This window comes from Acomys russatus, chromosome 22 (assembly GCF_903995435.1).
Source record: "Acomys russatus chromosome 22, mAcoRus1.1, whole genome shotgun sequence".
Lineage (NCBI taxonomy): Eukaryota > Metazoa > Chordata > Mammalia > Rodentia > Muridae > Acomys > Acomys russatus.
In genome coordinates, this window is record NC_067158.1 from 773,177 (window position 1) to 1,252,500 (window position 479,324).

Below are 479,324 nucleotides of genomic sequence, written 5' to 3' on the forward strand. Positions count from 1 at the left end.
GCAGGCTCCAACAACCATTTTTTTACCCCTCTAGCTCTTTGTATACTCTCTAAGGCAAAGTTCCATACAGAAGAAGAATAATTACCTCAGCCATAAAAGCAGTTATCACAAAAACAGCTAAACTCGGCACACAAGAGGTAGTTAGAGCAGGATTATTGATAACATGCTTTTCTATTAAAGCTCGCGCCTAACTAAACATGCTTTATTTTTCAAAGTAATATTTTTATCTTCCATCTCACACGTTAATTATAAGTTCAAAGTGATGGTTTTTACATCATAGGTTGGCAAGTTTTTTCCTAGAAACAGATCATCTATCTTAGTCTTATCTTTGAAGTCTTACGTCGCTATAAAGTAGCTAATCATCCATTCTCTGTGCTTCTATCCATAATAGAATCGCCCGTTCCGTATTTATGGCTTTTCTTATCATGGTGCACACCAATATTTGTGACGTTGTCACTGGATCTGACTTAGAATGAATGTTTTCCTTGATCATTAACTTGTCCTAAGCCTATTTTTCTTCCTACGTGCTTACAACACACGGAAGTTCACTGAACTCCTTTTGCAGTCTCTGCTGTTCTATAGGGAAGAGGTACATTTTACTTTTGATTCTAACTTTTAAACTTTCTATCAACTATCTTAACTTTTTAACTTCTTAAAATTACTTGAATCGAATCAGGAATTGTATAAAAATCATTGTCAAGAATTAGAAAATCAATTCGTCTAAACAGCATTATTTTATAAAAGTGCATCTTCATGTTGATCTGCAGGAAATTTGCCCAACAGAGTGAGCTAACACACGGGAAGCAGTCAACCAGACTGTAGGCAGTGAGGGTCTCCCCACGTTCAGTCACACCACGCCAGATATGTGAGGACTACCCAATGACAGGCATGGGAGGGCAGGTCAGCAACAAGAAGAAATCTGAAGATGAAGTCCCTGGGCCGTGCCTCTGCAGAGTGCACCCATCACAGCCATGCAAAACGGTGGGCCGTCCCCAGGAAGTTCACTTGCTCACTGCAGCTTTTCCATGCATGGCATCTGCCACGTGACCCCTTTGGAGCAGGGGTGTCACATGAGATACCCTATATATCAGATACTTAAAACTCATAACAGCAAAATTGCAGTTATAAAGTGGCAAAAAAATGATTTCATGGTTGGGTGTCACCAGACCATGAGGGACTGTATTTAAGGAATTGTATTAGGAAGCAAGTCACTGCCCACCCCACTTGATGAAGATGGCGTAGAGTGTGGTTTGAAGCCGCTGCTTGGTGCACATATCAGGTGCTTTCTTGCTACCAGCTGCTAAACCTGCCCGTCAATCTTTTCTTGTGGGTTGCAGGGCCTTGCTCCTGTGCACCTGTGATCACTCTCTTAGCTTACACATTACCTTCTGCTCTTTGAGACCAGGATGGCTAAACTGTGAGAGTTTCCTACCAGCCCCATGACAACCCCCATTACCTCTGCCAAGCACCTACTGTGTGCCAGCTACTCCAGGAAGCAGTGCTCAGGGGCTTTAGTGCCACACTCCTCACTGTGTGCTTCAGCCTCTGCCTTTGGGAGGGGCTGGAATTCAGAGGTGAATAACATTGTACATACCTCAGTTCTGGCTACCTGGTGGTACTTTGCTCTTTAACACATTTGCCAACATACTCAAAGCTGCCCCTTGGCACAGCAATTTTTTTTTTTTTTTCCCTCCTCAAGACAGGGTTTCACTGTGTAACCTTGGCTGTTCTGGAACTCACCTGTACTCCAGGCTGGCCTCAAACCCAGAGATCTATCTGCCTTGGCCTTCCAAGTGGCATTGCAAATCCTAACAGGACCCCTTTATTTTCCAACCACACCTAGCTTGGGAGAGCAGACAGGAGATACCAAGTAGTAAAGGCCTTCAAGGGGCTCTGTTCCTGTCTCTCCTATCACTAACATCTGCAAAGCTCCCCGTTACAGCAGCTGAGGGAGGAATACTTGAGACACACTTACAGGTCGACAGGCAAAGAGCTAATGTGGGGTGCTACACAGTTACACATGAGGGTAGAGAGACACTGAGCAGTTAAGAGCACTTGCTGTGTTATTCAGAGGATATAGGTTGGGTTGCCAGTACCCATACCTGACAGTTCATAACCAACTGTAGCTATAATTCCAAGAGTTCCAACACCCTCTTCTGGCTCCCATGGGTACCTAGCATACATGTGGGGCACATACATGCTGGCATGCATGCATACACATACATTTTTAAATTTTACACATTAACAAAATCCCTGTGGTCTTGGTTAAGATTTTATTGTTGTAAAGAGACACCATGACCACAGCAACTCTTATAATGAAAAACATGTAATTGGGGCTGGCTTACAGTTTCAGAGATTTAGTCCATTATTGTCATAACAGGAAACATGGTAGCATGCAGGCACACAGGGTGATGGAGGAGCTGAGAGTTCTACATCTTGATCCACAGGAGCAGAAGGAGACTGTGTGCCACAATATGCATAGCTTAAGCATAGGAGACTTCAAAGCTTGCCCCCACAGCAACACACTTCTTCCAAAAAGGCCATAGCCTACTCCAGCAAGGCCATGTTGGACCCTGGGAGTCCAATTCGGTAAGGGGGTTGCCGCGAGAAACCACTCAAGTCACACCAGCTGAGAGGTATAGGTAAAATTTATTACTGACACACCAGAAGTCCCAATTGTTGATGTGTCAGGGTCTCTCAGCACACGGGAGGCAAAGGACCCGAGTAGCTGTTATAGATTGCTTATAAAGGCTAAAACCGCAAGCCAGGGGGAGGACCTGACCTTTAAACTGATTGGTTGGGCTTCTGTATCTGAGGTATGTGAGCAGGATGATTGGCTCGGGCCAGATTAACTGGGGGCAGAGAGCAGTCCATGTAGGGGCTTTCCTCACAGGGTGTTTTCCTAAAGCTGCAGGTGGTGTTTTGTTTTGCTGGTTTCTTGGAACTAGGACAGGGGTCAAATGGCCCCGAGCTTGGCCTTGTTTTTCAGGCTTTTCAGCCACACCTAATAGTATCACTCCCTATGGGCCAAGCATTCAAACACGGGAGTGTATTGGGGTGGGGGTGATTCCTATTCAAACCACCACACCTACAAGAAAAAGCACTAGACAGGAACACCCTCCAACTGAAAATAGACTTGCTTGCTTGCTTGCTTGCATGCTCGCTTGCTTGCTCTGTGACCACAAAGCCTGTGTCTGCTCCCTGGTGAGCTCTGCTTATTCTGTCCCATAGATGGACTGGAGGAGGGTGGCAATGTTGGAGCCACAAGAAGCAAGTTTTGAAATGGGGTCCTCCAAAAGGCGGCAATTTTAATCTATTCCTTCTGAGAAGGTCCTCATGGATTTGGGGGAAGCCATTGACTCATGTATGAGGCTTGCTGGAAGAAAGTATTTGGAGGAGAAGAGGCATAATGTCCAACATGCCTCAGAAGGGAAAGAATTTAAATGCTGTGATAGAACCTGTCCACTTAATTTGGGGCATTTAACATACCCGTTATTTATCATGGTCAGTGAGGAGAGGGAGGAAGAACCCTGATATGGGAGCACATTAGATGCCTACAGGTCTCTGGGCTGGTAGAGGCCCTGTATATTCCATTGCAAAGTTGTGTAGCACTTGGAGCACAACCAAGAGCACCACCATTGCCACGATGGCTGTGACCAGCATTGCAAGTTTTAGCAGCCAGTGCTCCCCTTAGCATTCATGTTACCCCATTGTGATGCTCCAGGCACTGGGGTATTGCTAGTACTAAGAGCAGCCATGTCACCCCAAGGAAGGGAAGACACCCACGGCAGAGCTGGTATGTCTGAAGCTTTGACAAGACCTTCCTGACCTCATGACCTTCACACTGCTGTGTTTATGTCTAGAGCGTGGGAGGAGGATGTTTCTCATTGGTCTCCTGCTTTTTTTTTTTTTTTTTTTTTTTTTTTTCTTTTTTTGCTTCCCAGTCCCACCCAAGTACCCATAACCTAACATTCCTGCCAGAATGCACTAAAACTGCTGAAACCATGAGCAAAATTAGATTTTCCTATCTTGTTGTGTTAGGTGCTTTGCTGTCACAGCTATATGGGAAGTGACTAAGTGTGGGGCACTGCTGGAGAGCTTGAAGTCTGGAGCATCCGGACGGATGGTCAACTGAGCTCAGTCTATTATGACCAACTGCCTTTCTCATCCAAGTTCTCTCTTCCTCTAATCTGGCCTCACCCCCTCCCCCCACCCCTCATCCCTATCATCTAAAGAACACCACAAAGCCCTCAGGGAAGATCACAGGCCTGACCCTTTCCTGAAAAGAAAACCAGTTTAGCAAATACCTAGGGATTCCTGGAGTACTCCACCCTATGCTAGGGAGATCCTAGCCTTAAGCAAATTACTCTCAAATGTACCTAGAAGTTCTCCCCGAACCCACAGGATAATTAAGTACTGTGTTTTCCATCTTGTGATAGGACCCCCATGCTACTGCATGTAAATGAGGTGCTGTACCACTGCATGTGATTAAGGATCCTGGCACCACTAGCCTGAAGGAATCAGACACATTCACCCACAACCCCCTCCCCACTGCTCAGGGTTTATAAATAAAGACTGACTCTTGCTCTCGGGTGCTTGATAGACCACCACCATGACCATCTAAGACTCCATTTATTCTGGGGAGGAACCACCGCTGGACACCCAGGGTCTGTCTGCCAGTCAAGGCAACGATGGCAGAGCTGCCTTGGCAGCTGATCCATTGCCGCTAACTTGGTGCTGACCGCTGGTGAAGCACCACCAGGCCCGCATCTCACTGGACCTGACTGCTGGCCAGTTTCAAACAACCACCTGCTTCCTCTGATGTGCTGCATCACACAGCAGCTAAACAAAGGGTTGTAATGCTTTGGTATCATTACTGGCTTGTGGAGCTCCCAAGCCTCCACTGCCACCTGATACGGGCAATTTCACTCTAAAAGAGCTAAACTTTAACACCTCCCCCGGTAAGATCAGGAGCCTGGCCTAGTGCCGGGCTTTGGGCCTCACCCTGGACTGACCCACGGGAAGAGTAACCCAGGCCTCAGCCAGATGCTGAACAGCAACTAAGGCAGACCAGAGGACCTCTACTGTGTTCACTCAATAGCTATGCAAGCCTAGATTGATTGACTGATTTTTTTTTTAAAGATTTAGTTATTTTTGTATTAAGTACACAGTGCTCTGCCTGCACATCTGCAGGCCAGAGGAGGGCGTCAGATCACATTATAGATGGTTGTGAGCCACCATATGGTTGCTGGGAATTGAACTCATGACCTCTGGAAGAGCTCTTAACTGCTGAGCCATCTCTCCCGCCCCCAATTGACTGATCTTTTTGTAGATAAAAACACCTAGATAATCTTTCTGCTTCAGCCTCCCAGGGCAAGCCGGGGTTCATCTGTGTGGTGTGGTATGTAGCTATGCATAGGGATGCATGTATGTTGTGGCCCAAAGACAACCTTATATGCTGTCACTCGGCATTGCCCACCGGCCAGCAAGTGCCCATTGTGATACCATTACATTTCCCGTTCCCTGAATTAACAGGATCACAGGCGAATTTTAAGTATCAAGATATCTGATATTGCCCAAAAATCTAAATAGGAAATTCTTTTCAAATGCAATAATAGAGGCGACCAAAGTGCAGGTAACTATGGAGTCAGGGACTCCTTTATTCAAAGAATACTTATAAAATTATGAGACTTCATTATAATTTGAAATGAAATACCATGGAGCTCTGTGGTTTTGGTTTTGCTTTTCTTCCAATACTGAGGATGTAAACCAGTACATGATAGATGAGGGTTGTACACTGAGTACCGGTGAATCCTACAGACACCTTTAATGTGAACTATATGTCACCTGTGAGAACAACTCCAACCCAACAAGAAAAAATGGTGCCGATAAATAAGAACAATGTTCCGTTTTAAGGAATTAACTTCTGCCAGGTGGAGGTGGAGTGCATCTGTAATCCCAGCACTAGGGCGGCACAGGTAAGCAAATTTATGTGAGTTCGAGGCCAGCCTGGTCTATGAAGGGAGATCCAGGACAGCCAAGGCTGTACAGAGAACCCCTGTCTCAAAAAACAAAACAAAACAAAAACAATAGAAGAAGAAGAAGAAGAAGAAGAAGAAGAAGAAGAAGAAGAAGAAGAAGAAGAAGAAGAAGAAGGAGAAGTATTAACTTCTACATAAGCTCAAAGACAGTCCTGATAAATTCCCAATTTAAAAGCCTGGGAATATTTTTTAAAGATACATTTTAGCTGATCTAGATGACTCCTGAGGTTGAGCTCGGGCCTACACACACACACACACACACACACACACACACACACACACACACACACAAATTTGGATGATCTTAAAACTTTAAGCCCTCAACTAACATTACCCAGTGAAATGAATTCAAAGTGAATTAAATCTTTAAAAAAAAAAAAAAAGTCAAATTAGCCAGGTGTGGTGGTGCACAACCTTTAATCCCAGCAGAAGCAGGCAGATCTCTGTGAATTCAAGGCCAGCTTGATCTTCAAAGTGAGTCCAGGACAGCCAGGCCTGTTACACAGAAAAACCCTGTCTTAAAAAACAAAAAAGTAAAATTAAAATACAGTGACATTTTTTTCTTAGACTTCAGATGGAGGAAAATAATGTTAAAATATATAGATGAGTATATAAAAAGATAACACTCTAAAATTCAATAAAGCAACTGGGTGTGGTGACACACAGCTGTAATCTCAACACTTGGGAGACTGAAACAAAAAGATTGCCACAAATTTTAGACCAGCCTGGGCCACAGAGCTCACTCTAAGCCACCTTGGACTATAGAGTAGCACCCTGCCTCAAAAATAAACAACAAAATGAAATGAAACAGCATACAAATGTCAGAGAAAAATATTTCCACTACAAAAGGAAGGCTCTTCTCTCCTCTCTCTCTCTCTCTCTCTCTCTCTCTCTCTCTCTCTCTCTCTCTCTCTCTCTCTCTCTCTCGTAGGCTCTGTTTCTTAACAATTAAACTTTATTATACAACCCAACTAGCTTACACAAGAGGGGAAAAAGGTTAAAGGGAAAAAAGAGTGAACCTTCCAGTATCCATTCCACAGGACGGGTCCTTAGGTGTCTCTGGACTGTTCGCTGATCCACGTGCACTCAAGCCCAGTCTCAACCTGCTGTTGTTCTCTCCTCTCCACCTGTCTGGGTCACATTGAGGGTCGATTAGAAAAACAATAGTCCAGGTGGAGTCCCCAGGTTTGCTTTCTGAATTTCAGGCCCAGGATGGCTCCACTCAGTCTATCACAAGGTATCCATGGGGTGCCCAAGGGTAAAGCCCGCCAAGACTGCTTTTAACTGTGACAAACCTTACAGTCTTTCTCTCCCCCCCGCCCGTGTGTGTGTGTGTGTGTGTGTGTGTGTGTGTGTGTGTCTGTGTGTGTATGTGTGTGTGTCTGTGTGTGTTTGCATGCATGCAATGAAGTATTTGGTGTGTGCATACCATGGCATACATATGGAGGTCAGAGGAAAACATTTGGGAATTGGTTTTCTTCCACTGTGGATTCTGGAGATAAAACTCACAAGGCTTGTGCAACAAATACTTCCACCTGCTGAGCCACTGTATCAGCCCTTAAAATTATTTTATAAAGAAAATAAGTAATTTATTTATGAAAAAAATTTAAATTTATAAAGAAAATAACTAATCTCAGTACAGGCAAAATCTTGAAGAAAATCTTAGGGAATAGCTGAACTGCTCAGCACACAGTGATCATGGTGTTGTTGAACCCTCTCACCCAACTCGGGAAGGGAGTTGCCGTGAGAGACCACATGAGGCACAACGCACTGATGCAAAAGCAATGGTTTATTGCTGATGCACCAGGGTCCCTCAGCACTTGAGAGGCCAAGGACCACCCCGTGACTGTTACAGGCTAGTTTTAAAGGCTAAAACCGCAAAGCAGGTGGCGTTGCTTATCAAGTTAGACCATATGGACATTAGGACATCTGGCGTTGGGAGACCTCTTGTGGGGACTTGGGTGTGGGTCCCTAGAGCAGTTACTGGAAACCGTATGGAACCTCTGATATTTGGGAGCTCGAATGTAGTAGCTATTCTGGGAACTAGGGTGGAACTCCTGAGGCTAGCAGTAACGAGAAGTGGGAGAAGCCTCTGGGTAGGCAGGGCAAACAAGCGTCTTACATTTTATAATTTTACTGTTTCTCATTCCCTCCTCTTGTATCTGGCCTCAATCTTGAGGCTCTTGTTTAAGGGCTTGGTACTGTTGGGTCAGGATTAAGGCCTGAGTGACATTAAGTCAATCTTTGATAAAGGCCATTAAGTGGTGTAAGAGGCAAGGGCCGAAGGTGAGTATGAGCAGGAGCAAGAGCAGGGGTCCAATGATAGACAAGATCAGGGTGGAATACCAAGGGGACTGACTGTACCATTTTTTAAACCATCCCTAGTGGGCCTCCTGTTCTCGTTGCCGCTTGTCAAGGCATTCTCGGGGCTTGGTCATGGAATCTCTAACTACCCCAGAATGATTCACATAAAAACAACACTATTCTTTTAAAGCTGCGCATAAACCTCCTTCTTTGAGAAACACCAGTTCTAGCCCTCTTCTATTTTGTAGGACCACCTCAGATAGTGATGTGAGGGACTCTTTTGACTTGGTGATAGACTGCTCTATGGCATAAGGTCCTTGTCTATAGCTGTTCTAAGCATGTCAAACTGTTGGGTCCCATGAATTAAGGCTGCTGTCCCTGTCCCCACTCCTGCTGCAACCCCTAGGCTTAACATGACAGCCAGAGTCAGAGTGACTGGCTCTCTCTGAAAGTGGGAGGGGCATGTGTCCTTTTAGTTGGCCTTGAAAGCCTTGGCAGTCTGGTAGTAAATTCTGGGGACAAGCTGGACTAGCACACAATAGTGGGTTGTAGCAAATATGGCGGTGGAGACACAAGGGGTGAGTCCAGTGCTGCAGGCCCACCATATGTTAGAGGAAGGAGTAAGGAATACAACTGTTGGGGCCTCAAGGGCACACGTTGTTGTCCCCTAGTGTCTGCAAGGACAGGGTTGGGGCCCAAAGGGGCCTTGAACGGAGGTTCTTTAATCTTGAGTCTAATTTTGATAAAGTCCCAGGTGGAGGAGGGTTTTTAATAAGTATTTTTTGTAGTCTTGAATCCCCAGGTTTTACAATGGTAGTCACAGGCCCCTCTACATTTGCCTTTATCTCTCTTTTTATGATAACCTGGACATATATAGAAGAATAGCCGTCGTAACAGGCTCCTTAGTCTAACAGTCCCGCACCCTCCCCAGGAAACTAAACCTATCTTTCCAGAGGGGGATTCGATGGTTGGGGCCTTGTTTGGGTCGGTATGTTCCTCTATATCCTAATTAGCAGGGGCCCCTATTGCCAGTTGACACAAGTCAGGATACAAGGGTGGCCACCAGGTCCAGAGGGTTGTCTTACTAGAGATTTTTTAGATGGAATCTCCATTTTGTGAGATGACCTGCCATGCTAATTTTATAGGGCGGTGTGGGTTGGGGTCTGCCTTTATGTAGAGAATCAGTAACAAGAGGGGGAGCACAGTTAAGGACCAGATCAGGTCAGTCTTATCTTTAGAGGATCCTCGGAACAGTGGAGCTGCCATTGGTTGCGGTGGTCAGAGTTGGAGGGAGCAGCCTTGGTGTGGGAGGCATGTATCCAGGCTATAATTCCATCTACCTTGAGAGCAGTGGGTGTGGTAAGGAGTACGGTGTAAGGTCCCTTTTACCTGGGTTCAAGTCCTTGAGAGCAGTGTCTCCTGATGTAGACTGAGTCACCGATATGGAAAGGGTGCCCCATCTGGTTGTGGCCAGGCTTATAGATCTCGGGGAGAGGGGCCCAAACTTGGGCCTGCACCACTTGTAGCCCTTTTAGGCAAGCCTGTAAATCAGTTTTGGAAGCAAAAGGCGGATAAGAATTAAGCATTGTAGACAGGGATAGTGGGCCTCCATAAAGGATCTTATAGGGGGTTAGAACAAAACAGAGGACAGAGTTAAAGGTAGGAGGTGTCTCTAGTCTTTTAAGCCAGTCTCAATGGTCAATTTAGTCAGTGTCTCTTTTAGATCTATTTATTTTTACCTGTCCTGAACTTTGGGGTCTATAAGCATAATGTAATTTTTAATTAGCCCCCAAGATCTTGGCCAATCCCTGACTTACCTGGGAGACGAAGGCCGGCCCGTTGTCTGACTCAATTACCTTGGGGAGTCCGAAGCAAGGGAAGGGTCTGGGATGCTGCTTTTACTATGTGGCCATGGCCACAGTTCTGTCAAAAGGCAATTTATGTGGATGTGCTGACTTAATGTGTGGGCCAACCGAAGTTGTTCGGCTCTGCGCGATCGGCAGCTGGGCTCTGGGCGGGACTTGGGCAGAGAGCTCGGGTCTGGTCTGGTCGCATTCTACAGTGACCATTCCCTCGGGTGGGGTCTGAGGCGGCGGTGACAGGACGACAGAGGACCGACGGACCGACTGCCTGGGCGATGCGGGGAATGCTTAAGGCAGCAAGAGTGTGTCAGCGAGGGTGCACGTGTGGGTGCCGGGGCGCTGACACCGGGGCAGAAGGAGCTGTCATGCCGCACTCAGAGCCGCCGCTTGGTCTCACCACTGTTTTTTTGTTTTGTTTGGTTTGGTTTACTGAAATTGCCCACTTTACAGTCTGGCAGAAGTCGATGGAGTGTTGTGACAGTTGGCTGAGTTGGCTGTCAGGAACTCTTGTTGGCCGCCTTCAGTCTCCACCCTCTTTATCCTGTCCTCTAGCCCCTAGGTTTATCTGCTACCACTGCGGCCAAGATCCTAGTCAATTTCTTACCTCTCTGCTTCTCTCAGCGGTCTTCCCGTTCTTCCTGCTCTCTAGCCATATTAGCTCCCCCCCTTGGGGGTCTCTTTCTTGTTATACTTTTTCTGTCTCTTTAACTAAGTCCTGAATGCTAAAAGTCTGGATGCCATCTAATCTCTGTAAGTTTTTCTTGATATCAGGAGCTGCTGGGCCTACAAAGGATAGTATAACTGTTGCCTTATGTTCAGCTGCCGTAGGGTAAAACGGGGTGTACATACGAAACCCTTCTAGCAATCTTTTTTAAAAGGCAGCAGGGCACTTGTCCTTTTCCTGAGTAATGGTTCTTACCTTGGCCAAATTAGTAGGGCGCCTTCCGGCTCCCTTGAGACCTGCCAACAGAGCCTGGCAATAGACAGGGAGACTCTCCTTACCTGTAGGGATTTCATAATCCCAGTCTGAGCATGTGAGGGGAATCCCACATCGATCTCGTTAGGGAGGAGGGGGTAAGGAGGAGGAGGAGGATCCAGGAGGAGAAGGTCCTGGGCAGAATCCAGCAGGAAGGGCTTCCGATTTTGTCAGGACTCGGGGTCCCCAGCAGTCAGAGTCTGGTCCTGGGCGGTTGATGAGATCACCAGGAGAAGTGTAGATTCAGGTTTTATTGGTGGTGTAGGTGGCAGGAAAGGGTGGACCCAAGGAGGAGGATCAGACCAGGTTTTTCCATGTCAGAACATAGGGCACCTGGACGGGATGGCTATGGGGGCCTGGGCTAAAAACAATAGAATGAGAGGGTTAAAGGTCCCCCCTGGTGCCATTCCACATTGAAGGTGGGCCACTCCGAGGAGCAGAAAGTCTGCCAGCGTCCTTTGCAGACATTTACAGAGAGATTGTGGGCACGTCCTGCATATGGTCAAGGGTTAAAGTTAAGGGGGTAGTTACAGTCCGTCTCACATTGATCCAGTCATAACAGTCATAACACAGGAGAATAAAAGAACAAATAACAAAAATAAAACCCAGAGTAAGACAAAACTAAGACAAATAAAGATACTGATTTGGATGGCAAAAGCTCTCTCTGCCACAGAGGCTTTTACCTACTAAAAATACAGATTACAAATTCAGATACCACCTGGAGCGTCCCTCAGGATGAAGGGGAGAAGGTGTCAGACACGTCTGTCCCCCTTCTCGTCTTGCTACTGACTTGCATGCTATGGAGAGACAAAAATACAGACAAATACAAAACGAAAGTAACTCACAGAGACGGTGGCCCGGGCCAAAAAGGGCCTTCAGCAAGGAGAATTGGTGGTCCCAGAATGACCCCCCAAATCCCGGACAAGCCCCCAAATGTTGGACCCTGGCCCAAAATGTTGGACCCTGGGGGTCCAATTCGGGAAGGGGGTCACCGCGAGAGACCACTCAAGTCACACCAGCTGAGAGGTATAGGTATAGGTAAAATTTATTGCTGACATGTCAAAGGTCCCAATTATTGATGTGTCAGGGTCCCTCAGCACTTGGGAGGTGAAGGACCCCGAGTCACTGTTATAGGCTAGTTTTAAAGGCAAAAATCACAAAGCAGGTGGGGTTGCTTATCACTGGAATCCATATGGACATTAGGACATCTGGCCTGGGAGACCTCTTGTGGGGACTTGGGTGTGGGTCCCTAGGGCAGTTACTGGAAACCGTATGGGGATGTTTGACACTTGGAAGCTTGCATGTAACTGTTCTGGGAACTAGGGTGGAGCTCTTGAACAGGGAGAAGCCTCTAAGGCTGAACAAGCAAACAAGTGTCTTACATTTTATAATTTTACAGTTTCTCAACTGTGAACCCCTAGATTGTGTTGTTTACTGGAAAACCCTGTTTCTAGTTGTGGTGTGACTTAGCCTTAGCACATACCTTTAATCCAAGACAGAATTAAATAAATACATAAATAAAGTTGATAGGGGGGTAACGTAGGAAAAAAAAAACAGTGAGAAAGAGTAAGTCAGGAAGAGGATGGGAGGAGAAACCCAGAGGAAGTAGAAGGGAGGGACACTGAGTTTGAGGGGTTTTTGAGACTGTGTGGAGAAGGAGAGCTTCTTTTTGGGACGTCAGCTAAGTACGAAGGTCAGCTGGTGCTTTCTCTGCCTCTCTGAGCTAGCAGGATTTCACCCCAGCATCTGGCTTCTGAGTCCTTATTGGTAAAATCAAACACTTAAGATTTTGTTTTAAAAAACAACACCCTGTCTCAATAAATAAGATAGATTAAGGAAGTGCATGAGGAAGACATGCAATGTCAGCCTCTGCTCTACATATGTATGAACTCATATGCCCATATATGCAATGTGTGCATATGCATGCATACCACACACAAGAAATAAATGTAAAAATTAGTAATCATTTGGGTTAAATGGTGGGATCAGAACTGGACTTTCAGGTTTTTTCCCCCGAGATTTTTTGTTGTTGTTGTTGTTTGGGTTTTGTTTGTTTGTTTGTTTGTTTTTGAGACAAGATTTCTCTGTGTAATAGCCCTGGCTGTCCTGGAACTCTCTTTGTAGATCAGGCTGGCCTTGAAATCACAGAGATCCCTCTGCCTCTGCCTCCTGAGTGCTTGGATTAAAGACATGTGATACCAGACATGTCCTTAGATAGAGTTTATTTAGCTATGATTAAACAGTATGACTAAAAACAACTAGAAAAGGAAAAGGTTTATTTCACCTTACAAATCTTAGGTCATGGTCCATCACTGTGGGAAGTCCAGGCAGGAACTCAGGGCAGGAACATAGAAGCAGGAACTGAGGCAGACATCGTGGAGAAGTGCTACTTCCTGGCTTGCTCCGTTTGGTTTCCTATGTACCTCAGGACTACCTGCCCAATGACAGCACTGCCCACATGAGCTGGACCTTTCCAAAGCAATCATCAATCAAGAAACTGCCCCCACAGGTTTGCCCAAAGCACAATTTGATTGGGTGACTTTCTCAACTGAGGTTTCTTTTACTCAGATTACACTAGCTTGGATCAAGCTGACAAAAAACTAATCAGGACACAGTACTTCAGTTAGTTAACCAGTCCACTATCAATCATGCTTTTTCCAAATCAGTGAATTTCTTCGTATAGCTATCCAAAATTTCAAAACTATCTTTTAATAATTATATTTTAATGAAAATTATTTACATTTCATTATAGATTTGACAATTTAAATGATTGATTCAAATATTAAAGCTCTCTAAATCTGGAGTCTTGGTGGTTTGGCTTTCTTGTTTTGTTTTAGTTTATTTTATTAGTTTTATGTGCATTGGTGTTTTACCTGTATTTATGTCTGTGTAAGGGTGCCAGGTCCCCTAGAAATGGAGTTACAGACAGTTGTGAGCTGTCATGTGGGTGCTAGGAATTGAACCCCGGTCCTATGGAAGAGTAGCCAGTGCTCTTAACCACTGAGTCCCCCAGCCCCTTTGAGACAGATTTTTACACTGTAGTTCAGGCTGGTCTTGAAGTCATGGTAATACCTCTGCCTCAGCCCCCTGAGTGCTGCTGATTCCTAAACTACTATACCCCGCTTATAGGTGTGAATTAAAATGTATAAAAATTACATTTCTAATTTTAGAGATTTAAAAAAATCATAGTGGCATAGAATGCTAAGCCATAAGGGTCTATAGCCACGTCACTCATCACCCTGAATGTGCCCAATCTTGTCTCAAACAAGAAAGCCAATATATGATAATTTGTCACTGTGGAGGCGTCAAGAGTGCTTGAAGCAACTGTCATCACAGTGGTCTGTGTTCAAAAATAGGACCCACTGCCCAAGTGCCAGCCAGCCAGGCTCCTGGTAGAGGAGGTGGCAAGGACAGGGCTGCGCTAGAGTGACATCTGTGCTTATATGGCTCAGAAGCACATTACAGCCTGGGCAGCATCCTCCTGACACTTCAGTTGGGCATAATGTTAGGGGTTAATCTTGAGAAAAATGAAATGTGTGTGCACAGCCACACTTCCCAAAGAGAAATCTATTCAGAACTTAATATTATGTGTCTCAGCTGTCTGCTTCTGGGTAATACACCAGTGTAGTGTAGAATAGTAGCTAAAGCATTTATTATTTCTCATGACTTTTCTACTCTAATGTAGGTGACTTAGGTCTTTCACAAGATGTTTTTGGAAGGTATCTGCAGTATTCAAATATCATCCACTTGACCTTCCACCCTTTAGTGGTACAGTCCCAGGATGAGGTCTTTCATGAGGACAAGAGATCATATGCAATTGCTTGTCAGGCCTCTGCCTTCACACTTGGTATTGTCACATTGGCCACAGTCAATAAGCCTCCTTGTCAGTTCCAGACTTAAGTGCTTGAAGACTCAAGAACAGGCATTCCAGAAAGACTGTTTCACCAGAGTACCAAAATACCACACTATCAAACACTTGTGGTTTTACTTATTAGGATGGATTTCCTTGCCTCAGATAAAGCCTCTACATAGAATTATCAAGATAATGAAATGAGAAACAAAGAAGATGATGTCAGACCAAATTTCTTTGACTAGAACAAAAATTTTTTGTCAAATCTTAGAGAACAGACTGTAAGGTGAGGGTGGAATCCAGGGCATTGTTTTCACTGTACTGAGGGTCAAGGCCAAGTCACTCAAGCCAACACTTGCATAATTCTAGCAAGGATCAGTTTAAGCAGCTGAGGAGAAACAGGCTGTCAGACCATTCTTTGCCAGAGTCAAGGGGAAATCTTTGCTTGTGGCCCTATTCTCTATCATTCAGCCTTCAGGATGAAGAGCAGATAGAGATGTGATCTGACCTTCACTCATCCCACAGGCCTTCAGTCTCATAGACAGCAGGTAGGCCACGAAGCCAGTGTTGGATAGAGGTTGAATAATGAATTGGCTGAGGGGTTATGGTGGGAAAACTGGCATTTTTCTAGCTAAATTAAATCCTTTATGTAAAAAACTGAAATTAACTGATCAAATCATCAAATTCATGTACCAAATGAATCCTGGCCACCTGGAAACAGGTATATTCCCCTAGTGATATTATTACAAAGAAAACAACGGTTTAGATCAAGTTTCAACCTTTTTATGGGGTCACCTAAGACCATCAGAAAATATAGATATTTTAAAAAAAGAAAAAAAGAAAAGAAAACAGATATTTACAATTCATAATAATAGCAAAATTAACAGTTATGAAGTAGCAATGAAAATAACTTTATAGTTGCGGGTGTGGGGGGGAGGTTGCAATAACATCAGGAACTGTATTAAAGGGCAGCAGGAAGGTTGAGAAACACCAGTCTAGATAACTCATCTTTTAAATTAACTGATCCAGAACTATTGCTTATTTATACTTTAAAAGAACATGTCATATTTAAGTAAAGGAAAGACTTTTATTTTCGGGCTGGGCTGGGCTCTTGGTACCTGAGCTGTCCTTGTGCTAAAGACATGGTCCTGTGCCGCCATCTTCAGGAAGAGACATACATAGCTGCTCTGTCTTGCAAGGTCTGTTAACAGATAAACAGAACTGAGAGCAAATGCCTTAGCGCACTTTGTAGCAGCCTAGCCTTGACAGAGGGAAAAAATAGCAGTTACAAACTAAACTGCTGATTGTGACAATTTAAAAGAAAATGTGGGTGCCTTCTCATCCATGTTCTGGGTTCTCTTTGCCGGCAGGGATCTTGCCCTGTCCTCAGCAGACTGAGAGGATTGCGGCAAACACTCAGAAATAAGTGCCTCCTTCCTTGTGTTCCAGGGCCAGTGGATGTTTAGTGGACTTTGCAGATGACTTGGAGTAAGCCAAACCCAGGCCAGGTCCAGCTTGGCGTTTCAGGGAGGGAAATTAGTTTTATCCATGGCCACCAGCCTTTGGGAGAAAAACTAACGACATTTGTTTTTCATAGGACCTAAGCGAAAAAGTGCTTTCTGAAAAAAAATTACTTTTTAGTGTTTTTTCCTTAATTACTGTTCGTATTTGGTAGGGAAATTAAGGTCTTTAAGGCTGCTGACTGGCAGTTTTGGCTAAGGGCTAGCTGTGAGGAGTAGCTGATCAGTGCTGGGATGTGCTTCAGCTCGTGCGCAATGGTCCTGGAGGGCAGCGCAGGCTATGGGAGAAGCTGGAGGCAGAGGATATGGTGAAAACATACTGTGTGCATGTATGACATTCTTGAAGAATAGATAAATTAAAATTTTTTAAAGATGATATTATGATGTCCATATATTATATCTTTAAAAGGTCTTTGTTTTGTATGAACTACATGGTTATTTAACGCATGTGCATATTAGAGGCCCCTATATATAATGTATTGTTATCTATACTAGGGGTTTGCTTAATTATGGTAATTCAGTCTGAAAAAAAATCACCACTGTCTAACTTTAGATGGTATGTCTTAGCATGGTTCCTTCACGCAATCAAGAGATGCGATAAATACCAGATACAGGGAGCTCCTGCCAGCAAAACATGGCACATGATTTCACATCAAATTATTGTTTTCTAAGTAGAGAGACAACAGACAACACACCATTAACACAGTTATTATCACCTATTGAATCAATATCATTATCAACTATTATACACTGCACATAATGGTAGATCAATGCAAATTTGCTTGCTTTTTCTGGCCTCACCACAAACATGAATGACAGGTTGTGCTATGACAGTACAGATAGTTGTGCTATGACAGGCCTATGATGTCACTAGGCACGAGGGTAGACGCGTGTGGTTCCTCATCGCTGGTGCGGGTTCCGCAGGTCTAGGTTCCTGCAGGTCAGCAGGTCTGCGTCCAAAGCCAGGCTTGGCTGGTGGATGTGGACAGATGCCTGAAACCTGTAGGCAATCAGGGTGAGACATATGTTCTGTGGGTGCTTCCCCACAGGCTTATCACTTAGGGACAGAGCCAGGTTCCCAGACTCCCCAGGGGAGGTAGGGGACCTGTGTTACAGCAGGCTCAGGAGTGCTTCCACAGGGGTCAGCACTGAGCTACCGGCAGTGACAGCCTGACACTGGGCATCCAAAGTGGGGTCCCCCTCTCCCCATCTCACAGTAAATGGAGTCTCAGATGGTCATGAAGAGTGAGAAGTCAAGCCAACTTTACTTGTGAATTAGGGATTTATAAACCCTGGGAAGTGAGGGTAACTGTGTCTGATTTGCTCAGTGTGCTAGGATGCCTCATCTACATACAGTGATACAGTGTCTCCATAACACTGGGGCCCTATTCACAGGAAGGAAGACAGTACTTAATCATGCTACATGTGAGGGGATGGCACCTGGGTACAGTAAGAGACCATTTGTTGGAGGGTAAACTCTCAGCATGGGGTGGGGAACTTCCTGGAATTCCCTGTGCTTGTTATGAGGAAAGGTTGGGCCTGTATTTGCTTTTGGGACTATATGACACCCCTTAGAAAACTTTGGCATTGCCAGATCAGGTCGGATGAGGGCCCCGCTGAGAAAGGGAGTCCATTCTTCATAGTCAGAGAACCGACTACCCAGAGAAGATGGACTTGGACCTTGACAAGCAGAGCCCTACAGGTGTGTAATTTTTAATCTGCTTTATTGGAGTTCATAGGCCGCTACCCCCCTCCTCCTCCCCAATCCCTTCCAATACCCCAATACCAAGTAGGAGAGAAACGTTAGTGAGGAAAGGGTGGCAGAGTTCTCTTTAGCTACTTACTGCTGGTTAGGGTCATGGGGTTCCATGGGGCAAGTCCAATCTTCAGGATGTTTCCAACTTCTTCTCATCAAATTGCATCAGCAACAACAACCAGGAGCAATAGCAGCTTTCTCTCCTAGAAGCCTCCCTTCCCTCTCAGGGCTCTGATACTTATTCCCTCCCCAGAGTCCTCAGAATTAAACCGTCTGCAGCTGACAAAGACCATGCCCCTGGTCTCAGAATCCTTGTAAGGTAGTCTGCTGCTGTGGACAATCTAAAGCAGCCTCATATCCCCCATCTGGGGTTAAAACAAAAACACGCTTACACAACATAACTAAGTTTCTAAAGAAACCAAAATTCCCACTACACACAAGGAGTTTTTCATCTGCCCTATAGTCTTATGGGACAACCATCATATTTGTGGTCCTTCATTGACAGAAATATCATTGTGTGGCACATGACTATTTATACATATCAGGGTATTTGCTCAAAAACATTTTCTAATGAGTTTGAACACTGTTGGTTAAAATATGTGTTATGTGTTGTTTGTAAGCAAAAATCCCAAACATTCTATTTTTACTAATAAAGACTCAAGAGCCAGATACTAGGATGAACACCTACTAGCACAGAGAGACAGAGAAAGCACCCAGTTGACCTTCCTACTCAGCTGAAATCCCAGAAGGAAAAAGGTCCTTCTTCCCTATGCTGTCTTAAAAAAAAAAACAAAAAAAACTTTCTAACTCAATGTCCCTTCTTTCTTCTTTCTGTGTGTCTTATCTGTCCTCTAGACTTTTTCTCACTCTCTATAGTTTTTCCCTATGTTCACTTCCTGTGGGGGTAGATCTAGAGCCATGTGATATAAATATAGGGTTATTTTATAAAAATAATAAGACAAAAGGTAGATTATTGAATCTAAGTTTCAACTTAGAGCTTTAACTGTTATTCTCCAATTAGGTTATTTTTGTTTACACTGGTATAGAATCTTAATATGGATACAAACTTAAGATTAATTTTGATACACATACATAGGCATGTTTCTATTTTTGTATAAAGTATTAGACCATTACAACTAATTTTAAAATGCAAGGTTTTCTTCCAGTCTAGAATAATTAAGAAATGCAAGTGAATGGTTAGTCAATCAGACCCATAGTCATGTCAGATACTATTTTAGCTTATCACAAAAATAGGCTTCCTAGGTTTAATAGATAGTATATAGTTAAAAAAAAAAAAAGACCCAAATGTGTGCCTTTTTAGATTTACTATAGATAGATATACAGGCAGATAAATAGATATGATTATTTGCTATGTAAATATAAATAGAGGCCTTCAAAAAACTTAGAAACCTACAGAATGTGGCATTTAAAGATGATTTTATTAATTTAAGGCTTTGTTGTCTAGACAAGTCAGCTCCTGGCAGCACCCCCCGGCCTACCTCAAGGAAGATATGAGCATTAGGAGACTTCCATAGGGAGTTGCTCCTAATGTGACAAACTAGCCATCAAGACAAAGAAAATGACCTCAATTCTACTACAGACAGAATTCTGCCTAAAATGGAGAAGCTTGGATGCAGGCTAAATCAACCAACTAGCTCTGCCAAGACAGTATAAGCAAGTCCTATAATAGTTCCTGCTTTGCAAATATGTCTGTGAGATATACTAGACTAGAAGGCTGAAGATGATGCTCCAATACTACAGAGAGATATTGAATGACTGTCCAGGCAAAGAACTGTCTCAGTCATTTTTATTTTGTTTTGGAAGCTGTTTGACTGTACTTCCTGCTTACTCAGGTAATAAATTTTATTCCTTCTCAAGTCTCTGATGGGGTTGAAGACCAGATAGTTACAGTCTTACAATTGAGCTTACATTGTTTAGGAGTTAAGAAGATCTTTTAAGGTTGATAAACATGAGATATGATAGAAAATAATTAAGGTACAAAACTTTACACTCACCAAGATAGGATAGATAGTATTTTCTTCAAGATTGCCAAATACATATAGACTAGACATTATGTATATTAGTCTTACTTAGTTTTAATGATTATTTCATATTTGTATATAGTTTTTAAAAAATAACAATTTTACAGCCAGGCCTGGTGGTGCACACTTTTAATGCCAGTACTCAGGAGGCAGAGACAGGTGGATCTCTGTGAGTTTGAGGCCAATCTAGTCTACAAAGTGAGTCCAGGACAGCCAAGGCTACATAGAGAAACCCTGTCTTTAAAAAACCAAAAAGCTCTTTTTAAAATTAGACAGAACCACCATGTATGTATTCAGATGTTAATGGATTACCTGCCCCCCCCCAAGATTCTAACTGTTTTATTAGCAGACTATTGTGTACCTCAAAAGCTACAGTATAACTTTGCCTCCAAATAATCCCTGTTTGACCAATAAAATGCCTGCCTACACCTGGGCAGGGCAGAAGAGAGGTGGGCATGGCCAAGGTTCAAGGGCTGGGAAGACAGAAAGATCATGGGAGAGACAAAGAAGTAGAGGAGAGGAAAGAAGGAAGCAAGACCACCACAGGTTAATGTGAAGAGATGCACATGGCTGGGAAGAGTCTGCTCTGAGAATGTGCTGTGGCTGGAGAGAAGCAGCCCAGATGGAAAGCATGCACAAGGAAGTACCCCAGATAGAAATGATTAGAGCAGATGGCATGGGATGTGGGACTGAGAGGTAACACAGTAGTTTAGGGAGTTAATACCTGCCCAGCCCCAGGCTTATTAAAAATCTGTCAGGTGTTTGTCTTTTATTGATATGGTAGCAGGTTAATAATAACCACCACAATAATTATATGGTTTATTAATAATACGTATTACTAACCCATTTTCCAGTACAACTTCTTGTCAACTGGTTGCTTGCTCTGCCTCTTGACCTATGGCTGACTTTACTTAATCCTGTTTACAGAAAGCTCTTGGATTAAATGTGTGTGCTAGGGTTGATCCATACCACAACTAGAAACAGGTTTTTGCAGTACACAATCTTGGGGCTCATAGTGTGATCAAATATCCTGCAACAGTGATGTGTGTGTATGCTTTGAGCCTAGCAACTGCCATTTTGGGGAGCTCACCTATGCCCCCCTTGAAAAATGACCATCCTGTCTTTGCTGACTGTTCCCTTCCCTCCTGTAGGGCCAGTGAGGCTCCTGTGGTTCCCTACCAATCTGTATACAACTCTGGCTTAACTGCATGAAGTCTTGGGGAGGAGCTGGAGCACATAGTCAGGGAAAACTAAGGGAGGGGCTCCCCATCTATGCAGCTATGGGAAACCATCATCAAGTCTGGGTAAAAACTTTCTGGCTTAGCCTTTCTGCATTCTTTCTGTTTAATTAATTGGGCCACTGGGTGTTGGATAAGTGGGCATTGTTCTCTCTGGCTGCTTCCTGCTGACATTGGTGCATCATTGTTAGGGACCCAAGGAAGCTGGAAGGTTGGCCAAGGCTGGGAAGAGCAGGCTGTGTCATTTGATATCCAGGATCTGCGGGTCCATCTGAGCTTGGGAAGTGCAGGGAGTATTGGAGCAATTTTTAAAACTGGACCATTTTTATTTGGGGTGTACATTTGAAGCTCTCAGGTTCATGGTTCTGGTAGTTGGGGAAGAAGAGTCTTAAGACCAGGGAAAGGGCAAGAGATTCCAGGGAAAGAGGGAGAGATTCCATGCTCAAGTGGGGAAACTTGGCTGCTGGTTGACAGGAGTACTTATTTGGAGTCTGTTTAACCTATGAGAGGTGGATTCAAGATATTGTTTGTAACCTGTGTTGAACTTTGTATTGTTGAAAGGGCAGTAGACTCATGTCTTTGAGTCATAGAAAAAATTTAGAGACCCACACAATAACATAGAAAGAAGGAGAGAAATCTAAAACAAGTTTTCATATTCCTTAAATTATTTTCTTAGGCCTTCACAGCTTATTTAAGCTTTCCTAGTCTCAGACCACACCTTTTTTGGTTGATTAATTGATTGGCTTTCTCTGTGTAGCCCTTGCTGCCCTAGAACTCACTCTGTAGACTAGGCTGGCCTTGAACTCAGAGATTCTCTTATCTCTGCCTCTTGAGTATTGAGATTAGAGGCATGTGCCACCACTGCCTGGCTTCTTTTTTCTTTCTTGCATTTTTTTTATAAGTTGAATTTACAGACTTTTATACTGTATTTATATCCTCAGACCTCTGTAACTTGTATTTATATACCTTGAAACAATTTTTGGACTGCCATAACTTCAGACCTATATAACTTGGTGAGTAGGAAAGGTAAGGAAGTAAGTGGTTGTGTAGTGAAGGCAGAGTTAGTTTGCTGACATATATTGTGAGGGTTTGGGTTTGTAAATTATCTGCTGGAGTGAGAGGTACATTTGGAGAGATGATAGGTGGAATTTAGTATTAGTGTGAAATATTTTATGTAAGTAGTGAATAATGCCCTGTGTTGAGAGAGGGTTAGGTACGATGTGTTCTGGGATATGTAGTGGGGTAACCAGGAGGGAAGTGGGATGAGTCATAAGGGATGAAAGCACAACTTAACAGGCTGTCATGTCACGTGATTATTGTCTTTACTGATAAGGAATGCAAGTGATGAGGTTTTGATAAGAGAAGTTTGGAGGGATAGAATCCAAGATGGTGGAAGGGGCTGGAGGCCTCTGTAAGTCAGGGGTTGAGGGAGAGAGGATTGTGGGAATAGATTCTGAGGGAGGACTTTATTGAGGAAGGTGAGATCTGGTAACTCCTGGAGCTAAGGACATTGAGGAGTGAGGCGGTGTCAGACTGCCTATTGGAGAGAAAGAACGGTAAAGGAGGAGGTTGTTGAACAATGAGTTTGAGGGTTGGAGAGATGGCTCAGAGGTTAAGAACATTGGCTGCTCTTCCAAAGGTCCTGTGTTCAATTCCCAGCAACCACATGGTGGCTCACAACCATCTATAAAGATATCTGGTGCCCTCTTCTGACATGCAAGTGTACATGTACTGTAGGCAAAACACTGTATACCTAAATAAATAAACCTTTAGAAGAAGAAGAAAAAAAAGAATAATGGGTTTAAGGCAGAGGCCCGCTAAAGGTAGGAGCATCGGGGTTTGTAAACACAGGCAGAAGGGTCTTTGACTCTAAAGAAAGGGGTTTAGGATGTATAGCAAAGGAAGGAGAGGTGGCACCCCACATAGGGGGGTTGACTAAAGGAGACAGAGAATAAGAGAGGGTTTGGAATTTTGTAGAGTGGGAGAGTGTACAAAAAGAGGCCATGGAAAGGAAGTGGGGGATATATAAAGGTGTCCTAGGAGCTGCTGTCAGGGTAGAAGGCAAACTTTCTGTTAACTTTGGAGAGAACATCCTTTCCTAGTAAGGAAATAGGACACAAGGGAATGAGGAGAGCAAAGTGGACAAAAGGAAAAACCTTGAGAGGATCGAGTTAAAGGTGGATTTGGAGGGGTCTCTGTGTCCTCTGGCTGTGTTCTCTGACTATGGGTGAAGGAGATGGGTGAGTGGTGTGTCAGTCGATATCATCAGCACCCTGAGAAGGATACTTCATAGTAAGAGGTATGGTCTAAATGACCTATGCATCGAAATGACAGAGACTTTTTCATTACCCAGGTAGTTGGCCCAGGCTCCCGTGGTCTTGACGGCTGGGCAGTGGTGGTAGGTCATTGGCTGGCATACAGGGCAGTGGGCCTTCGGCTGTCAGAGCCAGGTCTAGGAGAAGTTTTTGTTTGTTTGTTTGTTTGTTTGTTTGTTTTCTGTAGAGGAACTTGAGAAAATTTACCTTACTTTGACTAGGCAAAGTAGGATGATTAACCCAAAAGTGTTTACAGTTTCAGCAGGATCCTGGCAGCAGGTGAGTCACGGGGCAGTTTTGCCCAGTGGTTAGTGTTAACACAATCCAGGAGGAGTTGCTGTTGTGTGCTAAGTCTTCTATGGACACCACAGGCTTTGTGTTTGGCATGAATATGTCTTTATAAGTGAAAACTGAGACACTTGAAATGCCATATTCAGCGTTTATGAAGAGTTTGAGGACCATCTATTTTTTGGTGTTTTGTTTTGTTTTGTTGGTTTTTGGAGAGAAGGTTTCTCTGTGGCTGTTCTGGAACTCTCTTTGTAGACTAGGCTGGCCTCGAACTCACAGAGATGCCCCTGCCTCTGTCTCCCAAGTGCTGGGATTACAGGAGTGGGTCACCACACCCTGGTTAGGACCATCTATTTAGCATGTTTCATTTTAGGCTTAGCTTTGAATTAGCTGTATGTAGTTTAAAGGAGAGAGTGGGTGGAAAAATGAAAGTCTGCCGAAGGGAGGAAGGAGATAAGAGAGTTTTGGAAGTGCAGAAGAGAGCAAGATAGACAGACGATATGTTGAAGTCTTGGGTTTGTGTAAGCTGAAGGAGTTTTGTCGGAGCAGGCAGTTTTGTAGAGAGAGAATTTTTGGAGGAAACTGAGAGAATACTGCGCCCAGATCGATCCCAAAAGTAGACATCTGAAGTAGACGGAGGGAGGGAACTAGATAGGAGATGGGGTGGAGAGGATAATGGGGCTGGGGATCAGGTGTGGGGAGGGGAGGACTGGAAGAGAGGACAGAAATCAGTGAGGCACCATCTCTGGGAGTCTACGGGGGTCACCCTATCTGAGACTCTTGGCAGCAGGGGTTAAGGAGGCTGAGGTTACTACCTCTTCTCGCCTGGTGGGGTTCCCAATGGAGGGAGGGGGACAACAGCCAACCCATAAAACTTTCTACAAGACTTGTAGGGATAAAGATGGAGCAAAGATTGAGGGAATGGCAAACCAGTGATTAGTCCAACTTGGAACCTGCCCCTGTCACATTTGCTTGTTGTGCACATGGGATTGAGCTATTGCCAGAAAACTTTTTCCAAATTATTCTGTGCTTAAATGTACCTATAATAAACTATTTGAGGTTGTTTGAACCCCGCCCCCCCCAAAAAAAAGAACCAGAAAGACTCGAAACCATCGTAAATACAAGAGACGTCTTTAGTGTTTCAGCTCTAGAGCTGGATCGCCCTACACCAAGACTGAAGTGTCGGCAAGTGCCCCTGGGGCATTCATCTGAGGACCCTTTATTGTCCTGACATCCTTCAAGAAGAAACAGGCACCAAGACCACCTAAGGCTTAACTTCTTTTGTTCTCCCCGCGGGTCAGTTGTTAGGTAACACTCTCTGGTGTCTTTGTAGCTGTGAGTTTAAATCTCTTTATCGAGTTAAGTCTGTTTTTTTTTTTTTTTTTCCCCAAAGAATTTTGTAAACCTTAGGCCATTTGTGGCGGCGGTTGGTTTGTTAGGGAGGTATTAGTTAGCTCAGAAGGCTCCGCTCCGGTGTTAAAGCACTTTCCAGGTTCCTGCTCCCTCCGGTGTTAAAGCACTTCTCCAGTTCCGCTCTTTCTTTCATGCGCTTTTCTCATGAAGCATGAGGTTGGAGAGTCGGGGGCAATGTAGTCTATTTTAGGACAGGAAAGAGTTAAGCAGGGAACTGGTGATGGCCTTGGCGGCCACAGGCTTTAATAACAGAGGTAGGTGGCTGGCGACAGCAGCAAAAGCAAAGGGGGCAGGGCTCCTGGAGCAGTGATGGCGGCTGGGGGGGGGGGGGTGAATTTCTGAAGCTTGGGTGGGGGGGCTAAAGGGAGGGGAGCAGCACCTGCAGCTACCGGAATCGGGGGAGGAGGGCAGGCTGAAGATGGAAGGAATCTGGTGAGGTCAGCAGTCTCATTTCAGACCCGGAAGAAGAGGCCAGTAACCACCAGCAGGAAGTGGCCAGTGCAGGGGGCCAGTGCAGAGTGCAGAGCGGTCTGTCAGTCACAGTGTTCCTGCAAAACTGCAGCAGAGGTTTGGATGGCCTTTAGGAGAACAGAAATGGAGAAGCAAGGGAGGACAGGCAGAGGCACAGGACATTTTGGGGAGGGGAGAGGGACACAGGTGGAGATATGGGACGTCTCGGACAGGAGAGGGATATATCCCCGTTTTCTTTTGTGCCCACTGAATTGTAAAGATTGTCATTTTGTTTGGTTTTATAGGTAGTATGAGGTCTGGTTTTGAGTGTTAAGATGAGTGCAATGAGTAATATGGGTGTGAATGTTGAAGTTCTCGGTCAGGATGAAGGGATTCCCTTTGTTCGTAGTGGTGGGGAGCCCAAGATCAAGAGCCCAGGGTATCCCCTGGCTTCAAGAGGCTGATAAGGAGGCCTCTGCGAGGGAGGAGTTTTCACTCGAGCTCCATCACCAAGGGGAGTGGGGAGCAGTGAGTCAGAGGAGAAATCTGGAACCTGTAGATAGGATTTTCGGACAGTTAGGGACGGACATAGGATTCGGGCCAACCGGTTACTAAAAGTGAAAGGAAAACCACTAAGCAAGCCAAGCAGTTGGCAGTGCCATCCAAGGGAGTCAGTCTATTAGAATTCTGCTCCAATCTGCCTACCTGTGATGTTATTGCTTACCTGCCACGGGGGTGTGGCGCTACCCAAGGGATACATAAAAGGACAATCCTACGTTGCCTCTCCTTCTTATTCTCCCTCTCTCTTCTCTCTCACTCTAGCCTTACTCTCTCTACTCTCTCACTCTACTTCTTTTCATCTTCTCTGTCTCTCTTCTTCTGAGGTACTCCCCTTTTCTTCTCTCCCCATGCTCATTTAATAAACTCCTCTATAACATAATATCTGCTGCTTGGTACATTATTATCTTATTGGCTTATATCTTATCTCATTCTCATACATAAAATTGGTGCCGTGACTCAAAGTAATCTGTCACATTAGTTTATTGGTCAGCTCATTAACTAGTTAAAACTACTAGATACTAGATCTCTTATTTAAAAAGAACAAACAGGTTTTTCTTACTCACAGACCTTTCCAGTCCTCTTCATATGCAACAGACTAAACTTTAATATCTTATCATTCTTTTAGCCAAGGACAGTGGCTGCTGCTTATAGCAATTTCACCTGTCAAAAGTTTAAGTTAAAAAGAGAGCTTCTAAGAAAGTATTAGAGGGTCCAAGAAGGTGTTTTAAGATTGATACATGCAAGTTATGAACACTAGAAGATCTAAAAATGTGTTTTAAGTTGGCAAATGCAAGTTATAAAGGTCAACATGTCTATAAGGATGCTTTATCTCTTTCTGTTGCTATGATATTGTTGTAATTGTTCAAAGTATTGACAATCAGGGATGGGGGTGCAAAGGCAGCAGCATCAGCAAGCAAAAAAGTAGCAAGAAAAGCAAGAGAAGGTATTTTTTGCAGGAGTAGGGTTTTTTGTTTGTTTTTTTGAGACAGGGTTTCTCTGTGTAGCCTTGGCTGTCCTAGAGTTCGCTCTGTAGACCAGGCTGGCCTTGAACTCATAGAGATCTGCCTGTCTCTGCCTCCCTCTGTGTGCCACCACACTGGTTGCAATACTAGGTTTTTAAGGGGGAAAGGAGGAATCTTTGCTAAGGTGAGTTAGTAAATCCTGATTAGAAATATTAGCTAAATAATGAATTTTGATTGTTGGACCTTGGTGTTTATCTCAGGAATGAGTCAATGGTCAATACAGGAATGGACCTTGGGGGCCTTAGCTAGGGTTGTAAGGGTTCTTGGCACAGGAAAAGGGGTAAAGGGGAACAACCAATGCTGGTGGTTGTAGGGCCTGCTAGAGCCTTTCACATTTACAGCATACACTCCTGACCACTCCACCACGTCTCTATCTTCTATCCCGGTCTTTTAAAAAGCCCTGGTTTGTAAGTGTATGGCCCTGATCCCACCTATCCTCACTATGGAGGAGTAGGACTCTTTAATTGGTGAGCTGCTTATTTTTTACCAACTTGACACAGCCCAGGGTCACCTAGGAAGAGGGAACCCCAGTTGAAGAATTGCCTCCATCACCGGGATCTGTGTCTCATTTTCTTGGTTGATGATCTTTGTGGGAGGCCCACTACTGTGGGTGGTGCTCTTAGTGCGATGATGCTCACTGGACAGTATATAAGCAGGGACCAAAAGCAATACGCCTTCATCTTCAGAACTGCTGGAGAGCAGCCACCTTGACCTGCCCTGAGGCTGGAGAGTCTCCCCTGGGATTCTCACCCTCAAACTGGATATTACTGTGAGAGACTGGACCTGACTTTCAGCTAGGGTATGTTGTATAGGTCAGCAGTCTTGGGGAGATAAGCTTAGGATGGTAATTAGGAACTTAAAGTGTGTGAACTTTCTGTGATGGCCCTCAGCATAATACAATATAACTTCTGTCATACCAAGTCTGCCTACCCTTCCTTCTTAGTTGTGAGCAGGCTTCTGCCTTCTTCTTCTGCCTTGGGTCCTTGTAATGATGGACTGTGAGCTATGAGCTGAGCTAAGCTCCACCCTATAAGCTGGTTTTGGTTACTGTTTATCACAGCAAGAGAGTACAAGCTGGAAAATTTGGCTATATATTTGCTTATCCATTTTACAGTTAAATAAATTGCAATCTAAAGACATTGTCTTGTTAAAAACCATGGTGGAAGTGCTTAAGACCAGATCTCAAGTCTTGTTTTAGTATCACAAGCCCTTGACTTTATACTTCCCTTCCACTCTCTTCAGATTGTTTACTTTTTGTCAGTAGAAGCAAATATTTCACTTTTATGGAGATTTTAAAAATAGAAAACATTTCTAAATTAACAATTTTTAGGGGTAAAAAATATTTGGATAAGTACTTGTTAATTTTTCTTAGGCTAAACACAGCCACCTGCCTCTGATGTCTTTGTGTTACCATCAATTTGATGACAGTAGCCAGAGGTTGGTGGTACACACCTTTATTCTTAGCACTCAAGGCAGAGGCAGGCGATCAAGGCCAGCCTGGTCTACACAGTGAGCTTTAAGATGGTCAGGGTTTTGTAGGGAGACCCTGTTTCAAAACACACACACACACACACACACACACACACACACACACACACACACACACACACCAGGTGTGATGGTGCATGTTTTTAATCCCAGCACTTGGGAAGCAGAGGCAGGCGGCAGATCCCTGAGTTCAAGGTTGGCTTGGTCTACAAAGTGATTCCAAGAAAATAATTTCTACATAGAGAAGCCCTGTCTTCAAAAACCAATAAAATAAAATAAATAAAAAAGAAAGTGAGAAAGAAAAAAAATATGAGTATGTCTCCTGTGTATAATCTTGAAGTTTTCACTGTGTGTGTGTGTGTGTGTGTGTGTGTGTGTGTGTGTGTGTGTGTGTGTATGTCCATATGTGTGGGTACATGTATGATGAAGTCTGTGTAAATGTCCAACATCAGCCTCAGGTGTTACTTCTCAAGACTTGTCTATCTTGGATTTTGAGACAAGGCCTCTCACTGGGGCTTGGAACTTACTGATTGAGCTACTCTTCTGGCCAGTATTGCTCTAGGGATTTGTATTCACCTCCCTAACACTAAGATTATAGGTCGGCTACCACAGCATTAAAGACATTTTTATTAGCCAGGCAGTGGTGGTGCACGCCTTTAATCCCAGCACTTGGGAGGCATAGGCAGGCAGATCTCCATGAGTGTGAGGCCAGCCTGGTATACAAAGTGAGTCCAGGATAGCTAAGGCTACACAGAGAAACCTTGTCTTGAAAAAACCAAAAGAAAAACAAAAAACATTTTTATTATGTCAAAAGTCACTTAACTTGTATTTGTGTATGTGTATGTATGTGTGCATATACACAAGTGCATATGTCATGGCATTTTTATGGAGGGCAGAGGACAAAGTGTGGGAGTCTCTTTTCTCCTTCCACCCTAACAGACCCCCAGACTTTACCACAACTGACTCCCTGAAGGAAGTACCACTCAGGCTGTAAACCTCAGCATGTAGAAATCATCACCTACCAAAACAAAACCAAAGACGTAATCCATCAAAGTCCATAGTTCTGGGAAAGTTCTAAATGTAGCAACCTTGCTTTTTGGCTTCTGTAGTTTTGCTTATGGGTAATTGTTCTAGCTAACTGAAGTGTATTAACTCAAGTGTAGGCTTTGATTTTTTAAACCTACTTTATTTGGGGTTCTTTAATGCCTCTACCTCCCTTCCAACCCACTTACCCTAGCTAGGACAGAAAGAGGGTTAGTACAGACAGTGGAGGTAGACCTTCTTAGACTAAGTTCCTTGGGCGATTCCACTCTTTGTTGTCAGGATTTCAGCAGCAAACACATCAGCAGGAACAGGTAGCAGTGGGAGCCATAGCAGTGACCAAAAGCAGCCTCTAGGAGCATCTCAAAGTGAAGAGATGTGCATTGAAGCAATGCAAAGATGTCTTTCTGGTTTTTGGGCTCCTGTTTATATCCTCTCAGAGTCTGTACCAGGATGTTTTCCAACTGACAAAACCAACACCTGCACGAGGCAGTTCCCAGATGACAAAGACCACTCACCGCTGCTCACAAGTCTTTTTTCAGCAGACAAACACCATACACCCTCACACAAGGCAGTTTCACATCCCACACTTAGGATCAAAATAAAAACATGTTTACATCCACTACACCCAGGACATGGTTTTTGTGCTTAAACAGCTGACTGTGAGAGAGGCTCAGGGCTACACTAAGTATCCTAAACATCCAGTGTAGTCTCTAGTCATCTAATAAAGACTTTCTATTGGTTTAAATTTGTGTTGGAGTAGTCTTCTCTGGTGGATTCTCCACAATATTTCTGGAGGCCCCTGAGATCAGATCTCAAAACACCAGGGAGTGGATGAGTGGGTAGGGAGTTCCACTCTTTCCTCTTTCATGGTTTATGTCAGCTTTTCAACCGGTGATCTGTAGTCCTCTCTAGTGGATAGCCCACAGCACCACCATGCAGGTCTTGGAACTTGAACTAAGTCAAGAGGCTTAGCATTGAGTGCCTTTACCTACTGAACCATCCAGACAACCCCAACACACTTTTTACATGAATGCTAGAAGAACTCAGGTCCTCCTTGCCTCCCACTTTAGTTTCTTTACAGTAGTAATTTAATAAGCTTGTTACAATTTGTTTAGCTCACTAAAGACTTTGCACATAAAGCAAAGTATCATATCAGTGTTTGTGCTGGTATTCTTGATTACACCTGGAATTACCTAAAACCTAACTGCCTGGGAATACCTGTGAGGGATTTTTGTTTGTTTGTTTCTTGTTTGTTGCACATAAAGCAAAGTATCATATCAGTGTTTGTGCTGGTATTCTTGACTACACCTGGAATTACCTAAAACCTAACTGCCTGGGAATACCTGTGAGGGATTTTTGTTTGTTTGTGTTTTGTTTTTATGAGACAGGGTTTCTCTGTGTATTCTTGGCTGTCCTGGACTCCCTGTGTAGACCAGACTGGCCTCGAACTCATAGTGATCTGCCTATCTCTGTCTCCCGAGTGCTGGGATTAAAGGTGTGTGCCACCGCTCCTGGTGAGGGATTTTTTTTAATTAATTAAATCATTTGAAGTAGGAAGACCCACTTCTAGATCTTTGAGGCAGGAAGATCCACCTTTAATCTGGGCCACACCTTCTCCCGGCAGCCTATATAAAGGACATGGAAGAAGAAAGCTTGCTTTTTCGGCCTTCATGCTTTCACTGGCAAGTCCAGGCCTTCACCACTATTTGAACCCATGTCTTTGGAATCTGGCACATACTGAGGACTGGTTGAGACATCCAGCCTGATGGACTGAACAATTACTGGGGTCTTGGACCTTTGCATTGGTAGACGGACTATCTACACCACAACCTATAAGTCATTCTGTTTTGTTTTGGTTTTTCAAGAGAGGGTTTCTCTGTGTAGCCTTGGCTGTCGTGGACTCACTTTGTAGACCAGGCAGGACTCGAACTCACAGAAATCCATCTGCCTCTGCCTCCCGAGTGCTGGGATTAAAGGAGTGCACCACCACCACCCGGCTCCTATAAGTCATTCTAATATATATATAGGTATATTATATATATGTATAATATATGTATATTAATATGTATAATATATTCATTCTATAAGTTATGTTTCTCTAGAGAACCCTGACTAATATAGCGTGCTTTCCAAAATACTCTAGGATTTTGTTGACAGGCTTTGTTTTATTTTTTGAAACAGGGTTTCTCTCTGTAGCCTTAGCTGTCCTGGACTTGCTTTGTAGACCAGGCTGGCCTCGAACTTACAGTGATCCACCTGCCACTGCCTCTCAAGTGCTGAGATTAAAGGCGTGCACACCACCAGGCCCAGCTGTTGACAAGCTTAATACAGAAAAAAACACCATTTTACATCTAGGCAGCACATGAATACAGTGATGGGAATTCACGTTGCATGTGCAACACAGATGTAGGCATAACTCAGTAGCATGGTGCTTTACATCCTACAGGAATATTCCATAGGAAAGGATTCTAAAATGGTGCATATCTACAATGAACAATAAGAAGCAGGCTGAGTATTTACCATGTACTAGGCATTCTAAGCACTTCATCTATTTCACTCATTGAATATTTACAACATACTTATGACATGTACCTTGTTGCCTCAATTTTGTTGTTGTCTGTATTTTTAAGGATAAACTGAGATGTGGGAAGTGAATAATATGTCTAGGATTGTATATTCTCACGATAATTGTGTGTTATCTTTTTGGCATTCTGTTATATTACTATAACAAAATACCAAAGATAAAGAAACAAATCTTTTTTGCTCATAATTTTTTAAGTTCCTGTCCATGGCAGTCTCACCCTGCTGCTTCTGGGTCTATAGTATTTATTCTCTGAGTTAAAAAATTAAGCAGATGAAAACAGAGACATGGGGCTGGAGAGATGGATCAGAGGTTAAGAGCAGGTATCCAGAGGAATCCAGTGCCACTGGCCTTTGTAAGAACCTTGACCTATGTGCACCACACACAGACACACTGCGGTGATTTGAATAGAAATTGTCCTCTTAGTGAATGCTTGGTAAGTAGGGAGTGGTGTTATTTGACAGGGATCTGGAAGTGTGGCCTTGTTGGAGGAAGTATAACAGGCCCAGTGGCTCCCTTTCCCTGCTGCCTTTGGATATGGACATAGAACTCTCAGCTACCATGTCTGCCTGTATGCTTCCATGCTCCCTGCCATGAGGACAATGGACTCAACCTCTGAACTGTAAGCATGTCCCAAGTAAATATTTTTCTTTTATTTTATAAGAATTGCTGTGGTCGTGTGTCTCTTCACAGCAATAAAACACTGGCTATAACACACACATACATGTGATTTTTTAAAATCTAAAAATAATATAATAACACCATGATGAGACTATGTGGTAGAAGAGGCTTATTTACTGCAGAAGATGAATAATTGAAAAGAAAGTTAGGTATGTGTTGTGGGGTATTCACCAGAGAAGACTGCTTGGACATGGGTTTAAGTCAATAGAAAATCTTTATTTGTCAGGCAGAGTCATACACTGGGTATTTGGGATCCCAGGGTAGCCTTTCTGGAGGTGAGAGTTTCAACACGAAAGCCATGTTCTGGGTTGACATACTTCAGTTAATAAGAACACTTAGCCAGAAGTGGAACTACAGAAGCCAAAAAGCAAGGTTAGTACATTTAGATTTTCCCAGAAATATGGACTTTGATGGCTTAGGCCTTTGTTTTAGTTCTGGCAGGTTGTGTGGTCTACTTCCTGAGTTTTACAGCCTGAATAGTACTTTCATCATGGAGTCAGTTGTGGTAAGGTATCAGAGCCTACTAAGCCTAGAGCCTTGTTACAATATGGTGGCACTTGCCCATATCCTTGCATTTCAAAGGCAGAGACAGGAAGAGCTCTTTGAACTCTATAAGTTCAAAGCCAGCTAGGTCCATAAATCAAATTCTGAGTTGACTAGATCTCATGCTGAGACCCTGTCTTCAAACAAACAAACAAACAAACATCCAAAACAAACTAATTGAAGTGGAGAGATGAAAAGCCTTGCAGCCCGCTAATCCTATTTGAGAGGATTCCTTGATGACTAAAACCTGTCCCTAAGCTCACCTCTCTCTCCTTCTCTGCCTCCCCAACCCCATTAGTTGTTGTGGAAGTTTTGGTTTATGTGTAAACATGTGTTTGTTTTAATACTAGTTGTGGGATATGGCAGCTGCTCCAGTTTGTCCACCGCTGATAACTGTCTTGTGAGAAGGTGTGTGATCTTTGCCAGTTAGGAACTACCCATGTGGGTGCATTGTCTTTGCCAGTGGGAATAAAGCCAGACCCAGAAAGAGAGAGAGAGAGAGAGAGAGAGAGAGAGAGAGAGAGAGAGAGAGAGAGAGAGAGAGAGAGGGAGAGAGAGAGAGATGGGGGCTCCAAGAAAAAAGGCTACTGGTGCTCTCCCCTGCTGCTCCTGGTTGCTGTTGATGCAGTTGGATAAGAAGTTGGAGATCTCCTGAAGGGAGGATTGGACTTGCCCCAAGGAACCCAACAACCCTAAACAGCAGGAAGTAGCTAAGAAAAACTATGCCCCTTCTCACTACTAACCTTCTTTCTTTCCTACCTGGTGTTGGGGTATTGAAGAGATTGGGGAGGAGAAGGGAGAAGGAGATATAAGAAACCAAAATTAAAGTAGATTTAAAAAATACACCAACATTTAGTAGTGGTTGTACTGAAAGTTTTGGTTTCTTTAAAAACACAGTTATGTTATGTAAATATGTTTTTGTTCTAATCCCAAGTGTGGGATATGGGACTGCCTTAGCTTATCCATAGCTGATAATTGCCTGGTATGACTCAGAGAGGGGCATGATCTTTGCCAGCTGCAGTTAGCTTAACACTAAGTCCTCTGAGGGAGTATAAAATATGTGAGCCCAGAGAGAGGGCAAGGGCTTCAAGGAGACAGACAGAGGAGGAAGAAGGCTGCTGTTCATGCTGCTGCATTTGTCATTTGCTGTTGCTGGACTGCTAGAAATCCTGACAACTAAGACTGATATTTTCCCAAAGAACCCAATGGCCCTAACCAGCTGGAACTAAGTCTAAAGAGGTCTACATGTCCCCTGTCACTTCTAACCTTCTTTCTCTCCTACCTAGTGTTGGGGATTGGAAGTGAGATGGAGGTAGTAAGGAACTGCCAACAGGTGGTAATGCCGGGGATCAAACTCGGGGCCTTGTGCACACTAGACAAGTTCTCTACCACCGAGCTACAGTCCCATGCCTGGGCTTTACCTCTTAAAGACGGTCACTTCCCACACACCTTGAACTCATAAAGATATGCTTTCCTCTGTCTCCTGAGTGCTGGAATTAAAGCTATGATCCACCACATCCAGATTTTTAAAATAAAAAATTAAAAGTGTATGTGTGCTAATCTGGGGAACCAGCCTTCAGCACATGGGCCTTTGTTGTGCATTCAGGAGTCGAACTGTAGGGGCAGAGTTGGAGTTGATCGGATGTGTCTGACGCCAGAGCTTTACACTCTGATCAATGTCCTGTGCTTCCTCTCTAGTTTTGTTTAGTTTTTGGTTTTTGTTCCGAAGAGATAATAAAACATTATTTTACTTGACCTGTGGTAATTAAAACTATAAATAAATACAATTTTTCTAGGATACTAAATATTTTTAGATGAAAATAAAGCCGAGAGAGGGTCTACAGAGGATATTACTTTTCAGACTACATGAGTGAATGAACATCCTGGCTGTTTACAGATAAGGCTCAGCATCCTGAGCCTGGCTCAAAAACTACTTGGAACCATTTAAAAATATTTTACAAATCTTTAAAAAAAATTTTTTTTTTGATGTATTGAGACAGGGTTTCTTTGCTACACAGAACCCTGGTAGTCAGACTCTTTGGAGACCAGGCTGGCCTTGAACTCATAGAGATATGCTTTCCTCTGTCTCTTGAGTGCTGGGATTAAAGCTATGATCCACCACATCCAGATTTTTAAAATAAAAGCCGGAAGAGGGCATCAGGCCCCTTGGAGCTGGAGTTACAGGTGTTAAGCCAGCTGATGTGAGTGCTAGAAACTGAAAGCCACCGAGGGCTCTTACCTGCTGGCCAGTAGGGTTTTATCTATCATTTTACCCACTTCCCCTACCATAATTCAGATCTCAAGACTTTTCATAGGCAAATAGTTTTAGGATGAATTAACCAGGTGAGATGGTACATACCTAATAAGCCCCAGCTTGAGGATGAGGAGTGTTCTAGATCAAATTGTGCTATATAGCAAGGTAGAGGTTTGTGTCGATGAATGAATGAATGAATAGTTGATAGATAGATAGATAGATGTTCTTATGAGCACTTAAATCACTAATCATTTAAAATCATTAACATTTAAGCAATTATTTACATTTCCATTGTTATTACCTATTTTTTTTGTTAGCATTCCTATCAACTATTTATTCATCCATTCATTCAATTTGGATTTTTCTGATTAAACCACTGTGGTATGATTCAATCTGTTCCTATATGAGGGTTTAAAACATATTTATTTTTAAATTTAGGGTTTATGCTTAAGGAAACATCTTTCTTATTCTTCTGGTCCTTAGACATATCCTCAGAGAGCTACAGTTTTTCATATTTTAAAATCAGTATTTGGACTAGGGCTGTGGCTGAGTGTCTGGCTGGAAGAAATCCCTGGGTTTGAGTCTCACCATGACATAAGCCAGGTATCATGGTGAATGCCTGCAATCTCAGCACTCAGAAGCCCAGGGTCACCCTTGAGCGTAGCCTTGCCTAAATGAGGTCCTGTCTCAAAAAAAGTCAGTATGATTTTAATTTGTTCTCTCTCTCTCTCTCTCTCTCTCTCTCTCTCTCTCTCTCTCTCTCTTAATATTTCACTCCATTTTATATGAACTGCTATTTTAAAATACTGGTTTCATTTTTCTCAAAGGAAACTCATATTTTAGATATGTTTAACATATCTAAAGCTCCCAGGACAGCTTCAAAGAAAGCTTCTGATCCCAATTGCTCCAGCAATTCAGACTGTCCCACACAGGACTTTAATTAAGCCTGGAATTTCTCAACATTTAGAAACTGGACCACAACTGCTATTTCTAGCTTGTTCAACTATTTTCCACAACCCTATTTGGGCCCCTACAGAGGTATTATTTGCCCCAAACCAGCTGGAATAAACCTTAAGAGAATGACACCCTATTTCCTTTAAAGGGGGTTAGGTAGAGTTTTTGTTGCTTGTTTTGGGCTATAGAGGTTTATTTTCATTGGGAGTTGGCTATGAGTTAATTATTAATGGTCTTATTCAGAGACCATTCAGGTTAGACTCAAGGATGTCTCTCTTTTCCCCTTATTTTTCTTTCTTAGGTTTGGAGATAGGTATTAAAAAGAAAGAAAGGGTGTTCCTCTCTCCCCACATCCTCACCAGCATGTGGTGTCACTTGAATTTTTGATCTTAGCCATTCTGATGGGTGTAAGATGGAATCTCAGAGTTGTTTTGATTTGCATTTCCCTGATGACTAAAGATGTTGAGCATTTCTTTAAGTGTTTCTCAGCCATTTGATATTCCTCTGTTGAGAATTCTCTGTTTAGTTCCAAGCTCCATTTCTCAATTGGGTTATTTGGTTTGTTGGTGTTTAATTCAAACTAGTACAGCCACTTTGAAAATCTATCTGGTGCTATCTCAGAAAATTGGGAATAGGGCTTCCTCAAGACCCAGCTATTCCACTCCTTGGAATATACCCAGAAGATGCTCCAGCACACAACAAGAAAATTTGCTCAACCATGTTCATAGCAGCCTTATTCATAATAGCCTGATCATGGAAACAGCCTAAGTGTCCCTCAGTAGAAGAATGGATAAAGAAACTGTGGTACATTTACACTATGGAATACTACTCAGCTATTATAAACAAGGAATTCCCGAAATTTATGGACAAATGGATTGAACTAGAAATTATCATAATGAGTGAGTTAACCCAGAAGCAGAAAGAGTCAAATGGTATATACGCACTTGTATCTGCATACTAGCCAAAGGGGCATGTCCCATGAAAATCTTCACTTACCAGGAAACTGGGAAAGAAGGGAGGACATCCTACTGGGACTCTAGATGAGAGAAGCATGGGAGAATAGCAAAGTAGAAGGATCCAGAGGGTCCTAGAAACCTACTAGAAGAACATTATGATAGGCAGATTTGGGCCCAGGGGTCCCGCTCAAACTATGGCTCCAGCCAAGGACAATACTTCAAACCCCTACCCAGATCTAGCCAACGGACAGGACATTCTCCACAATTGAGTGGAGAGTGGGGTCTGACTTTCACACGTACTCTGGTGCCTCATATTTGACCACGTTCCCTGGATGGGGAGACCTGGTGGCACTCAGAGGAAGGATAGCAGGCTACCAAGAAGAGACTTGATACCCTATGAGCATATAAAGGGGGAGGAAATCCCCCTCAACCACAGTCATAGGTGAGGGGAGTAAGGGGAAAATGGGAGGGGGAGGAATGGGAGGATACAAGGGAGGGGATAACCATTGAGATGTAATAAGAATAAATTAATAAAATAAAATAAAATAAAAAGAAAAGAAAGAGGGGGGAATATAGAAATGTATAGAGATGATAGGACAAAAAGTAGATTATTGAATCTACTTCTCAAATTAATACCTTTGTTGTTACCCACAAGATTATTTTTAATTCATTGGCATATAACTTTGTATATTGATGCAAAATAAGTTTAATTTTGATACATTGGTATAGAATTCAATTTTAAGATTATTCTTCACACACGGCACATATATTTCTACTCTAATATGAAGTACTGTACCCATACAACTCAACTATAACACTAGGCTTACTCCTAATGCTTTCAAAGTGCTACTGCAGGCTGCTTAGGGTAATTAAGTAACACAAGTCAATTGTTAGTTGATCAAATCATGGTTATGTCATTACTAGTCTATTTCTATCACAAAAAATACATCCTAGGTTTAACAGATAAATGATTCTACAGATAGATAAGGTAAAACAGTTAGATAAGGTCTTCAAAAAACCTCAGAGGCCTACAGAATATGGCATTTAAAGATGTTTTTATTAGCTTAAAGATTCTCTGACAACAAGACAGGTTAATTCCTGGCAATACCCAGCCTACCTAAAAGAAGATGATGAGCATCAGTAAATCTCCTTATGGAGATGGCTTCAAATATGACAAACCAGCCACTTGGCAAAATGTTCTTATTTCTGCCACAGGCAGAATTCTGCCAAAAAAGGGGCAAGCTTGGATGCAGGCAGCGTCAACAGCCAAACTCTGCCAAGACAGGGTAAGTCCTCAATAGTTCCTCTCTCACAAATATGTCTATCAAATATATTGGGCCGGAAGACTGAAGATGATGCTCCAACATTACAGAGAGTTTTAGGTAACTATTCAGGCATCAAACTGTCCCTGTCATTTTCTCATTTTGGAAGCTGTTTACCTACACTTCATGTCTACTCAGATAATTAATTTTATTCCTTCTCAAGTCTCTGATGGTGCTGAAGACCAGATAGTTTAGTTTTACAACTAGGCCTAGTTGTTCGGGGCTAAGATGCTTTAGGTCTAAATAGATATCTTAAGTTGATAAAGATGAGACATGATATATATTGATTTACATTCAGAATTTTAGATGAACCAAGATAGGAAAGATATTTTCCTCAAGGCTGTCAAATATAAATAGCCAAAACACCATGAATGTAACATTTATATAATTCCTGGTTGTTTTGTGGTTCTTCTTGCTGTAGGTAGTTTATAGTATATATGTATAATAATATAAATGTATATGTAAAAAAAGAAAAAAAATTTAAAAAAATTTCACTCCATGGACTTAAGGGCCATGTTTGTTCCATTTTATATGAACTGCTATTTTTAAATACTGGTTTTATTTTTATCAAAGGAAACTCTTATATTTTAGATATGCTTAACATTTTCTATAATATTGGCTAACAATTTGCTCAGTTATTATTTTGCATTTCATTTTCTTTCATATTAAATTGTCTGCTATGCAAATAATATTTACATTTTGACAATCAGATGTTTTAGTTGTTGTCCATATTGCTTTCACATTTTTATTCATGGCTAAGCATGGTTTTCTCATATTCATTCTGTGGCTGAATTTAATCAAATTTCTTCTAATAATTAATGGTTTTATTTTTATATTATTTATCTTCATTTGAAATTTATCCAGATGTTCAAATGTAAGGAATATATCAAATATTATCCGCACAGCAGGCATCAAAATTCAGGTTTTATAAAGATAACATTGGATTGAGGCTGGAGAGATGGCTCACTGGAAAGAGTATTGGAGGCCCATCCGGAGCACCTGAGTTCGATTCCCACCACCCACCTGGCAGCTCACAGCTGTCTTTAGCTCTAATTCCAGGGACGTCAACACCCTCTTCTGGCCTCCATGAGCACCAGGTATATATGTGGTGTACAGACATACAAATAGGCAGAAACCCAAAAATCTAGATAGAATAACTGAAGCTACATGTTGTAAGCAAATACAGTAGGTCACCATGGCCACTCACAGCTCCTGGGGCACAGGAGTGGCCCCTGCTCTGCTTACTGGCGTCTGATTTCCTCTTTGCCCAGGCCTGCTTAGCACCCTCTTGCCCTGTGGTTTTCACCACTCCTCGACAGAACACACTTCACTTAAGCTCTAACTTGCCACCTTTGTCAATGCTGACCTCATGTTTACTTGGAATTTCTGTCAGTTGGTCTTGGCACACGTCTTTGCTTTCTTTGCAGTTGTGTATCTTCTACCCCTACAAACTGTCTAACTTTTTATAATAAAAATTAAAATAAGTAGATAATATCTAGATTCACCAATTGCTAATATTTATCGCTGCTGTATGTCTGCAAGTGTAGGTATCTATCTACTCACATTTCTTCTGAGCCGTTTGAAGATAAATTCTAGAAAATATTTTATTCCTCTTCCTAACTAGCATTTTCCCAAGAAGAATGTTCTCTGGTATCCACTCTGTGCTCAAATTTCTCCACTTGTTGCTTCTTTCTGCATTTTCTCCTGTGGCCTTTTACAGGCCACAAATTGATCTTATTTTTAGCTTTTATTTTTCATTAAAATTATACTTATTTAAAAAAAACTCATGGGCTGGAGAGTTTGCTCAGAGGTTAAAAGCACCGGCTGTTCTTCAAAAGAACCTGAGTTCAATTCCCACCACCCACACGGAAGCTCAGAACTGCCTGTAACTCCAGTTCAAGGGGGTCTCAAACCCTCATAGAGATACATATGCAGGCAAAACATCAATGCATATAAAATAAAAATAAATAAAACAATTAAAAATCATTTATAAATTCATTCTTTTGGTGTATAGTCCTCTGAGTTTTAACAAACACATATACCATGTAATTACAAACAACACACAGAAAGTCCCTGTTGTTAAAAACAAAAACTTGTGTCTATGTGCTTTCTCTTTCTTTCTTTCTTTCTTTCTTTCTTTCTTTCTTTCTTTCTTTCTTTCTTTCTTTCTTTCTTATTGCTTCACCCTTTCCAGAAAACACACAAATACAACTTAACAGTAAGGAGCCATTTGCGTCTACCTTCTACTTAGAGAGCATGTTTACTGTTTATTCACATTGCATATGTAGTTCCTTGTTTTTATTGCTGAGTAGGATTTCCTTGTCAGGGTATCTCTGCACCAGTTGAAAGGTGTCCTCTTTTTCATTTTTCTCCATTTTTAAGTGGTTTGTAGATCTGTAAGGAGAAGGGATGGTTTCCCACTGAGAGGAAGCAGTTCCATTTGGGAAACTTGGCTGGGAAGACTGTCCCAGGTCAAAAACCAGAGCATTGATCGTGTGAGCAGTATAGCAAATGAATAGATGTTTGTCCTGAGTAAAGTCAGAAATCCTCAGAATGGGTCTGGTAAATATTTTGGAAGCAATTATTTGTTTTGTTTTTTTCAAGACAAGGTTTCCCTGTGTAGCCTTGGCTGTCCTAGACTCACTTTGTGGACCAGGCTGGCCTCTAACTCACAGCAATCAGCCTGCCTCTGCCTCCCGAGTGCAGAAGCAATTATTTGTAAGAATACTTAAAATTTAATTTAATTTAAAAATACTGAAAAATGTGCCAGGCATGGTGGCACACATCTTTAATTTCAGCACTGGGAGGCAGAGGCAGGCAGATCGCTATGAGTTCGAGGCCAGCCTGGTCCACAAAGCTAGTCTAGGACAGCCAGGACTACTCAGAGAACCCTGTCTCAAAAAACCATAAAGAAGAATTGAAAAATGTAAAAACTGCTCTAAATACACTACCTAAAAATGTTCACAAGGTGAAGGCATCTTTTCAGCAAGTACACTTCTCCATCCAAACGTTTTCCAGCCTGCTATACACACCCCCTAGTTTCTTCTTACTTCTTTTGAAGTTGTCTCTAAAAACTATACAAATGAACTATTTTGCTTTAAAATGTATCCGTACTATACATACATCAGGTTATAACTTAATATAAAATCTTGGATATGAGTACAGGTTATATTTTCATAAATCTACTTTACTGCTTTAAAATTTTTTGTTATGATTATAATTTATTTACATTACATCCTGATTGTAATCCCCTCATTCTTATCTTCCTGTTCCTACCCTCCTCCCTTTTCCATTTTATTTCTCTCCTCTGACAGGTGGGGTCCTCCTCCCCACTGTCTGACCACAACCTATCTGGAGCCTACCATCCAGATAGCCTGCATCCTCTTCCTCTGTATTCCAACAGGACATCTCCCTTAAAGGGCAGTGATCAAATTGAGGCTACCAGAGCTCTTGTCAAAGGCAGTTCCCCACTCCCTCCCCCTCCCCATGTGGAGAATGAGCTGTTCATTGGCTACATCAGATAAGGGGTCTAGGTCCTCTGCTTGCCATGTCCTTGGTTGGTGCATCATTTTGCGCAACCCCTTTCCCCTGGGTCCAGACCCACCAGCCTTGATAGTCTCCTTGTGGGGCTTCTGACAATCGCCCCTTTTTTGATCCCTGAACTCTTGCATACAATTTGCAGCTCTTCGCCCAGAGTTCATCTGCATGTCCAAGTATCTGTCCCTATCCCCCACTAGATGGACTCTCTCAGAGGACATCTATGTTGGGCTAATATCCACTTATAAGTGAGTATATTCCATGCATGTCTTTCTGGGTCTGTGTTTCCTCACTCAGGATGATCATTTCTAGTTCCATCTATTTGCCTGCCAATTTCAAGATTTCCTTGTTTTTGATATCTGAACAATATTCCATTGTGTAAATGTACCAGAGTTTCCTTATCCATTCTTTGGTTGAGGAACATCTAGGTTTCTAGATTATAGCTATTATGAATAAAGCTGCTATGAACATAGTTCAGCAAATATCTTTATTGTATGGTGGAGCATCTTTCAGATGTACGCCTAGGAGTGCAATAGCTAGGTCTTGAGGTAGCCCTCATCCTAATTTTCTGAGAAAGCAACAGATTGATTTCCAAAGTGGTTGTACAAGTTTGCACTCACACCAGCAATGGAGGAGTGTTCCCCTTTCTCCACATCCTCACCAGCATGTGCTGTCACTTGAGTTTTTTTATCTTAGCCATTCTGAGTCGTTTTGATTCATATTTCCCTGATGATTACGGATGTTGAACATTGCTTTAAGTGTTTCTCAGCCATTTGATATTCCTCTGTTGAAAATTCTGTTTAGCTCTGTACTCAATTTTTAATTGGGTTATTTAGTTTGGTGGTGTTTAATTTCTTGAGTTCTTTATATATTTTGGGTATTAGCCCTTTGTCAGATGTAGGGTTGGTGAAGATCTTGCCCCAGTCTGTTTCCCAGGCTGTTGTTTTGTTCTGTTGACAGTGTCCTTTGCCTTACCAAAGCTTTTCAGCTACATGAAGTCTTATTTATTAATTGTTGATCTTATAGCCTGAGCTGTTGGTGTTCTGTTCAGGAGGTTGTCTCCTGTGCCAATGAGTTCAAGGATATTCCCCACTTTTTCTTCTAACAGATTTAGCATGTCTGGTTTTATGTTGAGATCTTTAATCCACTTGGACTTTAGTTTTGTGCAGGGTGATAAATATGGATCTATTTGCATTTTTCTACAGGTAGACATCCAGTTAGACCAGCACCATTTATTGAAGAAGCTATCTTTTTTCCATTGTATGGGTTTTGTCTTCTTTGTCAAAAATCAAGTGTCCATAGGTGCATGGGTTTATTTCTGGGTCTTCAGTTTGATTCCACTGATCAACCAGCCTATTTCTATGGCAGGACTATGCTGTTTTTATTACTGTTGCTCTATAGTACACCTTGAGATCAGGGATGGAGATTCATCCAGGATGGAGATTGCTCTGGAAAATCTGTTATTGTACAGGAATGTTTTAGCTATTCTGTTTTTTTTTCATATGAAGTTGAGAAGTGATCTTTCAAGGTCTGTAAATAATCGTGTAGGAATTTTGATGGGACTTGCACTGAATCCATAGATTACTTTGGTAAGATGGCCATTTCTACTATGTTGATCCTCCCGATCTATGAGCATGGGAGATCTTCCCATCTTCTGAAATCTTCTTCAATTTGTTTCTTTAGAGACTTGACTTTTTTTTTTCATCCAAGTCTTTCACTTGCTTGGTTAGAGTTACCCTAAGATACTTTATATTATTGTGGCTATTGTGAAGGGTGTACTTTCCCTAATTTCTTTCTCAGCCTGTTTGTCATTTTTATACAGAAGGATTACTGATTTTTTTTAGTTGATTGTATATCCAGTCACTTTGCTGTAGAAGTTCCTTGGTAGAATTTGGGGGGTCACTGATGTATACTATCATATCATCTGTGAAAAGTAATAATTTGCCTTCTTCCTTTCCAGTTTGTATCCCCTTGATCTCATTTAATTGTCTTATTGCTCTAGCTAGGATTTCAAGTGCTGTATTGAAGAGACAGGGAGAGAGGACAGCCTTGTCTTGTCCCTGAATTCAGTGGAATTGATTTAAGTTTCCATTTAGTTTGATGTTGGTTATTGGCTTGCTGTGTATTGCCTTTATTATGTTTAGGTATGTGCCTTGGATCCCTGTTTCTCCAAGACTTTAAACATGAATGGGTGTTGGATTCTGTCAAATGCTTTTTTGGCATCTAAGGAGATGATCATGTCTTTTTTTTTTCTTTCAGTTTGTTTATATAATGGATTTCATTGATGGATTTCCATATATTCAGTCACCTCTGCCTGGGATGAAGCCCACTTGTTCATGGATAATGATATTTTTGGTGTTCTTTTGGATTCGGTTTGCGAGTATTTTATTGAATATTTTTGCATCTATATTCATAAGAGAAATTGGTCTGAAATTCTTTTTATTTGTTGGATCTTTGTGTGACTTAGGTATCAAGGTGATTATGGCCTCATAGAATGAGTTTGGTAATGCTTCTTCTGATTCCATTTTGTCAAATAGTTTGGATAGAATTGGTATAGGTCTTCTTTGAAGGTCTGGTAGAATTCTGCGCTGAATCCATCTGATTCTAGGCTTATTTTGGTTGGAAGATGTTTGATGACTGCCTTTATTTCCTTAGAAGATATAGGACTATTTAATTTGTTTACTTGATCTAGATTCGATTTTGGTAATTGGAAGCTACCAAGATCATTGTCTGTTTCATTTAAATTTTCAAATCTTGTGGCATTACAGTTTTTGAAATAAGCATTAATGATTCTTTGGATTTCTTCAGTGTCTGTTGTTTATGTTTCCCTTTTCATCTCTGATTTTGTTGATTTGAATACTCTCCTTCTGCCTTTTAGTTAGTTTGGCTAAAGGTTTGTCTACCTTGTTGATTTTCTCAAGATAATCAGCTCTTGGTTTCATTGATTCTTTGAAATGTTCTGTTTGTTTCTAATTTCTCAATTTTTGGCCTATGTTTGATAATTTTGAGCCATCTACTCATCTTTGGTGTTTCTGCTTCTTTTCACTCTATAGCTTTCAGGTCTGTTGTTAAATTGCTAGTATAGGATCTCTCCAATTTCCACTTAGTGCTATGAACTTTCCTCTTAGCACTGCTTTCATTGTCTCCCACAAGTTTCATAACTTTGAATATGTTGTGCCTTCATTACCATTGAATCCTAGGAAGTTTTAAATTTTTTAAAAAATTCATCCCTTACCCAGAGGCCATTGAGTAGGGAGTTGTTCAGTTTCCATGAACTTGTAGACTTTCTGGTTTTTCTATTGTTGTTGAGTTCCAGCTTTAATCCATGGTGGTCTGATAAGATGCAAGGAGTTATTTCAATCTTGTATCTGTTGAGGCTTGCTTTGTGGCCAAGTATATGATCACTTTTGGAGATGTTTCCATGAGGTGCTGAAAATAATTTATATTCTTTTGTTGTGGGTGGAAAATTCTGTAGATATCAGCTAAGTTCATTTCATTCATGACCTCTATTAATTTCATTATTTCTCCATTTACTTTCTGTCTTGATGATCTGCCTATTGGGGAGAGTGGTATATTGAAATCTCTTACTATTAATGTGTGGGATTCAATGTGTGATTTAAGCTTTAGTAGTGTTTCTTTTACAAATGTAGGTGCTCCTGTATTTGGGGCATAGATGTTCAAAACTGAGAGGTCCTCTGGGTGTATTTTTTATTTGATGAGAATGGAGTGTCCTTCCTCATCTCTTTTGATTAGTTGTGGTTGAATGTCTGTTTTATTAGATACTAGAAAGACTACTCCAGCTTGTTTCTTTGATCTATTTCCTTGGAATACCATTTTCCAACCCTTTACTCTAAGGTAATGTTTATCTTTATTGCTGAAGTGTGTTTCTTGTATGAAGCAGAATGATTGGTCCTGGTTTTGCATCCATTCTGTTAGCCTGTGGCTCTTTATTGGGGAGTTGAGGCCATTGGTGTTGAAAGATATTAATAAGTAGTGATTACTGGTTCCTATTTTTAAATTTTTTTATGTTGATAGTTGTAGAGTATATGTGTTAGCTTTCTTTCTTTTGGTTTTGTGGATGATGGGTTATTGATCTCCTTTGTTTTCTTGGGTAAAGTTGCCTTCCTTGGGTTGGAGTTTTCCTTCTAGTATCTTCAGTAGAGCTGGATTTCTGGCTAGGTGCCATTTAAACTTGGTTTTGTCATGGAATATCTTGTTTTAGCCATCTATGGTGATTGAAAGTTTTGCTGGGTATAGTAGTCTGGGTTCGCATCTGTGGTCTCTTAGTGTCTGCATGACATCTGTTCAGACCCTTCTGGCTTTCATAGTCTCTGTTGAGAAGTCAAGTGTAATTCTGATAAGTTTGCCTTTATATGTGACTTAGCCTTTTTCTCTTTACTATTCTTTCTTTGGTCTGTGTGTTTAGTGTTCTGATTATTACGTTCTGGGAGGATTTTCTTTTCTGGACCAATCTATTTGGAGTTCTCTAAGCATCTTGTATATTTATGGACATTTCTTTCTTTAGGTTAGGGAAGTTTTCTTCTATGCTTTTGTTGAAAATATTTTCTGGGCTTTGGAGCTGGGAGTCTTCTTTTTCTTCTATTCTTATTATTCATAGGTTTGGTCTTTTCATAGTGTCCAAGATTTCTTGAATGTTCTGTGTCAGGAGCTTTTTAGATTTAACATTTTTTTGACTATTGTATCAATTTCTTTAGTCACATCTTTTATCCCTGAGATTCTTTCTTTCATCTCTTGTGTTCTGTTGGTGATGCTTATGTCTGTAGACCCTGTCCTTTTCCATAGGTTTTCTATTTCCAGGATTGTCTCAGACTGTGTTTCTTTCATTGCTTCTATCTCCATTTTTAGGTCTTTAATCCTTTTATTCATTTTCTTCTCCTGTTTGATTGTATTTTCTGTCTTTTACTAATGTCTTTAAGTGATTTGTTCAATTTTTCACCTCTTTCTTTGTGTATTCCCGTTCTAGTTTGAAGGATTAATTTTTGTCTTCTAACTTCAGACTTTAACATTCATCAGTTCAGATTTGAAGGCTTTCTCCTGCGCATTGGATTTGATATTATCTCCAGAGCTTGTTGTGGTGGTGGGACTGTTGGTTTCTGGTGGTATCAAATGGTAATCAGAGTTGTTGCTTGTGTTCTTACACTGACCTCTTCCCATTGTGGTGTCTCTGGTGTTAATTGGTTGGTGGTCTCTGATGGCTAAACAGTTTTGGGGGAGGCATAGACAATGGTGTTCAGCCCTGTACCTTACTCACTTCTACTGAGATCACTGTCTTTTTGGCTCCCTGTTTATGATTCCAGGGAGGCCAGGCACCTCTATTTAGTTCATTGTCTCTGTTGGCTCCCTGATTATGAGCCAGGTAAGCTGGGGAGCAGTCAGAAAGATATTGGAGTAGAGAGATGCTCCAGTCGGTCAGCTAGCATCTAGGGGTCAGAGAGCAGTGTGTGACCCCGGTGCTTTAGCAGCCCACAGTTCCCTCTGGGCTCAGGAGGTCAGAGAGTGCACTCCTGCCAGATGTGCTACTGCCAGTCCCTGGAGCATGCTCATGCCTGCTGGGACTGGAGAGATTTCTGTGGGTTGGCCTCGGGACCTGCGGTCAGATCAGCTTGTTTCTAGGTGGTGTGGTCTCCAGTGAGCCAGCAGTCACAGCTGCTGGAGTTTTAGCAGTGTTGGCCTGATGACCTAAGGTCAGATCAGCTTATTTCTAGGTGGTGTAGTCTCCAGTGAGCCAGGAGTCATAGACCCTGGAGTTTCAGCAGCCCGCAGCTCTCTCTGTGCCCCAGAGGTCAGAAATTGTTCTCCCACCAGGCACGTTGCAGCTAGACCTTGGAGTGGGTGACTGTGCCAGCAGGGACCCAGGGACTTTTCTTGGATTCACTGGATGGCCTGAGGCCAAATCCACCCTGCTCCACACAGTTTGCACCCCTCTCACCTAGGGATTTAAACAGCCCTGGTGTTTTATATTTTTCAGTTCGGTCCTTAAGTTGCTGTACAGTCAGTCCCTGCTGTCCTGCTGATCAAACAAGGTGTGTGTTCAGCTCCACTATCTTCCCAACACCTTCCACTTTACTGTTTTAATGGCTTCATAGTTTCCCACTAGGGGCGATGTCCAAGTTCCTATTTTTGTGAGTTTCATTGTAATTCACATACCACAAAAATTCACCCTCTTGGTATATTGATATAGGCATCATTATACAACTATTAATGCAATTTCCTAACTCTCTTTAGCTTTTTTTAATCCAAGAATATTCCTCCACTTCTTTGTTTTTGTTTTTGTTTTGTTTTGTTTGAGTCAGAGTTTCTCTGTGTAGCCTTGGCTGTCCTGGGACTCTCTCTGTAGACCAGGCTGGCCTCAAACTTACAGAGATCCTTCTGTCTCTGCCTCCTGAGTGCTGGGATTACAGGCGTATGCTACCATGTCTGGCTCCATGCTTGGGTTTTTACAAGGATGCTGGGGATTCTGATTCAGGCCTTCATGATTATTATAGAGCAAGCACCTTTTGAGCCACATACCCAGCCTCAAAGTGAGAGTGTACCCCTGCATCCCTAGTTCTGGGGTTACAAGCATATGCCACTATACTTTCTTTCTTTTAAACACAGGTTCTCAGGATGGAAATCAAGTTCTCATATTTGCACAGCAAGTAATTTACTGAGCTAGATACCTCTATGCAATATTTTCTTTAAATAGTATTTATTTGGTGGATGTGTGTGCATGCGTGCATGTAGGTACACTTAGGTAGAGGACAGAGGTGGATGCTGTGTGCTCTGCTTCTTCCTTTGAGACAGGTCTCTTACTGAACCTGGAGTTAGGCTGGTGTCCCAGAAAGTGGTCGTGATCTTTGTCTCCATGCTCCCACATCAACACAACACAATGCTAGCAGTTACAGGCACATGTGCAGGCAAGCAGGGATTTAAATTTATTTTTATTTTATGTGTGTAGATATTTTGCCTGCATGCGTATCTGTGCATATCATGTATGCAGAGTGTGCTGAGGCCAGAAGAGGATAGTCAACCCCCTGAATTGGAGTTACAGACAGTTGTTAGCTGCTATGTGGGTGTTGGGAATCAATCCCATGTCCTCTGAAATAGTATTCACTGCTCTTAACCACTGAGCCACCTTTCCAGCCCCTAAGCCTGAATTTTTATGTGAATGTTGTGGATTTGAACTCGGGTCCAAATGCTTGCCAATCACCCTTACCTACTGGAGTAGGTATTTTCTATTACTTTTCATCAGGAAATAGGGGGAATAAATTCTGTTCTTAGTTACGTTGACTTTTGTATGTACATTTATATGTATGCATGTTAACATATATATGTGACCATGTATGTGTCTTAAGCATATGTGGTGTTGTGTGGCACCAAAGGGACCCCTATTTGAGACCCCTGCAGAACCCTGAGGCCCCAAAAGTCTTGATCTAGGGGCCAAGGCTTCAGTTTCTTGTCAGCTTAGAACAGGCCTAAGTTCCCATACCTCAAAAATGAGTTCAGTGGTTACTGAGAATACAACAGAAAAGAGCAGCCAATCAGGGATGGCCTAGTCACCTGGCCAGAGGAAGATACGATTGCTTAAGGTTAGTTTACTGCAGGTCTGGAAATATCTTGTCTTAAGACTAACTCATGGATGCTGACTAAGTTTGCCTGCACTTTTTCAGTCTGCCTGCTCTTTTTCAGTTTGAATGCTCCAGTCATGTTAAAGGTCACCAGCCCCTCCTTTGGAATTCCCCTGAATGCCTTTAAAAAGAGCCTGCAATTTTACCCTGGAGTCACCATTTTGTCTAATGGTGATCCCTGAATGCTGAACTTCTACAGAAATAAACACTCTTTGCTGCTTGCATAATATTTGAGCCTGGGGTCTTTCTTTTAGCACATTTTGGATCCAACTGTGTGTGTGTGTGTGTGTGTAGGCTGTTGTGGGTTGGTCTGGTGCTATGTATTCTAATGCTAATTACTGGCCCCCAAGATCTGGTTGCTGTCCAGATGAGCACATTCTCACATACACCTATCTTTGTTGTGTAAACCTTGCTCTATCAAAGTTGAAGTCATGTGCCTTCTTGGAACACTGCTCATCTTGTTTTTAATGAACAAGCAATTGAGCCCACAGCTCATCTATGTCCATCTCCTCATTCTGCATACTGTAACCACAGACAAGGCCACTCTGCCCACTGTAAGATACTAATTAATAAGTCAAGAGTTTTCTTTAACCTTGCTAGCTTCCAAAATACTTGACAAGAGAGATTACGTTTTATTTTACAAGCTTAAAGCACGAGAGCTGGGCAGATATCGACCCTCTCAGCTATTTAGCTATCTCACAACTACATAACCTACGTTGCTTGCCAGTAAGTCATCCTTTCTGGGCTGGATCTCTCCCAGGCCATGTCCTCTTCCTCCATCTTCTGCTCTTTCTGCCACATCCTCCCTGTGCCTTGTGGTCTCCCGACCCCAAGCCCTGGATCCTAAACCCCACCTACCTCTCTTCTGCCAAGGCACAAGCTTCAGCATTTTTATTAACCAATCAATCAACTTTAAATTAGGTAGAGCAAGGTTTACACAACAAAGCTAGGTGTATGTGAGAATGTGCTCATCTGGACATGTCTTGGGGGCCAGTAATTAGCATTAGAATACATAGCACCAGACCAGCCCCCAACAGTCCCCTCAGCATTTAAGTGAGTTCTGGGTATCCAAACTGTAATCCCCACCTGTGGTAAGTGTGACAAGCTCTGTGCCATTTTCCTTAGCCTTTTGACATGCCAATTTTGGCTCGTTCTTTGAGATGGTGACTTCCAGATGTTCACACACTCTGTGAGAGTGACATTAGATTTATAGAAGAATTTTTATCTAATTATTTTAGTATATTTATTTATTTATTTATTTTGTTTTTTGAGACAGGGTTTTACTGTGTAGCCCTGACTGTCCTGGACTCGTTTTGTAGACCAGGCTGGCCTCTAACTCACAAAGATCCACCTCTGCCTCCTGAGTGCTGGCTATCTTAGTATATTTATAAAACTATCTTAGTATATTTATAAAACTGGCTAAATCAGTTACGGCACTGGATGGAATTTATATCTTTTTTTTTTCCTCCCTGCATTGGTTAGCAGTATTAGGTAAATAGCTTTCCTTAATTAACAAGTTTGACCTCAGTTTCTCCAGAAACACAAAGTAAATTCTTAAATTGTTCTTTCTGCAAGTATCCCCTGTAAAGATGCCAAATGATTCTTGAGATGTTTCTCCTAGAAGTTATATAATTTATGTAAATAAAATATGCCTTCATGGAGACTAATCCATGCTTTTTTCCTGATATATGCTTTACTTCTCAGCCCACAAATTCAGTGACACTGTTCCTTTGCTTTCTTAAATTTCTTTACTGTTCCCACTTGTTTGCTTCTTAATTTTCAGAAAAACCAGTGATCTGTTTACTGGATTAACTTTCTTCATAACCATCATCTTTTTAATTATCTTAATATACTTGACTTTCTTCCTGCATTTCTTCAGTTTCCAACATTCTGGTAATTTTCTTTGCAGTTCTTTGTTTCAAACTTACCTATTCAATGTGTAATTGGTTTGTACTCTTGGACCATCATTTTTATTATTATTAGAGACAGGGTCTCACCCTGTTGCCCAACCTGTAATCTTCTTGCCTCAAATGTATGAATGCCGGTTTAGACCATTTTAAAAAGCTTGGCTTTCCTTTTATTCCTAAACTCTTGATATTTTTAGACTCACATTGTAACTAAGTTCTTCTTTGATAGAGAATCTGCCTCCTTGACAGTTTTCACACTAGAATCCATTTTCTCCATATAAAGTACCTTTCGAGGATTTCATTTGGTGCCCGCTCTTTTCATCTTGCTCATGTTTGATCAAGGCAGTTCTTCCTAGAGAATCTCTCTTTCTTATGTCTTATGTACCAATTCCTCCTGCCATTCTTTCCACCTTATCTGAAAATGAGTTGACCTAAGTTGGTAAAATTAATGTGTGTGTGTTTATGTGTGTATGTGTATGTGTGTGTGTGTATGTGTGTGTGTATGTGTGTATGCATGCATGTGTGTGTGTGTGTGTGCACATGTGTTCGTACGTGTGTGTGTGTGTGTGTGTGTGTGTGTGTTTAGGTCAGAGAACAACTTTTTGGAGTTAGAGTTCTTTCACCATGTGTTCCCAGCAATGGAACTTAAGTCATTAGTTTTGGTGGCAAGCACCTTTAGTCACAGCCATCTTACTGGCCCAGTGAGCTAGTTTTTGAGGTAAAATTTAGTACGTGGGTATTTGATTTAAAAAATTTAAATGCACCACAGTTTCTTTATCCATTCTTCAACTGAGGGACATTTAGGCTGTTTCCAAGTTCTGGCTATTATGAATAAGGCTGCTATGAACATGAAAGTCTTCACTTACCAGGAGATTGGGGTAGATGTGAGGACATCCCACTGGGACTCTAGGTAAGACACATATAGGAGATGGGGAAATAGAAGGACCCAGAGGGTCCTAGAGACCTACAAGAAGAGCATTATGATGGGTGGATCGGGGCTCAGGGAGATCTGCTCAAACTATTGCACTATCCAAGGACAATACAAGTAGTAAACTTCGAACCCCTACTCTGATCTAGCCAATGAACAGGACATTCTCCACAGTTATGTGGCAAGCACGGACTGACTGTAACATGAACTCTGGTGCCCCGTATTTGGCTACCTCCTTTTGGTGGGGAGGCCAAAGAAAGAATAAGCAGGTTACCAAGATAAGACTTGATAGCCTATGACCATATAGTGGGAGAGCAGATTCCCCTCAGTCATAGTCCTAGGGAAGGGGAATAGGGTGAAAGTGGGAGGGAGGGAGGGAGGGAGGGAGGGAGGAACAGGAGGATACAAGTGATGGGATAACAATTGAGTTGTGATCTGAATAAATTAATAAAAATTTTTAAAATTTTGTTTTACTTTATATGTAGTGCTGTTTTGTCTACACGTATGTCTATCTTATGGTTTCTGTCACAGTGATATGAACCATCACCAAAAGCAACTTGAGGAAGGAGTTTATTTCCATTACAGTTCTTGGGTCACATTCCGTCACAGAGAAAAGTTAGAGCAGGAATTTGAGTCAGGAATTGAAGCAGAGGCCATAAAGGAATGCTGTTTATTGCCTTGATCCTCATGGCTTGCTTGCTTGCTTGATTCATTCATTCATTCATTCATTTGAAACAGAGACTCATTCTGTAGCTCTGGCTGTCCTGGAACTCACTATGTAGACCAAGATGGACTCAAACTCACAGAAATTTTCCTCCCTCAGCATTTGCTGAGATCAAAGGTATACAGCACCCAGAACTACCGATCGGGGCGGCACTGCCAGCAGTGGCACTCCTACCTCAATCACTTTAAAACGCCCCACAGGCTTGCCCACAGCCCAATCTGGTGGAGGCACGTTCTCAACTGAGCCATGTCTTCCCACATGGCTCTAGCTTATGTCAAGTTGACATGAAACACAAACACATCACTGTTAAACTGTAGTCTTTCTGTTGGAGGAAGGTCTAGCTGTTTTCAAATACTGACTTCAGTGGCTTGAGATCTGGTTACTGCCCTGCCATGGGCATTGTTATGAATGTTGAACTATCTCCTGCAACCATGTGATGATAAGAAATGTTCCCCCAATTATCCCTGATTGGCTAAATAAAGATGCTGAAGCCTATGACTGGGCAGAAGAGAGGGAGGTAGAGGTTGAGGTGTCTGGGCCTGGGTTTGAGAGAGGAAGGGAAAAGAAGATAGGGGATCGGCAGAGGATGTAATGAGAGGATAGGAAACCAGAGAGAGAGGAGTTGCCATGAGGCCAGATGGTAGTGAGCACAGGGCTGTAAGGAAAGACTGATGGAGCAGAAGCTGCCCCTGGAGTCATCAGATTGGTAAGCGATTGATTTTAATGTGGGTTTTTAAGGTACTAGGATTAGAGTAGCTCAGAATCTGCCAGCATAGTGCTTACAGCTTAAAAATAAATCATAGTTTCTCTCTGTGTCAGTCATTGGGAAACTAGCTGGTTAAAGAAAACTGCTATTTGGAATAATTTCATATATTACTTAATATAGAAAAAACAATTCTTCTTACATCTTTCCTTTTTTGTCCATCCTCAAGATCTATCTTAATATTAATTACTCATATAAAACTCTTTTTTTTTTTTTTTTTTTGCTTTTCAAGACAGGGTTTCTCTGTGCAGCTTTGGCTGTCCTGGAACTTGCTTTGTAGACCAGGCTGGCCTTGAACTTACAGAAAGCCACTTGCCTCCCAAGTGCTGGAATTTAAGGTGTGGCTCAGCTTCATTCCATCTTTTTGTTTTTTTTTGGTTTTTTTGGTTTTTCGAGACAGAGTTTCTTCTTCTTTTTCTTCTTCTTCTTCTTCTTCTTCTTCTTCTTCTTCTTCTTCTTCTTCTTCTTCATTATTATTATTATTCATTCATTCATTCATATTACATCTCAATTGTTATCCCATCCTTTCTATCCTCCCATTCCTCCCTCCCTCCCACTTTCACCCTATTCCCCTCCCCTATGGCTGCAAGTGAGGGGGACCTCCTCCCCCTATATATGATCATAGGGTATTAAGTCTCTTCTTGGTAGCCTGCTATCCTTCCCCTGAGTGCTACCGGGCTTCCCCATCTAGAGGACATGGTCAAATATGGGGCACCAGAGTTCGTGTGAAAGTCAGTCCCCACTGTCCACTCAGCTGTGGAGAGTGTCCTGAGACAGAGCTTCTTTATGTTATCTTCACCATCCTGGACTTGGCTTTGTAGACCAGGCTGGCCTTGAACTCACAGCAATCCATCCACCTCTGCCTCCTGAGTGCTGGGATTACAGGTGTGCTCCACCACAGCCTGGTTCATTCCATTTTTTAAAAGCCTTACAGTCTTTACAATTTTAAACACTTTAAAAGTTCAGTCTTTTAAAAACACCCAAAGTCTCTTTCAAAGTTCAAAGTTTCTCGCAAAATAACCAAGGATTCTCTAAGATATCCAGTCTCTAAAATTCCAAAATCTCTGTCAAAATCCAAAGACTTTAAAATGCCAAATTCTGTCAACTGTGGGCTACTGTAAAACAAAAAATAATCTAAGTATTTTCCTACTCCAAAGAGCAAAAGCCAGGGCACAGTCATAATCAAATCAGAGCAAAATCAAAAACAGTCATTCAGGCCCGGCATACACAGCTTGCCCCTGGGCTCAGGCTGGTTCCAGTTCATAGCTGCTCCTGCCCACACCCATGGTCCCAGCAACCTCTCCTGGGCTCTCTTCAGGTACTCTGACCCTTTCAATCCCAGACCTTCTACTTTAACTGAGGCTGTGTATTCACCAACAGCCTATCATAGCCTCTCAGTAGCCAAGCCCCAACTGCTCTCCACAGTCACGCATGCCTTCGACAGACACTCATATTACTTGGAAGAATTTTACACATTTCTAGGTCTGACTGGGGCATAAGGTCTAGGCCCCCTCTGGACCACAGCTTCTGTGTGCTCAACCTGAGGAAGCATTCCTAGTAGATTTTGCTTCCTGCTGGTCTCTTACAGGCAATTCTTTGGCTCCAGCTGACCAGCACTGAATACCCTAGCAAAGCAAAGGTCCTTTAATGGTTTTTAATTCAAAATATCACACTAACGGAATTGACAGGGTCTCGGTGGCCTCGATCATCTGCACTGCTTTCAGCACTAAGCTCTGAACATTCAATGGCTTTTCTAGCCCATCGTTCCAATGTCCTTCCATGATTCTCCCATAAATACATGGTGAGGTCTGTCACAGCAACACCCATGTCCTGGTACCAATTTCTGTCTCTGTTGTGGTGAGAAAACACCATGAATCTGGGCCTGGTAGCACATGCCTTTAATCTCAGTACTTGGGGAAGTGGAGTAATGTAGGTCTCTGTGAGTTCCAGGCCAGCCTGATCTATAATAGTGGCTGCTGCCACTCCCAGCTCTCCTATGGAATATGTCCATTCTTTTCAGGGCTGCAGGATCCCTCTATGTATTAATGCCTATCCTGGAATTCTCTGTGTAGACCAGATCGGCCTCTGCCTCCCAAGCATTGAGATTAAAAGCTTGCCAATTACTCTTTTTATTGTTATTCTTCTCTTCAAAAGTGAATGAAAGAGTCTTCATTATTTTAAGTGGTACAAACCTCTTTGTTCGGCTCCATTTTCAATCTACTCTGTAAAAAACTATTTATTACCTATACAGTGTTCTGCCTGCACACCAGAATAGGGTACCAGATCTTATTATAGATGGCTGTGAGCCACCATGTGGTTGCTGGGAATTGAACTCGGGACCTCTGGAACAGCAGCCAGTGCTCTTAACTGCTGAGTCATCTCACCAGCCCCTCAATCTATTCTTTAAATAGATCTCTAAGGTTTTTTTTAATCCCCTTTTTATTCCATAGAAATAGGTAGAATACTTTTTCACTTTACTTATCTCAGTTGTGTCTACATTTCATATTTCTTCCATGAACCTTTTCCTTATTATGTCTGGAAGATGTTTTTCTCTTCTTATATATAATTTCTCTGTGAAATTCATTCAATGGCAAGATGCTACTCACCATCTCAGTTTTTGTTGATGCCACTGGTATGGTTGGACCATATCCCACAAAGTTCATATATTAAAAATTCCTATGCCAATGGTATTTGGAGGTTAGGCTTCTGTGAGCTAGTCAGCATGAGAGGAATCCATGAGGTTGGTTCCACCATGACATTAGAGGCTTGATAAAAAGAGACAGGAGTTAGCATTCCTCTGCCAGCATAGGATGTGGTAAGGCTCACCAACACAGGTTGACTTTCATGTTTTGGGGACAAACAACAAACAACTATTCTTCATAAATGACCACAGAAATAGAAAACAGAGTAAGACAAAATTCAAACAGCTGTAAACCATGTTTTAATTTTTGGTAGTGCACTTACTGCCTTAAAAAAAAGACTTCTCATATCTATAGATTTTGTTTCTTTAAAAAATATGAAGTGAATTCAAATTCTCTTCATTGCCGCAGGCAACTGCTCTTGCAAACTTTGGCGCTTTTAATCTACTGCGTTGCCTTTCCTGCCAGGACCGAGGTTTGATTACAGCTCCTAGTAGATAAAGTTCTACATGAGCACAGAAAGAGTCAAAAAGTATCAACCTTTCGTAGCCTCTTAGTCAAGTAGGTTTAAAAATCTTTCCCCAACGTTGGCTGTGGCCATAACGTGAAAATCAGAACGAATGGATTAGTTTACCCCAGGTAGTTTTAGAATGGCCATTGGCTTCTGTTTTTGAAGGCTAAAATAAGTTGCTCATTGCATGGGCACAAAGCAGGTCATACAAACACTCAAGCGACATGTCCTGTATCTTTCATAGATTCCGTAACACTGCTCTTGGTTAAATCAGAATCCTCTGGAATAATAGGGGAAACAAGTAGGAAACAGCCTGAGTCAAGTGTCACAATACGGACAGACATGGGCTACAGCAATCCTTAAGAAGTGGCACAGAAGAAAGTCCTGAGGAAAGCCCGCGAATTTTCTTCACTGCATCTTTTCTGTTTTCAGCACAGACGCGTAGGCCGCTGGCCTGGGTAAGCTGAGGGCTTGTGTAGGAGAAACGCCGGCTCTGGCGGCCTCAGCACCGCGGCCCTGTGGTCGCATGGCATCCTGGGATTTGTGGTACACTCCGCAAACTCTCCGCACCAGCTGGGTTTCGGAGGACTACAATTCCTAGAATGCACACGGAACTGGCGGGCAGAGGGAGGGGAGGCTCCAGTCCTTTCGGGCGTCTGCGTTTCCTAGCGCCGCAATTTCGCCTAGTAACCCGTCCCCACGCTGGCCCCGCCCCCGGAGCCCCGGCTAGAGGAAGAGCTGGTCCCCGGTACCCCTGTGACGAAGCCTAACCCCGGGTGCACGGGCCGGGGAGGGAGGGCAGGCAGAGGATTTCGCTGGCAGGTGCGGGATCCCTGACGCACGGTGGGCAACAGAGGATACAGGCGGAGAGAGCAAGGATGCTAGGAGTGAGGCTGGCAGGGTGGGAGTGCAGGAACCCGCTGGGAAGGTAGGGCGCGAGCCAGGGCGTCCCTAGGGTGAGCATCCCTCAGACCCGCAACGGCAGGCGCCCAGCTGAGCGTGGAGTGTCGCTGTCCTCGGGGCTCCACGCAAGACCCCTCCCCCTCAAGCTAAAGGCAAGATCCGGGAGCCCTCAGGGTCTCATAGCTAGCTCAGATCTTCGTACGGAAAGGGTCACGATATATTTTTGACACTTGTTTTTATTATTAATAATATTATTATTATTACTATTACTATTACTATTATTATTTTTCCCGGATTGGGAGAGTTTGTAGATAGCGCCCTTCTCTACTTGCCCTGGTGGCCGGTTTCCTCCGATTCAGAAAATTATTTTATGACGGTTGCAATTGGAGTTGGTGATTAGGGAGATCGCCTAAGTTCTTTATGATTTCCTCTGTGAAGAAAAGGCTCGTGGAGGGTATGGATTTTAAACACTTTAATGACAGTTAATTGGATCATCTAAAAATGACCATTGCATAGTCTCTCTGGCTTTATGGAGCAAACAGCAAATGTTTTTTGTTTGTTTGTTTTTGTTGTTGTTTTCAAATTAGATCAGTAACTGCCAGCCAGTAGCGTTTAGGGTGTATTTCCTATAATTAGGAAATGGATATGGAAGGAGAAAGGTGGACAATTAAAAAATAACAAAAACAAAACCCACAACCAACAACTTGGGTTTTAGTTTTATGATCATTTTCTTGTACTATCTGACATGCAAAATATTTTCTTTTCCTCACTCTGGCATCCTAGATATAGACTGTCAGTTTCGGATCCAAGGACGGTGATGGCAAAACTAACCCCGGCTGCTTGTCAGATCAGACCTGTCACAGATTAAATCCCGCTGCCTGCTGCGAAGCCCCCACGCGCCTCAAACTTGGCGAACTGGGTAATCCGTGTCTGGATATGCAGATCTCTGATTTTAAAGGCGGGGTGACCCCGGGGAGAACCTCTCCCTCCGGCCGAAGCCCGAGGGTGTAGTGAGGTGTGCGCGTCGGTGCTGGGGCCCTCGAAGCCGCCTGACCCCGGGGGAAGGAGTCAAGGAGCCCAGCGGGGTCTCTCTGCTGCGCACCGGCGTCGGCGGCTCGTCTCCCGCAGCAGCGGATGATGGTGGCGGCGGGCGTGCTGGGCTGTGCCTGTGCGTCGCCGCGGAAATCGGCGCCCCGCGCTGTACCCTGAGCCCTTGCAGGTCCGCCGCAGCCCGAGCCTTGACGAGGACAGAGCCGGGGTAGCGGGGAGCCCCGGGGGTCGCGCGGGGTCGACTTATCATGGCGGATCGAACAGCTCCCAGTTGCCAGCTTCGGCTGGAGTGGGTGTACGGGTACCGGGGTCACCAGTGCCGCAACAACCTGTACTACACCGCCAGCAAGGAGGTGGTCTACTTTGTAGCTGGAGTAGGGGTGGTGTACAACACCCGAGAGCACAGCCAAAAATTCTTCCTGGGACACAACGACGACATTATCAGGTAAGGGGGTGCACTGAGGCGGTGGGAAGGAGTTGTTGGTTATGGAAGGTGGAATGGGGTGGGAATAACGGGGGTCATGTCCGAGAGAGCCCTATGGAATAAAGGATTCTCCTAGGAGCCGCTTAGAGAAGGACTGCAGATGCTAGGACTAAGGGCAGAAACAGGGAGGAAGGTGGAGGTGGGAGGAAGAGGTCTGTTCTTTCAGAAGGCTTTTCAATCTCTACTGAGTAAAGTGTTGTGCTTTTTTGTTCATCTCTGCTACAAGTGGAAGGGCTGGGTAACTACCAAACACTCCCCTCTCTTCCCTAACTAGGTAAAGAGTAGAAGCAATAGATGAACTGTAGGTTGCATTTTTTGGAGGACTCCTCAGTAGGTTCTTCAACAAGCAAGTGGATCTTCAAAAAAAAAAAAAAAAAAATTTTTTTTTATACAGTCAGTTTGGAATCTTCAACCCATTCGCGTTGGACCTAGGGCATTTCTGTAGTGGGTGGGGAGTGTTTTCTGATATTTCAGCAGTGTTTTAGTGCCAAAAGCATATTCACACACTACATGGATGCTTTCTACAACATTTTTTTAAGGGATTTAAAAGGCTGGCAGCAACAGCTGGACCACAAAAATCTTACCAGCTAGCTCGTAGAACGAGCAGTATTTGGTAGTGGGTGGTCCAGGAGAGCAGTGCACAAAATAGCCATTTTGGGGGCCCTACTTGTTTAAAGGGAGACTTAGTTGATTCTTTGTGTTATCTCCTTATCTGGACGAGGTGTATTTCTCCCAAGCCTTTGTCAGCATCTCCTATGGCCAGTAAGGTGTGGTCCAGATGCTGTTCAGGAGGAATCCCTTTCTGCCATGGCAGCTGAAGGTACCTGCACAGTATGGACACCTCCACTCACAGACACAATGATTGCTGAGGCAAGGCTGCTAGGAATGGAGATCTTGTTTGTACCTTACAAATGCGTGTGCTCACTGACGCAGAGCAGTGTCTTCTTTTTCCGGATATTGTTCCTACTGCTCTCAATTTGCCTTTCACATGGGATAAGCGATGAAGTAGTGTGATGTCAATAACCCTACCTTCTCAGTGGGGACAGTGACTTAAAGGATTAGCTTCCTAAACTAGTGTTATATTCCAGGGTGATTTTTCTTTTTGAGTTGAAAATGGTTACAGAAGGTAAATCTTAATACTTGGAAATGCAGGAGGACACACACACACACACACACACACACACACACACACACACACACACAGCGGAGATCTTGACTCTGCCTCCCTCCTCCACCTTGTTTTTTATGAGATTGTATCTTGCACTTGTAACCTCGGTTGGCCTGCAAGTCGATATGGAGCCCAGGCTGGCCACAAACTCATGCTAATCCATCTGCCTCAGAGTTCTGAGCATACAAGTGTGAGTGTGAACTACCACACCCAGCTTTTATCTCCACTGTTAGAAGAGGAAGATTTTCAGTATCAGGAGCTCTAACGCTCTCTGGATTCAGTGGAATGGACATGTAAAACTTTCTTTTTTGTCACAGGAGACAAAGCCCCCCCCCCCCATTTCCTTTCCTCTCCGATTGGGCACTGGTTGTGATTGGGGCATCCTTACTTAGGTGCAGCTGTAGACCCTGCAGATTTTGCTTCCCTAATTTATGGCGGATTATTAAAGGCACAGGTGCAAGTGATTAACAGTGACTCATGAAAAGGTTGGGTGTTTAAAAATTTAAACCCATTGTGTGTTTATTCTGTCTGTCTTCATTCAGTGTTTTCCATTGCAACATCCAAATAAGAAAGACACAGTCCTTCGGGGGAAGGGAAAGAGTAGCAATTAAACAGAAGATTCCCTGGGGTTACATGATATTAACAGGACAGTTCACTGAATTACTTGGTTGGGTGGGGGGATTCGTCATACACAGTCTTTCCTCTTAAAGGGGGAAAATTTTAAATGCACAGTTGAAACTGAAGGCGGGAAAAGGGTGGAGTTGCAGTAAGCCATTGTGATGATCAGCTGGGCTGGTGGGGCTGTGATGACGTCTGTGGCTAAAGAAGCATTAAGGTTTGAGGAAAAGGTGAACGAGGAAGTTACAGCTGCGTTACAGGTAGACTGAACTGACGAGAGGGCAAGATGAGTTTGTTTTCTGCTGCATTCCTTGAGAGGCTATCTCTTGAGGCTGAACACTGGTATATAGCAAGTGTGACTTCAGAGAAAGGGACCTCACATTCTCTATGGTTTGCCTGAGTCTGAGTATGTGCAGGTGAGCAGAGAGTGCTAGCACTGACGTATATCTTTGCATTTGGAATACAAAGAAGTCTAGTGGATGAAACGCCACAAACCAGGGATCTTTATGCAATTAGGGGTTGTAAATTGGAATGTGTGTGCTGCCATTTTGCTTTATCTTACACATGGAAACATCTTTTTTTCCTGGGGAAGGGAGTTCATAAACCACAATGCACAATCTTTTATCTTTATGCATTTCAATTCATATCTGAATACCCTAATATACTACTATTTTTTCCACTTGAAATATTGAAGTTTGTCATTGAATGGGATTGAATGTAGTATTCAAGGTTTTAATGTGAAAAATATTTTGTCATTTTGAATCATTGCATGAAATATTAACTTTCTTGATTTCAGCAACAGGGCACTGCAGTAACTGTCCACTAGCCCTTGGATTTTGAAGGAAATATACATAACTTAAAAATTTGGTGCTGTTTTATTTTATGCAGCTTTGCCTAGACTATTAGCTACAAGGCAGCCTAACACATATTGATAACATACTCCATGTTATAAAACTGCATGCTCTCAGGGATCACAATGAACCTTAATAATGATGTAGGATTTGGCAGAGCTCATTAGGGCTCAGCATGTGCCCTTGGCTTTGATAGGACATGTACTTAAGGCAGATTTTTAGAAATATTGGTATGTGAGGCGTAATGTGATTTATTGGATAAGGAGTTTTAGTTTTATTCTCTTGAATCGCCTTTCTATGCAAATAATAGATGGGAGAATGATGCTATGGTTCTGTCTTGGTAGCACTGTGACAAGTAAATACCTATACTGCTGTTTGCTATTGGGCTGACAAGACTCAAACTGGGGTTGAAGGCCAGGCCAGTAAGTAATGCTGACCAGGATAATTACTGCTTCATTCTCCTCATCTGGCAGAAGAACATGAGATGGAGGGCAAATAGATGAAGGAAAAGTCACTCTCACACTCACCCTCTATCACCTTTCGCTTCATGTTCAGGATGATGTTCTTCATGTTTACCTGAGGCATTTGTCTCCACACTCTGGATCTCGTCTATATTACTTCGAGATAATTCCTTTTCTCCATTAAATCTTAATACTATGCATCTGACTTCCTATTGCAGGGGAAGATTAGTTGCGGTGCTATCTTGGGGGGAAAGTACCCATCTTTTACATCAGAAGAATTAGAAGAACCCTACTAGAGGATATCCAATGAGGGGTGTACCTCTTTTGGCCTTATTTGTGAAACAGAGCTGTCAGCACCTAGGTTGCAGCATTGTTGGGACTATTAAAAAGAATGTATGCAAAGTATTTTGTTGGGGGTGGCTCATCCTTAGTAGGCACTCAGTTGATGTTTATTGTATTCAATTACATACATACACACACACACACACACACACACACACACACACACACACACACACCAGAACATCTCCTCATTGTACACAGACAAATCTTTCCATTCTCTTGTACCCCAATTTACCATTCTGCCCTTCTTTTCTTTCTTTTTGATTTTTTGAGACAGGGTTTCTCTGTGTAGCCTTGGCTGTCCTGGACTCACTTTGTAGACCAGGCTGGCCTCGAACTCACAGGGACCTGCCTGCCTCTGCCTCCCGAGTGCTGGGATTACAGGCATGTGCGCTACCAAGCTCGGCTTCATACTTTCCGCTTAAAGCCATAAGTTGCTTGCTTGTTGCTTGCTTTCTTGTGCAGGTACTCTGTTCTTCCCTGCTTCGTCTTCTCCTTCTGTGAGGCCTCAATCAGCTACAATTTGAGGATCAGTGTCATCAGTAAAACAGATTTTGACTTATAAATGGTTTGTAGATATTTGTAGATATTTGTTGAGGTTACATAGAAGGCACCCACAGTACACGGAAAAGAGCAAGTAAGTGCTCATCACAGGGACCATGTTTTATGCATACCCAAGGTAGCCCCATCTCCTTCAGTGTTACCTTTGCTATGAGATCTCCCACCAACTCAGACAGAGGATAGCACATACTCCTCAGATCTCGCCATTCTGTCGTTCTAAACATCTCCACCTGTAGAGGAAACAGCTCCTTAATGTCAAAAATAAGCCTTATCAGAGGAAGAGTTAATATTTCCTAGAGTTAAAGACCCAGAGTTAACTATGTATTCAGATTTATCTCATGCATCCTTTCTGTCTGCCTTTTGGGGAGGCAGGCTTGCTGACCCCGCAAGGCAGATGAAGCCACAGAGGCACTAGGGACTTGGTGCCTGGTTAGCAGTTAGCAGCAGGCTGACTCTAGAATGGGAATTGGAGTCCGGGTTGGTCTGATTCTATTGCCTCACTGTTCTCCAGGCTCTTGTTCTTAGTCACGGTGGTTCCTACCACAGTGCTAGCTGTTAATAGGAGCCCAGCAAACTTGTTCTCTCTCTGTAGCCCCACTTACCATCAGTTGACCTCTAAATCCTGGGCTTATTTTTAAGAGCCCTTGAAACAGATTGTTAGATCTCAGTCTAGACAGAGAATGATGTTCAAGTTCACTTTAGCAGTGCCACCAGCCTTGAAACAGTGATTAGAAATGATCATCCGCTGAAGATGTTTAATTTTAAAAAGTTCAGAAGTCTAAACTGTGACAGGCTAAAATAATCTAATGCTGAACTATAATTGAAGTTGTTGAGTTTGAAGTGAGTAGCTTCTTTCCTCTCTCTCTCTCTCTCTTTCTCTCTTTCTCTCTCTCCACTTGTCTCTGCCTCCCTGAGTGCTGGGATTACATGTGTGCACACACCACACCCAAGCATGGGGGCAGGAACCTCATATTCTTATGAGTCTGATTCTCCCAGAGAAATAGGTGTTTCCTGACTTGGAGCTGAAAGATGTGTTCTTCAGCCTCCCATTGGCAGAGGTGAGTCAACTCATCTTTGCTTTTAAATGGACAGACCCGGTGGGAGATTACAATGGGCAAGGTGCCTGGATCAGGTTGCCCCGGGATTTAAAGACACTAAATACAGACTTCTTGCCCTTCTTCAGTGAGAGGTTTCCAGGGAAAACAGATTGTATAAGGATCACTAAGAGATGCTGCAAGAGCTATAGAACTTGGGCTACAAAATGTTGGCTACAAAAGCCCAACTTTGTAGTAGGCTACCTATCTTGGCTGCTAGTTGAAGGAAGGCAAAGAGACCTGCCTCAGAGTAGGATTGCTGCCAACTCCAAAGACTAAGAAACAGGTTCAAGAGTTTGTAGGTACAGCTGGATATTACTGCCTCTGGATAACAGAGTTTGTGGAAATAACAAGGTCCCCATACACAGGCACCAAGGGGCGGGGCAAAACTTGCTAATCTAGACGGAGACTAAACAAAAGACACTTGAGGCCTTATAACTGCTCTGACTTCTGCCCCAGCTCTAGAATCTTCCAACAAAAGGGGTTTTAACTCAAACTTTGGGACCATGAACGTGTCCTGTGATGATTGGACCCTGTAACCACAGGATGGCCCATCTTGTCTACTAGCTATGGTGGCTACTGCTATTTTAACAAAAGAAAGCAAACAAGTTAACTTTTGGTCAAGATCTTACACTCACAGCATCCCTCAACACAATTGAGGCTCTCCTATGAGGAGCACCAGGATGCTGGCTGACTAATGATTGTGTGACCCAATACCAGGTCCTACTCCTGGTCCACCCTCCAATTGGGTTTGAGAAACCCACCGCCATCAATCCTGCTACCTGCTTGCCTGGTGAAACCAGGTACATGGGAACTGCAGTAGTTACTTTAACCAAAATAATTTGGGCTTAAGCCAGGTAACTCAGCCTAGAGAGCAGAACTGATCGATCTGTCCCAGGCTCTCAGCTTGGGAAAAGGAAAGTCCATCACCCTATATATGGATTTCCAGTCCATAGTTTTTACTACTGAACATGTCCATAGTACAATCTATAAAGAAAGAAGGTTTCTCACTGCTGGGAAAAGGACATTAAAAAATCCTGGCCCTCCTAGAGGTTATTTGGCTTCCTCTACAAATTGCTGTCCTCCACTGCTAGGCTGCTTAGCTGGCTACCTGGCAAACAGCCCTAAGACCAGTAGGGCCTGTTGATATTCTGATAACATGCCGTGACTGAGATTCCTTGGTAAAGAAGAGATAGACAGCTCAAACCTGCAGGTTGGTGGAGGACACCCAAGGGAAAGATCATTCTCCCAGATACACCTGGCAAGACTCTGGTAACAGACCCTCACCAGGCTATTCATCTGGGGTCCACAAAACTTTGAGTTGCTCAGACCAAGCTATGCTACACATAGACTGGACAGCCTAGCAGCCAGATGCTAGGTTTGTGCTCAAGTGAATCCAAAACAGACAGCCCTCCCCCAGGAAGGAGTTCAAATGGGAGAACAAAACCCCAGCAAACTGGGAAAATTGACTTCACCAAGATCCGGCCTGCTGGAGGAGGATCCAAGTATCTGCTAGTTTTTAAAGTAAACGTCATGATAGAATATGGGTTGCTGGCCTGTAGTCACACTAGCTAATACGTCCCTGTATCTGTCTGTCTTCCTCACTTTCTAGTCCAGGCCTGATGGTAGTGGGGGTTGGACCTTAATACTGAATTCATACCAAATTAGTCTCAGGATGAGACAGAGGGACCAAAAAACACTTGCTTTCAATGGGTCCATAGTCTGGAGACAGTCCATTTGGCATCAATGTCTGCGGCTTCATCCCTAACCCAGGATTTAATTTTTTATAGGCATCTCTATGTTCTCCTTACTCTAAATAGAAAGTTACATGTCCAGGCCCTCATTGGACTCCAGGAATCATAGATAAGTGCAGACAATTCAGGCTCAGCAATGGCCATTAAGCTATTCACTTCAGCAGGGCACGGTCAGTACACTCAGGGAGGCAGAGGCAGGCAGAATCTGTGAGCTCAAGGCCTGCCTGCTTTACCAAGTGAGTCCAAGACAGCCAAGGCTACACAGAGAAACCCTGTCTCAGAAAAAAAAAATGAGGTCCCGGGTTTCTTCATAGGCAGGAGAGGTGTGTTCTAGGGTAACTAGCAGGGCACCAGATGCCCGTCTCTTTAAGCCAGGCAATATGCAATTTCTTCATTTGTTTCCAGGGACATTGGGTAGTGTTTAATTTGGAAGGGGGGTAGCTGGTTAGTCAAACAGTTATAGGAGCTTGGTGTTGCATCAGTCCTGGTGGGTTGATTTTTTTTCTTACAGAGGGTGAAACACCAAATTTTGTTAGGTGTCTCTAAGTTTGTGTCTCATCATCAAAGAAAGTGAATGTGGCTTTCAGTTTATACAAAAGGTCTTGTCCTGTGGTGGGGTGACTAGGAATGGCCCCCGTAGACTTATGTGTTTGAATGCTTGACCCATCAGGCACTATTAGGAGGTGTGACTTTGCTAAAGTAGGTATGGCCTTGTTGGAGGAAGTGTGTCACTGTGGGGGTGGGCTTTGAGATCTCCTATGCTCAAGCTTTGCCCAGTGTGAACACTGTCTCCTTCTGCTGCCCATGGATCAAGATGTAGAACTCTCAGCTCCTTCTCTAGCACCATGTCTGCCTGTGTGCTGTCATGCTTCCTATGATGATAATGGACTACACCTCTGAAACTGTAAGCCAGCCCCAATTAAAGGGTTTCCTTTATAAGAGTTACTTGGCCATGGTGACTCTTAATGGCAATGAAACTCTAACTAAGATGTGTCTCAATCATTTCTCTGTTCTTAAATACCCTTTAAGCTACCTGCAGCAACTAGGACTTACTCATACCTTTAAAAATGTTTTTAAACTTTTATACCTTTTATCTAAATATCTGGGGCCAACTGGGTAACAAAGGAAATCTTTTCAGCTGCTGTCTTTAATCTTTGCAAAAAGTAAGTGGTGAACTTGTTTAAAGTCTCCTTGATCTGTGTTTGACAGAAGGAAAAATCTGTTCTGTCCAGGCTGCATAGTCTGGCATCATCCCCCCTGCACTCAGCAGAAGGAATGCTCGCCTGGGGGAGCTGGTTCCCCTCCCTGTGCATTATACTTAGATGGGAGGGGATGGGGCTGGATAAGAGGCCCAACTTTGACTGTGAACAGTATTCAAGCAATAAAACAAGCAAGTGCTCCTGCTCCTAGAGTGGGGCAGACAGAGGGTTGCCCCTCCCAACCCCAAATGTGATCTAGAGGATCACAGGTTAGTCCCCTGGTGGGATGTGGTACAGGTTTTTTAGTTCAGGGAATCCTCACACCAGAGAAAGCCACTGGTCAATACAGGGAAGATAGAAACACAAAGAAAGACACACACACACACACACACACACACACACACACACACACACAGAGAGAGAGAGAGAGAGAGAGAGAGAGAGAGAGAGGAAGAGGAGAGAGAAGAGAGCGAAAGAGACTGATTTCCAGAGCAATAGGGTTTCCTGAACTTGGAGCTGCAATGAAAGATGTGTCTCCGCCTCCATTGGCAGAGGTGAGTCAAACTCATCTTTGCTTTTAAATGGACAACCCTCGGTGGGAGATTTACAATGGGCAAGTGCCTGGATTCAGGTTGCCCCGGGATTAACGACACAAATACAGACTTCTTGCCTTCTTCAGTTGAAGGGTTTCCAGTGGGAAAAACAGATTGTATAAGGATCACTAAGCTGATGCTGCAAGAGCTATTAGCACTTGGGCTACAACATGTTGGCTCCAAACGCCCACCTGTAGTCGGTACCTATTTGGCTGCTTAGTTGAAGGAAGGCAACGAGGACTTGCCTCAGAGTAGGATTTGCTGCCAACCCAAAGGATAAGAAAACAGGTTCAAGAGTTTGTAGGTACCAGTGGATATTACTGCCTCTGGATAACAGCGTTTGTGAAATAACAAGTTCCATTACACGGCACAAGGGGTCGGGGCAAAACTTGCTAATCTAGACGGAACTTAAACAAAACATTGGAGCCTTATAACTGCTCTGACTTCTGCCCAGCTTAGAATTTCACCAAACGGGGTTTTAACTCCAAACTTTGGGACCATGACGTTTTGTTCCTGTGATTGATTGACCCTGTAACCACAGGCTGGCCCCATCTTGTCTACTAGCTTATGGTGGTACTGCTATTTTAACAAAAGAAAGCACACAAGTTAACTTTTGGTCAAGATCTTACACTCACAGCATCCCTCAAACACCAATGGGCTCTCCCCTGAGGAGCACCAGGATGCTGGCTGACTCATGCTGTGTGACCCCACTTACCCGGCTCCCTACTCCCTGGTCCACCTCCATCTGGGTTTGAGAAAACCCAACGCCCTCAATCCTGCCTACCTGCTTGCCTGGTGAACAACACAGGTAATGGACACTGCAAGTAGTTATTTAACCAAATAATTCGGGCTTAAGCCAGGTAACCCAGCCTTAGAGAGCGAGAACTGATCGATCTTTCCCAGGCTCTCAGTTGGGAAACGAAAGTCCATCACCCTATTATATGGATTTCAGTCCAAGTTCGGATTGAATGTAGTATTCAAGGTTTTAATGTGAAAAATATTTTGTCATTTTGAATCATTGCATGAAATATTAACTTTCTTGATTTCAGCAAACAGGGCACTGCAGTAACTGTCCACTAGCCCTTGGATTTTGAAGGAAATATACATAACTTAAAAATTTGGTGCTGTTTTATTTTATGCAGCTTTGCCTAGACTATTAGCTACAAGGCAGCCTAACACATATTGATAACATACTCCATGTTATAAAACTGCATGCTCTCAGGGATCACAATGAACCTTAATAATGATGTAGGATTTGGCAGAGCTCATTAGGGCTCAGCATGTGCCCTTGGCTTTGATAGGACATGTACTTAAGGCAGATTTTTAGAAATATTGGTATGTGAGGCGTAATGTGATTTATTGGATAAGGAGTTTTAGTTTTATTCTCTTGAATCGCCTTTCTATGCAAATAATAGATGGGAGAATGATGCTATGGTTCTGTCTTGGTAGCACTGTGACAAGTAAATACCTATACTGCTGTTTGCTATTGGGCTGACAAGACTCAAACTGGGGTTGAAGGCCAGGCCAGTAAGTAATGCTGACCAGGATAATTACTGCTTCATTCTCCTCATCTGGCAGAAGAACATGAGATGGAGGGCAAATAGATGAAGGAAAAGTCACTCTCACACTCACCCTCTATCACCTTTCGCTTCATGTTCAGGATGATGTTCTTCATGTTTACCTGAGGCATTTGTCTCCACACTCTGGATCTCGTCTATATTACTTCGAGATAATTCCTTTTCTCCATTAAATCTTAATACTATGCATCTGACTTCCTATTGCAGGGGAAGATTAGTTGCGGTGCTATCTTGGGGGGAAAGTACCCATCTTTTACATCAGAAGAATTAGAAGAACCCTACTAGAGGATATCCAATGAGGGTGTGACCTCTTTTGGCCTTATTTGTGAAACAGAGCTGTCAGCACCTAGGTTGCAGCATTGTTGGGACTATTAAAAAGAATGTATGCAAAGTATTTTGTTGGGGGTGGCTCATCCTTAGTAGGCACTCAGTTGATGTTTATTGTATTCAATTACATACATACACACACACACACACACACACACACACACACACACACACACACACCAGAACATCTCCTCATTGTACACAGACAAATCTTTCCATTCTCTTGTACCCAATTTACCATTCTGCCCTTCTTTTCTTTCTTTTTGATTTTTTGAGACAGGGTTTCTCTGTGTAGCCTTGGCTGTCCTGGACTCACTTTGTAGACCAGGCTGGCCTCGAACTCACAGGGACCTGCCTGCCTCTGCCTCCCGAGTGCTGGGATTACAGGCATGTGCGCTACCAAGCTCGGCTTCATATTTCCGCTTAAAGCCATAAGTTGCTTGCTTGTTGCTTGCTTTCTTGTGCAGGTACTCTGTTCTTCCTGCTTCGTCTTCTCCTTCTGTGAGGCCTCAATCAGCTACAATTTGAGGATCAGTGTCATCAGTAAAACAGATTTTGACTATATAAATGGTTTGTAGATATTGTAGATATTTGTTGAGGTTACATAGAAGGCACCCACAGTACACGGAAAAGAGCAAGTAAGTGCTCATCACAGGGACCATGTTTTATGCATACCCAAGGTAGCCCCATCTCCTTCAGTGTTACCTTTGCTATGAGATCTCCCACCAACTCAGACAGAGGATAGCACATACTCCTCAGATCTCGCCATTCTGTCGTTCTAAACATCTCCACCTGTAGAGGAAACAGCTCCTTAATGTCAAAAATAAGCCTTATCAGAGGAAGAGTTAATATTTCCTAGAGTTAAAGACCCAGAGTTAACTATGTATTCAGATTTATCTCATGCATCCTTTCTGTCTGCCTTTTGGGGAGGCAGGCTTGCTGACCCCGCAAGGCAGATGAAGCCACAGAGGCACTAGGGACTTGGTGCCTGGTTAGCAGTTAGCAGCAGGCTGACTCTAGAATGGGAATTGGAGTCCGGGTTGGTCTGATTCTATTGCCTCACTGTTCTCCAGGCTCTTGTTCTTAGTCACGGTGGTTCCTACCACAGTGCTAGCTGTTAATAGGAGCCCAGCAAACTTGTTCTCTCTCTGTAGCCCCACTTACCATCAGTTGACCTCTAAATCCTGGGCTTATTTTTAAGAGCCCTTGAAACAGATTGTTAGATCTCAGTCTAGACAGAGAATGATGTTCAAGTTCACTTTAGCAGTGCCACCAGCCTTGAAACAGTGATTAGAAATGATCATCCGCTGAAGATGTTTAATTTTAAAAAGTTCAGAAGTCTAAACTGTGACAGGCTAAAATAATCTAATGCTGAACTATAATTGAAGTTGTTGAGTTTGAAGTGAGTAGCTTCTTTCCTCTCTCTCTCTCTCTCTTTCTCTCTTTCTCTCTCTCCACTTGTCTCTGCCTCCCTGAGTGCTGGGATTACATGTGTGCACACACCACACCCAAGCATGGGGGCAGGAACCTCATATTCTTATGAGTCTGATTCTCCCAGAGAAATAGGTGTTTCCTGACTTGGAGCTGAAAGATGTGTTCTTCAGCCTCCCATTGGCAGAGGTGAGTCAACTCATCTTTGCTTTTAAATGGACAGACCCGGTGGGAGATTACAATGGGCAAGGTGCCTGGATCAGGTTGCCCCGGGATTTAAAGACACTAAATACAGACTTCTTGCCCTTCTTCAGTGAGAGGTTTCCAGGGAAAACAGATTGTATAAGGATCACTAAGAGATGCTGCAAGAGCTATAGAACTTGGGCTACAAAATGTTGGCTACAAAAGCCCAACTTTGTAGTAGGCTACCTATCTTGGCTGCTAGTTGAAGGAAGGCAAAGAGACCTGCCTCAGAGTAGGATTGCTGCCAACTCCAAAGACTAAGAAACAGGTTCAAGAGTTTGTAGGTACAGCTGGATATTACTGCCTCTGGATAACAGAGTTTGTGGAAATAACAAGGTCCCCATACACAGGCACCAAGGGGCGGGGCAAAACTTGCTAATCTAGACGGAGACTAAACAAAAGACACTTGAGGCCTTATAACTGCTCTGACTTCTGCCCCAGCTCTAGAATTTCCAACAAAGGGGTTTTAACTCAAACTTTGGGACCATGAACGTGTCCTGTGATGATTGGACCCTGTAACCACAGGATGGCCCATCTTGTCTACTAGCTATGGTGGCTACTGCTATTTTAACAAAAGAAAGCAACAAGTTAACTTTTGGTCAAGATCTTACACTCACAGCATCCCTCAACACAATTGAGGCTCTCCTATGAGGAGCACCAGGATGCTGGCTGACTAATGATTGTGTGACCCAATACCAGGTCCTACTCCTGGTCCACCCTCCAATTGGGTTTGAGAAACCCACCGCCATCAATCCTGCTACCTGCTTGCCTGGTGAAACCAGGTACATGGGAACTGCAGTAGTTACTTTAACCAAAATAATTTGGGCTTAAGCCAGGTAACTCAGCCTAGAGAGCAGAACTGATCGATCTGTCCCAGGCTCTCAGCTTGGGAAAAGGAAAGTCCATCACCCTATATATGGATTTCCAGTCCATAGTTTTTACTACTGAACATGTCCATAGTACAATCTATAAAGAAAGAAGGTTTCTCACTGCTGGGAAAGGACATTAAAAAATCCTGGCCCTCCTAGAGGTTATTTGGCTTCCTCTACAAATTGCTGTCCTCCACTGCTAGGCTGCTTAGCTGGCTACCTGGCAAACAGCCCTAAGACCAGTAGGGCCTGTTGATATTCTGATAACATGCCGTGACTGAGATTCCTTGGTAAAGAAGAGATAGACAGCTCAAACCTGCAGGTTGGTGGAGGACACCCAAGGGAAAGATCATTCTCCCAGATACACCTGGCAAGACTCTGGTAACAGACCCTCACCAGGCTATTCATCTGGGGTCCACAAAACTTTGAGTTGCTCAGACCAAGCTATGCTACACATAGACTGGACAGCCTAGCAGCCAGATGCTAGGTTTGTGCTCAAGTGAATCCAAAACAGACAGCCCTCCCCCAGGAAGGAGTTCAAATGGGAGAACAAAACCCCAGCAAACTGGGAAAATTGACTTCACCAAGATCCGGCCTGCTGGAGGAGGATCCAAGTATCTGCTAGTTTTTAAAGTAAACGTCATGATAGAATATGGGTTGCTGGCCTGTAGTCACACTAGCTAATACGTCCCTGTATCTGTCTGTCTTCCTCACTTTCTAGTCCAGGCCTGATGGTAGTGGGGGTTGGACCTTAATACTGAATTCATACCAAATTAGTCTCAGGATGAGACAGAGGGACCAAAAAACACTTGCTTTCAATGGGTCCATAGTCTGGAGACAGTCCATTTGGCATCAATGTCTGCGGCTTCATCCCTAACCCAGGATTTTTTATAGGCATCTCTATGTTCTCCTTACTCTAAATAGAAAGTTACATGTCCAGGCCCTCATTGGACTCCAGGAATCATAGATAAGTGCAGACAATTCAGGCTCAGCAATGGCCATTAAGCTATTCACTTCAGCAGGGCACGGTCAGTACACTCAGGGAGGCAGAGGCAGGCAGAATCTGTGAGCTCAAGGCCTGCCTGCTTTACCAAGTGAGTCCAAGACAGCCAAGGCTACACAGAGAAACCCTGTCTCAGAAAAAAAAATGAGGTCCCGGGTTTCTTCATAGGCAGGAGAGGTGTGTTCTAGGGTAACTAGCAGGGCACCAGATGCCCGTCTCTTTAAGCCAGGCAATATGCAATTTCTTCATTTGTTTCCAGGGACATTGGGTAGTGTTTAATTTGGAAGGGGGGTAGCTGGTTAGTCAAACAGTTATAGGAGCTTGGTGTTGCATCAGTCCTGGTGGGTTGATTTTTTTTCTTACAGAGGGTGAAACACCAAATTTTGTTAGGTGTCTCTAAGTTTGTGTCTCATCATCAAAGAAAGTGAATGTGGCTTTCAGTTTATACAAAAGGTCTTGTCCTGTGGTGGGGTGACTAGGAATGGCCCCCGTAGACTTATGTGTTTGAATGCTTGACCCATCAGGCACTATTAGGAGGTGTGACTTTGCTAAAGTAGGTATGGCCTTGTTGGAGGAAGTGTGTCACTGTGGGGGTGGGCTTTGAGATCTCCTATGCTCAAGCTTTGCCCAGTGTGAACACTGTCTCCTTCTGCTGCCCATGGATCAAGATGTAGAACTCTCAGCTCCTTCTCTAGCACCATGTCTGCCTGTGTGCTGTCATGCTTCCTATGATGATAATGGACTACACCTCTGAAACTGTAAGCCAGCCCCAATTAAAGGGTTTCCTTTATAAGAGTTACTTGGCCATGGTGACTCTTAATGGCAATGAAACTCTAACTAAGATGTGTCTCAATCATTTCTCTGTTCTTAAATACCCTTTAAGCTACCTGCAGCAACTAGGACTTACTCATACCTTTAAAAATGTTTTTAAACTTTTATACCTTTTATCTAAATATCTGGGGCCAACTGGGTAACAAAGGAAATCTTTTCAGCTGCTGTCTTTAATCTTTGCAAAAGTAAGTGGTGAACTTGTTTAAAGTCTCCTTGATCTGTGTTTGACAGAAGGAAAAATCTGTTCTGTCCAGGCTGCATAGTCTGGCATCATCCCCCCTGCACTCAGCAGAAGGAATGCTCGCCTGGGGGAGCTGGTTCCCCTCCCTGTGCATTATACTTAGATGGGAGGGGATGGGGCTGGATAAGAGGCCCAACTTTGACTGTGAACAGTATTCAAGCAATAAAACAAGCAAGTGCTCCTGCTCCTAGAGTGGGGCAGACAGAGGGTTGCCCCTCCCAACCCCAAATGTGATCTAGAGGATCACAGGTTAGTCCCCTGGTGGGATGTGGTACAGGTTTTTTAGTTCAGGGAATCCTCACACCAGAGAAAGCCACTGGTCAATACAGGGAAGATAGAAACACAAAGACACACAACAACACACACACACACACACACACACACAGAGAGAGAGAGAGAGAGAGAGAGGAGAGAGAGAGAGAGAGAGAGAGAGAGAGAGAGAGAGAAAGAGACAGAGACATAGAGAGAGACAGAGACAGAGAGAAAGAAGAAGAAGAAGAAGAAGAAGAAGAAGAAGAAGAAGAAGAAGAAGAAGAAGAAGAAGAAGGAGTGAGTGCCAGTCAACCAGGGGTGGCCACACATTCATATATCTGAATAGCACCATCTCACATGGCTCCTGGACACTGTATCAGCAGCTATGTCTGACCTCTCCTATGCACCCAAACAGAATGCACCTTAAACAGACTTACGTGCAGAGGTGACAGACTAGGCAACTTTTTAATTTGATTTTTTTTGGGGGGGAGGGTAGAGGGGTCAGACCCCTCTGAAGTGCTAGACAGTGATTGATAAAAGGGAGCCACACCCCGTAGGAGTCCCTTGACCACCATACTCTTCCTTATTCCAAGAGGTTCTGACACCCCCAGTATCCAGAGGTCTGGGATCTCACTGGAGCCTGCAGAAATGTTGTGAGGTTTTCACCAGAGAAGACTGCTCAGACTTGGGTTTAAGTCAATAGAAGTTTTTGTTGAGGTGGGTGTGGTGGTGCACACCTTTTGTCCCAGCATTCAGGGAGGCAGAAGCAGGCAGATCTCTGTGAGTTCGAGACCAGCCTGGTTTACAAAGCAAGTCCAGGATATACAGGGCTACATAGAGAAACCCTGTCTTACAAGACAACAAACAAACAAAAAGTCTAGCATTTAGCCTTCCTCAGGGTGAGCTCTTAAGCAGAAAACCGTATCCTGGATTGACACATATCAGTTAGCAAGAACAGTTAGGCAGATGCATAATTCAGAAGCCAAAAAGTAGCGTTTTTGAGAGACTTTCCCTTAACTATGGACTTTGATGGATTAGACTTCTGTTTTAATTTTGGCAGGTGGTGCTGCCTATGTGCTGAGTTTTACAGCCTGAATGGTACTTCTGTCATGGAGTCAGTTGTGCCAAGGTCTTAGGGCCTACTAAGGTCTGGGGCTCCGTGATAGTGCCCAGAATTCTGGTCTTAGATACCCAGAGAAAGACCAAGGACATGCCAGTTCTCAACCAGGTCACTGATGCCTCATGGGTTTTAGTACCATATGTCCCAAATTTCCCAGGACAGCCATTCAATTATTGTCATGAATACAGTTTTTCTTATTATGCTATCAATGACAATTTTTAACTTAGAAATATAAGCACATTGTTTTCTTTCTTTCTTTTCTTCTTCTTCTTCTTCTTCTTGTTCTTGTTCTTCTTGTTTTCTTGTTCTTATTCTTGTTCTCCTCCTCCTCCTTCTTCTTGTTTTTTGATACAGGGTTTCTCTCTGTAACACTGGCTGTCTTGGACTCACTTTGTAGACCAGGTTGGCCTTAAAGTTACAGAGATCAGCCTGCCTCTGCCTCCTGAGTGCTGGGATTAAAGGCGTGGGCCACTACGCCTGGCTGCACATTATTTTCTTGAAAAATGTGATTACAATCTAGAAACTCTTTGCAAGCATTGCACTGAACTTTCCTGTCATCTGCAGAGTGACATCAACCCACCAATGTCAATGCACATAGGCAGTCACTATAGCAGAGCAAAACTTGTTCATGACACATTCTGTAAGTGGCTGTGCTAGGGAGTTCTTCCTTCCCCAAGGATCTGAACGTCCCTGTTATGGAAGTAGCTTTGCCACAGGAAAGGGAAGCTGCAGGAAGACTGACGTACTGTCTCCTTCTCTGGGGCTGATTTGGCTTCCAGGAGAATGGCGCTGTTGAGAAGCCGTGCTTTAGTTCACACACCTTCAGAAGCAAGGCTTCATTTGTAGGTGTTTTTGAGTTTGCAGTGTGTGGATTGGTTTTAAGAATAATTAACATTTTGAGAGCAAACAGCTTTCAAATATTGTGCGTGGGGGTCACTTGGTGAAATCAAGATTGTGTCAGTAGGTTTGTGCAGTGCATGCTGAGTTTTCACCAGCTCCTAGCTGGTGCTGGCGCTGGTCACCCACAGACACACTTCAGAAGTAAGCTTTGAAGGAGTGCACTGGCGTGCCTTCAGAACGCAGGTATTTTTCAAGCTGAAAGGTATTGCAAGGGGCAGAATTTTAATCATATGTATGTACATATGAAATGTATATTTACTACAATTTTATATTAACAGTCACTTTTCCCAGTTCAGTGTTCTTCCACTTCCATAGAGAAACAAGTAGTGACTGATTAAAACAAGTTAAGGAGATGTCGGAAGATTCCTGCTGGTCAATGATATAAGACTCTGGGTCATATAGTAACTATGTTTAATTTACCTTCTCCTCCTTCTTGCTCTTCCTTCTCCTTCTTTCTCCTCCTCCTCTTTCTTCCTCCTCCTCATTCTTCCTCCTCCTCCTTCTTCCTCCTCCTTCTCCTTCTTCCTCCTCCTCCTCTTTCTTCCTCCTTCTCCTTCTTTCTTCTTCTTCTTTTTCCTCCTCCTTCTCTTTCTCCTTTCCCTACCCCTTCCTCTTCTCCTCCTTCTCCTTCTTCCTCCTTCTTTTTTTCTACTTCTGCTTTCCTCCTTCTCTTCCTCCTTCTGACAAGGTTTTACTATGTAGACCAGGTTGGTCTCAAACTCACTGGAATCTACCTGCCCCACTCTCTAGGAGTGCTGGGATTAAAGGAATGGCCACCACAACCAGTTCGTCTGTTTATAACTTTTTGAAGCACTGCCAAGCAGTTTTCCAAGCATTTTGCAGGTCTGTAGGAGTAGTGTATAAGAGTCCTAATTCCTTCATATGCTTTCTTGATTTTAGCCATCATACTCAGTATGAAATGTGTCTTATTTGTATTTCCCTAATGACTAATATCAATCATGTTGCCATATACTGATTATTACTTTTTTTTATATCTTCTTTGGGGAAAATGTCTATTCAATCTTTTCCCAGTCATGTGTATGTTTTTATTAATGAGTTTTAAGAGTTCTCTATATATTCTGAATGTAAGCCTTTAATATATTATTTATAAATGCTTACCTCTTTCATTGAGTTGTCTTTACTTTTTTGCTGGTGCCTTGTGATGTATGAAAGTTTGTTTGTTTGGCTTTTTGTTTTTTTGTTTTTTGTTTTGAGACAGGGTTTTTCTGTGTAGCTTTAGCTGTTCTGGACTCTCTTTATAGACCAGGCTGGCCCTGAATTCACAGAGATCCACCTGCCTCTGGCTCCCTTAGTGCTAGGATTATAGGTGTGTACCACTACTCCTACATGTGTGACGATGTATGAAAGTTTTAAAATTTGATGACATCAAGTTTACTTACTTATTTTTGTTTTCTTGTATTTTTGATACTATGTTCAAGAAAACATCGTCCAATTCAAGATCATGAAAATTTAATCCTGCTTTCTAGTAGTTCTATGGTTTTAGTATCTAACTCTTAGTCTGATGGCTCATGTTAGGTTACTGCACAATGTGAGGTAGGCTCTAGTCTCAGGCTTCTGCATGTAGGCACTCAGTTCTGTTCATTCTGTATGCTGAGATTAAGTTTTTCCTGTGAAATTGTACTGGATTCCTAACGTCATCAAATACCTCTAGGGCGCATTTCTTCCATAGAAGATACTGAAAGGGGTTTTTGGGAAGAATAACCATTAAAAAGCTTGCCCTCTGACTTGGAGAGATGGCTCCATAGCTAAGAGCACATACTGCTCCTCTAGAGATGTGAGTTCTAGTCCCAGCACCCACATCAGGTGGCTCGCAAGTGCTTGTAAGTCCAGCTCTGAGGGATCCTACACCTCTGGTCTCCAGGACACCTGTACGCCCATGTACGCACACCCCCTTCACACACCTACACCCACAATTAAAAATAAATAGCACTTAAAAAAAGATTAGCCTAGACATGATAGAAGTCAGGGGTTTTGGCTGCTGTGTCACATTGGTTAGTGAAGTCATATTCTAAATAATTTGAAGATCTTATCTATTTGCAGAACTGAACCATTTATATTTGGAGAAACTGGTTTAGAACAAGCTGCAGTCAAGACAGTAGATTTGTTAACTGCCAAAGTTATTGTTGTTGTGTTTTTTTTGTTTTTGTTTTCCAGACAGGGTTTCTTTTGTAGTCCTGGCTGTCCTGACCTCACTTTGTAGACCAGGAACTTACAGAGATCCGCTTGCCTCTGCCTCCTAAGTTCTGGGATCATGCCCTGGCTGTTGTTGTGTTCTTTAAAAATGAATTTGCAGACTTTGTTGCTGGAAGTTAGTCTGTTGAGTCACTATAAAATGGTATGTGTTATGCAAAGAGAGGGAGTTATAAAAGAAAGTGCCTTTTTTTTTATCTTACCTATTCACTACACTCTTTTCTTTCTTTCTTTCCTTCTTTCTTTCAGACAGGGTTTTATGTGGTCTAGACTAGCCTCCACCTCCCTATGTAGTTGAAGATGACCCTATACTCCTGATCCTCCTGCCTTTGTCTCCCAAGAGGTGGGATTGCAGCCGTGTACTAACACAGCTAGCTCCTCTATTTCTTTTTTAGTTCATTCCTTTCTTTCCTCAAAGGGAAGCTGGCTGATGATCTCAACCCAGAAACATGAGGATTCTGGGAATGTCCTCTGGTTCTCTACCACTGCCTCTCTCTTTCTTCATCATGGTGGAAGGAGCAGCAGATGTCCTACTTCCTGGAGACAGAAGGCACTCTCTCTCACAGTACACACATAGATTGAGGCTTGAGGCTTGTTTTGTTTTGTTTGTAGCCTGGGGATGGAGCCCTGGCTTCTCCCATGCTAGGCAAGTGCTCTAACATGAAGTTATGGTGCCAGCCTTTCCCTTTCATGGGATTATTTAAAGATAGAAGCTTTCTCTTTGGGATGGGGAGCCAAGTGCTATTGAATAATGTCATTAAAACATTATTCTATGCTCAATGTTAGTTAGTTTTATAGGTATGACTAAAACAAGACTTAAAAGTAATATGGGAACCATTAAGGAGGGGACTATAACATGACAAGGAAACTTTTTGGGCTTTATTTCAGAGTGTGCGGTTGCCTCTTAGGCCCTGGCAGACGCCAGGCAGCTAGGATTTTCCTATTCCTACACAGCAAGGATTCACATCTTTGCTTAGTTTTTAATTTTTTTGGGCTCTAAACTGACTGTTTAGCCTAATGGTTTGTTTGTACATGGCTGTCTCAGCCCATTGGTCCTGCAAAAGCAACTGAATCTTTTTTCTTCATTCTAAATTCCCAGGAAAGAGAATTTACTTGACTTAGCATGGGTTGAGATTGACTTAGTCCAGCAAGCTGTAGTCTAGAGAGTGAGACTATGATTCAAAGGGTCTTCGTTTTAAGGAAGATCATCTGGTAAGTAAAGCCTGCACTGAATAACAGTGGGCAGGAAGTCCACTAGAGAAGACAGACTACAAAAGAAGAAGGCGGGCAATTTCTTGATAGATAGAAAAGAAAAACTAAGCGGTGAGAAATATTGAGCCAAGGTCCAGAAAAGGTAGAGATAGGAACATAAACGGAATTTAAATTCAAGATATGAGCGATATTTTATGGACTTTAAAGTTCCCAAAAGAGGGCATGCCAGAGTGCCTCTTTGGAGTGCAGGCTCATCCCTAAACACACCACTTCAGCTGCTTGACATGACCTCTGTCTTCTCCGCTGATGCAGTCTTTCCCTTCAATCTTAAAGCAAGTGTCATCGCTCCTTGCAGCCTTAGCTGACAGCTCCAGACTATTTTAAGCCTTCCTTCTCCATGCGTCAGACCACGGTGTACATTTTTTTCATTACAGAACTATTGTATCATGTTGCATTTGTTGGCTTCTCTCTCTCCCTGACTAGAGTTCCATGTGTATCCTTGTGCCTAGCAGCTTTGCTGGGGCACAGTACATGCCTAATATATTTTATTTGCTCTTTGATTTCTTCTCCAATTAGTTGGTATTATTGACGGATGATGTAGGGTCAGATTTCTGTCAAAACTGGTTTTTATATACTTTGTGAGGAGAAAATTCTGAAAATATTCTCAGCTGGGATAGATAGGAAGAATTCAGAATCTTAAAAAAAATTTTTTTTTGAGGCTGCTGAATGTGGCAGTATACATCTGTAATTCCAATATTTTTAAGAGGCAGAGGCAGGAGGTTAGAGGTCAGCCTAGGCCATATAGGGAGACCCTGTCTTAAAAAATTTTTTTTTAATAATAACAATGATCAGTTATTATACTGCTTTAAAATATGACATTAAATTTTATTTGACTTCTTCCTTCTACTGCTCTGTTGGTCTGGATAGAAAATATAGCCACTAAGAACATGATGTTTTCAGTTGGGCACAGTGGTACACTCCTGTAGTCCCAGTACTCAGGGAGGCAGAGGCAGGGGGAATATCTGTGAGTTTTGAGGCTAGCCTTGTAGGCTCCAACTTTCCTAAACCTACTTTATTTGGGGTTCTTTAATGCTTATACCTCCCTTCCAACCCACCTACCCTAGATAGGAGAGAAAGGAGGTTTATGGGAACAGGAGAAGTAGACCTTGTTGGATTCAGTTCCTGGGAGCAATTCCTCTGCTGTAGTTGGCAGGATTTCAGCAGACCAGCAATTCCTCCAAAGTTGCTGCTGGAACCTGGAACAGCTGGAACCGGAGTTTCAGCCGGAGCCCAAAGCCTCTAAGCCTTCTCTGGAGCAGTTCTCTCTAGGCACGTCTCGAAGTGGAGCAATGAACAGCCAAACAATACCAAGACCCAAAAAGCTCAGCCTCCTGTTTTGGGCTCATATATATATATCTCCTCTCAGAGTCTGTACTAGGATGTTTCTCAGCTGGCAAAAACCAAGCCCCCCCCCCCCACGAAGTGGTTTGACTTCTGAGTGGATAAACATCACAAGTCTGTTCCTCATTCCATAACTGGGATCAAAACAAAAACATGTTTATATCCAATACCTATCCCACACTTGGGATCAAAAAAAAAAAAAAAAAAGCATGTTTATATCCACTACATAGCCTGGTCTACAGAGCAAGTCTGGGACAGCCAAGGCTACAGAGAAACCCTGTTTAGAAAAATACACACCAAAAAAAAAAAAAAAAAAAAAAAAGGAACAAAGAAAGAAACAAAGAAGCTGATGTTTTCTACTGAAATATATGCTTGGACCTTACAGTGTGCAATGATTAATTTTTAAGACTTGATTGAACTAAGTAACATGCAGGAAGTAGCTAGGGCTCTAGTGGAGCACACCTTGGCATGCCTGTGAGCATATTCCAAGAGAAGGTTAACTGAGGGGGACAGACTCGCTTGCAAGGTGGTGCCACACCATGGGCTGGGGTCCTGGGCTGAGTAAAAGGGAAAAGAATGCCAGCTGGATTCCAGCATCCTCCCTTGGCTTCCACAAAGCTGCCCACCTGGTGGTCAGGAGCTTGCCACACCATTCCTTCTCTGCCTTGAAGGTCTGTACCCCTTAGGCCACTGGCTGAAAGAAACCTTTCTTCTCTCTCTCTCTCTCTCTCTCTCTCTCTCTCTCTCTCTCTCTCTCTCTCTCTCTCTCCTCTCTCTCCTTTCTCTTTTTCCCCCCTTTGGTTTTTTTTGAGACCGGGTCTCTCTGTGTAGCCTTGGCCATCCTGGACTCGCTTTGTAGGCCAGACTGGCCTTAGACTCACAGTGATCGCCTGCCTCTGCCTCCTGAGTGCTGGGATTAAAGGCATGTGTCACCACGCCCAGCTCCTTTCTTCTCTTATGATACTCCTTGACAGGCGTTTAGTTGTAGCAATGAAAGGGTTACTAATACACAATGAGTGTGTATTCTCTTGGATGACTTGTGCTTAAGGCTTTTTGACCGAATTATATTGGTTTGCATCTTTCTGACTTAGGAAACATGGAGTCTTTGAAGTAATTTTTGAGAATGTGATCAAACATTTACAAAAGGGAAATGAAGTCCAGATGTGTGCATAGATGGTAAGACAGTACCTGCCAGTTCTAAATAAACTGAAGTTGCTTTTCTTGGCCCAGAAGAGTTTGACACAAAGATACAGAAGTAGCAGCTCAAAGGCAGAAGAAGCTCTGTTTAGGACAGTGGTTCTCAGTCTGAGGGTTGCAGCCCCTTTGCCAGTTGAAGGATCCTTTCATAGGGGACACCTAAGACCATTGGAAAACAGATATTTACCTTATGATTTGTAACAGTAGCCTAGTTACACTTATAAAACAGCAACAAAATAATTTTATGGTTGGGGTCACCGCCACCACAGCATTAGTAAGGTTGAGGACCATGGGGGTTGGCATATACTGCAATGACTTCTACATTAGCTCCGTCTATTGTCATGTGTGACTTTTCTGGCCTCATCTAAAGATGAGGAGACCGACACTATGACTCCTAAGGTCCTTCTGATGAAAATGCTGAGAGTCTTGGTTATCTCCACTTACCAACTCCATTTTCTTATCTCTCATTTATTCTTCAACATACTGAATGGGTTTCTAGTTCTACCAGTCACAGGAATCATTTTGAAGTTGCCTCAGTGCCATATTGAGGCATTGACCTATACTATCCCAGTCTGTACTCTGATGGCCACACACTGATGAAATTGTATGACAGTGTAGTTCTCAGAATGTGTCCCACCAGAGTGATGCATGACTACACTACATCCTACAGATGATTATACATCTGGATGAGGGAGAAAGCAGTTGCTGTGTGCAAAGAAATAGATAAGGTAACGCAGAGCGCAGGGAGAAAAGAGAGGAGACCAGAGCCAGGACTTGAAGAAAGGTCAAGTTTGAGAGACCAGCAAGCAAAGAAATGCCTGTGAAAGCTGGTCACAGAGTGTAAGTCAGGGGCATAGGCTGCCCTGGGAGCCAAGAGCGAGGGTTGGGGGGCAGGGGGGGGGGGGGGGGGTGGGATGGGATATCAAGAAGATGCTCTGCTGCTTCAGCAGAGTAGGCTTCTGTTAAGAAGCCTGGAAAACCAGGCAGGGGTTAGCAGTAGGGAGGTCAGTGAAGACTTGCTTTCACTACATTAACGAGGAATTTTCCCCTCTGGGTTGTACTTGCGTCTGGCTTTTTAAGGTTCCATTATAGCAGTTAGAATGTCCAGGGGCATTTCCTTTTAACTTTCCATTTCTTTTTGCATTTTCTTTACCTGCTGCCCATGCTCCAGTGGGTTTCATGCATCAGCAGCGATGAGCAGGACAGAGCAAACTCGCTCTTCTCCTGGAAAATAAGAGATGCGGTGACAGACACAGCTTCTTGGGGAAAAGCCTTGCAAGTCTGCTTTGCTGCATGGTAGAACACAGTCATTCTAGCTTGTAGTGGAAGTTTTGGTCTCTTTTAAAACTCAGTTATGTTATGTAAACATGTTTTTGTTTTAATCCCAAGTGTGGGATATGAAGCTGCCTTAGCTTGTCCACAGCTGATAATTGCCTCATGTGATCTTTGCCAGCTGCTGTTAATTGACTTCTGAGGAGAGAGAGAGAGAGAGAGAGAGAGAGAGAGAGAGAGAGAGAGAGAGAGAGAGAGAGAGAGAAGGAAAAACAGGGTCAGAGGAGGAGGAAGGCTGCTGGGTTTGTCTGTAGTCTGGACTGCTGGATATCCTGACAACTGAGATTGGTATTGCCCCAAAGAACCCTATGACCCTACCCAGCCTGGAGTAGCTAAAGAGAACTCAGCTCCCTCTCCCCACTAATCTTCTTTCCTACCTAGTGTTGGGAGGGCAGGAGTTGGAAAGGATTAGGAAAGCTAAAGCAAAGGTAGAGGCATAAGAAGCCAAAATAAAATAGAGTTTAAAAGTAGCACTAACACTAGCTGGACTATGTTTATGTGAGAACTTGGCCTATTCACAACAAATTCCCAAAGCCTTGCTTTGATTGAAAGTCTGTCTGTAGGCTACATATAATAAAAAATATCACAGAGGACCTTTAAATTCTAGAATGTCTTATAGGTACTTTAGTTTCCTATTTTTATTTATGTGTCTTTGTGTGTCTATGTGAGTATATGCTACATGTGTGTGGTACCTGTGGAAGACAGGAGAGAGTGCAAGGTCCCCTGGCCCTGGCTTAAAAGTATAGTTACAATGTGGGTCCTGGGAAATGAGCCTGGGTCCTCTGGAAGAGCAGCAAGTGCTCAAACTGATGAACCTTCTCTTCAGGCCTTATAATCACTCTCTACAGACTATGTAATCTATAGAAGGAGAGTGAGAAGATGACTCAGTGAAGTGTTTTGTGAGGCAGCTCCCGGTGGGAAGTGTCCAGTGCTTGCTCCCCCACCCCTCTTTTGCTCCTGCTGTCCAGCTCGTCTTCAGTGTAGACGATCTTGTCCTGTTCTACAGCCTGTGCCGCGGCTCTAAGACTGTTAGGTTTTGTCTGTGTCGTCACAGTGGACTCTTGACGCTGTCCTTCCAAATTCAAGACATACAGATCTATTACCTCTTCATAAAGATCTGTAAGACTTAGAAATGTGTACTTTAAAAGAAATTTCCATAGAAATATAAAGATATATGCAGATGTGTGCACTTTCATATTCACACACTGGTACTTAACTTATTCTGTCCATTGAGAGGACCAGGAAACAAAGACATGTTGGTAGCAGTGACACAGCTAACATGGCAGACTTTCTAGACACTGTTCTCACAAGAAGATTGGAGTACTAGAGAAAAAGCAGGTCTGAATTCAGAATGTCTTCATATGCTGGAAAGTATAATTCAAGGAACAGAAGGACATTAAAATGGCACAATAATCTGCTTGAAAGAACGGCCACTGGTCAGATCTGAGATAACTGAAGCATAGTTTACAATCCATTGATGAAAAGTCTGTCCAACCATCCGTAGTGATCTAAAGAACCCGGTAGAGGAGACACTTCCTTGAGTAGAAAGCCAGATACCATCTTAAACAAATTGAATGAAAATGTTCACAATAGTGGGGAGAAACTAGCACATTAAAAAAGTTTCTCCAAATGGCTTTGGGTTCTGGAATGTGCTAGCCCTAGAATTACTGTTCTGAACAGTAGGCCTAACCTGTCCTTGCCTTGTTGAAAGACTCCTGCTGGCTGCCTCTGGGGCTTCCAGATTGGGCCCCACCCTACCACTCATTTCCAACACCACAGCTCACTTTTTAAAAATCCTCCTTAGCATTTTAATCCCAGCATGCTTTACTCTTTCAGCTCAAATGAGCCCAATTCCATGTCATAGTGACATCTGCACGGCTTGAATGTTCTGCCAGGTCTCTCCATGGGACGGGCCCATGGACTCCAAGAGACAACTCCAGTGTCACCATCTCTGAGGTCCCATTAGATTTCTTTCTTTCTTTCTTTCTTTCTTTCTTTCTTTCTTTCTTTCTTTCTTTTTTCTTTTTTCTTCTTCTTCTTTCTTTTTGTTTTTTTGAGACAGGGTTTTCTCTGTGTAGCTTTGGCTGTCCTGGACTCGATTTGTAAACCAGGCTGGCCTGGAACACACAGAGATCCACTTACCTCTGCCTCCCAGAGTGCTGGGATTACAGGCGTCCGCCCCCATGCCATGCTGGGCCCATTAGATTTCTTGAGGTAGCATCACCGTTTCTTTCCTCTCTATGTCCACAGCTCTTTCTCCAGCTTTCTCTTAAGAGTGCTTCTCACATTATGTTACAGCTTCACTCTGTGCATCTCCTCACTCCACCCATCAGGCCACTGACCTTGTGTAGCCTAGAAGTATTTCATGTGGGGGCAAAAGCTAGGCTTTAGGGTCAGTCAGACGCAGAGTAGAATCTGATTCACCACTATGGATTGCTTATTGTTCCTGTCCAGTCTCAGCTTCTTCTCTAGGTGGTAGTGTTAATGCCACTCAAATATGAATGGAATGCCTGCCTGAAGACACTCTCTCCAGAGATACTCCTTCCTCTTAGTACCAGGTATGTCTGTTTAAAGGAGAGCACTTAAGGCAAAAAGAAATGAGTGTTTAGGCTAGAACTCTGGGAAATACCCTCATTTTATGCAACGTGGAGAGGAAAAGAAGCCCCAGGGGTCTTGAAGAATGGACAGAGGAGGAATTGGGGGGCTTGGAAGCTAAGGGAGGGGCGGATGTGTCTGCTGTGCTTTTGAGGGGCTGGTGGTAGAGGGTCAACTGTGGAGCTCTGCAGAAAGATGCACTGGGATCTGGACTGACTTCATCTCAGCAGTTTGGCCCAGAATGCACTGCTAGAACAGTGAAAGAGAAGTGTGGAGGCTAGAGGAATGTGACGCCTAGTTAGAGTGGTGCTCCCATGTACGGGGGCAAGGCATTTTCTTGTAACTATTCTGGGGAATTCAGCATCCCTGAGATGCCGCCTAGTGAGTCCAAGATGAAGTGCACACAGGTCAAGCATCAAGGGTCTGTCATCCTCCTTAAATGATCTTAACCAAGAGGACAAATATGTGTTAATGGATCAATGAAGCATAGACTTACATGTCTGCTTATTGTTTTCTTAGGGCACAGGCTTATGGTCTTATCTGGCTTTATACTGATATTTTAATATACACATAAACATTAAAAGACCATTTTGCTTTAGCGAAACAAAGGGAAGAAAACAATTTTTTAAAATTACTATAGTTTGTCACACTACAAAGGCTGAATTATTGGTTCAAATTTCACAAAATTCATTACTTCATATTTTCCCCCTGAGTAAGAGCAGCTGTTTGCTTTGTGATGCTTTTTTTGTTTTCTAAATGGAAAATGATTGATCTGTTTATAGGAATATCTAATTCCATCTGTGCCCTAATCTCATCTGCTGAGTTCCTTTGGGTTGTTTGTTTGTTTGTGTGTGGATGTTACAAAAAAGAGGAAACCAATTTTCTATAAAACAACAAAAATATTGGGTATTGTCATGGCACAAGTGGTCACCCAAAGGTGTCACATTAAGGAAGCAGTCACATGGTAACATCATGAAGTATTCCTGACTTTCTGTTGTGGGGCATCCAGGCTGCCCTCCCCAGTTGCACACAGTACACTCCAGAGAGGCAAGGTACTGTGATTTTCTGTGCCTAGATTCATTATAAGTGAGAAGGGAGCACAAATCTTCATTTGACCTTTTCTCATAAAAGTTCACAGGAAGGCTGGAGAGATGGCTCAGAGGTTAAGAGCACTGTCTGCTCTTCCAAAGGTCCCAAGTTCAATTCCTAGCAACCACATGGTGGCTCACAACCATCTACAATGAGATCTGGTGCCTTCTTGTGGTCGGCAGGCACACATGTGGGCAGAATACTGTGTAAGTAGTAAATAAATCTTTTTTTTTATAGTTCATAGGAATTTTAACTAAGGCTCAAAAAATGATTTTTATTAAATACCAAGGAGATGCACAGCATTTTGGCAAGTATCTATAAAGTATAGATGATAGCCAAACCAAGGGTTTCAATGTGCCCATTGGGCTGCTGGGTGGAATTCACTCGCTTTTGTAAGAACAGCCTTGACTCTGGGTTTACACCCAACATTTTTGTGGTTGCAGAGCAGCGCCTTGGCCTTTTCAACTGCAGAGAAAGCAAATCTTTCTCTTTCTGCCATCTGTGAATTTTGGATAGTAAGGTAACAAGTATGTTACACAGATGACAACAGGAGTGAGACGCACAGGACAGAACAAGATCTCAGAGATCCTGGATGGCAGAAGCCACTAGAGTGGTCATGTCTGAGGACCCCAAAGTCCCTGACCCAGGAGCTACATCAGTCAAAACCATCAGGTCTGTGAGGTCTGTGGCAGCCTTGCCCATGAGTAGGGGCAGAGAAAGTGGTGCTGGTGTCTGAGCCGTGCACACGCACGCACACACTTCATTCTTACCAAAGATACAGTGACAAGAGTAAGGGGAACAGAACATTAAATAAGTTAGTTCATTTTAGGGCTTTGTCTTACTTTGTTTGAACCCTAAGCAAAAATTACTATTAATTAACACAGTCAATTTTATGATATGTTATTTATCCTTTATGACATGGGAAGTTATGAGAAACAAAACCTTGAGATGGATATAAGCAAACAGTTTTATTTTTAAAATTTATTTATTTATTTATTTAAAGATTTATTTCTTTATTATGTATACAGCATTCTGCTTGCACGTCAGAAGAAAGCACCAGATCTTGTTATAGATGGTTATGAGCCACGATGTAGTTGCTGGAATTGAACTCATGACCTTTGGAAGAGCAGGCAGTGCTCTTAACCGCTGAGCCTTCTCTCCAGCCCCTAGTTTCATTTTTCATATAGAGAGTTAGCTAGGATTACTGGTTTATATTAATACCTAGATTATAGAGTTGACTTTCACTTAACTTGACCCTGTTTCTTGTTAATTTTTTTCCTTGTTAGGTTTTAAAAATAACTTACAGGTTTGTACACTCTCATTTTAACATGTACAAAGTGTTCAAAAAGGTGCATTTTGGAGAAAGTGGCTTCCTTTCAGTGAAACTTATTACAAAATTACAAAAGGTAAAGTTGTTCAGTGATTTTTTTTTTCACGCTGCCAAATACGAATTATAGCTATCTTGACAGAAAATTTGGGAGAAATAAGCATTAAGATAACATAGAGAATTATGAAAACTATGATTATATGGTGTCAGAAAGGTTCAATAAAGTCTTATTTCCTTTGCACATGCCCAGGGCTTGTGGTGAGCATGGTTTCTGTAAGAGTCACAAGCTGTAAATCATGGGGTTATTGAAGGAAATCTTGCAAGAACCTACCTGGATTGGGAGAATAGGAGAGCAGTTGTGGTTTTTCTTTGGGCTAAAAGCTTGAGTCTGTCTTAAGCACTGATGCTACTGGGAGTTTGGTATAGGGAAGGCACACGACACATTTTTGTTGTCTCAGATTAGGTCAGAGGTCAGTGTCTACCTGTATTGCAGCTTGGCAGGTCAATATCTGCCTTGTGTCTTACGTGTTCCTGACGATGGACATTTGAAGTATTGGCTGTTAAAGACAATACTGTGCTGCAGCTCCTTGCATGCTCTTTAGAATATCTGTGTGCTTCTGTAGCAGCTAGAACAGCCATGGTCAAGAATGTGTGTATTTTGAACACATTGCGTATAGGTACTGACAGCTAGCCTTCTGAAAGAGATGTGCATGTAGACGAGAGTGATGGTCCTACAGGTGGGATTTGGGATTTGAGAAGGTAAGGTATTTGTAAGGAAGATGAGTAGCCTTCCTTCTGTTTAATTCCTTATATGTGTGAAGATTCACAGAAATAGCTCTGTTCAGTTACTGAAGTGGAAGATTGTTGGTTTGATGGTTGCATTCATGATGGTGTAATTGCTGGCACAATGTAAACAAAGGCTTCTTTTATGAAATTTTCTGTGTATTGGTTCCACTAATGCATAATGGTGAAATACAGAGAAGATAAAAATCAACATTTGTAAGGATAATTTTTATTAATACTCATATGTACTAAGCAGTTGCTGAGCATTTTTTGTGTTATCTAGTTTAGTCTTCACAAATTGACTTTAGCACAGATCCCTTTTTACTAAAGTAGAAACCATAGCCTAGGGAATGTCTTTGACGAAGACAATTGGCTAAAAACTGCCAAGCTGTGATTTCAAACTGCCTCTCTCTTATCCTAGACACTACTTTTGTCTAGTTTACTTAATTGCTTAGTATACTTTTTAGGACATAGTTCTTGTCATCTGATGGTGAGAATCAAGGTATTTCACAAAGAAAATTATGCTAGTCTAACATGCCTACCCATCAAGACAGTGTATCCATTTGTGACTCTGCCAGTAGAAAGAAGAAACTAGTATGTTCTAAAATTCCTGCTTGGTGGGAAGTACTGACCGATGTTTTCCATGGTGGATTTGCTGAAAGCAAAAGTAACAGTCCCCATCACGTTTTCCCCCTTTCCGTTCTGAGGATCAACCCACTGCTTTGTCCATGCTGGCCCAGCACTCGGCCCCTGAGCTCAATCCTTAGCCTTACCATGTATCTACTATTTCTTCAGCAAGAAGATAGTTTACTTTACGTGGAAAAGACACTGGCTAGGGCAGAAACATTGTGTGCTTCAGTGCAGGACAGAATCTTCCCACTAATTCTGAGCATCAACATCTGCCTACCACATCTTCTAGCCGGTCCAGCCTCAGACCATGTCTGGCTTTTGGATGTGTCCTTTCAGACTGTGGTGGTGGTCAAGACAGCGGTGCCGTGCCATGGATGGCTTTTGGTTCCTGGCTTCTCAGCTGCAGGCCTCAGGAGAACTGGGGGTAGTTTTGATTTGTTTTTCTAAGCACTAGCTTATAGAAAGGAAGCTCTGCTTAGTTCTGTGTGACTATGTGACTGACCATCCTTCAGAGATCCATGGCAGATGGCTCTCTCAAGCCATGTGATAGGAAGTGTTTGTTCCTAAAAGAGAAAGAAGACATGTTGGGTTTACTAAAGCAACATATACTTATTTCAATGTGGTTGCTGTCAGAAAGCCTGGTAAATGAGAGTAGGAGCTTGAAGTACCGTTCAGAGAAGTCTAGAGAACAGTAGACACAGGGTTATTATTCCTATGAAAGGGATGATTACCTTCACTGATACTCTGTTGATCAATTAATTAGTGTGTGTGTGTGTGTGTGTGTGTGTGTGTGTGTGTGTGTGTATTGCTTTTGCTTATCTCTGCTACCTGTGAAGTTTGGTTGATGTTGGGTTGTCACCTTATTTTTTGAGATAGGGTGTCTCACTGAAGATAGAGTGTGCTGGACTAGATGGCCAAAGAGCCCCTGGCGTCTGCCTTCCTGTGCTCTGGGTATAGCTTCCACACCTAGGTTTTTACATGGGTGCTGGGGTTTGGGACTCAGTGTTTTGTTTTGTTTTTTCCTTTCAAGACAGGGTTTCTTTGTATAGCCCTGGCTGCCCTGGAACTCACTCTGTAGACCAAGCTGGCCTTGCACTCACAGAGAGCTGCCTGCCTCTGCCTCCTGAGTGCTGGGATTAAAGGTGTGTGCCACCACCACACTGGGAACTCAGGGTTTATGCCTGTGCAGCAAGCACTTTACTAACTGAGCCATCTCCCAGTCCCTTGCTGGCCCCTTCCTCATCTCCAGGGCAGTAGCATGGAGATGCCCTGTGGCAGGAGGGTAAGTGGACCCTAAGGGCATGAGAGCAGGAGAGCTGGCCCCACCCCTCACCTGGACAAAGTGAGAGAGCTGGCACTGATGTTGAGGGGGCAGAAGAATGGGTGGGCTGACCAACTCAGCTTCTACCCAGGCCCAGATCCAGGGCTCTGAGTTGGTCCACCCCATTTATGAATTGCTGGAGCACATGAAGGGGTCAGTCCTAAAGGTCCAAAGCTGCAGGATCTCCATGACACAGGGCAACAACAGGATAGCTAAGAGGAGTCCTAGTGAGGATCCGGTATTGATATTGTAGCAGAAGCCAGAGGCCCCAAACTAGACCAATGACTCATTGCAGTGAACATTTACAAGTAAAGCTGTTTGGGAAAATGGTAAACTGTGTGACACACTGGGACATGCCATAATACACTGCAGCTTTCATGGCAAGATAATTGTTTTTAATTTCTATTTTCTTTTCTTTTGGGGGTATTGTAAGGGCAGAGGGACAGGGAGGTGAGTGGGATTAGGGCTCATGATGTGAAGTTTACAAAGGATCAATAAAAAGGTTTTTGTTTTTGTTTTTTCAGAATACATTGTTCTGAGTTGGGATACAATTCCCAAGACTTTTCTTGATGATGCAAAATCTATTTTTCAAAATACATGGTACCCATTATTATCATTATGGTTACTGAGTACCTTTCATGAATGTACTGGCTAGTTTGTGTCTACTTGATACAGGCTAGAATCATTGGAGAGGAGGGAGCTTTAATTGAGAAAAATTCTTTATAAGATCAGACTGTAGGCAAGCCTGTGGGGCATTTTCTCAATTAGTGATTGATGGGAGAGGGCCCAGTGGCAGGGGCCGGCCTTGGCCAGTGCCAGGGTGGCCTAAGAAATGATAAAGAGTCAATGAGGGAGGAGGGAGTCAGGCTCAGTGGTCAGGGGAATCTTGCAGCTCTGACTGACTAGTGATAAGATTGCTTCTTTATTTATACAGGTTTCACAGAACAAAGACAGACTAATGGTTATCCAAGAAGTACAGGATATATCATTTGGTTTTGGGACATGTGTTTGAGTTTTCATTACATGTCTGGGGTTACAAGTTCAGTCACAATTAGAAAGTACAGATTTTATTTTTATTATCAGCTCTGTAACTCCAATTCAAAGAATCTAAAGAATGCCTCTGCCAAAGTAAACACATTTATTATATGACAGCCTGCTTTTAGGCTGGCAGTATTTGCAGTTTTAAAGCACTCCAGACAAACAGAAAACACCTGAGCCGGTCTTTTTATGACTAGCAAATGCTAATACCTAACTCCTTTTATTTATATTGTTTCATTATCTGTGCTATTTTAGTCAATCTGTCTTATTTAGTGAGTTCTGTTTCTCCAGGGGTGTACCCTGTATGATCCCCTATCTTTAAACTACACTTTCAGAGAGCTTTACGTGTATTGTAAAAGAGGCCTTAAATCTGTTACCAATTCTCCTGGCCAGTGGGAGTTTGTCAACTACTTCTAAGTTTACTCTCTTCCAATGATCCTGTTTGTGTTTGCCTGGGGGCAGATACCCAAGATTCCTGGAGTCACGGCCTCATATATAGTTCCTGGCCTTGTGCTTATTATTATGTCTAGGGCATTTGGAAATTTTCCAGATAGGGCCAGATACATTTATTTTCCTAAAAGCAGATTGGATAGTAAGGTTACAGTTTTCCTGAAAAGAGTCAGACATAACTTTCTGGGAAAAGGCATACAATGAATCATAAAGCAGAAAGTTCCCAATAGTGCAACATGCAGAGACCAAAACCTAAAAGTGAGAGGCAAAATGACAACAGTCACAGCCCTTGGCTCAGCTTTGCTGCAACTGTGTCTAACAGCGTGTCCAGTGGATATGGCTGTGCCAGAACAGCCCACTGTAGCCGTAGTTCCGGATTCTATAAGAAAGCAGGCCAGCAAACCAGGAAGCAGCGTCCTCCATGGCCTCTGCGTCAGCTCCTGCCGCCAGGTTCTTCCCTGCTGAGTTCTTGCTTTCAGTGCTTTTTGACGAGGACCTGTTATATGGAACTTGAGCCCTTTCCTCCCCCAAGTTGCTTTTGGTCATGGTGTTTTACCTCAGCAATAATAACCCTAACTAAGATTGTATCAGGCTCCAGACCTTAATATCGCAACTGACTGCATGACAGAAGTACCGTTCAGGCCATAAAACTCAGCACACAGGCAGCAGCATCTGCCAGAACTGAAACAGAGCTCTAATCCATCACAGTTCATAGCTGAAGGTGTGCTTTAGCATCTTCTATTTGCAACTTCCAAAATTGTCTTCTTTCTACTCAGCCTTAAAGATGAGTTAGTTCACTTCAGGTTATTGTTTTCAGTGCGTCTAGCAACCTGGTGTTTCTCGTTGCACTGGCCTTAAATTACACACTCTGCTTAGGTTTATTAGGAATCTCCCTTACTATTATCATACCTATATTTTTCTTATTAAAACAAAATTTGAAAATAAGACATAAAAGAAAAAAAATACATATAACAGATAACCAAATATCTGTTTAAATTTTTGTACACTTTTAAATTTAAACATAACACACACATAATTAGCACACAGATTGCCAGTGTTCAGCTTGATGAGATTTATCAGAGTCAGTATGTCCATTACTGCCATCCCAATGAAGAAATATAGCAGTGCTGTGTCCCAGAACCATGGCAGAGTGGGAGGGATTTGGAGAACAAGGAGGAGGCCCTAGGTGTGTCAAGGAAAACATGCTTAGAGATAGAAAGAATGAAAAGGAAAGAGCCAAGCTTGTTGAGTTAGGAAAGCAGGCAACCTTGGCAGCGCTGTGGTAAGAGAGGCTCTGTAGGGGCTGCTGGGACCTCATTGTGTCATTCCTCCCTTTTGCTATGTGTCTTCCTGTGAACCAGCTTTCCCGAGGGTTGGTCTCTGGCCAGGTGATTGACAGGCCCAGCTGGATGAAAGGCTCTAATCTTTGGAGCAGACCAGAATGTCATGTCTCCACCTAGGGCCAGCACTAGACCTCAGATTTTGCTTTTTTGACCAGGAGGAAGTAGCTTTTTTAAAAAATGGGCATCAGCGCAGCCTTGATAACAACACATTTTTTATATTAAATCCTAAGCAAAGGGCAATCATGATTTTCCCTTTCCCGTGTTACCAGGGAAATAGTACCTGGGGTCTAAAATAGATGAGGGAGGGGTTCATCCTAGATGGCCTCTGATCCCTGCAATATTATGTTGTTGTCCTTTTCTTATTGATATTAGAATTATTTGAGACATATAATCTTACACGATTCTTTCTTGCTACATAAACCTAGAGGCTAGTCTGTTACACACTGAAGCCATATGGCACGTACTGTTGGATATGCACTCTGCCTTTGACCCAGATGCTCATGCCAGGCGAATGCTTTCCCAGTGACTCATGTCTCCACTCTCAGTGATGCCTTTTGATTGTAAGGCACTTGTAACTTAATGAAGACTGATTTATAACTCTTTTGCTTTATGATTAGTATTTTTCATGTTATGTTGATGTTATTATGTAAAATAGTGATGTTTGATGGATCTGTCTTTGGCATGGAAATATCTTGTCTCTTTGCTCTCTAATGTGGTAGCCTGCTGGCCAGATTTCACTGCTGGTTACTTGAAATGTGCTTAGTACAAACTAAACTTTAAAATTTTCGCACGGTGGGGTCTGCCTAGAATTTACTAAGTAGCTGTGGTGGTTTGAATGAGAATAGGCTCATACATTTTATATATTTGACTGTTTGGTTCCTAGTTGGTGGATTGTTTAGGAAGACTTAGGACGTGTGGCCTTTTTGGAGAAGGTGTGTCATTGGGAGTGGTCTTAGAGGTTTAAAAGCCCATATCATTCCCAGTTAGTGTGCTCTCTGGGTCTCTTCTCTCTCTCTCTCTCTCTCTCTCTCTCTCTCTCTCTCTCTCTCTCTCTCTCTCTCTCTGCCTCCTGCTTGTGACTCATATGTAAGATCTCAGCCCTTGCACCAGTGTCACGCCATGTTTGCCTGCTGCCATGATGCTTATGGACTCCCCAACAGAAACTGGCAGCAAGCCCCTTCCTTTATTAAATGCTTTCTTTTATAAGTTGCCTTGGTCACAGGGTCTCTTCACAGCAAGAGAATAGTAACTAAGATAGAATCTGAAGATGACCCTGAACTTTTGGTCTTCTTGCCTCTAACTCTCAAGGTCTGGTACACCACCATGCTCTCTGTATGAAGTGCTGGGAATCAAACACAGGGATTTGTGAATGATAGGCAGGTATTCTACAAACTCACCTATATCCCTAGCTTATGCATACAACAGTAGGGGTCAGAGGTCAGAAGTGTCTTCCTCTACTGTTCTCAACCTTAACTTTTGAGGCACAATCTCTTCCTGAGTAGAGCTTGGCATTTGGGTTAGGCTAGCTGGCCAGCAAGCCTCCAGAAGCTGCCTATCTCTGACCTCTCTTTCCTCTGCTCTGCTGCAGTACAGGCAGCCAGGTTTGTATGTGTGTTCTGGGGATTTGAACTCAGCTCTTCATGCTTGCACAGCAAACATTTCATCCCCTGAACTATATCCCTAGTCCTCATAAAAATTTTTGAACAAAAGCCCTTTCTGGATTTGAGAGTATTAAAAAGCAGAATTTCTAATTTCTTTTCATTGTTGCTTTCTGTAAAGTTTTTAGGAATTTCTCTTTATTCTTTACATGGTGAAATTTTACAGCAATATGTGTCTTTTCCTATCCATTGTTTTAAACTTTTCAGTCTGTAAAGCCATGAGCCTCAGTTCTGGAAGGTTTTCCTGCGTTGCTGTGGTGGTGAGGTCCTCCTTCTACTCTATTTGTTTGAAAGTCTTTTTGAGACTTTCTGGACCAGTAATTAAAATCCTGTTTTAGTTTCATTATTAGCTATTTTCTATATTATTTTTTCAATCTTGTAATTCAAATTGACTGCTAATTTTGTGTTTTGAAAAGCTTTTTAAAATGCATAGAATCTTTCCTTTTTTTTTTTTGTAGCCATGCCTGTATATTACAATATTAGCTCTTATTCATCTGAATGTATTAATTACTTTCCCCCATCTGCTTCATTCCCAATTCCATTATCTTGGCAATCCTTTCTTCACAACTTTCATCCGATGTTGGTAGCCCTTAGCTGCTTCTTTCTTTCTTCTTTTTTTCTTTAGGAGCTAGACCCTCAAAAGAGGGGCTGGAGAGACGGCTCTGCAGTTGAGAACATTGGCTGCTCTTATAGAGACCCAGGTTTGATCTACAGCACCCATCTGGTAGCTCACAACTGTCTGTAACTCCAGTTCCAGGAGACCCAACATCCTTTTCTTGCCTCTGTGGGCACCAGGCATGCATATTGTACGCAGATATACGTGAAGGCAAAACAGTCATACACAGTAAATGAAATAGGATATAATAGTAAAAACTAAAAAGTTTTAAAAAGGTTACTAAAGATCTGTGTGAGTGGTCAGGGATTGAATATTAACTTTGCTGTAGGGGTTAAGATCAGTTCCAATGTTTTTAAAAATGATTTTATTTATTTTTATTTTATGTATATAAGTGTTTGTCTATATGTATGCCTTTGCACCACATGCATGCAGTGCCCATAGAGGTCAGAAGATGGTGTCATTTCTCATGGGCCAGTGGTTGCAGATGGCTGTGTGGGTCCTGTGAATTGAGCCAGATCTTCCTGAAGCAGCCAGTGCTCTTACCTACTGAGCCATCTCTCCAGCCCCTGTGCACAGCTTTTCGAAAGGCATCTTTTCCTCTGATGGTTACCTTCCCTGGCCTCTTCTTCCCATGACTTTAGTAGCCATGAAGTAGCCTGGCTGCCAGCTCTATTAGCCGTGGTTCAGAAGGCCGACTCCAGCTCCAGGGTGGTCCCCAGCAGGGCAGTGTTCCCAGAGAGGAAACCTTCTGCAAAGGTTTTGGAGGAGGGACCTCTGTGCTGAACTAACTAGTCCTCGTGCAAGCTTTCAGAGGTCTCTCATCTTTTCAGGATGTGAATCTCCTGCTTCTGCCATCCCCTTCCATCCTCATTCCAGTTGGCTTTAATTTCTTGGGGCTCTAAAACCAATTACTACTTATCATCTGCCTTCTGGACCCTTTTTCATCTTTTAAAGTTTCTCTTTCATAATTTCTCTTTTTTTGTTTCTTTGTCTCCATCGGTTTGTGTGCTTTAAAATGACTCATTTTGGTTTAGTGTTAGTAAGAAGCATAGATGAAAACTTTAAAAGTTTTGCATTGTGTTTCAATGTCACAGACTGCTTTTTTCATTTATAAAACTTCGACTTGATTCCAGTGTTCTTTGTTCTGTGTTCTATATTATTTTTGCCATAATAAGGTGATATGGAATCTTTTGTCTTTCCACTGATTTAAATATGCTTATAATCTTTCGAATTCCTGTATGATTTTTAAGTCTTGCAGTGGGTTGAAGGCCAGGGGCTACTAAATTCTCTTGTGTGTTGTGACTCCTGGCTGCATTCTAGTGTTTGACTTCCTTCTTCTTGAGCAGTGTTGTTGTTAGTAGGAGTGGACCTAGGTGCGTTGCAGGATATTTGATCCTACTGTGAACCCTGAAATTGTGGTCTGTAAAAACCTGTTTCTAATTGTGGTATGGCTGGGTCTTTGATCCTAGAGCTTTTGTTCGCTGTAAACCAGCACTTGTGGTGAGGCTGAGCCCTAGCACATACCTTTAATATAGGGGCTTTTGTAAACAGGATTAAGTAAAGTTAACCCTAGGTCAAGAGGTGGAGCAAGTGACCAGATTGACAGGAAGTGAACATGGGAAAAAAAAACAGAGAATGAGAGGAAGTCTGGAGGACAGATCAAGAGACACACAGGAAGTAGAAAGGAGGGACATTGCGTTGAAGGTTATTTAAGACAGCATGGAGCCAGAGAAGCCTCTTTTTCCTTCTGGGATGTGAGCTGAGTAGGAAGACCTTTTCCTTCTGGGACTTCGGCTGAGTATGAATGTCAGTTGGGTGCTTTCTCTGCCTCCCTGAGCCAGCAGGCTTTCACCCCAGCATCTGGCTCCTGACTCTTTATTGGTAAAATTGAACATTTGGGATTTTTATTCTTTATAACAACACAGCTACATCTCTATGAGTAGATTTTGTCTTTGCTTCTGCTTGATCAGAATATGCCTTTCTCTATAGTCTGTCCTGTTTCTCAACCTCTATGTATGGTTTCCGGAATGTGTTTTTTCTTATAGTTGCTTGGCTATCTTCTATACATCTTTCAGATGCCTGTTGGGAAGTGGCTTTCCCTTTCTGCTATCTCCTAATCTCTGTATACTTCCTGTGCCATGCTTCTTCCATTGTATTATCTATTATCCTTTAGCACAGTCATTTGCTTATTTGCCTTTCTTCTGTGTGAAGATTAAATCCTGGAAGGCAGGATCAGTGATGCCTTGTTCACTGTTAAACACCTACAAAGGAGGTGTCAGTAAATATTTTCTAAGTGGATGTCGTGCTTATGTCTTATTGTAAGTTTTGTACAAATGGATGGGACATCAGTTGGACTTCTGTTTTGTTTAGTTTAGCTACATTCCAGGGTCTCCTTCGTAGATCAGCAAGGCAGGGGTGCTTTGCAGACATAAGATATGAGAATACAGATGATTCACAGGCTCCCTTTAGAACTGTCAGAAGGATGAATCGTAAATTTTCAGATCTGTTAATAACTGGCTTTTATTTATGACTTTAGAGTGGGACAGCACCTTGTTCTGTAAAAGAGAACCGTGGCTGTCATGCGCTAACCAGCAACTTACCACAAAGGTGGATGGTATCAGAGAGTGAATTAGCTAACAAAAGGTGGATCTACCAGTAATTCCAAAGTGACTGCCTTGTGGCTAGGGTGTGCAGTGGTGAGGCTTCTCTCTCTCCATCATGTGCAAGGACCCATGTTCAATCCTTAGCATCACAAGAACAAGGACAAATAAGGAAATAAGGTTCTTTCTTTGTAGGCTCCCTGCTATGCTGACTCTGGTCAGCTGGCATTCCATGGATTTTTTTTTTTTTTAATTTTTCATCTGTATACAGATTGTATTTGATTATGTCAAACATGAGTGACTCCGTTCTGGTTTGGCTCTGTCTGTTGCATCCCTGAGCAGAAGCAATCCAAATCAGTCAGGAGCTACTGCTGTTAGTTTAAAGGTAGGGTCTAAAAAATGTTTATTATTAGCCTTATAATTAGTATGGTGGTATTTTCTAACCCACTATCAATCAATATAATCAATATATTTTAAAATAGCCTTGCTTCACCTGGGGCAGGGCAGATATTAATCTCCTAAACTACCTCCCATTATCTCTCTGCCTCTATCCCATGCCATCTGCTTCTAATAATTTCTATCGAGCTACCTTCCATCCATAATCCCATGCACTTCTTTCTCCACCTAACCCATAGTGGCAACCTCCTTCCTTTTCCTCTTCCTCTCTGTCTTCCCAAGATCCTCTCTTTCCTCAAAGACCGTGAACCTTAGCCATGCCTATCCCATTTGCCCTGCCCTGGTGTGTTGGCTTTATTGGTCAAACAGGAATAAGTTTTTAGGTAAGGTTACAAATATCATTTTGGGGTATGTAAGTCTGCTCATTTGGGCAGCAACCAGACCAACCCCCAGCAAGTGAGTGGCCTTCAGGGAACTGTGTCCATCAGAGCCTGTTTAGGGTTCCTCCCTTTTCCTTTTTTGTGATCACATGTGGGGCTTTTTGCTGGAGCTCACTCTTTAAGTGAGACAGCTTCCGTCAGGGGAATGCCTTGGTCGCATGTTTCACTGGTGAAGTGTTGTGACAATCTGCTGATGTGTTTGAAAGTGCTCTCCTTACAGGTGTCAAGAAATGGCAAGTTATATTGAGAGTGTAATGATTACATGCCAAATAATTAAGCTTACTATCTGCTATGACTTCGACCAATTTCTTTTTGTAGCTATCCTCAAATTGCCCTCGAGAAGATACTGTTTAGAAGGTTAAAAAAAAATAGCTAATAAGTAACTCCAATTTTCAGAAGCATTTTGTGATAAGACAGAACAAAGTATAGTAGTTTATAGACTACTATAAAATGGTGAGGAAATATTATGCTTCATTCATCGCATTCAACTCAGAAATAATATTTGCTGATTTTTTAATTGCTTACTACATACTAGCCGTTTTTATAGAAACATTGTACATGCTGGCACATTTAAATGGAAAGAAATGTTGTCTTAACATTAATAATTGTCACAAGTGAGCTGTTACATGAAGCTTAGGAGAGTTCAAAGTCTGTTCAAAATGGAATAAAGTTTAAATTCATCCAAAGTTGTAAAGCCAGCTGTTGCCACCAGTATTTGTTTTTGAGCAAATTTACTCTTCAGTTTCTGGCAATACTTATTAAAGGCAGATTACTTTTTAAATTCAAGGCAGTTCTCCCAATAAAGAAAAGACAGAAAGGCCAAATCAAATGTAAACAAACCAAAAAGCTTCAAAAATACTTCTGTTTATTTATGTATCAATATCTGAGTATACATCCACATTTCTATTATCTGTCTATCTAAGGGTTATTAGAAGGTATTGTTGACCCATATGGTTATGAGAGCCAGGAAACCATATCATCTGCAATCTGGAGAGCCAGGAAAGCCAGTGATGTACTTAGAACCTGTGAGAGCTGGAGGACTCAGGGTAGCAGTATATCTCAAGGCCAGAGAACGAGGAGAGGAACGCATAGTGGACAGAGTGGAGGATAGGCGATCAGAATCCAGCTCAACTTCCTCACCTTTCAGGCCCTCCAGCGATTGAATGATGTCCACACATACTCAGCCCACCAATTCCAATGCTATCCCTTCTGCACGCACCTAGGCCTAATGCTTAATCTTGTTGTGGGGTGTCTAATGGCCTAGTGAAGTCCCAGGAGACCATAGGTGTTGAACTTGGACAGGAGAACCAAACAAAATTTCTTTGTAGAGAATAATAATAGTATTCACATTTCAAGTATTTCTACAAGACCTTTCAAGTACAATGTTCAGCTACAACCAGAGAGGAGTAGGCATGTGACTAGACAAAAGGGGGGTGAAAAATCAACAGAGATGTGTAGCATGTATTCTTTCAGTGATCTGGAAGAAGAAAGATGAGAGAAATGGGGCTAAGCAATGTTTGAAGATACAATGTCTGAAAACTTCTCAGAATTGATGGAAAACATTGAGCCTCGTATAAGAAGCTCAAAGAATTCCAGTCAGGATAAGTAACAAGACGTTCACATCCAGCCTATCTGATAGTACACCTGCACATAATAATAATAAAAATAATTATCACTTATTATAATAAATAGATAAAGAGAAGTAAGGAAAAATATGCCAGAGGAAAAAGTGTTGCAGGATGCGTTCTGAGAGGCAGTTTCGTAACTGACTTCTCAGTGGCAACAGGGAAAAAGCAGAGGGAGAAACAAAGATGCTAACACATTGAAAAGACCTCAGAGGATTTCCTGCCAGTGTGCCTAGGGTCTTGACAAAAGTGTAGGCGTGTTGAGTGCTAAACATGTATGCCAATGAGCATCAACTGTGTTAATCGATAGTTACATCTTGTTAAGCTTAAAGAGGTGAACTTTAAGACATGTGATAATAATTAGCATTCTAGTTCAAAGGGCTGAAGTGACTAAATGAGTTAAAATGGTGTAAATTCTTTCTAAGAAGAGGGTAAAATGTGGATTAGCATGAAGCTTTTACAAGTGAACGATATGTGTTGAATGACCACCACAAGAATTTACACACTAATTTAAGGAATAAATGGACTAGTAACTCTCTGATTCTTCGTAGAAGATATGAACTTTGTCAACAGAGCTAGTTCTCCTGTGCATTTTTAGTGCTACTGTTGCATATAAGGAATTGATATATATTGGTGAGGGATCTTATGTTTTACTAGTTAGGCTCTGAGCAAGAGGCAAATTAGTATATCTGTGTTCTGTTTACAGACATTATTAAAAGGAAACGCATTCCTTTTTGCTAACTTTTTACACGTCCTAAGTGTATTCCACTAGATTTGATCATCGCCATACCACGTGAGAAAGACTTCAGTGTAGAGTCTGGTGTGCTCAGGGGAGTGTGTCTCTTTCTTCCTTCTTATTTTGTGCATTAGAAATCCAAGATTTTTCTACTGATGCTTTAGTCCCCATCTCTAAAAACTTGTACATAATCTAAGATCAAAGTTTGAAGTCAGACAAACAAAATTAAGGAAATTTTCTTTCTGATTTGTTATTATTATTAATCTATGAAGTCTGCTGTGGGCATGTGTGCCATTCTGTGCGTGTGGAGGTCAAAGGACAACTTTGTGGAGTCAGTTCTCTCCCTCCACTTTTATGTCTGGGGTGCACAGCAAACATTTTCCCTGCCAAGCTATTTTACTAACCCTTTTCTTATTTTTTTTTTTAAAAGTATTTATGAGGAAATCAGTGTTCTTTCTGTAGGTATAAGTAAGATTCTTTATAGACTCTGATTCTGAGCCTTTAATATGATGCATTAAAATGTTAGCAATTCACATTTAGCCTAATTATCTTCGAATACACTCACTTTCATTAATTCACAGCAAAACTGACCTTTCGTAGGTTGCTTGGGGGCGAGCAGTCAGGGGACGTTGTCAAGTAACCTAGGCTGGCCTCATGTTTGTTGTGTAGTCAAAGGTGACCTTGACACTCTGATCCTCTTGCCTCTACCTCCTGAGTGCTGAGGCTATAGGAATGAGCCACCATGCTCAATCTGTGCAATGCTGGGGGTTGAACCAATGGCTCATGTGTGCTAGGCAAGCACCTAGTGAACTGAGCTCTGTCTCCACCCTGTGGGAGAGTTTTACCTACTGTTTACTTTGATCCAGTTCTTGTTTACTCTTCGAAAACTAATAGAAGACTATATTAGAAACATGTAAAGAAAATGGTTTCTAAACTGGAAAGAATCCTACATAAAACTTTTGTGGTCCCTCCAACTCCCTGCCTCCTTTTCTAGTATGTGGAAGCTAACCACCATTGCTATACATGTTTGGTGAATGTTCCTTAAGATCTTTATATTTACATGTTTACCCAAAACATGAACAGCATTGCTTTATGTTTATACTTGAACATAATTTCACACCCTTGTTTGTGGGCAGGGCTGGGGGAGGGGCGTCTTGGTTTTTGGGCACATGCTCAGAGGAGGACTCAGCCATTTCCAGCTTTGATAGACACTGTAGAACTGCACTACCAACAGGCAGCAGCTCAAAGGCTACTCAGGTCAGCCTTGCCAGTTCACGATGCTTCTGCATTTGACCATTTTTGCCAAATGCAGCTTCCTGTGGGCTTCCTTCCTCACACAGGAAAGTATGTCTGTGGCTGTTCTATCCTTTCCTTACATTAGCAGCCCTCTCTCAGGTGGCTGCTGCTGTTACCCTTCGACTTAGAAGATTCCAAAGATGGTGGGATTACTTGTGAGAGCCACTCTCTCCCCTCTGCTAGGAAACAAAGGGAGCGTATTTTTATGAGGAAAAGAATCTTGGTCAAATGAAAAGTGTGGCAGTTCTCCTCTGCCTTCGGGAATATAGACTCCCTGAACACAGAGCCTAAGGCTTAGCAGTGGATGGTAACCAGTGGTGCCTTTATTAATCTCAGAAGTGCTGAGTTTGAGAATCAGTGTATGCAGGTTCATGCCACTGAAGTTAATCCCGAGGCATTTTAGAAAGTAGATTTTAGCTTCTGTGCTTTGTGATTTAATTCCATCATTAGTCTTAGTGGCAGTGCAGCCGGATACCCAGGCTGATCATTGGTGAGAAATTATGTCCCATATGGTTACTTCATCTGAGAAGATGAGTTTAAATGGATTGTGAATGTGATAGTTGTCTAAGTTAGTGCAATAGACTTGCTTAATATTATAAATTTCAATTTTGCAAACTGAAACATTGGATGTGAACAGTATACTTTGTGGTTTCTTTGTTGATTTTGTTTACATCTATTTGTTATATGTGTGTACACATACTCAAGTGCCAAGGCACATATGTGAATCTAGGAAGAGTTGGGAGTATCAATATGATCAAAATATATTGTATGAGATTTTCTTAGGAATTTTAATGAAGCCGGGCGTGGTGGCACACACCTTTAATCCTAGCACTTGGGAGGCGGAGGCAGGCGATTGCTGTGAGTTTGAGGCCAGCCTGGTCTACAAAGCGAGTCCAGGACAGCTAAGGATACACAGAGAAACCCTATCTCAAAAAACCAAAACCAAACCAAACAAACAAAAAGAATTTTAATGAAAAGAAAAAGTAAATCCAATCCAGTTTGGTACTTGTCCTTTAAATTAAAATTTTAATTGGACTTTTCATATTTCCTTTCACTTTTAGAATTGCTTCTAAAAAGAAAAATAGGCCAGAAGTTTTAATCACTTACTGTTTGGACACTTTTGCTTATTTTCTATAGATACACATTTACTATTACTTTGTCAAGAACCCTCATACAGTAGGCTGCAAGCTTTGCTCTCATAGCCTTTAATTCTAAGGCACAAGAAGTGTATTCTCTCCAATTTTGTGGAGAGGATATTAGGCTACAGGGCTTCTCTAACCAGCTAGTTTCTAAATAACCAGTGCAGAGACCTTCAGAATTGTAAACACCACAGGGCACAATAACTGCAAATAACAGCCCTTTAAGTTATTTTGCTATGTCCCAGCTGTATACCCAACTTACTTGCCCTAATAGTTCCTGCCTGGGCTGCTTCTGTTCCATGAGGCCAGTCCTCACGGCCACATGTTCATGGTCCATACTGCTCCAGGATGAATCCTTCTCTCTGGCTTCTTCTCCTCTTTCTCCACCCGCTTCATCTGACCCCAAGTCCAGGAACCTAAGCTCCACCTACTTCTCTTCTGCCAGCTTATAGGCTGTCAGCAGCTTTATTTAACCAGTTAGAGGATATTGGCGACCAAAGTTTACACAACATCACTTGGTATATGTGAGAATGTGCTCATCTGGCTGTAATCAGATCTTGGGGGCCAGTAATTTAGCATTTGAATTAATAACACCAGGCCAACACCCACCACCCAAATATTTATATGTGCCGAATTGGAAGTTTAGTGTTGACATAATATTAGTCTGTGCTCTAATTGAGTGCCAAGAGTCACCTGTAGGTGCTTGTTTTCTGTGTAGGCTTCTCCTAGAGGACTCAGTTTACTTTGTTGTCATTCCAACCAGCCCCTCACTCCAGATTGTTCCTTGTTCTTCTTTCCTATTTGCATCTATTTTTCTATCTGAGAAACCTGGGTTGCCCATGTCCTCACTTGAATATCTTGAACTACACAGGCTCAGCCTCCTTCCATCTAGGAAAATGCTACTGAGTTTTCTTTATCACTTGAGGCTTTGGCAGTTTGAAGGGCACTTGTCTTATAGAATGTCAAGTTGTGCTGGTCCAGTAGGTCTAAGGCTCAGGTTTAGGGTGTGCACATTAGCTTCTGAAGTGATACTGGGGCTTCACTCACATCTGACAGTGCTTTGCTGCCTGTTTGCCCAGCCTTGGTCATGTGATTCATGACGTACCAATTCTTTTTTATATAGTTAGTATTTTCCCTTTATAAATAATAAGCAACTTGTGAGGAAATGCTTTAGTACTATATAAAAATCTTCTTTCTCATTAAGCTTGTTCAACCCCTAGACTTAGTTCATTTTAAATTTAAATCTCAGTTGATAACTTCATGGGTCTTATGCGGCCCTTCCATATAGATTAATTGGTATTCAACTATAATGAGGTACGTCCTGCTTTCATTCATTTTGATGCCAAAATTATCAATTTAGTTTCTATGTCTGATAGAGCTTGATAATGTTTTTAAAAGCATTTTATTACTTTTTGACATGATTACTGGTTCTAGGGCTACCTTGTACTTACCTTGTACTTAGCTTTTCCTAGCATTGGAATCATTTATTTCTCCAAGTAGGCCTCGTTCTTTTGCTGGAACTACTATTGAAAAACAAAAATGTTTTCTAAAGGCTATGGAGGTAGGTCAGCCGTTAAGAACACTGGTAACTCATCTAGAGGACCCAAGTTTAGTTCCCAGCACCCAAATGGCAGCTCACAATTGTCAGTAACTGTAGTTCTAGGAGATCTAATGCCTTCTGGCCTTCATGGGCACCAGCCACATACATGGAACACATATACACATGCAGGCAAAATACTCACACACATAAAAATACTTAAAAAGAAAAACAAACTATTTTTATGTTAGAAATGGTGGCTCTGCTTTGTAATCTTGGTACTTGTGAGAATGAGGTATGTGGATGGTAAACCTGGGCTGTACTGTAAGTTCTAGGTCAGCCTGGGCTAAATGATGAGACTTTGTCTCAAAGGACGAACAACTGTGATCCTTGCTGTAAGGAATACTACTGATTCTTGATGTTTGCATCTGGCAGAGCTTGGGACATAGATACCCTCGGCTTTTTGTATCCACAGGTTCAATACCCATGGATTCAATCAACTCTGGACTGGAAATATGGGGGAAAATTGTGTCTGTACTGCACATGAACAGATTCTTGGTTTAACCTCATCCCTAAAATCATTAGGGGTATAGGAAGGGGTTTACTTGGGCATATGCCTTTCTGTGCATGCCCGAGGACCTGAATTTAGGTGCCCCACACTCACATAAATGCAATCCCAGTGGTGAGGAGGCTCAGACGGAAGGGTTTTTTGGGCCTTGTTGACTATCTAGTCAACTGCTGACCTCCAGGTTCAATGAGAGATCCTCTCTTAAGAAACATGGTAGGGAAACAATTGAGAAAGACACCCAAGGTTCACCACTGGTCTTCACATGCACACACACACATATATATGCATGTGCACCCCTCCCACACTAGGTGTAGGGGAAGATGTATTTAGGATATATGCACCTATTATATACTATTTTGTTTAGGAGACTTTGGGCATCTATAGATTTTGGTGTCTATGGTGGTGCTCGAGCCACCCTTCACAGATAGAAATCTACTCACCCTTCCTCTTTCCTCCTTCCTTCCTTCCTCCCTACCTCCCGCTCTTCCTCCATTCTTCCATTCTGCTTTCCTCCCTTCATTCCTCCCTTCATCCCTTCATTCCTTCCCTCCTCCCTTCTTTTCCATGTGCTTTTGGGGGTTAAACTCTGGCCAGTATGCTTGGTGGCAAGTGCATTTACCCATTCAGACATCTTGCAGGCTTTGTTTAATTTTGAATGTGTGTAGACTAGTACATAACTCAGATATTCAAGACTACGAAAAGAGAAGTGGCATACACTTAAAGTATGAAAGTATTGTTTTTCAAAGTTAATCTGTTCCTTATTGAGACTGAGGCTAGCCTAGAACTCACAGTTCTGCTGCAGCTTGACAAATAGATGACAGGCACACACCATCATACATAGAAGTTGCCTGCCTTAAAAAAAAACACTAAAAATTTAAAATCAAACATAGCATATGGCTGGACACCTCTTTACTGGATGAGTGGGTGGTTATTGGATATTAGTGCATCTATGGCCCTACCACCCTGAACGCTCCCAATCTCATCCAATCTTAGAAGCTAAGCAGGGTTGGGCTTAGTCCTTGGATGGGAAGATATTGGTGCCCTCTCACTAATATAGAAAATATGATAAATGAAAAATTAAATAATCTTTACTTCTCTACCAGGAGCCTAAGGGTGAATGTAGCTCAAAATGTTACAAGTGCAGACTGAGTATGACATTAATTTAATTAGAAAAAGCTTCAGCAGGCCCAAGAGCCAGGTGCTTGGAAAAGCCATGGCACATTCTGTACGTGACACTAGGGGTGCATTGGTTCAGATGGTGTGTAGCCCTGTTTCTTCCAAGCTGAGGGTAGAAACTGAGGTTCATAATCTCAAATCCTAAAGGACTCCCCAAAATTATTTTGATGCCTGTGTCCCATCTGTTAGGATTTTCAGGCAGGAATGCAGTGGGCATTGAGTGAGGCTCTGATGTCCACATCAGATTTTCTTATCTCCTTGCTTTCTAGCCAACATTTTTGTTTGTTTTTTGTTTTGTTGTTGTTGTTGTTTAGGTTGTCAGGAATGGCTCAGAGTTAGATATCTGTCCAAGGCAGATATCTTAATCCATGCTGTCTAATTATTTTCATAAGCTATTTTAGACTTATAACAAGCAAACATGTGTCTGTCTGTAGGAGAAGATCAGATGCAAATAACTTCTGAATGCTAAACAAAGTGGTCTAAAGTAGATAGCAAAAATATTACTAGCTACCACACATTATGGGATCAGAGAAGTCCAAATGAGAACCACATAAAATAAATAAGAAATTAATGAGAATAAATCAAAGGAAAAAGCTGAGGTGAGGCTCAACATCTGATTTTCCCAAGTCATCATAAGTAAATTCATTATCCCCGGTGCTCACAATACCTTGAGGGTACTCCCCTTGCATAAAGAATTTGAGGTAAATTAGCTCTAAACTGTATCTGTTTGCCTCTTGTTGGCTTATTCACATTGTTTATTCAAAGGCTACAGTGCAGTCCTCTGGTGATAACCTTGGAGAGGAAAAATTAAACTGTGCCCTCCTCAGTATGTACGCAAGGATCGGTGGCCTATGCATCTGTGCCTTGAGGACATTACCTATCTTCTCAGTGCAGTGACTAGTTCAGTAATACTCCACTCAGAGCAGACACAAGCCAAGGCAGCTTTGCCAGCTTCCTTTCCGTTCAGAAGAAGACAGTCCTTTAATCCTAAGAATGACCCCACCCACTTGTAAATCTTCCTGCTAAACTCTTTCCCAGAGTGCTTTCATTTCAGCTGCTAACAGTTTTCCTCTATCAGGGGTTGTTAACATTGAATTAAAACCTCAAATCAATGACTGACGTTTTCTGCTTTGGGTGGGTTTTTCAGTTTTTAAAAATATTTTTGCCTTTATTAGAATTTTCTACTCTCTTATCAAAGCATATTTCTGAATATTTTACTTGATATGGAAAAGTGATTTTATTTTAAATTCAATGATTGTAATGATGTGAATTGTAATGATGTGATTATAATTATTTTAGAAGCAGCAAATGTTTTTAATATCCAGTCTCTCAATTCTTATGCATACTTACGTGAACACATAAATGTTTTCAAAAATAATTTACTGTTTACAGATTCTTCTCTAGAAGAATAGAAATTCTGGTACAACTTATATTTTTGGTATTTTAAAAATTATTTTAAATCTTTCTCAGTAGCAGCTTAGTATTGAGACCAGTGTGGTGTACTTATAACTTTAGCAATTCCTTCCATATCTGCTCTTTTGAATTGTTCTGGTTGTTTTGCTGTGTTAATTATTTCCCTACGAGTTTGAGTAAAAAAAGCTCTTCAGACATTGATCTTAGTTTAGTTCCTATAGTAACTAGTATTGTCTCTGTATCACAGAAACACATATATTGGTTATTACTTTGTAATTCAATATGTTTATTTTTGAGACTGGGCTCAGTATAAATCCCAGGCTCTCCTCAAACTTGTTATGTAGCCTTGAACTTGTGGTTCTTCTGTTTCTGCCTTGTACATACTGGGATTATAGCCATGTGCTACCATGCTGGGGTTATAGCTGTGTGCTACCATGCTGGGGTTATAGCCCTGTGCTACCATGCTGGGCTTATAGCCATGTGCTACCATGCTGGGCTTATAGCCATGTGCTACCATGCTTTTCACATGTTCTTTATATACCTACATTGTGCTTAAGTTTTTATGTTGAAATAACCTTAGTCTTACAGGAAAGTTCAAAGGGGAGTCCAAAGAATTGATGTACATCCTCCACCCAGATGCTCCAGATGCAGATGTGTATTTGCATTAATTTTCTTTCTTACTCTTTCCCTACTTCCTACCTTTCTTTGTTCGTCTTTTTCTCCTTCCTTTTTTGTTTTTTATACCCTGTCTGTTCTTCCATCTATCTAGCCCACATATCTATATATACATGTATATATAGATGTCTCACTAACTCGCATATCCATGTAGCCATCTTTTATGTGCATGCACATTCACAAAGATAAGTATTTTTTAGTGAGTCTCTTGATAGCAAGTGTGATGCCTAATGACTTTCCCCTTTAAGTACTTTGATGTGAAGTTCCTAAAAGCAAGATTGTTGCATAACCAAGGTACACTTCTCAAAATCAATAAATTGATATTTAAACACTGCTGTTATTTGATCTAAAGATCTGACGTTTTTCCAGTTGTCCCAGTAGTGTCCTCCAGAGGAAAAGAAAAGATCACATGTTAGATTTATTTATCATGTCTTCTTATGTCTCTTTTATCAAGAACATTCTTCATTCTTGTATTTCATGGTTTTGACAGTTTTGAAGAGGCCACTTATTTGGTACAATAACTCTCAATTTCAGTTAGTCTCATGTTTCCTTATGGCTTGGTTTACAGCATTTTGGCAAGAATGCCATAGAAGTGCTATTTTCTTCTCCTAATGTATCAGGAGCACATTATTTAAATGTATCTGGTTGCTGGTGATGTTACCGTTGGTCCCTTGGTTTAACTGTATGCCAGTTTTTGGTAATCTAATGTTGCTGTTTTTCCTTTAGTAATGTTTGACTCTCACGCCCAACTCAGGAAGGGGGTAGCCACAAGGGACCACGCGAAACACAGAGCACTGATGCAAAAGCAAAGGTTTATTTCTGATGCGTCAAGGTCCCTCAGCACTCGGGAGGTGAAGGACCCTGAGTCACTGTTACAGGCTAGTTTTAAAGGCAAAAACCACAAAGCAGGTGGGGTTGCTTATCAAGTTAAGCCATATGGACATTAGGACATCTGGCGTTGGGAGACCTCTTGTGGGGACTTGGGTGTGGGTCCCTAGCGCAGTTACTGGAAACCGTATGGGGACGTTTGATATTTGGAAGCTTGCATGTAACTATTCTGGGAACTAGGGTGGAGCTCTTGAACAGGGAGAAGCCTATAAGGCTGGACAAGCAAACAAGCGTCTTACATTTCATAATTTTACAGTTTCTCAGTAACTTGCTAAATATCTGAAGAAAGACGCTTTGAAAGTATGAATGTATATTTCTTGTGAGTTTAAGCATCAACTGACATCTCATGACTTAATAAACCATCGCTATGACAATGTCTAATTAGAGTTAAAATTTTTGGATGTGACTTACCTGGCTTTAGAATTCTTTCCATGTTTTTAGTCAGCATATGCTTTATTCCATTTGTGCAGTCAACAGCATTTATTTCTCACAAATAATTTTATTTATGCTATTTATTTGCCATTGAAACCAAAAATATTATCACTGGTAGAATATTTAACATTTAAACATCATCTTAGGGGAAATCTCATGACACCTGTTAGTAATAGTACTTTCCTTATCAAAGTTTTCCCGTTGGATAAGGTGATCAAGGAAGGTAGGTTTTGCAGAGTGTTCACTTTCTGGCTGTTCCGTTGAAACATCTTGAATACCCCTTTTACTCCATTGTTATGACAGAGTTTTAACTTATGCAGCATAAATGCAATTCTGTTTGGTATTAGCACGACAGTTTGACAATCCTTGATCTGCTACACCAGTGGAGAAGAAACTACAACCTGAAGTAATCTGGACTGCCATGAACCAACACAGAGATCCAGGATGATTCTCTTATTCGTTTATTCTCCAACTCCAAAAGATATTTCACAGGGAAGTTATTTTATTTCTACTGGTTCTATTTTCACTCAGTCCTGCATAACATATATAACTGAGTAGGCAGCTAGGTCTTGTAAAGTAATTAGGCAATGTGTGAACTATTATGTCTATATGTATATGTTATATATTTGAAATGTGTCTACAGTAGTTTTAACTTTTGAAAAATGCTGTTGGAAATACTTTTAATTTAATGTGAAATTTTACTTGCCAGTGGCTGTATGACACTTGACTTCTTTGTAGCGGCTGTGCCATTGCTGCCTAGTGAAAGCTTTTATGCTGGTGTTAAGTGTTTACTCTCAGAAAGGCAGCATTGTGGGTGAGGCTATATTCCACCATCATGTAGCTAATTTGTTTTGATGTTTAAGAACACGGAAAACATTTTGTTCCAGCCATAGCTGACCTCAGAAGTGCTGCTCACTTACATGTGTATTTCTTAATTAAGAGTGTTCAACAACTGTCAGGGAATTAAACAGATTCAACAGTGTTCTGGTGCCTTTGTGCTGGAACCTACAGGTAGATGAAACGTCTCAAGGCTTATAAGTAAGGACTTTCCCTAGATGGTGCCCACTATTTCAATTTCCAGAGTCAGAAGTGATGTTTTGAATTGACTCTTAGAATGTTTTTCAGGGTTGCTAGTGACACAGCAACAAGAAAATTTACCTCAGCCACAGGTTATGTATTTTCAAAAAGCAATCACCACAAAAACATATATTTCAAAAACAGATTAAAATTATTATGTAAGAAGGAACTACAGCAAGATTATTTATTATATATTTTTAATAAAAATTTGTACCTAACTAAATGTTCTTTATCTTTTACTCTACAAGTTCATCAGAAGTTTAAAGCAATAGCTCTTTATGCCATAGATTAATAAGGTTTAAACAAGCCAAATCTGTTGTAGCAGGTTTTTCCTATACTTAGTTGGTGACAATCTATATTTACCCAGAAATAGGCCAGCTATCTTACATCTTATTTTTGAAGTCTTATATTATTAAACAAGCTAATCATCCACTCTCTGTGCTTGTAGTAGAATTATCCACATCTGGTTCATAGTCTCCCTTATGGTGCACACTGAGACCTGTGACCATATCCCTAGATCAAAAGTTTGAGGGACTCAGACCCAATCTAGAATGAATGCTTTCCTTGATCATTAACTTTCCCCAAGCCTGTTTTTCTTCCCAGTGTAATTTATGTGCTTGTAATGCACAAAACCTCACCATACAACTTTTCTGATCTCTGCAGCCTTTACTGCAAGGAGAAGGCACGTTTTCCTTTGATTCTAACTTGAAACTTCCTATCAACTATCTTAAATTCTTACGCTTGTTTGAATCAAATCAGGAATTGCATAACATTATTATCAGGAATTCTATAAAATCATCAACTCATCTAAACAGCATTATTTTATGAAAATACATCTTCATGTTGATCTACAGGAAAATTTCCTGGGCTAATACACAGGAAGCAATCACACCAGATAATAGGCAGTGAGGGTCTCCCCACACCCAATTATACCATGCCAGACATTTGTGGAATACAGCAATGACAAACATGAGAAGGCACAACAGCAGCAAGAAGCAATCCTGAGCCAAAGCCCTTGGGGCCATGCCAAGCGGTGGGCTGTCTTTGGGAAGCTCACTTGCCCACTGTATCTCCTGCATGATGCCCACCATTTGTACATATTTAAAGTTTATAATTTGATGGATTTGTAGCTAAGTTTCACAAACAACATACTTATTGCCCAATCAGTACCACAAACACATGCTACCTCCAGAATTTCTTCTCACCTTTTAAAACTTATTGCTATGATAACACTGCTGTAGTCTGAGTGGCTCCTCACAGTGCATGTGGGTTTATGGATATTTAATTTCTGCTGGAACAATATTAACAACGGAACCTTTAAGTGGTTAGGTGATTGGACTGTCCTTTTGGGAGTAGACTAAGGCCATTATCATGGCCTGAGTTAGTAATTGGGTAGGATTCTGGTTAAAAAGAGTATGCCTTCTTCATTGTCTGACTTGCCCTCTTGCCATGGTATGTCACAGAAAGAGGGGTGTAAAAGAAGCCCAGTCCATGCTCACGGACATCCAAGCCTCCTTGTGAACCAGATCATCTATTGTTGTTAAGTGTGTAGGTGTGCACATGCTGTGTAGTTTGATCAGAGGACAACTTGAAAAAGTTGGTTCTCTTCCTCCACTATGTGGTATTGTGTTATAGCAGGTGACAGACTAAGACAAACACAACATAAATTCTACCCTCTTAGTTAATTGGTAAGTGCACAATCCAGTTTTTAAAATTTATTTTATGTATATGAGTGCTCACTCTTAATGTACACCTGCATGCCAGAAGAGGGCATTGGATCCATTACAGATGGTTGTGAAGTACCGTGTAGTTGCTAGGAATTGAACTCAGGACCTCTGGAAGAGAAGCCAGTTGTTAAAAGTTAGAGGCCACAGGTTGATGGTGTGTGTCTTCCTCTGTTATTTTTCACCTTATTATTACTTTTTGGGGGCAAGGTCTCTTACTTAAGCCACTGTTTTGGTTAGAAGTCTGGTGATTCCCTCCACCTGTCTCCACCCCGCAACACTGAGTTTATGGCACATGTGTTGTGCCATGCTTACAATGCAGTCCTGTTATATGACAGCACTATGATGATTTCTAGAATTTGCTCATCTTGAATAACTAGAACTGTATATTCTTTGACCTAATTCCTTTCTGTTCCATCCTCCTCCAGATACTGGAAAGCCATTATAAACAATTCAATATAGACCTTTCTACCCCACCTATAGCATTGTTTTTCAATAAAAATTTTCATACAACATAATCACAGTTCCTCTTCCCCAACTCCTCCCAGATCCTTCTCAACTTCCCACATTTATATCTTTTCTTTTCCTCTCTCATTAGAATATAAACAGGCATCTAAAAATAATAAAACAATGTAGGCTCTGTTTGTTAACAATTAAACTTTATTATACTACCCAACTAGCTTACACAAGAGGGGAAAAGGGCTAAAGGGAAAAAAGAGTGAACCTTCCAGTATCCGTTCCACAGGACGGGTCCATAGGTGTCTCTGGCCTGGGTGCTGCTCCAGCCTGATTGCTGATCAACGTGTTTGCTCATCAACAGGTCTGAACCTGCTGCTGCTCTCTCCTCTCCACCTGCCTGTGTCATGTGCCAAGGGTGGTCTCCTTGTCTCATTGAGGGTCTATTAGAAAAACAATAGTCCAGGTGGAGTCCCCAGGTCTGCTTCCTGAATTCCAGTCCCAGGATGGCTCCACTCAGTCTATCTCAATGTATCCATGGGGTACGCAAGGGTAAAGCCCGCCAAGACTGCTTTCACCTGTGACAAAGCTTACAGTCTTTACCACAAAACCATATAAAATAAGATAAAAAACAAACAAACCAGAATTGGACAAAGCAAAGAAGAACCAGAAGAAAAAGAGCTCCCCCCCCCCACAAAGCACAGGAAGCACATACAGATACAGATATTCACACACCCGGAAATCCCCCAAAATATCACCCCAGAAGCCATAGTATATATGCAGAAGACCTGGAAGGAAAGAAAAAAGAAAGGAAGGAAGCAAAAATAGAAAAGAAGGGAAGAGAGAAGGAAGGAAAGGAGAAATAAAAATAATGCCGCAAACAAAGCATCATGAGACAAGGAACCTCTGACATTCCCACTGAATTAATTCTGTTAGGCATATAGCAAGAACTGTGTTTCATGTACTCTGGTTTAATGTTATTGTGGTAGAATTACAAGTTAGCATTTACTATTTGGTAGAATGTAGATAGCTTGTGTTCGGTGAAAGTCTTGAATATTTTCTGCGTAAATTGATGGGCTCCTGGCACTTATGTACCTCCCTTGGACTGGTCTTTGCAGTTTTCTAGTGTAAATATCTGTCTTGTGTTCCCCGAAGTGACACAGTGCTTACCTAGTGCTGGATAGGAAATGGTGAGCAGTAAACAGGGTGATTAATATACTCATGATACAGTGGGGCACCTTGTGAGCCCTTAGCAGTCATTCTGGGATGAGCTTGGGATTGTTTGGACATATGGCCCTCCAAAGGTTGACATCAGCTCACTAGGACCACTTTTTTCTCCTGCTCCACTCCACAGCTCCCGATTCCTTATGATGACATGGACACTGGTTTCTTTGGTAGGTTTTATTTTGTAATTCTTAGGGAACTTGGTATTAAGTCCTTTAACTCTGCGGCAGGCTCCGTGTCTTTCTCCATGGTCACTTCCTCTCTTACCTGCTCAGCCATCTCCAGCTGGGTTCCTCTTAACACCACTCTACCAGACATCCTCTTTTTTAATACCATTAATGAACTCAATTTTTACAAATCTAGAATTAATAAAAATCAGTGTTTTTGCTGGATACACTGTATCATTACACACACACACAGACACACACAGACACACACACACACACCCTTTCTGGTTTTTGGGGGGGGTTGAGTCAGGGCTGCTCTGTATAGCCTTGGCTACCCTGATATCGATGTGTAGACGACGTTGGTGTTGAATTCACAGAGATCTGCCTGCTTCTGCCTCCCAAGTGCTGGGATTAAAATCACGTGCCACCACCGCCTGACTATTGCACCACTCTTAGCAATGCTTTCTTTTGCTTTTGTGACCCCCTGCTACAACTTCCCTCCACCCCTGCTAGCACTGGCCTTTTGGCGGCCTTCCTTCACTAGATGTTCCTCTGCCTAGCCTCTCTGTGTTGGCAAGCAGTGGTACCATGCTCTGAGATGGAAAGACAGGAGAAGAATCAGGTTTAATATAGGATGCAGGGCTGGCTAGATAGCTGAGCATGTAAAGGTGCTTCCTGCCAAGGCTCATGATCTAAGTTTGATCCCTGAGCCCGCACGTGGTGTATGGAGAGGACCTGCTCCTCCAAAGTTGCCCTATGACCTTCATATGTACATCATGGCACATATGCCCCCAGCATAAGATATGCTAAATCTTAAAAGTAAGCTTCAGATGGGGAAGGGTTAAGGTTTTGTTTTGGTTATGTTGGGCTTGTCAGGCTGTGTGTTATACCTCCAAACGAAGATGTCAAGTGAGCAGCACTTAGATGTATGTGTCTGGGCTCTGTGGAAGAATTAGGACTGAAACATCCTTTCATCCAACTTCTGTACCTCTATATGTACTTAATTTTGATGCATGCTACAGATTTTTGCTGTCATGTTTGGTTTAGTCTTAATACTAAAGCCTTTGACTGGCCTCGGTAGAGTGTGTCACTCGGTATTCCAGCTCTTTCTCATTGTGTTCATTCACTGTGTCACCATGTCACCTGTAATGCCCAGGCAACTGCCCCTCACTCATACCAGGACAGATTCATATGTATATCTTATACCATGTTTGAAGTTATTCAAAACCCAGACTTGAAATTATATGGCTTTTCTGTACAACTGTTTTTTTTTTTTAATCTGCCGTTGTCAGCTGTATTTCTATTGCTAACTGTATTAATTAGGCAGAGGTGGGAAGTTCTAGATGTAGAACGTCATCCCAAAGATTTCCTTCTGCTGATATCATTTTCAGAATGTATACTGCAAATTTCTTCATTAAAGTGGTAGCTCTCTCTCTCTCTCTCTCTCTCTCTCTCTCTCTCTCTCTCTCTCTCTCTCTCTCTCTCTCTCTCTCTCTGTATGTGTGTGTCCATCTGTTGGTTGACATAGAGTTGATAGAGTATCTTTTTTGTTTGTTTGTCTGTTTTTCGAGACAGGGTTTCTCTGTAGCATTGGCTATCCTGGACTCACTTTGTAGACTAGTCTGGCCTTGAACTCACAGAGATCGCCTCCCTGAGTGCTCGGATAAAGGCATATACCACCATGCCAGGCATGATGAGTATCTTTGAACCGTAAGATAATTATCCACTGGGCATCAAGCTGCAGCTCACTCTTTTCTTCTGATGGCTTTGTGTATGTTCTCTCGTCAACTGAATTGACAAAGCAAGCAAAACCTAAAATTGATTTAATTTTAGATTTGTAATAACATTGGGATCAGTCTAACTCAATGTTAACTAGGACCCTGTGAACTATATGGGCTAAATTGACAGTCTCTCTGGTAAGACGCAGTGGTGTTAAATGCCTCTGAAAGTCTTTATACCCTAGGATCCACTCTGCATCAGAATCATGGACCTGAGAACATGGGAGTCCCAGTGCTTATTAAACTGGTGCAGTTTTGCCACGAATCTGTGGAGCATCTGCTCTGTGCCAGACAAGTGCTAGGCATGTAGGATGAGGGATGCGTAGCATGGACACTGTTACTAAGCAGCTTTTGACCAGATGAGGGAAGCAGCTGCTCATGAAGCTACGCTTAATGACTTGCCGGGGACTTGAGAAAGGATGTGGGAGAGCAAAGAATGTAGCTTAGTTGGTAAAGTGCTTGTTGAGCATTCACAAAGCCTTGGGTTTGATTCCAACACCATGCAAAAATGGACATGGTGGTTGTCATAACTAGGGTTCTATTGCCCTGAAGAGACTCCATGACCAAGGCAATTCTTATAAAGGAAAGCATTTAGTTAGGACTGGCTCACAGTTTCAGAGGTTTAGTTCATTATCACCAGGGTGGGAAGCATGGCAGTGTGCAGGCAGACATGGTACTGGAGGGGTGGAGAGTTCCAAAGGCAGCCAGGAGGAGAATGTCTTCCACACTGGGCATTGCCTGAACATAGGAGGCCTCAAAGCCCACCTGCACAGTGACACACCTCCTCCAATAAGGCCACACCTCCTAATAGTGCCACTCCCTCTGGCCAAGCCTTGAAACCCAGGAGCCTATGAGGGCTGTACCTATTCAAACCACCATAGTGATGTGGGTCTGAAATTGCAGCATTTGGAAGATGGAGGCTGGAGAATCAAAAGTTCAAGATCAGCCTTAGTTACTAGCAAATTTGAGGCCTGTGTGCTACACAAGACCCTGACTCAAAACAAACCCAATCTTCCCGGGCTATAGTAGTATGGATTGAGAGGCTACTGTTTCCATCTGGCTGGTTTGTATGAGAAGGAAACAGGGATCATGAGAAACAGACTTTGCTAAGATTTTCTGGGGAGGGGGCATTCAGCCAGGGCTGTAGAAGCTAGAAAACATTTCATATAAGGTTAAATATTCCATAACGAATTCCCCTCTCACCATGTGGTTTGTAGGTTATGGAAGGATAGCAACTTCCTTCATCTGGTCAAAAGCTGCTTGGTAACAGTGTTCATGCTGTGTATCCTAAACACGTCCGACACAGAGCAGGTGCTCCATAGATAGTTGGCAAAACTGCATCAATTTAATCACCACTGCGGCTCCCCTGAGTTTCATGACTTACATCCTTACAAATGAATGTGTGCTGGATGCCTGCCTCCAGCTCCTTGTCAGCTCTGAAGAGCAGCTCCCCGATGCCATTAGTACCCACAGGTCTTAGCTGGGTGAGGTCAGCACCTGAACACACCTCTGTAGCTGGCAACTGGCAGACCTGGACTTTACATGCAAAGTCTGTTTGACTTCAGAGGCCGTGCATCTGCACACAAAAAGCAACCACTTCCACCCAGGACTGCTATGATGGTGACTGCTGTGTGATGAAGGTGATGACACTGGGCAGAGTGCATGTATACTATTCTGTTCTGTATTCATGAGGTTTGGGCAAGTCTTGGAACTGTATACTTTTCCCCTACAACTGCCCCTCCTCCAAATTCCCCCATGAGCTGAGAACTTAGTTTTAGTTAGGCCCAAGACAGGGTGACATTGGTGTGTGCTGCTGTCCAGTGTTAGAGGGTAGCTGGATCTTGGGGGGTGGGGCCTGAAATGATCCAGAAGGCAGTGGATCTCTTGATTCCTGCATGAACTGCCCAGAGTGCTTACTCTATGGCATCTCAGCAGGTGAGCTAGCTGCCTAGAGGCTGTGGCTCTCTCCCCAGGGACCCTGGATGCATTAGGAGAAACATTTTCCTTTCGGAGGAAGCAGGGTTGGAATAAGTGAACTTAGTCTTTGAGGCTTAGAAGGCTGTGCTTAGCAGTGAGGTGCAGTGAGCCCAGTGCTAGGGAGATCAGACACTTGAGGCTTGCAGTGGGGCTTCACACTGAGACTGTCTGTCCCTCTCCTGGGCCACCTGCTCGGGATGACCACTGCTCTTCCTCCCTTGTCCCAGTAGGTCCCTCCTGAGGAGTGGAGCCTGCTTCCACCTCTCACCACCCCACACAGTGGATAGCTTCACTTATGTTTAGAGAGAAACTGTAGTCTACATGACTAATGAGCTTATCAATGGCTGACATCTATATCTCCTGCAGTCTCGCTAGGTCATTATTTCTCCAATAGTTTTACATTGTCTAACCTCTCAAACAGACATGGAAAGGGCCACCTCTTGGCCTTCTTTATGCTCCTATAGTATTTACACATGGGGACCTATTTTTTTTTTTCTTCAGATGATTCAAAGCCTGCCACACTTCATTTGAACACCCATGTCTGCTATTCTAGGCTCACAATGTGTGCTTCTAGCCAAAATTACCAATCAGCTTTCCTCTTTAGGCAGCTCGGAGTGTTATAAGAGCATGAACTTGGGAGTCAAGCCTGGATGTAGATCTTGTTCTGCTCTCGCTTGTCACTGGGGCTCAGGACACACTAACTTCCACCTGCTACATTGTCGATTCAACCTCCTGCATTGGCCTCTACCAGTGATTGCATGAAGCCTTTTTCCCCTGTTGTTTGTCAGTAGTGAGCAAGATGGCTGCTCGCACTCTAGGCGTCTTATCTGTATTCAGCTGCATATAGGCATATTTGTTTACACTACTTTATTTGGGTTCTGATATCTCCTACCCTTCTCCACCTCAATTCCTTCCAACACTCCAACCCCAGGTACGAGAGACAGAAGGTCAGTGGGGAGAGGGGGTGTTGAGACCTCTTAGACTATTCCCTGATGGTTAGGGTGTTGAGTTCCTTGGGGCAAATCCAATCTTCATCTTATCAGGGTGTCTCCAGCTTCTTCTAACCGTCTCTTGTCTTGTGGCCACTTGACAAACCAGCAACAACAGGAGCAGCCATTCCTCCTGTCTTGGGGCTTTCATCTTTTTTTACCCTCTCTAGAGTTCCCAAAATTAAACTATCTTCTAACGGCAGGATCATGGCCCTACCAGAGCATGCACAAGGCGGATAGTCTGTTGCTCTGGACAGTCTGAAGCAGCCCCATATGCCACACCTGAGATTAAAACAAAAACATGTTTTCAGAATGTGACTGAGTTTTTAAAGACACTGAAACTCTCACTACAGCTGTAGGAAGAAGAAATTGGACACAGAGAGACTTCTCTGGAAGTTGCACACATGGCTTCTATTTTCATTCCATGGACCAGACCTTCCACATCCAATGGACTCCACATGCCATTTGGATAGTCCAGTTAAGAGAAAGAAAAGGAATATTTATCATAGTTTTGGTTCCTAGAAGGCAGTCTCTGTAATAGAGTTTAGCCTAAAGAATATTATTGAGTCTGTGATGGAGGAAAAAGTTGAGCTCCAATGCAGGCCCTGTAACAGCCTCAGTACCCACAACCAGAGTTGCCAGGATGAGCAGCCCTTGTCTCTCTACATTAGTAAGTTATTGGACATAGACTGGTCTGGGAAGGAACATGACCTGGGGGTGACACAGCCCCTGAAATTTGTAGATTCTGACAGTGAAAGTCTTGTGTCCTCAGCACTGAGGGCTTTTAGGCTAGTAGATACTTGGTGGGAATAGGTTCTGGCTGACACTTCTTAGCAGATATCATAGGCAGAGGGAGCAAGCCAATATCTCTGCCGTACTGCAGAGAGTGGTCATGACACTCAAACATGGAGGTCTTTTGCAAAGGAGCCTGGCTTATGGCAAGCACCTAGGCAGTCTTGGCTATGGCATTGGAACGTACAAAGCTTAGTTTTTGAAGTATATTTCTCTTCCAGAACAGGGACTAGAAGATTTACCCACTCCTGGTCTAATGATCAAATTTAGGAAATGTGGTATCATAAAATCTTAAATTTCTGTATACATGAATCAACATATAATTAAAATCTCTAATAATTTTTATTAAGAGAGTTGACATTGCTTTAGTCTTTCTATGAGGTAGAAATATGGAAAGAGCCTTTTATGCATAAAATTTGCATAATGATGTTCAGTACTTCTAGCAATAATGTGTCATGTAGAAATTTCCTGAAAATGAGACGGTGAAATGAAAAATGCATTCATTAAACAAATAGCTAAGGAGCTCACTGTGCAGACATTTCTGTCCTGTCTAATGAAAGTCAGCCTTTGTAGGCTGTGCAGTCTCTTCCTGGCACTCTGGGTCTCACTTCTCACCTCTCTGCAGCCAGAAGGAGCCTTTGAAATGTTGAACTCAGGTTGTTCCCTTTCCTCTCAGGCCTCCAGTAACTGCTCAGTGTGTTTACAGTGGCAGTAAGTCCTGGATCCCTTCCAGGCTCTGCATGCTTTGGCCCCTTGCCACCCCTTTGACCTCCTTTCTGCCCCAGTCATTTTCCTCTAGCTGCACTGGCGAGTGTCTAAGTGAGGACTTCTCCATTTGTCCTCGCCAGGGCCTGAAGCCTTCCTCCCCAGCTCCTCCACGGAGGTTACCGTGCCTTGCTGTTTCATAACAAGCTGTCTCTAGCCTTCCCATCTGTAGTGCCTTCACTTGCCACCCTGCTTCTCTTACCTCACTTCCCTCAATGCACAGCCCTTACTGCTACCTGAATCGGTTTTGTCTTATTTATTGTCCACATTCCATATCTTAACCCTATAGAATCTGAAAGTGTGAGCACTTTGTAATTACCGTTGTATCCTTAGAATGCACTGAGCAAGGAGCAGGCACTCTCCAATGTCCTGGGAGTGAAGGATAGAGTGCATTAATGTCTGGGAATACACTGATCACAAAGACATTTATGCGTGGGATTCTCTTGGAATCAGTAGTTTACGAGCCCCATTCCAACAGTATAGCCAGTGAAGGCTGCAGAAGTTGTTACTTGAATATACCATAGTAAAAAACACCACGTGGGTTGGGAGTGTAGCTCAGTGTGTTCAGTCCCAGCACTTTGAAATAGTTCATGCCTAGAGATGGGATGTTTCCTCAGCTCTGGAGTCTTCATTTGGTGCAGATTTTCAGGTTGCTGCACAGGTTCAAGTGCAGTTTTCTATGTGGTGGGGATGGAAGGGTTGTAATGGGATGATGGGCAGGTACCAGTAATGGTCTGGCTCTTCTCCAAGAAGCCACTTAATTGAGGGTCCTCATGACTTAACACCTGCCTCACCCCATCCAGGCCTCACTGTGTAGCCCACTTGTCTCCTCACCTGCTAGTATTATTGACATGTACCAGTATTCCCAGATTTCTGCTTTTTATATTTAATTATGAGCTTGGGTTTGGGGCTCATTTAAATAATTATGTATGTATATACTGGGGTGTATGAGTATCCACACATGCACGTGCATGTGTGTGTGCGTGTGTGTACTTACCTATGCTATACTTGTGGAGACCAGAAGTTAAAGTCAGGTATTGTCATCAACTGCTCTCTTCCGTAATCTTTTGAGCCCGGTCTCAGAGAATCTGCAACTCACTGGCTATTGAGGAGTCCCTAGAATCTGCCTGTCACTGTCCCTGCACCAGTGCTGGCCTTGTGCCACTGCACCTGGCTTTTTATATGGATGCTAGGGATCAAACTCGAGTCCTTGTGACTGCAGCTAACATTTTACCCACTGAGCCATCTTCCCAGCCCATTATTGCAGCTCATATTTTCTTGCAAGAGTTTTGCTTTTGATTTCAGATAAATTTAAAAACTTTGCTTTCTACCTTGGAGATAGCTTTTAAATTTTGAGATCTGCTCTTAACACCATTCCTTGGTATCTGACATTTAGCAAAGAAGACCATAGTGTCTTGATAGTGTTGGAAAAGGCTCAGAAACCAGAAAACTCTTTGTCACCTCAGTATGTCCTGTTGGCCTCGTTCAGCTACCGAATGTTGTAATGGGCCATTTGGGCGAAAGGTGGTCTGTCCAGACCAGAACATTTTCATAATCCCAATGTGACTCTCTGCCTTTATCCCAGTGATCTCTGAGCAGGGAGAACCCTTTCTGCATTTGGGTCATTCAAATTGGCATTGATTACAACATTAATGAGAGTTTACTGAAAGTATACCTTCTCTTTGGTAAGCATACAACCTAAAATTCAAGAAGTAAACTATTTAAAATATGATTTATTCAAAGCTTATTTTTGTTGCCTTCAAAATAAACTTTCCAAAATGAATTTAATAAAAATATTACAAAATATTTAACTGAACAAATTCCAATGGTTTTTCTTCATATCTAAACATCTCAAGAAAAGGAAAAGATAAATAAAAATGTTTAACTTATAGCATGACGTAGGTGCTCATCACTTGTGTTAGTCAATGTATCATCACAACAAAACACCTGAGAAAAACAGTTTACTAGGGAGCTAGTTTAGGCGGGCGTGGTGGCATGTGCCTGTAATCCCAGCACTCAGGGAGGCAGAGGCAGGCAAGTAGCATCCTTTCGGTTCATTTTGGAGGTTTTGGTCTGTGCCAGGAGCCATTGTTCTTAGGACCTTGGTGCAGCAGAACAGAGGGTACCAGGAGTGTAGGCAGTTGGGGCTGTTCATCTCCTAGTGGCCAGGAAGCAAAGACAGAGGAAGGGGCCAGGGTCCCAGCAAGGCCATGCCACCCATGACCTACTTCTAGCTATATCCTTCCTCCTAAAGTTCTCTTAGTACGGAGCCACTAGCTGTAGACCAAACCTTCAACACACTAGCCTTTGGACGATCTTCCAGCTCCCACGCTTCACACCCCTAAACATTCAAAGGTGGAAGCATCAGCTTGATAGACTAGGTTCTGTTTTGTTTACTTTGTTGGGCGTGGTCTTTTATTTTATGCTGTTCTAAGGAGTGAGCCCAAGTTCTAAGCAGTGAGCCCAAGAAATTAGGTAACAGGGAACAGATTGATTTTTCCCCTAGTTCTTGGGGGAGGCTGGAAAATTGTTATCAGTTGTGAACCACTGTGAGGACATTTCTGCTGTATCCCTTCCTAGTGGAGAGCAGAAGGCAAGAGAGACAAAGCTGAGAGCAAGTGGGGGATGAGAGGTCAGGGAGGAGGATAAAACTTTAGGTCTGCCTGGGCTACAGCGAGTCCAAGACCACCCGGGGAAACTTAGTAAAACCGAGTCTCAAAATAAAATATTAAAAACGTTCCATGCATAACTGCTCAGCGGACCAAGGAATCACCTACAAGTTCCAGCCACAGGATCACAAAGCAAACCTTAGCATAGCTGTTGGAGAGAGGTGTTCTTTCCCATTTCTGTGTGTCTGTGAATGTGATGGTTTCAGGTGGCTTGGAATTATGTCAAGAGTATGCAAATCCAGAGGACCAGCGTGAGACAGATTAAGGATTTGTATAAGATTGCAGCAAATCTGATTAAAGTTTCAAAATGTATTACTAAGGAAGGCTTTGAAGGGGTCTGTCTATCTAATCTATCATTTCTCTCTCATCTGTCTGTCTATTATCATCTATCTAATCTATCATCTACCCATCATCTACATGCATCTATCTATCTATCTATCTATCTATCTATCTATCTATCTATCTATCTATCCATCCATCTATCTATCCATCCATCTATCTATCCATCTATCTATCTATCTATCTATCTATCTATCTATCTATCTATCTACCCATCCATCTATCTATCTATCTATCTATCTATCTATCTATCTATCTATCTATCCATCTATCTATCTATCTATCTATCTATCTATCTATCTATCTATCTATCTATCTATCTAAGAACTGGCTTCTCCTCTGGGATGAAAAGGTTCTTCCCTCAAGTTGGGGCTGAAGCACAGTTCTGTTTTAAAGTTGGTTACCTTTCAACATGGTGAATGTGGTCATAGTCTGCTGTTCTGTGAGAGATGCTGAGACACACCTAGGTCTGGTCCCACATACTTCTTTTTATTGTAGAAGAGAAAGATCTAACATATTATTCTATGACTATTTCCAGGAGGAATAGGCTTAGTATATTTGAAATATATAAATTATGGTAGTAAAAATTATATTGTTACTTAAGAAATGACAGAAGTTCTTGGTTTATTTTGTACTTATTTATGTATTTATTTGTGTATGTGTGTGCATGAATTTGAGGTCAGAAGACAACTTTTGAGAGTTGGTTTTTTTCCATCCACCATGTGGAACTTGGTGACTAAGTTGTCAGGTTTAGTGGCACTCCATGAACCATCTTGCTGTATTCTCCCCACCTCTTAATTTAAAAAGATTTGTGTGTCTGCGTGTGCATGTGCGTGTGTGGATCTGTCTGTCTGTGTATATGTTTTGTAAGAGGGTAATTGTGGAGATCTGAGGAGAGAGCTGTTTCCCTGGGGCTGAGTTACAGCAGGGTGAGCCATATGACATGAGTGGTGGGTACTGGATCTGGGCCCTCTAGAAGGCCATCAAGTACTCTTGACTAGTGACTCCCCAAATTATATTTATTTATTTGTGTTTGTGTATGTGTATATATGGGAATTTTATTTCTTTAAGAAAGTGTTAATGAACTCCAAGAAAGTATTTGAGAGTAGAAATGGAGAAAAAAATCATAAAATTTTTAACATTTTAGTTTTTTCAAACTTATATAACATATACTAGCTTATTCTTTGTGGGGTGGAGAAGAGACTGAATCTTGACAAATGTTTAAAAATCAGAGCAAAATGGTTGAAAAACTTTAAATACTTCAAGAATGAACAATATACAATGAGAATCCCCTTCCTTATAACTAATAGTCACAGTTGGCTATTATCTTTACAAACACTAATCTTCATTGATGCTAACATGCAAGCATTTAATTTAGTTGCTTATAATATTTCATTACAACTAAATACACTATTGCCCAAATAGTGTAATATGTTATGATGTGATTTCATTATTTTTATTTTTAAACATAATTTAAAATGAATAATTAAATATGGCTAAAATTATTGTCAGTCTGTACCCATACATAAGCCTGAGGAATTTGCTGGTTTGTGGTGGTTGAGTCAAAAAACAAATATGGTGGCAAAGTCAGGACAAGGACCATAAATTCATGGCCAGCCCGGTCCACACAGCAAGCTTTAGGGCAGCTGAAGTTACATAGCAAGACCTTGTATCAAATAATAGACCAAAATCAAAGTTAAATACAAAACAAAACAGAGCAACTTCCTTCCCTTAGCTTTTAGAGTACACTAGTGAAAAAGGACATTGGTCACTTTAGTCTTGCATGGATAGATGATTGATTGTCCAGAAAGAGAATTGACCTTTTAATGGGAAGATCTTCTTTCTTGTGCTTTGTAAATAGGACTGCCCTGGGTGACTGCTTAATAAATTCTCTGTTTCTTCATCTAGTCTCTGTTTTCCCCAGTAATTGAGGAAGGGCAATCAAGGATAAATATAAGCACATAGTGATTATGTCATTCAAATATTATTATATTGAGCGAATCTCAAGATTACTTCTGAGATTTGGATAGTAGGAAAGGAATCGTTGACTCTGGCAGTGTAGGCATGTATGTAAAAGGTGATTCTTGTATATGGTTTTCCATAAATGAAAGTGCACTACTAAACAATAAAAACAATCTGCCTTTCTATGTGTTTGCTGTGCCTGTGCTGCTATGAATGCTTAACTATGAACAACCCTAACATCCCAAACATAGAGATGCACTATTGCCACCACAGAATTAGTCCGTTTTGTGATATGAAATACTGGGAGCAGACTACTTTAAAAAGAAAAGGGTTTTATTTTGGCTTGTGATTCTAGAGGTCTATGGTAGAGGGGACACACCTGTTGATAGCTTTCTTGCTGGAAAAGTCCTGGCATGGCACACGACTCTATATGGCAAGAGACAGGAACCACTCAACGTGTGCCTGTGTGTACCTTGTACCTTCTACCTCTCTTCTTATAAATCTGCTATTCAGTCTTGGGGTCTCTACTCTGATTATCTTACTTTATTCACCTCTAAACACTGTAGTTAAATCATTTTCCTACTCTGTCTACTCTCTTAACACTCAACATGATGATTAATTTTCAACATATGAATCTGTTAGAAATGTGCTCAAATCGCAACACTTTATGCATGAAACAAAGAAAAGCTCCTGCAATATGTGTAGCTAATGAGTGGCAAGGTTGGTGTAGGTGTTGAGCAATTTCTTCAGCAATGGTAATATAGAATAATGGAATATACTTGCCATATAAAACTACCCCTCTTACAACGCATACCCTGTGCAGCAGACTTGGGCTGCAAACACTATATTTTAACTGGAAAAGTTAAAGTTGAGAGTCATCTTATATGCCTGAAAAAATGATACTCTGAGCCAGCCAGTCATTCTCATTCTTATTCAGACCCTTCTCTAGCCAATGAATAACATGAGATTTATTATTATTATTATATTTATTTTAAAATTTTTTTATTTAAGTAATTTATTCGGATTACATCTCAGTTGTTATGCCCTCACTTGTATCTTCCCACTCCCCCTCCCTCCCTCTTTCACCCAATTCCTCTCCCATAGGTCTGTGACAAAAGGGGACCTCCTCCCCCACCATATGATCACAGCCTATAAGGTCTCATCCTGGTAGCCTGCTTACCCTTCCTATGGGTGGCACCAGGTCTCCCCATCAAGGAGGAGATTTTATAAAAAATAGTTTCAGTAAGAAAAAGTTTAGGTAAAAAAAAAATCTATTGTATTTCTGTGGCATGGGGAGTATTTCCATTTGCAGATAATTGGCTCACATTGAAATAAAATATCACCACCAAACTTAAACTTAGTGCCTGAAATGCCCAAATTATAGCATCCCCGTTGTGTGTCTGGGCACTCTAAGGTATGATTGGTACCTAGACACTGTGGATACATTGTTGATGCTAGGGGATCCTAAGGGGAAAGAAACCCTCAGGATCAACTGGAGCTTTTCCTTCTTGCTCAGTTCTGTCTTCTTTGTTGCCCAAGATGCTTCAGTGCCCCCGCCCCTCACTTACTGTCATCTGTTTTGTAGCTCTATTGATTCTTTACTAAAGATCATAACTCTACCTAGAAGAATGTTTGGTTTCAGACCTACACCACCACCTGTCCATCTTATAAGTTATGAGGAGCCCCAGGTGTCTTGTTAGTGAACAGATGATGAGTCCCAGATCTCAGTTAGGCCTCTTGGGATGATTAGATTTAAAGAAATAATCTGTTAAAGGGCTAGTGTCCTGCCCAGAGCATAGTAAGAGCCCAGTAAGTTAGAGGTTTTTCTTGCTGTCAGTGACCATTAGTTTTATCACTGTAGTTACTCTGCATTGTGGGAAAGTTAATCTATGTACACATGCATTATGTCAACTAGTAAATCATAATGAAGAAAGTCATATTCTATTATGTCACTTGGAAAATGCTTTATTACAATATCTTGGAAACGCCCCTCACTGGCCTTATCACTCATCTTATAAGATGGGATATATCCCAAGGCAACTGAGGCACGTGTTTATTTCTGTTCTGTTGTTACAGATGCCACCTAAGTATGTAATAAAAGCCTGTATTATATTGCAAGCAAAAACCAAGATTAAATTTAGATCTTTAATTTACATTTTAAAGTCTCCCTTTTAGCTAATATTTTAAATAATTATCATAGTATTACACATATCACTACTATTTAATCAATTTTTATATAGCCTTTAAAGCCCTTTCTTTGTACATCTGGAGCAGAATTATATCTAGTTTTAGGAGCCCATCTAGCTAGATAAGGATTACCTTCAGTTAGAGGTTATAGTAGTCCAGTGTGGATAACTGTGCTGCACAGAAAGTAACATATCCACACATACAGACAGCTCTGGCTTATACGTAACTGAAAGCTAGCTTGACTCAGCTGTGACTTCTATATCCACTGAACAACCGAGGCCAGCCATGCTTAAGAGCTGGAGGGAGGGGTAATCTTACATTAAGAGCCATCCTGGGTTATACTAACTAACCAACCAAAACAGACAAAACTCTCAACTTTGTGCGAGGGAGTAATAAAAAAAAAGTTTTAAAAGTAGATTAAAGTAACTAAAATAACCCATGTTCTACTAAGCTAAAAGTTGACCTTCCTTAGACCAATAGAGTATACGGAAGGATGACACATGTTATTTTGAATGCTATTGTATATGATATTAGTAAAGTAAACCCACATAACAGCAAACCTCAATATTTGAAACAAAGGTATCGTGTTCACACTCCACAACCTGTCAAACTGTCTCTATAATGCTAGATCTTTATGCAGCTGTGAGTTTTAAAATCAGTTAGCAAACTCTGAACTTTATTGCACTTAACACTTTTATTTTATTGGGATTAATGCATGAGTATAATTACCAGGTTAAAAAACAGAGTGAGCTCCAGGACAGCCAGAGCTGCTACACAAAAAATCCTGTCTCAAAAAACCAAAAACAAAACCCACAACTGTCAACAACAAAAACCCAGTGTGACTACTAATCACCTTTTTCTGTGTACTGTTATGTTTTACAAGTGTTGAAATATTTTACCTAGTACTAATAGTGAATGTGTATAACTAACTTTGCCACACTGAGGTGTGTGTGTGTGTGTATGTGTTGATGACTGTGTGTGTCGATAGCTGTGTGCCTGTGTACTGATTGTTATGTATGTGTGTTGATGGCTCTGTATGTGTGTGTGTTGATGGTTGTGTGTGCTGATAGCTGTGTGTGTTTGTGTGCTGATGGCTGTGTATGTGTGTGCATGTGTGTTTGTGACTCTGTGTGTGTGTATGTGTTGATGACTGTGTGTGTCGATAGCTGTGTGCATGTGTGCTGATTGTTATGTATGTGTGTTGATGGCTCTGTATGTGTATGTGTTGATGGTTGTGTGTGCTGATAGCTGTGTGTGTTTGTGTGGTGATGGCTATGTATGTATGTATGTTGGTGACAGTGTGTGTGTGTGCGCGTGTGTGTGTGTGTGCGCGCGCGCGCCTGTGTGGCATATGTGTGCAGGGCAGAGGACAACTTTGTGGATTCGATTCTCTTTTCTTCCATTTCCATGATGAGTCAACTCAAGTTGTCAGACTTGTGTGGCAAGTGCTTTCTTTACCCAGGGATCCATCTCAGCTTCTGAGTGTTACTACTAGTTATTTTCTGGCCACTTAGAGCATGGCCATGGCAAGGAGGAAGTGGAATGTCTGTCTGGAGTATTGTGCTTAAGGAGTTAGCTGAGATTTGTACAGACCTTTTAATCAGTTTTGGGGTTGAAATATTAGCATTGAAGAGAATGGCAAAATGGCTGGATTTTGAAATCTTTGCTTATTCATGGAGAGACTCCATTCCTTGGACTTCTTTCTCCTCTGTCACCATGGAGAACGGTTCCTTTAGACTTTGGTCTCAGCCTTTCATAGCTACTCTTGTTTTCAGCACCCTAGGCTAGCTGAGGATGTCTTGGACTGAGGTCTGAGTTTTTGGCCACAGTTTGTTGTTGGCAGCATAATCACAGAAGCATTTTTGAAGGGACAGTGGGGCATTTGCAGATCTGTAGGACAGCCAGAAACCAGACAGTGTGTAGCCACACTAGACATTAGACCAACCTCAGTTGTTGCTGTGTGTACACCTTTCTTACCCCTTCCCAGTGTGCTCTGGTGAAAAAGTACCTTTCTTAGGAAGCATGGACAGAAGACCTGAAATTAGGGACAGAATCAACAAGGAAAAGCCAAACTGAGGGAAATCTGGAAATGAAAAGTCTAAGAAGAACCACTACTTTTTATTTTCTATTTTAATGGGGTTTCTTATGCCACTTTATCCCTTCTCCACCCCAATCCCTTATGACGCTAGGTAGGAGAGAAAGGTTAGTGGAGAGAGAGGGAGGAGTTCTCTTTAGCTGGTTGGGTCTTCAGGTTCTTTGGGGTAATACCAATCTCAGTCTTCAGGATATCCAACACTCCAGCAGACAACAAATGAACCAGGAGCCTTCTTTCTCCTTCTAAAAAGTCTGTTTGTTTGTTTGTTTGTTTGTTTTGTTTTGTATTTTAATGAGAGACAGAATGGGAATGGATCCAGATATGGGGTGGGGGAGAAAATGGGAGGAGTAGGAGGAGAAACCATAATCAGTGCATCTTATGTGGGGGGAAAATCTATTTTTCGGTAAAAGGGGGGAAAAACCAACATAGGTATAGAGGTGAATTGAGAATAGGGTATGTGTGATTCCTGCGACCCCTGTCTGTGCTTGGGAGTGCAGCAGGCATAAGGAATAAGTACCTGGTCAGGACAACAACAAAGAGAGGCACCCTCTGTATGCTCAAGGCATCCTCAGTATGCCCAAGGTGCCCTCGGCATGCTCAAGGCATCCTCAGAATGCCCAAGGTGCCCTCGGCATGCTCAAGGCATCCTCAGTATGCCCAAGGTACCCTCGGCATGCTGAAGGCATCCTCAGTATGCCCAAGGTGCCCTCGGCATGCTCAAGGCATCCTCAGTATGCCCAAGGTGCCCTCGGCATGCTCAAGTCCCCCTCTAAGGTAATGTACTGGAGAGGTGACTGCCATGACGGGAATGAATCCTAATTTCTACTGCAACTTATATACCTCCTCAAAGAGCATATATCTAGAAATGTTACACTCCCTCCCATACTTAAGATAGATATGTTATAGTTGATGGGAGTTCAACAGTACAAACCCTTCTTATTTCAGTGGGCACATTCCATAATTAGAAGGAAGAATCAATGAAGTGCTGTGGTCAAAAACAAAAAGAAAAAAAGTCTTTGCGGCTGGAGAGATGGCTCAGCAGTTAGGAGCACTGGCTGTTCTTCCAGAGGTCCTGGGTTCAAATCCCAGCACCTACATGGCAGCTCACAACTGTCTGTAACTCCAGTTCCAGGAGATCTGACTCGCTCACAGAGACATACATGCAGGAAAAACACCAGTTCACATAAAAAAAATCATTAAAAATTTTATTGGGATTAAACAAAGTGATGCAGAGGCTCTGCTCTTCCCACAGCATCTCTGGCTAACATCTTGTTTGTGTGCTGTGGCCATTGAGAAGTGAAGCTACACAGGGGACCTATTCTGAAGACCTAGTAATGTCCACTTCCAACTCACACTTCAGGTCTTCCCCTGAACATGCCACAGAACAGCTCCTGCTTTACAACCCCTCTCTTCTTGTCTCTGGTTTTGGTTTTCTGAGAGTGTAGGATGAAATTACCTTAGAAATTCCTTTTTGTTGATTTCAGGGAAGGAATAGTATGAGGCATATTACTATTGACTCAACACATCCCACCAGATCTCCTAAAGCTTCCTGTAGCGTTTATTACAGCCATTCTCCTTTGAAACTTTTGTATAATCAGACACTAGGATGTTCAAGAGCCTCTAATGTTTTCACTATTCCTCGGAGAAATCTTTAAGAATTCAGAACTGTAATGTGTGGGAGTAGAAGGGAGTATAAGTTACAACAAAAAATAGAAAACATTCATACATTCACCTGAAGCTATATTTCTTTGCCCATTATTTATTTTTACTATTTTGTTAGCATTTGCAATTTACAGATTTCATAATGGCATTCTTGTGTAAGTAAATCACTATGCTTGTTCTTTAAAAACTTTTTTATTATAATTTACTCACATTACCTCCTGATTGTTATCCCCTTACTCTTATCTTCCAGTTCCTACCGTCCCTCCCTCTGGTGGGAGGCCTCGGTCACAGTCTACCAGGTCCCATCAGGGTAGCCTGCATCTCTTCCTCCATGTGCCCCCAAGGCTGCCCTGGCAAGGGGCACCTGTCATATTGAAGGCACCAGAGCTCATGTCAGAGGCAGTTCCCTCTCTCCCCTCTCCCCATACACATGGAACATGAGCTGTTCATCAGCTACGTCTGATGGTTGGTGCATCAGTTCGTGCAGGCCCCCTGGGTGCATATCTGCTGTCCCTGGTGGTCTCTCTGTAGAGCTCCTGACCCATCTGGGTCCTTCCATTCCCCCCTCCCCCAGCCCACGCCGCCTCTTCCATATAACTCTCAGCTCTCATCCAAGGTCCTGCTGCAAATCCCAGTATCTATCCCGAACCCCCGCTATGTGGAGTTTCTCAGAGGACTTCTATGTTTGGCTAATATTCACTTACAAGTGAATATATACCATGCATGTCTTTCTGGGTCTGGGTTACCTTACTCAGGATGATCTTTTCTAGTTCTATCTATTTATTGAAAATTTCAAGATTTCCTTGTTTTTAATAGCTGAGGAGCATTCCATTGTGTAAATGTACTACAGTTTCCTTATCCATTCTTCAGTTAAGGGACATCTGGATTGTTCCAGATTCTGGCTATTATGAACACAGTTGAACATATGTCCTTGTTGTATGATGGGGCATCTTTCGGGTACTATTCTTGTTCTTATTTACTCCTACCACTCTCCCCATCCCTCTTTCTCCTCCTTATTCCTTTTAAATGCCTATTTCCTCATTTCTTTCATGTTGGGCAGAAAGAAGACTGGATCTTGATGTAGTTGTCTCTTCAGTTTTAGCCTACTTTGTTAATGCCCCTTGGGCTGTCTCCAGCAGCATTGGTGCTGATTTCTCTTTTTAGAAAGTCATTATGAAGATCTTTGGGGATGACTGCCAAGATGCTTAATAGAAACTTGATAGCTAAACTAACTCTTGATTGGAGCTGTGAATATGCGTGCACTGACCTAGTAGCCAAGCTCTCAGGTATTAGCCATGCTGTCAGTGAGTTAGAAACCTGCATTCGCAGAAAGTCCTGCACAGATCAATACAGCAGCTGTGTTTGTAACTAGAAAAGGGCATGTAGGAATTTTGGGAGGCGAGTGATAGTTGTGGTCACATGATTGTAGGTGTTTGTCAAAACTCATAAAACTGGACACTCTAGAAAGTCAATTTTCCAGAATGTAAATGACATTACTTCTAAAAATAAAAATGTTATGCTATAGTTTCCATCTTAAGTGTCCATGAAAAGTCCATATGGCAAAAGCTTTCTTGTTCTTAGTGTGATGCTATTGGAAGGTGATGGCAATTTAAGGGGGGGGAGCGCACAGGAAGTCTTTCAGTCATTGGAGAGGACTCCCTTAAGGGGATAGTGGACCCTAGTCCTTCCCTCTCTCTCTCTGAGGTTCTGACTACAAGATGAGTTCACCATGAATTCCTGCCATGATGTGCTCCCTCAGCACAGGTCCAGGCTCAGGAAGACTGAATTTCCTCTGAATTGTTCTTCAGTTATTTGTACACGTTGTGTCTGAGTGTGGATTTGTGCACATGAGTGCATTGCCCTGAAAAGAAGCCATTGAGTCCCCCATACCTGAATTTGCTGCTAGTTGTTAGGTGCCGGCAACTAAACTCACGTCCTCCGCAACAATATTATTCTATGTTAACCATGACATTTAAGATTTTTTTTCAGATTTATTTATTTATTACATACAGTGTTCTGCCTACCTGTGTGCCTGCAGGCCAGAAGAGGGCATCAGATCACATTATAGATGGTTGTGAGCTAACATGTGGTTGCTGGGAATTGAACTCAGGACCTCTGGAAGAGCAGATGGTGCTCTTAACTGCTGAGCCATCTCTCCGGCCCCGACATTTAAGATTTTTAAAAGGACATATTAGCTAGGGTGGTGGCACACCTGTAACTCCAGCACATGAGAGGTGGAGGCAGGCAGATCTCTGTGAGTTTGAGGCTAGCCTGGTTTACGTAGCAAATTTCAGGCCAGCCAGGGCTACATAGTGTGGCAGGGTCCTGCCTCAAAAGCAAAACAAAGAAACAGACCAAAAGAATAAAACTCTAAACAAATACCAAACTAAAAGATGAATTATTAGAACCGATTGTCAGAGGTAGCCATTTCTTGCATTGAAATTGAAGTGAATGTAGAAGTGATAAAAAGTAGAAATGTGCTAACAATAGTATCTGGGTGTGCCAGATAGTTTTACGTCAACTTGACACAAACTCTAGTCCTCTAATAGGAAAGAACTTCAATTGAGAAAATGCCTTCTTAAGATCAGGCTGCAGGCAAGCCTGTAGGCCTTTTCTTCACCAGTCATTAATGTGGGTGGGTCCAGTCCATTGTGGGTGGTGACATCTCCATCAGATGGAGAAAGCCAGTAAGCAGCTGCTCAGTATAGACACAATTCCTCTGCAGTTACTTCTGTGCTTGGTTAACTCCAGGGGTGTGGAACACACAGATACTGATGTCTGCTGAACATTTGGGTGGGGAGAAGAAGGGCAGGACTGATGTGAGTCCCCTCACTTCAGACCCTCCACGAGTTCCCTAAGCGTTTGGCTCTTACAGCTTCTCTGGGGTCTTGTCTGCCTAATTAGTGATTTCCTTATAAACACTTCTCAGCTCCTGGAAAATGCCCCTGAAGTGAGCTCAGGAATTGACTTGAATAGTGAAGTAATTGTAAACATTCTTATATGACAGGTGTAATCCTCATGTGCTGTAAATACCAGCAGCAGTTGGAGGTGGGAGGGGAGGCCCGTAGCTTCAGTGTGTTGAGGAGCCAAGACTGGGCCTCGTCTGTAGCATAGCAACTAAATATTCCCAGACTGTTGGTGTTGTCTGGAGAGGACATTGGCAAGTTCTCCTCAGATTGTACCAGCTGACATTGATGCCCTCTCTTTCTTACAGGTGGCTGCTCCCTCACAATCAGCCATGCCACACTCTACTAAGAAGTGGTATTGTCACTTATTTTCCTAGATTGGTTTTCTTTCTTGAACTAGATTGTATAAAGTGCTTATGGTTTAAAAAAAAAAAAAAGTATAAGGAATACCATCAAAAAGAGAGAGGTAAAATGTGAAACTATCTTTTATTTGCCTGTTTCAATTGTTGTCTGGGAGGCTTACTTCCTCCTTCTGCTGGCCTAGGCCCAGTCCTGGAACCTTCTAGCCTCCTTACAGTCTAACCTAGGCCTAGAATGTTTTCAGCCACTGAGACTTATGGCTGAATAAGCTCACCCTTTCTTGTTTTTTCTGAACTCTGGGCTGGCTGTTCAACTCAGCTGTTCTGGCTCAAACTCTTCTCCCAGCTGACTTATTCAATCTGGTTTCTCTCTCAGCCCAGAATTGCTCTGCTTTGCCTCAAACTAACTCAGCTCTAATCTCATTTCTTCTCATTTTCTGGCTTGTTCTGTCTGCACCTGAGTTCTCTCTGTGCAACCACCCTTTCTATTACTGTTCTGGTGAAAACTGTTGAAATACTGACTGTTAAGTAGCTCCCTTTTCCTCCTCTCATGATAGTTGGGTGTATCCTGTTCTGTCAAATCTTCTCTGATTCGTCCGTCACCTTTTCTGTCACCCAGTTAGGCATCACGTTCAAACATGGGTGGTCCCTTCTACAAACTAACTTTACCTTCGTTTGGGATTAAAGAAATGTACCACCACTCCTGGACCTACACTTTTCTTTACCTGATACTTGTTCTACACCAGGCTGCCCTTGAACTCTGATCTGTTTGCCTCTGCCTCCTAGATTAAAGGTGCATTTGTATTCCAGCCAAATCACACAGACCTAGAAGATCCTTGAATATGATTTCTTACCATCTGGATCACACAGACCTAGGAGGTCTTTGGATGTGATCTCTTGCCAGAACAGCTGTGTTCTGAATTAGCATTCCTCTACAGCAAAGTATAACCAATTTTAAAAGCATGGTGTGCACTCTTCCATTCTTGCAAAGAGTGTGTCCCAGGGGAATGTCAGATCTCTCTAATGGATCCTGGTTCTATCCAGTTTCTTGTACAAACCACAGGCACCATGCTGCGCCTGAAGGGCAGCTGAGAACCTGGCTGTAAGTCAATTAAGAATCTAGTGCCCAGTGTATGATTCTGCTTCCTGACACTAACCACTCCATAACTGCATGCTGTGACTCTCTAGGCCTTGGTGCAGTGATGCATGTAGAGGCGTGTTTGAGCAGCTAGGCCTTGAGAACTTAAGGTGACTGATGCTCACTTGGCTCTCAAAGCTGTTTCTGCAGAGCATGCATGATGTCTGCTTCAAGGGCATATTTACCTAGATTACAGTACATCCACACTTATTAAAAACGTTGAGCGTGAGATAAAAGTATATAAATGACAGGAACTATAACCTTTCTATATGAGAATATTTGCGACAAAGATTTCAAAGGATCTCTGAAGGAAATGAAAGGCAGTGATGACTTCAACCTTTCTAATATAAATAAAATGCTGGGATATCATATCCATATGTGACAGATTTCTCCCTACATTTCTAATTTTAACCAAAGAAATCACCCTGGGAATCAGTAAGTTAGTAGTTCCTGAAGCTGACAGATGAGGAAGTATTCTCCTGCATTACCCTATCTGTTCACTCTTTACTCATCACACCCAAAATGACACAATAGCGGCATAAAGAACAAAATGACCTAATGTTTTGAAGAACCAATTTCTTAAAGAAAATTGAAATATTACCACTTCATATTTATGTGATTTATGTCTTTTTGAAGAGCACTGAGTAAATGGAGGGGTTGGTTTTTGTTTTGTTGGATGTTTTTGGTAAACTTAATTCATGCTAAGTATACTTGGAGAGTTCATTATTTTAAAGGCTTTGTATAATAATAAAAATTGAATAGATTATGCACAATAGACATGCTTGATTTGTTTGTTTTGTTTTGTTGATATAGTGCCTTACTCTGATGCCTAGGCTGGTATGCAGTATTCTGTACCGCCAAGGCTGGCCTTGAACGTGGGATCCTCTTGCTTCAGTCTTTTGAGCGCTGGGATTACAGTTGTGTGTCACTGTGCCTAGTTGCACACACATTTAAACAGCAAGCATTGGCTTAGTGCCAAAAGAGTTTAATAGGCTTTAGCATATGAGGGATCTACTAAAGGTTTATGAACTAAATTTAGTCCAGCCCCTACTTAGAAGAAGAATCTAGTCTATTGAATATTATAGGAACACTAGTGAAAGTTTACAACACCCTTTGAGAGCACCATGTAAGGCTGCTGAGTGACTAACGGGTGTAGTACTGTGTGGACATCCTGGGCAACAGGACTATCAAATGTGGACTGTTCTGCGAGATTTCTACCACAGCTCAGAATTCCACAGAGTGTAAAACTTAGGTGATTGTTTATTTCTGGAGCTTGTCGCTTATTCTTTTGGATCAAAATTTACCACAGGTAATGGACTGTATAAAGTGAAACCATGGATAAACAGAACTACTATAAATGGGATTTTGGAGACCATCTCAGCAGAATATTGATAAAAATAAAAAGCAAGGAAGAAAGCTTCCAATACTAATTGGTCCATCATTTCAGACTGTCCCGTACAGGACTCTAATGAAGCCTGGAATTTCTCAATATTTAGAAACTGGACCACAAATGCTATTCCTAGCTTGTTTAACCATTTCCCCCAATTTTATTTGGGCTTCTACAAAGGTATTATTCATGCCAAATCAGCCAGAAGAAACCTTAAGAGAATGAAGCCCCATTTCCTTTAGGGAAGGTCAGGTAGGTTTTGGGTTGATTTCTTGGGCTATAGAAGGTTATTTTCAATGGGAGTTGGTTATAAGTTATTATTGGTCTTATTTAGAGAGAAAATAAGATTAGACTCAGAGATGTATTTCTTTTCCTTTATGTTCCATTCTTAGGTTTGGAGATAGGGGTTGAAAAGAAAGAAGGGAGCATGTAGAAATACATGGGGATGATAGGACAAAAAGTAAATTAGTGAATCTACTCTTCAACTTAATGCCTCAATTGGCATTAATAAGGTATTTTTAAAGGTTTATTTATTTATTATTATGTATATAGTGCTCTGCCTGCATATACACCTATAGGCCAGAAAAGAGTGTCATATCACATTATAGAGGTTATGAGACATATTGTGGTTGCTGGGAATTGAACTCAAGACCTCTAGAAGAGCAGTCAGTGCTCTTAGCCACTGAGCCATCTCTTCAGTCCCACAGGTTATTTTTAACTCACTGGTATAGAATTTTATATGTAGATGCAAAATAGTTTTAATTTTAGATACAATAGTATAGAATTTAAATGTATGATTATTCTTCATACATTATATATATTTCTACTCTAATATGAGGTATTATACCCATTTAACTCAATTATAATACAAAGTTTACTTCCAATACTTTGAAAGTGCTATAGCAGGCTGTTTAGGTAAATAAGATATACAAGTTAATTGTTAGTTGATCAAATCATGATCATATCAATTACAAGTCTGTTTTTAACACAAGAATATATATCTTAGGTGCAACAAATAGATATGATTCTATAGGTAAAATAGATAAGGTCTTCAAAATCCTCAGAGACATGCAAAATATGGCATTTAAAAATATTTTTATTATTTTAAAGATCTGCTGACAATGAGCCAGGTTAACTCCTGGCAACACCCAGCCTACCTCAAAGAGGATGATGAGCATCAAAGAACCTCCTTATGGAGATGGCTTCAAATATGGCAAACAAGCCTCTAGGAAAAAGGTCCTTATTTCTACCACAGACAGAATTCTGTCTAAAAAAGGGCAAGCTTGGATGCAGGCAGAGTTGGCAACCAAACTCTGCCAAGACAGGGTAAGCAAGTCCTCAATAGTTCCTGCCTCACAAATATGTCTGTCAGATATATTGGACCAGAAGGCTGAAGATGATGCTCCAATGTTATAGAGAGTTTTGGGTGACCATTCAGGTAGCAAACTATCTATGTCATCTTCTCATTGGAAAGCTACTAACCTGCACTCCTGGCATACTTATGTTATCAATTTTATTCCTTCTTAGGTCTCTGATGGTGTTGAATACCAGATAGTTTAGTTTTACAATTAAGCTTAATTGTTTAGGGGTTAAGATGTCTAGATAGATGTTTCAAGTTGATAATGATGAGACATGATAGATATTGATTTACATTCAGAATTATAGACTCACCAAGAGAGGAAAGATGTTTTCTTCAAGGCTGCCAAATACAAATAGCCAAATCACCAAGAAGATAACATTTATATAATTCCTGATTGTGTCATGGTTCTTCTTGCTATAGGTAGTTTATTGTATATATGTGTAATAATATAAATGTATATGTAAAAAATGCAAAAATATTGAATAAAAAAAGGAAAATAAAAAGAAAATAGTATTTCTTACTGCCAGGCTCATGACAGGTGTAAATCAGAGGAATCACATATTCTGAGTTAATTTTCTAAACAATAATGGTGGTTTGCTTTCCACATTTGTTTATGTGCCCCACCGCTGTGTGTGCATGCATACATACACCATCGAAAGCATGTGGCATTCAGAGGACAATTTGCAGGGTTGGCTTTTCTCTTTTCACCGTGTGGACCCAGGAGATAGAACTCAGGTGGTTGGGCTTGGCAGAAAGAGCATGTACCCACTGAGCCATCTTGCTATTCCCAAATTCCATATTTTTGAAAATGTCTTTTTGTCAGTCAATTTAAATCTACACTTGTCATTAATTTAATAAAACCTAATAATGGATTGGAGAATTTGGATCTTTAAGTGTATAGACACTATTTCCTTGGGGTTTTCTGGAGAGTGGCTTTAGAGACTGTCGCCAGTTGTCTACGTTTCCTGGTATCTGTCTCAGGATTCTTGGTCCTGCTCCCATCTTATTAAATCATTAAGCATGATTGCTTCTGGGCAGTTTGTGAAGTTTTAGGAGCAGGTGTACAGTTGGAGCGTGCAATCTTGACCCACACCAGCTGCAAGGCCAAAGGTCTCTCCTATTATCCTGTTCTGATTATTATTATTATTATTATTACTATTATTATTATTATTATTATTATTATTATTATTATTATTATTATTATTATTATAGCCAGACAGTCTCACAGAACTCACTAAAAGGCATCATCACAAAGTTATGGTTTACTGCAACAAAAGGTCCAGATTACTGTCAGGGCAGCATCCAGGAAGGTCTTCAGAGCTTCCGTTGTCCTGTCCTGCGGCACCAGCATGCATCACTCTCCCAGTATCCCAGTTTAACTGCCGACGTGAAAACTTACAACATAACACTAGACATTTCCAAGAATAAGAATGAGCAGTGACCACAGGACCATTGTAGAAGAAAAGAGTAGACCATGGCTAGAGAGACCATCATGTAGAGCACAGTCACATGGGGCAAGAGTAGACAGTGGCATGTGTATAATTGTGCCAACCTACATGATAAGTCGACTTTGTAGGGCAGTAATGGTGCACACCTTTAATCCCAGCACTTGCAGGTGGATGTCTGAGTTCAAGGCCAGCCTGGTCTACAGAGCTAAGCTAAGCTAGGTCCCATTCTTTTGACCAGTTCTTGCTTTTACAGGTTAGTGATTATGAGGTATGGTCTACTGTTCCTGATCTTCAAGCCCACTACCTAACTACCTCGCAGGTACCTAGATCCTCTGAGGTTAACCCCTTCCTCATATCCGAGGCCTGCACTTGTAGGCTCTTGCCTTCCTCTCTTCTTCTAGGCATGTGACTGGTGGTTGCTGCAATGCAGTAGATTTTTAAGTTCCCCTAAGGTTTTTGGATAACTGCCCCCTCACCCGCGGGGCATCACCGGGAGCCTAGGGCCTTGCACAGGGCAGTTTCTTTCTTCTCTTTAGCCCTGCCTACAGGCCTCAACTCTGGGCAGCAGTCCTCAGCATTTTGCATCTGCTTCCCCACCTGCCAAATGACAGTTTGCAGAGAATCCGAGTTCCCTCAATTGCCTGCTTGTCTGGCGCCCACTGTGAGCCTCTGCAGTGTCTGCCTGGCTCCAGGCCAGCCCACATTATTTGCAGCCTTTCTTCAATTCAGTTCAGGTACAAGGCAGTGCTCAGCCACATCCTGAGAAATGATGATTCCAAGATGTTGCCTTAACTCGAGAGTTTTGAAATGTAACAGTACTCTTTGAAATTAAAACATGTCAAATATTACAAGCATTATACTGATTTTGTGTAATCTTACATATAATTTGAATTAAATCTGCCTATATTTATTGGGTGTAAGTACCTGATACCTGTGCCCAGCAGAGATACTGAACAAATCTTGTTTATTCTAGTTTTTATAGTGTGGCAGAAAGAACTCAAGGATTTGTATTAAATATGTGCTTTTTATAAAAGTTGTCTTACAGAGTTTTTGTTAAAACTCTGTTAAATGTAGTCCAAGTTATGCTAGTCTTTTTCTTTCTTTCTTTCTTTCTTTCTTTCTTTCTTTCTTTCTTTCTTTCTTTTTTAAACAGGGTTTCTCTGTGTAGCCCTGGCTGTCCTGAACTCACTTTGTAGACCAGGCTGTCCTCGAACTCACAGTGATCTGCCTGCCTCTGCTTCCTGAGACCTAGGATTAAAGGCATGTGTCTTTTCAAAGCCCCCATTTCAGCAAGCACAGCTTATAATATTCACTACTGAGGTAACAACATAGTGATACTTAATTAATAGGTGAGACTTGGTCAGGCCATGTGTGTTAATTGTTAGAGAGGGAAAAAAAATCATTTGACAGCAGCACCACCTTCCTAGATTAACGAGGGATCAGGCTGCAGAACCTAGTGCCTCAGTGTGAGAGTGTGAGGGCTGAGAGAACAGTGCCCAGGCCATCTGAGAGTGGGGAAGAACATTTGATGTGGAATAATGTAATATCTTAAGAGATGACCGTCAAGGGGAAAAAGAAGCCTTGGAATTCAGAGGCTACAACAGGTTTCAAAGCCACACAAACAAGCAGATGAGAGTAAAGATGGAACTGCGGCTGTCATGTACTCATATGGCTGTCCTTGTGTAACTTTCTTTCTTTTTGTTTTGTTTTGTTTGTTTGTTTTTTGAGACAGGGTTTCTCTATGTAACAGCCCTAGCTGTCCTGGACTCACTTAGTAGACCAGGCCAGCCTTGAACTCTGAGAAATCCGCCTGCCGATTTCTCAGTAATCCCGAGTACAATTAAAGTCATGAGCCACCACGCCCAACTCCCTTGTGTAAGTTTCAAATTTGTCTTTAGACCTCTCTTCCAGATCACAGACTGACATCTACAGCCCCTTGCTGTCCTTCTGAGACTACCCCAAACTCAGTGTACCCAGAATGCTACAAACTGCCTACTCATCTGCCTCTGTTTGATACTCTACATGTGAGAAATAAGGTTCCTACCCTCAGTAAGCTGACAGTCTATGGTGGGGTTATTTCTCCTGTTTTCTCTGTCTCTGTCTCTGTCTCTCTCTCCTCCCTCTTCCCTCCCTCCCCACTCTCTTTTATTCTCCGCCCCCCCCCCCCATGGTGGTTTGAATGAAAGTGGCCCCCTATAGAGTTATAAGGAGTAGCCCTATTAGGAGGGTTAGCCTTACTGGAGGAAATGTGTCACTGGCACTGGGCTTTGAGGTTTCAAATGCTCAAGCCAGGCCCAGTGTCACTCTCTTCCTGCTGCCTGTGGATACAGATGTAGAACTCTTACCTCTTTCTCCAACATCATGTCTGCTTGCATACCACCATGCTTCCCACCATGCTGATACTGGTCTAAACCTCTGAACTGTAAGGCAGGTCCAATTAAGTGTTTCATTGTAAGAGTTGCCATGGTCATGGTGTCTCTTCATAGCAATAGAAACCCTTAAGACACAGTCAGTACTCAGCTCTACCAGGAGCCTGCTCAGTCTACACAGTTCCTGTTACTCTGCTAGTTGGCTGATTTCATATTCATGGTTTGTTTCCTTCCTGTTTCTGTCTGTGCCTCTCTTTTATCACTGACTTAACTCGGTGGCTTCCCAGTAGCTCCCGCAACATTATCAGTATTCTTTCTCTTGATTTTATGCTCGATACACAAATCTCAAAACTCACTATCTGTCTCTTCAAGAATATTTTAATTCTCAAGGTATCAATGGTGATCTACTCATTACTGTACATCTACCTACATTCAGTAAATGTTTGTTGAATGAAAAGAAGAAAAAATTTAAAGCTGGGCATGGTGGTATAGGATCTTACCGCCTGGTAGGTAGTAGCAGGAGGATTAGGATTTCATGGCCATCCTTGGTCACATAGGGGATTTGAGGACAACCTTAGCTACATGAGACCCTGCCACAAAAAACAGCCAATCAAACAGTATATACAAGTTGAATCATGCACTGTAATATGCTTAAGTTAACATAGTACACAACTTCAGCCAAAGCAGCCCCTTCCTTGTCCTATAGCCTGGGCCTCAGCTTACTCATATTCATAATGACAGCTATGCTTTATAAAGATTGGTGGCCTCAAAATTGGGCAAAGACAGCATGACTCAAAATTATCAAGCCAAACACCTGTATTTGCCTGTTTGATTCCTCTTGCTGCCATTACCTTTTTGGATACCAGGGACTGAAGAGAACTTCACTGTGTCCCCAGCTGTGAAGAGGGCATATTTATCTTTCCTATGTTAAAAAAGTGTCAACAAGTTCTATTTCCTCAAGAAATTTCTCGTGCTGAACAAAAATACAGAAAACCTCGAATTATTCTTGCAAAGAGTCATTTACATGTAACATTTGTCCAAACTAATCATTATAAAGAACCCAATATTAATGTTTTCAAATCTAGTATTTTAAACCTAGTTTAAATGGTATTTTTCAAAATTTTCTTGCCTGTAGAATTCCTGACAAGAATTTTGTATATGAGAAGGTTTGTATTATTCATTATGATTTCACTGTTTTTTTAAATTCAGAATCCAGAGCTGTGTGTGCTTGCTTGTTTACTCACTCAACATGTATTTTAAGGTCATTCATTTGATGGCAGGCCCTGTATTGTTCTACGTGTCATGGGAGAGACTAAAATCCTAACCCTCCACATTTACAGACCCATTGATGGATGTGTTTTCTATAGCTCTGTCTTCTATTAGTAAATCTGTAAATGCTGGAGGGTTAGAATTTTAGATTCTGAATCCAATTTTTAAAGTGTCATTCAGACAAGTGATAGCATGACAATTTAATTCCCAGGGCCTCCATAAAGCCACCCCAGACGCCACAGAAACACCACACTTTGGCATTTAACTTAGGTACCATTGATGAGATGATCTTGTTAAAGCCATCAGTGTCCTCACTTGGGAAAGTACCCTGCATTTTTTACCAGCTAGTTGGGGAATTTCTTAAGTCAAGGGTTAGCTGAAACAATTGTGATTACCGTTTTTATGTACCTCCACAGACTATGATCCTGTATGATTATAGAAAAATCAAGCCTGTTTTTAAGTATCTACCTGCCAAGAGGAAAGTCCTTCCAGGCTTCCCCTGATCTGAGAGTCTTACACTCTTGTGTGGGGCTATCAGTGGTCACCTCACCCTGTGATACTGACATCTGGCAGAACTTTTCTCAGAGACAGAAATGATGAGATCTCTTTGGATCCTTGGACAGTTACGATCTCATGGCTCAGTCAGTGTGTCGAATGAAGTTGTTCAACTTGCCTTCTGCTTTCCAAACCCCTATCCCCTGTGACAAGCAGAGTAAGACTTACCTTAAGGATAACTGTGTGTTATACTACCAGAGAGGTGAAGTAGTGCAGAAACAGAGCAGATAGAAGCAGTAACATTCCGCCATCTGGCAAGGCTGCTGGTCCAGATGGATTCACTAATGGCTTCGCTAAAGCAGTTAAACAGATCTTACTGAAAAACATGACTGGCATACTTAATTACCCGAAGTCAACAGGACTTCCGCCAGATAGAGCCTTCAGTGCTTGAGTCATGCTTTGGCTTAAAGAGGGGAGAAACGATGAATAGCGCCAGAAAGCTGGGTTTTGCACAGACCCCCTCATTAGTGAAACTTCTCATTAGTAAATTGTTGTGTTGCCGTCTTTGGCAGTATTCCTCGTTTCTCAGAGAGCACACTCTAAGACTAGCCATGTTGATCACTTTCATTTTATCAGTAACAATTATACTGATGAGAACATCTGGGGTTGCTCAGCAGACCTCCCTTGCTACCGCCTGCCTCTGTGGATGACTTCTAAACCACCAGATGCCTTCCTCTGACGTATGTACGTTAATTTTTGTTCCTCGTTCTTAGTTATTTGTGTCAAAGTAGTACATAACTAAAATGTTACAGAAATCCTACCCTTTCCCATCACCAGTCCACTGGTCCAAAGAAACTCATTTACTGATTTACTGTGTTTGTTCTCTCTGGTGCTTACCTTCAAGCCTCCAAACCATCTGCTTATGTATCTTCTTACCACCTTAGACATGGCTGGCTTCCTGTTGATATACTCGAGGACGTTGCTTACATATGCCATTTTTATGTTTTCTTTTTGCTCTCCAGAGAAACATTTCAAATTCTCAACATTCACTTCTGTAGCTTTCAGTTACGTCTTTTCCTTCAGCCTTCTCTTGTGGTTACCATAGACTGGGCTTCACCGTATGAGAGCACTACATGGTCTTAAGCATCCACCCACTGATAGCAACCAGGACTGGTTCACTCGTAGACTGTTGTGAAGAGCGCAGCAATAAAAATAGTCATGCAGGTGTCACTGTGGTGTGCTGACGAGGATGCTAGAGAGGAACATGCAGTTGTCTTGTTTTCCAGAGTCTGAGGAACTGACTTCCATAGTGACAGCCCCAGCCTATGTTCCCACCAGCAGTGCATGAGGGCTACTCTTTGCCTGTATCCTTGCCACCATTTGCTATTGTACTGATGATGCCCGTTTTGAGTTGTATGAGATGGAATCTCAAAACTGTTTTGATTTGCATGTCCCTGATGCTAAGGGTGTTGGACATTTTTAAGATATTTGCTGTTCTTTTATATTTCTATTATATGAGAGCTATTTATTCAAATCATTAGCCCATTTACTGATTGGATAATTTGAGCTTTGAGTTTTTTCTATTTAATTTTCTTGTTCTTTACAGATGATAGATAGTAATCCTCTATATGTTGTATAGTTGGCCAACAATTTCCCCTTCTGCAGGCTATTTATTCACTGAGCTAATGGTTTCCTTTTTAATTTCATGTGACCCGATTTATAGAGTTGAGATTATTTCCTGTGCAGTTGGATTCTTTTCCTAAGTTCTAGGCTATGCCTATATCTTGAAGTGCCTCTGCCTATGATTTTGTCTGTCAGGTTCAGAGTTTCAAAGTTTTATTCCATTTTGAATTGATTTTTCTGTGTGTGCAGAATAACAGATACTGACTTACTCTCATTCTTTAAATGTAGGTATGCAGTTGTCCCTGCACTGTTCATTGAAGAGGCTTTCGCCTAGCGTGTATTTCTGACACTTGTATCGAAGACAGACAGCTGAGCCTGGGTGGGCTTACTTCTTTATTCTGTTCCGTTGGTCCGCATGTCTGCCTGTGACAGTAGCATGCTGTCTTTTGTCCTGTGGCTTGAGATCCAGCTCTCCTGCTTATGACTATTCTGGATGTTTGGAGTCCTGTTCTTCTGTATGAATTTGAATTGCTTTTCCTCCCACTGTGAAGAATGCCACCAGAATATAATGGGGACTGCAGTAAACCTATAGTTAGCTTGTGGTGGAAATACCATTTTGACACTGAATCTTCTGGTCCATGTCCAAGGGAGGTCTTTCTAATGTTGTCTCCAGTTCTTCCTACGGGGTTTTAAAGCCGTCACTGTAAAGGCGTTTCTTCTGTGTACTTAGGCTTGTGTCTACCTAACTTTTCTTTTCTGGTCACTCATGTGAGTAGGGTTGGGTTCTGACTTCTTTCTCAGCGAGTTTGTTATTGGTGTGTAGAAAAGCTCCTAACCATTTTAATGTTGATTCTATGCCCTGTTATGTACTGAAAATATTTATGAATTTTAAAAGTTTTTAAATGAAGTATCTAGGGTCTTCTAATTATAGAATCATATTTGCAAGCAGGGTTGGCTTCTTCCTTTCCTATTTGTATACATTGTATTTATTTCTCTTATTCTAGCTAAGACATGAAACACCATATTAATAAGAAGCATGATTTTAGAGGAAATGGCATTAGATTTTTCCCTATTTAGTATAATATTTATCACATATAGCCTTTATTGTGTTCAGTTATATTCCTTTAGTTATAGTATTCAGGACTTTTATCATAAGGGGATGCTGAACTTTGTTAAAGCTTTTTTTTTTTTTTTTTTTTTTTTTTTAGCTTAGATGAGGTTTATTAAATGAGCATGGGGAGAGAAGGAAAGGGGGAGGGGTACCCCAGATAGATAGATAGATAGATACAGACAGACAGACAGACACACACACACACACACAGAGACACACAGAGGAAGAGTAAGGGGGCCGCATGTAGGACTGTCCTTTTATATAGCCCTGGGCAGAGCCACACCCCCGTGGCAGGTAGGCAATGACATCACAGGGAGGCAGACTGAAGCAGAATCTTAACATTCCTACTTTTTACTATAATTAAAAAATGAGTGATGTTGGATTGTTCTTTATATAAGGTAAGTTAAAGTATATAGATGTAGATAAGGGGAGGAAAGCAATAGCAACAAAATGTCCAAATTATATAGTGAAAGGGAAGGGAAAGCTCTCTCTTGAAAGTTTATGGTGGAGGGCAGGATATGTCGGCCACGTCCTGCAGCAGATAGGGACCAACGAGTTCTGGGAGAACCTGGAGCTGTTTGTCCTGGGGCTGGAGCACACCATTTTAGCCCTTTATAAAAGGATAACAACTGAAGTAATCATCTTAACTACTTCCTGCTGACAGTAGGGCGGCAACAGGGGGTTAAAAGTCTGAAATGTTGGCCAAGTTCCAGAACAGGCTGTTGAATTTGCTGTCCAGGGTCTGAGAACATCTGCAGCTAGGAAGGGCAATGCAGGTCTAGCTAGGAGGAACAATTCAGGTACAGCTAATATGATCTATGAGGTTGGACGGGAACACTTGTGGGTAGCTGCTTTGATGATGTCTCAGATGTAGGCAGTCTGGTAGGATACTGGAACATATACATGGCAGAAGACAAAGTTAGTAGGTTAGGGAGAAAATTCCCTTTAGGTGTACATTTGAACTATTGGGAGAGCAAAGAGAAAAGATTTGAAAATAAAGAAAGAGACAATGTTGATAATGCTTGAAAATTTTGGGAGAGCAAAGAAAAGGTTTGAACATAGGAAACAACCTTCCATTTTAACCAATTACTGGAAATAATTAAAACGATTTAGCTTTGGATCTTACCAAGTGTGCTTGCAGAGGCATGAGCATAGTGATTTGAAATTCTCCAGAAGGCATCCTAAAGGCCTGCTAGGAGGAACAGGCAACTGGATATTTTCCATGGGGAAGTGAAACCAGTAATTCATTAGGGTGCCCCCAAAAATGGATAGCGACTCAAGGAAAAACACGTGCATACTGTTCAGCAGCTCATCAGCACTGACCAGTGACCAAAAGAGTGCAGTTTGTCAGCCGATGAGCTGGCCTGGAGACTTAGCCACCCAGTGCACTGTGGTTTGGACAGCGACTGCAACAGCGAAGACAGCTGTGGGAAAGAAGCTACATCTGAAAACTTATCCAATAGTAAAGGTCCTAGCTCTTTGTCAGCAAAGAGGACCAGCCTCAGTCATGAAGACTGGGGTTGGGTACCTCCACTCCCAGTGAACCAGAGAGGTGTTGCCAGTCTCTCAGACAAAGGGAAGTGTTTACATGAATAGGAAAGAAGAATTCAGCTTGTGTTGGGTGTAGAAAGGTGGTAATCAGGTAGTTAGGGGAGTCCCAAAATCAATGAAAAGAAGGAATCCCACCCTCAGATATAGGGGATAGGTGAGAAACTTAGGCTTTGGATTGGCACTGCTTATCTGGATTCCATTTGACCAGAGAGATGAATTTCCTGTAGCTTCCAAGAATCCTTCTAAGTTCATAAAGGGAGATAAATTTTGCATCGTCACTGTTTGAAATCTGCAGTGAAATACACATTGTTAGACATGAACACATTGTAGGAAAAGGCAGTAGACATATAGCATAGTAGACGCTTGGGAAAAGAACTTTGTATTAGCCGGGCATTGTTGGCTCTGTTCTTTAACAATTAAACTTTATTATACAACCCAACTAGCTTACACAAGAAGGAAAAAAGGTTAAAGGGACAAAAGAGTGAACCTTTTGGTATCCGTTCCACTGGACGGGTCTTTAGGTATCTCTCTGGCCTGCATGCTGGTCTGGCCTGTTTGCTGTTCTCCATGTGCCCAAGCCGGGTCTGAACCTGTTGTTTTCTCCTCTCCACCTGCCTGAGTCACATGGGAAGGGCGGTCTCCTTCTCCCATTGAGGGTCAATTAGAAAAACAATAGCCCAGTTGGGGTTCCCAGGTCTGCTTCCTGAATTCCAGGCCCAGGATGGCTCCACTCAGTCTGTCACAAGGTATTCATGGGGTGCCCCAAGGGTAAAGCCCGCCAAGACTGTTTCCACCTGTGACAAAGCTTAATCTTTCCCACAGGGCATGGTGGCACATGCCTTTAATCTCAGCACTTGGGAGGCAGAGGTAGAGGCAAGTGGATCGCTGTGAGTTCAAGGCCAGCCTAGTCTACAAAGTGAGTCCAGGATAGTCAAGGCTGCACAGAGACCCCTGTCTTGAAAAAATTAAAAAAAAAAAGAACTTTGTGTTTAAAGCACAAATACTCTGAGGTAAGTTTAGGGAAGGCAGAAGCCTTTCTGACCTCTGCAAAACAGTAATATGGGAGGACAGAAATCTATAGAGCAGAAGGCAAAAGCTCACTTTAGCATCAGTACACATCACGAAAGATGCCTGTCCAGAAGACTGGATGTGTATAAATTTAGTACAATGAAAGATATAAGAAAAAGACAAATAAAAGGAAATTTAAAATCACGAGCTTGGAACTATGTGTAATGTTTTACCATAGTTAGATTAATAAACTAGAGTTCCATTGATCAGTGTCAACACTCTGACCAGTTAATACAACAAGGGCATAGTAACAGGATAACAACGGTAAGAAATAAAACATCCTTTTAGACATGTTGACCTTCACAACTTGCACTTATCAACTTGAAACACTTTCTTAGCCCTTCTAACATTCATAACTTGTATGTTTCAAGTATGTTTTAGAAGCTTTAAGACATAGGTGAAATTGCTGTAAGTAGTCACTGTCCTTTAGCTAAAAGATTGGTAACAAGGTATCTGAAACCTGTTTATTCTTAACCTAAGGTTTATGAGTAAAACAAACCTGCTTGTCTTTTAAAATAAGAGATCTAGTATCTAGTAGTCTTAACTAGCTAAAAATGTCAGCTTAGCGGTCAATGTGATCAGAGACCTGAGAAGATAAATTGTAACCATGTATTAATACAAATGACAGAGATGACTAGTTAGTCATATTCCAGTAAGTAGTCAGTGTCTTAATTGTCTCCTGTGACAGCATGGTACCACAGGCAGAGACAGTCTTGCAATCAGGCACAGAGTATGAGAGGCTGTTTCTGTGGAAGATGAACATGGAAGAGACTGACCTCACCTTGTGTTCAGCAACGTGAGACAGTGACTCTCCAGATGTCCAGTTTGTCCAAAGGCTGATCTACAGCAGAGGACAAGATGTTGGGAGCAGTTTTGCTCTGTAGCCAGAAACCTCAATCCAGGGTTGAAGTCACCTGCCCTTGTGTCCAAATCTTCTGAGATTGTTATGATCTGGGATTCTCTGTTTTTTATAATAAATGTATACATGTTAAATGCCATATTCAACAGATCTCTGACAAGTTTGAGGGATACTATACTTGAGTTAAATGATCTTTGTATCTAGTTATTTGTTCTAAACTATACTTTGTAAACATAAAATAGAATGTTATGATCTCATTCTATGTTTGACCTTGAAAATAATAATCACATTGGTTCTTAGCATGACTAAAAATACATTTTTGGACATGTTAAAGGACTTGATCATTTATAAGACCTTAATAATTAAAGCTAAGAGTTTAGGTTTTATCCTGTTAAGTTGGAGCCTTAAAAACATAAACATAGTTCATAAAAAGAGAGGAGAACAGTTTCTTTAGAAAATAAAGTTAAATGTGTTTTAAGGCCGTCATCTTTTTAGGCTTTGTGAGTGAAGGTAGAGCATAATAATTAAGTTTTAGCATTGTAAACAAATGAACATTAATACAGCAGAGCATTATACAAGATCAGTTCACCAGGAAGCTGGAAAGAGCCCTGTGGGAGAAATAACATTTATCTTGTTAATTTGAATAGACCTTTATAACCTTGAAATAAGAAACATTTTGAACCCATGGTACAATAAAATGAGACCTGTTGGTTTAGGAGATAAACAGAGGTTAATTATGATTAAGAAACTTTATATATGGTTCAAATATCACACCCAATAAGCAATCATATATTCAATAAATGTATGATTTTTTTTTTTTGAGAGTAGAAAAGAAATCAGAGACAATTTTTATTTTTAGGAGTTAGAAAGTATAGTCTTAGAGAAAAAAGGCACTTTGTTGGGTTTTGTTTTTGTTTTTGTTTTTGTTTTTTAGCCCAGAGCTAGGTGTATTTGACTCTCTTAGCCAGGGATTTAGTAAACAATTGTAGTGTCTGGAGCCGGTCACTGCGTGTAGGTGGTTGGCTCCACCTCTGACCTTCCTTGGCTCACCTTCGGGCAGGAGGGACTTAGGGAGAAGGGGTTATGCATGTGTATATCTCTCAGGCAAACCTGTGGTGGGAAGGGGGAGGGGCCAGGGCAGTGGTAGGAAGCAGGCCAGGCCATGTGTAAGAATTTTTGAATGAAAGAGAAGTAATAGGCAGTCTTCAAACACTCCAGAAATGGTCTGGGTTGATTTGGAACAGTGCAGATACGCAAGCTGGCCATGAAGCAGGGAGTGGTGGTAGCAGGTGCCATCTGGTCACCCTGAGCACACTCCATGGAGTGCAATCTCTGTTCCCACCTGCCTCTAATGAATCATGCAATGTAGCAATGCAGCGGCGTCTTTTTTACCTGGCTAGGCTCAGCTCCCAGACCATTCCTGTGCACAGGCAGTAGGGACAGGGACATTCCTGAGTGTTCTAGGGACCAAGGTTAGGATCCCAAGGGCTGGGGAACTGAGACAAAGAGGGCATCCATTTACCTCAGTGGCAGTCTTGAAAAGCTGGTCCAAAAGGCTTTCTCACAGGTGTATGGGGGCAAGCATGGCTAGGTTAGTCTGAGTTCCAGCAGAAAGAAATTTGTTATGGACAGTAAAGACAGTGGAAAGTGGGAGAGCAGGACTTAGAGAAAGAAATTTAGACGACAGAATGGTCCTCTGGGTTTCATTTCAGAGTCACAGGCACCAATTTTATGTTTAGTATAAGAAAATAAGAAGATAACAAATGCCAGATATTAGATTATATGAGGTCTATTAAATGAACATGGGGAGAGAAGGAAAAGGGGAAGGGGTGCCCCAGAGACAGAGGAAGAGAGGAGAGAGAGTAAGAGGGAAGTAAGAGCTACTAAAGGCCTTTTCTATGTCTCTTGATGTGACCATATAGCTTCTATCCTTAAGTCTATGTGCTGTAGTACATGTTATGTTGAAATGGCCTTGTGTCTCTGGAATAAAACAAACTTGATCATGATCTTACTGAGAATTTTTCAACTGTGCTTTTAGGAAAATTGGTCTACTTTTTCCCTCCCCATCTCCCTCCCTCCTTCCCTTTACCTTTTTTTTCCCCTTCTTTTCTTTCTTCCTTCCTTTCTTTCATTTATTTTAATTCTGCCTTGGTAGAATGAGTTTGATAACATTCCTTCCCTTTCTGTTTAAGAAGATTTCACAGAAGAGGGCATTGAATCCCAAGAAGCTGTAGTTAGAGACTGCTGTGAACCATGTGATGTGGGTGCTGAAAACTGAACACGGGTTCTCTACAGAAGCAATAAATGCTCGTAACTGCTGAGCCCCTCTTTTATTTCTTCTTGCTGTCTTCTGCTTTGGGGTTTGGCTTGCTTGAAATGCATCTGTGTCATTAATTTGAGCTATCTAAGATCTGAATGTTTATTATGTTTATCATTTGTAAGTACACACATGTGCCACAAATGTGCATGTGGAGCTCTGAGGAAAACTTGCAGGAGTCAGTTCTCTCCTTCTCCCATGTGGGTACCAGGGTTGGAACTCAGGTTGCTAGGCTGGCCCTATCTTTTTTTGATTTGTTGAAATGTAAGCTCTCGGAGCCCCAATTGCCATACCTAGAGCCCAAAGGTACTGACAAGCTGTGCTTTTATTTTCACTTGATACTAGAAATTTAAAGTGTTTGCCCTAATGGGATCAAGAGCATGTTGTTCAGGCTTTGTGTATATTTGTGTGATTTTTGTGTTTTCTCTTACTATGTATTTCTAGTTCTGTTCCTGTGTGTTCTGATAAGATATAATAGATTATTTCCGTTCATTTATATTGTTTGTAATTGTTTTATGCCCTAGGATGTTATCTATTTTGAGAGAGTTCTGTGTCTGCTGAGAAGAATATGTATTCTGTGTTGGATGGAAGATCATGTGGATACTCATAATGTCCATCTGATCTAGGGTGTAGTTCCACTCCGCAGTCTCTTCCTTGATTCTTAGCTTGTCCTATGTAGAGATGAGAAGAGAGCTGATGAGGTGGCTCTGTGAGTGAGCGTGTTGGCCATGCAAGCCTGATGATCTAGAACCCACATGAAGGTGGAAGGAGAGACCCAGTTCTGTAGAGGCCTCTGACCTGCACATATACATACCGTGGCATATGCACGCCTGTCCTCATGCATCATGTATTCATGCAATATTATACAATTACCAAAAAGTATTTAAAGATAAGAATGGGATATTGAAATCACCCACTGTTACTATTATTGTTACTGAATGAGAACCTGTTTGATCTTTCATGTTTTTTATCCCCTCTGAGACAGGGTTTCTCTGAGTAGCCCTGGCTGTCCTGGAACTCACTCTGTAGACCAGGCTGGCCTTGAACTCAGAGATCTCACTGCTTCTGCCCCCTGGGTGCTGGGATTAAAAGCATGTATCACCACACCTGGCATCTTTCATCTTTTGTAGTATCCCTTTTTATGGAATTGGAAGCATTCTTTGACCCTTAGTCTTTGATGCTTAGTCTGTAGATCGTTATAAGTATAATTATGTCTTAGAGAGAGAGGGTATATATATTCTAATGCTAACTTGCATTTTTTATTTGTGAGTTGAAGATATTTGCATTAAGGTGGTTGATGGGAGATCTTGTTAGTTGTTTTTCTGGTTCATTAGATTGCTTATTGATTTTTTCCCCCCTACTTTTATTATGAGCATGTTGGTTGTCTTTGTTATAGATGCTAGGTTCTTTGCTCATCTATTCTACTCATGAAATCTGTTCTTTCTTGTGTTCTGATGATTGGCACATTCTCCCCCCCTTCGTGTAAATATTCTTTAAAGAACCTTATGCAATAATGTCTTAGTAGTCATGAAGCCTTGTTTTATGCCTGTCTTGAAATTCCTTATTTCTCCATCAATTTGAAAACAGTGTTGCTAGATACAGCAACCTTGGTTTGTAATATTTGGGTTTTTTGTTTGTTTGTTTGTTTTTTGTTTTTCAAGGCAGGGCTTTCCTTGTAGTCCTTGCTGTCCTGGATTCGCTTTGTAGATCAGGCTGGCCACAAACTCACAGAGATCCATCTGCCTTTGCCTCCTGAGTGCTGGGATTAAAGGCACAGTTTCTTACTGTGGTGTTTTGAATGAGAATAGCCCTGTAGACTCAGGTTTTTGACAACTTGGCCTTCAGGTGGTGGAACTATTTGGGAAGGATTACAAGGTGTGTCCTTTTTGGAGGAGTTATGGAGAGAGCTGCCCTGCATCCAGTTTGTGCAGTATTCTGTCTGCAGTAAAAAGCAAAGCAATTCTTGCCCGGTCACTAACTTGCCACAATGAGGCCATCTCCTACAGGAGATTTTTTTTTTTTTTTTTGATGTTCATTATCTTTGAAGTTGAAAGGATGGCTGCCAAGAACTGACATGTCTTATAGTCCAAAAATTCTCAAATTAATATAAAACATTTTTAAATACCATATTCTACAAATCTCTGTGGTTTTTGAAGATCATCTATCTTCAGTATATCTGAATTAATAGTATCTAGCTATATACTGCCTGATTAACTTAGAAAACTAGTACCTAACAAAACCACACATTTGATTGACTATTAGTTTGCATTTCTTAGTTATCCTAAACTGTTTGTGACAGAAGATTTCAAAAGGACTAGAACTTCACATTGCATTTTTAGCAATTACATAGGTGCAACACCTTAAAAGGGGTTGATGCATAGTATGCTCTAATCAAAATATAACCTTAATTTTATATCAATATACAAAGAATCTATACAAATGTAACAAATTATAACCCTAATTTTTATCAATATACAAAGATTATAAGAATAGATTCAATAAACTACCATTTTTGTTATTTCTCCTGATATTTCTATATCCTTCTTTTTGTCTAAATAAAAAGGAATGATTTTAACTCTAATACAGTAAGCTATTTTTGCCAAGCTTTCCACAATGTCCAGCTTAGTTGTATTTGGCGGTTTTAGGATTAAGGGTCTTGTTTTTTTTGTGTGTGTTTTTGTGGGGGGAGGGGTTGTTTGTTTCATTTTCTTTTGTTTTGGGGGGAGGTATTTATTTTTTGTTCAAAGTTCTGTAAAATATTTATGTTAGTCTCATATGAACTCAGCAATCTGAATGTCTTAAGTAGTCTGTAGTCTGAAGCTGGTCTTTGCGTTGTGTTTATCAGCTTAGTGGCAATCCTGACTAGGCAGAACAAAATAGTCAACTCCAGGGTGTCCACTGTTTTCGCAGAACCAGCAGAAGAAATATGGATCAGTTTTTCCCCTAGTGGGTGTTGTTATGCAATCCAGGTGCATTTGTTGTTGGGGCTGCCATCATTTTCTTGGAAACCTAAAAAATTACTGTTAGGAGTGGTAGAAAACCTAATCATCTTAAATGCCATATTCAACGGAATTATGAAAGGTTTGAGGACCATAATCTATTAAGTATATCCAAAGCACACAAACTTTGTTTCTAGTTACTTGCTTCACTCAAACCTGGAAACATGTACAAGAAGCTAGATGAATATTATTTCTAAAATTATCTAAAATCTGTACAACTACTAGTGTCACGACAGATGATTCCTAAGAAGAAAGTACAAAGACAATCTGAAAGCAAACAGACACAGACACGCAGAGACAAAACCAAACTCCAAGGGGACTGAAAAAACAAAAAACAAAAGAACACCAAACTGGAGGCATCTTATCCCATAATTGAGCTCCACCTAAAGGTAGTTACCAAAACCAGAGATAGATTGGAACCTCCCAGTTCCACCTGATGGAGTCCAGAGTGTCCTTGAAACCCTCAGGCCAGGAGGAAGTTGGCAAATCTGCCCATCCCAGAGTGGCATCCAGATTATGTCCAGACACCAGAGTCACCAGAGAAACGAAACAAAACAGAGACAAGATGATAGTAAAACAGAAGCGCACCCAAACTCACCAACTGGCAGAAAACAGAACATGCTCTCCTGAAAGGGCTCTACTATGGAGTTTGGGGGTGGGGTGTCCCAGTGATCCCGGACAAGCCCCCAAATGTAAGGGTCTGAAAAAAATCACTGAAGGAAGACTCAGACTCAAGTAGTATGTAAAGACAAAGAGCATTTATTTTGTAGAAACAACCTGCATCCATGGTCCATCCAACCTTCCATAAAAAATGGCACCAACCTCCCGAGGAAGCTCTTTTAAAGGCTTTTAGAGGAATTCTACCTGTGGCTGTGTAACTCTAACTGGAATTAGCTGGTGCCTGTGGAGGCTATGTGACTCCAACCAAGGGCCTTTTAGCAATGTCTGTTCCTCTCAGCTGTATATGTTTGCACTCCTATTGGAAGACCCTGTTGTTCGAGTTCACAGTCCATCTTGTCCTTCTGAGCTCAGCACAGAATGGAGAACTCTTTCTCAGAAGGGGGCTTATTTCTCTCTGACTGAATTCCTCTGGAAAGTGTCTGTAAGCGTGATCCCCCACTCCTGGCCCATGGCCAAAATGCAGGTTCAACTTCTTTCCTTATCCCTGCTCCCCTCATAAGAACTTGCCCAACAAGTATCTGGAATTCCTGGAATGCAAAGCATTCCCAGCACCTCAAGACCCCAGCCAATAGTATATACATACCCTGGGAACCACCCCCAAAGAACTACATATAATTCTGGATCACCCTGTGAAACTGGTCCCAGAAAATTATTCCATCATACTAGTGGGCAGTCTGCAGTCTGAGCCCCGCCCCTTTTGGACCAATAGCCACGATGATCCCCAGAGTAAGAGAGGATTACACATTCCTACCAGTAATGGAGGAGTGGTCCTCTTTCTCCACATCCTTATCGATGTGTGGTATCATTTGTGGTTTTGATTTTAGCAATTCTGACAAGTGTAAGATGAAATCTCAAAGTCAGTTTGATTTGTATTTCCCTGATGGCTAAGGATATTGAACATTTTTTAAGTGTTTCTCGGCCATTTGAGATTCCTCTATTGAGAATTCTGTTTAGATCTGTACCCAATTTTTTAATTGTATTACTTAATTTGTTGATGCATAGCTGCTTTCTTTCTTTTCTTTTTATCTTTTTCGTTCTTTTTTTTTTTCCTGAGGCAGGGTTTCTCTGTGTAGCTTTGGCTTCTTGTACTCATTTTGTACACAAGGCTGGCCTCAAATTCAAAGAGATCTGCATGCCTCTGCCTCCCTGAGTACTGGGATTACAGGCATACACTACCATGCCTGGCTGATGTCTAGTTTCTTGAGTTTTTTTTTGTTGTTGTTGTTTGTTTGTTTGTTTGTTTAATGTATTTTGGATATTAGCGTTCTGTCAGATGTGGAGTTGGTGAAAATCTTTTCCCATTCTGTAGGCTGCCATTTTTTTTCTTATTGAGTGTCCTTTGCGTTACAGAAGCTTTTCAGTTTCATGAGGTCCCATTTATTAATTGTTGATATCAGTGCCTGTGCTGTTGGTTTTCTGTTCAGGATGTTGTCTCCTGTACCAGTGAGTTCAAGGTTTGTCCCCACTTTCTTTTCTATCAGATTTAGTGTCTGGTTTTATGTTGAGGTCTCTGATCCACTTAGACTTGAGTTTTGGATCTATTTGCATCCTTCTACATGCAGACATTCAGTTAGAGCAGGACCATTTGTTGAAAATGCTGTCTCTTTTCCATTGCATATTTCTGATTCCTTTATAAAAAATCAGGTGTTGGGGGCTGGAGAGATAGCTCAGAGGTTAAGAGCACTGTCTGCTCTTCCAAAGATCCTGAGTTCAATTCCCAGAAACAATACGGTGGCTCACAACCATCTATAATAAGATCTAGTACCCTCTTCTAGTGTGCAGGCACACATATGGGCAGAATACTGTATAAATAATAAATAAATCTTTTTTTAAAAAATCAAGTGTTCATGGGTGTGTGGATTTACATCTGGGTCTTTTAGTCATCCACTTCACTGAAGGTGTTTATCAGCTGTAGGAGATCCCTGGGAGAATTTTTGGGGTCATTTATGTATACTATCATGACATCAGTAAATAGCAATAATTTGACTTCATTTCTAAGTCCCCTTTTATCTCCTTTATTATCATATTGTTCTAGTTAGAACTTCAAGTACTATAATGAATGGATACAGAGGGAATAGACAGCCTTGCCTTCTTCTAGATTTTAGTAGAACTGCCTTGAGTTTCTCTCCATTTAATTTGATGTTGGCTATAGGCTTGCTGTATATTGCCTTTATTTATTTTGTTTAGGTATGTTTCTTGTATCCCTAATCTCTCCAAGAATTTTATTGTGAAGGAGGGTAGGATTTCGTCAAAGGCTTTTTCAGCATCTAATGAAATGATTCTGTTGCTTTTCTCTTTGAATTTGTTTATATGATGGATTATATTGATAGATTTTTTTTATGTTGTACCATCTGTGCATCTTTGGGATGAAGCCTACTTGATCATGGGGCATGATCTTTTTGATGTGTTCTTGGATTCAGTTTGAGAATTTTTATTGGGTATTTTTGCATCAGTGTTCATAAGGGAAATTTGTCTGCAATTCTCTTTATTGAATCTTTGTTTGGTTTGGGTACCATGGTGACTATGGCCTCATAAAATGAATTTGGCAATGTTTCTATGTTGTCGAATAATTTACAACGTGTTGGTATTAGGTCTTCTTTGAAAGTCTGGTAGAAGTCTACACTAAAACCATCTGGCCTGGTCTCCTTTTAATAAATGCTTCTGTTTCTTTAGGGGATTATGAGTTTATTTAAGTTGTTTATCTGATTTTGATTTAACTTTGTTAAGTGGTATCTATCAAGATACTTGTCCATTTCTTTTAGATTTTTCAATTTTGTGGAGTACAGGCTTTTGAAGTATGACCTGATGATTCTTTGGACTTCCTCCGTGTCTGCTGTTATATTCCCCTCTTTTCAGTTCTGATTTAATTAATTAATTTGTTATGTTTTTTGAGACAGGGTTTCTCTGTATAACAGAGCCCTGATTGTCCTGGTCTCACTTTTGTAGACCAAGCTGGCCTCAAACTCATAGAGATCTACCTATGTCTGCCTCTTGAATGCTGGGATTAAAGGTGTGTACCACCATGCCTGGTTCATTTCTGATTTTCTTAATTTGAATATTCTCTTTATGTGTCTTTTAGTTTGCTTGGATAAGGGTTTTTCAATCTTGTTTATTTTCTATTAAAAAAAACCCACTCTTTGTTTAATTGATTCTTTGTATTATTCTCTTTGTTTCTATTTTATTGATCTCAGCCCTCAGTTTGATTATTTCCTGCCATCTACTCCTCTTTGGTGTGTTTGTTTCTTTTTGTTCTAGAGCTTTCTAGTATGCTGTTGTTAGTGTGAGATCTCTCCACTTTCTTTATGAAGGCCCTTAGTGATATGAACTTTCCTCTAATCACTGCTTTCAGTGTATCCCATAATTTGGGGTATGTTGTGCATTAAATTTCATTGAATTCTACGAAGTCTTTAGTTTCTTTATTTCTGCCTTGACCCTCAAGTTGTTCAGAAGGGACTTGTTCAGTTTCTGTGAGTTTGTAGGCTTTCTGTTGTTGTTGAAATCCATCTTTAATCCATGGTGGTCTGCTATGATACAAGGGCATCTTAGGATTTCCATTGCTGTAAAGAGACACCATGATCAAGGCAAGTCTTATATAGGAAAACGTTTTATTGGAGCTGGTTTACAGTTTCAGAGGTTTAGTCCATAATCATCATAGTGGGAATCATGGCACTGTGCAAGCAAGCATGGTGCTGAAGGGGCTGAGAGTTCTACATCTTGATCCAAAGGCAGTCAGGATGAGATACTGGACAGAGCTTGATCATAGGAGACCTCAAATCCCACTCCCACAGTGACACACTTCCTCCAACATGGCCACACCCACTCCAGTAAGGCCACACCTCCTAATAGTACCACTCCCTATGGCCAAGCATCCAAACACACGAATCTATGGGGACCAAAACTATGCAAACCACCACAAAAGGGTTATTTCAGTCTTCTTGTATCTGTTGAGACTTGCTTTGTGATCAATTATGTGGTCAATTTTTGAGAATATTTTGTGAGGTGCTGAGAAGAAAGTATATTCTTTTGTGTTTAGGTGAAACGTTTTATAGATGTTTGTTAGGTATATTTGTTTCATAATGTCTATCAGCTTCATTATTTCTCTGCTTAATTTTTATCTGAATGACCCATTAGTGAGAATGGAGTATTGAAGTCTCCCACTATTAATGTGTAAAGTTCAATTTGTGATTTAAGCTTTAGTAGTGTTACTTTTATAAGTATGAGTAGCCTTGCATTTGGGGCATAGATTAAAAACTGAGATGTCGCCTTGGTGGAGTGTTCCTTTGATGAGCAGGAAATGACCTTTTTAATCTCTTTTGATTAATTTTGGTTTAAACTCACTTTTTTCAATATTGGAATAGCTATATCAGCTTGGTTATTGGATCCATTTGCTTAGAAAATCTTTTTACAACCCTTTACTCTGAGGAAATGTATATCTTTGATGTTGAAATGTGGTTCTTGTGTGCAGCAGAAAGATGGATCTGTTTTCCTATCCATTCTGTTAGTCTGTGTCTTTTATTGAGTAATTGAGTCCATTGAATTGAGAGATATTAGTGACCAAGGCTTGTTAATTTCTGTTATTTTGTTGTTCGTGGAAGTGTGTGTGTATGTGTGTGTGTGTGTGTGTGTGTGTGTGTGTGTGTGCTTCATTTGTTTGGATTTTGCTGGAGTACAATTACTTATTGCCTGTTTTTTCATGACTGTAGCTAATCTCCTTGGGTTGGAATTTTTTTCTAGTATCTTCTATAAGGCTGAATGTATAGATAGATGTTGTTGAAATTGGACTTTGTCATGAAGTATCTTGTTTTCTCCATCTATGGTGATTGAAAGTTTTGCTAGAGCTTTATTCATAATAGCTAGAAACTGGGAATATTCTAGATGTCCCTCAACCAAACAATGGATACAGACAATGTGGTACATGTATACACTAGAGTTATTACACAGGTGTCAAAAATAATGACATCATGAAATTTGCAGGCAAATGACTGGAACTAGAAAAGGTCATCCTTAATGAGGTAACCCAGACCCAGAAAGACGCAGATGGTATGCACTCACTTATAAGTGGATATTAGCTGTAAAGTAAAGAATAATCATGCTATAGCTCACAGACCCAGAGAAGTTAAGTAACGAGTGTTCACTGTGAGGGGAAAATAGAACAGACATCTTGGGTAGACAGGTGGAGGGGTCTGGCAGAGGTGGGTGGAAATGCAAATAGAAGGGTTTTGGTGTGGGGAGGATGGAGGGAGAGAGTTCTGGGAGAGATAAGTGGAATCAGGGATTATCTATGGAACAAGCTGGAAACCTAATGCAGTTTTGGAAATTCCCAGGAAGCTGACAGTGACCCTCACTAAGACTCCTAGCAGTGGGAGATACAGAGCCTGAATTGGCTGTCTCCTGTAACCAGGCAAGGCTTCTAGTGTTCAGACTGGGACATCAACCCAGCAACAAAACCTTTGGCCTACAATTTGTCCTCCCTGCAAGTTGTGCTGTTGTAAAGGTGACACAGAACTTATGGGAGTGGCCAACCAATGACTGGTCCAGCTTGAGACTCATGCCATCAGAAGGATCCTACTTCTGACACTTCCTGGAGGGCCGATCCACAGCCTTGGGTAGTCCAGAGACCTAGGATAGAAAATGGTTCCTAATCATATTCTACTATATTCATGTATTCATGCCTAGCCCAATTGTGTCATCAGAGAGGCTTCGCCCAGCAATTTGTGGAAAGAGATGCAGAGACCACAGTCAAACATTAGGCAGAGCTTGGGAGAGCCTGCAGAAGAAGGGAAATGAAGGATTGTAGGAGCCAAAGGGGTCAAGGACACCATAAGAGAACCTACAGAATCAACTAACCTGGGATCATAGGGCCTTAAAGAGACTAAACCAACAACCAAGGAGGCTGCATGCGTCTGGCCTAGGCCTTTCCATATGTTACAGTTGTGAGACTGTTAGCAGTGGGAGCAGGGATGGGGGTCTGTCTCGGACTCTGCTGCCTGATTTTCCTCCTACTGGCTGCCTCATCTAGCCTTAATAGGAGAAAAGGTTCCCAGTCTTACTGCAACTTGATATGCCATGGCTGGTTGATATCCATGGGAGGCCTGCCCTTTTCTGAAGAGAAATAGAAAAGGAGTGGATGGAGTAGGGGATGACTGGGAGGAAGGACAGGGAGGAAAAGAAGGTGGTGAAACTGCAGTCAGAATGTTTTGTGTTCGGAATTTTTAAGGTTTAACATTTTCTTTAACTGATAACTCTATTTTTTTTCTATCATGTCTTCAAGCCTGAGAATCTCTCTTCCATCTTTTCTATTCTGTTGGTGATGCTTACTTCTGTAGTTCCTGTTCACTTACCTAGATTTTCCATTTCCAGAATTCTCTCAGTGTGTGATTTTTTTCAATTGTGTCTATTTTTATTTTTAGATCTTGAGCAGTTTCCTTCACCTGTTTGTATGTTTTTTCCTTGTCTTTCTTGGTATTATTTAAGGGGTTTATTGATTTACTCCAATTCTGTGTTTGTCTTTTTCTCGATTTAAGTATTTTTTTTTTAATTTCCTCTTTACGGACCTCTATAATCTTCATAAAGTTGGTTTCAAGTCATTTTCTGATGCTTCAGCAGCATTGGAATGTTCAGGTCTTGTTGTCTTAGAGTAGCTGGGTTCTGGTGGTACCATGTTCCCTGGCTGTTGTTGACTGTGTTCTTATGCCAGTGTTTAGGCCTCCGAGTTAGAGATGATTACAAGTCTAGGTGCTGATTTCTGAGTTTGTCTTTGTTGGATGGGTGTTTTGTTCCTTAGTTTTCTGTTTCTTCTTTGGTCTTCTGGTCTTTGTAGCCTGGATTTCTGAGTCTGCCATGACCTCTGATCTAATAGGGAGTCTCTGTCCTGGTTGGGGGTTGGACTTCTGGACTAGCTTGGTCTTTGATACAGCAGGGTGTCTCTCTTTTGACTGATATGGCCTGCACCTGAGCAGTATAACTCCTCTGGAGTTGGAGGCAGGGGCCCCAACATCAGAGCAGGAAGTGAGGTAGGAGGGTGAGCGAGCAATGGAGGGGATCTTTGGGAACCCAATGTAAGGAGAGGTGCAGATCATCTGGGGAGTGACCCTCCTGCCAGCTGAACCCACCTCACTCCCTAGATTGGATTCTCTCCTCTCATTAGAATAGTTTATATTTTTTTCTTTTCCTGTTCCTTCTGTTTGCTGTGTCATACAGAGCACACAGAAGCAGCTTCTTGCAGGTGATTGTACTTAGAAGTCTCTTACTTTTTTTTTTTTTTTTTTTAACTTTTTTTGTGAGAGTTATCACTCGGCTTATATAGCAGTGACTTGAGAATCCTCTGGAATGCTTTGGTGGTCTTTTGATCAGTATAACTTGAGATTAATCCATGCTGTGTATGTCAGTAGTTCATTTCCTCCTTTTGCAGAGAACAACAAATCCATTGTGTGAATATATAATAATTTGGTTATTTATTCACTTGTTGATGAGTATTTATTTCCAGTTTCTAGCTATTATGAATAAAACAAAATTATTTAGATAAGTGTTTGTCTAGTTAATCCCTTTTATTTCTTTTGTATAAAGACTTGGGTGGAATTGATCTTACATAAATGAGTATATGCTTATAAGAAACTGCCAAACTGCCTCTGAAATAATTTGCCATGTCTTTCCATTAGCAATGTAGATGCACTCCAGTTGTCTCTCTCCCACACACACATACTCTTCTTAAATTTAATTGTTTTTGACAATATTCAAGTCACATGGCCATATTGTAAATTCGTATTACTGATATGTAGATATTCTTTATATGTTTTAGGTATAATTCCTTCATAATTTCCCCCAGTTTGTGACTTATGTTCACATTTTTTATAATGCTGCATATCGATGACCAGAAGTTTTTATTTTGACATAAAGTTTTCCATTTTTTCCATTATGGTTCATGCTTATTTCTTGTGAAAAGCCAGCATCTTTCAAAGTTTGCAAAGCCTTTCTCTTAGTTTTTTCTCCTTATGTTTTATCATGTATACTATACCTCTTACTGCTTGGTCTATTTGAAAAAAATTATTGTGAATGGTGAGATCTGACTTGAGAGTTTAGATTGTTGGGTACTTTTTATGAATATTTAACCATTGAAGCACTATTTATCATAAAATTCTAGTAAGTATGCAAAGCATAAAATATGCACATTAGTAGGGATAGCGTGTGGTTAAGTTTTTATTACATTTATTATTGTGGGGAGGGTACATATGCCATAGAGTCTAGGTTGAAGTCAGAGGATAATTTGTGGGAGTCAGTTTTCTCCTTCCATCACATGATCCTGGGGATAAAATCAAGTCCGCAGGGCTTGGAGGCAAGGTGCCTTTCCCTGCAGATGCCCCTGCCTGGCCTTGATATGACTTTTAAAGGCAGGTATACTGTCTCAGCCTTCAGAGTGCTGGAACCACAGGCATGCCCCCACCCCAGAGTCTTCTTTCTCCCCCTGTTCTTTTCCTCCCCAAGGTTGGGGCCTAGAGTCTTGTGCTTGCTTCATCAAGCCATGTCCAATGTGTAAATGCATTGTGTACTGTTTAGCTTTAGCACTGTTGGTTGAAAATTGCTCTTTGGAGCTGGAGAGATGGCTCATTGGCAACCACTATGCTGATATCTGATGCCTTCTTCTGGCATGCAGGTGTACATGCAGATAGAGCGCTCATAATCATTAAAAATATATAAAGATTTTTAAAAAGAAAAGAAAACTGTCCTTTGATCGCTGAACTAACCCCTTAGCTGTGTTGGAAATATCTTGGCACCAGCATGGGTGTACTTCTAGATTAAATTCTTGTGTACCCTTATATGAATACTCTGCTGTAAAGGCTTTCAGCCTAATTTTTATGTTGACTAATACTTTCTCTAAGGTTTATTGATTTAAGTAGCTGGACAAAGTTTCTCATATCATTTGTGTTTGGTGAGATTGCTAATCCCTGTCTTTTCCTGTCTTTTTGTTTTGGATGTTTTCCCCTTAGTGAGGCATTTTTGTTCCTTTTGTGTTTAATTTTCTATTTTCTTTCTTTCTTTCTTTCCTTCCTTCTTTCTTTCTTTCTTTCTTTCTTTCTTTCTTTCCTCCTTCCTCCTTTTAAACCAGTCTAATTCTTAGAAGACGCTGTTGTTATTAGATTTGTGAGACTAGGTCATGTAGCTTTCCATGTACATGTTTCCTGGGCTTAGCATGAAGGGTAGGTTGCAGTATGTTTTCTAGGCTTAGCATGAAGGGTAGGTTGCAGTGTGTATCCAGGGCTTAGCATGAAGGGTAGGTTGCAGTGCAGCTAGCATGGCATCTGATTAGTAGCACTTTATCTGCTGTTTTAGGCACACCCTTTCACTGCTTAGGACTTAGGATTCCCCCTTTTAGGTAGATACTGTCATTACTATGTTATAAAAAGGAAACTGAGGCACAGAGTGGATGCTGAATAATTCACAGATGACTCATGAAGACCCCAGTAATTACAGGGGGCTGGGTTGTATCTCAACAGTGCATTGGTTACTGTCTTTTTCTTTAAACCTTTCGTAACTTGGGTTGTATAAAGAGCTGACATACCTGAAGATAAGATACTCTCTCTAAAGCTTGAAACAGTTAATCTAAGAGTAAGTGATTAAAACCACAGAGAGCCCGCAGCAGAGTTCGAGCTACAGGCTGAGATTTACTTGAGCACAATATTACAAAACTTGCTTTTGCTCAAAACTTCAGATGAAAGCTATGTTGATTTATAAAGAAGGGAGGGGGGCTCTCACTTTATACCACTTTAGAGCCTTATCTTTGTCATTGGTTTGGCTACATCAAATGTCTGTGCACCCTCACGTTCAGGAGAAAAGGCCAAGGATGTGCATGGAAGGAAATGTTATGTATAGTGGCTCCTGCTGAGGGGCCAGCATTCTGAGAAAACACGCCTGCATGCACAGGATACACTATACGCTTTACAGATGGATGTGTATATGACGTACGGCACCCACTGTACAACTAACAAAATACATGTTTATTATAAATTCGCTATAGCAAATTGTTATAGAAAATAGAAATATGGCTATTAATGTTTATTATTAAAGCCTATAATTATTACATCAATATTATCTAGTCCACTACCATAATCAATAAAAAACACAGACACCTGATAGATTTTAGATAAGCCTTATTTCACGTGGGACTGGGCAGACATATGCCCCCTAAGCTACCTCGTTACCACCCAGCCCCACATCCCATGCCATTTGCTTTAATTATTCCTATCTGGCCTACTTCCCATCCATAATCCCAAATACTTGCATATTCTTTCCATCTGGGCTGCTTCTCTCCACACCATGCCTCAGAGTCAATTCCTCTCAGCCACACTGTTCACTTCTTGCTAACCCATCGGTCCCTCTTCCTTCTCCTCCTCTTTCTCATCAGTACCTCTCTCCCTCCTTCACATGGTCCTTCTGTCATCCAAGCCTGTTAACCTTAGATCTGCCCCTCACTTCTGCCTCGCCAAGGTGTGCAGGACTTTTATTAAGCCCATCAGGAATACGTCTGGAGCAACGTTACACAGTATCACTCGGGGTATGTGAGACTTCCAGAAGCAAAATAATTAGCAATCAAATACAAATCACCAGACCATGCTGTTACAGAAAATCAATTCTCATAGAATATTTTCATGGATTGTTGCTGAACTTGTGCCATTGTGGTCACCCTGTGGTTACCATTGAACCGTGGTTTACTGAAAAGGAATTGATACTTTAATATTCTATGATTCAGAAAAGTCTTGAACTGGACTTGTAGCTCATGTGCAAGGTTCTGAGTTCTATCCCAGCTACACACACGCGCTCTCTCTCTCTCTCTCTCTCTCTCTCTCTCTCTCTCTCTCTCTCTCTCTCTCTCTCTCTCTCTCTCCTACACACACACACACACACATATACACACACTCTCTCTCACACACACACACACATACACACTCTCTCTCACACACACACACACTCTCTCTCACACACACACATACACACAGTTGACAAATATAGTTATAATATGAATGTTAGTTTGTAGTCCATTATTATTGATGAAATAAGATGTATTTGGGAACCTTAGTCACTTGCTAACAAAGGTCCCTAGATCTGGGCGTGGGTGGTAGCTGAGTTGGTCAACCCACCAGCTCTCCCACACCTGCACCACTGGTGTGAACTCTCCAGCACTGCTGTTCCCTCAACCCCGGTCTGTAGTATCCCTGCCGTTCTCAAAGGACAGCAGGTAGTGACCTCAGACATGTATGAGTTTTAACATATTACTTTTGGTTTAAATGTAGTTTATTTAATTATAGAACTTTTTAATAGTAGCTGTTTAATAGCTGATTCACAAAGTTGTCGAACCTTTACTGTCAGTTCCTCCTAGCCTAGTGGTTCTCAACCTTCCTAATGCTGTGACCCTAATAGTTCCCCATGATCTGTTGCTACTTCATAACTGTAAATATCTGTTTTCCAATGGTCATAGGTGACTTCTGTGAAAAGGTTCTTTGAATCTCCACCAAAAGGGTCAAGACTCACAGGTTGAGAACAGCTGTACTAGCCTGCCTAATCTTGCTTCCGCTAAGCCTTTGCACGCTCTGATCCCAGGCCACCAAACTGCCACAGTTGTAATTGCTCCTTGATATGGTATGACAGTGTTCCTAGACAGTAGCTCCATGCCGATGTGAGCACGGCATGCAGGGGTGGCAACACTCAACGTGTATTATACTTATTTTGAAGCCATATGTATTCTCATTAGACGTAGCATTTATGATACATGTGGGGTAGTTCAGTTTGTGGGTGTCTGCTCTACTATGGGTTGTAGAGTACATGAGTTTATACAGTTCAGGAAAACTGAGTGGATTCTTATAGTCTGTCTGAGTGATTATCACTCCCATTTGCTCATCCAGGCCTACCAGGTTTAACACCTCTCTCCATGGTACTAACAGAGATCACTTTCTAGGTGACAGCATTGCACCCTAATGCCAGACACATTCCCAGGAACTGAAATTAGAATACCTTTCACTGCCTGAGGCTTGACTAATTTAGGGTCATGGTGTTCAAATCAAGCCTGCTTTTGTGTTTTCCATCTTGTGGATGCTCCTCCACTGGGCCTTGGTGACTCAGTTTCCCCTCTTTCCTTGTTCCCACCCATGGACCTTGGTCTGTCTGTCTGCTCATTGGAAAGCCTTGCTAAGGGTTGTGTTCAGGGGCGGAATGGAGAAGGCTGTCATGTTTTCCTGGTGAGATCATTTTGGAAACAAACCAACATTGCAGCATTTACTGAGAGAAACAGCAAGCATCCTGGATAACAGGGAAATGGGGTTTCAAAAGCACATTAGAATCAGGAACATTTTTTAATTGCTTAATTTAGAACAAATACTCAAACTATTTATTTTTAAATAGTTACGTTTTTTCAAGAAATGCATTTTTATATCAGAGGGTCAAGAATGATTAGTACTAATTAAGGGACTTTGTCCAACCTCATAAGCAAAGCTTTTCTTTCCACGACCCTGTTAATTCTCATTTTGCCCCCCTCAACCTATTTGGAAAATGTTATAAGACTGACATCATGAGGAGAGGCTCTGCCCTCCTGGCCTGTGACAGAAACAAATCAATTCCTCCTCCTGGCGAGGTTGGTGGAAGTCCTGCTCTGCAGTGCTTTCTATTGCTATGGTAACAGAAGAGGGAATTTCCCAGGGGAACTCAATTCACACACACACACACACACACACACACACATGCATGCACGGAGACAATCAGTCTCGCAAAACTTGATCCATTTCTTATTGCTATGTGTATAATACAGTAACTGCAATGAGCCAAGCAGGGAAGGGAAAATAGAGCAAGATCCAAGTGTTCTGTGGCTGTCGGATGAGACTTCCCTTGGATTAACACCTCTGATGGCAGAAGTCAATTTAAAATATTTTAATATTACAATACGGCCATAGCTACATTTTGCAAGATTGGTGAAGAGGTCCAAGTTTTCTTGGGATGGCAAAGAGATTTATGAACTCTGAGCTATCAGCCACTATGATGTATAAAGGGATAGGTTTGACTTTATATGAGGAAAATCCACTCATAGAAATATACCCATTGCTTAAAATGCTTCTGGAATGACATTTGAAATAATTTTGGGATTAGAATGAAAGATAGTGTTGAAACTGGTTCTTTTAAAATTATTATTATCAGCCGGGCGTGGTGGTGCAAGCCTTTAATCCCAGCACTGGGGAGGCAGAGGCAGGTGGATCGCTGTGAGTTCGAGGCCAGCTTGGTCTACAAAGTGAGTCCAAGATGGCCAAGGCTACACAGAGAAACCCTGTCTCGAAAAACAAAACAAAACAAAAAAAATTATTTATTATCTATTTTTAAATATTTTAATTAAAAATATTTTAATTAAAATCTATTACACCACTTTCCCTGTCTCCTTTCCTACATTCAATCCCTCCCTCTAGTCCCTCTCACTTTCTGCACCCAAATTCCTCTCAATTGGTGGATATTTTTCTTTGATTATTATTGTTTTATATTCACATAGACACACACTCACCCATGTGTGCACACTCATGTGCATGAACACACACATATATAGCTATATGTGTATATATATGTAATGTATAGAATCCATTTTTGTGATTTATGTTTATGACTTTAGGGCTGACTTTTTTTATTAGATAAGCAATTAGGGAGCTCATCCTTGGGAAAGGCTATTCTCCCTCATTAGAGCTGCCTGTTGTTCATTGTTAAGAGGTTGGGCCCCATGAAAACTTCCCCTTCTTCCTTAGTATGTCTATTGATATTGCTATTTTTCAAGTCTTCTTCAGGCAGACATTTCTAGGAGACGCACTCTCCCGGTAGAGTTCCCGATCTTCTGTTTCTTACAACCTTTCTGCCCCCTCTTCTGGGTTGTTTCTTGAGCCGTAGGTACAAGAGCTGTGTTGTAGATGACTCCGTTGGGGCTTGGTTCCCCAGTCATTGAAAATGGTTTGTTTGGAGTTCTTAAATTTATAAATTCAGGGGCATGGGGAGAGGGGGCACTAGACACTTGTGGTAGTCTAACCATCATCAAGCAATTGCGCTGCCTTAAACAGCATGCTGATGTCATAGATTTTGTTCTTGACAATCCAGTTGCTGAAATTCATGAGGTTTTTTTTTTAGGCTTCATGAAGCTTTCAAAATAATATTGAATTAATACTGACAATTTAAGATAAATATAAATACGACTTTTCTGTGTTCTAGGGGATTCATGGATGTTGTCAATTTGTTACCCAAGTGAGAGGTGTAGACTTTCAGGGAGGAAATACCAAATGATGAAGTAAATGTAGGTTGTCCTCTATCGTTCTGTTGTCTCTACTTGTTCGTTTGGTGCCGAGGGATAGCATCTAGCACCTCATGGCACACTAGGCAAGTGCTCTGCTACAGAGATGCCTCATCCTTCTATTCTGCCTGTTTGTTTTTAGTGCTGGGGATTGAACCCTGAGACTTGTACATGCTGGGCAATCACTCATCACTCCGCCATGGAGCTGTCTCCCCAGCCCTGGTGTAGTCAATGAGGAGCATGTTGCATGTAAGGTGAAGAAGGAGGCTAGAGACATGGGGCTTAGAAAAGGAGAAATAGCTAACTCTTTTGTTGTACTCAGCTGTACGGAAGGAGCCTAAAGAAATGGGCAGGTAAGAATTAGTTTCAAGAAAAACATAAAAATAGATTTTAAATCAGTGTAGTAAATGTATGTGTAACAGAATCATCTGGGACAGTGAACCTCAGAGTAAAAGTTCCTTACACTCAGATGGGGGTATTTGGTAGTGATACTGAGTAACTTAGACCAATAAGTTATCATGAAAGTCTCTGTGCTGTTTTTGTTTTGTTTTGTTTGTCACTATAACAAAACGGCTGGGGAAACAAAAGGAGAAAGGTATGGTTTGACTTCTGGTTTGGAATATTTCAGTCTATGCTCACTCGACCCCATCAATCTGGGACTGTGATGAGGGAGAATGTCAGGGCAAAAGGGGATTGTGGACTAAATCTGCTCATTTCATGGTGACCAGGAAGCAGAGAAGAGACCAGCGAGACGAAGACAAGCCTCACGTGACCTCCTTCTCCAACACATCCCCACTCCCCAACAATGCTGTCTAATTTTGAACCCATTGATGGCTGAATCCACTGGCTAAGTCAAAGCCCTCACAAGTCACCTTCCAGAAGCCTGCTCTATTGGGACCCAATCCTTCAATCCACAAGCCTCTGGGAGTATTTCATATCTAAACCATAATGGCCTCTTTAAAGATCTGTTAACACTCATTTCTTTCAATAACTTTCCTCATTCAAATAACTATCTGAGAAAACTCAAGTGTCCTGCCCCATCCCAGTTACTTTGGAATTCCTGGAGTCTGCCAACTGTCTCAATCAATCATTTAAAATAGAAGCTGTAACCATAGCAAGCAAGTTGTGCCTCTAGCCACTCAGGGGCAGTATGCTTGTCCTTCCTTGTTCTTTTCTAGTCCTGAATGGAACAGGTTCCCTTAGGAGGGAGGAGAGTCACTATGGCAGCGGCAGTGTTGGCAGCACCCACCAGCCTCTTCAGCAGCGTTTCTATAATGCTGACTTTGCTAAGTGATAACCCAGAAACTGCTGAGAAGAGTGAAGGAAAGCTCTTCCCCTCATTAAGCATACAGTCCAGCCAAAGTATTTTCTTCCTAACTGTTAGGTCTCCAAGCATGGTGCTAACTCGAGGAGTTTCCCACTAAGATCTAGGAAGAGTTAAAACCATTTCTCCCCTCATCGCAAACCTCTCAGATCTCCCCTTCCACTCCATCACCATGAAAGCATTCATGCTGTATCCTGCTGTGACCTAACTTCCTGGACATTCAAGTCTTTTCTCAGCTTCCCCTACCTGTTGGATGCATTATCATTTTCTGCCCTGGTTAGTTAGACTTTAAAAATTGTCTTCTCACAATAAATCCCCATTTACACCGCACCTTTTATATGAAGTCGGGTAGTCCCGGTGTCTCGAGAGGCTGGGTGTGTTCATTCTGTATCTTTCTATGCTACTGTGTTTAGTGGCTGCCACTCCTGTTTAGGGGCTCCTGAAAGAAAGCACTGTTTTGTTTTATTTTATTTTGTTTTTACTTTTTGTGTGTCTGTTCCTCTGTACTCGGCATATCAAACCCCTAGCGCTTCAGTGAATGACTTACTTAATGTATGCCATTGTGTCATAGATGAGACTTTCCAGACTGCTTCGATTAACCTCATTGATGGGACAGTGTGACATTGCATACTCCTTCGGCAGGTCCTACCACTAAGTTGACTTACAGTTACTCACTGACTTTCAAAATATTGTTAAGCATCCAACCTAGCTTTTGACTTTAATCTTTTAAAAATGCTGTTAAGAGAACATCCATCTTCCCATTAATTAAGTAGGCTCACAGATGTACAGGAGAGATTCTGCCCTTATTAGGATTCCAAAGCAGAGAAAGGCCCCAAGCCAGAGTACTGTTTGTGTCTGTTGCCATAGGTTATGCATGTGAAGCAAATTTTTCACATTTACCTAAGTCACTGTGACACCAAGGGACCTGCAGATTACTAGGACTGGGGCTTGTGGAGTAGTTTGCCTCTGCAGGTCCAGCCAAACACAACTTCATCAAACACCAAATCACATTTCAAGGCATCTGCATCAGTCAAGAAAGGAAGTCAAGAAAGTCAAGATGGGAAAACTACTGTGTCCAACGGTGCGTAAAGAAGACGCACCTTTCCCAAGACAGGTCTTTGGGATCTTAAAAAAAAAAAAAAGCAAAACTAAAGCATGGCACTTTACAAAGCTGGAAAACATGACCATGGTTCATATTGATTTTCAAGGTAACTAAGTAGGTAAAATTTGATAAAATTTCCACCAAGTTATACTAGGCTTATCTTTGCCAAAGCTGAATATTTAATTTATAATAATCAGGCAGGTGGTTACTTTGGGAACAGGTAGAATCTTTCTTCTAAGATCATCTGGTTTGATGATTTAAAAATCAGAAACAAATGGGGTAATGGATCAATATGTATTAATTTTTGTTCAATTAGAGAATATCAAAGGCCTTTTTCTTTTTCAGCCTTGCCTTACACCCAGATAAAACTCTGATTGCAACTGGCCAAGTTGGGAAGGAGCCATATATATGCATATGGGATTCCTATAATGTCCACACTGTGTCAATCCTTAAAGATGTCCATACACATGGAGTTGCATGCCTGGCTTTTGACTCAGATGGACAGGTGCGTATCTTTCTCAATTTATGTTTCCTTTAATGAGTCCTTAGATTTACCTAAAATTATAATATGAATAGCTACCAACATTCGCTGTTTTCCCCTTGGCAGCCTCCTAGAACTCCTCCTCACTGGCTGGCCCCTTTCCAAGCTAGTGGCACTGGTACACCCTTCTCAGTAAGCTCGTTTCAGTTTCCCTATTCCCACTCTACTATCTGGCCAAGTAGCTCCATGGAGGAACTCATAACGTTAGGTCCACTAGGGTTCAGCAGCCCTGTCTTGTCACCCATTATTAACATCGCCTCTGCGGTAAGGGCTGGGCCCAGCCATTTGCACAGACCTCAAGCCCTGCACAAACACTGCACCTTTTGCTCTCAGGTGCTTACATCATCTCTAACGACCCATTCAAAAGACTCTTCCTGAGTCTATCTTGACGTTACTTCTTATTCTTCATCCTGTCTATCCCTCAGCCCCCTTCTAATTCCTGTGTGTTCATACTTTATAATAATTCCAGCTGTGTCCCACGCCTCCCCCATTTTCAGGCACAGTCCTTTAAATTCCAAGTCTGAGTCATGTATACTGTAATTTAAACATTGTCTTTTTTTTTTAAGTATTTATTTGTTTATTATTATGTATACAGTGTTCTGCCTGCATGAACACCTGCAGGCCAGAAGAGGGCATCAGATCACATCACAGATGGTTGTGAGCCACCATGTGGTTGCTGGGAGTTGAACTCAGGACCTCTGGAAGAGCAGACAGTTCTCTTAACCCCTGAGCCATCTATCTAGGCCCTGAAACATTGTCTTAATTAGTATTGCCATAATTCTTATTTACTTATATTGTATATAAATACAGTGCATATTACTGTGTTGTCTGCATGTATATATGTGTACCACATTCATGCCTGGAGCTCAGAAGAGGACATCACATCCCCTGGAACTGGGATACAACCCTAAGTCCTCGAGCACGAACAAGTACTCTGAGCCACTGAGCCATCTCTCCAGCTTCATCTTCACAGTTTCTCAGTAATTCATTTCCACAGCTAAAAATGTCAAAATGTCTTTAGCAACAAACCTTACAGTAGTACTGAACAAAGTGTAACATTAGGTGAGCACCCTCAGCTGGCCAGCTTTCTCTTCACCCTCTCCACATAGTCAGGCTAGACAGAGTGGACTCTGTGCCCTGCGTCCTGCTCCAGTCCTTATCTGAAGCTCACTGTTGACTTGCTTTGCCCTTTGAAGAGACTCATTCCTTGAAAACACCACAGAGGTATGAAACATTCCCAGTACCCACAAGTCATATCTCTTTCCTTGGACATACAACAACACTGGAAAGAAAAGAGGTTAATATAACTTTAAAATGGGAATTAGAACACAAAGGGCTTGTTCCTGGCTCCAACTGCATTCTCGTTTTGCTAAAATAGTTAAAAACAGTTGTTGGCTGTTTCTTAACAATTAAACTTTATTATACAACCCAACTAGCTTACACAAGAAGAAAAAAAGGTTAAAGGGACAAAAGATTGAACCTTCTGGTATCTGTTCCACGGGACGGGTCCTTAGGTGTCTCTCTGGCCCGTGTGCTGGTCCAGCCTGCTTGCTGCTCCACAAGCACTCAAGCCCAGTCTGAACCTGTTGTTCTCTCCTCCCCACCTGCCTGAGTCACGTGGGAGGGGCGGTCTCCTTCTCCCATTGAGGGTCAATTAGAAAAACAATAGTAAAAAAAAAAAAGAAAAGAAAGAAAAACAATAGTCCAGGTGGTGTTCCCAGGTCTGCTTCCTGAATTCTAGGCCCAGGATGGCTCCACTCAGTCTGTCACAAGGTATTCATGGGGTGCCCCAAGGGTAAAGCCCACCAAGACTGCTTCCACCTGTGACAAAGCTTAATCTTTCCCACAAACAGCTTTTCTCTCTTGCCTTCATCGTGTCTCTATGTTGTGTCCCCTCTGCTGTCTCTTTAACCCTCTGTGTATTAATTAATTTATTCAGTCAGTGTTTAGCTAATTTCAGTGTAGATTCTGTAAGTCAGTGTCATAGAAAAAACGAGATTACTCAACCAAAGTAAGAGTAGGAAAAAACCACTGGATGAAGATGAGTTGACCTGATTTGAAGTGCTTTTTGAAACTTATTTTATTTTTTAACATATACATTTATATTACTGCACATATATACAATAAACTATTTATAGCAAGAAGAACCATGACACAATCAGGAATTATATAAATGTTACATTCTTAGTGTTTTGGCTATTTGTATTTGGCAACCTTGAAGAAACATCTTTCCTATCTTGGTGCATCTAAAATTCTGAATGTAAATCAATCTCTGTCACATCTTGTTATTATCAACTTAAAACATCTATCTAGACCTAAAAATATCTTAACCCCTAAAGAACTAAGCTTCATTGTAAAACTAAGCTACCTGGTCTTCAACTCCATCAGAGACTTGAGAAGGAATAAACTTGATTACCTGAGTATGCCGGGAGTGCAAGTTAGTAGCTTTGCAAGTGATAAGATGACAGAGACAGTTTGCTACCTGAATAGTCACCCAAAACTCTCTATTATGCTGGAGCATCTTCTTCAGCCTTCTGGCCCAATATATCTGACAGACATATTTGTGAGGCAGGAACTATTGAGGACTTGCTTACCCTGTCTTGGCAGAGTTTGGCTGTCAACTCTGCGTGGGATTTGAAGCATTTTAAAGTAGTTAACTTCAATTATCTTCTACTGTTGTGAGAGAACACTGGCCATTACTCAGTTTTCTTCCTTGAATTAGAATTGATATGAATGGCTAAACTAAATGAGTTATTATGCATATGGCTGTATCACAGATGTAGGCAGATGTGTCCACTCATATGCATAGCCTGTGATTTTTTCTCTATTTTAGCAAATATTGATACCAAATTTTGTTTTGGAGCATCACAAAAATGCTTTGTGATAGAGGAAAACTGAGCTTTAGCTCTGACTTCTTTGTTCATTTTACTTATCTTGTTTTTTATTTGAGTCATCCATTTCCTTCTGGAGTGCTAGCTATTTCTCTTGAAGTTCTATTTCGACAGCTGGGCGGACTGTGTGGTTTTTAACTGTCAATTCAGAAGGGTAAGCTGTTTGCCGTGATTGATTTTACAGCTTCCTGATGCTTATTTCTTCAGGTCTGCTGTATTCTCTGGGCAGAGTTCACTGAAATCCAATAATACCAAGAAAATGACAAATTCCTCATTACCTCATAATTGACAAAGGCAATAGAAATACTTTTCCAGGTAGCTGTGGGGCCTGTCACTGTAAATGAACAAAACAGATTTCTTTTGGCTTTTTTTAACTCAAGAAAAATGAGTGTCATTGCTAATGTTTGTTAACTGATTTTTTTCCATTAAAAATAAACTGAATTAAACACACTCATTCTAATTTTCTTATACTGATAAACACATAAATCATGTTTTACAATTTCTTTTTTAAATTAACTTATTTTTATTTTATGTACATTAGTGTTTTGCCTGCATGTATATCTATTGTTAGCATGTCAAATCCCCTGGAACTGGAGTTACAGACAATTATCAACTGTTAGAAATTGGAGCCAGTGCTTTCAGGCACTGAGCCATCTCTCCAGCCCCATCTTATAATTTCTATTGCTACAACTCTCTCAATTAAAATTTATAGCAACTATGTTTATTAAGGAAGCATTCTAAGACCTCAAAATATGCTTTTTATATAAAATATTTCTAATAGGACCCTTTTTTTGAGATAGGGTTTCTCTGGATGTCCTGGAACTCTTTTTGTAGACCAAGCTGCTGGCCTTGAACTCACAGAGATCCTCCTGCCTCTGCCTCCCGAGTGCTTGGATTAAAGTTGTGCACTACCATGCCTGGCTTAATGGAACTATTTTTAGTGAAGGAAACTAGAACAAGCCCTTTATAGCAATATATGTGCATTAAGCCATATGAGACTCTGACTTCCATACACACCATATGAGTATATAGTTACATATGCACTTTCTTGCTGAAATAGTTGATGCTGTTGGCTTGGCAGGATCTAGTATTACTTAGGAGACAAGGGCTTCAAGGGATATTCTAAAGTAGGGTGAAACGGGAAGACCTGCTTTCAATGTGGGTGGCACCATTCATAGACTGGGATCCTGAACTGAATAAAAGGAGAGCGTGAGCTGAGTTCCTCCCTGCCCGAAGGACTGTATCCCCTGGAATGCTGAGCCAAAATAAACCCTTCCTTAAGTTGCTTTTGTCATGTAGCTTGTCAAGGCAGAGAGACAAGTAACAAATGCAGAAAACTGGTTCTAAGAAGCAAAGCCATTGCTGGGATGAGCCCGATCATCTTTAGAACTGATTTGTGGGAGGAATATAGAAGAGTCTGGAACTTCCTACCAGAAAAACCATTGAGTATTACCTGCAGAACTTAGTATGTCCTTATGGATGGAGCTTGGGGGACAAGTCTGCTAAGAGAAGCATGGACAGTGGAGGTTTGGCTCATGAGCCTTCAGATGGAAACGGAAATTCTATTGGGAACTGGATTATAGGCCATTTGTATGACACTCTAGCAATGACCTTGAGTGAAATTGAATACTAAAGTAATGAGTAATTTGTTTAGTGGAGAAAATTTCAAGGCAGGATAGCATCCAGGCTGTGATATGATGATGATGATGATGATGATGATGATTGTTGTTGTTGTTATTGTTGTTGTTGTTATTATTATTATTATTATTATCATTATTATTATTATTGCTACCCTTATGCCTAGGAGAATTTTCCCAGAGTGAGAGTATAGAGAGACTGCTACAACTTTGGTCTGAGAAAGCCAGGACCCATCTCAAGTCAGCACAGAATTTAACTGTGTTGTGTGCATGGTAATATTTTGCAAGCATGGGAAAATGCAAGTTTGATCTAGTCATGAAGTCTTCTTTGAGAGAAACACTGAGGCCAGACAAACTGAAGCATCAGCTACAATGGGGACCCCAGGATATTGGAGATGACACAGCTATGGGACATCTATTGAGGACAACTTCAGGCACACAGTGGAGCCATCCCAAGAGAGACTGTGTGCTGTGGGCAACAGAGCTGGTGGTAGAGCTACCCAAGCCTTTTAGAACTCAGATAGTTCCAACACAAGCCCCAGATGTCAGACATGGAGCTTTAGGATATGGTCTTTTCCCTACTGGGCTTCAGTCTTCTTTGATTCAATTTTTTATTGCTGTACTATTTATTCCCTTTGGAATGGGAGTGTTTACACTGTGCATTTGCATGTTAAAAGCATGCAACTTAAAAAAATCGTACAGTGCTTCACAGTGAAGAGATTCAGCCTTTATACCTACTAACAGCATTTGAATTGTAAAAGACTATGGTGGGAAGTTTTGATGTTGAACTAAATACATTTGTATAGATTCCAGGATTCTGTGGGGCCAAGGAGAAGAAGATTTTGGCTGGAAAGCGGTTTGTTTGGGTGTCAGTTGATTGGGGGGTGGGTGGAGTTGTAATGGTTAATATTGTCAACTAGACACAACTTTGAACCACATAAGAGATCAGCCTCTGTGAGTGCCTGTAAGGGATTACCTAGGTTGGTTAACTGAGTGGAACAAGTCTCCCTAACATACTTTTCCATGGGCCAGTGCCCTGGACTGTATAGGAGAGAGAGCTGAGAAGGAGCCTTTTTTGCTTTCTACTTTGGGTGTAATGTGACCAACTGTCTCCTGCTCCACCCACTACCTTCCCTGCCACGATCAACTGTATTCCCTGGAACTGTGAGCCAGGACGAAGCCTCCCTTCCTGAGGTTGCTTTAGTCAGGTATTTCATCACAGCCAACCCGAGTAACTAAGGCACTCTGAAACATTCTCAGTGAGATGTGTAAGCCCATGTATTTCTCTATTACCATACTCAAAATCATTTGGTTTTTTATTATTTCACAGTTTGACAAGGTAAAAAGTATTTTTTTACTCATTTCACAAATGAGAAAACTAAGATTTAGGGAGGCAAATTTTTCCAAGGTATTTTATTGTTATACCCAATTATTTATGCATTTCTAAGCTGTCATCAGAGAAGCTTCTATTTGCTTAGCACAGAGATCCACAGCTGGCCAAGACACAGAAAATAGGAGACTGATGACTGCTCATCCCTAAATGGACATACTTAATACACCCCAGGCCTGAGTGTCATTGCAGAAGAGGGGCAAAAAGGCTGTAAGGGTCAGTCACAATGGAGAACTACAAGAAAATCTGGACACAGCAGGGCAGTTGCACGTATGAACTCACAGTAGTTGTGACAGCACAAGACCTGTGCAAGCTCAAGCCAGAGGAATCCCAGAGTAGAGAGTTGAACATGACATTCTACCTCTTTCTCTGCTGTTGGCAATTGTTAGCTGTTTTTGGAGAGAAAGAATTGGTGTTCCTTAAGACTGTAGCCCCTGGTGAGGCAACCGTACTCCAGTGGATGGCTACACATTAGTCTTGATTGGTAGGGGGAAAAAAATCAAAGGACACAGAGTTGGGTGAATGGAGAAGCAGATATAATCTAAATACATGTACAAAACTCTCAATGAACTAATAAAAATTATTTTACATTTCCAGGGTCCTCCATCTTGCTAAAGAAGCCAAATTTATTTACTCTGAGCCAAGACAGTATAAGATTCTGTCTCCTGAGAGGTGTCCTGCAAGGACCCTTGGTTTGGGTGTTACGTGCATTTGCCTTTGAATCTTTTCATTTTGCCTAAAAACAGAAGTTGAATTTAACTTTGAGGGCAAGAAACTGATGTGACCTCAAAGGATCCAGAGGGGTTCAATAGCAGATAGCATGCTCCTATTAATAAGATTATGCATCCACTAGACACTTTAACTGTTTGCGAAATTATCAGGCTCATTTATTGGATGTTTTCTGTATGCGTTTACCAGACTCTTTAGTTTGTATAGAATGAGGAAAATACTTAGACTATGGAAATCATAGCTCCCTACATCTTGCAGTAAGAACTTGAGGATCCCAGTCTGGTGGTTCACCTCTCTAATCTCAGCACTCAGGAGGCAGAGCAGGAGAATCGTCAGGAATTTTGAGGCCAGCCTGGTCTACAGAGTGAGTTCTAGGCCAGCCTGAGGTAGAGCTACATCCTGTGACAATGTTTCTTTTTTTAAGGCAGAATTTCACAGTGTAGTCTTGCCTGTCCTGCAGCTCACTAAGTACCCAGGCTGCTGTGGAGTTACAAATCTTCTGCTTCTGCCTCCTGGAGCTGAGGTTACAGAGATGAGTAAGTCATCATTCTGATTTCTCACGATAACATTTAAATGGTTATTAATCCCTGCCTTCAAGGTGTGTTCTCAAGACTGCTGCTGGCCTGTCAGCAACTTCACAGACTCTGCACATTTGGATCCTGTGGTGAAAAGAGTGTGATACTGTAGGCCTGATGTGTCTGCTAGAGGCCATCTACGGTGGCACCTTTAGTGTGGAGATCAGCATGGGTTTTGGTTCCATGCCTGGTCCCTAGTAGATAATCAATAACTATTGGTTGAAAGTAAGTGTGAATAATTTCAGCTATTAAATTGTTTTTTCTTTCCTCCCTCCCTCCCTCCCTTCTTTTTTTTTTTTTTTTTTTTTTTCTTTCCTTAAGCGTTTAGCTTCGGTGGGATTGGATGCCAAAAACACAGTCTGCATTTGGGACTGGAGAAAGGGAAAACTTCTGGCCTCGGCTACTGGCCATTCTGACCGGGTAAGACCTGTGTGAAACTGTAGAGTCATTGCCATTTTGTCCTTCAAAGTAAATTTGCCATATGTAAAATTTCCCCTACATGTTCAGCTGGCAAGCGTGACTTACTTATAATTAGTTGGTAACTATTGTTACTGCTTTTCATGAGCAAAACAGATTTTCAACAATGACTCTAATAGAACAGAATTTGAAGTTATAGTAGTTTAGATGTGTTCATCAATGTATGGAAATGGTTGTTAGAAAATGTTCACAAAATATTATTATAAGTGTTTGTATTTTATTTGTGATTCCTTAATGCTGTGTAACCTATGGCCTGCTTGTCATTCGTATGCTACATTTAGTGTGATCAGAAATGGTGGATGCATGTAGCATAGATCACAAGATAAGAGAACACATAGGCACAGCCTATGCCTGGTCAGACACTAATTTCTCTGTGGTCTTACACAATTGAACAACCTGATTGATTTATTGCTTTGTTTTCTAATTTCTTTTCTCCTTTTTGTATTTTTCTATAATTGTCCATATAGAATGGGGCACTAATTAAGCATCAAAGTCATTTTATTGCTTAATATGAGTTCTGAAAATGTTTCTCATGGTGCATGTGTAAGATAAAGGAACATCACAGTAGGTGGAAATTCCCTTCCAGCGTCAGGTCATCAGGAATCCCAGGAGTGACCACTGTAGACCTTGTGTTGGGAGAGGATTGGGGACCTCGGACTGTTGGTTCCTCGCTGTACCTGCACACACGATGCCCATCAGCAGGCTCTGCAGCCTAGTGGCATGAGGGCCCTACTCCCGGGGATTTAAATGTTACTGAAACTGACTGACTATGTGTGTTGGTCAGTTTTCTGTTACCGTGACAAATCCTGAAGAGAACAAAGGAGGAAGGGTTTATTTCAGCTCATGGTTTCAGTGATGTCTGCCCAGGCGTACTCAGCTGTGTCCTTCTGGGCCTGTAGCAAGAAGGGCTTGGCAGGGAAAGGCCTCTCTCCATGTCATAGCAACCAGGAAACAGACAGGACAAGAAACCTGGAGCATGTTACATGGAACACTTTACATACTCCTCATAGGCACCCTCCTCCAGCCAGCCTCTATCTTCTGAAGAACTCTGTTCCAGATTAGCACCCATGATCCCGCCACTCGGGGCATTTGCCCACATTGAATTATAGATAGCCATTAAACTCTCCTGAGTAAAATGTACTGTTTTATAATTCTAATTTTTATTGAAAAGCTATCTATCTTCAAAGTGTTTTATCAGCACTGTGAAGAGTTCCGAAACTTTGATTTAAAAATTACCCCGATTGTCAAAAGTGGTTTTTCACAAATGGACCAGTTTAATACATGATGCCAGTTGTACTCGGTGAGCAGGTTACTTGCTTGTCTCTTGGGCTGAAGATAGGTAAACCACAAGGGTGCAGAGGCTGCCTCTGCCAATGCTCTCACAACCAGGGCCTGCATTTTCAACCTGTACTGCCCACATTAGCAAGGGCCTCAGGGTAGGGTCTTTGTGATTGCATCCATCTCTGAAGAACATTTACTTTCTTGACAGATTTTTGATATTTCCTGGGATCCATATCAGCCAAATCGGATGGTCAGCTGTGGGGTAAAGCATATAAAGGTACAGTAGCTCTTTGTTTGTGCTTATCTTTTGTATCTTCCATGAAAAAAATAGATGTTAATACAGGTGATTTTTATTTGCTTTTTCTTTTTCTTTTTAATTTTATGTGTATTGTTGATTTGCCTGTATGTGTGTCTGTGTCAGATCCCGTGGAACTGGAGTTACATACAGGTGTGAGCTGCCACGTGGGTGTTCAGAATTGAACCCCTGTCCTCTAGAAGAGCAGCCATTGCTCTTATCTGCTGAGCCATCTCTCCAGACCCTGTATTTTATTTTATTTATTAATTTTTTTGAGACAGGGTTTCTCTGTGTAGCCCTGGCTGTCCTGGAACTCACTTTTTAGATCACGCTGGCCTGGAACTCAGAGATTCTCTTGCCTCTGCCTCCTGGGTGCTGGGATTAAAGGTGCACACCACTGTGCCAAGAAATACCAGTCTTTTTTTTTTTAAATTTATTTATTATTTTACAGTGTTCTGCCCGCATGTGCACCTTCCTGCCACAAGAAGGCACTGGATCTCATTACAGATGGCTGTGAGCCACCATGTGGTTGCTGGGAATCAAACTCAGGACCTCAGGAAGAGCAAACGGTGCTCTTAACCTCTGAGCCATCTCTCCAGCCCAAAAACCGGTCTTTTAAAACATGGAATCTTAGATATATTCAGCAACTTCAGATTGGTGCTAAATGGACCTCCTGTCCAGCTGCCTGCTAGGCACTTGACTGTCACTGTTTTGCAATTCTGAAGCATAGCCCCCATCTAAAATAATCTGTATAAATAAGACAATGAAAATAACCAAGAACTCTAGGATAAAACTAATAATGGGGAAGTATATGTATTTACTAAAACATGTTAGGAATTAAAATTGTATAAATAAAAAATTTTAAAGCTGCGAGGTAAACAATTTGTTTGACGGTTTTGGATATGGTAGTGCCTCTAACCACTGGCTCCTAAAACTATTTGAATGACGAGTTCAATATTACTTTATGCTATACACAAAAGTAAGTTCTAAGCCAATTAAAGTGTGAAATAATTAAGAAAACTATAGGTATCTAGAGGAGTATGGTATTTTCCTGGGTGATTTAAGGTAAGTGGCTACTCCCTACTCACGAAGGCATTGCCAGACCAGAGAACGTTTAATGAGTGTAGTTTAATGAGAAGGAGCTTATGAGAGGTCATGTAAGGAAGGAAAGCCAGTGGACTAGGGCAGCTGCGGGCTTGCAAAGTCTCCTCCCTACACAGCCAACCCCCGCCTGGTTCCTGTGTTATAGAGTTATAGTTTGTACAGAGCCCACCAGGGGGCAGAAGCAAACCAGGCCAAGAGAACAGCTACTTAACATACATACACATCCCATCTTTGTCTTTATTACAAAATTTAAAGGTATCAGCAAAACCCGTCAGACGGTTGGAAAGATGCCTTTGGATTGCTGCAGTGTGGTGCTGGGCCTCAGTGTATAAAATACCTAAAAGGTCACTTTCTATGAAACAGTGTAACTTATCTAAGGCTTGGAGGACTTTTTCCCTACAAGAAATGCATAGGCAAATGTGTAGCTGCTCTCAGGCCATGGAAAGGTCCTCTTCTATGTATAAGTGAAGAAAAAAAGCTATAATGGCAATACTGATAGACAGAGATACATAAATATTAAAATATACCTGTATTTCCTTTCCCCCAAGGAAAATCACATACTAGCAAGTGTAAAGGACATCGTAGCTGATAGTATATTCATGAAATATAAAGACCTCTGCCAAATCCATATATTAGACAACATATATAAACAACAAAAATAGCTACAGTTTTGGCCAATAGATTGGTGAAAATCTTATAGAATACAAACTTAAAAATAATTAAATATGTTAAAAGGATTATTCCATTGCTGACAAGGAGTCAGTGAGGGGCCACTCGTAAGCCTGGCTGTGGAGGAATATGTTTAGTCTTTCTGACAAGAAGTTTGTCAGTATTTATTGATAGCTGTAGAGAAGTTGATCCCCTCTGGTCTAGTACTTTAATAACTTGGAGTTTCTCCCAAGTGACAAGAACAGGCTCATTGCTGAGTAACTTTCCAATAGCCAAAGTGAGGAGACCCTGAGACTGCCCAGCTATGCTTGGTGGGTAAATAGAACATGCAACACTCTTCCTTACTGATTCTTTTCCTCCCCCAGACACTCTTTCCTGGTTCTTGTCGCATGTCAATACAGTGCCATTACACTATTCCATCCACCTTCCATAGCCTTTCCCTTCTCTCTAATGACCCATCAGTAACATTTACATCTAGGTTCCACATATGAGAGAAAACATGGACTTTGCCTTTCTGAGTTTGGAATGCATGTCTAGTCTGAACTCTTAAGATAAATGAACTGCCTCCCCCCCCCCCCGAGACAGACAGTATTAAAAAGGCATCCTTACTGTTAGCAGTCACGATGGAGCACTGTGAGCCTCTCTTCATCTAGTCCTGCTCATTCCCCAGTTTAAACATGATTCCTGGAGCAAAGCACTGGAGAGCCTTGAGCCACCTACGTCGCTGGACCCACAGGCTTAGGCTCCTCACTCAGGTCACAACCAGCCAGAAGAGGTGTTGGCTCCCTTGGATGCTTACATACTCATCCTCTCTCCTCACCTTTGCCCTTAAATTTCTTAAATATATATTTGTTTAGGAAATACATGAAAATATCACTGAACATTAGATGTTGACTCCCTTCTATGCCTTAATAAGTTACTCTGAGATAACGAGTGTTGCTTCCCTTTCCTCTTCTGTATGCATATGTATGGGGCACATACTGTCCTCAAGGCTAACTTTCTTCCTCGTGCCCTCAGACTATGGAGGCTCCTACTTCAAGAATTAATCAAGAGTTGTACTGAATGGTAGAACCAGTAAGGCCACCATAACATTTACTTCTTTCTCCATTTCCAGGATTTTCACATAGCCTCTGGTGCCCAGGGTAGCCCACTAATGAGAAGTTACCTATTTCATGGTCCATTTTATGGTGTAACTTTTCTCCCAAGCCCACAGTGACTGGATCCTAACTAGATGTGCTGCTTAATGAACGTTTTCTCCAGACTCCTGTTTTTTTTCTGTGCTTCTTTTACTTTAACTTTTAATCAGTTCTAAGCGGAGAGACAGATAAAACTCTAGAGCTATGGTTGAAAACACTGAGAGCTCCTGTTAAACTTATTTAGTGAGTTTAGACATTTCCTCCTAAGCAAGACACACATCCATCTGGACCTCAGCAAAAGAACCTGCATGTATCCACAGCCGTCCCTTATTCATTCTGCCTAAAAGTAAATCTACAAGAAATCAGTTCTTTAAAGATTTTTTTAAAAACGCTTTAATTATGTGTATGTGGGTACCAGGCCCACCGAGGCAGGTGCTGGGGCCCCAGGCACTGGGGTTACAGGTGGTTGTAACCTGCTGGGTATGTGTGGGTGCTAGGAACTAAACTCATGTCCTCTGCATGAGGACGGCATGTTTTTTACCTTCTGAGGCGTCTCTTTGGCTAAAATTAATTTTAATAAGTTATTTTTACTTTTGATTCTGCCTAAACCCTGAGTTAATCAGGAATGATTACAGTTAGAAGTTGAGAGCAAAAGGCTGCATTTCAAGAAAACCTTTGGTGTGAAATTTCTGGAGCTAGGGTAAAACCTTGCTTGGTTTTATAAGTTCCGTTGTTTGGCTTGTTGGCAAATTCAGTCATCTGAAATGAACACTCACAAACAGGAGCCGCTGAGCACTGTGTGCTTCATTGGTTACACAGCTAATAAGTCTACAGATTTGGGATAATGTTGAGCCTTCTGCAATCTCTCATCATAGCATGATGAGACCGGGACCTGGGAGACTGTATAGAGCCAGATAAACCCTGAAGCACTTGTCTGTTCCAACCAGATTTGCATTACAATCTCCAGTGACCCTGGAGAAGATAAGCAACGTCCTGTCATTTAATGGGGCGTGGTTAGTCCCACGTACTGCTGTTTGCTAGATGGGATGGTTCTCAAGGAGAGAAAATAAATCTTAAGTATTCTCCCCCTCCCCCAGAAAAATATCTTACTTTTCCTGGCATTCATTTATATATGCCTTTTAAGAGAATTATTTGATGGTTTGAAATGCTCCATGTAGGAGTCAGAACCATCTGACTGGGCAGTTTTCCACAGAGAAGCCTTCGTTCACAGTGTCAGAATACTGATGGAAATTTTTGGTAGTTGTCATGTAGAAATACTTAGCACAGGCCAGAGGTGCATGACTCAAGTCAAAGTTATTCTCCATTCAATCTTCCCATACGTGAAAACACAATGAGAACAGGACTGTCTGGCTAAAGTGTCACCATGGATACAAGTTCTCTGGTCTATTCGTGCAGCTGTGCTCGTTTGTGTCTAAAAAGTTCATACTTAAGACGTTAGTGTTCCCCACATCTTTCACCTAATTAGCTTCCTTCCAAACTTCCTCATTCTTTTCATACTTACTTCAATGCCTTTTCACAAAGACACTGCTCAAAGAAACAAGTCACACTTGGCTCATCTGAGAGTATTTCAGATAGTAGAATATGTGCTCTCATTGTCACTGCGGTCTGCAGGACAGTCCTCCTGCCAAGTCCCTTCCTAGCACCTACTCTGAGAGAGCCACCAGTTTTCCTCTCCTCAGGCACAAAATATTGGGGTTGTCACTGAATTTTTTCATACATCCCTGCCCCCTTAGAGTCATCTAATCTTGTTCTCCTGAGTGAGATGGAGTTTCTTGTCCATCGTGGATCCAAATCCTATTCTTGTTCATTTCCTGTCCTGTAACTTGGTTCCTGTCACTTTACACTGACCCTACCTCTTGATTATAATCTGAATATGTTGCCACAAAAGCCTTGCTTATTGTTCCATGTGCCCTCTTTCTTAGGTGTGGAGTTCTCAAAGCAGTGATCAAGGTCTCTGTGGTTTCGCCTGTATTAACCTTTTAGAATCCATATCTTTAGAAAAGCATTTCTGCCTGCTTTCCCTCATTTCCATATGCAAATAATAATAGACTCTATCTTAGCCTATGCTCAAAAGTATTATGAGATTAAGCAACAGATGTGGAAAGAATTTGGAGACAATGAGGGCTGTGTAGTGGCACCAAAGTCATACCAGATCATACACGGAGAACTGCATCAAGAGAAAATACTACATTTCTGTATAACCTTGGGTATGGCCCTGCTGTCACCTACAAATTATCCACATGATCTGTACAAATAAAATGGAGATACCTGGGTGATTATATGACTATATGGAGGTAGCACTTGTATTTAGAAACACTTGTGAACAATTCTACAATAAAAAGTTGTAACACTTTGGTTAGGAAGCAATTTTTTTTATTGGCACCATGCTCTAACCAACTCTACCAACCAGCCTATAAAGCAATTTTTGAAATATATAAGAATGTTAAAATGGCTAAGTGTTATATTATTATACTAACATGAAGTTATTCCTAATTTCAATTTTCTTTTATGCAATACAGTAATGTACACACACACATTACATTTTTTAATGCAGGGCCTTGTTGTGTAGCTTTGGCTAGCCTGGAAGTTGCTATGTAGAAAGGGCTTGCCTCCAATGTGCAATGGTCCTCCTGCCTCTGCCTCCCAAGTGATGAGATTACAGGCATGTCCTGCCACACTTGGCTTCCTTTTTATACTTATCTGTATTTCTGAACTTAAAACAAACAAACAAACAAAAAAACCAACACTTCGTATTTGTTTGACAAAAGGCCCAAATCCATTCTATGAACAATGGAGTAATCTTCTGTAATGCTATTAAACATTAAAGTTTTTAAAGATATTATGAGTTTTTCTCATGCTTCTGAAGGTATATAGGACTTTTTGTGGTTGTCTGCTGACACTGACAAACAATTTATTCATGCTTAGTTCAGATAAAGTGTTGGAATGGAGAGATGGCTCAGAGGTTAAGAGCACTGACTGCTGCTCCAGAGGTCCTGAGTTCAATTCCCAACAACCGCATGGTAGCTCACAACCATCTATAATGTGATCTGATGCCCTCTTCTGGCCTGCAGGTATACATGCAGGCAGAGTACTGTATACATAATAATAAATAAATGCATCTTTTTAAAAAAGTGTATTCTGTGAAATTTCTGAAAAATATCAATAATGGAATGTATTTCGAGTACTTTGTTTTGGGATATATTTATTTTATTGCTTCCTAGTTTTGGACACTATGTGGAAATGCCCTGACTGCAAAAAGAGGGATATTTGGCAAAACAGGAGACCTTCAGACTATCCTTTGCCTTGCATGTGCCAAAGAAGACATCACATACTCTGGTGCTTTAAATGGTGACATCTATGTCTGGAAAGGGCTAACTTTAGTCCGCACTATTCAAGGAGCACATAGTGTGAGTATTACCATATGGAGCTTGGGGATGACACACTGAATAAGGGACGGCCACACATCTCCATGTCTCTGCCCTTTGCTTTACTGTAGACCTCACCAAGCAGTTGAAACATTCGTGAAGATTTCTCAGGTTGCTTTTGTTACCTGAAAAAAAATGTCCATACTAAATCAACCTTCACATTAACTATTAGTTGGCTGATTAGTATTATTCGTCAGTAGAAGTTTGATATAAGAACACGTCATCACATCTTAACCTACAGGCTGGCTGCTCATGTCCTGGGATCTTGTTAACCTCACAGCCTGCTTCACTAGGTCCAGGCTGTTCAGCTTTGTGTTTTACTTTAAGAGAATTAAATGTAAGGGATAGAGAGACCCTTAACAGTGGTTAAGAGCAATTCCGCTTACAGAGACTAGGTGCAGTTCCCAGCACCGACATGGCCCAATGCCTTCAAATCGATTCACATTACTTCTTTTAGTGCTGGGGACTAAGCCCAGGACCTCACACACTAGGCAAGTCCTCTGTCATTAGCTGCATCTCCAGACTGCATTACTCTGACCACGAAGACAACCTTAGGCAATTCAGTGAAGTAGTTTAGATACTTGAGAGCCTTCCTTGTTGTCTATGGTGAAAACCATTTTCTTGGCTTCATTGCCAAACAACTTAAAATAGTTAAGAGGTCAGAATTTGTTTTCATTCATTAAATGAGCTGCTTCAGTAATCACTTAGTCTTTACATGGGATCTTTTGTCAATATAATGTAATTGTAACAGTTTTGAATAAATCACGTAAAATGGTTTCCAAACTGACAGAATCTAAGAATTTTAGACATTAAAAGGGAGTCACCCCATAGCACACAACATGCTGACACAATACTGTTTGTGCTCTTCAATATGTCAGGAGTGATATCTTCCTGAGCTGTTGAGGTGCGTCTCAGGCACCTCTACATTTGTAAAAAGGTGTTGCACACATGTGTGCCTCTAGTCTGTGTCTTTACTTGATGAGTTTAGACTGAAGTGTGACATCTTTGCACTGTCTTTGTTTTAGAAGGCTCAGTTTTTATATATAGGAATTTGATTCTATATCTGCTTTAACCAACGTATTCATAACTAACATTATGAGCAGTGGCGGCAGCAGTTTTATCAACTTAGATGTGTTAGTGATATTACTTTGCTTCCTGGAGGTGGTTATAATTATTGTGATCTAATTGAGATGAAGTATGTTGACATGCTGTCAGATCTCAACAGAAAATAGCATCTGCTTTTATTTTGTCTTGCTCTGTTACCTTTTAATATAGAGATTCAACAATAATGGCATTTATGATTGCAGGATTGAGTTTTACCTCTTCTAATTGGCAGGCTGGAATCTTTAGCATGTATGCTTGTGAAGAGGGCTTTGCTACTGGTGGGCGAGATGGTTGTATACGATTATGGGACACTGATTTCAAACCAATAACCAAAATTGATCTCAGGGAGACGGAACAAGGATATAAAGGTAACATTTGCATCAGTACTTACCATCTTCTCTAAGGGTGGTACATACAATGTCACATTTTCTAATTTTTGTTTAAGGGGTGTAAAAATAAGGGCTGGAGCAATGGCTTTACATCTGAGCAATGGCTCAGCTGATAAGAGCATTTACTGCTTGTGCGCAAGACCTGGGTTCAGTTTCAGCATCTTCATGGTGGCTCACAACTGTCTGTGATCTAGTTCCAGGGATCTCACACCCTCTCCTGGCTTCTGTGGGCATTAAGCATACACACAGTACATGTACATGCGTGCAGGTGTATCACCCATACAAATAAAAGGTTTAAAAATAATTAAATACCTGTTTGTATTTGTCTTATTCTATGAAGAACTTAAGGGTTAACAAATATATTGAATACAAGATCCAAAGTATGTTGAAAATGAATTATCTTTCTCCTGCTTGGCACAAAGATACAGTGGTCCTGTAGCAAAGGCAGATATCACTACAGTAAAGATGCTGAGTAGTTTTCCAGAATAGGGGAGTATTTTCAGTGATGAAATGAATTTATGGACAAGGCCATATGCTGGCCACATGCAGCACTTGACTGGCTGGGGTAGACTTCAGAGACCAGAGAGAAGAAAACATGGCCTGTGTGTCCTTCAGGCTGTCTTCCTTAAGCAGTGTTGTTTCCAATCAAACTTTATTTTTAAATTTAGCAGCTGAGCAGTGAGCTGGATGTTGCAATTCATCTTGTACCACAGGCTATCTTATTGCTTCTGCCATTAACTATGTGATTCATCTTGCACCACAGACTACCTTCTTTCTTTTTCCATTTACTGGTTCCTTCTTACAGGAGTTATGGATGCATAACATCAGACTTCATAGCAAATTGTAAAATTTGGTTTCCACTTTACATCATCAATTAGGACAGGGTCAATGTCCTTAAATTCTCTACAATAGAATGTGGTTTTGAGTGTCTTTATCCAGAAGAATATCCAAATATGTAGAGGCTAGTTAGTTTCCTAAGAGCCACATAAAAAAAGCAAAGCCAATCACCCAAGCAACAGCAGACCCCTACTCTGTGAGCACTCACAGAGTACAGGGATGGAAAGAGCGTAGGAAGGAACAGAACAGACAGATGGAGACAGAAGCATCATCAACAGAATATAAGAGATGGAAGAGAGGATCTCAGGAATAGAAGACACAATTGAAGATACTTATACATTAGTCAAAGAAAATGTTAAATCTAAATGTCCTGACACAAAACATCCAAGAAATAGAATGAAAAGACCAAACCTAAGAAGAACAGGAATAGAGGAAGGAGAAGACTCCCAGCTCCAAGGCCCAGAAAATATTTTCAACAAAATAGTAGAAGAAAATTTCCCTAACCTAAAGAAGAGATGCCTATAAACAGATAAGAACCTTACAGAATAACAAATAGATTGGACCAGAAAAGAAATCCCTCCCGCAAAATAATAATCAAAACACTAAATATACAGAACAATGAAAGAATATTAAAAGATCCACGTGGAAAAGGCTCAGTCACATATAAAGGTAAACCTATCAGAATTACACCCAACTTTTCAACAGAGACTCTAAAAGCCAGAAGGGTCTGGGCAGATATCTTACAGATACAACAGATGCCAGCCCAGACTACTTATACTTGGCAAAACTTTTAATCACCATAGATGTAGAAAACAAGATATTTTACAATAAAAACAAATTTAAACAATATCTATCCACAAATCCAGTCCTACAGAAGATACTAGAAGGAAAACTCCAACCCAAGGAAAACACCCAAGAAAACACAGGAAATAAATAACCTCACATCAGCAAAACCAAGAGAAGGGAAGCACACACATCACACACACACACACACACCAAACACCAACATCAAAATAACAAGAATTAGCAGTCATTGGTCATTAATATCCCTCAATATCAATAGACTCAATTCTGCAATAAAAAGACACAGGCTAACAGAATGGATGCAAAAACAGGATCCATCATTCTGCTGCATACAAGAAACATACCTCAGCAACACAGGTAGACATTATCTTGCAGTAAAGGGCTAGAAAAATGTTTTCCAAGTAAATGGACTCAAGAAGCAAGCTAGAGTAGCCATTCTATTATATAATAAAATAGACTTTCAACCAAAATTAATCAAAAGAGATGAGGAAGGACACTTCATACTCATCAAAGTAAAAATCCACCAAGATGACATGTCAGTTCTGAGCATCTATGTCCCAAATGCTCTCATCCATAAAAGAAATATTACTAAAGCTTAAATACCACATCAGACCCCACACATTAATAGTGGGATACTTCAACACCCTACTCTGACCAGTGGACAGATCATCGAGACAGAAACTAAACAGAGAAACATTGAAACTAAAAGATGTCATGAATCAAGTGGACCTAACAGATATTTACAGAACATTTCACCCAAACATAAGGGTATGCCTTTTTCTCAGCACTTCACAGAACCTTCTCCAAAACTGACCATATACTCAGACACAAAGCAATCCTCAATAGGAAAAAGAAAATTGAAATAACCCCTTGTATCTTATCAGACTACCATGGATTAAGCTTGATTTCAACAACAACAGGAACAAGAGAAAACCTAAAAACTCATAGAAACTAAACAACTCTGTATGACCGTAAGGTCAGGCATGAAATAAAGAAATTAAAAACATTCCAGAATTCAATGAAAATGAAGGCACAACTTACCCAAACTTATAGGAATGCAGTGCTAAGAGGAAAGTTCATAGCACTAAGTGTCTTCATAAAGAAATTGGAGAGTTCTTATACTAGAAATTTCAAAGCACACCTAAAAGCTGAAGAACAAAAAGAAACAAACACATCCAAGAGGAGTAGATGGCAGAAAATAATCAAACTCAGAACTGAAATCAATGACTTAGAAACAAAGAGAACAAAACAAAGAATCAATAAACCAAGAGTTGGTTCTTTGAGAAAAATCAACAAGATAGACAAACCCCTAACCAAACTAACTAAAAAGCAGAGAGACAGTATCCAAATTAACAAAATCGGAAATGAAAAGGGGAACATAACAACAGACCAAGGAAATCCAATGAATCATTAGGTCTTACTTCAAAAGCCTATATTCCACAAAATTGGAAAATCTAAAGGAAATGGACAATTTTCTTGATAGATTTCACTTACCAAAGTTAAATCAAGATCAGGTAAACAATTTAAATAGTCCTATAACCACTAAGGAAATAGAAGCAGTCATGAAAACTCTTCCAACCAAAAAAAAAAAAAAAAAAAAAAAGCCCAGGGCCTGATGGTTTTAGCACAAAATTCTACTAGGCTTTCAAAGAAGAGCAAATACCAAAACTCCTCAAACTATTCCACAAAATAGAAACAGTTGGAACATTGCCAAACTCATTCTATCAAACTACAATCACCCAGATACCTACACCAAAGACTCAACAAAGAAAGAGAATTTCAAACCAGTTTCCTTCATGAACATTGATGCAAAAATACTCAATAAAATACTTACAAACTAAGTCAGGCATGGTGGTGCATGCCTTTAGTCCCAGAACTTGGGAGGCAGAGGCAGATGGATCACTGTGAGTTCAGCCCAGCCCAGTCTACAAAGCGAGTCCAGGACAGCCAAAGCTACACAGAGAAACCCTGCCTCGAAAAAACAAAAATCAAACAAACAAACTCATAAACTGGATCCAAGAAGACATCAAATATATAATCCACCATGATCAAGTACGCTTCATTCCAGTGATGCAGAGATGGTTCAGCATACGAAAATCCATCAATGTAATCCACTATATAAACAAGATGAAAGAAAAAAATCACATGATCATCTCATTAGATGCAGGGAAAAAAAACTTTAACAAAACCCAATACCCCTTCATGATAAAAGTCTAAGGGATACAAGGCCCTTACTTAAACATAATAAAGGCAATATACAGTAAGCCAATAGCCAACATCAAATTAAATGTAGAGAAACTCAAAGCAATCCCACTAAAATCAGGAACAAGACAAGACTACCCACTCTCCATATCTCTTCAATATAGTTCTAGCTAGAACAATAAGACAACTAAAGGAGATCAAGGGTATACAAATTGGAAAGGAAGAACTCAAAACATCAGTATTCATAGATGATAGGATAGTATATATGTGACCTCCAAAATTCTACCAGAGAACTCCTACAGCTGATTAATACCTTCACCATAGTCACTATATATAAAATTAACAACAACAACAAAAAATCAGTAGCTAGCCCTCCTTTATACAAATGATAAATGGGCTGAGAAAGAAATTGGGGAAGCAACCCATTTCACAATAGACACAAACAATAGAAAATAGTTTGATGTAACTCAAACAAAGCAAATGAAAGACCTGTATGATAAGAACTTCAAGTCTCTGAAGAAGGAAATTGAAGAAGATATCAGAAGATGGAAAGATATCCATGTTCATGGATCAGTAGAATTAACATAGTAAAAATGACCATCTTATGAAAATCAATCTATAGATTCAATGCAATTCCCATCAAATCTCCAACACAATTCTTTACAGATCTTGAAAGAGCAATTCCAAACTTCATATGGACAAACAAAAACTCAGGATAGTTAAAACAATCCTGTATAATAAAAGAACTTCTGAAGGTATCACCATCTTGATTTCAAATTGTACTACAGAGCAATAGTAATAAAAACAGCATGGTACTGGCATAAAAACAGACAGGTGGACCAATGGAATTAAATCAAAGACCCAGAAATAAACCTACATACCTATGGACACTTGATTTTGACAAAGAAGCCAAAACCATGGAAAAAAGATGGCATTTTCAGCAATGATGCTGGTCTAACTGCATGCAGAAGAATGCAAATAGATCCGTGCTTATTATCCTTCACAAAACTTAAGACCACATGGATCAAAGACTTCAATATAAAACTGGATACATTAAATCTAATACAAGAGAAAGTGGGGAATATCCTTGAACTCATTGGCACTGAATACCAGCAGCTCAAGCTCTAAGATCAACAATAAATAAATAGGACCTCATAAAACTTAAAAGCTTCTGTAAGGCAAAGGACACTGTTAAGAGGACAAAATGGCAGTCTACAGACTGGGAAAAGATCCTCACCAACCCTACATCTGATAGAGGGCTAATATCCAAAGTGTATAAAGAACACAAGAAATTAAACAGCACCAAACCAAATAACCCAATTAAAAAATGGAGTACAGAGCTAAACAGAAAAGTCTCAACAGAGGAATCTCTAAGGGCCAGAAACACTTAAAGAAATGCTCAGCATCCTTAGCCATCAGGGAAATGCAAATTAAAACAACTCAGATTCCATCTTGCACCTGTCAGAATGACTAAGATCAAAAACTCAAGTGACAGCACGTGCTAGCGAGGATGTGGAGAAAGGGGAACACTCCTTCATTGCTGGTGAGAGTGCAAACTTGTACAACCACTTTGGAAATCAATATGGTCTTTTCTCAGAAAATTGGGAATAGTTCTACCTCAAGATCCAGCTATACCACTCCTGGGTATATATCTAAAATATGTTTCACCAAACCACAAGGTTATTTGCGCAACTATGTTCATAGTAGCTTTATTTGTATTAGCCAGAATCTGGAAACAACCCTGATATCCCTCAACCACAGAATTGATAAACTATTGTACATTTACGCAATGAAATAGTAAAAACAAGGACATCATGAAATTTGTAGGCAAATAGATGGAACTAGAAAAGATCATCCTGAGTGAGGTAACCCAGACTCAAAAGTACACATATAACAGGAACCTAGCATAACGGTCACCTGAGAGACTTCATCCATCATATAATGGAAACAAATGCAGAGACCCGCAACACACATTAGCTGGAACTCCAGGAGTCTTGAGGGAGAGTTAAGGAAAGGATTGAGAGGGCTGGATGGGTCAAGGACAGTATAAGAAGACTTACATAACCAACTAACCTGGGCCCATGGGGACTCATAGAGAGTGAACCACCAACCAAAGGACATGCATGGACCGGTCCTAGGGGCCCTCTACACATATCAAGCTGATGGGCTGTTTGATCCTGTTTGGTACTGCGGGTGGGGGTGGGGGTATGTAGGAAGTAGGTAGGAGGGTGGGACTAGAAGGAGAGAAGGGAGTGGGGTTGTGATTGGGATGTAAAATGAACAAATAAATAAATGAATAAAAAAAGAAAAAGAGAGCAAAAAGTTTTATTCAAGGTATTGCTGCCCCATATCCTACTGTACTCATGAATCCCAAATCCTAAACCTTTTCAGACGGATGTGTTTCAGGGAATGTCAATTCTGGAATTTTCAAGATGGGAGAGAGATTGGATGTTAGTGAAAGTTACTGTCATTTTATGGACAAGGAGACGGAAGCACGGGCTTGGTAATGTCAAGATAATCACAGACTTAGGGCCTTAATTCATCTCACATGAACTCTAATAGCACTTTTTACATCCCATTTTTAAAGCAAATTGGTGATCTGGGTGAAACAATGAGGTTATCATGGTTAGCAGGAAAAAGTTAAAAATAATTTTAAAGTGTGTCAACCAAAGTGAATTACTTCTATTGTGATAAAATGTCTTGACCTAATTGTAATAGAGTGTAAAGGGAATATAGTAATTATTCACTCAACACAAGATATATTATTCATCTATTCATTAAAGATTTATAAAGCATCTGCTGAGATGTGTGCTGAAGGGCTAAATAAGCAGTTTTGAAAAGCAGGTTTGAGTCATTCTTACATTTTTCAGGGGAGAGCTATATTTTTAATTACAGAAACACATATTAAATAGTTGTTGTGTCTAATGAGCTATAAATTGTGATTCCAAAGAGATCTGCATCAGGAAAATCATAAAGCAAGAGCTGGAGGCTTTGGCTGTGGTCTGCAGGGCACAAGATAGCCTTTTGTAGGCTTGTTACCATGTTTGTTGCTCCCTTCCTGGTCTGAACCATTGTTGATCACATGGGATTTCAACAGTTGCTTTGTCATCTGTATCCATGCATTGTTCTTTGCCCAGCAGTTTAAAGGACTGTGTCTGTAAGAATTGAATTTTGTGGAAAATTGGGGGTGGGGGGAAGAGAAAAGGACCTGGAAGGGACAGGAACTCCACAAGACCAACAGAGCCAACTAACCAGGGCCCAGAGGGGCAGCAAGACTGAAGCACCAACCAAGGACCACACAGGAACTGGACCTAGGCCCCTTACACAGATGTAGCAGATGGGCAGCTCAGGCTTCATGTGGGTCCCCTAGTAAGGGGAGCAGAGGTGTCTCTGACATGGACTCGGTTGCCTGATTTTTTTTTTATCACTCCCCCCTTGGAGGGACTGCCTTGCCAGGCCACAGGGGAAGAGGACATGCTCAGTTCTGATGTGACTTAATATGCTGGGGTGGGTTTGTGGGAGGCTCCCCTTTTCTGAGGAATAGAGGAGGGAGGAAATGGTTGGACTGAGAGGAGAAGAGAGAGAGAGCTACAGTTGGGATGTAAAGTGAATAAATAAATAATTAAAAATAAAATAAAAGGCCGGGCATGGTGGCGTATGCCTTTAATTGCAGCACTTGGGAGGCAGAGGCCGTCGGATGGCTGTGATGGTCTACAAAGCAAGTCTAGGATAGTCAAGGGTACACAGAGAAACTCTGTCTAAAATAATAATAATAATAATAGAAATAAAAATAAAATAAGATCAGCACCCTTTGTCTGCAATGTCCCATCTCTCCTTGAACCTTTTCTCCAATGAATCCTGCACTGACTGACCTCATTTGAAATTGCATTTTGCTTCCAGCCCCTGGGCACTCCTGATGCTCCTAACAGTACCATTTACATATGTGTCCTATCCATGGTCCTTGTTTTTGTCAACTAGGCTGCAAATCTCTTGTTCCCTGATGCCTCTGGAGGGCTTATAATAGTGCCCTCCCATGCTTGGGAGACCTTGAAACAGCTCAGATGAGTGGAGATCACATTCTGACTGGAGTGTAATAGAACTAAGGGCCAAACCAGCTTAAGGAGAAACACATAGTTAGGTTCCTTCATGGTAACCCTCCAAGGATTTGGATAGAAAGTCCTAGGAGGAGCCTAGGGACATGAGGACTGTGATTATGTTGCGAGTTAGCAGGGTACTTTTGCTTTGCCCAGACGGAAGCTGGAGGTAGCTAGGCCAGGAGAAGTACTTTGAGTATTGGTATTCTGTGGCTTTTGTTTCCTGTGCTGTTTGGCAGCAGCCTGTTACAATAAGTTGTATCTGTTTGGCCTATGAAGCCAATAACTGATACAAGAGACTGAAACTTAATTCAAAGCTGCAAGCACTAAGCTGGGCAAACTCTAAACTGCTACTAACCTAACAATAAACTAAACTAAACTACTCTAATCCTTATAACCTACATATATCCCAAGCACTTGCCAATCTCATGGTCCTTGGGTGGCTTCTCTCTTCTGTCAACTCCCAACTCCTCTTCCTCTCCAGAAAGTCCCGCCTTCCACTTCCTGTTCTTCTGCCCAGCTGATTGGCTACACAGTGCTTTATTGACAATTGTTACATCCACTCAAGACATTCCTCCACAGCAGCCAGTGCTGGCAGTAGGCGGGCAGGGATGGCAAAAAGTGATGCCTTCTGGTGTTTATAGTCCCTATGCAGGTCCTGGATGCCTGTAGTTCCTCAGCCATCAACACTGGGCACTTATAACACTTGGCACAGGGTCTGAGATCTTGGCCCAACAGGTTTGACAGCCCTCCCCTGCGCCCACCCCAACCCCCAAGAATTCTCCCAGAGCCCATTCTTTCTCTTCTCTGGATCCTTACTGCCTTTTCTTTCTTGCGTTTCCACAACCTTCTCTCTCTTACTGTCTCTCTGATCCCAGCGCTCTTTGTCATCTTGTTCTGGCAGCTCTTGAACTGTTTGGCTGTTTGTTCAGCTCTCTTCATCTCACTGCTTGACACTTGTGCAGCTCAGCCTGCTGAGTGCTCAGCAACTGTTCCTACCTCTGCTGCTGGCCTCTGCTGTTGCCACATCTCTGCTGCCTTTACTTTTCCTTTCTTTGTGTTACAGTTCAGCCCAAACTGGTGAAAGCAAGAAAAGCCCACTTGGGAGAAACCTTCATTGACCCTAAAATTGGAACACCAGCACAGGAAAATGTTCACCCAGTTGACTCACTAAGTGAGCCTGGCAATCTTTTTTCCTAGCCAAAGTAGAAGTGTTTTGGACCAATTGTAACCTTGTCTCTTTAGTACTATTTAAAGCCATAGAGGTTTGTGTTTGGGTTAGTCACAACCTTGCAAAAAAGCCTAATATAATTTTAAAATTTTATTTATTCACTTTACATTCTGGTCATAGCTTCCATCCCACCCCTCCTCCCAGTCCCACCCTCCCTCCTTTTTCTCCCAAAGCCCCTCCCCTAGGGAGCTCCCCCTTCCCATCCACCCCAGCTCATCAAGTTACATCAGGACTGAGCATGTCCTCTTCCCCTGTGGCCTGGAGAGGCAGCCCTGCCAGGAGGAAGTGTCCATATCAGGGATAGCCCAGCTCCCCTTACTAGATGACCCACATGAAGCCTGAGCTGCCCATCCGTACATCTGTGTAGAGGACTTAGGTCCAGTCCATGTGTGGTCCTTGGTAGGTGCTTCAGTCTCTTCAAGCCCCTCAGGGCCCCCGTTAGTTGGCTCTGTTGGTTCTCTTGTGGAGCTCCTTTTACCTCTAGGTCCTTTTCCCCTTTACCCAATTTTTCCAGAAAACTCCCCACACATTGCCCAATGTTTGCAGTAAACATAGGTACACAGTATTTCTTTGTTATATTGATTTCATGTCCTTTGAGTAATCTAAAAAAAATATAGCTAGATCATATGGTTTCCTTTGCCGTACAGGGTGTTTAATTTTGTATAATCCCATGTGTGAGTTTTCTTTTGTAGTTCCAGGTCTTATATTTAGGTCTTTGATCCATTTTGAGTTGATTTTTGTTTTATAGTGAGGAGTAATGGTCAAGTCTGTGAAAAAACTGAGCATTCAGTTTTCCAAGACCATTTATTGAAGAGAAACAGTTGACTATGCTAGTTCATTTCTGGGATCTTGTTTTAGTTTTATTCATCTGTTTGTTTTAATGCAAATGCTTTGTCATGGTAGTTCTCTGTGGAATGCTTCTGGCCCTGAGTAGAAAAATGATATTTTTGTTTGCTCTAAAGATTAGAACATCACATACTGCTATCAGTTTTTTCCCTTAAGAGTTAAGCTAACTGGACCTTTAAATCAACTGGCCAGGAGTTCACCCCATAGGAAGTCTGAATCACCCCAAGTCATGCTAAGGAGATGGGAGGAATAATCATCCCCTTAATGAGAAAATATACTTATTATCTCATTAATTAGTTAATTAATTAATACAATCACATCCTCCCCCATGTGGCTTGCCCAAATACTTCTGAAGTTTAACTCATAAAAGCATAACTTTTAAATGTGTTTCTCAGGGCACTCTGGGCTTTCTCACTCATTGTATGAAGTTATCCATCCCATTTGGCCATGCAGCAGTGCTGCCACAGATGCCGCACAGGAAGAAGGGGTGACTGACAGAAGCTGCAGCACTTCCTCTATGGTGTGTACATTCTGTGCTGTAAGATCCCTAGGGTATTCTGAGGAATAAAAATGGTCAAAAAATGAATAGCGGTGAAGAATCCAGGTTCTCATTGCCCTTGCTACTACTGTGCTAGAGTTCTCTCATACCCTCCCAGAAGTCTACTCTGACTTAGGTCTCCAGCTTGTCACAGAGATGGCCCCACCTATAGTTTCTCTTTTCTCTATAAGCCTTCTGTTCTCCCACCACCACCACCCCCAGTCTGCCCAGGTCTGATCTCCACTTTCATATCTCTGTGTTTCCTCTCCTCCCTTATTCCCTCTCTTCATCTTTTAAAGTCACAATTAGTGTTAATGATCAATTCTTTAAATTCTTATTGTAATCACTTCTGATGTTTGCTTTCCTTTAAAGACAGTAGGGACAATTTCACTCATTAATTGACTCACTAATCGGACTTCCCTGTTGCCTGCCTGTCTTAAGCAAAGGACTTCTAATCAAAGGGACAGCTGGATTACCCACCCTTATACAGCACCAGTCACCTTAAACACAGTACAGATGCCTTGAAAAACTACACAGCCACCACAGCTGTTTGCCCAGGCTTATAGATCCTGTGGTTTAGAGTCTATTATAGTGGAGCAAACGCAAAGTGGCAGAAATAGGAAGCCGAGGGCTCACGTCTTGACCCACAAACATGAAACAGAGAGAGCAAACTGGAAATAGTATGAATCTTCATAAACTATAAAATCCCTCCCCCAGTACAATCCTTACTCCAACAAGGCCACACTCCCTAAGTCTCTCCACACAGGGCCGCAAACTAGAGACCAAGTGTTCAAATGCAAAAGACTATGGGGAACATCTGATTCAAAACAATACTCCCACCTGTTTCGTTGTGTTTTCCCGCATTTCTTTGAGGAATTTATTTTATTCTTTTAAGGCCTCTATAATTTTCATAGTCTCAGATTTAAGATCATTGTCTTGTGATTCAGATATGATAGTATCCCCAGGGTTTGCTGTGGTAGGGTAGCTGGGTTCTGGTGGTATCATAAGGCCCTGGGTTTTGTTGCTTGTATTCTCCCACGGGCCTTTAGCCATCTGGTTGTCTCTGGTGTTAGCTGCCCTGGTGGTCCCTGACGGTAGTGGGTCTCTGGGGTTGTATGTAGAGTTGGTGGTCCCAGATGGCAACAGTCCTCTGGTTTTTCTGGGTGGAAGTAGGGCTCCAATTCTACAGGGAGAACTGGTAAGCTCTGCCAGTCTCTGGGATTGCAGGTGAAGATGGGGCCTGGTGGTCCTTGATGGCTGCTGGTCTCCAGGGTTGTAGATGGCAGTGGGGGCCGGGAAATGGCATAAGCACAGGAGCTGAGGTGCGGGGCACAGAGGGCTCTCAACAGACCATGCCACTGCTGCGGGGCACTGGGCAGGCCATGCTGCTGCTGCCGGGCTCTGGCACGCAAGAAGTTGGGGGAGGATCCTCACCTGTTGCTTCTTGATGAGTATTAGTTTCCAGGGTTTCAGGTAGGGGTGGGGCCTGGGAAAATCTGGATATAATTTCTCACACACTGCTGGCTGGAGCTCCATCTTCAGAAGCCATGCAGCTGCTTGCTTACCTTTATTGCTGAAACTTCCTCCTTTCTTCCTCATTCAAAAAGGTGTAGCTCTGTTTCTCTTTTTGTTTCCTGCCTCCCAGCAACTGCTGAGGCTTAGCTGGCTCTGTTATTTGTCCGTCTAATAAAATTATGCTTAAACTTCCTTATATGTCTGTTTCTAACCTTCTTATTAAAGAGTCTAAGAACCCAACAAAGGGAACCATGAACTCTAGCAACAGTGCAAGTGATTGTGTTCTTTTAGAGGCATCTTACCTTACTTTTCATATTTCTTATGCTCCTGTATCAAGATGCACTTGTCTTGTAATTCAGTTATCGTTGCTACTTTTGTGCAGGTGCAGGTGATCATCTTATTAAACAGCCTGGGATGCTGGCTTTACTTGTAGTTGGCACCACAGCATATTCTCTCTGTAGCTTTGTTGGGTTATTTTGTTTGAATGGTTTTGTTTGTTTGTTTGCTTCGGTTTTTTGTTTTTGTCTATAATAAATGACTGTTGCCCATAGTGTGCTCACAATAAAGTCAGTGATCTACCATTTCTGCAGACCACATATGTGTAGGGACAGTAGCAGCTGAGGCAGGTGTGGTGCACACAGCAATGAGAGTGCATAGCTCATTGTATACCAGCTCATGTGTAACTGCTCCTGCAGTTGGAGTGGTGGCACTTAGGTGGCCCTAACCAGGCATTAAGGAATTTCTCTCCTGCTGTTCATGCTGACTGGGCTAATAGCAAAGGCTTCTGGCACTGGTGGACCCAGCAGTAGCTAAGGATCTGAAGTTCTCACTCTCTGACCAGTCAGCAGTTCTGACAATAGTGCACAAAGGTAAAAGCTATGCCAGGAACCACGGAGGCCGGTGTTAGCAGGAGCCTAGGTACTCCTTGTTGCCGTTTCATTATAAGGGACCTGTGGCCCTTGGAGCACAAGGCTCCATAAGCCTGAGGGTGAGGCAGCAGTGAGACGCACTGGCACCCTTCTTTACCTGTGAGCCACAGGTACTGCACCACAGTGCAGCATTACCTTTTCTCTCAGTCTATGTCTTCAGTCTCAGGAGGTACGTCCCTGAACCCCTGGTTCTGAAGGGTTTTTACCCTTTAACTTCTCTGTGGTGAGACACCTGGGTCCTGCAGTTGTAATGATGGGTTACGATGGGTTTGCAAGGCATCTGTCCCCCACCCACACCCCTCCAAGCCAACGTAATGGGATGTCTGTGGGGTCCTAAATTCAACCAGCAGTTTCCTTTAAAGACAGTCCCTGCCCGTAGCACTGGGAAGTGTCTGGTGAGATAGTGTGAGCTCTTTTCCCAAAGCAAGGCTGCTGTGTGAGAGCAGGCAACTTCTCTCAATGCATCACAACCCGTAAGGACTCAGGCTTTCCCACAGCTGGGGTCTCTAGCATCTGCACTGACAGCCACCTCTCTCCCTGAAAACAGGGTCCCTCCTGCCTGACTCTGCAGCTGGTGCCTTGGCAGGTGCTGGGTGGTTGCTTTCTCTATGATGTCATCCTGGGTTTCTGAATCTCACAATTTTACTGTCTTTTTCCTGTTGATTTCCAGTGTTTACCCATACCCACCTCAAAATGTCACTATGCATTGTTATTTCAGTTATTTGTGAAGGTAGGTGCTCATTTTAGTTACTGTTATATTGCTGTAGGAGACGCCATGACCACAGCAACTCTTATAAAAAGAGAGCATTTAACTGGGGCTGGCTTACAGTGTCAGAGGCTCAGTCCAGTATAGTTATGACAGGAAGCAGACAGGCATGACACAGCAGTAGCTGAAAGTTTGTATCCTGATCTCTGGGCATCAGGCAGAGGGAGAGAGAGAGAGAGAGACAGAGAGAGAGAGACAGAGACAGACAGAGAGAGAGAGACAGAGAGACAGAGACAGACAGAGAGAGAGACAGAGACAGACAGAGAGAGAGACAGAGAGACAGAGACAGAGAGGCAGAGACAGACAGAGACAGAAACAGAGAGACAGAGACTGAGCCTAGCGTGGGTTTTTGACACCTCAGAGCCCACCCCCAGAGACTCTTAGCTAGGGTTGCATTGCTGTGAAGAGACACCATGACCATGACAACTCTTGCAAAGGAAGCAATCAACTGAGGCCAGCTTACAGTTTCAGAGCTTTAGTCCATTATTGTTATGGTGAAGCACATAGTGCTCAGCTTGCTCCTTTACATTAGAGATCTACAAAGAGCCTCCTTATGGAGGAGGCTTCAAAGGTGGCAAACCAACCATTGGGCAAAATGTCCTTGTTCCTGCCACAAACAGAATCTGCCTTAAAATGCGCAACTTAGATACAGGCAGAGTCGACAGCCGCGCTCTGCCAAGTCAGGGTAAGCAAGTCCTCAATAGTTCCTGCCCTGCAAACAAGTCTGGCAGAGATATTAGGCCAGAAAGCTGAAGATGAGGCTCCAACATTATAAAGTGTATTGGGTGACTGGTCAGGCGGTAAACTGTCTTAAGTCAATTTGTACATTTTGGAAGCTGCTAACCCACACTGCTGGTTCACTTAGGATTTTAAGTTTTATTCCTTCTCAAGTCTCTGAGGGGCATTGAAGACAAGATAGTATAGTTTTACAACCAAGCTTAGTTGATTAGGGGACAAGATCGTCTTAGATTAAGTTAAAGAAGTTAAGCTATTAGAGTTGAGATAGGATAGATATTGAATTTCATTCGGAAATTTAGACCCAACAAGACAGGAAAGACACTTCAAATGGGACGAATGCAGATGGCCAATTCACTATGAATGTAACATGTATAGAACTCATTATTATCATGATTGTCACATGGTTCTCCCTGCTGTATGTAGTTTGTTTTATACATGTGTAATAAAATAAATGTATTTTTAAAAAGAGTGAACACTAATAACTATATGACATAGTCAATACTGGGCTGTTTTGGGATCTCCCCTGTGAACACAATTAATTAAAAACTTGTCAATTTAGCCTCAGGTAAACTTTTCAGACAAGGGCAAGAAGCAGCCACAGTCTTCACCAAAACATCACAAGAACAGTTTCTAGGCCACATTCTTCTCCTCTGACACTCTGCAGCGCTCCCACAGTTCAAATCACCCTCAGCACCACTGTCTTCCATGTTCCCACTGGTATGGCCCATTAAGTCCCTCTTAAAGTATTCAGTTGCTTTTCCAATCCAAAATCCCCAAATCCACATTTCTCTAAACAAAAATATGGCCGGCCCTATCATAGCAATACCTCAGTCCCTAGTACCAACTTCTGTTTTAGGGTTCTTATTGCTGTGAAGAGACATCATGGGAAAAAAAAATCTTATAAAGGAACACATTTAATTAGGGCTAGCAACAGTTCCTGGAGTTTTAGTTCATTATGGCTACAACTAGAAGCATTGTAGTACGCAGGCAGACATGGCTCTGGAAAACTAGTTGAGGGTTCTACATCTGGAAGCACAAGCAGCAGGAAGAGAATGGGCTTGAGCTTCTGAGACTTTTCAAAGCCCCCCCCCCCGAATTACACGCCTCCAACAAAGGCACACCTACTCCAACAAGACCACACCTCCTAATAGTGCTATTCCCTATGGGCCTATAAGAACCATTTTATTCAAACCACCACAGACACCTTCTTCAATAAGGCCACAGCTACTCCAGCAAGGTCACGCCTCCTAATCCTTCCCAAACAGTTCCACTAACTGGTGACTAAGCATTCAACTATCTGAGCCTATGGGGGGCCATTCTTACAGTGCTAGACACCTCTATTCAGCTCTCCTCCTCCCCCTCCTCCCTTCTCTTCCCTTCCACCTTCCCTACCTTACTTTATGCCTTCTGTTTCTATTGTTTTGAGGGACAGAATCTCACTTTGTAGCACAGGCTAGCTTTGACTTATGGGTGATCCTCTTGCCTCAGCTTCCTTATTTAGTGCTGGGATTATAGGAATTAACTGTTGGCTGGCTACTCAGTATTTCTTAATTATCTGAGAAACCCTACATTCCTATTTTATGCTGAGTTCCAAGCAGCCAGTCTTTCCCTTGGGCTGTCTGTGCTCAACAGTCTCTGGGGGATGCTAATCTTCCTGTTATTTCCTCCAGGTTCTCGGTTTTGTCCTCAGCATCAGAAAACCTGTCTGTGTCAGGAGCTTCCAAAACCTGGCTGTAGACTCAAGTGATCTACTTCTTCTAAATAGCTCCAAAGCCCTGCTATACATCTTTATACCTTCAAAGTAAAATCTATATTCATTTTCTCTCTCTCTCCTCCCTCCCTCCCCCCTCTGTCTCTGTCTCCTACCTTTTACCCTCTTTTACTCCTAGGCAGTCCTTGGAATCGTATCCTTTGTAAGGTTGATATACACTCCATTGGAGAAAATGGTCCTACCTTTCCCAGCAGGTGTCACTTGCAAATAGCTTCCTAGTTAGGGGTAGGACTTTGTGTCCTCTCCCTTCCCCCAGCGCTGGACTTGCCTAGTTTGTCCCTGTGCAGGTCCTGTGCATGCTGTTTCAGTCTCTGTGACACTGCTCATATGTGCATCAGTCCTCTTATGTCTAGAAGATGCTGTTTCCTCGGAGTCAGCCACCACCTCTGGCTCTTACAGTCTTCTGCCACTCCTTCCACCTAGATGCCTAGCTTTAGGGGAGGAGTTTGATGAAAACATCCCATTTGGGGTTGAGTACTCCAAAGTTTCTCACTTTCTGCACATGGCCCAGTTAATTGCCACTGCAAGAAGATGCTTCTTTGTTGGTGCACTAACCTATGGGTCTAGTAATGCATTGTTAGGAGTCATTTTATTGCTATGTTCCTTTAGCAGAATTTAGCATTAGGTTTCCCCTAGGCCCAGGACCTAGCTAGTCTCAGATTCTTAGCCACTTTAGCAGTGTCAGATATGGGTGTCATCTCATGAAGTAGGCCTTACCAATCAAAATGTGGTTGGTACTATGGAATACTACTCAGCTATTAAAAACAAGGAATTCCCGAAATTTGTGGACAAATGGATTGATCTAGAAATTATCATAATGAGTGAGTTCACCCAGAAGCAAAAACAGACAAATGGTATATACTCACTTATATCAAAACACTAGTCCAAGGGATACGTACCATGAAAAACTTTACTTACCAAGAAAGTTGGTCAGAGGAGAGGACATCCTATTGAGACTTTAGGCGAGAGTAGCATGGAAGAATGGGGAAATAGTAGGATCCACAGGGTCCTGGAAACATACAAGAAGAACTTTATGACAGACAGATCTGGGTCCTGGGGTCCTCCTCAAACTAAGGCACCAGCCAAGGAGAATATAGGCAGTAAACTTCAAACCCCTACCAAGACCTAGCCGACGATCATGATATTCTCCACGGTTGAGTGGAGAGTGAGATCTGACTCTCACACGAACGCTGGTGCCCCTTTTCTGACCACGTCCCCTGGATAGTGAGGCCTGGCGGCACTTAGAGGAAGGATAGCAAGTTACCAAGAAGAGACTTGATATTCTAAGAGCATATATAGGGGGAGGAGGTCTCCCTCAATCACAGACATAGGGGAGGGGAAAAGGGGGAAGTGGGAGGGAGGGAGGATTGGGAGGAAACAGGGGAAGGACTAACAGTCGAGATGTAATAGGAATAAATTAATAAAAAATGTAAAAAACAAAACAAAACAAAAAAACAAAAAAAAAATGTGGTTGGCTACTCCTATAATTTTGTGCCACTATTGCATCAGTATGTCTTGCGGACAGACCTTAGGGTTTGTAGCTGGGTGATATTGATGCTTACTTCACTCCTCCAATAGCATGCAGGGTGCCTTCCAGCACTGTGAATGCCAGTCAACAGGGGTGAAGCTTCTAGGCAAACACCCCATTTCTTCATGTTCAGTGACCCTCCACCTGATTTTTTTTTTTTTTGATACAGAGTTCCTCACTGAACCTGAAGGTCAGTGAGCCCTGGGGTCCTCCTGTCTCTCTCTCCCCATGCTGGGGATTACAGGTGTGTGCCTCCATGCCCACATAGTGCTGGGAATCATAACTTGGGTACTCTTGCATAGCAAGCACCTTGGCCCACTGAGGCCAGTGTAAATGTGAAATTTCTGTGCTGTGGTCCACAGATACTTATCTGGAGCCCATTATGGTCCACAGAGTTGAGAGTGTCTGTGGTCTCAGCGCCATCCGAGGGAATCCTTACTGCCCACCTGCAATGCTTGCTTGTTGGATTTTTCAAACAGCTCTTCTGGCTTTTTGCCTAGACTCACTAGGTCTTGGCTTTTCTAATGTACTGGGGTGGAGTTTTCAACCTCAGCCGGAAAGCCATTATTTAAAATCAGCTGGACAACACTCTAGCTAGGCTTGGGAGGCAGTGTTTTTCAGCCTTGGTGCCTGACCCACCCATGCCACTCCACTCCACACCAACTGAGAGGAAGTCTGGTGGGTCCAGGTGCTTGGATGAACTGGAAAGGTCACCATGTCATCATGTCTAAGACAAGGGGTCTAAATCACGCTCCTCCCTGAGGCCAGTTTGCCTTTCTCCAGTCATAAAAGTAGGAGAAAGGCCATTTTAGTTCAGTGGTATTTTTCTATGTGCTAGACCACCACTCTGCCTTCTGAGAGCTTGCAGCACAAGCGTATCAGAAAACAAACAAAAAATCAACTGAAAGGCAAGGAGTATCTGCCCATCAAGGGGAGGAGCAGGTGGCCTGGCGGCATCTTCAGGGCTCCTGGGTGACTTCCCCATGGGGCATGAATCTGACCCACACAGAAGACCTGCTAGATAGAGTAGTAACTTACCTTGATGAGCTCATTTCTCAGATGTAAAGCTCTAGGTCCAGTGTTGGTGTTGAGGCCACACCGTGCTGTGAAGTGGGATGGCGTCTTCACTTACAGCTGTGGTAACTGAAGATTTGAAAGGTTTAGTAGGTTGTGGTGTTCCTAGATACAAGGGCTGGAGAATAATATATCCATCTACTCAATTGTCTTGTGGGAAGTAAGCATTGCCCTTTAGCAGTGAGGCACGTGCCAGTTCTGATGGGCCAGGTCCCCTCAAGCTGGCCTTGGGACTCTAGCAGAGAGCTTTGGGAGCTTTCCAGAAGGAATATAAAACAAAGACAAATTAAGAATGTGGCTTCTGCTTTAGGGGATTTTTCAGGTTTGGCTGGGTAGTTTGCTCTCTACTGCCACCTTCTGCCCAGAGCTCAGGCCAGCGATCTGCCTTTCCCAACATAGTACATAAGGGGCCAGAAATGCAACACAGACACCTCACTGCACTGTCCAAAATATCCACAGTGTGCATCCCAAGGAAAGATAGCGTTTCTGTGGCAGCTTTTCCTGCTTTCATTTTGCTGCTAGCAAGTTTCTAACCTTATTCCAAATAGTAGCTTGTTTCCTGACTCCCAAAGCAGAAGAAAAAGACAGCTTAATTACAGATGCAGTGGCTATGTTGGCCAGCCCAGTGTGACTACAGTCTGCTTCTCTGTACTTATGTCAGGGATGTGAACTGCCTGGTTGGACAGGAGAATGGAAGTTCTGCTGGCCTTTTCAGGGATGTATCACTCTGCAGGGCCTATCAGAACCACCTGGGAGAGGCCATAAGGCTCAGTGAAGGCAGATTTCAGGTGTGTCTAAGAAGCTTGGATCTAACTCTCTCCCACTGATGTGTCCTTGGGAAGCAATTCCTCTTTAAGATGGTTATCTAACAAAAGAAAGCTACCCAGTGCCCTTAAGGGCCCTTACGTACGGTAGGGCAGCCCGTCATGACAAAGATAACGTGTCTAAGAACAGAAGCCTGAGTTGGCGTCTGAGAGCAAATGCTGACAGCTCACTAAGCATGGTATAAATGGCAAATGTGTACATTCCCTTTTCTCTCTCGCCCCCACTTCTTTCTTTCCTCTTCCCCCTCCTCTTTTTCCTATTTCCTCTCCCTTTCCCCACCGTATTCACCTAGGCAGTGTTTGTCACCTTAGCCCCCTTGCTTTTGCTAAGTGTTAAGTTTCCCTGAATAACTGATTAGTTCATTAGAAGCTTTTTTCAAGGAAGTATATAAAAATGCAGATTGGGAGATGTGAGTGGTGTGCTTGTGTGCTTGTGTTGAAGGAACCAGCCCCCTTAAGGACCCCCATTAAAGCCAAAGTCTGGGAAAATGTAAAAGTCAGCCTACTCAGTCCTCCCTTAAAGGCCCCCGTTAAGGCCAAAGCATGTACATTTCTAGAGGGTCCAGCTTGAACCAAGAACAGACAGATATCAGATCACTGTATGTGTGTGGCAGGGACAGGAAAAACCTTGAAGAGTCCAACTTGACTCAAGGTCTCAGTCTGTGCTCAGGGTCCAGCTGGACTCAAGGACAACCAGCTGTGTTTAAAATTTCCACTACCCCTCCCCAACTAAAAAAATTTCTAAACGCCCCCGTGACTGCTTCAACCAATCTTTTCCATAGGTTAACTTGCCCGTCCACCCATTATCCAAACACCAAACGCCAAGACTTGTAACTCCCTGCTTGCAGCTTTTCTGCCCAAATGCCAACGAATCACATACTGTAAAACTCATTTCTTTGTCTAAAACCTATAAAAGGCCTGTGCCTCTGTTTATTGGGGTCTGCAGCTTAAAAGATCTGGACAGACCCCATCGCGATGGCTCAATAAATTCCTATTCCTATGCATTTATATTGACAACGGACTCCGTCTCTTAGTGAGGACTCCGGGAATAGACTAGAGATCTCTCTAGAGGTCTCAGTCTTACAGTGTGTGTGTGTGTGTGTGTGCGTGCATGCACATGTATGTGTATACACTAAATATTGATGTTGTGTTCTTTTCAACTACACTCTGCCTTATGTTTTGATATAGGGTTTCTCACTAAACCCAGTGCTCACTAATTATGCTATGCTGCCTGTCCAGCAAGTCCCAGGGATCCTCACAGCTCCCCAGAGCTCAGCCAATAGACATATGCCATCGTACCCAGCTGTTTATGTGGGTGCTAAGAATCACACTCAGGTCCTGATGCTGCACAGCAGCTGCATGATCACAGCCCCTCTTGAGCTGCCTTTTTATTTTAAGACAAAAGTTGTGTGTCCCTTAGTGCTTTTCTGGGCTTTTTCACTGTCCTCCCAAAAGTTATATAATAGAGGTAGTAGAAGAATAAATGTTTGCACACTGTACCAAATAACAAGACACAAAATATCAGGTGAGGAGAGTTACCTCACATACAGATAGCCTTGTGCCAAAAGAAGGAAGGAAGGAAGAAAGAAAGGGAGGGAGGGAGGGAGAAAGAGGAAAAGGAGAAAAGGAAGGAAGGCAAGAAAACAAATGAATAAAGTACCTCATTCATCCCTTGAAATCCACAGACCAGGATTACAGATTTTCAGAAATCCTAAGCCACCAGTCATTTTTCTGATATCCCATCTGACTTAGCATTCCTTGTGGGTTTAAGAAAAATAGATTATTCTGAACATCTATGCTCTAAATACAAGGGCACCCACATTTGTAAAAGAACTATTAATAAAGTTTAAACCACACATCTATCCCCACACATTAATAGTGGGAGACTTCAACAACCCACTTTCACCGAAGGATAGGTCATTGAAACAGAAACTAAGCTGAGAAATAACATCATTAACCAATGCCATGAATCAAATGAATCTAACAGATATTTACAGAACTTTTCACCCAAACACAAAGGATTATACCTTCTTCTCAGCACCCCATGGAACCTTCTCCAAAATTGATCACACAGTAGGTCACAAAGCAAGCCTCAACAGATACAAGAAGATTGAAATAATACCTTGTGCCCTATCAGATCACCATGGTCTAAGGCTGGACTTCAACAACAACAGAAATAACAAAAATCCTACACACATATGGAAACTAAACAACTCTCTACTTAATGACACCTGCATCAGGGAAGAAATAAAGAAAGAAATTAAAGACTTCCTGAAATTCAATGAAAATGAAGGAACAACATATCCAAATTTGTGGGACATATTGAAAGCAGTGCTAAGAAGAAAATTCATAGCACTAAGTGCCTTTATAAAGAAATTAGAAACATCCTACATAAGCAATTTAACGACTCATCTGGAAGCCCTAGGAAAAAAAGAAGCAGAAACACCCAAGAGGAGTAGATGCCTGGAAATAATCAAACTCAGGGCTGAAATCAATAAATTAGAAACAAAGAGAACAATTCAAAGAATCAACAAAACCAGGAGCTGGTTCTTTGAGAAAATCAACAAGATAGACAAACCGTTAGCCAAACTAGCTAAAAGGCAGAGAATCATAAGATCCTACTTTAAAAGCATATATGCCACAAAATTTGAAAATCTAGGGGAAATGGACAATTTTCTTGATTGAGTCCACTTGAAAAATTGAATCAAGATCAGATAAACAAATTAATTAGTCCTATTTCTCCCATAGAAATAGAAGAAATCATTGATAGTCTCCCAACCAAAAATATCCAGGGCCAGATGGTTTCAGTGAAGAATTCTACCAGACCTTCAAAGAAGAGCTAATACTGATACTCTTCAAAAGATAGAAATGGATGGAACATTACCACATTCATTCTATGAAGCCACAGTCACATTGATACCTAAACCCCACAAAGACCCAACAACAAAAAAAAGAGAATTTCAGACCAATTTCTCTTATGAACATTGATGCTAAAATACTCACAAAATGAATACAAGAACACATCAAAGATATCATTCACTATGACCAGGTTGGCTTCATTCCAGGCATGCAGGGATTGTTTAATACACAGAAATCCATCAATGTAATCCACCATATAAACAACTGAAAGAAAAAAAACACATGATCATCTCCTTAGATGCAGAAAAAGCATTTGACAAAATCCAACACCCATTCATGTTTAAAGTTTTGGAGAAATCAAGGATACAAGGCACATACCTAAACATAATAAAAGCTATATACAGCAAGCTAATAGCCAACATCAAATTAAATGGAGAGATACTCAAGGAAATTCCTCTAAAATCAGGGACCTGACAAGGCTGCCCACTTTCTCCATATGTCTTCAATATAGTTCTTGATGTTCTAGCCAGAGCAATAAGACAACAAAAGGAGATCAAGGGTATCCAAATGGGAAAGGAGGAAGTCAAATTATCCCTATTTGCAGATGATATGATAGTGTACATAAGTGACCCCCAAAATTCCACCTGAGAACTCCTACAGCTGATAAACACCTTCAGCAAATTGACTGGATACAAAATTAACTCTAAAAAGTCAGTAGCCTTCCTATATACAAATGACAAACATACAGAGGAAGAAATTAGGAAAACTTTACCCTTCCTGATAGCCACAAGCAATATAAAATATCTAGGAGTAACTCTAACCAAGCAAGGGAAGGACTTGTTTGAAAAAACTTCAAATCATTGAAGAGATTGAAGATGACATCAGAAGATGGAAGGATCTCCCTTGTTTGTGGATTGGGAGAATTAACATAGTAAAAATGGCCATCTTACCAAAAGCAATTTACAGATTTCAGTGCAATCCCTGTCAAAATACCTACACAATTTTTTAAAGACTTTGAAAGGTCAACTCTCAACTTCATATGGAAAAAAAAACAGAATAGCTAAAACTATCCTAAACAATAAAAGATCCTCCAGATGAGTCTCTACTCCTGATCTCAAGCTGTACTACAGAGCAACAGTAATTAAAACAGCATGGTACTGGCACAGCAGTAGGCTGGTTGATCAATGGAATCGAATCAAAGACCAAGAGATGAATCCACACACATGTGGTCACTTGATGTTTGACAAAGAAAAGGGACAGCATCTTCAACAAATGGCGCTGGTCTAACTGGATGTCTGCATGCAGAAAAATGCAACTGGACCCATATTTGTCACCATGCACAAAACTCAAGCCCAAGTGGATTAAAGACCTCAACATAAAACCAGAGATACTAAGTCAGTTAGTAGAAAAAGTGGGGAGGAGCCTGGAACACATTGGCACAGGAGACAACTCTCTGAACAGAACACCAACAGCCCAGGCCTTAAGGCCAACAATTAATAAATGGGACCTCATGAGGCTGAGAAGCTTCTGTAAGGCAGGAGACACTGTCAACAGAACAAAGTGACAGCCTACAGACTGGGAAAAGATCTTCACCAACCCTACATCTGACAAAGGTCCAATACCCAAATATATAAAGCACTCAAGAAATTAACACCACCAAACCAAAATAACCCAATTAAAAAATGGGGCTCAGAACTAAACAGAGAATTCTAAACAGAGAATTTTCAACAGAAGAATATCGAATGGCTGAGAAACACAGAAATGCTCAACCTCCTTAGTCATCAGGGAAATGCAAATCAAAACCACTCTGAGATTCCATCTTAACATCCATCAGAATGGCTAAGATCAAAAATTCAAGCGACACCACATGCTGGCGAGGATGTGGGGAGAGAGGAACACTCCTTCATTGCTGGTGGGAATGCAAACTTGTACAACCACTTTGGAAATCTGTCTGGCACTTTCTCATAAAACTGGGAATAGGGCTTCCTCAAAACCCAGATATCCCACTCCTTGGAATATACCCAGAAAATCCTCCACCATGCAACAAGGACATATGCTTGACCATGTTCATAGCAGCCTTATCCATAATAGCCAGAACCTGAAAACAGCCCAAATATCACTCAGTCGAAGAATGGATAAAGAAACTGTGGTACGTTTACACTATGGAATACTACTCAGCTATTAAAAACAAGGAAATCCCAAAATTTGTGGACAAATGGATGGAACTAGAAATGGTCATATTGAATTAACCCAGAAGCAGAAAGTGGTATATACTCACTTATAATTGGGCACTAGGCCCAAAGGCATGTCCCACGAAAGTCTTCACTTACCAGGAGATTGGGATAGATCTGAGGACATCCTACTGGGACTCTAGGTAAGAAAAATATAGGAGAATGGTGAAATAAAAGGATACAGAGGGTCCTAGAAACCTACAAGAAGAACATCGTGATGTGTGGATCAGGGCCCAGGGGGGCGTCTGCTCAAACTATGGCACTAACCAAGGATAATACATGTAGTAACATCAAACCCCTACTCTGATCTAGCTAATGGACAGGACATTCTCCACAGTTATGTGGAGAGCGGAGACTGACTCTGACATGAACTCTGGTGCCTCATATTTGACCACCTCCCCTTGGTGGGGAGGCCTGGTGGCACTCAAAGTAAGAGTAAGCAAGCTTCCAAGATGAGACTTGATCGCCTATGACCATATAGTGGGGGAGGAGGCCCTCCTCAGTCATAGATCTAGGGGAGGGGACTAGGGTAGAAGCAGGAGGGAGGGAGGAACGGGAGAATACAAGTGCTGGAATAGTAATTGAGATATAAACTGAATAAATTAATAATAAAAAAGAAAAATAGATTAAGCCTGGCATGGTGGTGCATACCTTTAATCTCAGCACCCAGGAAGGCAGAAGCAGGCAAATCTCTGTGAGTTTGATGCCTACCTAGTCTACAACCTGAGTTCAGGACAGCCAATGCTACACAGAGAAACTCTGTCTTTTAAAAAATTTTTTATTTAATTAATTTATTCAGATTACAACTCAATTGTTATCCCATCACTTGTATCCTCCCATTCCTCCCTCCCTCCCACTTTTACTCTATTCCCCTGAGAAACTCTGTCTTGAAAAAAACAGGAAAAAGAAAAAGAAAACAGGGACTGATTTCTGGGGCTGCAGAGATGGTTCAGCACGTAAGAGCACTGTCTGTTCTTCCAGAAGTGATGAGTTCGATTCTAGTAACCACACGGTAGCTCACAACCATCTATATTGGAACCTGATGCCCTCTTCTGACATGCATGTGAACATGCAGATGGACACTCATACATAAAATAAAATAAATACAATCCTAAGAAAAGGAAAGGAAGGAAGGAAGGAAGAATTTAGCTGGGTGCAGTGGTGTACAACTGCAATCCCAGAACTCAGGAAGGCAGAGGCAGGCAGATCTCTGTGAGTTCAAGGCTAACCTGATCTACAAAGGAAGTCTAGGACAGCCAAGACTACACAGAGAAACCCTGTTTAAAAAAAAAAAAAAAAAGGCAGACAAAAATTAGATTAAAAAAATCTTTGAACACCAAGAATTTATTTTATTCTCTACAGAAAAACATGTGTCTGACATGGTATTTGTAGTATTGTTTTAACCTTTAATTTTTCACTTATCAATTAAACCACAAGATTGTGAAGCACTACAAGCATGTATAGGGTTGAGAGTAAGCAGCAGGGATAGCTCACAGCTCAGCTGGCATGGAGCATGCGTGTGTGCCTGCTACCCCTCAGCAGGTGCTGCTGAAGGAATGGGTACCACTGAGGTGCTGGGTTTAGAACAGTTTGGGGTTCATCATAAAACTAAGTGGGAAACACAGAGTTCCTATACATCCCCTCCTCACACAGGCACACCTCCGCTACCGTCCACATCCCACCTACATTGGCAGGGCATGGCTCACATGAGGGGCCACTCTCAGTGATGTGCGGTCCATGGGTTTTGACAGATGCACAGTGATGTATATCTGACATGTTAGTGTTGTACAAAACAGCTTGATGATCCTAAAAAGTCATCTGTACTCCATTCATTCCTAGTCCTAAAATATCCGTTTCATAATAGTGTTAGTAAAATTTTGTGAAACTTTTGATATAATTATTTCTTAAGTCTTTCAGCATAATAAAACTATATTTTTGGCAATATATATTTTGGAAAATATAAAAATTTAATTGCCCCTGGGCATCTACCTAAGGAAGAGTAAATCCTGTGTCTGCAGCTCCTGGTGCTCTGTGCACTACAGATGCCAAGGCAACTCGGCTTGCAGAGCGTACAGCAGCCTTGATTCAGGAGACGTGGGAGATGGACTGTGTGCTTCTAACTCAGCTGTGAGACAAGTCCCTGCATAAGTCAATAAATAATAAACCCAGTAAGGAACTGAGTGGACCAAAGAAGCCAGAGATCGTGGAGGGTTGGGTTTTCATTAATTTTGACTTCTCTGCTATTTATAATGTATCACTTAAACTAAGCAGTAAAAGCACCTAGGTTTCTGGAGTCAGACAGAGCAGTCACTCTAGAAGACAAGGTCACAGGTGTAAGAGGAGCACCCAACATGCGGAAGCATCAGAGAGAAGCGAGTGGAGTGGGTTCTCCACCTCTGGATCGTGTACAGATGTGCGGCATCAGATGCTAGCTTGGTGGAGGGTGCTTGCTTTGGGTATTGGTTTTCGGTGTGGATGGTATAAAGAAATGTTTTCTTTTCTCTGCCAGGCCTCTCTATCCGGAGCGTGTGCTGGAAAGCCGACCGCCTTCTAGCAGGAACCCAGGACAGCGAGATATTTGAGGTGATGGTGCGAGAGCGGGATAAGCCGATGCTCATCCTTCAGGGCCACTGCGAGGGGGAGCTCTGGGCTCTGGCTTTGCACCCTAAGAAGCCTCTGGCTGTGACAGGCAGTGATGATCGCTCTGTCAGGTGAGGCTCCACCAGACCCTCACGAACTTTCTTGGGATAACAGATGTCTTTTGCCCAAATGTGTCAGTGGTTTAAGGATAAACCACAGAGTAGGCACCACACGTTTGGGAATGGAAGCCAGGACATTGAGCTTGCTGCTAGTTGGCTTCTTAGCATGTTGTTGTTGTCTTTTTTGGCTCCATCCTAAATCATGAAAACCTTTTCAGAAGGGAAAATGTGTGACTACCACTTAGGCTGCCTTCCAGTCGTGTTTTTAGTTCAAAAGAAGAACGAGCCAAGCACTCTTCTCTCTGGTGAGACAAGATTTCCAAGCACGTGCTTGCCCTCTGTGGGGGATTGCTCAGCCATTTTAGGATGTAGTTAGAGACTGTTATTCCACATTAGACCGTCAGCTCAGATATTAAAGTTGTCTTTAGCACATGAGCAAATTGTTATCTTTTTGTAAATTCTGAAATGGAAATTTAGACATTGTCATCAAACATAGGAGAATGCTAATTTTCAAGGCATTGTGTAATTTCATCAAGATGTGCACGATTCTCACTATGGTTCATCTTTTCTTTAGGCACACAATACTGGGTAAAATGATCAAATTAAGACGCCTCCAAAGCCGGCCATGGTGGCACATGCCTTTAATCCCAGCACTGGGGTGACAGAGGCAGGCAGATCGCTGTGAGTTCGAGGCCAGCCTGGTCTATAAAGCGAGTCCAGGACAGGCAAGGCTACACAGAGAAACCCTGTCTTGAACACACTCGCGCCCCCCCCCCACCCCCGAAAAAAACAAAAACAAAACAAATAAACCAAAACCAAAACCTCCAGTATTCTGACGACTGTTACACTCATTTCAGATTAGTGTGTGTTTAATGAGCTCAACAACAGGGAGGCCATGGGGAGAGTTGAGAGTGATCAATTCATCTGTTGATTAAGTGTTGCTTCTGAGCTTTAGAAGCTGAAATAGAACTTTGTAAACTATGTTAAAGGCCACTGCTTTTCTCCCACTTACTCTGAGTTTATATGTAGCTATAGAAGCATAATGTGCTCAATTCTGTGCTTTTGTTTCTACCAAATGTGTAAAGCTCATTAATATCAGACTCTGTGGAAACAGCTATAGTGTCTTCATAGGCAACATAGATGTTTATTTGCCATATGCACCTTTGACTCTGTTTTCATGGTTTTTCTTTACTCTGAGCACAGAATTAAGCAAATGCCTGTGACCCAGTTCTTATCCATCCAAAGGAAGGAGTTCATGAAACTCCTTTACTTTTATATTTTTAGAGTTGAGTCTCAGACTTTTAAATGCGGCTGAGGAACTCTGGCTGGCAGAATCTGTAGTACTCTCTCCTCAACAATTAGTTTGGCTAAACATCTGAGTGTATTTTTGAAGAGCCTTGAAGAAAGAAGTGTAGAAGCTATGCTTTCTTGACATAAGCTTAACAGCCTCAAGGAGATAGCACAACTGAGTGAGGAGTGGTGGCGTCTTCATCCTGCCAAAGTAAAACTTACCTGATTGTAAATAGTACAAGGCTAAAACCAGCATGGGGTCACAAAAACTGGATGAGGTATTGAGAGGCTGTCCTGAGCTTCAGGCTGAAGACTGAAAGCTTCCCGAGGGAGCAGCCAGGTGTTTACTGTGCAGCTCCCCATCCCTCCCCAAGGCTGGGTGCTCATCCCTCGCCATGGCTGAGTGCCCATCCCTCCCCAAGGCTGGCTGCCCATCTCTCCCAATGGCCTGGTGCCCATCCCTCCCTATGGCTGGGTGCTCATCCCTCCCCAAGGCCGGGTGCTCATCCCTCCCTATGGCTGGGTGCTCATCCCTTTCCAAGGCTGGGTGCTCATCCCTCCCCAAGGCTGGGTGCCCATACCTCACCAAGGCTGGATACCCAACCCTCCCCAAGGCTCGGTACCCATCTCTCCTCAAGGCTGGGGACCCATCCCTCCCCAAGGCTGGGTGCCCATCCCTCCCCAAGGCTGGCTGTCCATCTCTCCTCATGGCTGTGTGTCCATCCCTCCCCATGGCTGGGTGCCCATCCTTCCTCATGGCTGGGTATCCATCCCTCCCCAAGGCTGGGTGCCCATCTCTCCCCATGGCTGGGTGCTCATCCCTCCCCAAGGCTGGTTACCCATCCCTTCCCAAGGCTAGGTGCCCATCCCTCCCCATGGCTGGGTGCTCATCCCTCCCCATGGCTGGGTGCTCATCCCTCCCCATGGCTGGGTGCTCATCCCTCCCCATGGCTGGGTGCTCATCCCTCCCCAAGGCTGGGTGCACTTAAGACACTGCCACATGGGACTTACACTTGTTTCAGAACTGCAAGTTCTCGTCCTTCTAGTATATATTCATTGTGTGTGACAAGAAGACTGTCTTAAAAAAGCCTTCCCAGGGCTGGCTCTGCGGGTAAAGACATCTGCTGCCAGTGCTGATGAGCTGCTCAGTCCTTGGAGCTCACATGGAGAGCGAGAACCAACTCGGGCATACATCATCATCACCAGAGAATTCCTTACAGAAATCAAATGCCACAACAACACCTGACACAGAAGTTCTCATTCTGTGCTCTAGATTCTTCCTCTGGCCTCACTGAGTTTGGGGTACCTAGATTAAGTGTCTGGAGCTGGGAACCCTGTACTTAGCTGTGCTTGCCTCCTGATCCGTATTTCTCCACCAGAAGCTGCTTTTTGACTGCCAGCACCATGAAGCGTTGCCCTAGCAATAGTGGGCCCTGATCAGAAAGGCCTGGGGCTTTTGCATCATAGCCATGAGTAAATTCTGGAGCTGTCTAAGAGACATCACGTATTCTCTTATCTCAGATACCTCCTCTCATACCCCAGGCAAGCCAGCAAATGTGATGTATGTTTCCTTCTATATATGTTTAAGTACCAACTACTTGAAAAGTGTTCCATGAATGTTTATGGTGAAGCTAATAGTAGCAGCATGCCCTGGCTAGTTTTTATGTCACTTGGGAAAGTGCCTCCATATGATCCAGCTATAGTGCATTGTTTTTCCAATTTAAGGATGTCTTTATTTGCAAGATACAAATGCTTCATATTTAACAAGAATTAAAGGGCATAATTTACAATGTTTTCAATTATCTGCCCTTATGATCAAATATATAGATGTTACACTATGTATACACTATGTCCAAGTATTGTACATTCATACCACTGGAAAATAGGGGTGTTTCTTTTCACATTACAGTCAACTATAAAATTCTGATATGCCCTTTCAAACTCAATCAACAAGTCAAAAGAAAAATCAAGATAATACATTTTTTTTTAAAATAACACTTTTAATCGTCTCTTAAAATATGAAGTACCAGTCTGGTTTTACATATGAATAATTATATGCTAATGATACCTATTATATATTTGAGTCCTCATATACCACAATACACAAAGCAATTAGGGCATTTTCTTAAGTGGGGATTGATGGGGAGGAACCAACCCATGGTGGTTGCTGGTATCCCTGGCCTGGTAGTCCTGTGTTCTAGAACAAAGCTGGCTTAGCAAAGCTGTATGAGCAAGCCAGGAAGCAGCACCCCTCCATGGCCTGTGCACCAGCTCCTGCCTCCAGGATCCTGCCCTGTTTCAGTTCTTGTCCTGACTTCCTTCAGTGATGATCAGTGTTGTGGAAGTGTAAGTCAAATAAACCCTTTCCCTGCTAAGTCACTGTCGTCCAGTTCTTTCATCACAGTCACCCTAACTAAGACACAGCACTAGCAGTTCCTACCCTTGGAGTATAGTTAACAGCCCATTGGCATGAGTAAGGGACAAGTTCTAATTTTCCAAGAGGAGACCCTTTGAGAAGTTGTGTTTATATCTCCTAGTCTGTGGATCTCAAAATCTTTGCAAATGTAATTTCACCTCATAGTTCTTGCTTGGTTTTTCAAATGGTGAAAGTGGCCCAAAGGTAGAACACTTTGCAGATTTTCTGACAGGCCGCAGTGAGGGATGAGGTGACCAGGCTCTTTACTGTTGTCAGTGTAGAGAGCAGGCTTTCCCACCTGGCTGAGAGGTGGGTTTGGTTTTTATTCTACCCTGTCCTTGGTCCTTAGGCTGTGGAGTCTGGCGGACCATGCCTTGATTGCCCGCTGCAACATGGAGGAAGCAGTTCGTAGTGTGTCCTTCAGCCCGGATGGCTCCCAGCTGGCCCTGGGTATGAAGGATGGCTCTTTCATCGTTCTCCGAGTCAGGTACATTCAGTACTGAAAATGGTATTTTGAGATGTTCCTTTGTTAGATGTTAAGAAGTGTCCTGGTCACAAAAATGTCAGGCTATTGGGAAACCCCTTATCTGAAATCCAAAATTGAAAATCCAGATGCCTTCGGTAAACTATTTGGAGGTAGAACCTAACCCAGGGGCCTGATGTGAATTTGCTTATAGTCTAAGTGAGCTCCCAAGGACATTTGTTCCGAAGGGAACAAATAAGAGGTTGTGAGCTCTGTGGTTAAGGCACGAAGAGGAGGAAATAATGAAGCAACACCCAGCTAAATGCGTATCACGAAGCTGGAATCAAAGTTGTGCACAGAACTGGAGTATTTCATGCTTGCTGGCATCCCATACTGTTTATGCTGAAATTCCTCTGAGTGAATTCATTATTCTCTTGGATCAGCCATTTTTGTAATTATGGCAAAGAAATACAGCTGTAAATTGAATGCTGCATGTTTTATATGGAGAAAATTCTGTGCAATGTTGAGTGCTCTTAGCACAATTTATTGCTCTGGTTTCTCATTACCAGCCCCACACAACTCATTACCAAATTAATGGGCAATGTTTCTGCTTTCTGCTGGGTGATTGATGATAAGGCAGCTAATTACCAAATTTCCTTTTTGATAGAATTCGCAAATGCAAACAAAAGAAAACGATATTTCTATTTTACATTGTTATAGTACAGCATAGTGCTGTGATAATTGATAGCAGGTGCGAGGGGTTATTATGTGAAAGCAAATCCTTGCTGCTGTTGGATGGATTCAGTTTGCTTTAGAGGTCATAATCCTGTCTCCTAGTTAAGGGGGGAAAAACAACCCATGAGCTTTCAGATATGAGCATAGGAATTAATCTTAACAGATTTTGGCCAACTCTATCTCCGGAGGCTGACCACATGTCCAAGAATACATGGCGGCACACATTGCACTTGGTGGGTTTTTTTTTAAAGATGACACAAAGTTAGGAGGTATGGCTAAATTTGGGAGAAGAGGGTGAATATACTGTATAAAATTCTTTTTTTTTTTTTTTTAAAGATGATTGTGAGCTGCCCAACATGGGATGGGACCTGAACTGAGGTCCTCTCTCCAGCCGTAAAGTTCTTAAAGAATTAATAATTTAAGAAATAATTTGACCTCAAAAAAGATACACAATAGTTTAGTGATTTGGCATATCCATTATGACCTTTTATGGTGGAAAAAATGAGTGATTAATTGCCATTTGACATTTCAAAAACTAGTAATTTCCTTCTTTTTAAATAACAAGTTTTTTTTGTTGGGTTTTTTTTTTTTGAGACAGGATAGCCCTAGTGGGTCTGGAATTTAGTATGTAGATAACCTGGCCTTCAGCCTTCAGAGATCACCCTGCCTCTGCCTTCCAAGTGCTAGAATTAAAGGCATGCACCACCACATCTGGTCTCATTTTAAAAACACAAACAAATTGCTTTTTTAAACACTAATTTTGATATGTTCTGCCTTTATCCATGGCATAGTTTTAAGTGGCTTTTAACTCTTGGTTTTTTTTATTTATTATTTATACAGTGCTCTGCCTGTATGTATATCTGAGGGCATCAGATCACATTATAGATGGCTGTGAGCCACAATGTGGTTGCTGGAAATTGAACTCAGGACCTCTGGAAGAGCAGTCAGTGCTCTTAACCCCTGAGCTATCTCTCCAGCCCCTTAACTCTAATTTTTAAATAAAAATTTCAAATAATATATAGTTGAACATGAAAGCAAATATTTTTTGTATAAAACTTTTTGTATTTACCCTGAGGACACAAAATATTATTTCAAATGTTTATTTTAATTTTTATATGTAGGATACAAATCATAAATATGTCATATCTTTTTATGAAAATAATCCTTTTGTTTCCTACAGGATTTTCTCTTGTGTGACACACACCTTTTAAAATGAGACTTGGGCTTTCTAGTTCTCGGTTTTTGTCTATCACTTTGTATTTTTATCCCTACAGAGATATGACAGAAGTGGTCCATATCAAGGATAGAAAAGAAGTCATTCATGAGATGAAATTCTCCCCAGATGGCTCTTACCTTGCAGTAGGGTCCAATGATGGCCCTGTGGATGTCTATGCTGTTGCCCAGCGGTATAAAAAAATAGGAGAATGCAGCCGATCCCTTAGCTTCATCACGCACATTGACTGGTCTCTGGATAGTAAATACTTGCAAACCAATGATGGTGCTGGGGAGAGGCTGTTCTACAAAATGCCATGTGAGTATTAAGTAGATTATGCTTGTGGTAGATGCTCACAAAAAGCAAACCTGGAACCACACGGAGAAATGTAGAGAGTGCCCTGTGACCTCGGGGTAAGGAGTGTTTTCTGAGACAAGATCCCTAAGTCATGACCCTCAGAGAAAATGTTAGTGAGTCGAGTCACATTAAAAATGCGAAACATTAGGAAGACACGAGTAAGACTTAAAGAGGCAGCATGCAGTGAGCATGAACACCTGTGCTGTTCTAATAGGCACAGATGGCATACAGAGGCGCACCAAAGGTTCTTTATTCAGACTGGCCAAAGCATGCCAACACTACACAGCGAAAGAGGAAGACAAATGATGCACGGTGCTGTTAGGAGCGTGCACAGCAGCGTGTGATGCACAGCTGTGGTGGTGACGTAAGTGGCTGTCAGTGTGTGGAAAGTCTAACGTGTGTAGCCACAGAAGGTAATATGATGAGCTGGCTAGTCCAGCTTCTGTCAATACGGATAGATCTCAGGAGTATAATGCTGAGTAAATAATTGCAAATGATGTGTACAGTGTATGATCATTTATATAAAAATGTTAAGATATTAAAACAAGTTCACATAGTAGAATCACTTACATATATACAAAGTGGTTCTTAAATGTATAGGAATGCTTAGGATTCAATTCAGGATATTGGTTGTCTCTAAAGAAAGAAAAACAAATGAGATTAGGGATGAGTGTCCAGTGGATTTTAAATGGCTGTAATATGTTCCTAAAATTTCTGTTATAAAGAGACGGGTGAGGCGAGTCAGCAGGTAAAGGCACTTGCTGTGCAATCCTAGTATCCTGAGTTCAATGCCTGGAATGCACATACAAGTGGAAGGGGAGAACTAACCGCCCCCCCCACACACACACATGCCCCACGATAACAGAAACAAATGATTTCCTATGATAAAGACCAAAATTATTCACTGAAACTCGGTGCTACAAACAGTTGCTCTGTAGTCTTCTGTGTAATTGAAACATTTCATCACTTTTAGCAAAAGATGACCTGAAATGGTTGTTCCATGAGCTTCCGAGGATGTGGAGTACATGCTGCTTAGTTTCTTGTCCGGGCCTTTGCTTTGTGTGATTCCTGCTTTACCATTTTCATTGTTGGTTGATACATTTCTCCAAGGGCAAATAACTGAATGGCCAGTGTGCAAGCTGGTCATGCCAGTCCTATTACTGTCATACATACGCCTTTCTGTAACACAAATTAAGATGAAGGGGTGTGAGTTGTGCGCATGCTCCATGGGTCTCATGTGCTTGGCAGTAACCATTATACAAACCAAGGGGTCTTCGTGGTAAAGTATTTTGTATTTACCTTTGAAAGCCCAAAGTATTATCTCATGTTTATTTTAATGTTTGTAAACTGGCTATAAATTATTTTGTTTTCCCCTTCAAAAGCTAAAACTTTTCATTACTAAAGGGTTTCTCTCTCATTTGTTTGTTCTGTCATACACATTAGATACGTGGCCATTAGGAAGTGAGTTTCTACCCAGGTCCAAAAGGAACAGGATGGTCTGTTGAACCCAGAGACTTTGAGACTGTCTCTTACATCACCTCAGAGGCTTTAGATGAGGCCAAGGCCGCAAAGCTTTGTGGGTTGTAGTCCTCCATGGCTGTGAGTGTGCTAGACCCAGGTCTAATTATCATCACTGTATAATCTGCTGAAAGACAGCTTTGTAAAATCCCAGTGAGCATATTTTTTATTTATGTCCACCTTGCAACTTTTGTAAGAGATTCCCCTGTCATATGTAATAGCTAAAATTTAGTGACATTTCTTTGTAAGACTAAAATGTCACATCTGATACCTATACTATGATCTTAATGATTTTTAAATTATTTATTTATTTATTCTTCTCTCAGATACTAAATCACAACTGCAGCTCCCCCCCCCCCACACACACACACTCCTTTCCTCCTACTTCTTCCCCTTCCACACATACCCTCCCCCCAGACCCGCCCCTCCTCTATTTCCCCGGAGAAAAGGGCACGCCTCCCAGGGATAGCAACCAAGCGTGGAATATCAGGTAGCAGTAAGACTAGGCACCTTCCCTCATATTAAGGCAACTCAGTAGGAGAAAAAAGGTCCTAAAAGCAGGCAAAATGTCCCCTGCTCACATTGGTGTGAGGCCCACAAGACCACCAAACTACACAATCACAGCATAGATGAAGAGGACCAGAGGACCCAGCACAAACCCATACAGGCTCCCTGATTGCCACTTCAGTCTCTGTGAGCCCCTGTGGGCCACATTCTCCTGGTGTCCTCTGCCCTGGGGCTCCCACAGTCCTTCCTTGTCGTATGCTGTGGAAGCTTGCCCAAGCTCCACCTAGTGTTTGGCTGTGGGTCTCTGCATGCCCACCATCAGTTGCTGGTGGAAGAAGCCTTTCATGATGATTATGTTAGGCTTCTTAATGAGTTTTTTAAGGCAAGAGTAAAGAAAAATGTAACATGAATCTTACCCTCCAATAATTATATACTGTCTTGACATTTTTATTGAAAAAATTATTTAACTGGGAGGCTGAGGCAGAAGAGGTCAAAGTTTGGGGTCTGTTTTGGCAGAGTTTCCTGAGGCTCTGTCATAACACAAAATGTCAAAAGGGATAAGGTATGGGTTCCTGACAGAGCATCCCTGGCATGCGTGAGGGTTATTACTTCATACTTAGCTTTTCCACATGTAGGAACATCTGGAACATATTTGTCAGTTGGAATAAAATACCATCCTGCTCAGGGATGATGGTATAGCTCACTTCCTCATTCTGTAATGCGTACTCAGCTTATTTCCAGCTTATTTACTGGTCCAGGTGGTGCAGCTCCAATCACCACTGCAGTGTGAGATTGCTCTCTATTTGAGTCCCTTCCCAGGATGCAGTCCCTGGAGCAGGAGCAGGTCACAGAGCATGCTCCAGCTGTAGCCTCCCAGAGCTCCGTGGTCATTTAGATGCATTCTTTTAGAATACCAATATAATCCAGAATTTTGGAATGCCATTTTGAAATGGTATCTGATCTTCAGTTCTTTATTTGAAAATGTATGCTTATTTTAATAGGGTAAGCATCAGGATATGTGCTTAATTGTATTGATTTTGAATTTTAAAATGGTATCTAGCTAAATATCCCCCACACCTGTGCTTTCATGGCTTGGTGGTTTTGTGCCCTCTGTAGACCTCACTAATCAATTGGCTGGCAGAAATGGGAACTGAACCCATTCCAGCCCTGTATCTGGAAGCAGCAAACCCACAGCAGTTGTTAGGACCGTTTTCCCACAACCAGTTACAGTCGGCCATAACTCTGTGGATTTGGTGATTAGGGCTTAAATAATAAAAGCCATTTTAAAATTTGTAGAGCCTGACTTTTTGTTTAAAGCAAAAATCATCTGTGGGGGCTGGAGAGATGCTTTGGTGATTAGGAGTGCCCACTGATGTGCCAAAGGCTTGAGATTGACTCTGAGCTCAGTCAGGTGGCTGGCATCCTTACTTCAGCTCTGCTGGCTCTCATACCTCTGGCCCCTGTGGGCACCTGCACTGACATGCACACACACATACAGATCCACAGTATGGATACAACTTAAATCTTAAATAAAAATTTCCAACACTGTTTGTAGACTGGTAAGGACTCGATTTCAGTCCCTAGAACCCACATGGTGGAAGAAGAGAACCAAATCCCTCATGTTGTCCTCTGTCCTGCGAGGGCATGCCCACACATGCAAACCAATAAACTAGGCAAAAGAAAGTGTGAGACATGCCTAGTCACAGTTTTAAAAGCCTAGCAGCATGCTGGTGACTCGGTGTTGACAACACATAACTTAGTGAGGTCATACAAAACGAAGCACACTGTAGTAGCACCTGTGGCTTGGTAATTAAGATCAAGGAGCAATAATCGTTTCCTGTTCGCCTTACTTTTAATTTTTGAGCTGTTGTTTTCTTTAAATCCTTCCTGACCCCAAAAGTAACTAACTGAGTGAAGAGATTAGAACTTGCAGCTCCTCTATTTACATGCTTAGTGAAGGTTTAGACACCAAGAAAACCTGATTAAAATATTTTAGAATATACTTCCCATGTAAATATAACTTCATATTGTCTGTTTCAGCGGGGAAGCCTTTAACAAGTAAGGAAGAAATCAAAGGGATCCCCTGGGCCTCCTGGACATGTGTGAAAGGCCCTGAAGTGAGTGGAATTTGGCCCAAGTACACTGAGGTTATTGACATCAACTCAGTGGATGCCAATTATAACAGTTCAGTGTTGGTGTCTGGAGATGATTTTGGACTAGTCAAATTGTTCAAATTTCCTTGTCTCAAAAAAGGTAAGGCCAAAGAGATGTTTCACTAGGTAAGGGTTTTCTTTGGACTCTAGATGCCGTTTAGCTAGATGGGTTTTCTTACCTCTGCACCAGACCTTCATTTTCCTCTTGTCTGCATTTATTCTTCAGCTGTTTCATATAGAATGCTGTTGGAGTCATCTGCTTTTGCTGTTCTATGTGGTTTTGAAATTTTAAGTCAGAATTTGTTAAAGGTTAATATCAGGAGACTTCTGAGCCTGTGTTTCACATTTCCAAACAGTCATATGTTACTTATGTTTATGGGAACAAATAGTCATGTTTTATATTGGTTTTTTTCCTTTAAAATACTATAATTTAACTTTTTTGAGATAGGTTTCTCTGTGTAGCCATGGATGTCCTGGAACTTTACTATGTAGACCAGGCTGGCCTCAACCTGAGATCTGCCTGCCTCTGCCTTCTGAGTGCTGGAATTAAAGGTGTGCACTGCTCCACCACCACCTGGCTATAACTTAACTTTTATACATCCACCTACTTGCACTATCCATGAAAGCAAAAGCAATTCTTCTTAAACATGATTAAATAAAAGTGACAGTTCTACAACTAATTTTGCAAGACTGCATTAGGTGATTTCTTTGTTTTGTTTTTCGAGACAGGGTTTCTCTGTGTAAGCTTGGCTGTCCTGGACTCAATTTATAGAACAGGCTGGCTTCGAACTCAGAGAGTGAATCCTGGGAATTATAGGCCTGCACCACTGTGCTTGGCTTGATTTTTCTTTAAAAGAGAAACCAGACTAAAAACAACATTCTGTGGACTCAGGTTTTGCACTCCAATGGAAGCAGTTTAAGCTTTGAAGACTGTGATTGTTGTCACCTTGTAATGACCCTGTGCTTGATTTGCGGATTTAGAGACAGCCCCTCCCCAGACTCTTCTCACTCCTCCATGCCCTAAAAGCTGGATCGAGGGAAAGTAAACAACAATGTGTTGCCACCTGCAAACTTCTCACTTGAATGATTTTTTTTTTAATTAATCTGAAAAGAGGATGGAAAGTGTAATTAGAAAGTAACTTTTAGCTAACTGGCAGCTTTGAAGCAGGGACAATTACAGTACAAAATGGGACACACAAAATGCACAGCGAGCCGCACTGTTACCTGCACTGGACAGACCGGTCATCAGTTCAAAGTGCCTGAAGCACAAAAAACTTCAGTGTGCCAAGTTCAAGTCCACCACACCCTGCCTAATGGATCGTGTGGTAATAGGGCATAACTTGTTTAAATTAATGTGCATTTGAGAATAAGTTGGTTATGTTAGAAAGTATCAGGGAAATCACAATTCAGAAAAATCACAGATGAGGTCAGAAGCAACTTACTGGCCTCCAGTGTCAGGACCCAAGAACGACATGAACTTGGTGACAGTTGGTGTCTTCTCTGTATCTCCAGACCTTATGAGTAGACTCAAGTCTTAGAAATAGATACAGGTGTGGGGATCCATTATTAGAACTGGGGTGGTGGTGTGAATAGTTCTGTCAAAATTAGACACCAATGTATGAATAATAACCCTGTGGGGAAGCCCTCGGAGGCCAACTGACTGGATGAGGACAGCTAGACAGCAGGGCTGACTCATGGAGCATCCTTCCTTGGCTGTTTGCTGAAGTAGCAAGGTCTTCAGAGCAAACTCTACCTTGCATGGCACACAGCTTATTAATCTTGCAATTTTGCCTATGGACCCCAAGCTTGTGTGCCAAAATTACTGGGGAAAAGTTAATAAAGGTATGTGGGAATCTTGGTAGGAATAGCAAAGCAGGGTACCGTTATCAAATGACTCGAAGTGCTAAGCCTGTAGACTGATGACTGTAAGCAAGTGAGGAAGACTGGGAGGCTGTCTAGTTTTCCACTGTGAGCAAATAGACCTCACAACCAAGCTAATTTGATACATTTTGAATTGCACATATGCATATATTCTATCACACAGAAATTAGATGTAGCTGTCCTGCAGTTAATAAAAATTACTGAATTGCTATTTTTACACAGCCTGAGCAATTTGTCTTTCTCATATTGATACTTTTCCAATCCTTTAGAATCAGTAATGACAATTTCTCCTGATGCCATGCAGGCTGAATCCTGTGTGACTGCTCTACACTTGACTCTCATGTCATGGGCACTGACAAACTGTTATACATGAGGAAGGGACATGACTTGTATGAACTAGGTTTTAAGCATTCCTCTGAGAGATGCTATAGCTCGATTAAGTGCCAAAAGAGATGATTGGTTTAGATTAAGCTGAAGGTTTTGTTGCTAGACCGGATGTAGAACTAGAGGGAGGGGAAAAATGGTTGAGAATGTCTCTGAGTTTCAGACTTGAGCACTGGGGTGGAAGGTGGCAGGGTGGGAGGTGCAATGGGAGAAGGAAAAGCTGCCTGTGGTGTAGGCTAAGAGTGTACGAGTGGCAGGGGAGCCCCTCAGAGAGTCTATGGAGGGCTGTCTCTAAATCTGTAAAGCAAGCACAGGGTCATTACAAGGTGACAACAGTCACAGTCTTCAAAGCTTAAAATGCCTCCATCGGAGTGCAAAACCTGAGTACACAGGAAGTTGTTTTCAGTCCAGTTTCTCTCTTTAAAAATAAATCACCTAATATAGTCTTGCAAAACTGGTCCTATGACAAGGGTCCATAGTTGTAGAATTGTCACTTAATTTTGTTTAAGAAGGATTGCTTTTGTTTTCATGTGTAAGTGCAAGTAGGTGGATGTAAAATTTGGCCCTCATGCAAGTTTAGACACCCAAACAGGCATGACACTTGTCCCTCTAGGGAAGTCCCAAGGTTAGTGATAAACATTTCATATTCATGGGCATATGGCTGTGGAAGAGGTCAGTGCAGAAGAGATGAGGGCTGAGACCCAAGCCCTCCTTGGGCAAATATCCAAAGGGAAATCTCACATGGTCACTGCTTACCCCGAGGAAAGCCTTGGGAAAGGATATACCTCTCCTTACTGGATGAATGTTGTCAAGTGCTCAAGTATGAAAATAGTTCAGTGCATCAGCACATGTCCCTGCTGCTGCGGAGCTTTTCTTCTACTGAGTGGGCACAGTGGATACGAAACCACAAACAAGTACAGCCGAGGTAGAAATGCCGTCAGCAAAAGAAAGAAGACAATGCTATGCAGAGCAGCTTAGTGTTGTTTCTGCTGGGTGACAAGGAGTGGCTCACTGTTGGGGTTTGATGGGCCAGAGACCTGCAGGATGAGAGAACCAGACATTCAGGCGTCTCAGGGAAGAGCACGACGAAGACACAACAGCAAATACAAGATGCGGAGACACAACCAGCACTTTGGCATGCTTGAGGAACCACAAAGTCGCCAGTGTGCCTTCAGGCAGAGCAGGCAAAGGGGAGATGGTAGGAAATGGGGCCAAAGCAGTCAGGGCTTAGTTATCAGTGACAGTGGTTCAGCACACCTCCAACCTGAGAAGCGAACTGATCTCACAGGCTTTGTGGAGGGGGATGCTGAGGTAGAAGTGTGTAGGGGTTAATGAGCATCCTGCTGATGGTTCTGGTTCAAGGTCTGTCATGACTTGCAGACAACTGGAGGCCTGGACCAAGACCAGAAGATCTGCTTCCTTTCATGGATGTGACTTTTCTCTGGAGGCCGCAGTTCCTTCCTTTGAATCCTCCTCACAGACTACTTGAGTGTCCTTAGGGCGTGGCGTGGCCCAAGAAAGACACCAAGGAGGAATCTGCGATCACTTCTGCCTCTTCCTTGATGTCACAAACCTTTAGTTTTGCCACTTTTACCTGAATTCCACTAATTTTGTTTCTGTTTGGTTTTGAGACACGGCTTTTCTGTGTAGCTCTAGCTGTCCTGGAACTCATTCTGTAGACCAGGTTGGCCTCGGACTCAGAGATCCTCCTGCCTCTGCCTCCCAAGTGCTAGAATCAAAGACATGCACAACCACTGCCCAGTGAATTCTACTGATTTTATTTATAGTTATTTTATTTATTCTTGGCCATCTTCATAACCCACTGAAGAGACAGCTTAAATGATCTCTGTGGAGGGAAAAGGCTAACTCCACATTTTAAGATCTACATAGATACAAGAGGAATATTTTGTTTATTTATAAAAAGTACCTGGTTTAAGAATGGGTAAGGTGTTAATTCTTGCATTTGTTTTATGTCCCATCCTCTCCCCCCTTTTTGCCCTCTATTTATTTATTTATTTGTTTGTTTGTTTACAATCACTTTACATCCTGCTCTTAGCCTCCTCTTTCCTCTCCTCCCAGATCCTCCCCCATCCCCCTTCTCCTGTTCCCCCCTCTCCTTCCTCCCAGAGAAAGGGAAGGCCCTAACTGGTACCAGTCCACCCTGGTACCTCAAGTCACTACAGGACTAAGCACATCCTCTCCCACTGGGGAGTGACAAGGCAGCCCAGTTGGGGAAAGTGGCCCATTGGTAGGTAGCAGATTCAGAGAGCCCCTGCTCCTATTGCTAGGGGGATCCACATGAAGACCAAGCTGCATATTTGCTCCATATGTATGGAGGGTCTAGGTTCTGTCCATGCAAGCTCTTTGGTTAGTGGTTCAGTCTTTGTGAGCCCCTGCGGGTCCAGGCTAGATTACTCTGTAGGTCTTCTTGTGGTGTCCTTGACCCCTCTGGCTCCCTCCATCCTTCCTCCTGCTCTTTCACAAAACTCCACAAGACCAGCCTATTGCTTGGCATTGAATATCTGCATCTATCTCCATCAGCTGCTGACAAAGCCTCTCAGAAGACAGTCATACTAGACTCCTGTCTGCATAGCATAGTATCATTAATAGTGACAGTGGTCTAGCCTCTCTGCTTGAGTGAGTCTCAAGCTGGGCCAGTCACTGGTTCGCCATTCCCTTAGTCTCTGTTCCATCTTTGCCCCTATACTTCTTATGGACAAGACACATTTTGGGTCAAAGGTTTTATGTGTGGGTTGCTGTCTCCCTTCCCTCAGCTGGGAGTCCCACCTGGCTGCAGAAGTGTTGGCTTCACGCTCTTTAACACCCATTGCTTGGGGTCTCAGCTGGGAAAGCCAAGGAGAGCCCAAGAGAAGATCCTTGAATCTGACTCAGAACAGGAAATACAATAGACATCGGAAGTAGATGGAGGGAGGGACTTGGGTGGGAGATGGGTTTGGGAGGATAGCTATGGTGGGGATCAGGTGAGGGGAAAGGAGGACAGCAGATGAGGAGAAGAGCTGGGAGAGAGAACAGAAATGGGGAAGCATCTCTGGGACAGGGGAGGCTCCTGGGAGTCTAAGGGGGTGAACTGAGCATTTGTTTTTTGAAGCCCTGAAGCAATAAGCACTAGTTGGAGCAAGTTTAACTAAGCGTTTAGCTGTAGAACCTGAATTTGAAAGACGCATCTTCAGATAATGCATAATGAAGAATTGAGATTTTCAGGTGGCATATGACTCTTTATTGTAATTTGTAAGACTGAAAATATGTTTCTGGTACATTAAAAAACTTTCCTTGATGTGGAACGGAATGTGATTGCTTTCTAAAGAACGATTTTTGAAGAACATAATTAATTTCAAAATACTATTTCAGGAGCTAAATTTAGAAAGTATGTGGGCCATTCTGCACACGTCACAAACGTTCGTTGGTCCCATGATTTCCAGTGGGTGGTGAGCACAGGAGGAGCTGATCACTCCGTTTTCCAGTGGAGGTTCATTCCAGAAGCTTCCAGCAATGGTGTGCTGGAAACCACACCCCAGGGTGCGTAGCAGCCGTAACTTTTCCATGTCTTATTTATCAGTAATCGTTTCAAGGGATATTCCTAATATCCATCCTGGAGCTCAAGAGCTAAGGTGGTTTTGAAAAACCCAGTTACATTTTTTTGTCTTTAAACAAAAGCTTCTGAGGGGCTCAACAGGTATGATTCCTTGTTGCTCTTGCAGAGGACCAGGATTCAGTTCCCAGCACCCACATAGTGGCTCACAACCATCCCCATCTCCAGTTCAAGGGATCTGACACCTTCTTCTGACTTCTGAGGGCACACATGTGGTACACATATATACATGCAGGCAAACCCTCACACACATTAAATAAATGTAAAAAAGGGGGTAGGGGGACTCTGGAGATCTTCATAGATTGGTTATATGATCTCCATTGAAAGATTTTGCTTATATGAGGCTCAGGCTGTGGCCTGACCTTCGAGGATAAGGTAGACGCATGCACTTCAGCCCTCGGGGAGACCAAAGTAGCCTATGCCCAGCCAGTGTGTGAGCCATAGGGAAGTTCAGGATACAGATGGTATTCACACATGGCTACCACATCAGCCCAGGAGGCCCACATCAATGGCTTGCGGTCTTTTTGTTTGCAACATGTGTGATGTCTGTAGGGATAAGCAGGTAATAAAACAAACAGTGATGAGTGAGTGTGCCTGGTGATTGTTCTGTAGGGACCTGACCGTGGCACTTTCAAGTTCTTGGTGGCATGTTTAAACACTAAAGAGGCTCTGGGTGGTAGTGAGTGCTTCAAGTTTTCCTTAGCCCCACCTCTCTCTTTGGTAAATTCTATACTTTTTATTTTACAAAGTAAAATTTAAAAATCCAGAAATCCTACTAATAAAAAAAGGAAGGAAAGAAGGAAGGAAGGAAGGAAGGAAGGAAGGAAGGAAGGAAGGAAGGAAGGAAGGAAGAAAAGGGAGTCAGATGGGATGGCACATGCCTGCAATGCCAGCACTTAAGAAGTGGAGTTAGCCTTGGGAGTTCAAGGTCATCCCTGGGGCTAGCCTCTGGAGTTCAAGGTCATCCTGGCTGCATAGCAGGCTCCAGGCATGAATTAAGTGAAATCTATGGCAGAGGTCTTTTACTCTGCTCTGCTAGGGGTGACGAAGCTACTTGAAATGACCTTTGGCCTTTAGCATCTCGGCATTTTCCTTGCTTCTAATGGGCCCTGTCTCTGCAGAAGGCGGCACCGACTCCTACAGTGAAGAATCTGATTCAGATTTGTCTGATGTTCCAGAACTGGACTCTGATATCGAGCAGGAAACCCAGATCAATTATGATCGCCAGGTCAGTAAGGGGAGAACAAAAGCCTGGACCCCATTTGATTTTTAACATTGCCCTGAAAATGGATGGAGCTCAGGCAGAGGAAAAATGCAGCAAAAATAAGAAAAATGCCTACATCTTGCCTTTGAATGCAGAATAACAATAAAGCATTTATCATACTATTAAATATTTAAGTGAAGGGCTGGAGAGATGGCTCAGTGGGTAAAAATAATTGGCTGCTCTTCCACAGCACCTGGTTTAATTCCCAGTGCCCACGTAGTGAGTCACAACCATCTAAGTCCCAGGTGAACCAGTGTCCTCTTCTGCCTTTGCAGGTACCAGGCATGCATGTGTTGCACAGACATGCATGCATGCAAAACACTTTTACACATCAAATTAATTTTTTTAGTCAGGCAGTGATGGCCTGTACCTTTAATCCCAGCACTGGGGACATAGAGGCAAGCAGATCTCTGTGAGTTTGAGGCCAGCCTGGTTTATAAAGTGAGTTCTAAGAAAGCTTGGGATGTTACACAGAGAAACTCTGTCTTAAAAAAAAAAGAAAGAAGAAAGAAAGAAAGAAAGAAAAGTTTTTAACTTTTTTAAATGGAGGGTAGTTGCAAAGTTTTCAAGCTCAATCCTAAACATTTGAGCTTTTTGATTCTCTGTCATATAAAGCTTTGCTATGCACATAATTATTATTTTACAAAGAAAGATGCATATAAAGTGCAAGTTGTTCTCATTTTCTTAGCAAACCATCAGAGTGTACATTTTTTAGGGCAGGTCTCCTCCAAGAACAGTAGTCTGCACATGAGCTGCCATCCTCCCTTTCTGCCTAATGTAGACAGCCATTGCCTGCTTGTTTAAAGTCAACCCACTTGCAATGTGTTTCGCCTCTCCAGCTTGTCCTTCTAATACAAATGTTGGTTAATTGCACCCAGTTTCCCCCACAAAAGTTAACGTCTTAGCAGAAAATGGGGACTGTTAAAGCAATGCTTCGATCCCTGGGCACCAGCCAAGGACAATACAGGCCGTAAACTTCAAACCCGTACCCAGATCTAGCCAATGGACAGGACATTCTCCACAGTTGAGTGGAGAGCAGGGCACACGTACTCTGGTGCCTCATATTTGACCACGTCCCCTGGATGGGGAGACCTGGTGGCACTCAGAGGAAGGATAGTAGGCTACCAAGAAGAGACTTGATACCCTATAAGCATATAAAGGGGGAGGAAGTCCCCCTCAGTCTCAGTCATAGGGGAGGAGAGTAAGGGGAAAATGGGAGGGAGGGAGGGAGGAATGGGAGGATACAAGGGATGGGATAACCATTGAGATGAAATAAGAATAAATTAATAAAATAAAATTTAAAAATTTAAATAATATATTATTTACAATTTAAAAAAAAAAGCAATGCTTCGAATATGCCATTTGAATAAGTAACATGTGCTTATAGGTGTGTGAAACAGAGTCTACACATGAGTGTGGAATTTCTAGATACACAACTGTCACTGTTGCCTAGATAGGCCTGTGGCAGGCACCACACACCAAGTATTTTCATGTGGCTGATCCAAATCCATGCGGGTTAAATGGCTTGCTCCCTCTCACGTGGCTGCTTTAAGATGGTTCTGACCTGGACTTCTCTCCCATGTACTTCTGATGTGACTCCATATAAGTACTGAATTTACTGCTTTTTTTCCTATAATAATTTCTTTCTAACTCAGTGTTGGAAAAATCAGATTAGTACAAAGACAGTGTAGCCCACAGTTCAGATCAACCTTAAAATTAGATCACTAGGACTGTGTACTGATAAGTGCATTATGCAGTGTAAAGCACAAAAGTAGATTTGGGAGGAAACTACAACAGTGAGAATATTACACAAACACCAGCAGAAATGAAACTTAAGCAAATGGACAGAAGCTGTGAGAGGGATGCAGCTTTGCTCATTTGGAGAAGTGTGATTTAATGCTGCTGGGAACAGTGGCTGGCGAGGCACGACTGCTGAAACCCATGCCTTGGACTTGATTATTACCTGTGACTATTTTTCACTGCCTCCACATATAATGATTTACAGCATTCCTGAGTAGAGACTTTTATTCTGTTCTACAGATGGGAAATTGAGGCCCATGATGCTATAACATATGATCATCTAGCAGTAGAAATGCCCCCAGAATTCCGTGTTCTAAAAAAGGAATTGACGACTGGTAAAAAAATAAAATAAAATAAAAAACTTGTGAGTTCAGATGAATAATTATCTTCAGACTGAGACGTGTAGTTCATCACATCTAAAACACACAAAACAACCTTCTGACTCTTTTTTGATAGCTTAGGCCAAGTCCTAAAAGGGCACTTTATTACAGCTATATTTTCAGTAATATGGTCGATCAAATCGTAGTGGTAAGCACTCCGACACCAGTGAGATGGCAGGAAGATGTCACCAGTGGACCGAAGCCAGACAGCTCCTGAAAGCCGTGCATGCTGGCTCCAGTTTGGACTCTCATTTATATCCTAAAACCACACGGTGGGCTGGGAAAACTCGAGATTCTGCAGAAGCTACTTGACAGTCAGCGGGTTGCCAAGGCCATGGCCCATTGTTTCCGCTGTCCCTGCATGCCATTCTGTTCTAGGCAGCAAGTGAGGCAGCACAAGCAATGCTTAAATAAATCAGTAAATCACAATCAATAATTGGGTTTTTCTATCTACTTCAAAATGAAATTTTTCTTTCCTGAAGATGAGAAACATTACTAATAAATTACAGGTTTTGGGGTTTTTTTTTGTTTTTGTTTTGTTTTTTGTTTTTTTTGTTGTTGTTTTTGTTTTTGTTTTTTTTTTGCGTGCTAAAAGTATTTTTTGAGAACAGAACATAAGAGAAGTAAATAACAGATATATTTTTATGTACATTTAAACTGTATAAGTACTATTTCAGCAGCAGCCCTTGAGTCTTGGGTTGAACCAATAGAGTATTCCAGACTCAGATCTGCAAAACCCGTGAGGTCAGGAAAGGAAGGAAACTGCAAAGGACCAAAAGAGAATGACTCAGCAAGCTCCTGTTCACAAACATCGGAATCGTCAGGCACTTCTTGCCTTATGGAGTAAAATATATTTAATTCACAATTTGTTTTCTTTCTTATTTAATAGAATATCAACTGCATTTATTTTCTGGATAGAATTACCTAAGAAAGCAATAGCAATCAAAAGGAAAATAAATTATTTTAAGCCTCAGTAATTGAAAGATTTCATGTTAGTTTGGTTCTATTAGGAAAAGTAATATTGATCCTATGTTGCATACAGCCCACATTGTATTGAAGCAATGCCAAGACACTGTTTAGCAGCCGGAGGGGTGTTGCTAAACATTTGTATTTTACCTGAAGGTTTACAAAGAAGATCTACCTCAGCTAAAGCAACAAAGTAAAGAGAAAAACCATGCAGTGCCCTTCCTGAAGCGGGAGAAGGCTCCCGCGGACAGCCTGAAGCTCCAGTTCATACATGGGTAGGTGGCCAGCCCAAAGCACCCTCAGTTTCTTCCTTCGTCCCCACCAAGCTTGTCATCAGTCAGTCTTCTTCCCATCTCCAGTTTGCGTCCATCCCTGCGGTGATGTCTCAGCTGACGGGCCAGCTTTCCTGGGTAGCGCACGCTTCGTGCGGTGGCATGCTGTAGCCACCTCTGCTGCTCATGGCTGAGTCACCTCCAGTCCTCCAATCCTTCACTCTGGTTCCCTAGATCCACTCTAGGACGAGAATTTCTTCAGATATTTTTTTTCCCATATGCCAAGGCACCTGGGTATTTTGATTGTCGTCTTAAATGGTTGAGAAGAATATAAATATATGTTATAGTATAAATATCTCAGTCATTTAAATATAGCCAATAGAACCCACATGCCGTGTTTCATGTCCACTATTGTCAGCTTTTGAAATACAAGAATAACTATTTTTTTTATCATGACACTATTTTCTATTTTGAGGGGGCTGTCTCGAGACAGGGTCTCTCTGTGTAGCCTTAGCTGTCCTGGACTCACATTGTAGACCAGGATAGCCTCAAACTCACAAAGACCCACCTGCCTCTGCCTCCCGAGTACTGGGATTAAAAGAGTGCACCGCCACGCCCGGCCATGATACTATTTTCTTTTCTTTTCTTTTTAATTTTTATGTAAGTAATATATTCAGATTACATTTCAATTGTTATCCCCTCACTTGTATCATCCTGTTCCCCCTCCCTCCCTCTTTTGTCCTATTCCCCTCCCCTAAGTCTGTGACAGAAGGAGACCTCGTCCCCCACTATAAGCATGATGCTATTTTCTATCATTCATGTTTTATGTAAACTTCTATATCCACTATAATTCTCCCATAAAATTGTACTTTAGTGTGTGTTTTGAGAGTTTTCAGATACTATATTGTACCATCTATGAGAAAATGAATTCTAAGCAAGGAAATCAGTGCACAGTAGAACACATACATGCTCACAGTACACATGTGCAAATGTGTGCACACACATGTGCATACAAATATTAAGTAAAATGTAGAAAGAAAACAATTCTAAGACAACACAGCTTGTCTGACATAAGATGCATTGGATGTGTAAAATAAACTTCAGTTTTAAAGATGTGGCAGGAAAAAGCATCAACTCTTTCATCAAAATGATTTTATATGTTGATATAATGATTTAAATGTGATGAAGTAAAAGCTCTTGAAATAGGTTGATGGGGGTGGGCGGAGGGGGGTGGACACAAAGGCTCATTCTGTACTGCAGGCTAGTCTCAAGCTTGTAGAAGTCAGTGTCCTCAGTGCTATGCAATGAGAAAATGTTGTTACCTATTTGGCTCACATACTTCTGTGAGAGAGAACTACGGTTAACTTTAAGATTTATTTATGTATTATGTATACAATGTTCTGTGTGTATGCCTACCCACCAGAAGAGGCACCAGTTCTCATTATAGATGGTTGTGAGCCACCATGTGGTTGCTGGGAATTGAACTCAGAACCTCTAGAAGAGCAGCCAGTGCTCTTAACCTCTGAGCCATCTCTCCAGGCCCCTACTGTTAACTTTTAAAATTCAGTTATTACTAAAAAACTGACCAAACCAATATTAATACTTCATAGTAAAAAAAATTTTATAGTAATGTATTTAATTGTTAAGCATAGGAATCTTTGTTTGAACATTATTTTTTAATATTTATTTATTATGTATAGTGTTTTTGCCTGCATGTGCTCCTGCGTGCCAGAAGAGGGGACCAGTTCTCATTATAGATGGTTGTGAGCCACCATGTGGTTGCTGGGAATTGAACTCAGGACCTTTGGAAGAGTAGCCAGAACTCATAACCTCTGAGCCATCTCTCCAGCCCTGAACATTACATTATTTTAATAATATGGGGGGGTGTGCATGTGCGTGTGTGTGTGTGTGTGTGCGTGTGCATGTGTGTGTGTGTCTGTGTGTGTGTGTGTGTGTGTGTGTGTGTGTGTGTGTGTGTGTGTGTAGGTCAGAGATCAACATCAGTTATCTTCCTCAGTTACTCTCCACATTGTTGGTTCTCAACCTTCCTAATGCTTCAGCCCTTTAATACAGCTCCTCATGTTGTGGGCGATGCCCCCCAACCCACTGCATAACTCTAATTTTGCTACTGTTATGAATCATAACATGAATTTTTTTAAAGATACAGGTTTGCCAAGGTGGTTGCAACACACAGGTTGAGAACTGCTGCTCCACATTATTTTTGAGGCAAAGTCTCTTGCTGAACCTGAAGTTTCCTCCATGGTGAGCAAGCGAAGATGCCTGGCATGGACCTCCAGCAATCTTCTTGTCTGTGGCACATGGCTGGGGTTCAGGCCATGAGTACTGACCATGGCCCAGATCTTCTTACATGGATGCTAGAAGCCAAACTGGCGGGCTTATGCTTAAATAGTAAACACTGACTGACAGAGCCATTCCTACAGCCCATCATGGGACTTTTCAGTTCAGATATTGGTATATTTGTTATTTATGGATAGAATTTGGCAGAATTTAGCATGAAGTCTTAGCCCCACGTCTCAGCTTTTTTCTTAAAGATGAAAACATTGAGTTAATTCTCACATATTATGGGAAAGAACAAAATGCTAATATTTTTCAATTCTCTAAACTCTTCCTGTATAATAAGCTAAAAATAACATTTTGATTTTGATATCATAAAAATGCAAATAGAAATTATTCGATAAGATGTTTGTTTAATTCTGTTAAAGAATTAGCACTTATTTACACAAGGGTGCTTTAGCCAACAACAAAGAGTTATTCACCAGGCTTTACTTTCATTCCAGCATTTACTCAGGAGGCAGAGGTGGGGGTGGGCAGATCTCTGTAAATTTGATGTCAGCCTCGTTTATGTAGTGAGTTCTAGGACATACAGAGCTACACAGTCAGGCTCTGTCATGGGGTTGGGGGATTTGTTCAGTTGTATTTGGAATTGTGTTAGTTTGGGCACCCTGAAGGTACCATGCCCCAAAGTCACATGGAGATGGTGGGAGAGGGAGCCGGTGGGCCTGAGCCCCATTCCTGACCTGTCGGGATGCTTGAATTGTTGACTTGTTGGTTCATTTTGAAAGAGTCTATGTAGCTCAGGCTGGCCTGAAACTTGATGTGTAGCTAGGGATGACCTTCTGGTTTTTTCTACCTCTACCTCCCAAGTGCTAGGACTGAAGGTGTGCGCTGTTCCTCCTGCCCAAAGATTTCCTTTAGCAAAGAACGTAGATAGTAGTTGAAGGTCTGGAAGTAGAGTCCGTGAAAATAATCCTTCTCCGTATGCCTCACTTACATGGCTCACATCAAACACAATTGCCTTTCCTCCGCAATTCCTGCCCCCACGTGAATACCGTCCCATCAACCACGGTGCTTCTTGGACCTGTGCTTCAGTTACAGAGGCTACGACTGCAGGAACAATCTGTTCTACACACAAGCCGGAGAAGTGGTGTACCACGTCGCTGCAGCTGCTGTGGTGTACAACAGGCAGCAGCACACGCAGAGGCTGTACCTGGGGCATGATGATGACATTCTCAGCCTGGCCATCCATCCAGTGAAGGACTATGTAGCCACTGGACAGGTGTGTGTCCCTCCCTGGTGACCAGAGCCTAGCCGAAGAGAAAGGGTGTTTAGTTTCTAATCCACTTTACCTAGGATAGGAAAAAAAGTTTATTTAGTAGGAATAAACATAAGACACGAAGCTGAAGGTTCTGAGAACACTGGGGAGGCAGGGGCAGGACAAAGGCGATGACAGAATGGCAGCAAAATGTACATTGAAAGTGGTGCCCTCAAAAATCCCTTATCAGGGAGCTATGTGCAGGACAAGAATCTCCCAAAACCCAATTTGAGGCCACAGTGAGACTCTTAGAAGCTTCGAGCCTGTTTCTTCATCTGGAAAATACTGGGCAGACCAGATTACTACCAGGGGTCTTTCGAGCTCACAAATAATATCGGTTGCTTTATTTCCCAGCCATGCTTGCCCCTAGGAAGCCATACTGTTCTCATCGCCGTGAATGCGTAGTTAACAGCACCCCTCCTGTTCTGCAGGTTGGAAGAGATGCTGCTGTTCATGTGTGGGACACTCAGACTCTAAAGTGTCTGTCATTATTGAGAGGGCACCATCAGAGAGGAGTGTGTGCTCTGGATTTTTCAGGTAAGCTCTCACCAGTATCATAACACATGGGTCTGTGGCTAATTAATAAAAAAAAAAAATACACTAGTTTGTTTTTTTTGTTTGTTTGTTTGTTTTTTTTTTTTTTTGAGTTCTGTTTGTCATGAGGTAATAAGCTCTTTGCACTTCTCACGCTGGGGCTAGAGGTCATGTGTGAATACCCTATCCAGAGAATGTGGCCTTCAGTTTGCACAGCCTTTCCTTGTCACTCTGCAAGTCACCACCTGCAGGTCACATTAGGCTCTGTGTCTGCTTGAGTGATTTGAAGTCAGTACAGCTGTACTGTAGACAAGCTTAGCTGTAAATGTGTAGCAGTGATTAAGAACACCAAATTTAAGCCAGACATGTTGATTTTCACCTCTCACTACAGCCATTGTGAGGGCACGGCAGGAAAGGACTGGCAAGTCTGCACTACACAGTGAATGCCAGACCAGCCTGGAATACAGTGGGACCCTGTCTCAAGAAACAAAGGAAGATCAGTTAAACGGTTTGTCTCCTATGAAGTAGGAGCACATTGCTTCTGACATAAACTATACAGAGCTAGAGGGAGAGCTGCAGGTCTGCAAGGGGCCACTTTATAACACTGGTTGGAAACTTAGTTCATATTTCTTTGTTTTCTTTTTGCTCTTTTGTGACAGGTTTTCTCTGTGTAGCCCTGCTTGTCCTGAAACTCACTCTGTAAACCAGGCTGGTCTCAAACTCAGAGATCCACCTGCCTCTGCCTCCTCCGTGCCTGGCCCAAATTTCATATTTGAAAAGAATTTCCAAATTAAACTTGGCGCTGTAAAAATCCTATTAGTATATGGTGTTGTCTTTAGAGTGAATTTTCTTGAAGCTAGAATCACATAGTAAAAGTCTATTACAGAGCACTGGAGTTAAGAGCACTGGCTGCTCTTTTGGAGGACTCAGGTTCAATTCCCAGCACCCACATGGCAGCTCATAGCTGTCTGTAACTCTAGTTCCAGGGGATCCAAGCCTTTTCTGGCCTTCACAGGCACCAGGCATGCCCATAAACATATAGGGGCAAAAGAACCACAATTTTAAACATTTCATTGTAAAAATTGGGTAAACATAAAAACAAATCCTAACCTTCAAAATAAATTTGACAGTATAATTTCCTTTTTCTATAGCATTGAGGCAGTTTACATGCCCAGTAGTGGTGACTAAATTCTAAGACTCTGCAATCTCTTCCTGTTGTCTCTTTTCTCCATCCCTTGTCCATGCCCTCTCACGCTGGTCATGCTACTTTAGTGCTACACTGGAAGAGGGCTTGGCCAGCATCAGCACCGCAATACATATAGAAAATAAGATGAAAGATACAGGAGGAAGGAAGGGGAGAGGGAGGAGGAAGGAGAGAATGAGAACGGATGGGGGTGTATTGATGCTGCTCTCATTCCACCCTGCTCATTTCTGGAGTCTTCTAGAAGCATGGTTGTCATCTCCACCAGAGATTTCCCTGGATTAGTTGACTTAGGGCTGTACCCTTGGATGGAAGTTGATGATAGCTGTCCTTATCAGCATTTCACCCACTGGCCCCGTCTTGTTTCTTCCCTTCTCACTGCAGTGTGCTCCTGTCCCTCTCTGCTCTGTGCTTTATTCAGGGTTCCCACGTGCCAGCTCAAGCCTTAAGGAGCAAGATAGACTTTTCTCCTTCATCCTACTAGACAGAGATCACCTGCTTCTTCTGCCTCTTGCAACTCACTGCCGAGAGCTTTCCTGCACCATGTCAGGGCCACGTTGTTGTCCCTTGTGCAGACAGGAGATTTCACCACCTCTCTGCCCCCACAGTACATAAGCTGTAAGCAGAGAGTTTAGTTTAAAGAATGTTAGGTTGGATGGACACAACAGGTTTTGCTTAATGAGGTTTGTCCTGTTTCACATTGCAAATCATGTTTTGGGAGAAAATTGTCTATTTCCTTAGCAATTGCAAGATCAGGCAGCATTTTCTTTTGTTAACTTTCAGATTCTCACATACTACAAACTACACAAATATGAGTTCCTAAAGCATTACTAGAAGTTTCCTACGAGCTCCCATGGTTATTGAGTTAGTAGAGACAAGGGTGGGCAGTTTGTTCTTCAGCCAGTGGGGCTGCGCGGTGGGGAGAGGCATGCACACCAGGGAGTGAGTACTCACCAGTCGCCTGCCAGGTGCGTGCTCAGATTATTCCTCAGGAGCCAGTGCACGCACAGCCTTGGGATTCAGGGGGGTTTCTGTGCAGCTCTAACGTGTGCCATGTGTCCTTGTCTAAATAGCAAGATCTAAAAGAAACTAAAATGTTAGTTCCTGTGTGGCTCTCTCCCAAACACTTCTGTGAATTTCTTCACTTTTTCTCTTTAACTATTCAAAAGCTGAATGCCCTTTATCTTAAAATTATCTTTACACACAAATACTTATACATATATTGTTTTATAATAATTTAAGGCACCTTATTTTAAATATTTTACATATATTATATATAATATCTTATATATTGAACGTATTCTCCCTGCCCCATTCCCTATCCTCCCCTTTTAGGTCTCTCTCTTATTAGTCTTTTTTGTTCCCCTAGATAATCTTACTATAGTTTTCATTTAATATATATCATAATTTATAAATACATGAATATGTCTATAAAAATATGAGAATCACAAAGAGAGAAAACAAGATATTTGTCTTTTTAAGACTGGCTTTGTTTGCTCTATGTGATCATATCTATTTGCATCCATTTTCCTATAGGCATAGCTTCATTCCATTGTATTTAAAAACTACAGTTTTCTTACCCGTCCTCTGTTGCTGGACACCTAGGCTGGTTCACAGCTGCTGTGCACGGAGCTGCAGTAAACATGGAGTATGCAGGGTCTCTGTGATGGGTTGACTCAGAGCAGGGCCCTTTGGGTAAAGATACAGGAAGGTTACAACTGGTAAATCTACTTCTAGCTTTTCTTTCTAAGAAACATCCACTCCGATTTCCATGGAAGAAACACAAATAACAATGCTTTAGAAGGTTAGCAAGACCCTTATTAAAATAGTGAAATAAAAGCACTATAACTTAGAAGTTCATAGGATTATGAGAATTGCATGCATCTATGGCTATGATTCAATAATTGTAACAAGCAGTTTTGCAGTGTTTGATAAAAATTATACTTAAAATATCAATCATGTGAACTATTAGTATCTCTCAAGTTGGACAAAAAAATAAATTAGAAGATAACAACCACACACCAATTTTCTATGAAAATATGTAATGTATAATAGCATATAAAAGGAAACAGTAATACAGCCAGAATTTAATGCTCATTCAAGTACCATTGTGGGACACAGAAAGCAGACTCTGTCGGAGGAGCCAGGGAAGATGCTTCTGCCCATGGCCTTCATCCCCTGCCTGTGCTTAAAGAGATGCCCCTGCGTCCTTTAGAGCAGTGGCAAGGATGTACATGCTTTCCTGTTCTCTCACCGGCTTGCTTTATGCTTCAAGGACAGTGTGTTTTAGGAGTTCTTGGGTGTAGATTACGTCTGCATGTGAAGAGCATGCAGATTACAATCACTGAGGAAGAACCCTGGAAAAATAGCATCTTGTGTTTGGGTTAAGGACAGTGTTGGTATATGCGTGGCTAGAAAGGAGTGTGGGGAATGGCTTTAGAAAGCGCCTGAGGACTATTCAGGAGCTTCCACAGATGGCTGCCTCCAGACGAGCAGTGGAGCTTGATTGATCCCTGTGGTCCCTATGTCCAGAACTCGTGGGGTTAGATTCTGTGCCTAGAATACTGTTGTAACAAGGTAGCTGTAAGCTTAGCTTCTGTTCCACTTCAGTGAAGAACTGAGGTAGTTCGGTGATGTCCAGGTGAAGGCCAACAGTTGCAGAGCCACAAAACCCAGGCCTTGCCCGGCATGCTGGTACACACCTTTAATCCCAGCATTCAGGAGGCAAAGACAGGTGGATCTCTGTGAACTCCAGGCCAGCCTAGACTACTCAGCCAGTCCCAAGTCCAGGACAGCCAGACCTAGTATACAGAGAAGCCCTGTCTCGGGAAAACAAAAAACAAAACCAAAGAACCCAGGAGGAGGTCTCCTAGCTCTCAGTCTGGGAACGTCAGCTATCAGGTCTCCTGGGAATTCTCCATTCTTGGTCTTCAGTCCTGTCCCTGTTTCTCACTGGTGCAGGGACTCTGGTGTGGGCCTCCTGCAGCATCTTGTGTGCTTGCTTACTCCATCCTCTGTGCACCCACCAGCTACCAAAGCTGCCCCTCCCAAGCTCTAGTTTAAATGTGGAGAGGCAAGTGGTGCCAAGAGGCCACCAAGTGGAGCATGCTCTTGAGACTCTTGCTCTGAATGACATATTATCCTGAAGTAGAAAGAGAAACTGTGTCTTCTGGAGAGGAGTGGCTCTGTTCACATGGCTGTTAGGTGGCCCCTCTCCTGCTATGTAATCATGCTGCCATTGTTATGTGAACTATGTGTACAGAGCCATTTGGTGGCCAGCCTCTTGGCACTATGAGTTATATGGTTAGTGGCCGCAGCTGTGTGCCTCAGAACCCTCCACAGTCACATTTCTCAGCTCTCTGTGGGGGTCTCATGGGGACCAGACAATAGTATTTTGTGTTTTCTTAGAAAAACAAGCTTAGACATAGAAAACAGGCCTATTGAAAAACAAGACAACACATAAATAGCTACACAGTGGGGATAAGTTCATATAGTCTCACCTCTGTCCTAAAGGAAGCAAAGACAAGTCTTTGAGCATTGGCAGGGAATGCATTTACAGTATCTCATCCAATTGAGTGCACGTTGTTGTTTTAGTTTTTCGAGACAGGGTTTCTCTGTGTAGCCTTGGCTGTCCTGGTCTCGCTTTGTAGACCAGGCTGGCCCTGAACTCACAGAGATCCACCTGCCTCTGCCTCCTGAGTGTTGGGATCACAGGCGTGTGTAACTGCGCCCGGTCTAAGCACCCTTTTAAGTTACTTTACTTATTTGTGTCCACGTCTCTATGCCATGGCACATAGGTGGAAGTCAAAGAACAATTGTCAGTCCACTGTATGGGTCCCAGGGCCGACCCTGAGTTGTCAGGCTTGGAGCAAGCACCTTTACTGGCTGAGCCCTCGCATCAACCCTTGAGCTACTACTTTAACTCTTAAATTTATTATCAATTCTAGGAAAAATGGGAGGGCCGTTTTTGTTTTGCAACAGTATAATGTAAATGCTTCCATTTGGCATAGAATAATCAATAAGGAAAAATTCAGCTTCATAAATATTTCTGTCTCAAATATTAGCTGCATAGTGTTTAAAACCTTCATGCAGTGATGCTGATTTCCAGAGAACACCTGGACCTCACTGGACTTCACTGTCTGCTGAGGAAACCTATGCATTTCCAATGAGGCCTCAATAACAAAGACTGACTTATAATTGAATACATTTTTTTTCTTTTTCTGATTTGCCCTTTACTGTTGACATTAAATGCCTTAGAACTATTTCTAGACTGTGTCACAACCATCCATAATTAATACGTGCAGTGCCTAGAAAGACTGAAAAGGACATTACCTAGACTATAAAAATAGCCGAGAAAAACAACAACCCACTAGGGCCTGGAAACAATTGATTTTCAAAGGCGAGGTCAAGTCTGTGCAGGGACGTGGAAACTAGGGAAAATAAAAAGGCCCCAACTTTATTTCTTAACAGTGTGCTTTACAGAAATAGCTTACAGCTGCAGTACTCAAGAAAACTTCCCAGCCTAGGAAAGAGTGAGCTTTTGTTTGGACAGAAAGACCGCATACTGTGAGGGTGAGATGGTGGGGGCCCTCACAGAGACCTTTAAAAAGACCCCTCAAACTCACCTATCAAATCAATATGTTGAAATATAGGGCTTCTTCAAAAGCCAGACATTTTAAAAACTGATACTTTAATGTATGGATGCTCACATGCCAAGGCCGTCTGGACATATTAAGACAGTATTTGGAATGCTGCCTAAGCTTTAGAACGAATGGATGCCTATGTGTAGTGTTTAAAAGCAGGCATAGAGCAGTACAGTTGCTTTCCTTTCTATTTGTACTACCATGGACACTTTCCGTCTTCATTGTCCTAATCCTTCTATCACCAGCACTACCGGCATGTACCAAAACATAGCTCAGTGTAGGATTATAAAGCAATACGTGCTTACTATGAGCATTAAAAGAATTTATGATCTGAAAGGAAGAGAAAAAAAAAAAAAAACACCAGAAATAAAATTGCCAAATACTGAAGGTCACTAGCACAGACCAGCCAGGCCACACTAAGAAATAAGATAAGAACGATAATGTGGGGAGTAGACAGAACCCTGAAAATGGTGCAGAGACTTTAATTTAAAGCTTGGTGTTCTTTAAGAGTAAGGACACGGATCATTAGCTTATGGTGATCACCTAGTAATGATTGACTCTGTTAGCACATTGTCAACACCTTCTCATAATGCACCTTGAAAAGGTTGAGGCAGTCTTTAAACCCATGCCTCAGATGGCCCTGGTGGGTGAGCTTGGAGAAGACCTGCTTTGATAAGTGGATCCTATTTTCCCTTACCCTCCTTCCTCCAGACAAGCAGGAGTCGACTATCAGTCCCATTTTCTTACAGGGCATCTGCACAAATAAGGCCACTCAGAGTTTGGATACTAGGTTGGCACTTCAAGTTGGGTTGCCAAAGATTTAGCCTGTAAAAATGCAGGAGGTTCAAGCAGATTTGGATTCTTTTCATAAGAATTTATTTGATATACATAATTCCATGCAGCATAAATACAAATACGCAACGCCAATGCAGATATTGCTTGTGACATATAAGACATTTTTCATTGCTTCTCTGAAATTCCAGTCTGATAAGGCTTCCACTATTTTACCCTAATTTGGGGTCTATCCCTGACCTGCCTTTGAAAGTTGATTCCTTGAGTGGAGGACTCAACCCAGGGAAGCAGGGTCTCACCTCCTTGTATGTCCTTAGGTTAACAAAGGTCCTTTGTGGAAGGAGAGGAGTCCTTGATGAGCTGGCCCACCCATCACCTAGCAACTGCACAGTGGTGGGAGGAAGAGGGTGCTGGCCCTGTGACACTGTTCCTTTTAATCCAGCCTTGCAGAGAGGCACAAAGGAAATGATTATTGAATGTGCCTTCTCTTCCATCTTAAGGGGAAATGAACATTAACTATATTTATTTTAAATTTAATTGTACAGTCACCACACTTAGAACTTAAAAAACACAGCCTAAATGTCAAAACTATAGCAATCATTGACAATACTATAAGTGTTTAATTATAAAGTTAATACAGTATTATTAATAATAATAATATATTACAATAGGTAAAAAAGAATAGCTGCTAGTTTGGTCAGTGTGACCTTGCTCTTGTTTTTCAAAAGGGATTTATGTGGAGAAAAAGGCAAGTGGGCTTACATCAAATGTTGGACTACAAAAAATTGGGAAGAACAAGTGTATGTGTGTGTGCATTCACATATGTGTATGATTAAACATGGGGCCAGTGCCTGTCAGGCGAACTCTGCACTAATGAGCCATTTTCCCAGCTTCAAATTTTCTTCATGGATATTTTCTAAATGTCTGCGATGAGCACACTTCACTTGAAGTGGAGACCTGAGACCTGAAGAACGTACAGTTGTCAGGTCATCTTCTGTAAGAACATTTTATTCCTGAGATGCTCTAACAACCTAAGGCTTTCTAGATTCTTTTTAGACTTGAAAATAGCTTCAGAGTCACATAGCCAAATTTACTCCCTTCCAGTAAATTTCCTAAGATTGTTTGTCACAGGATAAAGAGGGCTCAGGTCACTTCCTTGAGAGGCCTCCTTAATTGGCCTGGGTGTGAGGTGTGGCTCGTGGCTGACCTCACTAGGCAGGGATGTGCAGTCACTCACACATTTTACTCTGTTCCAGTGTATTTGAGCCTAAAGAGTATTGTTGAAACTCTTGTTCCTCTCTGCAGTATATACAGTGCTTCAGCTTTTCACTGAAGAAAGGGTTCATCTGACGTCTGTGTTGTTTTCATACAGCTGATGGAAAATGTCTGGTGTCGGTTGGTTTAGACGATTTTCACAGTGTTGTGTTTTGGGACTGGAAAAAGGGAGAAAAGATAGCCACGACCAGGTAAGATCCACAGAATGCTCAGGACACTTGCTGATAGCTCGCCTCAGCAAAGTCGGGGTCCATCACATAGGTGCTTAGGACGTAAGTGAGCGCACAGTGCTCCCTTTTGGGGTGCCAGGCCCGGTGTTAAGCCCCAATGTCTGTGATAGGAAAATGCTCCCAGGCAGCACTTCATTCACCCCCCTTACTCTATGAGAACTTTCTTTTTCCAGCAGCAGAAGAAATGTATCCCTCACCTCTCACGTCTCTGTCTTAGCAACTGGGAAGGGTCGTCAATGTCACTAGAGTCAGAAGTGCCATTTGTCATGAGGCTATGGCCTGCTGGGAAGGGGGCCATATCAAGTGCATCTGCTGCTGGATTTCAGAGCAGGCAAATTGTTTCCCTAATCTCCACACCCTATAAATAGACTCTCAAGACCAACTGCTGTTTATAGCCCATCTGTCCTCCCTCACCCCAGCTTCTCTTTCTGCCTCCTCAGCACTAAGGCTGAACATGACTGTCTACTCATATCTAGCTCAGCCACGAGCACAGCCAGGTCAGAGGTCAAGACCATTGGCGACCACAGTCCAGGAAGGCAGCTTGTTGCCCGGGCACACAGTTTTATACCCTCTCTGTTACTTACGACCTACATTACCAACATCCTATCGGGGTCACAATATCAAAGTTAATGGCCTTGAACGCTAATGTTTGCTTTTTTAATGAATACTGTCCACCACAGTGTTACACAGGAACAAGAGCTATTGGTGGTTGATTGTAATGAATGATGATCTACAAACTGTTGCAATCTTGAGAAGAAGAGCTGTTCTGAGACAGCTGTCAAATAGTATTCTTGGCAGCAGTAGTGCCCATAGCTCCGCCTGCCTGTGTGCGTTCGCCTCTTTCTTTCTCGTGTCCCACACGGTAGCCCCACTTCCGTCTAGGCCCTGTTTTCCTCCCAGACTGAAAACTGAATTTTAGTTTAGTATTCCTGATAAGGCACTCTCTACATTTACACATTATCTCCAGAAAAGCCCATGTCAATGAAAATGAAGGGTGCCCCTCCACAGCAGTGGGTGACTCACAGCCGCACGCCAGAGCCACTATGAGAAATATGAGTATGCCTTAGTATTAAAAAGGACACATTTACAGGCTGGTGGAGAGGATCGCTCCTGTTTAACCAGCACAGAGCAAGCTAATGCCATCATGTTAGGGGCAGTTTATGTTTGAAATTGTTCCCCAGGACTATGTCCCATCCCAAAGACAGGAAATGTGCAGGAAGCACTGCCCTCTCAGAGCATGTGTGTGTAATGGTGGCCTCGTCAGTGCTCTTTCCAAGGTGGAAGGTCTGGGATCAGTCAAACTGTGGGAGAACACTAGATTTTTAAAATAACTCTAAGTAAAAATGTTTACATAATATTAATACTACTTGCACAAATATATGAATAGCCAACTAGTTAATTAAAAAAAATTGTAGTGTGGCCTTAAATGAGGTAGGCACAAAGGTAGATAAGACTAAAACCAAGAAACCGAGAACTCATGGTGTCTAAAGTGGCTCCTTCCTGCTTGCAGTATGCCTCTCAGCTTCTGAGGGACGAGGCCTGCAGAGGGCTGTGTGCCACCCCCAACTTGGCCCTGCTGAGTTGCAGCCATTGCCAGTGTTGCTGTGAGCGGAGGCTAACTACAGCCCTGCTCCTGGCAGACTGTTCTAGCAGGTCAGTTTCTCTACAATACTGTGGTCTCCAGGGTTAAGAATGTCCCCTCCTCCCTTGGGGGTGGGACACATAGTGGATAGCTGAGAAGGCAGCAGAGGCACCGTACCCACAAGTGCCATCTGTACCTCACAGCACTTTGGGGGTTGCCCTTCATCTATGAAGATGCTTACGTGAGCCTGCTCATTATCACTCAGGGAAACACACTCAGAATCACCAAACAGGGTCTCATAGATCTCCACTGAGACTGAGCCTCTATTTGGATTTCTTTGTGATTTCACGGATGATTTCAGCCAGCTGTTTACAAACAGAAATTTTAGATATATGTTTGTCTGTCTGCCTCTGATTACAAAACTAAATTTATTTTAAGTTTTAAAAGAAACTATTTGTATGCCTATTTTATTTTTAAGCTTTGTAATGATATTAATTTTATATAATAATGGGTTTTATTATAATATTTTCATACATGTAGATAATGTATTTTGATTATATTCACTCCTCATTATCCTCTCTTGTTTCCCTCCTATTTGTTTCCAACTAGTCAGTTTGTTACTGTGGTGTGTGTGTGTATGAGTGTGTACATGTGTATGTGAGTGTGTGTATATGAGTGTGCATGTGTGTGTGAGTGTGTGTATATGTGAATATGTGAATGAGTGTGTGTGTATATGAGTGTGTATGTGTGCATGTGTTTTTGTGAATGTGTGTGAGGGTGTGTGTATATGAGTGTGTACATGTGTGAGTATGTGTGCATTTGAGTGTGTGTGTATATGAGTGTGTATGTATGTGTGTATGTGAATGTGTGTATGAGTGTGTATGTATGTGTGTGTATGAGTGTGTACATGTGAGTATGTGTGCATTTGAGTGTGTGTGTATATGAGTGTGTATGTATGTGTGTATGTGAATGTGTGTATGAGTGTGTATGTATGTGTATGTATGAGTGTGTACATGTGTGAGTATGTGTGTATGTGAGTGTGTATGTATGTGTGTATGTGAATGTGTGTATGAGTGTGTATGTATGTGTGTGTATGAGTGTGTACATGTGAGTATGTGTGTATGTGAGTGTGTGTGTATATGAGTGTGTATGTATGTGTGTATGTGAATGTGTGTATGAGTGTGTATGAGTGTGTACATGTGAGTATGTGTATGTGAGTGTGTGTGTATATGAGTGTATATGTATGTGTGTGTTTGTGAATGTGTGTGTGAGTGTGTATGTGTGTGTGAATTAGGGTAATTTGCAGCAGCATGGATAAGGAACTATTTAAGGAACACAGGAAAATTGCCAGTGACAACCCCACTGAAGATGTCTCTTTCTCTCCCAACAACTAATAGTTGCCTGCAAACGCACGAAGGGGCAGTGCCTCATTACCTCCGCCCACCTCCATGACAGAATGGTGATGGGCCCGGACTTATGTAGGCTTTATGCAGGCAATCACGGATGCTGAGAATTCCGGAGTCCCTGGAAGATGGTGTTCCACAATATCCCTTCCTGCAGCTCTCAGACTGTCTCCTTCCCTTCTCTTTCAAAGTTCCCTGAGCCTTGGAGGGTGACGCAGATGTACCTTATAGAGCTGAGTCGCTTACTTTCAGCATTTTGACCAGTTAGGAACCTCTGTAATGACTGACTACAAGAGACGCTTCCCTGACCCAAGCTAGCAGGAGCACTAAACTATGAGCATAAACAAAATATTCAAAAGACAGCTTGACAAGAGATAGCATGTCCATTTAGCAAAACAGCAGTAGCTTTTCCATTATGGCCAATAGCCTCCCCAGCCACAGGCTTTTGACCAGGTTTATAGGACAACCATGCATTCCTTCCTATGGAATCAATCTCACATACAGAGAGAAATATCTCTGTTACAGTTATTTTTATAAAACTGTGTTTGTTTCTCTTAGTTTCTTTTAACCTGGCTATCATACAAATAATTGTGGCTCTTTTATATTTGTTTAATTATCAACTTCACAACACAATCTTGAGCACGCTAAGTCTGTTCTTAACCCTCTATGTTATCCTGACTCCATCTTTGCCAAAATCCCCAAGTTACTTGCTTTCTAGTTTTGTTTGCTCCAGCTGAATCTTCTTCAGCAATCCTACACCTCTGCCTGTGGCTGAATCCCCTACTTCCTCTTCTAACTCCTCCTCGCCCTGGCTGGCAGGAAGTCCAGCCCTATTCTCTCGCCTGCTCAGTGATTGGCTGTAAGCTGCTTTATTGACATATCAGGGGACAATTGGGGAACGCTGTTTAAGCAACATTGGGATAAGAGATTCTCAGAACAAGGACTGCAACCAGACATGTGGGGAGAGGGTACAGAAATCAGCATTTGAATTACTCAGTAACCTCATGCCTACATACCTCCATAACAGTCATGCTATTATTACACTACTGGACACATTTTGCCTGGACATAAACCTAATTTTGCGTTGTTTAGCATCCTAAAGTGTTGTGAGTCAGTAGACGATATCCTTTTTCTTTCAGTGGCTGTGGGCCAGAACCTTCAATTTATAGTGAATATATTTCTAGCCAAAAATCATCTTAGGTTGATATAATGCCTTCCACATAACGTCCACTTGAAGCTTTTCATTAGTAATACTTCCATTCCTGTTGTTTCTCCTGCCCAAGATCTCACTATCTCAGAATTACATGCACTCCTATGGTATCCTTAATTTTATCTTATGGAGACATTCGGATATATTAAAAAAATTTTTTTACTCATGACTAAGTAAACAAAAGCGGGAATATTAGGGTAAGGAAATAGAGCAATCCCAGACATGTACCCCCCCATGCTATTATTTTATAGTAGACTCCTGTGTGTTTTAAACATTTTCTTGATTGCTTATTATGTTAGATGCACTTACTGAAAATTAAACCAAATACATGTTTTTAATATAACCATAAATACTTTTGTCCAAACTAGACATTATTTTACTCTGTTTGTCTCTTACAGGGGACACAAAGATAAAATATTTGTGGTAAAGTGTGATCCACATCACGTTGACAAGTTGGTCACAGTTGGGATTAAGCATATCAAGTTCTGGCAACAGACAGGTAACTCTTAACATTGCTGTTTGGGTTTCTCATGTATGTAGCTGGGAGTTTCTTCCCATCTGTAAGCCGTTATTACAACTGGGTCCTTCATGCCAGAGCCCAATTTACCTTGCCTTGCGATAAGGGGCCTGTTACCCCTCTCTGCAAACTGAGGATAAGCTGTGCCTGGTAAATACTATCTCCCAACTTTGCATTGGATTATTTAATGCATAAAACATGAAACTTAAACCTGTATGTGCATAGTCATCAGTGTCTAGAAGGCTTTTGGAAATACTCTGCTGTGTAAACAATGGTTTTTGTACTCAGCCATCTGAACTGGAAGCAGTAATTATATTAAGCTGCTGGGTAGGAAGTAATTGCTTTGGCTGAGTGAATGAAGTTTTCAGTATTTTGAAGATCCTTTTAGTAAAACATCACTAAATTTAGCATATGAATTAAACCCTGGCTCTGTATATAGAACACGGTCAAAATAAATGTTTTTTAGATTATATGTTGACAAGAGTGAGAAATAAATAGCATGAGTAAACACGGGAAAGTCGCCGACTCTTCTCATTTGTAAGCCATTAGTACAATTGTATCTGAATTCGTAGTATTGTCCTTAGTACCAAAGCCCCATGTTACAATGTGCAGATGCACATGGGCTAATGCTATGATGCTTTGTGCCTTTCCAGGAAGCACAGTAGTAGCACCCAGTGTCTGTAGAAGTGAGCCTGGGTGTAAATGTACTGAACGGCTGTTTTATCAGCGACAGTCAGAGAATATAGAAAATGCTGGTGACTTTTTTCCCTATACATTGTTTCTCCTATGCAACAGTTCCTACTCCAGAATTGCCATGAAAAAAAAGCTGAGTCAGCTCACGTATAACATTTACATCTTTCACATACCATCGCCTTTATGCTTTTCTTCAGTTTCATTAGAGCTTTCCTTGCTCCCTGAGCCACTGAGCCACTCTCCTTCAGCAGGCACAAGAAGGACTTACACTTAGCTTATGCATGTTTCTTGGACTAGAAGGCATGTTAGTCCCTCCATCTAAGCAGATTGCCTTAAGGTGGGGACTCTGCCCTTGACTTATTCGAACCTTGAGTACCACATCAGATGGAAAGTAGGAATCCAGCAGATACTGACAGAGTGGCTGAACCTCCTCACAATACCTTTGCTGTTTTTGTGACTTTGACACATAATGTAGACACTGTTCATGTCTCTGAAGATAGCCCTTTGATGTGCTTTCTGGAAGCTTCAACTTTCTAGGGTAATAAATACCCTTGTTCTGGTCCAGGTGGGGGCTTCACCTCCAAAAGAGGGATTTTTGGAAGTGCTGGAAAATTGGAAACAATGATGTGTGTTTCTTATGGGCGAGTGGAAGATCTAGTGTTCTCAGGGGCAGCCACCGGAGACATTTTTATCTGGAAGGACATTCTGTTACTGAAGACAGTGAAAGCTCATGATGGGCCTGTGTTTGCAATGTATGCACTGGACAAGGTATGGTATGTTTCTTGGGTTCTTTTTCCACTAAGATGCCTGGATCTAAAAATAGTCCCATCTGAATTAGGAAGCAGTTGTCAGAAAGGACTGACTGGGGGATAATAAGGATGAGAAAACACACAGCTTTTATAATTTCTTTTGTTAGTAGCTATTTATGTGCCATTTCTCCATCATCGCACACCAGGACTTCCTGGCTGTCACTCCTAGAGTCACTTAAGGAGTCTAGAGGTAGATATTGACACACAACAGCAGAAGCTCACACAGGTATATCCCAGGGGCAACAGCATGTTAGCACCAAGTGATTAGTTCATTCTTCTACACACTAGTTTCTTAGGACCAAAGGTTATTTGTATAGCGTTTGCACCTGAATAGACAGGTTCAGTTGCCAGTGGCCAAGTGAAGGATGCACACATGTTGTGCTTCCCCTCCAGGTCACTGCCCCGGTCTTCCTAGCTACCCATCTGCTTCATGGTGGTCTTTACAAAGGCGCCATTTACCAGCATGGTTAAAGCACTTTCTTTCCATTCATATGCCTGAAAATAACAACTTTTCATTCAGTTCTAGTTTGCTGAGTCCCAGCTCATCTGTGTCCTCTGACCTTCAGTTTAAGCTACTCAACACATTTTAAACAATACATTAAGTAGGTTTTTGTTACAATAATAAGGTACAGTTATAATAATGGTTTGTTTGTTTGTTTGTTTTTGTGGGGCTGCTCTTTCACTGGTGAATTTGGTTTTGGCTGAATTGTAAATGTTAGAAAAAATTAAGGCATAATGCAAAATTTATGGAGGCCTAGAAGTCAATGTGGACTCACCTAGTCAGATGCTTCTATTGTTTAGCAAATTAAGCTGTAAAGTCACCATGAAAAGCAAGCATGCTCTACTTACATTTAATTGGAGGATTGACTCTCCTTGCTACACTTCTACTCAGCTGTTCTCAGTATCCGCTGGAATTGGTTCTAGAACCCCAGGGGATCCCAGAATCCGAAGGTCCTCAGATTCCTTACATAAAAAAAGCAGAGTAGCGTTTGCGAATTTCCAGGAAGCGTGTGCACACACACACATCCGTACATAATCTTATGCTTTCACAGGGCTTTGTAACAGGAGGAAAGGATGGAATTGTGGAACTCTGGGATGATATGTTTGAAAGATGCTTGAAGACATACGCCATCAAAAGGGCTGCTTTGTCAACCAGCTCGAAAGGTACCCCTCCCCCCCAACATGCAGTCGGAAGTGCTCGCTTCACAGGGATTGCGGGGGGGGGGGGGGGGGGAGACCAACTTCCTGTAGTAGTGGTTCTTAGCCAATCAGATTTCTTTCCTCCAGTCAGAACTCTCAGTCCCTGGCAGGCAAATCAGTGATGATCGCCTAGTGCGGAGCGCTTTGGAGATGGAAGGCACTCTGTCAACCTGCCTGGTGGTGTTTGCTAAATTCAACATTTTTCCCCTCTCAGGCCTGCTTTTGGAAGATAACCCTTCCATTCGTGCCATCACCCTGGGGCATGGCCACATTCTTGTGGGGACAAAAAATGGAGAGATTCTAGAAATTGATAAAAGTGGCCCGATGACACTGCTTGTTCAGGTACCTCATTTATTACATGTTAACCATACTCACATCAAGACCGAGACTGGTGTGGGGCAAAGGAGGCACGTGGGGGTGCATAGATTACACAGAACTTCCTGGGATGCTCTAGCATGGTGCCCACTACCTGTCGATGTGCAATGCACGGCCACAGACCAACAACAATACTCTTTTTTCTTTCTTTCTTTCTTTCTTTCTTTCTTTCTTTCTTTCTTTCTTTCTTTCTTTCTTGTTTTTCAAGACAGAGTTACTCTGTGTAGCCTTGGCTGTCCTGGACTCTCTTTGTAGACTAGGCTGGCCTCGAACTCACAGTGATCTGCCTGCCTCTGCTTCCCAAGTGCTGGGATTAAAGGCGTGTGCCACCACACCCTGCTAATAACAACACACATTCTTAATATCTTACGTCCCTGTGGGCCAGGAGTCTGAGCACAGCTGGACTGCTTCCTCTGCTTACTGTTACCAAGGCTAAGGCTCAGCAGACAGAAGAGCTCCTTGGGAGTCTCCTAGGCTGTTGGCAGAGTTCAATCCATGTGGCTATAGAACTTGCACTTATTTTATTGCTGGCTGTTACCCAGAGACTCCCCTCAGTCTGTCACCTATCTACCCAGAGTTCACTGGCACACATAGGATTTCTCCTACACTTACTTTTTCAGAGCAAGCAAGAAATTAAAAAAAAACAAAAAACAAAAAAATACGCACCACAATCATGCACCATAGTTAGATCTCATGTTCCCGGGCACTTCCTGTCACCGTTGCCACAATCCACTGCTTAGACTCAAACCACAGGTCATGCCACACTTAAGAGGAGATGATTTGCTAGGCTCTGAAACCAGGTGCTTTACTGTGGCCACCCAGGCGCCTTGTCTGTGGTCTACCTCAAGCCACCAACTACAGATATCCTGGCTGCATCTGAAACCTGTCTATAGTCTCTAAGAGCCTTATCCCTCGATAAGATAATCCGTGTTCAGAGCTCAGAACCTTATTATCCAAATGTGGGCGAGGTGCCATAGATGTATGTCCTTTTGATCTGTTGGTCCCTAAAACCGATGATACTTTAGCTGCTTCCCACACACTCCTTTAGGCCTTGCTATACCCAGTTGCATTGTGCTCTTCTCAGTCCCCTTCCCTCAGGGTGCATACTTAGGTAGAATCGGATTCAAGCATCACAGAAGTATTGGATGGGCAGGAGTCCTGCCTGCTCTGGCGACATACTGCCCTCGCAGGTGACAAGCATAGCGAGCCACAAGGGCATGCTCAGAAAGTGAGCTGAAGAGATGTGCTATCTCATCGGGGTGTCTATTGCTCTCGTGGGACACCAGAACCAAAAACAACTTGAGGAGGGAAGGGTATGTCTCATTCTACAACTTATGGCCCAGCCTGACTTAAGACCTGCAACTCTGAAGCGGCCAGAGGCAAGCAAGAGAGCACACTCTAGGTACAGTGGGGTGCAGCGCTTTCTGAGCAGGACTAGAATAGAAATAGGCCAAGTCAACAAATGCGACTGGATGAAATGTAAGAGCTTTCAGGAAGGTGTTTGGTGGAATGAACAGACAGCCTACAAAATGTAAGAAAAGCTTGGCCAGCTGCAGCTCAGAAAGGGGTAATATCTAGAATATATAAAGAATTGCAAGTTAAACATGAAGAGAAAACCCCACCAGTCAATAAATGGGCTAATGGACAGAAATATTTTTAAGGTTTTGGGAATAAATATATTTTATGTAATGTATAAATATATAGTATACATAATAAATAGATATAGATAGATATGTAGACATAGATATACAATACTTATTATCTATATACTACATAAATATATACATTATATGTAAAAAATAAAAAATAACCCAGCTATACACCCAAGGACTCCCACAAAGATACCTGCACATGTATGTTTCTTGCTGCTCTTTTTCACAATAGCAAAGAAATAGGATCGGCTTAGCCATCCATCAGTGGATGAGTGGTTAACGAACATGTTAAGTTTCCATGTGACAGTTATCACAGCCAAGCTTAAGGCGTGACTGTGTTGAGACTCCTTTGCAAAGTACCTGTGACCTCTTCCATTAGAATGGGTTGTATTGGCTGGGAAATAGTGCTCAGGGTAAAGGGAGGGGGTGTTATAAGCATAATACTAAACTCTTTTGCAAAATACATGGCCGCTCTTTCATAGGAGTTGATTCTACTGATTGAGAAACAATACTCAGGCAGAGTCTGGATGATTCAAGTGAAGCCTGGCTCTAGGAATAGCAGATTGTTAACATCCACTCACAGGCTTCCATTGAAGAGACAAGCCTGTGTGCTTAACATGCCTGGTTTCTCTAGTGCTCCTCTGTGAGCGCGAGGACCTCGGACCCTCTACACCTTGCCTTCTCAGCATCTCTTTCCTTTTCTGCTCCCTCTCACATGATGTTTCTTTCCTACGTTATCTCAGCATTAGTTACGGCTTGAGGTTCCTGAGGCGGTCTCCCTATGCTCTGTGGGAGACATGGCTCTCTCAGGACCCTTAGTCATGTTTAGAGAGAAGACAGGTGCTGGAGGAATGTTGAAGAACCACAGAGGTGATGTAAATCCATAGCTACCTGCTGTGGGCAAGTTTCAGAACTTATTTTCCAGTTCTGAGTGAGTTCTGATGCACTTGCAGTGGAGGAGTGTTGCTTAAGGGAAAGGGAGATGGTTTGGGAGCTAGGGGACCAGCAGCATGTAGCAGGTTTTGAAAAACCCCACTGTGCACACTTGGAACATTATACTGCCACGGTCAGCTGCCTAAGTGATGAGTAAAGTCAAATCTTGGTCCATTTCTTGTGTCATGTAGGGTCTTTCTAGCCTGGGAGCTAAAGTGATCAGCTTGAGAAAAAGAATAGTTTTGAACTCTGTTTGAGCCAGTGGTGTAAAAGAAATGCAGAGCCTGATCTGTAAAGAAACTCAATCACATACAGCTCTCAGGAGAGCCAGTCTAAGAGAGACTGAGTGGAGATGGCTTGGTACCCATCCTCTGTCTGAGAATGAATCCATCACAGTCCCACGGGACGTAGAACAGAATCTGCTGCTCAGCTCCACCTTTCCCCAGATACATGACTGCCCAGTACATTTGGAAGCTTGCATCTTCTGCCAGATCACTGTTTTGCCCAAACAGCTTCTTAGATAAGCTGTCATCTGATTTCCCTTTGGAAAGCTGCCTGTTCCCCCAAAGCATTCCAACTCCAGGGGAGTGTGTGCAGTCTGCCTGCTAAGGCTGAGCAGTAGCTCGGTTAGCAGCCTGCTTATTATGGTATGGTGTGAATCTCTTCTCTCTGTTGCTTTATTGAGGAATATACTGTTTTCTTCTTGTTAAGTGTTGATATTTAAATACTACTTTATCTCAGTTACCGTTCCTGAGGCAGTTGGGGTGTTTTGTTTGTGATAAGACACAGGCGTGTGGAGTAGCCTCCATGTGTGTTCAGCTTTCTGGCAATTACTGTTGACACATGGGCATGCCGACTTATGAACAAATACTGAAATCTGAGCTGTATCTATAACTCAAAATGTAGGTTTATTCCTATTCAGTCAGACTAAATGTATCCAGACCAAATGAGTAGCATGCATGAGGCCCCAGGTTCGATCCCCAGTATTGGGGCAGAACCAAATCCATTGCATTTGAAGGACTACAATTGTAGAAACAAGAATGTTGCTGTTTAGTTGCATGACAAAGATGGGTGGCACCTACGCCTCAGAGCATGGTTTTACAGAAGGCAGTAACTGGTGTCACTGTGGTTAGGGTCTTACTACAATGTGTTTACTTAGTGTGTTTGCACAGCTAAGGCAGGGTAGGGATCTAGGGAGATGGCTCAGTCGGCAAAGTGCTCACTATGCAAGCATGAGGAGCTGAACTTGGGCCCCCAGCACCTACTTTAAAAGCCAGGTGTAGTGGCATGCATCTCCAACTCCAAGGCTGGGGCCCAGAGGGGCCAAAGACTGCTGGTTCCCTGGAGCACACTGGTCAGTCAACCTTGCCAAATCACTGAGAGGTCCTTTTCTCTTTTTTTAATTTTAAAATTTTATTTATTTATTCACTTTGCATCCTGATCATAGCCCCTTCTCTGTCCCTCCATCCCCCCCCCCCCCCGTCTCCTATTGCCCACCCACCAACCCACCTCAGCTCATCTAGTCACATCAAGACTGAGCACATCCTCTTCCCCTGTGGCCTGGGGAGGCAGCCCCACCAGGGGGTGGGGGTGACCAAAAGCAGGTGACCAAGTCCATGTCAGAGACAGCACCCCCTCCCCCGGCTCCCCTTACTAGGGGACCCACATGAAGCCTGAGCTGCCCATCTGCTACATCTGTGTAGGGGGCCTAGGTCCAGTCCATGCATGGTCCTTGGCTAATGCCTTTTTAATTGGCTCCATTGGTTTTTTTGTGGCGCTCCTGTCATCTCCAAGTCATTCTATCTATCATCCTCACCCCCAAAATACACTTTTCCACAAGGCTCCCTATGCTTCACCCAATGTTTGGCTATGGGTCTCAGCATCTGTTTTGGGGCACTGCTGTCTAAAGCCGCTTAGAGGGCAGCTATGTTAGGCTCCCGTCTGCAGGCATAGCAGAGTATCATTAATAGTGTCAGTGCTTGGCTTTCTCCAATGGGGTGGGTCTCAGCTTGGGCATTTGTTGGCATTCCCTCAATCTCTGCTCTATCTTTATCTCTGAACATCTTGTAGGCAGGGTAAAATTTTGATCAAAGCGTTTTTGAATGGGTTGGTGTTCCTCTTCCTCCACTAGGAGCCCAGTCTAGTGAGAGGGTGTCCTCTTCGGTCTCCATGGCCCCAAAACTTAAAATGGAGAGCAATTAAAGAGGATACCCCACGTTCATCTCAGCCTCCACACAGAAAGTATAGAAACACTATATAGCTCATCATGCACATGTGCACACCCATACAAAATAAGAGTGAGGGGTGGGAAGTTTACAGTTTACCTGGACTTTTGTTGCTAGTGAGAAAATGTCCTCCATGCTATAAACACACCTATAAGCAATGAGTCCTGTGTTTTACTTTCTGGAAGAATGATTTGAATCATAAACACCTGACTTAAAGGGCATATGTAAGAAATGACCTAGTGTGGTCATCTTGGCTCCAGGAAGCTGTTTATTCATGTCTTAATCTGTCTGAGGCACCCTCAGCCTGAGTATGTAGTGCAGGCTGACAAAGGCATGGCTTTACTTTGCACTGTTTCCTCTCCCTCAGGGACACATGGAAGGGGAAGTGTGGGGGCTCGCAGCACACCCTCTCCTGCCCATCTGTGCGACAGTAAGCGATGACAAAACACTGCGGATCTGGGAATTATCCTCCCAGCACCGTATGCTGGCAGTACGGAAACTTAAAAAAGGTACAGAACTTCTCCTTACAGGTCAAGGTGTCTGTTTACAGGCAGCAGACTGATGGGCTCACTCACTCACTCACTCATTCAGCTGCCGTTTAATAAGAGTACCTGCTTTGCACCCCAGAAATAGAAGCAAGGGAATTCAGAGTTCACCATATCGTTAAAGTTAAGGGAGCATGGAGATTTTCCAACAGGCCGCTCTAATCCCAGAGTGCCCCAGCACCATTTAGTTTGCTTGTACTGCACAGGCGCTTGTGTTCTCTTCTCATTGAGAGCTGAAGTGTGTCATCTTATAAAAAGAAAACAAATGGAAAAAAAACTTCTATCTATCCCTGTGACTAATAGTCCCCAGAATTTATGGAAAACAAGAGGTCAGTTTGGTAGATAAAAATACCTGATGTCATAAATATATGTTGGGCAATCTGCACACAGTTGGGGTGCTAGGAGGTACCAGTTCAGGAAATGCTTCTTAGGGAGCTCTGTATGTCAGGCCCTGAGGATCCCACAGAAAATAGTCTCATCTCTAGAATCAGATATGAACAAGATTTGGAAGGAGTCCCAGCAGCAGCTGGCCTGCTTACTTGGGCAATTTGAGAAGAGTCTAAATATAGGACTCTTTATAAAAGGGTGAGTAGGGCTTAAAGGCATGACCAGGAATAGTACAGCTCTACGCCACTAGTACCTGCAGGTGTCTCTGCCAGGCCTGGGCTTGCAAAGACAAAAGGACGGAGTGGTTGGTGGTGGCTGGGGAGTGAGAAGTGTGTGACATGGTGGCTTTTTAGGAGGTGGCTGGAGGAGTAAACATGCCAGCCTCCCAGTTCTCCCCCTTTCAGTTTTGCCATGCCCCATCTTGGCAAACCCCACCCAGACACCAAGAGACAAGGGCATCCCAAACACAATCCACCCAGCCCAGCTTCAGACAGAGAGTAGATGGTGACAAGTGAAGGGTTGAATGAAGCCATCTGACAGGAACAAGAGGCCACATAAGCATAACTCAAACCTGTCACCTAGGACTCCTTTCTTCAGGAGGCAACAAGAGAGCTGAGCCTTGTGGTCTTAGGGCAGGAAGGGCTGAGCTTTGGCTTTGGGCTTTCAGTGTTTGTACTGAGTCATTTTTATGCAGACACCCAGGAGCGTATTCTAAAGGGACAATGCAAAATGAAAACCTATTGAGCTGGTAGTAACAGTTGTGAGCTAAAGAGCATGCTAGCACATTACTTTCACTCTGAAGAGACCCAGTGAATGAGGTCATTGTTCTTCTCACTGACAGATTAGGAAACAGAGCCAGATTGATTACAATAGCAGTTTGTTCAAGGTCACCTAAGTAATAAGTAGTGAACCGAATGCGTCCTGCAGCATGCTGGCCTCACAGAGCACACTTGTTCCCTGGTGGTCACTATCTCTCCACATCGCCTCACTTTACCCTGGACTCCTACAACTTGGTAGGTGGTAGAGTAAGGATTTCCACCAAGTCCAAAACCATGCTCTGAGCAACTGATCATCTTGCCCACTAACTTGTGTTGTGAAATCCAATTCCATCCTTGTTGTAGACGCTGGTTAATGGACTTTATTCCCTAGGTTAAAAATTAATTCAAAAAAGCAACTATTGCTGTATCTTAGATAACAATCCATCTAGTTTTCCCCTGCTATCTTGGTGTAACTATTATCATCCTTCCTTTCCCTATAAATCATGGCCTAATTTGTATAGTAAATCATGGTTCACCCCACCCTGATGACTCTCCCCAGGGCTGGTCTTTTCACAGTCTCAGGTCAGTGGCACCACTGACTGACAGTAGGTGAATTAGCACTGAGTGGACAAATGGATGGAGATAGTGCTTACATGAGCCAATTCAAAGTTACTAGCTTTACACAGCTTTCAGCATCTGTCAGCAGAGCCACGGGTCTCTGAGGAAGCTATACTGAGCTACCTCAGCAGAAGGCAGCATGGTTAGGACTGTGCCAACTAGGATTTTCTACCTCTTGACTATGCGTTATGATCCATGAAGCAGGAAAATTTAAATTTCGAGGGTTGTCTAAATACAATGAGCCTGTTTCCAGTCATGATATCCCCAAAGTGGTTTCTAGACATTTGTTGGACTTGTCTTCTTGAATGTGTCCTCTTTTCTCAGAAGGTGTGTTATCCATCTAGCCCTCTCCTCCACCAGCTCATCTTACCTGCCTTAAAAAAAATACTCCAAGATAAAGAACTGAATGGATAAAAATTATGGAGATTAGAAACATGTTTTTAAGATTTGTTTTTTATTGTGAGTATCTGTGTGGCGGTGTGTGCATGTGCGTGCAGGTGCCCATGTAAGAGCATGTCTGATTCCTTGAAGCTGTAGTTAGAAGCAATTGTGAGCCAACCGATGTGGGTGCTGAGAGAAAAACTGAGGTCCTCTAGAAGATCAACATGTGCTCTTAACCTCTGAGCCATTTCTCCAGCCCTAAAATGTGATTCTGATAGTATGTAGAAGAAAAACATATTTAAATTATGCCATTTTTCAAAGATTTAAAAATATGTACTTATTATGTTTTATATATGCAAATACACATGAAGTCTAGAGACAGCTTTTGGAAGCCGGTCCACTCCTTCTTCCATGGGTGCTCAGGTTCAAATGCAGGTTGTCAGGCTTGCGTTAGAAGTGCTTTAACCACAGAACTGTCTCAGTGCCCAAATGATGAGATTTTAATTCTCACCTGGGTAGTGCATATTTCTGCTGTGCCTCCAGCTGCTTTGCTCAACAACAGAGTGCCCAGCTGTGATTCTCTTGCATCCTTTTGTAGGAGGAAGATGCTGCGCCTTCTCCCCTGATGGGAAAGCCTTAGCAGTTGGCTTAAATGATGGAAGTTTCTTGGTGGTAAATGCTGACACTGTGGAAGACATGGTCTCTTTCCATCACAGGAAAGAAATGATCTCTGACATAAAATTTTCAAGAGGTGAAGATGGCAGTAGATATGTGTAAAAATAGCAATCTTTAGACAATTTTTAAAATAAAAATGGACTGCTCTAAAAGTTTCTTTGACCTTTCTCCCTCTTCTAATTCTTAAGTTCTTGGAGGGTGTGGCTGTTGACTGCATTCTTGTCTCTGCAGATACAGGGAAATACCTTGCTGTGGCATCGCATGATAACTTCGTGGATATCTACAATGTACTTACAAGCAAGAGGGTCGGCATCTGTAAAGGAGCCTCTAGTTACATCACACACATTGACTGGGACTCCAGAGGTAAAGCAGGCTGTGGTTTTTAAGATACACCGTAAACTCAACGTCTGTTCATGCATCATTTCCAGAGAGAGTGGCAGTTAAATTTTAGAGGAAAATAGGGAGAAGACCCACAGCAATGTATGAGGCCAACCTGGCAGCCCAGGCCAACCCAGCAGCCCAGGCTAACCCAGAAGCCCAGGCTAACCCGGCAGCCCAGGAGCAGCTGCCGTTAACATTTTGAGAATGTTTCTGTTCCATGAGCATCTCATTATTAATTGAAGCCACTGGGGCTTAAGATTGGGTAAATGTGTGTTACCTGGGTGCCATGCACACCTTGGGTTACGTATAATCTGTCCTTTTCTTTGTCTACTCATCTTTCCTGACCAAGACTGGCTCTCCAGGAGTTCGGCCCCTGGAGACTCAAGCAGTTTTCATCTATCGGTAGAGATAGAAAGCTGTATTCAGCTCGCCTGAATTTATCTTTTTTCTCCAAAGCTCCTACCCATCCCCTGTGCCTCCTCCAAGTTGCTTCCACAAGATCATGAACACTTGTCTAGTTAATGCATCTAGAATCTACCATTTGCAAAGTCCTCAATCAGAAATTGTAGATCTAGAAAGGAATGGCTTCTACAAAGTCTCTGTAAAATAGAAAATGTTATCATTCAGGGTGAGACATGAGCCTGTTCTGAAAGGATATAGAAAATATAGAAATTTAGAAATTGGAGAAAATATAGAAAATGCTATCATTTCGGGAGAGAGATGGGCTTGTTCTACAAGGATACAGGAGTGCAGTGAAGCGGGATGAGTCCTAGAGGAAGTAGTGAGAGGCTCGGACGGGCCACATTGGTGTTAGGGTGGACTGTGAGGGCACCTCTAGATCTAGTCTGCAAACTTGCCTAAAGTTCAGAGTCTGGAACAAGCTTTAGGAGTGGGCAGGGTCCTCATTTGCAAAGAAGCCAAGAGTCACTCATGGTAGGAAAACAGCATGGTTCTGAGGAGCACACCAAGGGAAATCGAAGATGCCTTTGTGGGTGTGGTTCACCTGATACCAAGTTAAGGAGGTGTTATCCAGGCAAGAGGAACATGGTGTGCAGAGCTGGGAAGGTGGGAGGACCCGTGGGTGGTTAAGAAGTGGTGAGCAGTGCTTGCCTGAGGGCATGGAGGAAAGGAATGTGGAGAGTGAGATAGCACAGAGTCAAAAGTCTTACATCACACTCATCCATGCTGAGTTTTGTTCCAGAGGCACAGGATGACTCCAGGTGTCCCTGAGTGGGACATTCTCCAAAGCAACTGATAAAAGTCAGAGAAAGTTGGCAAGGGCCTGAGCCAGGAAGCAGTATTCTTATTTAATTATTATTTCATTTCTATTTAGTGTTTAATTAGTTATATTTAGTTATTTAATACATGATACTTTATTTCAAGTATTTTTTGAGATAGTTGTAGGCTGGACCGGCAGCTGTTTATCTGTGGCTAGATTGGCTGTGCTGGAATTTGAACTTTATTTGAGTTTTATGGCCTGTGGGAGTTTTTGGAGTGCCATAGGTAGAAAGGAAAACATGTGACTTATTGTAAGAGGTTCCAGTCCCAACAAGGGCAGAGGGAAAATCAGATAAATCCCCCTAGCTTTCAGGTCAGGGCCATGCCAGCCAGACAGTCAAGGGCACAGGATGGAATCTGTTGTCAGGCAGGAACACTGCCACTTGAGTCACCTAGAGTTGGTGAGGCCAAAAGGTGAGTGGGAACAGCTGCCTCGCACCACTGCCTTCTTTTGTATCCTCTGTTCTATTGCCTTAAAAGCTCAAGGAGGCAGTGGCTGTCCCTATCCCTTCCTTCTCTATGGATGATAAAGTAATTGCTTTAAAAGCTCAAGGAGGCAGTGGTTGTCCCTATCTCTTCCTTCTCTATGGACGATAAAGCAAGATGACTGTCCCGAGTCCACCACACCACACAACCACAACACTTGACATAATGTATGGAATCTCCCCTCTGCAGTCACTGCTAGGGGAATAAAACCCATTAGTAGTTTTATTTTGGAAGTGAAAAGCCAACAGAAAAATAAGATATATGAAATTTTGATTTGGAAAATTTAAAAGATATTTTAAATACAAAATACATAAACATGTTACCATTATTAAACATGCCAGTCCACGCATGGAGCATGTTCCCATTGTTGTGTGCCCATTTCCATGGTCCATCTCCAGTGCTCATTCCTCTTGTGAGACTGGAATTCTCTACCCAGCTTAGTGGAATCACACCATATTGTCCTTTCATACTAGCTCATTTCTCTCCATGTGGTGTCCTCGGGGATCATCCATGTAGCGATCCGTGTCGGAGTCCCTTCTTAAGGCGGATGATAGCTGGATATGGGTCCATTCTACATTTTGCTTGTGTGTTTATCTGTTGATGGACAGCTAGGTTGTCTCCACATTGTAAACAGTGCTTCTTATCTGGGTGTACAAGTATCTTTGCAAGACCATGTTCAATGCCTTGGGTATATACCCAGGAATGGAGGTGGTAGACCATATGGTCATTAGGATGGTTGGCAATAGTTTGAGCAAGCTTTGCGCTGTTCTTCACAGTAGCTGCTCCACTTTGCCTTCTTGACAGCAGCAGTACAGAAGGGCTCAGGTCATTTGCGTCGTGTTCTTAAAACGTGGATGTTCTGTTTGGCTAGTAGCTGTCTTAACAGGTGCAAGGTGGTGCCATACTGTGGTTTGGGTTTACATTTGGAGAGTTAGGTTAATTTTTGGAGTTTTTTTTTTTCAAGTGTGCAGGCCTTATATTACATGCTGTAGACTGAAGAAGAAAGAGTTCAGGATAGAAAACCCAAGATCTTTGTGGCCATGACCAGGTTGTAGCAATGGGTGTGGGTAAGCACTGAGAGGGAGCCTGTGTAAAGTACCTCAGAGTGGAGCCATCACTTGGTGAGGGAGAGGGACAATACCTTACTGTCCTTTATTGTATCCAAGGCTAGCCTCCATGACTGGGGAGGCACTCAGAGTAAGATGAGGGAGAGGCCAGGATTTCTGAAGAACCAACTGGCCTCCCCTCTTTCTAAAAGGGCCTTCAGTGAGATGAAGGTGTCAGACCCAGTGGTCTCTGTAGCTTGAGACCATAGTAGAATACGTGTGATCTTTAGAGTCCACCCCATCTCGAGAACAGGAGCAGGTGTACCCGTGCTGCTCACCTACTTTAACTGCAGCCCATCAGCCATGAACTAACTAGCTGTCACCCAGGTATGCCGGGCCCTAAGTGCTACATCTCAGGATGTGCCACGCTCCCCAACTGCAGCCTAGCTTTTCATAGCAGAGGCCTTGATAGCATGGAGGGGGTAAAGTGCAAAATTTAGATGCAGGAGTTTGTTCCTCTCATCTTGTCAGAAATGGTGGAAGCATCTGCCAGAGCCAGCTGGCTTGGCAGGGGTGGGGATGGCGTAGGCACAGGCACAGGCACAGGCTCAGCTTCAGCAGCCCTCGTGCCCATAGCAACCGCAAGCTCATTTGCTTTTGCAGGAGCATCGATGCCCCAAATGAAAGCTCATGCATGGAACACTGGAGAAAACAATACACGGGGAGAGACAGAGCACAGCATTTATCCCAGATAGTAAAAGTTCATTTCCAAAAACAGTAGGACTGTATGATCTTTAGCCAATCGAAAGTTGGAGCCTTCACAGGACATTTCATTTCCATTTTTACTGCAAAAGGCCTGGCAAGTTTGATTCATATAGTACAATTCTGTAACTATTGTGACTTGTAAGATATGTGGCAAGTGGGCTAACACATGAAGCTTCTGCTCTGTGTGACTGGCTATCTCTCCTTAGCAATCAGAACAGTTTGGTTTGTTTGGTTTGGTTTGGTTTGGTTTTCTGTCCTGTTTTCTATGTGAGTGGAGTTTTCTAGTGATAAAATTGTGAGTTATGAAAGAATTCAGTTTCTATTATTTGGGGCAATAATATATGGACTATACAGACTTTTTTGTCTTTGCTTCTGCCCCTTGTCCTCAAATTTCAGTGTGTTTGTGTGTGTGTGTGTGTGTGTGTGTGTGTGTGTGTGTGTGTGTGTGTGTGTTCATGTACTTAGGGGCAGGAATAAGACAAGAAAGCAAAGAAAGAGAATGCACAGCAGGTAGAGGGAAAGAAAGAATTGTGACCTAAATATTTCTTTCATGTAATAATTAAAAGAACGGAGAAAACACATACCCATAATTATGGCTTTCTTAAACACAAAAAATAGTTTCTTAAAATTCGTATTCTATTTTACAAAGAACAAAAGCCCACACAAACTGGCTGAGCTTTCAAAACAAAGAAGGGTGAGTTTGTTGCAAGATCTAGAGAGCTCATAGCCTCCAAGATCTAGAGAGCTCATAGCCTCCAGGATCTAGAGAGCTCACAGCCTCCAAGATCTAGAGAGCTCACAGCCTCCAAAATCTAGAGAGCTCATAGCCTGCAAGAGCAGAAAGCAAGAACTAAATACTGGCTTTAAGAATGAACTGGAAGCCTGGCAGTGGTAGCACACACCTTTAATCCAGCACTCAAGAGAAAGAGACTGGCAGATCTCTGCAAGTTCAAGGCCAGCCTGGTCTCCAAAAGAAAGTAAACAATGAACTAGAAATTTTTGAGAAATGAAGCAAGCAGTTGCTCTCTCCTTTCCTGCTTGAGGCAACTGATTACACCAGCTTCTCCTCTCGGTCCTATGTGGAACATTGGCCCCCTAGTTCACTTGCATGCTGTCCAGTCTTTGTTGCCCCCGCAAATGTCACTCTCAGCTCCAAAATCCGTATCTTGTCCCAGCTGGGCACCATGGATTCAGCATATCCCTGATGCTAACTTCCTGAGAAAAACAAGTTTTTGATTGTCTAGCCTAGTGTAGCCCTGGGCCCTCTTGGGTCAGAAAAGTAATGGTTGCTCACATCCCTCTAATGCTAAACAGTGAGAGATCACTTAAACCCCCTCATTTCTTTTTTTGTCTTTGTCCATCTCCACGTGTTTAGCCATAAAATCTGCAAAGCATGTCTATTTCAGAGGCCCCTCTGTCAGATCCCTTCAAGCCTCAGCGTCTGGGCAGCCCTGTTCCCAGTCACATGATAACTTACCAAATTAGAAACCATTAATATCAACAGTGAAGAGACTGGAGAACCTCATATCTTAGCTTACCACTTGGAAACACTCCGTGAGGCCTCCTTTAGGTTTCAGGCTGTATAAATGGATAGCATGCAAACTACAGAGCAATCTTTGGGTATAGCTTTCCTCAAGAGCATCTCAAAGCTCCTAGATACACAGTTGTAGGGGAAAAGGGAAATATGTAAATTAATTTCAAGGCAAGTGCATAATGCCTGGGCTGAAGTGCTCAGTGTAGAGTCCTGAGTCAGGTGAGTCAGGTGGGAGCTGGACCCTGGACACATTAGGATTGTCTAAATCATTCTCTTATCCAAACCCAATTGAAATTTTCTACAATTAAACCATTGCAGAAAAAAACAGATAGCATAAGCCATGACATTTTCCCATCATGAAGGATGGCTGCCCCCGGAGGAGGAGAGTTTGAGAGTTGAATCTTTTTCTGTGTCAATCACAGGGAATGAGACCATAGTTGTATTTTGTTGGAGGATAGGCTTATCCCTTTGAAGCTTTCAGATAGACGAGGTTGAGAAGGTCAATATTTGTAGTTGGCATTGTGTATCCCTAACTTTAAGGGCAGATTTAGACTTTAGAACTAAGCAAATGCAGTTGTCACATGAATCTCACTTCCGATGTCAGACTCTTGCCCCACAGTTTGCCGTTACCTTGTCTATATGTTAGACAACAGTGGGGAAATGAGTGGCAATTTTTATTTAGTCATGGCTTGGAAAATCAGAGCTCATTTTAGTGCTTCTGAGCGAACACCCAACTTGACTCTTCTGTTCCTTGACAGACGCTCAAGGTCACATTTATGAGATCCATATTTTTTAAGTTAGAGCTTTGGGCATGGAAATGTTGTGTGATGATATTTATGTGCTTTTTGAAACAGTGTAGCTAACACATATTCAGCTCAACTTATGAGACTAGCTAAAGTGAATACAACTGTGGCAGCCGTGCTTAGGGTTTATAACAAAATGACAAATGCACAGTTTAATTTGCTCTCTTATTTCTACCATAACAGGGAAACTGTTGCAAGTTAATTCCGGTGCCAAAGAACAACTTTTCTTTGAAGCTCCAAGAGGCAGAAGACATTCAATAAGGCCGTCAGAGGTAACTGCCTTACATAAAGATTTTAAAAGATTTCAGGTACCAGAGAGATAACTCAGTGCTTAAGAGCACTGGCTGCTCTTCCAGAGGTTCTGGGCTTAATTCCCAGCACCCACATAGCAGTTCACACCTGTCTGTAAGTCCAGTTCCAGGGCTTCTAACACAGATAAACATGTAGACAAAACACCAATGAGTATAAAATGAAAACAAATTATATATTTAAAATTATATATAAATATATATGGAGAGAGAGAGAGAGAGAGAGAGAGAGAGAGAGAGAGAGTTTTAGCTGAAAATGTGTGTTCTAGTCAAACCTGTCAATTTTAATTATGAACACAGGTCACCATCTACCATTAGGCTTTTTCATTTCTTAAATCTGAGCCATTAATCTGTTTTTCTAATTGCTAAGGACATGGGCTGACTCGTCAGCAACATAGTGATGGCATTCTGTTGTTTCATTTCCCTGAGGACACTGGGCATGCTAACAAACTGGTGGCACCTGTTACCTTTTCCATTCACCATGTCATTTTGTATAATGCTTTTTAATGAGTGTAAAATTTAAAGATATTTTCTCAGTGGTCTTTTATAATAATAAATAATATTATCCATAGTGATAATAGAAGATGCTTTCTGAAACATGTTTTCCCCATGTCCTTTGCCCATAGGTAATTTTTTGATAATTGAGATCAAGCCTAAGAAAAACTTAGACTCTTGTACTTGCTGCTAACCTCAGTCTCAGAAAGCACAGTTATTGTCTTACCTCACTGTAGCGTGTGAATACCCCCCACTCCCATACACACATACACTGCTTAGCCAGAAGCAGTCCCCCCTCCAGGAACATTTGCTAGTGTCCACAGAGAAGGGTGACACCGGCGTCCAAGAGGTGAAGGGCAGACATGGCTACCTGCCTAGAACATTATCCCATAGCAAAGGCTGATCCAGCATAAGGTGTCAGTGCCGGGCCTGGAAATAACTACTCTTACAAACTTTTATTGTGTCAAAGTATGCTTTTGACTTAGTGTTCGCTTATTGAGAAATGATGCAGCTACTTTAAAAGTAGAACTCAGCTGCTGCATACAGTGCTTGAGCCCTGTAATATTAGCACTTGGGAGGTTGAGACAGGAGGATTACTGACAGTTTGGGCCAGCCTGGGCTACAGAATGAGACACTGGCTCATTAAAAAAAAAAAAAAAGAAAAGCATGTGGCAGCTAAGAATTGGAACTCCTCATCACCCAGCACAAATGCCTGCTGTCCCAAAATGTGTCATTTACAACTACTCCTTTGAAAAGCCATTTCTCTCAAATGAAACAAAAAGAAAGGAAACTGTACAAAAGGTCACACTGTTTCATCCCCCTGCAGATTGAGAAGATAGAATGGGACACGTGGACCTGTGTCCTGGGGCCCACCTGTGAAGGTATCTGGCCAGCACACAGTGACGTGACGGATGTCAATGCTGCCAGTCTTACCAAAGATGGCTCCCTCTTAGCCACTGGGGATGACTTCGGTTTTGTGAAGCTCTTTTCATATCCTGTCAAGGTAACATTGCTTGTTATAGATTTGATCTGTCTCACCAGTTACCTACATATCTGTTGTACCTGAGTGGTTTTCAAGTGCATAGACAGTCAGAAATGCCATTTGTTACTTCTGTAATACTGTGTAGAAGCTTCCCTGATACTTTTTGTTTGTTTGTTTTGTTTTGTTTTGTTTTTCGAGACAAGATTTCTCTGTGTAGCCTTAGCTGTGCTGTACCCACTTTGTAGACCAGGCTGGCCTTGAACTCACAGCGATCCACCTGCCTCTGCCTCCCAAACCCTGATATTTTTTAAGTGGATGACTTAAGTGAAATTCTCATGACATAAAGGTCCCCCCAAACATACTGTATGAACTGTGAACAGTGTGTCATCTTTACACCTCACACTACTGCTTTTCTGACTTGTTCTGCATAATTCCAGAGACTAGGAACTGGCTGGCCCTCAAAGTAACACAATTCTGTCTTTAAGCAGTTTTTCCAATTATTTTTATTGATTATTCAGGATTTCATATACCGAGAAAATGTGTATCTTATTTAGCTTTCTAGCCTACCCACATCTTTCAAATGCCACTGACACCGCCTACTCCGTCCCAGCACCATGCCATCTTGGTTTCGCATTCTTATCTCTAAATTGTTGAAAGAAAGAACAGTCAAATGCCAGTGTCAGACACCCCCACCAATGTTCGTTCCATGTCAATCCACATTTCGTTTCAATTCTACAGCTGATGACAGGTATTTAAAATTCTCTAACTCTACAGTACCATAGTCTCCTCCAAGGCGTCATTAAAATGCTTGGTGAAACCAGCCAGGCTGTAAGCGCCGGCTGTAACCCCTGCACTTGAAAGGCAGACACAGGGTGAGGGAGCTTAAGGCCAGTCTAGGCTACAAAGCAAAAAATAGGGTAAAGATATACCTGAAAGTCGTATTTATTGTCTCTGTCTTCTCCAGTCTTTCCTAATGACCCACCCAATAGAAAGGATGAAACTGGTTTACTGTGAACTGTGATTCCTGCCAGTTCCTTTCCTTGTTGAACTCCCATCTGACATCTCATCCCAGACTGAACCAGATCCTGAATCCACACTTCCCAATGCCTACTTGTTTTCCCTGGTGCATAGAGCAGCCTTCTTGTATGCAACGCTAAACTCCTTGGCTGTTAGCAATACTCTTTGTGATCACATTTGACAGTATATCTAATCACGGGCTGTTTTGCCTCTTCTGGTTTGAAAGACAATCTCTTTGAAAGAGGAAATAAGAAAATTTTCTGTCTGTTAACATACCGTCTAATCTAAGAGATCTTCTAAACTTTCCTCTATTTTTCTTGTTTTTACTTCATTTTTTTCCTGAAACCAAGGTTTATGCAAAACTAACACATTTAAAATCAAACACATGAGTTCTCTCAGCACCCACGTCAGAGCTTTGGGATACTTTTTGCTTGGCTTCTCTTTTGTTAGACCTGGTAGATATCAGATATTACTCCAAAAACAGAACTCAAAAAGGGCAGAAATAAGCAAGTGAGACTGCACTAAACTAGAAATCCTAGATCAGAGCAGTAAAATCAGCCAGCAAAATGAGAGAGAACACTCACAGTGTCTGGCAAAGGATTGTGTCGAGAACATACAAGGACCTCACACAGCTCAAAAGAAACAGGTCTGAGGCGGCCCAGTGCTTGCCTGACTTGTGCAAGTATTGGTTGCAATCCCCACCACCTTAAAAAAAGAAAACAGGGGCTGAGAAACAGCAAATAGAACACGGCGCTTTTTGTAAGTTCTGAGGAATCTTCATGCTGTTTTCCACAACGTTTTACCAACTTGCATTCTCACCAACTGTATCTTAACATTGACATCAGTGTCCCCTTTTCGCCACACCTTCCCAAACACGTGTTCTTTTGTCTCTGGGGCAGCAGCTATTCTAACATACGTGGTTTCTCTTTGCACTCCCCTGGTGAGTGAGCTTGAGTGGCCCCCATACCCCTGCTCCCCATTTCCCTGGTGGTTTTTTCATTTTTGCAGAAATGTCTGTTCAGGTCTTTTGTGTTTCTCCCACCCCCATCTCTCTCTCTCTCTCTCTCTCTCTCTCTCTCTCTCTCTCTCTCTCTCTCTCTCTCTCTCTCTCTCTCTCTCTCCCTGGTTTTTCTTTCTGTTTCTGTCTCTGGATTATTTTTATTACTTTAAAAAGTATGTGTATATATGGATACAAGTGCCCTCAGAGGCCAGAAGGGGGCCTTAGCTCTCCTGGAACTGGATTAAAGGTGTGAGTGCCCAACATGGCTGCTAGGAATAGAATTCCAGTCCAGTGGAAGAGCAGGTATCACTCCTAACTATTAAACCTTCTCTTCCCCTCACCCACCACCTATATATCAGGCTGTCCTTGAGCTTGCTGCATTTCTCCTGCTTCTGCCTTTCCAAGCATCGATATTGCAGGTATGAGCCACCATGCCTGGTTCCCCAGTTGGTGCTTACCCTGCTGGTCGGTACTGCTGCTTCTCCAGTGCTCCGGGTCTGTTGAACAAATTCACTGTTGAAAAGTGAATGTGTCCTCACTCCAAACACACTGTGGCTCTAACTCCACTGTGACTGTATCTGAAGACAAGACCTCATAGAAGTAAGACTGGCTGAGGTCCTGGGCATGGGGCACTGCTCCAACAGACTTAGGGAGTTATAAGAAGAGTCACCAGGGTCAGAGGTGGTGCTGCGTGCCTGAATCCCAGCACGTGATAGGCTGACATAGTCTCCTAAGTGTAAGGTCTGCCTGGGCTGTGGAAGGAAACTCTGCTTCAGAGAGATGATGCCTGGAGTTCTTATTCCTGCCTCACAGCATTCTCCCTCTGTCCAGAATTCAAACTCTATTTGTCAGCTACTATATATTAAATAGTCTTCTTGGTCACTTTACTCACTGAGTAACTAGGCACATCTTTTAGGCCTTGTTCTTCACTTTGCAGTCGTATTCCTATTATATTCACTTTTACAAAGTTACAAGCCTTCTTTGCAGAAATACCTGTGCAGGTCCTTTTTTCAATTTTAGGTTTACTTTTTAAAATGTGTGTGTGTGTGTGTGTGTGTGTGTGTGCGCGCGTGCGCGCGAGTGTGTGTGTATGTATGTGGGTGGGTACATGAGTGCAGGTGCCATCAGAAGCCACAAGGGGGCATTAGATCTTGTGGAACACAGACCTCTGGAGGTCTTAGAAATAATGCTTGCCAGGTACTTGTCTGGTCCTCTCACTCTCCGTGCTGTTGAGGAGTGGGTAGTTTCCAAGTGACAGGGAGGGGTCAGCCAGATCCAGAGATCTGCAGGAATACGGCCCCGAGTGTCTGGCCCTGCTGCCTGCCATGCGTCTTGCTGTCTCAGGCTTCCCAGTCCGAAGCCCCAGAGAACCCTCTTGTCAGTCATGTGCTCAAGTTTTCATCTGGTACACCAATGCTGGCTCCTGACCCGGGAGTTCATGTGGCTTCACCACATTGCATAAGGTATTCCCCAGGAGCTGCTGAGAGGATGGAAAACTACCTCTTTAAGTGGCTCCCACTGGAGCTGTTTTTGCCAGGCTGTATCTCATGAGCCCAGAATGGAAGCTCTTCCTGGTGCCAACACTGGCTTCCCTGTACTTGTGAGGACAACCCTGGAGACAGCCGCTGGCATACCCCACCCCCCACCCTTCATCACCTGCTAATATAGTAGTGCAGACTGGGCACCACACTCCAACAGCTTCCAGTGATGACTTGAAAACTGGATTTTATTTAATAGACTTGTTTAGTGAAAGGAGCTTGCTTTGTCTTCCAAACAGTTCTCTGAGAGACTTCTGAGTTGGAAATGTTTTCCAGGGTCAATGGAAGAAATGGGTGCTGTGTTTGTGTGAAGCATTACTTGAGGTCCCTTGCTCTCTTCTATCCTTACCAGGGATGTGATACAAAGGCCACTGTGGGAGGTGGCTGGGAAGTGTCAACCTGTGGGCCTGATGTGTTTGATGTCAGAGAGACACAGAGACGAACTGTTTATATTTCCTTAACTCCCAAATGAGCCCCAAAAATACCTGTTGAAGACCTGCTGTGAAACAGTCTTATGGGGAAAGCATTCCTGCCTGCATGGAGCATGAATTCTAGTGATACTAGCAAAACTGCTGCTTTGAACGAACAGTTTTGTTACATCCTAGATAACAACAAAGACAACAGGAATAACTAGGCACTGACTTTCTGGCTTTGTTTGCAGGGACAGCATGCAAGATTCAAGAAGTACGTGGGGCACAGTGCACACGTCACCAATGTGAGATGGCTACACAACGACTCCGTGCTGCTCACAGTAGGAGGTGCTGACACAGCCTTGATGATCTGGACCAGGGAATTTGTGGGGACACAGGAGAGCAAGCTGGTCGATAGTGAGGAGTCGGACACGGATGCAGAAGAAGACGGAGGTGAGCCCCCATCAGCCATGGGCCTTTCATTGTGATGGTTCATTTTCCTCTGGTCTCCTCCTGAACACTGGAGAACTAGCTCATACCCCGATCTCTTTCTGGTGTTTGAGGCTATGACAGCGACGTCGCTAGAGAGAAGGCCATTGACTATACCACGAAGATCTATGCTGTGAGCATCAGAGAAATGGAAGGCACCAAGCCACACCAGCAGCTAAAAGAGGTGTCCATGGAAGAAAGGTATGGTGTCTGCAAGGTCTGTTTGCACTTGTTGTACCTGACAGCAAACCTATCTGAACTAAACTACATTTTCTTTCCCCTTGAATTTATACCGAAGTGAGACTTTTATTATCTGCCTAGGGTATTTTTATTTTGTTTTGTTTTGTTTGAGACAGGGTTTCTCTGTGTAGCCCTGGCTGTCTTGGACTCACTTTGTAGACCAGGCTGGCCTCGAACTCACAGAGCTCCGCCTACCTCTGTGGTGCTGGGATTACAGGCATGCACCACCACACCCAGCCCTGCCTAAAGTCTTAACACAGATTTAAGTTGGAAGAAATTGCTCAGTGCCCTCAGCACAAGCTGAGAGTCATTCACGGTTTTACAGACTGATTATGGTGTATGGCTTGGAGAGGTCAGAAGTTTGGTTGGACTAGGTTTCCCTGGTCTAGAAGAGGAAGCCAGGGAGCCCCAAAGGAAGTCCTAGGTGCAGGACTAACAAGACAGTGCTGACCATCAGGGGAGGAGCAGGTCAGGCTTTGGAGCAGGTGGGGTCTGTGGAGAAGCATCTTCCATTCCACTCTTTCTTTGACACTGTCACTTCATGTGCTTTGTCCTACTGTGTCCTTGTTTTTCCAGCTCTATGCAGGAGCCTAGTATTTCTAAACCTGACCCATTTGATCTCGTCACCATGAGTACGGTGCATAGATAGTGGACTTCTAATGCTATTTTGTATCTTTCTGGTTTGTAATTTTAAGTATTGACAAGAGAAACTGCCAAACATTGTATACTTTTAAAATGCAAAGCTCATAATTCCAATTGACTATGTTCCCAGTTGGGAAGAGTAATACTGAATAAAAACGGAGCCTGGAGACCCACGTCTGGAAGGTTGGCTGTGGGCTCTTTTCCTTCTGGTAGCTGGATGATTGCAAGGACCTCAGCACTGCGCTGCGTGCTGTGAGAGCCACAGTTCTGCTTCTGATGGGACTGCTGCCTAACGAAGCTATGTGGTAGACATGATGTTCCCACTTCCTTGTAAGATGTGGGTTTAAACCTGACCTCGTGCTTCAGTTCAGTGACAGACTTAGGGTTCGCGTGGTATTGGCAAGATGGATGATGAGGCAGAAAAGCCCTAAGTCTCCACTCACATGTTTATTACATGTTACATGTTAGTTCTCACCTTGCATCTTTATTACACGTTACAATGCAAAGGGAGAGTTTTCTTTTGCTTAAAAGATAGATTTTTCTGCAATGATTTTTAAAATCTAGTTTCTTTTTCTTAAAGTGACTACAAAGGGAAAATAATGTTAAAAGACTTAATTCTAAAAATGGAACAAAGAAACATGCACACAAGAATGCATGAAGAGGCATGCCACTTAACTGATCTACCCGAGAAAGGCATTTGGTCTGAGTTAAGTCTTCTTTTTAAAAATAAAGTATCCAGTGTCTCCAATTTCACATTCCATTGTGAATGGCTTGCCCATTATTCCAAGGTTGTCTGAGCTGGTTCTATAAAACTCAGTGGTATATCGCACTGAAACTTAGACCAGCCAAGTAATCACCATCCCGATTCCCTGGGACCACATCTGGTTTCAGGTGTAGCCTGTGATCATACAACCACTCGGTGTCTGATTTCCTCTCTACACAGCTCTATAAAAAGCCATGTTGTCCAATTTAGTATGAGATGGGGGATTAGGAGGTAAACTGTTTTCCAGTTTAAGATTAAATTTTTTGAAAACACCTTATTTTCTTTATTGTTCCAGATTGAAGGGTTGTTATATGTTAGGGCATATTGAAATCAATTTTTATTTTAAAAAACAGGAAAAAAAACTTCATAGAATTATGAGCAAGCACTTCTCTACTGGCACTTTAAAAAATAATTCACCCTTGACGGCAGTGAAGAAAACATGTAGTAAAGAATACCATTTTAAGATAAGTATAGGGTCTAGAGACAGGATCAGGCCTTTTCTGTAGACAGCAATTTCCTTGACAACTTACAAAAAAAAAAAACTTGACAACCCCCCTTGTAGAAGGGCTTTTAACCAGAGAGACAATAGCAGCTGCAAGGCATGCTGGGAGCAGAAAATGCCCATATTAGCCAGGGCAACCAGTTAGCCTGTAGGGAGGAAATCAGAACTTGAACAAAGGTCAAGAAGTCTCTTCAGTCTGGTCAGTAATTTAGGGGACTCTAGACCTCAGAGATAAGACTAGGCAGCTTCTGGGCTAGAGAGATGGCTCAGAGGTTAAGAGCATTGTCTGCTCTTCCAGAGGTCCTGAGTTCAATTCCCAGCAACCACATGGTGGCTCACACCCATCTATAATGTGATCTGAGGCCTTCTTCTGGCCTGCAGGTGTATGTACAGCCAGAGCACTGTATGATTAATTGATTAATTAATTTAAAAAGACTAGGCAGCTTCTAAGCACAGAAGAGTGAAGTACCAGGCAGACGGAACCTTCAGGAAGTTAGTGAGAATGCAGAATGAGTGACAGGTGTGGGATAGGTCTGGGCACTTGGAGCAAGGCAGGAGGATGGAATCAGGCGTTGCAGTTGGTCTTTAGATGAACGGGAGAGCAGGCTCTCTAGCCTCCTGGGAAAGATAAGGGAAAGAGATGGCAGGACAGAGGCAGAAGGCTCCTGTATCAGGAGCAGGACACCAAGTAGTGCCCAGCGTCTCCCTGGGAGTGTCCAGACCAGCACCTTCCCCTGGTTCCTTCAAGCCCTACCGATCTTACCTTGTCCCTATGGTGTGTCATGCCTGAAGATACCTGGAGCAAGACTTACACTGGGAACCTGTGTGAGAGGACCAGCACTTGAGGACTGATGAGGTGTACTCTTGGGGCACCTGCTCCATGCAAGGACCCTCACTTTGCCTCCTAACATCTGTGCCTGACTGAAACCCCTCCCCACCTTCCTCCCTGAGGAGACTGCACCAGCTGTCACACTGAGGAGAGAAACGCCTGCTGACAGCTGCACGTTTTGCATCAATCATTTGGAAGCAACTGAACTTTTAAATTTCTAAGACAGCCACGGATGGCTTCTAATTAGATTCAGATAGCTGACTTTAAATCGCTGTGAGACTACACTGTGCCTTCTTGCACAACTTCTAACATATTGTGACTTTTACTCTTCAGAAGTCATATGATCTTCAGTTCCAATGTTTTAGGAAGTGAGAAAGTTGAGGAAACACTAATAATTGCTCTGAAGAGACGTAGCAAATGTGAGATGTGCTAATAGCACTTCAGCTTTGCCCCAGCTTACCATATGGCTCTTTCAGCCAGCCCCCACCTTGGATGAGGCCTCTGCCCAGCAACCATGTGGGGTGCATAGCTAGGAGTAGGGTGACTCCTGCCCAGTGTTCTCTTCTCCCACAGTCTGCTCTGCTTGGTCCTCCCACTTGCTGAAGGCAGGCTGGAAGACCTTGTAGATGCCATATGTAAGGGCCAGCCGCAGGAGGAGGCAGGCGATGTGGGGAAGGACACACGCACTACACACATTCACCTTGACTACTTTTGCTGACTGACAACTGATAGCTTTCCTGTTGGTTCTGGAGTTTCAAACTTGAGTCCTTATGCTTGCACAGCAAGCCTTACCCACTGAGCTTTCTCCCTAGCCAAGCACTTATTTTTAAGTGCCTACTACTTAACACAGGTATTTCCCAATAATTTAAATTAACAGTCTACATGGAGGACACTGGAGAGGTGGCTCAGTGACTAAGAGCACTGGCTACTCTTGTAGAGGACCCAGATTTGATTCCCAGCACCCACATGGTGACTCACAACCATCTATAAGTCCAGTCCCAGAGGATCAGACACCCTCTTCTAGCCTCTGTGAGCACCAGGCACACATACAGTGCACTTATACACATGCAGGCAAAATGCCCATTTACATAAAAAAATAATAATAGTGCATTTTAAAACCTCAACTCTGTAGAGGATGGTAATAATAGAGATTTGTATTTACTATCTTCATTTGAAACCTGCATTCAGACAAAACCTACCTTTAAAGTACAGACATGAACACAAACTGGGCTATGTTATGAACATTGGCACACAACTACTCACTTCAGTCAGGGTGTCCTCTGTGACACCTGTATGAGAAGCCCACACTGTTGTCAAGGCCCTTGAGTAATAAGCGCTGAGGCTGGTAGCTTTTGATGATCTGACCAACAGTGAATGAAGGGCCTGGACTTCCCCTCTCTGCTTCTGCAGTCTTTCCAACATTTATGTGCCATTTCTGTGCTCTTTACCTGTGACTAAAGCAGGCTCAACCCAGTGTTCTTTGTGTTCTTCTCCCAAAACTGCATAACCTGTCACCACAAATCAAAATCCTGCTTGACCTGAGACACAATTTTCCTTTGCTCAGAAAGGTCTTGGGCTGCTTCCAGCCTCTCTTGCTTTGTTCTAGTCTGAAAAGGACATTTCTCTTTGAAAAAAAAATTGGGTGAAGTAGCCGAGTTTTTTAATGTTTAAATTTTATTGTGTAAGCACCAGTTTAATGTAGTTTACCTATTAATTATGACTAACTATAGAATTATGGCATTTATTCTAGTCGCTAATATGTCAGGTGTATTTAATTTATTTTACATTCATTCATTTATTTGCATGCAGGAGAGAGGGTACACTTGTGCCACTATGCAGGCCAGAGGGCAGCCTGTAAGAACCAGTTCTTTCCTTCTGCCATGTGGGTCCTGACAGTTGAACTCAGGTCTTCAGGCTTGACAGCTTTCCTGCCGAGCCTCTCACCAGATATATTTGGTCTAAATACTCAACTGGGGTGTGTGTGTGTGTGTGTGTGTGTGTGTGTGTGTGTGTGTGTGTGTGTGTAGAAGAAAGAGAAGGGAATATTTAAAACTATTTTTATATTAATTACTTTCTTAATTGGTGTGAAAAACAAAAGCAGCTGCATTAGTCAGGGTCCCCTGGAGGAAAAGAACTGGAAGAATGAGAAGATAGTGAAGAGAGGACTTCCTGAATTGGCTTCCGCAGTGCAGTCAGAATGGTCCAGCAATGGCTGTCTCACACTGCAGAGACAGAGCCGAGCAGAGATGCAGTCTCTCAGGCTGGATGCTTAGTAGCCTCCAGTCTGGTGCTGAAGGCCTAGAGCATTACTGGAGAGCCCCATTGGAGGCTCAGAGAAGCAGGTTCTAATATCAGCATCAGAACCAGCGGTGGCCACAGCAGAAGGGACGACCTTTCCAGTTAAAACAAAGGCCAGTAGAGTAAAGGACACAGAATGCTGCTCCTTCACGGTCCTTTTATCTGCAATGCTAGCTGAAGGGCTCCCAAACCAATCAAAGCAATGAAGAGAAGCCTCCAAGTGCAAAGGACATTGCCTTCAGGCTATGTGATAGTGGCAGTGGCACTTCCCTTTGTCCCCTTTGTTAGGGAATGTGTGACAGTGGGAGTTTGGGAGGGATCTTGGGGACCAGGCAACTCCTTTCTCTGTCAAGTTTCTTTCCATGTGTATGGATGGGTGGTACCCTCAGAGGTACCCTGTTCCTTGCTGCACCCACATCGAGTTCATCCTCGCTGTCAGTTTCTCATCTTTGTCAGTGATCCCAGCTGTGGACCTGAAGACAATTCAGGCTCCTAAACAGACTCTCATGGTGCCTTTCTCTGGGCTCCACATTTCTCCCCTACCCTCCTAGTCCCTAGCAACAAGAGGGCCTACCAGCTTTCATATAAGAGATAGCTTCCTTGTTTTGTGAGGCTTATGTATCCCTAGACTTGGAGATGACCCATGTGTCTTTACCTACTGACTGACAGATGGGACCTGCAAACAATTGACCTCAGAATTCCATGTCCCAGGCGTCTTTACCTGCTGACTGACAGATGGGACTTCCAAACAATTGACCTCAGAATTCCATGTTCCAGGTGTCTTTACCTGCTGACTGACAGATGGGACTTCCAAACAATTGACCTCAGAATTCCATGTTCCAGGTGTCTTTACCTGCTGACTGACAGATGGGACCTGCAAACAATTGCCCTCAGAATTCCATGTCCCAGGTGTCTTTACCTGCTGACTGACAGATGGGACCTGCAAACAATTGCCCTCAGAATTCCATGTTCCAGGCATCTTTACCTTCTGACTGACAGATGGAGGGTACTTGGAAACAATTGCCCTCAGAATTCCATGTCCCAGGTGTCTTTACCTCCTGACTGACCGATGGGATCTGCAAAAAATTGCCCTCAGAATTCCATGTCCCAGGTGTCTTTACCTGCTGACTGACAGATGGGACCTGGAAACAATTGACCTCAGATGCACAAGCTGGCCATGAAGCAGGGAGTGGCAGTAGCAGGCACCATCTGGTCATCCCGAGCTCACCCCTTGTAGTGTAATCTCTTTTCCCACCCACCTCTGAACCATGCAATGTAGCAGTGCAGCACCATCTTTTTTACCTGGGTAGGCTTAGATCCTAGACCATTCCTGTGCCCAAGCCCAGTGCCCGTGTGCTCTAGGGGCCAAGGTCAGGGCTCCCAAGGGCTAGGGAATGGAGACAAAGAGAGCATCTGTTTACCTCCGTGGCAGTCTTGAAAGCTGGCAGTGAAGGCTTCTCCACAGTGGGCCTGGGGCAAGCAGCTAGGTTAGTCTGAGGCAGCAAGAAATAAGAGAGTGCTTACAGAAATTTGTTAAGGACAGTAAAGGGAGGTGGGATTCCACTGTGAAGACAACAGAATAGACCTCTGGGTTTAGTATCCTAGTCACGGGCACCAATGTATGATTAATAAAGAAAATAAGATGATAAGATAATAAGATGCCAGGCAATAGATATTATATTATATGAGGTTTATTAAATGAGCATGGGGGGGAGAAGGAAATGGGGGAGGGGGTACCCCAGAGAGAGAGAGGGACAGAGACAGGGACAGTAAGTAGAAGAAGAAGAGAGAGAAAAGAAATGTAAGGAATAGTGGGTAGAGGAGGTAGAGAGAGAGAGAGATACCACTGTAGGGTCTGTCCTTTTATATGGCCCTGGGCAGGGTCATGACCTCGTGACAGGTAAGCAATGACATCACAAGTAGGCAGACTGAAGCCAAATCCTAACAGTAGGTAACTGGTACAGTACCTTGCACATAGTAGGTAACTGGTACAGTGCCTTACACATAGTAGGTAACTGGCACAGTACCTTGCACATAGTAGGTAACTGGTACAGTGCCTTTTACATAGTAGGTAACTGGCACAGTGCCTTGCACATAGTAGGTAACTGGTACAGTACCTTGCACATAGTAGGTAACTGGTACAGTGCCTTGCACATAGTAGGTAACTGGTACAGTGCCTTTTACATAGTAGGTAACTGGCACAGTACCTTGCACATAGTAGGTAACTGGTACGGTGCCTTGCACATAGTAGGTAACTGGCACAGTGCCTTGCACATAGTAGGTAACTGGCACAGTGCCTTGCACATAGTAGGTAACTGGCACAGCGCCTTGCACATAGTAGGTAACTGGCACAGTGCCTTTTACATAGTAGGTAACTGGCACAGTGCCTTGCACATAGTAGGTAACTGGTACCGTGCCTTGCACATAGTAGGTAACTGGCACAGTGCCTTGCACATAGTAGGTAACTGGTACAGTGCCTTGCACATAGTAGGTAACTGGCACAGTGCCTTGCACATAGTAGGTAACTGGCACAGTGCCTTGCACATAGTAAGTAGCAAGCAAATGCTTCTTGAATGGGCAAGGGAATGAATCTGTCCTCCAAAGGCTCTGCAAACCTGCTCTCTGTCAGCGACTACTTTTATTTTCATCTTATTAGCACCTGTGACCTGTCTTGTCATTGTGGGAGATAGATGACCCCTGCAGAGTCTAAGGATGTTCCAGCTGGCCGAGGGGATAGCTTGATTTTTTTTTATCCATATCATCTATGCATTAGAAATTAAAATGCTTGTTTGGTTTAAATCTGTGTCTCAAAAGGCAAAAGGAACTACAAATCATACATGTGTCACCATAATCATCAACCTACTTTACACACCAAGATGCCCTGTTGGCCAGTGTGTGATGAAACAAAGAACATGTTAGACCATGTTCATGACTGGCAGGGTTAAAAATACAGGAAAGTTAGACACATTTCCTTGAGTTAAAGCAAATCTCCATATATAGGTAATCTCAGGTTTTTTTTCCTCTAGCCTTTTATGCTATGTTTGGAGAAGGAAATCTCCTGGGAGAACCTGCCCCCAATTTTGAAAAAATGCTTTGCTTTTAATCAGTAGCTGTGTGGGAATTTCAAGCTTGCCAGAGGCGGCATGAAGCAGGCCAAGGCTCCGTGATCATGTCAACTGTGAGTGAACAGCCTCTTTGGCTCAGAGGCCCACAGAGGCTCTTTGTCCTGCTTTGTCAATAGCTGCTCTGTAAGCTTATATTGTTGGCGACAAACTGACAGCTTTCTAAGCAAGTGTTGCAGAATAGGCCATACTGAGACCCCTGAATGCTACTAAATTCTCACTTGAGGCTTAGTCTACTAAAGCAGTGAGCTTGGAGATCTGGCTATGCCCCACTGGGAGGCAGGATCCTTTAACCCAGCACTCCTATTCCATTGGTGGACTGGGAGTATTCAAGAGCTTGCCAGCAGAGTCCTGTGGTTGCTTATGTTTTGCATAATCACAAACCCAGCTCTCCTGGTAGGAGAGTGACTTTGTATAAGAAAGGCCCTGTCCCCAAAGACCTTCTCTCTGGTCTCAGTTCTCCTTTCTCACTCTACCCCAGAGTATGAGAAAAACCCTCTCCTAAGTAAGTACTCTAAGCAAATAGGATGTAGTCAGAATTTTGTTTTTTGTTTTTGTTTTTATAAAGGTGGATGGAATGAGCTAAAATTAAAATATCTATTAAACCCTGAAATGGTAGAAACAATTCTTTCTAAGGTGTATGTTTAGGTGGGTGATCATGAAAAGCTTAATAATTGGCTTTTTCATGAATTTAATGCTGTTTTCATAAACAGTTTTCTCTCTTTAAACCTCTTGGCTTTTTATGTTGGTTTGAAGCAAAATGTGACTTCTATACATAAGTGATAATTTATAAAATTAAAATTGTTGTGCATTATAGCATAGTCAGGCTTTTTCAGAGTAGTAAGACATAAAAAACATAGCACTCAGGAGGCAGAGGCAGGTGAATCTCTGTGATTTTGGGGCCAGCCTGGTCTACAAAGAGAGTCTAGGACAGGCTCTGTAACAGAGAAACCTTGTCTCAAAAACAAAAAAACAAAAAACAAAAAAAGACATAAAAACCCAGAGGTAAAACTCTAGTGTGTGGTTTTAATACTTACTATACCCATGTAATTAGTTGAAAGAAACTTACTCTCAGAAATTGAAAAATAAAAGCTTTAAAACTAGGCAAGAATTTCTCTGTTGAAGGGGAGCAGCTTTAAAAAACGGTGTCAGTACTGCATTTGGGTCTTCCTGTGGTCTCTGAGTATCTCAGAGACTCCATTTGAAGGGCCTGGGTGACACCAGGGACAGTTACTCTCTCTTCTGCTTTGTGGTCAAAATGTGGTGACTGGGAAGATACTTGCCAGCATTAGTGGACTGCAGTGTAGAGAGCAGGATGCTCCTGGGGATGAGTTCAAAAAGCACACAGGTCTGTCTCATCCTTTGAAGTTGGTACCATACTCCATCATCTACACACACCCATTCTTCCTACCCTGCTCCTGTCTGAGGAGCTCGGCCGATGCTCACCTGGCTCCCTGCACTGCTACTGTGCCATGGTGCCTAGAACGCTCTCTTTGCAGCTTTGTCTACTTCTCTAGATGCCATCCCTGCATATTTCCTTACACCCTACTTTTCCTCTTTCCTGGCTCCAAGATCTCCCATCAATGCAGCTACCATCCACAGAGACGCCACATTGCCAGCTGCACCCGGCAGTCTACACAGCTCTGTTTCCATCTTTCTCTCTGGTGGACTCTGCTGTCCTGCACCAGCCAGGCTGCTGCCCTGTGGCCTTCTTGACAGATGGCTTTTCTCGGTTGTCACTGACAAAGCAGAAGCTATATGTACAGCTCTGTCCTGACTGTCATGTTTCTCTCTCCTCTGTCATGCCTTCCTCCATGCCTGGACCACTCACCTCCTCCTTCCTCTTCTCAGAGGAAGTGAGTCCCTCTTCCGGTTCAGACTGGAGCTTCCTGCCCATCAATGTCCTTCCTCATTTCTTCTCCCTTTATCTCCCCATGGCTGGAGATACATTTTCAGCCAACAAACATGTTTTGGCCTTTCCCACCCACACCTAACTCCCTTCTGAGGAAAGCAGCTCCTTTGGTCTAACAGTACCGTCTCCCTGCCCTACCCTCCCTTTCCCGTGTCATCCAGGGTTCACATGGTCCCTTCTTTTAGCCTCTGGTCCCTCTTATCTATCTTCTATCCTGGCTGTTCTAACATGAGAGCATCCTTTCCAGGTCCCCATTCCTCCAAAACTATCTTTGTTGTGCTTAAAAGAAGGGCTTGTTTCTGCTAGAGAAGCCTTGGGTAACAGAAATGGGTGGTCCACATACAATTGATTTCCATATGTGTGATGTCTATGGAATCCACATTAAAAAGGTTCTGAGATGGTGAAATTATTTTAATATATTTTATTTAGCCCACACATGAAAAACATTACCTTAACTCTAATCAGCATCGATGAGTTAGTTTACATTCTTTTAAAATTATTTTACATCGGAGAATGGTAATGCACACCTGTAACCCAGCATTGGGATACAGAGGCACAAGGGTGTGTAGCCTTGGCTTATGGTAGGATATTGTCTCAGACAGACAAAAAGAAAAGCCCTATTTTACTAGGTCTTGACGTCTTGCTGCTGTTTTATAGTTACAGCATGTCTTAATTTGGATGAGCCACAGGTCAAGGCCTCAGTAGCAGAACAGTGACCACTACATAAGGAACTTTATTAAAGAGTCTCAGCATTAGCAAGGTTGAGAACCATTCTTATAGATGATTCTGGAAAACACAGGAATAGACCTAATAGGATATTTTAATAATGTATAGCTCCCACAGCTCTGGAGACTTTCTCTAAACATTGAGACCATGGTAGAAATATTCATCCTCTCTCTCTCTTTCTTTCCCTTCCTCCCTCCCTCCATTCCCCCTCCCTGAAATGTGACTCCTTCCCTACATATTTATAAGTATTGCCTTATGTCTAAGGTGGATTGAATCCCAGAATCCTATCCATGAAGTAATCTTGTGGACTTCAGATCCAAGTGATGAAAGTGGCTGGATTTTCCAAGATGTTTTGAAAATTGTTGGAGCATTTTATGACCCATTTTGAAATCTGAACCAATTTACTTTCCCTCTAAGAACACTTTCAGCATTGAACATTGTCCAGCTAAAAACCAAAAACACTTTCCAACTTGTATTCCGAAGCAAAGAGGAGCTAAGCTCTCTATCCGACAGCTTCGTGTCTCTCAGAGCCTCTCTCTCCATTCTGCCCTATGGTGCTCATCCTGGCTGCAGGAACTTCCCTACAAGAGAGCATTTAGGTCAATGTGATTCTGCCCCTTCCCCTCCCCCATCTCTCAGCCCAGCACCTCCGGGAGGGGACAAGGAAAACAGAAGAGAATGCTAAGCTCTTAGTCTCCCTTGGGGCCTTCATGAGGTTAGCATGTGCGTCAGGATAACTCTCCACACACTGAGTGAGTCCAAGCTTTTTCCTCAGCATCCAGGCCCCTGGGAAGGCGAATTGATACTGCACTGACTTTCCTGTTGTCCTTCCCTGTCCACAGATTATGCCACAGTGTAAGACAGCCTGTTTCCCTCCCCCAGTGCCAGGCCCAAGGATAAGGCTGCTGTGGTACTCAGCAGGTCACCACCTCTCCCTGGATCTTCATCATCCTCTCAGGATTAACCCACTCAGCATTCTTGCTGGGCCCCTTCCCTCAGCATCCTTCCTGTGATGGAAGCTCCGTCTCTCCGAGTCATTAAAAGGCCTTCTTTTCTTTTGTGTCTTGGTTCCTTCTATCCCCATCACCCTGCCATCCTGGCCATCCCCAGCACCTCTGCAGTTCATAAATCTGTTGTGTCCCTTAGCAGACTCCAGGAACACTCGCTGTGCTCCTGGGTCTCCCAGCCTGAGCTAAAACAAACAACCACCTATAAAGAATATATTAGACCAGCAGGTTTGTGAATGTTCTCCTGACCTCTGCTCATTTTCACCTTGGCAGAATTTCTCAGAGTGGCATTTCCAGTAGGATCTAAATCTAGAAGGATTTAGATGTGCTGAAAAATGCAAACCCACCAGCATTTAGCTGTGCTTTAAGTTTTTGGCAGCTCCTCCCACGTCTGATATTTAGAATACTGTTTATATATAGATGCCTGGAAAGAAGCTTTTAATGCTTGTATTGTGTTTTACCTTGCTTTCCTTTGGAGGCAGGGAATTGTCAAGTAAGTATCTGCAGCACTCTGGAAAAGCTTGGGTGTTCAGTGAACGCCTAGTGCTGTGTCACTAAGAATTCACGAGCAAGCGTGAAGGCTCAGTCCTGAAAGCGACTGGATCTGCCCCATGCAGGTCCCTCCCGTTGCTCCTTTCGCCTTCAGTTCTGAAACAATACAGCTATTGACTGTGTTTGTGGACTAAGACATGCTCTGCGGGTGCTTTACTGCTTAGAGGTTTAGGGTTTTTGGTTTTTAACTGAAAATAAGGATGACCAAAAGCATCAGATTATGTTTCTGTATATATATACAATCTCGTGTATATATAAACGCAGTGTTTGCGCTTCTCTGCATACTCTATACTGTATAATATGTTGTATATTATACAACTTGCGTATACCCTGGAACCAAGCCCCGGGTTGGATCAGAAGTTGTGAGTCATGCGATAGTTCTAGTACATTCCGGCTCCCATCACAGCCCCTGGCTTGCTTTTGTTATACACTTAAACATTCTTTGGTAAGAGAAGAAACCCATGGATTTTATTTGAAAGTTCCACTAAAACAGAAGAAAGAGAAGGTGTCCTGGGAAGTGATAATGAAAGTATAGCAAGTATCTGTTGAAGGAACTGGCATGCCCTCATCCAGAGATTTTGCTCAATTTGATGGTAATGATGTCAGCTGGGAGTGTCATTTGCAGAGATGTCGCCTCTCCCCATTGAAAGACCCTTTGGTCCAATTATCACTTATGATTACATAACATGTTTTGATTCAAGACTTTCTGAGAAAATAAAGATACCTTGTTTCCCCTGCACAAAAATCCATTCGCTATTCCAGCCAGCAAGCTAACCTACTGAAAATCCTGAGAATTATTAGGCTAAATTATGAGTCAAAATTAAATTGGGAACAAAGCAATCCATTGTGCATAGCTCCCCCAAGGCATCCAAGTGGATGTTGTTGTTTTTCTGACAACAGGTCTCTCCCCAGCACACTCTAAAATAAGCAAAGCCCCGGGCATGAAGGCATGAGCACGCGGGAAGCATTGACAAGGCTGCCTTTTCTCTCCCCACTCTGTAGGCGCTTAGTGCAGTTTGCCCAGAGACTCCAGGGTATGACTTTCTAAACTTGTAGCCTGGTGCACCCATTCCTTTCTGTTCTACTTCTTGGCTGGCATGCAGGGGAAGCATGGTCTGTGCCACACAGGAATGTCTGTTCACTTGGAACATGCCTGTGCATGCGTGCAGTGCTTGCTAGTGCAGCTATAACATGTACTAAGTTTCTTACTTGCCTTTGTTTTCTGCTTCCAAGGGGATCGAGGTAATTATGTCTCTTTGTGTTTCTCCAGAGGGTGGCGTGGGACTTAGGGCAGGAGCTGCTTCAGGACTCCCCCTTCCCACCCACCCCCTCTTAAGATTGCACAAGTCTGACTAAAGCGAACCCAGTGGCCGACTTGTATGGGAGTCCTTTAGGGTTTCCTCCTAGAAAAATCTCTTAGCTAAATTTGGGAGTATCCCTCCCCAGAACTAAGAAGGGAGAAGCAACCTTTGGTGTAGTGACCGCAGCTTAACATGGACCACAACCCCGAGTTGCAGAGCAGAACAGGGCTCTTTCCTTTTCCCCTTGTCTATGGCCAGGCCAGTCAGGGACTTTTTCATACGGCTTCAGGGCCTCTTGCAATGCTTGGCTTCTGAGTCCGGCTACATGACTCTGAGTAACACTGGCCAGTGAGGTCAGGGAGCATGACCTCTTCTTTCTCATACATGAGCTTGCCCTTAGTTTTGCAGTGGGCCCCTCTACCCAGGTGTTCTTTTTGAATCCCAGGATGTCATGGATATTGGGGAAGTGGAGTGATGCTACAAAGGTGCTGTCTCATAGAGAACTGAGCTCTGCCCTGTGAGCCCAGACCCACACATGCATATTTCAAGCTATTGTTCCTGATGGGGTGAGAGAGGAGAGTGGAAGAGCACAGCCCTTGGCGGAGTATCCTCTGAGAGGGGAGAGGAGCAAGAAGCTTCCCTGGCTCTGCCTTTAGCTAGCTGCTGGACAGTGGCCTTTTTATCCAGCTTCGCGCTTCCTCTGACTTGTGTTTCAGACCGCCTGTTAGCCGGGCAGCTCCCCAGCCTGAGAAGCTCCAGAAGAACAACATCACCAAAAAGAAGAAGCTGGTTGAGGTGAGGAGTGTCCGCGGCCTGCTCTCGTCAGGTTACGGATGCTCTGGCACTGCCAGGTGACCTAAAGATCCCACCAAATGAACCCGCACGGGCCTGCTGGCTCCTTGTCCTTCCTGTCTCCATTCTCCTGTGGCACCGCAGCCCCTGCCCCATCTCTGGAACCATAATTACATCTCCTGGGTCACATTCCTTCTCCTTCAGCCTTGTCACCAGGCCTTACCAATCCTTGCCAACTATAAAATGTGTTGTGTCCCTTAAACCTGGCCCCATTGCCCTAGACCCTATACCACCTGGGACCCCAGCACCCTTTGTATTTACAAGAAGGAAGCAGGCAGCATGTCAGCCATTACCATCTCTCACCTCCCTTTCCTCAGGCCAGGTGTGCCTCGGGATGTCTTCCGCAGGCTTCTCCTCCAGTTCTCACATGTGAGCTGGAGACTATTACCGTCACTAGCAAACATGGGCTCTGTGGTGCAGGGATGGTTACGGAGCGGCTAGAATCCATTCCGAGGACGCCAGTCCAGTGAGGAAGAGCTGGGCTTACAGTGGAGACTTGAAGACTAGCTCCAGCAGCCTGCTGTTTTCACAGACCCACACCCCGGCATTCTCTCTTCCAAGTTCAAATCTTTTATGCCCTGTGCTGGTTTTAACACCCCAAAGATTCCTGCATTGCCAGTGAGAGTCACACTCATGGTTTGAAAGCCTCAACCAGAGTGACTCTCAAGCTCACTACTCAGCTAAAATCTCCACGTACCACCTCGTCTTCTCCAGTGATCTGGACTTTGAGGTCCTGTGTTTTAATTTCTCAGCTTGGAATGTACTGTTCAGTCCCCACACTGTAGCTCTTCCAGTCATTTCTCTGGATCATGTCTGTGGGACCTTCATCTGGAACGTCCCTCATACTGATACCGCCTGCCCCGCTCCACCATGTCCCACAACAGGCCTCGCTCGGCACACACTCCCTGACTTTCTCATGTCCTCCTTGGCTTTAGATGACTAATACATGCTGCCGACAGAAATTTATTTTTCTGGAAAGAAACTTTTTTTTTTTTACATATTTGTTTTGGAAGATAGCTCAGGTCTGGAAATGCAGCTTAGTTTCAGAAAAGACAGGAGCTAACAGTAGAAGGGCCATCATAAACCAAGATGGTGCCTATCTTCTTTCAAGCTGGGGCTCATGGTGCCTCAAGTGCCTTTTCTCTTTCAAAAATTCCTGAACTACTGTCTTAAACACAGTGAACTATCCATGCTTCCTACTGAGCCTACCCATGTCTGTTCTGGGGACCAATGGAGGCCATCCAGCCCGTACACTGTGACTCACCTGAACAACTTAGGGAAGTCACTGTTGCCTAACATTTCAGGGAACTAAAACAGGGGGCGTGTTTCACCCTCAGCTGGTCCAGTGCCTCACACAGCGTTCCTCCGCTGTTAACCTCTAAGGGTGGCTAACTGTGTGTGTATGCGCAGGAGCTGGCTCTGGACCACGTGTTTGGCTACAGAGGATTTGACTGCCGCAACAATCTGCATTACCTTAATGATGGCGCCGACATCATTTTCCACACTGCGGCTGCGGGCGTTGTGCAGAACCTCTCCACAGGTAGTTGCTGGGAGACACCACATGTGCCTACCTGTCTGTGTGTTTTCCCACTCCTTCGATACCCCAAAAGCTCCTTCCCTTGGAGCATCCTACCATCCAGGCTGGTGGCAATGCATCCTTAAAGTGCCCACTCAGCTCTTGGATCCAGGCCTCAGCCTAGCTTGAGCATGGCGTAGGCACTCGAAGGGAGCTACTGTGCTTCTGTCAGCTCCTCAGAGGTGGGAAGGACTGGGGAGGAGATCGGGTGGAAGTAGAAGAATGAGACAGAGACCAAAACTGAGAGCCAAGCAAAGGGAACCACTTTCCAGCTCTCAAACTGTGAGCTTCCTAGAATTAGAGGTGTGTGCCACAGGGTGCAACCTGTTTTGACTCTGGAGCAGTTCGCAGGGAATTTGTCATCGATGGAGAAGTACCAGGTGCCCTCTAACCGTGGGTTCAATCAGGAGCTAACGCTCTAAAAGGAAACATTTCAAAGACTGTAACAGACTCACACCCATGTCTTCACGCCCCGATGAGATATGTAGCCGTGTTAAGTCAGTCGTTTATCTTCCCGGCTTCATGGCTCCTGTTCCTTGCTGCATCTGTGTAATTCATGTATAGATTTGAAGAGTACAATCACTGGGTTATTTTGGTTTTCCTCCCTTTTGGGAATGAAGCTTTGAGGTTTTTTCATGTTTTCTCAATCTTTTTAGACACATGTCCTGATTTTAAGATGCTACCACTTGGGTATTTGAGTGGGTTTAAAAAGCCTTTTGGAAGTCTGGAAACCCACTTACTGCAATAGGCGGTGAAGTATTTCCTACCGTTTCTTCCGCTTCCTGTGAAATGGGTTAGCTTTGGGATAAAGCTTTTGACCTGTGCCATTCATGCGCCCAGGTGGAAGGTTCCTGTTTTCTGGGAGTCCAAGTGCCACTTTGTACCAAGTGTTGTCACTTAGCTCAGGGCAGCATCACCTTCAGCATCAGTATTTTTCAGATGGGCAGTGAATGCTGAGAAAGCTTCAATCTTGTGCCAAGGCGAAGAGGAACATGAACTTCATGATTTAGGCTTTGAGCTTGGTCTGTGTGCTGGACCCACACAGGCAGTCGGGAAGGCTAAGGCAGATTGTGCTCATATTAGAAACGGGCAGCAGCTTCTGCCCTTCCAGACCTACGACATCGCGTGTGAGGTTTCTTCAAAGGTTCCTCATATTCCCAAGGACAATTCTGAAAATGATAATCTGGGTTTTCTAACAACATAATCTTCTATAAGGCATTTCCAGATTGCCCAGTCAGCTTTGTGACCACTGCGGAAAGCCCTTGGATCCCACGACTCACCTCCCATGGTTCCTTTCTCCTAGGCAGCCAGAGCTTCTACCTGGAGCACACAGATGACGTCCTCTGCCTCACAGTGAATCAACACCCAAAGTACAGAAACGTGGTGGCTACCAGCCAGATAGGTAGGGCTCCTTGGTGGCTCCACAGTGGCTCCTGCAGCTGTACAAGGGCACTGGTCTATCAGCGCTTTCAGGAGACGGGTGACTCAAACCCTTTCTTGCTGATGTCTCAGTTGATTTTTCTAAAAATATGCCTATGTAACTTGAGTTGATACATGTAGTGACAAGTGATTTTGAGAGACCATAGAACCAGACCAAGGCCTGACAGTTAAGTAAATGGATGGTCCTCTTCCGCGTGGACTAGACACCCAGGTGTCAGCGAGCCTCGTGATTGTGCTTGGCAGTAGTACAGCATGCCCAGCCAGCTCTTCTGTGCTCTGAGAAACCGCCAGCCACAAATGTGACCTGCACATTTGTGAGACATCGTCTGCTTGTTTGTTTTAACTTTGTCATCTCAGAGGAAGTTCTCTCAGAAGAGTCTCTCGCTTGCTTTCATCCAAGCCATGTCCATCTTAAGGCTTCAATGGGAGTCTGTGGTGCTGGGGGAGGGGGGGCGCTGCACGGTTAGGAAGGAGACTTACTGTGCTGTTGTTTCCCTTGACGCTTCCTCATTGCCACCATTGCAGGTGACGCCACAGAAAGCACAGGTAAGGCTGTTCCAGCTGTGAACAGCTCAAACCCACACAGCAAGATCATGCCAATGCATCATTTGCTGCTTGTATCTGGCTGTGCTGCAGATACAAACTCATCCTCACCAGTTTCCTTTGAATAAACCCTCTGCAACTGTGTCAGACATATGTGTCCATACGCTCCGCCTTCAGCAGCAAGTTTCTCAGTGAATTTCTTTGGCCAGGTCAGACTAGATATCTCTTATGCCCAGAACTGTGCCAGCCCTAAACATTTGTCTAAGGAAGGACCTTTAGTGGAACACAGACACTGAGCGCCACTATCTCTGTCATGCCTCCCACACTCAGGGACAACACCTTCCATTCACATCTGGGATGCCATGACCAAGCACACCCTCTCCATGCTGCGGTGCTTCCACTCCAAGGGGGTGAATTACATCAACTTCAGCGCCACTGGGAAGCTCCTGGTGTCCGTGGGCGTGGACCCAGAGCACACCATCACTGTCTGGCGATGGCAAGAAGGTAAGCAGCTGCGCTTCATGCGTCTTCTTCTTCAGGGTTTCCCTATGGAGTGAGCAGGGATGGAGCCCTAGGCAGCCATACCCAAACACACCTGGGGCTCCTGCTCCCAGGGAAGTGGCAGCCAGACTGTGAGGACCTGGAGAAGCTGCTCTCAGACCCAACCCCATCCCCCTGTACCATAGCCCACTAGAGGCTGCTCAGGCAACAGTGATGGCTAGTGCAGGGTCTTTGGGTATGTTGGGAAAGTGCTGAACAATGTCCACAAAGGCAGCGTTGTCCCCTCCCTGTCTTCACCACCTTGCTACCCTAAGTCCCTTGTCCTCAGTCCTCTCATGGCCTCCGGATTCTGCTTCCACTGTCTCACCTTGGCCACTAAAGGCAGATTTAAACTGTTAAGTATTTTTATGCTATAATGCTTCTGAAATGAGGATTCAACCTTAATCACTTCTTATAGCAGTGGTCCTCAGCCTGTGGGTCGCCACCCCTTGGGGGGGTAAACAACCTTTCACAGGGGTCACCTAAGATCATCAGAACACACAGATATTTACATTACAATGCATAACAGTAGGAAAAGTATAGTTATGAGGTAGCAATTAAGATAAATTCATGGTTGGGAGAGTCACCACAACATGAGGAACAGTTTTAAACAGTTGCAACATTAGGAAGGTTGAGAACCACTGGTTTATAGCGTATTTCTTATCCTTCCCCAACACACACACACACACACACACCAACTGCTACCAAATTTGTAATTGTTTTACAATTAAAATATGTGATGTTCTGAGTATATCCTCAGGTCGGCCTTGGCAAAAGCAGATCCAATTAGTAAGGGCGTTAATGAGGTCTGCCTGTGGCAGATATCTGGGACACGCTGAGCAGGCAAGTAGAGGTGGCACTTCTCCAATCCAGAACGCTAGAGTCCCATTATCTCCTCATCTTCTCATGGGAGAGTGGGAAGAAGGGCTTCAAAGAGATGGACACATTTTGAGAAAAAAAAAAATGCTGTCTTTCCTGAGCCCCAGTTAAGAGAGGCCAGCAGCTGACAAGTGTTAAGGACAGGTCCCCTTACACTGCATTGGGAGCCAGCCAGACCCACGGTATTTTTAGGAAACCACACTGCCATCTTCTTGTTTACAGTTTATTGTCTCCAAGTGTCCCCACAACCCATCTCTCTGGGATCCAGATCAGTTGCCTATGATACCAGGTGGTCAGTGGATCAACTAGACAGTGCAGTTGAGAAATGGCACTTCTTAGCTTACAGTCCCAAAGCATCCCAGAGTTGGGAGGGCTAGGAACACCTTCTAGCCTGCCAGCTCCCTCCCACAGCAGTCCTCCAGGGCTTCCCAGGCAGCCTTTGTTCCATCCGCATGGATATCCAAGGACACGGGCCCTGTTAATTCCTGAGAAGCCTACCCACTGTCAGCTCTTTTCATTAAGGCCTCACTTTATGGGGCAGAGTTGTGCTCAAGGTGCCTTTTTCTTCCCGAGAGAAGAGTGAGCCCATGGCTCTCACCCAGGTTCCTGGCTTCAAGTTCATGGTTCCTTCTCGCCTGACCTGCTCTGACCTCCCAGGGGAGCAAGGACTAGAAAGTCAGTCCTTTTCATAGCTCCCACAGGAGTCTCCTCTCCGGGTCCCAGGAGGGGAGAAGGTTGCCGTGCCCTCTCCTTGTCTTGGTTGGAACCCATCTGCACCAGAGGGTCCTAGCCAGATACCCTCCTTGCAGGTGACCAGACATGGCTTCTCTTCCCTTCTCTAGTGTGCAGCACTTTTCCTTCAAGTCCTGCCTTCATATAAAAAGCACATATTGTGTTGTCAGTAAAGAGCATATTGTGTGCTCCTGACATGTTACTGGGTCATTGTGGAGAGTGTGTCTATGAATAATAAGATGGGATTTTAAGTGAACTTACTACATATAACACGTTTCAGGCTTTTTATATATTTATGTAACTTGTTCTGAACAGATCAAGAAACTAACTCAGTGTCTCCATAATGAAAAATATCTGAGATGAAAACAAGAGGAGAAACCCAGAGGCTTAAATATGGCTCTCACTATACCTGTGCATTTCCTCCGTAGCTGATGTGATGGGTCCTCATCCCATCTCTTATTGGCCACATACACTGCCGGTCTGTCACCCACCTGTTGAAAGATGCTTCCCCTGGAAACAGGAGTGTCTACTTACAGTGGTGTGTTGGTCGTTATAGATTATTAGTGTTAATCCTGACTCTTATAAGGGTTGTGAATACTTTTTCTCTCATCTCTTGTTTACTTTCAAACTTAGTTGACAGTATCTTTGAAGCCATGGCCCCAGGTGGTGGAGGGTCTCTCGCAGTCGCAGAGAGTGTTTTGGTCATCTGTGGGGTAGAGGGCCTCTCCTGATGCAGCCTCCCGTGGGAAAGGCTTCCTTTGTGGAGCATCTGCAGCTACAGGGACGGCCAGCTTCACTCAAATCTACCCCAACTGACCACCACTCTCCTGGAGAGCCATCATGAAGCAGCTGGCTGGGTGGATAGTGACAAGAAGAAAAGATTTGGATAAATAATAAAGGCAGGGGCGAAACTGGATCCAAAACACCAAGCCTTGAAGAAGTAATGAGTTTAAAATAAAAATTGTCATTTAAGGAATAAAAGTTTAAAAGATTAAAAAGATTCTTAAAATGCAGGCAGAAGGAACAGGAACCCAGAGGTTTTAACAAACCCCAAAGGAATGGTGAAATTAATTAGTCCCCAGTATGGAATGACCATGGAAGTACCTCCCCCGCATCAATTCTTTGGCTTCTCACAGCACCTTAGCAGGTATGAACCGTTGCCATACCCATGGCAGGTGAGGAACCTGATGGCAGAGCAGGGTGGTTAAGATGTTCAAAGATGTTCTACCAAGTGGCATTGGGATTCCAGATGAAGGCTAAGGGAGACAGGAGTAACACAATATGCAGTAAGAAAAAGTAGTAACTGAATATAAAAAGTTAAAAAAAAAATATTCAAACCTAAACCCCACAATCTGAAAAGGAAGATTAAGGTTAAAGAAAACTAAATGCAGGGAACCTTGCACAGAAATAAGAAAATAAAAGGTGTCTGACGAATCTGAGCTCCCAGTGACCCCAAGAAGGGCAGGGCATCCTGGCAGGTGAATAGTTCTGATTTGGGCCTGGGAAGATGTGGGTACGATCAGTTCTGCCTGTCTGGAAGCTTCTATCTCATAGACCACAGTCATTTCCTGCTCTCACCATGAGCTTATGGGTAGGAGTTCTGTTGTTAGCACATTTGTGGAAACTACCCAGACACATGTATGCCCTCCCTGGGATGTCTGGAAGGGAGAAGACACAGGCCCTCCAATCTGATTCAGAGTATGTGGAAAGCCACCTGGGCTGTAACTTCCTGCTCTTGCTCATGTACAGTGAAGGACTGGCCTCCATGCACTCTGTCACCCACACAGGTACCAAGATTGCCAGCCGTGGGGGTCACCTGGAGCGTATATTTGTGGTGGAGTTTCGCCCTGACTCAGACACACAGTTTGTATCTGTTGGAGTCAAACATATGAAGTTCTGGACCCTGGCAGGAAGTGCTCTGCTCTACAAGAAAGGGGTCATCGGGTCCATGGAGGCTGCCAAGATGCAGACGATGCTGTCCGTGGCTTTTGGTGCTGTGAGTCTCAGCAGAGGCTTCTTCATAGAGGGTCCTGGGGATAGGGTGATGGGGAGGGGATTGGCCAAGAAGCTAAAACCATCAAGAAAGCCACTTCTACATTCTCTCTTTTTTTTTTAATTTAATTTATTCAGATTACAACTCAATTGTTATCCCATCACTTGTATCCTCCCGTTCCTCCCTCCCTCCCGTTTTCACCCCATTTCCCTCCCCTAGGTCTATGACCAAGGAGGACCTTCTCCCCCTTTTTATGGTCATAGGCTATCAAGTCTCCTCTTGGTAGCTTGCTTATTCTTTCTTTGAGTGCCACCAGGCCTCCCCACCAAGGGAGATCATCTACATCGTCTCTTACGAGGGGGCTGCTTCCCTATCCCTAGCGTTGGCGAGTGAACTGACTGCGCTGTGTGCACGTCTTTGTCAGTGCACTGGTGGATGAGTGGATAGCAAAGGGCAACCCTGGGTGTTGTTCCTTAGGAACCACTTTACCTCCTTTGAGACAGTCTGTCACTGAACCTGATGCTTGTTAACTGGACCAATGACCCTCCGCAGTCTGTCTGTGTCCATTTTCCCATCACTGAGATACCAGCACACACCACCACACCAGGCTTTTTCAAGTGTAGGTTCTGGGGATTGAACGCAGGGCCTCATGCTTGCAAGGCAGGCATGTTACTGAGTGAGCTGGTTCCTATATTTTTACACACACACACACATAATTAAAAATAACAAAAATTAATCTTAACAACAACAAAAAGACAAAGGAGCCAGTAGCTGAGAGAGAACCTTTGAGCATCCTCCTGGTCCCCAAGGTGTCCCTCTGTTTGCAGAACAACCTCACTTTCACTGGTGCCATCAATGGAGATGTCTACGTATGGAAGGAGCACTTCCTTATCCGGCTGGTGGCCAAGGCTCACACGGGTCCTGTTTTCACAATGTACACCACCCTCCGGGACGGGCTCATTGTCACTGGTGGAAAAGAACGGCCGTAAGCCAAGGTCCCTCTTGGGGACTTGTTTGCTACTATCTTGGGGCAAACTGAGAGAAGCATATGCCAACTGTGGTATTCCTGCCTTTTTTGCGTTAGATCTCTGCAGGAGAGCCCAAGATCATCCCAAGAAGACAGGAGAGAGGGCCACTAGCAGCTAAAAACTCAGAGGAGATACTTCGCAAAAAACTCCTGCAGATGCTCCTCATAGCAGCTCTTGGGGGAAGGGAGGAAGAAAAAATAGAATTCATGAAACAATTAACATGGCTTTGAGGACACTTGTTTTCCTCCAAGTATACGTATTTGAAGGCAATTTAGGAAATCTGCAGCGCCTAGGCTGAGGGATTGAGGGCAATCCTGGTGGGTCCACCGTGTCATCAGTGACTAGTGAGGGGGCTAGGAAGGGAAGTCTTGAGGCAGTGGGTGAGCGCCTCATTATGCCCTTTTAGGACTAAGGAAGGAGGAGCTGTAAAGTTGTGGGACCAGGAGATGAAGCGCTGTCGGGCCTTCCAGCTGGAAACAGGGCAGCTGGTGGAGTGTGTGCGCTCGGTGTGCCGCGGCAAAGTGAGTATGGCTGGCCCTGTAGGAGCCACTCCCTGGGGCTGAGGTGAGGAAGGAGATGGGGGTCCCAGCACGCTTGCTTCCTTCACTAGCATGTGTTTGTTCAAGCCTTAAACCCCAAGGTGTAAGATGTACTGTAGCTCAGCCTTAGTCAGTCAAAGGCAGGCGAACCCACTCCTCCAGGACCGCTGCCTGTGTCTCTGAACCTGTGGCCAGCACCCAGGTCAGGAGAGGGCTTTTTTCATGTTTCATAGACGGGGGTGTCTTTCTGTAGCCACTGTCTGCAAACACTATGCCTGAAAGTACCCATGCTTACTTCCAACCAAGGCCGCCTCATACAACAGACAGAATTAAATCAGGCCGGGTGGAGGGTCCACAGCTGTGGCAGTTTTATTGAAAGACTTTTTATACCTTTATCAGAAGTGAGAGGGAGAGGAGACTGCTCAGACAGACACTTAGGCCATCACAAGTCACTGGGCTCTTCCTGTGTTAACACCAACACGGCAGAGTTTCACTAACAGTGCTTTGAAATATTTTTTACACTGTGGCAAAAATGCATAAAACTTAACATTTTAGCCATTTTGTGTACAAGTCATTGACACTGAACACATCTGAACTGTTGTACAGCCATCACCACTGTCAGTCACCTTCAAATGTAATAAGAAAATATTTGAATATTGAGTGCCACCTGCCCTCCCCCGCTGCCCCTGGTAACCACCATTGTCCTTTGTGTCCTGTGGTCTGGGTCACTCTGGCAACCTCGGATGAGTGGGCTCATGCAGTTCTTTTTCTAATAGTATTTTATTATAACAGGGAAAAATTTTAGTAGGAACCAAAGATGGTGAAATAATTGAGGTTGGTGAAAAAAATGCTGCTTCAAATATCTTGATCGACGGACATATGGAGGGGGAAATCTGGGGCCTAGCCACACACCCCTCCAAGGACATGTTCATCTCGGCCAGCAATGATGGCACGGCGAGGATCTGGGACCTGGCTGACAAGGTAAGGAGCCTGCTCTGCTTGGATCATAGCAGTAGGAGAGAGAGGACCTGTGTCAAGCCAGACACTGGGGAAGCATCAAGTTAGAAAGTCTCCTCACACATCCCACCTGCCCTTTCAGCAGCTGGTCTGTCTATATAGACTTGTACTGTCAGGAGGTCTCTTCTAGCACCGCTGCCCTGGAATTCAACAAGTAGGAAGGAAAGACGATGCGCTGGATGTTTCCTATATGCTGTTGTTAAGGTGTACAAAAATCTTCCAAGGCTGATATATCAGTATCCCTGCTGCATGGTGGCGATGGCAGCAGTGCGCACCAATGTGCCCACCTAGAAAGTGAGAGCACTTCAAGATCTGTGCTAGCGTGCAGAAGCTCACACCCCTCCCTTTAGCAGGGGGCTGGCAAAGCCTAAGGAAGGCCTGCAACCATTTTCAGGAAGTGAAGCCACATTCTTCATCCACACCCACAGCTGGCATGACAAAGCTGGGTAATTACAACACAGACCCTATAGAAGAAGTTATGGCAACATAGCAGGGCATGTTTGCCAAATCTGGTTCTAACATGTGCTGTCCCCTAAGTGGCTCTGAACATGATGCCCAGGGAGCTTTACTACCAGGGGACATTGGTGGCCTTCAGCGGCAGTTGAACTTCTGACAGCCCCCACCCCCCATCAGCCCAGGTGGTGAGGGCACACACGACCCTCTCTGTATCCATGTAGAAACTGCTAAACAAGGTGAACCTGGGCCATGCAGCCAGGTGTGCAGCCTACAGCCCTGATGGGGAGATGGTGGCCATTGGCATGAAGAACGGAGAGTTTGTCATCCTGCTGGTGAACAGCCTGAAAGTTTGGGGGAAAAAACGAGACCGGAAATCTGCCATCCAAGATATCAGGTACATAAGTGAGTGGGCGGGACCAGAGGGGTAAGCATTTCTTACCATGGCGTTGTGTGTGATGGTGGGGAGAGGTATGACTGGACCAAACTTAGTTGAGGGGACTGCTTCCACAGCAACAAGGTATAAGGGTATCTACCTCTCACAGTCATTTTTGGATAAGATGGTAAAAGTTCTTGTAATTCTACAAAAGGCTTCATACCATCATTTTTTCCATTTTCCTGCAGGATTAGATTGAGAAAGAGCCTAGCCACGTGTGAGTTGGGAACTCATCTCATTGCCTTTGGGCTAGCTCTCCCCCAACCCCCACTGTTCTCTCCACCTTTCCAGCCCCTCCACACACACTTCCCCTACCCCACCACTTTTTTTTAGTTTCTTGAGACAGGGTTTTTTCTGTGTGTAGCCCTGGTTGTCCTGGAATCACTCTGCACACCAGGCTGGCCTCGATCTCAGAGTTCTACCTGCCTCTGCTTCCCAGAGTGCTGGGATAAAAAGCTCTGCTGGCCTTGGGGCCATCTTTACATGTGTCCAGATCTGCCTTGTGTCTGCACAGCCCCAAAGAGCTCCTCATGGACCATGCTTTGGTTTCCCCCCTAGAATCAGCCCAGACAACAGATTCTTAGCTGTGGGCTCTTCTGAGCACACAGTTGACTTCTACGACCTCACCCAGGGCACAAGTCTGAACCGCATTGGCTACTGCAAAGACATCCCAAGCTTTGTCATTCAAATGGACTTTTCTGCAGACAGCAAATACATTCAGGTATGCTTCTGGTTAGCTTGTCTGGGGCAATCAAGAGCAACAAAAACAGTGCTCTGCAGTGGAGTTTTCTGCGCCCTGGGCAACATGCTAACTTACCCATCACAGGCAACTTCCAAGAGCTCTTCCTTTCCCACTATTTTATAAATGTGGAAACAGAGGCTTGGACATTAACAAAGTAATGTATCCGTGTGTATGTATGCAGCCATTCTTTAGAGGAAGAAGCCAAAACCAAACCAACAAACAAAAACTTAGCAGGGAACCTATCACTAGTCTTTAGCCTACTTCAAATTTTTCTAATTTCTGGGCTGAAGAGACGGCTCAGCCGGCCGCTAAGCCTGACAACCAAGTTCAATCCTGCCCCCACAGCCCAAATGCTGGAAGGAAAGATCTGATTCCCACAACGTGTTTTCTGACCTCCATACATGCAGCACATTTGCAGCGTGTACACACATGCACACAGAGCAGTAAAACAATAATTAAGAAAAAAAAAGTCCTAACAGAGAAACCCTATCATGAAGGAAAAAGAAATAAATCTAGTTTCTAGTACTCCAGGGCTGCACTGAGCAGCCCACTGAGCATCACCTCTTCTCCAAACACTACTGGGCAGCACTGCTGCTGCACCCTGGAGTGGGCTGGAGCGCTCACGACTGGGTCTTATCACAAGGGACCAGGTCAGGAGAGATGCAGAGGGCCTGCCCTTGGGACTGATGGCTAAAACAAAGCAGCAGGCTGGGTGGCCCTTTGGACACAGTGTATTTATCTTGTCAGGCAAGTATTCATCTCTAAATATACATATGCTATGCTTGTGTGCTGAAAAGGAAAAGATGTCGGGCTTTCAATGTGGATGGCTTGGAACAGAAACCCTGCCCCATTGTTTATGACCTCCTACACAGCATGCAAAAACACTTGTTTAGAAGAGGGAAGTTCTAAATTGAGCACCTCTTCAGGTGCCTGAGGTGGGAAAGATTTAGGCTCTTTCCACAAACAACAAAAAAAAAAGGCCTAGTGATTAATGTAGATGCATCATAACCATAGGACAAGAGAGGCCTATGATGTAAGATGCTGGCAGATGTCCCTTAATGTGAAAACTGGCCAATTTCCTCTAGTGGACGCCTAGAGAGGCAGGTCCAGGGGAAATGGGTAGAAGACACCCTGCCTATGAATTGTAATGTGGGCTATGGGGGGGGGGGGGCGCGGGGAGGGATGAGTAGAAGACACCTACAGCATGGGGCTGTTTACTGGCTTTGCACCCAGGAGCTGAGTTTGGGTTCAAAGAAAAGCAATACAGACACTGGGGCTGAGCTAGTGTTCTGGAAGACAGCCAAGAGGGTCTGTGGTACTAAGGAAGCAGATGGGATGGACCTGGTTCCTCTCCACTTGCAGGTGTCAACAGGCGCCTATAAGCGCCAGGTCCATGAGGTTCCCCTGGGGAAGCAGGTAACAGAAGCCGCAGCCATTGAGAAGATCACCTGGGCTTCCTGGACAAGGTGACTGAAGAGAACGCTGCCTGAGGAAGAGGGTCCAGCTCTGCCTCCGGGTCTGTGATGGCCAGGATAGGAAGAGCTGAAATGAAATTGGCTTTTCTGCGGTGTGGTGGGGCAGGGTGCGGGGTGGGTGGGAGGGTGGAAAGCTGCTTGACACTGCTTAGGAGATGGCTCTATCTGACTGGTGCCTTGTAAGCTTTGTCAAGTCCTTTTTGTCAGATCAGTCACACCAAACCCAATCCCCAGTCAGCAAGTTCCAATGTCTTGCCAAGCCCAGTAACAATGAAGCTTCCAGTACCTGGAGAAGGAAGGTGCAAGAACCCCATCTATCCATCCACTTACATATTTATATATGTATGTGTGTATGTGTATACATATATGTGCAGGACTATAGGGGAGAAAAACAAAATCAAAGATGGAGATATTTTCCTTCTGTCACATCTTCCTAACACCTTTTCCTCTTGGAACAGTGTCCTAGGAGATGAAGTCATTGGAATCTGGCCACGAAATGCAGACAAGGCTGATGTCAACTGTGCATGTGTGACCCGTGCTGGCTTGAACATTGTCACAGGGGATGACTTTGGGCTGGTGAAGCTCTTTGATTTCCCATGCACAGAAAAATTCGTGAGTTTTCCTGAGTAGCCCCAGAACTGCCTCCAGGCCATGCTATCTATGCAGTCATATAGACGACCATCAGTTAGCACGGACCCAGCCCCGTGGGGCTTTGGCTAGCCTTTTAATGTCCCTCTGGAGGGACAGCCCTGGAAACTAGGCAGATGGTGGATGGACAGGAGTGGGGAAGCAGCAATGGCGGCTAACAGAAGTGCCCTGCTGACAAGGCCACAGCAGGGACCCTTCTCATCAACTGCTTGCCCAGGCAGAGCTGCAGGGGATCTTGGGAGTGGGGCAGCTGGTGGATGATAACTTCAGTTTGCTGGACACAGCTGGTGCTCAGCTGCTTCTGTTTGCTTTCCCTCACAGGCCAAGCATAAACGTTACTTTGGCCACTCGGCTCATGTAACAAATATCCGTTTCTCTTATGATGACAAGTACGTGGTCAGCACCGGGGGAGATGACTGCAGGTAGGACCCTAGTTACTTTGGTTGGCTGGTTCTCTGTCTAGCTCAGGTGACTTAGGGGTCAGGCTCCGTCAGGGACACAGGAAGGGTCGGATGTGGGATGGTAAAAAGGGAATTCTACAAGTCAGTAGGGAAAATTGAAAACTTTCTACTATCATCTGTTGTTAGGGTTCTCAACAAATGTTGGCAGGCCTGTGTCTTCATTAGTGCTGCTCTGGGACTGGTGAGCGCAGGTCATGTGACAGACATTCTGAACATTGCTGGGGCTGAGGGGCAAAAGGGTGAGAAATCTAGAATGGCTAACCTAGTAGAAACAATCACTGGACTCATCAGGTTAAATCGACCTTGATCCACGTGTCCTTAAGAATCACCAGTCTGTGCTAGTGTCTTTCCGATGCAGCACTACAGCAAGAGAAGTTTCAACAGCTGAGGCAAATGCTGGCCTTCAGTGGACACGAGGAATGGGCGGTGCTTAGGGCTAGGGCTAGTCAATAGCACAAGTTCAACTAGCTGGACAAATAAATAGCCAAGGCAGCTTTTGACCTCATGGTGGAATGGGCACGTTATTCTGCATGAAGCATGGCTGGGAAGCCACTGTTTTGTAAAGAACCCTTCCAACCTGACCTCTTCCATTTCTGAGGTAGGAGATGGTTTCCTAGCATGTAACAGGACCAGGTCAATCTATCAATAACTCAATTTCAACGTATTCAAACGCCTTATTACATTACCAGTGTGTTTTTTTTTTTTTAATAGGAACTTGGGGGGGGGGGTGTAGATAAAGAAGAAAAACAGGACTAGTAACCCTGATGGCCCAAGTTCAAACCCTATGATCACATCTAAATGGAGGAAATGCACCCCTGAGAACTCCTGACTTCCACTCTCATGCTGTAGGGCTTGCACATGTACTAATTTTAAAACATTAAGAAAAGTTGGTATTTTCAGTTGCCTGAGTTAAGTAGTAGGAAGGCACCTATAGAGAGGACAGTGCATTGTGACGACCTGCCTGCAGAACCACCAGCCTGCGGTACGTACAATGCTTGGCATAGTAATGACGCCAGTTCCTTTGCAATTTAGCACCCAGGACAGAGAGTGTGAAGTCGGGTTGCCCAAAGTCCTCTCAGCGACTTCATTCTACACAAATGCTCAAGGCAGCAAAAGGAACCAAAGCAGACACATATAAACAAACTCTAAACTCAACCAGTAAGCTAGACATGGTGGCTCACACCTGTAATTCCAGACTACATAGTGAAACCCTGCCCCCCATCACCCCCCCAAAAAAAGGGTAAAAATGGTGACTGGGAAGAAGGGGAAACTACAATGGATAAGACACTGAGTTACATTTTGAAATCTTGAGCACTTAGCAAAATTATAGCATCTGACAACACACAAATGTTTGGTCCATTTTTCAGTGTGTTTGTGTGGCGATGTCTATAAGCTCCCGCCTGAACCTCGTGCACCAGGGCTGCTTCTCCCCGGTTACTTGGAGGCAGTAGGGGGTTGCCTCTTAAGATGCTGACTGCTGTGGAGACGCACAAGCTCTGAACGCGAATGAGGCTGTAGGACTCTCACAATCTGAACTTTGTAATCTGATGATGCCAAGGAAGGTAAAGTCCTACAATATACGACTGTTTGCCTCTGTTCTGGAGACTAAAACCTATACTTAGTAGGAACTACACTAACAACGAAATCCTGATGATGTAGCCCACTGACAAAATTTACAGCCTCAGTTACCGTAATCAATATGTAGCTTTTAATTTGCTTTAAGACTTTTAAGAGGTGTTTTGCTATTCTGTTTCTATGTATTTCAAGAATGTTCCTTGGACATGTCCGTGTAAGTTGAAAGCACTGAAGTACAGAAATAGACAGCCTACTTGCCACATTTAGCTTTTGAAACCAAATGAGCCATGTATAAACAAGTTTAAAAACTTAATTTTTTTAAAGCTTCATTTGCAGTTTTATATCCATTAAGTGCCTTGAAAGTTCCCAGTTGTGTGGGCTGCTGCCTCACTTCCCACATTATGTCCTTTCTACACATGGTGCTAAAACTTCAGAACTGCGGAGTGCTCTGGGATTAGCAGACTCCATCACCTGTGTCCTGCTGGGGAAAGTGGTTATAAGGAAGTGAGCAGCAAAGGAACTTCAACTCCATAGGACGTAGCATGGGTTTTATGTTAGTGCCAAATCATCAGCCTACCCTAAGTCAGCCACCAAACAAATCGACTTTCACCAGATGTAAAGGTGAAAGCTCCAATACAACCGAGTGAGCTTATCAGTCTTGCTAAAAGGCTGTGTTTGCTTTACACCCCCTTGGACAGAGCTGGCTTGGTTCCATTCCTTTCAGATGATTTAGGGCAGGCTAAATCCAGATTTTAAAAAATCTTACACAAATATTTGAATTTCTTCAGTCAGATGTAGGACAGAGCGTGACTTGGGAAGGCCGTCAGTTGTTACACTGAGGGCACTCACTGGAAGAGGGCAGGTGGGAGCAGCAGCTGCTGAGCACACCCACCACAGTCCTTCCAGTCTGGGCACTGAGTTCCTAGCTGTCCGCAGTTGTCAACTTAAAGAAGGCTGAGGTGAGCACTTTCAGTTAAGGAACAAATTAACATTTGCCACAGAAGTGCTTCAGCATTCTAAAAGCATTACATTACTCACTAAGCTATTTTACATGCCAATTTATTAATGCCTTACATTAACCCACTGTAGGTGTGGGGCCCTCAGTAGAGGCCCTATGCAGCCCCAATTGTGTTTTCCGTAACTGGTGATGCTGAGTGATAACCGTGTCTGCCTATCTTGTACTACTGACTTTTCATTCTGACCAGATCTTGCACTTAAATAACCATGTGGATGAACAATGGCTAATCAATGATATATGTACATGTATATTTGAAGAGCAATAGTGTCTATTATAAAGACTTTGAAAGTCTTATTTGTAAAATTTATATGGTGTAATTTTATGTATATTCATAAATCTTGCACTGTATTCTGTTAAAATATTGGTGCATGAGTTTATTTTCAAAGTATAAAGTAATTTAAAACTTTTTGTTATGGGTCAAATAAAGCATCACTATGTATGAGAGTGCTCTGTGTTCTTAAATCTGAGGATGTTCTTTGTTCTTAAGCCATGTCATGAACTGAAACAATTCTAAAAGCATGTCACCATTTGTTCATTCTCTGGACAGCCTGCCACCCACTGGGTTTTGTGTGCATTCATGAAACCAAAACATCAAGCATACACATTATGTCTATAAGCTTTATTGGTACTTTGCTTTTACAGTTCACAATGCATTCCACAAATAATTCAGTACAGCTTAAACCACACTGGTGTAAGTCTTCATTTTATGATTTCTTGCATAACAAGGTTTGATAACTGCAAACATTTGGAAGCATTAAATTCAGTCCATAGATAGAGTCTGACAACATTAACTATACAGTAAGTCTTTGAAGTGACATTTATGCTGGAGTTCTATGTTGTTTCCTGGAAAATAGATGGTAGTGCTCCTACAAATACATTCTTGTCCTACTCTGTGTGGCTTGGGACTACACTGTATAACCAATGACTGAGAGGTCAAGCACTGTGGGGCAGCTGGAAGGTTAAAGATCTAAGTTTTGTGAAACACTATATAGAGATTATGTCTATATTTACTTATATTGGCAATATAACAGTAAATTCACAATACACCTAGAACATACCATAAAGACAGCATTTTCACTCCTGCTTTAGTAGTATGATCTCATCTAAACATTTTATTTCAGAAAAATCTGCATCAAGGTATACCAACCAAACACAGTACACTGTGAAAAGATTTTTTCCCCCTCCCAGATCTACTTTCTTTGTAACTTCCTAAATACAGCTACCTGCAACAAAATACAATATACACCTTTCCCAGCTCACTTTATTCACCAGTGCCTCATACAGGAAAAACAAGTATGATTACAATTTAAATCCATACACAGCAGCTTACAATACTTAAGATGATAAAACACAGGAAGTCAAGACAGGTAATATCTCCTCAAACAGTGCACTGCTAAAAATAAAGAGCTGAAGCCGCACCATTGCCACGGGCTCACCCCTGACCCGCCCACCCCGTGATCAAAAGAGTATCCCCTTTAAAGATGAACTCCTACTGTTTGGGGCTTTTTCATTCTGCTTTGCGCTTCAATCCAGGGATTTTTGCTTGGATTCTACAAATGGAAAGAAAAATGTCATTTGTTTTGATTTGTTTGTTTCCTGTTTCTTGAAAAATTATATTATTTAGAGATTTGTAAAGCTACCACAATAGAACCTATAATTTTTCCACCTTTGCCTAACATTGTATTTTAAAAATAACAAATGTAGAGTTAATGCTGGTGGCTGAGGAGGAAGAATATTGGCCAACGCAGAAATGACCCTCAGGTCTGCAGGAGAATGCCACCCCCAGCCCTGGGGAAGGAGCTGCGGGGCATACTTACTTGGCCATGGCATCTTTAATGCTCTTATTTGCAAGTCCTAGATAATGATCTATCTGTGCCTGAGAAAGAGGATAAAAGCATTACAAAATTACCAAAGAATATCAAACATTACTACATACCAACAAAGCAAAGGCTTATGACCAGGTTTGGAAACCAGCTCCTTTTTAAGTCCTATATTGTAAGAGTGAGCTCTATATTCTGCAGTTGACACCTAAGAAATTACCTGATGCCGTTCATAAATAACAGGAATACTGAAGAGTGAAATCAGAGCTGAAAAAGGAAAAGAAAAAGAGTGGTGTCATTCTAGAGTGAATATTATGCTATCAACTCAACAGTGGTCAAGGTAAGTTGGTAGTGCTCTTAAGGCCTGCATAAAATACTCTCTCCCCCAATGCCTGGACAATGTTCACATTCTCCTTCCTGTGCTGAGAACTATGCTTGGCCTCAAGTCACACAGACTTTATAGAATACAGGTTTAAACTCAGGAGTGCACCATCAGATAAGGCAGATCTGTCCCTGTTAGTTGGAGTAGTTCAGGAACTAACACAGCATTTCAATTAAACAGTATCAGTATCGGCTACTCAAAATTTATATTGTTTTCTTACAGCAAGGATATATTCTCTACCAAAGTGTCTTTAAGTGTTTTTCAATCTTTTTGAATACTTACCTAAAATCAGTAGTGTCAAACCATTGAACAAGGCACCAACATAAGTAAACACCCACATCAACACTGCAAACTGTAATCAAACAAAAGCCCATGATAAGCAAAATCAAAGTAAACTTTTCCTCCAAATTATACATCTAAATGCTAGTCTAACAGGGCACAGACCCTGAAAACCAAGTAAACTCGTTCGTTATCAGTCTTACTTAGAATCTGAATTAGACCAAAGCTGGATTTGACTCATTTCCTTGGAATACATGATAGCGTAATACTGTTTTCTCTAAGAACAGAAAACACGGGACAGGGACACACTGCCCCTCTAGCCCTAGCCACTGCTAAGTGTTTCTTCATCAATGGGAGGCACATGCTAAGATGCTTGAGATAATATACTAATTCAGGCATCAAAATAGCAGGCCAGAGATAATAAACTGTACTTTAATAATCTGGCTCACTTTGAGATTTTTAAAAATAAAACAGCAAATGTGATCGTATGTCTAAAACACAGTTTTAGCTTGAGAAATATATACACAGACATACACACACACACAGACACACACACACACACACACAAATATACATTAAGAACGGCTTAACCAGATTGTAAAGCTTTCTTTCATTTCTAAAACTTGTGATATCATACAGCTCACTGACACGTTCACAGCAGTTCTTCAAGACAAGCACAAAGCTGGTCTAAATTACAATCACATTTTTGGGAACCACAAAAGCGGTTACCTTCAGGGCAGGTCTCTGTATTAATACAATAATAATAAATGCATTAATACAGATGTATCCTTTCCTCTGTCTTTGGCTTACACATCATAATGAAAACTCAGTGTACCCAGACACATCCCCATCCACGTTAACTCCTTGCTTTCTTTGAGGTACTGAATCTCTCCTTATACTTCCTAATGCAAATGTTTCCTGTGTTTGGCAACTGTTGTCATCTATTTAGGAGGAAACATACGTGCTGCTATGATACCACCATCTAGGTAACTTAAAAAATATTTTTAAAAATATGTATATATGTCTGGTGCCCACAGAGGGTGTTGGATGCCCTGGACCTGGAGCTATAACAGTTGTGAGCTGCCACAGGAATGGAAGTGCTCTTAACCACAGAGCCATCATGCCAACTCTTATGGTGATTATTTAGTTATATGTAGCAACTAATGAAAAGAGTAGAGCTAATAAGCTTTTCCATTAATTAAAGCTGGAATTAGAAAATTCCCACAGAACCACATTATAAGCATTTTAGGGTTTATGAGCCCCATAGGATTTCTTCAGATTGTTTTTCGCTTGTTTACTGCTACTTTGCAACTTTTTAAAAATGGAAGCCATCACTCTTAGGCTGTGAAATTTTTCTATCAGCTGGTTTTAAAAGAACATGAGTAAATGCACTTAAAAACATGTACAGTCTCCCCTAACAGCGTCCAGGGAAGAGAGGGTGAAAAGAGAAGTCTGCAGTTTCCCCTTGGTCAGAGCAGAAACAGAACCCCAAAGACCAGCTTCCCTCCAATTAGCTGGGAGCCCAGAGACCACACAAGTTTAGGACAGCAGTTGAGGGAAAGGTGAGTCAACCAAGGGCTAGGCCAGAGGGAAGGTGGACAGGAATTCAGGACCAACCAACCGTTCTAGGTGAAAACACCATGGAGGGTGGCATGGGCTGAGGATTCTGCAGATAGGATGTCTCCACAGCACACACCTACTTAGTGCCCTCAAAGTTCCAGGAATGGCAGAGCTGAGGAAGGAGCAGTAGCCAGCAACCCAAGCACACCACTCCATTTATGCAAATTCCACACAGGCCAAGCAGATTCTTGCATCAGGTAGTCCAAAGCTGGGTTACATGTGCCCAGCAGACGCTCATTCCTCAGCACTTTGTTGGGCCTCTATGGGTCAGACAATGTTGCCACCAACATAGCAAACTAAAAACCACACTGTGCCTCCTTCACTGCTAGCTTCCCACTCTTGATCTAAAGAATCTTTTTTCCAGTACTCAACCAAATGTGGCTGAACGCTTACTATGAGTGGGTACTGAAATCAAGGCATTCAAACTCCAGTAAGCACACTCATTACAGAGTAGACCTGTTGGGTGGCTACAACCACTATCAGTTCTACAAAGAGCAACACTCTACTATCCAAGTAAGAAAATGTCAGGCATTCACAACTGAAATTAGAATTGTAAATGCTGCCCATTTGTAGCCACTGTTGCAGAACCACTGGTAGAAAGGATGATTCTATTAGTACATCCTTCTCCTTTCATGGAAACTAAATACAACACACAGTTGAGCAAGTTTACAATATAGCCACAGAGCTAGCTGTTTTCATCCGCCACATACAAGTCTACAGGAAAGTCAGCATTCCACATCTTAGGACAAAGCGCTTCAGTGACAGTGCCTTAACCATGGCAAAATGCACACTGCACCACAGATTAAACTTCTAACTTGTTCAGTATAGTCACGTCACAAGGTTGTACCCTAAACACACAAGGAGAGCAACTCAAGACTCCTCACTTGGACTCTCCAAAAGCTACAAACGGTTCTTGCCTCAAGGACACTCAGGCTATTCCAAGACAGAGGCTTAGCATCAAATATCTTTGAGGCCAGGAAAATAGCAAACACAAAAAAGTGGGAAATAAAGGCCCTTCCCCCGGCTTGGCTCACCTACCAGGAACCTTCGGGCACCATTCATACAGCGTACATTTTCAAAAGACATCAAGGACTGAAAGTACACTGTTTACTTGAGGCCACACTTGCTTGGGGCTAGCACTCCCTAAACAAACTACCTGGTTCACAGAAAAACTCTGTAACATTTAACCTTGCTGTGATCTACATCTCTATGTTAAGTGGGGAGAAGAACGGAAGATGCCTCTGCTAGATCCCCAGGAATCCACATAAATGTTAGGTGTGGTGGTAAACTTGTAATTCCAGCCTTGGGAGGCCATGCATACATACACACCGCACACACTGAAAAGCAAAACACAAGATTGGAGTGCATTTTTTGGCAACCTTCAGAGATGTAACTTGAGAAGTTAGCACAGGTTCTCTGGCATGCTTTATCTCTTTTTTCCTTGAGCACATTTCTGTTTTTTGTTTTTAAGATTTAAAAATCAATCTGTGTGTGTGTGTGTGTGCGCGCGGGCGCGGTGCGCACACACACACAGCACAGGTTCCCACAGAGGCCACAAGAAGCATTGGATGAACCCTGTGGAGCTGCACTTTCAGGCAGTTGAGACCCATTCAATATGGATGCTAGAAGCCATACCCAGGTGCTCTGGAAGAGGAACACATTTAACTACTAGCCTTCTCTCTGGCTATTTTGTCTTAACTTTAGTAAATTCTACTTCATATCGCCTCACCCTGAAAGTTCTTTCTTTATCTAAACCACAATTCAGGATTACACCTGGATGGAGATCTCTGAAAGAAATTCTTCAGCTACGGCCAGTGTCTGAGGAGAGCAAATTTGTCTGTAGTGTTTTCTACTGACAGAGGTTGAGACTTCAAGAGCCAAGTGTAATGAAAATTTAATAAAAGACATTGCTTTTCCTCCAAGAGGATAGGGAATAAAATTTAAACACACCTATAGAGTTATGATGCTTCATTTGGGGAAAGAGACATATTTAAGGAAAATGGAAAGGCACACAACAGAATTTCAGATACACTGGCAAATTTTACTATTTAAAAACTCATTTTAAACACCGAAAAACATCCAGGCATGGTGGCACACAGCTTTTGTTTTGGTTTGTTTTAATTTGCTCAGAAAAGTAAAGATTGAAGCAACACTGTAAGAGTTCATCCTGAGCTGGGCGTGGCGGCACACACCTGTAATCCAAGCACTCAGGGAGGCAGAGGCAGGTGGATCTCTGGGAATTCAGGGCCAGGCTGGTCTACAAAGTGAGTTCAGCACAGCCAAGGCTACACAGAGAAACCCTGTCTCAAAAAAAAAAAAAAAAAAAAAGAACAAAACAAAAACAAAACTCAAACACTGAAGAGTATTTTCTTTCCTAAAAACAACTATAACCCATTTTTTAGTATTACCTTGACTATTTTTACATTTCCCTTCTAATTTTCCGGCAAGCCAAAGACACATTATCAGGAAACTGATAAGATGTCTCTGTTAACATAGCAGCTTAAGACCTTTTTAATGTTCTTTTGGATGAGCTGTTTTTAGAGTGTAGGACACCCTGCCCAGGCACAGATTTAGTATTATATCCCAAGGCCTTACACCACCTAGGCAGCACAACAGAGCTGAACCTGGTGGTGGTGAGTGTAAGCCGTCTGCAGGTGTGAAGGCGAGAGAGCTGGCCCTTCCATCAGGGATGGAAAAGGCTTGGGTGGACCAGGCCTGAAGGTATGAGTGTGGGAGCTGGTGTAGCCCCTCAACAGCGTTAGCATTCAGGAGTGTGGGCAGCATGGCAGAGCTGGCTCTGGTGGCATGGGTGTGGTGAGCCGGGCAGGTGTGCCTGGCTGAGAGGATGAGAGCAGGAAAGCTGACCCTGCCCCTTACTGGTTTTGGCAATGGCAGCTGTGGCATTGGGGGAACTAGATGGAACAGTGCTGTAAAGCTCGCCCTAGTGCTGCAGGTGCGGGAGAACTGTCAGGCTGACCAACTCAGCTACCACCTAGGCCCAGATCCAGGGCTTTGGGCTGGTCCACCCTAAAACCTACCTCATCTATGAACTTCTGAGCGTTTCAAAGGGCCAGCCCCACAGACCGAAAGCTGCAGGATCTCCACAACGCAGGGCAACGGGGTTAACCGAGGAGTCCCAGTAAGAATACAGTATTGACGAGTGTTAGCAGAGGCCAGATGCCTCAAGACAGATTCATTGAGATGAACATTTGCGAGTAAAGATATATGACAAAAGGGCAGAATGTGGGACACACTGGCACACTGCAGCTTCCATGACGAGGTGTTTTCCATTCATTCATTCATTTATTCATTTATTTGGGGGGGGGGAATTGCAAGGTAGGGATATGAGTGGGATTGGGGTGCATGATTGATTCACAAAGAACCAATAAAAAGCTTCAAAAATTCTATCTTGAAACATTATAGTTACATATCAGGCAAATATCATATGAAGTCTAGTCTTTGTCACACAAAGCTTTGCTAAACATGTAAGAACTCACTGAAATGTCCAGGTTTACTCCCCATTAAATAACGATTTCTTGGATGTGGTGTTTCAAAGGGCAAGGTGTGCATGTGTGTGTGTGTGCGCGTGTGTGCGTATGTGCGCTTCTTTCCCCCCTCCCCTCTGCCTCAATGGTACTGCTCTCAAGCAGTTCTCAGCCTCCTAAGTGTCCAAGAACCCCAGAAGCTTCTGAGATAGAAGCAACAGCAATAAAGTGAAACAAGGTAGAATGTGAGGACCAACACCCCAAGGTTATCCCTTTACCTGTTTGGGCGCGCGCGCGCGCGCGCACACACACACGGAGGGAATTCGTGTGCACATGCTTGGTCTACAACATAGAAACTTTCTAATAAAGCTTTAGGCCTCCTTCTAGGGATGCCAAAGATGACCTCAGCGGGTGTGATACACTTTTCTTTTATAACAGGAGGTAGGGACAAACAGGGCTTAATAGCTAATGCCCTGAATTTCTAAAGCAGGCATCTTCCAGTCAGTGTTCCCAGAGAAATTAAACTAGAACTGCAGGAAATTAAAACTCCAGATCCTTTACCTTCCCAAATAAGCTTATATAAAATATGCCTCTCTCAAAATATACGCCCCCCAAAAAAACAACAACAAAAAGAGCCCTCAGTAAAGATCCTTATACATATTAATTACAAAATCTGAATTAACCCTTAAGCAGGTAGGAAACACTCCTGCTACAGCACTAGGTGATGCAAGCCTGTGCTCTGTCTGTGGCTGCAGCAGGAGGGGAGCTCAGTGGTAGCCTGGGCAATACTGCAGCAGTGTAAGACCCAATGTCTTAAGAGGCCTAAAATGCTTACAGTACTGAATGTCTGAGCTACATTCTGGATGGATTAAGAAGTATATTTCAACAGTGATTGATCTGGCCCATACTCTGACAGGAAAATGGACTATTGATCATTTTGTAGACACTTGAAATCTTGTCTAGGATTAAAAATCTTAAAATTGATTTCAGGAGTGCAAAACAAATGGAACAACGAGACAGGAAGTTAAAGAGAGAAATCTGTAACATGTCCTATTTCCATTTGCCCAAGGCATCTACCAGGAGTAAACCCAGTACGCGCATGTTGCCAGCTCATCTCAGGCGCTGACTGCAGAGCCCTGGAATTGGACCATTGTGGAGGAATGCCGACTGGATGAGCAGTTGTCAATAACGCACTGTTTAACCAATCAGCTGGGCAGAAGGACAGGAAGTGGAAGGCGAGGCTTCCAGGAGAGGGGTGGGAGCCTGGAGTTGACAGTTGAGAGAGGACAGTTGGTGGAGAGAAGCTGCCCAGGAGGGTCAGATTGGCAAGTGGTTGGGATGTAGTAGGTTATGAGGACATAGGTTTAGAGTAGGTTAGGTTAAGTTACTGGTAGATTAGTAGCAGTTTAGATTCTGCCCAGCGTAGTGCTTCCAGCTTTAAATTACACTTTAGTCTCATTGTGTCTGTTATGGGCTTCCTAGGCCATACAGATATAATAACTGCAACAGACCATTTCTTTGACAACAACTGAAATGAACTCTTCCCTCATACTGGGGAAAGGGGAGGAAAGGAATTTAAGCAGAGTGAGAAATAGGGGTGGGAGGTCACGTGCTTGCAAAAGTGATTCTAATGTTCAATTTCAGAGGAAGGTTTCAAATATAAGTGATAATTGTGACCTAGAATCTAAAAATGCACATTTTATAAACTGATGACACCAAAGCTGGTTTCTTTAAAAGCTGTTCTGTCAAAGTTTTAGAGCTTGTGTATTATAAAAACGACAATTTGTTTTCTTGAAATTAAAATGTTTTCATTTTATTAACTAGAAATCAAAGTAATTTCAATCAAAAGATGATATCTATCACCATTTTTTAAAAAATATTCAAATTAGGAGTCCATCCCCAGAAGGAAAAGTCATTTGTTTCTCCATGGATAAACACAGCCATACAGCCAACATGCAGGAACTCTTCAGAAAGGAAATACTGTCACTAAATCTGGTCCTCCTACCTCAGACTCGAGTGCTACAATTTATTTTTATTTACTTTTTTGGAGACAGGGTCTTAACTATGTGTAGTTTTGGGTGGTCTAGAACTCTCTATGTAGACCAGACTAGCCTTGACCTCACAGACTGGTCCCTCGTTCTGCTTTGAGTGGTGGGACTAAAGGCATGTGTTGCCCATGATCACTTGAGTTTATAAAATGGACTGCGTATGTTTTTTATTTCTAAATCCAGTTCTGTTTCTCCCCCCCTGCCCAGTTCTGTTTTTTAAGTAAGAGTTTTAAACAAACATCCTGGACTCATAAAGTATACTTACACAGTGGAAATAACCTATATACAGAAATACGCAGAAAGCAAGTTCTCGTGTAGTGGAACCCCACAGTTCACCCAGAAAGACCCTTCCCTCAGAGTGTGCACCTGAGTGATCAGGTGTTTGCTATCTGTCAGCTTTAAAGGAGGAGAAGGCACTCTGTCTTACTCTTTTGCCTATGCAGATCTGAGAGCTACCCAGGTCCCTTTGTGAAGCACGAACGTCCATCTGCAGAAGTCACCAACCCACTTTTCTTAACCTTTGGGTTTGTAAAACCCACAATCGAATATATCTTCTTCTCAATTTCTCTTTCTAAAAAATATTTTTCCTTAAGGAGAAAAGGGGCAAACTATAGTTCTCATACAAGTCTAAACATAGGACACGGAATTTTAAAACCTAAATTTACATTCATGTTATTTCATTACATCTTCATGATTTATTTGAATATAGAAAAATAGAATTTCATACTGCTAATCTTTCTGAAATTAAAGTCTATACATACATACATACATACACACACTACTATAATATATCAGAAGTGAAAAGTAAAATAAACTTACCTTTAGGGAATCCACTAAATCATCAACTAAGAAGAGGCGCCTGAGTTCCTTTATTGTGCTGTTCACATGCCCAAGAGCAGAATTACTGTATTTCTGAACCAGTTCCTCTGATACAGCAACTTCAGATTCCAAATATGCCCTAAGAAAACAAAACAGACCATAACTGCCACTGATCCCCAATGTCAATCAGCAACCACAGACCTATAAAAGAGGAGGTTAAGTTTATAACAGTGTACCATGAAAATCCCAAGTAAGCTGGCTGGGTGGCTCATGCTTATAATCATCACAGCACCTGAGAGGCAGAGACTAAGGACTGTTCCTAGTTCCAGACCAACCTGGGCTACAGAATGAAACCCTGTCTCAAAGAAAACAAACCCAAAATGTCTAAGTTAATAGAACAAGCAAACTTAAAGTGCTATCATTTCTCAGTCATCTAATTTTGCAAACTTAATCTTCTAAGCCTGCCTCCTCATTTAAAATGGAAGTTATTGAGAGGAGTTAGTTATAATGAGCAAAGTGTTTAGCACAGCTTTGCCTTCAAGTTACTAAGAAAATTATACTGTCTCATTAGATTCAGCTACCAAAGACCCTATTCATTTCCACCTGCACCTTTATGGGAAACTGTCAAAACTGTAAAATAGCTGCCAAAAGTACAGCGGAAATACCAATAAACATAATATTCATTCTCAACATTCATGTCCTCACGTATGCTGTAGCAGCAAGTGTACCATTTAAGAAGGTAATTTAGAGGTAGTCATTAACTATATCAATGACGACAATTTAGCTAAACTATTCTGTCTGAAGCGCCATACCCAACTAATCCTATTTCCCCACATACGTGTCCTCTGAGACAACCCTGCCTCATACTCCTACCTTAGAAATATGCCTGCCCCAAATGTGTCTCCTGCATCACTCATATTAAGGATCTGTTATTTGCACACTAAAATATTCTATCAGTGTCCAAGCCTGTTTATAATCTAGCCTAATCTAGTCTCTTAGTCAATGCCAGATAAGCCTTATCTGAGCTTCCTAAAATAGCAGAGTCTGGGTTGAACTCAGGTGGGCAATAGAAGATCAGCTATTTTCTAGCTAAATTGTCTTGCAAAAAAGCACTTAAATTCTCTGGGCCAAATTTCCAACTCTCTAAATTAGATAAAGAGATGTTTTCCAATCATTTCCAGCTCAAGCACTATACTTAATTCTGTTTCCAACTTTTCAGACAGAGAGCCCATCTATCTTTGTTAACCTTCCCACTGCTCCCTATGTTGAAACTGGAAATTAGTCATTTTAACCCCCTCCCCCCAATACGTAATGCCTTGTCATCATGCTATTCCCTAAAGCAAAGTTCACTTCTTGCCTCTAGTGACAACTTGTACCATGAATCAGCCTCACTTCAGACTCTACCGAGACAGGAAGCCTCAGCAGATACGAGTCCCTAAGACCCCAGTGTAATCTACTCCAAAACAGCGTTTCTTCCACATTATACTGTACCACATCCAGCTCTGAATACAGACATCATTTTTTTCTTACTTAAACATAGACTATTTGGAATCAAGACTATTTCTTTACTAGTACAACAGTGTACGGCACCAGTATATCAATGTTACTAATAAACATCAAATTGAACATTCAAAGTTTCCCAGCCAACTTTTAAACCACCTGTAAATTATTTATGAAATTCTAAATTCTATACGTGTGTTTGGCATATGTACATGTGAAGCTCATTTTTGCCTAGGCTGGCCAACAAGCTCCCAGGATCCAATTGCTTCCGACCCCCAACACTGACCAGTTTTTATGCAGGTGCTGTGAATCAGAACTGCTTTCACAACAAGCAGTCCTGCCCACAAAGCCATCATCTAAGCCCTGCCTATACAACTCTTAGAAATACACATTTCTGGCTGATAAAACTTTGGTACTGTTCTTTGTATCACTGCTGCTGGTTCTGCTACAAAGAGCACCCTGCATCAGTGCCACCTGGTAGACATCCATAGTAGTTTAACTGGCATGTTTCTGACAGTATAATATACTGCTCACTGTTCCCCCTTACCACAGATGAATGAACTACATAATTTCACCTGTACCAGTATGACTAGGCAACTAAAAAAGTGTCCAATAGGCCTAAACTGGCACATCAGCTAAAATGTTAAAAGTCTAAAATGCCTTTGTAAAAAAGGAATGTCTAAAAAGAAACAAAAAAATAAACTGGGCATCTTTTTAAAAAAAATCTTTAAAATTTAATGATATATAAAACTAATACTGTGAATAATTTCGAAGTTATACCTTTATAACATTTTCATATATTTCATTTTAAGTGCTTTAAAAATAATACTTGCTGGGGCTGGAGAGATGGCTCAGAGGTTAAGAGCACTGGCTGCTCTTCCAAAGGTCCTGAGTTCAATTCCCAGCAACCATATGGTGGCTCACAGCCATCTATAATGAGATCTGGTGCCCTCTTCTGGTGTGCAACTGTACATGTAGGCAGAACACTGTATACATAATAAATAAATCTTAAAAAAAAAAATAATAATAATACTTGCTAATGGTCTGTGGCATACAACTATCATTCTGAAACTCCAATTTGAAGTTATTTAAAAAAAAATCATGTCTCCCCTCTCTGTGTAATGCCCTGAGAAACTGAGGAAAGTGTAGATAAGAATATGTACCAAAGAGGACAATGGGTAAAGGTGTGAACAGTAAAGACAATAACAATTCACCATCCTAAAACTCACTGTGATGACCAGTACCTAACAATAAGTATTATTGGGAGTCTAGTCTTTTCTACCACAAGAAATCTCAAAGGTAGATGCTCCTGATATAATTATCTCTAAGCAACAAAGAAAGCACATGCCTATAATCCTACAGATAGAAGATGAAGTCTTAATACCAATCCTGTTCACACTGTTGCCTTGTTTCCAGACATCTCACCTGAATGGGTGGCCTTCATCTGACTTCTGGATAGCCTGGATCACACCCTTATATATCCTAAAGCTGATAGTCACAGAGAGCAAGGCCAAGGCAATGTAGGCCGTCACACTGACAATGCTGAACACTGTCAAAGACAGCAGCAGGAATAAGCTGGCACCAAACACCACTCCAGTCTTCTTGATGTCTCTCCAGTAGAGGAGGTCAACAACTAAAAAGTCAAAGAACAAGTCTGAAATTAGAATACTATCTTAACCGTTGGATCTACACATGCACATGCTCTACAAAAAGAAGACACAAGCCTGTCAGTATAATGCTATGTTTGTATTTTTACCACAGTCCTCCTCTCATGCCAACCTCCCACCTGAGTGACCAAATCATTCTAGCTATACAATTAAATGTCTCAGTCCTAGCAGAGGTCACTTAAAATCATCTTGAGACATTTCTTCTTTATACTATTCATGACACTGCAATTACAGAGAAAACAGTACATACAAAAGGGGCTACTGAAATAAGACTTAAGTATAGAAAATAAAATTTGACAAAAAATTGAAAATTTGAAACTTTTTAACAGCTGAACTTTTAACTTGGCTTTTAGAAGCTCTCTTTGGGACTCCTAAAATGGTATCTTAGCCTGGTACTAATAAAAGTGACCTACAGTAAAAGGCAGAGGGGAAACAGCATTCAGACATGTAAAAAACTAATTTCCTCAAGAGAAAAAAAATGTCATAAAAACTGTAGGGCCAAAAAACCCCAAAATATCCAAACCCTACATACTATAGTATTCTGTAACATTTGATATGTAGCTGTTCTAAGCAATTTAGCAAGGCTCAAATAACCACAGGTTTGTGGTCTCAAGATCAGATTGTACTCAACCCAGGGAGAACTCTGCAGTGTAGCAAAGGGCTCTTTGACAGGCTACATGGTATTTACTTCTCTAGATGGTGAACAACTGGGAGCAGCAAAACAAAAACCTCAAAAAACAAAAAAAAACAAAACAACAACAAAAAAAAACAACCCTCCACGCTAATAAAACAAATATGGATATAGTCAAGTAAAAATTTTAATTCCTGCTAATTTTAAGATGAAGGAGATAACTTTTTAAAGTAACAGTTTAAATGGATACTTTGTTTTTGATCCCTAGAACTCCTAAATAGGCCCGGTTTCCATTTACCATTGGAGGTACTTTTATAGGGAAAAATATGTATGTGAGAGCTATAAAGCACTACTACTACAAAGCTCTTAATTCCCCTGAGTATATATCTTAAGCACTGAGAAGGTGGAGCTTGAAATGTAGCTCACCAGTAGAGCACACGCCCAGCATGTGCACATCCTGGGCCAGACCTCTGTTCCATGTATTACTCACAGGCCCTCTGCTGCCTGTTGTCAGACTGTGATTTTAAGCCTCATCTGTAACACTGCACCAGTTCTGATGAATGCAATTTGTTACTATCAAAATATCTGAGGACTGACCAGACCTTGAAATAGCCTAATCTGTGCTGTCAAAACGACACTACGAATGATGTCACAGTCAATTTCCGACACTGAGAATACACTGAAATTCAATCTAGGTTAGCCTGATGGTACTATTCTATCACCTGAGAGACTGAGGCACAACTGTTGCAGGTTTGAGGCTAACTAGACTGAAATAGCCAGTGCCAGGCCAGCTAGGCACACATAGCATGGTGAACGGTAACTCAAAAACAGAAAGACAGCCTAGTGAAATGAATAGAAAGCCGGAAAATGGGAAATGCACTTTTAAGGCTCTTCAACTCTAAAATGTTAAGTATCTTTTCTAGGACTACCTGGGCTTATAAACACAACTAGGTAAATTTTAAAGTAAATATTACACTGTAACAGGAACAAGAGTGGGACAAAGAGGCTCAGGAAAATTTAAAACTGTGAGGAATCCAGCTGTCATTAGGATCCAGGAAACTTAAAGGTGCAGGACTTCCATCTTCCAGAAGCTCTAAAAATGTCATCCTCCCCCCATGGGAGTGCAAGGAAGGTAGTGAGTGACATTACATAGATAGCAATGGCAGTGTAATTCCTGTGAGGCTCCCCTGTGTCCTCTAACAGTGGCTTATGTAAGACCAGACTTAAGGCTCTAGAGCTGGGTGACCTAGACTCCCAACAGCAGCCTACATTACCAGCGATGTAACCTCCGTAAGTCACTAAACCCCTGCACACTTAGAGCTTCACCATTAAACTGCATATAAAATTAGCAATTGTCTCATTGAGATGTGATTCATTAAATGAGGAAAATGAATTGAAAATTTCCATCAATAAGATGATTAATATAAAGCATATATAAATATAGGGCTCAGTATTAATAAATTAGTAAAGTGAAGATTGTTATTTGTTGTGTTACTAATTAATACTGCCAGTATCATCATCTTTATTATCCAGGTACTTAAGTAGTAAAAACGTAAAAAAAGAAAAATTTCAACATTATGATTAAGTTACTAACATGAGCTACAATGTTACACACAAACATATCACTTTAAAAACCACATAGGAAAAAAAGATTTTAAAACTTAGATGTCTTGAGGCATAAGATGCTTACTGATGATTCCCCAGAACCCAAGTAAAAGTTGAGAACAAATGTTACTAGCTTGACCTCTGACCTCCACACAGGTGTTCCCAAATACATACACACAAATTTAAGATAACACCAACCTAGAACAGAAAAATAATCAGATTTCATCCTTCTCTTCCATTTAATATCCAATCACTTTAATACTCATATAAAGATGGCGCTTTCAGTTGCCAGGCGTGGTGGCATATACTTTAGTCCTAGCACTCAGGAGGCAGAGGTGGGTGAATCGCTGTGCACTCGAGACCAAGGCTACACAGAGAAAACGTGTCTAAAAAACAAAAAACAAACAAACCTGGTTCTCAAAGCACTCTCGTTAGTATCCCTACTACTAAGATGAACAAAAAAAAAAAAAAAATGAAAAAAAAAAATGCAGGAGCACCCACTATGCCTCATTAAAAACATCTAACACTCAAATCAATATGCAAAGTGTGTGTATATTTAACAACCAGAGACTATTCTGATTTATTGATTAGACAAGATTTACAATTAATCTACATGTTCTATATTAGTGAACATAAAGACCAAGCTCAGGCCCCCAGAGACCTACCTCCTAGTACTAGCTCTGCAACTGTATAACTTTAGATGAGACTTGAACCTCTCCTGACTTGTTTTAACAAAAGGCAACCGTCTTCCAATTTCTTTTCCCTTCAGAAGCTAACATAACTTATACTTAACGTAAAGTAACACATCAGTCCTATACTCAAAATTCTTTTGTTGAGACAGGGTTCTCTGTGTAACCCTGGCCATCTTGAACTAACTTTGTAGACCAGGCTAGCCTCTAACTCACAGAGATCCTCCTGCCTCTGCCTCCCTGAGTGCTGGAATCACAGGTGTGCCCACTCAAATTCTTATCAGTGGGTCCTAATAATGAACTTTTGGCATTGGCCTACACCTATGCCAACTTTAAAATAGGTCTTCTTTTAAGATCTAGACTGTTTAATGTTTTAAACTAAACCTTCTCAGAAACATATTATGTGCCAAAATACAAGTATATAATCTTATCACTTTTCAAATAATTTTAAGCTACATAGTCGAAATATGAAAAAAAAAAAAACCAAAAAAATAAAAGTTTTTTAAATGTTAGAAGTGGCAGGCCAGATAGAATGAGACTTCCTATTGTTAAATCAGCAAACTGAAGGGTCATCACATTCAACTTCTTCAAATGTTGCATATCTGCATGCTTGATGAATGGCAGAATATAGGCAAAGAGTCACTGCATGGAAAACGAATCAGAGGCCAAGAAGAACATTTACATGAAATTAAAAAGATAATGGATACTATCCTTAGGGTTGCTATTGCTATGGTGATATACCATGACCAAAAGCAAATTGGGGAGGAGAGGTTTTTTTTTGTTGTTGTTGTTTTGTTTGTTTGTTTGTTTTTTGTTTTTTGTTTTTTTGCTTACATGTCTACATCATAATCCATCCCTGAAGGAAGTCAGGACAGGAACTCAAATAGAGCAGGAGCTTGAAAGCAGAAGCTGATGCAGAAACCATGAGGGACGCTGCTTAGTGGCAATGTTCTGCATGGCGTGCTCAGCCTGCTTTCTTATAGAACACAGAATGACCAGCTCAGGAATGACACCACCACAATGAGTGGTCTGGGCACTCTCCCATGAATCATTAATTAAGAAAATGCCACAGACGATCTTATGGGAGCAATTTCTCAATTGGGGTTTCCTCTTACCAGATGACGCTTGCTTGTATTAAGCTGACATAAAACTAGCCAACACAGACACCAGCAGTGTTACAGCAGTTTACTCACCAGCAAGACAGGGTAGCTAAGAGCTTACTGCAATATATCTGACAAGTACTTTGTCAGAGCAGAAAAGAATTAGGTTATTTTGTTGCTGTTTGTTTTGGTTTTTAGAGACAGAGTTTCTCTGTGTAGCCTTGGCTGCCAGAGTTTCTCTGTGTAGCCTTGGCTGTCGTAGGCCAGGTTGGCCTTGAACTCACAGAGATCACCTGCCTTTGCCTCCCTAAGTGCTGGGCTTACAGGCACTTACACGCGCCTGCCAAATATTAGATTTTTAAATATTCACATGCACATCCTATAGCACATGTATAGAAATCAAGATAGTTTAAAGGAATTGGGTCTTTCTTTCCATCATGTGGGTTCCAGGAATTGAATTCAGGATGTCAGGCTTGGTGCCAAGCACCTTTAAACACTGAGCTATCTCATTGGCCCATCAAGTTTTTGAAAATGCCTTTTAAAAGAATGAATTTTATTAAAACTAGTGTACATATAATGGAAACACTGGTCTGTAAAGAAAGTGAGATGTTTATAAAGCTACTGGAAAACCGTATTTAAAAAATCATGAGTACAAGGCCAGCCTGAGTTACACAGTGAATCTGAGACCAGTTTGGGCTAAATATAGCAAGACCCTGTCTCAAGACAAACAAACCAAACAAAAAATATGTCTAACCATAAAGTTTAGGGGAAAAAACAAAAAACAAACAAACTCTACTAAATAGCATTTTTATTTTTTAATACTAGGATTATAAGTAAGTCTTACCTGCTTCTTTATGCATTTCTGTACGCTTTGAAATAATCTCATTCTAGTGGCAATCACAATTTACAATCACAAAATACTCTTAACTAATCCCTATTTAATACTACTAAAAAACAGTACCATGAGTGCTATTCTCCCAGGAAGATTTCCTACATAAGGAGAACCCATGTATTTGGGGGGAAACTCAATTGGTACAGTGCTTGTTGGGAAGCACAAGGGCCTAAGTCCAATGCCCAGAACACATGTAAAAGGGTCAGGCGTGGTGATAAACACTTGTAATCCTAGTGCCAGGACCACACAGACAGATCCTGGGCTCCCTGGCCTTACAGCCTAGCCTCATCTGGCAGCTCCAGGCCAAGACGAAATCCTGTCTCTGTGCCCAAGTACTGTCACAGAGCATTGACATCCACACACAAGTGTTGGCAGGGACAGACTCACCCATACACAGAGAGAGCATGCTGCCTGCTAATAAATGATCAGATGCTGTAAGATTTTTTTCAATAAATATAAGAACTCTGGAAATCATGGAAGTTCACACATACTGCATGAAAGAAAGCACATGACTACCTCAAAGCAAATACCATGATAGTCAAGTTGAAGGAAGTCCTAGGGATGCTGTAGAAGAGACACTGATGAGACCATGAGGGAAAAACAGGCAAGGGGTGAGAGACCTACACACTGGTAATCACACACAGGACAGAATATATTCTCCAAAGCACTGTGGCAATACAAAAGGATTTTCAACCCCATTTTGTAAAGAGGTTGTCCATGAAGCTGCAAGGAGGAAGGATATAAAATCCCAAGAAATTTATCTACATGCTTCTGATATTCACAGGAGCTTTATATCATTAGCTAATGTAGAAATTTGTTCAATTCAGAGACCCAAATCTGACAAAGACATCAGTAGGAAACTACAGATCAACATCCCATATGAATGAATACAGAACAGTATTTTCACCATAATACTAACAAGTCAAATCCTGCAACATATATAGATTATATCATAGCTTAAAGAGATCTGTTCTGAGAATGCAAAGTTGGTGCAACATATGAACAAGCCACAGATACACCATATAAACGAAATAGGACTAAGACACACCTGCCACGACAGTTGCCATAAAAGCATCTGACAAAGGTCCGACACTATTTTATAATTAACAGTCAACAAAACAGCAAGAGAAAACAAGAATTATCCTCAGACTGATAAAAATGAAATCTACAAGACCAGAGTGGACATCATTCTTCATGGTGCAACACTGGTATCTTCCCCCTTAAAACCAAGGGGAAGACAGGGGTAACATCTCTTTGACACTTCACTCCCAAAAATGTCCTTGAAGTCTTTGACCAGAAGTTAGGTAATGAATGATTGGACAAAAAGGAACTAAGGTATTTGTAGCTAATGTGATTTTACATTTAGAGTTTCCTAAGGAAGCCACAAAACAGCAACTAGAACTCATAATCAAATCTAGTGTGGTTGTAGGTACACTGTATCTCTACACACCAGCAATGAGCAGTCTGAACAAACTTTCAAAACCACAGTTTACAATCACAAACAAATGATCTAATACCCAGGAGCACAGCTGAAAACGAGAAAAAAAAAACTGAGAACTTAAGAGTTAAAAGAAACTAATTACTAAATTAAACAGAAATACACCCCATGGTCACGGATTACATGTAACATTCCTCTAATTAGTCCAAAAGTGCAACCCCTATCAAAACAAAAGCCCAGTTGGCTCTCCAACAAAAACTAACAAGGCAACTGGGGGGAGGGGGGCGGGGGGAGTCATCTGAAATAGCCAAAATAATCCTGGAAAATATCGATGAAGTTAGAGGGTTCATATTTCTCCATTACAAAATTCCCTACACAGCTTTTAATAACAAGTGGATGGCAAGCTGGAGGACAGTTGGAGATCAGAAAAAGGAAAACAAAACCTACTGCGGACCCTGCTGTCATGTACATGGTTACACAGGGACATAGTGAAATGAAATTCACAAACCAGAAGTCAATGTTCATATTTGTGGTCAGGTGACTTTCACAAGGATGCTAAGAAGTCTTTCCAACAATGTCATTAGGACAACTGGATGTCCAACTGCAGGAGAATGCCGCTGGATTCCCCTACTTTATATTACAGAAAAGGTTAACTTATGGGTGGAAATATGGCTCAGCTATTAACAGTGAGCACTGCTCTACCTTCCGCTACAGGAGATCTGATGCCTCTGGACCCTTACACTTATTAGTGCACATACACAGGCATACATGCACACACACATTATTAAATGTAACAAAGATACTTTTAATTTTTACTCAAAATAGAATCAAAATCTAAAGACAGAAGTTTAAAATGTTTCATCTACTGGACCCACATGGTAGAAGGCAAGAACCAACCCCTACAAGGTGTCTTCGGGCCTCTGTATGTGTACTGTAGCATACCCACACGTGCTTACAAGTGGGGGGGGGCGGCTTTAAAAATAACAACTATTTTAAAAGAAAAAATAGGTGTAGGTTTTCAAGACTTTCTACTGGGCAGTATTTCTTACGGAATGATGTAAGAAAACATAAGCACAAAAGAAAGTGTTAAACCTCTTATACTAAAACCTTTTATGTTTCAAAGGACATTATGAAGAAGGTGAAGACAATCCACAAAATGGGAGAAAATACAAACTAAGTTTCTGATTATGGGTGCTGGAGAGAAGGCTCTTAGGGAAGACAGTTTTGACTTCCATCACCTACATCGTGGTTCACGACAGTCTGTAACTCAAGTTCAGGGAACCCAGCTATTCTACTGGTCACCAAGCACACATGTGGGACAGACATACATGCAGAAGGCACACTCCTGCACACAAAGCCTTTATCAAAGTATCAGATAAAGGACTTGTTTTTGTAAGGAACTTTTTTAACTTTTATATAAAATGTTCATCAACACCCCTTTTAAAGATTCAAGATAAACTGGACAGAAATCCCCCCCCCAAACTGTGGGAAATACATAGGGGTTTATGCCAATTTAAACACCTATAACTTAGAAAAAAAAGTGACTTATTCCCTGAAGTTTTATTTTTGTTTTCAAATTTGAAAAATGTAAAACCTGATTATTTTGTATAGTGTACTTTACGTAATTAAAACTTAAATGTAAAGGAACTCAGTGTTTCTTTCACTGACTCAGTACAAAGTAAGAAGAGCTGCATACATCTGGTAATCACAGCCTGTCATCTGCTGCAGCTAAAAATAGGGCTAGACCAAATGTCTTAGATGTAGAAGTCATCCATTACATTTTGCCTTAAATCAAATTAGCATTGAAAATAGCCTGAAGTCAGGTTTTGATTTTAAAGCCCCATTAAAAAAAAAAAAGGCAAGCTAGCTACTATCACCACACTTAATGCACTAATAATTTATTTACTTTAGTTCCTATAGCTATCACCACAAAAAGGGCTGGCTCAAGCTGACTCAGTGGGTAAGGCACCTGCCACCAAGCCAAATGACCAGAGTCTGACAACTGGACCCACAGGACTCATGGAAGCCATCCTCTGATCTTCACACACTTATACACATAAAATATTTTTTTAATTGGGGGGGGGGGCGGAAATTCAATACAAAAACAGAGTAGAAAATACTCCTAACTTTACATTTCAATTTTTTTCTAAACCATGGTATTTTCCATTCATAGGAAAAGCCATAGATTTAATGCCATTTTAAGTTGAAACTAAATATGTTCTCTTTAATATGTACCAATCTACTTGTACTCACTCCTTACTTGCACAAAAATTGACAGTTTTTAGTTATAAGAGATTGCACACCTAGGGAAAAAGAGAATATGCAACAGCTTCATACTTAAAGTATTTACTTTCCCAGCACTTGGGAGGCGGTGACAGGCGGATTTCTGTGAGTTTGAGGCCAGCCTGGTCTACAAAGACAGTCCAGGACAGCTGAAAACCCATCTCAAAAACAAAACAGCAACGAAACAAAACCCAACAGTATTTACTTTTTTATGTGTGAGTATTTGGCCTCTATTTATGTCTGTGTACCTTGTGGCCCTTGCACTCACGGAGGGCAGAGATGACATCGGATCCCCTGGAACTGGAGTTATAAATGGTTGTGAGCTGCTGTGTGGGTACTGGGAAGTTAATCTGGGTCCTCTAGAAAAAAAGCCAGCATTTATAACTGCTGAGCATCTCTCCGGTCCCCTAAAATTCTCTTAAGTTGTTTCACTGCTCCTTTAAGAAACGGGTACTCCTAAATCCCCAATCAAAAAAAATGTTGTTTTTTTAAAACCATAAATATATGTATAAAACTCAAGGCCAGGAGTAAACAAACCATTAAAGCTATGTCTGTTATTTTATGGAAATACTGTACAGTGCCAACTAGGAGGCCTAGTGAGGAAACTACTGTTCCTGCTTTTAAGGAATTTACAGAAAAAGCTCATATATAATGCTAATAGATGGCACAAACTGCAAATCTAAAGATAAGTTTAAAGAAGGCTGAAATCATGTCTATCTGGGAAGAATGGTTCTTAAATATTACATGGTCAAATAAAAACTGGAAGAAAAGGTAAGATATGGGCAAATACAAAAGCAGTCATGTTGAGGGAGCAAATTCATCAGTGGCCTGATGTGGGTATGATGGGAGATGAGCTGGGAAAAGCATGGAATGTCTTTAGAATCAGCCCAGGACCATCAGTACAAGCTTAACTTGAAAAGCAAAGAAAAACCTTTTCAGTAGCACAATTAGAACTGTTCTTTTAAAAGATTCATTTTAACTCAGTCATCACATGGAACTTAGATCAGCTAGCAGGCCTGATAAAAACTAATAATATTCAGATCTGGATAAGAAGGAAAGCAAATGAATAAATTTCCATCCCTGGTTGCAATACATATCCCTTGAGTCTATATTACACTTCTCTATAACCACGGAAAACATATTCATTTATTTTGGAAAAAATGCAAACCTGTTTCTGTAATTCACATAAAACTGACAAAATACCTATCCTACAGTTAAAGCCGTCAGCAATGCACATACTTAATTTTAGCCATGGCTCAAGACAAACACTAACTTATTGCTCAAAGCAATAACTCAATCATTCTGAAAAGCAATGCTGAAAACACATGCTGACCACTGATGAGAACAGAGTTAAATTCAATTATAATCAATTTAGCATTGCCTAAACTTGCAAACAGGAAAAGGCTTGTTATGTTGGCTTAATCACCAACATACTAAAGTGATGTTAAGTTAAAGGTGCAAATGTCTACTGAACTGTTCAAGATTACAGAATACAACAAGGTAATCCTCTAATTCCTATACTTCATTATTTAAACAAACAAACAAACAAAAAAACCTCAAAGCCATTCTCTATTATTTTCTAAAACACAGTCCTTATATTAAACAACCACAAAAAAATCTTTCAAAAAAAAGCAAAAAGCTAATTAAGTGAAAACCCAAATTTCACCTTTTTTAAAGCTAAATTTAGAATTAAAAGTCGTTACTTTCTTAAGATCAGCAGTTCTTAAAACTGGTTACTGACAAGCTCCTTTCTCAGCTTGCCTCCTGCCTAGGCTCAAGGGAAAGGCCAGCATTTCAGGGACCTGGACAGGGCCCTGGCCACTGTCCGCACAACCTCAACCACTTGAAGCTTTTGCAGAAACTGAAATGACTTGTAGGCAAGACTAGGACATCCCTAAGAGTCCAAAAGGGAAGAACACTCCAGATAGGGTGGTATTCCAACACCATCTTGTCCTGAATTGAACTTCAATGCTACGAAACTTCTACAAAGGCCATGTACAGAAGAAGTTTACCTTCCCAATCCACAACAGCACTAGTAAAAAGAGCAACATTACACTTTCTCCTAAAATCTGACAGGGTCTCCAGTCACTTTATCTTCATCCTAAACAGGTCTACACTCCTCACAGCGGGGCAGCCACTGTCTCCTGCTCCACCGCTGTTAGAGCTGGCTTCTCCTGGTGCTTCACACTGTACGTGTTGTCCTTAGTCTTCCCTTCCCCACCTTCAGTCCTTTCAAAAAGAAATCCTCACTTTGTGTTTGTTTCCTACTCTTTATCGTTTCTTGGTATTTCCAGCACTTCAAATGCAAAGAATCTGGAACTCAATTTGGCTTGCTTTTTTTTTTTTAATCTACTGATGCTAAATAGTTGTTTCATTCTGGTTGCAACTTCACGTAGTCCTACAATACTGTCAAGTATTTTTTCACTAATTTTCCTCAAAGCTGTTACTTCTTTTTCATCTCTACTTCAGATAAGGTTCAGGATTGCCTTCTTAAAATCCAGGCATAACTACAATAATCCCAAACACAGGCCTCTGGGTTCTTCTCCAGCTTATACAACATCATAAGTCAACCTTCTGAGTTTGCTGTTACTTACTACTCCCTACTTTAAAACATAAAAAAGAAATTCTTTACTTCCTTACAAACCAAGTGTCTTCTACAGCCTGACCCAGAGCATCTTGTCATAAAACCCAAGAGAACCTCAAAACTAGAACTCTGTAAGTCCCACAATAGAATAAACTAAAAACTTAAGAGCAGGTTTTCTTACCCAGCCAAATTGAGGCACAAGACCCTCGATTGCTGATTTTCCAAGTCTTCCACAGAGAAGACTGAGGAAATCCGACCTTGATCGTCTAACCTTCTACCATCTTTGATCCCACCAATCTATCTTTCAGCTATTATCCTAGACAGTCTACTCTACCAAAAAGTTGTGGTCATGGTCACGAGTCTATCTTCTCAGTAGCTGTAAAGCAGGTGTGGTTAAGGCAGGAGAACTACAGGGATGGGAAGGGAGAGGAGCGCTCAAGCTGGTAAGGCCTCTAAGGATCAGGAATTCCAACACAATTAACATTTGCAGTTTTCCAGGAATCTCACCAGAAGTCCCACTTACAAAGGAAAGACCATGACCATGCGCTAGCTCCTAGTACAACGCTAGTGCTCCTGATTTAACCAAGTCTGGAACCTATCCAAGGACTCATCAGACTCTATAATCTCATTTATAGAAAAAAGTTCTTAGCAATCCTTGAGATGTACCTGGAGAACCACAAAAATGCATATACCTGCTGCTAATTCCTATTCTTTGAGAAGCCCACACTTGTGCTCACACTATGTAGTATTTTCTTCCCAGGCACCTGTCTCTATCTTTTTTTTAAATTATTTTTATTTTTTACGTATACATTTGTACTATTACACATAAATAAAATAAGCTACATACAGCAAAAACCATAATACAAACAGGAATTATATAAGTGAGTCAAAAACCCTGAATGAAAATTAATATCTAAAAAAAAAAGAAAAAGAAAATTAATATCTAGCATATCTAATCTCTATCAACTTAAAACATCTATCTAGACCAAAACTCATCTTAACTCCTAAAGAACTAAGCTTAATTTTAAGACTAAACTCTTTGGTCTTCAACCCCAGAGACTTGAGAAGGAATAAAACTTAATTACCTGAGTGAATTGAAAGTGCAGGTTAGCAGCCTCAAAAAAAAAAAAAAAAAAAAAAAAGACAGACAGTTTGCTGCCTGAACAGTCACCCAAAACTCTCTACACTGTCGGAGCATCATCTTCAGCTTTCCGGCCCAATATTTCTGACAGACAGATTTGTGAGGTGCACCTCTTTCTCTTAACCTTTGTGCTTACATATAGAGGTCCTAGAGGGCCTAGAGGACCATACCGTCTGGTCCTAGAATTCTTTCCTGTGGTGCTGTTAGGGATCCATTTACCTTAGTAGAGATACCTAAAAAAGAACTCACAGGCTGCCAGGGGCTACAGTGTGGAGCCATCTCTGCTGCTGATAGTTTTACAGCATTCTTCCCCCAACTGGCCTAGACTCTCAGCTCTTCCCATCCTTCATGCTAACCTGGGATTTCCATAGCTTCAATAATAAAGCATTATGTAGATTTATCAAAATATTCTGCTAACAAACAGAAAATAGCAAAACTGTAACAATGCCAATTATAATGTTCTTAGCCTAAAAGACTAAATATCTAATAGGAAAAAACAAAATCAACCAAACAGCTCACACTTAAAACTTCACCAAAACAAAAACCAAACCTGAAATCAAAACATTTGTTACCGCTGACAGATTTGGGAAGGAGTATATGAATACGAGAATGAAGGAATGGGGGAGCAGACGTGTGCGCGTGCGTGTGTGTGTGTGTGTGTGTGTGTGCGTGTGTGTGTGTGTGTGTGTGTACACAAAATTTACCCACACCTCAGACTAGGCTCCTCACTTTTTCAAAATACAGAAAAACTCATCTGTGGCATCTCAGTGATTTCCAATTAAATCTCACTCTATGATCTGAAACATTAGTGGATGATATAGAAAACAATAAAATATAACCACCCCTGGATAAAACAAAACAAACCAACAACAACAAAAAACATAGTTAAGTTGGTCCAACTGACTCAAACAAGCACTAAAAACAAAAGACAATAAGAAATGCCAGCCCACCAAGCTTACATATAAATAAGTCAAGGCTCCACAGAGACTCATGAGTGAACCTGAGTTTAAGGGCATTTAAATAATTAAATCTCCAATAAAAGGTGGATTCTGCTGCATCTTAATTTCTTGTCTTCATCTCTCTACATTGTCTTAACAAGTAAGAGCTTAACATTTTACTAAATAATACGCTTGGAAGTTGCAGAATAGGCCCTACTGTGGCTTTTTTCATATTTTATTATCACTGATATCTTTTTACTCATGAAAAAACTATATTGAATCACTTCATTTTTAACACTTTTAGCTAAAATAAAGAAAAACCTCTTTTTTATTAAGCTCATACATGAAAAGCTCACAGCTGCTTTCCCCTCTCCCTATGTTGAATAAAAGATCCTTAACAAAACCTCCTATGAATTCAATGGTAAACTCACCTTTTCCCCACATTTTACTGAGCAGTTTTGGTTTTGGTTTTAAAGCAGGGCACTGCAGTTGGTCTGCTGCAGAAATGCTTTTAACATTATTCTTATCTTAGTAATTTTGCTGCAGAAGGAAGTAACATTTTAAGAGAATTATAAAACAAAACCAAAAAAACCTAACCTTTGAGGGAGATGTTTATTTGGGCCACTTAAAAACAGTTCTAGAAATACTTAAGATCATTTATTCTAAGTGGTCAGCTATACAGCTCGCTTGCTCTAATAAACAACAGTTGACAAGCCACATAATAAAATGCGATTAAAATATTCAATAGTCAACACTTCCTTGCAGGCTTAAATTCTTACACAATGATTCACTGAAATTTGAAAGGATCTGAGCTTTCAAGGGGGAGGAAAAGGATCAAGATCACTGATTGGTTATTACAAGGACAAAGGTAAGTACTTTAAATTTAGATACATATTTACAACTGTGCATACATTTGGAAAATTTCAAGAAACAAAAAATAAAAAGCATTCAAGTAAAAACTTAAAAGATTTACATTGGATTTTCAAAGAAAAGCCTATTGTAATGCAATTCTGCTATCTACATACCTATGGAGAGATTTCAGGCACACAACTGAGCTTTATTTAAAGTTGGCTGAAATGCCGCAGCAGACTACAGAGATGGTTGTACATTCTCCACACCACAGTGACCAACAAATGAGACATTAATCACATACCAATTTAAAATGCATGATTAGAAAAGAAACCCGACAGACAGGACTGAAAAGACTAAATCAAATAAACAGGATAAATATATCATGTCTTTCCTGTACATGATCAACTGTAAAAACACAGGAGGCAGCTGTTGTATTTTAATCTTTAGCATTACATCCTCACAGGCTCTAGTTCAATCCGAAGTATATCTAAACCGCAAAGCTTTGCTCACAGAAATCCTACTGGTTACATAAAAAAAGAAAGATTAAAAGATATACCCTTATCCTTCCAATGTTTCTTCTGACCGTCCATTTCTTGTCTCGATCTGCCCTCCAGCAGCGATCACAAATCATGCATACCCACAGAAAAGCTGTAAACTGCAAAGTTCTCCCTGAGAAATGAAATACCCGTTTCCTCGGCTCAGGGCTGCAGTCTGTGCTGCACAACTGCAGCAGGACTGGAGTCACCTGATGTCTTGGGGTGTGGAGCAGGCTGACGCAGTACAATCTGTAACTAGGCTACTAATACTCAGACATTAATGCGTTCCTCCTATCTGTTTATTGTCCTGGCCATTTGCTTACTGCTCATGCCAAATGGAGCTGGCTTTGCACGGGGAAGGGGCAGCTACCAAAAAGAAAGGGAAAGAAAAGACTCTTCCAATAGAGCCAACCACTAAATATACCTGAAACAGACACAGAACCAAGACCACCCACATAGACTTCTCTTTCCTTCTTGAGCGGCAGTTCAATTGTACTGCTGTGGCTCATTTTTTTGTTTATTTTCAGTTTCACTTGAAACTCTAAAATCAACAGTTTACCCACAACATAGAAATGGACTGATTTAAACGGGTTAATAACTTCAATTTTGTGTTGGAAACAGCCCTTTCTCCTGAGCTTGCTGAGGTTTAAACCACTCATACTTTGAATCCTGAAAGGTATGCAGAAAAAAAAAAAAAAAATCAATGTAATTACTTATGCATATTAAATAAATTACTTCAATGGAAAAATTTTCAACTTCAGCTACCAAAGCTTTTTCTTTCTTATTCAACATTTCTGGAAATCTAGACTCTTCCAAATATATTTAATTATAATCTGTTCCAATTCAATCTTTTAGTAAATACTCACTCACTACCTACCTACTAATAGATTTTTGGCTAAGGGAGAAATAGTCATGTGCTAATTATATCATTTACCCTATGAAAATGGCATAGTTTAATAAAAAAATAAATGGTTGTGATATTTCTAATTTCTCAAAGTTCATTAAACTTGCATTCGTGCCAGTGTAGAATGCTTCTTTCTTTTTTAAAAAAGATTTATTTATTAATATGTATACAATTCTCTACCTGCAAGCCAGAAGAGGGCATCAGATCACATTATAGATGGTTGTGAGCTACCATGTGGTTGTTGGGAATTGAACTCAGGACACCTGGAAGAGCACTCAGTGCTCTTAACCTCTGAGCCATCTCTACAGCCCCCTAGAATGCCTTTCTAATGTTCCACAACTGCTTTACTTGCCTAAACAGAAAAGGAAATGCATAGTGGCAATTTAATCAGCTAAAATATTTTAAAATACATACGGCCCACCAAAATACTATGCATATAATCTATGCATAGAGGTACATGTATCTCTTAACTGTAACTACACTGAAATGGGGACATTTCTCTGAAACTTGGCTCTGAGTACATGTACTGCAAAATCTTGCAAAATCCTCAAGTGGTTAGAATGCCAATTATTCAGTTTTTTTGTCTTTTCTTTATCTACCTTTCTTGCTTAATTATAAATAAATCAATTTATGGGAGGGGAAAAGGGCAGAAGCGGGAAGGAGGATGGGAACAGGAAGATACAAGTGAGGGGATAACATTCAGGATGTAATTTGAATAAAAAATAAAAATAAAAGGAAAAAATAAAATAAATTTAAAAGTGTTTCCAGTTTAAGAACTAATATTTAACTTACTTGCTGAGCCATTATATAATGTAATTATTCTGAGAACACTGTCATCACCAGATCACACCAAGGATGAAAATATGTGGCCTATTCTCAGAACAGTTTAGCATCCCAAACTGTTCAGTAAATACAAAAATACTTCAAGACAGTATTTTAAAATGAGCACTTTCAAACTGACAAGGACAGGGAATGTAGCTAACTGGTCAAGTGCATGCCTAGCAGGCTGAAGGTGTGGGGTTCTAATCTGAGCTCCACTAGAAGAAAAACAAACACCAGAAGACAGTAAATAGCTATCTTCAAGTTACATCATATTTCCGAAGGTAAAAGTATTTGGCATTTACATAATTCACATATTTGTAGTACTTCACTTATTTATTTTTACAGTGCAACCCGTGTGCAGTAATACACTCATATGAATATTAAATGTACTTTTCTTTTTTAAAGATTTATTTATTACGTATATAGTGCTCTGCCTACTTGTACACCTGCAGGCCAGAAGAGGGCATCAGATCTCATTATAGATGGTTGTGAACCATCATGTGGTTGCTGGGAATTGAACTCAGGACCTCTGGAAGAGCAGTCAGTGCTCTTAACCGCTGAGCCATCTCTCCAGCCCTAAATGTACTTTTAGTACTGTAAGTTTATATTTATGGAAGCAAACTAGAAGCCTTTAAGTTCAGTAAGCATTTCAACCTTGCAAAATGATACTCGGTTCTAGTACAATTTATGGTAAGTACAGAGAAAACTAGCTAACTCGTGAGTGCCATTTTTACCCACTTCTTTCTCAGCTTTAAAACTGCAGTTGTTTTAAGTTAGCTAAACAAAATATTTTAATCTGAAAAGCTAGCAAGCGAAACTTATGAATACACAATTTATGGGTCATATTTTCTCATTAAACTTCATCTTAGTGAATTCAAATACTAACCTTTTTAAAAAAGATTTCTTTCATGGGTAATTCTCAAATAACATACACTCAACCCAATTTGCAAAATGATACCTCCATGTTTCAGGGTAGTATTTTATTTTCTTTAACAGTCCAGAATGCCAAAGGAGGGAGTCACAGATCAAGCTTTAATGTATAATACAAAAAATAAGATCAAAGACCTACAAGGTGCCCTACATTCATTTCTGAAGAATACTATACTCTAAAATTACCTACTTTCAGTCTCTCTTCCCACTTTAGTAAGAAAAACACTAAGATTTTTACAACATACACTTATCTAAATATTAAATATCTTAATTGAATAACTAAATAATATTCCTAATTTAAAAAAAACAAAAAAACCTCTGAGCCGGGTAGTGGTGGAGCACACCTCTGATACCAACGCTCCAGAGGTAGAGGCAGACAAATCTCAGTGAGTTCAAGCATTCTGGGCTACAGAGTGGGTTCCAGGAAAGCCTGGGCTACACAGAGACCCTGTCTCAAAAAACCACAAAAAAAATTGTGTGTGTGAGCATTTTTAAAAAATCTTGTTTCTATTTGGAAGGATTTAAAGCAGAAGAGAACTGTCCCAGAGCTGATGTAAAAGCCCAGCATGGAGGAGGCAGGCAGGTGGCTCTCTCTGAGTTCAAGGCCAGCCAGCACACTATATAGCAAGGCTATGTAATTTTTGTTTCAAAAAAAGAAACAAAAGAACAGACAGTAAAACCACACTGGTGTCCACCTCTTCCCACCTCATCCAGCTCTCTCAAACTCCTTTTCTACTTTTCTCTTCTTTTGAAGCCATCAACACTTTTGGTTTGTTTTACCTTTTTTCCTTTAGTGTTTAGAAGCACAAGGAAATAAGAAGAAAGACAAAAAACAAAAACCAAAAAACCAGCCATTTGTTTGAAAATGTGATTAAAACATTACCTGAATACTGTTTTAGGAAGCTACAATTCTTATGTCTATGAACTATGGAGAACAAGGATCTTTTATTAATATGAAAACAACGACAGCTACACAGCAGTCCTGACGCTAACTTCAGAATTCTGAGCAACACAGAAGTACAAAGCTAAACGTTTTATTCCTGAGAGATATTAACAACCACAAACCCTACCATACACTGTAATCTAATGCCCTCTATAGACTGAAAGTCAGCACTTCAACACTGCTGAACTCAATCTTCAGAAATGGAGGACGTGAAATCTAGAAAATGAGTGACAACATTTAAAATGACCCCCCCAAAAAAAGTATTTTCAAAGGCTCTTAACAATCACATAGCAATTTCAATAAGTGAATATTAAAATCCAGAGAAATTGAAAACGTTATTCAATGAGAATACACACACACACACACACACTTATTACTAAAGGCCCAAAGTAGTTGTAAGTTTACAATTTAAAAGCTAAAACTATTAGGCCTTTTACTTTAATGAAAATACACTAAAGAAATAGATTTGAAGAATCCTCAAGGTCATTTCAAAATGTTTGTAAGAGCATGACTCAAGCATTTAATTCTGTATAAAATTCAAAATAGTTTGTAAATTCATTTTGAAAATCACTGGCAAGTGTGAAACATTATCTATGGCTCACTAAACTTCTGTGTGCCATTTATTCACTATGGTTAATTACCAAAGATTCCATAGGACTGTTTTTCCATTACCAACACTAGATGGCACCAACACCCAGTCTGCATTTGATTGCCTAATTGACCACTGGTAAGCTAGCCAAAACCTACTCAATCTTCCAGTACTTCCATAGGATAATTGCATGGCACCAGGAAGCTAAATCAGAATACGACAGGAATAAAAAGAACATGCTAGAATCCAGACACTTATAAGTAAACCAGAATTAAGAAAGGATGAAGTGACAGTAGTAAACAGAAGCAGGCTTTACCATCCACTTAAATGTGAGGTTGCATAAAAATCTTTAGAAATTGGAATTAAGTGAATGAATAAATAGAAAATGGAATAAAAAACGCAAAAGAGTCTGCATCCTGCCTATAAAAACATAAAACCATAAACAGAGCATCAAAAGTTTAAAATGAGCAAAGGTTGAACAAACAATTCATAAAAACTAAAGTACAAATGGCCAATAAATGTTTGAAATCTTAGCTTTGGCTATAAAATACAGGGAGTTAATAAAAGGAATATAAATAAGAAGGTAGTCTGGAAAAAAGAGCCTATTTTCAGATGTTATGATTTTATATAGCAGAGGCCCTATCGACTCCACAAGATTTATCTATAATCTGATGAACACTTTCTATAAAATGGTTAGGATTCAAAGTTAACATTAAAAAACACACCAGTAGTCTGTGGATCACAACAAAGGGCACACTGCACAAATCAGGGAAGCAACCCTTTTCAGAGTTGCCTCAAAAACAACAGCCAACAACAAAAACCCAGCGTGGAGCCAGGAGCAATGAAGAGCATTGAATTCCAGCACTCGGGAGTTGGAGGCAGGAAGAATTAAGCTGTGTCTGGTCTACACAGGGAGAGTCCCAGGTTCCAGGACAGTATAGAGAGACCTGTTTCAAATTTTAAAACCCTTGGAATAAACCTAACAAAGGAAGTTAAAGGCCCCTACCATGAAAACATTTAAGGCACTAAAGAATAAAATTGAAGTAATGGTTTGGAGAGATGGCTCAACAGTTAAGACTTGTTGGACCTTGGTTCTGTTCCCAGAATCAACATGATAGCTCACAACTAACTTTAACTCCAGTTACAGGAGATGTAACACCCTCTGACCTCCCTGGGCACCAGGTACTCATGTGATGTACATACATACATGTAGGCAAAACTCTCATACACATAAAATAAACTTGGAAAAAGGTTTAAAGACCAAAAGATAGCCCATACACAAGGCTAGGCAGAACTAATATAAAAAAATGACTATGCTACCACTGCCAGGTGTGGTGGTGAGCACTTGGGAGGCAGAGGCAGACAGCAGGCAGATCACTGTGAGTTCCAGACCAGCCTGGTGTACAAAGTGAGTCTAGGACAGCCAGGGTGACACAGAGAAACCCTGTCAGGAAGAAAAAAAAAAAAAAAGCCTAGCTGGGTATGGTGGTGCGCCTGTAATCCCAGCACAGAGGCAGGCGGATCACTGTGAGTTCGAGACCAGCCTGACTTACAAAATGAGTCCAGGACAGCCAAGGCTGCACAGAAAAACCCTGTCTTGAAAAACAAAAAACAAAGCTATACTACCAAAAGTCATCTACAGATTTAATACAATCGCCATAAAATTCTAATGGCATTAACAGAAATAGAAAAAGCAATCAACATTCAAAAACAAACAAACAAAACAAACAACAACCAAGAAAAAAAAACCACAGAAGACCTCAGCTAGCCAAAGCAATCCTAATCACAAAGAATAATCCCGGAATATTATGGTATCATATCCAGTCATACTACAGAGCAAGAACAAAGTGACATAGGGCTGGCACAAAAACAAGCACAGATCCAAAAACCCCAGAGAGAAGCCTATACAACTACAGCCACTTGATTAAATACTGGAGAAAAGCAGCCTCTTTACAAATGGTGCTAAGAAAACAGGATTTCCCCGTGTAAAGTCATAAACCTGGATTTCTATCATCTCTCTACCTATACAAAAATCAACTCCATGTGGGCCAAATAGCTTAATGTAATTAAATACCCAAAACTCTCAAACTGTTAAAGGGGAAACACTTCAAAACAGACACAGGCGAGAATTTTCTGAACAGGACTTCAATTGCTCAAGAAATAAAGCCAACAATGACAACTCAAGAAATTAAAAAGCTTGGTATAGTGAAGTAAAGAGCTTACAGAATGGGAGGGAAAAAAGTCTGTCATACATCTGCCAAGATTAGTATCTACAAATGGACTAATGGAAATTCTTAAAAGATGAAATACAAATGGCCAATAAAAACATGAAAAACCACTCAACCTCACTGGCCATCAGAGAAATTGCATAATTGAACTAATGAAGAGGCCAATCATCTTACATTAGTCACAACCGCAGTTACTAAATAAGCAAACAGAGCAGGCTAGTGAGATGGCGCAGCCAGGAAAGCCAAGCCTGATAACCTCAGTTTGACCCCCAGGACCAACATGGAAGAAAGAACAAACTGATTCTTCAAACGTGTCCTCTGACCTCCACACAGGAGACAGGCACAAGAGTAAACATGCACGCACAGAAAACAATACACATATATACAATAAACTACCTACAGCAAAAAGATCCATGAAACAAATCAGGAATTATATATATGTTACATTCATAGTGTTTTGGCTATTTGAATTTGGCAGCCTTAAAGAAAACATCTTTCCAATCTTGGTGAGTCTAAAATAAATGCTTATTTAAGAAAATCTAATAAGGAAAAAAACAAACAAACAAAAAATAGACACGTGTAATAAAGAGTTTTTTCTAATTAGATAACAAATGATAGCAGAAGTTTTAATTAATCCACGATGGAATTCAGTGAGAAGGTTCCTCAAAAACAATAGTGGCCAGAGATGTGGCTCAGGGGTTAACAGCAGCTGGTACTCTCACAGAGGACCCACAAATTCAGTTCCTAGCACCTACATGGTGACTTACAATCATCTGAATCTCCAGTTCCAGGGGATCTTTTGGGCTTCAAAGGCACCAGGAATGCACACAGTGCACAGAAATAAATCCTGGCAAACATCTCATACACATATAATAAAAGAAAACAAATCTTAAATAAAATAAAAAGTAACAGTAAGCACATGACCCAGATGTGCCACTCTTGGAGGACTACGAATTACTGTATTGCAGAAAGAACTTGCACATCAGTGCAGCGCCATTCACAGTAGCTATCATGAAACCCAAGAAATGGATAACGAAAACGGGATGCGTACACAAATAACATTTTTCTTCAGCCATAAAGAATGTAGTTCTTCGCAGGAAAATAAATGCAACTAAAGTTAATTGTGTTAGGTGTATTAAGTCAGCCTCAGAAAGACAGTACATAATTCCTAGATATATACATGTTATTATGTAGTATACATACATAATTTGTGATATGAAAAGTAGACACTAAACCCTTCTAAGAGGAATCAAGGGCACTGATGGAGGAAAGAGGGAGTAAGAGGAATAGAGGAATATGGTGGGAATGTGGTCACTTGAAATATAGCTCCGCAGTTAAGATCATGTTATTCTTGCAAAGAACCAGGGTTCAGTTCACATCACTACATGGCAGCTCACAACCTTCTGTAATCCATCTCTGGCCCTCTTCTAGACTCCACAAACACCACACCCACATGGTGCACACGCACACAGAACACTCATACACAAAAGAGTTTTAAGTACTTACTTAACACACTATCATGCACAATACAGCTCAGTTGGCAGTGTGTACTCAGCATGTATGAAGCCTTGGTTTAAATCCCCAGCACTTCATGAAGTGGTACTGCTTGCAGTTTGGTATTTAGAAGGTGGAAACTGTGAGAAGTCTGTGGTCATTCTTTTTAAGTACTCTGATGTCTTTATGTATGTGTATTGCATGCATGCCTGGTTCCCTAAGAAGATCAGAGAGGCTATCTGTCAAATCCTCTGGAAGTGGAGTTAAAGATGGTTGAGAGCTACCATGTGGTGCTGGGAAGCAAATCTCAGGCTTCTTCAAAAGCAAGTACTCATCTCTCCAGCCACAGAATGGTCACTCTTAGCTACATAAGCCAACCTGATTACAGTGATATAAAGAAAGCACTGAAAGATTATTTCAGGGCTGGAGAGATGGCTGAATAGTTATGAGCACTTGCAACTATAAGGACTTTAGTTCAAATCCCAGCACCCACCTAAGAAGCTGGATATGGTTCTTGTGTGTGACTTTTAGCCTCAGTACTAGGAAGGGCAGAGACAAGAGAACTGCTAGGCCTTCCTGCCTACCACCTAGACAAAAGAGGGGAACTCTGAGTTTAGGGGAAAGACCCTGTTTCAAAAAATAGGCTAACCTCAAACTGGAATGACAGCCAAAACGGCCTTGCATTTGTGATCTTCCTGGCTCCACCCCTCAGGGTTGGGATTACAGGATAAGCTACCAAATCCATCTCAAGAGGTTTACATTCTGGCTGTAATATTCATCAAAAGAGAATCTAAAAACACTGCAGCTCTATTCAGAGTAGCTGGAATGCAGAATTTTGACCTGGCTATTGTTTTTATTTAGAAACTAAGCATAATATGTGATTTTTTTTTTTTTTTTTTTGGTCAAGTTGACAAGAGGTGGGCCTGTGCAACTAATATTAGTAGTCAACTTGACTACCTTTGGAATCAACTAAAACCCAAGCAGCTGGCCACAGCTGTGGGAGATTTTCTTGATTTGACCATTTGAGGATGGAAGACATAAAAGGGCATGAAAGAAGGAAGCCTTTGCTTTCGCCTGTTTCTCTTCATTCTCCCTGGCAAGTCCATCTGTCTGGTTACTAAGGCAGACTTTTCGCTGGTGTTAGAATCTACTTCTGTGAGGTTCCAACACAGACTGAAGACCAGCAGCTCTCATAGGAATGAACAGAGATTTTAGCACAAGATTGGGACAGCTGAGACTTTTCAGTCTTGTAGACTGACCAAGATCCTTGGATTTTCTGTGAAGAAACAGCCATTGTTGAACTACTTGGACCACAGCCTGCAAGCCATTCTAACAAAACCCTGTGCATTCTTGCCTACCTGCGTGCATGCATAAGTAGATGTGTGAGTGTGTGCACACGCGCGCGCCAAAAGAACAAAGGTTGTTTTTGTGCCCTCCCCCAAAGAAAATTAATATGGTATAATAACTTCAAACAACTAAGCCAAAGCAATTTTAAGTAACTGCTTTTAATAAATACTTGTTCTAATTAAGGAAATTATTAAGCAGAAAAATCTAAACTAACCCCACTCTTCATATAGAAAATGAAACCAACTTGTGAGAAGACTTGAATTCATGTCATCCAAATTATTTATACAAACACTGTTTATTTCCCATAACTGTTATGGAATATATACATTCATTATGGTTTTTTTTTTCCTTTTTGTTTGTTTGGTTTTTGTTGCTGTTGTTGTGTTTTTGTTGTTGTTGTTGTTGTATTTTTTTTTAAAGATAGGATTTCTCTGTGTAGTTCTGGCTAGCCTGGAACTCACTTTGTAGAGCAGGCTAGCCCCAAATTCAGACATCTGCCTGCTTCTGTCTCCAGAGTGCTGGGATGAAAGGCTTTGTTTGTTACATGCAAATTATGTTCTATTCCCCAGTGAGTGGATGTGATAGCTAATGTAAGTTTAAAAATTACCGAAAAGGCAAGGTAGTAGTGGTGCTCACCTTTAATCTCAGTACTCAGAAGGCAGAGGCAAGAGGATCTAAGTTACAGCCAGCCTGGTCTATAGACTGAGTTTCAAGGCAGCCAGAGCTACAGAGAGAAACCTTGTTTCAAAACAAACACACACACACACACACACACACACACACACGACTGAACAAAATGTAATATAATGTTTAAGGACACGGGAATGCTAATTACCTTGATCATTGCATATTTATCAGACTATCACATTTTACCCTAAATATATCTATAATTTTATCATCTAATTTAAATCAGAGTTTCTAGAAATGGGGCTGGAAAGATGACTCAGAAGATTATAAGCACCAGCCACACAAGCATAAGGACCAGAGTTTGGATCTTAGAAACCACAAAAAGCCAGGTGGGCCTAGTGACCCACCTGTAGCCCCAAATGTGGGAAGCAGAGACAGTCCCCAGAGCAGACTTGGCAGCCATTGGCGAGTGCTGCCTCAATACAAGGTAGAAAGTGGTGGCATCAACCTCAGGGGCACACACACACTCTGCTTCTGTCTCCACATATATTCAGGGGGAAAGGTTGAGCTAAAGAGTCATGAATAATGATTTCCTTGAAAAAAATATTGTTTACTTAAAAGTGAGTACCCAAACCCATTCTTCATTTTTACTTAGCTTTCAAAGACATTGCTGCTCACTCTCCCCCCCCCCTCTTTTTAATTCTAAACCAGGGGCTACAGATTCCAAAATCGAGCTAAGAAATATGAAAATTAGATTATGGCCAGGCATGGTGATGCCTTTAATCCCAGCAGAGCCAGGTGGATCTTGGTGAGTTCAGGACAGCCAAGGCCTCTGTTACACAGAGAAAATCTGTCTCAAAAAAAACAAAAAACAAAAAAAAAAGAAAATTCAATTAAGTTTTGGGAGGTAGCACGAAGGTAGAAGGTAATTCCATAGGTATGTCAGTATTGGTCACTGAGAGGACCATACATTGCTAAAAGGCTGGTGGTGGCTAGAGCCTGGCCCCCTCCACAGGCACCAGCCAATCCCAGTTAGAGTCAGGTAGCCACAGATAGGATTCCCTAGAACCCTTAAAAGAGCCTTCGAACTACCTGTCCTCCTGATTGCCTTCATTTTGTATGGATGGTTGACCCTGCAGGCAGGCTGTTTCTACAGAATAAACGCTCTTTGTCTGGGGTCTTCCTTCAGTAATTTTAGGAGCTGCATGCCTACTTCTCCTGGGCCTTTACTCCCACACCATGCTTTGTTGCTGCTCAGTGCTTCACTGTCGTGTCTATTGTTTCCCCTAGAGCCATTTTAATGTGCTGCTGGAAACCTACTGCACTGTGAGCCGTCTCCTCTAATCCTCCATTTCTTTGTTTGTTGGTTTGTTTGTGGGTTTTTTTTGGTGTTTTTGTTTTGTGAGACAGGGTTACTCTGTGTAGCCTTGGCTGTCCTGGACTTGCTTTGTAGACCAGGCTAGCCTCAAACTCTCTGCCTCCCTGAGTGCTGGGATTAAAGGCGTGCACTGCCACCGCCACCACAGGTCTCCATTTCTTCTCTCACTAAAACCTGGTTCTTCCTTGACACTGCTTTCCCTGTGGTGCTTCTGAGGCTGCACACCCTCCTGTACTCTGCACAACTGGAGACAGGGCGTGTCAAGTACTCTCTAATAATGCTGCTTCCAGATATATATTATCAATCATTTCAGAAGCCTGGCTGTGTCACGCCATCTTTTCTTACTGCCTTTGCCTATTCTCTCCATCAGTTACTTAAGTGCCTTTTACCACAGACTCTTGTCCTTCTGTTTTGTTTGTTTGGGGGAGGTGTGCATTTGTTTAAGTACATCACATAAGTTGTTTCCTGAGGCAGAGTCTCTCACTGAACTCCAAGCTTGCTTGACTCAGGGAGTCTACTTAGCCAGCCTGTCTAGGATTGATGTCCCTTACCATTCTTTATTGACAAACATTGGTCACTTATCAACCTGAACTGTTTCTGCTCTAAAATTATTAAACTCAATACCCAACACATACATCTTATTTTTCCCACAACATTCTAAGAGTCATATTTTTATTCCTACCACTTTTGGTTCTTAAGATTTAAATTGGACCTCGAATTCACTTGATCTACTACTCTTCTTTCTATCAACATCCTACTCACTTCTGCCTGCATGCCAGCCCATCATTTCAGTGATTTCCAACTACTTTATTCGTATTATTCTCAACTCTCTTGCCTCACTGTCCTTCCATCAAACAGGAAATCTCCATGCTCAACTCATTATCTAAATATTCAGAATCTCCTCTGTAACAGAATTAATTTCTATACTAGTCTGATATTAGCCATCTCTAATATGTAAGTATACTCAGTAAATACAACACAATTGCTACATATGTAATAGAACACAGCTAAAAGAATGTCAAGAAAATATTATGTGCAAAACAAGCATAGTAAATGGTGAGTCAAAAGTATAAGTGGAAAATCTGAGCTTTTCATAAATTGATAGCACGCTTCAATAATCACTTTCCTGAAAAAAAGTCTATACTTAGTATTCTAGCCTCATACCTCTCACTAGAAAAACAATTTAAATACTAAAAGCAGCCAGGCATGGTGGTGCACACTTTTAATCCCAGCACTCGGGAGACAGAGGCAGGCAGATAGATTGCTGTGAGTTCAAGGCCAGCCTGGTCTTCAAAGAGAGTCCAGGACAGCCAAGGCTAACACAGAGAGCCTGTCTTGAAAAACCAATCAATAAATAAATAAATACTAAAAGCATGCTACAGAGATAGTCATGCTTCACAAATTTGATATGAGAACATTTCAAAGACAAAAATGAACACATCTGAAAATACTGCTTTAATACCCCCTGCTTGTCATGTCACCGGGAAACACCGAAGGAAAAAAAATGCATGAGGAAGATAATTTTACTAATTTTCTCTCCTGGTTCCATGATGAAATGTTAACTATGAAAAAGCTAACAGCAAGGATGAAAAAAAGGATGCTGTTGAATAGAAGTGAAGTGGGTAGAAATAACACAAAACTTTTTTGTACTCTTATTCTTTTGAGACAAAGTCACAATAATCCTCCTGCCTTAGAGTCCAGCATGCAGGTGACATTATAGATATTGTACCTCCATACCTCTCTGGAAGGAAAACTTTTTTCATAATTATATTTTAAGTGTGTGTGTGTGTGTGTGTGCATGCGTGTTAACCTGCATGTACATCTATGCATTACATATGTCTGGTGCCCATATGGGTATCAGATCCCCTAGAACTAGAGGTACAGCTGGTTGTGAGTGACCATGTGGGTGCTGGGAAGTGAACTTGGTCTATCTAGAGGATAAAACAACAGCAAGTGCTCTTAACTACTGAGCTATCTTTCTAACCTCATAAAACCAAAACTTTATTAACTGAATAAAAAGGATTCTAACCAATGTGATGTATTAGACACTATAAATGTATGTCATAAAATGTTATTTGTGTTCCACAGTAAACCAGTAAGTTGGTGAGACGGTGCATGGCTTGATTACCTGAAGTTTTACTCAGCTCTGCTGAAAACACGGCCGACAGTGGTCTGTCCTCTTTCTCTGTATCGGAAGGAAATTTTTTCTCTGCTTCTTTCATATGTACTTTGGGCTTAACTATGCCGCCCGGTTCTGCTTGAGGTCCCAAATCAGAAACATTTGAAGGCAATAAGGACACATTGGACCTATCTTTGGAGAATTCATCTGAGACATGCACTTCATCTTTAGGACTTAGATTCTTGAAAGAAAGGTCACAGGGCAATTCTGAGCAAGGCAATGAACCAGTCCCACTCTGGACATTAGCAATTTCATTTTTGCTGCATACTTCTAGGTCAGTGTATTCCTGGCCTAATTTAGAAGAAGAATCAGCTTTAGCACAGACAAACGTAGGAAATTCATCTATTATCTCAATTGGAGACGAATCTGAAAATGTTTCACTTTCTTTTATTTTGTCTTCCTTAGAAGTAAGCAAGTCATCATGTGAATAAATCGCAGTATTAAGCTCTTCCATCTGCAAAGAAAATTTCTCCTTTTTGGTCAATGCTGGAATTTCATTAGATGTAGCATCTTTTATAATATGTAAATTGGGCTGAAAAGACTCTAAATATGGCTTTCCTACCTCTTGAGGAGAAGCACTAAGTCTCTCCTGATATTTGTGTTGTGTAACTACTGCCTCAGATCCTTCAGTGAGACTCTCCTTCATGAGCATCACAGCCTCCTCTTGTGTTTGTGGGACTTCAGGAATTGAATCGTCACTAAATAAGTCAACTGGTTCAGAGTCAGGTGAGGAATCCTCTACTAGCTCAGAGTGATCAGGCACTGACTTCTCAAATTTTGCTATTTCTGAATAATTTGAGAAATCTGGACTGGGTTCAGTAGAGAGCTTTGTTTCTTTAATTAAATCACATGCAATGGATATATAAGGAGCTTCTGTTTCCTGAACAGCTGCATTAATACTTTCAGGCTCTTTAACTTCTTCCTTTGTTCCCAAAGCTTTTAGTGCTACATTCATGGCTTCTTCATATGGTGGGGGGTTCTCAGGCTCAAGCTTTGGACTGTCGTAACTAACTGAAGGAGGTGCTTCTCGTGCGGGGACACTGGGCGGCGGCGCGACAGACGCACCAGCACTTGGAAGGAGAGAATTTAATGGTGCTTCCATAACAATGTCAGGCAAAACTGGGGAAGGAGTTGCTTCAGCTTCTTCAAATGATGGGCAAAGCTGTGCTGTGGGGAAAAGTGATTCTTGTATAGCTTCTGAGGTTTGGACCAAGTCCATTTTTGTTTCATAAGCAATCTTTGTACCTGTAGTTTCATTTAGTTCACTTTCACAAGCTTCCTGTACTAAATCTGGGGTTAGACCTTCAGGCACGCTTGCCACTACTGCCTCTGCCACCTTTGATAAGTTATCTGTTGTGACATAATCTGCCTCAGCATCCTGTACTGCTACAAGGAAAGGGTTTGATGTTTTGGGGCTAGTCTTTTCTGTTACAATTTGGGCCTTCCTTTCTTCTATTTTTTTTTCATCCGTTTTATTTTCTGAAGTATGATCTTCTAACAGAGGGAGAGTATTTGCTGCAGTGCTTTCAGCTGCTGAGGTAAAGGAAGCACACGTGATGTACGCTCTGGAGCCATCCTTCACGGGCTCTGGTGTACTGGGGAAAGAAGCATCGTCATTGCTGCTTTCACTATCTTTCCCAGGACGTTTTTGTTCCAGGCTCAGGCTATCTTCAAAGCATTTTTTGTCCACTTTACTTTCTGTATTTCCTCTAGCAGCCAGCACATTCCTAGTTCCCTCATATGTATCTTTCACTTCCCATGCTTGTTCAAATGGCTTAAAGTCTGCATACTCTTCCCTCATAGGTGCTATCACTGACTTTTGCATTTCATTAAAAATGTCCTTTGTCTTTTCTGGAGGCATAACTCTGTCTTCATTAACCACTTTAGTAAGGGTCACAGGTGACTCTTGTGGACTATGAAGGGCTGCACTGCTAGCTAAATCCTCTTTGCCTTTACTCCTCACAATTACCTCTTCCTTAGTGTTTTCTCCTAGTAAGGCTGACTCTCCTTTGGGGGAGCCGTAGAAAGATGATCCCATTTCTGAATATTCTAATTCTGAAAACTCTGTTATATCTCTATTTACAAATGGATTGGTTGACCTCTCTGGCAACTCTTTAGAAGCTTTAGTTAAGGTCTCTTCAATCGTTCCTCCTGCGGATGACACTGATAAGTTACCAAGGTATTCGTGTTCTTTAAAAGAAACAGTTGAGAGAGGAGACAGAGAAGGAAGAGAGGCAGCAGTTTCAAGCAGGACAGATGGGAAATCCTCTTGACCAGACGAAACAGTGTTACCTGGCTCCTCCTTCAAATCCATAATTTTTTCTGTAGTCATGGATAGAAAGGAAAATTAGAGAATGCCAGTGTTCTCAGAGATAATGCAAGATTTATGACAGATTCATAAAAGTGTTAGTAAAGACTTACTATTAAAGTGAAATATTAATAAGTTAAATACAAACAGACTTGGATCATTACTGAAAATATTTAACTATTGTCAATTTTTAAAGGCACATGGCTATTGCACAACATAGGTAATAATATGTTGTCTACCACATAAAAGCCAAGTGAAAGCTCTAAATACTCTCACTACAAAGAAATTAAAAACATCTAAGATGATGGATATACTAATTAGCTAGACCTGACCGTGCAACAATGAAGAATGTACCCTATAAATATAGTTAATTTGAAGTACCTAAAAAAGTAACATGCAGTTTCAGAGGCAGTTACCTACTATGCAGAGACAAAAATCAAATCTGAGAAAAGCCTCAGGTGTTACTAACTGTAAAAAGGTACTCTTATTAAATAGTTTAAAGAGAAAATAAGATTTGATGAATAACCAGCTGTTTAGACTAGACATGGTACTGGATTATCAAAAGCCAGAGACAGGCATTCCTTTACATAAAGGCCAGTGGCTATAGCAAAGGCAAATTATTTGAAGAACATGAATTGTTATTATATAAATGTAAATCAAGGGTCCAAGAATTCCTTATATCATTCCAGTTAGGAATCAAACTCTCCCTTGGATGTAGCATATAAAATGCAAATTTAGGCTTTGTTTCATTTTGTTTTCAGTATTAAAAAAAAAAAAAACCAACATTCTTGGACCAATGCTAATTTCCAGTAAATCCAAAGTACTCTGTTGTGTTAACATTAAAGTGACAGGTGGAATACAGAGACAAAAGCTGGAAGAAAGGACTTGCCTGCAGAGGAGGGTGTCACAGGCTCAGATGCAGCAGGAAGAGCAAAAAGGGTCTCATCTGAAAAACAAACAGAATACGACCTCAGCAGAAATACAAGCAGGCTAGAGAAGTGAAGGCAGAGAACAAGCCAGGGGTGGTTCATAATGAGTTAACCAAAAGGCCAAGTAAGGTAGAAAGGAAGTTAGAAATAGCTAGTTTTCACATATGACTAAATGTTAGTCATTTTTTAAGAGGCAACACAAGCATGTTTATACTGAATTTTGACCACAGAGTAGTATCACTTAATACACTGCATCCAAGGCTTTTATTTATATTTGCAGTTAGGTAAATTGTCTTGTCCTACTCCAATCGTAACTTTAAATGATTAAATATGATACAATCAATAACTCTGATTTACTGTTCCCAGTGTATGTTCCATTTAAAAGAACACTTTCTGAGAATTATGTATTTTCTCTTACATTCTTAAAAGCAGTTGTACAGTCACTGTACAGTGTTGACGACAGTCATATGTGCCACTGTCCAACTGCCACTCAGAAAGAAAATCAACCCCTCTTACTATCATTAGCTATCTTCTCGTTTAAGTACTTTATACCCTAACATTTACCTTACTTACCACCCTACTGTCATAATGGTGGTTATAGTCCTCCTTTATAAGATTGAAGGAAGAAAATTCAACAACAAAACTAAGTACTTATGATTAGCATGAGGCATTTGTATAATTTAGCTCCAGTTTTTCTTTCCTATTATATGAAATACGGCAATGTTTGTGCCCTGTCCACATTTCCTGTGTTGAATCTTTAACTTCTACATTAGATGTGAGTTAGATGAGGTTCTGAATGTGAGGCTCTGCCCCAAAGCGATTATTACAAGAGGAGACAGAGACCATGCCTAGGAAGGAAGAGGCGGCCTCACAATAAAATCCACCTACTGACAAGTTGAATTCAATCTTCTCAAATCTCTCGCATTGTGAGAAATGTCTGTTGTTTAAATTACCCACTTTACATTTTGTACAGTCAATTCAAGTAGATGATACATTTTTATTAGTGTTAACTCTGTATATAATATCATTTTGTACCTGTGGTTACAAGGTTCAGAAAACTAAAGATCTTCTGTTTTATACTAGAAAAAGACTCTAGCACAAGACTACTTGAAATAATTCAAGGTACAAAAAGAAAGAGGACCCAATAAATTTGGAAAGACACTTCTTCCAGGAAATACAAGGCAGAGAAGGCTGATTAAAACAGATAAAAGAGATGTACATAGCTAACATGAATATGGACTTATCTTCCAAGTCCCCTTGATAAATAGGGAAGCTAATTTCATAATGTCAAATAATTTGTGACTAAATCTCCACAGGGCACAATGCCATATTTTGTAAGTATTCTTACATGAGATAGATGGTGAGAAAAAAAAAATGGAAATATGTTGAAAGTGTCTCTGTGTAAGCTAGTCATGGTAGTGTACACCTACAGTCCCAACTTACTCAGGAGCCTTCAGAAGGGAGAATCACTTGAGTTCACAAGTTCAAGACCAGTTTCAACACCATAGGTAAAAGTAACTGATCACAAACAAAAGGCATCATCACAACACTAAAAACAATAAAATCTATAAGCTCTTATAACCTAAAACTATGACTAGGTAGGAAAGAATATTCACCCAAAACAGAAAGACAGCAATGCCTTAGGAAATTTTCTACAGTATACATGTATACGTTTTTACTGATTGTTATGTAACTCTCCTTTTCCTTTGCTATGATAAAATACCCTAACAAAAGCAACTTGGGGAAGAAAGAATTCATTTATCTTACAACTCCAGGTTACAGTCCTAAAGAGTAGGGAAGTCACAGCAGGAAGGTCAAGCAGCTAGTCACATCACACCCAGGCAACAGGAAAAAAAAAGAAAAAAAAAAGGGGGGGAGCACTGTTTACATGCATGCTTACGCTCAGCTCCATTTCTGCCCTCTTAGAAATTTCAGGAAGCTCTGCCTAAGGCATGGTGCCACCTGCACTGGGCTATGTCCTCCCACATCAATTAACTAAGACAATCCTGTACAGGCAGGCCTCACAGGCCAACTTAATATAGACAGCCCTGCATTTAAGGCTCTCTTCCCAAGTGTGTACAGCTTATGCCAAGCCAACAAAGATAATTTTCAGTGATATTGAGTATAAAAACAAAAACAAAAGGAAAAAGAAAGGAAGAAAAAAAAAGGGATAGATGGATGGGTTTGGGATCAAAAGGCAGAACCAAAGTATTCAATTAGATGGACCTATTACAAAATTCTTTAACAGAATGGTGCCTTCTACATAATATATTTAGAAGTCACTGGCTCAGAAGCTACTGTTAAAACTAGAGACAAAACAAATTAAAAATTGTGCCAAATTTTCCAAGGATCTCTTTAAATGTGTCTCATTTTTATCTAGTACCAGAATCTTTTCCATAGAAAAATTTGGCATTTGGCCAAGTAACCAAGGCTTTTAAGTTGGTGTTTCAAACATTAATTTAAAAAACAAATCCTCATTATGTAAACTTGGACTCATCCAGAACTGATCACAAAACAGAGCAATGGAGGACTATGGGTAGAAATGGACTCAGATCTCAGGTCTACTATGCGCATGTATGGCCTGGGAAGTTGTTTTCCAGCTTTCCTCATCAGTCCCTCACTTGTAAAACAACATGAGTATCCATCTCAAACTGCTGCAGAAGGGGTTAGGAATTTCAGTCTAAAAATGCCTAAGAGTATTTCTTGTTTTAAAAAACAGCTGTTGATGTTAAGTCATTTTCTGTAAAAGATCCTCACTTTTGCATATGAATGAGTATAATTAGGAAGACTGTGGTAAATTTTTTTAAAATGCAATACTGCATTTCTGAGGAAGTTTACATATACACTAATTAAGCTTATAAAAAGAGGAAAAACTTCTTTTCTAAGAAGTACTCAGAGCACCAAATTTTACTGAATGAAACGAAAGCTAACCATTGGTGTGTATGCCTGTAATACCAGCACAACTACAACATAAGTAAAATAGGGCAAAATATATGAAAAACTACCTTGAGACACTGGACAACAAACAGGCCATCCTGGGGCTCTTAAAACACTCCTTGGCTCGCAACTCCAAGAGGAGGAACTCAATCTTGCTATGGAACTACACTGCACATGCACAAACCTCAGCAAATGCTTAGTCCAAATCTGTCAGCAAAATGAATACTGTGCAGGTCAGACAATGCTGGAAGATTTGATGCAAAAAAAATACTCAAAATATACAACTGGACCCAAAATGGGCACACACTTCTAGAAAGAAAGCAAACATATCAAGGGTGTAAGGCAGGTTCAAAGATAACACACAAAATTCAAACTACATTTCCATATAATAGGAACAAACATGGTGGGGAAAAAACTTGAGACAGGGCCTCACTATGTAGTTCCGGCTGTCCTGGGACTTTGCGTGTAGCCAAGGCTGGCCTTGAACTCACAGAGATCTATCTGCCTGCCTCTGCCTCCTGAGAACTAAGATTAAAGGTGCGCACCATTACACCTATCTTGGGGGGAGGGGAAGTATCATAACAGCAATAAAGACCTAAAATGCTTAGTCACAAATCTAACAAGAGACATAAAAATTTCTATCCTGAAATCAATAGACATCAACGTTCATTAATTCAAAGAATCAAGAAATAGTTCTCTATGGGTTTCTTTGGATTCCACACATTTTAAGAGTGGAAAGCCTGGACACTGCCTGGCTGTGTGTATTTCTAGCTTTTCAAAGACTGTGCTACCGTGAACAGGTCTTAGAAAATAGCACCAGTGTCCTCTACAACAAAGAACACATATACTCACTTTGTAGTATAAAAATTTCATTTTCACTCAGCTCAAAAGTCCTCCCCTGTAATAAAGCCTAATAAAGCTACCGACTGTCGTTGCTATAGTGCGTCCTTTCTGTTTTGGGCAGGCAGGCATCAGGTCTCTCTTTGGCCAGCTAACTCACCTCATATCCCATAAGCAAAGTTTAATTCAAAATAGAGCTTAATACAAGACAAGCACAGCAACGAATACTATTAAACATCTAGATGAAAAAAGCAATTTTGAAGTAGAGAAAGATGTTTTAGCTCGCACTAAGTAAATATTACTTGTAAAAAGAAAAGGTAGCTGGGTAGTGGTGGCCCAGACCTTTAATCCCAGCACTCAGGAGGCAGAGGCAGGTGGATAGCTATGAGTTTGAGGCCAGCCTGGTCTACAAAGCAAGTCCAGCCAGGACTATAAGAGAAACCTTGTCTCAAAAACCAACCAACCAAACAAACAAACAAACAAAAGCTAAAATGAGCTGGGCATGGTAACACAGGCCATTCGTCCCAGCACTTAGGAGGCAGATGCAGTCAGATCTCTGAGAATTCCAGGCCTGCCAGGTTCAGTGAGAAAAGTACTACATATCACTAAAAGGTCAAAATTGAAAAGACTGTTAATATCCAATCTTGGTAAGAATATAGAGCCAACAGAATCCTTAGCTGTTGACAGAGTGCTCACCCTGGAAAACAGTTTGGCTGATGACCCAGCAATATTCAAATATTTTCTCAAGAGAAACTGAATACCTACAAAAATATCTATAAAATGTTAACATTCTTTTGTTCAAAATAGCCAAAAGCATGTCCAACAAAAGGCAAGTGACTAAACTGTCATATATTCTTATAGAATACCACTTAGGATTAAAAACAAAACAAACAAAAACAAAACCTCATTACTGATACCTTAAAAAAAAAATCATTGATATAAAAATATCATATTTGAAGCAAATATCCAGACACAGAAACAAAAGTTATGCATCATGATCCCACATCTGCAATGCTCCACAAAAACAAACAATAAGAACAATCGATAGCAAAAGAATCAATAGTGGCTGGGAAGGAATTACAGTGGAGGTGTAGGATAATGTCCAAAATGAACTACAGACCTCACCAGTGAGGACTCATGAGAGCTTTCTCAAGGAATGAATAAATTCTACATTTCCACAGAATCAAAAGGATGGGCATCTGTCAAAACAAGTACTTAAGATCTATGCAATCTATAATGTTTAAATGACCTTTTCCATTTCTAAAATGTTTTTATGTGTGTGAGTGTTTTTGCCTACATGTGCATGTGCGTGTCCTGCCGACACTGGAGTTCCTGACCTCGCGTGTCAGGGATGCAGCTCTTACTTCAAGAGCACAAAACACTGGGGTTTTTTTCCAACAGAAAAAAACAATGGCTTTGGAAATCTTTCTTTTTTAGTCATCCTATGATCTGTGGGAACTAAACAGTTAAACAACTACATAATCCAGTACTTCAAATGTTTCATACTAAGCAAAATCTTAGTATGATGAGATGGCTAAGAGGGTCGAGTATAACAACCTGACTGAAGGTGAAGGTAACAACCAACTCCACAAAGTTGTCTGCTGACCTCCCACATTCTCACATCCACATCGTGCATGAACATGTGCATGGGTGTTATGTGCACACACACACACACACACACGCGCGCGCACAAACACACACGAATAAAGTAAATAAAGCCATCTAACAAGTTAATTTTTTAATCTATACATTAAAAATAAACCTTGTTTGTAGAAAAACAATTATCAATTATCTAAGATTAACCTATAAATATAATATAACCTACTAAAGTCTAACAACAGAAGCATCCAGATTAATATTTTTTTAAAGCAGTAAAATTGTACATATATAAATATCCAGGAAAGAGACTGAAAAAGCTCTGTCACGAAGGATTTTATTTTCAAGTTATAACAACTTGGTCCTTGTTTATAGACAAAGCAGAGCAGAACAGAGGATATTTCCATAATAGTTCAAAGAGATACAATAAATGGAGCTAATCATGAAAGTTCTATCAGTAAACCTCACACTCCAGAACAAACTAAGCAGCAAACTAATCAGCCTATTAAAATATAATCATAAAACTACTAACAATAAAAAAATTCTAGAAAGCCTCTGTAAACTTAATCATCTGGGCTAGGGGAAAAAATGGCTCTGCAGTTAAGAGCACTGGCTGCTCTTTCAAAGCACTAGAGGAGTTTGATTCCCAGCACCCACATGGCAGCTCACAATAACCAGTTTCAAGGATTCCCACATCCTCTTCTGGCCTCTGTGCATGCAAGTTATACACAGACATACATGCAGGCAAAACAGCCATACATACAAAATAATTTAAGCTAACTTATGATAAGCTCAAGGGATCCAGCAGCCATAAAATCAAAACTCAAATAGGCAAAGGTAGTGATTATAAAAAAACATTTTGACAACCTAAGCCTATGCAGAATATTTACAAATGTAAATTATAACATTAAATATAAACCATTTGCCAGTTTTTCAGTGCGCTATGTTGATAAAGGCTTAAGAAAAAACTAGTACTTTAACACAATGTTGTTAGCAATATAAGCTATATCACCTCTCTGATGGGTAATTTGTTAGCATCCAACACTGTAAATAAGAGTATCCTCTGACCTAGAAATTTTACTTGAATGGATATATTCTATACTACAGTGCCTATGTTTGCAACAAAAAAGCTACGTACTATGGGAGCAGAAGTGATTAAATGCAGCCGTCCCCTTATTTATGAGATACTAGTTACTATTGCCAGTGGAACCTGAAATTGAAATAATACTTGATTCTGTATATACTATGCTTTTCCTACACTACATGCTATGATCAAGTTCAGTTTATACATATAAACCAGGCAAGGCAAGATATTATAACTAATAACAGCTATATGAATATGGTCATTTTTTATTCTCCAAGGGTGTTTGTTTGTTTTGTTGGGTTTTGGTGGGTTTTTTTTGTTTGTTTGTTTGTACTTTCACCATTATGCTTATGAGAAGTGCCAACACCACTACTCTTGCACATAGGAGCCATTATTAAGTGAAATAAGGGTCATAGACTCTCCATCAACCAGGAGATATATCCCCAGAAAAGACAGTAATAAACTCTGAATAAACTCATTTTTTTTCCCACATGCATATACACTTATGATAAATTTTTACATTTTCATCAAGGGAAGTAACTTTACAGCTTTGCTAATCTCACTACTCATTTGAATATAAGCTCACCTGAAATCACCAGTTTATCCCGTAGTGAAGGAGGCATCTCAGAAACAAACTGAGAGGTTGCACATAGAGCATGCATATGCTGGGCAAAAGAAATAATTTATACTCCTGGCTAAGGAGGGGGTGACATAAGATTTTATCACCCTAATCAGATCAACATGTAATTTAGGTAATAACTAATGAGTTATTTCTAGAATCTTGACATCAAATAATTAAATTCATGAAGTGAAACCGGAGATAAGAGAGGAGCACTGTGCTTTGCATCTGTGGCATTCTTTGCATCTATTTATTTTGATTACTTGAGGTGTGGCAGTGTTGCCAGTTTTTGCAATGCTAGAAATCAAACTCCTGCCCTGGTATCCTCTCTTTTAGTTTTTGGATTTCGAGACAAGTTTTCTCTATGTAGCCTTGACTGTCCTGGACTTGCTTTTGTAGACCAAGCTGGCCTCAAGCTCACAGTGATCCGCCTGCCTCTGCCTCCCTGACTGTTGGGATTAAAGGTTTGTGCCACATGCCCTCCTCTGCCGTGGTATCCTTGAGGCAATTCTCTATAACTGAGCCATGTCCCCAGGACCTCTGCAGATGCTTTGATACAAAGTGAAAAAGATGCTTTTCCATAGAGCTGTAAACAGATAACCAAAAACTTCTAACAGAGGTACAATCTGCAAGAGTCCAACATAGAAAAGCTAGTGAAAAGATATTACTGTTATTATTTCAGTACTATTTGAAAGTGCTGTAAAAAACTTGGGTCCCATGTGGCTTCACTATCAAACAGAAGACCAGGGCTGGAGAGATGGCTCAGAGGTTAAGGGCACTGACTGTTCCTCCAGAGGTCCTGAGTTCAATTCCCAGCAACCATCTGGTGGCTCACAACCATCTATAGTGTGATCTGATGCCCTCTTCTGGCATGCAAGTGTACATGCGGCCAGAGCACTGTATACATAAATATTAAAAAAAAAAAAAAAAATCATCAATTCAATACCCAGGGATGAAAAGAGCAGATTACAGGGAAGTGGTTGTAATTTGGGGTACTCCATCCAGGAAGAACGAAGGAAGTAGTTCTAATAGAACCTGAGTTCTCACAAGATGATGGTTCCAAAAGGCCAAGACTGGTTTCTGCCTCCTCCATGTTTCCCATCTCATCATGTAATTGTGGTCCTCTAGCACAGGCTCTTCACTGTGCTAAGACCTACCACAAGGTTTTTACCACAGCCAAGCTGATGGTGATGCCATGCCTTGAAATCTCCATAACTAGAAGCTAAATGAATCTCTTTTCTTTTGAAGCTAAATAAAGCAGACTATACAACTCATAACATCTCATTATCAAGCTGAGTACCAACAACATCTAAAAGAACTGTACTCAACAAGAGATGCTCTCTTCTCATTCCTGGCACATGTACATACCATATATGTACACATCATCTTTCTTTCTTTTTTTTGGAAGAACAATTTTGGTTTCATGATATAAGAGCAGCTTTGGATGGCAGAATATGAGCTAAAGTATGATAATAAAATTCAGAATCCCAACCAACCTATCTCACACACTTCAGTCACTTTCACACTGCCAATGTTTCAGGTCAGTTTAGTCATCTTAACTGATGTTTGCACGTCTCTCAATTCAATTTCTAAGTGTGTTAGAATAAGTGAACCATTCTTCCAAGAAAAATGGTCATCAAATAAAAGGTGCAGGTCTTAGTATCAATTACTACATTACAATGGAGAGACTGAGCACAACAGCAATGAGAAAAATTATAACTTACTAACTAAAGGATGTGAGAGTTCACTAAAAATGAATGTAAATGGGAAAGTTAAACACAGGTCCTAAGGAGCCATAGTCCCTCTTCCAGTTTGTCTCACCATGTACTGAATGTTTCTCATCTTTGTCTTTATTCTCATTAATCCTCGCAATGAGCCTTCAAAACTACATTTGTACTCCAATATCACAACAAATGGTTTAAGTAACGTATTCCTAAAATAACTATTTTTATTTTTTGTGTGAGTGCTCTATCTGCATGTACACCTGCTACATGCCAGAAGAGGGCATCAGATCCCAGTACAGATCGTTATGAGCCACCATGTGGTTGCTGGGAATTGAACTCAGGATCTCTGGAAAAAGACAGTGCTCTAAAACGTTGATACACCTCTCCACCTCCAAATAACTATTTTTTTTAAAGTCATACTTTTTACCATGGCCTGAAGAGGCTCTTAATTGCCTGATCTAAACCACCTCTGCACTCTGCCACAATTTTCTTGTACTTAATAAACAGCTCACTCCTGCCTTGGGGCCTTTGCCCTAGGAATTCGTTAAAATTTTTTCTTCTTTGCAGCTCAAACCTCAAGTTATTTTTCCTATCATCAAGCAACCTTAAAAAGGGCCCACATATTTCAGTTATTCTCATTCCTTCAAGCTGTTATATTACTCATAATACCATCATTTTTAGCTCATTTTTAATGTGCTTATTTTGTATATTACTCCCATGAGAGAAGCATGGGTCTTCTTCACTGCCACACCCTTGAAGGCTAAAACAGTGCTTTGCTTAGTAAGGTAAAGTGTCCTAGGTAATCGATAACAGGGTTCAGCTTCAGTGCACTAAGAACTCTAGATAGACTGAAATTATTTAACTATCAACGACCACATTCACCATTCTTGTGTTCAATAAAAAGAATGAAGTTTCCAAATAAATATAATCAGTACAGAATGCCTAGATAGGCAATATTCTCCTTTGTCTTCTAACTTAATATGGTAACAGTCAATATTTCAAGAAAATACTGTCGTTTCCTGAGTCCCCTCAGCGTTCAAAGGGCAGTGCTATTCTCTTGCTTCCACACAGGTATAGAAGATGAAAAGTACTTTGGCCAATCATTACATTTCCAGTCTAAATTTTTTTTTTTTTTTTTTTTGAGACAGGGTTTCTCTGTATAGCCTTGGCTGTCCTGGACTCACTTTGTAGACCAGGCTGGCCTCGAACTCACAGTGATCCACCTGCCTCTGCCTCCCGAGTGCTGGGATTAAAGGCGGCGTGTGCCACCACACCCGGCTTCCAGTTTAAATTTTTAATACTTTAGTTTTTATACTTTAGTTTCCCCTCAAAAAAAAGTTAAGAAAAGTGGAAAACGAAGGTAGTTCTCCACCTTCTAAATTCTTCACTGTAGTAATTGTTTTTGAACAGTGCCTTTGAGCATGCCCATAATGAATTGTTATCCAGAAATATCGCTATTGGTTCATTTTCTCCATTGTGATAGAAGTTAGTTGTTTAAAAAAAAAAAAAAAAGTGTGCTCTCAAGGTGATATTATTTTTCTAGAAAATGAAACCTCCTAAATCTTGCAATGTTGTGAAAGTTTCCTAGCAGGTAGTTATACCACTTAATTTTTTACTATAACTTACAAAAAAAGGGGGGTCTTACTGCTAGAAGACACTATTTCCCAAAACAATAAGCTACTTACTATGCAGTCTTGCTCTTTATGAAATTTTATTTTTCCTTTCCAAAATAAAAAAGGTAATAAAACAATGTTCCCTTAAAAATTAGAACATACAATACCTTGGAAACTACAGACCTGTATATTGTCGATCTAAATCATATTATTTACAAAAACTAACACTTCTAACCAATATATGAAACATCTGTCTCAAAACGTTTCATAATATCTCAGGATAAATCTACCACAATTTCAACCAGCCAAGTCCTGACCAGGAATCCACAGGTTTCCTCTTTTCTAAGGTCAACCATTTTGCCTTTTCTCTAAGAGTCAATTGCGATGTATTTAGAGGCTGAGAGATGCACATTAACACTTGACAATTTATTTTACCGCCCTGGCAAACTGCGCCCATTGGAACACGATGCCCAGATCTCGTTTCTCTGGCTGGTGTAGGAGTCACCACATTATGCCCAAATGAGCTGGGCGGTGCCAGAACTTCACCAAAAGTCTCTCCCTCCCAATTCTCCTGGAACCACGCCACTGGAGGCGCTCTCCCTTCACTGCAGTTGGGTCACAGTATAGACGTTGGCAGCAAGGCCATTCCCTACCAGTAAGAGGAGGGGGAGGGGATTAGTGCAAGGGGTTTCCCCCTCCCCCGACGCCTGGCAGGAAGGCAGGCCCTAGGAGAAACTGAAGTGGTCAACGAAAGCCCGTTCTTTAAATAAAAGGACTAGGGGGCCACAGCCTTTCCATCCCCACCTCCAAGCCAGCCCAGCCTAAAGAAACCATAGCCCTAGTTCCTCGATACACACCTAGCTGCTGAGAGCGGTGGTGCCTAACTTCGGGAGAGTGATGGAATGGGGACCAGAAGGAAGAACGTGAGATTTGGCTGAGATGCACTTGGTCCCCGAAACACCGGACAGACAATGAAGGGCCCCCCCCACCCAGGCTTCCGCGGCCGCCCCACCCTTCTGCCCGCCTCCCGCCTGCGGGGGCGCCATCGCCCCGGCGCTCCCAGACAAAGCCCCTAGGGTCCGGAGCAGCCCTGCCCGCCCTCCCTCCCTCCCCCGGCCCAAGACACAAAAGAGGGAGGGGCGCGAGCCGCACTCACCCACTGAGCCCGAGCCCTTGCGCTTAGGCGCGGCCGGCGTGGAAGGGGGCGCGGCGGGCTCTGCCAGGGGGCTCGCGCCGGCGGGCGGTGAGGGCGGGGGCCGGGCCGGAGGCTCGTCGTCCTCGGGGAGCTTGGAGGGCAGGACTGCGGCAGCGGGCGGCAGGGACGGCGCGGGCGCCGCGGGGCTCCGTTCCCAGGACGGCTGCCGCTCAGGGGCGGCGGGGGGCGCGGCCGGCAGCGGGCCGCGGGGCGCCGGGGGCACCGGGTCGCCCCCAAAGTCCAGCAGCGGCGCAGCAGCAGCGGTGGGCGGCACCGGAGCGGCGGACAGCCCGGCTGCCGGCTTCCTCTCCAGCACCTCCAGCTCCTCCAGGTCCTCTTCGTCGTCCTCCTCCTCCTCTTCCTCCTCTTCCTCGTCCTCCTCGTCCTCGGGCTCCCTCACGAACTGGTACTTGAAGGCCGGCGGAGGCCGTGGCGGGCTGTCCGCGGACGAGGAGACCAGAGGCGACTGGTCTAGGTCCTCCATGGCTGGCGGGTCGGCGATGATGCTGCAGCTGCTGCCGCCGCGGAGCCGCTTCTTCTCAGAGCCGCGGGCGGTTGTGGGGGTTGGGCAAGACGGACAGGGGCCCGGCAGGCCGAGCCGAGGAACCAGCAGGGGCGACGGCTCCCGGAACAATGAGACTCCTGCTCCTCCTGCCTCCGAGCTCGAGATGCGCCACCCGCCCAGTCCCCAGTTGCAGCCGCCGTCGTCGTCGTCGCCGCCGCCCAGACAAGCGAGAGAGAGAGAGAGAGAGGGGCCAGCAGACTCTCCGCCCAGCTTGGCGTGACTCACCTTCCTGGCTGGGGAGGGCTGGCTGGCGCGGGAGACAGAGAGCCAATAGGCTGCGGGATAAAGAAGATGGACAAAGGACTTGTCCAACAGCAATAGAGGGTGGGCGGAGCCTGCCGCGCTTCCTCCCCTTGCTGGCGGCGTTCGGAGGGCGGGGCTTAGAGCTGGGACCCGCCCCCACCTAGAGTAGATGCGGATCGGGGTGGGGACTTGGCCTTGCCTACAGCTGGATTTTAGTCTATGGTGCTGCGAAAAGGGGCGGGCTGCGGGCCTGAGGATTTGGAGAGTTTTCCAACCAGCCTGCGGAAGGGCGTTACCCCGGGGACCTAGGAGTGGAAAGTTTCCTCCCCGAAAAGGACACAGTGAGGAAAGGTACTAACAAGACTGAATTAGGCCTTAGGGTCTCTAAAATAAAAGACATTTTCAGACAAGCTCCCAACTCATAACTACCACCTCAAACGAGGACAAACAAAAAACACCTTCCCCCCATTTTTTGTTTGTTTGTTTGTTTGACAGTTTCACGTTCACTCCCTTTCTAAACTACAGGTCTGGAGTGAGATAGACAAAAGGGCCATGCTAGGTTATCTGGAGCCCTGGGGCTCACTGCTAGAACCCTCTTCTTCCAAAGAGGTCTTTTGGCCTTCCCTTCTGGTGGATTCTAAAGTGCAAGGAGAATGAGTCACCAGAAAGGGAGGGGGGGAGGGACGTTGAAATAGATGCCTTGGAAGGCAAAATGGTTCACTTCTTTTCAGTCACCTTAGGCCGATGAATCAACACTTGGGATGATTCAGGCTTCCTGGGAGTGAGGAAGCCCGACACTCACTGGTTTGAAATGCTGGGATGTACCTAGCTTCTGTCTTCTCTATTCATCTGTTCATAGATGTGTTAAGTTGGTTCCATTTCCTGGGATTCCTTTTCATGACTTAAAATTTTATTTTAGGCCCAAGATGTACTTTTTTCCAAAGCTGCACTTTTTTTTTTTTTAACTTTCTTTTTTTTTTTCCTTTTTTTATTATTAATTTATTCAAATTAATAATAAAAAAAGGGATGTTAGCCCATCCCTTGTATCCTCCCATTCCTCCCTCCCTCCCGCTTAAGAAAATGGTTGGAGACCATAGAGGAATTTACACCCAGAGTTTCAGAGAATCCTTTTATCTTTCTGATACGCCTTAAAAAATAAAAACAAAATCCTGGGGTATGCCTACTCTGGAGGCCTGGAGAGAGCACTGCCTGTGTTCCAAATGTTCAGTCTGCATGTGCACCGTCCAGCACTTTAATGACTGGCTGCTTGTGGCTACTGACATTGAACTGTGCTGTGTGAATAAAATACACACTGCACCCCCAGAATCTGGTCTTATGTTGACACTGACAGTATTCTGGATATATGGGGATGAGTAAAATATATTATCAAGTTTACTTGTGTTCTTTTTGAAGCAGCTTGTTGAAACTTTTAAATGCAATATTCTAATGATTAAGAGATTTGACTGCCATGGGGGAAATTGTTGGTTCTTTAAGCAAATTCTTCTTCCCAACAAATTAACATTACCCTAGATTTAAGTATTGAAAAGACTATGGTGGGGGAGCTGGGAAGGTTGCTGGAGGAATAGCCAGCAATAACTCTTACAGAAGCTGAGTTCTGTTCCCAGCACCCAAGCAACTCATAGTCACTGTGACTTCAGTCGCAGGGGTTGCTTCGCCCTCTAATGGCCTCTTCCCTGGAACCCAAACATGTGGTGGGTAAGATGGGTGAGTGTGAGCACCCACGTGGTGACTCCCACCTGTCCACAACTCCAGTTCCAGCAGATACAAAGCCCCTCTTATGATTTCCTCAGAAGCCAGGCGCCTGCATGGTGCACGCACGTACACACAGCATAATCATACGCGTTCTGCTAGTATTCACTCTGGAAGACAAGAGAGAGACATGGAAAGAGACACCTAGTTATCCCAGCCATAGTGCTATTCTCTCAAAAATATGAGTTCATCCCAGAGGGTACAGTCATGAAAACTAATGAATCGCTGTAGTCTTAAACCACTGGCTTTTTAGGTGATTCATTTACACAGCAGAAGTTAATTGAAATGTCATCCAGTTTGGGTTTGCATTTTATGTCTTATTGGTTTGTACAAGAATATGTGTTGGGTATGTACTCTATTAAAACACCAAACAAAGCAGATACAAAGTGTTTTTATACATTTCCAGGTAAAGAAAGGGTCACTACTCAGAAAAATAGGCTACTCCGGTTCTGTAATATTAAAAGCCTTTGCAAAACACTTCATTGGTACTAACCTCATATGGAACATGCTAAGTTTGCCTTCTATCACAGGTGCCTCTTGAAAAGTTAAAGGGCCAGAGATGGGCACATTCTTGTCTACATATTGGAAGATCTGAAGCTCAGAGTGGGTTCCCCCACACTGGGAACAATATGAAAGATGGATTCCAGCCAAACCTGTTTCAAGACCTTTCTGCCACAACTCTTTCACCTACTGAAAAGGACTTGCCTTTTTTCAAGCACACTGCTGAGTTACATTCATTTTTGTTTTTAATTGGAAAAAAAAAAAGCCACTGAAACATATTTTGGCTTAACTGGAAGTTTTAACAACTTCCTGCATGATCTGCCCTAACAGTTTGTTGGTTTTAGGTTCCATATACAAAGCGTTTTATGAAATGTGGTTTTGTAATCCTGGTTAATTAATGTCTTGACTCAAACTACATTCATTCACTAGTAAGAGTAAAAACAGAAATGAGACCAATTTCTTCAGCTATGTTAGTAACCCACTGACAATTATCTTGGGCCTAAAATAAAATTTTAAGTCATGAAAAGGAATCCCAGGAAATGGAACCAACTTAACACATCTATGAACAGATGAATGGAGAAGACAGAAGCTACAATGTACGAGGTAGGTGTGTCCTTTGCCAACTTCCCTGTGACAATTCACCAGTGCTAAATGTTGTATGTGATAACTAGGAACACCGACGGAGCTCATAAAAGAGTTGAATTGCCAGGAATGCAGCTACTGTCCCATGGCCCTGATACCCATTTTGAACAAACTGGATGCTGATATTTTCTGTCTGGCCCCATGGTCCAGGGATATACTAGCAGTAGCGTTGGCTGTTGCTGAGAGCTGGAACTCCTGTTTCAGTGTCAGCAGCAGCTGTAAGGACAGCCCTGCTCCAATTGCCTGCTGAAGGCCTGTGTGGTCTATTTGCCACCCAGAACAGGGAAGTCAATTGCTCTGGAAACAAATGAGTTCTCCAAAGAGGATCTCCCAGTTCTGGATAATGAAGGCCAAGCCCTTGTTACACAGTGGAAAATCCACATGTGGTAAGGGAAGAAGACCTCCACCCTAATTGATATGTACTGCCCTCATGTGCATCCTGGGAAACCTAAGCAACTGACCTGTAAGGCATGTTTCTATATGCAGAAGCCTTCTTGGTGGCTGGACATCATGTGACCATCTGGGGGACCTGAATATAGCCCAACATCCTATTGACTACAGTGAGGCAGACAACTTGGAATTCTTTAAAGGGGACCAGCACAGAACTGGATAAATGGCTTGCTCAGTATCCTGGGGTACCAGGCTGATTCCCACGTAGGGCCCTTCATCAGTGGTTACCACTGCTCCTGCCAAAACAGGAAAAGAGCCATCAACCGCTGTTTGGTGCTCTACAGTAAAAGGCATCACAACTACAACTCCAGGCTTAACTATGTGCTCAGGCATAGGTCCTGGTGATAGATACCTTCTAGCCCATCATTCTGCCTCCTGAAGTGATGGGTTCTGAGTACTGCCTGGTAGAAGCCATCTTGAACATGTCCTGAGTGCCTGTGAAATACTGGCCAGAATTGTGCAGTCATTTCCTCCCTGAGTTTCTCTCCTAGTTCTTCTTGAACAAGAACTTGTGATGAGGTAGCTGGTTCTGCAGTCCAGCAAGCAAACCCAGGTACAGAAGCAGGAAAACAAAACCCGCTGGGTTTAACCAGACCTGGGGAAGGTCAGGCTGTCTCCACAAGAAGCCGGAAAAACCTGAAGAGCAGCTTCCAGCGTTCTCCAAACTTCTGATGTCATAACTCCAAAGATTCCAGAAGAGGATGCAGTGGCCACAGTAACAAGAGAAGAGGCTAGTTTTTCAAAGGCTAAAGATGAGAAGGAAATACAGAGCGTATTCTTGAAGACTATGTTAGGCAGGGTCTCACCCATGCCCCTCTGGGAGGCAACAGGGAGCCATCCATGCACTTTGTGAAAAACCACAAGATCCATCCTTGACCATCAAGATTCTACCTGCTTCTTAGGCTGTTGGGTCTGTGAGCCCCTCCCAGGGATGCCTCCTCAGATCCAGCTCCTTCTGAGGCAGGCTCAGCTAAACCAGTTGAGACCCAAGGAGATGAGGCCTGGTCACCTCTTCACAGGTCTGATGCCAACTTCATACCTCAGTTTTTCATCCTTCCTTCTCCCCGGTCTTCCCTTTTCCCTCACTTTTTTTTTCTTCCTCTTCCTGCCACTCTTTCTTCTCCCCTAAGGCCTTCCTCCCTCTTCTCCACACCTTTCTTTCATCCTCTTCATACATACAAGAACAAGCTGAGAAGGAAACTGTCATTTAAAAAGCTTTCTGGAGCCAGGCAGTGGTGGCGCACACCTTTAATCCCAGCACTCGGGAGGCAGAGGCAGGCGGATCGCTGTGAGTTCGAGGCCAGCCTGGTCTACAAAGTGAGTCTAGGACAGCCAAGGCTACACAGAGAAACCCTGTCTTGAAAAGCCAAAATAAATAAATAAATGAATAAAAAGCTTTCTGGGAAATGAATTTATTTATAAACTAAATCTGTCTTTGTTTCAGTGTAAAAAGAAAAAAAAGTAGTATATATACACAATGGAATTTTATGTAACTGTAAAGAAAAAATGAAATCAAGACATTTGCAGAGAAATGGGTGGAACTGGACATCATTAAGTGAAATAAGCCAGACTCAGAAAGACAAAGACCGCCTGTTTTCTCTCAAACAAGAAACCTAAATTTGTGTTGGGGACATTTTTATCTGCGTGTGTTTGCTGGTCACAGAAGTACAAAGGAGATTATGAGAGAGGAGGAAGAAATCTTAAGGTGGGGAAAAGCAGTGGCAGTAGAATAAACAGCAGGACTAGAGAAGGGGGCTACATAGGGAAGGACGGCAGCCAGTGTAGCATGGGACAGGAGGTGCGAGAACACATGAGAACATAGTGTTATGACACAGACATATGAAGACGCCAAGGTGAAACCTAGTACCAAAGAAAAGGAAGAGAAGGAGAAAGGAAGAAAGGACTTACCTTTTTTGCTTTAATTTTCATGGCACCTCCTCTGCATTATTGCATTTCCTTGGGCAATTTCAATATGCATCGTTTCTCTTATGAACTGTATTTCAATCAAGCAAAAGGTTATGTTGGAGCCTGCAAAAAATAATAATAATAATAATAATAATTTTGATCTAGCAGTACAAATCCAAACTAAAATATCTCTATACCTGTAGAGAGACATAAAAATGTGTCTTCATAAGAAACAGTGAAAGCTGAGTGTATGGAAGTTTTGGTTTCTTAGTTATGTTGTGTAAACATGTTTTCATTTTAATCCCAGGTGTGGGATATGGGATTGTCCACAGCAGCAGACTATTTGCCTCCTGTGGCTCTGAGAAGTGGCCTTTGCCAGCCGCAGGTGGTTTAATTCTGAGGACTCTGGAGAGGGGATAAATGCCAGAGTGGGAAGTCCCCCTGGTTGCTGTTGATGCAGTGTGACAGAAGGTGGAGATATTCTGAAACAAAGATTGGTATTGCCCCCAAGGAACTATGACCCTAACCAGCAGGAAGTAGCCAGAAAGAACCATGCCCCTTCTCCCCACTCACCTTCTTTCTCTCCTACCCAGTGATGGGGTGTTGGAAGGGATTAGGGTGGAGAAGGGAGAAAGAGCTATAAGAAACCAAAACAAAAATAGATTTTAAAAATACGCCAACAGCTGGGTGTGGCGGTAAGCACCTGGAGCACTAGACAGGCGAGGCTGAGGCAGGAAGGTAAAAAGCTCGAGGATTAGACTCAGAAAACCAAGCAAAACAGAGGAAGTCGGAAGGAAGAATTAGGGAAGGCGAAGAGTAAAGAATCCACAAAATATATAACTTATCCAGCCCTCACTGCCTGATGACGATCCCTGATGTCTGAGGTTGTTTTATCCTCCTCAGGAGACAGAACCAAATTCTCGCTATCTTTAGAATAAACATTCTTTCATTCAGCAAAATATTGGGTAGCTAGGTATGGTGTTGAACACTTGTAATTCCAGCAGTTGGAAGGTAGAGGCAGGAATTCAAGGTCATCATTGACTACATAGTGAGTTAGAGGCCAACCTGGGCTATATAGACATCTAGCTTAACACCCCACCACCAAAAGTGATTTCTCATCTAGACTCTGTTCTATAACAAATCGATAAATCCTTTCTGAATGTTAAGGAACACATAGTTTACAGTGTGTGTGTATGTGCGTGTGTGTGTGTGTGTGTGTGTACACAACAGGATCTCAAGAGCAGTACATAAAGTATTTGACCTTTTAAGATAGAGAAGGAAAGGCAGACATTTAGAGAGCGAATGCTAGCTACAGTGGCAGGAGTCATACAGCAAAACTTCAAGGTATACTAAGATGGCTAGCTAGTGGGAGGGAGAGAGGTGATTGAAGATAAACTAGGAAACCATTTATATGTCAAAGAAGGGGTTCAAATGCCATAATACAAAATGGAAGAATTATCTTTAAAGAGTTAGCAAAGGTCTTTAAGCAATGTGGTAAAAAGATCTGATTGGTAATTTACAGAAATAATACTGATAAAGGATGGATGGTGGGTGCTAGAGTAAGAAAGAGAATATTAAAGATGCAACTGTAATATTTTAAATAAGGCCTCAATAGCTTTATTTAGATGCCATGGTTTAAGTAGAAGATAATTACCATTTATACTTCAGGCAAAAGCTAATAAGACCCTAACCCAGTAACACAGGAAATGGGAGGAGATATATCTGAAAAGTATTAAGAGGATGAATTCACAGAATTTGGTGACTAATAAGAGTGGAGGCCTGATAGAAAAGATGACTAAGGTTTATGCTCGGGTGACCAGTAAGTTGCTGCTGCCTTTACCCAAGAAAAGTCAGGCAAGGTACAGTGTAGCTGAGTCATACCGGAGGGAATACAATGATCTATGCTTTAAAAACACTCAAGCTGACTATGAAAAAATAGTTTAAAAATAATCAGAAAGCTCTCTCTCTCTCTCTCTCTCTCTCTCTCTCTCTCTCTCTCTCTCTCTCTCTCTCTCTCTCTCCTCTCTCTCTCTCTCTCTCTCCCCCTCCCTCCCTCCCTCCTCCTCTTACTCTACTCTCTCTTCTTACTCTTCCTGTCTCTGCCTCTTTCTCTCTGGGGCACCCCTCCCCTTTTTCCTTTCCTTCCCATGCTCATTTAACAAACCTCATTAAAAAAAAAAAATCAGAAAGCAAGCTGAGAGATGGCTCAGTGTGGAAGAATGCTTGTTATGCAGTGCAAAGATCTTAGTTAGAACCTCAGCACCCAAGAACAAAGCTACATGTGGCTTGTGACCTCAGCACTGCATAGGGTTGAGTGTTGGAGACAGGAATGCTGGGACTTGCTGACCTCTAGCCTAGTCAGAAAACAATCCTATCTCAAGGGAATAAGGCAGGAAGTGATAGAGGAAGACACCTGACACCCTTCTTTGGGCTCTGGACATGTGTGTATACACACACACACACACACACACACACACACACACACACACACACACGAAGAGGAAGGAAGGAAGGAAGGAAGGAAGGAAGGAAGGAAGGATGGACCAGAAATCATTATAAAAATAGATCAGACTTAATATAAAAGTTTTCTTAATTAGGGTTGCATTGCTGTGAAGAGACACCATGACCGTGGCAACTTTTATAAAGGAAAGCATTTAATTGGACCTGGCTTACAGTTTCAGGGGTTTAGTCTATTATCATCATGGCGGGAAGCATGACAGCACACAGGCAGACATGGTGCTGGAGAAAGAGCTGAGAGTTCTACATTTTGATTTGCAGGCAGCAGAAGGAGACTGTGTGCCACACTGGGCATAGCTTGAGCATAGGGAACCTCAAAGCCTCTTCCCCCAAGTGACACACCTCCTCCAACAAGCCCACACCATCTAATAGTGCTACTTCCTATGACCAAGCCTTCAGACACATGAGTCTATGAGGGCCATTCCTAATCAGACTACAACAGGAGGGTTACTCTGGGAAGCAGGCACCTAAGCTACATTCATTAGGTTTCATGAATGAACATTTGAAAGCAAATATTGAGTTAAGGAAAGGATGGTTATTTAGGTTGGTAGATATTTTCTGCTACCTATAGGAGAAATAGACAAGAATGGATCTTTCAAAAATGTCAACATGTACTACCTCGGTATGTATGTATGTTTATTTGGTTGGCTTTGTTTTTTCAAAATCGTTTCTGTGTAGCCTTGGCTGACCTGGACTCACTTTGTAGACCAGGCTGGCCTTGAACTCACAGAGATCCACCTGCCTCTGCCTCCTTGAGTGCTGGGATTACAAGTGTGTGCCACCACACCCGGCAGGGTGTACTCTTAAAGTGTTGCTTCAATCCTTACTTTTCTGAATAAATTAAAACAAACAAAAACAAAAGCTTTTCTCCCCATGGATCTAGTACTTAATTAAAAAATAGTCTATCCCCCTTAAACATAAAACTCAGAACTAAAAAAGTCATTAGATTTAGCACTAAGTAATCTGCGGCATAAGGACAGCAGCAACAGCACAAGCCTGCAGATGACCATCGACCCCACAGAAAGCTGGCAGCTCCACCCTCTTAGCAAACAAGGAGTAGAATGGACCTACTAGACTCTTGCTTCTTTCTATAAGTATCCGCTATGGAATATGCTAACAAAATGGCTGAAAGGCCCAGGGGTGAAGCTCAGCACTAGAACGCTTGCCTAGCATACTGGTTAGGTCAGCTCGGAAGAAGAAACCTCAGTTCAGGAATTGCTTTCATCACACTGGCCCATGAGCATATGTGGCGGGGGGAGCATTTTCGTGGTGGCTAAATGAAGTGGAGGGCACAATCCACTGTGGCCTGCCACTCCTGGGCAGGTGATCCTAGGCTATGTATAAGCCAGTAAGCAGCCTTCTTGGTCTCTGCTTTAGTTTCTGCCAGCTTGAGATCCTGCCCTGACTTCCCTTAGTGATGGACTGTGATTGGAATGTGTAAGTCAAAAACCCCTTTTTGTTCCTCACGTTGTTTTTGGCCAGTGTTTTATCACGGCAACAGAAAAACAAACTAGGATTGTGGGCTGTTACTGAGGAGAATCTGACCACATTGTATTTGGGAGGAGTTTGGATGACTTTGGAACTTTGGACTAGAAAAGTGGTTGGATGCTAGAAGCAGAGCTTCAAGCCATTCTGGTAGGAGCCTGGAAGGCAGGAGTGCTGAGAGCAATGCAGGCTGTAGGAATCCAGTTCAAAGGTTTCAGAGAGGAGCAAGGACTTCCACAGAAATGAGGCTAGAAGCCATTCCTATGAAAAATTGGCAAAGAATCTGCCTGCCTTCTGCCCGTGTCTTAAGAACTTGCTTGAGGCTAAATTAAAAAGTGATTGATTAATTTTCCAGCAAAGGAAATGTCAAGAGAACATAATGTTAAGCCTGGAGTATAGTTGTTATTAAAAACTATTAGGCAGATCTATAATGAAAAAGAGCAAATGGGATAGAAAAAATACAAAATGTACAGTTTGGAGAAAAAAAAAAAAAAAAAAAAAAAAAAGAGCACCAGGAAGCTGATGTTACAGCTAAAGCATGTGCCAAAAGGAAGACTGGAGTTGTTTAAAAAAAAAAAGATAAGTATCAAGCTGCTAAGGAGAGGCCTCCTACTCTGAACTGGAACAAAGGGAAAGGTGTCCAAAGGCAAGATGCTACCTATCCAGCCAAGAGAGCCTGGGGAGAGCACCTAGGGACCAACAACAAACAAAACAAAAGACAAAAGCTGCTGCCCATGAGATCCTAGGAGAGAAAGTCCTTCCCCAGCTATAAGCTGCACTTGGCAGTGCCATCCATATGGTCCTGCATTTGGACTCATGAAAAGATGCAAGAGTGAAGGTTTGTGGATTCTTCCTCCACAATTTCAGAGAGTCATTGGTGCCAAGCACTCCCGGAGTCACTGTGAAAACAAGGCCCTGAGAGCCATTTATAAAGCTGTGAAAAGGAAGCTTGTGTTGTGGTGAAAACCCCAAGATCTTGGAGATGCCAGAACTCTAAGACATCTGCCAAGGGAGTAAAACCAGCCCAAGGGAATGATGTAAGTTACAGGCCGGAGATCTGATTGGAGAGGGGCCATCTAAACCCTGGGATGCTGCAGGATGTGAGTTGACCCTGCTGGGTTTCAATCTTGCTTTGGCCCAGGATTTCCTCCCTATATTCTGGTTCCTCTCTTTGGGATGGGAATGTATACTCTGTGCTGCTGTGTTTGGAAGCAGTTGGCTTGATTTTTATTTTACAGGGGGTTAAAGTAAAGAGATTGCCTTGAGTCCCAGAAGAGACTATAGACTTTTAAACAGTGTTGAGACTGTGAAAGACAAGGGACTTTTAAATTTGAATGACATGCATTTTTCATGAAGATATGGAGGTCATGGAGTGGAATGTGTTGGTTTTTTGTTTTGTTTGGTTTTGGTTTGGTTTTGGTTTTTCGAGACAGGGTTTTTCTGTTGCCTTGACTATCCTAGACTTGCTTTGTAGAGTAGGCTGGCCTCGAACTCACATCGATCTGCTTGCCTCTGCCTCCTGAGTGCTGAGATTAAAGGCATGTGCCACCATGCCCTGCCAAATGTAGTGTCTTTAATGAGAATGTCCCCCAGAGGCTCAAGCATTTGAACATTGCTCCACAGCTGTCAGCACTGTTTGCAGGAGTTATGAGGAGGAGGTGCAGCCTTGCTGGGAGAAGCACTTTACTGGGGCAGGACATTGTACATTTATGGTTTCACAGATTTCTAGTCTCTGACTCTGCTACATATTTGGGATTGAAGATGTGCTGCCTTAGATCCTTACTCCAGCTGCCTGTTGCCACACTTCCTCTGCCATTATGGGCTCACCCTCTGGAACTATAAGCCCCCCCCCAAAAAAAAGCCTTTTTTTTCTATAAGTTGCCTTTGGTTGTGGTGCTTTATCACAAAAACAGAAGAGTAACTATTATAGCAGACCTGGGTTCAAGCCCCAGTACCCCTTACACACAAAAAGAAATGGCTGATAGAAAAGCTCCCTTAGATTTAAAAACTAAACAAATGATACATCATGTTTTAATATAATTTTTAAAAGGGGCACTCATATGTTGATAGAAACTAACAGATGTCTAACTGAACTTGACGCCCACTCAACAGGAGGAAAAATGTATAATGAATTATTTATTCTGTATATATTAATTAATACAGGAAAATATTATGGCAGAAGTTTTCTTTAACTAGCTAGTTCCCCAAATTTGACATAGAGAGACTATGATTTATTATTAAGCTATAGGCACTATGCTGGGCAGATTCTGAGCTATTTCAATCCTAGTACCCTTACAACCATCTATAATGTGATCTGATGCCCTCTTCTGGCATGCATGTGTACAAGCAGGCAGAGCACTGTATTCATAATAAATAAATAAATCTTTTTTTTTTTTTAAATACCCTCATGAAGGCCAATCAATCACTTGCCGATCTGATGACTCCCAGGCAGCTTCTGCTCAGTCTGTTCTCATAGTGCACTTCCCTTGACCTCGTGCTCCTAGTCTATCCAGTTCAATAGCTGAACTCCTTCTTTTGTCTCTGCTGCTACACCTTCTCATCTCTCTCTCCCTGCCTCATCATCACCTCCCAATCCCAAGCTTGGGAAACTAAACCCAGTCTACCTCTCTTCTGTCCAGTGTCCGGCTCCAGAATCTTTATTCACCAATCAGGGATAATTGGGGGAACATTCCTTATATCACATGGATATGGGAGATGGTTCAGCATTCATAACAATGCCAGTGGCAGGGCAGTAACCAGATCTCTGGGCACTGAAACCAGCATCTGAAAACACAGTTCACAAGACCCTCTTCCAACAAAAACATGCCTGATACCAGAAATTTAGCCAATGTCCCGAGGCTAGTGAGGTCATGGATTTTAGAAAAGAATCTTCTATGCACTTTCCTAGACCAACACAGTTCTAAATTGTATCCTTACACCCACAGATAAGTGTAGCTACCACCTCACATTGAAGAAGCCTCTCTTTACAGCAAATGGAAAGCATCACAGAAACCCATAGCTGGACACCGTGCAGGAACCATGGGGAGTCCAACCTCAGTGGCTACACCCACATCACAGCTCCTGCATCTGTGGCTCAGGGAGCGTCTAGAAAGAAAGAGCCTATTGTTAAAGCCAGAATGCCAGACAGTGTGCATGGAACAGTCTCTGCTAGGAATGGCTGCATAAACAAGGCCCGAACAATTGCACTATCACCACATATGCTCACACAAAATGGGGGACGTCTCATGAGGTCCCGCCCCTGGGCAAGAAGCTACAGGCAGCTGCTGACTGCTGAGAGAGGAAGAGTTTAGCCTTTACTAGAAATGAGCCTCTTAAGTTGTCCAATAGAGTGATGCATCCTGAACCCACGTACACAAAAACAACAAATGTGAACTTAGCAGCCTGCATTTACATAGTTATCCATAGATATACATACAGTGTGTGTGTGTGTGTGTGTGTGTGTGTGTGTGTGTGTGTGTGTGTGTGTGTGTGTAAAAGAATAATAATCAGGGAAGAAGAGTCTATGAATTTGAGAGAGGGGGCAGCATGGAAAAAGTTGGGGGGCAGGGAGCTTAGGAGGGGATGGAGGAAGAAAAGGAAAGCGGGAAAGTCATGTAATTATCCTTTTAAAATTTAGATTTGTTATATGCATTTTGCCTGCATGCATGTTTGGGTACCACATGCCTGCCTGGTGCCCACTGAAGTGAGAACAGGGTATCAAATGCCCTGGAACTGAAGTTAGAGTCGTGAGCCACCATGTGGGTGCTGGAAACCAAGCCCTGATTCTCTAGAAGAGCAGTCAGTGTTCCTAATGACTCAGCTGTCTCTGCAGCCCAGATTTTTTTTTTTTTAAGTCAGTAAATCTATATACCTCCTAACACCACTTTTCCACCTGTCCCAGGGAATCTAGGCACACGCATGCTGTATTGTCTGCTGGAGCCTTTTTAGGGGCTCATTTCCTTTTATCATTAAAAAGATTTTTGACCACGTTCCCTGGATGGGGAGGCCTGGTGGCACTCAGAGGAAGGATAGCAGGCTACCAAGAAGAAACTTGATACCCTATGAACATATACAGGAGGAGGTCCCCCTCAGTCACAGACATAGGGGAGGGGAGTATGGTGAAACCAGGAGGGAGGGAGGAATGGGAGGATACAAGGGGTGGGCTAACAATTGAGATGTAATATGAATAAATTGATAAAATATTTTTTTAAAAAGTTTTTGTGGGGCTGGAGAGACAGCTCAGTGGCTTAGAGCACTTGCAGTTCTTACAAAGGATCCAGGTTTGATTCCTGGCACCCAGATGGCAGTTGACAACTGTCCACAACTCAGTTCCAGGCAATCCAGTGTCCTCTTCTGACCTTGGGCACTAGGCACAGATGCATGGTGTGAGCAAAACATTCATGCGTATAAGAATTTTAAAAAATCTTTAAAAAGAAAAAGTCATCATGATTTAGAATTTCAATTTTATCCTACGGTTATTCATTCTCTTGAGTAGAATTTTTCCTTTCAAGTGGTAAAAGACATGTACATGTACACTTGTGAATGACAAATGCCAGTTACTTTAATGGTGCAGCATGCATTTCCATTCTTTGCAACCAAACTGTCAAAATATCATGAATGCGACACGGGTGGCCCGAGAAAGACAACAAGAGAAAGGGAAATCACTACAGTGAGTAACTAGTTCAGTAAGTCTCTGGGAGTTACTGACTGGCAGAGTGGACAAAATCACAGGTCAGCTAACCTCTCAAGGGACAACAGCAACTGGAAACAAAACAGCTCTGGCAGTGACAGGGTGGAAAACAAGGGAGTCCTCCCCACCCCCCACCCCACCCCCTGCCTGCTCAGAGAGCCTGAAGCTTGGACACCTTCCCATCACACATCTCTGCTCCCCTCTGGCCCCTTCTTCCCAGTGGGGTAACTGGGAAATTGAGTCCAGAGACTTTTTTTTCAGGGCAGTGCCACCTGTGGTGCTGAGGGGGGCCTGACCAGCTTCTCAGTTTACTCCATCATTCCTCTCCCTCTCTGCAGAGTCCAGCCCAGCGTCTCGTGAGATGTTTGACAAAAGCTTTCAATGAAAGCTAGAAATTAAAAAAAAAAAAAAAAAATGGACAAACAATTTTATACTAATATATGGACAAAAGAATAAAAAAACAACCTCCAACTAATATTTGAGATATCACTTCCATGAGCCAAAAAAAAGCAACGAAGTTAAAAATAAGAGACAAGTTCATAAAACAAAATTGATTATATGTTCATAACAACACCACTCTCAATAGACAACCAAATACTCATCGGTTCGTAGCTAGGGAAATAGAATGTGGTGTGTAAGTACAATGAAATGGAAATCAGCCTTTAAGAGGAATGAAAAGCTGCCACGTGTTACAACACAGAGGAACCTCAGAGGTATTATGCTAAGTGAAAGAAGCCAAAACAGGACAGGAAGTACACATTCTATGTATAACTACTTAAGATAGTTTAGCCCATAGAGACAAAAAGAGTAATAAGGACCAGGGGCTAGTGGAAGGGAGGAATGGAGAATACAGTGTTTCCGTATGGGTGAGGCAAAAATTCTACAACTGGATAGTGGCTATAGCTGTGTGACAATATACCTAGTGCCCCTGCATTACGCTCTTAGGAATGGTTGAAACCAGGAACTGGAAGCATAGCTCAGTGGTGAGTCACTGCCTAGCACTGCCTGGTTTTGATCCCCAGCACTGAAAAACAAAAACAAAAACAGGATTGACTAAAATGATAAATTTTATATCATGTATAACATACCACACTAAATTTTTTAATTGCAATGTTTTTCATTAATAGAAGCATTAGAAGATAATGTTGATGAACCTCCAAGGGGATTTTTTTTTTTTTTTTTAAGAAATAAAACAGAAGACAACCCCAGTGCCCATCAACTGGTAAATGAATAAACATATTGGAGCTTTGGGATCCTAATCAGCAACAAGAAGCAGTGGTCAACCAGTGCACACAACAGCGTAAAGAAACAATAACATACGCTATGTTAACGCAGCCAGACACACAGGAATGCTACTGTATGGTCAGCCCTGCTGACCATGTGATTTCCTCAAACGGTTAGCCCTGCAGAAGGCCCGGGCAGGAAAGATGCACTGCAGCCTTGGTAGGGACTTCTAGAAAAGGAAGCAACGTGTATCCAGTCGTGGTGATGGCTGCGTGGTTATACACACACGCAAACTCATCAAGCTGTACACTGAAAGTGACTAGTTTTAGTGGATGCGAATTAATTCTCATAATCAACTAATTTTAAAACAACAACACTACTGAGAGCTCTACTACAGAAGACAAACCAGACTGTCAGAGAGGAAGCACAGGACATCACTGTTTCCCTCCGGTTCTCCCTCTGTCTGGTCCTCTGCTTCACGGCAGTGCATTCATTAGCCTAGAGTTCACATTTTACCTTAGCTTTATAAACACATGCAAATTCTGTGTGTAAGTGTTTAAAGACTTTCTTAAACCAGTTTTCTTCTCTATGGCAGCCTCTGTCTCTTTGATAGTGCTGTAAATGAAACGTGAGCCTGCCCTAAGTGCTATTTAGACTTCAGGAGCTGGGGTAAGTTTCTGTTTGCGGACTGTGCACTCTGTACAATAAAAAACATAAAATAATCATGAAAATATACGTAAACTCTTACTTAAAATGAGTGCATCCTAAGCCTTTCGTGCTTTTATTTCTGTATTTCTGAAACCCTGCAACACTTCTTTTTAAACAACTTTACTGAGACACTTACATATCACACGGTTTATGCACTTAAAGTATGAGATCCAATGTCAGCCCTTTATCATTTGTATGGATTTTTTTAATGAGATATGGGAGCAAAAATGATGCGTGTTGCTGGTGGAAGAATAGCTGCAGCTCTGCCACGCCCTTCTGGATGTCACATGTAAGACCCGGGGGTTAAACAAGGTAACTTGCCCTAGGTCTGATTTATCCTCCAGATTATTTTAGTCAGTCAATTTTTAACCTCTAATTTCTCTTTGGTACTAAATAGAGAGACAAAAAGCTTAGAAATGTACTTCACACTGGAGCAACTAAGCCGGCTGCTTCCCTCACTTTCTCATTTCTAGAAGCAAAATAAAAATGAAAAGCTGAGTAGACTTACAAATATGTACTAAAGTCAGTGACTTGGTCACATATGTTAATCAAAATATAAGCACTATCGCCTGCAGAACTTTTTGTTTGTTTGGTTTTTTGTTTGTTTGTTTGTTTTTCAAGACAGAGTTTTTCCATGTACGCTTAGTTGTCCTAGATACCTTTTGTACACCAGGCTGGCCTTGAACTCAGAGATCCCTCTGCCTCTGCTTGCCTGAGTGCTGGGATTAAAGACGTGCAACACCATGCCCGGCACCTGCAGAACTAATGAAGAAATTCCACAAAGGCCTAAGTGACTTGAAAAAGTCCATAACCATATATGTTTTAATAATATATTACCTTACTTATTCCCTGTTTTCCTCCTTCTCTCTCCCCCAGTTGATTTTCTCTAGGATCTCTGGAAAAGATTTTTCCCCAAAGGGAGAAACAAGGTATCTTTGAGTAGGCAAACAGCCAACTCAGAGGTAAGGACTCAGGGACACCACCTAAGAACTGTTTTGAAACAGCCAAGCCGTGCACTTGTCAGTTGAAACCTATGTGGATCTCCAAAACAGAAACCTAATAGCAATAACCTATTTCAACATTCTGCGATAAAACAAAGATGCAAAACTTTCATAAGACCGCTTATATGAAGGCATGAGACAAGAGCGTACAGAAACCTTTGCAAACACAGAACTTCACCATCTACTCTGACCTTCTGCCTTGTTAGTAATTCCAAGTGCATGCTTACTGCTGGTTGTCAGTCATGCTGCGTGTGGTTTTATTAGGTGTCTTTCAGGGAACCACCGGCCCTGTGGGGTTGCGTTTTGGTCTCCCAGGCTGTCATCTTTACCAGGTTACACTCACTTTTCAGCACTCTGCAGTGACATTGTAATCATCGCCGCTATTCAGGTCAAAGCTCACCAAAGCCAGAATCCCATCATGCTCTGTCCCTCTGCCGGGCGTCACCCAAGCTTTGCTATCAGTTCTACTCTCAGAATCTGCCGCAACCCAGCACTGACCACCTAGGGGATCGAACCATTCAATGAGAAAATCTACTAATAACAAGAGAGTTAATAAAGGACTTAGTGATATCACTCACCGAGTGCTAGGACTTGAGTTTGATCCTCAGGGTCCACATGGTGCAAGGAGAGAACCAGCTCTAGCAAGTTGTCCTCTGACCTTCACACACACACACACACACACACACACACACACACACACACACAGTTGAAGAGAGGCTTCCGGGACTGCTGATGTACAAAGGATGAAGAAGAAGAAGGCATCGCAAATACTGTTGAGTGTATTCCATTGTTACCTGTTAACTACTACTAAGCCGGTCTTTCCAGGATAGAACTTGTGAGCACTGTACAGTGGGCACATTTGTTCTGGGAAGATAGGAAACCACCTACGGATCACACCAAAGCTAAGCTGAGATGTAACGTAGGAGGGAAAGGGGGGTTTCGCTCCACCCACGAGCAGCTTTACACTGAATGTGGAGGTGGTAGCAATGTTAAACATGCCACACACAATCACAGATCCATTTTTTTTTTTTTACCCATATGGAATTTTCATGATATGCATGCCAGCTACTAGCCGCTTACAGCCTGGTCTGTGCTTCACAGCTTCTGAACTGTTAGGTTCTAGTAGAAGTTTGGTAGTGTATCCAAAACGTTCTCCTTCTGTGTTCAGCGTAGTTTGTAGTTGAGACTTCTTTCTCTCTTGGTGATCACTTGGGGCTACAGATGCTGGCACTCCACTCCACAGACCCGCCTGAGTCCTGAGATTAGAGGCATGTGCTGGCTTACTGTTAAAAGGGGGTGAGGCAGGACTGGCAGGATGGTATAGTGAGTGGGTAAAGGCACTGGCTGCCAAGTCTGATGACCCGGGTTCAACGCCTGGGACCCACATCGTGGAAGAAGAGAACTAATGCTTGGAGGTCGCCCTTTGACATCCATATGAGTGATTTTTTTTTTTTTTTTAAGTTTAAAAAGTCTGTCTTTTTGGTGTTGGGGGTAGAACTCAGGTCCTTTAAGCATGCCAGATGAGCACTCTACCCCTAATCTGTGTCCATGGGCCTTTCACTTTCTAAAACCCATTCTACAGTAACATCTCATTTCCAGAACAAATGAAATTTTGTTGCCAAAGTTGTGTGTGTGTGTGTGTGTGTGTGTGTGTGTTGATGTTGGGATTCTTTTAAATTTAAAAAAAAAAACTTTGTGTTTGTGTGCATTTGAAAGAGTCCCATGTAGCCTAAACTGTGCCTCCAAGCTGCCACGTAGCCAAGAATGGTATTGACTTTTTGATCCTGTTGCCTGTACTTGCTGAAGGTTGGCACTACAGGCATGTATACCACATTGGGTTCTGCAGAACTGAGGTGGAAACCAGGCCTCCATGATGCTAGGCAAGCCTTCTACCAACTGAGCCACACCATCAGCACGATTTTCTTCTTCTTTATATTGATATTGACTCTTCAAGGGCAAGATTTAGGATTTAAATTCAATCCAGTCTATTTTATACTGAGTATATATAGTAGAAGTTTAACTAATTCTTTTGGTTAAAGATGCAAGAGAAAATCTACTTGGATGTATTTCACCAGTACACAAGCCAGCAAGGCAACAAATGTATGTCTTACTATTTCACTGAAACAAGAAAAGAAGAAAGAAGACAGAGAGGGGAGAAAAAGGAGTTATATATATGCCTTAAGAACTCTTGAAAAACAACCGGAATTTAGTTTTTTAATATTTGGTTATTTTTCTCTTACCACAGAAAGCCATCTCAATACCCTGGGATTTGAATGACTATGGAACAATTAAATTAATAACATTATTTTGCCAATCACTTTACAATTTCAATGCTTTCTGTTTTACTCTTTGCAATTTCATTGTTTTTCATTTTCCCTTTTCATATGTGTGTGTTCATATGTTCTGCATGTGTGTGTAGGTGCATGCACATGTTTGCACATGTATGTGGAGGCACAACTTTGACCCCTGGAGTCTTCCTTGACTTCTCTGTACTTTACTTATTGAGGCAGAGTCTCCCAAAGGAGCCCAGAGCTCACCAGCCTAGCTGGTCCAGTCGGCCAGCGTGCTCTAGTGATGGGACTGCTTTCTGAGAGCTGGAATTACAGGACAGACACCATGCCCACCCAGCACCTACGGTGGTCTTACCTCCAGCCAGTCCTTGCAGTTCCTTCCTTCTGGGGACATATTTTTGCCACTGAGCCACATACCACCTGGAGATCTTCCCTAGCTTCTTAGCCCTCATTATTATACGGTTACAATGTGCCAGGTGCTCTTGCTCGTAGGCATAGCGATCTCATGACTTAACGCTTGCTGAATTCTCAGTGTCAGTGGAAGTCACGGGTAATTTTTGCATTCCTTTTCCACACCATTTATTCACCGGTTTAACAAATGCACACAGAGTCCCTACTCAGTACTGGGCTCTGTATCACAGCTGGCTACAAGGTGCATGCTGAGAGCCAGGAGTGCAGTGTGTGAGGCACTTCTTGTGGGCCCCAATCTGCTCTCTGCTTCAGATGCACACTCCTATGTTATGCTAGAAAATGTTAATTAAATAACAGTCATTAATCTTAATATGCATATTTAAAAACTAAGACCTAGCCAAAAGAATATCACACTTGATAATAACTCCACAATTGTGTCACACACACACACACACACACACACACACTGAAAGGCCTTTCACTGCCCATGAGCCCTTTGTAGCAGTTTTGTTTAAAATGGGCTCCAGTTGAGGGACATGTACTACATCCTGTTGTGTTCTTGGGGAGGTGTGGAAATAATGATGTAAAGGCAATATTCATGTATAAAATTTTAGAAAAAAATGTTAAAAATTAAAAATATAAATTAAAGATATAAAACAAGATAGTTCTTTTATTGGTGTTACTAAATATCAGAGAAGGAAATATAATTCCTACAATTTTGTAGAACGTCCCAGTGTTTTCAATTTGTCTGTTCCTTCAAGGTATCATTGGTTTATATTTCCTTTGTCGTTAACAAAAAGCTGGAAATTACCGAAAGGCCTTATTAGACTCAGATCAAACATTTTGAAAAGATTACACCATTAGTATTTGGAACCTCATATGCTGTCCCATCAAAGGGACAGAATATTTGAGCAATGGATAAAATAACCATAGAGGTACACAAGTAGCCAGGCCCCTCCCCTGAGAACCTCCAACAGCCAGGTACCACACAGAGGACACTCTAACTGCCCTAAAGGCCCAAGCCCAGTGCCCTACTCTACAAAGTAATAAGCCAAATCTCAGGATTTGAAACCCCACCAATGGGGCTGGAGAGATAGCTCAGAGGTTAAGAGCATTGACTGCTCATCCAGAGGTCCTGAGTTCAATTCCCAGCAACCACATGGTGGCTCACAACCATCGATAATGTGATCTAATGCCCCTTTCTGTCATGTAGGCAAGCACTGTATACATAATAAATAAATAAATCTTGAAAAAATATTAAAAAAAAAAAAAAAACCACCAATCTCCACCCTGGAAATCTCCACCCTAGAAAGCACCCTGTCCCCCAATCCTATATAAACCTTATCTTCTGCTCAGTTCTCTGATGCTTCTTGCCCTAGCAGAGGTAGCCACCCTCCCGGGTTCTTCCCTTCCAGTAAATCTCTTACATGAGGTTTGTTGTGTAGTGTGACTTCGTGTATCCTTGGCTCCCAATGCCAGACACCTCTTCATCTGAGATGTAACACTGATAATAATGACAACCTGACTCCTCCATGGCAAAGCCATTTTGTTTCTACTTAAGGAAAAAGCCATCTATGCCTAATGATTTTGGTACTTTATAAATGCCCATTTCTTACTAGCTACCCATTTAATAATTTAACACTGTTATTTAGTATATCAATGAAGATGGTTTTGAGCAAGAAATAAAGCTATATTTGTACTTACAAATGTGATAGCATCAGGGTGTGCTGTTAAAAGATGTTCTATTGGAATTCAAAAATCAAAACAAAACATAATTTGCATATGGTGTAATTGTGGCTGTCTAGCTAGCTGCTTCCTCTAGGCTGCCCATGACCATTCTCCACCTTGAGTCAGAGCAATGGCGACCCTCTGCACGAGCCCTGAAGACACGGGCCTACGCACATTCCCTTGTGGAGGCTCATGGGGCCCACCAGCCTTCATAAGACCCTTACCAGGGATAAACAGCCAAGGACGAGCGCGGGCACTCATTGGCTGCCTGGGGACTCTCCCTGGCGGGGACTTGTCATGAACTGTCCATACAGCAGGTGAGACGCTTTAGTCCAAAAGAGCATCTGGGGAACCTCTCCGTGACAGAGCTAACTTTGGGTCACTCAGGCTCTTGTAAATAACTCCAGTAAATGCAGTGGCTCACCAAGCTGGATTCGGATGGATTCCTTTCTGTGGTGGCAGAGCCCTCTCTATCTAAAGTGAAAGGCCATTTAATATAAATAAATTAATGCATTTAGGGCCATTTCAGAAATTAGAAACTCCATCCTAATCCCAAGATAAAATTCACTGAAGAATTTTTTTTTTTTTTTAAAGAAACTTGCCAGCAACTCAAAGAAGCAGCTTTCAAAATCAAGCATCCCAACACAATATTTTCCATAGCTGGGCTGCATGATTCTGTAATGGCAGAACGCTTTGCCTATACACTAAACATGTCGCAGTCACAGCAGGAGATTCTCAGTGCTGAGCTGGACTTTCAGCAGGCAGTGCTCATTGGTGGTACAGGCCATGACAGCATGCACACTGCAAAGGAAATATGTCATACGTTCTGAACCACAGCTTCTCTAAGATTGTGAGATACAAGAAGCCTGATTACTGTCAGAAACATCTCAGACAAAACACAGTTTAGGAAGCTGGAATCACTATATAAGATATATACACGTATGATGCACACACACATATACAATATAGATGGTGGTGAATGTGCTTGCACAATTTTTGGAAGGATATACTAGAGTGTAGTAGGGCTAAGGGTTGGGGTTTATGTATAGACTCTTATTTTTTTTTAGTTTATAATATTTTTAATATTCTAATTTTTAACCTAATCAAAGGGCTTTATTAATATTTTCTGTATTTTAGCACTGTATTAGGTTGGTCCAATGAAATTATCATTTTGTAATATTTGGGAGAATATTGATAGCTGAAATTTAGATAAAAGTTATTAAAATCAATCTACCCATTACTAATTCAGCATTTGAAATAATCTACATATTCACCATATACTGCATAACTCAAGCCCAATGTGATATGATATATATTTGAGTTTAATGCCTTTATCCAAAGTAATTTAATCTACTCTTAAAATGTGCTTATATTTGTACCAGCTAATTTCAGAAACTAGCTAATTTCTAATGGTTTCTAAAATCATTTAAAAGTAGTATTATAAAAATATGATAGAAAGGAAGGAGGGAGGAATGGGAGGATACAAGGGATGGGATAACAATTTAGATGTAATCTGAATAAATTAATTAAATACAAAAAATATATAAAATATGATTGAATTGAAAAACCTAGGGTCAGACCCCAGCTCTCTCACTGTGGCTCTGGCCCAAGACAAAGCAGTGACAAGTAGGGGAGTGCATCAGTTACTATTACACAAGGCAGAATGTCTGAGACTGGCTTTTGTTCGTGTGTGTGTGTGTGTGTGTGTGTGTGTGTGTGTGTGTGTGTGTGTGTGTGTGTGCGCGTGTGTGTGTTTCAAGACAGAGTTTCTCTAAGCAGCCCTGACTTTCCCAGAATTCGCTTTGTAGACCAGGCTGGCTTGAACTCAGAGATTCACCTGCCTCGCTGCCTGAGTGCTGGGATTAAGGGTTTATCCACCACATCCAGCTGAGGTTGGCTTCTTAAGGTCAGAGTCAGAACCTTCTTTGTCATTGGGCACTGTCCTGGGCTTTATAGGATGTTTATTGGGACCCCTGGCTACTGCCTACCAAATGCCACAAATATTTAGCTACCTTTCCTAAGAACCACAATTAGCCCTCCCTATTTCATGGAGCCAGAGTTGAGAGGTCAGATTGGAGAGTGAAGCCGCCCCTAGCTAAACACTCCTGTCTGGAAGTATTGATCTTTGAATATAAAACTCTCCACACCTTCTAAGGACAACAGCTGCTCTGATTTCTTTTAAATGGAACTTCAAAACCCCAGGCTCAGTTCCTGGACCCGTTTCAAAGTCTACCTAGATGCTATAGTAATAATTTACTAGCTACAGGGGGTGATGGAGCCTGCCTGTGATCTACAAGACAGAATGCTGAGTTCAGAGCCATCATCTTGGATTCTATTACTACCCTACAATTAACTCCTTGTGTCTCAGTTTCACTGTGTTCCTCACCCACATTATAAACATTGCCTGTAAGGAGAAAACGAACAGGGCTAGGAAAGTCTCCTGATAGTTACATGACATATCAAATACTAACAAGTCAGCACAGTCTGGGGGGAAAAATAAACAGAAAAATACAAAAACAAAAACCCATACACATTAATAGAGTCATTGGGTTGGCTCAGTGGGTACAGGTGCTTGTGCTAAGCCTGTTGAGTTGAGCTGCATTCCTGTAAAAATCACTGCAGAATGAAGGAGGGAAGGAAGGAAGGAAGGGAGGGAGGGAAGGAGGAGGGAGGGAGGAAGGGAAAGAGGAAGGAGGGAGGGAGGGAGAGAGGGCCTGCCTCTCAAAAGCTGTCTGCTCACCTCCACACCCTCACATCACATCAGAATTAAGGAACAACGTTAAAGTGTTCCATGTACTTTCTTATTTTTAACTACAGATTGTCTTGCTAGTGTAGGAGTGGGACCATTTTCCACCAAAAATGCCAGCAGTTTGCTACTGCTGAACAGAGACCAGATGTGATCTGACCATTATAAAAGACACTTCCTGCAGCCACTGGCTTCAGACATTCAGACATGACTCTTAGTCCACACCCAGCTGCAGTGATTGTCACAGTGTCAGCAGAGATAAGCAAGGAGAACAGGCCAGAGCTCTGTGGGTGAAGAGGTTAGGAGGGATGGGGCCAAACTGTGTGGGGCATGGATGCTGAAATAACCCACTTAGCTGCAGGACGCTAGGGCTCCATTGGGAAGAGACACCAAGACACGAGAGAGGAGAGTGGGAAGGGAAATTGCAAGATTGCCAAGGCAAGTATCAATCACTTGAAAAAATTTTCAGAGCCCAAGAAAGTAAAACTGTTGATAATTTTCCTCTTGCTGCTTCCTGTACTAAGTAGATTTCATCAAAACTTAATTTACTAAGATCAAAGTGAGCCACAGTTTCTATGAATAATTTTATTGGTAGAAATATAAACTGTTCCTAGATTTTCTTTTCTTTTCTTTTCTTTTTTTTTTTTTTTAAAGTGATAGAAGGCTCAGCAAATAAAAGCTACAAGCCACAGAAAACTGACTCCTGGACACTGTTCCTTAACCTTCATATGCATGGTGGGTGAGTGCACCAGGACTTTACCTATTTGGACTTGCTTTGTAGACCAGGCTGGCCTCGAACTCAAAGAGATTCACTGTGTATGCCTCCTCCCCTTCCTCCTCCTCCTCCTCCTCCTTCTTCTTCTATTTGTATAATAGCCCTGGCTGTCCTGGAGCTCTCTTTGTAGAGCAGGCTGGCCTCAAACTCACAGAGATCTGCCTGCCTCTGCCTTGCGAATGCTGGGATTAAAGGCATGTGCCACCACACCCAGAAACAAATTCTTTTTAATTAAAGAGAATTAATTATTCGGGATGCTGAGTAAAAGCAATTGATGTATGAAGCTACAACCTGAGTTCCATTTCTGGGACCCACAGCGGAAGCAGAGAATCAGTTCTCAAAAGTTGTCCCCTGACTCCATATGCATTCTTATGCTCTCACACACATCATGCTCACACAATCATAATAAATAAAAACTAAATGTAAAAAGGCCCTCCATCCTTAAATGCATGTGATGGAAGAAGACACCCAATGTCAACTTCTTGCCTCCACACAGACACCCATAAGTATGCTCACAGCCATGTGCACACACACACACACACACACACACACACACACACAAATCATAAATGAATACTAAAATTTATAAATAAAACAAGTAAGCAACAATAAAGAAATGGCTAACAATAGTTCAGTTTGATATATTCTGGATTGTGAAGTCTGATCAAGAACTTCCCACATTTTATAGCATTTTAAACATTTACTTTTTAAGAAATTGCTTCTTTTTAGCTATCAGAATGTACACCACGTTACTTATATCTACCACTTAGCACTTGCACACAGGCCTAATGGAAATTGATTCACATTCTAATTTTGAAATATTCCAAATAAATGTTTATATGCTCTTAAATTTGTGGAACTTCTAAACAGGAAGAAGGTAATTGCAGTGGTTCTCTGTCTTCCCTGTCAGACCTGCCGTTGGTGCTCGATGCTCCATGTGTACTTGACGTAATAGAAGAGCAGTTGTTAAAGTGATCTTCTGGTAACTCTACCCCCCACAAAACAAGCTTTTCAGGTCGCTCTACTCCATTTCTCCCCCTTACTCAATGACCTCTTCTGGTTGCCGTTCCCCCAACAGGTACATAGTTCTGCAGCTTTGTCAAATGATCCTATTAGGAAGGTGGGCTTGGTTTTATGTGTTTTCCGTTCTACTTATTTATTTATCTGTGTGTCTGGGCATGCATATGAAGGTCAGAGAACTAGGAGAACTTGGTTCTCTCTTTCCACATGTGAGTCAAGGAGATCAAACTCAGGTTCTTCGGCTCACTGGCAAGCATTTTTACTCACTGGGTGCCTCATCAGCCCCAGGTTTTCAATATTTTAAAATAAATTATAAAGAAAGGCTGCATTGTACATACTGTAAAATAATAATACAGGAGCCATGCTTCTCACCGAAACCAATTTTATTATTAAACTCAGGCTGCCAAGATGGCTTAGCAGGTAAAGGCACTTGCGAACCAAGTCAGAGGATCTGAGTTCAATCCTTGAGATCCACATGATGGCAAAAGAAAACTAACTCCTTCAACCTACCCTCTGACCTACACATGTACATTATCTGTCTGCCTCTGTCTGTCTGTCTCTCTTCTCTCTGTCTCTCTATCTCCTTCTCACACACATATACACAAACTAAACTTTTCTTTAAAATAATGAGTAAACTCAAACAACCTTTTTGTTAGACATGGGACACAACCTTTAACTCAGTCCCATTCTTTACTTCTCCCCATACATATCAGAAAACTAGAAATATTAATTTCACTGTTCAGTACATGCAGCAGTACAGCCCTGGCTGGCGACTTCTGGCAGCAACAGCAGCAGTTCAACCTGTAATGTGCATGGCTCAGAGGAGAGAGATGAAGAGACATTTGAAAACAAGGCAATGCCACATAGGACTAGCTAGTGACCAGTCCAGTGTCTTTTGGAGATGTTTTTGACAGAGATGCTAATATACTTTACTTACATGCTGTGCAATGCTCCATCAGTTCTTCTAGGGATCCACTATATGTCACTTCAAATGCAAGTTCAGGGAGTCTCAAGTGCGTGTGTACATCAACGGCTTTCTAAGGACACTCAGTGATTCTGTCTACTAAAAATTATGAAGTGGTGAGAACTGGGGGTAGAGGACAACACCATCAGAGAAAGCACACATCTTTTTTTGTTGCTGTTGTTCACTAAAAGGTCTGAGAGACCAGTAGTCTTCCTCACTAGTAAGTGGCAGCACTAGGGCCTGAGCTGGACCTGTGACATGTGCACGACCCACATCACAGGTCATGTTTATTATGAACTCTTCGGGGTGGGCTGGTCATCTGTAGACTTGAGGAGAGCAGATACTGCAGTCTTGAGTCCTCAAACAGCTGATTAGGATGGCCATCAGATTACTGGCGCCCACTCATGTAACACAGCACAGACTGACCTATCCCCAAATCTACTGATTTCAGTGTTAGTTGTATTTTTTTTTTTTTTTAAATACCTCACAGCCAAACTTTGGGCAAAGTGTAAAGTCTTGTGGAAAAGAGGAGAAACAGATAGAAGGACCTGGAGGTGGCAGGAGCTCCACAAGAAGACAAAGAGAGCCAACTAACCAGGGCCAGAGGGGCCTGAAGCACCAATCAAGGACCACACATGGACTGGACCTAGGGCCTTACACAGATGTAGCAGATGAGCAGCTCAGGCCTCATGTGTGTCCCTAAGTAGGGGGAGCGGGAGCTACCTCTGACATGGATTCACCTGCCTGCTTTTTGATCACTCACCCATCACGGCTGCCTCACCAGGCCACAGGATGAGACTTGAATAGCTGGGGTGGTTTGGGCTCATCTTTTCTGAGGGCTAGGGAAAGGGGGGGATGGGGGAAGAGGGAAGAGAGGGTGGGATCTGGAGGAGAGGAGGGAGGGGGCTCTGATCAGGATATAAAGTGAATACATAAACAAAGTCATTAAAAAGAAAAAAACTTCACAGAGCCAGGCATGGTGGTGCTCGCCTTTAATCCCAGAACTTGGGGAGGCAGAGGCAGGAGGGCATTATGAGTTTGAGGCAAGGCTGGTCTATAAAGCAAGTCCAGGGCAGCCAGGGCTACACAGAGAAACTCTGTCTCAAAAACAAACAGACAGACAGACAAACAGACAGACAGACAGACAGACAGACAAAAAAAAAATCTCATAGTACGAGCTACATATACTTGACCAAAGAACCAGGCACACAGCCTACCAGACACAAAATTAACTATCACTAACTCTTCCTCAATCTACACAGAAAAATACAAAGAATTTCTATTTCAGATTCCATTCAGACTCATTCCATACATGTTGTTAAAGTCCTCAGCTCCCACTTAGCATTGGATTTCATAAGGCATGCATATCCTCTGATGTGGAAGGACTGCAGGCTTTGCCACAGGTGAAAGCAGTCTTGGCGGGCTTTGCCCTTGGACACACCACAGACGCTCCCTGAGATTAACCTTGAGATAGGCTGGGTGGAGCCACCCTGAGCCTGGAATTCAGGAAGTGGAAGGGGAACTGCACTCAGATTATTGTGTTTCTAATTGACTCTTGATGGGGGTGGGGGGAAGACCAGCCCTTACAGTGAGACAGAGACACAGGCAGAGAGAATGAGAGGAGGCAGCAGGTTCGGACCGAGCTCGAGTACACGTGGATCGGGAAAAGGATCAGCGAACAGGGTGGATCAGCAAGCAGGCCAAAGACACCTAAGGACCCGGCCTGCGGAACGGATACTGGAAGGTTCACTCTTGTTTCCCTTTAAGCTTTTTTTCCTCTTGTGTAAGATAGTTGGGTTGTATAATAAAGTTTAGTTGTTAAGCAACAGAGCCAACAATCTGACTGAACATTTGCTGGCTCATAAAAAATTAAGTTTTGCAGTGCCTTCCTGTTCATGAGTACATCCTGTATAGTCTTCACAAGAAGCCATTATAGTGGCTCCCATCTGACCAGAAACACAGTGATCAACAGGTGAAAGACTCATGGAGAGTCAGACCTCCTGCCTCAGTCCCACTGCTCATCAAGTGTGCGCTGTGAATAGAAGTGCCAGATACTCAAAGACTCCAAGTTAATCTACACCTGCATGCAAGTTCAGAATTAACCCATGTCCACAAATAGTGCCTGGTGCTTTTCAAAACTGTTTAAAGGAGGTTCACAGCTCAGAAGATTTTCACAAAATGAGTTCTTCAATGTAACTGTTACTAACATGAAGAAATGGGCCATGGTGGGCATCTCAGAAGCCCCCGAGGCTGCACCATAGTCACCATCTTTCATATAAAACGAACTGGAGACCGCTCAGACATCTAGGGTCCATTTTGCCTAGTTCTCATCTCTGTAGAAATGGAATTCTACTGCGTGGATTTTTGGACATGGCCTCCTGGGTGGCAGATTATATCTGAGTTCATTCGCTAGTTTGTTCAGTTGTGCTATGTTGTGCAACTGCCAACAGCATAAATTAAATACAGTTTATTATCTGCTTATCCAATCAGTCATTTGAGTGTTTCCGGCTTGGGAGTTCTGAGAATACTACTGCTTCGAGCATCCTTTCATATACACTTTGGTCTTCCTAGGCGTGTGTCCTGTTCAGTACGTACCCAGATACAAACTGCTGGGAGGTACATAAGCACACATTCAGCTTTACTGAAAACTGCCAAGTAGCTTCCAAATATGGCAGGACCAATTTGTACAACTTCCAGGCATTGATGAGATTTCTTTTACACGTTAGTTCTAGTCAGTGTTCTCTGTGCAATGTTATACTTTTATATAAGTCAATTTATAACTATATAAAGTTATATTCTCAATATAAAGAATATATAAACAATATAAGACAATGTGCAGCTGGGCGTGGTGGTGCACGCCTTTAATCCCAGCACTCGAGAGGCAGAGGCAGGTGGATCACTGTGAGTTCGAGGCCAGCCTGGTCTACAAAGAGTCCAGGATGGCCAAGGCTACACAGAGAAACCCTGTCTCAAAAAACCAAAAAAAAAAAAAGACAATGTAAAGTATGTTTTCAAAAGTTCATAGGAATTTTGTCATAAGATTTTTTTGAGCTTTATCTTTGTTCACACATATAGTTTTAATCTGCCTTTCACCACTAAACATTCCAATGCTTGAAATCTGAGTCCCATTGATAATCACTGAGATGACATCTAGTTTTTCATTATTAAAGGCAGTGATGTAGCTACTCTTTGCTCTATATGTGCGAATTTCTCAGTAATATTATTAGACAATCCAAATTATTTTCTTTGAGGGGGGTTGGAAAGAGGGTTTTTGATGTATTGCTGTGGCTTGCCTCAAATTTGTGATCCTCCCCCTTAGCCTCCAGAGTATTGGGGACTACAGATGTATGTCACCAAGCCCTGATCAAAACTGCTTTCTGGACACGGTTATACCAACTTACTCTACCACAGGTGTTGGGGACAGGCCATATGGCCGATGTTCAGCCATCTTGTCAGAGCCTACACCTTTAGGCTCCTATTTCTCCAACAGTCTGTCATTTATCAGAAACCAGCTGACCCTGTTGTGGTTCGGCAGTTAGACTAAAGATAAGATTTAGACGGAGCCACCCTGTTGTAGTTTAGCAGTTAGATTAGATAAAGATAGCATAATATTGGGAGTGGCAGAAAGTTGTGACCTGCTTGGAATTCCTCGCATCTTGAGATAGCCTGCAGCTGGGTTGCCATAGCAATATGCTTCCCTGCCCCCCTGCCTTATAAAACCTTCTACCTGAAAAATAAAATTAGAGAGCTTGACCAAAGACTTGCTCTCCTTCTTCATGTCTTGTGTTCTGTCCCTATACAGGAGAATTCTCCTCCCAAGTGTTAGTCGAACCCCGGCAGGCCAGGTCACACAGGTAGACCCTGAGGGTGTCTATTACTCCTGAGCCTTGCCAAACAACCAATATGGTTATATTTTCATAATACCACTCAGATGAATAAATAATATTCTTAATACCTGTCTTGGATTTTTTTCCACATATTTAAATTCATTACCAGAAAACAGATTCACCTCTGGTTCCATAGAACTGTGGTCCTATAATCCTGCTGTTCTTTCTCTGAGTAGGACTCAAGAACCTTCCTGGCCATGCACAGAGATGTTTGGTACCTCTATGGTGAGGAATGTGGCCAGAGTGCCTCCTCTGTAGTTGCGATCGCTGGTAGGGAAATTATCTCACATGTTCTTAGCCACAGTCTCTTCTCCCCAGCTAGAGCATGGGTTTCTAGGTAGGAAAAGACAGAGTCTATGAATAGTTTCGTATCTCTGGAACGTAGGTCAATGTGGACTCAATGAACATTCAAGGATGTAGGGAATGAAGGAAAAGAAAAGTGGAAATGTACGTGTGTGCGTGTGCGTGTGTGTGTGTGTGTGTGTGTGTTCTGTTCAAGAGCTTATCTAGAAACACACTAATGTTTATTTATTGAAATTCAAGCCACACATATATTCTTTTTGATTGTTAGGTTATTTGGTAATAATGTCTTTAATATAAACACTTTTCAGCTTGGACTAATGGCATGCCAGAACATACTCTTTCATATTATTTTTCACAGTGTGGAGGGATACACAGTGAGATACATTCAGAGACCATGCTAAGGGAATGGTAAGATCGGTAAACAAGGAATCAAGTCAAAAGGTAACTTAGAAGTCATCTAACCCAAATACCCCATTCTCTAGAATAGGCCAGGCTCCCATGTGATAAAGACGAGAGAAGAGTTGGCCAGGTCCCCACAGTGGGGGGCAGGGCCGCATCTCTCAACAAGATCACTGCTTCAATAATTGAATCAATAGTTCCTAACTGAAGTCTAGAGTTCAAGACCATCTCTGTTCCTTCAGAGTCTTTAACCTAGCACCCATGAAGTCAGCAGCACTAACAATTACATGCCTATACATACATTTTTTTTTTTTAAAGATGAGGGCTCATTGCTTTTCTCAAAAAGATTGGGGAAGGAAAATAAACATTTTTTTGGATTTGGTATAAAGCAGAAATTTCTGAAAGCATAGGAAAGGAAAGGAACATAGAAAAAAAAGATGCAATGAATATTTGCCTGTCCGCTGCTATGGTTCTTTCTGCTACATATATAAAAGTCATTCCTTTTGCTTCCGATCACTCACACCCTAGACTAATGTGTCTGGGTGACAGTAAAGCAGGACTGTGATGGTATGTATTTGGGACTAAATTATGTAACCCTGGCCCCATAAGTCACTTGCTGAAAACTCACCCCTGATGTCATAAGAGGGGGGTGGAGCCTTTAGAAGACACTTAGGTTTATGAGATCATGTGATGGGATCAGTGTCCTATCTGGAAAAACAAGAGAGCTTCCTCCCTGTGCCATGTGAGGACATCAGCATGCTGGCTGTCTGCCGACTAGGAGCAGAACCCGTCCCAGCAGGAACAGAATCAGCCTCCAGAACACTGCAGAATAACTGTCTACCAAAGCTACCCGTGCCTTAGCAGTCCGTTCCAGCAGCACAGCCAAGAGGGCTCTCCAGGCCCAGCTAGCAGCTATTTCCTGGGCACAGCCAGACACTTAGGTGTTTCCCTGGGATACAGATAAATCAGACACAGCTCAGTTTTCATGGGATTTTGATTCTGTTGGGTAAAATCTGCCACAGACCATAGCAGGCAAGCAAGCAGTAGCAAAGGATGCTCTCTCAAGAGAGAATATTTGAGTCAAGTAGCAAGGAGAAACAAGTAGGAGACAAGATCGCTCAAACGCTGGAAACCAAGCTGCCCATATTGTGCCAATGTAAGATGTGGCAGCTGCCCGAGTCGTGTCAGTAAAGAATGAACAAAGTGAAAGATATAGACTTGAGCATTCGTATCCAGATATGGGCGTGAGGGCTGAGTCAGCTTCTGAATAACAATGAGACGAGGATGGTTCCAGAAAGGCCACTCATCCATGCAACATCTGTGTGACATCAAGTTAATAACATCAGCAATTTACTGAGTTCATTTATAAAATTAACATCTTACATTAGCAGGGTCATTTTTTGTTTGTTTTTTCGAGACAGGGTTTGTTTCTCTATGTAGCCTTGGCTGTCCTGGACTCGCTTTGTAGACAAGGCTGGCCTCAAACTCACAGAGATCTGCCTGCCTCTGCCTCCCGAGTGCTGGGATCACAGGCATGTGCCACTGCGTCCAGCTATCAGGGTACTTATTACATTTAATGAGCTCATGCTGACACATTAACACAAGCGCACATTTGGTTCAGATTTCTATTGCTCCTTCTTTTTCTTTTAGGATCTCATCCAGAAACCACACTGCCTGCGTCATATTTCCTTGGGCTTCTCATGGCTATTCAAGTTCATATTTTTGATAACTTTTACAATTTGAGGCTATTGAACTAGTGGGGTAGGGATTTTTGTAGCATATCCCTTGGTTGGAATGCCTATGCTGTCTTTTTTCTTTTTAAAGATTTATTTTTTTTACAGTATTCTGCTTGCGTGTACACCTGCACACCAGAAGAGGGTACCAGACCTCATGATAGACGGTTGTGAGCCACCATGTGGTTTCTGGGAATTGAACTCAGGCCCTTTGGAAGAGCAGACGATGCTTTAACTTCTGAGTCACCTCTCCAGCCCCTTCCTCTGCTCTCTAAATCACAGACTTCAGATGTAGGTCACCGGGAGTCGACGGAAGTGTGACTCTCATCACCTACACCTCTCACGTCAGCTACACTAACAACGCAACCGATCATTGTTGAGGTTATGTTGGCAGAGGGTCCAAAGTCACCTCATCCATCATCCTCCCTCGTCTGTGGCATGCTGCATCGAGTCTCACCTAGTCTCTGTAGTCTCGCTCCTGCTCACAGTATCCCCCTGCTGCATCCCCACCATGCTACCAAAGCTATAACCATATCTTCTATCTAGCCAAATAGCCCCACCTGGCAACAGAACCACTGTCTTAGTTGGAAGGTAAGGCCAAAGCTTTATTGTATTGCTGTTAGATCTTCTTCTCAATCTGAGAATAGACTATTTTCTAGTTTCTTCTTCTGCGCTAACCTCTGAGCATATTGTAGGATTCCCCATTCACAATCCTTAGTCATTCTATCATAAGGTTACTGCTTATCAAGCTTCTCCTTCATTATCCTCTTAGGTACAAGCTGCAGACAGAAAAGTTAAACCCACAGTGGCTTCCGTACTTAGGGGATGGACCCAAAGAAAGGATCATCTAAGCAAACACTTGGATGGTAGTTCACTGAGCAAAGAGGCCGTGAAAGGTGGCAGCCGAGGACACAGCAGAGAAAGAAATAGGCACAAATACTAAACAAGTTAGTATGGAGATTTTAAAAAATAATTTATTTTTAATTTTGTGTGTATGTCTTTGTGTGTGCATGTCTGTGTGTATGTGTCTGTGTTTGCGTGTATGTGTGTGTCTGTGTGCATGTTTGTGTGTGTGACTGTGACTGTGTCTGTGTGTCTGTGTGTGTGTCTGTGTGTATGCGTGTAAGTGTATGTATGTGTGTATGTGCGTGTTTGTGTGCGTGTGACTGTGTGTGTGACTGTGTATGTGTGTGTATATGTGTGTCTTTGTGTGTGTGCCTGTGTATGAGTACATGCACATGAGAAGTGCAAAAGGAAGATTGCATCTCCTAGATCGGGAGTCACGGCGGCTGTGAGCTGTGTGCTGTGGAGACTGGACTCAGGGTCTCGTCACTATTGAGCAAATGTCCAGCCCATGGAATTTTGTTGCTTTGCTTCCTTTACATTTATGGAGATTAAACCTTCCACATGCTAGGAAGCAGAACACCGAGTTACAACCTCAGCCAAGATGGAAGAATTTCAGAAGAGGAGTACAAGCCAATAGTGACAGAACAGGAGGAAAGCTTGCCTTTTGACCCATGAATAGGTGTCAGTCGGCGTGACTTCAGGTCAGCTTAGTGAGTTGTGACTATGACTATTTTAGTTAGTTAGTTAGTTAGTTAGTTAGTTAGTTAGTTAGGTTTTTTGAGACAGGGTTTCTCTGCATAACAGCCCTCCTACAGAGGAGCAAAGTTTTTATTGCTAGCACCCATGCCAGTCAGCTCACAACAGCTTGTAACTCCAGCTCCACAGAATCTAACACCTCTGGCCTCTGAGAGTGTAAACACACACACATACATACACACACACACATACACACACTTACATTTTATCTACTTATTTAGTTTGATTTTTGAGACAGGGTGTCTCTGTGTAATAGTCCTGGCTGCACTGAACTTGTTTTGTAGACTAGGCTGGCCTCAAACTCAGTGATCTGCCTACCTCTGCCTCCTCGGGTGTTGGGATTATAGGTGGGAGTCACTGTACCCAGCACACTTAATTTTTTTAAAATAATTTTTTTAAATAACCATACTATGAGGCCCCCAAATGTCAACAATTCTTTAACATTGTCAGATGCATAATCACTATTCAAACAATTCATTTTCATTTGTAATTTCATTCATGGTTTTAGGATGTTAAGATTCAAAAATGGTCTTTGTATTACAGTTGGTTAATGTGTCTTTAAAATCTCATTTGATCTGCGTTGTTTTTAACAAAACCTCAATCTTTTTATTATACCAATAAAGACGTGGAAGCCAGATGCTGGGCTGAAAGCCTGCCAGCTTAGAGAAGCAGAAAAAGCACCGGCTGACCATCATCCCAGTAAAGGAATCTTCCTTCCTGACACTGGCTCAAAAAAAATCTCTAACTGAATGTCCCTCCCTTCTACTTCCTGTGCATCCTCCTGACTTCCTCTGATTCTCTAAGTTTTTTTTTCCTATGTTCACTCCCAGTCAACTGGTTGCTTACTCCACCGCTTGACCTACTGTTGATTTTATTTAATTCACGCAGAAAGCTCGTGGATTAAAGGTGTGTGCTAGGGCTGAGCCACACCACAACTAGAGACAGTGTTTTGTTTTTGTTTTCCCAGCAAACGACACACTCTTGGGGTTCACAGTGTGATTAAATAATCTACAACAGATCTGCACAACTTCTCCCTTGTTGGGAATTCTTGACTAAAGAGACCAGGTCACCTGCTGAGTTCCTCTACCTGCATCTCTGCTGTTTGTATGCCACCAACGTTGTAGGAGATGGTCATAAGCTTTCTGGAATTAGAAGTTGGAAGGAAAAATCTTTGTGATGTTCATGTTCTTTGCTTATTTTTTGAGCAATTCTTCACAAGGGAGAGCATATTCTTTTTTGACCATCGGGAAGCACAGATTGCTTGGCCGCCTGTACTTTTCTTGTGGTAACAATCAGTTCTCCTCAAAGCCTAGAGACACTAGTCCTTTAGGTCCTGTAGAAAGATGATCCAGAAGCCGGGCATGGTGGCACATGCCTATAATCCCAGCACTCAGGAGGCAGAGGCAGGTGGATCGCTATGAGTTCGAGGCCAGCCTGGTCTACAAAGCGGGTCCAGGACAGCCAAGGCTACACAGAGAAATCCTGTCTCAAAAAACCAAAAAAAAAAAAAAAAAAAAAAAAGAAAGAAAGAAAAGAAAGAAAGAAAGAAAGATGATCCAGGCTCAGCATCCTAATCCAAAAACCAGAAGTCTTTAAAGCCTTAAACGTTTTGAGCACCAACATGACATGCATGGAAAATTCCATACCTGATTCATGTAACATCAGAGTATTTCAGACAAATGCTAACTGTGCCCCAGTTCTATCTTATCTCATATACAAATAGTTACTTAGGGACACAGTCTACACAAGGCAGGCAGAAAAAAACAGTAGCATTTACATACTAGTTTCCACTTGTGTAATGAATTGCTTACCCATCATCTTCTAAACATGACTGCTCTTTTTTTAGCATTATGAGCTCACAGATTTAAACATACTTGGTATGTTCCATTCTATCATTGTTATCTCTACTAATATTCAAATTATCATACCATTGACTTCTGTGAGGTAGCTCTGGGGTCCCTCCAAACAGCCCTAGCCATGTCTGATAGCTTCTTCACCATAGGCATTCCTGGTTTCTTTTGTGAATTCAGACTTGCTGCTTCAGACTGTGAGTTGCCATTTCATCAAGTAGTGTGGCTTCTTCTGATGGAAGATGCTATCTCAAAACTTTGACCTAGAATCCAAGGCTACTCACTGCTTCTGTGTTGGCTAGATATTGACTTTGAAGTTGTGGGTTTCTCATTTGTGGCTAACTTCAGAGACTTCTGGGATAGACAACTGTGTTCTATCACCTATTGAGTGCTTGATGCTGAGCTGGTTTGTTGACTTTTCTGTACTACAGTTTCATTATCTGTGAAATGTGAATAACTGCGGCTGAGATTTTAGGATTCTGGTGAGGTTTAAATAGTGTGACATAAGGAATTCAGAATAGGGCTTGTCACTTAGCTCTGGGTAAAGATGGTTTTCAGTATCCTCATTACTACTGTCTTCCCAGCTCTGTCATTGTGCTTGCTCAGAGCATGGGTCATCTGACACACAGTGAAGACTTGCATTTTATTCATGCCTGGTGACATAATGGTCTATTTTAATAAAGCTGTTCTAGAGTTCTATCTACAGCGTTTATCCTAATAGCATGACTCAACACACACCCATAGTAGGGCATTTCCCATAAAGGGATCCAAGCTTTACAAAGCTGGAAGTATTAAGAATGTCTGCAAGTACTAGGCTATTTCCTGCTCTTTAGACTTGTCTGGAAAGGGGTAAATTGGCAGGACCTGGGCAGGGAGTGGACCAACCAGGGAGTTGAGGTTTCACGTTGAGCTGGAGTCTTCATGAGCAACATGTCTGTTCTTCCCTGGTGAGACACAAAGAGCTTCAGGAACAGCCTTCCCCGCATCCTCCAGCTCCCTCTCTGATCAAACAGGCAGAGTGCAGACATCCCTGGTCACCTGAATCCCACCACTGGTCCTGTCTGGAAGCCTTTTGATATTGAAATCTGGAGCCTTTGAAAAACAATTCTTTCTGCAAGTTTGAGGACTTAAAAGACATCCAAGTGGTTGCCCCAGAATACCCCAGAGTGATGACAGTGAAAGAGAGGCAGTGCCCTGTGGGTACATCAGGTCTCAGAAAAGCCCTAAGGGACTTCTTTAAACCTGGGACTCTACAGAGGTCTTTGTAAAAAAAAAAGGCATTTGTAGGCAATTGCACATTCTTGCCTCACTGCCGTATAATTATGCTGTCCTTGCATCAGCCACGCCAAGATGTCTGCAGTTTGCTGGCTACAAAATCCCAGAAGCACAGAGGCCTCTCACTGCCTCAACAGAATATACTGGCTTGCTTTAGTCTTTCTTTTTCTTTTTTCTTTATGTTCCCCTTCTTGACATCACTCAATGTTTTATCAAGTAGCTATTTGTCAATAAGATTGTTTGGCATTTAAAGCACTGTAAAATTTAATTGTAATCCAAATGTCTGTAACAGGAACAATGATGGTATGTATGTTCATATAATGGATACTGTTCAGTTACTAAAAATAACAGACTTTGAGTATTGTTAAAGAAACTTGGTTGCTTTTTTTTTTAAACAGGAAAAAACTAATTTTAAAACATGATGTAGAGCCAGGTGTGGTGGCGCACGCCTTTAATCCCAGCACTCCGGAGGCAGAGGCAGGTGGATCGCTGTGAGTTCGAGGCCAGCCTGGTCTACAAAGTGAGTGCAGGATGGCCAAGGCTACACAGAGAAACCCTGTCTCGAAAAACCAAAAAAAAAAAAAAAAAAAATTATGTAGAAAAAGATTGTATTTTAACAAAATAATTGTCATACATACTAGACTATATGAAGAAGTTTAACAAAAGACAGCCCAAGTAATTAATAGAAATAAGTTAGCTTCAGAGATGAAATTGTCATAAATTGTTTTCCTATCTATTTAACACCCATATTAGAACATTTTCTGTGAAGGGATCCAAGATTTACAAACTGGAAGTATTTAGAATGTCTGAAGTACCAGGATATTTCCTGCTTTTCATACTTGTCTGGAAAGGGGTAAAAAGGCAGGAAGTGGGCAGGGAGTGGACCAACCAAGGAGCTAAGGTTTCACATTGCACTGGATTGAGTCTTTCTTATTTTGAAATATTTCTTATTTTTTATGAATATGTATTATTCTTCCAATCAAAAATTTTTTTGGAAAATCATTTCTGTTAGAACTTTTTCAGAACACAGATTATTTACTGTAATAGCAAACAAACAAAACACAAAACAAAAAACCAGTAAGTTTTAAGAGTTAACTCTAAGAAAAAGAGAAACCCACCCCTTCATTGTTTTCTTGGTGGATATTGGGGAGTAATCTTTTTTTTTTTTTTGGATCACTGTGAGGTCAAGGTCTACAAAGTGAGACCAGGACAGCCAACGCTACACAGAGAAACCCTGTCTCAAAGAGCAACAACAAAGATCCACATACTCTGTCCAAACCTCTGTTTCATGTATCCCTAAAGAGAGCCCCACAGCAAAGAGGTCAGCTGGAAGTCTTTTTGGGGCCATGAACCTCAGAGAGCCATGATGACAGGCTCAGCTGCCTATTGCCTCAAGATAAATTTCTGGGTTAAGGAAAATAAGTTTGTGTTAAACCTATGTGCTGAACTACCGTGTCAAAGCTCCAACCACAATCTCTAAAGATTGGTAAACTACAAGGTCCTAAAACCTTGAAAGAATTGAAAATGCTATGTTGAAAGTGTGCTAGATTTCTTTTTGAATATTCTGGTTGTCCAAAGTCGAGTCATAATGAAAACCCTGACAAATGAAGGCCTTCAGAGCAGAGAGCCACTGCACGGCCCAAGCACGTCAATAATTGATAAAAAGCTAAGGAAATGTCAATACCCATAATGAAGTCCTGAGGGCAAGTCAAGCAGCTTTAGCCCACTGTCAACCCTGGTATTAACTGTGCTTGCAAAAGCAAATGTCTCACATTCCTCAGACTGTACAGAGATATAAGTTCAGTGTCAGGACTAGATGGGCCTCCAGTGGGGAAGGCTCAGTTTTGATGAGAATGTTCATCACTGGAATCTCTGTCCTCTGAAAATACCTGAAATATTCACTTGCTGTTCCTCAGCCACTCCACTGAATCATCTAGAAAAGGAAGCACTTAGGCAGGATAGTCATTTGCAGCCATTCTTTGGTGCAAAAGCTGATTACTGTGCCTGCCCTGTGTTAGGGTCTCATCCAGAAAAAAAAAGCCGCACATGGTGGAGACGACACAGTTACCTCCCACCTGCCATATGCAGGGAGTGGAAGTTCCACAAAGGCCTAGGCAGTGAGGAGGCGGGAGGTCTTGGGCTTAAGGGAGTGGGGGGGATAGTATTGATTCCCTCAAGAACAACTGTTCTCAGTTAAAGGACAGATGCTAGAGAGTGGAAAGAGTGAAAATTTTCTGAGAACCCCATGTCAAATATCTCATCGGTTCAAAGTAAATTGTTTGGTGCAAGAAATTGACTTAGCCAAGATGATGTCAGTGTCGCTTCTCAGTCCCGGTTTCTCACGATGGTGGGTGTTTACTCAAGGTCACGGTAAGTTCAAACCAGAACCATCAGTAATACCTTGTGAGGTATCAGAGTCAATAAAGCCCAGGAAGTCTTGCTGATGAAAACGAGTGTTCCCAAGCAGCATTTCCTGGCTCCTTATCAATAATGCAGACAAATGTCAAACTATCTCAGCAGGCTAGTCATCCATCTGGATCCTTGAAAAACTGTTTAGCATTCTTTAAATAGATGCCAAAGCTATTCACTGCAGAAATAAAATGCAAAAAGCAACCTCAGTCAGTAAAGACAACACATCTAAAGCTTATCTTCTTTCTTCTTACCTATGGGCCTGCTAACCTTAGGTACTTTCTGGAGTTACTTTCTGTTTTCTAAAATTTTCTCTTTCAGTAAGTTATAAGGAAATTTTAGAATACCTCTCTGATAAGGAACCTCTTTGCTTTAAGTCACTCTTCAAAGATCTTACAACACCATCCAGGAGTGGGCATCTTTGGAGGACTGGCATCCTCTGATCCTGCACTCTAAAAGCAGTATCAGCAGAGACAATAGAACGTCCATAGCCTATATGGGAAACAGATCTATTACCTACTCTGTGAGCCCCTCCCACTTGTGACACTTCACTCAACCTTGGCAGGAACAAATGACAGCATAGTTCCACCTACAGTGTCTTGGGGTAGAGTGGGGGTGAGGGGAGACACTCTCCTAAGCAGAAACACAAATGAGGCGTTCCTTTCTACAGGCACCTCTCTCACTTCCACTGAGAGACAAAAAACAACAACAACAACAACAATAACAACAACAACAAAACTATCTCAAGGACCCCCTGAGCTGCAGGGACACCTAGGACTGCAGGGTCTGGAGCAGGGTAGGGGAAGGAGTCATTCTGAGACGTGTGAGCGGGGCTTTAGTAAACATTAACATTTGCCCCTCTTCCCTTTACCCTGACACACTGAACCAAGATGCCTTCAGCAAACATTCTGCACTTCACAGCTGTGGGCCCTGCTGTCTGCTGCTGCTGCCTGCCTTCTGCCTGGGTGACTGACTGGCTCTGCTATCAGACCCTGCAGTATGACTCAGCATTGCCTTGAGGGCACGCAGGGCTGTGGAACTTGCTTTGACTACCAGAGTCAGCAGACTGCAATGTGTGTCTCCAGAGCCTCTGCTGCAATGCTGACACTCAAAAAGAGTGACCAGGAGGACAGAGCCCACCACAACATACTGTGCATGGCCTTCGGAAGAGCTCAGTGGCTCTTTTTAGTTTGTTTTTGAAGATGTGTTCTTACTATGAGCTTCAGGCTGGCCTTTGACTCTCAATTCTCCTGATACATTTTTTTCCAAGGCCTGGGATTATAGGCATGTTGTGTCCCTATACCCAGCCTCACAGACTCTCACTGTGGGCAAGTTTGCTTGGAATTAGCTCCAGGCACACTTCGCAGCCTGTGAAATGGGACTGTGACAATGACAGCAATAGCAGCAGAAAAAAGATGTTATGGACTCCATATTTAGGTGCTGCTGAGCCTTTGGTATGCAGTGGCCCTTTTGTCCCCTACAGCAGTCCTGGAAAGCAAACAGTTCAAAAAACAGTAGACATTTTACAAATGAAACCAAAAGTCACAGAGCCAAGTCAAGCAGTGAATTACAAGATGTGAGTCCAGACGGTGGGTGACAGACAGCTGGGCTTTCTGTGCTAGAGCTGTTCCAAATCTCAGGGATTCACAGCCTCTGATTGGCCTCTGCACTTTACTCAGAGCAGCTCTCCTCAGACACTGCCCCTCCCGCAAGCTCAGAGCCAGGCTGCCTCAGCAGCAGCATCCACAGCAGCTCTTAGTGGCTCCTCTGAAGCCTGACTGTGCAATTTCCTGCATCCAGGCTGCCGCATGTTCCTGGCCCAGATGTGCAGCTCGAGTTAACTTAATGGAAACAAATTTCCAAATGGATAAATCCTGAAGGCTAAGGTCTACATGCCTATAAGCAAATAATTAGTGGCTGAATGACCAAGATAATGAAAATAGCAGACACTCCTCCGCCCTCATTTGATGACAGAAGCAAAGTTCTCTGCAAGAGAATTCACCATGGTTCTGGTTTCTCTGTTTTATTTATTTATTTTTCTGTTAACCCTCAGCTAGAGTTATAAAATAGCAAAGAAGAAGAGGAGAGGAGAGGGAGAGGAGGAGGAACAAAAAGGAGGAAGAGGAAAGAGGAGGAGGAGGAGACAGCAGTGGCTCCACAGCAGTGACGGTGTCTGATATCTGCACAGAAGGGGGATTGGTGACTGAACTTTTGGGAAGCTCAGCAGTCAGCAGGCCCTGGCCACACAGTGACCCCACGGAGCCAATAAAACACCAGGACTGCTGGGACAGAAGATGACACTCTGTGGGTGACAGAAAGAACATTGCCTGTGCAGCTCCAACCTGCAGCTTGCGGGTAAGTCAGCACGTGGAGGAAATCGCTTCTCTAAGCTGGAGGAGGATGAGGAAGCCCAAAAGCCCAGGTCAGGATTGATGGCCACTGAAAGAGGCAGTCAGAGAACCACAGGAAGGCAGCAAACCCATGGAAAACAACCTTGCTGTCTCCTCTGAAGGCTCCCTGGTTGCAAAGGCTGAGGAACAGCCATAGCTTGAAGGGTAACAGGCCCCACTCACGCCTCCTGCAGTCCCGGTGACTGGGGAGCGTGTGCCATCTGACACCCAGCATAGCATAAGGGATGGCTAAAGAGAGAGATGCTTACCTACTGCATCTTTACGCCACACCAGCATGTGCACAGGAACCGCCATTTACTTGGAATATGGATATCAAGGGTGAGAGAGAAAAATAAAAAGCTCCCACTCACAGTCTATTTGATTTTCCAACTTATATTCTTTTAAAAATTTTAAGACAGGGGCTGGAGAGTTGGCTCAGTGGTTAAGAGGACTGTCTGCTCTTCCAGAGGACCTGGGTGTGACATGGCAGCTCACAGCTGTCTGTAGCTCCAAGATCTGGCACCCTCACACCAATGCACATAAATTTAAAAAAATAAGTCTTCTTTATTAAAAAAAATTTAAAGATAATCACATGATTTATTTCTTTTACAACATGATTTTCTTTTTTTAAAAACATATTTAGTTATTTATATTGTGTATATGAGTGCTCTATCTCCATGTACATCTGCATGACAGAAGAGAGCATCAGATCACATTAGAGATGGTTGTGAGCTACCATGTGCTTGCTGGGAATTGAATTCAGGACCTCTGCAAGAGCAAGACAGTGCTCTTACCCACTAAGCCCTCTCTCCAGCCCTACAACATGACTTTCTTATTTTGTGAAAATTGAAGTTATAATGGCTTACCCGGTTTTCAGAAGAGAAAAACGATCAAATAATATTCTCACCGCATGGGTTAAACTGTACCTAGTAGCTTTCTATGGCTTTTGTAACCACAAATTAATGACTTAAACATGCAGAGTTCTGGGCACAGTGGCACACACCTTTAATCCCAGCACTTGGAAGGCAGAGTCAGGCAGATCTCTGTGAGTTCAAGGCCAGCCTGGTTTACAAAGCGAGTCCAGGACAGCCGGGCTACACAGAGAAATCCTGTCTCAGAAAACAAAACAAAACAAACCCTCACACACAGTTATGATCATAATGACTTTGTCTATCACTCATATAACATAGGGCAGGTAAGATGGCTTAGTGAGTAAGGGCAATTGCTGCCAAGTTTGACAACTTGAGTTTGATCCTCAGAACCCCCATAGGAGGAGAGAATTGACCTCTCCAAATTCTCCTCTGATTGCCATATGTATTCTGTGCCCACACACATCCATATTAAGTAAATAAAGAAACATATGCTTTTTAAAAATTTATCATAATGTAAGTTCAAATCAAGTTGCCAGCAGGGCGTTGCTCCTTTTGGAAAGTGGACAATCTATTTACTTGCCTTTTTTGGTGTTGAGAAACTCTACTTTCCTTGACTTCCAGGCCTTATTCTAGTTTGTTTTGTTTTGTTTTAAGATGGTATTTCCCCCTTTAGCCTGAGCAGGCCTGGACTTATGGCAACCCAGGTCGACCTCACACACCAGGCACTCCTCATCCTCCTCCTTCACCTCACACATGCTGGGGTGACAGGCAAGGCACTCTGAACATCTTCTAGTTGCAAAGCAGCTTCACTTCTAACTAGGTAGGACAAGTAGTTGACAGGACTCTGGCTACATCAGAAGGTGCATGAGAGGAGAAAAGATGGCTCAGCAGACAGGACTGAGTTTGGTCCCTGGAACCCACATAAAGACAGGAAGAGAAATTCAACTCATGAGGTTATCCTCTGAAACCTCCCTACCACCACAATTTTTAAAAATCAAATTAGATATACATCAGTGAGATGATCAGGACTGTTAAGCTGTCTCTACCACATACAAGCCATCAGATCAGGTCTTAGGCAATCCAGCATCTCTCAACTACAGATCCCTCATGTGAAGTTGAGGGTAACAGCAGACTACATCATAGAATTCCATTACCTTGTCCGTTGGAAGCTTTTGCTCATATTGGCCGAGGTTATGTTAGGTGCCATGCTAAGGGTTTTGAAGCATTCCTTAACTAATCCCCACAGGCCCACAAGGTGTGTACTTAGCACTAGTGCTGGAGAGTCCATCCTAAGGTGAAGATGAACCTATAGTTATATGACCTAAGTGACAGAACCAGAACTAGAGCCTAGGCTGGCCTGACTCAAAGTCCATGCTTTGAATTTTTGTGGGTGTCCTGCCTAGTTTTATGTCAATTTGATACACGCTAGAGTCATCAGAAAGGAGGGAGACTCAATTGAGAAGATGCCTCCATAGGATCAGGCTGCAGGCAAGTCTGTAGGCATTTTCTTCATTAGTGACAGATGTGGGAGGGTGAGGCCATCCCTGGATGGGTGGTCCTGGCTTCTGTAAGAAAGCAGGATGAGGCGCATGCCCTTAATCCCAGCACTTGGGAGGCAGAGGCTGGTAGATCAATGTGAGTTCGAGGCTAGCCTGGTCTACAAAGTGAGTCCAGGATAGCCAAGGCTACACAGAGAGACCTTGTCTCAAAAACAAAACAAAACAAAAACAAAGACAAAAAAAAAAAAAAAAAAAGAAAGAAAGCAGGCTGAACTAGCTATGAGGAGTAAGCCAGTAAGCAGCACCCTTCCATGGCCTCTACATCAGCTCCTGCCTCCACGTTCCTGCCCTGTTTGAGGTCCTGCCCTGACTTCCTTCCATGATGAACAGTGATATAGAAATGTAAGCGAAGCCGGGCGTGGTGGCGCACACCTTTAATCCCAGCACTCGGGAGGCAGAGGCAGGTGGATCACTGTGAGTTCGAGGCCAGCCTGGTCTATAAAGTGAGTCCAGGATGGCCAAGGCTACACAGAGAAACCCTGTCTCGAAAAACCAAAAAAAAAAAAAAAAAAAAAAAAAAAAAGAAATGTAAGCGAAATAAATCTGTTCTTCCCAAAGTTACTTTGGTTATGGTGTTTCATCACAGCAGTAATAACCGTAAGGAAGATAGTAGGAAATAAACAGCTTGGGAAAAGATCAGTGATAATTACTGCTGAGTGTTCCATCTCATCTACTTTGTAGTCTCTGCCTTTTGCATGGCTTCAGCTTGTACAAGGGGCCAGAAACCCTCAGTGAAATGACTATACAACATACACATTACCTGGGAAGGATCCTGGCTTTCCCCATCTCATCCAAATGACACACTCATCAAACGTTTAGTTTTGTGACTCTGGGAGCTCATAGCTCTGAGTATTTCCTTCAAGAAAGCAACACACACACACACACACACACACACACACACACACACACTCACACACACACTCACACTCACATGCACACCTATGAAGGGTCCCCCTGACCACCAATCTCAGAGAAGAGCAGAGAAAACATAGCTGGAGCCAGGAGCATCAATCTCAGTCCTGACTCAGCAACATCTAGAGGGGAGGGGCTTTCTCAAATAGTACTGTAAAATCTTCCTTACCAAGTTTACGTGCTATAATTTTTTTTCCCCCTGAGACAGGGTTTCTCTGTGTAGCCTTGGCTGTCATGGAACTTACTCTGTAGACCAGGCTGACCTCGAATTCGGAAATCCACTTGCCTCTGTCTCTCAAGTGCTGGGATTAAAGGTGTACACCACTGCTGCCTGGCTTCATTTGCTATAATTTAAAGGGGAAAAAAATGTATGCTTCTCTGAGGTATGCGTGCAGACCTAGGCATTGAGAGAATGTGATCACTCTACAGAGACCAAGAAATGCTGTGTTGAAAACCGAATGAAACATCACAGACAAAACATTGACAACACACAAAGAAAGCTGGGTCTAATGGCCTACGCCTGTAAATTCAGGAAGGTCTGAAGTTCAAGGCTCACATAGACAGCTTAGTCAGACCCTCTGTATAAAACAAAGAATGGGGCTGGAGAGATGGCTCAGAGGTTAAGAGCACTGGCTGCTCTTCCAGAGGTCCTGAGTTCAATTCCCAGCAACCATATGGTGGCTCACACCCATCTATAATATGATCTGATGCCCTCTTCTGGTCTGCAGGGGTACATGCCGGCAGAATACTGTGTACATAATAATAAATAAATATATCAAAAAACAAAACAAAGAATGGGGTCTGCAGATACAGTTTAGTAGTAAAGTACTTAGCCTCGCAAGCATGAGGCCTGAGTTTCAATCCAAATACTGTATGTGTGTGTGTGTATCTATTTATATCTATCTATCTATCTATCTATCTATCTATATATATATATATATATATTTTTTTTTTTTTTTTGGTAAAGGCAATCAGTATAAAATTACAGAGCCTTGGCAATTTCATTTAGATAATGTAAAATCTACCCTGTGCTATGTAGACATGCACTTTTAGATAGCAAATAAAGGAAATGAAAGAAAAAATTGATTACCACATAAGTCAGTTACTGCTGAGATGAAGAAGGGGGCTGAATTCTACTGGAAAGGATGTCTTGGTATGTTAGCAATGTTCCAGTTCTTTGGCCTAGGCAGAAGTGGCACAGGGTTCTGGTGGTGGTTTGAATGAAAACGGCCCTCACAGACTCATAGGGAGTAGCATTATTAGGAGGTATGGCCTTGTTGGAGGAAGTGTGTCACTGCGGGTCAGCTTGAGGTTCCAGAAGCTCAAACCAGGCCTAGGGCTGCCCTCTCTCCTGGAGCCAGTGGATCCAGATACAGACCTCCTGGCTCCCTCTCCAGCACCATGTCGGCCTGCATGCCCCCGTGCTTCGCCATGACAATCATGGACTAAATCTCTGAACCTGTAACCCAGCCCCCAATTAAATGTTTTCCTATATAAGTGTTGCCATGGTCACGGTGTCTCTTCACAGCAACAGAAACCCTAAGACAATCCCTTTAATTGTGCCTCTTTCAGTTACATATGATTCCTCGTATGTAATCTACACACTTTTCTGTGTGTTCTATTTCACAAGAACAAAAGTATTGCTACTGTCATTCTGTTTTGTTTTAGTAAACTTCTAACAAGCCACCATATCTGGAGTAGCACACAGATCTAGTCAGTTCCCACAGTGTATTCTGGCCTTAAGAGACACTGAAGGAGACACGCTATGTAATTTAAGCTATGGGCTTCTGCCTCACTTCTAGTTTAGGCAGCTTATTGAATCTAGTTCAGGAATATATATGGAGTCTTCCCTACCCCTCAACACACACACACACACACACACACACACGCACGCACGCACGCACGTATGAACACACACACACACACACACACACACACACACACACTTATTGAGTGGTTCTCAATCTGTGGGTCATGACCCCTTTGGCAAAACTCTGTCTCCAAAAATATTTACATTATGATTTGTATCAGTAGCAAAATCGATTTATAAAGCAGCAACAAAAATACTTCATGATGGGGGGGAGGTCATCACAACATGCTGAACTGTATCAAAGAGGTCACAACATGAGGAAGGTTGTTAAGTTCTACATTTGTATTTCCCAGGATGCTACACGAAATGCACGACAGCAGCTAAAACAAAGGTGCTGGCAAGGTTCCTTCGTGTCGGGGAGGCAGATGATGTGGTGAGGGAGGAAGGACTCAGAGCCGTCCTAGCAGCACGTGGCGAGAAGGAAGGGGCCCTGCACGCAGCTGTACGCCACCCGGCCAGTTTTACACCTTCAGAGACTCCTTGTGAGGTTCCTGTTCCTCAAAAGCTCGCTGACCTTTATTCATCACAACACAGTCTTTGGGAAGTGCAGTCAAGTTTCTTACAATTATCCAAGGTAGAGAGTTTGGTTCTCAGCATCGGGAGCTACAGTCTTGGTCGCAGTATGGTAGTACTTGGCTGATGGGGGCTGTCAACTGGAAGGCAAGCTGCAGTTTTAAATGAACACATCTGAAAACCTTCGAGCAAGTGTTGAGTCTATTTAAGAACAAAGAGCTTATGTGATAGCACGCTGGCCTCCCCCGCCCCCTCCCGCGCTCCCGCGCCCCCAGTTACTGGATGCCAGCATACAGCCTTACAGGAGGATTTAACATAGTAATGCCTGGGGTTTACAGGGTGCTTTCTTCACAGAGCTTGTGCTCTGTCTGGGAACCATGCATATGTTTCATTATGGCTGAGCAAGTGGTCCAGGCAATGATGGCTGACACTGAGAAACTAGTGAGAGAAGTAAATAGCTACCCAGGGATCTCCCAGGGCGGCCTTGCTCAGAAGCTTGCTGAAATCCAGGGCAAGTGGTTTGAACAGCTGCCTCCTCTCTCCCTCCCTCCCGTCATATGGCTATTGGAAAAATGAGGTTGACCTTGTAGCCAAACCATAATTTACAAAAGTGGAGGCGGCCAGGCTCCTGACTAGTTGACATTTTCTTTCTGATGGTGCTAGAGATTGAGCCCAGGAATTTGGAAACCCTAGATAGATGTGATGGTCTGAATGTCTGTCTGTCTGTCTGTCTGTCTCTCTCTCTCTCTCTCTCTCACCTGATAATCCAGAGGTAGAACTCTTAGCTTCCTCTTTAGCGCCATGTCTGCCTGCATGCCACCATGCTTCCTACCACAATGACAACTGACTAAGCCTCTGAACCTGTAAGCCAGCCCCAGTTAAATGCTGTCCTTTATAAAAGTTGCTGTGATCATGGTGTCTCTTGGCGGCAACAGAACACTGACTAAGACACTACGGAAGCTGTCTATATTCATATCTTAGTTGGCTTCTTCTTCCTCTCAGCCACTCACCAGGCTCAGGTGCAGGAAGGGGCACCATCCTGCACATCTGTGTTCTCAGATCTGGCTTTTAAAGTGCAGTCATTGCAGGGATAAGCAAGCCTACAATTTGGTGTGGGCCATGTGCCTCCTAGTCTGGCCCATGGCCCTGGGATGTGGGTGATGAATGATTCCCACGCCCACTGGCTGTCCCGACTCTACCCTGTAGCACCTGAGGAGGACAGGGCTGCATGACAGCACCCAGGGAGAGAGAGAAGCCTGGGTCAGGCACAGGAGGCAGATGTTCTCAGAAGAACAGCGACCTTCCTGCTATTTGTTCTCAGCTCTTGCAAGCTGCTTCCCCAACATTCTTTTTCCCATCCCAAGATGTGCACAGATAGGAAAGGAACTACAGGCTGCTATCCTGGAGACGTCAGAGAAACGAGAGGCCAGGCTCTCGCCATGCCAGCCTCCCTCCGGCCCAGGGTTCCTCCTCAGCCATGAGCTGGCACCAATTCTCCTCCTGTTCTCTATGAAAGATCAGCAGCCTGAACCTGACCAAATTACGTTGGAGATGGTTAAACAAACGTCCAAATAAATGTTCTGCAGTTCTACTTTCTGACTCTCATTCCCAAGTCAGAGGGGGGAAATGTCTGTGTGAAACACTCGAGCGCATGGCTAAGAATATAATGTTGTTATTATTAGAGCAACAGGGAGGGAGTCATGCCATCTCTGGGCAGGGCCCTGGTGGGTCGTGTGGGAGGCAACTGTCAACAGCTGCCCGAGGAAAGCGTGTTTATTGTCACCAGCCAGGCACGGAGATTAAGACAGGCTGCTCTCCAGATCACACCCACCTCGCTGCAGACAGGGGCTTTCACTCCAGACACAACCAACAAGGAAACACAGGAGGCCACCACACAGCTGGGCAGATTCCCAGGAGGCCAGACAACCACACGCTCCCAATACTTTCATACAGCATAGAATGCCCACTCCAACGGATGAAACCAAGCACCCAGAGCCAGCTGCGAATACCACACAAGTGTTTGTGTCCAGTCATTTGGTGAATGATTACAGTCACCAAACACATATTAAAAAACCCTGGTGTTTCTTTTTCTAGTGGGGCTAGAAACAACATAACCACCAGGACAGTCCTGATCCCTGCTCTTACTGAGTGTACAGAAAAGTTAACTGCAGTTAGATTGTGTCACAGACATGAGGACAAGTCATAGAGCCTTTGCTTGACAACGTTCCAGAGACCTCTGACTGTCTAGCATGATCTCTAGACATCCAGAACAGCTGTTGAGGCTTTGCTTGACAAAGTTCCAAAGATCTCTGGCTGATGACCACTGTCCCCTAAATATTATGTATGGTCCAGCTGTAATGTGGTTTAGAAATCTGATATTTCTCCTAAAACTGTTTTTTCTCTTTATTTCTCAGCCCTTAGGAAATGTATACAGGGAAACCTTTTTCCCACAGAGAATGTTGAAAGAGGGCATCTGGCCAAAGGCTTGAGACAATGATAGAGTTTTTTTTTTTTTTTTTTTTTTTTTTTTTTTTTTTTTTTGGTTCTGACTGTGAGCACCCAAGCAGAAACTGCACATAAGAAAGTTAAGACCTTGACATAGGTACTGTTAGCTGTAGACGTTTCTTTAGAATCTGCATTGAGAGCAATAGAAGGCAGGCTTAGAACGTCATACTTTACAGATATTTTACAATAGAGGGCCCCTTGGCAGTTAGCCGAGGCTTGGATAGCACACCTGTTGGTCTGGGACTGGAAGTTGGTCAAGTTTTTTCTTTAGAGAATTTCTAGCTCATGCTATGTTGCTATGACCATCTTGTAAACACATTGGCTTTAGCCCACGGGAAACTTATGATTAAACTTTCCTGAGTTTTGTTTAAGAAATAATAATAAGGTTATGCTGACCATTGCTTGGAAATTGATTGATTTTTGCTGTATGTTTTATTGTGAGTTACACAGAATGGTTTGTGTTTCCTTGTTAGACTGTTCTATCGCTTTGTTGATTTTTGAATGCCCTATTGACTGTAAAAGATGAGAAAACTCATGATGTAATGTGTAATGGAAAATAGTTTGAACTTCATTTCAATAAAATACTGGGGTTGGCCCATTGGACAGTTGGACAAACCGACAGCAAGCAAGCAGTTAGTTAGTTAGACAGAAGGCAGGGACAAACAAATAACATGTGAGAGAGTAAGCTAGAGTAGGATGGGAAATAAGCAAGCAAGGAGATAGAAAGATGGAGAACAACAAGCAATAGGTAGGTGATAGATAGGTAATTAGATAGATAGATAGATACATAGATAGATAGATACATAGACAGATAGAAAGACAGGAAGCTAGTACCCAAGCAAGGAGTTGGATGGACAGACAGAGAGCAAGCAAGACAGAGATGGAGACAGATAGAAAAGTTCTCCTGGGCCTTGAGACCTTCAGCTTGAACCGCATATACCTGAGTCTCCGAGTATCTCCTTTTCCTCTGTCCCTCAACTTCTCCTCAACAACTGGTTCCTCTAGATAGCTGTTCAATCAATGGTTGCCTTCCCTTAACCAATCGTTTGCCGCCTGCTCAATTCTCCCTACTGCAGGTAGATCCACCTCTCTTCTCTCCTCTTTGCCATTCCCGTAGCTGGCCTTGCGGAATGGCAAGATTGGTTATCATGTCACAAGTGTTGGGGAAAGTTCCAGGAGCCATGCACACAAAGGAAATCTAAAATGACAGGAAATTAAGTTCCTGACAGTGAACTACCACTGTGCTCATTGTGCTATTAGGATCTCAAAAGATGTCAGCCTAAGGCCATCACAGCTTTTCCCTTTCAGTTAATTAAACCTTTAGTTAGTATCTGCCCATCTGGTTCATGCTTTATTTCAATGTCAGTCGCTAGAGCAGAAAAGTCTGGGAAAAATCATTGTAATCAGGGAGTATCCATCAAAGCACCCAGAATCCTTGGCAAGTGTGGGAGGCCCCTTTACGCAGTGAGGCCGTCATAAGTACGCTTTCTTGTCTACCTTAGTTTGGCTCTTCCCTTGACACTGATACCCACCAGGAGGTCGGGGTTACTATGATGCCCCCCCCACTTCCCCAAGAAGACTCAAACTTGTCTCTTTCCATCAGAAAGGGCATCAGTGATGTATGTGCCAAAGGACAGTTTCTCCAAATTTCAACTTGGGAAACCAATGAGTTTACTAGGCTTACTCACAGAGCATGGGGGAGGGGTTCCTTGCAGTGGATGGGGTCTACTTCCTCCCCCTAGAGCAGCCATGCCACTGAACAGTTCCCCCAGCATGCGGGGCTACCTCCTTACACCTGCATAGATGGAATCTTCAGGGAGCTCGCCAGCACCTCCAAAAAACCATGTGGATGGGATGGGATTGCACCCAGCTGAGACTCCATGGCAGTTCTTTCTGAGTAGCCACAACTGATCAGGAGGCTGTTTCACTCACTGGGTAGCATTCTAGAACATCTGTGTAGAACATGTGATGTGCTGGGCCTGGTGGCACAAGCCTGATTGTACCAGCTACTTGGGAAGTTGAGGCAGGAAGATTGCAAGTTCAAGGCCAGCTTGAGAGCCTTAGTGAGACCCTGCCTTGCCGTCAGCTCAATACATTTTACCGTCAAAAATAAATAGATAAATAATAAAAAATAAATAAAAGAAAGGAGGAGAGACACAAACAAGGAAACTGAAATGAGGCTGATGAGGTGGTTCAGTGGGTAAAGATGATGATCTCAGTTTGATGCCCAGGGCACACACAGAAGAAGATACCTGGCTCCAGCAACTTGTCCTCTGACCTCCACATGCACGCCATAGTGCATGCACATGAATACACTAAGTAAATGTGTTTGTTTGTTTGTTTGTTTTTGATACAGGGTCTCGCTATGTAGTCCTGGCTGGCCTGTAGACCCTGAACTCACAAAGCTGTGCCTTCTGGGACTAAAGGTGTGCACATCATGCCCAACACATACGTTTTAAAAAACTTTAATAGAATGCTAAAAGGTTCTGCCAGCTTCTCTGTCAGTGTGGCAATCAGAGTGACTGCAGGTTTGATGACACTCTCTTCTGGTTGCAGCATTCACACTTGCTCTGATTTCAGCTAGCGAGGCCTCAGACTCCTCTGCTTCCAGGCCCTCCCATCTGACTGTAACTTCTTGATGGTGCTCGTACACACACCATGAATACTCCCTCCTCGGAGCGTTCAGACCTGATTTCCGTTCTTCCTCCACTGGCCCACATCCTCACTTTCTTACCTGTGCCATGCTTTCCCCAAGCTGGCGGTGATTCTGTCCCTGGTAGTAATACTCCTGACACAACCCTTTGTTTTGGGGGCTGTACTCATCCTCCTAGAGAAGCCTCCATCCGACACACTAAACAATTGCTAGTCTCTCTTACTGTTATGGAATGTGTGTTCCTTAACGACAGGTCGGCTTCCAGTCCCCTCTGTACTGCATTATCATCAATGTTGGAGCAGTGCCTGGTGCACAAGAGAGACTTGGCAAACACTTACTGGCTGAATAAATAATAAACGAGTTGAGGAAGGAAGAACTTCAATAAATGATACTGAAATTTGTTCATTCCACATAAAAAATTAACAAAATTAATTTCTACCAAAAAATTATACATGGATTAAGTACCCTATCTATAGGTGCAGATTTTTATTAATTAGATAGGAGATTATCTTTTGGCTTCAAGATAGAGTAAATTTTCTTAGTTAAGAATGATACGATAAAAAAAAAGAATGATACTATAGAACTCTGGGGCCCATATTTGACCATTTCCCCTTTGTGGAGAGGCCTGATGGCACTCAAAGAAAGAATAAGCAGGCTACCAAGATGAGACTTGATAGCCTATGACCATATAGTGAGGGAGGAGGTCCCTCTTGGTCTTAGGCCTAGGGGAGGGGAATAGGGTGAAAGCAGGAGGAGGGAGGAACAGGAGGATACATGTGATGGGATAACAATTGAGTTGTAATCTGAATAAATTAATTTTAAAAAGAATGATACTATAAAGAGGGGGGAAAAAACCAAAAAGAATGCTACCACAGGGGCTAGAGAGAAGAAGGCTCAGTGATTAGAAGTGTAAACTGTTCTCCCAGAGGATTTGAATTCAGATCTTAGAACCTTGACAGGAGGGTCAGAACTGCCTGTCACTCCAGCTTCTGAAGGCACCTGTACTCATGTACACACACACACACACACACACACACACACACACACACACACACACAAATACACAATTTTTGAAATCTTAAAAAAAATAAAAAGTAGTTTTTTAAAACCAAGAATAAACTAAAATAGGAAGTTATGACACCTGTGCCTTCAAAAGTCTTCAAAATTTAAAATTAGAAAGTTCCCAGGCTTCCTGAAACAATAAAATGTAAATACCAAAGAGGAGAAAGTACAATCTACAGTAAGCTGAGGAGGAGCTAGATGTGGGCAAACACAGCTGAAACCACAGCCTAGGATTTGAGGCCAGCATGCACTACAAGGTAAGACCTGTCTTGACACAAGCAAATTCTAACAAACGTACAGAACGCAGTCAGTAATATTCTGGGGACGGTGGGGGGGGGGGCAGAAAAGACACTAAGGGTGACCATTATGACCTTAACACTTTTGACAGACATGGTGGTGTCTTTAATACCAGCACGTGGGAGGCAGAGGCAGGGGGATCTTTATGAGTTAGGGGCTAGCCTGGTCTACAGGGTAAATTACAGGCCAGCCAAGGTTATATAGTAAGACTCTGGAGAGAGGAATGGAGAAGAGGAGAGGAGAGGGAAGGAAGGGAGGAGGGAGAGAAAGAGAGATTCAAAACAGAAGCTATTCTTTGGAAAAATGGAAAATGGGATTTAGGGGAGGTATCAAGAGGACATAAATTTTATCAGTAGTATATTACTTCATACAAACACACACACACACACACACACACACACACACACACACAATCTAAAGCAAATAGGCTAAAACAGAATGATTTAATCATTAAGGACCTTGAGTACACGAGTGTTTATTGTGTCAAACCTTGTATCTCACGACTTGTTTTCTGAGATCCAAACTGAAAACTAAAACGAAAGTCAGAAATACATGCCAATGTAACTATGATTATTAGGTAGGTATGTCTGGTTCTGCCAGGTAGGTGTGTCTGTGAGAGTGTCTGTGTCTGCCAGTCATTTCTGTTTCTATAGCAAAGTAAGAAAAGGGTCAGCTTACAGAAAGGGGAGCTTCATTTTGGTTCACAGTTTTGGAGCTCCGCGGGGAGCTAGAGCATCATGGCGGATACATAGGAAAGCTGTTCATTTCATGATTAGGGTGCAAAGAAAAGACTAGCGCCATAGCGGACACATAGGAAAGCTGTTCATTTCATGATTAAGGTGCAAACAAAAGACTAGCGTCTCAGGGCCCCTTTAGAGCATGCCCCAGCGACCCCAGACTCCTGTCTGGGCCCTGTTTCTTGAAGCTCCACAACTTCCCAAGGTCACAGTGAACAGTGGACTAAGTGTTTAGCACCTGGGGCCCAGGGCAGTCACTTCCGACTGAAGTTACAGCTGTGTGCTGCTTTATTCTCACTTATCTGTATTTTCTAAATTAACACATCTAAAATTGTGACTCAATTTTGTAATAAAAAATACATCATAGAGTCTTCCCAAGGCTGTAGCTTAACAGCTGAGCATGTCGTATTACTTTGGAAGCCTGGAAGGAGACAAACCCTCCTTACATCTTCAGGGATCTTGAATGCAAGCCTGAAGAAAGCACTTATTTAGAGTCAAAACAAACGTCAGTCTTCTCACGTCCACATAAAGTCAGGTCTGGGTTTTGCCCATTGTCCATTCATCTGCTGGGGACACCGAAGCCACTGGCCCTGCACTGTTGGCAGTGTGAACACCAGGATATCGTTAGTGAGTGATCAACTGGCCTGGTACCTTACAATGATCTCCCCAAGTTTGGGGTGACCTCTCACTAAACCAAGGTCATCAGATCTTGGAGTGAGAATGGAAAAAAAAATAAGAATTCAAGAATAACTGTCTGTCAGAATGGTGCTTGCATTTTTATATCAGATGTACAGTGTTTCTGTTTTTCGGACATGCCCCAGTATTTTATGGGTCCCCGGACTGAGGCTGCTTACCAGTTGCAATACAAAGGGGCTACAGTAAGGTCAGAACTGGCTCCATGGGCCGTCAAACTGCATAGCCACACAAGCTCATCCCTGAACAAACCCCACCGTGGGTCAAATGATCTGTGGCCATTATTTGGATATTCTTAATAGGTTTATCTTTCAACTTGTATTTCGTAAGTGAAATCTGATAAGTGGTGGGGACAGGTGTGTGAGCTAAAGAGACAAGCTAGTGTGCTGATGTGGGTTCAGTCCCACGAGGCACAGTGGACAGTGGGCAGTGTGCTCACATGAGATCACACATATGGGGCACAGTGGGCAGTGTGCTGACATGAGCTCACTCGTATCGTGCACAGTGAGCAGTGTGCTCACATGAGATCACTTGTACGGGGCACAGTGGGCAGTGTGCTCACATGAGCTCACTCTTATGGGGCACAGTGGGCAGTGTGCTCACATGGAGAAAGGACCAAGCCTAAGTCTTGACTAGTGATAGGGGGAGTGGCAGTAGTAGCCACCACCTCCACACCCCCAGAAAAGAGAAAAGAGTTTATATGAAGGTTCCCAGGGAGCAGAGGGAAGCGTATGCCTCCTGGGAATCTATCCTTGCTTCATCTGCACAAATAATAACTCTCGGGGTCCCAAGTGTGAACAATGGGATAGAAACTGCCAGTGTTCCAGGAGTGAGCTCTTGTCAGCTAAGTACTACAAAATAAAAGCACACGCACAGGCACTGTAATACCACTGTGGGTGATGTTTGAGTCCTCTGATGACTTTGGATTTTCTGTATGGGAAACGGACACAGCCCTATGATGCTAATCCACAGGCTTAGAAAGAGGAGGTAAGTGTAAAGAATGCTGCCATCGTACAGAGCTTCACATGAGCAAGTTTAACAAGAAATGCAAAATAAAAGGCAAGGTAGTGGCAGGCTCAGGGAAGAGGACCCTGTGCTCAAGGCCAACACGGACAACCTAGTGAGACCCTACCTAAAAATAAAACTAAAATCAACCTTATGTCATAGAAGATTAAGCAATTATGCATAAGCAGGGCTCTCTAACTGTATACAAATCGTGAAGCCCCCCCTTTTTTTTTTTCCTTTCCTTTTTTTGAAAACATCATACATGAATTCAGTGTGTCAGGGTCTCACTCTACAGCTCAGATTGACTTTGTGATCACAACTTAAATGTGTAATCTACCACAGCCGGCCACTTTGCTCTATTTCTTAGAAGAAATACAGAAAAAAACACCACAATTGTATATACTTATAATTAAAATTATACTCAGATTTCCATGGACCTAATCATTAGCTTTAAGTGGAATAGATTTTTTATATTGAAATAATTTGGTTTTGGTTTTGTTTTTGTTTTTTCAAGACAGAGTTTCTCTATGTAATGAGAGCCCTGGCTATTCTGGACTCACATTGTAGACTAGGCTGGCCTCAACCCACAGAGATCTGCCTGCCTCTGTCTCCCAAGTGCTGGGACTGAAGGTGTGTGCCACCAAGCCTGGCTTTATTTTTAAATAACTCATCAGAAATTCAGTCAAACGACCCCCAGCCTATAGCACACATTCGACAGCCACAGCCACAACTGCATCGACAGACCGCGCCTTCCTAAAATCTGCCAAAAATCATTTGAGATCATGCATTTGCCAAGAGTGACTAGTATCATTTTCAATTATATCAATTGAAAAGGAAGCTGCTAAGATAAAAACTATGACATAATAAGTGAATTTGAAAAAAAAAAAAGCAAGCCAGAAAAACCCTCATGATCAAGACATCACAAAAAAAAGCAAGCCAGAAAAACCCTCATGATCAAGACATCACATTCTTGTATGCATGTAATATAATAAACTTTTCTAAGTTTATTTTGCTTATACAACATTAGTCATATTACACTTTAAAATAAGATGTTTTGAGGAGATGATACCTTTACCTCAAGCTTTTTACCTAATTTTTGAATAATGGCCCATTTTCCTTTTGAACTGGGTCTTGCAAATTATGTAGCCAGCCTCGCTGTTTACTGATTCCCAGAGGTAGTCCAGCTGCCATCTTCCTTTGCAAAGAAAACCAGGCATCCACAAGGCAACTAGCCTTAGGCAGTAAAATGGCCCATTCAGAGATGGACTGGGGACTTGGCATCTCACTGGGCCTGTCCACAGCTGAACAAAGGCAAAAGTAAGACAGAAGGCAGTCTGAAGATTCTACCACGGGCCTCAGCGGCACTGCCTGCCTTCTACGATAGGCTCTGCAGGGCGGTTGGTGGAGAGAGTCACTCTAGACTCCTGTCCTCTGTCCGTACCTGCACTCGTTTGGAGATACACCATAGACAAAAGACTGAATTCTCAAGTAAGGGCTCCAGGACAGGACATACTGAGACTCAAACAGCCACTTCTCAATCTGAATCCTGTGTGGTGATTCCTGGTCTGATGCTCAGGGTTAACGTGCCAAAGCTGGGAGTATCTTGGCAGTGAATAAAAGCCCTGTAGGTCTATGAGGCTAAGATTGGTCTCAGAGATGAAAACTAAGGGACTCTGCCCAGGTAGGGGATCCACTGGCTCGGAGCAAGGCAGAACAAACAGCGCCATGGAAACCAGACTGGAGAGTTTTGTTCCATTTCATACATTCAGCAACTTTATATATAATATCGGGTGTATTCACATCACTTACCCCTACCCCTTCTTCAACTTGTACTACCATACAGTTTGACAGCTGGATCACCTCCTGTGTCATTTTCTGCTCTTTGAGAGTTCTTTGAACACAAAAACCACCCCCTCTTCTTCTTGTACTCACCCAACACCAAGAACCACAATGGCACTCTGAGAACACAACCTCATTTCCCATCCGATCAGCCATTTATCCTCAGAGTAACCTGTCAAGCCATGTTAATCCCCATTTTACAGAGGAGGAGACTGAGGGTTTAGAAAGGCCACCAACAGTTCCTTGGCTGCTAAAAGGCAGTGTTGAGATCCAACCTGAGACCTATGAATCCATACTACTCACCCCCATTTAGGGCACCAACTCTGAAATGGCAGGCTTCGCTCTGGAATCACCCGTTCTGCACATAGTTTCTGCCCCCATGCCTTCTGAAATGCAGAGAATATGGTGTTCTAAGCACCCACACTTTTCACTAGGTTCAAGCTTCTTTCCCAAGTCCCAAAGGTTCACCAGATTCTGGTGGTTATGATCATTGGTCAGTGAGGCCCCAGATCCTGCCCCCCAAAAAGCATCACCACCATCACTAACAACAACAACAACAGCAGTAAAGCCTGGCAGTGGTAGTACAGGCCTCTATTGCCAACACTCAGGGAAGAAGCAGGTGATGTCTGTGAGTTTCAGACCAGCTTGGTCTACAGAGTTAGTTCCAGAACAGTTAGGGCTATACAAAGAAACTCAGTCTCAGGAACAAGCAAACAAGCCCCACAAAAACACAAGTTATGGCCATTGCTCTTGGACCCTATGACTAAAGACACAGCACACTGGAAGTGACCTGGGAACAACTACCACCACCACCACCACTGCCACCACATACAATATACTGTTGCCTAGCTTTCATAGTGCTAGGAGCTATTGCCAAGCTGCTGGAGGAGTAAAGTTGTCAGTGTTATTACCAACTGTGGACCCTGCATTCTAAAACTCTGACTGGTACAACAGTGGCATGACCCTTAGAAGTGTAACCAACTGCTTTCTGATTTGGCCTAAGGGCCTGCTCTACAGGAGGAAATTCATGCCTGGCACTCTAAAACTGTTTAAAAAAACCCAGGAGGTCACAGGGTGTAGGGGTGGACCTGCTATTGTTGTTTTGATAAGTGGGAATGTTGGAGTGGACTCCCAGCTTTGGCGAGAGACGCTTCATTTCACAGTGGGCATCAGTCTACCTGCTGAAAGTAAGTGACTATTGAGTGCTTATCCCTGAATGAGACATCTACACCAATCCCCAGCACTCCAAGGCTCAAGTAACATCAAAGAAGAGGGACAGAAAAAATGTAAGAGCCTCCCCAAATGGAGAAGAGGTACTATAAAATGCCGCCTTTGAGGCGTGGTGGTGCACACCTTTAAACCCAGTACCCGGGAGGCAGAAGCAGATGGATCTCTGTGAATTTGGGGCCAGATGGTCTACAAAAGCTAGTCCAGGACAGCCAAGGCCACACAGAGAAACCCCGTCTCAAAAGAACCAAAAACAAACAAACAAACGAATGAATAAATAAATAAAACCACCTACTGGACATAACACAGCTATTGAACTCATCAACTAACAGTAGCTATGCCTAGGGGCACAAGATCGGGTAGTCAACGTTCCAGTATGGGTCGGGGAGGTGATCACGAGGCGATCATGAGGCTCCACACCCAGCTGTTAGCAAATGACAGCTGCTCAGGTAGGGAGCCAGTTTTCCTCAAGAACGATGGCTGATGATGGTAGCTTGTTCATGCTTCCATGGGGCCCCTTCATCATGTGCATGCAGACAGCACTAATTGTTCTCAGTTGGTCATCCAAGAAGAGTAAGGAGGAAGAGGAGATGATGGCATTAAAGTAAGAGAGGTAAGTGTTGGGGTGATTTGGGAAATAGCTGGGAAGCATTGGAAGGTACACTGTGTACGTGTACGAAATGGCAAATAATATATTTAAAGCTGTTATAAAAATAAAATAGGGGGAAAGGCATAAAGCCCTAGAAGCTGTGAAGAAAAAGATTAAAATCCAGGCATTGTAGTCATCCAAAATTCAGAATAATAAAACATAATAAACTTTTTTTTTTAAAAAAAAGGAAGGTGTTGAAACACTAGTGGATCAGTAATTCCACACCCAGAGGAATCTGACACATGTAAGTGCTCATTTGTAAGAGGAAATGATCACAAGGTTGGTTTGCCAATTCACAGTTCAAGGCACTGGGAGAGTTTTCAGGAATAGCCTGGAAGTCCGTCCGTCAAGATGGAAGCATGGACCTGAAGAGCCAAACCCAGGCCTTTCCCATCAGGTCCACACTGTCAGCTCCCCTATAGCATTCATGACGCCATACTTAGTGTGTGTGTGGGGGGGGATTCTTAGTTAATTGAGCAGGGGAACGTTTTAACCACAAACAGCTATGTTTCCTTCTTTTTTTTTTTTTTTTTTTTTTTTTTTTTTTTTGGTTTTTCGAGACAGAGTTTCTCTGTGTAGCCTTGGCCATCCTGGACTCACTTTGTAGACCAGGCTGGCCTCGAACTCACAGCGATCCGCCTGCCTCTGCCTCCCGAGTGCTGGGATTAAAGGTGTGTGCCACCACGCCCGGCTCTATGTTTCCTTCTTAAACACCTGCGTAACTATCCCATTTTAAGATACCTATTCATAAAGAGCCTAATTACAGTAAATCAGGCCCATGGTTTGAAAAGTAGAAATGAGAAGAGAAATACAAAGTCTATGCTGCTGCCACTACTGCAGCTGTCTGTCACTGAGCGGAGGAGCACTTTCCATCCCTGTCCTGCCTTTCTGTTTGATGTAGGCTCTTTAGCATGAGGTTCCCGATCCATAGAGGGTTAGTGGCTCTCATCATCATCCTGAAAACAGAGCCCAGAATGTCCAGTGGGTTCAGGAATGGAAGTGCTGATTCTTATGTCAGTCCCCTTCACAAAGAAACTACTCCCAGGGCTGAAGAGATGGCTCAGTGGTTAAGAGCACTGACTGCTCTTCCAGAGGTCCTGAGTTCAATTCCCAGCAACTACATAGTGGTTCACAACCATCTATAATGTAATCTGATGCCCTCTTCTGGCCTTCAGGGGTACAAGCAGACAAGGCAATGTATACATAATAAATAAATAAATCTTAAATAAATAAATAAATCTTTAAAAAAAGAAACTAAAAAAAAGAAGAAGAAGAAGAAGAAACTACTCCCCCCGCACCGCACCCCCACAAACCCCATGCCAACACTGCCTGCATGTGACCAGCACACAGCTGTCCTCTAGCAGAGGCGGGTGGGCCACAAGCTCAAATCCAGTCTAGCAAGAATCTCTAAATTAATTATTTTTAGTTATTTAATTATATTTTATTTGTTAAGTAAGAGAAGGGCCGTAATTAAGCATTATTTGCAGGTGTGTCTGTGAGTGTGCTTTTGGATGAAATTAGCATTTGAACCAGTGCAGGTAAGGTAGAGCCCTCCCCGGTGCCAACAAGCATTATCTGCTCCCACACAAAAAGGCAGAACAACCAGGAATTTGTCCTTTGCTTCATGCTTACCCTCAAACGTCTGGGAAAAATAGTGGGGTTTACAGACGAGCTCCCTGTCCTAAGGCTTCTGACTTGAACTACAATTACAATTTCCTGGGTCAGCCTGAACCGATGAACACTAGACTTCTGAGTTCCCATAATGGTCTCAATCAATTCCCATAGTAAGGCTTGATTGATCACTCTATCTATCCATCCATGCATCCGTCCGTCCATCTATGGTTGCTTGATCACTTTGTCTATGAGTCTATCTAGACTCAATTGGTCACTCTGTCTCAGAACTCTTACTAACTCAAACTTTGTTTAGACTTAATATTTCTATTTGGCAATTCTAAAATTCAGTAGTAGGGAGAAAAGACGAAAAGAATCTGATACCTTTAAGGTTTCAAAATTAAAGAGGAGCTGGGTGTGGTGGCATACACCTTTGACCCCAGCACTGTGAGTTAGAGGCCAGTGTGGTCTACAAAGGGAGTGTAAGACAGCTAAGGCTACCGAGACAGACCTTGCCTCAAAAAACCAAAACATACACACACACACAGAGGCGTTCCAAGGACATAATACTCCAAAATTTGTTCCTTTATCAGATTCTTAGAACCAAGGCCCTAACATGCTTTGGCCTCCTTTATAAACCTCACACCTGCGGGCTGGGGTGATGGCTCAGTAGCTAAAGTACCTAAGGCAGAAACATGAGGCCCTGAGGTAAGATTCCCCAGAACCCAGTGTAAAAGCCAGGTGCAGTGTAGAACAGGAGGGTCCCATGGGCTCACTGGCCAGCCAGTCTAGCCTAAAAGGCAAGTACAGGCGCAATGAGAGACCCTCTCTCAAAAGAATTAGATGGAGAAGTGACTGAGGGAGGACAGCCTGACATCAGCGTCTGGCCTCCACACTTGCCCACATGTGTGTGTACACATATAACACACATACACACACACACACACACACACACACACACACACACACACACGCCACAGATAACCGAGCCTCACAACTCTGAAGTGAATACTAACGCCAAATGTCATTTGTCTCACAGATGAGGAAACAGCCTCAAAGGGGCAATTTACTTGAATCCACAGAGCTACCAAGTAATACAGAAAGGCTTCAGGTCATTTCTGGCTGGTTCTAGAACCACCAAGAAGGGAAATGGGTAGTAGAGGGTGAAATACAATAGTTAGCCAGAACACATAAACAGTTGCTCACCACACCCATTTTACTAGCGCAGCTGAATGTTTTTAAGACAAACTAGCATCACTATAACCTAACTAGTTATAGCAACACTAGTTAAGAAGAGGCCAGACTCAGTTCAAGGACACCCGAGGAGATACACAAAGGCCCAGGAAACCAGGAGGGGGCGGGGACATGGAGGACAGCTAGCCAGCTGGGGGGAGGGGGGACAGAGTGGCATTTGAGGACTTCAGTCCATATTTATAATACTCCTTAAGCTAGTTGGTGGAAACAACAGTATATTATTGCGTCATAAGTGAGAACGATAGAATCTTTTGTGTCTTGTAACTGTATAAAATAAAGCTTAAATGTTTACCCAATCAGAACCTTTTCAGATTATTAATGCCTATGTTTATTTGAGACACTGTATGGCTTAAAAATAGAAAGGACACATTAGTAACTATTAATTACAGTAATAGTCCTTTAATAAAGACTTACTATGTAAATAATTTGTTATAATAAAGACTGCTTCCACCACAAACAGATGTGCTGTTTTACTGCTGGACACCTTGATCAGCTGGCGCAGGTGCAGTGCAGTCATCCTATTCACTGTGCCTCCCCTGTTCCTTCTCCCTTCCGTTGCCTGGCCTGTTTCCTTTTTGTTCTTACTCAGCCTTCACCTCAGGTTCAAAACAACCTTCTCACTTGCACAAGGGCAGGTGCCACCCATCCCTGGGGCCCCTGTTAGCCCCTCACAGCATCCCTGGCTCCTGTGGGCTGAAAATTACCTAGATTTATGATTCTGAAGCTTGACTGCAGAAGGCTCAGACCTTCTCACTGCACAAAGGGCAGCTGCAAAGGAGTGTAGGTACCTTCAGCTCCTTGCCTTCTGGGGACCGCCCGCCATCTAGTCCCTTAAGGGTCCAGAGAGTCGGGGAAACCACTTCCCTTTTTGGACTCGTGTGTCCTCCAGGGTTCTGTGAGTACTCGCTGCCTAGGACACAATGCCATTGTTTCCAGTTTGAGACTATTATAAACCCACATGAACATGGATTTACCTTTTTAACGTTAAAGGTGGTTACTTGAAAATTGTAGAATGTTATATTAATATTTCCTTTTTTTTTTTTTTAACAGAGTCTCACTTTGTAGCCCAGGCTGGCTTTGAATTCGGGGCAATCCTCCTGCCTCAGTTTCCCAAGTGCAGGGCTATGGATATGAGCTATCACACCCAGAGTTCACATTACATTTCTATTAGTCAGCGCACATCTCATTTCTCTCCTATGTGCCCCACTTTGCTGTGTCCAACTTCTTACCAACATGATTTTATTCAGTCGGCTGGGAGCCTGGGGCCCAGTACATAGCAGGGCGACAGTGGCTACAAAGATGAAGGACCCAGAGAGAAAAAAAAAAAAAAAAAAAAAAAAAAAACACTGAATATATTCTCCATTTCTGGCCCAAGGGTCCAGCCTTTACTAGGTACAACAGCCAGGACAGCTGGTAGTCCAGAGATGGACAACTCCATCAACAGTCCCTAGAGCTCAAGGGAAGCAGGGAAGAAGGGCACTTACTCGCTGGGCAGCTTGAGATGCGCTGGCATAGCGGGTATTTTGTGCTGGGGGTGGAGGATGAGAATTCACCAAGCCAGTGAGGGAGGGGAGGGCCAAGTGCTGGGAAAACACAGGGGTACCTTGAAGCAAGCAGGCTCTAGAACTGCAAAGCGGTAGGTATGTGGTGGTGTACAGGCTGGAGAGGGGTTAGCCACAGCCTCAGCAAGGAGCACGCCATACTGTCCTAGCTACTATGCCTACTGTTGCTGTGATGAAACACCAGAACCGAAAGCAGCCCGCGGGAAGGGGGGGGCGGGGGAGGGGAGGAGGAGAAAGCGTTCATTTCACTCACAGTTCCGCACAGCAGTTCATTATCAAAAGCAGTGAGAGCAGGAACTCACGCAGGGCAGGAACTTGGAGGCAGGAGCTGATGCAGAAGCCAGGGAGGGCTGATGCTTCCTGGCTTGCTCCCCGTGGCTTGCTCAGCCGACCACCAGCCCAGGGGTGGCTCCACCCATGATGGGCTGGGCTCTCCCCTCACTGATTATCAATCACGAAAATGTCCTACAGCTGGATCCCATGGAGGCCTTTTCTCAACTGAGGCTCTCTCCTCTCTAATGACTCTAGCCTGTGTCAAGTTGACAGCAAATCAGCCAGGACACACACTGTGCTAAAGGAAGGAATACTGTCCCTCTAAATAGATATCCCCTGCAGACCCAGGAGAGAGGGAGACCACAACTGCATTCTGGGACAGCGCCAAGAGCAGTGGGGCACCCCACATGATGGAGTGGACCCGGGGCTTGAGCAGGAAAGGGTGGCGTAAGGGTGGGAGGCATGGACGTGAGCAACTCTGGGGCTCCCTGTGCGGCCAGTCTTAGGTAAATGCTTGTCTTTCTTCCCTTCCTTGCTTGTCTACAGCACCCCCTAAGTAGGTCCCTTCACACTGGCCAGACTACCCTCCCCACGGCTGTCTCCATGTGCGCAGCCTGTGCGCTGGGTTCCACTCCTCAGAGTAGACTGAGCACAAAACCTTTCTTCCCTTAGAACTAGCTCGGAGGTTTCCTCTGGGGCAGCTCTCTCTGGGGCTTTGAGCCCACAGGCTCCTTTCTCTGAGACCAAACACCACCAACTCCTTCCTGCCAATGAAACCGTGACGTCAGGAGGAGGTGGAGTCAAAGCGCTGAGTATATCTGATGGCAGGAAACCTGGAAGAACAGCCCACAGGCACATGCCTAGGCAGCTCCAGGACTTATGGCCACGTGATGTGAGGGCAAATGATTTCTTCAAGATAGGCTCTGAAAGTCCTGGGCAGTACGCAGGCAGGCGGGAAAAGCCACATGGACGTAAGAAAAACACAGCAGGAAATTTCTGCCCTTATTATACTAATGAGTCACATGGAGGCAAAACAAGCAGGCACAGAAGCATCAAAACATTTGCAAGGAGCAGCAGAGGAATGCAATGTAAAAGGCAAGTGTGCATGTAATTAACCAAGTCTTTACTGTGTCCTCACAATGGCTGCTGTATAGTCCGCTAGGAGAGGCACAGTGAGCAGCACTGACTGTTCCTATCTGCAGGTGAGAGCACTCTTACCTGGGAGGCACCAACCAGGGGACCGCTCACACCGGGGAGGAGTGGCCAGGCGAGGGCTCACACCAGGAGTGGAAGGGTGGCTGGAGGTGATCAGCTGACAAAGGAGAGAGGTGGCAGGAACAGGGCTTCCCAAACTTGACTGTGCTCACTCAGGAATGTTATTCAAATGTGTATTTTGACCCAGAAGTTCTGGAGCAGAGAGCGCCATCCCCTGCTGGCCTGGAACTGCAATGGTTTTCTTATCTCAGAGATGTTATTGCGAGTGTTTTTTGTAAGTTACACGACACATGAAAAATCTTATCTCCCACCGCACAAGCTACAGACTTTTAAACCCTTATTTCTTCAGAGTTTCCTGTTCCCTGCTCTCCTGAACTTTGGGGGTTTTTTGTTTTGTTTTGTTTTTCCTCCCATTCAGTTCCATTTTCTTCTTCCTTGGACAGAAAACCCACTCCTGGCATAACCATCCACAGTCGGTTGAGGAGACTTCCTCGGAGGATCTTAGCAGCCAGAAGGACAGCAAAGCCCATGGCCATCACACCTGACAAGACTTCCTGTGCTGGCTTCCTTCACAAGCTGTACGTTCGATTTTGCTTTTTTGTTTTTCTTTTAAGACAGAATTTCTCTGTGTAGCCTTGGCTGTTGTGGACTCATTTTGTAGCCCAGGCTGGCCTTGAACTCACAGAGATCCCCCTGCCTCTGCCTCCCGAGTGCTGGGGTCACAGGTGTGCTCCACTGGTTTTAAGCCTTCGGCTCATTTGCAGCAGACGTCCTCTTCCTCTAGATCTCGGCTAGAAAAACAAAGCTTTGTTTTTGTTCTTCGGTTGTCTTGCTTCTTTCTGGAATCTTCCTGGCTCTGGTGGCATATGCCATGGGTTAATTTGCACTCGCTCCTCAATCTGTCTGGTTGATGTTTGTGGAAACCAGTTTTAAGGGACACACACTGAGGACAGTGTGAGCTGGGGCGTGCAGGAGGGCTTAGATGTGAAGTCGTGGACGGACACTGCACAGGAAGGAGAAAGAAGGCTCCCAAGCAGAGTCCAGGACTGAGCAGCCCTGTGGGATAGCGTTAGCTCATGGTGGTGGGAAACACTGGAGAGGAAGCTGGGAATGTCACTAGCCATCACCAAGAACCAGATCAGTGCAGTAAAGGGGCCTTGGGTGCTGGTTGTGATGTATTTATCAGGAGAACAGTGGGCTGGGATTGGTTCCTAAGTCCAAGGCTGTGGGCATGTTTCGAGAAAACAAGGAATAGGTGTCCATACGAGGAGAAAGTAGAATACAGCAGAGCTCTCTTCTGTCTTCAGGAGACTCGTCTTGGCTCTCTGACACTCTGTCTCCCCCACCCGCCCCTAGGCTCAGTCTCAGACACTCTTCTCTCAAAAGTCTTTTACCAGAAAAGCTAGATCTCATATGATCCAACCATGTGAGACAAGAAAGCCTTCCCTGGTTCTGTGGAGTCTTTTTTCTTCCTCCTGATGTATAAACAATTAACAGCACATGATGACAGTGGAGGGGGGGGAGGGGACCCACATCAGTTTCCTGGAGGCCAATAAGCTGGTAGGTTTGCCTCCAGATACGGATGAATGCCTCTTGGGATCGGAGCCTGGTACGGATGCAAATTAAAATCAAAACTATATAAACAGCAGACAATCACGCCATTCAGGGAGCCCTTATTAGCAGCCAGCCCTCCAGTGCCACTGCCACAAAGACAACTTCCCTTTCTTTTCCCTGCTAACCATTCCCACACCAGTCAACAAAGGGGCACGAAGAACAAAGCAGTTCTAACTGATGGGGCTCTCGGGGAGAGGGGAGGGAGGCAGCTTCATCTTCTGTGTGCAAATCAAAAAGCAAATGTGGTGTGTCAGATCAGTTGAGAACAGGCCTCCTGTGGGAGTGTCAGGTCCTCCTTGAGGCTAACAACCCAGGGGTCACACCACAAACCCAGGCTGCCCAGTGCCTGAGAACCAACTCCCAAAGCGCTGACGTGATATGTGTAAGGGGCATCCAGGACTGGCCCAGCGAGCCTATAGTGCGATGGCACAAATACAAAGAGAGACAAGGCCCTCCCAGCTGTACTGCAGATGGTGGACTTCATCCAGCGCGTTATTACAAAGCCCTGTAGTGTCCGGCAGCTGCCATGCTGAAAGACAGTTTCCTCAACACCCACCTCTTGCTTGGCTGTTCAGGTTCCAGGCGGGAACTTCCACAAACCACAGGCCTCGCTGTTGATCTTGCCTTTTGCTGTTGGGCAGACACCTTGCCTGCCTTGGGAGGAACTCTTGAAGTGAAGAGGCCTTTCTCCTCCAAGGGCTTGTCCTGCACCCCACGCCTGCTTTCTGGTCATGGCAATCCAGCACTGCTTCCGACTCCATTATCGTCTTCTTCCATCCTTCACTCCTCTCCGGGTCTGGAAACCCTGTGCCTTCCCTGTGCACCCACTCTCTCTAGGCCTCCATCTGTAAGCCTTGGTCTCCCTCACTGGCCACAAGGACATGCACATGAAGCCAAGTACATGGGAGAAACTGCAGCATAAATGTATTAAGGGAGAGGTCTTCACCGAGACTACAGAAATGGAACATTTAGTGGCCATTAAAAACTTCCCCTCTTTATTGCTAAGTGAGTCGATTTTCTTAATCAATAGAACAAATGGGGATTCTTGCATTTAAACAGCGATGTGAGCTTCTACCAGGTATAAATTATGGAAACCAAAAGAACCAGAGCAAGCCACGCTGTACCTGGCTCTTGGTGCTTGCTTCCCCAGAGCACCTCACTTGTACGTGCCAGGTGGTCTCCTGGTCTTTCACCTAGTTCATCCTTGCAGCCATACTGCTCAGTTGTCACATGAAAGAGTTGGTTCCTGGAAGAGGGAAGGACAAAAGAAAACAAGGGACTTCTTTTCTCTTTGGAGCCGGTCCCATCCCTGAGAGAATGCACTCTCCGTGGGTGAACGTGTGGCTGCCGTTGTGCACAGGGACATGGCCGTTTCCCTCACTTACGTGCCAAGGAGACAAGGCAGAGGGAGAAGGAAATGACAGAGAGTCTCCTTTTCACCTTCTGCATTCAGCACAGTGGTCCCTGAGCTATGGACCTGTTCTCTCACACCCCTCTACTGATCAAGTCCAAGCCCCAGGATGGACGGTGCAGCACCCGGCCCAGCACTGTTGTCCTCAGAGCCTGCAGGCCTGGCGGTCCTGGTGGTGTCTGCCTAGACAACACTGTTGAAGGATACCGAAGTGGGTTGATGTGCTCAGAGGCCACTGGTCTTTTTAAAGTTCATTCCTATCAGCACTGTGTCAGTCTCCTGAGCTGTCCCCACTAGATCCCCATAATCTAATGACTTAAAGTGACTGAACTATTTCCTTACACTTGCTAGAGGCCAGAACTGCTGAGTCAAGGTGTTGGATCCTTTTGCAAGCTCTGAGGGAGACCCAGCTTCACACCTCTTCCCTGCCTTGGAGGAGACAACATGGCTGCTAGGCATCTTTGGATCTTCGGCAATCTTTAACTCATGGCTCACTGCCATGTCTCTCTTCTCCATGTCTGTCTTCTGCTTCTTCCCTTCTATCCTTCCCATTAAACCCAGGGTTAAACCCAGGCCTTTGGCATATGCTAAGCATGTTCTCCACCACTGGGCTACAGCCTAGCCTTCTTTTTTGTTGTTGTTTTTTTGTTTTGTTTGTTTGATTGATTGATTGATTGATTGATTTTTGAGACAACATCTTTCTATGTAGCCCTGGCTGTCCTGGAACTCTCTATGTAGACCAGGCTGGCCTTGAACTCACAGAGCTGCACCTGCTACTGCCTCCTGGGTACTGGGTTTAAAGATGTGCGCCACTACCACCTAGCTTGTCTTTTTTTGGTTTTCAAGACAGGGTTTTTATGTGTAACAAAGCCCTGGAGTCGCTTCGTAGATCAGGCTGGCTTCAAAGTCACAGAGATCCACCTGCCTCTGCTTTCTGAGTGTTGAGATTAAAGGAATGTGCCACCAAGCCCAGCTCCTATCCCTATTTTTAAAGGGACATTTTCTATTGGATATAGATAATCTTCTCTCCAGATCTTTATGCTAGGACCAGCAAGATGGCTTAGTAGGTAAAAGATTAGCTTGCTGATAAACCTTGAGTTATATTGCCAGAACCCACATGGTAGAAAGAGAAAACCAACTCCCACAAGTTGTCCTCTGACCTTTTTACATTTATACCTGTACTGTGGGACACACACACACACACACACACACACACACACACACACACACAAACCTACACACAGCGAGGAATAAGAGAGGTAAGTGAATATAAAAAACGGGCTGGAAAGACAGCTCTGCTGTTAAATGTGGCCTCTTCTAAATGATACAAGTTTGGTTCCTGGCACCCATATCAACAATGCCTGTTTCTACAGCTTCCCTTTGGGCAGAGAGACCACTAACAAGTATTGTTCTTGCAGACGACCTGAGTTCCATTCCTAGGTACCCATGTTGGGTGACTCATAACCCCCTATAACTCTAGTTCTAGGGGGACCCAGCACCTCTGGCCCCCAAAGACACCTGCATTCATGTGCATGTACCCACATGCAGACACATACTCCTAAATATTCTGAATTAAATAATAAGTCAGCAGAGTCGAGAGTGAAGAGTAGATTGACAGTAAAAGCAGAAGTCAGTTTGGGCTCAGAAATCAGACTGATGCAACCATAGGAAACATCAAACAATGGAACGAGCTGGTAAGGGGATGAGTTCAGGGAACACTAGATGTGTCCAAGGAGTGTGACATTTGTAAGAGATGCTAGGGGCTGGGTTTCTACAGCCTGAAATTGCAGACTAGCTCAACACTGCAGTCTCCTTCAGTCCCAAGAAACCGTGATTCTGCAAACACAAGAAAAGCACAGCGACCGCGTGGAACAGATCAGAGTCCTGAGCCACACGCTCTTCACAAGCCCTTCCATGCCATCAGCATCACAGCTCAACAAACACCATAACATTTCCAACCAAACTACAGTCACCTAGGGTCACAACATAGGACGATGTCACCTAAGGTCACAATATAGGATGTTGTCACCTAGGGTCACAATACAGAATGATGTCACATAGGGTCACAAAATAGGATGATGTCACCTAGGGTCACCATACAGGATTTACTGGGCAATCTCTAATAATAGATATAAGAAGTATCCTTCAGCTTCTGACAAGGATTAATCCAGCTTCTGGTTTTGGAGAAGGCAACAGGAAGGGGATGGCTGAAATAATATGAGTCCCATGTGGTGGTGCATGTCTGTAATTCTAGTCTGCGGCTCATAGATTGCAAGGTGAAGACTAAGCTGATCAGTGTGTGAGGTTATGCTCCAAATAAAAGTTGAAAGATGCCTGGAAATGTAGCTCAATGGTAGAGTGCTTCCCCAGTGTAGGCAAGACCCTGGTCAATCACTAGCCCCATTAATTAATTATTAATGAATAATATTGATAATGTTTGCTTTATACAACAGGAGTTGGGTGTGGTGGCGCACACCTTTAATCCCAGCACTCAGGAGGCAGAAGCAGGAGGATTGCTGTGACTAGGCCAGCCTAGTCGACAAAGCGAGTCCGGAACAGCCAAGGCTAACACAGAGAGACCCTGTCTCAAAAAACAAAAACAAAAACAAGAGGGCCCGTGATCCTACTGACCTTCAGAGCAGTGTTTTCAGAGAAGCAAGGCTGATAGTCATTATCAGATACTTGTATAGTGGGAGTTCCCACACAACTGCAAAACTAGTAAGTGGTGACATGTATTTGAGCAACAGCTTGAAGATAATGTAAGCTGTGTTGATAGACACTGTTTTGATCATTCCACTGTAGCGACCAAGTGATATTTGGATTTTCACGTCCTCACAAGGTGGCCATTTTTTCGGCGAGAGCCTGGAGGAAGGGTTTAGAACACTGTGCACTTGTCAGTGTTCCGTGTTCAGCCCTAGGACACCTGCATCACACCTCGCCCTGTGGCCAGGGAATGTCTCAGAAGAGGAGGCAGAGATGGTGTAAGAGTGAACAGCTGGGAGGAGTGCTGGAAAATGCTCTTTTCCAGACACAGTATGGCCATTGCACCCATGAGCTCACACACTGATATGATCACCTGACACAATAGGGAACCCGTCAGCACCCCATCATAGATGGGGGAGGGACAAATGATCCCCCACTCCTAGCTGAGAAGCTGCTGGCGGCAGCTAATGGCTGCTGCTATAGGAGTGGGAGTCATTTTTCTTCAGAAGCGAAGCCACTTGTAAGTTGCCCATGATCCAGAAAATACCCCATACCCACTATGCATGTGCAAGCAACCATAGTGAAACAGTAGGTTATGGTTTTGTCATGAAAGTAGTAAAAGGAGATGTTGGGAAGGATTTCAGAAGAAATAGGAAGGAAAGAAAAGAAGAGGATTGGGAGTATTATCAAAATACAGTGTGTACATAAAGTTATCAAACAGTAAATGTATTTTTAAGATGAGCACCATGTACTCACAGAATACACTGTTTATCAGCCTGCCAGAGTTTTCCAGAACTTAAAATATTAGAATGTGCTTTTCATCCTAAGGATGCACTGGGCCTGGGAGGCAAGATACTGCAGGAGATAATTACCAGGGCTTATGCCACCTAAATACAGGTTGTCTCAATGCTCTTCGCTCAGATCAGTAATACTGGATTTTATATCCTGTCTTCCCACCAGGTCTGGACTGAATGTTCTGTCAAACACTTGCCTTCGGAGGCTCCCAGAAGGGAAACAATGTGCAAATGATAGCTAACCCATGTGTTAATTAGAGGCTGTGTGCAAACTGTCACCTGAAGAAACCTTTCCATGCAGCTAGGGTTTTATTAGCGTGATTAGTGGGCTTGCGAATAACTAGAGGTAATCATCTCTGCTCTTAAGACTGGAAAACACTCGGACGTATGCGTGCCAGCATTTATAGTAGCCAAAGGTTTCAGTCAAATAACTGAAGAGAAAGGTACAGGCTAGGGAAGAGAAAACTTTCCGGCAGAACAGTCTGGAAACATCCTTCCCTGGGTGCTGAGGACTGCTCAGCTCCTCTGGAAGAGCAGCAAGTGCTCAGGCCACTGACCCATCTCTCCACCCGAGTCTATTTCTTCCTGTGGCATACAGCTCTCAGTTAGAACTGTGGCACCTTAGCTTAATCTAGCTGCAGAAGAGCATCTCTGGGCTGTACTGTATAGCTGATGCTTGCAGGAGGGCCTGCGCTCTTGCCTTAAATTTGGTCACTGGGCTGAGAATCATCATGTGGGTGAGGCGGTAAGTTGCACACACTTATTAATACAACCTCCATCATAGTGGATGCTCAATGATCCCACACCACTATGAAGAAGTCAGCTTTACTGAAAGAGTCCTGAGCAGAGGTCATGCATGACCCCATCCACCTTGGACAGCGGCTTTGCACCTAAGCCATGCTAAGTTTAATCATCTACTTACCATTAGCATTTGTCTTATTACAAATCGCTCTCTAAAGGTGGACTAAAGGTTTCATATAACTCCAACAAAAGAACAAGTCCAGTCCTTACCTCCTCATCTGCATTACTAAGAGACACAAATCACAAAGAAAAACCAACAAGGGCTGGCAAGATGGCTCAGTGGTTAGGAGCATTTGATGTTCTTCCGGAGGACCTGAGTTCAGTTCACAGCACCCATGTGAGGCAGCTCACAACTACTTGTAACTCTAGCTCCTGGGTACCCAATGCCATCTTTTTCTGGCTTTCTGAGGCACCTTATGCATGTGGCATAACAGACATGGACAAGTAACTAAATAAAAACCATTTTGAGAGTAGGAGAGTCACTGTCAATCACACACATAAGGGACTTCCAAGGAAGAAAGATAACTCCCCATTAGGATCACTGGGGTTGGTCAGGGTCATGCTCAGTTACATGTGATATTTTCTCCTTACTCAGCTCTAAGTCTGTTTGCTCCCCTTGCTCAATTAACATGTGTATCCCATGTATCCATGTTGAATCCCTAGCCACCAGCCTCTGTACTGTAGAGTGCCCTCCACCTGGATCCATTTCTGCACATTGATTTGGGGAAACAAGGGCAAAACTGAACAACTTTGATTGATGAGTCTTCTTGCAGTGTGGTTGTTGACACTCCATGTCCCTGAGTCTTACAAGAATTACAAGTGCTTAAAATGCTACACCTTTGAGCTTGCTGCTGCCTCCCCACCTAAGGGTGACCTGCTTTACCTTAGATGGGAAAGAGACACTGAGATGGCGGAGCAAAGGCTGGCTGCTCCAGAGATAGGTCAGATGCTAAACACTGAGAAACTTATGACAACGTTTGTGACACATGCAATTTCTTCTGTAAAAAAAAATTCAATGTTTATTTTTTATGTGCATTAGTATTTTGCCTACATATATGTCTGTCTGTGTGAGGATGTTGGATCTCCTGGAACTGAAGTTACAGGCAAGTGTGAGCTGCCATGCAGGTGCTGAGAATTGAACCCTGGCCCTCTGGAAGAGCAACCAGTGCTCTTAACCAGGGAGCCATCTCTCCAGCCCCACATGTAATTTCTTATTCAATACCTACCTTCCACAGTAAGCTGTGAGCTTCAGAAAATGGGACCATGTGTCTTCTCACTACAGCCTCGGTGTCAGCAAAGTGCCTGACACACATGGCATTAAGAGAACAGCTACCAGATAAACGTTTGAAAGACTTTTCATGTGTGCTTTGTCAGAACACCCTGTAAGAGTGTGGTGGACAGAGATAGACTTCTAACCAGATGTCTGAGCCAGAAGAAAGGTTTTAGTGAGGTTAAATTTTCATTTTCCAAGCAGGGTGCAGGGGTGCACTCCTTTAATCCCAGCACTTGGGAGTCAGAGGCAGGCAGATCTCTGTGAGTCCAGGGCTAGCCTGGTCTACAAAGCAAGTTCGGGACAGCCAAGGCTATACAGAGAAACCCTGTCTCAAAAATCAATCAAACAAAAAAAGCACAAACCCTTTTATTTTCCATGCAGCACTGATTGGAGAGTCTTTCTGAGTCTTGATGACTTCAATCCAATCAGCAAGTGTGATGGTCAGTGTGAATTGTCAACTTGACAGAATCCAGATCACCTGGCAGCTGGTCCTCTGGCCGACTGTGGGAGGTTATGTTGACTGTACCATTCCTTGAGCAGGAGATCCTGAACTGTATAAACTGGAGAAAGCAAGCTGAGCACTGGCCGCATGCATGCATCTGTCTGCTTCTCCGTTGTGGATGCAATAGGAGCAGAGGCTCTAAGCTCTTGCTGCCTTATTTCCCTGCCATCATGACAACAGCACCTTGAGCCATGAGCTAAAGTAAGCCTCTTCTCCAGCCTCCTCTTCTCCAGCCTCCTCTTCTCCAGCCTCTTTCTTTTCCAGCCTCTTCTCCCTCAGGTTGCTTTTCTCAGCGTATATTGTTAAAATTATTTTTATAAAACTGTGTTTGTTTCTCAGTTTCTCTCTTAATCCGGCTATCTCACAAATAATTGAGGTTCTACTACATTTTTTTGTTTGTTTGTTTATAAGCTTTACCGCACAATAACTGATCAGTTGGTATTCTATTCTTTAACCTTCTAGGCTAATCTGGCTTCCTCTTTGCCAAAATCCCTGAGATACTTGCACTTTGTGTCTTTCCCTGCTCCAGCTGGATCTTCCTTCTCTCTCCTGGACCTGTCCTCCTGGCTGAATCCCCTACTTCTTTTCTCTTCTCCTCCCCTGGCTGGCAGGGAGTCCAGCCATTTTCTCTCCCCTGCTCAGCAATTGGCTGTAAGCTGCTTTATTGGCATATCAGGGGACAATGTTTACACAACATTGAGACAGGAGATTCTCAGAACAAGGACTGCAAAGAGATATTGGGTGTGTCAAGGGCAGCATTTGAATTGCATAATAACCTTTTGCCCCCATCTCCTCCTGTTAGTTTAATAAATGGCTTTTTTTCTTACAATAACAAACTATATGTAATAACAATTAGGAAAATCATCAGGTAAGATTTACATTTGTATATTTGGCACCTTTGGATAAAGTAGTCTACTGTCTATCAGTATCCATCATCCTGAACAATTTGAGTTTAACTGTGAGACTTCTGAAAGTACAGAAATGACAGATATTTGGCTGCCTCGACAGTCCCCTAAAATTTCGCTGTAGCATTGGAACATCATCTTCAGCCTTCTAGCCCAGAATATTTCACATACCTTTCTGTAAAGCAGGAATTATAAAGGACTTGCCCACCTTGTCCTTGCAAAGCTTGGCAGTCGACTTTCCCACATCCAGTTAATCTAGTTTGGGACAGTATTTTGTCTGTAATTGCCACAAGATAATCTTCCCACCCAGTGGCTAGCTTGCCACATATAAAGCCTTTGATGCTCTGGTGAAGTAGAACAGGGGAGCTGCCAGGAGCAGATATGTCTCATTGTGTAAAAGGCCTTAACTTAAAAAAAAAAAAAAAACTTTAAATTCCATATTCTGTAGATCTCTGAGGTTTTTGAAGATCATCTGTGTATCTGTCTTATCTGAACTGTTTGCTTCTAGCTATTTTTATATGTCAATCTAGAAAATATGTTTTTGTAATTAACTAAACTAGTATTTAACATGACCATAAGTTTGATTGTCTAACTGCTAAACAGGATGGCATAATAAGTCCTGAGGAATTTATAGCCAAAGATTTATCAACCATACATAGTTGAAGTCCTGGCTGGAGACTCCCCTGGCTGGATCAGCAAATTGTGTTACCTGCCCTGTTTGATATATTCTCTCCTCCTCCTCTTCCTCCTCCTTCTCCTCCTCCTTCTGTTTGTTTTCGTTTTTTTGAGACAGGGTTTCTCTGTGTAGCTGTGGCTGTCCTGGACTCACTTTGTAGATCAGGCTGGCTTTGAGCTCACAGATCTGCCTGCTTCGGCCTCCCAGAGTACTGGAATTGCAGGCCTGTGCCACTGTGCCTGGTTTCTGTTTGGTCTTCTTGATTTCTTTCATTTCGTCTGCAGCCAAGATCTTTGGGAAGTCTCCCCCTGTCAACTCTGATCTTCAACAGTTTGGATGGAATACATAGCATTTATTTCCTGTTGAGAGAAGAGCGTATTCTCTTCCCCAGTGCAAAACATTTTCTGTCTTCTGTTTTGGAATTAGGACTTTTATATGTTGATCTAATTCAGAAGTCCTTTCTGAAATCCAGTGTCTTAGCAGGTGTGCTACTTGTCTCATTTAAAAAATTTAAAAATCAATAAATCATTATTTGTTCTATTATGGGGAGCTAATATATCCCCCTTCTGTTTTATGACCACCTTTTAAAGATTATTGTTAGATCTCTCTCTTTCTCTCCCGCTCTCTCTTTTAGATTTTTCAAGACAATGTTTCTCTGTGTAGCCTTGGCTGTCCTGGATTCATTTTATAGACCAGGCTGGCTTTGAACTCACAGTGATCCACTTGTCTCTGCCTCCTGAGTGCTGGGATTAAAGGCGTGCACCACCACACCTGGCTTAGATCTCTTTTATAATTGTTTGGCCTATAGAATTATGTTATATCTGTAACATATAATGTCTTAAAAATGTTGTATTCCAATGAATATACATGTTGAAGCACCATCAGCCCCAATTTGCAAAGGCATCTCTAAGACAGTCACCATTTTTTAACAAATGTGTCATCTTAGAATCATGCTCTCCAGAATTTAAAGCAAAAGCTCACTGGAACTCTTACTATGAACCTATGGCATAGTGCATATATTTCAGCACTCCAAACTCTGCAAAATGGGGCACAAAAGCCAATGTATGATCTTGCTCCAAGGTAATACCACACATACAATATTCAGTCTGAACTTGCTGGCCTGTAGCTGAAGTTTTTCTAGCCAGCATATCAATGGGCTGCCATTCTCCAATTTCCTCAGGCCTTTGTGGACTTTTAACATCTGGAACTACCTCTTCTGGTGTTACTGTTACTGGACTTCTCTGAAGGTTCCCTGTTTTGATGCAAAGATTTCTCCAACTTCTGCTCTATGACCTTAAATTTAGCATGTAATTTCTCAGTCTCTTCTTTCTCCAAGTCTGGCTTATCCTGGTCTCTCCCAAAGGGGATATACAAAACTGCGATTGCCAGCGAAAAAGTTATTTGTATTCTAAGAGAAACAAACTCAAATGGAACCCAGAAGCACTGTGTCACTATGTCTTCCTCCATTTGCAACACAGAAATCTTCTTCTTTAATCTCAAAACCTCTCCCTGAGAACGTAGACACAGCTTCTCCTGGACCTTACCAGTTCAGATGCTTGAGGCTTATCAGTCTGTCTCTGGCTGTTGCCAGAGAGAGGCTGGTTTTTTCTTTTTTCTGTGTCCCTCAATGGATCCTGAGCCCTCCCCAACTCTGAGAAGCTATTGGGTCCACAAGTGTTTGCCTTCTAGCCTGCATGAGGCAGGCCAACAAGAGCTCCTTCTCATAGGAACTTAGCTTCCTGAGTAGACTAGGAAAGTCTGGCTTTGAGAAGCTTGCTTGTGTTAAAGAGCCACTCCCCACCCCCTCTTTCTCTGCAAGGACCCCTTAAAAGAGTTGCCTCTGCTTTGCCTCTTACGGGTTTGTTTCAGTTTTCATTTTTTCTGCAGCCATTGGGAGGCCTTGCTGCTTCTCTCTCTCTCTCTCTCTCTCTCTCCCTTCCTCCCTCTCTCTCTCTCTTCTCTCGCTCTCACTCCTCCTCTCCTCTCTCTCTCTCTCTCTCTCTCTCTCTCTGTCTCTCTCTGTCTCTCTCTCTCCCTCTCTCTCTCTGTGTGTGTGTGTGTGTGTGTATGTGTGTGCATGAGGAGGGGGGTCTGTTAGCTCTTGCCTGAGCAACTGTTTTTCTCCTTAAGAAACAGCACTAAGAAACTGCTTTATGTTTAAGTTTAAATTCGATGTAGTTATGGCTAGATTAGTGCAAATTCTGCTCCTCTTGATCCTCCAAAATGTTATAGTAATTTTTATAAAACTGGTTCTCAGTTTCTCTCTTAATTTGGCTATCACACAAATAATTGAGATTCTATTTTATTTTTTGTTATAAGCTTTACAACACAATAACTAGCAGTTATTGTTCTTATCCTAAACCCTCTAGGCTAATCTGGCTTCCTCTTTGCCAAAATCCCGGAGATGCTTGCACTTTGTGTCTTTCCCTGCTCCAGCTAGGTCTTCCTCCCCTTTCCTGGATCTCTGCCCATGGCTGAATCCCCTACTTCCTCTTCTCTCTCCTCCTCCTCCTCTGGATGGCAGGAAGTCTAGCCCTATCCCCGCCCCCCGCCGCCCCGCCCTCGCAGTGATTGGCTGTAAACTGCTTTATTGGCATACCAGGGGACAAGTGGGGAGCAGTGTTTATGCCACATTGAGACAGGGCATTCTCAGAACAAGGCTTACAAACGATATGGCAGGAAGGGGATCCAGAAAGCAGCATTTGAATTACACAGTAGCTTACGCCTACTTATCAGGGAAACTAAGATAGCTAGTAACCAAGCTGTGATGCTGTGACGGCTAGCGATGCACCATGAGTCATTGCTGTCGCCAAGAACAAGTGTATATTAAACAACCGACAGGGTGGCGATTACCACGAGCAGGTGGGTGTGAGGTCTGTCCTCACATATGCAGTATTATTGGTGATCACATTTCACAACTATTTGGATTTTATATAGAAAAACTTTTCTAAAGAGCTAATGAGTGCCGGGCATGGTGGCTCATGCCTTTAATCCCAACACTCAGGAGGCGTATCACTGTGAGTTCAAGGCCAGCCTGGTCTACAGAGTGAGTCCAGTATAGTCAAGGCTACACAGAGAAACCCTGTCTCAAAAAACAAAAAACAAAGAGCTAATGATAGGTCCTGGGGGCATTATAGTCTTAGATTGCATCAATAAAACCAGAAGTTATTCCCTAGTTATCAATAAAGGGGTTGCCAGCAGCCTAGTAACTGAAGGGACTATCTAGATCAATACGGATCCTGCCAGTGACATTGCCTAAGTGACTGGAGACTTTTCCTGGACCTTTAATCTATGATTTCAGTCCAATTGGCAAGTGTGATAGTGTGGATCGTCAACAGATTCTACCCTCAGCTGGCAATGGTACTTAGAGGCAGCATTGCCAGATCCAAACGCTCGCGTTTCTGTATGGCAAGTCTGTGCGACAGTGCAGGCCTGGCTCTGCTGAGAGCCGTGGAAACTGCTTTGCAAACGGCTACATTAGACAAGTAATAACACTTCTAAACCAGGACAGGTTTCGACTCATCAGCTGCCACACGAACTGTCTGCAAGCATCACAGAAGGGTAAGTGTGCATGCGATAAGATGACCCAAGGCAGGGAACACCTTCTACGTGAGTTACACAACACAGAGCTGGACCTTCTGGACTCAGCTGGGTGGAAGTGCAACCCAGAGGCTGTGAACCCCAAAACTTCAAACTGTGGTCAGAAGGGGTTGTAAGAGAGACTCACCCCCTCCCCTGAGTGCAAGAGGGGAGGGGGACCCAGGTTGGAAGAAATGTGTCTCTGGCAACCCTTTTGTTTCCTAAGCTCAGTTAGTTTGTCTTTCTCAGAGCTGGAAACCAGAAACATATCATTTTCTATGTAGACAGGGGCTTCAGTTTCAGATGATGCTGCAGCCAGTGGCAGAGAAAGGTGCCACTGCCTTGTCCGGTTCGCCAGTCAGCTCGGCGAACTCTGCTGCAGCCTCATCTGCCCTCATGAGCCGATGGGGCTCGGTAGAAAGGGATAATTTGGGAGCCAGGTAGACCTGACTTAGAATCCTTGACTCTCTCACTTATTAGACTGCCACAGCCCTGACCTCAGTCTCCATAGATATAAAGGAGAACCAATCATTCTTACTTAAGAATTCAAGACAGGGCTGGAGAGATGGCTCAGTGGTTAAGAGCATTATCTGCTCTTCCAGAGGTCCTGAGTTCAATTCCCAGCAACCACATGGTGGCTCACAACCATCTATTCCTTCTTATGCCCTCTTCTGGCTTACAGGTTTACATGCAGATAGAGCACTCATCTACATAAAATGAATACATGAAATATTTTTTAAAAATATTCTTCTAAAAAATATTCAAGACAGCCAGGTGATGGTGGTGCACTCAGGGAGGCAGAGGAAGGCGAAGGATCTCTGTGAGTTCAGGACCAGCCTGGTCTACAAAGTGAGTCCGGGACAGCCAAGACTACACAGAGAAGCCTTGTCTTGGAAAAAAAAAAAAAAAAAAGATCCAATACATGAGCTGGAGAGAGGGCTCAGCAGTTAGGAGTCTTTGTTGCTCTTGCAGAGGAGACAGGTTTCGTTCCCAGCTCCCACATGATGGTTTACTAGCATCTGTAACTCCAATTCCAGAGGACCCAGCACCCTCTCCTGACCTCTGCAGCTCCAGGTGTGCGCACGATGCACATACATAATTCAGGCTAAGCATTCATGCCCATAAGATAAAATAATGAATCTAAAAACAGACAATATCCAGCAGAGTGACTGACACATGTGAGTTGCTCAATAAATAGAACCAATTGTTTCACAAAGTGATTTAGAAGCCGAAAGAAAGAAAATATTGACTGAAATAACTAGTTGAGTTTTAACTTGGCAAGATTTGTCAGGTCACCATGAGTTCTCCCATAGTAAATGTTCAGGTCCAAATCCTGTGTCTAAGCTGGGAGTAAATTATCTTTTATTCTCGTTAACTTACTTTCCCACAGCTTTGTGATCTGCACCAGGCAAGTATCCTCTTGTTTTTGTGAGAAGAAACTGAGGTACAAAAGATCAACCAACTCTCTCAGTGAGTCAGAGGCACCTCCCAGAATAAAACCGGGGGCGACATGCTCTCTGCTCTTGTGGCCTAGAACTGGTGGAACAAAAGATTCAAACTGGTTTAAAAAAAACCACAGTGTGGGGAAGGAGGAAGCTAGGGCACCTGCAATGGAGACATCCCCCATCCCACCCTCATGTTTATTGTGATCTAGAAGTAAAGTTGCCATAGCTGGGTTCGGGCTCTGGAAGTCCATGTGTGGACATAGCCCTGAGCCCTGAGCCCTGAGCCGAGCCCTCCCCTCCTGGCTGCATCTGGTTACACAGGAGGACACAGAAAGGCAGAATCCCATTGCTTCTGTTCTTCTCTAGGGCCTCCTGAGATCAACCAATAGTTGCTCCCCTCAAAGAACTATGTCCACTCCAAGCATCTGCCCCTCAAATCCTACTTCCCGTATCATTCATGCTAGTTCTTGAGAAACAGGCTCCACCCAGCAGCTAATCAGATGACATCAACAGAACCTGGGTCAAACGAGACTGAGTTCCCCTCTTTGATGTAGAGAAAAGACCAGCTTCATCACATGTAAGCCAGTCTGAACCCCTCTTGCAGGACAAAATCTCATTGGATTTTGTTCCCCATTCCTTCTCCCTCTTCTCTTGGTCTCCTGCCTTCTGGGATCCCTCCATGACAGCTTCATAAAGTCTTAGAGAGAATGAGGCTGAAACCTATGGTACAATGACTGCCAAAGTGCTGAAGAATTGGGTTCCTTGTCTCCACCCTGGCTAACCTTAACTTACATCGTAAATGATTATTTACCAGCTTTTCTATAAATCAAACTAAGTTCCCTTAGAGAAGCCACTAGAATTTAACCATGCACAGGTAAAGAAACACAGAACCAACTTATCTGTCTCATCAATAATTCCCCCCCCCAAAAAAAAATACTAGGGTGTCTGCTAACTGTTACTGGATTTGCGGGACCACAGACAGACAGTCTTCTGTAATCAAGGAGAGGAAACCAAAGCAAACAGTTTGGGAGAAGGCCAAAGAACCAAAGAATCTACCAACCTGAAAGACTGGGAGACTGCTGCCACAGTTACCACGACAGTGGGTGCACAGCAGCAGCAGTCTGGGCTGGCAGGCCGGTTTGTGAAATGCGTGTGTGCCCGACCCTGATTTCTCCTCTTTCCATTTTGCAAGGTAAATGCATGGCAGCATGGAACAGCTCGCTCTTCACACATTCCTCACGCCAATCCTCTTTGTAAATGTTTGCTTTAAACGTGATCTGCAGCTTCACCAAGCTTTGGACTGGGAAAACTGACAGGCCTGTGCCCTGTCCTTGCCCCCCAGCTTCATGCCTTAGCCTTCTCTCAGACCTTTCTGTAGTGTTGGGGACACTTCGCAGTCTGGGTCTATAGACGTACAGAGGACAAGATCCCTGGAACCCTTCTTTTGTATTTTCCATGCGCCTTCCATATGGAAGGTTCCTGATGGGTATTTTTAGCAAACCAGTGTACCCGTTGTCCAAGAATTCATTAGACGCATTCCTGTCCCTGACCCTTGCTGAGGCTTTGCTTCCTGCCAACAATGCACTCACTCCATTTCATTTATTCAAATCCATCAGGATGAAAAGCAAGCTGCCTGAGCTATTACAGAACTCCGTTCTCTTGACAATTAACATACTATAAAAACATATTAATGTGTGTACAGATCTTATCTCCTTAATTAGACCAAAGCTCTGCTTGCTTCATCTAGGTCAAAAAACAATTTTGGGGAACTCATACCAAAGTCTTGCCGCTAGGGTGAGGGCTGGGCTCTTTCCAAGTCTGATACGCATCAGTGAGAGACACGTAATCTATGTGACTTGCTACCAAACACAGGAGCAGAGGAGCCAGGCAGAGGTAGAAGCTGACTAGAGACAGTAGCTGAGAAGGATGCCCTTGCATAAGGTTTGTGTGTTCTGATGCTGTTGTTGACAGCCCAGGTTCTACTTCAGCCAACATAACATGGCCCTTAAGAAAGTGTCGTGGTGGTGCAGAACTTTAATCCAAGCACTCAGGGAGGCAGAGACAGGTGAATCACTGAGTCTGAGGCCAGCCTGGTCTACAAAGTGAGTTCCAGGACAGCCAAGGCTACACAGAGAAACCCTGTCTCAAAAAAACAAAAACAAAACAAAAGAGAAAAAGAAGGAGGAGGAGGAGGAGAAGAAGAAGAAAAAGAAAGGAAAGGAAAGGAAACAGAAAAAAAAGAAAGTGCTTCCCAACTATGGCACTGACACCTTTGGATAGAAACTGTTGTGTCTTTTGTTGTGCCACAGTCAACTCTACTCAGAAACCAACAATGCTACAGGTAGCAGGAGAACTATCTAGAGAAACAACAATAGCAAAGCGAGAAGAGCAGAGAACGACAGGGTCAGAACCTTCTGGAGTTCAGAAGGCTGACGTGAGCACAGGAGGTGACCTGCTCCAGCCACTCACGCAGTCATCGTGCAATAACTGTACCTTCCCTTCTGGTGTTTTGTTTTCTCTTTGGTGCTAAAGAGAGGGCACGTCTGCATGGAAGAGCGTGCTGCGCTGCTCACGGGGCTCTGGCTAAGGTGTTTCCCTTTGGTCAAGGGTAGCCAGCAAACCTGCCTGAGCACTCCTTCTGTCTTTGTCTTTCATTTCTTATTGAATCTCTTTTTCTATAAAAAATGAAAACTATGCAAATACAACCATGCCAAGAAGCAAAAAGCATCTCCTCCAAGCCATCCACAGGCTCCTGCCTGTTCTAATGGGGGAGAGGACAACTGTGCCCTGAGGTGATGGCCAGCAGCAGCAGCAGCAGCAGGTCAGGCCTGTGTCTATGACCCTATGCAAGCCCTGCCAACTCTGCACTGTAGAGTTCAGCCCTGCCTATGCATGAGAATGGCTCAACTCCTTACCCTCGAGAGAGGGGGCATGGCAATGAGGCAGCTCAGAAGACAGTTTATAGGAGTTAGTTCTTTCCTTCCACTGTGCAGAGGCCAGAGACTGAGCTCAGGTCATCAGAATTGGTGACAAGTGACTTTACCCATTAAGCATTCTTTAAAAAATTTTTTTATTTAAACAATTTATTCAGATTATATCTCAATTGTTATCCCCTCACTTGTGTCTTTCCATTCCCCCCTCCCTCTTTCACCCTATTCCCCTCCCCTAGGCCTGTGACAGAAGGGGACATTCTCCCCCACCATACGATCACAGCCTATCAGATCTCATTTTGGTAGTCTGCTTACCCTTCCTCTGAGTCCCACCAGGCCTCCCCACCAAGAGGAACTGGTCAAATAGGGGCACCATAATTCATGTCAGAGTCAGTCCCCACTCTCCACACAACTGTGGAGAATGTGCTGTCCATTGGCTAGATCTGAATAGGGGATATAAGTTTAAATGGAAAAAGGATAGCATCTTCAACAAATGGTGCTGGTCTAACTGGATGTAGAAAGATGCAAGTAGATTCATATTTATCACATGATCAAAACTAAGGTCAAAGACCTCAACATAAAACCAGGGACACTAAATCTGTTAGAAGAAAAACTTGGGAAGAGCCTGGAACTCATTGGCACAGGAGACAACTTCCTGAACATAACACCAACAGCCCAGGCTCTAAGGTCAACAATTAATAAATGGGACCTCATGAGGTTGAGAAGCTTCTGTAAGGCAGAAGACACTGTCAAGAGAACAAAGCGACAGCCTACAGACTGGGAAAAGATCTTCACCAACCCTACATCTGACAAAGGTCTAATATCCAAAATATATAAAGAACTCAAGAAATTAAACACCACCAAACCAAACAGCCCAATTAAGAAATGAGGCTCAGAACTAAACAGAGAATTCTCAACAGAGGAATATCGAGTGGCTGAGAAACACTTAAAGAAATGCTCGTCCTCGTTAGTCATCAGAGAAATGCAAATCAAAACGACTCTGAGATTCCATCAGAATGGCTAAAATCAAAAATTCAAGTGACAGCACATGCTGGCGAGGATGTGGGGAGAGAGGAACACTCCTTCATTGCTGGTGGTAGTGCAAACTTGTACAGCCACTTTGGAAATCTATCTGGCGCTATCTCAGAAAACTGGGAATAGGGCTTCCTCAAGACCCAGCTATTCCACTCCTTGGAATATACCCAGAAGATGCTCCAGCACACAACAAGGATATATGCTCAACTATGTTGACAGAAGCCTTATTCGTAATAGCCACTAAGCATTCTTACTGGACGTTGTTGTTGTTGTTGTTGTTCAGAGTCTTACTTTATAGCTCAGGCTGGCCTAGAGTTTATGGCACTCCTGCCTCTCAGCTCCCAAGTGCTGGGATTACAAATGTGAGCTACCATGTCTGGCTCCTCCTTACTATTATTCTTCAAGGCAAAATTACATAAGGGAAAAGGTGAGCTACCGAGTCATCACTGCTCTCATTAAGGCCTCCCCCTCTTATCACATGCAAAGACAGAAAACTTAGCTTAGTGGGTGAGCTCTGGACAGTGAAAATAAAGTACACGCCTTTAATCCCAGCACTTGGGAGGCAGAGGTAGGGAGATCTCTATGAGTTCAAGGCCAGCCTGGTCTACAGAGCAAGTTCCAGGACAGCCAAGGTTGTTAACACAGAGAAACCCTGTCTCGAAAAACCAAAAAAGGAAGAAAGGAAGGAAAGAAAGAAAGAAAGAAAAAAGAAAAGAAAGCAAGATTAAGAACAAAATAAAGGCTGGAGAGATGTCTCAGAGGTTAAGAGTACTGACTGCTCTTTGGAGGTCCTGAGTTCAATTCCCAGCAAGCACATGGTGGCTCCCAACCATCTATAATGAGATCCGTTGTCCTCTTCTGGCACACGGGCATACGTGCAGACAAAGTATTGTGCACTTAATAAATAAGTAAATCTTGAAAAAAAAGAAATAAACAAACCAAATAAACTAGGGAGTAGCTCAGTGGTAGAATGCATGTCTAGTGTCCACAAGGCGCTGAGGTAGATGCCCAGCACACAAAAGAGATAGAAATGAAGCAAAGCACAGCTCCTTCTAATCAGGTCAAGTGGTTTGGCTCTATTGGTTGCAGTAGGATTTCAGATCATCTGATTGTGAGAGATAAAAAGCAAAGATGTGCACTTGAACACAGGCATGTAAAAGGCAAACAGCAGCCAGGGAGAGAACAGGGAGGCCCCAAGGTTGCTCATGAAATCAGCACCTAGGAAGCAAGATCTAAGAGCAGAGACTGAGCTAGTTCAGCCACAGAGAAGCAGCTCTCTGGGCAAGCAGACTGGCGGGGGCTTGCCTTTTGCTTTCAAGCAGGCACTGCATGTATCATCTCAGAGCAGACAGACACCTCAGTTTGAGCAGAATAAGGGCAGGCCTACCCTGCACCTGATCAGAGGGGCTCAGTGAGGAGGCAGCACAGCTGGCCATACAGCTGGCAGGTAGATGAGAGAAGTTAGTTTCAGGAAGATTTGCCCCAGGCCCTTCTGATCAGAAAAATGGCAAAACCTGCTCTTGCAAAGGCTCCTGGGGTAGCAGGAAGGGAGAGGCCCCCTGTGAGTAGCTTGTTAGCGGGGGGGGGGGGGGGGGGGGGGGGGAGCTCATTGGTGAGCCCCTAGGGAACTGAGAGAAGATTCCTGTCCGACCCTCAACCCACACTTATTATTCAACTTTAGCCCAGGTTTATTGGTCACAAATTAGTTTCCAAGCCATCCTCAGTTCGTCCCAAACCCCATGAAGTTCATGTCTGTTTCTTCTGCTAAAACAAACCTATCAAGTGAGATTGACACTAGAGAGGTCCCACACAGATTGCCAAAGGTGGGAGACAGGCAGGTGCCAGGGCTTCCTATCTGTAGAGCCCGGGCATGTGGACAGCAAGTCCCTGAGGAGAAGAGGGGTGAGGGTTCAGGGACTGCTTTAAAGAGCGCCCTCCTCACAGGCTCTAGGGCACAGGGAGGGGCGCCTTAGCACCGGGTTTCTACAGAACCATTGCCACCATACCAACTCCTTCTACCCACACCATCAGGGACTGTTCCTATAGTGTAGCTCTGAGGTCACTGAGGAAGGTGACGTATATGTGCAGCGGTGTAGCCCTTCCCTCAGCAGTTAGTTTCCAGGGGAATAGGCTCCTGTTCCTTCTCAGAGAAGGAGAGGAGACCCTTGCAACAGCCACGAGCCCTCCACAGTTTCCTCAGCTACAAAAGTACGACAGCAACAGCTACTTACAAAATGACTTACATGAAATACTTAACACAACTAAAAGAAAACTTAACTTAGAGTGATTGTCCCATCTGCCCAACAGTCACTCATGAATTTTCATGTGTCCATGACCCCTTGTGTATTTTGTTTTGTACCATTAGTGCCAATTTTCCCCTAAATTCTAAATATAGTGTTCTCAATGCCAGTTATGTATGTATTTCTATCTGTTAGTTCCTATAGTTTCATTATGATCCTCAGTTTGCATAAATATGTATTTTGCTATTTGCTTATTTGTGTGTTTTGAGACAGGGTCTCACTATGCAGTCATGTGTCCTCAAACGCATGACCGTCCTGCTCAGCCTCTAGAATGCTGAGATAACAACCCTGTGCCATCTTACCCAGGACTGTGGTACACTCCAGACATCCATGCAGTATTTACTAAATGCGCAGCTTGCTTTAAAGACTTTTACGTATTAGCTTCCTTTCATAATCCAATGCTCCCAACAGTTTCTCCACGGTGCTAATTTCACATAACAAAACGTGGCTGGAGCCTTTATTTCTACTTCCAAAGAGCAGGTCGCATCTCAAGAGCGCTTCACAGTCTGCAGATCTCTAACGCAAAGCCATTCCCTTCCTGTAAGAAAGGTTCCTCAGTTCAGCTTCTCACACCACACATTCCAAGACCGAAGCAAAATTACAAGTCAAAGCCAAGGCAGGCGATGGTGGGATGGTGGCACATGCCTTTAATCCCAGCACTTGGGAGGCAGAGACAGGCGGATCTCTGTGAGATCCTGGACTACAAAGCGAGTTCCAGGACAGCCAGAGCTGTTACACAGAGAAACCCTGTCTTGAAAAACAAAACAAACAAACAAACAAAAAGTCAAAGCCAAATGGTGGGCCTGGCAAATTAGAAATGTGGATGCCCTCTCAGACCTCTTCATCTTAGAGAGTAGGAAGGAGGCCCAAGTGACCTAGCAGGGAGGGGGGGGGGAGACAGGGAGAGGGAGAGAGAGGGTGAGAAAGAGAAACAGAGGAGGGAAGAGGGAGACAGAGTAAGAAGAGAGAGAGAAAGGAAGAGAGAGTAGAGAGAGGGAGAGAGAGAAGGGAGAAGGAGGGAGAGAGAGATAGACAGGGGGAGAGAGTTGGAGAGAGAGAGAGGGAAGAAGGGAGGGAGAGAGAGGGGGAGAGGAGAGAGAGTGGGAGGGAGAGAAATATACTACAGAAAGGGAGAGAGAGGGAGAGAGTGAGATAGAGAAGGAGGGTGAAAAACAGAGAGACAGAGTTAGAAGAGAAAGGAGGAGAGAGAGGGAGGGAGGGAGAAAGAAGAGAGGGGGAGGGAGAGAGAGGGAGAGACAGGGAGGGAGAGAGAAGAGAGAGGGGAGAGAGAGACAGAAGGAGAGAGAGGCAGGAGAGATAGAGGGAGAGACAGAGGAGGGAGAGAGGGAGAGAGGGGGAGAGAGAGAAAGAGAGAGAAAGAGAGGGGTGGTGAGGGTCAGAGAGGGAAAGAGAGAGTGAGACAGATAGGAGAGACAGGGAAGGAGAGAGACAGGAGAGAGAGAAGGGAGAGAGAGAGGACAGAGAAAGTGAGTAAGAGAGAGAGAGAGAAGGAGAGAGAAAGAGAAAGGGAGAGAGAGAGAAGAGTGAGGGAGAGAAAGATGGTGAGCTAGAGAGAGAGGAGAGAGAGGGAGGAAGAGAGATAGAAAGGGAGAGGAGGGACAGAGAGACAAGACAGACAGGGGGAGAGAAAGGGGAGGGAGTGAGAGAGGGGGAGAGGAGAGAGAGAGAGAGAGAAAGGAGCTAAGGAGAGAGAGAATTGCATTTTCCCACTACAATTTAGCCCCTCAATTTTTGCTCTGAGAGGGAGAGAGGGAGTGCAAGGGAGAGAGAGGGAGAGTGAAGGAGAGGGAGAGGGGAGAGGGAGGGGGAAAAACCAGCATTCTCCCCCTGCATTCTCCCCCTTTAATTTCCCCTGCATTCTAGGTCTGTATTCTCCCCCTGAATTTTTGCTGAGGGGAGGTGATGAGGGAGAGAGAGGGGGGGAAGGAGAGAGAGAGAGGGAGGATGGGGGGGTGGGGGGGAGGGGAGAGAGAGATGAGAAGGGGGAGGGAGGGACGGAGAGAGGTGGGAGGTGAGAGGGAGAGAGAGGCAGATGGAGATAGAGGGGGAAAGACAGAGAGAGAGGGTGGGAGAGAGATAGAGGAATAGGAGACGGAGAGGGAGAGGGAGAAGAAAGCTGGGTTGTGGCACAGGCCTTTAGTCCTAGTGCCTGGGAGGCAGAGGCAGACAGATCTGAGTTTGTGGCCAGCCTGGTCTATAAAGCAAGTTCCCAGGTAGCCAGAGCTACACAAAGAGAAATTCTCTGTAAAGCTGTGGGATTTGTCTTATTTTAGCTTCTTCCCTTTTTCCCTGGTGCAGGGCATGGTGGTGCATATGTTTAACCCCAGCACTCGGGAGGCAGAGGCAAGCAGATCTTTCTAAGTTCGAGGCCTGCCTGGTCTATTAAGTGAGTCCAGGCAGCCAGGGCTACATGGAGAAAACCGTGTCATGGGGGTTGGGGATGTGGTGGAGTTTGGGGGGAGACAAATCCCCTGAAGCCATCATCACCATCATTCAGGCTCCTATTAACTAATGACAGTGAGGAGAAGCAGGTCCCTCTAACCCTGATGTCATCTAATAACTGCCCAGCCAGCCAGTAGTCACATGTGCTCAGCCTCCCAGTCCAGCGTGTGTGAAGAAAATGAGGAGCTAGATGTAAGAACAACAAGAAAGCAGGGTAAGTGGAGAGAGATGCAGAAGTGCTCGTTTCCAGGGACTAGTACCAAGTATCCAAGGTACCGCTGAGGCCTTGGCCTTCAAAGGAAAAAGCGTGGAAGGAGAGTGGCCCCCGGAGGTTCCTCAGCAGTACCTCTTCCAGGAACCTTGGAGCTAGGTCACATTTTGAAAGTACCAAGAGATTTGAACTTCCTAGGACTCTGCCTCACATCTCTTCCTTCCTCACCATAGTATGAGGGATCACTATGTTTACTTAGCAATGGGTTACAATTCTCTTCTGGACTGGCTGTCTTTTATCAGAGAACCCAAACATCTGGTGGGCACCCAGCAACATGAATTCTTGAAGAAGGAAAAAGAAATGGCACCTCCATAGACGCAATGGGCTAGGAGCATCGAGGCAGTGTGACATTAGCCTAGGACCAGCTCAGGAGGGGTCCCCTTCATGACAGGCAAGGGGTCCTGAATTGCCCACCATGGGCAAGCTCTTGGCTCCTTGGATTCTTTCTCAGAGTGCAACATTCTGAGAGAATTTAATAAACGACACCAGGCATGTGTGCTTTTTCCCTCCTGACCCCTGGCCTTCTGAGCTCTGGCTGGCAGAGGTGCCACTTGCTGAAGTTACCAAGCCGCCCCTCTCCGCTCCCCATGGATGAATGAATCCCTGCTGACGACAAGGGCTGTCCCCATGGTGCCTCCCAGCTTCCTCCATCTCCTCCTCACACAATGAGAAAGCATTTCTTTCCCACCAAGGCCACAGCAGATGTGCTCTAAACTACAGTCTGACATAAGCTCACTGGTGACAGGTTTGTGGGGCTGCTGTAACACTTGCTGGGGTGCTCAAGGTCCCTACTCCCTAGGCAGACCCAGCCTGGAGCTCCTTAGGCGAAAGAGACAAAATGCCAATAAAACTTGAGGTAACTAGTGGGACAAGTCTCACTTCGCCAATGCATTGCCCATCACCCTTTGACAAGCATCCAGTCTCTTCCATAGCCCCTGTTGTCCTCAGAGCAGAGAGGCTAAACCAGAACCTGCAAAGGTCAGGCCTGGTAAGCAAAGCATTACAAAGAGTCCTGTCAATCTGTTAAGGCAGAAAACAGGCTTCTGGCATATAGCACGTACTCATGAAACACCTGCTAAATAAATTCAAAAGGCAGCTGAGATGTGGCTGAGGTCCCATCAGGGGCATTTTCTAAGAAGACAGTGAATACGAATCATTGGTATGCTGTCAGCATGGCCTTCTGCCTCCACTGGCTGTGTCCCTTTCTGTTTTCACATGTCATCTATCACATTTGATCTTTGCAACAAGAAGAGGGCACCAGCGCTGGCCTGAGAAATTGCTTCTACTTTGCAGTTGACAAAATTAAAGCAAAGAAAAGTGATTTAGCTGAGTGGGTCATGAGGGGGAACTTTGACTCCTAACCACCTGGCTCCTAAGCGCTCTCCTACTTCCACGAGGGACTTGGTCACCACTCTCCTTCCCCCTCTCCCCTGAATGAAGTCATGGGACATCTGAGAGGAGACAGGATTCAGTGTGCACTGAGGTCCTGTCCCTGCCTCAGCTCAGTAAGGACTTGAGTGATGAAATATTTATATGGTGGAAAGACTTTGCACTTCGGATCTAATGTCTATTCCTGCCTGGAGCACCTCACAGTAAAGCAGGCTATGTCAGCATTAGCGTCCAGTGTCGGTTGCCAGCTCCTTAGCTACCCCAAGTCACTAGAGAGTCACTCACTCCACCTTGCATATGAGCTGCCCCACCACCGAGTCAGGAAAACAACCAATGGGGATTTACAGCTCCAAGGAGCTAGCGGCCCAAGTATGCAGTCAGCCACACAGCTCATGTGCTCTTCTGAGAGCCCTGGCCTCGTTATGTTGCTGGGATAAAACCGTGACCAAAGCAACATGGGAAGAACAGTGTTTTGTTTCTTTTTAGTTTGAAGGTCACAGTCCATCATGGAGGGAGCCAAGGCAGGTACCTGGGACAGGAACTGAAGCAGAGACTGGAGAAACACCACTCACTGGCTTGTTCCCTGTGGTTTGTTTGGCCTGCTTTCTTCTACACCCTTAAACCACCTGCCCAGGGGCTGCACCCACACAGTGGGCTGGGCCGTCTCATCAATCATTAATCAAGAAGATGCCCCATAGGTCACTTTTCCAAGGTGGACCTTATTTTGTGGCAAGTCGACAAAAGGTAACCAGTAGAAGCCCACAGGGCTTGTCAGAAGACCACTCTGTGGGCAGAGGACAACTTCCCCATGCACAGGACAGAAGCCTCAGATGGGGGAATTTGTAGAGGGTGAAGAGACTGGGCAAGTCTTCACATGACTGTCTGAGGGACTTCACTTATATTTGGTATCAAATTAGGAAGGTAATTAAAAGTGGATAGAAGTCTCTGGGTCCTCACATTCTTTATTTGTTCCTTTATCAGTACACACATCCACTCACAATCCCTTTATTGATGTTTTTAACCATTTGAGGTAAATTCTCCTTTCCTGCCTGGCCCCTAAGCTGATCTCAGGACCTCTGGCTACTGGCCGCTCTGCTGTTTTACCTTGTTAGCTAATGGAAATATGTTTGCATCTAGTTAACTGAAAAGATCAGCCCTGCCCTGAGTCATTGCTAGGAGCTGAGACTACAGTGTCTGATGCTTTCCCATTCCAGGCAAAAGGAGTTTGCCCTTCCTCCGCCTCCATCTTCCTTGATGCAGAGGCTGAGCAGCACATTCTTACACAGCAGCTCAGCGCGGGCTGCCAGCAATCTGACATGGGGTGGAAGAGGACAGAGAAGCCTCTGAGGTTCCGCATTTTCTGGAATGTGATGACTCTGCTGATGCTCTATGCTTGGCAATAGCTATTCCAATTTCAAGATGCTTAAATCACTCCTTTGTTCTTTTGCTGTGTAACTAGGGCACCACTAAGAGTCTGGAGGAAGAGTTGCTTGCGGTGTGTTGGGGGAGGGGTGTTGTTTTCAGTTTTTTTTTTTTTTTTTTCTTTTGGACAAGTCAAATTCACTCACTTGGAAGAATGACAAGTTTGGAGTTTTCTCAAGCACTAGTCTCCAGCTGGCTCCTTCCTCAAAATGGTGCTGCTTCAGCCCCTCAGTTTTTGACATTAAATGAATTACTCCTTCTCTCATAACTGGAGCAGAGTCTTGTGTGGGTGTTCCAGGACCCTCCTACTCTGTCATTTTCACCATCCAACTTACAGGTAACTGCAACCTTCTCTGCCACAGCACTCATCAGGTGACTTGGATGACCGCATCCCATGTTTATTTATTGAAGGCCTGGCATGGACCAGGGGAAACAATAGCAACCAAACACCATCTCAGCTCTTCAGGACCCCAAGGCAAGTGTATAGAGCTTTGGGATTCAGATGCCTTGGAGAGTTATGGAGGAGAGATGGCCAGGGTGAAGATCTGTGCCCCTGACCAGGAGGCATTGAGGGAGCAGGTTCACACCTAGTCTACTTCCCATACCTTCCTAGAGAAGTGTGTGGAAGGACTGCAGACTTTGTTCCAAGTGAAAGCAGTCTTGGTAGGCTTTGTCCCAGGCTTTGCCCCCTGGAAACACCACGGATACCCCACTGAGATGGGTATTGTTATATACTGAGAGGAACCATCCTGGGTCCAGAATTCAGGGGGCTGACTGGGATTCCAGGCAGGCTATTGTGTTTCTAATTGAACATCCATGGGATGAGGGATCCCAAGGGGAGAAAGAGAAAGAGACACAGGGGAAAAGGAGAAGGCTGCAGGTTCGGAGGACATATGTGCATGAATGGGGAGAGGACCAGCGTGCAGGCCAGAGACACCTGGGGATCCATCCCATGGAAATGATACTGGAAGGTTTATTCTTTTTTGTTTGTTTGTTTGTTTTTGTTTTTGCTTTTTCGAGACAGGGTTTCTCTGTGTAGCGTTGGCTGTCCTGGACCCGCTTTGTAGACCAGGCTGGCCTCAAACTCACGGAAGGTTTATTCTTGTTTCCCTTTAACCTTTTTTCCCTCTTGCATAGGAAAGTTGGGTTGTATGATAGTCTAATTGTTAAGAAAAAGAACCAACAGAAGTGGTCATGTCTGAGCTGCTACACAGACAGGCCGTTCTGCTTTCTGAACACACAGGTTCACTTTCCCACTAGCCTTTCTCTCCAGCTGCTTCCTGTGTGGTATATTTACTCTGTAACTCATTTATTGTGATCTGTCCTTACTGAAAGGAACCACCAGCCTGGAACAGAAAAGACAAATTAAAGTCACTACCTGGTCTCCCTGATTGTGAGTACCTTTCAAGAGCAATGTGTCACATTGCTCAGTCACTTCCAAAACAGCAAAACAAAGACAAAGCAGCAGAGGGGTGGAAGGAAAGGAAGGAAACAAAAGGTCTACCAAGAAGACATCAGCTGTGCTGGCTAAATCCACTTTAGATGAAGGAAAGGGGAGAGCCGAGATGTCACTTAGCAGCAGAGCTCCTGTCTAGAGTGCCCAAGGCCCTGGGTTCTGTTCCCAGCACTGCAAAGGAAAATGGAACCCATAGTAACAAACAAAAGCAGCAGGATAGGAAGGCTCCCCTGAACATCCCGAAGCAGGAGCTCAGTCATCACCCACTCAGCTCTCAGCCTGCAGGCAAGCTCAGAACAGCTGAAAACACTTGCACATGGACTGGGACTGTCTTCCAGGGTCCTAGCTCCTACAGTCACCCAAGACCTCAGATTATACCATAGCTAATCCATAGCTTGTATGTAACCGAGAAAGGAGGCTCCAAGGTATTTTGTTTGGGTGAAGTTGGAAGCAACGATGAAAGGAACCTTGGTATCCCTTTTTCTCTGATTTCTCTTGTGGAAACCCCTCAAATTAACACTCTTAAACGCTGCAGTAAAAAGGGTGGTAGAGATCACTTATTTAGACTTCCCCTGCTTTAAAGCACTGACAGAAGAATGGGATTTGATCCAGAACTTGCAAACTAGAGCCTGAGCCAACCCAGACCCCAGTGTTGGCTGTACCTATTGCTACGAGAACTCACTCAGGAGGTATTTTCAGAGGAATGCGCAGACTTTAAAGGGATAATGTTAACACTCCAAGGAGTGGAGAAACAGGCTTCACACTTAGCTTGCTATGTAGGCTGGCTAGCACAACGCTTTTCAGCTGCCTAATCAGAAGCCAAGAAGCAGGTAAGATACTTGTGATTCTGTGTTTATGCCACACACTGGAGTGGTAAAAGGCTGCACGGTCATGCCTTTTTCTGGTGGCAGTCTCATTCATTGACACAAAAGGATATATGCCTAGTCCGTGGCTCCATCTGGAGGCACCTCAGAGAGGCCCCTAAGCATCCTGTACCCTCAGTCTTGTTGGAACTACATCAGAGCGAAACTTCCCCAAGTCCAACCCTGTTTCTGCTTCTCCTTCTCCTTTTTCACAGTGTTGATATCAAGAAAGCTCCCCCATGAACAACCTGCACCCAAATCATCTCTAAGTAGCTTTTAAAGGCACCTGACCTCCACATTAGCTACTACATAGTACAGAGCCGCACTGAAGGTTGAGAGATCTTTATCTGCTGGGCCTGGTCAGACAGCTTCCATCTTTAGAGAATGTAGCTGGTGTAACATCACTGCGGCTGTGGAGCTGAAGAGGTCATTCCTTCACTTGCAGGACCATACTGGCCTCAACCAACCAGCCAGATATGGGTACAGGTTATTTTAGAGGAATTTTAATCCAGTAACATGGCTGCTCCTGTCACATCCAAAGACCTTGGTCTGTGTGATCTGGCTGGAATGCAGACACACCCTTAATCCCAAACAATGAAGGTAAAGTTAGTTTGTAGAAGCACTCATGTTTGAAAGTGATGTCTAATTGAGAGGCAGACAAAGTGATAAAACAGAGAAAGATTTGAAAGAATAGGATATGCCCAACTCTAATGAGAAGAGGGAGGAAAGGGGGGGGGGGCGGTTACCAGGAGAGTTGTACAGAGAAAACAAGCTCGACACAGGTAAAGAGAAAATGAGCCAGAGAATGAGAAGGAGCCATAAGATTGTTAGAACAGATTGTTAGAGTTAGCTTGAGGCCAAGCAGAGCAATTCAGTGAGAAGCTGAGTTTGAATCAGAAGGCTGTTTGAATCAGTCAGCTAGAAGAGGAGTTTGAGGCAGAACACCTGAGTTGAAGCAGCCAGTGAGAGTTCAGAAAGAGCTAAAAAGGGTGAGCCTATTCAGTAGTTAAGTCTCTGAGGCTGAGAACATTCTAGGCCTAGGTTAGATTGTACAGAGGCTAGAAACTTCCAGGACTAGGTTAGCAAACAGAGGCAGTAAACCCGGAGACAACAATTATATCTGGTAAATAAAAGTTACTTTTATGAGCCAGACACTGACATTGGATCAGACCCGACAGTCATTCCTCTCAGCATGCTGGACACTGACATCCTGCATCCTTCATTTCCAGCACCAAGTGCCTCAGTTGCTGTTCCTCATCAATACAGGACAGCTTCAAAGAAAGCTTCCAATCCCAAGTGGTCCAGTATTTCAGACTGTCCCACACAGGACTTCTGTTAAGTCTGGGATTTCTCAACATTTAAAGCTGGACCACAAATGCTATTCCTAGCTTGTTTAACCATTTTCCCCCAACTTTATTTGGGCCCCATACAAAGGTGTTAATCAATCCAAATCAGCCAAAAGAAACCTTAAGAGAATGATGCCCCATTTCCCTTCATGGGGGTTGGGCAGGTTTTTGGTTGCTTTCTTGGGCTATAGATGTTTATTTTCATTGGGAGTTGGTTATAAGTTACTATTGGTCTTATTCAGAGAGAAAACAAGGTTGGACTCAGGGATGTCTCTCTTTTCCTTTATCTTTCTTTCTTAGGTTTGGAAATAGGGGTTGAAAAGAAAGAAGGGGGAATAAATATATAGGGATGATAGGGCAAAAAGTAGATTATTGAATCTACTCTTCAACTTAAGGCTTTAATTGTCACTCACAAGGTTATTCTTAATTCATTGGTATAAAATTTTGTATATTGATGCAAAATAAGTTTAATTTTGATAGATTGGTATAGAATTCAAATGTAAGATTATTCTTCACACACATTATATATATTTCTATTCTAATATGAGGTATTATGCCCATACAACTCAATTAGAATACAAGGTTTACCTCCTTGAAAGTGCTATGGCAAACTGTTTAGGATAAGTAAGTTATACAATTGTTAGTTGATCAAATCATGGTCATGCCAATTACTAGTCCATTTATATTATAAGAATATACAGCCTATGTTTAACAGATAGATATGATTCTATAGATAGATAAAAGTTAAATAAGATCTTCAAAAACCTCAGAGACCTACAGAATAGGGCATTTAAAGATATTTTATTATTCTAAAGATTCATTGACAATAAAACAAATTAACTCCTGGCAACAACCAGCCCACCTCAAAGAAGATGATGAGCATCAATGAATTTCCTTATAGAGATGGCTTCAAATGTGGCAAACCAGGCACTGGGCAAAATGTCTTAATTTTGACCACTGACAGAATTCTGCATAAAAATAGGCAAGCTTGGATGCAGGCAAAGTTGACAGCCAAACTCTGCCATGACAGTATAAGCAAGTTCTCAATAGTTCCTGCCTCACAAATATGTATGTCAGCTATACTGGGCCAGAAGGTTGAAGGTGATGCCCCAACAGTATAGAGTTTTGGGTGACTGTTAAGGCAGCAAACTGTCTCTGTCATTTTTTTTCCCACATTGGAAGCTGCTAACCTGCACTTCCTGTTTACTCAGGAAATAAATTTTATTCCTTCACAAGTCTCTGATGGAGTTGAGGACCAGATAGTTTAGTTTTACAATTAAGCTTAGTTGTTTAGGGGGCAAGATGTTTTTAGGTCTAGATAGATATTTTAAGTTGATAGAGATGAGATATGATAGATATTTACACTCAGAATTTTAGACTCATCAAGATAAAAAAGATGTTTTCTTCAAGGTTGGCAAATACAAATAGCCAAAACAGTGTGAATGTAACATTAATATAATTCCTGAATTTTTTTGGTGTGGTTCTTCTTGCTGTATTTGGTTTATTTTATATGTGTGATAATATAAATGTATATATAAAATTAAAAATATTTTTTAAACAAGAGGATTTTAAGAGATAATAACAAAACATGACAAAATAAAATATAATAAAACAAAACAAATATGATCACATTGAGCCTGGACAAGGTAGCCCAACAGAAAGAAAAAAACAAAATCAGGCCCAAGAATCTGAAACACACTCATTCACACACTGAGGAGTCCTATAAAAATAGTAAGCTGGAAGCCTTAATATGCATGTAGGACACATGCAGGCCCCGTCCTTGTCACCCCAGCCTCTGTGAGTTCATATGAGCCTTACTCAGTTGATTTAGAGGGATTTGTCCTCCTGTTGCCTTCCATCTCGCCTGACTCTTGAACTCCTCCAGCCTCTTCCAGGAGGCTTCCAGAGCTCTGAAGAGAGGCAGTTGGTATACACAACCCATTTAAAGGTGAGTGTTCCAAGGATTCCCTTTGTGTGTGTCTGGCAATGGGTCTCTGCATCAGTTCCTGACTGAATAAGGCACTGATACACAAGTAGAACAGAATCTTTTTAGGCGTCACTTTGTTGAAACTTCTTTTAAGTACAAGTGTTTGGTTTTGCCCTAGGTCTCTGGGTAATCTAGCCTCTGGTTCTTGGTCTTCCAAGAAGTGCTGGAAACGGGCTTCACCTCATGGAGTGGAACACTGCCTGGCCACTCTCACAAGTTCTGTGCTACCATTGCCAGAGCATATTTTGCAGGCAGAACAGATTGTAGGTGTGAAGGTTTGTGGCTTGGTTGGTATTTCTGTGTCTCTTTTGGTAGCCTGCAGAGTATCTTCACCAACAGAGGCAGTATAAAGTAGGGGTGAAGGTGCCATGTAGACACCACTTTGACCTTTCCATAGTTAATGAGTTATGTGGGTGTTGCCCTCAGCAATGGGGTCCTGTTCTCAGTTTGTTAAGAATAACCCGTTGTCCTGGCAACAGCTTGGGTTGTTTGGGGATTCCCCCAGGACACCCTTGACCAAGAATTCACTGAATGCAACCCAGTCCCAGTACTAGAAGCCCTATTTGGTAATAAGAGATAGTCAGTTAGGACTCCATATCTCTCATTATTAGAAGACCTCATTAGTCATCTTCATCTATTACCACTGCACTGGGTTTTCTTACCATCCCACATGTGCCCTTGAATTACAGCTTTCTCTCTCCACATTCTCTCACCCTATCCTATTTCCCCTCTGCCTCACCACCTGATCCTCCTATTCCCACTCCCTGCCCCCACCCTCAGTCCACCCATGAATCCATTCTGTTTCCCCCTCCCAGGAAGATGTATGTGTCCTGACAAGTTCCTTCCTCTACACCTAGCCTCTCTGGGTCTATATATTGTAGGTTGGTTATCATTTGTTTAATGGCTAACATATGCATAAAAGTGAATAAATACCATATCGATCTTTTTTTTTTTTTAAAGTTACTTTTACAGGTAATTCCTAAAGATCTTTAAAGATAGCCAGGCATGGTGGTGCACACCTTTAAACCCAGAACTCAGAGGCAGAGGCAGGCACATCTCCAAATTCAAGGCCAGCCTGGTATATAGAGCAAGTTCCAGGACAGCCAGGGTTACAAAGAAATCCTGTCTGGGGTAGGAGGAGAAAAAAAATCTTTAAATGTTACCTCAAAACTACTCCATATAAACATCAATCATAAGAAATGTTGCCCTGGGGGCCTGGAGAGATGGCTCAGCAGTTAAGAGCACTGACTGCTCTTCCAGAGGTCCTGAGTTCAATTCCCAGCAACCACATGATGGCTCACAACCATCTATAATGTGATTTGATGCCTCTTTTGGCATGCAGGTGTACATGTAGATAGAGCACTCAAATATAGAAAATAAATAAATCTTAAAGAAAAAAAAAAAAAGAAGGAAAGAAAAGTTCCCCTGGGAGGCTGGAGATTTGGCACAGCAGTTAAAAGCACATGCTGCGGGGCTGGAGAGATGGCTCAGTGGTTAAGAGCACTTGACCGCTCTTCCAGAGGTCCTGAGTTCAGTTCCCAGCAACCACATGGTGGCTCATAACCATCTGCAATGGGATCTGATTGCATCTTCTGGTGTGCATGAAGACAACACTCATACATAAAATGCAAGAATAAATAAATCTTAAAAAAAAAAAAAGCAAATGCTGCTCTTACAGAGGACCTGAGTTCAATTCTAAGTACCCATGTTCAGTGTCTCACCACTACCTGTACGTCTGGCCTCTGTGTACTTGCACTCATGTACACATGCACAGAAACACACTTTCAAATGAAATAAGGCTTTAGGTGCTGGAGAGATGGCTCAGTGGATAAAAGCACTTGCTGCTTGCCTAGAGGACTCAACTCTAACTCCCCACACCCACAGAGCTTACGATCACATATAACTCTAGCTCCAGGAGATCTAAACACCTTTTTTTCTGGCCTCAGCAAGTACTTCACACAGAGGGTGCACAGACATACATGCAGACAAAACACCCGTACACAAAATTCAAAACACTAAAAATGTTCTCCTGTATAACTTAAAACCCTCACACCCATGTTTATTTTTTATTTTTTAGCTCCAGCAAAGGCAGAAACCATTAAGGTTCTTCATACAGAGATACTTTATGATCCTTTGACAGTGTTTCCTTCCAGGTGACTGATCTCATTTTCCTGTAAAAAGTTCCCCTTTCAACTGCATCCTTTCTGTAGCTTTCTGAAAAGAGCATAAAAGAGCCTCTTTCAAACTTTGGTTTGATGTTAGTCAGGAAAATGGCTTTCCAACTTCTTGCCTATCTCAGCCACCTCTTTTATCCTCTCCAGTGTACTAACAAGTCTCCCTGGAGAGACAGGGAGAGGTCAGAAGGCAGGAAGAAGGTAAACAGAGACATCTCTGAGCATGGGCTGGGATACTTCGGCAATGCTTAGGAGGCAAGCGCATTCCTTACTTGTCTCTTACCAGCATCCCTCAAGTCTCACAGAGACAAGTTCTTTCTCCTCCATAAAAATTCAAGAAGCCAGATTTGGTAGCTCACAACTATAATCGATACTGTGGAAACTGAGGCAGGAAGACTAGGTGACTCTGAAGCCAGCCTGACCTACAGTGTCAGATCGTCTCAATCAAACAAAAACAATTTTTAAAAATATTTTATTTACTTATTACATATACAATGTTCTGCCTGCATACCAGAAGAGGACACCAGATCTCGTTATAGATGGTTGTAAGCCACCATGTGGTTGCGGGGAATTGAACTCAGGACCTCTTGAAGAGTAGACAGTGCTCTTAACCGCTGAGCCATCTCTCCAGCCCCAACCAAACAAAATTTAACTACTGGGTTTGCTGGTGTTTCTGCTGCCATCTGTCAAGTTAAATTTGTAATAAGCTCTAGGAAGCCCTACCCAAAGAAAGATCTTCATGCTGGCTAGTGAGCTTCCCTTTTCACTTTTACTATCTCTATTGTAATCATTTATAACTTTACTTATAGATGTCAAGCACCCACAAATTACATGGGATGTCTTATTTATTTTTAGTAGTTAATCAGGAAATAGCTACTGAATTATGTCACTGTGGGTATTACATGATCCTTGATCAAAAAAATAAAATAAGAAAGACCAGTCTAAGGATGGTTCTTGAGGCCTCCTCTTCCAATATCCAGAAGCCACTAGAATTATAGGAAACAGAGAGACGGTCACTTCTTTTTGTTGCTCTTAAGAATAGAGCCAGGTAGCCGGGCAGCAGTGCCACTCACCTTTAACCCCAGCACTCAGGACGCAGAGGCAAGTGGATCTCTGAGTTCCAAGGCCAGCCTGGTCTACAGACTGAGTTCCAGGACAGCTAGGCTACACATAAAAACCCTGTCTTGAGAAAACAAACAAACAATAAACAAAACAAACAAGACTCTAAACTTCAGTAGGACATATATAAGTGACAAAGGCTAGCATGTGCATGTGCATGGATAAACAGACAGACATCAAAGAATGGAGCCATCTTTGAATCAGTAAACAAAGTTAGTCTAGATTTTCCCCCTCAGAACATCCCAATCTTTAAGTAATATTCTGTTTTTCTTGTTGAGGCAAACTTTCAATATTTGACATTTTCAAAGTCAGTATACAGGCAGAGCATTACACACACCTTCTTTAGTTCTAGGTATCAAATTGTATGATAAGAAAGATATCCATAAAAAACAAACAAACAAACAAAGATATCTATGTGGACATTAGCTTGTTCTAAGGTAGCAATGCTTATGCTATCTTATGCAGTTACACTATTAGGTTCACTCAATATTCGCTATAAGAAGTGACCATATGGTAGAAGGAATTCAATGTTTCAAGATCAAACATAAACATTAAAATAGAAGTGTGATTTATTGCTGGGAGCTTTATACTCAATATTTATTTATATCAATTATCCTAAAACCAGTTTGCCCAGCCAATGCCTCAAAAATGTTGTACCAGCGCTCTCAGCTGGTTAAAACACAGAACTACCAAAAAACATGTTCCATTAAGTTGATGGAATCATCTCCAGAAATTTCTGCGACTCCAGCCTGGGATCGAAGAATGGACATGATGTCATTAAACAAATTTTCAAAGCCATTCTGTAAACATAGAGTTGCCATTTCTTGCCACTTTTCTAAGGAGCAAAATGAATCACTCATCACAAGATGCTCTATTACATCTGGGGGGGAAAAAAGATACAGGATTACACTATAGAATTTCCTGTTAACTTGATAATCCATACTTAGCAATCCTTCAAAACTGAAGAGACATCATTTCAACATATTGTTATCAAACCTGGCCTCGGTCCAGTAAGTCTCATGCTATGACAAGCACCGTGGTTAGCCCAGGCCTCGGTGTTAATTCCTTCTCTTCCTCTTCCCTTATCACTAACCGTTAAGCATATGGACTCAGCCTCCTACAGCTCCACGCATCTCCTCTATAGCAGGTAAGAGGCGCTGACGGCTGCAGAGGTGACGACAGGGGCCCTCTTACAGTCATTACACACTCCTAGAGACAACCGGGTGCTGCAGTTTTCACGACATTTTAGACAGTTCCATAAAAGCCTTAGTAGTGCTGCCCAGGGGGTTAGGGAATTTCCACCGCAAACCTTCATCCCGTCTCTAATAGAGACTTCTTAATCATGCAGGGTCTATAACTAGCACTTTCCTAGAAGAACTGGAATAGGTTTGCTCTTAAGGGAGTCTAGTAACTTGAAAGAAAATTGATAGTAACTCTCTTGGCATTTGCCAATTATTTGCCTATTTGCTGTGTGCATGAGGGGATATGAGGCTGTAAATGTGTGTACACATGTGTACACATGAGTGAAAGCCTTCAGAAATACCAACCTTCCATTTTTGAGACAGGGTCTTTTATTGACCTGAAGCTTGCCATGTAGGCTACAGTGGATGGCAGCAAGCCCACTGGGACCTGCCTCCCTCTGCCTCCCCAGCGCTGGAATTACAAATGTGCACTATCTCACCTGACATTTTACATGTGTTCTAGAAACTGAGCACTCCTAACCCCAGTACTCATCAGTTTAAGACATCACTAATGTCTTGCCTATCACCTGCGTTACTCAGAAAACTCTGTTAGAGAAGATTCATCATTTGACTACTATCATCACTACTATTTTATTTTGAATACAATTCTTATTTTCCTATTAAATATTTTGGTTACTACTTGTAATGATACATTCAGCGTATTGCATTATCTTCCTATCTCTGAGTTTGAAGCTAGCCTGGTCTACAGGGTGAGTTTCAGGACAGCCAGGGCTACATAGAGAAACCATGTCTCAAAAAACAAAAGAAAAAATTATCTTGCTCAATGTATTTTCAGGTAATATACTACTTTGACCTTTGACAATAATTTGAAAAGTTATGTGCTTCAGTTTCTATATTAAATTAATAAAAAGGGGAAATGTGAAATTCAATTAGCTCAATTTCACTGCAAAGTTACATTAACATAGAATATCATATGAAAGTATGCATAAAATGGATCTGGAAATCAAATTATATAAGCTTTATAGCCAATTAATATTTAAAATGCATTCAAGATGGTTGCTAAATTATATGATAACTTACATTAACCTTTTATAAGAGTGTTACCTCTTGTGATAATTATAGCATTATCATTGGACTCAGTAAAGATTTATCATTCTAATTCCTTCAACAAACATATCCCACTGGCAACAGACTTACTGATATGGTACTCTTCACATTCACAAACTTCTAAAGGTAACTCTGGAAAGTTTGAGTTCACTTTAATCATCTTGAATTTCTCCATAAATAACTCATTACTGTCTCTTTCACAACAGCACTTGAGTTTACTTACCTATGGTAGCATATTTTTAAAAAATTCTTTGAGGAGAATAAACTTTTGTAAGATCTAAAAATCAAATTAATAATCTACCTTAAGAACATTTAAAATTATGCACTCAATCTGCTGTCCTACTGTGTGACTGGCCTGCTTTAAATTTAACCTGCCTTTAAGAAAATAATGTAGCTGGGCATAGTAGTACACACCTTTAATCCCAGCACTCTGAGAGGCAGAGGCAGACAAATCACTGTGAATTTGAGGACAGCCTAGTCTACAAAGCTAGTCCAGGTCAGCCAAGGTTACACAGAGAAACCTTGTCTCAAAAAACCAAAAAAAAAGAAAAAAGAAAATGACGTA

The 479,324-nt window shown here is 42.6% G+C and overlaps 3 protein-coding genes across 6 annotated transcripts in view; 1 reads left to right on the top strand and 2 right to left on the bottom strand.

Annotated features, from left to right (window-relative positions):
* The first annotated feature begins 60,043 nt into the window (after positions 1-60,043).
* On the top strand, positions 60,044-313,013 carry Eml6 (EMAP like 6). Its single transcript, XM_051164815.1, has 40 exons — positions 60,044-60,496; positions 176,968-177,127; positions 184,707-184,805; positions 186,352-186,420; positions 192,590-192,775; positions 194,130-194,265; positions 221,583-221,784; positions 225,828-225,965; positions 227,951-228,207; positions 232,312-232,524; positions 238,059-238,226; positions 239,421-239,527; positions 242,866-242,984; positions 246,372-246,558; positions 247,026-247,131; positions 255,137-255,230; positions 259,863-259,963; positions 261,240-261,442; positions 262,536-262,647; positions 262,898-263,025; positions 268,236-268,377; positions 271,156-271,308; positions 271,464-271,595; positions 277,709-277,797; positions 279,155-279,331; positions 283,527-283,728; positions 283,839-283,965; positions 298,375-298,453; positions 299,921-300,050; positions 301,390-301,488; positions 302,400-302,573; positions 306,008-306,216; positions 307,041-307,198; positions 307,648-307,762; positions 308,573-308,761; positions 309,475-309,647; positions 310,245-310,407; positions 311,791-311,894; positions 312,362-312,515; positions 312,873-313,013. Exons 1-40 carry the CDS (start codon positions 60,300-60,302, stop codon positions 312,975-312,977), a joined length of 5,856 nt encoding a protein of 1,951 aa, XP_051020772.1. The 5' UTR covers positions 60,044-60,299; the 3' UTR covers positions 312,978-313,013.
* Positions 313,014-316,576: 3,563 nt separating this feature from the next.
* Positions 316,577-372,905, bottom strand: Rtn4 (reticulon 4). 4 transcript variants are annotated; one of them, XM_051165161.1, is made up of 9 exons: positions 372,162-372,905; positions 360,553-360,609; positions 357,305-359,677; positions 328,984-329,191; positions 326,059-326,197; positions 318,090-318,159; positions 317,646-317,692; positions 317,423-317,481; positions 316,577-317,155 (listed from the first exon to the last, which is right to left on the bottom strand). In XM_051165161.1, the coding sequence occupies exons 1-9, from the start codon at positions 372,682-372,684 to the stop codon at positions 317,113-317,115; spliced, it is 3,519 nt and encodes a 1,172-aa protein (XP_051021118.1). In that variant the 5' UTR covers positions 372,685-372,905; the 3' UTR covers positions 316,577-317,112. The 4 variants fall into 4 exon arrangements, with proteins under 4 accessions (XP_051021118.1, XP_051021119.1, XP_051021120.1 ...); XM_051165162.1 differs by lacking the exon at positions 357,305-359,677 and having other exon boundaries at positions 372,162-372,881; XM_051165163.1 differs by lacking the exons at positions 357,305-359,677; positions 360,553-360,609 and having other exon boundaries at positions 372,162-372,878.
* A 103,964-nt stretch (positions 372,906-476,869) lies between these two features.
* Positions 476,870-479,324, bottom strand: part of Clhc1 (clathrin heavy chain linker domain containing 1) — a 31,726-nt gene continuing 29,271 nt past the window's right edge. Inside the window, exon 12 of the mRNA XM_051164896.1 lies at positions 476,870-477,330. Coding sequence (XP_051020853.1) covers positions 477,137-477,330 — 194 coding nt within the window. The 3' untranslated portion in view covers positions 476,870-477,136. The remainder of the gene's footprint in view (positions 477,331-479,324) is intronic.

Excerpts from the sequence above, each read along its gene's own strand:
- Eml6 (XM_051164815.1), top strand. The coding sequence starts at position 60,300 with ATGGCGGATCGAACAGCTCCCAGTTGCCAGCTTCGGCTGGAGTGGGTG. Across the intron at positions 277,798-279,154 it reads ATTCAATAAGGCCGTCAGAG|ATTGAGAAGATAGAATGGGA; the intron begins GTAACTGCCTTA and ends ATCCCCCTGCAG. Across the intron at positions 307,763-308,572 it reads GCTCGGTGTGCCGCGGCAAA|GGAAAAATTTTAGTAGGAAC; the intron begins GTGAGTATGGCT and ends TTATTATAACAG.
- Rtn4 (XM_051165161.1), bottom strand. The coding sequence starts at position 372,684 with ATGGAGGACCTAGACCAGTCGCCTCTGGTCTCCTCGTCCGCGGACAGC. Across the intron at positions 318,160-326,058 it reads ATTTAGTGGATTCCCTAAAG|TTTGCAGTGTTGATGTGGGT; the intron begins GTAAGTTTATTT and ends GTTTGATTACAG. Across the intron at positions 317,156-317,422 it reads ATTAAAGATGCCATGGCCAA|AATCCAAGCAAAAATCCCTG; the intron begins GTAAGTATGCCC and ends TTCCATTTGTAG.